At 41.3% G+C, this 576,716-nt stretch overlaps 2 protein-coding genes, 1 long non-coding RNA gene and 1 other non-coding gene across 7 annotated transcripts; 1 reads left to right on the top strand and 3 right to left on the bottom strand.

Annotated features, from left to right (window-relative positions):
• Window positions 1-94,879: 94,879 nt before the first annotated feature.
• Window positions 94,880-94,986, bottom strand: LOC134360115 (U6 spliceosomal RNA). The gene has a single exon (XR_010021258.1). It is a non-coding gene; the product is annotated as a U6 spliceosomal RNA (small nuclear RNA).
• A 39,038-nt stretch (window positions 94,987-134,024) lies between these two features.
• LOC134359770 (olfactomedin-like protein 2A) lies at window positions 134,025-187,198 on the bottom strand. 2 transcript variants are annotated; one of them, XM_063073383.1, is made up of 8 exons: window positions 186,762-187,198; window positions 166,408-166,671; window positions 164,036-164,143; window positions 162,136-162,315; window positions 160,579-160,843; window positions 143,941-144,144; window positions 140,764-140,949; window positions 134,025-135,849 (listed from the first exon to the last, which is right to left on the bottom strand). In XM_063073383.1, exons 1-8 carry the CDS (start codon window positions 186,843-186,845, stop codon window positions 135,248-135,250), a joined length of 1,893 nt encoding a protein of 630 aa, XP_062929453.1. In that variant the 5' UTR covers window positions 186,846-187,198; the 3' UTR covers window positions 134,025-135,247. The 2 variants fall into 2 exon arrangements, with proteins under 2 accessions (XP_062929453.1, XP_062929454.1); XM_063073384.1 differs by having other exon boundaries at window positions 160,585-160,843.
• Window positions 187,199-214,249: 27,051 nt separating this feature from the next.
• LOC134359768 (nuclear receptor subfamily 6 group A member 1) lies at window positions 214,250-542,475 on the top strand. Of its 3 annotated transcripts, XM_063073379.1 has the most exons (11): window positions 214,250-214,427; window positions 256,929-256,973; window positions 290,319-290,375; window positions 415,740-415,970; window positions 475,071-475,126; window positions 488,574-488,734; window positions 502,235-502,459; window positions 504,405-504,659; window positions 509,682-509,803; window positions 532,020-532,172; window positions 534,437-542,475. In XM_063073379.1, the coding sequence occupies exons 1-11, from the start codon at window positions 214,361-214,363 to the stop codon at window positions 534,523-534,525; spliced, it is 1,461 nt and encodes a 486-aa protein (XP_062929449.1). In that variant the 5' UTR covers window positions 214,250-214,360; the 3' UTR covers window positions 534,526-542,475. The 3 variants fall into 3 exon arrangements, with proteins under 3 accessions (XP_062929449.1, XP_062929450.1, XP_062929451.1); XM_063073380.1 differs by lacking the exons at window positions 214,250-214,427; window positions 256,929-256,973; window positions 290,319-290,375 and adding an exon at window positions 376,206-376,473; XM_063073381.1 differs by lacking the exons at window positions 214,250-214,427; window positions 256,929-256,973; window positions 290,319-290,375 and adding an exon at window positions 376,757-377,254.
• LOC134359769 (uncharacterized) lies at window positions 223,770-342,694 on the bottom strand. The gene is made up of 5 exons (XR_010021201.1): window positions 341,436-342,694; window positions 313,836-313,896; window positions 295,783-295,832; window positions 224,332-224,519; window positions 223,770-224,223 (listed from the first exon to the last, which is right to left on the bottom strand). It is a non-coding gene; the product is annotated as an uncharacterized LOC134359769 (long non-coding RNA).
• Window positions 542,476-576,716: the final 34,241 nt, after the last annotated feature.

The raw sequence follows: 576,716 nt of genomic DNA, 5'->3' as shown, positions 1-576,716 counted from the left end.
GTAACTTGCATTCAGTTCATAAGTAGCACACATTTGCCCGTTGTTCCTTTGCGTTCCACATAAAAAATAATTCTGGAGAGCACCCAAACTGCAACACCTATGTTATTCTATCAAAAATGATGATTGCACCACATAAAAATTTTGTATGGTATAATCATTCTTAGCTAACTAGGGAATTGATATCATACTGTAACTAAAATTTTAAATAGGTGCAAATCATACACGTGTTTGTATAATTACTCCATTCAATTTATCCATTTTAGTCACTCAAATAAAGTGTCCAATTCACAGATTAGAAGTATACGTTTTGAGCTTGAAATTTAATCTGGACTTTTCCCCACAGATTTGGTTGCATATGGTCATGTCCATGGGTGATAATTCTTCAGGAGACATTGATGTAAGTCATCACAATTCTTTTAGTCAGTGCTTGCTGCTATGACTGCTTGTTATTGTACAATTTAGTAGGGAAGGGCATTAAGACCTTGCTGCACATGAATGGAAATTATTCCAGCTTGTATGTTTTATATTGGCTTGCTAACCTCTCCCATTTGTGCTGTACAGGCTACAGAGCTCATTGGCACATTCTTTGCTTGTTGGTGCCTGATTTTTGTTTGGCAACAACTGTTCAGCTATCAAAAAATTTATTATCACTGGGGTGAATTTGTAAAGTGGAGTGCATTCTTGAGTTGAATTGAGTTGGATTGGGGAGTAGCATTCCACTTACATATCTCATTCTTTTACTCACAAGTTACATCCTAGGTAGGCTGCGTAGTAAACTCACCTGAAACACTGTTCATCATGGAGAGGAAAATAAAAGGACGAACAGCTATCACACCTCTCTCTGATAGTAATTTTACAATTTTATTTTGCAGTCACTTATCCTTTGCTTCAATTCCTTTTCTCTGCTAGTTCCTCATAACCCTCAATTCTTTAATCTTTCAAATATTTATCTATCACCACCTTAAATAGATCTAATGATCTGGCTTCCACCACTCTCAGGCGTGGAGAATTTAAGTGATTCGCAACCTTCTCCATAGCTCAGTTCTGAACAACTAGCTCTTTATTTTTATCCATGGCCCATTGTTAGTGTCTCTCCCACTGAAAACATCTTGTCAAGCCCACTTTGGATGTTACATAAATGGAACCATTGAAGCTCTCTACATGTAGTGCCATAATTTGTTGATTAAAAGATTAACGAGCTTGACGTGTATTTTTGAGCAGATATTATAGTAAAGTTATCTAAAAGATAGGAGTCAGATGTTTGGACAGGGGCGCAATTTCAGTGCTTGCCATAGGCGCTATTTTCCCGTAGATATGTCCCTGCTCACCGGCACCCCAGTTCCGTACTTTCTTGAAACCGACCAAGCTCTGTTTCCCCTGCTTCCTTTAAACTTACAGGGTTGACTGGAAAATGTATTATTCTGCTGGTGAACAACTAAGAACTGTGAATTACAAAGACTGTTGGAGTTTTAATAGGAATAACATCCAATCATCCAAGAAATTTGCTTGTCTGGCACCATCAAATCCCAAGTGTGCCACATTAATGGAGTTTTACTACATTCAATTCAAAGCATATTAAACCAGAAATTTCTTGAATTTTGAAAATGGCTATGGGTTGATATCAAACCTAAAATCAATGAAGATCTGAATCTAGACTCCAAAGACTAAGGAGCTGGTGGTAGACCTGAGGAGAGCTAGGGTACCGGTGACCCCTGTTTTCATCCAGGGGGTCAGTGTGGACATGGTGGAGGATTACAAATACCTGGGGATGCGAATTGACAATAAACTGGACTGGTCAAAGAACACTGAGGCTGTCTACAAGAAGGATCAGAGCCATCTCTATTTCCTGAGGAGACTGAGGTCCTTTAACATCTGCCGGAAGATGCCGAGGATGTTCTACGAGTCTGTGGTGGCCAGTGCTATCATGTTTGCTGTTGTGTGCTAGGGCAGCAGGCTGAGGGTAGCAGACACCAACAGAATCAACAAACTCATTCGTAAGGCCAATGATGTTGTGGGGATGGAACTGGTCTCTCTGACGGTGGTGTCTGAAAAGAGGATGCTGTCTAAGTTGCATGCCATCTTGGACAATGTCTCCCATCCACTACATAATGTACTGGTTGGGCACAGGAGTACATTCAGCCAGAGACTCATTCCACTGAGATGCAACACAGAGCATCATAGGAAGTCATTCCTGCCTGTGGCCATCAAACTTTACAACTCCTCCCTTGGAGGGTCAGACACCCTGAACCAATAGGCTGGTCCTGGACTTATTTCCTGGCATAATTTACATATTACTATTTAACTATTTATGGTTTTATTACTATTTATTATTTATGGTGCAACTGTAACGAAAACCAATTTCTCCTGGGATCAATAAAGTCTGACTATGACTATGACTATAAATAGTGAAAGAGTTTATAATAGTGAGAGATTCCAGCAAAATAAGATATCTCCTGAGCATGACTATAATCCTCAGGCAAATCCTCTTGGATGTGCTAAAATAGGTCTTTGTAAAGGCTTGTTCCATCACATGCTTGGACTACAGTGACGTCAATTAAAAATATACAGCATAAAGTGGCCATTGAGTGTATGTGTATGGTCTTCTGCTGCTGTAGTCCATCCACTTCAAGGCTCAGCGTGTTCTGTGTTCACAGCTGCTCTTCTGAACACCATTGTTGTCATACATGGTTATTTGAAATACTGTCACAATCTTGTCAGCTTGAACTAGTCTGGCCATTATCCTCTGACTTCTCTCATTAACAAGGCGATTTTGCTCACAGAATTTTCGCTCACTGGATACCTTCTGTTTCCCACACCATTCTCTGTAAACTCTAGAGACTGTTGTGCATGAAAATCCCAGGAGATCAGCAATTCCTGAGATACTCAAACCATCATGTCTGGCACTAACAATCATTCCATGGTCAAAATCACTAAGATCACATTTCTTCCCCATTCTGATGTTTGGTCTGAACAACAACTGAGACACCAAATTCCTGTGGATAGCAAAAATGTTGATACCTTCAAGGCTGCTGATAATAACACTAAGGCTGCACTGATATTTAGCAGTCAATCCATCCATGGATATAACAACTTCTATGTAAGGTTGAGCTTGTGTATTCCAGCTTGTCATGACAGGCTTGGTTTTGATTTACTGCAGATGTACAGGGAGAAATAACTCAGAAAATGTGTAGCTCAGGCGGTTGATGGTTGGATTGAATTGTTCTCATATTAGGAAAGAGTTTGACTAGTTTTTGAATTTTCTCCATGGCAGTTGATAGCTATGTGGCAACAGCTCGGCAGAGTTGTCCTCTATAATGGCCATTCCTGAGGACTCAATGCATAAGCTCCATAAAGCAGCCAGCAATCTGCATTTGGTTACTCCATTATAGAGGAGACTATATTGTGTGCATTAAATGCACTAAGTACAACTGTATTTACTGTATTTACCCACATTCCTGACTGTGGCACTAGGTACAAACACATCAATCTACCTACCCTAGAGGTCTTGACCCCACCCCCAATCCAGCTCCACAGATGACCATCACTCTAGATCCCAGCTCTGCTCACAAACTAATTGATGTTTCCAATTTTCAGTGTTAAGGACCCTAGCTCCTGTCATATAACCAGTCTGAACCTCAGTTCCAAGCACATATCAACAATTGATATTTTAACACTTGCCAGCGCAAGGCAACTATATAATCACAATTCATCTACTTTAATGAACAGGATTTCCTTTTTATATTTCAGAAGATTTACATTAATTTTTTCATTGAGTTTGTCCTCACATTTAATTGTCCTGAAGAAGGGTCTCGAAACACCAACTGTTTATTCATTTCCATAGGTGCTGCCTGATTTTCTGAGTTTCTGCAACACTTTGTGTGTGTTGCCCTGGATTTCCAGCATCTGCAGAATCTCTTACATTTATTATTTGATTTTCTTTCTTAACGGCAGCTGAAAGAAGGAATTTCCTTTCTCAGTACTTGAATGAATCATTGAGAGTTTCTGGCAATGAAGAGATTTTGATGAAGATTTCTGGAACAGAAGAGATTTTGTTTTGATCTGTATGCATCCTCTTGAACATAGAAGACCACAAACAATGGCTTTTGCTGTATATTTGTCACTTGGATGAAATAACTTGAACTATGCTGATTCCTTCTTGTGCAGTAGATTCATAAGAACACTAGCTTTTTCTTTGTAGATATGAAAAGCCTGAAGATAACTTTGCTGTTTAGTGATAACTTCTGTGTTTGGGTGTTTTTTTTGGAATACAGCGACAACTTCGGTCAAGCTGGAATCCAATGTCAAACTTTGGCGTACTCGTGCTTTTTGAGCAATTGTTTGCTCCATTCTTGCTTGCAGTAGACATCATACAAATGTTTCAGTTATAATGTAATGTCCTTGCAATTGGTTGGTAAAGTCTTCACAGCGTTGGCATATGAATCGATTTGTTCATATTTGTAATTTATTGGCATTGCTAGTTGTATTCTTTCACCTCTACCATATTAGATTCATGTTCCAAATCAAGTCAAATCAAATTCAAGTTTACTTATCATTTAACCATACATAAGTACAGCTGAATGAAATAGCATTCCTCTGGGGTCAAGATTCAAAACATATATAGCACATTCAAAATAGTGAGGGAGAAAACAATCACACTAAAAAAAAACATATATATAGCCCAAGTCCCTAAGCAACATGTCCCTCAAATTGATGGTACAGCTCCCGGCAGTGTGCAGATGCATGCAATCAAGCCTTTCATTCCACCTATCGACCACTGGAGGGTAGCACCAACAGGTGAGGCCATTCCCAACCAAGCACGGACGCCATGCTACATCAGCTCTGGTGTCCCCTCTCCGTGGCTGCAGCAGAAGGCAGGCTTGGCGATTGGGGCCTAGTCCTTGCTACGACTGAAGCTACACAGCTCTTCAATCGTCTGTCACACCACCAAACAAGGGAAACAGGCCTGCAGCATCTTACATTATCAATGTCCAACAGGGTCTTGCGTTTGCAAAAGAAATGTCCAAGGCAATCACCCACAGTTACTTTGCACACCACCTTCACACACCAACTCTGATGCCTTCGATGCCATTCAGTAGCAGGCAGCAACATGGTCTGCACTCAGTCCAGCGCCTCAGCCAACAAGCAGCTCACTAATAGGGTAGACTTGCTATCATAAAAACATTTAACAAAGCAAAAAAACAACTTTGGTTGACCCCCAGGACGCCGCTGCATCCAAATGCGCTGCCATCTTACCAGAAGTTAGGCTGCAACTGAAGTTTCTCCATTTATTTCTGGGAATTTGGGGAATCAGATGTGTTGGCAGAGTAACTCAAGGAATTGTATGGACAACTTCTGGGATGAATAAGGCAAAGTGCTTATCTCTGAAAGGGTGAAGTCATGTTTGCCTTGATGATGTGTCGATGAAGCCAATTTAATTTATAATTGAGGGCTATTAGAGGGAGAGAAAACAACAAAAAGTCTTGTCAAAGTTGTGATACGCAAGCCAAACTGTAGAGTTTGCCCAGAAGGAGTTAATATCACAGATGGATACCGACAGTTGAATTGATCAATTATGAAACGGAGAAAACAAGTTTTTGAATCAATATTAAATCAGTAAGGGTGCAGTGTGCCCAGATGGAAGATGAAATGATGTTCCTCAAGCTCATGTTGCATGTTGTTAGATCAGTGCAGGGCACAACAAACAAAGAGGTCGATGTGGGAATGAATGGGATGGAGAATTTTAAATGGTAGCCATCTAGAAACCTAAGCCATTCCTGAGGACTCAATGCATATGCTCCATAAAGCAGTCAGCAATCTGCATTTAGTTTCTCCATTATGGAGGAGACCATATTGTGAGCATTAAATGCAAGAAGTACAACTGTACTTACTGTATTTAGCAGTAAGAACGACATATGTAAGTTGGAAAACTATAGCTGTATCACTGCTTCACCTGAAGGAACTGTATCACTGGACGGTGGGAAGGGAAGATGTAAATGGACAAGTGACACATCTCCTGTGATTGATTGGAAGAGTAAACCAGGGAGTTGCAAAAGAACAATCATTTCAGAATACTGGGAGGAGAAGGGGAGATGTGTTAGGTGGTGGAATCTCATTGAAGGTGACAGAACATGAGAAAGGTGATCTGTTGGAAATAGAAACTATGGAAAGTAGGCTCTACAAGTCATGTTCTCACTATATTTACTTATTATTATTATTTTGTATTACACATGTCGTCTTCTTTTGCATATTAGTTCTATGTCGGTCTTTGTGCGTAGTTTTTCATTGATTCTATTGTGTTTATTTGTTCTACTGAGAATGCCTACAAGAAAATGAATCCCAGGGTGGTATATGATGACATATATGTACTTCGATAATAAATTTACTTTGAATGTTGAACTTTTTATGATTTTCATCAGTTCATCCCTTTCTGAATCAGTAGCTTCAGCCAGCCAGATGCACACTTTGGATTTTTTCTTCTAAACTACCTTCTCTCATCTTTTAAGACCATCCTTAAGATGTTCATTAATCAAAATAACTCTTTTGGCATCAAATGCCTTGAAATGTCCTTGCAACATAAAGTGGACTGCGTAATTGAGTGTTGTTTTTATATGTAATTTACTGCCTTCATTTTATACATGTTTTTGTTTGATTTTAGTAAATCCAACATTTTTTATTGGTCAATATCATCATAATACACATTTATATCAAAGTCGGATTTATTGTTATATGCATAAGTATATGTGTGCACAGGTGTATTGGAAAGCTTACTTGCAGTAGTATCAAAGGCACATGGTATCAGATAAGCAGCATTCACAAGAAAAACATTAAATATGCATAAATTATACATATTAGAACAAAGTCCATCATACTGCAGTGTTCAGATTAGTTGTAGTGTTGCTATATGAAGGAGTGATTATTAGGGTAGTGCAGGTTAATTCAAGAACCAAATATATAAAGGGAAGTAGATGTTCTAGAACTGAGTGGTGTGGGGCACAAGCTTCTGTGCCTCCTGCCTGATGGTAGCTGCAAAAAGGTCGCACGGCCCGAATGGTGGAGATCTTTGATAATAGACGCTGCCTTTTTCAGGCAGTGCCTCATGTAGGTACTGCTGCTGGTGGGGAGGGATGTGCCTGTGGTGTATCGGGCTGCGTCTACTACTCTCTGCAGTTTCTTATGTTCCCGTGCATCTGAATTGCTAAATTAGATCATGATGGAACCAGCTGGTGATAAGGCATCAGCACAGTACTAAAGCCTATTTTGTAATAATCTGAATGACACTGAAAGCAGTCCACTTTTGGACATTGTAAATGCCGAAACACTGAATTGTAGTGCAAGGTGATCAGATATCATCATAGTGTTTCTATCATTTTCCTCTTTCACTTATCACCTCCCAGCTTCTCTTTTCATTCCTCCTTCTTCCCCCTTCCCCCTTACCTAGCTTCACTTATCAGCTGCCAGCTTGTACTCCTTCCACTACCCTGATCTTCTTATTCTAGCTTCTGCCCCCTTCCTTTCCAGTCCTGATGAAGGGTACCAACACTAAATGCTGATTCTCCATAGCTGCTGCTTGATCTGCTGAGCTCCTCTAGCATTGTGTGTGTGTGTGTGTGTGTGTGTGTGTGTTGCTCTGCAGAATCTCTGTTGTTTATCATTGAGTCATAAGTTTATGTTTGTATATTTTTTTTAATTCTGTATTTACTTTTCACTGTAACTTGCTACAGTATTCATGTGTTTTGCACAGTAGATATGCTTCCAAGTTTATTTTGCTAAAAGTCATTCTCTGGAACTTCAGAAAGAATAATGGCTTGGACTATAGTGTGGTTACAGTAAAGCAAAGCATCTGCAGAGGTCGGTGATCTGATTGAATAGGCTTCTTAATAAGGGGAATTGTACACATAACACACTTGGCAATACTTTGTTAACTTAGAGAGGGCACAAATTGATTTGAGTCTTGTTTATTGGTAACTTATTGTTTTTTAATGTATTGGATTCCGGCATTGAGGGTCTGATCTGCCAAGAGTTTCCTGTAATTTCTGTTTATGTTTCGCAATTCCAACATCAGTATCTTTTGGATTTTCATGTAATGTCTACTACTGGTCTGAAGCCCTGAACTCACAGTCATGTTCTATAATAAGGTTTCAGGGTATAATTGACCTATTAGCTTAATTCCCCCAAAAAGATCAGAATCTTTTCACACTTAAACTCATGGTATAAAGAAGTAGAATGTGACTAGCTAGAATATATATTTTAAATATTGGCTTTATTTGTCACATGTACATTGAAGCATACAGTGAAATGCATTATTTATATCAGTAATCAACAGAGTCTGGATATGTGCTGGGACAGCCTACAAGTGTTGCCACACTTTCAGTGCCAATATAGTATGCCCACACTTACTAACGCTAACCAGTATGTTTTTTGGAATGTAAAAAGATAGTTTGGGGCAGGTTTAGGAGTCAGGGACTAGGATTGCCTTTTGGGATAGAATTGATAGAGATTGGAATTGGTTGTAAGGGATAGGACTGATTGTCAGGAAAGTATCAATAGTCAGAGTTTGGATTTGCAATTTGCACTTGTGGAGTCAGCTGATGCGGGTTGAAAAGTTTGACAATTAATAACTTCAAAATAAAGGATTGAGCATTGGCTTTTCATATGAATGGCCCATGTGGAGATCAAGGTAGAAATGCTAATTATTTGAAATAGCTAGGGAAATCATTTGAATCTCAGCTGAGGAGTGCGACACACATTAAAAATGCTTGAGTAACATTGACAAATGTATATCATTATAAATAATTTAACTTGATTTAAAAAGTGGATATTTGAAAGTTTAATTAGAGTGCAAATAAACGGCAAAATCTGCAGTCTTTGTTTTACTATATAGATCTGAAAATAAAAATGGATTGCTAAACATGACCTACCCTCTCCTGAACACAGTTAATACAATGAAGACTATCCCGTTTGCTGTGCTTCAAGCCCGTTAATATGATGAACTGATAATCGAGGCTTTGGGCCTAATCTGGCTGCTCCAGGATTCAGATCTAAGGACTCATTTTGGTTTGGAATGTTGTTGTTTACTTCAATTGCTAGCATGGTTTGTATTTTCCCCTTTCTCTTGTGCATCGGGAGTTTTACCTTTTAATTTTTTTTCTTAATTATGTTATTTCAGGTTTCTTGCTTTGTGGCTACCTGTAAGCAAACCAATCTCAAGGTTGTATAATTTATACATTCTTTGATAATAAATGTACTTTGAAACTTTGATTCTTTACAGAATCATAAATTCTACTGTAATCCTCCATGCAAGTGACACAAGCAGGAGGCTACTGGGTTTGACATAAATAAGTATGTAACACGTGCCAGGGACATTTGTATGCATTTCTGCTTTGTATACAATGTGAGCTTTGACTACAACAGCAGATCTTAGCAGGAGGGAGATGGCTTGTTTGAACATACGTAAAAATGTTGTGTTACCTGAACCAGCATCAACAATCATGAACATTTCGGTAATGAATCATATACCTCTGATTTTTGAGTTAATGTGTTGCATTTCCTTCATTGCAGGCAGAGCTGCTGTCCACTGTGATTACTGACCTCAGATTTTCCAGTCACCCTTGTGCCCATTCCCATTTCTGATTTCCTATTTGGAGCAATAGCTTCCCTAGATCTGTCCAACAACTGGATCCTGTTGACATCTATTACTTTAAGATCTTCCCCCTCCACTTCCCCTGTGACAGGAAAATCACTTAAATAGCTTTGAAAATAAGGAACAGTTACTGCATTAAACTTGCTGAAGGCAGTTGAGCAGCTTAAACATACAACACCTTGTACACTATTGTTTCATTGTTTCCTGTGAGGAACTTGTACAGTCCTCTGCACAGCACCATCTCAGTAATCATTTCTATACAGGGGGCAATTTCTAAGTCTAGTAAATCCAGGCAGGCGCCAACATACTTTACAAATACCTTTCAAGTAATTTGCATTTAAGTTCATTGCACTTTTGTTTTCAAACAAAAACTGTTCAAATTTTTAATCCCAGTTACAAACAAGAGAAAATCTGCAGATTTTCATCAGGGTCTCGGCCCGAAACATCAACGGTACTCTTTTCCATAGATGATGCCTGGCCTGCTGAGTACCTTCAGCATTTTGTGTGTGTTGCTTTAATCCTAGTTCTCCATTCAAGGTATGACAGTCACAGGACTTGAAGTTGATTCAAAATGTTCCTTTGAATTAATTTTCTTATCTGCTGGTTCAAATCCACATGCATGGTCTAAGATACAGCAGAACTTGTATTTTTAAAATGCACAAAATATTCCTGGGTTAAGAGTGGAGAAAGCCACAGATAAGCCCCTGAATCTGTCAGCTAGAGCACAGGACAAGAGGAGGAAGAATAGAAACATTAGGGCGTTAATTCAATTGCTGCCTGCGCCATGTTTTTGACAATTTCCCTCAATTTGTTTTGCATAATATTTCTTAGTGATGGTGTTTCTACATGCTAATCTGTTTTTTTTACACTGAAATTGAAATTGGTGGGTTTTCTGCACCATGAATGGTCCTTTTGTGTATTTCAACCTCTGATAAAGATCAGGAATTGCATTTGTGTTGTGAACCACAGAAAAACCTCAACAATTTCTGGCAACATGGTTTTTTGTTGTTCCTCACCAAAGCTTTATTGTAATGAGAGAGGGAGAGAGAAGGCATTGCTATTCAGAAAGGTCACTTAATTGGGCAAATGTCTTCTGAACAAGTATCACTTGTCAAGATGATGATATTAAAGAGGCTTTAGATAATCATACTGTTGAATTACTTTGCCTACCAGCAACTCTCATGGAAAAGACACGATTTTTAAACACTAAGGTTATTAGATAAAATATCAGGTGAAGAGCACCAATATTTCTCAGCTCCAAGTAAGATACTGTAAAGAAGCACTGCATAAATAGATGCAAATACAATGATTGCATTTATTTTGCATCATTGTGGTTGAGTAGCTAAAGAATCATGTTTGGACTGTTTTGATTTTAGATAGCTAGATAGATATACTTTATTGATCCTGAGGGAAATTGGGTTTTGTTACAGCAGCACCAACCAAGAATAGAGCATAAATATAGCAATACAAAAACCACAGACAATCAAACAACAAAATGCAAACTATGCCAGATGGAAAATAAGTCCAGGACCAGTCTATTGGCTCGGGGTGTCTGACCCTCCACAGAAGGATGGCCCCAGGCAGGAACGACCTCCTGTGCCGCCCAGTGTTGAATCTCGGTGGAATGTGGCCGAAGTCCAACAGTAAAAAGTTCAATATCCGGTCTACAAACACGTTCCTCGATCGTAATATGACCCGGATTGCACTATCTGTTGTTAACCAGAACAGTAAGCACCCAACTCCTTTACGCTTACCGCTCTCAGTGCACTTCCGGTCAGCTGGAACGGTCTTGAAGCCGTCCATGGAGAAGTTTTGGTCGGGTACGTCCTCGTGCAGCCCCGTTCCAGTGAAACACATCACACTGCACTCCCAAAATGTTCTCTGATGCCTGGCTAGCGCCGTGAACTCGTCCATTTTATTAACCACCGAACTCCTCTTCTCCATAAGTCTCTGTTGTCTCGACCCGGTCCTCTTTCCTCGACTTTGTGATCCCTCTCTGCATCCTCTGTGTGTTTTCCTCCAGATTTCAGCAAGGGTGTCCGCCGCTCTGCTTGCTAAACCGGCCGGCATTAGCGCAAGCAGCTGGTCCCTGGAATGAACAATGCGACCATGCCTCTGTCCCGCGTGTCGGGATGTAACTATTTTGGAGTAGGTTTAGAACTTTCTGAACAGTAAGCAAGTGATGGGAAATTATCAGCAGTTTTATAACTCCTTTCAATTTGAATCTGTGATCTCTGCTTGGAGCACGAGATCAATTCCATTGTGGCCTCTTGGCATTTTGGCGAAGATTTTCTATTGGTCACACTGATGTTCACTATCTACCCAAGCCCCTATTAAAAAATTAACTAATTGGTGCTGTCCAATGCAGTTCAAGATCAAAGTACTGAAAGAGGTCTCTGTGCCTCTTGTAAATTTATTTTGTGCAAGAAATGTAGAACATTACAAACTTTAAACACTGATTCAGCCATTTGACTTTTAATCATTTAGGCAGTTTTGGAATTCAATCTCCCTTCAGCCAATGTTATTGTTAGTTTAAGTTGTATTTAGTCATGAAGAAAGGTAGACTACCTGTACAATAAACTAATACATATATGTTATTTATGCCCCTTTGTAATAATGCTAGTTATTTAGGTAAAAACTTTAATGGTATTAATAAAATGTGTTCATATGCAAAGTGAGTGAAATGTTACAAATATTTATCTCTGAGATTGTTCTAGAAACTGAACCAGACTGTTCATTTATTGAAAACATTCAGTTGCTGCAGTAATTAATTTCTGCAGTTCCTAGACAGCTGTAAATACAGTTACTGTATTGTTATGTGCAAATCATCCATTTCCCAAAGAATCACAACGGATTTGAGGACATCTGTGTGAGATAAGTGATGAGATAAGGGACTGAACTAACAAGATTGGGAGCTATCGTAGATTCAATGGGCCAACTTCTGTGTTGTAATAAGTAAGTAAGATTTATATACATCTATCTGACAACAAGAGCTTGTAAATCTCTGCCTTTTGGATACTTATATCACATTTCAATGTCCCACACACAAAATGCTGGTGGAACGCAGCAGGCCAGGCAGCGTCCATAGGAAGAAGCACAGTCGATGTTTCAGGACAAGACCCTATGTCAGGACTAACTGAAAGAAGAGATAGTAAGAGATTTGAAAGTGGGAGGGGGAGGGAGAGATCCGAAATGATAGGAGAAGACAGGAGGGGGAGGGATAGAACTAGGAGCTGGAAAGTTGATTGGCAAAAGGGATACAAGGCTGGAGAAGAGAGAGAATCATGGGACAGGAGGCCTAGGGGGAAAGAAAGGGGGAAGGGAGCGCCAGAGGAATATGGAGAGCAGGCAAGGAGTAATTGTGAGAGGGACAGAGAGAGAGAAAAAAGGGAATGAATAAATAAATAAAATAAATAAATAAGGGATGGGGTGAGAATGGGAGGGGGGCATTAATGGAAGTTAGAGAAGTCAATGTTCATGCCATAAGGTTGGAGGCTACCCAGACGGAATATAAGGTGTTGTTCCTCCAACCTGAGTGTGGCTTCATCTTAGCTTCATTCATTCATATGTTTTGGACATGTCCAAGTCTTGGAAAATATTGGAAAGAAGTATTTCAAACCTTTTTGATACTTTTTAAAGTAAATTTCAAGCCTAATCCTTTGACTGCTTTATTTGGTATTGTTGGAGGAAAGGATATTATTTTGGAGCCATCTGATTTGCACATTTTGGCTTTTATGTCTCTTATGGCTGGAAGGACACTTTTGCTTAAATGGAAAGATGTGGCCCCTCCTATTCCCGCTCAAGGGTTACATGATGTGATGTCATGTTTAAATTTAGAGAAGATTCGATGTTCAATCTTGAATCTAATCAAGACTTTCAAACATTGTGGGGACCTTTTCTGAATTATTTAAAAAATCTTTGATTTGCTGTTAAAGCCAGATGATGACTAACAATCTATTTTCTTTTTTTTCCACTAATCAGCTTCAGTCTTGGTAGTGGGTTAGATTTTTTTAATATAATAAAATTATTATTTTTCAATGTTGTGAACTAATTGACTTGTACGAATATAGGGTAGGAGTCTTTATATGTGATTTAGCTTAATGTATTGCCATATTTTTTTCCTGTACTCTGTATTCTTATATATATACATAAATTAATAAAAAATATTGAAAGAAGAGTGTGGATTCATCTTGACAGTAGAGGAGGCCATGGATAGACATACCAGAATGGGAATGGGACGTGGAATTAAAATGTGTGGCCACTGGGAGATCCTGCTTTCTCTGGCGGACAGAGTGTAGTTGTTCAGCAAAATGATCTCCCAGTCTGCGTCGAGTCTCGCCAATATATAGAAGGCTGCACCGGGAGTACCAGACGCAGTATATCACCTCAGCCGACTCACAGGTGAAGTGTTGCCTCACCTGGAAGGACTGTCTGGGGCCCTGAAAGGTGAATGTGTGTTGCTTGAATTTCCAGCATCTGCAGATTTCCTTGTGTTCACATTTCAATGTGCTCAGTTACTCACCACTCAGTACCTAAGATACTTTTAACAGGTTTGCACGATGTTAATAAGCATGTTGGATGTTGTGTCTGTACAACTACATATCAATTAAATAAAAGCATGCACATGCACACAGAGGTGAAATTAACTGGTATATTCACTTTGCAGAGCGAGAACAATGAATCGATATGCATGGGTAAGTTATCAGTCAATAAGTGGTGCTAAGAGGAGTCATTGCGCTAAAAGAAATAGATCTATATATTGCACTTCCTCCCCCTTTAGATTAATGTAACATAAAACTATATGTAATAAAACATTCAATTTCCCTTCTGGTTTCAGGAGGTCTGTGTGAGGTCTCAGATTCCTGCTCATGGACAGCATTGCAGGTGTTTGATTTGTCATCACATGAACAGAATTCTGATACACAAAAAGGAAGTTGTCCACCTTGTGCTGCAGGAAAATGTTGTTTTCTTTAGCCATAATGGACTTTTTGAATATCTGGACAAACATTCCAAACAACTCGTTCACTGTGGGGTGGTGAGGAGCTGACTTGAAATGTTTGATGCCATTTTTCTTCATGAGTAGTCTGAACTCTTCTGACGTGTATTGTGGTCCATTGTCACTCACAATTTGTTTGGGTAAGCAATTTCTGGAGAAGATAATAATCAGGGCAGAAACAGTCTTTTCTGATGTGGTTGACTTCATTGGTATGACTTCCAGGTACTTCAAATGAACATCCACAGCAATCAGAAGCATGGAGTCAATGACTGACCCAGAAAAGTCAATATATACTCTTTGCCATGGTGATGATGGCCACTCCCATGTGTGTAACAGTGTCTGTTGGGGTGCATTTTGAATTTTATGGCATCCTCAACAGCTTCTGGTCAAGTCTTCAATCTGTCTGTCTATACCAGGCCACCACACATAGCTCTGACCGAGACTCGTGACTGTACCCAGTTGTCCTGCATGCAGATTTTCTAACCCTCCAATGCACTGTTTAGAGGGAACTACAACATGACATGCACACATCAGGGTTCTTTCACATACAGATAATTGGTCTCGTCTCACTGAGAACTCTGAAAACATAGGATTACAATAAGCTGGTCGTCCTTGAATGGTGATGTCATAGACTCTTGACAATGTTGGGTCATTCCTTATTTCTCTTTATATTTCAGAATTTGTTACCAGCAACTTATCCACCAATGTTGAGTGGAACATCTCTTCTGGGTTACAGAATGAAGACTTTTCTTCTTCAATTGCCAACAGTGGAAGATGTGACAAGCCGTCAGCAGTGCTGTGCTGTTTTGGTACTCTTTAACTCTATGTCATAAGAGTGGGGCCAACATTGCAACTGGGTAGCAGACAGCACTAGGATTCCCTTCCTGGGATTGAAAATGAACACAAGGGGGTCTATGTCACTAGAGTAAACTTCTGTCCGCAGAGGTAATGGTGAAACTTCTTTATTCCCCATATTGGACTAAGGGCCTCTCGGTCAAATTGTGTGTAGTTGCACTCTGCACTCGTCAGTAATCTTGAAGCAATTGCAATCGAACGTTCAGATCCATCTTTCATAATGTGTGACAAAACAACGCCAATGCCATAAGGGGACATGTTATACCGCAATCTGATGGGCAGGGATGAGTTTTACTGAGTGAGCAGTTCATCTGATGTTATTAGTCTCTTTGTTCCTTAAATGCTTTTTCACATTTTCTAACTATTCCCACTTCGCTGCTGTCTGTAACAGTGTGTTCAATGGGTGCCAGCACTATAGGAATGTTTGGGAGAAACCAGTGGTGAGAGTTTACAAGGCCCAAGTATGACCTGAGTTGTGGCACATTTTCCAGTTTGGGTGCCTGTAGCACTGATTCAATCTTCTCTTGTGACTTATGTAAACTATGCTTGTCGATGACATGTCCAAAATATGAGATTTCTTTCTTGAAAAACTCACATTACTCTCTGTGCTCAAACCGTACTCACTCAGTCTGGTAAGCACTTTACCAAGGTTCTGGAGGGGCTTTTCATCAGTCTTGCCAGTTGTGATGATGTCATCAAGGTAACATGGTGTTCCTGGGATATTTTGGAGCACTTGGTCCATTGCTCTTTGGCAAATTGCTGGAGTTGATGCGACGTCAAAGACAAAATGATAATACTGGAACAGTTCCTTGTGAGTGTTGGTTGTGAGGAATTTCCTGCTTGACTCCTCGATCTCTATTTGCAGATAGGCTTGTGACAATTCAATCTTGAAAACCTCTCCCCGCCTGCCAAAGATGCAAAAATGTCTTCTATTTGTGGCAGAGGATACTGCACAGTACACAGCACAGGGTTGATGCTCACTGAAGTCTCCACATATGCGAACAGCTCCAGCCTTCACTTTCTTGATCACCAGGACAAGGGGCATGGACCAATTGCTCCACTCAGCCTTGGAGAGAATGCTAGATGCTTCCTAGCTCTGATGTTCAATATCCACTTTAGGACGTAGTGCGTAAGGCACTGGACGCACTTTATGGAATCTTGGTGTTACTGCTTCATCCAGTTCAATTCTGGCCTAACTGTCTTTGAGTTTACCAATACCCTTCTCAAACACCTTCTCATTAACATTAAGCAGCTGTGACGGTCTTTCGTTAGTGCTACCATTTGGGCTGTAGGGATCCTTCACTTTTCAACACATAAAGCTCTAACTGCTGTGTTTTGCCTCTGTATGTCACAGTTACTTTCAACTTGGCTTTGGGAGACACTTTTTCACCCGTGTAGGTCCTTAGCATTACTGAGATAATTTTAGTCAGCCTTGGAAGTTATAGACAAATCTGACCCTGTATCCAGCTCTATTTTCAGTTTTACACCGGACATATCTGTTATGATCCATATGATTTCACAAACTGCTTCAGTAATGCTAGCAACATACATCAAAGTTGCTGGTGAACGCAGCAGGCCAAGCAGCATCTATAGGAAGAGGCGCAGTCGACGTTTCAGGCCGAGACCCTTCGTCTCGGCCTGAAACGTCGACTGCGCCTCTTCCTATAGATGCTGCTTGGCCTGCTGCGTTCACCAGCAACTTTGATGTATGTTGCTTGAATTTCCAGCATCTGCAGAATTCCTGTTGTTTTCAGTAATGCTACGTAGTTCTAGGCATGATAGCTCACCTTTGTCTGTGGTGTCTGTTTTTTTTTCCACATTCAGTCACTTTATGCAATTGTTTAGTTTTGTGTTTGAAACTTTTCACTCTATTTTTTCTCTTTGGTTGTACTTTTTATTTGACTTCCATACTCTGTCTATGTGGCCTTTTCTGTGACACTTCTTGCAAACAGTTTCTTTAAACCAACTGTCATTTGCATCATCAGAGGATTTGCCACATCACTAACATTTTTGGCTTTTTGCACCATTTTGTGCATTTCACATTCTAAACTCTTTTTCTGTAGCTCTGACGCTCCCTTTTCTGCTGTCTCCAATAATATTGCAATGGTCAATGCCTGTTCTAAGGTTAGGTATCTTCCTTACAGTAGCCTCTTTTGAGTGCTTTGACTATCCGTGCCACATACAAGCCTGTCCCTTAATACATCAGAAAGACCATCTCCAAAGTCACAGTAATGGGAAACATTGCTAGTTGTGCATCTCTCACTATTATTTAGACGTCCCTTTGTTAGCATCCCTGATGGCCTTCTCCATACTAATTCACTTTCTCTTCTCATTGTATCTCTCCCTTCTTCCAAATTCTGTCATCTTGTAACTGTCGATGCAGTTGGTGATATTCACTGATATTCAGGTTTGTACTCGTCACCAATTTGTTGTGTCTTTGCAACTGCATTTCAATTACAATTAAAACTCAGACACAGGAGGTGCCTTTAACTTGTGTGGGAGAGAGAGAGAGAAAATAGATTAATGTCCATGCTTAGACAACAGATCGATGTGCATAGGTAAGTTATCAGCCCATGAGTAATACTAAGGGGAGTCATTGCTTTAAACAAAATAGATCCATACATTACACAGGCAATCTCTGCCCCAATGACTTGGCCTCCATGCCATCTGTGGCAATGAATTCCACAGATTCACCACCCTCTGGCTGAGAAATTCTTCCTCAACTCTGTTCTGAAGGGATGCCCTTCTGTTCTGAGGCTGTGCCCTCTAGTCCAAGACACTCCTCGCTCTTGAGAACATTCTCTCCACATCCACTCTGTCTGGGCCTTTTCCTTACTATGGTGTTGTGGGATTTATCCTGGAAATGAAAGGGGTAACGTATGAGCAGTGTTAGGTGGCACTGGGCTTGTGCTCACTCGAGAAGAATGAGGAGGGATATTATTGATACCTACTGAATATTGAAAAGGCCAAGGTGGAGTGGACGCGGAGAGGATGATTCCTAAAGTAGGAGATTCTACAACCAGAGGCACAGGCTCAGAATACAGGACATTCCTTTAGAACAGAGATGAAGAGGATTTTTTTAGCCAAAGAGCGATGAATTTGTGGAATTCATTGTCACAGACGGCTGTGGAGACCGTTGTATTTAAAGCGGAGGTTGATAGGTTCTTGACTGTAAAGAGATCATTTCCAACATACTTATTAACAATGATGTTAAAAGTATCTTAGGTACTGAGTGGTGAGTAACTGAGCACATTGAAATATGTTATGAGTATCCAAAAGGCAGAGTTTTACAAACTCATGTTATCGGATAGATATGAAATACAAAACTCGCCTACTTATTACAAAGGCTGGAGAATGAGATTGAGGGGATAATAAATCAGCATGACAGAATAGCAGAGCCTAATGGCTTAATTCTGCTCCTATGTCTTATGGTCTAAAAGGAAACTGCACTCTGTAATATTGCCAAGAGATTCACTTCACCCAACATTGACAACTTGCACTCAGCAACTTCACCAGTATTGGCACTTGCATTGATCAAATTGACGAGAATGTGAGGTCAAAGTCCTGCAATGTTTTAAGGCTAGGATAGGTAGATTTCTAATAAAATAGGGAACAAGGCTAATGAGGATACAGAAGGAAAGTGAACTTGAGCAGCTTTGGTTCAGCCATGACATTGAAAAACGAAGGGACAGGAAAAAAAAACCCTACTGTTTTCCTTTTCCTTACAGTATTATGATGGGTTTATATCTCATATAATCAGAAAAATATGTTTGGGAATGATAAAGAACTACAGGCAACATTTGAATTGAGGGATTAAGGTTAGAAACCAAAATAGTGAAAGTGGCAAAACTGATAAACAAGTTACCAAAAATAAATAATGTCTTTAGAGTTGTTCCAAACCTCAATGTAATGATTTCCACGTGTTTTTACTATGTTAAATGTGCTAAAATTTCTGTTTTTGGAATTTTGCTAATATGCTGATGCCTCTTATTTAAAGATTCAAAGATTCAAAGCACATTTATTATCAAAGTCTGTATGCAGTATACTACCCTGAAATTCTTATTCCCATAGACAGCCACAACACAAGGAAACACCATGGAACCTTTTCAAAGAAAACATCAATCACCCTACGTGTAAAACAAAAAATCAAATCATGCAAATGGCACAAAAAGAAGCAAAAGACACACAGAACGTAAAACATCAAACTGCAGAGTTCTTAAACAGTCTAGGTATGTTCCGTTCGGGTGAACTTAGCATTGTACTGTACGTTGACTGCAGGACCAGTCCGCCCCGATCAAAATTGCACAAAATAGCAGTAAAAAAAAGAGTAACCAGAAACTAAAAACACATGTAACATGAACCACAAAGTCTAGTCCACAAACCATGTCGATTAAATTAAACCTTGCTCAAGACTCCATCATCATCCTCTGGCAGCAGCTAGCGAGAGGGAGAGAGAGCCCAGACAAATGCAGACACCTTCCTCTGGCAGGAGCAAGTGAGAGGGGGAGAGGGGGAGAGAGAGAGCAGTCACATGCAGGCAGACCGCACTGAACACCCACAATCTTACTTGATGCTTTAATCGGTGAGAAATGGAATCATGGGCTCACACCCTATTTCCATGCCCTTTGGCCTCCAGGTCATACACTCTGCTCTAAACCTCCCCGAACTCCACTGGAGACAGCAAAGGGCCAGATCACTCAATCAGCCCAAAAACACACCAACAAAATCAACGGATTGCTTACAATGCTATCCCACGCCTACACTTTAGGAAGTCTGATCACTTGGCTGTACTTTTACCCTTTGATTATAGGCAGAGACTGAAGACTGCAGCACCAGTATTGAGGACTGAAAAGGTACAGATAAGGGAGGAGCAGGAGTGCTTACAGGACTCCTTTGAATCAGTGGGTTGGATTATATTCAGGGATTCATCATCAAGTCTGAATCAGTATGCCACAGCTGTCCCCGACTTTGTTAAAACCTGTGTAGATGAGTGTGTGCCCATGAGAACTTACTGTACATATGCAAATCAAAAGCCATGGATGAACCAGGAGGTTCATAGTCTGCTGAGGGCTCGATCTTTGCATTTAAGTCAGGCAAGTCAGGCAACCCAGGTCTGTACAAGAAAACCAGGTGTGACGTGGAAGGATATTGTAAGAGAGATGAAACAATTCTGAGCTAAGTTGGAGGTGACATCAGACACATGTCAACTCTGATAAGGTTTACAGGCCATTACTTCCTACAAAATTAAACCCAAAGGCATGAATGACAGTGATGCTTCACTCCAAGATGAGCTCAATGCTTTTTATACTCTCTTTGAAAGGGAGAATAAAACTACAGCTATGAGGATCCTTGCAGCACCCAGTGACCCTGTGATCTCTGTCTAGAAAGCCACCGTCAGGCTGTCTTTCAGGAGGGTGAACCCTTGTAAGGCATCATGTCCCAATAGAGTACCTGGTAAGACTCTGAAAACTTGTGCCAAACAACTAGCAGGAGTGTTCAAAGACATTTTCAGTCTCTCACTGCTACGGTGCTTCAGTGCTCTCACCACTAAAATCAAGGCGAGAAGACTGCAACTAGCGGGGCACTGTCTACGCCACCCTGAGCTACCTGTGTGTCTACGCCACCCCAAGCTACCTGTGTGTCTACGCCACCCCGAGCTACCTGTGTGTCTACGCCACCCCGAGCTACCTGCCAGCCTAGTCATCATATGGGAGCCCAAGCACGAGAGGATGAACCCTGGGCGCCCTCCCAAGACTATGGTCAACACACTCCTAGAAGACAGCAGTGTGGCTAATGTAGATGAACTGAACACACTGATGGGGGAGAGGGAGAAGTGGAGAGTCTGTCATCGTGCCCGACGCCGGTCCCCTAGGCCTGAGTCAACGTAGTAGTAGTAGTAGTACTGCTACGGTCAGAAGTTCCCACCTGCTTCAAAAGGGCAGCAATTATACTAGTGCCCCAGAAGAGCAATGTGAGCTGCCTTAATGGTTATCATCCAGTAGCACTCAGATAGATGGTGATGAAGTACTTTGAGAGGTTGGTCATGTCTAGAATCAACTCCTGCCTCAGCAAGGACCTGGACCCACTGCAATTTTCCTTTCACCACAATAGGTCTACGGCAGACATGATCTCATTGGCTATCCACGTGGCCTTGGATCACCTGGACAATACAAATATCTATGTCAGGATGCTGTTTATTGTCTATAGCTCAGCGTTTAACACCATCATTCCTGCAGTCCTGATCGGAAAGTTACAGAACCTGGGCCTCTGTACTTCCCGCTGCAACTGGATTCCTGACTCCCTAACCAGAAGACCACAATCTGTGCAGATTTGTAATAACATCTCCACCTCACTGAAAATCAACACTGATTCACCTCAGGGATATGTGCTTAGCCCACCGCTCTACTTTCTCTACACCCATGATTGTGTGGCAAGGCACTGCTCATACCCCATCTATAAATTTACTGATGATATGACCGTTGTTGGCAGAATCCCAGATGGTGACGAAAGCATGTATAGGAACGAGATATACCAGCAATTTGAGTGATGCCACAGACTAAAGATCTGATTGTGGACTTCAGAAAGGGTAAGATGAAGGAATACACACAAGTCCTCATGAAGGAATCAGAGGTGAAGAGAGTGAGCAATTTCAAGTTCCTGAGTGTTAACATCTATGACTTAACCTGGTCCCAGAATATCAATGCAGCTATAAAGGCAAGACAGCGGCTTTATTTCATTAGAAGTTTGAGGAGATTTGGTATGTCAACATGGAGAGCATTCCAACTGGCTGCATCACCATCTGGTATGGGGGGATTACTGCACAGGATCAAAGTAAACAGCAGAGAGATGTAAAATTAGTCAGCTCCATCTTGGGTACTAGCCTCCGTAGTATCCAAGACATCTTCAAGGAGTGGTGCCTCAAAAAAGTGGTGTCTACCATTAAGGACCCACACCACCCAGGACATGCCCTCTTCTCATTACTCCCATCAGCAAGGAAATACAGAGGCCTGAGACACACACTCAGCAGTCAGGAACAGCTTCTTCCCCTCTGTCCTCCGATTTCTGAATGGACACTGAACCCATGAACACAATCTCACTACTTTTTATTACTGTTTTTGTACTACTTAATTAATTTAACTGTTTAATATGTACATAGTATATTTTACAGTTTTTTCTATATTATCATGTACTGCATTGTACTACTGCTGTAAAATTAACACATTACACAACATATGCTGGTGATATTAAATTTGATCCTGATACTGCTTTATTGTATTATTTGACCTTTTCTTTTGGGTTGACAGTAAATTTGCAGCCATGTTAATAGAAGGACACATAAACTCAACCCTAAACCATTCTGGATAGATGAGAGTACAAAGAGTAAATCCAAGAATCTTAATAGAATCAATGAAAGAACGCACCAACAGGGCAGACAAACAACCGATGAACAAAGGACAACAAGCTGTTGAAATACTAAAGAAAAAATAAATAAGAAGAAGAAATAAGAAATAACTATTGAGAACATGAGATGAAGAGTCCTTGAAAGTGAGTGCATGGGTTGTGGGAACATTTCAGTGCTGAGGCATGTGATGTCGAGTGAAGTTATCCACTCTGGTTCAAGAGCCTGATGGTTGAGGGGTAAAAACTGTTCCTGGATGGTGGTGTAAGTTCTAAGGCTCTTGTACCTTCTTCCTGATGGCAGTAATGGGAAGAGAGCTTGACCTGGGTGGTGGGTGCTGCTTACCTGCGACAGCGTTCTGTGTACATGTGCTCATTGGTGGGGAAGGCTCTACCCGTGCTGGACTGGGCTGTATCCACTACTTTACATTAATTCATCAACGTTCGGAACTTTCAATTTCAATTTTAAACCCCAAGATGCAGAAAATCCATGTTGGCTTTCCATAAAAATTGTGGTTTCCACAGTTGACTTCCATATCAATGTCTTTACGTGGTTTACCAAAATATCTATACTTACTGAGTGAACCCCAGAGACTGCAGGATTGCAGTGTTCTCATTTGAATAGGTCTGACCCCAAAATTGCATGTTCAGATATGTGGTTAACTTCATCGCATTCTGTGTGACCAGCATGAGAAATGAAATTGAGAAATAAAGGAGTAAAGAAGAACTGAAGCAGCAAGGAAACTGCTGTTCATATTTAATTATTCCTGGATGTGGGTAACAGTGGCATGCTCAGCATTTATTGCAAATCTGTACTTTTCATTTGCTAGAACATTTTCACATTGTCATGGGAAATAAAAATAAGAACTGCAGCCACTGGAAATCTTGACTTAAAACATAAGAAAACTCAGCAACTCAGATAGCATGCACAGAAAGGGAAACTGAACTAATGTTTCAGGACAGGAAAAATTAAATTTGAAGTTGCAAAGAAGTAAAGATGGATAGAACAAAGGGGATGTCTCTGATATGATGAGATCAGGGTTTCCATGGTATTGAACTATTTATTTATATATGTATGTGTGTAGAGGGTAGAGGGAGGGAGGGAGGGGGGGAGGCAGAGGAAGATAGAGAACAAGGAAGGGCTGCAGGGCTGTTCAAGGTTAAAATGCAAACTAGATCTATTGCAGAGAAGTAAAACCACAAAAATGGAGAATGTTGGAAAAGTCTAGCACATGAGGACCTTATTTGTGGAGAAAGAAAAGTGAAGTTAATATTATACATGGCTTATCTAATAGTCAAAATGGATAGTTCTGATGCAAACAGAGAAACTGAGTGATCAGAAATTGTTGAATTAGATACTGAGTTTGGAAGGCTCCAGTGTGCCCATCTGGAAAATGAAGTTTCATTCCTTATTCTTATGTTAGGCCTCTTTGAAACAGCTTACTGGCCACATTCAGGTTACAGAATGATGTAAAATTAAAGTGAGAGGTAAATTGAAAATCATGTTCACCATATGGACTGAATGAAATTGCCCTGTGCTGCAGGTGGTATATAGGGCCGACCAAGTAAATTTCAAACTTCATCTCCTGAAAAGATTGTGCAAATTTCATCTCCTGAAAGGCATTATTAGACTTGCAAACAAGAGAAAATTTGCAGATGCTTGAAATCCGAGCAACCATATTTCACAGGAGGGGTCACCAAACAGAGTTTAACATTGAACCACTTCAACTTCAAGTTCATTGAAATCAATAGATATGTGTTAAGATATCTATTAGCAGGCTGGGTTGAGCAAATTCTAGAATTTAAGTACTAGCAGCTGAAGATTTGGCCAGCGTTGGTGAGAAAGAGATAAATGGTAATCCTCTCATAGGAGGGAATAATTGCCAACTAACTAGTAAGTTATTTAGTCATATTAATATTTTTGCTTGTGGAACATATCTGTGCACAATTAGAATTCCTATGTTTTTATACTGACACTCTTTTGAATTGCTTTTAGATGTGAAGGGTGAATGTGGAGAGGATGTTTCCTCTGGTGGGGGTATCCAGAACTAAAGGAAACAGCTTCAAAATTGAGGGGCGATCTTTTAGAACAGAGTTAAGGGGGAATTTTTTTTAGCCAGAGCATAGTGAATTTGTAAAATGCTCTGCCACAGACTGCAGTGGAGGCCAAGTCCATGGGTATATTTAAGATGGAAATTGATTGTTTCCTGATCGGTTGGGGCTTCAAAGGATATGGCGAGAAGACAGGTGTATGGTGTTGAGTGGGATCTGGGATCTGCCGTGATGGAATGGTGGAGCAGACTCAATGGGCTGAATGGCCTAATTCTGCTCCTGTGTCTTATGGTCTTATGGACTTACGTGTTGGGATATTTTAAGATTTGAAATGTGCTATATAAAATTGTTCTTTCAAATACTCTTTTGTAAACGTAGACCAAAATGCCATTTCATTTAATGTTGCTCTGGCCAGTTCTTGTTTTAATATTCCAGAGAAACAGAAGGAGTATGGGAAAAATACAGAAAAAACTTTCACTAAAAGTATTTTATGAGGAAGCAAAAATGCATCACTGCATTAGTACTAAAGAACAACAACTATTTTCAAGGGAAATAAATATCATTCTGATAAAATATATGGTCTTATTTCATTGGGATGCTCGCTAGGCTTATGGAAATAGTGTATTGAAGGATAGCTGTAATTTCCACTGTTATTGCATTGATTAGTTAGATTATGTTGCCAACTGATAGCAATCAATTTAATTTAAATTTGTTTGTTTTCTGGTATCACTGAAAATTGAGAAGTACTAATTTAAATATTAAAAAGTCACCTTTACTTTACAAAATATGTAGCAATTGCATTGCATAATACAAGGTTATCTCACAATATCCTCCATTAATTGTCAAATCTGAATTTATCTGCTTGTACACAGCATTATGTAATGCCATTTCTTCCTTGTATGAAACAATAATGAAGGGACAAGGTCAAAAGGAAAGGAACCCAACAGAGATTATTAACCTTCTGTGTCATTCGCTGATGGGGCTGTGATTCACAGCATTTGTACAACTGTATTTCAGCATTGGATTCTTATTTACTTCACTTCATTGCCATTGATCAAGCTGAATTTTTGAGCAGGATAATTCATTCTGAATAATGTAAAAAAAAATTCTGTGTAATATGTAAGCAATATGGTTTGCAAAAGGACTTGTCCTCGCTATTCCATTCTGAGTCTATATCATAGTCGCGCAGAATAGAAGCAGGCCCTTGTAACAGCTGGGTTTGATGAAAAGCAGACACAGTGTGGAGCTGCAGGCAGTGATCATATCCCAAAAATAGATGACTTTCTAGTTTGCATGACTGGTAACCACAAAGAAATAAAACTGCAGATAGATTAGTCCACTACGATTAGTATTGTGACATAATGCTTCCAGTAACTTTTAAGAATGATATACTGAAAAAATAACTTTACTTCGATGAAATAAATTCTAGTAAATAACAGAAGTCTTAAATGCTTTCTTAATTTCATCACAACACCTTACTGTGATATATTTATGGAAGAGTATGGTCCATTTTGAGATGTAATTACTCCGCCAGCATCTAAGGTGGTTCAGAACCTTTGCCACTTTTAGCCTCCTACAGCAAAAACCTTGTCCAAATCTAAATATTGATGGTATATTCTCTTAGAACATCTAGATGTAGGTCATTCAGTGCACGGAGTCTATGCCAGCCATCGGAGTATTCCCATCAATCCCATTCCTCCACTTTTCCCTGTAATTTATTCTGTATCACATGTCCATCAATGTGCCACCCACCAACACTAGGGGTAATTTGCACCAGTCAATCAATCTTTTGATTTGCATGTCTTTGAGATGTGGGAGGAAACCAGAGCACTCAGGGGGGCCCTGCTGTCAGAGATTTTAAGGATTAGCTTTATTTGTCTCCTGTACATTGAAACCTACTGTGAAATGCTTTATTTGCATCAATTCAAATCAGTGAAGATTGTGCTGGGCAGTATGGAAGTGTCACCATGCTTCCAATGCCAACATAGCATGCTGACAAACATGAGAATATCTGCAGATGAAGGGTCTCGGCCCAAACATCAACTATTCACTCTTTTCCATAGATGTTGCCTGGCCTGCTGAGTTCTCCAGCATTTTGTGTGTGTAGCATGGTTACAACTTGCTAACCCTAACTTGTATGTCTTTGGAATGTGGGAAGAAACTGGAGCACTTCTCAGCGAGCAAATATGCAAACTCAGAGGTCAGGATCGAACCCTACAAGATGTTAGAGCTGCAAGACATTGGTACTACCTGCTGCACCACAGCACCGCCCTAGCCCTATTTTCTACTGAATGAGCAAACTGTCAGAGCTTGACCCATGCTAACTTAGTCAAGACCTTGTAAACCCTGACGCTGTGCTTGGGCAGATGCCTTGGCCAATATAGGTCTGGAAAGTGTTTCTCACAGGACCAACCAGTCATCTTGTTGAAGTTATTTTGTCAATAAAATTATCAGCTCCCTCAGAGACTGATAACATATTTAATGAATACTTGGATTTCTCAGAAAGCCTTATATTGAGACTTACTAGACCTCAAATTGAATGAGAACAAGGGATAGTGAAGGACCCAGACATATTTAAACAAGACTCCGCCATATTTCTGATGAAGTTATGGCAATGCAGTAACACAAAAGTGGTGGTGAAGTGGCAGGTGTGGTGAGAGGTGTGGAAAGAGGAGAGGAAGGTAAGTCTTATATCAAAAGAATTATAAGAATATTGGACATTGATGTTGAAGCACTTATAATGTGGCTCAATTATATAATGCTATCATTGGTCACTAATTCTCTTTGTGCACCTGTGGGTTAAATCTATGAATTGATTATGTGTTCATTTATTTGCTATTACCTGTAAAACTGCTGTGGTACCATCCCAGATCACTTGGTTGAATTGATTATGTCACTACATTGTTGCACATTGTAGATGCCAATGGCATTCTGTAATTGAACTAGTTTGTGGACAGACAGCCAGTAAGCAATTGTAATGGCAGGCAGCTGCAAACTGCATGGATAATGAATGTATGAAACATTCTCCTCATAAGGAAAAAATTCATTCTATGTGAAATGTTTCTAATTTGCAAGGAGAGACTAGGGAGACTCTGAGCTTTTCACTTGGGACAAGAGGCAACTCAGAAATGGAATGTTAACCGGAACTGACAAGCCCAAGAGTTTCTATTTTTAACTGAGCTATAACAATATAATATACTTAGGAGAATGGACAAAATTGAAATCTGAAAATCTAATTGAAGCAGGAGTAACAAAAGGAGATACAAGATCAAACTGATAAAAAAAATAAATTCCAATTGGAAATCCATTACGAACTGGTTCTGAAAGGGCACAATTCAAATTGCATCTATTCCAGCTGTGATATCTTTAATGGCCTGTCTTGTGCCATGTCATGTCAATTGTGCCCCATTGGTAATTTCTCCATCGCCGAGGCCATATTGATACTTATGGCAGCAAGTCTAGTCATTCCTCAGAATGGGGATGCTATTATCCAGAAAAGGCCTGTCTCTGTAATGGTCCTTCATTGGTTGCCTCGCACAGCTTGATGTAAGGAGAGTAATGGTAGGTGATACAGTACATACAGATATCACATTTGCCAGGTAGCAACAACCCCTTCATGGCTTTGGTAAAGGTTGAAGATTCCTTTTTAAAATTAAGAAGATTTGGAGGGTCACTAGTTACATAGAGGTTGTATGCAGTGTTATCTAAGTCTCGTCCCAGCCCTCAGTAGTTGCAATAAGTGTCCTCACCCTTATCCTTGACTTCAGGTTAGGGGGTTTATGTAGCTCATTGTAGGAAGGTTGATACCATCCTTCAAAGCAATTGCATCGGCAAGGGTCATTTTAATGGGCAGTAGTCCCCTGATCCCTTCACAGCTCCAGCCTCATTATCAAACTAGAAAACAGAATCAAACTCAGTAAGATTCAAAGGTATAGAATGCAGTGGCAATCCACCTCCTGAATGTGTTGGCCCTCTGGAAAAAATCCAACAGCTCTGCTGGTTAGTATGCCAAGCATATTCATAACTAAGATGAAGAAGAGTGTTGGGAGTGTTAGTGCCATGAGGAGGTTCCGTACTTAGGCAGAATATGGAAGCACAGGCTATCTGAAACATATAATACCCAGCATGGATAACTTCACTCTCTTCAACTCTGAACTGATTCCACAATTTATGAACGTACTTTCAAGGACTCTACAACTCATTCTCAGTATTATTTATTTACATGTTTATTTATTTGCACAGATTATCTTCTTTTGCATATTGGTTGTTTCTCAGACTTTGTGTGCTGTTTTTCATTTATTCCATTGTATTTATTGCTCTACTGTGAATGCCTGGAAGAAGATGAATCTCGGGGTATTTTATGGTAATGTAGCGGTACTTTGAATAATACATTTACTTTGAACTTTGATCTTTTAAGTTCGTGAGCAGTAATGATCAAAAGTTCGTTTAGTTAGCCCTTGTCATCAAGGTTCTTCTGACCAGCAGTCTCGTAGTCTGGTGGCCTAGCTGGCTTAATATGCAATACCTGGACCCATGCTGGCCAACTCTAGACCTTCAGAACAGTATATCTTGCGAGCAACACTTGAAATGAACCTTCCCACTGGGGCTGAAGGCAACTCTTCTGTCAGTAGGATTTCATGAACACCCACTCCTAAGTGTGACCAAGTACTGCACTCTGTGAGACTTGGAATGGACTCCCAAGGAAGCAAAATCCCTTGGACTTTGTAATGGGACTATGTTCTTGGAGAAATTCATTTATGATTAATCACATTCCTTGCCTCACTTTAACTATCTTAAGTTGTGTGGAGCGATGATTTGAACACCAAAGTTTATGATCCCTTAACAAAGTAAAAATTATGCTATAGCATTACATTAGTTAGATTGTGTTAACATTGAAAACTACATTAGAACAATGAATAAATAAACTAAAACTTCAAATGAAGCTAGAATTTCAGAAATTATTGAACTCTGAACCATGAAGATCAGATGATATTGATGTAAGGGTTGTAGTCGTTCACTTTTAGTGGGGTTACAGTGGCTAAAGGCCAAAAATACCAGAAAGTCAAGTCAATATAAATAATTCTTCCTTTCTGTCTGTTGAAATTCCATTTATTAATAAAGCTATTTTTTAAAGTATTATTAAAAAAGTTTGTTTATTGTTTTAAGGTTTCAATTTTGAAGTTCAAAGTGGAAATATTTGTTAGTATTATTCAGTATTTTCAAAGAAAGCAGATGAAATAATTTACTGCCATATTGTGAAGAAAATGATATATCTGGTTGGGCCCTTGTTGGTTTTGAAAACATACTAATGATAATGTTTTGACATACTGGACTGAGACCATGGGAAAAATTGAGCATGCTTCAGCATTGAACAAGACCACCTATAAAACTATTCATCAGGTTGTTCAGTAATATACATTTGGTGCCACTTAATTCCATGGAGCCATTGGTGTTTTATTCAAGGTTCTTCTTCCACTCATCTGCCCTTGCAATTATTAGACAACACATGAGAAGAAAACATCAGCATATATGTAATTCAATGAAAAAAAAATCTTGGAAGTAATCTCTCAGATGTACCTGTAGATCTAGCTTTTGAAATGGTGTTTATCTGATTGAACACCTTCCTCTTCCAAATTACAGTGTGTTAGGTCAATTGTGTCTGGTAGGGCATATTCTGGAGTTAGGATATATAGCAAGTATTATCTTCAGCAACTAATTTCAGCAACCAATCTTAGATGCAATTGTGGGTTGTAGATTAAATTTAAAATGTCCTGGACAATAGTTTCCTGGAGCTATGGACATCAATTAATTGAAAACTAGACAATGCTGATTAACATCCATTTTGCGTGTCTGGTGTGTGGGTTCAAAGAAGGAGGTGTGAAAATTACATGTAAATCAAAGGAAGCATTGTATATACATTGTAACTATAGAATAGTCTTTTGATCTTTAGCATATAAAATGTCATGTGTTATTGGGTCGAACAGGCCTCTTTATCCGGAATCAGAATCATGTTTACTATCACTGGCATCACTATTAGTTGATTTGGTTGTTAACTTAGCAGCAGTGGTTCAATGTAATACATAATCTAGCAGAGAAAGAAATAATAATGAATAAGATTTAAAAAATAATATTAAATAAACAAGTAGATCAATTACATATATTGAATAGATTATAAAAAACATCCAAAAAAAGAATATTACTGTATATTAAAAAAATGTGAGGTAGTGTCCAAAGCTTCAATGTCCATTTAGGAATCAGATAGCAGAGGGGATGAAGCTGTTCCTGAATCATTGAGTGTGTGTCATCAGGCTTCTGTACCTTCTTCCTAATGGTAGGAGTGAGAAAAGGGCATGCCCTGGGTGCTGGAGGTCCTTAGTAATAGTCGCTGCCTTTCTGAGACACCGCTCCCTAAAGATGTCCTGGGTACTTTGTAAGGTAGTGCCCAAGATGGAGCTGACTAGATTTACAACCTTCTGCAGCTTCATTTGGTCCTTTGCAGTAGCACCTCCATACAAGACAGTGATGCTGCCTCTCAGAATGCTCTCCATTGTACAACTATAGAAGTACTTGACTGTATTTGTTGACATGCCAAATCTCTTCAAACTCCTAATAAAGTATAGCCGCTGTCTTGCCTTCTTTATAACTACATCGATATGTTGGCACCAGGTTAGATCCTCAGAGATCTTGACACCCAGGAACTTGAAGCTGCTCACTCTCTCCACTTCTGATCCCTCTATGAGGATTGGTATGTGTTCCTTCGTCTTACCCTTCCTGAAGTCCACAATCAGCTCTTTCATCTTGCTGACGTTGAGTGCCAGGTTGTTGCTGCAGCACTATTTCACTAATTGGCATATCTCACTCCTGTACGCCCTCTCGTCACCACCTGAGATTCTACCAACAATGGTTGTATTGTCAGCAAACTTATAGATGGTACTTGAGAGAGTGTCTCATTTTTGTTGAATAAAACACTCTGTATCCAGTAGCTTCAGTGACTTTGTTTCCGTTTCACTCTGTAGCAGCTATCAGTTCCCAATCTCTCTTCATAATCTCTCCCTTGACCAAGTGTATCTGCAGAACATCAACTCCAGGACAGGAACATGATGATACGGAGCTTCAAATGCCTTCTCACAAAGCATTGTACAAGCTTGGCAAAGCTTTCTCCATTTGTACCTCTATCTTGCCCTACTTCCCAAAAATGGAATAAATGCCAACGTACCAAGTGCCTTCCTGACTGCTTGCTGTCCACGTTGTTTGGTTTCTACTCCCTCCCCTCCCCCCATAAATCAGCATGTCCAGGTCTATCTGTATTTTATGCTTATTCAACACTGAAAAATAGATATTCTAACTGCCAAGTACATAACTTCACAGTTTCCCAAGTGACATGTTTGTATCACATTCTAATTCACATACTTAACCTGTCTGTAAGTTTCTCTTGGTCAGCCTTCATACCTTGCACCACATCATCAGTAAACTTAGATAACATTTATTTATTTATTTATTGAGATATGGCGCACCCAGCAGCCCACCAATTTAACCCTAGCCTAATCACAGGACAGTTCTCAACAACCAATTAATCTACTAACTGGTACATCTTTGGACCGTGGGAGGAAGCCAGAGCACCCAGAGGAAATCCACACGTTCAACGGGGAGGACATATAGACTCCTTACAGAAAATATTGGAATTGAATTCTAAACCTGGATGCCCCGAGCAGTATTAGCATCATGCTAACCACTATGCTACCAGTGAAAATTACACCTTTAAACATTACATTCTGTCTGTTAATCTAAGACATTAATATAAATTGTACTTAACTGAATTGAACAGAGTTCTATTAGAATCAACCTGCTAAGCTAAAAATGACCTACTTCCTCTGATCTGTATTTTTTTCACATCAACTAGCCCTCTAATCTGTGTTAATATATAGCCACACATTCATGAACCCTTGGCTTTCTTAATGGCCTGTTGTGTGGTAGTCTTGTCATAGCTGTTTAAATACACAGAGATCCTGACAGCATACAACAACTGAATGATTAGAAAGAAAGAACTTCCATATTTCCTTGTCAGAGAGTGGTGGATGCCTGGAATGTGCTGCCTGGTACGGTGGTAGAGGCAAATACATTAGAGGTTTTTAAGAGATGTTTTGATGAATGTGAGGAAGGTGGAGGGATATGGACATTGTGTAGGGAAGAGAGATTAGTTTTGGGGGGGATGGTTTAATTCTGCCGATGCTGGAAATCCAGCACAACACACACAAAATGCTGGAGGAACTCAGCAGATCAGGCAACATCTCGGCCTTTCTAGTCCGTGCTGAACTCTTACTCTCACCTAGTCCCACCGACCTGCACTCAGCCCATAACCCTCCATTCCTTTCCTGTCCATATAGCTATCCAATTTTACTTTAAATGACAGCATCAAACCTGCCTCAACCACTTCTACTGGAAGCTCATTCCACACAGCCACCACTCTCTGAGTAAAGAAGTTCCCCCTCATGTTATCCCTAAACTTTTGCCCTTTAACTCTCAACTCATGTCCTCTTGTTTGAATCTTCCCCACTCTCAATGGAAAAAGCCTATCCACGTCTACTCTATCTATCCCCTCATAATTTTAAATACCTCTATTAAGTCCCCCCTCAACCTTCTACGCTCCAAAGAATAAAGACCCAACTTGTTCAACCTTTCTCTGTAACTTAGGTGCTGAAATCCAGGTAACATTCTAGTAAATCTTCTCTGTACTCTCTCTATTTTGTTGACATCTTTCCTATAATTCGGTGACCAGAACTGTACACAATACTCCAAATTTGGCCTTACTAATGCCTTGTACAATTTTAACATTACATCCCAACTCCTACACTCAATGCTCTGATTTATAAAGGCCAGCATACCAAAAGCTTTCTATCTCGTACATAGTGCATATAATTCTTAAAAGTATATGCACACCCAGCATAAACTCCAGTACCTCATTGATTGTGTTCTGCAGGGGTGTCATCATTCATAATTTTATTCTTGTTCTGGTAATCAATTGTTAAGCTTACTTTGAAGTACAAAGAGATTTTTAGAAAGGACAATTAACTGCAGAACGGCTACTGCTTGTAGAATGCTTGGCAGTTGTGCTTTAACCAAATGAGAAGTTACTGATCAGAGTTCCAAACCCACATCAGTTGCACCAAAGTTGCTGGGATAACCTTAACACATACTGTAGCTCACCTGAATTTAAGTTTCACAGAAAGGGAAGAGAAAGCAGCTGCTAATTATCAGTACTGATTGACAGATGTTCTCGTCCTGTATTCGTCACCTTCCTTTGCTTTAGGGTTATAGCTTGGCTCTCTCTGCCGAGTTTCTGCAAGTCTGGGAAGCCCCTTAGACCCACAGTTAAAATTTTAAAAAGTCATGTTAATATTATTACAAATGTAGATTAACATGTTAGAGCTAAACCATGTTAGCTTCATCTGGCCACCAATTCTAGATCACACACTTTTACACATAAACATGTTTATGATATGTTCTAGTTTCTAGTTCTAACTCTGGCTGCAATTTTCTGTTATTATTTTTGAATTGGGGCAGTCTGCTGATAACGAACACTGAGCTGAACTAAACTGAAATATGCCTTTTGAGTTTGTGTTTTATTTTCCGTGTTTTCACTTGATTTTGTTTTGTTGCTGTTTGCACAATTTTTTGTGCGGGGGAGAGCGTTTGATGTTTGATGTTTTTCTTTGAACAGGTTGGATCCATGTTTCTTTGTTTTGTGACTGTGTGTGGGTTTCAGGGTTGTATACTGCATACATACTTTGATAATAAATGTATTTTGAATCTTTGAATCTTGAAACGGGGCATCATATAAAAGTTACTTGTTAATTTGCTGGGTTTTTATGAACTTCCACATATACCATGAAATCATAGAATGCTAACAACACTTGAGATCTGTTATGTTTTGTAACTCCAAAACACAAAACTAATTAGAAGATAAACAAAGGAGTCCAGAAGGCAAGTCTAACTTGGTTTTTACTTTAAGTGAGGTGTGTACGTATGACGTGATGGTGTGATGATGTCTGCCATTCATGGACTTTTAGATATGACCCATAATAAATTATTTAAATGAAAAAGAATGCTTAATCAAACAATACATTTACAATATTACCAAAATATTAAATACACATTTCTCCCTGCCTAGCTATAAACTCCAACTCAATATTGACTGCATCTCAACTCGCATACAGTGCATAAACAAATATATAAATACATACATACATATATACACACACACATATATACCGTATGTGTATATATATCACTCACTGCTGACAGCTGTGCACACGTTTCTTCTGGACGCATTGGCATCCATTACACAACAAGCTTCACTGGAAGATGTGGATCATAATATTTGAGTATAGTGTCTGACATCACCATTTCCTTTAGCTTTTGGAAAGCCAACTCACACTGCTTTGTCCGTTACAATTTCTTCCCAATCTGTAGAAATGAGTTCAAGGGGTGGAGCACAGTAGCCAGCTTTGGCAGAAACCTGTTATAGTAACTGACAAATCCTAAAAAGATCCACAACTGTGACACACCTTTTGACCTTGGGGCATCCATCACTGCTTGAATTTTTTCAGCACACTTGTGTAATTATTGTGCATCAATGGTGTGACCACACTAGGTAATGCTTTGTTTAAAGAATTCACACGTGTTGCATCATAATCTTCCAATCTTTTTAACACTATCTTAAGATTTTGAAGATGTTCTTTGTCATCCTTACCAGTAACAATAATGTCATCCAGGTAACACTGAGTGCCTGGGCAGCCTTGCAGCACCTGATCCATAGCTTCTTGCCAGAGTGCAGGTGCAGATGTTACTCCGAAAATAAGCCTATTATAGCGATAAAGCCCTTTATGAGTATTTATGATGAGAAACACTGTGGACTCTTCTTCCATCTCCGTCTGTAGGTAGCCCTCAGCTAAGTCCAATTTGCTGAAGTGTGTCTCTCCAGAAAGGTTTGCAAAGATATCTTCTATACTGGGCAGTGGGTATTGATCTCCTTTCAGTACTGAGCTAATGGTGGCTTTAAAATCACCACAGATCCCATTAGGCACATTCTTCTTGGCTACTGGGACCATTGGTGTTGTCCATGGGCTCCTCTCAGCCTCCATGTGATCTAGCTCACTGGCTACTTTATCATGGATGGTATAAGGAATTGGAAGGGCTTTGCAAAACTTGGGTGTGGCATTTTCATATAACATTATTTTACCTTTGATATGTTTGAGTTTTCCAATGTCACTCTTGAACACTGCTGTGGCAACATGCAGTACCTTTCTTAATTCACTTTCGGTTGTCTTTATTGCAGTGGATTTGGCATGCAAATGGTGGATGAATCTCCAACAAAGTCATAGTTGTCTCAGCCAATCACAGCTTTCACAGCTCCACAATGCTGGCCCTCCTGATGTTACCACATACAGGCCCAATGTGGCTTATTGGTTGTTGTATTTCACTGTTACAAATATCGTTCATACAGAGTTATCTTTTCTCCAGTATATGTTCTTAGTTGAATATCTGCAGACTTCAGTTCACTTTCTTTGAAATGCCTTTCATTCTCATTTTGTAGGATGACTGAAATAGCTGAGCTACTGTCTACTTCCATTGTAACTAATTTTCAGTTCACTTCTGGTGTAAGCCATATTGCTTGTCTATTGTTAGTTTTCACATTGTAAATCTTAGGGCTACTCAGTCTTGCAGTCTTGTACTACTCTCATCATTACCAGATTTTTCATCAACAGCATGCTGATTAGTGCTCTTTTTGAAACTGCAACTTGACTTTCTACCTTTATATATTCCCTGTGCAGTCCATTTATTTTTGTCAGTCTGACATGCTCTTTGTATGTGTCCTACTTTGTTGCATTTTCTGTAGGGTTCACCTTTAAATCTGCATTGGTCTGGTGTATATGAGCCCCCCCCCCACAACAATAACTCAATTTGTTCAGCCTGGCTGATTTCTGAGTGAATGTTGCAATCTTGTTCACGCTCACTTTCTTTCCTGGCTGCAACTCAATTGCATTGAATCTATTGAAACAGTGATTTCAACTGCTCCTTTAAATGTAAGTTGTGCTTCAATTAGGAATAACTTTTGAATGCTTTCTTGTAAGATTCCACAAACTAAACAATCTTTCAGTGCATCATTAAGTCCATCACTGAATTCACAATGCTTGGACAATTTATCCAACTCTGCCACGTATACTGAAATGGATTTCTCTTCCTTTTGATTCCAGTTATGAAACCTAAAGCATTCTGCGATCAACAATAGTTTTGGTTCTAATTGTTCCTGTACTACTTTCACGATATCACAAAGCTCATTTCAGTTGATTTGGTTGGAGCAGTCAATCTTCTAAGCAAACTGTATATCTTTAAACCCATTGCACTGGGCAAAACTAGCACTCTCTTCTCATTGACTATTTCATTTGCTTCAAAATATAGCTCTATTCGCACAGTATACATTTTCCAGTTATCTTCTGTGCAATTGAACACGTCAATCTTTCTGATGTAGCCAGCTATTTCTGCTTTATTTTATATTTATGGCTATTATCACCCAATACTCACTGTTTATGAACTGATGAATTTGTCTGTTTTCTGCCTTTTTAAAAATTCAACTGTCTTATGTATCTTCCTTCCAAAGAGACACAAGCTGCACTGCTTTCTCAAACATCCACTAGCTTCATTAGGTAGGTAATTGTCTCGGGATCATTTAAAACTTCCTCATCACCTTTGTCCTGTTTAACAAAAACACGGAGCATGGAATAAAGTGTTTAAATTGGTTTTTACTTTAAGCGAGGCACTCGCGTATGACATGGTGGCGTGATAACATATGCCATTCACGTACTTTTACATATAACCCATAATGAATTATTTAAGTGAATAAGAATGCTTAATCAAACAATATATTTACAATTTACTCAAATATTACTGGAATGTTAAATATACAACAAGATAATTTGTTTGTTGAGTCTATACTTGCTCAATTTAGGAATGATTTATCTTGTACTATACCCCTCTTCTCAAAGTTCTGCAAATTTGACCATAAGACATAGGAGCAGAATTGAGCCATTCAACCTGTCAAGTCTGCTCTACCATTCAAACATTATAAATTTATTTTCCCTCTCAACCCAACTCTCCTGTCTTCTCCCCTTAAACTCTGATGCCCTTAGTAATTAAGAACCTATCAACCTCCACTTGAAATATACTCAAAGACTTGGCCTGCACGGCCTTGTAAGGCAATGAATTCCACTGATTCACCAACCCCTTCATAAAGAAATTCCTCCTCATTTCTGTTCTAAAAGGATGTTCTGGTATTCTGTGGTTGTGCCCCATGGTCCTAAACTCTCCCAACATTAGTAACATCCTCTCCACGTCCACCCTATCTAGGCCTTTCAATATTCGATAAGGACCTATCTTACTTTAAATATACTCAATGATTTGACCTCCACAGATGTCAGTGGCAATGAATTCCACAGATTCACCACCCTCTGGCTAAAGAAATTCCTCCTCACCTCTGTTCTAAATGGACATCCTATTCTGAGGCTGTGCCCTCTGGTGGTAGACTCCTCCACCATAGATAACTGGGTTGCTCCTGCTTCTATTTCTTATGTTCATATATTGTCAGATCTCCTCTCAGTCCTCAAGAACAACCCCACCTTCTTCAGTCTAACCACATAATTTAAGTCCCTCAACTATGGAATAATTTTCTGCACTGCACGTTCACTGTAGCTGTTATACTTTTTCCTGCATTTAACCTTGTATTACCTCAATGAATTGGCCTGTATGTATAGTATGCAAGACACTGCACCTTGGTATATGTGACAACAATAAACCAGTGACCAAATTTAAAAGCCTAAATGTATTGGAGGAAATATGTCAGTATAGACTGAAAACCAGCTGTCGCATACAATACAAAGAGTTAGAGTAAATGGGTCATTTTCAGGCAAGAGGCATTTAACTATTCTAGTACCCTAGGGATTGTTTTTTGACCCTCAGTTGCTTGATATTGACATTAATGACCTGGAGGAGGAAATCAAATGTAATGTTTTTAAGTTTGGCCAATGACATAAAAATAGGCAGAAAGGGATGTTGTGATGAGGATGTTGATATTCTGTAGTAGGCTGTAATCGATTGAGTGACTGGGTGAAAACCTGGAATATGGAGTTGAATTTGGGGAGGTGAGATCATGCATCTTGGTAGAGGAATCAAAAGATGAATGCTCATCTAAATAGAGAAAGACAGCAAATGAGTGAACTTTAGGTGAATCTAGGATTCAAGTACATGAATCAGAAAAACGTTAGCAAGCAGATCCAACATGTAATTACAAAGGCAAATGACAAGTGGTTTGGAGTTTAAGAAAAGGATGATTTTCTTACAGTTGTACAGGGTCCAGGTAAGGATCCTTAATAATGGATATGGCCTTTTTGAGGCATTGCTCCAGGAAGATGTCCTGTGTGCTTGGGAGATTGGTGCCCGTGATAGAATTGACTGAGTTTACAACTTTCTGCAGCTTATTTTGATCCTGTGCAGTGGCACCCCAGACCAGACAGTGTTGCAACCAGTTAGAATGCTCTCCACGGCACATCTGTAGAAATCTACGAGTGTCTTTGGTAACATACCAAATTTCCTCAAACTCCTAATGAAATATAGCTGCTGTCATGCCTTCTTTGTAAATGCATTGATAAGTTGGGCCCAGGATAGATCCTCAGAGATGCTGATGCCCAGGAACTTGGAGTTGCTCACTCTTTCCACTTCTGATCCCTCGATGAGGACTGGTGTGTGTTCCTTCTTCTTACCTTTTCTGAACTCCACAATCAATTCTTTGGTCTTACTGACGTTGAATGCAAGGCTGGTGCTGTGACACCACTCAACCAGCTGATTTATTTCGCTCCTGTAAGCCTTCTCATCACCATCTGAAATTCTGCCAACAATAGTTGTGTTGTCAGCAAATTTATGGATGGCATTTATGCTGTGCCTAATCACAAAGTCATGGGTATAGAGAGAGTAGAACAGTGGTGATCTTTAAGAGTGGTGAAGGCTATATCTAGATTTAGGTAGTGACAGATAAATATCTGAAAGACTGAGAAACCGAGGATTATAAGGAACTGGAACAGAAGAGGAGTTGAAGCCAGCATAGATCAGTCATGATCGTATTGAATGGAGTGCAGGCTTCAGTAGTCTGATGGCCTGCTCTTGCTCCATTTTCTTTATGTTCTTTTGAGTGTGCTAAGATAACACAGTGTCTCTTACATGCCTCTCACCTGAAAAGGATCCATTTATTCTAACACTTTGTATTGCATGTGACAGCTGGTTTTAAATCTATGCTAAGTGGGACATACAGTGTGCCTCATGACCCCAGTGTCCTACTCATGATCAGGAAAGGACAGAGTGATCTCTGACAAACAGAGTGCCAATGCTTCGTTCCACAAAGATGCTGAGGTAATGGAGGAATATCACAGTACTCGCGGAGCTGGACTGCAACAAGAGCTGGTTCAGAGGGAAAAGGCTGGAAATTGGAAGAAAACTTGTAGAGCAATTACAAATTTTAAAGAGTTCTTCCCAGTATCTCCATGTGCCTGTTTGGTTAGAACTAATTGGGTACTTTAGAAGAATTAAATCTTTGTAAGTAGAAATGATCAAAAAATTTAAGCAGATAAAGAATGAGGGTTGGCAGTGTTAATGGACTTTGTAATGAAGGTCAGGACATTGTAATGAAGCAGAGGATAACTGGGATACAACCAACCATTTTACATTTGAAAAAAGAGTTTACTATTGTCACACATACCCAGATACAGTGCGAAAACTTTGTTTTGCATGCCGTTGATAAAGATAATTTCATTACATCAGTGCATTGAGTGACTACAATGGAAAACAATAACAGAATGCAGAATGAAGTGTTACATAACTGAGAAAGTGCAGTGCAGGTAGTCAATAAGATGCAAAGCCTTAACTTCATACTTATTTTCTGTGTAGCTGGACTCACTCAAGGTTTATTTCTTTGGTTATGTTTAATTAGGTAGGATAAATCACTTTGGATTGCCTGCAAGTTCCTTAGTTAATCATGATTTTGATTCAGCTGGTAATAATAAGGAAAATCATTGTTTAATCAAGAGGAGAGTATGTTAATTTTTAAATAAGTCAATGATGTGATCTACTCCCCCACCCAAGCATCAGTTTCACACAGGCAATCTGGTAGAATCACTTCACTTTGTTGTTTATTGAAAGAAAAGCATCCAAAAGAATTGGTTTAGATTTCAAAACATGTTCCCAATTTTGTTTTGCAATACAAACCCAGCTGCTGTGGTAAAGGAAATACTTTAAAATCAATTCTTTCATTTGAAATTAAAAGTCTCGTCCATTGTAGGAGTTTGGAACTTTGAAAACATCAACTTTCTTTTAGCCTTATTCTTTGTTTTGGGATGAGTTGTCAGTTTGATAGATGAAAATTGTGCCATCACTGGGAACTATTGGTGTTATAATGCTGGTACATTATTATACCTTATTTATTTTTATCTATTTATTTTATTTAGTGATACAGTGCAGAATCTATCCATTGTCTTACTATAACTTCTCTTAAGTGTTGCACTCGAAATCACATCCACCATTTCTGCTGGCAGCTCGTTCCACACTCGCTGAGTGAAAAAATTCCCCCTCATCTTCCCCTTAAATATTTCACCTTCCACCCTTAACCCATGAACTCTAGTTCTAGTTTCTCTCAGCGTCAGTGGAAAAAGCCTGCTTGCCTTCACCCTACCTATACCCCTCATAATTTTGTATACCTCTGTCAAATCTCCCCTCAGTCTTTTATGTTCTAAAGAATACAGCCCTAACCTATTCAATCTTTCCTTATAACCCTGGTTCTCCAGACATGGCAACATCCTTGTAAGTTTTCCTCTGCACTCTTTCAACCTTGTTTTCATCTTTTCTGTAGGTAGGTAACCAACACTGCTCACAGTACTCCTTATTAGGCTTCACCAATGTCTTACACAACTCCAACATAACATCCCAACTCCTGTACTCAATATTTTGATTTATGAAGGCCAATGTGACATAGTCTCTCTTTACAACTCTATCTACCTATGAACTTTTGAATTCCCATTTATGTTGGCAATTGACCTTTCCTCAAGTGTTCTCTTTCTGTCTTATGTTAATTTCCACTACCCTCTGAATATAGAACTGAAAAGAAAAATCACTGTCTGAATTTTTTGTCTTTAAACTGCATGAAGTATTCACTGACTGCAGTCACATAACAACTGGATGCTCAGAGAGCAGAACCTCATCCAGCTCCAGTGCCTTACTGGGTTGATGTGTGGCACCTGCAAAAAAAAGTTCATACAAAAATATTCTGCCTTAGGGAATATCTTGCAAGCGTAGAAAAATTCATAGCCAGAAGAATTTAATCAGAAACTTATCTGTAACTGTTGATGGTGGGCAGTACAGTAGCATAACAGTTAGCTTAATATTGTCACAATGCCAGCTGTAAGCACTGTTCCCTCTAAGCTGTGCAGTTACACAGCTGCGCAGAAACTGAAATGCTTCCATGCACATAGCCTTCGTTGCCATGCAGCTGGAATTTTCTTTTATATAATGTTTTTTATTAAAGTGCCATGTAGTTTTCAGGCTGTGTAAGAATTTCTTGCTCTGAGCAATGGTTGGTCTGTGCAGCTGTAAAAAAAATTCTAGGGAACATTGGCTGTAAGAAAGGGTTCAATTCCCAACACTGCCTGGAAGGAGTTTGAAACTTCTCCCCATCACCTCATGGGTTTCCTTCCACATTCCGAAGACATACGGGTTGGAGTTAGTTAGTAGCGGGCAAGCTATATTGATGCTGACACTCACGGGCTGCCCAGCACAATCCTTGCTGATTTGATTTAATGCAAATGGTGCGTTCACTGTATGTTTCGATGTACATGTAACCAGGTGGCCGTTGAATATTATGTTTTATTGTTAAAGTGCACTTATGTATTAACCCTGATAATGCTAAAATAGCTGCCTGTGCCTTTAAAAGAAAACAGTGTGTCATTATGCACGTGTGGAGTAGAAAGAAGAGTTACAATGTTCTAGAATGAACGTCGCGTGCTGGGAGCTACTTTTCCTAGATATGGTGAGGAAAGGTGAATAATATTTGATAATATCCATGTAAACTCATTTATACTTGTTTGTAAATCTAGAATATCCGTAATTTATATGTTTTACATGTGGATGCTTTAGATTTCCACAAGTAAGGTATCGGCGCTGGATAGCGTGGTTGTGCGAATTTCCTTTTCAGCCTAGTAGGTTAGTCTTTCTAGTAATTTAACTACAAGGCAATATATTGAAAAAGCTTTGTAAAAGTTTATTTTTGTTTTACTTTATTGTTTCATGGCCGAATATGAATGTGTTAATCTCTGTTCACATAGTGTGAACGAGGAGAATTTGTTTCAGGGTCTAGCCTATACATGTTTGGAAGTTAAGCATGCGTGTGCCTAGTTACGATGAGATGTATTTATTCACATTTTTGATGTTGTGTGTAAGATACAAGTTTACTGGGATTCTAGTGTTGTTTGTATTGTATTTTTTAGAATTGCCACTGCTATATTGGTTTTGTATATTTTATTTATGTTCATACTGCATCTGTGTGATGATGATATACAAGTGTGTGGACAGAAATTAAGCTGAGATTGTAACAGCAAGAACTGTGATTTTTTAAAAAAATCATTTAGTTGTCTTTATTTTGATACCATCTTTCTGCATTAAAACATCTAAAACAGATAAAGGAATTAAAGACCTAAAAAAGTATCTGTTGTCCTGAGTGTGTATTTTTCCCAGGCTACAAAATTTGTGACAAAAAAGCTAATCGTTATCATTATCTCTAAATAAAATAGTGGGAAGGATTCCATGTCTACCCATGAGAGACAGCATTTGCTGGATAATGGAGCTTTAAATTGGCACAGCTAGCATCAAAACATTGTGCATGATCTGCCTGCCCTGCAAACTTCCGTTACATATCCACTATGTGCACAATAAATTGAAAATTATCTAAACCTCGGAATACAAGTCTGTTTAGTTATAAAGCTATAATCCAATCTGAACCCGACCCGAACCTCGGGTCTAATAATTTTTTTGATACCCAATGTCAGTTGGATCCAATCAAGCATAATCATACACTAGGTGTGGATCACCAGAGACACTTGTAACACCCAGAAACTGGGGCTAGTAATCTCAATTTGATGTCAGATTTTGTATTCTGATTGAAATATACTTGTGTCCTGAATTATAGATGAATGAATTATAAAATGCATGTGAATCAGAATTAGGTTCATCTTCACTGATGTATGTAATAAAATCCGTTGTTTTGTGCAGCAGTTCAGCACAGTACATGAAAAATACTATAAGTTACAATGAGAAATATATGAACAATAAAGTGCAAAAAAAGAGCAAAATAGTGAGGTGGTGTTCAAAATGTTGAGTTTGTGTCTTCAGGCTCCTGTACCTTCTCCCTGATGGCAGTAACAAGAAGAGGGCATGTCCTGGATGGTGAGGGTACTTAGTGAGAGATGCCACCTTCTTGTGGCACAGCTGAAACCTGCAGTAGACTGGTACATATTAAGAAATGCATTTGGTTCTGTCATTCCCATCAGGAAAGTTTCAGATTCCAGTGAAAACAATCAAAGGTTTTCTACAAGGAGCAGAAATGCCAGGAAGGAGAATTTATTTTTGGGTACTTTGGTGTACTGCCTGGGGCCTGATTTCAGAGGGAATCCAGCAGATGTCTAGCAGCTGATCATTTGCATGTGCTTTGGATTGTAAATAACATGTGGAGTTGGGGTCTAATTGTAAAGGGGGAAGTGTGTCTCAGGGCACCTCACTGTCAGGATCCTGAAGCATAAATTTAAGACAACATTGGATCTCAGTTTTTTCAGCTTGTCAATGTGCACTGTTGCAATTAAACTTTAACATAGTCAAGCAAGTTAAAGTAACAGGATCACATCAAAGCACAACAAAAGGAATTTTTGTGTCTACTGTTTGAACGTTTTAAAGCTCTCTTGAGACCATAGGGATTTAAACCACTGACTCTAACCCATCAGGAAAGAACAAACTTGAGCAGAAGAAAATGTGGACCAAGGAGTTTTGGCCTCATTCATATAAGGATCCAATGTTCAATATCTCCCAAGATTGCAACCTCTACAGACTAATTATCTTGTGGAGCAAAAAAAAACCCATCTGACCTCCTAGGCCAATCTAAGATGGACAGCAATTTTCATCCATACCAAGAACAAACCTTAAATCAATCTATTGCACATAAGATTCAAGAGTGTTTAAAGCTATTTCCAGTAGACAAGTGTAAATGAGAACAAAGTACTCTGGATCCAATGTCCCACAAAATAAAGCTACAATAAGACAAAGAACACAATAATACCAAAAAAAACAATAAATATAAAGACATAAGATAGCTTATATACATTGTTTGTATGTCCACAAAGTGATGTTAGGCACTGGAGTGTTTGTACATAAGGTGACTCTGACAGGAAATGTTAATGCATTGGTGGTTGGGAGTGTGGTTGGATGGTTTAGTGGGTGGAGGTGTTGATCAGCCTTACTGCTTGGGGAAAGTAACTGTTTTTGAGTCTGTTGGCCCTAGCATGCATGCTATGTAGCCTCCTCCCTGATGGGAGTGGGACAAACAGTCCTGAACAGACTGGGTGGGATCCTTCACAATGTTACTAGCCCTTTTCTGGTACCTTTCCCTATATACAGTTTGCCAATAATGGTGGGTAGGTTGGTGCTGGTGATGTGTTGGGCAGTTTTGACTACCCTTTTGTCCAACGCAATGCAGTTTCCATATCATGCAGTGGCACAGCATGTTAGGCTGCTTCTGTAGAATGACATAAGTATTGATGTGCATAGTCCAGCTCTCTTCAGCCTCCTCAAAAATTAGAGGTGCTAGTGAGCTTTCCTGATTGTGTAGAATGTATTCTGGGACCATGAGAGGTTATGCGAGATGTGCACTCTCAGGAGTACACATAATGGATATAAAGACAGTTGAGAAGCCTTTCTTCTCCACCATCACGTACTTCATAAATATCCAGCTCTGCTCCAGTGTCCTTCTACTCTAGTAGAAAGATTGATTTTGCAAAATACTTGCTCCAAAGTGGAGCATAATTTGAATATAGTTCTTACAGCCTGGGGAAAAGACTTTTTTCCAACTCTCTGAAGGATCTCTCAGTTGTAGAATGACCCACTGAGTAAACCAACAGGAGACTGTCCAAAGGTGAGTTTGATTGCCAGTCAGACCAGTTGCATTTGAGGTCACGCAATACCTCTAGAATTCCTCCATGGATTATCCCGAGTCCGTCGGCGAATGGAGGAGGGTTGGGCATTTGCTAGCAACCCTATCCCGTAAAAACCCAGAGCTACAGAAATGCCAGCAGAAAGTTCAAAGAACTTGTCCCTGGGTGAGGAATGAACTTCACCTAAAAGATGTATAAAATCATGTGGCAAAAGTGGAAGTCACAGAGCCAATCAACCTTCGGCCAGGACAGAGGACTCTGGCAAGCTGCTGTCAGCGGTCTATGCCCCAGTAAAGGGATGATGGGCTTAAGAAGAAGAAGACTGCCTCTGTATAAATGTACTGCTCTTGTTCTTAAGTAACTGTTTTGTTTCCCATGATTAGTCAAGGTGCACAAAACCAGACCTATTTTGTAAAACTCCTGCATAACTATAATTCTACTCTCTACATGATATAGGGATTACTCTCTATGTGACTCCCTCGTTCTCTCGTCGCTCCCCACTGAACGCCCTCCTGGCACTTATCCCTGCAAGTGGGAGAAGTGTGACATCTGTTTCTATATCTCCTTTCTCACCATTATTTAGGGCCCCAAACACTCCTTCCAGGTGAGGCAACACTTCACCTGTGAGTCTGTTGGGGTCATTTATTGTATGGTGTTGCTGGTGCGGCACTCCTCTACATTAGTGAGGCCCGATGCAGACTGGAGGACCGCATTGTCGAGCACCTTCTCTCTGTCTGTCGCAAAATGCAGGATCTGTCAGTAGCTACTCATTTCGATTTGACTTCTCAATCCCATTCTGACATATCTATCCGTGACCTCCTCTATGATGAGGCCATACTCATAATCAGTCTGGGCAGCCTCCAACCCGTCGACATGGATGTTGACATCTCCACATTCTGGTAATTTCTTCCCCACCCGCCCCCTCCACTCCTCTCTTTTTCCATTCCCGATTCTAGTTACGCTCTCACCCCTTCTCTTCTCCTCACGTGCACATCACCTCCCTCTAGTTCTCCTCCTCTGTCCCTTTCTTCTGTGTTCCACTGTCCTCTACTTGTAGATTTCTTCTTCCTCAGCCCTTTAACTCTTCAACCTATCGTCTCCCAGCTTCTTATGTCATCCTCACTCCTCCACCCACCCACCTTTCCCCTCACCTGGTCTCACCTAGCACCTGTCAGCTTGTATCCCTTCTCCTCCCCCAACATTTTGGCTTCCGCCCCCTACCTTTCCAGTCCTGATGAAGGGTCTTGGCTGTTTATTCCCTTCCACAGATGCTGCCTGACCTGTTGAGTTCCTGCAGAATTTTGTGTGTTACTCTGGATTTCCAGCATCCGCAGAATTTCCTGTGTTTATTATTCTGCCTTTATTTATTTATTTCTACAGCAAATTCCTTAACAATATATTTGGTGAACCAAGAGCAAGCTCAAAGTTTACACCATGAGTTGCTGCTTTATTTTTCCTGCAGTGTAACGTTTCAGTGATTGACCTTAATTTTCCGATTTAAATTTTGCTCATACTCAGAGACCAACCTTTGAAATTCCTTTTCAATGTAATTTTGATTTTCTTCTGCCTTTTTCTTGTTATTTTGTGGTGACAATTTGTTTTTAATAAGAGTTTAATATGTTTAGCACCCTCCTACTCAGCTCCTCCCAACCCCATGTTAGAAAGGACTGCGAAAAAGCACCAGTCAAATGAATAAAACCATAACTACATTAAGGGACAACCTTCGGAATTGTAGTTGAGCAGGAGATAAGGCTGACAGAAGCCGAAGAATAGTGGTGCTTCCATTTATTGTGAAAATTTGCAAAATAGTTCAGGGGGAAAATAGCTGAAGACAAATAAATACTTGAAATCTTTCTACTAAAACACGTTCATGGAGTATTTTATCATTGTTTTCAATACATGTTCTTGATATGCTGCAATGATTTCCATTCCAGAGGATGGGCAAGGGGTATAGTGAGAGGGACAGAGGGAGAAAAAGGAGAGAGAGAAAAAGAATGTGTGTATATAAATAAATAACGGATGGAATACGAGGGGGAGGTGGGCATTAGCGGAAATTTGAGAAGTCAATGTTCGTGCCATCAGGTTGGAGGCTACCGAGACGGAATATAAGGTATTGTTCCTCCAACCTGAGTGTGGCTTCATCTTTACAGTAGAGGAGGCCATGGATAGACATATCAGAATGGGAATGGGAGAACATTCTCTGGGTATTTCCCCCCCTCCCCCTTTTCTTTCTCCCTAGTCCTCTTGTCCCATGGTCCTCTTATATCCCTTTTGCTAATCAACTGTCCAACTCTTGGCTCCATCCCTCCCCCTCCTGTCTTCTCCTATCATTTTGGATCTCCCTCTCACCTCCCACTTTCAAATCTCTTACTAGCTCTTCCTTCAGTTAGTCCTGACGAAGGGTCTAAGCTCAAAACATCGACTGTACCTCTTCCTAGAGATGCTGCCTGGCCTGCTGCATTCACCAGCAACTTTGACGTGTGTTGCTTGAATTTCCAGCATCTGCAGAATTCCTCGTGGAAGCCTTGGACTGGATGGGCAGATGCCGGAAGTGGGCGGGGGGTGGGGAGCGGGGGTTGTAATGACCTAACAAGTGCAAATAGGTTGGATGAGGTCTGGTTCTATGGAATCTGCATTTTCAGCAATCTCACAGTCTCAGCAGAATCTCATGAAGTTCAAAGTTAAAAGTAAGTTTATTATCAAAGTACATATATGTCACCAGGTGCTGGGTCCTTTGTTTGTCATCTATATCAATGGTCTGGATGATAATGTTTCCAACTGGATCAGCAAATTTGTGGATGACACCAAGATTTGGGGTGTAGTAGACAAGCGACGAAAGCTATCATGGCTTATAGAGGGATCTGCGTCAGCTAGAAAAAAGGGTTGAAAAATCACAGATGGAATTTAATGCAGACAAGTGCAGGGTTCTGCACTTTGGTAGGACCAACCAGGGTAGGTCTTACACAGTGAAGGGTAGGGCACTGAGTAGGGTGGTAGAACAAAGGGATCTGGGAATATAGGTCCATAATTCGTTGAAAGTGATGTAACAGATAAGACAAGAAAGAAAGCTTTTGGCATATTGACCTTCATAAATCAATGTATCGAGTACAGGAGATGCAATGTTATTTTGAAGTGGGATGTTATTATATAAGATGTTGGTGAGGCCTAAATTTGGAGCATTGTTTCTAGGAAGAGGTACAGTTGACGTTTCAGGCTGAGACCCTTCGTCTCGGCCTGAAACGTCGACTGTACCTCTTCCTAGAGATGCTGCCTGGCCTGCTGCATTCACCAGCAACTTTGATGTGTGTTGCTTGAATTTCCAGAATCTGCAGAATTCCTGTTGTTTGGAGCATTGTGCACAGTTTTGGTCAGCTACCTACAAGAAAGATGTAAACAAGGTTGAAAGAGTACAGAGAAAATTTACAGGAATTTACTGGATCTGGAGGACCTGAGTTATAAGGAAGGATTGAATAGGTTAGGACTGTACTCCTTAGAACATAGAAGACTGAAAGGAGAATTGATAGAGAAATACAAAATTATAGGGGTATAGATTGGGTAAATGCAAGCAGGCTTTTTCCACTGAGGTTGGATGGGACTATAACCAGAAGTCATGGGTTAAGGGTGAAAGGTGAGAAGTGTAAAGGGAACATGAGTGGAAACTTCTTCACTCAAAGGGTCATGGGAATGTGAGATGAGCTGATAGAACAAGTGGTGCATGCAAGCTCAATTTCAAATGTTGAAGAGAGGCTTGGATAGGTACATGGATGGTAGGGATACGGAGGGCTGTTATCCTGGTACAGGTTGATGGGAATAGGCAGATTAGGTGGTTTTGGCATGAACTAGATAGGCTGAAAGGCCTGTTTCTGTGCTGTACTTCCCTATGACTCTATGTACGAACCTGAAATTTATTTTCTCGTGCAAATACTCAATAAATCTATAGGATAATAACCATAGCAGAATCAATGAAAGATTGCCCAACTTGGTCATTCAACCAGTGTGCAAAAGATAAAAAAAACTGTACAAATACAAAAAGAAAGAAATAGTAATAATAAATAAGTAAGCAATAAATGTTGAAAACATGAGATGAAGAGTCCTTGAAAGTGAGTCCATTTGTTTGGGTACATTTCAATGATGGGAGAAGCAAAGTTGATTGAAGTTATCCCCTTTGGTTCTGGAGCCTGATGGTTGAGGGGTAATAACTGTTCCCGAAACTGGTGGTGTAAGTCCAGAGGCTCCTGTACCTTCTTCCTGATGGCAGCAGTGAGAAAGGAGCATGGTGATGGACAGTGCTTTCCTGAGGCAGTGCTTCATGTAGATGTGCTCAATGGTGGGAATTGCTTTACGCATGATGAACTGGACCACATCCACTACTTTTTGATGGATTTTCTATTCAAGGACATCAGATAACCATCAGGTTTGCCTAGATGAGGAACTATCTCTTTAGCAGTCTATATTTTACTATGTCATCATCTTATGCTCAAGAAATGGGCATCTAGCTAAAAATAATGGAAGTTTATAGGCAGTTTAGCGTCATGGACACACATTTAACTGAGGACTGGAGTAAAGCTGTGGAGATGGATTTTACTTGTGGCCTATAAAGTTCACCAAGAGAGCAACACTCTTGGTTAGATTTGACTTCAGGTCTGGGAGCAGTTGCCTGTTCATTTGTACGTGTACCACATTGGGTTGGCTGTTGAGGTATATATATTCCAATATTAAGGGACAAGTTCTAGTTCAAGTTCAGGTTTATTGTCATCTGACTGTGTATACTGTATACATATAAACCCAAACAAAACAATGTTCCTCTGGACCTCAGTGCACCTACAAAGCACATATCACACACAGCACATCAAGCAAAATATTACCACAGGTAAGTTAATAAAATATAATTCAAAGTGCATGTAGTGTTCAGGACCGTGCAATTACATAAATCATTGTTCAGCACAACTAAAAATAACCAAGTGCTTATTTTTGAATAAACTTTGTACTTTAAAGTAGAGGCTGTAATATTTTGCCTTTGCAAACAACTCATATTTTAGGAGTGCTGAATTTTATTGACAATATTTAACATGAAAATTAATTTTTATTGGATAAGGTTTTGTAAAAGCTGGTGTCATCTAATGGTTATTCATGTTTAAACTTATTTCAGTAGATATTTTGTCAAGGGTATTGGAATTACAACAAAGCTGTAAATGAGGAATGATTCCTTTGCTTATGAAATTTGAAAAGAATTTCAGGGTGTATATTGTATACATTTCTCTGACAATAAATGTACCTATTGAAACCTCCTTTTCTTCCTGGCTATAAAACTTCCTTTTCACAAAGTTTATATTCTTTAAATGGGTTTGGATATAAAAAATACAGGGGAATTAGACCAAAACTTGAGATAGGAATAAAGCTATTATAATAAAGGAAATCTTTAATAGCATCTACCAGATTATAAGCATGTACCGTTAAACTTGGACATTCCTTGGATCCTTGCTCCTGAAATGGAAGCCCAACATAATCTGCAGAAATTGGTGAACTAATGGGAATTTACAAACTATTGTTGCCATTTGAAAGCATGAAAATATTGCACCTTGGAAACATTTAAATGTGCACTAAGCCATATTTACCTCGCTATGACTAAAAGAAACTGTTCCTTCAGCGCTTTTTGTGTGTTGCTTTGGATTTCCAGCTTCTGTAGACTTTCTTGTGTTTGTGATTAACTAATGATGCATGTGTAAATAGTTTTTAGCTAAATGCTAGTGTTTCTTGCTCAGGAAACCATAAGACTATGACATGGTAAAAATCAGACTGCTACAGAGGTAGTTTCTCATCTAGGCAAAGCTAATGGTTCACTTATAAGACTTTGCCTAAACTGTATTGTTGCTGAAAATACAGGTTAAAATATATTTTTGAACTTACTATATTTCATAAGAAAGTTATATTGCAATGTTTATTTCATATTCTCTGAGATGCATAAATATCTTATTTTTAGCTTTTGGTTTGCTGTATGTGAGATTGCTCAACAACACTGATACAAGGGCAAAATCCATGGCATAGAGATCTGTAAGGTCGGTGGTAAATGTATGAACTGCAGGTTCAAGGCCAACATAATCTTCAGCCCCCAAAATACCACAGCAGGCTAAAATAATTTTGAAATAAAAACCTGCTTCTCACCTTGTAAACAGTGTACCCTTTGTAAGTTTATTTCTTCTTTAATGCTAGCTGCCTCCAACACTTAATCTAAGTGCCTATGTAGCAGCTGTAGAACATATACTTAGCATGTGCACGTAAAACCTGTGAGACGCTTCCATGGTGTATGCATGAAATCTAAACTATGTGGTGACTCCATGCCACTAAACCACTCATCAGTGGAGACTGGAGCCAATCCATAGTTTCTCCTTCACAACCATCTCACGCTCAGCTGTCAAATCTGCAACACAATCTGAACCAATTTCTTTGATCTGTGACTTCTTGTACTCCCAAAAGAGAATTGTTCTTTGAATTATCAAGAGACCTTTGATTCAATTGATAGCTGGTCAGCTAACTTGACTCACTAATGGAATTTGTAAGAGTCCATCTGTTACTACGAAACAGGATTCTTCTCTCCTGGCTCCAGAGCACCCTGTAAAACTATGTGTAAATGAGTGGCTCCAGGTGCAGGAAGTTTACCAGTGATATGGCCTTCAACTTTATTGTCTCGAATTAAAGTAAGAAATAATTCACTGTTTCTGAAGCACTTGTGATGGCCTCCATCAGGACGTCGCAAAGCAGTTCAAATCCAGTGAATTATTTTTGAAACATAGATTTTTTGGTTAGGAACACTGGGTGTCTATGTTTTCAAAGTTCAAACCAATTTCTTGCTACCATTGTCCGGAAACAGATTCGTGGATTTGGAAAGTGAAACAGCAGACGCTGATTGAGGGTATGCATAGCAAATGTTTAGTTGCTACACAGGCAAGCAACAAAACACTTTACTCACATGTAATTCAAACAAGTCCTCATCCAAGTCACCCAAACTATAGAAACTATAACACTAAGCATTCGAGGCACCTGTTAAATCTGTCCAAGTTACACAACAAGACTAAACAAGCAATAAACAACTACTTAACTAGGGGTGCGCCTGAAATATGAGCCCCTCCCCCTGATAACTGTAGGACCCCTTCCAAATAGTTTCTCCAGTGCTGCCTGTGGCTCACAGCCTGGAGTGGCTAGGGGTCAAGAGGCAGAAAGAGCACGCATGTGCATTCACCTTTATACACCTGAAGACCAGAAACCAGTTGCAGGTATCGCAGCACATCACCTGGGACTACAAACCATTGCCACAGTGCTCGGGAGCTATCCAGTGGAGAAGTGGCTACAAACTTCGAGTGTGCCCATCATTAACTAGCATGGTGGAAGTGACTTTCAGAACAATGTTCAATATTGCAAGAAGTATAAGTTACCATGGATTTTTGTTCATCCTGTTGGGTGTGGTCTTTCACTGATTCTATTGTGTTTCCTGTATTTACTGTGAAAGTTATCAATACTATATATATATATTAATGTTACCATTTATGACTTACAGTAGATTGAAAAGCTTGAGCATATAGACATTAAGAAAGAAGATGTGCTGGAGCTTTTGGAAAGCATCAAGTTGGATAAGTCTCCGGGACTGGACGAGATGTACACCAGTCTAATGTGGGAGGTGAGGGAAGAGATTGCTGAGCCTCTGGCAATGATTTTTGCATCATCAATGGGGAAGGGGAAGGTTCTGAAGGACTGGAGGGTTGCAGATGTTGTTCCCTTATTCAAGAAAGGGAGTAGAGATAGCCCAGGAAATTATAAACCAGTGAGTCTTACTTCAGTGGTTGGTAAGTTGATGGAGAAGATCCTGAGAGGCAGGATTTTTGAACATTTGGAGAGGCATAATATGATTAGGAATAGTAAGCATGGCTTTGTCAAAGGCAGGTCGTGTCTTACGAGCCAGATTGAATTTTTTGAGGATGTGACTAAATACATTGATGAAGGTAGAGTAGTAGATGTAGTGTATAGGGATTTCAGCAAGGCATTTGATAAGGTACCCCCATGCAAGGCTTATTGAGAAAGTAAGGAGGCATGGGATCCAAGGGGACATTGCTTTGTGAATCCAGAATTGGCTTGCCCACAGAAGGCAAAGAGTGGTTGTAGATAGGTCATATTCTGCATGCAGGTCGGTGACCAGTGGCGTGCCTCAGGGATCTGTCCTGGGACCCCTTCTTTTTGTGATTTTTATAAATGACCTGGATGAGGAAGTGGAGGGATGGGTTAGTAAATATACTGTTGACACAAAGGTTGGGGGTGTTGTGGACAGTGTGGAGGGCTGCCAGAGGTTTCAGTGGGACATCGATAGGATGCAAAACTAGGCTGAGAAGTGGCAGATGGAGTTCAACCCAGATAAGTGTGAGGAGGTTCATTTTGGTAGGTCAAATATGATGGCAGAATATAGCATTGATGGCAAAATATAGTATTAATGGTAAGCCTCTTGGCAGTGTAGAGGATCAGAGGGATCTTGGAGTCTGAGTCCATAGGACACTCAAAGCTGCTGCGCAGGTTGACTCTGTGGTTAAGAAGGCATACAGTGCATTGGCCTTCATCAACCATGGGATTGAGTTTAAGAGCCAAGAGATAATGTTGCAGCTATATAGGACCCTGGTCAGACCCCACTTGGAGTACTGTGCTCAGTTCTGGTCACTTCACTACAGGAAGGATGTGGAAACCATAGAAAGGTTGCAGAGGAGATTTACAAGGATTGGTGAGCATGTCTTATGAGATAGGTTGAGTGAACTTGGCCTTTTCTCCTTGGAGCGACAGAGGATGAGAGGTGACCCAACAGAGGTGTATAAGATGATGAGAGGCATTGATTGTGTAGATAGTCAGAGGCTTTTTCCCAGGGCTGAAATGGCTAACACGAGAGGGAACAGTTTTAAGGTGCTTGGAAGTAGGTACAGAGGTACATTTTTTATGCAAAGTGTGGTGAGTGAGTGGAATGGGCTGCCGGCGGTGGTGGTGGAGGCGGATGCGATAGGGCCTTTTAGAAGGCTCCTGGATGGATACATGGAGCTTAGAAAAATAGAGGGCTATGGGTAAGCCTAGTAATTTCTAAAGTAAGTACATGTTCAGCACAGCATTGTGGGCCAAATGGCCTGTATTGTGCTGTAGTTTTTCTAACTTGAGATTCATTTCCTTACACTATTTATAGGAAAGTAAAGAGAAACATTAGAATTTACAAAAACTATATATCAAGTCTGACAAACAACCAATGTGCAAAGGAAGACAAAATGTTTTACACAGGAAGTTTCCAGAACATGAAGATGACAGGCAATTAAGATTGATTAAGGAAAATGTTTGGGATACATCATGGATTTTTTTTTCAATCCAACCACTCAATCTGACAAATGGAGCTGTGGTTTACAGATCCAGTCAAAGGATGCAAAACTACTCAGTAAGTAAAAATATTTATCAATATTTTAAACCATGTATCAATTTGTTCAGGTGATTTTATACAGAAATTCTTAAAAAGGTTGGCATTTTTCCATACAAGCTATCATCCCCAAATCAAAAGTAAAATTACTGAAGTTAACTCATGCACGTTTTGCAATAAGTAATAGTTACAAATATTCTTTCAGAACAATGCATGCATTGAGGAATCATATTAGCTGTAAATTATTGTCAGTTTAGTCACCAGCACTTCACTTTTTGAATCCCAAGAATGAGTTTATATTTATAGGTTTATCCCAACTGCAGAAACATTTGGTGTCATATATGAATTACCATAGATACCAAAATAGCAACTGCTTTTAACCTTCTTAGCACAGTGCACTATTCATGAGATAAAAATAGGTCACTGTAGATTCATGCTCCGTTTCTGAACAATAACCAGACACCTGCCACACCATTTGATATTTAACAAAATTTCTGCAGACAAGCCTATTTAAACTGTAGGATGAAATTAAAAGCATAAGGGCCAAGGTGCTGGGAAGTCACTCAGAATTAGGGAAAAGTAGTTCAGTATTTAATATAATTAGGTATAGGCATTTGCAAAAAAAAATATATATATATATATTAGTTTTTGAAAGAACTTAGATTAAACTACAAATACATTTTATTGTTCCCGATGTTGGGGAAGTCCAGAACGAGGGGTCACAGTTTGAGGATAAAGGGGAAGCCTTTTAGGACCGAGATTAGGAAAAACTTCTTCACACAGAGAGTGGTGAATCGGTGGAATTCTCTGCCACAGGAAACAGTTGAGGCCAGTTCATTGGCTATATTTAAGAGGGAGTTAGATATGGCCCTTGTGGCTAAAGGGATCAGGGGGTATGGGGGGAAGGCTGGTACAGGGTTCTGGGTTGGATGATCAGCCATGATCATACTGAATGGTGGTGCAGGCTCGAAGGGCCAAATGGCCTACTCCTGCACCTATTTTCTATGTTTCTATTGAGAGTGACACACACAAAATACTGGAGGGTCTCAACCCAAAACATCAACTGTTTATTCATTACCGTTGATTCCTGCCTAACCTACTGGTTTCCTCCAGCACTTTGTGTGTTACTCTGGATTTCCGGCATTTGCAGAGTCTCTTGTGTTAAAAAAAATTTCCCTTGAATATTTATATCATACCATTAAAGCATTTCTGTGGTGCATTTTACTTTAGTAACTACAGCATTTTAAAATACATGTTCCTTGGAGTAGTGCAGTTCAGTGCTTGGTTTCAGGTGTCTGTAGGAGAAAGAGTCAGTTCTGGGGTAAGGTGGACACATGACAAGCCCCAAAAGTAGCTTCGAAAGGGGCCAGAGTCCTGGGAATGGCTGAGATACAGCCACAGATATTAGGAATGTCTGAAATAAAGGCCAGAGACATTGGAATTGCAATGGTTGAGCCCACAGTAGAGTGCTAATATTGCAGAGGTCACAATTTCCACAGTATCGCCATTTAGGTAAGATCTTATGAACAAATAGTCTTTAGTCTTGAGTGCAACCATGATTTACTTATAAGTTCTTCAATTTTCTTCATAATGACTGTCTGCTAATTAAAGCTACTTTCTATTTATGCCCTCACACTTTCACCATTGAACAGGAATCCAGTCCATTATTTACCTCTTGCTGGCCCAATTGGAAGTATTTAAGTGGAAGATTTGGGTCTAACCTCTCATACTTTCCAATATCTGAGCTCTGTGTTTAGACTGGACAAATTAGAATTACTGTATAGGGCAGGGGTTCCCAACCTTTTTTTGCCATGGACCCCTACCATTAGCCGAGGAGTCTGTGAACCCCAGGTTGGGAAACCCTGGTATAGGATATCTGTTAGAAAAAAGTGAATTCTCACAGCTCTTGCCTGTTTTAGACATGAAAATAAAAGCTTATAAAAAACAGATTATGGGCAGTGTGACCAAAAAATCATTGTTTCCACAGTTGTTTTGATTGTATCCCAAAAGTAGGTTCAGACAGGGTATAGAACACTACCACATTAAATCCACAAATATCCGTTCAAGTTTGCTCACAGGTTAGCAGGTCCAGGCATGGGGTTTGGATATTTGTAACCAAAATTGTTGGTTGTTCCAATGACATTTAAAAATGAGGTGTAGAACTTCTTTGATGAACATCTAGATTTAAATTTAAAGCGCTAGTGAAATCTGTACCTAAGTTTTCTATTCTATTTGAGGGCTGCTTTTTGTTTCTTTCTCTCTCCTTGCACTTAAGATTTTCTGTCTCTCTATCTCAGGTGTCCATTACTGGCTTTATTCCCTGCCAGCAATTTTCGTCCTTGGCAGTAACTTTACCCAGATGTAATACTCCCATTTTATTCTGCCAATTCTTTAAATTAAATTTACATTAACTGCTTCTTTGCTATCAATTCTGATCTCCCTTAGGCCACCTGCATCTAGATCTGTTTTAACGAATTATGTAAAATTTGTGATCTGACTGAGATATGCCAATTCTAAACATTTTAGAAAGACGTAGAACTGTGGATGAAGTCAGTTGTGATATTATGTTATAATATTAAGGCTGCAAGTAAATTTATGATTTAAATAAGACTACAACATAAATAAGATAGACACACCTTAGTTCTTTTGGTGGTGATCGTCCACCATATCCAGCAATGACAGGAAACCTGTGTGGGAGAAATTTGAAAGTTGTAAAGCTGTTATAGCTGGCTGGTGGCGCAGTGACATCAGCGCTGGAGGTTCCCGAGTTCGAACCCAGTTGGGCCGCTCCTGGGCACGCTTTCCATCCGTGCCAGGTTGAGTGTCAAGCTTGCAACTCAGCCTCGTAAATAAAAAAACCGCGCTGTGAGAAGGACGTGGAGGACCACTCACAGAATCTTTCCTCCAAGACAAACACTTGAAAAGTGGTCGCCGAGGCTCTTGCAGAGTATGGCACACAAAAAAAAAAGCTGTTATACTGCGGCAGTTCCACTCTCTCAACCTCAGAAGACCGGATCCAGTAGTACAAGTAGTCATCACAGCTGGGGTCTCTCTTGGTTGGAGTGGATGATTATGACTTCTTCTGTTCCCCATCATGCCCATCGGTCTCCACGGACCATTGCAGGAACGTCTTCCTGGCCATTGGATCTCATTCGTCTAGTCCACTAAAGCTGACTTCACATGTTAGGACAGGCATGTCCCTATTTCACTGGGTTATGAGACCTGCCTGCTACCCTCAACTGGTTTAGCCCACCTGTCAAAGCTGTGTACCCAGGTATGGCCTTCAAACAGCTACTTGGAGCCACTGATGAGAGCTGTGTGTCTGGTGGGGACAATAAGTAAGTGAGCTGCCCCAGATTGGACAGGATAAATCCCTTCACCAGAGGTGCTGCCCCTCCCTGGACACCCCTGACTACACATTATTCTTTTACTTTGTCCTATTAAAATATAAGTGTGAATGGTCTTTCCAAGATAAGAAAAATAGCACCAAGAGGCTGTTGATTAATAAGGAGAAAGAAAATTAGTAAATACTTCTGGTACCTGCTTTCATTACCAAATATCCGAACAAGTATTCTCAAAGAACATTAATAAAACTCATATAGGAAAAATTAATCAATTTTTGAAAGCACGTCTGTATGCGTTTTGCTTGGAAGCACTACAGTATTTGGAAGCAAAATGCACTATTTTAATGTGTATAAGAAAATAGCAATGATGATTAGTGGTTTGCAACAGAATAAAGTACTGAAAATGACTCTACACTCATTTTGAATCTAAAGTAATGGCATTAAATTTCCTCATCCTAAACTGAACATTTGATAAATTGTCTTTAGTTTCTGAGAAAGGGGATACATTTGGCAATTCCGTGTGTGTGTGTTGGTGGAAAGACAGAAAATATTACCAAACACGTGATCATCTGCTGGTTGGAAATCTTTGTGTTGGAAAAATGAATCAAATTTCTCTGTAAACAATTAAAAGATTTGTCTTTATATCAAATGTGGGCTTTGAACCAAGTAAGATATATTTTGCCCTAGAATGGCAAGCCAGGAAGTTCACAAAATTTGTATCATGATTGGAGAATAATTAAGAATCTAATTTATAAACATAAAATCCTAAACTGCAAATATAGAATATTATCAATATACTGGGATTATTACTATGCAAAGCACATCAGATGAGCAAAATGGGAATTATTTAGACCATGTTAGTAATTTGCAATGAAACTTAGTTCTAGTGTAAGTATTTTATATTCTGTTATTGCTGCATTAAATAGCTTCCTTAAAGTATCCATTATCCTCAAAAATTCTGTTTTTTCTTTCCTCTAATAAAACCAATTCACTTCCCTCTTCATTTTAAAAGACTGTTCTTTGTGACTCTCCTCGTCAATTTGCTGTACGTTATCTCAATTACATCAGTCATTTTAAAATATGCTGTAGCCAATCTCAACATAATATTCCAAAGAAAGCCCCAATTCACCATTCTATATGCTTAAAAATCCTATTTAATTCCCAAGGGGCAGCCCTGCACGTGATAGCTAAAGTGTAAGCTTATTTGGAGATGTCCTCCTTTTTTAAAGAAAGGGGATCCCTTCTTCCACCATCAACTCTGCTCTCAAATGCATCTCCCCCATTTCACGCACATCTGCTCTCACCCCATCCTCCCACCACCCCACTAGGAATAGGGTACCCCTTGTCCTCACCTACCACCCCACCAGCCTCCGGGTCCAACATATAATTCTCCATAACTTCCGCCACCTCCAACAGGATCCCATCACTAAGCACATCTTTCCCTCCCCCCTCTCTGTTTTCTGCAGGGATCGCTCCCTACACGACTCCCTTGTCCATTCGTCCCCCCCATCCCTCCCCACTGATCTCCCTCCTGGCACTTATCCGTGTAAGCGGAACAAGTGCTACACATGCCCTTACACTTCCTCCCTTACCAGCATTCAGGGCCCCAGACAGTCCTTCCAGATGAGGCGGCACTTCACCTGTGAGTCGGCTGGGGTGATATACTGCGTCCGGTGCTCCCGATGAGGCCTTCTATATATTGACGCATGCTGGGAGACGGTTTCGCTAAACACCTACGCTCTGTCCGCCAGAGAAAGCAGGATCTCCCAGTGGCCACACATTTTAATTCCACGTCCCATTCCCATTCTGATATGTCTATCCATGGCCTCCTCTACTGTCAAGATGAAGCCACACTCTGGACGGAGGAAGAAACACCTTATATTCCGTCTGGGTAGCCTCCAACCTGATGGCATGAACATTGACTTCTCAAACTTCCGCTAATGCCCCACCTCCCCTTCGTACCCTATCCGTTATTTATTTATTTATTTATTTATTATTATTTTTTTTCTCTCTCTCCTTTTTCTCCCTCTCTCCCTCTCGCTATACCCCTTGCCCATCCTCTGGGCTTCCCCCTCTCCCTTTCTTTCTCCCTAGGCCTCCCGTCCCATGATCCTCTCCCTTCTCCAGCCTCATATCCCTTTTGCCAATCAACTTTCCAGCTCTTAGCTCCATCCCGTCCCCTCCTGTCTTTTCCTATCATTTCGGATCTTCCCTTCCCCCTCCCACTTTCAAATCTCTTACTATCTCTTCTTTCAGTTAGTCCTGACGATGGGTCTCGGCCCAAAACGTTGACTGTACCTCTTCCTATAGATGCTGCCTGGCCTGCTGCGTTCACCAGCATTTTTTGTGTGTGTAGCTTATTTGATAGTGTTGTATCTGCGGAATCAGCTGTCTATGAATCTGACCGGATTATATATGGGTAGGTTCAGGTCAGGTTCTGTTAATCTATGCTATGCCAAGTCACTGTGCGCCAGCCAGTCTCCGTACCTTACACAGGTCAAAATGATTAGCATGAGTCCATTATTCTTGATTAACGCTTAAGTGATTCCTTATCATGTAGATTAGTGACAAGTTTGAGATTTTTATACTTAAGGTAATGTTTGGGCTGAGGAGAAAGGGTCAAGTACTAAAAACATGCATAAAACATGGGTTGAGTTCAGGTTGTTAATGGTTGGTTTGAGATTGAAAGGGATGTGGTCAAGTGGGATTGGATTGGTCATAGCTGGAAGGGATTGGAATTTCCTGCAGTCATCTGGCTGATATTGGCTGCAGCTGGATCAGATTTGAGTCAGGTTTCAATTTTATACCCAAGAAGACTTCTACTCTGACATATGATGTAGAGTGACAGTTAGTGCAGAGTTATGGTGATCAATATCATCCTTCAGACCATTTGTTTCCCCCAACCCAAACATTACCTTGAGTGTAACAATCTCAAACTTGATACTCATCTCCTTGAGAAGGAAACTCAGGCTTGTAAATCTTGGCTAATTCCTGACTGGATTTGTTGAGAGATGGAAATAGGCACATGACAAGATATGGGTGGAAGCCCATCTAACTGTCTAATTTGCATTTGATTTCCAGCAGTGACTTGGACAAACATGATTTCATCTTTCTGCTCTAGATGTAGTTTGGAAAAGGAATTGATGAAAATAAATGACTTTGATCTGAAATAACTCCACAAAGAAAGGGATCTGTGAGGTGTCAACATCTGTGAAGTTCTATCCATGCAATTACAAACCCCATCACCCAGGACAAGTCCGCTTCTCATTGCTACCATCAAAGAGGAGGTACCGCAACATGAAGACACACATTTAATGTTTCAGTAACAGCTTCTTCCCCTCCACCATCAGATTTCTGAATGAACAATTAACCCATGAACACTACCTCACTATTTTTTCTCTTTTTGCATTACTTACTTTATTTAATATTAATATGTATTATTGTAATTTATTGTACTGCTGCTGCCAAACAACTAATTTCATGACATATGATTCGAAACCTGATTTTGACCTCCACTATTCATTACTAATATCAACTAGAAATCCTGAGGCCACCTTCTATGCAGTTTTTGTTTTCCAGTTTGTTGATTGTATAGCCATTCTTTCAACATTATCTTGTGATGGATCCTAATGGGAATCATCTCCTGTTTTCACACATAAAAATACTGACTAATGTGCTTGATGGAGATATTAAATCAAAGCCAAATGATCTTTCAAATCTGACATCAAAATGTATTTGTTTTCTTTACAGACCTTATTGAGTCTGTAGAGTTTGTGGAGATTCAGTATGACATCTAAAACTTTGGCAAACTTCTATAGATGTGTATTGGACAGTATATTGACTACCTGCATCACAGCCTGGTTGGAAACACCAATGCCCTTGAATGGAAAATCCTATAAAATGTAGTGGATACGGCGCAGTACATCACAGGTAAAACCCTCCCAAACATTGAGCACATCTACATGAAACACTGTTGCTGGAAAGCAGCATCCATCCTCAAGAACCCCCACCAACCAAGTCATGCTCTCTTCTCACTGCTGCCATCAGGAAGAAGGTACAGGAGCCTCAGGAATCACGCCACCAGGTTGAGGAACAGTTATTACCCCTCGATTATCAGGCTCATCATTGCCCATCACTTGCCCATCATTGAAATTTTCCCACTACCAATGGACTCATTTTTAAGGACTCTTCATTTAATATTCTCGATATTTATTGTTTATTTATTTATTATTATTATTTCTTCTTTTTCTATTTGCACAGTTTGTTGTCTACTGCAGTCTAGTTGAACACCCTAGTTGGGCAGTCTTTCAGTGATTCTGTTGTGGTTATTATTTGATGGATTTATAGAGCATGCCCACAGGAAATTGAATCTCAGGGTCATATATGGTGACACATATGTACTTTGATAATAGATTTACTTTGAACTTAGAATGTTGAGTTCACTTAGACATCCAGAGTAGTCCATAGAATTTATGATGCAAGTATATGAAAAAATGCTGTAATCTATGCATGTTAGAAATACAAAATCAGAAACATTTATCTATTAAACTTAAATTATTTTTTATTTTACTGCAACTCTTGGTAATGTGCTGTACTCTTTAAGTAAAAAGTATATTGAAAGTATCTCTAAAATGACACCAATATCCTGGATTGAAATGATATCAGGACTCATCATTTTAAAGAGTAGATTCACTTGTATGATCTCTGTACATTCCCAAGTATTAGATATCCAATTAAATACTTTAGAAATGTAGCCACTGATTGAAGTATAGGAATAAGCTAGTCTTGAATACATTTTGAAGAGATCACTTTTGATATTTGACATGGAAGAGAAAGCTAAGACATTTAGAAAACAGCATGGAGTCTGTCTTGTTGCGTCCCATCTGAAACTTGTGACGGTGGACGGAGAAGTCCTCATTTCCAAACATGCTCTCCTCTCCCTCTCCTAATGGGCGGAAGGCACAACAGCCTAAAAGCATGCAATACCAGGCTCAAGGGCTGCTTCTACCCTGTTGTAATAAAACAATTAAATGGTTCCCTAGTACAATAAGATGGACTCTTGACCTCACAATCTACAGTACCTCGTGATGATCTTGCATCTTATTGTGTACCTGGAATACACTTTCTCTGCAGCTTTTACACTTTATTCTGCATTGTTATTGTTTTACCTTGTTCTACCTCAATGCACTGTGTACTCATCAGGTCTGTATGAACAGTGTGCAAGTCAAACTTCACTATTTCAGTATGTGTGATAATAATAAACCAATTCCAATACCATTTAAAATAGACCTGACTGAAGACTATGTGCCCTAAACTTCAAAGGTGAGGAGGTGATGAACCTAAGTGGATGAAGCAAGAATAGGGATTATTCCATTGCAGAAGACAGCAGATATATACTTGAGACACAGCAAGAAGAACATGGATTAAGGACCTGATTAATAAAACTAATCTGTTGCATTGAATTTAGATATCTGGATAATCTAGATGGTTTGCTCTAGCTTTCCTGTTGGAATCCTTTCATTGCATTAATATCAATCATAATCATCATCATCATCATGTGCTGTGTCTTATGACATGGGCGATTATGGTCTTATCATCATTATTGTTTTTAGCAAATTTTTCTACAGAAGTGGTTTGCCATTGCCTTTCTTGTGTCTGTGCAACTACATATCAATTAAATAAAAGCATGTATGCAGGATGTGGCTTTAACTGGTGTATTCACATTGTAGAGAGAGAGCGAGAACAATATATTAACGTAGACAACAGATTAATACACATGTGTAGACAACAGTGCATACGTAGTGCTAAGGGAAGTCATTGCTCTAAAAGAAATAAATCCATACATTATACTTCCTTCCCCTTTAGATTAATGTAACATAAAACTGTATGTGTTTCCCTTCACAATTTCCCTTCATAAACCATATTCAGATAAACATAATTTCACAATAACAGTCCATAACTAACTTCACTATACTAAAGATTCAGTCTTTTGGATGGCGCTCTGTTTCTTTCACGATAGCGCCTCTGGACCAGCGGAGAGACATCAGGTTTGGCGAGTGTCTTATCAAAAACAACGTTCTCATCTCTCCTCTGGACCTGTGGAGTGGCAGCAGGTTTGCCAGGTGTCTTGTCAAAGAAAACATTCTCAGTTGCCTGTACACATTACTGTCAGTGACATCATCACTGAGATATAAGTTCGGTGATTGTAATGTGTCCGTATTTTTGGATACAATCGGCTCAGGTATGTTCTTCGGTTGAGCATTCAGTATCCGGTCCACAAGGTCTCCGTGTCTGATCTCCAACATCTGCTGTGTACATCAAGGATCCAGTTCTTGTAGCTATCTCTTCGGGAGTCCGGGAGTCCACTTGTCTTCTTGGTATTCATGTGCTACGACTTGCTGTCAAACCTCGAAACTCCTTGCTGATTCACTTGGCAACTTGCTGAACTGTTTATTCTTTACTTCCCTCGCTTTTATGAGGTCTATGTAAAATCTCAGATTCCTGCTCAAGAACAGCATTGCTGGTGTTTGATTTGTCGTCACATGAACAGAGGTCCAAAGCACAAAAAGGAAGTTGTCCACCTTGTGCTGTAAAGAAATATCCTCCTTCTCCATAGCTTCAATGAACTTCTTGAATATTTGGATAAACCTTTCACCCATTTGTTGCCGAGTGGTGAGGAGCTGACTTGAAATGTTTGTTGCCATTTTTCTTCATGAATATTCTGAACTCTTCTGACGTGTATTGTGGTCTGTTGTCACTATTTGTTCAGGTAAGCCATTTCTGGCAAAGGTTGATCTCAGAGCAGAACAGAAAAGTCAATATGTACTATTTGCCATGGTGATGGTGGGCACTCCCATGGGTGTAACCGTGCCTGTGGGGGTGCATTTTGAATTTTTTAGCATCCCAAACAGGTTTTAGCCAAGACTTCTATCTGTTTATCTATTCCCGGCCACCACACCTAGCTCTGAGCGACACTCTTCATCTTGACTGTACCCAGGTGTCCTTTATGCAGATTCTCTAACACTCTGGTATGCAGATTAGAGGGAACCACAACACAAGATCCACACATCAGTGTTCTTTGACACACCGACAGTGTTCTCATCTTGCTGAGAATTCTAGAAACATAGGGCTACCATGAGCTGGCCATCCTTGTATGGTGATGTCATAGACATTTGACAATGTTGCGTCAATCCTTGTTTCCATTGCATTTCGGAATTTGTTACTGACAACTGGTCCACTAATGCAGTGTAGAACACTTCTGCTGGGTCTCAGTATGAAACCGTTTCTTCTTCAGTTGCCAACAGTGGAAGATCTGACAAGCCATCAGCGTTGCTGTGTTGTTTGGTACCCTTGATTCTCTTATGTCATAAGAGTGGGCTGATAGGAATAGTACCCAATGTTGTAACTAGGTTACAGACATTAGTGGGACTGAACAAGGACACAAGGGGTTGGTGATCTGTCACCAGTGTAAAATTTTGTCCATGGATGTAGTGGTGGAACTTCTCTATTCCACATACAAAGGACCTCTCAGTCGATCTGTGTGTGGTTGCGTTCTGCACTCATCAGTGATCTTGAGGCAAATGCAATTGGACATTCAGATCCATCTTCCACAGTGTGTGACAAAATAGCCACAATGCCATAAGGGACTGCATCGCACCCTAGTCTGATGGGCAGGGATGGGTCATAATTGGTGAGCATTTCATTTGCTGTTATTGGTCTCTTTGTTTCCTTGAATGCTCTTTCACATCTTTCTGACCATTCCAACATTGTCCCTGTTTGCAACAGTGCATTGAAAGGGTGCAGCACTGTGGCAATGTTTGGGAGAAACCAATGGTGGTAGTTTACAAGACCCAATATGAGTTGTGATATATTTTCTAGTCTGGGTGCTGTAACACTGCTTCAATCTTCTCTTGTGACTTATGTAAGCCATGGTTATCAATGACATGTCCACAATATGAGATTTCATTCTGAAAACTCATATTTCTCTCTTTGCACACATACCATACTGACTCAGCCTGGTACGCATTTTAGTCAGGTTCTGGAGGCGCTCTTCATCATTCACGCCAATTACAAGGTAACATTGTATTCCTGGGATATCTTGGAGCACTTAGTCCATTGCTGTTTGCCAAATTGCTGGGGCTGCTGCGACACCAAAGACGAGACAATTATACTAGAACAGTCGCTTGTGACTTGATTGCAAGGGACTTCTTGCTTGACTCATCAATCTCCATTTGCAGATATGCTTGTGACAAGTCAATCTTTGAAAACCTCTCCCTGCCTGCCAAAGATGCAAAAATGTCTTCTATTCATGGCAGGGGATACAGCAGAGTATGCACCAGCAGGTTAATGCTCACTTTTAAATCCCCACACATGTGAACAGCTCCAGACTTCCCTTTCTTTATCACTGGGACAATGGATGTGGCCGAATCCCTCCAATCAACCTTGGAGAGAATCCCAGATGCCTCCAAGCTCTACAGTTTTCAGCATCCACTTTAGGATGTGGTGCGTAAAGCACTGGACGCACTTTATGGAATCTTGGTGTTGCCGTTTCATCCAGTTCAATTCTGGCCTTCGTGCCTTTGAGTTTATCAATACCCTTCTCAAACACCTTCAGATTAGCATTAAGCAGCTGTGGCAGTCTCTGATTAATGCTACTGTTTGGGTTGCAGTTGCCTGTTGATGACACATTGTAAGCGGTTGGATTGTCTCAACCATTCACATCCAAAAAGTGCTGACCCTCTATTTTTCAACACATAAATTTCTAACTGCTGTGCTTTGCCTCCATATGTCATATTTACTTTCAATTTGCCTTTGGGAGATACTTTTTCTCCTGTGTAGCATCACTGAGGTCTTTTCTAATGGTAGCTTAGAAAACAGTCTGTTGTAGTCAGCCTTGGAAATTACAGACAAAGCTGACCCTGTATCCAGCTCCATTTTCAGTTTTACACCAGACGCGTCTATTGTGATCCATATGATTTTGTGATCTGCTTCAGTTATACTATGCAGTTCTAGGCATAACAGCTTATCTTTGTCAAACTCTGTGTTGTCAGTTTCACATTCGCTCACTTATACATTTGCTTAATTTTGTGTGTGAAACTTCTCACTGTGTGATTTTTCTCTTAGGTCGTGCTTTTTCTCTGAAGCACATTCCCTCTATGTAACTTTGTCTGTGACTTTCAGCAAACTTTTTTTGAACTAACAATCATTTGCATCATGGGAGGATTTGCCACATTGATAACATTTTTGGCTTTTTGCACCATTCACGGACATTTTGTGGATTTCACATTCTAGGCCCTTTCTTTATAGCTCTTCACCTTCTCTCGCAATATTGCAATTGTCAATGCTTATTCTAAGGTTAGGTCTCTTTATGACAGAAGCCTCTTCTGAATGCTTTGACTATGTGTGCCATATACAAGCCTGTTCCTTAATTCATCAGAAAGTCCATCTCTGAAGTCACAGTACTGGGAAAGTTTGTGCAGTTCTGCAATGTATTCAGAAATGCTTTCACCCTTTGTAAAATCTAAATCTCCAGCTATTACCAGTGGTTTAGCACTCAAGTGATTTTGTAAGATTGTAACAATTTCGTCAAATGCTTTTCAGGAGCTGCTAGGTTGTGTAAGAGACTGTACATTCTAGCACCCATTAAACTAAGAACCATTGGGGCTTCCTGTTCCTCATCCATGTTGTTTGCTTTACAATACAGTTCAACCCTCTCGATATACGATTCCCAGTCCTCATTGGCACTATCGAATTCATCAACTTTCTTGACTGAAGCCATCGCCACATTAATTTCATTTTAATTTTGCTGGTTGCATCTTTCACTGTGTAATATCCAGTGACTCATGCATCCCTTTGTTACCGTCTGTGACAGCCTTCTCTGTACTGTTTAACTCTTTCCTCTCGCAGTCTCGTCCCATAATCATCCTGTAACTGTTGGTGCAGTTGGTGATGTTCTCTGACATTCAAGTTCGTATTCATCACCAATTTATTGTGTCTGTGCAATTACATATCAATTAAATAAAAACATGCACACAGGAAATGGCTTTAACTGGTGCGGCAAGAGAGAGGGAGAGTGAGACCAATGCACATGCATAGACGGCAGATCAATACACAAGTGTAGACAACAGTTCTATACGCATGCATAGATAATAGCCCATATATAGTGCTAAGGGGAGTCATTGCTCTTAAAAGAAATAGATCCATACTTTGCAGCCTTCTTCTGGGCAGTGTCTTTACAAGACGGGTGACCCTAGCCATTATCAATACTCTTCAGAAATTCTCTGCCTGGCATCAGTGGTCACATAACCAGGACCTGTGACATGCACAAGCTGCCCATACAACCATTCTACTCCCATGGCTCCACATTACCTTGGCTGGGTGTGGGGGTGGTGGGGGGGGGGAGAGAGGTTAAGCAGATACTATACCTTATCCAAGGGTGACCTGAAGGCTAGTGGAGGGAAGGAGAGTCTTACACCTCCTTTGGTAGAAACATATCTCCACCCCACCAAGCTATTAATAGTACAGCTGAATGGAACACCTAGTCCAGACATCCTTGTGGAGTTAGACCCAGCACTTATAATGAATGAGTTGCTGAGGCAAACTGATAAGTGTCTACCAAAGTCTATTATATCAGCAAACTATTTCTGAAGTGCCATTACTATTGGCTTTTAGGAACAAATAAGTCTTGCGAGACCATGGATCTGTGCCTGGAAAGTCTTCACTCTCCAGGGTGCAGGTCTGGGCAAGGTTGTATGGAAGACCAGCAGTTGCCCATGCTACAAGTCTCCCCTCTCCATGACACCAATGTTGGCCAAGAGAAGGGCATTAGGACCCATACAACTTGGCACCAGTGTTGTCGCAGAGCAATGTGTGATTAAGTGCCTTGCTCAAGGACACAACACGTTCCCTCGGCTGGGGCCTGAACTCATGACCTTCAGGTCGCTAGTTCAATGCCTTAACCACTTGGCCATGTGCCCACACTTTTAGGAGCAAATAACTTGCAAAAGGCTAGCTCATACAAATAGCAACTGAATAAGATATTCTAAGGAGATTCATCCTTTGTTTTGTGAGAAATGAAGAAACACATTGAATTCTGCCTCTGAAATTCTTTTCCACCGACGTCAATGGGAAACCTCTGCCCAAGTTGTAACTTCCAGTGAATTTCCTTAAGAATATTGCTCAAGACTCTCTATTCTTCTTATTGTTGGGAGAACAGATCTTAGTTCTAATTGTTTCACCCTTGTCCCTGGGATATGCCCAAAGCCATTATTTTACAAACCACAGGATGTGATTCATAGCAAAATCTCATGCTCAGCCTTGAAGATGTGAAATAAGAACTCTGGTGACCAAAACTATAAATGAATCACATTGAATTTTGTGCTCTTGAAACTAGTGTTCAGTTGGAGAAGACAGGAACTGACCCTTGTGACAAATAATCTCTTTTAGTGCTCATAATAATAGGTATAGTGTTGTTGCATTTGATATCCTTGGTTGTCATAGCCAGTGAAGGTAGTGGGAATAAGCTCTTGCTGCCTATTAAATGCTCCCAGTGGTGTGCCAGAGCTCAGATAGCCCCTGGCAGCCAAGTACAGCCCCTGGCCTTTATGTGTGACTTAGCTACTAAGCTCAACAGAACAGTTTCTACTACAGGAGAAGGGGCAAAAGTGGGTTACTGGTCTCTGAAAACCAGTTGCTTTGGGCAGATGGGGTTTGTCAGCTGTGGTTAGCAGCTTATCTAGGAGAAGGAAAACTCTGATCTCAAACCTCCGTTGCCTTGTGGCTATATCCCCTTATGGACAAGGTTTTGGGAGTAAACCCTGAGGAATATTCCAGAGTGGAGTCCCTAAGACAGTCTTACATTGAGTTCAGTGCTGTCTGGCAACTCCTGCGATGCCACTGGTGCCAAACTGTATTGGTCTCTGTCATTCTTTTGGATTCATCAGCTGCATGGAGAGGGGGAGTCTGCTGCATAGGCTTGCTTTTCATATTGTACTGTCCTGACTTACATATCACTAGATAGCTAGGACACAATATCCTTGGTTGACCCCGACCAATGGGGGTGGGGGGTCCCTCATTTGAAATCTACTGATGGGAAGTTCCAACTCATAAAAAATGGGGAGGCATTTAAGAAAATGCTAAACCTTCGAGATATGCAGCATCCCACCAATAGTCCTCACCAGCAACATAAACTATTTGAAACTAAGTTTATATATTTTAACACAGATCAATGAACATCATATGTGATGACAGCGAACTGTTTTCATAGCAAAATCCAACTTTTATTGAATATGTGCAGTCTTGTTTATTCTAACAGGAGGAGTGCAGGATTATGGCAGTACAGGTTTGGCCTGTAATATCAGACCTGTAGTGCCATAGTTTCTTTTATTTATCTGAAGGGCTGATAAAGTTGTCTACTAAAATACAAAGTATTCTTTGGATGTTGGGACAGTTTCATCCATGTCTGGTTATGTAATGTACAATTATTCTCTGCCATTCATTCTATTTATTTATATATTTATTGAGCTACAGGCCAGAACAGGCCCTTCCATCCCTTCGAGCTGCACCACCCAGCATCCTCCAATTTAACCCCCAGCCTAATCACGGGACAATTTACAATAACTAATTAACCTACCAACTGGTACGTCTTTGGGCTGTCAGAGGAAACCAGAGCATCCAAAGGAAACCCAGGCTGCCACGAGGAGAACGTACGGGCAGTGGCAGGAATTGGATCTGGGTCGCCTGTGCTGCAAAGCGTTGCACTAACTACTACGTTGCAGTGCCACTCCTTGTCAGTGACCTGTGACCTATGACCCTTGGTGCTGCAGCTCAATGTAACAAGTGTCAGCCTCCTGAACTGACCACTAAGAAGGTAACTTTCTCTTGCTTGGCTTTATCTTTATTTCATGAAAAATATCTTCTCTGGTACTCACCACCACTCATCTAAGCATGTCAATAATCAGGGGAACAGTGGGTCAAACATCCACATTGAAAGGAACACCATGTCATTAGTATGAAAGCTGCAAAGGCTTACAGTTATGAATAGCATAGAACGATACCAATGATTTGTAGGCTCTCAAACCAATATGCCTGTATCGTCTTGTTGGAGGTGAAGTGTATTTGATCCAACTCTCTTCTTTGTTTGCATTATTCCAGCACCTTTTTCTCTTCAAGTATTTACTTCACTCATTTTTAGAATTTACTATTGAATCCATTTTCATTTCCTCTAAGGTAGTGCATTCCCGATCACAATAACCCCAAATACATGAAATGAATTGTTACCTTGCCTTTGATTCTTCATTGGCTCAGTGTAAATTTGTGTTCCCTGGTTGCCAAGCCTTCTGCCACTGGAATCTGTTTCCCTCTTTATGCCACCATTTTTTATTCATTCTTCATCTCCTCCTTAGGGTGCCACATTGTGCAGCGGCTAGTGCGACACTATTACAGCTTAGGGCATCAGACTTCAGAGTTCAATCCCAGAGTTTGCACATCCTGCCCATGAACACTGGGCTTCCTCTGGATGCTCTGGTTTCCTATGGCTGTCCTGTTAGTGGGATCATTGGTTATTCTAAATAGTCCTGTGATTAGGCCAGGCTTAAATAGGTGGGGTTCTGGGTGGTGTGGCTCATTGGGCCGGAAGGGCCTGTTTCATGCTGGGTCTCTAAAATAAAAAAAAATGCATAAACTCTTCTCAGGCTTTCAGCTGGATCCAGATGTTGATTTTAACTAATGTTTTGATGACAAACTCTGCCATCTTCATCAAAGGTGATGCCTACGCATGTCTAGTCAAGTGGTATATATACGCAATTCACATCGTCCATCCCTCCTGATTGGTTAGTCCTCAACCAGTCAGGTGTCCCACTTTGTTTAAAATCACATTCCAGTTTTTACTTAGTGCGAGACCTTCATCTTTGTTGAAATTCTTATTCTCTAGTCATGTTTCCATGGCTTCCTTCACCAGGCAGTCCCAAAAGCCATTGGCGCAACACAATAGTTCTGTGCCATCAAAGTCAACCCTGTGTTATTGTGTGTGCAATGTTCTGCTACTGCTGATTTCTCCAGTTAACCCAAATGGATGCACCTCCAGTGCTCCTTGATGTGGGTTGATCTGGCCAATATACGCTGCTCCACATTCACAGGCAATCCTGAGTCCCAGGTCACCTTTGATTGGCATAAGCTGGGATATGAGCTTCCTTACAGGTTTTTGAATGGTATTTATCTGGTATTTCTTCAGAAACCTGCTGATCCTTCCAGAAACTGTGGAAATATATGGAAGACAGGCGGTAACGACGGGTTCCTCCTCATTGTTAAGTTTCCTAGTTTTTCTGTTGGCCCTTTTAAGATGCTGGAATCTGAAGCTACACACAAACCACTGGAGGACCTCAGCAGGTCAGGAAGAATCTATGGAGGGAAATGGACAGCTGACATCTGAGTTTGAGACTATTCACTTTGTCTCCAGATAAAGAATCTCAGCCTGAAACATCGACCGTCCATTTCCCTCCACAGATGCTGCCTGATGCACTAAGTTCTTCCAGTCCTTTGTGCTATGTTACCAAGGCATGATCTTATTAAAAGGCAGAAAAAGCTCAAGGAACCAAATGACCTTCATGTACTCAAGTTGTCTTCCATATTCCAAAGGTCTTTCACTCTCATCTTCTCCTTCATTGTTCCTGTGAATACCGTGGAGCATTTTTTGTGTAATGTCACTGACTTCCAGCATCTATATATATGGTATATTCTTGTTCCAAACGAAAATTTCAGACATTGCGAAGTGACATGTCGTTGAACACCTTCATTTTGCTTATGTGTCTACTTAAAACTCTCATTTTCTTTGACCCCTTTCACAGCAATACAGTCCTGTCATTCTGTTTTGTTGCTTTGACAGTTAACAATATCATCTAAGTGAAGGAACGATATTATAAACAGCTGCTAACTAGGGCAACTTAAAAGATAAATAATGGTAAGTTATTGAGGGAAACAATTGAAATTGAAGGTGGGGGGGTGGAGGTGAGTATTTTCTATGTTGTGTTTGTTGTATTCATAGAACATACTGTGAAACAGTACAGCACAGCACAGGCCCTTTGGCCCTCAGTGTGGAACCAACCTTTCAACATACTCAAAGATCAATCTAACTCTTCCATCCCCCATAGTCGTCGATTTTCCCGTCATCTGTGTGTCCAAGAATCTCCTAAATGTCTCTAATATAGCTGTCACTACCACCACCCCTGACAGCATGTTCCACACACCCATCACTCTGTAAAAACCTATCTCTGACATCCCCCCTGTACTTATGCCCCCTTATATTAGCCATTTCTGCCCTGAGAAATTCTAGTTATCCCAGTGAAAAGCCAGTAATTACAGGGGTGAACCAGTGACAAGGAAGAAACTTGGCTAATGCCCAGTACTCAGGATATAGACAACAGACCCATTGTACAAAGCCAGTGCCTGACAAGCAAAGAACACACTATATTTTTCCAAAAATGTTTTATTCACAAAGCATATCATGTTTCCCTTTTCTCATTTTTTAAATGTTAATTTTATTGTTAAAATTGCCAACGTATTTTTCCTCTTGCGGATTTTTCAAGCTAGGAGAAGATCTTTCTGTGGCCCTTTGTAACTTTGCCTTGTATTTGCCTTCATTTGATGCACGATTAAGTAGTATAAAAGGAATCTAAGTCAGCAAGAAGAAAAGTCATAAGAAAAAGGCTTATTTATTCAGACTAAAGATATGCATCTTAAAGTTTGCATTCATTCTATGTATCCAAGCAATTGGAACATCATTTGCAATTACCAAGGCAGGAATTAGCAATTTATTTTTGTGTTGTTCATGACCAAAGTAACTTACAGCTATTGAAGTTTAAATCATAGAGTCATACAGTATGGAAACAGGCTATTTGTCCCTTTATGTCCACGTTGACTAGTGCTTACCTAGCGCGAATAATCCCATCTTCAGGCAGTTGGCCTGTAATGTCAGTGCCTAGGGTGATTCAAGTGTTTGACCTCACCATCCAGGCCACACTCTTTTCTCAGTGTTGCAATCGGGCAGAAGGTACAGGAGCCAGGTTCAGGAAAATATTCCTGCAGTCTAGCATATCAATATCCCTCGTAATTTTATACACCTCAATCATGTACTCTCTTAACCTCCTCTGCTCCAGGCAAAAAGACTACTGTTGCAGAGAACAAAAATGCGTTAGTTCAGGGAATATCTTGATGAATTTCCTCTGACCCATCTGGACTGCTATCACATCCTTTCTGATGTGTGGTGATTAGAACTGCATGCAGGTACTCAAGGTATGAACAATGTTTTATAAAATAGAAACATAATTTCTCTCCTCTTGCATCCAGTGCTTTGGCTAATGAAGTACACCATTCAATATGCTTTCTTAACAAGAGTTATCTACCTGTCCTTATGTACCACGGTTTCTCAGCTCCACAATAATCACAAAGACTTTACCACTCATGGCATATGTCCAAACCTCATTAGTCCACTGTAACATAGTGCTTAGTGTGATGCTATTGTAGCTGGTGCATTCAAGAGTACAGAGTTTAGTTCCAGCACCATCTGCATGGAATTTGTGCATTCCAACCTGTGAACCGAGTGGGTTTCCTCTGGGTTCTCCAGTTTTATCCCACAGTCCAAAATCAATCTTCTCACAAGAATCAATGTGTTTTGACATACATGTAATCTCTTCTGCCAGGTAGAAATAGTAGCTCAACATTCAAGATTCAAGATGGTTTAATTTTTGATGTCATGTCCAGTACACTAGTATAAAGGAGAACAAAATAATTGTTACTCTAGCTCCGATGCAGCACAAAAAAACACAATAAGATAAAGAACATAATAATAGACGACAGGAAATAATAAGGTAGTGGTGGCTGAGGTGCGGACGGGTGCGTTATTGGGTGGAGGTGTTGATCAGCCTTACTGCTTGGGGAAAGTAACTGTTTTTGAGGGTCCTGGCGTGGATGCTACATAGCCTCCTCCCTGATGGGAATGGGACAAACAGTCCATGAGCAGGGTGGGTGGGATCCTTCATGATGTTACTGGCCTTTGTCTGGCACCTTTCTATATATATGTCCTTGATGGTGGGTAGGCTGGTGCTGGTGCTGAACTGGGCAGTTTTGACCACCCATTGCAGAGCCTTCCTGGCCACTGCAGTGCAGTTTCTGTACCAAGCAGTGATGCAGCTTCTTAAGGTGCTCTTTACTGCGCGTCTGTAGAATGACATGAGTATGGCCATGCTTAGTCCAGAACTTGGTGGCACGTGGCCAAGTGGTTAAGGCATCAGTCTAGTGATCTGAAGGTCGCTAGTTCAAGCCTCAGCTGAGGCAGCTTGTTGTGTCCTTGAGCAAGGCACTTAACCACACATTGCTCTGCGACGACACCGGTGCCAAGCTGTATCGGCCCTAGTGCCCTTCCCTTGGACAACATCAGTGGCGTGGAGATGGGAGACTTGCAGCATGGGCAACTGCCGGTCTTCCATACAACCTTGCCCAGGCCTGCACCCTGGAAACCTTCGAAGACGCAAATCCATGGTCTCATGAGACTAACGGATGCCTATTATTAGTCCAGAGATGGACGTGATAGCCAGCCTCTTCAGAAAGTAGAGGCGTTGGTGAGCTTTCCTGATTGTGTAGAATATGTTCTGGAACCATGAGAGGTTGTGCAAGATGTGCACTCTCAGCAGTCTGAAGCTACTCACAGCTTTCACTACTGTGCTGCCGATGTAAAAAGAGGTGTGAGTGGTGCAATTGATGGTGTGGTGAGTTGGTAACCATCTCCTTTGTCTTGTTGACTTCTAGGAACAGGTTGTTTTCCTGACACCAGGCCTTGAGCTCTCCACCTCCTCTTTGACAGCTATCTCATCGTTGTTGGTGAGGAGCTCCACCACTGTCGTGACATCGGCAAATTTGACAATGAGATTACTTGGGCATTTGGCTGTGCAGTCGTGTGTGAGCAGAGTGTACAGTATGATAACAAGGATTCATCTTCCTCTGTCAGATGCCACCAAAAAACAAAAAATCATTCATTCCCTCTCTCTGCCAATTCACCTCCACCCACCTCTATAACTTAAACCATGCTTATTTCCTGCTTGTCCAGTATTGATGAAGAGTCATCAACTCTGTTTCACTCTCCACAGCCACTGACTGACCTTCTGAGCACTTTCTGTTATTTTATTTGGATTTCCAGCATTTGTTTTTTGATTATTGGATTTTCTCTGCTCATATATAAAAACAAAACTGGAATCATTGTTGGGGCCTGTTAGATGACTCACACCAAAAACTAGTTTACATTGAAAACCTTTATAATTATTCTTTGATCAAGCATTCTTCATGAAGGCTAGATGTGAAGCTGATAGTTTTCAGTTGTCAGTTGTGAATACTGATGCGGGTTATACAAAATGGATTGGGTTAATACCAAAGGAGAGTGGCAGGTTGGAGACATGTCTCGAGCAAAGGAGGTGTAAGGCACTCCTTCCCTCTGCTCGTCTGCAGGTCACCCTTGAGCAAGGTGTAGCACCTGCTTAGCCCACCACTCCCCCTCCCCCATGGGAGCAGGTGGTGGATGGTTGTATGAGCAACTGGTGCAGATCACAAGTCCTGGTTATGTGACCACTGACTACAGGCAGACAATGTCTGATGCTTTTTTTGCCGGGGGGAGGGGGGACTGTTGCTTGCTACCACTTACATGCAGGAGGGAGGGAGTTGGTGGGGAATTTGGCATTCTTATATTTAGCTGTCGTCCATTCTTTGCAGCACTCCTCTGTTTATGTGGATGGTTGCAAAGAAAAAGCATTTCAGGATGTATATTGTATACATTTCTCTGACATTAAATGTACCTTTGAAACCTTTGAATAGTATTGATAATGACTGGGGTCATTAAAGACACTGCCCAGCAGAAGGCAATGGCAAACCAATTTGCCAAGAACAATCATGGTCAAAGACCACGATTGTCCATGTCATATGACATGGCACATAATGATGATGAATACCAAAGGGTCTTTCAGTTGATTCAAGGAAGAATTGCAACTATTTTTATTGGAAGAAAATTTCTACATGCTTTTCCATTTCCATTAAAGGAACGGCTGAGGAAAAATGTAGAAAACATCTTATCACAATTGATGAAATCCTGGTAATGCTTTCTTCCCATATATTGGTATTTAATACTGACTCATTTTTACCCTTTTTGGGGCTGCAATGTTTCAGAACATTCATGTAAGTTTGAGAAAGCACACAAATTTCTAGCATAAATTGTCTAACAAAGCACTCTGAGACTATTTGTTTAACAATAGCTAGTTGTAGATTAATATATTATGAATTTATTCTCCTTAATGATGCAGACTCCTCACTGGGTATAGTCAACATGAGGAATAGAGTTAATCTTTGTTGGCCTTATTCTTCTATTGAAGATTGCCAATGTAAATGTTGAAAGATCTACTCACAGCCAGAGGTCTTGACTGATAGGAAGCACTTGCCATGGATTTTACGGCTTCATGATGATCTCATCACATGCAAAGAGGAGCAGTTTGGATGATCAGATCACCTCTTCCTACAACCAACTTTAAATTCTGCTGTCAAACAAGTTTATTATGAATATTGTTGTAATTACCTCTTAACTAAAATTAAATGGTTATCTCCTATTCTGATCCCACATTCCATGCCGATAACATTCACTGCCAATTCATGAGATTCTAACTATCAAATAAAGGAAAACATAGGTATTCATTTATTTGACTCACTCAGACAATGACGATCGTGAAAATCATTCCAAATATTTTTCCTCGTTACATTCTTAATAGTAGCTGTACTCTTTATTCTTCATGGTTTATTACTTAATGTTTAAGCATGTTTGTTTCTGTTTGAAACAATATTTTGAATACCACTGCTGTGTGCATGATAAAAGACAAATTTGTTAGAGAATTTTGGATAGATATTTTCTTAAACAGAAACAGATTGCTGTATAGGAACACATGAAATTCTGCAGATGCTGGAATCCAGAATAAAACACACAAAGTGCTGGAGAAACCCAGCAGGTCAGGTAGAATCTATGGAGAGGATTAAAGAGTAAATACAGGGAAGAAGTAAAACACTTTATATATTGTACATCATGAAGGACCTGAGTCCCTCTTTTTGTTTTTCTAGTTATAAGTATCTGGATCACAGCTCTAAGTTGTTTGTCACATTCCACAGTAATTAAATTATGATTTTTTTTCTCTTTGGATGGGAATGGTTGTTTCATTTAAAGCTCAATGTGAGCTAATGTCCTGCAAAAGTCTGTTATAAAGAATTTAATTTTCACTCTGTAATGAGGCAATACTTCAATGTATCTCCCAACTGTACCAGCAGATATATTTAAAAGAAAGTAAATCTCATTGTATTCCTAAATTGATAAAAAGGAATAAAAGAGTCTCAGCCTGAAACGCCAGCTGTTTTTCCTCTACGTAAATGCTGCCTGACCTTCTGAGCGCCTCCAGCTTTTTGTGTGTGTACTCTGTGTAGGAAGAAGTTTTCATAACACTGGACATTTCCAACAATGAAGATACTGCCTGGGTTCACCATTGTTCCTTCCTGAAGCTGAGAGCGGCTTCAAGATTTCACCCATACATCATGTAACATGGAAACCCAGAAGCTGCTCTATGATTCAGCCCTCCTTTGCAGTAATGGCCGTATAATCATACAACCATCGGGCTCCTGAACCAACATGGATAGCTTCACTCACCACTCCGAACTGATTCCAAAGCCTATAGTCTCACTTTCAAGGGCTCTTTACAACTCATGTTCTCAGAATCATTTATTTGCACTGTTTTTAAACGCAAACAACAGGAATTCTGCAGATGCTGGAAATTCAAGCAACACACATCAAAGTTGCTGGTGAACGCGGCAGGCCAGGCAGCACCTGTAGGAAGAGGTACAGTCGACCCTTCAGTCGGGACCCTTCGTCTCGGCCTGAAACGTCGACTGCACCTCTTCCTACAGATGCTGCCTGGCCTGCTGCGTTCACCAGCAACTTTGATGTGTGTTATTTGCACTGTTTATTTTCCTTTGCTCATTGGTTGTTTGTCAGTCTTTGTTTATTCATAGTTTTTCATAAATTCTATTGTATTCCTTTATTTTCCTGTAAATACCTGCAAGAAAATGTATCTCAAGGTAGAAGATGGTAACATATTATATATGTACTTTGATAATACATTTACTTTGAACTTTGCACACTTTGCTAACAGAATTGAGGTAAATCATAAAAATTGATGTGAACTTAAATCTGTTCACAAACCAGCTTTTCTTGAAAGACTTTGAAATGTCTGGAACTTTGTAACAAGGATCTTAAGTGCACTAAGACAAAGCTACTGTGACACTGGTCCAAGACTAATTTTATGCATGCATATTTCCCTCACATGCATATTTCAAAATATGATGACTTCAAATCTTTAAATTTATTTATGATATTTTATTTTCTATCACAGCTGCACATGATCCAATCTTTATTTTGAAAAGGATAGCTCAATAGCAGCAGATGTTGGAAATCTGAAATAGAAACAAAAATGCCGGAAAAACTCAAGCAGGTCAGACAGCATCTGTCGAAAGCAAAACAGTTAACATTTGTAGTGAAAGATTCTCCACCAGAACTGGAGTATTGTTTTTTATTTTAGACCATAAGACATAGGAATGGAATTAGGCCATTCAGCCCATCGAGTCTGATCCACCATTCAATGATGGTTGATTTATTTTCCCTCTCAATCCCATTCTGCTGCCTTCTCCCCGTAACCCTTAACGCCTTTACTAATCAAGAACCTATCAACCTCCACTTTAAATATACCCATTTTCATTCACTGCCACTTCTTTTCCAGAAATACCAACCTTAAAGAATCTCTGACAACCTATGAACTCACTTTTAAAGACTTTTCATCTCACATTCTCGATATTTAGTGCTTATTTATTACTATTATTATTTACTTCTTTTTGTATTCACACAGTTTGTTGTTTTTTGCATACTCATTGAATTTCAAGTTGGCGCAATCTTTCATTGATTCTATTATGGTTATTATTCTATTATGGATTTATTGAGTATGCCCACAAGAAAATTTTTCTCAGGGTTGTATATGGTAACATACATGTACTTTAATAATAAATTTACTTTGAAATTTGAGCTTTAAACTTCCCATCTTCTCCTTGATGGGATTTCTACCTGTTCCCCTCCCTTTCTATTTAGTTCTGATGAAGGGTTTTGGACCAGATATCTTAACTGTATTTCTTTCCACAGATGCTGCGTGATCTGCTGACCTTTCACATTTACTATCTTTATTTATTTCTCTGCAAGATGTTTCAGAAACCTAACTAAAAAGTACTTCCTTGACTTCTATTCAGTGAGAATTATTTCATGCAGCTGGCTGCTCAGCCAGCTTGATGACATCATAGCAGCTGGGTATCAGGAATTCTTTTGAAGAACTGATGGTAGACATGAACATATGTCAGATGCTAAAAAAGAATAAAATTTCTGTCACAAATTGTTTGATGTTTGTTCACAATCAGGGGCCTTGTCACTGATTGATAATTCTAGGTCATTATTCCTTTGCATTGGGTAGAATACGTAACAGAGTACAGTACTAATATGGGACAACATAATTCAAACAACGTATTCAGCCTACACTTAAATAAAAAGAGGTAATATAAAATGGTTGTGGATCATCGCTGTCACTTTCTACGAATTAAAAAAATTGGCAGTGTTAATTTGCAGTCCTTTCACCTCCCAAAGTCCAACCCTATGTCACTGTTGGTTACAGCTGGAAATGGGTAAGGCCAGCCAACAGGGCTGACTGGCAGGACACAAAGAGTGGGAATAAAGGGCTGCTGGTGACTAGTGGTGTTCCACAGGGACCTGAGTTGGACTGATTCTTTTTACGTTATACGTTAATGATTTGGATGATGGAATTGATGGGGCGGGGGCAGTTTTGAGGAAATAGAGAGGCTACAGGGGACTTAGGCAGATTAGGAAAATGGGCAAAGAAATGGCAGATGGAACAGTGCCGGGAAATGTTTAGTCATGCATTTTGGTAAAAGTAATGAAAGGGTTGACTATTTCTAAATGGAGAGAAAATACAACAAACTGAAGTGCAAAGGGACTTGGGAGTCCTTGTGCAGGCTCCCCTAAAGGTTAATTTGCAGATTGAGTCTGTGGTGAGGAAAGCAAATGCAATGTTAGTATTCATTTCAAGAAGACTAGAATATAGATGTAATGTTAAGACTTTATAAAACGCTGTTGAGGCCTCACTCAGAGTATTCTGAGCAGTTTTGGGCCTTATCTTTGAAAGGATGTCTTGAAACTGGAGAGGGTTCATAGGAGGTTCACAAAAATGAAGAGTGTTTGATGACTCTGGGCCTCAATTCACTGGAATTCAGAAGAATGAGGAGTGACCTCATTGAACCCAATGGAATAGTGAGAGGCCTTGATAGAGTAGACGTGCAGAGGATGTTTCCTATGGTGGGAAAGTCTATGACCAGAGGATACAAGCCTCAGAATAGAAAGGCGTCCTTTTAGAACAGAGATGAGGAGGAATTTATTTAGCCAAAGAGTGGTGAATCTGTGGAATTCGTTGCCACAGGCAACTGTGGAGGCCAAGTCTGTATGTATATTTAAGGCAAAAGTTGATAGTTTCTTGATTGGCCAGGGCATGAAGGGATACGGGGAGAAGGCAGGAGCTTGGGGCTGAGAGGCAAAATGCATCAGCCACGATGAAATGGCAGAGCAGATTTGATGGGCCAAATGGCCTAATTCTGCTCCCATGTCTTATGGTCTTGTGTCTTATGGCTCTGGTGAAGCGTATAGGCTAATCTGGTGTGCAGTGGATACAATGGACTACAGAAACATTGGTGAACTCTCACCATACTATTGACTTTGGACGAAAGAGACAGGAGATCATCAATGACTATGCTCCACTGGGAGCTAAGGGCCCAAGAGGGAGAAGACACATTCCTTTTGCTTAAAATGTGATTTCATAAAAGTACACTTAATCATACTAAATCCAGCAGACATTTTTATTGTTTGCAAGCATAATATAAATCATGCAGATCTGTTGGATCTGGAATGTTGCCAGTCAGTCAGAACCTAATGATTGGAATGGCACTGTAACGTAATGGTACAGTACAGGTGACCCAGGTTCAATTCCCGTCGCTGCCTGTAAGGAGTTGTATTGCACACAACATGGTGGAGGAACTCAGCAGACAAAGGCAGCATCTATGGAAAAGAGTGAACAGTCGACTTTTTGGGCTGATACCCTTCATCAGGACCGGTAAAAAGAGAATTGAAGTCAGAGTAAGAAGGTGGGGGGAGGAGAGGAGGAGGTTCAAGGTAGTAGGTGATAGTTGAAACTGGGAGGAGGGGGTTGAAGTAAAGAGCTGGGAAGTCGATTGATGAAAGAGATAAAGGGCTGGAGAAGGGGGATTCTGGTAGGAGAGGGTAGAAGGCCCTGGGAGAAAGGGAAGTGGGGAGGAGAACCAGAGGGAAGTAATGGGCAGTTAAGAAGATAAGGTGGATAAGGTGAGAAAGGGAAATGGGAATGGGAAATGGTGAAGGGGGGGCAATTACCAGAAGTTTGAAAGATTGACGCTCATGCCTTTGATTTTGTACGTTCCATGCCATGGAGTTTGTACGTTCCCCCTGTGACCGTGTGTGTTTCCTCTCACAGTCCAAAGATGTTCCGGTTGGGAGGTTACTTGTCCTGTAATTAGGCTCAGATTAAGTCGGGGGATTGCTGGGCAGCGTGGCTGGAAGGGTCGGAAGGGTCTATTCCATGCTGTATCTCAGTAAATAAATAAAACATTGCAAAGGTCTGGTCCTCCTGGCAAAGCTAATCATGTCGCACTTCCTATTTACAGTTTGCTGCTCATGCTAAATAAGTGCTGCAGAGTTCATAAAGACACTTATAGAAATTAAAAGACACAAGAGGTACTGCAGATGATGGAAATCTAGAGCAATAAACACAATGTGCTGGAGGAGCTCAGCAGGTCAGGCAACATCTATGGATGGGAATAAAAAGTCGAAGTATTGGTGCTAAGACCCCTCATCAGGACAAATTTAGAACTGTACTGATAAAAAGATAAATGTGCATCATAAATACAAGAAATTCTGCAAATGCTGGAAATACAAATATGCATCATCTAACATTTGGCTGTTTCTTTAACTAAGTAGCTGAGAAATAGATCTTATGAGAGCAAAGAAGAGAGATGTGTGCAAAAGAGAATGGCAAAAGCCTTGTACAAGTGGCTACTTCCTGACTTCACCAACAAAGGAATGTTTGACATGCCACGATCCCTGAATATGGATCTTTCTGACCCGACTCAACTGTAGGTTATAGATTTCCATTTGATTTTTCCTGTAATTAGTCTCTGGAATGATTGACTAACTAATTTCCTTCAAGGGTCATGACCCTGTGGAGATGACAGTATAGCCTATGTTCTGCCCTGCTGATCTAAATGTGCAGTCAGATGCTGCATTGTGTTGAATGATACTGTATTTCTCTTTCATCTTTTATATTCATTTGATACTTCCCTTCTTAAGAGCTGGGATTGGAGAGAAGATCATGTATTCTGACTTTTACAACTGATGCAAGAATTGTTCATTTATTCTTTTGAAGGTACAAGTCTTCCACACAATGCAGCAATGTGTTAGGAACTTTTTCTTAGTGAAACTTGTATTTAAGCTCCTTTTACTTAAAGACATTTCTACAAATGTGGCCAGTTGGAGGCAGTTGTACTTTAAAAAAAAAGTTAATGCACTGAAGTCTTTCTTTGTGGACATGATGTAGCTCTGTGATCGTGGTGGGCGACCAGAACCAGTGTTGCAGAAAATCCAGAGCCCGTCATATGCCTGGATGGCCAGAGAGGGGTGTGGAAGAGGCCCACTGGAGTTCCTCAGAGCGGGTGGTCACCTGCACATACACGTGGTTGTCAGGTGCTTCAGCAGGAGCAAGCTCGAGCTGTAGCGCCTGGTGGATCTGGTTATCAAGCAGTTAGACGATCTGTGAGGATGGAATGATAGGCTGAGGTTCCATTTTGGCTGGCAGATCATGTCACGACAGGGCATCTGCCTTAGTGTTCTTGGAGCTGGGTCAGTAGGTAATGGTGAAGATGAATTGCTGAAAGAAGAGAGCCCAGCGAACCTGATGTGGGTTGAGTTGGTGAGTTGGTTGAATGGATATGAGATTCTGGTTGTCAGTCCAGATCAGGAGGGGCTCGGTGTTTCCCGTCAGTCAATATCTTCATTCCCCCAAGGCCCATACGATGGTGAGTAGTTTCCTGTCTCCTACTCCATAAAGGCACTGCGTAGAGTTGAACTTGTGTGAAAAGGCACAAGGGTGTGTTTTCCCATCAGTCCTCACTGGGGAGAGCATGGCCCCAGTACACATGTTAGATGCATCCACTTCAACCGCAAAAGGTCCAGAGGGGTTCAGATGATGGAGAATGGGAGTGGTGGTGAAGAGTCTCTTGAGCTCCTTGAAAGTGTGGTCCACAGTGGCAAACCAAGGATAAGGAAGGTGATTGGATGAGGGAGATGAGAGGAGGGGTTGATTTGGCTGAAGTTCCTGAAGATATGGCAGTATAAGGTGGAGAAGACCAAGAAGTGCTGTAGATTTTTCAGGGAGTACGGTCGGGGCCGTTCAACGATGGCACATATTTTCTCTGGTCCATGGTTATGCCCTAGAGTGAAAACATGTAATGCATGAAAGAAATGATTAGGAAATGGAACTGTCACTTGCAGTATATTTGGTTTTCGAGGAGATGCTGAAGAACTGAATGGACATGACAAGTGTGGTCTTGTGAGTCCTTGGAGAAGATGAGGATGTTGTCAAGGTAGACAAACACATACTTGTGTAGCATGTCTCAGAGGATCTTGTTGTTGAAGGCTTGGAAAACGACATTACCAAGTAATTCATAGTGGCCAGTGGGTTTTTACAAATGGCGTCTTCCACTCTTCTCCCTGGCTGATGTGGACCAGGCTGTACACACTCCGTAGATCCACTTTGGTGAAGATCTGGGTCCTGTGGAATGTTTTGAATGCACTATCCATCAAGGGGAGAGGGTAGCTGTTCTTAATGGTGATTTTGTTGAGTTCTCGGTAGTTGATACAGGGACGAAGACTCTCATCTTTCTTTTTGACAAAGAAGAATCCTGCATCCATTGGGGACTGGGATAGTTGAATGAAGCTGTGATGTAGTGCTTTGGCAATGTAGTCATTCATAACTTGGATCAGGACAGGAGAGGGAGAACAGATGACCTCAGGGAGGGGTGGTGCCAAAAGGAGTTTGATCATGCAGTTGTGTGGACTGTGAGGTGGCAGGGAGCTGCCCTCCCATTTACTCCAGGCGATGATGTTGCTTTGGAAGTTTGGTGACATTGAAAGTTCTTCCTTCTCCACAGATTTACGAAGTAACGTCAGCTGAGGTTGCAGGCTGATGGTCTGGTAGTGGTCAGCAGTGAGCCGGACACCAGGCATATTGAGGGTCATGAATGTAGAGTTGGGGTAACCCAAGATGAATGGTGTGTTGGATGAGTCGAAAAGGAGGAACTGGATGGACTCGTGGTGCTCTCCGATGCTCGTGACCATCCCAGAGCCCAAGGGACATCCATTAATGACCAGCATGCAGAAGGGGTGAGAGATAGGCTCGGTAGGGGGTCCAGCCCAGAAAGTTGCCTGCCGCGCCGGAATCCACCAGAGCCTCCTTTGAGCGCAGAGCCGTCGGGGTGGACAGAGAGAGTGATTTGGGCTATGGTGCTGAAATAAGAGGTCAGGGAGAGCTTACCAGATAGAAGGGCCTTCAGCCCTTCATCTGTAAGTGGTTGTGTCGTTTCCCGGATGCAGTGGGCATTTGATGCGTGGGTGATCAGCAGCTCTGCAGTAAAAGCACAGTTGTTTCTCCACCGATGCGCATACTCTTGGGGGCTTAAGGGAGCTCTTCCTAGCTGCATGGGCTCTGGAAGCTGTGATGAAGAGGGTCCTGCTGCCTGAAATGATTCTGGGAATGGAGCTGGGGTTCTGGGTGATGAATTGTAGAATTGTTCCATGCGAAGCTTGTCTATTCAGAGGGCCAGGGTGAATGAGGCCTTTGAGGTCAGAGGGCATCTCCCAGGCAGACAGATTGTCTTTCAAGTGCTCTGAGAAGATGTGATGGTAATGGGCAGCAGCATTTCCACATTCCAGCTGCACTATGCTGCAAGGGTCCTGAATTCCACAGTGTAATCTAGCAATGAGCATGAGCCTTGACACAGGTGAAGTATCTGATCTGTGCCCCCCTTCCACTTCCCAGATGGTCAAAACCCTAGGGCATCTCAGCAGTCAATTCTTCGTGATTATTGCAAATGGCAGTTTTACTGTAACAGGTAGTAGTGGCCAGGTCAGGGCTCACATCGTCAGGAGAGAGATGATGGCAACATTGGCTTGGTCTGTAGAATAGAGAGATGGCTGGAGCTCTAAACAGAAAATGTACTGGAACAGAAAATAGTGGCATTGGGTTGGGGATCCATCAAAGCTTTCATGCAGCAGAAAAGTTGGTTGAGATTGGTGCACTCCTGTCGATGGACAACTTCCTCTAGGCGAGCATACTCGGCTGGGACAATCATTGGTTCATCCATTCTGTCAGGAAATATAGAGGAGGGTTGACCCAAAAGCAGATGATTTAGCAGTAAACTGCAAAGTAACAAGCCACAAGGGGCCACAGAATAAGAGTGAACAGATATTTAACACCACAAGGAAACAAGATAAATGAAGGCCAGGGGTAACTGGTTGAGGCTGGCTGGTTCGATTGTGAATAATCAACTGTGAATGGGAGCTGGGTTTAAGTAGGCTGCAGGTGATGAGTTGAAAACAAGTGGCAGGTGACTCCTGTTACAGTACTGTGCAAAAGTGTTAGGCAGGTTAAGCCTAAGATATTTGCACAGTACTGTATTCGTCAAGGTGAAGTGAGGCTGTAAATCTGGCTGAAGCAAAGGGTGTTGAGAATGGCAAGGATGGAACATCACTGGAGGGGTGTGGACAGGTGGCAGAGAAGGAGTGCCCAGGCAGGGAGGTGGCATAAGTGCACCAGGTAAGGTCATTGATTCCAAATGATTGGTTTATTGATCATTACAGAATGCCTCTCATATGCTTCATGCTCCTTCCCCCTCCCTTTCTCTTTTCCCAACCAAGTTTCCCCTCTCACTGCCCCCTTCCCTCTCTCAGTCCATAATAAAGACCCATATCAGAATCAGGTTTATCATCACTCACATATAACATGTTTTTTGGCAGCAGCAGGGTACAATACATGGAATTACCAGAGTACTGTGCAAAAGTCTTAGGTGCCCTAGCTATACATATGCACCTAAGACATTTTCACAGTACTGCAGCTGGGTGGAGACTGGGAGGTGCCTGCATGTGCAGATCTGGCATGGATTACCTGTCTGATTTGGCATGAAACTAGTTATTTAAAATGTTAGAAAATGTTTTACAACACCCTTGATCCATAAAGAGCATTTTGTAATTAGGAAGGTGATTATACTTTTGATATTTAATATAGATCAGCAAATTACAGGTGCTCTACCTACATAGAGTTTTGAACCAGCAATTTAATATATTTATATCTTTGTGCATAATATATCCTCAATGAAACCACTAAGTAATGCTGTTCTCTGTGGTTTAGATTGCAGGACTACAATGTCTATTGAGGAATCCTTTTCCCATTGTTGAAGTCAATTAGTTACTCAATAGGGAGATTGACAGGAAAAAAAGATTTATTTTCTGATCACAAGAGGTGATTAATAGAGGTTTGTAATTGTCCATCCTTTTCGTAGAGAGCTCAACTGGAACCTGCATTTATTTGTTAGTCACCTTTGGATAAATCAGAATTATTTGCAATGCTGTTAACATATGAAGTAGTTTGCTTGGAGGATATGTTACTCATATGTCCAACCAGATGTTGGACAACCTCGGATTGCTTTCTCTGGAGTGGAGACAGAGGAGGAGACCTGATAGATGTTTATAAGATTATGGGAGGCATAGACAGACAGAATCTTTCTCCCAGGGTTGAAATGTCTAATACCGGAGGGCGAGGGGATACTTAAGGTGAGAGACGGTTATTTCAAAGGAGATGTGAAGGACAAGTTTTTTACACAGAATGTGGTGGGTCCCTGGAATGGTGGTAGAGGCAGAAATGTTAGGGATTTTTAAGAGAAGCTTAGATAGTTACATGAATGTTAGGAAAATGGAAGGATGAAGACATTGTGTAGGAAAAAAGGATTAGTTTAGTCGGCTATTTGTTACCTAATTTAATTAGTTGGCACAACATTGTGGGCCGAAGGGCCAGTTCCTGTGCTGAACTGTACTATTGTAACCTGTTGATATGGAGAGAATAATGATGATGACATTATCGCTTTGGTCCCTTAACTGTTATATTATTTTTATACTTGCATAAGTGAGAATTCATTTAATCCCTCTGGCTCATTTTCTCCCTAAATGTTTCTCTGTAAAGATAGATGCCCAATTTTGATGTGTTGAAACTTTTCAGCTTTCACCATTGTGAGTGGGTGCTGTATCTCTATAATATCCCACAGTGATTGTTTGTTTTTGTTTGCAGAGGGACTGAGGCAGCTCTTCACATTGCACAATCACACCTCATATTGAGAACATGAAGTTCTCAGCAATGCTGCTGAAAGTAAACAATTATAGCTTATTTGCCAGCTTTATAACATATGGATTATTTTTTGTTAAAATTGTCCCCAGTCTGACTCCACAGCAGGGCCTTGAATTTAGACTAGATTAGATTAGATTCAATTTTATTGTCATTGTGCCGAGTACAGATTCAAACCTAATGAAATGCAGTTAGCATCTGACCAGAAATGCAAAGGATAGTGTTATCTACAAAATAACTGTGAATAAAAAGTAAGTGCTATAGCACACACATATAACAGTATTGAGACAGTACAATATGGGTACAATACTGCTTAGCGCTGTGATGTGAGGTTCAGCAGGGTCACAGCCTCAGGGAAGAAGCTCTTCCTGTGCCTGCTGGTGCGGGAGCGGAGGCTCCTGTAGCGCCTACCGGATGGGAGGAGAGTAAAAAGTCCATGGTTAGGGTGAGATGCATGCTTGATAATGCTTTTCGCCCTGCCCAGGCAGCGTTTATGGTAGATGTTCTCAATGGTGGGCAATTGGGTGCTGATAATCCACTGGCAGTTTTCACCACACGCTGGAGTGCTTTGCGGTCCAAAACGGGACAATTGCTGTTGCGCCTATTTGATCAGGATGGAGGAGTTCAGGGACAAGGTGAGATCCTCGGAAATGTGAACATCAAAGAACTTGAAGCTTGATACATGCTCCACTACAGCTCCGTTGATGTAGATGGGGACGTGAGTGTGGCTCCTAGCATGCCTGAAGTTCACAATGATCTCCTTGGTCCTCTGGGTGTTAAGGGCCAGGTTGTTGTCGGCACACCATGCGGCCAGGTGCTGGACCTCATCCCTGTAGGCCAACTCGTCATCCCCTCTGATCAGGCCAACCACCGTGGTGTCATCTGCAAACTTGATTATGGAGTTAGAACCATGCACAGGAACGCAGTCATGGGTGAAAAGGAAGTACAGAAGAGGGCTCAGCACACAGCCCTGAGGCACACCGGTGTTCAGGGTGAGAGTGGAGGAGGAGAGGCTGTCTAACTTAACTGATTGGGGTCTGTTAGTCAGAAAGTTTCTCAGAGAGGTGGCTTTAACTTGCTGGGCTTTATATTTCATGGAGTGTAAGTATGGGGCCATCTCCAGCCTGTTCTTAAAAGTGCTCAACGTGTTAGCTAAACTTGCTGGATTCTTTATAAAGTGAGGCACATTCATACTTTGACATTGCCACTGATAATGCTGACCTATCAAAGCATTTCAATTATGCTGTTTGATAGAAAGGGCTCTTATTCGCTTATGTTAACTACTTATGCTCAGATAGATCTCTGTCAACAGGTCAGAGGTGCAACTTGGAGCAACTCTGATTTTGCATTTCTATATGTCAAGTTCAAGTTCAAGTTCAAGTTTAATTGCTATTCAACTGTACGTAAATACCAATGAATACAACCAGACTAAACAACATTCCTCTGGGGCCAAGGTGCAAAACACAATACCAACAGTCATACACAACACAAGGCATGTATAGCACATATAAGACAGCAATAAACATACAGTCACACAAATAATATAGCCCAAATCCCTGAGTGTTATGTCAAACTGCTCACTGGAGCCAATATCTCCAGCTGATCAACAAATGATCCTGTTGCAAAGCTTTTAATATCAAAGTAAAAACCAAGGAAGGTGAACTACTGGAAACACAAACAATCCTGCAGACGCTGGATATCCAGAGTAAGACACACAAAGTCCTAGAGGAACTCAGCAGGTCAGGCAGCACCAATGAAGAGCAATAAATTGTCTATGTTTTGGGCTGAGACCCTCATCAGGGTTATTGTAGCCGCTTGTTTAAAAGCTATCCAGACTTGGTGCTGAAGTAACATATATGGGCTAAGAAGTGGTAAATTGAATACAGTTTTAGGCAGTGTATTGTCATGCGCATTGGCAGAAGAAAAGTAAGGGTTGACTATTTCCTAAATGGAGAGAAAATACAAAAACCTGAAGCCAAAAGGGGTTGAGGAGTCCTTGTGCAGGATTCTCAAAGGTTAATTTGAAGATTGAGTCTGTGGTGAGAAAGGCAAATACCACGTTAGCATTCATTTCAAGAGGACTAGAATATAAAAGCAAGGATGTAATGCTGAGACTTTATAAAGCACTGGTGAGGCCTCACTTGGAGTATTGTGAGCAGGTTTGGGCCCCTTATCTTAGAAAGGATGTGCTGAAACTGGAGAGGGTTCAAAGGAGGTTCACAAAAATGACTCTGGATTTAAATGGCTTGTCATATGAAGAATGCTTGATGGCTCTGGGCTTGTGTTCACTGGAATTTAGAAGAATGAGGAGTGACCTAATTGAAATCTTTCGCATGGTGAAAGGTCTTGATAGAGTGGATGTGGAGAGGATATTTCCTATTGTGGGAGAGTCTAAGACCAGGAGACACAGCCTCAGAATAGATGGGTGTCCTTTTTGAATGGAGATGAGGAATTTATTTAGCCAGAAAGTGATGAATCTGTGGAATCTGTTGCCATAGGCAGCTGTGGAGGCCAAATCTTTATGTCTATTGAAGGCAGAAGTTGATAGATTCTTGATTGGTCAGAGCATGAAGGGATATGGGGGGAAGGCAGGAGATTGGGGCTGAGAGGAAAATGGATGAGTCATGATAAAATGGCAGAGCAAACTTGATGGGCCAAATGGCCTAATTCTGATCCTATATCTTATGGTCTTGTGGTGTTATAATTGTGCAGAGAGTGGAGAAATATCAACATTATGTAGGCAGAAAAGAGTAGTTTAATTGTTATTATTTCTATAAAATATTTTAATAGTATATTAAATTTGTTCATTAGCTCAGCACAACATTGTGGGCTGAAGGGGTTGTTGCGGTACTGTTCTATGTTCTCACAAGCACAACTAATGCCTGAACTCATCTGTCTTTAGACTGTGTTTTTAAACATTATTGCATCTTTTATTCTCCTATTTCTTATTCTTTGACCTTTTTTTCTTCCACACTGATGCACTGAACATCCTCTAACTCAAATTTTTATGCAAACACTTGCTAGCCATATTTGGAAATGCTTGTAACTGCAGAGCATACTGAAGGTTTCTGTACCGTTCCTCAATAAAACAAAATCAAGCTTGCTATTATAAAGGAAAAAGCACTAGGCAAACTCAAATGTCTTAAGGTGTATAAGTCACCTGGACCAGATGGTCAACATCCCAGAGTCCTGAGAGAGGTTGCTGAAGAGATAATGGGGGCATTGGTCATGATCTTTCAAGAATCACTTGAAAGTTGTGGAGGACTGGAAGATTGAAATGTCACTCTACTCTTTAAGAAGGGAGGGAGGCAAAAGAAAATAAAATTATAGGCCAGTTAGCCTAACCTCAGTGGTTGGGAAAGTGTTGGAGTCTATTATTAAGGATGAGGTTTCGGAGTACTTGGAGACTAATGACAAAATAAATCAAAGTCAGCATGGTTTTTGTCAAGGGAAACCTAGCCTGACAAATCTGTTCAAGTTCTTTGAAGAAGTAACAAGCAGGGTGGACAAAGGAGAGGGAGTAGATGTCATTTATTTGGATTTTCTGAAGGCATTTGATAAGGTACCATATGGTGTTGCAGGAAAGATATTGGCATGGATAGAGTAATGTCTGGCAGACAGAGACAGTGAGTGGAAATAAAGGAGGCCTTTTCTGGTTGGCTGCCAATGACTAGTGGTGTTCCTCAGAGGTCAGTATTGGGACAGCTACTTTTCACATTGATTGTCAATGATTTAGATAATTGAATTGATGGCCTTATGGCAAAATTTGCAGATAATACGAAGATATGTGGAGGGATAGGTAATGTGATTGCAGCAGGACTTAGACAAATTGGAAGAATGGGCAAAAAAGTGGCAGATGGAATACAGTGTTAGGAAATGTATGATAATGCATTTTGGTAAAAGGAACAATATTGTGGACTATTATCTAAATGGGGAGAAGGTTCAAACATCAGAGGTGCAGAGGGACTTAACACCCCTCGTGCAAAACTCCCACAAGGTTCATTTACAGGTTGAGTCTGTGGTAACGAAGGCAAATGCAATGTTGGCATTTATTTCAAGGGGAATAGAATATAAAACAAGGACATAATGCTGAGCTTTTATAAAACACTAATCAAGCCACAGTTGGAGTATTGTCAACAGTTTTGGGTGCCATATCTCAGAAAGGATGTGTTGTCATTGGAGAGAGTTCAGAGGAGGTTCACGAGGAGGCTCTGGGAATGCAGGGGTTAAGATATGAGGAGCATTTGGCAGCTTTGGGCCTGTACTCACTGGAATTTAGAAGAATGCGTAGGGATCTCATTGAAACCTACTGAATGTTGAAAGGACTAGATAGGGTGGACGTGAAGAGGATATTTCCTATGGTGGGGTATCCAGAACTAGATGGCACAGCTTCAGAATTGAGGAGGAACCTTTTAGAACAGAGTTAAGGAGGAATTTATCTTAGCCAGGGAGTAGCGAATCTGTGGAATGCTCTCCCACAGACTACGGTGGAGGCCAAGTCCGTGGGTATACTTAAGGCAGAAGTTGATCATTTCCTGATCAGTAAGGATATCAAAGGATATGGCGAGAAGGCAGGTGTATGAGGTTGAGTGGGGTCTGGGATCAGCCATGATGGAATGGCGGAGCAGATTCAATGGGCTGAATGGCCTAATTTTGCTCCAATTTCTTATGGTCTTATGGCCTAAGTTCAAAGTAAAATTTCTAATCAGAGTACATACATGTCACCACATACAACCCCGCAGAAAAAGAATCTCAGGGCTGTAAGTGATGACATGTATGTACTCTGATAATAAATTTTATTTTGAACTTTGAACTCATATTATAACATGACAAGACACAAGGCACTCTAACTAACAATGAGTCTGTCAAAAATGACTTAAAGTAAGGAATTATCAGTATCTATATTAGAGTCTGAACGTCTTACAGAATGGAAGCAGGATCTTTAGTCAACCTTGTCCACGAAGACAGTATTGCCCAGAAAATTAGTCCCATCTGCCCACGTTAGGCGCCAAGTCCTCTCAGCCTCTCATATCCATGCACTTATCCAGATGGTTTCTAAATGTTGCTAATGTGCCTATCTCAGCTGTTATTTCTGGCAGCTAATTACAAAAACCAACAACTCTTGGCATGCAGAAGCTGCCCTGATGTCCCATTTAAATCAGAATCAGATTTATAATCACTGGCTTATAGGATGTGAAATTTGTTGATTCATGACAATAGTACAGAGCTGAAAAGTATTGGACGCTTCACGAACTTTCATGTCATCCTTGTGCAGGGGGCATGCTAATCTTCTCTGTATCATTCCAATGTCTGTAGACAGTATGTGCTGCTGAAACAAGCTCCTGATCTTAAGCCTATGCCTTCTTGTTTTTAGCACTCCCTCCCTCAGAGGTAAAAAAAAACATACTTTTACCCTGCCTATCCCCCTTATGATCTATATACCTTTGTCAGGTCACCTCTCAATCCCCTGACCTCCAGGAAATAAAGTCCCAGAGTACTGAACCTCTTCTTTTGTAAGCACAAGAGATTCTGCAGATGCTGGAAACATACAAAATTCTGGATGAACTCAATGGGTCAAGTGACATCTATAGAGAGGAATAAACAGATGGTGTTTCAGGCCAAGACTCTTCATCAGAAATGGAATGGAAGGGGGTAGAAGCCAGAACAATAAGGTGAAGAGAGGGGAAGGGGTGCAAGCTAGAAGATGAAGCCAGGTGAGGGGGAAAGTAGGTGGGTGGGGACGGCCAACACCAATTCCAGTTCCTCACACTCACCTTCCCTCACTTCTTTCCATCTTCTCTGGGTTGTTTGTAAGTTTGCAAATGCAGCATAAATCAACTCTCATCAACGCTCTCTGTTACTTGATAGAATTGAAGGGTTAAAGTAGGAGGTGTAATTTTAAAACGAGGAAAGGCAAATAAATGGTGAATTTGGCAGAATTATTTCATACAAACAATGATAATAAAAGAATTCCAGGGGAGGCCTTTGAACCAAACTGTGGAGAGAGGTAAAGTGATAACATACAGAAGTGGGGTGTTGGGATGTTGTACAAAGTGGCCTCTTCCCAGCTGGAAACCTCTCATATAAGTAAAAAAAGTGCTTTCGCTTTATCTTTTGCTTTTTGTCTGTCCCGTTGGGCGCAGCCTTTCATCGATTCTATTATGGTTCTTGGATTTACGGAGTACAAGAAAATGAATTGCAGGGTTGTATATGGTGACATGTATGTACTCTGATAATAAATTTACTTTGGACTTTAAAGAACATTCACCACTGTTTGTGTTACCATCAAATAAAATTTGTAGAATATGTCAGAAGTGATATATCCACATGTACTTTTCCCAATGTTCCATTTATAAAGGAAATAGTCTAAGTAAAATTCCATTATATACTCTATGTAGCACTTCAATCACAAGAGGAAGAATAATTACCTTGTAATAGATTTTACATGCACAGTTGCCATAATAAATGTGGACATAAATGGTGGCACAGTACTGTACTGGTTAGTGTAATGCCATTTCAGTTCCAGCGACCCATGTTCAATTCTACCATTGTCTATAAGGTGTTCATAAATTCCAGGCGGGTTTCCTCTGGGTACTGTAGCTCTTCCACACTCCAAAGACCTGTGGGTTAGTAGGTTAATTAGTCACATGGGTATTATTGGGTGGAGTGGGTTCTTTGGGCTGGAAGGACCTGTAACCATGTTGTATCTTTACATAAATAAATAAGTCGGAATGAGGACATATATTGTCTATTTTTTTTAGATCTGGGGTCATGAGCCAGGCCTGCATTTATTACCCATCCATAACTGCTCCTGAGAAGGTGGGGTGAGCAGTCTCCTTCTGGAGAATGTTGCCACCACAGTCCCGTTGGGTGGGAAGATCCTCTCCTCAAGCTCCACTCTACACTGCACCTATAGATTGACAAGATTCTGATTTCTGGTACTTCCTGTTCTCAGTTTTCAATTTATTTTAGTAATTTTAACCTTTGACAAATCCATTCAGTGTAGCTGCTGAGAGAGCAGGAATCTAATCTTGACGGACAACACATAACAGTAATTAAATCTCTTCTGAGACACTCCTTGGCACATTAGTGCAAAGGCCAGTCTAAATGGATAATCCTACCTCTTCCAGATTCTCTACATCTACTCGTATTTATGCTGTTGAACAGAATTAATTAGAAGGGTGAAGATTCTACTCGTCAATCTTTAGTACTATTTATCAATAATGCTAAAAAAATTATATGCAAATTGTTAAAAACTTCCTCACTTTGACTTAACAACAATACAGATGTTACTTCTCAGAGGCGAAGTGGCTATGAGAATTCCAGACCAAACTTGAATCAATGAAGGTTTCAAGCTGTGGCAGGCTTGAATGCTATCACCTTCTACAAAGTGAAATCAAGCAAAATAGGTGACAAGGCTTCACTTCCAGATGAGCTCAGAGCCTTCTATGCTCACTTTGACCATCAAAACGTGGAGGAAGCATCATGAAGTCCCACAACCCCTGATTATCCTGTGATTTCCGTCTCTGAGGCCGATGTGAAAACAACCTTCTGCAGAGTGAACCCATAGAAAGCATCCAGCCCAGATGGGCTACCTGGCTGAGTACTAAAGACCTGTGCAGATCAACTGGTTGGAGCGTTCACTGAGATCTTTAACCTCTCATTTCGGCAGTCTGAGGTACCCACCTGCTTCAAGCAGGCTTCAATTACATTGGTGCCTAAGAAGAGCATGGTGACCTGCCTCAATGACTATCGTCCAGTGGCACTTACATCCACAGTGATGAAGTGCTTTGTGAGGTTGGTGACGAAAAATATCAACTCCTACCTGAGAAGTGACTTGGATCTGTTCCAGTTTGCCTACCGGCACACTAGGTCTCCAGCAGATCATTGGCTCTTCACTCAATCTGGAACATCTGGACAGCAAAGATGCATACATCAGGATTCCCTTTATCGACTACAGCTCAGCAATCAATACTATCATTCCCTCAAAACTAATCAATAAGCTACAAGACCTTGGTCTCAGTAGCTCCATGTGCAATTGAATCCTCGATTTCCTCACTTACAAACCTCAATCAGTTCGGATTGACAACATGTCCTCCACAATCTCCATCAGCACAAATGCACCACAAGGCTGTGTGCTTAGTCCCTACTCTACTCACTATATACTTATGACTGTGTGGCTAGGCACAGCTCCAATGCCATATTTAAGTTTGCTGATGACATCACTATTGTGGGCGAATCAGCATAAGGAGGGAGATTGAAAACCTGGCTGAGTGGTGCTATAGCAACAACCTCTTACTCAATGTCAGCAAGACCAAGGATCTGATTATTAACTTCAGGAGGAGGATACGGGAGGTCCATGAGGCAGTCCTCATCAGGGATCAGAGGCCGAGAGGATCATCAACTTAAATTCTTCTGTGTTATCTTTCCAGAAGACCTATCCTAAGCCCAGGACATAAGTGGAATTATGAAGAAAGCTCCTCTACTTTCTTAGAAGTTTGAGAAGATTAAGCATGACATGTAAAACTTTAACAAACTTCTATAGATGTGAGGTGCAAGCTATATTGACTGTCTGCAACACTGCCTGGTAAGGAAACACCAACTCCCTTGAATGGAAAATTTACAAAAAGTAGTGGATACGGCCCAGTCCATCATGGGTGAAGCTGTCCCCACCATTGAGCTCATCTGCATGGAGAGTTGTTGGAAGAAAGCAGCATCCATCATCACCTCCACCACCCAGTTCTTGCTCCCTTCTCACTGCTGTCATCGGGACTAGAACCACCAGGTTCAGGAACAGTTATTACCCCTCAACCATCAAGTTCTTCAACTAGAGGGCTAACTTCACTCAACTTTACTCACCCCATCACTGAACTGCCCCACAACCTATGGACTCACTTTCAAGGATTATTCATCTCATGTTCTTGATATCTCTGGCTTATTATTATTTCTCCTTTTTCTTTCTTTTTGTATTTTCTCAGCGTGTTGTCTTTTGCAACTGTTGGTGCGGTCCTCCAATGATTCTATTATGGTTATTGGATTTATTGAGTATGCCCACAAGAAAATGAATCGCAGGGCTTGTACTTTGATATTAAATTTACTTTGAACTTTGAACAGCTGATGCAGAAAGGTGTAGGTTGCTTTATTTCAGTCACATACGGAGTCTGATTATTGATTTAATCTGACATAAACTGTATGATAATTTATGTGAAGTGACTATCACCAAAAATGATTCGTTAACTGAACAGATGTCAATATTGATACAGCTAACACAGTTGAATGTTTTTTCATGTCATGCCGGATGCTCAGAATTGTTAAGGAGAACTGCAAAACAACAAATGAGAATAATTTTGGAGCATAATTTGTGAGGGACAATTTTTTAGTAAAAACAAAAATACAGCTGGCTGTTCAAACTTTTTTTATGTTAAGTACCCAGAGGCATGGCCCCTTCACAAATATTCACAGGAAAATGGGACTTGGTGAGCAAAACTAAAGCACATACAGTGATTGTGTAGCAATTGTGCCTTCCCACCAGCCTGTACTTGTGGTGACATGCAGAGGACACAGCTTGCAGTCATTTAATGCTTTTCTGTTTATTATTAACAATAAACATTTATTTTAATTAGGAGAAGAATTTACAAAATAAATTGTACTTTACCGCTGAAAAAATTCATCAAACATATGACTCTGGCAAAAGAAAATATTCCCGAAGAGCTTTTTGTTGGTTTAAACATTTTATTTACAGATACAGCGCAGAACATGCTTTTCCGACCCAACAAACTGCATCACCCTCGGAACCCACCTATTTAACCCGAGCCTAATCACAGGACAATTTACAATGACTAATTAACCTACTAACTGGTGTGCCTTTATACTGTGAGAGGGAATTGGAGCACTTAGAGGAAACCCACATGCACATGGGAAGAACATAGAAACTTTCTTACAGAGGACTCTAGAATTGAACTCTGAACTCCAGCGCTCCAACCTGCTTAACCATTATGCTACTGTGGTGCTCCAGATGTGTGTTTAAAATGTCTTTTTTGATTGTTTGCTGAAGTGTGTGTTGTATCGATTCACCATCGAACAGTTTTAACCCAGATTAACTGTGACTGCCTTTAAGTACTATTCTTTATTTAGATCGCTTCCCACTCTGTTTTATTTCAATATGAAAGCAACTTTTTAATCTACTTTCACAGAAACTTTGGCAAGCTTCAACAATGCAGCAGTCTGCCATTCAACTTGAACACACTCTTACTTGTCAACCTTGTCAAGCAGCAACATGGGTCCCAACATACTCGATCATTGCTATACTAGGATAAAACAATAAGATAAGGAAGCAGAATTAGGCCATTTGGCCCATCGAGTCTGCTCCACCATTTCATCATGGGTGATCTATTTTTCCTCACAGCCCCACTCTCCTGCCTTCACCTGTATCCCTTCATGCCAATCAAGAATCTGTCAACCTCTGCCTTGGAAGAATGCTGACTGTCCCATACCTAGACTATATTTCAGGAAATCTGATCACTTAGTTGCATACAGGCAGAGGCCAAAGAGCAAAGCACCAAATATAAGGACAACAAAGAGATGGTCGTGGGAGGCACAACCCCCATCAGTACAGGCACACCACGAGGCTGTGAGCTGAGCCTCCTCACTTTATTTTTATGACAGTGAGGTTAAGCACAGCTCCAATGCCATATTTAAGTTTGCCGATGACATCACTGTCATTGGCCGAATCAAAAGTGGTGATGAATCAGCATATAGGAAGGAGATTGAAAATCTGGCAGAGTAGTGCCACAACAACAACCTATAACTCATTGTCAGCAAGACCAAGGAGCTGATCATTGACTTAAGAAAGAGGTAGCCCTCATCATGGGTTAGAGGTGGAGAGGGTGAGCAACTTTAGATTCCTTGGTTTTAATCATTCGAGAGGATCTGTCATGGACCCAATATGTAAGTGCGATTATGAAGAAAGTACGGCAGTACCTCTACTTCCTTAGAAGTTTGTGAAGATTACTCAACTTCACTTGCCCCATCACTGAACTGCTCCCACAACCTATGGACTTACTGTCGAGGACTCTTCATCTCATGTTCTTGATATTTTTTGCTTATTTATTTCATTAGTTAGTTAGTTACATATTATTTCTTTCTTTTTTTTATATTTGCATAGTTTGTTGTCTGTTGTACATTGGTTGTTGTCTGTCCTTTTGGGTGTGGTCTTTCATTGATTCCATTATGTTTCTTTGAATGCCCCCTGATAATAAGTTTACTATTTTAATAATTTTACTTTGAACTTTGAACCATGGACAATAGTTTACTTTGCTCTTGTGTTTGTTTACAAGGGTATGAGTGGAAATCTGTTACAGGTAGAGTAGCTTTGGCTGCTTACATATTTGCTGAATCTGATTGCTTGCCACCTTGGTCTTCTATTTAATTCCCAAATTTAATTCTAATCCTATTTTTCTCCAGACACACCTCCCTGTCTCTTAGCAGGTTGTTTTCAAATCTCTCCATGGTAATCTCATTAATCTCGTCCAGTCCCAGATCTCTGAGCTCCACCAGCTCTGACTTTCTGAGAATCACCATTTTTAATTACATCACCATTGGCAGCTCTACTTTCAGCAGCCAAAGTTCAAAGAACATTTATTATCATGGTACATTAATGTCACTATATAGAACCCTGAGATTTATTTTTTTACAGGCAGTTACAGTAAATACAAGTAACACAATAGAATCAATGAAAAGCACACAGGATAGATGAGTGACCAATGTGCAAAAGACAGAACTGTGCAAGTTCAAAAAGTGAAAAAAATAGTAATAAATAAATAAGGAATAAATATTGAGAACATGAGATGAAGAGTCCAAGATCCTGAGATCAAGAATTCTCACTCTAAACCTCTCAATCCTCCTTGAAGAGGCCCCTTAAAACTCCCTGTTTAGAAAATAGTCTATGTCTTTCTTCCTTCTACCAAAGTGCATGACTGGACATTTCCTGCACTGTATTCCATCTGCTGCTTTTTTGTCCATTCTTCCAATCTGTCAAAGTCTTTCTGCAGATTCCCTTCTTCCTCAACTCTACCTGCCCCTCCACCTGTCCTTGTGTTGTCTGCAAACTTGGTGACAAAGCCACCAATTCTGCCATCCAAATCACTTGCCTATAGCATGAAAGGAATCGTTCCCAATACCAACCCCTGTGGAAAACCATTTGTCCCCAGCAGCCAACTGGAAAAGGCTCCTTTTATTCAAAGTACATTTTATCAAGGTATGTGTGCAGTATACAACCCTGAGATTAATCTTCCCACAGACAGCCACAAAACAAAGAAACACCATGGAACCCATTCAAAGAAAACATCAAATATATAACGTGCAAAAAAAGAACAAATCACAGAAATGGCAAAAAACGAGTAAAAAGCACAGAATATAAAACATGAAAACACAAAGTCATTGAAACAGTCTGGGAATGTTCAGTTGAATTTAGTGTTGTGTCATTCGTTGACTGCAGACCACAGAGCCAGTCTGCCCCGATCAAAATCTCACAAAATAGCAACAAAATAAGGAGTAACCAGAAACGACAAACACATATTACATGAAATGGAGAGTCCAGCCACAAACCACATCAATTAAACCTTGCCCAAAACCCAAGACTCCAGCATCATCCTTTGGCAGTAGCGAGCAAGAAGGAGAGACAGGTCATACCCAGGCACCTTCCTGCGGCAGCAGTGAGTGAGAGGCAGAGAGAGACCAGTTAAGCGCAGGCAGATGGCGCTGAACACCTGCTCCCCTTCCACTCTCATCCTCATTGATTTCAATCTTGCTCAGTGCTCTAGTCGGTGAGAGCAGTGAGAAATGATCATGTGTTTGCACCCAATCACCAGGCTTCTTGGCCTCCAGGCTGCACACTCGCTCAAAACCTCATCAAACTCCCTCAGAGACAAGAATTGCCATATCTCTCAATCGGTTCAAAAACAGACCATCAAAATGTAAACCATAGGTTCTAAGCTTAATACAAAATCATATTTGAAAGAAGAAAAAGTAAAAGAAGCAATTTTGTGAACTATCTGAAGGACCTCGCCTTTGGTCACGTTGTTCACTGGTGCCACCTTCTTCAGAATCCAAGTGAATAACATCCACTGACTCTCCTTTACTATCCTGCCTACTATTTTCTCAAAGAATTCCAACAGATTTGTTAGGAAAGATTTCCCATTAAGGAAACTATGCTGACTTTAACCAACTTTATCACGCACCTCCAAGTACCCTGGGCTCAAGCAAAAGCTTCCCCAAAATGCCATCTCCTAAGTATTCCACAAGTTCCCTTTCTTGTGACCCAGCTCCAACCTGATTTTCCCATTCTACCTGCATATTGAAATCGCCCATGACTATCATTACATTGTCCTTTTTACATGCCTTTTCTATTTCCCATTGAAATTTATATTCCACGTCCTGACCACTGTTTGGGGCCAGTATATAACTCACATTAGGGTATTTTTACCCTTGCAGTTTCTTAACTCTATCCACAGGATTCTATATCTTCTGATCCTATGTCACTTCTTTCTAAGGATTTGATTTCATTTTTTTTAACCAACAGAGCCAACCTGCCTGCTCTTCCAGTACAGGGTGTGTCCTTGGATGTTAAGCTCCCAACTATGATCTTCTTTCAGCCACGTCTCAATGATGACATAATGTCACACCTGCCAATCTCTAACTGTGCTACAAGATCATCTTCCTTATTTTGTATACTGCATGTATTCAAATATAACACCTTCAGTCCTGTATTCATTATCATTTTCAATTTTCCCCCATGTTACACTTCACCTCATCCCACTGTCTGAAATTTTGCCCTATCATCTGTCTGTCCTTCCTCACAGTCTCAGTACACACTGCATCAATTTGTCTGCCAGCTGCACCATCCTCAGCCCTATCTCTCCAGTTCCAATCCCTTTGCCAACTTAGTTTAAACCCTCCCCAACAGCTCTAGCAAACCTGCCCACTATAATGGATGTAGCCCTGAGGGGAATTAGATCCAGCACAGAATATTGGTTCCCCTGGGGTTCGGGTGTAACTCATTTCTTTTCGTACAGGTCATATCTTCCCCAGATGAGATCCCAGTAATCCAGAAATCTAAAACCCTGCCCCCTGCACCACTTTCTCGGCCACTCATTCAATTCCTGCCCTGACTAGCACATGCTACTGGGAGGAATCCAGAGATTACTGCTCTTGAGGTTCTGCTCTCAGCCTCTTATAGTAATAGTAGCCTATGGTAATTTTTTATGTACAGTATAAGGCATATACAGTGGCATGCAAAAGTTTGGGCACCCCTGGTCAAAATTTCTGTTACTGTGAATAGCTAAGTGAGTAAAAGATGACCTGATTTCCAAAAGGCATGAAGTCATAGATGACACATTTCTTTAATATTTTAAGCAAGATTACTTTTTTATTTCCATCTTTTACAGTTTCAAATAACAAAAAAGGAAAAGGGCCCGAAGCAAAAGTTTGGGCACCCTGCATGGTCAGTACTTAGTAGCACCCCCTTTGGCAAGTATCACAGATTGTAAACACTTTTCGTAGCCAGCTAAGAATCTTTCAGTTCTTGTTTCGGGAATTTTCGCCCATTCTTGCTTGCAAAAGGCTTCTAGTTCTGTGAGATTCTTCAGCTGTCTTACATGCACTGCTCTTTTGAGGTCTATCCACAGATTTTCGATGATGTTTAGGTCAGGGGACTGTAAGGGACAAGGCAAAACCTTCAGCTTGCGCCTCTTGAGGTAGTCCATCGTGGATTTTGAGGTGTGTTTATGATCATTATCCTGTTGTAGAATCCATCCTCTTTTCTTCAGCTTTTTTACAGACGGTGTGATGTTTGCTTCCAGAATTTGCTGATATTTAATTGAATTCATTCTTCCCTCTACCAGTGAAATGTTCCCCGTGCCACTGGCTGCAACACAAGCCCAAAGCATGATCGATCCACCCCCATGCTTAACAGTTGGAGAGGTGTTCTTTTCATGAAATTCTGCACCCTTTTTTCTCCAAACATACTTTTGCTCATTGCGGCCAAAAAGTTCTATTTTAACTTCATCAGTCCACAGGACTTGTTTCCAAAATGCATCAGGCTTGTTTAGATGTTCCTTTGCAAACTTCTGATGCTGAATTTTGTGGTGAGGATGCAGGAAAGGTTTTCTTCTGATGACTCTTCCATAAAGGTCATATTTGTGCAGGTATCGCTGCACAATAGAACCGTGCACCACCACTCCAGAGTCTGCTAAATCTTCCTGAAGGTCTTTTGCAGTCAAACGGGGGTTTTGATTTGCCTTTCTAGCAATCCTACGACCAGTTCTCTCGGAAAGTTTTTTTGGTCTTCCAGACCTCAACTTGACCTCCACCGTTCCTGTTAACTGCCATTTCTTAATTATATTACGAACTGAGGAAACAGCTACCTGAAAATGCTTTGCTATCTTCTTACAGCCTTCTCCTGCTTTGTGGGCATCATTTATTTTAATTTTCAGAGTGCTAGGCAGCTGCTTAGAGGAGCCCATGGCTGCTGATTGTTGGGACAAGGTTTGAGGAGTCAGGGTATTTATAAAGCTTTGAAATTTCTATAACCTGGCCTTTCCTAATGATGATTGTGAACAAGCTATAGCCCTAACAAGCTAATTAAGGTCTGAGACCTTGGTAAAAGTTATCTGGGAGCTCAAATCTCTTGGGGTGCCCAAACTTTTGCATAGTGCTCTTTTCCTTTTTTTCACTCTAAAATTGTACAAAACAAAAATAATACACTAATCTTGCTTAAAATGTTGAAAAGAATGTTTCATCTTTAACTTTATGACTTTTGGAGATCAGTTCATCTTCTACTCACTTAACTGTTCACAGTAACAGCAATTTTGACCAGGGGTGTCCAAACTTTTGTATACCACTGTATATATAACTAGGGTGCCTAAGACTTTTGCACAATACTGTAGTAATTTTATATATTGTATTGTACTGCTGCCACACAAAAAACAAATTTCATGACATTATGTGAGTGATTATAAACCTGATTCTGATATGAGTCTCTATTGTAGACTGAGAGTGGCAGAGGGAAGGAAGTGAGGAGCATTCTGCATTGATCAATTAACTAATTATTTGGAACAAAATTACCTTGGTTGTTGTCTCAGGGATGGATGTGCCTGCATCCCACGCTGTTCCACCATCACCATTCCCAACATCCTTTTTCCCTCCAAGGTTTTCAAACTCACTCTCTGTTCCATGTTGACAAACACAATACTGTTGACACAAAACAACAAATTTCACGACATATTTCTCTGATAATAAACCTGATTCTAATTCTGATTCTTTTGTTTTTGTTTAGTAACAATTTTCTGAAGGGGCTTTGGGCACTATTTTTGATGTTATTGAGGAGAAAATGAAAAAAAGGACTTTTTTGAGGTTGTTAAGGCAGATTACTCTAGCAACTCATTTGGATAGGAAAACCTTCCCCCACATTTAAATTCCAAGTAGATTGACTCAAAAACTCTTTTGTTCACATGCTCCCTTTCTCCTCCTTCAATCACTCCATTCCCTGGCAGTTTATTCACCCTTTGCTGATATGGGCGATGTCTTTCTTTTTTGACTCAGAAACTCTTTTCATGTAAAATAGCAATAAACAGCTGTATCCCATTGTCTGACAACTTTGACCCCCATGACCTTTTGCCCTTAGGAGCAATTTATTCTCTTACACGTTCTTGCCAAATGAAAGTCATTACAAATTCCTATCCAAATAAAACTAGCCTTTGTGTGGGTGCTTTAGATTTCTGTAAAAGATAGTGGATGCATGCTGAGTAAAATTTTTGTTATACAGTATTTTCCAGAGAATACCAGGTATAGTTATGGATGTTCATAGACACAAAAAAGCATGCTCCAAAAAAGTACTGTATTCATCGAACTACAGAGCAGTGAATCAACATCAGTCTAACATCTACAATACAAAAAAAAATGCCCTGAAGTGCATCATAGAGGATAAAGTTAAAAAATGAGAGTTGAACCACAAAGAAATACTGGAAGCGTTGACATTAGGATTGGTCAAGGCAGTGATTTTCAAGGAGGGAAATGCACGGATGTTTCCGGGATGGATTTCTGGATGGTAAATTACAGACAGCTGTCAATATTTAGGTGGGGAAAATTACATTTTGGAATCAAAAATGTTGCTAAAGGAATAGAAAAATGAGTAAGTGCTACATGTTTTTGTAGATATTATGTGCATATGTATATACCAGAAATTACAAAGTGATGTGAGCTCTTAGATCATCTGACTCTCAAACAGCATGATGAAAATAAAACAGTCCTATAAACTCAAAGCCTGTCTATAATGAAGAATGAAAATAATAGGGCTATTAATTTTGAGACTAATGAACCGGTCTCAGTAACAATTGTAGCTGCAGAATCAAAATGGTACTGGAAGCGAAGCCACTAATTGGGATGATGATTGGGGGTGACATTGATACCCCTTTGCCTTCCAGGTCATTTGCCCAATCAATGTGTTTTAACAGCTTGAATTAATAATGTTGCCTGAATTTCCAGCATCTGCAGATTTCCTCATGTTTGAATTAATTTATGTTGATATAAGTCTAAAACTGTCAAAAGCCAATGTCAGTGCCTACACTAAATTCTAGTAGAACTACATTGGAGGTTTCAGGTAACATTCATATTGACTATTCTAAATTGCCTTACCCATAGGAATTAGTCTTGAGTGATTGAATTAAACTAGTCCTGCAGTGAAGGTAGCTTGTTAGAGTTTCCCGGGTTCATAAGACTGTGATTATTTTTATGGTCTCAAGTCCTACTACAAAATACATACTGACACATCATAAAAAGCAGCAATTTAGCAGCTATGATTTGGTCCAACAGACAAAGACAGACGATTTCAAGTTCAAGGACAAGAACAGATGTGCAGCTTTTAATGGCAGTTTCTGTCCCTTGTCATGTTGTCATCCACTGTCGACTTTTGTAGCAACTTCAACTGCAGTTAATTATAACTACTTGTAAGGTGTATTTCCTTTGTAATCCCCATAGTTTGAAATTTCAAGATTCCTGGCTGTAGAGAAGAATAATCCCCTGCCGATGAACACACTGGCTTTCAAAAGTTAAAGTGAAGATAAAAGGTTGTGCAATTATGTCTATCAGAGATGACAGGAGTGAGTGTCCAAGAACTACACATCACAGCAATAGACACAAACACAAGGGAGTCTGCAGATGCTTGAAATCCAAAGCAACACACACAAAATGCAGGAGGAACTCAGCAGGACAGCATCTATGGAAATGAATAGATAGTTGGCGATTCAGGCCAAGACCCTTCATCAGGACTGGATAGGAAAGGGGAAGAAGCCAGAATAAGAAGGTGAAGGAGAGCAAACACAAAATGCTAGAGGATGTCAGCAGTTCAGGCATCGTTTAGAAGACTGAGTCCAGTCTTTCAGCTGTCTTCAGGATTTATGTATCAAACCTAGAAAAATAAAAAAAAGCTGAGAAAGGGCCTTCAATCTGAAAGGTTCTCAGAGATGTGGTCCAGTCGGCTGAGTACTTCCAGTAAACTCTCTTATTTTTTTCCAGTGCAATTCTAACAGGAAATCTGAAACTAGCCTTGACAGAGAGTTGGAACTGAGTCAGAATTATGCCATAAGCAAACCTATGTAAATATAGGAGTAAGGTAACTGAGATAGAGATTTGAGGCTGTCCTTTGGTCAAGGCTGACCATGGATGTTGTGGCCCAGCTGTCTATGTAATAAGCAAATATGATGAAATCTGCAGATGCTGGAAATTCAAGCAACACACACAAAATGCTGGTGGTACACAGCAGGCCGGGCAGCATCTGTAGGAAGAGGTACAGTCGACGTTTTGGGCCGAGATTTCTTACTATCTCTTCTTTCAGTTAGTCCGGACGAAGGGTGTTGGGCCGAAAGGTCGACTGTACCTCTTTCTATAGATGCTGCCTGGCCTGCTGCATTCAGCAGCATTTTGTGTGTGTTGTATGTAATAAGCAAGCCAGGACAGTACGATATGTAGAGTAGGCTCTTGCCCATGCAACACGCTGTCTCTCCACATAGCTGATAAATCCAAAGGAACGGTAGAGACCGATACTGTTTGGCACCAGCACCACGACAGGAGTTGCTAGTCAGCAATGAACTCACCATGGGACCATCCTAGGGACTTCAGCTCCGGATTTTTCCCTCAGGGTTTACTCCCAGAGGCTTCCCCATGACAGGGTATAGCTACAAGGCAGCGGAGGTTTGAGATCAGATATTTCCTTCTCCTAGATGAGCTGCCAGCTATGGCTGATGTATCCCATGTGCTCAAAGCGATTGGTTTTAAGGCGCAGTAACTTACCTTTGCCCCTTCTCTTGTCTTTTCCATTGGGCTAGTAGTTACAGACATGCCAAAGCAAAAGGCAAAAACCAAGAGAAACAGTATCCATATCTGTGTCAAAGTCTGAGCATCTAAAAATACATTGGTTACCTGTGAATTGAAAAACCCAATATTGGTGTGGTAGGTGAGGGAGAATTTTATAATGGTGTTACTGGGGGATGATGAGCAGATGAGATAAAAAGAGAACACCTGAGGTAACCTTAGTAATATCAACCAGATGTCATGGTATATATTGGTACCAAAGACATACAGTACTGTCCAAATGTCTTAGGTCATGTATATAGCTAGGTTGCATAAGACTTTTGCAGAGTACTGTAGTAATTTTATGTATTACACTGTACTGCTGCCACAAAAAAAGCCATGACATATGAGAGTGATGATAAACCTGATTCTGATATGGGTCTCTATTGTGGACTGAGAGTGGGAAGGGGACAGGGAGAGATGAATCACGATTAGGAAAAGGGGAAGGGAGAGGGAAGGGAGCACGAAGCACCAGAGAGGCATTCTGTAATGATCAATAAACCAATTGTTTGGAATCAAGTGACCTTGTCTGGTGTCTCAGGGCTGGGTGTGTCTGCACCCGTGCCAAACCCCGTCCCTGGCACTCCTCCTCTGCCACCTGTCCCACACCCCTCCTGCAGCTCTCCACCAATATCCATTCCCAATATCCTTTGCTCCCGCCAGGTTTACAAACTCGCTCTCCACTCCACATTGACAAGTACAATCCTGTGCAAAAGTCTTCGTCTTTCTTATACTCCGTATCTGTGGTAGGAAAAGAGATGAGGTCCTGAAGAAAGAACATAGGCAGCTGGTAGGAAGCATTGGCTCGAGGGTAGTAATCTCTGGATTGCTGCCTGTGCAATGTGCCAGTAAGAGTAAGAAGAGGATGAATTAATCGATGAACGTGTGACTGATCTGTTACTCATTTTTATGCACACATTCTTTCTCTCACTCTCCTTTTTCTCCCTCTGTCCCTCTGAATATACCTCTTGCCCATCCTCTGGGTCACCCCCCCCCCTTGTCTTTCTTCCCGGACCTCCTGTCCCATGATCCTCTTGTATCCCTTTTGCCTATCACCTGTCCAGCTCTCGGCTCCATCCCTCCCCCTCCTGTCTTCTCCTATCATTTTGCATCTCCCCCTCCCCCTCCCACTTTCAAATCCCTTACTCACTCTTCCTTCAGTTAGTCCTGACGAAGGGTCTCGGCCTGAAACGTCGACTGCGCCTCTTCCTATAGATGCTGCCTGGCCTGCTGCGTTCACCAGCAACTTTGATGTATGTTGCTTGAATTTCCAACATCTGCAGAATTCCTGTTGTTTGTGTGACTGAAGAGTTGGAGCAGGGGGCAGGGTTTCAGAATGTGGGTCATTGGAATCTTTTCTAGAGAAGGTAGGTTGTACAAAAAGAAAAGGTTGCACCTGAATTTGAGGGGGGCCAATATCCTTGTGGGTAGGTTTGCTGGAGCTGTTGGGGAGGGTTTAAACTATTTTAGCAGGGGGATGGGAACCAGAGTGATAGGGCAGAGAATGAGGTAATTGGTATACATGTGGATGCAGTGTGTAGAGAGACTGTGAGGAAGCATAGGCAATGGATGGAGCAAAACTGCAGTCATTGAAATGGGCTGAAATGTGTTCATTTTAATGCAAGCCGTATCAGAAACAGGATGAACTTGAAGCATGGGTCAGTATGACATTGCGGCCATTATGGAGATTTGTCTGTCACAAGAACAAAATTCAAAGTAAACTTATTATCTAAGTGTGTGTGTGTCACCATGTACTACCCTGAGATTCATTTTCTTGTGGACATTCACTGTAGATCACAGAAACACAATAGATTTGTTGAAAAACCACGAAGACTAACAAACAATCAATGTGCAAACGAAGACAAACTGTGCAAGTACTAAATAACTAAATATGTAATGCTGAGAACATGAGTTGTAAAGTCCTTGAAAGTGTGTCCATACATTGTTGAAGCAGTTCTGAGTTGTGGTGAGTGAAGGTATCCATGCTGGTTTAGGAGCCTGATGATTGTATGGTAATAAGCTGGTGATGTGGGTCCTGAGGCTCCTGTACCTTCTATCAGATGGTAGTGGCAAGAAGGGAGCATAGCCTAGATGGTGGGAGTCCGTGATGATGGATGCTGCTCTCTTGGAGCCAGTGTTCCTTGTAGATCTGTTCAATAGTGGGGAAAGGTTTTCCTGTGATGGACTGGGCTGTATAGACCGGTTTGTGGAGGCTTTTTTGTTCCTGGTATTTCCATATCAGACCGTGATACAACCTGTTGAGATACTCTCCTCTGTGCATCTATTGAAGTTTGTCGAAATTTTAGATGACATGCTGAATCTGCAAAAACTTGTAAGAAAATAGAGGCGCAGCCATGCCTTCTTTGGTACTTGTGGACTGGTCCAAGGACAGATCTTCTGAAATGATAATGAAATTTAAAGTTACTGACCCTCTCCACCTCCGATCCCTTAATGAGGACTGGCTCATGGGCCTCTGATTTCCTCCGCCTGCATTCAATAATCAGCTCTTTGGTTTTGTTGATGTTGAGTGAGAGGTGATTGTTGTGGCACCACTCTGCCAGATTTTCAATCGCCCTCCTATGTGCTGATTCGTCACCCACCTTCGATTCAGCCAACGACAGTGGTGTCAGCAAACTTAGTTTAAATCATCAGCAAACTTAAATTTGGCATTGAAGCTGTATTTAGCCTCACACCATAAATATAAAGTGAGTAGAGCAGGGAGCTAAGCACATAGCCTTGTGGTGCACCTGTGCTGATGGTGATAGTGGAGGAGATGTTGGGGTCTGCAAGTGAAGAAATCGAAGATACAATTGCATAAGGAGGCATCAAGGTCTGAGACTGGGAGCTTTTATTGATTAATTTTGAGGGGGTGATAATGTTGAATGCTGAGCTGTAGTCAATGAAGAGCATCCTGATGTATCCATTTTACTGTCCAGATGTTCCAGGGTTGAGTGAAGGGCCAATGAAATGACATCTGGTGTTGACATGTTGTTATTGTACGCAGATTGGAGAAGATCCAGGTCACTCCTCAGGCAGGAGTTGATATTTTTCATGACCAACCTCTCAAAGCACCTCATCACAGTTGACATAAGTGATTGATGCAGGTTAAATAGGCATATGAATGATGGAGGGCTATATCTGAAGAAAACATTAGATTGATCTTGGAGTAGGTTAATAGGTCGGCACAGCACTGTGGGCCGAAGGATCTGTACTGTACTGTACTGTTCCATGTTTTAAGTTGCAAGTAAAAGAATATCTCAGAAGAAAGCAGGTCCTCTTAGTAATACACATCAAAGTTGCTGGTGAACGCAGCAGGCCAGGCAGCATCTCTAGGAAGAGGTACAGTCGACGTTTCAGGCCGAGACCCTTCGTCAGGACTAACTGAAGGAAGAGTGAGTAAGGGATTTGAAAGTGGGAGGGGGAGGGGGAGATCCAAAATGATAGGAGAAGACAGGAGGGGGAGGGATAGAGGCAAGAGCTGGACAGGTGATAGGCAAAAGGGATACAAGAGGATCATGGGACAGGAGGTCCGGGAAGAAAGACAAGGTGGGGGGGGAACCCAGAGGATGGGCAAGGGGTATATTCAGAGGGACAGAGGGAGAAAAAGGAGAGTGAGAGAAAGAATGTGTGTATAAAAATAGATAACAGACGGGGTACGAGGGGGAGGTGGGGCATTAGCGGAAGTTAGAGAAGTCGATGTTCATGCCATCAGGTTGGAGGCTACCCAGATGGAATATAAGGTGTTGTTCCTCCAACCTGAGTGTGGCTTCATCTTTACAGTAGAGGAGGCCGTGGATAGACATGTCAGAATGGGAATGGGATGTCAAATTAAAATGTGTGGCCACTGGGAGATCCTGCTATCGAATTAAAATGTGTTATCCCATTCCCATTCTGACATGTCTATCCACGGCCTCGTCTACTGTAAAGATGAAGCCACACTCAGGTTGGAGGAACAACACCTTATATTCCGTCTGGGTAGCCTCCAAACTGATGGCATGAACATCGACTTCTCTAACTTCCGCTAATGCCCCACCTCCCCCTCGTACCCCATCTGTTACTTATTTTTATGCACACATTCTTTCTCTCACTCTCCTTTTTCTCCCTCTGTCCCTCTGAATATACCCCTTGCCCATCCTCTGGGTTCCCCCCCCCCTTGTCTTTCTTCCTGGACCTCCTGTCCCATGATCCTCTCGTATCCCTTTTGCCAATCATCTGTCCAGCTCTTGCCTCTATCCCTCCCCCTCCTGTCTTCTCCTATCATTTTGGATCTCCCCCTCCCCCTCCCACTTTCAAATCCCTTACTCGCTCTTCCTTCAGTTAGTCCTGACAAAGGGTCTCGGCCTGAAACGTCAACTGTACCTCTTCCTAGAGATGCTGCCCGGCCTGCTGCGTTCACCAGCAACTTTGATGTGTGTTGCTTGAATTTCCAGCATCTGCAGAATTCCTGTTGTTTTCCTCTTAGTGATAATTTTTTTTTAATTTAAAGATAAAGTGCAGAACAGGTCCTTCTGACCTAACAAGCTACACTGTCCAGTAACCCACCCATTTAACACTATCTTAATCACAGGACAATTTACAATAACCAGTTAACCTACTAACCGGTATGTCTTTGGGCTGTGGGAGGAAACCAGCACACCTGGAGGAAACCCATGTGGTTCATGGGGAAAATGTACAAACTCCTTACGAATAGTGCCGGAATTGAACTCCAAAATCTGGAACGCCTTGAGCTGTAATAGCATTGGGCTAACCCCTATAGTATATCGGCACCCTAAATCTATGTGGTATCTACAGGAAATGGGCAAGGTCTTAAATTAATACTAGTCATCAAATTTTCATTTGGGACCAGGCTGAATCAGGTGAGGCGAAAATGAACTAATGTAAAAGGTCATGGAAGATAATGTAACTAGTATTTAAACTTCTGTGATCTTTTGAACTGCTTCATCCATTTCTGTATGAATATTATTGAAACAAACTCCATTTAGTTCAAGGACAAGCAATTACAGAGGCTTTACAATCTGACTTTAATTGATGGGATAAAAATTAATTGAATGAACCAGAAAATATGGTGAAGGTCAAGTGAAGATTTTTTTAATCTTCAAAAAGTTACGTGAAATGCCAGAACAAATAGTTTTATTTATTGCTGCATCTTGAATTCTGGGCTTAATTTCAAACCTTCTATTGACTATTGTGACTTTAAGTAAGGCTCTTCAACCTTAAACTGGAGGCTGTGGTCCAAAGCCTTGTGAGACCACTCTTGTAGTATTGTGTGCAGTTTTGGGCTCATTTTAGAAAGGAGAAGATCCACAAGAATGATTCCAGGAATGAAAGGGTTACCATATGAGGAACGTCTGGCAGCTCTTAGGCTGTATTCCCTGGAGTTCAGGAGAATGAGGGGGGATCTCATAGAAACATTCTGAATGTTAAAAGGCCTGAACAGATTAGATATGGCAAAGTTATTTCCCATGGTAGGGGATTCTAGGACAAGAGGGCGTGGCTTCAGGATTGAAGGATGTCCATTTAGAACTGAGATGCAGAAAAATTACTTTAGTCAGAGGGTGGTAAATCTGTGGAATTTGTTGTTGCGAGTGGCTGTGGAAGCCAAGTCACTGGATGTATTTAAGGCACAGATAGATAGGTTCTTGATTAGCCAGGGCATCAAAGGGTATGGGGTGAAGGCAGGGGAGTGGGGATGACTGAAAGAATTGGATCAGCCCATGATTGAATGGCGGAGCAGACTCAATGGGCCAAATGGCCTACTTCTGCTCCTATATCTTATGGTCTTGTGGTCTTATAACAAGCTACAGAATGAGTTGTGATATAGTTGATAGAGGGGTTGAAGGCTGATTAACAAAATATTGAAGAGGGTGTAATTCACTCGTACCCAATTTTCTATAACATCTTGAGGTCATGTACTTGCCTTAATTTCACACCACAAGCCCTAAAAACACAGGAAACTGTGTTCAGATGTTGATAGGAAAAATAAACTGAACAATGCAATATAATTCATTCCAAGTCTGCACAGAACAATTTACGCCTTGCCTTAGGATCTTGGGACTTAACAAAATACAATTGAATTGAATTGAATTGACTTTATTTCTTACATGCTACACAAACATGAGTAAAAATCCTTATGTTACCTCTCCATCTAAATGTACAATGTACAGATTATAGTTATTTGTAATAAATAGTATGTACAGTAAGATATGCAACAGAACAGTCAATATAGCTTAGAAATACAATTGTGTCAGCGTGAATTAATCAGTCTGATGGCCTGGTGGAAGAAGCTGTCCCGGAGCCTGTTGGTCCTGGCTTTTATACTTTTATTTCCCAGATGGTAACAGCTGTTAACAGTTTGTGGCTGGGGTGATTCAGGTCCCCTGTGATCCTTTGGGCCCCTTTTTTGCACCTGTCACTGTAAATGTCCTGAATAGTGAGAAGTTCACATCCACAAATGCATTGGGCTGTCCACACCACTCTCTGCAGAGTCCTGCATTGAGAGAAGTAAAGCTCTCATAGCAAGCAGTGATCAGTCAATCATTTAGAGCTTGCAAATGGACTGATTTTTTACAACACTTCGAACCTCTAATCCCCATGCACATTAGCATCCAGTCATAGGATTTATTATAATTAATTAAATCCAAAATTTGCTTTCCTGCAACATAAAAGCTTTCACAGACAAAACTGAACGGTTTATGTTTTGCAGACATCTTTCTTTACACCATATTTGCATACTCACTGTGTCAGTCTGCTGTCTCAGATTGTTATGTCAAAGATTAGCTTATGACAATGTCAAGAACCAATTTTGAGTTACCGGAACTTAAGAGCCAACTCAAGGATGTGGAGAGGATGTTTCTTAAAGAGTGGGAGCTAGGACCAGAGGACACAGCATTAGAATAGCCTTAGAACAGAGATGAGGAGAAATTTCTTTAGCCAGAGGGTGATGAATCTGTGGAATTCAATGCTTCCCCCCACGCCGCCCCCATGTCTGTGAGACCAAGTCAAAGGGTATATTTAAATTGGAGGATGATATGTTCTCGATTAGTAAGGACATCAAAGGTTACGGGGAGAAGGCAGGAGAATAAGGCTGAGAGGGGTAATAAATCAGCCATGATGGAATGGTGGAGCAGACTTGATGAGCTGAATGGCCCAATTCTGCTCCTATCTCTTAAGGTCTCAAAGTATTATTTTGACTGAGACTGATCTGCATGTATTTAATGGTTTGGAAAGGCTGGCCAATCTCTAAAGGAATTCATCAGCCCTGGGAAGTTGTGCGACAGTGAAATGGAATTAGGGACATTATCATAGACATTTACAGCACAGAAGCTGTCTGGTTACCCCTTAGAGTCTATGCTGGCAAAAGTGAATCCTATTTTCTGTATCTTGTTTAGTAGCCATTGAGGTCACTCAAAATTAAGTCATCCAGATACTTTTTTTTTAATGTAGTGAGGATGCTGCCTCCCTGATCCTTTTAAAGAGTTAATTGTAGGCACACAGTGCTCCTTCAGTTAAAACATCTTGAATTCTAGTCCTTTCATCCAATACCTTAAATCTGAGCCATTTAGCCAGAGAGTGGTGGATCTGTGGAATTGATTGCCACAGGCAGCTGTGGAGACCAAGTCATCAGGTATATTTAAAGTGAAGGTCAATAGGGTCTTGATCAGTCATCAGAATAACATGCCAACCACTTACTAACCTTAACCTGTTCACATCAATGGTGTTGTCTTCCACCTGGTATTGATTTATTGAGGTGTCAATGAGTAGTGATGCATTTCTAATTAAAACTGCTTAACATTTGATAAAGTACTGCCTCCTGTTAGAGTTACGAATTGCTCTGAGAATTTAGTGCTAGATTTCCATTTGCAAGATCTCAGGAGGATGCACTAAATAGGAAAAGGATCATACAAATGACAGCACGATAGCATAGTGGTTTGCATAATGCTATTACAGCGCCAGCGACCCGGGTTCCATTCCACTGCTGTTTGTAAGGAGTCTGTACGTTCTCCCCGTGACCACTTGGGTTTCCTCTGGATGCTCCAGTTTCCCCCCACATTCTAAAAGCGTACGGATTAGTAGGTTAATTGGTCACATGGGTATAATTGGAAAGCCTGGCTCAAATGACCAAAAGGGCTGTTGCCGTGCTGTATCTCTAAATAACAGTTTACAATTAATTAATTTGTTCCATGTTAATAGTCCTAAATAGAGTTAAAGTTCTGGTGTATTTTGGGTAAAACTGATACCTTGTTGTGTTGAGCCTGATGAAGCTCACCTCTAGTGTTTCGGAAGCTCGTCTATTTGCATTTTGAATACATCCAGATATAGTGTTTAGCAGCTTCAATATTGGCTGAGTCAGGCTTACAGTGTTGCTTGTGGACATTCCCCAGTGTTAGAAAAGGTTTATAAAGCCAATTTAGGTGAAAAGTGCACAGCTGGGCGACATGGGAGGTGGGGGTAGTGGTGATGGTGGGTGAGGATCAGGAGTGCAATTCAAAGTTGCACAGCGGTCATCACACCCAATTCATATGCTTCTCATTTTCCAGTGATTCTTTTCAAAGTCCTTATATCTATTTTTGGCTTAATTTATTTTCTTAAAATCCCAACAAGCATAGTCAAATATAAAATGTTAATTTAAGGCGGTATTGTTTGAAACAATTTACCAGTCAAATTTTTGGTTTGTGGTTCTTGATCCCTATTGGCAAGTGTCAAATCTTGACCAGCCATGTCGCAGAACCTTAACTCAACAAATGTTCCTTGTCCTCGCTGACACAGGAATGTTGAGAAATATTTTTTTTAAAACCATACTTAATTGAATTTTGTCACATTTCTCATTGTAAATGTGGATAAATTCAACTGTTTTGAAAAAGGTAAGTGATGTTTCTGCAGTTGGACATTAAGCAGCTTTGATTTTTGGAGTGAATCCTTGTGGCAGTCTTGTTCCACCCTAGAGAATTGTAAAAGGGTAATTTATCTTTCTGGGGATGACCCTTTGAAAGTGATCTTTCTTATGCAAATAACAATACAGTGACAACCTATTGGAAACAATTCATTTAGAAAGGCCAATTGAGAAAAAAGAGAAACACAGGCACCAGCAAACCAGGGTGGTTCAATGAAAGAGCTTTTGTGTGTGTTCTTTTGATAGTTTCAATCAGTTTTTCTTGGGAAATTGTCATCAATTAGAGGACAACTGGATTTCTTGAGCAGATTTCTGTTACACTTTTAACATCCCTTTAAGAGTAATTTCCTGCAGTAATATACTGGAGGAATTTCTGAACCAGGATTAAGAATTGAATCAAACTCTTTTCTTTTGAATACAGTATTGTATACAGCTCTGGTCAGCCCCACACAAAGGTGATGTTTAGGCTGGGAAGGTTGATCCTCGCATGAGGGATAATTATAGGGATACTGATTGTAGGAAAACATGATTGTATGAATTCTGGCCCAGTGGAACACAAGGAATTGACTAACAGGATCTCATAGAAAATATTTAAAATAACAAATTTAGGAAAGAGAGACCCACAAGTTCCACTTGCTGCAGCTGCAACATAATGCAAAGATACTTTATACTTTATTGTCACTAAACAATTGGTACTAGAACGTACAATCATCACAGCGATATTTGATTCTGCGCTTCACACTCCCTGGATTACAAATATTAAATATTAAAGATATTAAAAATAGTTAAAATTAGTAAATATTAAAAATTTAAATTATAAATCATAAATAGAAAATAGAGAAATGGGAAGTAAGGTAGTGCAAAAAAAAACGAGAGGCAGGTCCGGATATTTGGAGGGGACAGCCCCGATCTGGGTCAGGATCCGTTCAGCAGTCTTATCACAGTTGGAAAGAAGCTGTTCCCAAAGCTGGCCGTAATAAACACCAAATCTGGTCTGAAATAAGGATTTTTTAAAAAAAATCTTTATACAAATGAACTCATAGACAGACTTCCAAGTCAGATAATGAAGGGAACTTGAGGTAAACTTAGAAACAGAAAAAATAGGAACGAGTGTAGGACCTTCAGCCATTCAATACAGTCATGCATTATCCTCCATCTCAGTACCAAGTACCTGCATTCCCACAATATTCGATACTTAGTGTCAAAAAATCTATTTTCTTCTTAAATACACTGTGGCCACTTTATTGGGCACAGGAGCTGACCCAGTGTGGTCTTCTGCTGCTCTAGTCCACTCAGATATAAAAGTCTCAGTACTTTTATATTTGTGTGCTGTAACACTTTTTATTCACAGTTATTTTGTAATTCTTTGCATTTCTGGTCAGATGCTAAATGCATTTCATTGGCTTTGTATCTGTACTCGGCACAATGACAGTAAAGTTGAACCTAATCTAATCTAATCAATTCAAGGTTTGACATGTTGTGCATTCTGAGGTGCTCTTCTTTACGCCACTGTTGTAATGTGGTTTCTTGAGTTACTGATGTCTCTTGTCAGCTTGAACCAGTTTGGCCATTTTACTTTCACATCTCTCATTAACGAAGCATTTTTGTCCACAGAACTGCTGCTCACTGGATTTTTTTTTGTTTTTTGCACCATTCTCTATAAACTATCAAGACTATTGTGTGTGAAGATCCCTGGAGAATAGTGGTTTCTGAAATACTCAAACCACCCTATCTGGCACCAACAATCATCCCCTGGTCAAAGTCACTTGGATCACATTTCTTCCACTTTCTGATGTTTGGCCTGAACAACAAATGAACCTCTCGACAAAGTCTGCATGCTTTTATGCATTGAGCTGCTGCCACATGATTGGCTAATTAGATATTTGTTTTAAAGAGCAGATGTACAGGTGTCCTGAATAAAGTGGCCACTGGGTGTAGATTTCACAATTTGGACTCCACAGACTTTTGTAGTAGAGAACTCCACAAGTTTACATCTTCCCACTGCATTAAGACATTTCTCTGCATCTTCATCCTAAATGACTTACCCCTTATTTTGAGACTGTGATTTCAGTTTCAAGAACTCCAGCCAAGCAAAACATCCTCCTTGTATTAATTCTGTTTAGCTGTGTCAGAAATCTGTAGGTTTCAAATAATCCCTTCCTATGCTTCTACAAAAAGATTTTAAAAATACGTTGCTTCTGGTTGTCACAATTTTCATTATGATTTTGTGTCAGTATTTACCCATTGTAAAGTGCTGGGTCAACATCTCCTATTCAGCTGGCCATTCTGAACATCAATGTGTAGCTGCTGGGTATGAGCAGAAGGTGGCTCTGTGAAACAAGTTTCTCATGGGTAGATTCAGTCTACCTGCTGCATGTGACCTTTGTCAAAACAGATAAATATTGTGTTGATTTAGTTAAGCGTGCAATCAGCATACGCTACTGTGCAAAGGTCTTAGGCACATATATGTAGCTAGGGTGCCCAAGACATTTGCACAGTACTGTAGTAATTTTATGTATTACACTGTACTGCTGTCACACACAAAAAATCAAATTTCATGACATATGTGAGTGATGATAAACCTGATTCTGATATGGGTCTCTGTTGTGGACTGAAAGTGGGAAGGGAGCAGGGAGAGGGGAATGATGTTTGGGAAAAGGGGAAGGGAGAGTGGAGGGAGTGGGAAGTACCAGAGAGACATTTTGTAATGATCAATAAACCAATTGTTTGGAATCAAATGACCCTGCTGGTGTTTCCTGGGGCTGGAAGTACCTGCACCCACACCACCATCAGCCCCTGACACTCCTTCTCTGCCACCTGTCCCACACCCCTCCCGCGGTGCTCCACCTTCACCATTCCCAACATCCTTTGCTCCCGCCAGATTTACAAACACGCTCTCTGCTCCACGTTGACAAATGCAGTACTGTATAAAAGTTTTAGGCACTCTAGCTATATACACTCTAGCTATATAACCGGTGGTTATCTCTGGTTTGCTTCCAGTTCCTTGTGCTGGTGAGGTCAGGAACAGGGAAACAGGGGGATCTGGATATGTGGCTGAGGAGCTGGTGCAGGAAGCAGGGATTTATATTCTTGGACCACTGGGATCTGTTTTGGGGTAAGGATGAATTGTACAGAAGGGCCGGGTTGCACCTTAACAGACGGGGGACTAGCGTTCTGGCAGGCAGGTTTGCCACTGCTGCACGGGTGTGTTTAAACTAAGTAGTGGTGGTGGTGGGGGGGGGGGAGGGGATGAACTGGAAATATAAGGATGGAGTTAAAGGGAAAGAGAGAATAAGAAAAGTTAAGAAAGACAACAGAATTAACAGGGCAAAAAGCTCAGGAAGAGATCGGAGAGTATGGCCAAGTGCAATAGGAATTGATGTGAAAGGTGAGGGGAGTAAAAGTATTACTTTAAAAAGATTAAAAGTATTATATATGAATGCACGGAGTATAAGAAATAAAGTGGATGAGCTAGAGGCTCAGTTGGAAATTGGCAAGTATGATGTTGTGGGAATAACAGAGACATGGCTGTAAGAGGACCAGGGCTGGGAAATGAATATTCAGGGTTATACATCCTGTTGAAAGGACAGACAGGTTGGCAGAGGGGGTGGCTCTGTTGGTGAGGAATGAAATTCAGTCACTTGTGAGGGGGGACATAGAATCAGGAGATGTAGAGTCAGTATGGATAGAACTGAGAAACTGTAAGGGCAAAAAGACCCTAATGGAAGTTATCTACAGGCCCCCGAACAGTAGCCTGGATATAGAGTGCAAGTTAAATCAAGAGTTAAAATTGGCATATTGCAAAGGTAATTCTACGGTTGTTATGGGGGATTTCAGCACGCAGGTAGAATGAGAAAATCAGATTGGTACTGGACCCCAAGAAAGGGAGCTTGTGGAATGCCTCAGAGATGGATTCTTAGAGCAGCTTGTACTGGAGCCTACCAGGGAGAAGGCAATTCTGGATTTAGTGTTGTGTAATGAGCCAGATTTGATAAGGGAACTCGAGGTAAAGGAGCCACTAGGAGGTAGTGACCATAATATGGTAAGTTTTAATCTACAAACTGAGAGGGAGAAGGGAAGATCGGAAGTGTCAGTATTACAGTTGAACAAAGGGGACTATGGATCCATGAGGGAGGAGCTGGCCAAAGTTGACTGGAAAGATGCCCTAGCAGGGATGACAGTGGAACAACAATGACGGGTATTTCTGGGAATAATACAGAAGGTGCAGGATCAGTTCATTCCAAAGAGGAAGAAAGATTCTAAGGGGAGTAAGGGGTGACAGTGGATGACAAGGGAAGTCAAGGACAGTATTAAGAATAAAAGAGAGGAAGTATAACACAGCAAGGATGAGCGGGAAGCCAGAGGGTTGGGATTGGGAGACTTTTAAGGAGCAACAGAAGATAACTAAAAAGGCAATACGGGGGGAAAAGATGAGGTACAAAGGTAAGCTAGCCAAGAATATAAAGGAGGATAGTGAAAGCTTCTTTAGGTATGTGAAGAGGAAAAAATTAGTTAAGACCAAAGCTGGGCCCTTGAAGATAGAAATGGGTGAAATTATTATGGGGAACAAGGAAATGGCAGGCAAACTGAACAGGTACTTTGGATCTGTCTTCACTAGGGAAGACACAAACAATCTCCCAGATGTAGCAGTGGCCAGAGGACCTAAGGTAACAGAGGAACTGAAGGAAATTCACATTAGGCAGAAAATGGTGTTGGGTAAACTGATGGGACTGAAGGCTGATAAATCTCCAGGTCCCGATGGTCTGCATCGCAGGGTACTTAAGGAGGTGGCTCTAGAAATCGTGGACGCATTGGTAATCATTTTCCATTGTTCTATAGATTCAGGATCAGTTCCTGCAGATTGGAGGGTAGCTAATGTTATCCCACTTTTTAAGAAAGGAGGGAGAGAGCAAACAGGCAATTATAGACCAGTTAGTCTATCAGTGGTGGGGAAGATGCTGAAATCAATTATAAAAGATGAAATAGTGGCATATTTGGATAGCAGTAGCAGGATAGGTCCGAGTCAGCATGGACTTACGAAGGGGAAATCATGCTTGACTAATCTTCTGGAATTTTTTGAGAATGTAACTATGAAAATGGACAAGGGAGAGCCAGTGGATGGACCTGGACTTTCAGAAAGCCTTTGATAAGGTCCCACATAGGAGATTAGTGGGCAAAATTAGAGCAAATGGTATTGGGGGTAGGGTACTGACATGGATAGAAAATTGGTTGGCAGACAGGAAACAAAGAGTAGGGATCAATGGGTCCTTTTCAGAACGGCAGGCAGTGACTAGTGGGGTACCACAAGGCTCAGTGCTGGGATCGCAGCTATTTACAATATACATTAATGATTTAGATGAAGGGATTAAAAGTAACATTAGCAAATTTGCAGATGACACAAAGCTGGGTGGCAGTGTGAAATGTGAGGAGGATGTTATGAGAATGCAGGGTGACTTGGACAGGTTAGGTGAGTGGGCAGATGCATGGCAGGTGCAGTCTAATGTGGATAAATGTGAGGTTATCCACTTTGGTGGCAAGAACAGGAAGGCAGATTACTATCTGAATGGTGTCAAGTTAGGAAAAGGGGAAGTACAACGAGATCTAGGTGTCCTTGTTCATCAGTCACTGAAAGTAAGCATGCAGGTACAGCAGGCAGTGAAGAAAGCTAATGGCATGTTGGCCTTCATAACAAGGGGAGTTGAGTATAGGAGCAAAGAGGTCCTTCTGCAGTTGTACAGGGCCCTGGTGAGACCCCACCTGGAGTATTGTGTACAGTTTTGGTCTCCAAATTTGAGGAAGGACATTCTAGCTATTGAGGGAGTGCAGCGTAGGTTCATGAGGTTAATTCCTGGGATGGCAGGACTGTCATATGTTGAAAGATTGGAGCGACTGGGGTTATATACACTGGAATTTAGAAGAATGAGAGGGGATCTGATTGAAACATATAAGATTATTAAGGGATTGGACAGGCTAGAGGCAGGAAACATGTTCCCGATGTTGGGGGAGCCCAGAACCAGAGACCACAGTTTAAGAATAAGGGGTAGACAGTTTAGAACGGAGTTGAGGAAAAACTTTTTCACACAGAGGCTTGTGGATCTGTGGAATGCTCTGCCTCAGAAGGCAGTGGAGGCCAGTTCCCTGGATGCTTTCAAGAAAGAGTTAGATAGAGCTCTTAAAGGTAGTGCAGTCAAGGTATATGGGGAGAAGGCAGGAAAAGAGTACTGATTGTGGATGATCAGCCATGATCACAGTGAATGGCGGTGCTGGCTCGAAGGGCTGAATGGCCTACTCCTGCACCTGGAGGCGGGAGGAGAAGATGGCGACGCGACGCAGTGCGCGCAGCTCTCCAGTGAAATGATATCGTATTTGTAAGTAGGATGTCGTTCACAATTCCGATTTGATGGAGACTGACATGAGAAGGCACAGAGGAACATCTGGAGAAATTTCTGAAATGCCCAGTTCGCTGCCGCTGCTACTGTGTGAATGAGAATTTCCGGGGGGAAGGCCCCAAAATACCCGGATTTGCCTGCTGCTGGTGACTGAGGCTGAGGTCGAAGCGTTCGGCAGAGATGGTGCCCGGTGCTCGGTGTCGGAGGGCTGATCGGAGCTCGAAGTTTTCGGACGACTCAAGAGTCGGACTGGGGTCAGGCATGGCAGGGAGAGTTTTCTTCCTTCTCCCGTCTGCATGAGATGTGGGACTTTCAAGAGAACTTGAACTTTTTTACTGTGCCATGGCCTGTTCTTCATCAAGTTATGGTATTGTTGCACTGTTGTAACTATATGTTATAATTATGTGGTTTTGTTAGTTTTTCAGTCTTGGTCTGTCCTGTGTTTCTGTGATATCACACCGGAGGAAGATTGTATCATTTCTTAATGCATGCATTACTAAATGACAATAAAAGAGGACTGCGTGTCCTCATAATCTAATCTAATCTAATCTATTGTCTATTGTCCATATACACTGTATGTGCCCGTCTTTTGCACAGTACTGTATGTTGTGAAATACGTTATTTTGTGGCATTAGTACAGTGCAATTCATAAAATCGTTACTATAAGTTGCAACAAGACGTAATAATAAAAAAAATAGTGCAAAAAGTGGGCAAAATAGTGGCGTTGTGCTCTTGGGTTCATGGGCCGTTCAGAACTCTGATGTTGGCGGGGAGGAAGCTGTTCCTAAATTGTGGAGTGTGCATCCTCAGGCTTCTGTAGCATAAAGCTTCACGCAGTGGCTTTACAGCACCAGTGATCACTGATTGGGATTCGATTCCCCCCACTGTTTGTAAATTCTCCCCAGGACCACATGGTTTTCCTCCAGGTGCTCCAGTTTCCTCCCACCTTCCAAAGAAGTACGGGTTAGGGTTAGGGTTGCTATGCTGTGCATTGTTGGTGCCGGAAACGTAACTACAATTGTGGGCTGCCCCAGCACCATCCTTACTGAATTGTTTTAATGCAAATGATGCATTTCACTCTATGTTTTGATGTACATGTGACAAGTAAAGCTAACCTCTTTAATCTTTTTGTAATGAGAAGAGGCCATGTCCTAGATGGTGAGGATCCTCAATGATGGATGCCACCTTCTGGAGGCTTGTGGCCCTGATGGAGCTGACTGAGTCTACAGCCCTCTGAAGCCTCCCCTGATCCTGTGCACTGGTGCCTGCATACCAGATGGTAAGTAATCAGAATGTTATGTAGAAATTTACTAGAGTGCTTGGCAACATACCAGCCTCCTCAGACTCCTAATGACATACAGTATAGCTGCTGGCATATCTTCATTGTTATTGCATTAACAATGGGACCTGGATAGATCTTCAGAGATGTTGACACCCAGGAATTTGAAACTGCTCACTCTTTCCACTGCTGACCCCTCGATGAGGACTGGAGTGTGTTCCCTCAACTTCACCTTCCTGAAGTCCATAATCAATTCCTTAGTCTTACAGACATTGAGCACAAAGATGTTGTTGCAACACCACTCAACCAGCTGATTTATCTTGCTCCTGTACACCTCCTCATCCACCATTGACCCCTCAATGAGGAAATAAATAAAATGTTGGCTTGAGCTTACTTTTTTTTTATTGAAGGCCCATGACCCCATTTAATTGAATAGGCTGGCATTAAGTCGTGAGGCCAGTTGTGAAGTGCACCTGACTCTTCAGCCCAGTGCTGTCCAGCAGTGGGTGGGAGGTCAGATTCACTGACACCGTTCCCTCTAAGCTGCACGAGTACGTGGCCGCGCAGTAACCAAAATGCTCCCACACACATAGCCATTATTGCCTCACAGCTGGAACTCTTTTAATGTAATGTTAATATAATTTTGAAATTATGCTATAGAGTGCAATACATAGAATTACTTCAGTACTATGCAAAAGTCGTAGGCATCCTAGCTCTATATATATATGTGTGTGTGTGTATATATACATACATATATATACATATATATACATGCGTGTGTGTAGTGTGCATGCCCAAGACTTTTACACAGTACTGTATGTCAGTGATAATAAACCTAAACTGATAATTAAATGTCACAATGCCTTCAGGGTCCCCCTGAGCCTCTGGTTTATGCTTGGACTTCAGATTCTCCTTCTGACTTGGGTGCAGCCATTCAGGTCCTTCCCCATGGTCTAGCAGGGTGTGGCTCAGATGCCCTGATACCCATGTTCAAATGTTCAAAGGTCAAATTTAATGTCAGAGAAATGTATACAATATACATCCTGAAATGCTTTTTCTTCACAAACATCCATGAAAACAGAGAAGTGCCCCAAAGAATGAACGACAGTTAAACGTGAACCCTGAAGTCCCCCCCAGCTCCCCCTTCCCGCGTGTAAGCGGCAGCGAGCAACAATTCCCCCCTCCCCCCACCAGCAAAAAACAACGTGCATCGGTACCATCACCGAGCCCAAGCGCGTGCTAAGCAATAGCAAAGACACAGACCAAAGTTACCCCAAAGGCTTCACATTTCATCAGAAATTCGACAACCCACAGGTTCACTCTCTCCCTGGCAAGGGAGAGGAAGGTGTCCCTCATTTTCACAGCAAGTGGGAGACATAACAACAACCCACTGGTTCACGATGTGAAAAGTCTGTATTGTCGCTTACTCTAATGACAAGGTGTCGAAGGGATACGGAGAGAAAGCAGGAGGTTAGAGCCGAGAGGGAAAATGGATCAGTCATGATGAAATGGCAGAACAGACTTAATGGGCCAAATGCCTAATTCTGATCCTACATCTTACGATGTAACTCAAACCTGCCATTGGTCCTCAGTTGTGTGGCGCTCGGTGACCCAGTTATCGTGGGAAAGTTCCCAAGAGACTTCAAGCTTTTAGCTGTGGCGTGGTTTTGCAGAGGATGTCAGTCACTTCTTTTTACCTCTTTTAAAGACTGTTTATATTGATTAGCTTTATTTATCATGTGTGCATCGAAACGTACAATGAAATGCATTGTTTATGTCAAATCAAATCCGTGAGGATTGTGCTGGGCAATCTGTAAATTTCGCCACACTTCTGGTACCAACACACCATGCTCACAACTCACTAACCCTAACCATACGCCTTTAGAGCATGGGAGAAAACCGGACTATGCAGAGAAAACCTGGTCACGGGAAGAATGTACAAACTCCTTACAGACAGCAGTGGGAATTGTATCCTGCTCTTACCGTTGGCTGCTGTAAAGTAATTGTGCTAACCACTACACTACTGCTCTGCTCTATCCCATGGAGGGTTTGCAAATACTGCAAAAATTCTCCATCTACAGGCCTCTCTCCTAGCCTGATTTGGAAATATCCTCCTGGTCTTCATCATTGCTTGGAAGTAAATTCCATGCACTTCACAACAGATTTGTAGGGAGCAAAACATGCAAAATGCTGGAGGAAATCTCAGCTCGAATATCCCCTTACACAGATGCTCCCTTACTTGCTGAGTTCCTCCAACACTTTGTGTGTGATACTCAAGATTTCTAGCATCTGTAGAATTTGTCACCAGACAAAATACAATAGTTCAAGAAGGCCGCTCACCACCCTCTTCTCAGGAGTAATTGGGATGGAACATAAATACTGGCCTTGTCAGTGGTTTTCTCTTTTTCAAAAATAAAATATATTTAATTTTATTTATTTAACATGCGGTGCAGAATAAACCTTTTTGTCTCTGGCCGCACTGCCCACCAATCCCCTAATTGAATCCTAGACTAATCATGGGACAATTTACAATGCTCAATTAACCTACCAACCGGTAGGTATTTGGGCTGTGGGAGGAAACTGGAGCACCGGGAGGAAACCCATGTGGACACAGGGAGTACAAACTCCTTGCAGACAGTGGCAGGAACTGAACCCAGATTACATGTACTGTAAAGTGTTGTGCTAACCACTACGCTACCATGCCACCCTGCATGAATGTAGACATGAGATTCTGCAGATGTTGGAAATCCAGAGCAATACACAAAATGATTACAAGATCTTGTCCAAGGCTATCGCCAACGGGGTCAAGTCTGCTCTGGGACAGGTGATCCACCCGGACCAACCCTGTGCTGTACCGGGCAGGAAGATCTCAGACAGCCTCGCGCTGCTGAGGGACACCATCGCCTACGTGCAGGACAGGGGGGTGGACGCCTGCCTGGTCAGCTTGGACCAGGAGAAAGCCTTCAACAGGATATCACACACGTACATGGTGGATGTGCTCTCCAAAATGGGATTTGGGGAGGGAATCTAGAATTGGATTAGACTGCTCTACACAGACATCCGTAGTGCAGTCCAGGTCAACAGGCGGGAAACAGACAGCTTCCCCATCAGGTCTGGAGTCAGGCAGGGCTGTCCCCTCTCCCCTGTCTTGTTTGTGTGCTGCATTGAACCCTTTGCCGAAGCCATCAGGAGGGATGAGGGCATAAGAGGGGTGACGCTGCCAGGCAGTGGAGGGACCCAAGTGAAAACCTCCCTGTACATGGATGATGTCACCATCTTCTGCTCTGATCCGAGGTCAGTTCGTAGGCTGATCAGCATCTGCGAACAGTTTAAGCTAGCGTCAGGGGCCAGGGTCAACCGTACGAAGAGCGAAGCCATGCTCTTCGGCAACTGGCCCAACCGATCCAGTGTCCCCTTCACCATCAGGTCTGATCACATGAAGGTGTTGGGGATTTGCTTTGGAGGGGCAGAGGCGCGCTTCAAGAACTGGGAGGAGCGGACTGCCAAGGTGAAAAAGAAACTGGGACTGTGGGGAGGGCGCTCCCTGTCGATAACGGGCAAGAACCTGGTCATCAGGTGTGAGGTGCTCTCAGGGCTGCTGTACTTGGTGCAGGTGTGGCCTGTCCCCCGCTCCTACAGCTTGGAAATCACCCGAGCTGTCTTCAGATTCGTCTGGAGATCCAAGATGGAGCGGGTCAGACTGACCGTCATGCACAAGTCCCTGGACAATGGGGGCAAGAACGTCCCCAATGTTGCCCTCACCCTGATGGCCAGCTTCGTATGTGGCTGCATCAGGTTGTGTGTAGAACCCAGGTATGTGGGCACCAAGTACCACTATGTGCCCAGGTTCTACCTGTCGCCCTGGCTACGAAGGATGGGTCTGGCCCCACTCCCGTGCAACGCCCCAGTCAGCTGGTCATTGCCACCATACCTGTCCTTCATAGAAAAGTTCTTCCAGGAGAACGCCTTTGACCACAGGGCCATCAGGCAGTGGTCGGCAAGTAGTGTCCTGCAGGCACTGCAGGAGAAGGACATGATGGACACAGTGGGGTGGTTCCCTGAGCAGACCGTCCAGTTCATCTGGCAAATTGCCTCATCGCCAGATCTCACCAACAGGCACCAAGACCTCGCCTGGCTGGCGGTGAGAGGGGCCCTTCCAGTCAGATCCCTCCTGTACGCCCGGAACGTTATCTCCACACCCCGCTGTCCATGGGAGGACTGCAGTGAGGAGGAGTCTGTGACCCACCTCTTTGCACACTGTCAGTTCGCAGAGAGGGTGTGGAGGAGGATGGACGGGCTAGTGTCACATTTCATCCCCAGCAGCTGCGTAACAGAGGACTCGCTGATCTACAGGCTGTTCCCAGGGACGCACACGGAGACCAACATCCGGTGCTGCTGGCGGATCATCAACTCGGTGAAAGACGCTCTTTGGTCGGCCCAAAACTTGATGATCTACCAGCACATGGAGATGTCCGTGGGAGAATGCTGCCGACTGGCACATTCTCGGCTGCAGGAGTACGTGCTGAGGGACGCACTGAAACTCGGTGCAGCCACCGCAAGGGCCCGGTGGGGAAGGACCACAGTATAGGGTTCTTCTCCCGTGGGAGTGGGAGGGGTCAGGTGGTGGGGAGTATACCCCCCAACAATGGTGAACCAACGGATTGCCATGTGGGTGGCCAAAAATATGGATATGTAGAGACCATAAGGGAAACGTATGGTTTATTGTATATAATTTTATTTTTGAATGAAGTATATTTTGAAATTAAAAAACACAAACACAAAATGCAAGTAGAAAGAAATGTAGAATGCATGTACAGATAAACGTTGACTTTCCACTTTATGATGCTAAGAAATGACATTTGGAACTTGCAGACTTTAACTGGAGGCCAAAACACTGCGGCATACTCCCACCTAGCTGGCTTTGTTTCCGTTGATTCTAGACGTACACCGAATCCAGCAGTGTCGTTCATCAAGTGACAACAACAAGAATGACAGCAGTGTAGGTCCAAGATCAACAGAAACACAGCCAGCTAGGTAGGGACACACTGCACTGTTCTGGCCTCCGGTTAAAGTCTGTAAGCTTCAAATGTCCCTCGTTAGCACCATCAAGCTGAAATGGGTTAGTTGCCAATGGAAGGGAGTGAAAACCAGGAACCAAGTCAAACTGCATTATTTATGTATCCTATAGTTCAACTTGAGAAAGAATTTGGCAGACACCAAGTCTACCTTTCTTTCAGACAAAGATCTGAAAAATGAATCTTTAGTAAACATCCACTGATAGTAAATAAATTTTGAAGATTCCAACAATACATATGAAATACCATGTTATTTCAAGGACTTTTTAAATGCATGCTTGATTATCGTTGAAAGCTTCAGACCTTTCAGCCGAAGATTCTGCTCCTATGTCTTATGGTGTTATCAGTCAGGGCAAAGGTTACTGGGAGAAGGCAGGAGAATGGGATTGAGAGGGATAATAAATGAGCCATGATCAAATGATGCAACAGACTTGATGGGTTGAATAGCCTAATTCTGCTCCTATGTCTTATGCACTAAGACCACCAAAATCAACAATGTCAGACTGGGGCGTTTTCCCTTAGAACGTAGGAATCCGAGTGGTGAGGCGCGTAGATAAGGTGGATCATCAGTAATGAAGTCTAAAACCAAAAGACCCAAAGGTGAGAGGGGAAAGGATCTGAGGGGCAAAGTTTTCACATAAAGGGTGGTGAGTATTTGAAATGAGCTGTAAGAGGAAGTGGCAGAAGTGGGTACGATTACAGTGTTTGAAAGGCATTTAGACAGGTACATGGATAGAAAAGGTTTAGTGGCAAATGGGACCAGCTTAGAAAGACACCTTAGATTATATGGACAAGTTAGCCAATGGCACTGCTTCTGTGTTATATGGCTCTGCACTCTCCATCCCATATCCTTGTGAAATCTATTGGAAACCAGTTTTTCTTTATAATGCTTTTTATAAGATCTGTACTTTTTTTTTAACAAACTCATGTACTTCTCACACTCACTGGCAGAAAGCGGTATATCAGCTAAACTAACTTTATCACCTTTCTCATTTTTCATTGGCTAAGCAATAGCATATTACTCACATGATGCGATTGTTTTAATTATGTGGTCTATGAATTAATTTATCACTGTCTAAGGGATTTTCTTTATCTATAAAAGTTATAAGATTTTTCAGACGTGTCATCTTTATTCTTTTGTCAATATACCTCTTAGCATTGTTTCTCAGCCCTTTATTTAGTACTTTTGCTTAGTACTTGTATGTTTGTTTGTATAAACTGAAATCTTGGAATTAAGACCGCTTGCCATTTCTGACCCCGGATGAACCCTAAAGATCAGACAATCCTAAATATTAAAAACAATTTGATGATTCACTGTTTGGATTAATTTGAAGTTGTGTTTGGAAATTACAAACAATGCACATAAGATAGCTGTGAAATAACATGTATAAATTGTGAGTAAGTTGAACTTTTTCCCAGTAAGATACCAGCCTTGGAAGTCGACTTACAGTATGTACGGGCTGTACATACGACCAAGCGTTTGAGAGACTGGTGGCAGAGATCTGCTGGTTACTGTGGAGCTGCAGGCATCTTATAACACCTTGGATGCAAACATGAAAAAATCTGCACATGCTGGAAATCCAAAACAACACACATAATCCCCCTCCTCTCTTCTCCTCTCCTTCACCATTCCCGTTCCCCTCTCACCGTATCTCCTTACCTGCCCATCACCTCCCTCTCTGCTTCTCTTCCTTCCCTTTCTTCCAGTCTTCTGTCCTCTCCTGTCAGATTCCCCCTTCTCCAGCCCTTTATCTCTTTCACCAATCAACCTCCCATCTGTTTACTTCAGCTCCTCCTCCTCTCATGGTTTCACCTATCACCTGCCACCTTGTACTTCTCCCCCCACCACCACTTCTTCACTCTGACTTCATCCCTTCCTTTCCAATCTTGATGAAGGGTTTCGGCCAAAACGTTGACTTTTCCACAGATGCTGCCTTGTCTGCTGAGTTCCTCCAGCATTTTGTGTGTGTTGCTTCTACCACCTGGGAGATCGGTTTCCCACATTTCAGGTTACTAAAAGTTTACAGAAACCAAATCTGCTTTAATCTACAAGGAAAAAAATCACTTCTTTTTATGTACTATTATTAGAAATAATTCCAAGCCAAGTAAAAATGAAAGATTTTTGAACCATTTTTTATCAAAGTACCTTCATAACCATATTCTCAGTTCTAATGAGATAACACTCAACAACATATGGTTGTGTTCCATTTCAAGCATTTGTAAATGAGGAAAGTATGCAGGCTGAGTTCTTGTTCTGATTACACAATTAGCAAAACACTGTTTATCAGAGATACCAAGTGTGATAGTATCTCCACACATCGCAAAAACATTACACAGAGATGATGTGAGGAGTATATATATAGGCATTACACGACATTGGTGTACAATATTTCTTTAAGACAATAACTAAAACATCAAGCTTTCTTTTGCAAATCTGAATTAAAATAAGCTGGTATAATGTATAGGAGTGTGAGTATAATGGCTTGAGCAATAGCTAAGGCAAAGTGCCACAGCTTAAGTCATTCAAATCTATACCATCACCTGATATTTTAGTCTGCGCAATATAAATTTGACCTGCAAAATGTCTTGCTTGTGCTTATTCCTCTCCAGCCTTCCAACTGCAACACAGGCCAGACAGAATTCTAAAAATGTTAAAATTATTCTGAAATAACTATAATAATAGATACATTTTTGTATTTCTTGTATTACTTAAAATCTGTTCTTTGTACAGAAACAGCTTTGTGTCCTGTGCAAATCCTTATATCAAAGTCTATTTGCATAAATTACACAGGTTGTTTTCAAAGATCTACAATATGTGCATTTTCCAATCAAGAGGCAACAGAGTTCAGTGCTTGAAGCATTTAGGAATAGCCCTAGTTTCACACTATCCAGCAAATTACAAAATATGTTTAACATGCAGTGCAAGTTTGGACACAATAATACTAACAGAGACTCATGCGAGAATGTTTTAATTTCAGCTGTGAGCAGTATAGGCAATAGCAGATTAGCTATTCACTATACAGTCTATCAGGCAAAGTAGAATCTTGTTCAACGTGCAATTCATGGCTAACCTGTTTCACTGCCAATTCGGTTCTGCCACTGAAGCAACTAAAATTTGCAAAGGGGCCTTTTAACCATTAAAGAAATGTGATTAACAAGAATGCAAGAGATTCTACAGATACTTGAGAGTAACATACACAAAATGCTGGAAGAACTCAGCAAGTCAGGCAGCATCTACGGAGAAGAATAAAGAGCTTATGCTTCAGAACATAACCTGTTTTGGGCCAAGACTCTCCTGATCAAGCCCAAAACGCCGACTGTATATTCCTCTACGTAGATGCTGCTTGACCTGCTGAGCTCTTCCAACATTTTGTGTGTGTTATTGTGCGATCAATCAAAAATGCCTTGACTCAACTCACTATAGATATAATTAAAATGGTTGATCTTTTCAGTGGATTTTATTAAGGCAATTTTGGAACATACTTTGTTGGGGGTGTTTCAAAGACGCAGACTTCCAGTTTGACGTATCTGAGGAGGTGGCATTAGTCTGCTGCACTAAGCTGATCATGATGACTTCTTTTACTGATGAAGGACACTCAAAGCTGCTGTGCAGGTTGACTCTGTGGTTGAGAAGGCCTATGGTCCATTGGCCTTCATCAATCGTGGGACGGAGTTTAGGAGCCGAGACGTAATGTTGCAGCTATATAGGACCCTGGTCAGACCCCACTTGGAGTACTGTGCTCAATTCTGGTCGCCTCACTACAGGAAGGATGTGGAAACCATAGAAAGGGTGCGCAGAAGATTTACAAGGATGTTGCCTGGATTGGGGAACATGCCTTATTAGAATAGGTTGAGTGAACTCGGCCTTTTCACCTTAGAGCGACGGAGGATGAGAGGTGACCTGATGGAGGTGTATAAAATGATGAGGGGCATAGATCGTGTGGATAGTCAGAGGCTTTTTCCTAGGGCTGGAATGGCTAGCACGAGAACGCACAGTTTTAAGGTGCTTGGAAGTAGGTACAGAGGAGATGTCAGGGTTAAGTTGTTTTTTTTTACGCAGAGAGTGGTGAGTGCGTGGAATGGGCTGCCGGCAACAGTGGTGGAGGCGGATACGATAGGGTCTTTTAAGAGACTCCTGGATAGTAGATGGAGCTTAGAAAAATAGAGGGCTATGGGTAACCCTAGGTAATTTCTAAGGTAAGGACATGTTCGGCACAGATTTGTGGGCTGAAGGGCCTGTATTGTGCTGTAGGTTTTCTATGTTTCTACATCCTGGAACAAGGGAGGAACTTTGTAAATCTGCCATTTGGTTCTAAATATTGGATGGCGCTGTTCTGAAGTAAATGGTAATATTTAAGTGTCGTACATTGTACTCATGTAGAACAATCAGTCGTAAATCATCATATTTATAAACTTAATGTTTACTCAAGATCATTTAATACAAGGGTTGCCTTCCATTTAATCCTCTCTACCAGCCCAAGTGCAAATTCTCATTCTTTATAAATGATTCAAACAAGACAAATTAAAAGTGCTGTGTGATGGGCCATGTTTCTGTATAAAGTCAGAATGCAAAAATGATATTGTAGATCATCTGATTACCATTATCCCATGCGTACAGAACCTTCTCTTTGGGATTGTAGTCAATCTGGGTGGTATAAGTGTATTCGTTGATGAAGGGTAACTTCGGACTTATTTCAGTGTCTGTGTGAGTATCATATGCGTAAGATACTTGCCCTTCTTTTTCATTGTAGGTATCAACTGCATACAGAACACCACAGATGATGAAGCAGTTGCCATAGGAATTACGTTTGAGGCCTGTTTTCCAAGTTGTCTCTTTCTTCATTGAGAGGTCAATCGGATCTAATTTGCTGATGACTATGATTTCTTGCTGGGAGAACTCATAATATGAAGCAGGGTAAATGACCCAGAGGCCACCCTCATCAACAGCAAAATCAATGTCCGAATGTCCTCGCCACTTCCACGGTGTAGAGTCTTCGTAAACCACGTCATGAAGAAGAGTCCAGGCTGCCACGTAACGCTGCCTAATATTATACTTGATTATATTTCGGGTAAAAGCCCGGTTATAATAGAATGACCCATTGTAGACAACGTGACCTGTTCCAATCCAATTATAAGGAAGCTTGTACAGGTTGCTCCATCGTCCTATGAGAAAAGATGATGTTAAAAGGAAGTTAAAACAAAACAATTCACTCAAAGCTACTTAAAAAGCAGATTCATGCAATAATCTGTGAGATGTAGACAGTCAGTGGGAGAACACTGGTAATGAGTATGTGGGAATGATGCCAGCTAAATAATTTAAATTTATGAATTCTGGCACATATGTAATATATATGAAGAAAAGATTAGGTGGATGGTGTCACCTTAGATTTATAACAAAGCAATTGGAGTCACAGAATCAAAGAGGACTAGAGCACAGAAACAGGCCATTCAACCCATCTAGTCAGTGCCAAACTATTAATCTGCGTAGTCCCAGCAACCTGCACCAGGACCATAGCCCTCCATGCTTATCCAAATTTCCCTTGAGTGTTGAATTTGAACCTACCTCCACCAATTCTGGTTAACAAGCTAATGCAATCAATTAACAAGCAAATGCAATCAATTCAGAAGTTCTGTATCAAAATGACAGCTGATAGCTGGTGGCAGGATGGGAACGGGAGTGATAGGGTTGAGGGTGGGACAGTTGATATACAAGTCGATGCAGTGTGTGGTAGGTGAAACTGTGAGGAAGGTCAGGCTGTCACAATGGCGGGGCATTGGGAGCAAGGGTGGACCCAAATGCAAGACACATCTTGTGAGGTTACTTAGATTTAGTTTATTGTTTGATACCAGGAGAGCAAGGCAGGAGCAGGAAATAGCAAACTGAACAAGGACTCAGGACAAGGACTAGGCTGGGACCAAGGGTCTGGGCTTGGACTCGGAATCGGCTCCCAGAACTAGAGGAGACATGAAGAGGCTAGGGTATGGACTCCGAGCCAGAGACTGGGCAAGGTCCCAGTACCTGGGTCTTGCCTTGGGCTCGGACCCCAGAACCAGGCAAGGACATGACATGGGCTAGGGAGAGGAGGAACATGGAAACACAGAGCCTTGGTCTCAGGAAGCAGGTACATGGAACCATGGACACATACACAGAACACAGAGTCAGGACCCCTCCTTGGGTACAGGACATAGGGCCGGGACTCACACACAGAACAGAGAGCTGGGACCTCTCCTTGGGTACAGGACATAGGGCTGGGTCTCGCACACAGAACAGAGAGCCGGGACCCCTCCTTGGGTACAGGACATAGGGCCGGGACTCATGACCCTCCGCGGGGCAATGGCAAGACGGCCTGACTTACCCCACGGAGGCGAGGACAAGACAAGACAGAACATGACTCCCCACAGGACAATGGCAAGACGGCCTGACTTACCCCACGGAGGCGAGGACAGGACAAGACATGACTCCCCGTGGGGCAACGGCAATACGGCCTGGCTTACCCCACGGAGGCAAGGACAGGACAAGACCAACACGAAAGCACACCAGACAGTACCTATCTAGCTCCGGCGATGGAACTAGACCGAAGTGCAGGCGGGGGCTGCAGACGAGGGCTAGAGGCAAGAGGGGCAGAGAAGGGATTCAGACAAGGGGGTAGGACAGGAATCACAGACCGCCAGGGCCAGGACTTGACATGGTACTTGAACGCCGCCAGGGCCAGGACTTGACATGGTACTTGAATGCTGCCAGGACCAGGACTTGACATGGTACTTGAATGCCACCAGGGCCAGGACTTGACATGGTACTTGAACGCCACCAGGGCCAGGACTTGACTTGGTGCCTCCAGGTAGTGGCGAGCTCTCGACTCGGCCCGGGAACAGTAGACAGCGGTTCTTGATTCCCTCCGGTGGATTAACTGACGGACCCACCTCGGTGAGGAAACTTTGCAGGCTCGCTTTGGCGAGGTAACTGGACAGGGTTGCTCCAGTGAGGAAAGGCGAATTACCGGCACTCACTTCGGGCGGAGACTAGGCCTGCTCCGGCCAGATGACATTGGCACACCGTACCTTGGTGACTTTGCAGACACTCCTGCACCGAACGGCTGAAAGCCGGAGACTATAAACTACCGGTTCAGCCGAGTGTTAATTGCCTCTAATCACCAAAGTCGAGGGACACGGGAAAACAGGGAATCAACGGACCGGATCGTAACATAAACAAGCTAAATTTAAAGGGACCCCGATCCGGGCCATGACACAGGCAGATGATAGGGCAAAATTGCAGCCAGTGGGACGAGGTGAAGTGTAACATGGCGGCAAAATCGAAGAGGGCAATGGATATAGGACTGAAGGTGTTATATTTAAATGCACGGAGTAAGGTCGATGCTCTTGTAGTGCAGTTAAAAATTGGCAGGTATCACTGAGTCATGGCTGAAAGAAGATCATAGTTGGGAGCTTAACATCCAATGATAAATGTACTGGGAGGACAGGAAGGTAGGCAGAGGGGGTGGGGTGATTCTGTTAGTAAAAAAAGTGAAATTAAATCCTTAGAAAGAGGATCAGAAGATGTAGAATCATTGTGTGTAGAATTAGGAAACTGCAAGGGTAAAAAGACCCTGATGGGAGTTATATACAGGCCCCCGAACAGTAGCCTGGATATGGGATATAAATTTCAACAGGAAATAGAAAAGAGGTGTAATAAGGGCAATGTCATGATAGTCATGGGGGATTTCAATATGCAGGTAGAATGGGAAAATCAGGTTGGAGCTGGATCCCAAGAAAGGGAATTTGTAGAATGCCTATAAGATAGCTTTTTAAAGCAGCTTGTGGTTGAGCTTACTAAGGGAAAGGCAATTCGTAATTGGGTGTTCTGTAATGAACCAGATTTGATTAGGGAGTTTAAGATAAATGAACCCTTTGGAGGCAGTGATCATAATATGATGGAACACACCCTGCATTTTCAGAGGGAGAAGTTAAAGTCAGATATATCAGTATCACAGTGGGGTAAAGGGAATTAAGAGGCATGAGAGAGGAGCTGGCCAAAGTTGATTGGAAGGGACGGTAGCAGAGATGATAGCAGACCAGCAATGGCTGCAGTTTCTGGGGGCAATTTGGAAGGTGCAGGATAGATACTTCCCGAAGATGAAGTATTCTGAAGGGAGGATGAGGCAACTGTAGTTGACAAAGGAAATCAAAGACAACATAAAAGCAAAGTAGAGGGCATGTAATATAGCAAAAACTAGTAGGAAGTTAAAGGATTAGGAAGCTTTAAAAAGCCAACAGAAGGGAATTAAAAACCATAAGGAAAGGAAAGATGAAATAAGAAAGTTAGCAAGCCAATAATATTAAAGAGGATACCAAAAGCTTATTTCAGATATATAAAGAGAAAAAGAGAGGTGAAAATGTGTATTGGACTGTTGGAAAATGACGCTGGAGAGGTTATAATGGAAGACAAAGAAATTGTGGATGAACTTAGTAAGTATTTTGCATCGGTCTTCACTGTGGAAGACACTAGCAGTATACCAGGTATTGAAAAGTGCCAGGAAGTAGAAGTGAGTGTAGTTGCTTTTACTAAGGAGAAGGTGCTTGAGAAGCCGAAAGGTCTGGAGGTAGATAAGACACCTGGACCAGATGGACTATACTCCATGGTCCTGAACAATGTAGCTGAAGAAATTGTGGCAGCATTGGTAATGACCTTTTAAGAATCACTCAATTCTTGAATGGTCACAGAGGACTGGAAAATTGTAAGTGTCACTCCACTCTTTCAGAAGGGAGGGAGGCAAAAGAAAGGAAATTATAGGCTAGTTAGCTTGACGTCGGTGGTTGGGAAGATGTTGGAGTCAATTATTAAGGATAAGGTTTCGGAGCACTTGGAAGGTCATTATGAAGTAGACCAACGCCAACATGGTTTCCTTAAGAGGAAATCTTGCCTAACAAACCTTGGAATTCTTTGAGGGAATACAAGCAGGGTAGACAAAGGTAAGTCATTGGATGTTGTTTACTTGGATTTTCCGAAGGCCTTTGATAAGGTGCAGTACATGAGACTGCTTAACAAGGAAAGAGCTCATGGCTTTATAGGAAGGATACTAGTGTGGATAGAAGTTTAGCTGATTGGCAGGAGGCAAAGGGTCGGAACAAAGGAGACCTGTTGTGGTTGGCTGCCGGTGACAAGTGTTGTCCTGCAGAGGGTCGGTACTGGGACTGCTTTTTTTCACGTTATATGTCAATGATTTTCCATGGTGGTATTAATGGCTTTGCGGACAAGTTTGCAGATGATACAAAGACAGATGGAGGGGCAAGTGGTGCTGAGGGAGAGGGAGTCTGCAGAAGGACTTGGACAGATTGGGAGAATGGGCAAAGAAAGGCAGATTGAATACAGTGCAGGGAATTGTATGGTCATGCACTTCAGTAGAAGGAAAAAAGGTGTTGACTGTTTTCAAAAAGGGGAGAAAAATAAAAGATCTGAGGTGTAAAGGGACTTGGGAGCCCTTGTACATGATTAACTAAAGGTTAACTTTCAGGTTGAGCCCGTGATAAGGAAGACAAATGCGATGTTAGCATTCATCTCAAGAGGACTAGAGTATAAAAATAAGGACGTGATGCTGAAACTTCATAAGGCATTGGTCAGACCTCACTTGGAGTATTAAAAGCAGTTTTGGTCCTCTTATCTAAGAAAAGATGTGCTGAAATTGAAGAGGGGAGGAGGTTCATGGGAATGATTCTGGACACAGCCTCAGAATAAAGGTACATCCATTTAGAATGGAGATGAGGAGGAATTTCTTTAGCCAGGGGATGGTCAATCTGTGGAATTTGTTGCTACGGACAGCTGTGCAGGCCAGGTCATTGGGTGCAATTAAGGTGGAGGTTGATAGGTTCTTGATTAGTCAGGGCATCAAAGGTTACAGGGAAAAATGCAGGAGAATGGGGTTGAGAGGGATAATAAATCAGCCTTGATGGAATGGCTGAGCAGACTTGAAGGGCAAAATGGCCTAATTTGGCTCCTATGTCTTAGGAACACAAAACAGATAATCATTAGTAACTGAAGTGTGTCTATTACATCTCCAGTGAGTTTAAAGTGTCACAGCTCACCTTGTTTAAAGTTTGCAAGGTTTCTAAATTCTACCAGATTGTTTCCATAGTAATAGTTGGTCACGTAGATTCGGTTGTCTTTTGCCGAAGGGTCTTTCATCCAGGAGCCCTCACTACGGCCATAGCTTTGCTGTTTGACAGGAGGTTCGATCATTGACAACGTCCCATAACATTCACCTTCGCTGACTTGAGATTAAAAAAAGCAATAATTGTATAAGCACAAGAGATTCTGCAGATGCTGAAAATCCAGAGTAATTAAGACAAAATCCTGGAAGAACTCAACAGGTCAGGCAGTATTTATAGAGTGAAATAAAGAGCCAACGTTTCAGGCCCAGACCCTTCGTCAGGATAATTACACAAATCTCAGACACTGAGAAGTATGACATTGTGCAGGACAGAGCAGTGTCTGATCTACAGACTGTTGATTATAAATATGCTTGGACAGGAAATGATAAAGTACTAAACTGAACAAAGTTTATAGTGATACTGAATGGGGAGCGTCTGAAATCGGGGCAGGGTTACTTTGTCTACTTATTGAACAAAGTACTAATTGAATCGTGCTTCAGAAAATTGGGTCTATGGAAAATGCACATATATTGTTTCATTGAGAAAGACATATCTCTATTCATTTACATTAATTACATCATCTCTCAACAGATAGGTTAACAGGAAATTTATGCATCACATGTCATCTACGTTGTGAGAAGTTGCGAAGCTCTCAGATGCAGACCGATCTGCATATCCTGAAGTACAATTACCAAAAGGTGTGTATATAACTACAGCAAGTAATGAGGAGAAGCAGCATTACATTTATTGATAATATAAGTGATAGGAGCAGAATCAGGCCATTTGGCCCATCAAGTCTGCTCAATCATTTCATCATGGCCGATCCATTTTCCCTCTCAACCCCATTCTCCTGTTTTCTCCCCATTACCTTTTATGTCTGGACTAATCAAGAATCAATCAAGCTCCACCATAAATGCACCCGACGATCTGGCCTCCTCAGCCACCTGTGACAATGAATTCCACATATTCACCATCCTCTGCCTAAAGCAATTCCTCCTCATCTCCGTTCTAAATGGATGTCCTTCTAATCTGAGGCTTCGCCCGCTGGTCCTAGACTCCCCCACTATAGGAAACATCCTCTCCACAGACACTCTATCTGAGCCTTTCAATATTCAATAGGTTTTAATGTGATACCCCTCATTCTTCTAAATTCCAGTGAGTCCAGGCCCAGAGCCATCAAACACTTTTTCATACGATAACCATTTCATTCCCAGAATCAGTCTCGTGAACCTCCTCTGATCTCTCTCCAATGTCAGCACATCCTTCCTTATATAAAAGGCCCAAACTGTTCACAATACTCCAAGTGAGGGATCACCAATGCCTTATAAAGCCTCAGTACTACATCCTTGCTTTTATATTCGAGTCCTCTCATAATGAATGCTAACATTGCACTTGTCTTCCTCACCACCAACTCAACCTACAAATTAATCTTTAGTGAATCCTACATGAGGACCCCCAAGTCCATTTGCACTGGCAGCCAACCAGAAAAGGCTCCCTTTATTCCCACTGTTTCCTTCCTGCCAATCAGCCAATCTTCTATCTATGCTAGTATCTACCCTGTAATACCATGGGCTCTTATATTGTTAAGCAGCTTCACTTGTATCACCTTCTAGAATGGGGGGGGTGGGGGGGGAGAGAAGCAAAGAGAAGAGGCACTGCACAAGATCAAAATAAGCTGCAGAAAGTTGTAAACTCAGTCAGCTCCATCATGGACACTAGCCTCCCCAGCATCCACAAAATCTTCAAGGAGCGATGCCTCAAAATGCTGGCATCCATTATTAAGGACCCCCAAAACCCAGGACATGTCCCTTCTCATTGCTACCATCAGGGAGGAGGTACGGGAGCCTGAGGACAAACACAATGTTTCAGGAACAGCAACACACACAAAAAATGCTGGTGAACGCAGCAGGCCAGGCAGCATCTATAGGAAGAGGTACAGTCGACGTTTCGGGCCAAGACCCTTCCTCCCCTGTCATCAGATTTCTGAAAGGACAACAACCCCATGAACACTTCCTCACTACTATAATTCCTCTTTTTGTACTACTTGCTTAACTTTTTTTAAATTGAACCTTCTGAATACATACATACTTCTTATGGTAATTCACAGTTTTATTATTATATATTGCAATAAACTGCTGCCACTCAACAACAAATTTCATGTCATATACCAGTGATATTAAACCTGACTGTAGGATTTACCCCAGTGACGGAAAAGGATCATCAACATATTTCCAAATCAGAATGGGGTGCGATTTGGAAAGCTACCAGTGGTAGTGGTGTCCCCTTGCTTAAGAGTTGTGGGGTGGGAGTACATGTTGGAGACAGTGATACTGCAACTACTGTGGGATTGGAAGTACTCAGGGTGAGTACGTGGCCAAGTGGTTAAGGCGTGCGTCTAGTGATCTGAAGGTCGCTAGTTCGAGCCTGAGCTGTGGCAGCGTGTTTGTGTCCTTGAGCAAGGCACTCAATCACACATTGCTCTAGTGTCTGTGCGAGGAGTGGTGCCCCACACAGACTTCCAATCTGCGCCTTGTAAGGCATGAAAGTGCCCGACGCAGGCCTCTCATGGTCTGAGTTGACGTGGGTGACGGCAATGCATGCTGTCAATAGTATTACCACGGCTCTGCACTGACAGCACAGGGAATCAGTGTTGAGGTGCCAGTCAAGTTGCCTGCTTCATCCTGGATGGTGTTGAGTTGCTTATCTGTGAACTAGAACAGGTCAGCGAAATGCAAGCTCGTTCTGGGGGGCAGGTACTACACCTGGATTATTGTCTGGATTACTGGATCAAAGCATACAGTGAAATGTGTTATTTGAGTTAATAATGAACTAGGTTGTACTGGGGGCCGCCCTCGAGTGTTACACTCTCCAGTGCCAACACAGCGTGCCAATGATGTTCCCGATATTGCAGACCTACCCATATGGTTGACTGTTAAGCACCCTCTAAAATTCCCTGGCATGTTTTTCAATTGAAGGGGAAAGCGGGATAGACAATGACACCAGGAAAAAGACTGGACAGATAAATAAATGAAATCATGCAAAAATATGTCACAACAGAACCCATTCTTACTCTATTCAGATCTGTAACCATTTAAAACAGTGTGAATGTACCTTTGTTTGGCCTGGTTGTGTGAGGGGTCTCTGTGGCGTTTGTGCCAAGCCCAGCTGTGGTGGTTGGGCTGGTGACGGGGGAAGGAGCTGTAGTTGAACTCTCCGCATGCTTGGCAACTCCCTCAGATTCGCGAGAACCCTGAGATTTCTCTCCCGCTCGTAACTCCTGATCCTTGGAACGAGATGTCCCTTTAGATGAACTATCTGAAAGTGATATTTCAAATAAAATTAATCATTGTGGGACCATTTCAAATGTTACAAGCACGAAGTATCACCAATTGAATAATGTAAGTTATTTCCCTAATTGGTAGAGAAATTAAGTGTCCATTGGTGCACAAAGGCAGCATGCAGTGTAACCATGGGTGATTGTCTTGGAAGCATCTCTTGCGATCACAAGACCCTGTTGGACATTGATAATGTAAGTTGCTACAGGCCTCCTTCCCTTGTTTGGTGGGGGTGGGGGGAGGTGGCAGAGGAGCTGCATAGCTTTGGCTGTAGCAAGGTCTGTGTCTCAAGCCGGGGGCTTGCCTGCTGCTGAAGTTCAGGTGATTAGACGCTGGAGGCGGTATAGCGTGGCGTCTGTGCGTGGTTGGGGGCTGGCCTCCCCCATCGATGCTACCTCCACTGTTCAATCAGTAGAACTACAGGCTGATATGCCGGGAACTGTACCGTCCATTTGTGGGACATGAGGATGAAAACAGAAGGGAAGGTCTGTGTTAATCTATATTTCACAATTTCTAATAACAATTCTACATCTTCCTCTAACATCCCCTCTAGAACCAGCTGTTGTTTTTGTCTCTCCTGTTACCATTTAATCCTTCCTGCTTCCCACACTGCTACAGACCTTATTATCTCCTCCTCCCACCCATGTTTCCAAAGTTTATTTATCCTCAGCTTTTCTGATTATGAAAAGAGGTTACTGACCCTCTTTGAGTTGCTGCCTGATCTACCGACCACTTATGGCATTTTCGTTTTCTGTCATAGAAACATGGGTGTTAGCATGGTTTGTCTGAACATAAAGTTAACAAGTTTGGAAAGCTGTAAGTAATCAAGAAATTTTTTAAATGCAACATAACTTGGGTGGTCAGTATTTGATAAATGGAGATATCACTGGTGAGCTCCAGACTTTAACAAATAAAAATGTCCCTTCACCATATTTATACTTAACATATTTCCCTAAGAGTTTCCTGTAAATTTCCTGAAAATTCTTTGTCCTTTGAGGCTATTCCCATTGCTGTAATCCCACGCTGAAGGCAGGAAAGGTATCTCATGTACTGCACATCAGATAAATTGAGCATTGAGTGTTACAGTTCAAGCCTCTCCCGGTCACAAAGACATCCATCCAAAACCTGCAGATTAAATCCATTCCAACCTCAGTGCTAAGTGGGATCAAAGTGTGGAAATCACTGGAGACATGTTTCAGGTCATTTTCTCTCCAATGCCAAGAAGCACAAGTACATGATCTGGAAAAGCACAAGGAAAACTGAGGCCTCTCTATCCTGGGCAACCTCCACTAAGAATTTTCCCTTCATCCATCGACACACAGATGAGAAATGGTTCCTCATCAGTGGTGTTGATGGATAAATTTCCCATCATTGGGCAAGGAGGGAATTAACAGGCCATCACACCCTCCTGCTGGAAGTCCACCAAGGGTTAAAAACTACCAAGGTATTTGATTTGCTAATTCCTTAGGTAATTTTAGAGGTGCGCAGAACATCTTGAGGATGTGGGACATGGAGGTATGCAATGTCAGTTTTAAGGCTTGAAGAAGCACAAGGTCAATTTTGTCGCACTAGATGCCTGAACCTTGTACAAACTCTCTGTTGACTCTCCACACAGCCAGTAATTTTTATTTATTTATTTTACAGAGGGCTCACAGTATTTCTGCTTTTTCTCAAGTTTCCCTACAGTCCAACAGCAATGTTATCGTAACACACAAACTAATCAATCACAGGGCTCTATTTCTGTCACAATGAGAAATTATCTCAAAAAGCTTTAGATGAATGCCTAAATAGCTGGACAAATTAAAGCTTAAACACATTAAATTTGAGGATATTATTATGAACACAGAAACTTGAATCAAGCAAACTTTTTGGGAAAAAAAACCCCTACAAGTACAAGCTTGTTAAGAAGATACTTTTAATGTGGGCGTAGCGGTTAGCACGAGGTTACTACAGCTTGGGGCATCAGAGCCATTCCAACATCATCTGTAAGGAGTTTGTACGTTCCCCCCTGTGAATAAGTGGGTTTTCTCCGGGAGCTTCAGTTTCCTCCGGGAGCTTCAGTTTCCTCCCACAGTCCAAAGATATACCGTTAGTAGGTTAACTGGTCATAGCAAATTGTCCTGTCATTAGGCAAGGGTTAAATCAGTGGGTTGTTGGCTCATTGGGCCAGAAGGCCTGTTCCACACGGTATCTCTAAATAAATATATATATATATATATATTAGCTGATTAAATGGTGGAACTACTATTATCTGAAGCAACAGACAATATTCTGTTGATTTCGGTCACTGCATCTTTAGATACTTGTAGCACATGGTACTGAATTACTAGATTTTACTCTTTTACTGTTCGACAACCACTGTCTACAGTACAGTGCAATAGTCTTAGGCACCCTAGATTCTTTTAATATGGTTTCAGTAGTAAGGCCTCCACAGAGCCCTGATCTCAACATCTCCGAGGCTGTCTGGGATTACCTGGAGAGACAGAAGCAAGCAAGACAGCCAAAGAACTGTGGCAAGTTCTCCAAGATGCTTGGAACAACCTACCAAGCAATTTTCTTAGAAAACTGCACAACAGTGTACCTTTGAGAACTGATGCAGTTTTAAAGGCATATGGTGGTCACAACAAATATTGATTTAATTTTGTTTTTTACTGTTTACTGCTCTTTATAGTAATTTTTTGACATTTAGAAACTTATAATTTCATTAATTTAAGGCATCTTTGCTTTACAGCATTTTAACATGTGCCTAAGACTTTTGCACAGTACTGTACAATAAATAATTATACAGCAAAAAATTACTTACAAAACATTAAAGCACCCAAATAGGATCATTGGGCCCCATCAGAGATATTTTTCAGGAGTTCTGCTTATACAGGCATTGTCAACAATCCCTCACATCCATCCAACAATCTCTTTGACCCCACCATCAGGAGGAGCTACCATAGCATTTGGGCAGGGACTGTTAGGATGGGAAACAGCTTTCTCCCCCCAGACCGAGACACGACTGAACTCCCTGCCACCACTCAGGTCTCATCAACTATGAAGCACCAGTAGTATTATACTGTTTGTTTTTAAATGCTTGTTGTAAATGCATCTCAATTGTTGTAAATGCATCTTATTATTTGTTAATTTATTAGTGGGAATATTACTTTGTGTTGTGGATGAGTTATATGTACTGTGTTGTGCACCTTGACCCCGAGGAACATTGCTTCATTTGGCGGTATACATGTGGACAGTTGAATGATAATAAACTTGAACTTGTACTTGAGCTTCTGAATGACAGAGGAACATCTGACACTTTAAAATCTCGAATTATAAGCATAACTAAATCGTTAAAATGGAAATAAACTGTTTGGCTTGCAGTTGAACATTGGTAAGTAGAAATCTAGTTCAATTGTTTCTTTGCACTTTCCCATCTCATTTACACCTTGTTCCTTCAAGGCAAATTGGCTCCTTCCCATCCCTCTCCGATGCACTCATCCTTGAAAAAGTTAGGAATGGGAATAATTGTGACTTTGACAGCTTCAATCACATCCATACATGAAATAAAAATGATTAGGGATAGTATTTGTACAGTAACTACTTCCTCATTTCTCACTACTTTGATAGTTGCCAGTTCCTTACAGTGAGAATTGAGATGGATACCAGTGGTAACGCAGGTGGAAGCTTGGTGGAGCATGGACAGTCCACCTAACTAGCCTGGATAACTCCACTCACCACAACTCAATCTACAGACTCACTTTCAAGGATCTTGCACATCTGATGTTCTCAGTACCTTTTTGCACATTGGTTTCTGGAGGCACGGGATGGGCTAGTAAAGTTCACTGCTCCACGAGGCGTAGTCGCCTCTGAGCTGAAGTGAGTCTGTGGCCTGCAACTAATGGGCTGACTTTGTGACTGTGGTCTCACTTTCGTGAACTTCAGTTCGGAATGTTAGTTGCTTACTTACATTGTTTGTACGATATGTTTTTTTCTCTCTGCACGTTGGGTCTTTTATTTTAAATGGATTCTACTGGGTTCTTTGTTTTGTGGCTGCCTGTCAGGAGACGAATCTCAAGGTAGCGTATGCTAACATATACGTACTTTGATAATAAATTTATATTGTCTTTGTAAATGTGTATCGACAGAGAGAAGTGCCATCAGCTGGTAGGGCAAGCTTGGACTATTTTATTTTTAGTCCTGATGAAGGGCCTCAGCCCAAAATGTCAACATTCTTCCTTTCCTGCTGAGTTCCTCCAGTGTTTTGTGTGTCACTATTTCATTACCAGAGGGGTTACATTCATTTTATTTAAAGATACAGTGTGGAACAGGTCCTTCTGGCCCTTTGAGTTGCACTGTCCACCAACCCACCAATTTAACCCTAGTCAAATCACCGGACAATTTACAATGACCAATTAACCCACTAACCAGTACATCTTTGGAGTGTAGAAGGAAACTGGAGCACCCAGAAAAAAATCCATGTGCATACGGGAAGGAACGTACAAGCATGCTTACAGAGGATGCTGGAAATGAACTCTGAACTCCAGCACCACGAACTGTAATAGAGTCCAGAAGACAAAGGCAATTTGGCCCATCGAGTCTGCTCTGCCGTTTCATCATGGATAATCCAATTTTCCTCTCAGCCCCAATCTCCTGATCAATCAAGAATCTATCAGCCTCTACCTTGAACAGACAAAGACTTGGCCTCCATAGCTGCCTGTGGCAATGAATTCCACAGACTCACTTCTCTGACTAAAGAAATGCTTCCTCGCACTAACCGCTATGCTACCTTGGCGGTTATAGTTGAGGATGGACAAAGAAGTGACCCGTCCTGGCTTCTTGCTGGAGGGAAGATTATTAATGCATCAGCACTCTCACAGAGAAATCCTGCCATTATATCTGACTCCCTGCAACCATAAATCCAGCTTTTGGAGAACTTTCTTAGTCATCCCACTGGTGAGCTCTCTGCCTGTTCCTCGGAACTGACAGTGACAATGGATGCTGTCAGCAGCATTCTTTCATCTCTCAGTGGGTTTAAACCCACTGCAGCGACAGCAGTGCAGGATCCCAAATAGACAATAGACAATAGGTGCAGGAGTAGGCCATTCGGCCCTTCGAGCCAGCACCGCCATTCACTGTGATCATGGCTGATCATCCACAATCAGTATCCATTTCCTGCCTTATCCCCATAACCTTGGATTCCGCCATCTTTAAGAGCTCTATCCATCTCTTTTTTGAAAGCATCCAGAGAATTGGCCTCCACAGCCTTCTGGGGCAGAGCATTCCACATATCCACCACTCTCTGGGTGAAAAAGTTTTTCCTCAACTCCGTTCTAAATGGCGTACCCCTTATTCTTCTGTGGCCACTGGTTCTGGACTCACCCATCAGCGGGAACATGCTTCCTGCCTCCAGCGTGTCCAATCCCTTAATAATCTTATATGTTTCAATCAGATCCCCTCTCATCCTTCTAAATTCCAGTGTATACAAGCCCAGTCGCTCCAATCGTTCAACATATGACAGTCCCGCCATCTCGGGAATTAACCTTGTGAACCTACGCTGCACTCCCTCAATAGCAAGAATGTCCTTCCTCAAATTTCGAGACCAAAACCACACACAATACTCTAGGTGTGGTCTCACCAGGGCCCTGTACAGCTGCAGAAGGACCTCTTTGCTCCTATACTCAATTCCCCTTGTTATGAAGGCCAGCATGCCATTAGCTTTCTTCACTGCCTGCTGTACTTGCAGGCTTGCTTTCAGTGACTGATGTACAAGAAGACCTAGATCTCGTGGTACTTCCCCTTTTCCTAATTTGACTCCATTTAGATAATAATCTGCCTTCCTGTTCTTACCACCAAAACCTCACATTTATCCACATTAAACTGCATCTGCCATGCATCCACCCACTCACCCACCTGTCCAAGTCACCCTGCATTCTCATAACATCCTCCTCACATTTCACACTGCCACCCAGCTTTGTGTCATCTGCAAATTTGCTAATGTTACTTTTAATCCCTTCATCTAAATTATTAATGTATCTTGTAAACAGCTGCAGTCCCAGCACTGAACCCTGTGGTACCCCACTGGTCACCGCCTGCCATTCCGAAAGGGACCCATTAATCGCTACTCCTTGTTTCCTGTCAGTCAGTCAATTTTCAATTTCACACTGCAGCTGGCCTGGGCTTTAAGGTCAGTCATTAAACCATCTGTTCTCTCTGGTGGAGATCAATTGTTTTGTGGCTCCATTGTGAAAAGCATGTTGGAGGGTTGGGTGTGGTCTTTAGTTCAGGATTTGCTCCCTCAACCAACATTATACAGCCTTGACAGTTTATGGAAGCTTGTTCAAAGCAAGCTGGTTGCTGCTTTATCTATAGCATTGAGTGCAGTTTGTAAAAGGAAGACCACGGAGCCGAGTACTGACTACAGGAGGAGGAAACCAGAGTCCTCATCGGGGGAAAGCAGAGGTGGAGAGGGTCAGCAACCTTAAATTCCTCGGTGTTATCATTTCAGAGGATCCGTCCTGGGTCCTGCACATTATCGCCATTACAAAGAAAGCGTAGCAGCGACTCTTGCTTTCTTAGAAGTTTGGGAAGATTCAGAATGTCATCTACATGGCATGGAGCGCTGTCACAGCAAAGCAGCATCCATCATTTCCTGAGGAGACTGAAGTCCTTTAACATCTGCCAGACGATGCTGAGGATGTTCTACAGGTCTGTGGTGGCCAGTGCGATCATAAGACCATAAGACCATAAGACAAAGGAGCAGAAGTAGGCCATTCGGCCCATCGAGTCTGCTCCGCCATTTTATCATGAGCTGATCCATCTTCTCCTATTTAGTCCCACTCCCCTGCCTTCTCACCATAACCTTTGATGCCCTGGCTACTCAGATACCTATCAATCTCTGCCTTAAATACACCCAATGACTTGGCCTCCACTGCTGCCCGTGGCAACAAATTCCATAGATTCACCACCCTCTGACTAAAAAAATTTCTTCGCATTTCTGTTCTGAAAGGGTGCCCTTCAATCCTTAAGTCATGCCCTCTCGTACTAGACTCCCCCATCATGGGAAAGAACTTTGCCACATCCACTCTGTCCATGCCACTCGAAATGTTTCTATGAGGTCTCCCCTCGTTCCTCTAAACTTCAAGGAATACAGTCCAAGAGCGGACAAACATTCCTCATATGTTAACCCTCTCATTCCCGGAATCATTCTAGTGAATCTTCTCTGTACCCTCTCCAACGTCAGCACATCCTTTCTTAAATAAGGAGACCAAAACTGCCCACAGTACTCCAAGTGAGGTCTCACCAGCGCCTTATAGAGCCTCAACATCACATCCCTGCTCCTATACTCTATTCCTCTAGAAATGAATGCCAACATTGCATTCGCCTTCTTCACTACTGACTCAACCTGGAGGTTAACTTTAAGGGTATCCTGTACGAGGACTCCCAAGTCCCGTTGTATCTCAGAACTTTGAATCATGTTTGCTGTTGTGTGTTGGGGCAGCAGGCTGAGGGTAGCAGACACCAACAGAATCAACAAACTCATTCGTAAGGCCAGTGATGTTGTAGGGATGGAACTGGACTCTCTGATGGTGGTGTCTGAAAAGAGGATGCTGTCTAAGTTGCATGCCATCTTGGACAATGTCTCCCATCCACTACATAATGTACTGGGTGGGCACAGGAGTACATTCAGCCAGAGACTCATTCCACCGAGATGCAACACAGAGCGTCATAGGAGGTCATTCCTGCCAGTGGCCATCAAACTTTACAACTCCTCCCTTGGAGGGACAGACACCCTGAGCCAATAGGCTGGTCCTGGACTTATTTCATAACTTACTGGCATAATTTACATATTACTATTTAACTATTTATGGTTCTATTACTATTTATTATTTATAGTGCAACTGTAACGAAAACCAATTTCCCCTGGGATCAATAAAGTATGACTATGCCTATGATCATCAAGGACCTCTACCATCCAGGCCATGCTCTCTTCTTTTTGTTCTCATCAGGAACGAGGTACAAGAGCCTCAGGATTCACACCACCAGGTTCAGGAACAGTTATTACCCCTCAACCATCAGGCTCTTGAACCAGCAGAGATAACTTCACTCACTCCAACAATGAACTGTTCCCACAACCTATGGACTCTTTGTCTCATGTTGTTGATATTACTTTATTTACTTTATTTTATTGTCGCCAAACAATTGATACTAAAGCGTACAATCATCACAGCGATATTTGATTCTGTGCTTTGCGCTCCCTGGAGTACAATCGATAGTAAATATAATAAAAATTTAAATTATAAATCATAAATAGAAATAGAAAAGAGAAAGTAAGGTAGTGCAAAAAAACTGAGAGGTAGGTCCGGATATTTGGAGGGTACGGCGCAGATCCGGATTAGGATCTGTCCAGCAGTCTTATCACAGTTGGAAAGAAGCTGTTTTCAAAGCTGGCCGTACGAGTCTTCAAGCTCCTGAGCCTTCTCCCGGAGGGAAGAGGGATGAAAAGTGTGTTAGCTGGGTGGTCATACCCTTGATTATCCTGGCAGCACTGCTCCGACAGCGTGCAGTGTAAACTGAGTCCAAGGACGGAAGATTGGTTTGTGTGATGTGCTGCACCGTGTTCATGATCTTCTGCAGCTTCTTCTGGTCTTGGGCAGGTTGTGATACACCCTAGAAGAATGCTTTCTACGGTACATCTATAAAAATTAATGAGGGTTTTAGGGGACAGGCCAAATTTGTTTAGCTTTCTCAGGAAGTAAAGGCGCTGGTGGGCCTTCTTGGCAATGGACTCTGCTTGGTTGGACCAAGTCAGGTCATTTGTGATACTGACCCCAAGGAACTTAAAGCTTCTGACCTGTTCCACCTGTGCACCACCGATGTAGATGGGGTCGTGTGGTCCACTACTCCTGAAGTCAACAACCAATTCCTTCGTTTTGCAGACATTGAGGGATAGGTTATTGTCTTCACACCATGCCACCAAGTTCTTAATTTCCTCTGTGTACTCAAACTCATCATTACCCGAGATACAGCCTATAATTGTTGTGTCATCAGCAAACTTATATATTGAGTTCGATGGAAACTTGGGTATGCAAGTTGCTATTTGTTGCTTATTTATTTATTTTAACGCAAACACGAGGAATTCTGCAGATGCTGGAAATTCAAGCAACACACATCAAAGTTGCTGGTGAACGCAGCAGGCCAGGCAGCATCTGTAGGAAGAGGTGCAGGAGTCCTGACGAAGGGTCTCGGCCTGAAACGTCGACTGCACCTCTTCCTACAGATGCTGCCTGGCCTGCTGCGTTCACCAGCAACTTTGATGTGTGTTGCTATTTATTTATTTGTTTGTTTAGTTTAGCTTATTTTGTATTTACTGTGAATGCCCACAAGAAAATAAGTCTCAGGGTTATTTATAGTGACCTATAAGTACTTAGAATAAGTTCCTCACTGATGGTATAGTGTGCGGGACATCTGAAAACTGATGGGCTCAGTGGTAGTCAGATACAGAGTTTTTACTCTCATTGTCAAGGGCAGCTGTGCATAACTCTCCAGAAGATCAACCCTTGCATTTGATACAGCCTGCAGCTTAATTCTGATTTAACACAAAAAAGTCACTACTGATTGTACTTCAGCTTCATTCCATCACATGCAGATGACCAGAAGGGGACAAGAGCTGACTGGGACAATAAATGGCCGATTAGTTACTTTGCTGAACATTTTTTGCCCTGAATTATAATACAGCAACTAGTAGTCATGCGATCACTAGAGTCAAGTATGATGTTCTCAATGGGCTATGATGTAGGTATACAGCACAAAACAAACCCTTCCGGCCCTTTGAGCCACACCACCCAGCAACCCACCAATTTAACCCTGAATGTTGCTTTGACCCCAGCATCTGCAGAGTGTTTTGTGTTTACAACCCACCAATTTAACCCTCACCTAATCACAGGACAATTTATAATGTCAAATAACCTACTGTTACGTACCCCGTAACTGGGTTGCCAAACCAGCAGAAATGGATCACTCAGTTGGAGTCTGGAGTACTAGAACTAAGAAAGTTTTATTAAAGAAACAAGCAACACAGTAATCGAAAGGATAGTAAATGCAACAGTTCAGCGATGATAAACACACATGTGCACAGAATTAAGATAACAGCATCAATCAAGCTCTATCGTTGTCTAGGGGTAAATGACCAAATTTCAAAGTGACTCAAAGTTCAGTTCGCAGTAATCGTTGCCATGGCGATGGACAACGTGGGGGGAAGAGAGAGATAGAACAGGAACAACTGATCATTCAGAACGGCTTCACTCACAGACCGGCGAGATTGCTCACAAGCAACTTTTGGGCGGGTCCTTGGTGATGTCGCCTGAGGTCACCGACTGTGACCCCTCCTCCAGATGCGGTCGATCCTCTGCAGTGAACCCGGCACCCAGGCAAGGGCGGACACACACCGGGTTCCCGCTGATCGTACCTTTCCACCCTGGTCGTTGTCTGATACTTCTCACCCACTCGTGAGAGGCGCACCGCTTCCAGGGTCTCGTTACCTCGGGTGGCGTGTGTGTCTGTCTTAGCGAACCGGTCCCTTTTTATCCCCCTGCTGGGGTATCGCCTGTCCATCACTTCAAACAGTTCAAGGTTCAAAGGGGGGAGCCGCTCCAGACAGCTCTCTCTCCCACATCCCTTCATTACACATCTCCAGACGCTGCTCCATTGTTCCTTATCTCTCCTTCCCCTGAGGGCAGGTGGCAGACCACTTGCTGATGTCACTGATGCTAACCCAGGCCAGCAAACATCTAAATTTTATGTGTATTCTCGTAACACTACTAACCGGTACATCTTTGGACTGTGGGAGGAAACTGGAGCACATGGAGGAAACCCACAAAGTTCACGGGGGGAACGTACAAACTCCTCACAGATGTAGCTGGAATTGAACTTTAAACTCTGGAACGGCCCGCGCTATAACAGCGTTGCACTAACCAGTCTGCTACCATGGGTTGTCTACTGGTGAGTCCTCAGGTGGTTGTGGATGCACATACCCTGGTGCAGTGTGGGCAAGAGCAAGTGGTGGCTGTGGTTAATGGTTGGGTCTTTTGGTTGATGAAGACTCTCCTTCGGTAGCTATCTCTACAGGGCTTACTCTGCTCGGAAGTGGTGGCTGCCGAATACCGGCAGCTTACTCAGCAGAGCCACACACACAACGTACTGACCCCCAGCGACAGATCAGGATAGGTTTAGTGTGGCAACACACATCAAAGTTGCTGGTGAACGCGGCAGGCCAGGCAGCCTCTCTAGGCAGAGGTACAGTCGACGTTTCAGGCCGTGACCCTTCTCTTGTGCCAAGATGAGGCCACCCTCAGGGTCCTGACGAAGGGTCTCGGCCTGAAACGTCGACTGTACCTCTTCCTAGACATGCTGCCTGGCCTGCTGCGTTCACCAGCAACTTTGATGTGTGTTGCTTGAATTTCCAGCATCTGCAGAATTCCTGTTGTTTAGGTTTAGTGTGGTTATGTTATTGGTAGATTCAGATCTTTCATGCTGTAATATTAAGAACATTGTGTACAGTTGTGAACACCTCAGTTGTATCTCATGTGTGACAATAAAGAGAGCCCAATAGCAGGACAGCTCGAATTCCCAGCCACTGGTTAAAGTGAAGTATGAGTATGCATTTCAGTGACTACAGAATACACGGGAGAGGGGAGTCAGTGTGTCCTGTAACTCACCTTGCTGAGGGATCACATACAATAAACCTCGCATCCACCCCTCACACATATGATTCTTTTACAGACAAGTTACCCCCTCATGTACACACCATAGACACACACCTCTCAAACACACCCAGCCTGAATGTATGCTGCCTCTTTTCACACAATACAGAGAAATAACCCCCCCAAAACTCTGAAACTTTCCACACCTACACACACACACACACACACACACACACACACACACACACACACCCTCCACATAAGGTATAGGAGCAGAATTAGGCCATTTGGCCCCTAGAGTCTGCTCTGCCATTTCATCATGGCTGATCCTTTTCCCTTTCAGCTCCAATCTCCTGTCTTCTCCCCGTATCCCTTCATGGCCTGACTAATCAAGAATCTATAAACCTTCGTCTTAAATATATCCAATGACTTGGCCTCCCTGCACCCTACCTGCACACACACACTCAGCACTTCCTCCACACACAGCCCACATGCTCATCACCCCCACAAACCCATTACTTCCTCCACAGATACACCCCACATGTACACGCACAAAACATACATGCAAAACACACGTACACACGCTCATCACCCCCACAAACCTATCATCTTCTTCACACACGCACAGAGAGTTGTGGGGGCCACCTAGGGACCCCGCAACTTTCCTTTCACAGCATGAGTGGGCATTCTGAGAATATTTTAATGGAATTATCCCTCCCGAGGAACAAACTTTCAGGAAAAGCAATTGGGAACCAACAAAGCTACAGGAAAACCTGTTGGTAACAGGAAGAGTCTGACCAGGAAATGACAACACTGCTCAATGCAATGTGTTGGAACAGGATGCACACCACAATATTCTCCTCGGAGTGAGTTGGTTCAAGCCATTTCATTTAATTGCACCTACCCCTCCCTGTTTGGTTTGTATTGTTCTCCACACAGTCTGCCGTAGCCTTAGGGAGCCATTCAACCGAGAGAGCAGGTTTTTCAAATTTAGAGATTAACCAGTTATCATCAGAAGCACAGACACAGGAGACGGCAGATGCTAGACTGCAGAGCAACAAATTATCTGCTGGAGGAACTGAGTGGGTCGAGCAGCACCTGTGAGGATGGAGCATTAGAACCCACCCTGGGCTCCTTTCCCACCACAGATACTGCTCGACTCAGAGTTCCTCCAGCAGAGTGTTTGTTGTTCATTACTCCCATTGAAGACAAGAGATTGCAGATATTGGTATCAAGAACAAAAGGCAGAACGCGCTGGGTCAAAAATGCAGTGGGTCAAGTAGGATCTGTGGAGGCAAAAGTTGTAAGTCAACATTTGGGTCGAGACCTTGCATTGGGACTGAGAGGGAAGAATGCTAGTATGTAGCAGTTCGTATGGTGTGAGATAGAGGCTGGGAGGTGGGAGCTGGAACGAGATGTGGAGGGGATGATGGGCAGATGGAACACTGGAGAAAACTCAGGCGGTCATGGGGAAGAAGTACAAAGTCCTTACAGGCACCAGTGGGAGTCAACCCCAATCCTATAGTTGGAACTGGAAAGTGACTGTGCTAACCATTATGTACCATGATGTAGATGAGAGACACTTTTTAGTGACTCCAGAGAAGAAATTCACTTTCAGTACTTTCACTGTGTCAAGTTATTGAACATTTATTGAGTATTTCAAATACTTTATAGACTGTGCAGATGGAGAAGGAAGATTTGTCTCAGCTTGCTATTACAGCAGGTGATTGAGGTCCCCGGGGGTAGTAAGTGAACTATTTTTAGTAGTTTCCTGCTTGGCTTATTTAATTTAATTTATTTTATTTTATTTAGAGATACAGGATGGAACAGGCCCTTCCGGCCCAACGAGCCGAGCTGCCCAGCTACCCACCAATTTAACCCGAGCCTAATCACAGGACAATTTACAATGACTAATTAACCTACTAACTGGTACATCTTTGTGCTCTGGGAGGAAACCCAAACGTTCACAAAGAGAACGTACAAGCTCTTTACAGACGGCATTGGAAATGAACTCCAAACTCCGGAACGCCCCAAGTTGTAATAGTGCTACACTAACCACTACACAATGGGAAGATCATTGATGATGCATTCAGACCACTGACATTGTGCCAATCAGTTTTCTCCCAAGCTCCCTGCCTTTGGTTTTATTATTGACAAAATATGGTCATCACAATAATATAAACTGCAATTTGTTCCAAAGTTTAGTGACCATGAACTAATTCTTGAAACTGAAGTATATATTGTACCTAAAATTGTATCAAGGATTACGTTATTTAATACTGTAGAAGAAAACACTATCAAGTCAATTCCCTTGTCTGCAAGATAAAGGATATCATGTTGACATTGGAGACCAATTTAGGCTTTTTCAAAAATAGAAACCATAGTGCTCTTCTGCCAATAGGAACACTATCCTTGGTCATGTGGGAATATGGACACACCCTCTTAACACGATAGTAGAGAAAAACAGATGTACACCCCACATAGGACCACCAGGAATCAAGAGCAAGACCACCCTGTAACTATACAAATCACATTGGACCGCAAGGAAATGCTGACCATGACTAGAGGAATGAAACTCTGTCCAGAAAAATGCTGTGATTTTTGTGATGTAAACAAAAGTGATGGGAATGTTCAAACAGAGAAGTAATGAATGACCATTGTTTCCAAACTCAGTACTTGGAGGGTTTCTTACATTTGCAGAACCAGCCAACAAGCTCTTGCATTGTCCCTCCAGAGATAAAAGACTAGTTTCTTACTCTTGACCAGAACTGCAGTCTAAAAGAGGCAAAATGTTGGGTGTCAGGGTGGAGATATGTCTTTACCAAAGGACGTGTAAACTGCTTCTTCCCTCCACTAGCTTGCAGGTCACCTGTGGGCAAGGTGCAGCACCTGCTTAGCACCCCCGCCCCCCCCGTCCCTGACCAGGGTCTCGTGAAGCCATGGGAGCAGCTGGTGGATGGTCGTACGAGCAGATGGTACAGATAACAAGTCCTGGTGCAGATCACAAGTCCTGGTTATGTGACAACTGACACCAGGCAGACAATCTCTGAAGTGTATTAATAATGGCTGGGGTCACCCGTCTTGTAAAGACACTGCCCAGGAAAAGGCAATGGCAAACCACTGCTGTGGAAAAGTTTGCCAAACAATCATGGTCATGATTGCCCATGTCATACAACACAGTACGTAGTGATGTTGGCACCAGCATGTGTGGCAACACATGTGGGCTGCCTCCAACACATCATTAGGTTGTGCTGGTTGTTAACACAAACCCATTTCACTGTATGTTTCAATGCACATGTGATAAATTAATTTGAATCTGATGCTGAAGAAAATGATCAAAAGATGAGAGACAAGCATTTTTGCTACTCGATTTTTATGGCTGAGGAAATGATGTACTGGCAAAGTGAACATCTCTCAAACGAGATGATCAGGCCATCTATCTGTTCAGAAACCAACAAGCAGATAATGTATGTACAAAAAACTAATTGCTGGAGGAGCAGCATCTCTGAGGGGAAAGGAACTGACAATGTTTTGGGTCAAGTCACAATTCCTTCCTCTCCTTAGAGGCTGCCTGACTAAAAGAGTCCTCCAGAGCCCAGTGTGCATGGTAGTACAGTTTACAAATACGATCGGGGTTCAATTCCTGCCACTGCCTGTAAGGAGTTTGTACATTCTCCCCCTGAGGACGTGGGTTTCCTCTGGAGAAACCAAGCACAGCTTAAGAATTTTCTGCTTCAAAAAGTTAACACAGAAGATCATGAACACGGCCCAGCACATCACACAAACCAATCTTCTGTCCGTGGACTCACTTTACACCGCACGCTGTCGGAGCAGTGCTGCCAGGATAATCAAGGACACGACCCACCCAGCCAACACACTTTTCGTCCCTCTTCCCTCCGGGAGAAGGCTCAGGAGCTTGAAGACTCGTACGGCCAGATTTGGGAACAGCTTCTTTCCAACTGTGATAAGTCTGCTGAACGGATCCTGACCCGGATCTGGGCCGTACCCTCCAAATATCCGGACCTGCTTGTCGGTTTTTTTGCACTACCTTATTTTCTATTTTTCCATTTTTTATTTATGATTTATAATTTAAATTTTTAATATTTACTAATTTTTACTATTTTTAATATTTAATATTTGTAATCCAGAGAGCGGGAAGCGCAGAATCAAATATCGCTGTGATGATTGTACGTTCTAGTATCAGTTGTTTGGCGACAATAAAGTATAAAGTAAAGTAATGGAATGTATTGTCTATGTTCTGTCGTCACTTTACCTAAAGTGATTCTCTTCTTAAAGTTTTAAGACTTCTACTTGCTACGAGTTATAGAGACATGCAACACATAACCTTCTTTACTTGGGCAGGGGTGGAAGCTCCACAGTAAATCACATTATGTGCAACACAGCCTCTTACTAATCTTTAAATATAATTTGTTAAAAAATGGAAGGGGATGATCCCTCATAAGGTAAAAATGACTCAAAGGATCATCAGACATTTTTGAAAATGGTAAGCAAAGACTCAGTAATGGATATTCCACAGCAGGTTTTCACATCTGGTAAGCACAGAGACCTGCCTCCCTTTAAACTCCCTTTAATCAGGTTTGTTGGAAAATTTATTATACCACCCTGAACCATCTAAGAAAAGCAATGAATTAAAAGTATATTGTTATCATAATTGGCAATAATATCCGACAGACTGTGTGAAAATGCCAGGATTTTGCTTTCTTTGTACTTACTCTTACCGTCATTTCCTGTGTCTTCGCGCCTTCCGGCTATGTAGTAGGTAACACTTTTTACGATACCTGGCTGCTGGACGCCAGGCTTGGCCTTGGTGGTGGGCTGTGGTATTTTGGGTAAGGTGGCTGGTTTGGTTTTTGCAGCTGCCTTCTTTGGTTTAATCACTTTGTCTTTTGGTACCTTGGGAAGAGATTTTCGGGCTGGCGGCTTTTTCTTGTTCTCTACTTTATTTGAATACTTCACAGCCTTTGGCCCAGTTGTGTCCTGAAAAAGAAAAGTTGTAGATTCAGTAATAATCTGAGGATGCCCCAGTACTCTGAGTGTTTCAAATGAGTTTCTTCTTTTCATTTTCAATTTTATTTAGAGATGCAGCACAGTAACAGGCCCTCTCACGACAATGAGCCTAGGCTGCCCAATTACACCCAAGTGACCATAAGGCACTGGAGTGTAATTAGGCCATTTGGCCCATCGAATCTGCTCCACCATTCTATCATTAACCTACCAATTTACTAAGCCGTATCTCTTTGGGATGTGGGAGGAAACCGAAGCATCCAATTTAGGAGCACCTATTTTAAGGCTTCTTTTACCAACTCCTTACAGAGGTGGGAATTGAACTCAGCTCGCTGGTGCTGTAATACATTACACTAACTACCATGCTACCTTGCCACCCCCTTTTCTTTCTTTCTCATTGCTGTCCTTCTGTGAGCCCACAGCCCATTTGTGTGGCCGGTGTTGCCGACATTCACCAGCGTTTGAGTGGTTCTTGTCCTCCTTCCAGCATTTGTAGTCTTCTCCACATTCCTGACCTGCTTCTTGTCTTCCCCTGGGTCTCTCCCTCTGCCGCACTCACTTAGTGAATCTCTCTATGCCATTAAGCTCCTCTTATTTCCATTGCTCTCATCAGTGGATCCAGGTAGCTGTTTGTATGCGACAGCAGCCACACCACGGTACTCCGCCTCAACAGGCAAGCTAAGCCAGGTGAGAGTAGCTGGTGTGCATCACACCCTGGTGAGATAGGGACATTCCTGTCCTTTCATGTGAAGTCTGCTGCAGCTGACTATGTGGATGAGATTTACAGTGAGGTCCAACGGCTAGGAAGGAGATTCTGCAACACTCCGTGGAGAGCGAAGGACATGTCAAGGCATAGAAGACATGGTGGTCATGTACTGCAGCTAAGGAATACCCCAGTTTGAGGTGCTTGTTTGTACCACTAGACACAGACTTCTGAGGTCAAGGAAGTGGAATTGCCTGTATAATGGGTGTTCCACTTTAAAGCTCTCCCCACAGGCTTCCTGTCATCGTTGGACACGATAGACAACCACCATTCCTCTTGCACTTCTTGCCACTGCTAACCTTTTATAAACTAGCCCAGAATTGAATCATAGAGTAATAGGTAGCCTAGCCGTTAGTGTAACGCTATTCCAGAGCGAGTGACCCAGATTCATTTCCACCATTGTTTGTAAGCAGTTTGTATGTTCTCCCTGTGACCGCATGGGCATCCACCGGGAGACAACCAATACATTTCAATGTGACAATTAATCTTTAAATCTTTTTACCTGTTGCTTATCTTCCACACCTGCATCCTTCTGCAGTAGCTGGAGACCTAGCTTTGAAATTTCCTTCTTTACACTGAGCATAATCTCAGAGTAGTTTTCGTAGCGTCTCATCTGATCAGAAAGGTTTTTCACGCTCTCTTTCATGAAGTCATTCTCCCTGGTCAGGTTTGATTTGATGGTCTGAAACACAGTAGAATTTATTCCATCCATCACATAATGTATTGTACCAGCTTCAGGGTTACAATTCCATCAGTACATGTCCGAGGAGAGATTTCATTGCTAGCCCAAGTCAATGTAGAATATCACACATTAAACTGAATTTCATCAATATGGTTTCCCAGTAACATGTTTCAGGGACGAATTACTTTGGAAATATTTTATTTCTAGTTGAGTTTGCAAACACAGACAATCAGAATGAAGGATGCTGCAGCAAAGTGGTAAGAAACATGGATAGAGTGGACAGCCAGAGATTTATTTTTCCCCAGGGCTCAAATGGCTAATACAAGGGGGGATAATTTTATGGTGATTGGAGGAAAGTACAGTATGGGGGAGGAACGTCAGAGGGAGGTTTTTATTTATGTACACAGAGAATAGAGGAATGTATGTGGACATTTAAGGAACTCTTGGATAGGCACATGTCAGGAGATGAAGCAACTATGCAGCAAAGGACAGATTCAAGGCATTGTTGACTGGAGACTGGAGAATTGACTGATGAATGATTCAGAACTTCCTAGCCAGTGGGAATGGACATGCTTATCATTATATTTCAGAATAAAGGCCACCTACCTGACACAAGCTTGATAAACACAAGAGATGCTGCAGATGCTGGAAATCTTGAGCAACACACACAAAATGCTGGAGGAACTCGGCAGGTCAGGCAGCATCTGTGAAGGGGATTAAACAGTTCAGGCTGATACCCTTTATCAGGTTGCATCAGTTCAACTGTTTATTCCCCACCATAGATACTCCTGACCTGCTGAATTCCTCCAGTATTTTGTGTCTGATGTTTGTGTATGTTCTGCTAAAGCATTAGGGATGAATCTAGTCAGCAGTCTACTACAGTACATGGAGTTGGGTTGCCCTGCACTGGCTTTGCTCAGGATTTTACCCGGTACATACTGATACGCTCGGCTGTACCATCTTCTGCCCAGAAAGAGCATGTAGGAGATTAAATACTGTTTCCACTTTGGACTGGGTCAGCTACACAACAGCTGATCAGTCCTTAGGCTTGGACTGGCTGTGGAGAGGTCACGTTTAATTTAATTTACTTATTCTACTTCATTTATTTGGTGATATAGCACGGAACAGGCCCTTCCAGCCTTCCCAGCTGCACCACCCAGTAATCCCCAAAAACCCTGCTTTAACCCTGACTAATCACGGGACAATTTACAATGACCAATTAACTTATCCGGTAAACCTTTGGAGTGTGGGAGGAACTGGAGCGCCCAGCCAAAATGCACACATTCCACAGCGAGGACTTACAGAGTACACCGGGATTGAACTCCAAACTCCAACACCCCAAGCTGCAATAGCGTGGCGCTAACCACTACGCTGTGTACCTGAACAAACCTCAACTGAAGTCCTGGGAAGAGGAAAAGATAGGTCATGCCCTTCAGTTATTGGGGAATCCTCTCAAATTATATCTGCAACCTTTTCTGTTCGAGCAGGAGTTCCCAACCTGGGGTCTACAGACCCCTCGGTTAATGGTAGGAGTCCAGGGCATAACAAAGGGTTGGGATCCCCTGCTAGAGAGAGGCTGAGACAATCAGTGGTGGTGGATGCTAGGAAATATGATACTGAATGGGAGAGTATTCCCTCATTTCTATTCCTCCTTCTGTTACATTGCTCTCTGTGCTACCGGGACTCCCGAACGACTAACAGTGAACTTTCTCTACCACACCTCTTCAAGGTTGTTCATCTGTGTTGTCACTTTCCGTATGTACGAGTGCACTTTCATCATATCGATGCTGTACAGGGTGCCTTCCAGCAGGTCAACGAGTGACTGCAACTAGAGTGAGAGCATAGAGTTGAATTAAACACGCGAACCATTTTATCAGGTGAAGCATTACCATTTTAAGGTTTCTCTTGTAGTCACTTTAACTCAGATGAATTAAGGTCTATAATTTGATTTCTATACCAATATTCCCTCACTTTGCCCCTCCCTCCCCACCCAAAATTAACTCTTTAGTTGAGGGCACAATGGACAGTGGCATCAGCAATCTCAAATGAGAGAAAATCTGCAGCTGCTGGAAATCCAGAGCAACACACACAAAATGCTGGAGGAACTCAGCAGGCCAGGCAGCGTCAATGGAAAAGAGTAAACAGTCGACGTTTTGGCCAGAAACATCAACTGTACTTTTTTCCATAGATACTGCCTGGCCTGCTGAATTCCTCCAGCATTTTGTGGGCATCAGCAAACTGTCGTCCCGCACGATGTCTCACAGCCAGAGAGTGACTTTGAAAAGAAAATGCTGTAACATGCAAACAAAATGGGGACCAATATGAGACTAATCTTCCAGACATCCTCTGTGAACAAAACTTGCGCCCTCCTCAACTGAAGAACAACTCTCCAGGCCTTCAGTGCCAAATGCATGGAGGAGATTTTTTAAATTGATTTTATAGCTTTTCTTTGTTTTACTGTGAATACCCGCAAAAAATTAACCTCAGTGTAGGTGACATCAGCATACTTTGATAACAAATTTACTTTGAACATGAATTGTGTTATTCCAACATGAACATAACTTCAAGATAACTTTAACGCCTAAAATTGCAGGGTTGAAAATGGCGAGAAGTGAAAATAAGTAAATCCTTCAACCCTGCCTCCAATTCACCCTGGGTTTAAAGGAGACCAGACTTGGGCAGGTAGCTAATCTACTCCTGGGTGATAGATGTGCATATTTAAATATTAAGACAAAAAATTTGGGGCTATAGGTGTCACAGAGGTTGCTCTGGATACCTCCTGCAAGTGAGGTCAGCAGATTAATTGGGTAGTACGAATCTCCCCTGGTGTAAGATGGTGGGGATGGGGGGAAAGTTAATGGCTATACGAGAGAGAATGGGTTGCAGAGGGATGGGCTGATGGGAGTGCCCTGAGAGAAGTCATAGATTTGATAGGCCAAATGGGCCTCTCCTACGCTGTTATGAAATATAAAATATGATACAAATATGATTAATCACCTCTATAGTCTGATCCTGGGAGCTGGAAGTTCTAGGAATTCAGTTACAGCTTTGGAGAAAAGTTCCTCCAGAGCCCTGACTGTGTGGAGGTGCAGAGCATTGTCTCAGTTCACTCACTTCCCTTGGATGAGACCACTATTCCCCACCCCACTTCCCCTCCCAGTCTGGGACTGCAGACTGTGCGCCAATCATCTGCACCACACCGCCCCTCCAAACTCCCCAGGCCGAGGTTTGTTTTCTAATCTATTGCGATCAGGCCCTTGCTGTTCCCAGATACTGGCTCCATGCCTTTTGTCCAGTGTGCCCGGGCCGACTGGAAGCCACGCCTGTTAATGAGGTTGACGTTTGGGTGGGGACCCAGTTCAATAAGAATGGCATTGAGCTCATTGCTGGAGGAACACAAGCGAGGGCCAGGGACTTGTGCCCAGTTCCTGTCATCTGCGTTCCTGGGCAAGAGTCCACGCGGCATCCGGCAGGGCGAGGATCCGTGCCAGGTTCCCAGCACTACACTGTCCATAGGACAGCTCTACATTCAGTGCCGTAATAACACATCTAATGCCAATTCCACCGGTATACTACCCCTTCTGGGAACACATCCAAAGGGCAGAGCCACCGACCTGTCTGTCTACCTAGCAGGAGCAGGAGTTTCTTTATCCAAAGGCTGGTGAACCTGTGAAGTTCATTGCCACAGACTGCTATGCAAGCCAAGTTATTGGGTGTATTTATAAAGTGGAGGTTGATAGGTTCTTGATTAGTAAGGGTATCAAAGATTACGGTGAGAAGACAGGAGAATGGGATTGAGAGGAATAGTAAATCAGCCATGATCAACTGGTGGAGCAGACTCGACGGGTCTAATTTTGCTTATGGGTACCAACACCCACCTTTTAACTGAATGGTTAAGCCCCTCCATTTTGGGACGGTGTTTGAACTCATGTTTCCAGGATTAGAGCAAGTCCCTCATGGCCACAATACCACCAGACCCGTCACTCATACCATCAACGGGGCAAAAGAATTTAATCGTAATACATCCACTAGCACAGACCCGTGTTCGGTTCTCATGATTCATGGCTGTTCACCCCAACATTACTGCGGTACCTTAAAAAATTCCGGAGCCTGTTTCTTGAGCTTTTCCATCCTCCACTCGTTCTCGCAGGGGTTGAGAGACGATGGAGGAGCCACACAGGAACACTTGCAGTCTGTCCCAGAGCTGACGGTTTCGACTGTGTAGAAGTCCTCGAAGCGCAGGCTCCCACTCCGTATGCGACTGCAGGCATCCTTTGTCAGTGGCCTCATGATACATTTACAGCGACAGTCAGAACCCTCAGATATCATTTGGACTTGATTGGTGTCCCCAAACAACTGATGAAGTGAAAATAATTGATGTGCAGGTAAATATCAGTGGACTTCAGTGTTTACTATAGCAGGGTTACATCGACATGGCAATGTTTCAAAGATTCAAAGTACGTATGCAGTACATACCCTGAGATTCGTCTTCCCAAAGAGGGTCATGAAGTAAATTGTGCAAATGGCAAAAAAATGAGCAGGATATAAAATATCAAACTATAGAGACATTGAAACAGTCTATGGATGCTCAGTTTAGTTCACTTCCGTTGAATTTAGCGCTGTTGTTTGTTGACTGCAAGCTAATGCATTTACATAGCACCTCTCACATCCTTGACAGATCCAAAGGCATTCCAGTGCTGTTGGAGGCCATCTCAGGGGCCAGTGGAGACACAAGAGGCTGCAGACTCTGGAATCCAGAGCAACAAACAAACTGTTGGAGGAACTCAGCCTGTCAGACAGAAGGATTGTTGACCCTAGATCAGACTGGCCTGAAACATTAGACCATCTCTCTACCTCCACAGATGCTGCCTGACTAATGAACTCCACCAGCTGCTTCTTTGTACTTAAGTGTTGACGCTATTGTTGTGGGTCTGGAGTCACATTTAGGTCAGATCAGATAAATCTGTAGCTTTAACACAAGGCCACCCTCAGGGTGGAGGAGCAACACCTTGAATTTCATCCGGGTAGCCTCCAACCTAATGGCATGAATAATATCGATTTCTCCTTCTGGTAAGAAAATTCCCTTCCTCTCCCTTTTTCTGTTTCCCACCCTGGCATCTTACTTCTTCTCACTTCCTCCAGGTGCCCCTTCTCCTTCCCTTTCTCCTACGGTCCACTCTTCCTCTTCTCCCCCCCCCCCCCACCTTTTTATTGTGGCGTCTTCTCCCTTCCTTTGCAGTCCTGAAGAAGAGTCTCGGCTTGAAGCATCAATTGCTTATTCATTTCCATAGATGCTGCCTGACCTGCTGAGTTCCTCCAGCAATTTTGTGGGTGTTGCTTTGGATTCCAGCATCTGCAGACTGTCTCGTGTTTATAAGATTCTAGTTTGGAGTACTGTCTACAGTTCTGGTCATCAGAAGGATGTCAGGTCTTTGGGGAGGTTTATTGGGATGCTGCCCCGATTAGAGGGCATGTGCTAGAACAGGATGGACAGACTTGGGGTGTTTTCTCTGGAGTGCTGGAAGCGAAGAGGAGATCTCATAGAAGTTTTTAGGATCAGAATCAGAATCAGGTTTATTATCAACGGCATGTGACGTGAAATTTGTAATTTAGCAGCAGCAGTTCAATGCAATACATAATCTAGCAGAGAGGAAAAAATAAAATAAAATGTAATAATAAACAAGTAAATCAATTACATATATTGAATAGATTTTAAAAATGTGCAAAAACAGAAATACTGTATATTAAAAAAAGTGAGGTAGTGTTCACGGGTTCAATGTCCATTTAAGAATCGGATGGCAGAGGGGAAGAAGCTGTTCCTGAATCGCTGAGTGTGTGCCTTCAGGCTTCTGTACCTCCTACCTGATGGTAACAGTGAGAAAAGGACATGCCCTGGGTGCTGGAGGTCCTTAATAATGGACGCTGCCTTTCTGAGACACCGCTCCCTACTTTGCGAGAGTACCCAGGACGTTGCGAGAGGCATAGATAGAATAGATAGACAGTATCTTTTTCCCAGGGTTGAAATGTCTAATACCAAAGGGCACGCATTTAGGGCAAGAGGGGCTAATTTCAAAGGGGAAACGAGGGATTTTTTTAAAAAAAAGAGTGATGGATACACAGAATGCCCTGCCTGGGGTGGTGGTAGAGACAGATACATTAGGAACTTTTAAGCAGATGTTTAGATGGTCACACGAATGTGAGGGAAATGGAAGGATATGGATATTGTGTAAGCAGAAGAGATTGGTTTAGTTGGTCATTTCATTACTAATTTAATTGGCTTGACACAACACTGTGGGCTGAAGTCCTGTTCCTAAGCTGTACTGTTCAATGTTCTATTCCTTATAGATCACCTGAAGCTCTACAAGGCATTGGTCAGACCGTATTCGAATTATTGTGTGCAGTTTTGGGCTTTTTAAATCTAAGAAAGCATGTATTGGCATTAGAGAAGGTCTAGGAGAAGTCTACAAGAATGATCCTGGGAATGAAAGGGTTAACGCACCAGACACATTTGATGACTCTGCACTTGTACCTGCTAGAGTTTAGAAAATGAAGGGAGAAACTCATTAACACCTATTGAATATTAAAAATCCTAGATAGTGTGGATGTTGAGAAGACGTTTCCTATAGAAGGGAGTCTAGGACCAGAGAGCACAGACTCGGAATACAAGGATGGCCCTTTAGGACAGAGAAGAGGAGGAGTTTCTTTACCAGAGAGTGGTAAGACTGAGGAATTCATCGCTACAGACAGCAGTGAAGGCCAAGTCACTGGGTATACTTAAGTGGAGGTTGATAGGTTCTTGACTAGCAAGGGTGTCAAAGGTTATGGGGGAAGGCAGGAGAATAGGGTTGAGAGGGATAATAAATCAGCTATGATGGAATAGTGGAGCAGACTCAATGGGCTGAATAGCCTAATTCTGCTCTTTTGTTTTATGACGATTCATAACTCCCCTGTCAATTTCATTTGTGATTTATACTGTTAAGAAATTACAGAAGTTGGCCTCCACTCAAATTCAGTTACCCTGCACCCTCAGGTACTGAAGGATTAATGGTAGCAGGAATGAGCCTGTTTATTTTGCAGTAAATTTGTTAGGTAAACATCAGCAAATCCGGGAAAGCATGTGGCTACAATGTGGGCCACGGAATCATTGAAACGCCTGCCATTTGCAAAAATCTGAATCAAGTCTTTATTACTGAGGTAAACAAGGTTTCCGTGAAAACGTAATACCTCAAGGTTTCCATTAACTTCTTAAAACGTTTGTTTGGGCTACACTATCAGATCAAATCTCCACACAAAAGAAGGCCAGAGGTTTTTTAATTATGTCACTATTCCGAGAGTTTTAGCATCAAATTAGCAGTAATTATGTTGTTTTGGAAACAGAGTGTAAAGAAGAGCCCAGCTGGAAGCTCCAGTTAATGGAGTTTGCACTCTCAGACCTTTGTCTTGCAACAATGGCCCATATCAGGTCTTTAACAGCACAATCATCCTGTTGGAGAAACAAAAGGAATCATCAAGATTTTGGGTTGAAATCCTGCAACAGGAGTCACGCATCCTATAAACTGATAAGCGAAAATATCAATATAGTTGGAACAACCATACTTGGGAGTTGTTACCCTGGAGCGAAGAAAGCTGACTGGTGATCTTATAGAAGTATAAACACAAGCATCCTGAGCAGCTGCTTCACTGCCTGGTTCGGGAATTGCACCATCGCAGACCGCAAGACCCTGCAGCAGATAGTGAGGTCAGCTGAGAAGATCATCGGGGTCTCTCTTCCCACTATTACAGACATTTACACCACACGCTGCATCCGTAAAACCAACAGCATTGTGAAGGACCCCACGCACCCCTCATGCAAACTCTTCTCCTTCCTGCCATCTGGCAAAAGTATTCGGGCTCTCATGACCAGACTGTGCAACAGTTTCTTCCCCTAAACCATCAGACTCCTTAATACTAGACTGACATCTACATCATTTATTATTATATTGTAATTTCTCCTCTACTGTGCCTATTGTCTTGTTTATTATCTATTGTACTGCCCTGCACTGTTTTGTGCACTTTATGTAGTCCTGTGTAGGTCTGTAGTCTAGTGTAGTTTTTGTGTTGTCTTACATAGTCTAGTGTAGCCTTGTGCTATCTCACATAGTCTAGTGTAGTTTTGTGTTGTTTCATGTAGCACCATGGTCCTGGAGGAAAGTTGTTTCATTTTTACTGTGTAATGTACCAGCAGCTTATGGTTGAAATGACAATAAATAGCGACTTGACTTGACTTGATTTTGTAGATGCTGTAGATCTTAAGCGACAAACACAAAATGCTGGAGGAACACAGCAGGTCAGGCAGTGTCAATGGAGAGGAATAAACAGTCAACATTTCAGGCCGAGGCCTGAAATGTCTACTGTTTATTCCTCTCCATTGATGCTGCCTGACCTGCTGAGGTCCTCCAGCATTTTTTGTTTATTGAGGTATATAAAATCAAGACACAAGTCCTGATGCAGTTTTAACCCAAAACATTGACAACTCCTTTCCTCCAACAGATGTTGCTCAACCCACTGAGTTCCCCTAGCAGATTGTTTGTTGCTCCGGATTCTAGCGTCTGCCATCTCTTTGGGTCTCAGGTCTTTCACCATCTTGTACCTCGTACCTTTGTTGAATCACAAACAGTGTCTGCTACACATTGAAAGATTTCTGTAAGTTTCCCTTTTTTCTTATTGTGTCGGGGTACTTAGTCTAATTTAAATGGCTGTTGTGTGTTCTTCATGCCAGATGTTGGAGTACTGGCAGATCCAGAGTCTCCCAGGGAACTACATCTGCGTGAAGTGCATCCAGCTGCAGTTCCTTGTAGACCGTGTTAGGGATCTGGAGCAGCAGCTGGATTACCTCCGGCTTGTACGGGAGAGTGAGGAGATCATCGATCGAAGTTATAGGGAAGTGGTCACCCCAAGGTTGCAGGAGGCGGGTAGCAGGGTGACTGTCAAACGAAGAAGTGGGAAGGTGAATAGGCAGTTAGCATACAGCAACCCTGTGGTCATTCCCCTCAATAATGAGTTTAGGATACTGTTGAGGGAAATGCCATGAAGACAAGGTTATTGGCAGAAGGGAAAGAGGGAGAAGAGGGGAACGGTAGTGAGAGGGGACTCAACAACCAGAGGAATAGATAGGAGATTCTGTGGACATGAACAGGATACCCAGATGGTATGTTGCCACCCAGGTGCCAGGGTCAGGGTTGTCTCTGATCGCGTCCACAGAATTTTGTCGAGGGAGGGAGAGCAGCCAGATGTCTTGGTACATATATTGGTACCAATGTCGTAGGAAGGAAAAGCAAAGAGGTCCTGAAGAGAGAATGTAGAGAGCCAGGCAGAAAGCTGAGAAGCAGAACCTCCAGGATAGTAATTTCTGGAAATCTACCTGTGCCATGCCCCAGTGAGGGTAGAAACAGGATGATTTGGCAGATAAATGTATGGCTGAGAAGCTGGGCAGGGAATGGGGCTTTAGGTTCTTGGATCATTGGGAACTCTTCGGGGGGGGGGGTTATGAACTGTGCTAAAGGAACGGGCTTCACCTGAACCTGAGGGGGAACCAATATTCTCGCCATCTCCAACATGATCCCATCACCAAGCATATCTTCCCCTCCCCCCCACTTTCTTCTTTCCGCAAGAATCACTCCCTACACAACTCCCTGTCCATTTGTCTCTCCCACTGATATCCCTCCTGGCACTTACCCTTGCAAGCAGAACATGTGCTACACCTGGGGTTGCCAACTTTCTCACTCCCAAATAAGGGACAAAAGTAGCAGTCAAATACGGGACACTTGTGTTTACCCCGAGAAAAACTACCATGACCATGCAGCCTTGCGCGGGCACCTGTGTGCACGTGCGTGACGTGTCCATGCGTGTACGTGCCGATTTTTTTCTACAAATCGGTTTTGGCTTAATCTTCCCAATTCTAATACACTGTACATACATTATTTCTACTTTATATAGGCTGTGTATTTATCATATCACTCCTGCTTTTACTATATGTTAGTGTTATTTGAGGTTTTTATGTGTTATTGGATGATTTGGGTTTTGTTTTTTGGGTCGGGGAACGCTCAAAAATTTTTCCCATTATAAATTAATGGTAATTGCTTCTGCACTTTACGCCATTTCGGCTTACGAACGGTTTCATAGGAATGCTCTACCTTAGCGGGGGAAATACGGGACAAGGGCGGTCCCATATGGGACAAACCAATTTAGCCCTATATGCGGGATGTCCTGGCTAATACGGGACAGTTGGCAACCCTAGCTACACCTACCTCTATACCTCCTCCCTCACTGCCATTCAGGGCCCCAAACAGTCCTTCCAGGTTAAGTGATATTTCACCTTTGAGTCTTTGGGGTTGTTACTGTAACTGGTACTCCCGGTGTAGCCGCCTGTATATCAGTGAGATCCAACATGGACTGGGAGACCGCTTCACACTGAGCACCTATGCACCGTCCGCCAGGAAATGTGAGATCTCCCAGTGGTAACCCATTTTTATTCTACTTCCCATTCCCATTCCGATATGTCAGTCCATGGCCTGTTCTACTGTTGTGATGAGGCCCCACTCAGGTTGGAGGATCAACACCTTATGTTCTGGTGCTCATAGAACATAGAACATAGAATAGTACAGCACAGTACAGGCCCTTCGGCCCACAATGTTGTGCCGACCCTTAAACCCTGCCTCCCATATAAGCCCCCATCTTAAATTCCTCCATATACCTGTCTAGTAGTCTCTTAAACTTCACTAGTGTATCTGCCTCCACCACTGACTCAGGCAGTGCATTCCCCGCACCAACCACTCTCTGAGTAAAAAACCTTCCTCTAATATCCCCCTTGAACTTCCCACCCCTTACCTTAAAGCCATGTCCTATTGTATTGAGCAGTGGTGCCCTGGGGAAGAGGCGCTGGCTATCCACTCTATCTATTCCTCTTATTATCCTGTACACCCCTGTCTCCTCTCATCCTCCTTCTCTCCAAAGAGTAAAGCCCTAGCTCCCTTAATCTCTGATCATAATGCATACTCTCTAAACCAAGCAGCTCCTCCCCCTTTTCTTTCTTCCATGGCCTTCTGTCCTCTCCTATCAGATTCCCCCTTCGCCAACCCTGTATCTCTTTCACCAAGCAACTTCCCAGCTCTTTACTTCATCCCTCCCCCTTCCCGGTTTCACCTATCTCCCTGTGTTTCTTTCTCTCCTCCCCCCACCTTCTTCATTTGGCTCCTCAACTTTTTTCTCTTCAGTGCTGATGAAGAGTCTTGGCCCAAAACATTGTCTGTACCCCTTTCCATAGAAGCTGCTTGTCCTGCTGAGTTCCTCCAGCATTTTGAGTGTGTTGCAATGAAATACAATGTTGGAGAATGTATGGTCATGCACTTTGGTAGAAGAAATAAATCTGCAGACTATTTTCTAAAAGGGGAGAAAACCCAAAAATCTGAGATGAAAAGGGACTTGTGCAGAAGTTTAACTTGCAGGTCGAGTCGGAGGTAGGAAGGCAAATGTAATGTTAGCATTCATTTTGAAAGGTCTAGAATAGAAGAGCAGGTATGTGATGCTGAGGCTTTATAAGGCACTGGTGAAGCCTCACCTTGAGTATTGTGAACAGTTTTGGGCTCCTATCTGAAATATGTGCTGGCATTGGAGAGGGTTCAGAGGAGGTTCACAGGATGATTCTGGGGATGAAAAGGTTATCATATGAGGAACGTCTGATGGCTCTGGGTCTGTTCTTGCTGGAATTTAGAAGGATGAGTTCTGAATGCTGAAAGGCCTAGATACAGTAGATGTGGAAAGGATGTTTCCCATGGTGGGGGAGTCTAGGACAACTCAGGCGGAGCTTAGGAGAATTAATGGTGACTAACGGTGACTCCTTTGCTTGGATCTTCGGAAACAGCTCTATTTCCATCTTCAATATCTCCATTTTTCCCTTTCAGGGTTCTTTTGAAGATCCTGACCAGGAGTTACATGCTGACTATGGTTCTTTGCGGGAATGGGACCCGTTCTCGAGGTTCCATAACTGGCTGTTGTTTGGCACGCCAAAGGCTTAGCCTAAGAGACCGGCTCGAATTCAGAAGCCTAGGATCTCGGGGCTCTGGAGATGGACGGATTGAGGATCGGTGTCACAACAGGAGATCCGTGTCTTGTCGGGGGAGTCAGAATATCTGCTATGTGCCTGGAGACCCAGGATCTTTGCGATCTTCAGGCACAGAGCTCGAAAAAAAGCGACGCAACAGACTTTTAACATCGTAAACCATCAATCATGTTATGAACAAGCCTCTCCACAGGCACCTCAAGCACAGAAAACCTGATGGAGTGCCTCGCAAACACGAGGAATTCTGCAGATGCTGGAAATTCAAGCAACACACACAAAATGGTGGTGGAACGCAGCAGGCCAGGCAGCATCCGTAACCTGAAACGTTGACTGTGCTTCTTGCTACGGATGCTGCCTGGCCTGCTGCGTTCCACCAGCATTTTGTGTGTGTTGTCTGATGGAGTGCCTGGCATTTTACTTCAGATTTCCTACATCTGCAGTATTTTATTTTGGATTGAAAATAATATTCAGTTTACTGTCACTGAGGAAACCCCAGTGACGTCCCAAAGAAAGCCCATAAATCCATAAGTGGGTGACACTTCAATAATATTTAAAGTTGGTTACCTACAGTCCTTTAGAATAATGATCCCCTTTTGCAAATTCATATGAAAAATGAGACGAATTAATTCACTTACGTAAGAATTTGAGTTTTACAATGAAGTCAAAAGATTTGAAATAGATTGTGTAAAGTGCAGATTTTGATTTGAAATTGTAAATTAAGATAAAGTATGCTGGCAGAATTAGAATCTCAGGGTTGTATGTGGTGACATGAATGCACTCTGATAGTCAATTTCACTTTGAACTTTAAAATATCACCATGAATGGAACACAAACACGAGGAAATCTGCAGATGCTGGAATTTCAAGCAACACACATAAAAGTTGCTGGTGAACGCAGCAGGCCAGGCAGCATCTCTAGGAAGAGGTGCTGCCTGGCCTGCTGTGTTCACCAGCAACTTTTATGTGTGTTACCATGAATGGAACAGTGGTTATATGGGCCTTTTCCCCCCTCCCCCTCCAGAGTGAAGGAGGCTCTGAGGACACTTCATATTGATATCTAAAACCATGAGGGACACGGAAAAGGTGGATGATTATGTCCTTTCCCAAGTAGGGGAATCTAAAACTATAGAGTATAGGTTGGAAGTGAGAGGGGAAAGATTTGAAAGGGAAAAGAAGGAAACTTTTGTCAAATAGAGCAGGGGTTCCCAACCTGGGATCCACAGACCTGCTTAATGGTTTTGGTCCATGGCATTGAAAAAAGCTGAGAACTGCTGACATGGAGGGTGGTGACAGGTATATGGAATGAGTTGCCAGAAGAAATGTTAGAGGTGGGTACAATTACATTGTTTAAAAGACATTTTGATAAGTATATGAATAGAAAAGGTTTAGAGAGATGTGGGCCAAAGGCAGGCAAATGGAACTAGTTTCGATAGACATCTTGGTCAGTATGGATGGGTTTTGCCAAAGGGCTTGTTTCATGCTGTATTATTCTATGGCTCTATCTCCAAAATGGGGCAAATGGTTCTGAATCACAACTACACATGAATTCTGTCACGTATCTGATGAGAAACCCTACTTAAGACTCAGTATTTGACCAACACAAACAATTACAAGTTCTTTAATAGTGAACCGGTTTCATTGATTGCCCACAGTTCTTGCTGGTACCACCCACAAAAACAAAGTATGTACGTAAAATAACAAGGAAGTGTGGGAGTGAATTGTATTTTAAAAGTGGCGTTTACCTGAGAACAGGGCATCTATTAACTTTAAAAGGCACAGGCAGCTGTCCGTTATTACCAGAGACCATTGAATGCAAGACAAGGAAATTACACTGCAATTGTGAACGAGACCAGTTAATACACAGCCTGGGTACTGGGTGGTCTTCTAGTCAGTGCATTATGGGAAAGACATGACTGCACTGGGGAAATGGAAAATTAAAACCATGACTAAGCACCAGATAAAGCTAGAGATTCTTTTGCTTTAGAACAAGAGAGGATGAAGGTGATTTAATTATGATGTATAAAACTATGAGGGGGCTGGAGACAGCAAATGGAAAACCCCTATTATTTTAAGATGGGTTATAATTTCCCAGCCTGAGGGTGGTGGTTTCCAGAAATCAGTGCCTAAAGGGACTAAAGGGATTCCTAAAGGGAATCTTCTTTAAACTATTAAACAGGATTGTATACATTCTATATGTCCCCGGCTTTGTTAATAAGCAAAGTGTATCATGGTGGCAGAGACCATTCACCAGTCCTCCAAATAATAACGGCAGCAGAACGGGTATGAATATCTCTCCCAGACAGCATGGGCATTGCCCACCTTAGGTTTTGTGCAAAACACTTGTGAAATTTCTGAACTCTTGCATCTCTACATCCAACCAGAACCAACCATCAAAACATTTTTAACTTTTTAAATGTTATTAATTTTTTGGAATCCGGTCATAGAACATTACAGCACAGTACAGGCCCTTCAGCTCATGATGTAATGCCAACCTTTTAACTTCCTCTAAGATCAATCTAACCCTTCTCTGCTACATATTACCTACTTCCACCTTGGGAAAAAGTCTCTGGCTATTGACTCGATCTATCCCTCTTGCCATCTTGTACACCTCTATCAAGTCACTTCTATCCTCCTTCTCTCCAGAAGGAAAAGCCCTAGCTCACTCAACGGATCATCGACTGCCCATCCCTTGATACCCCTAGGAAAGGTAGTGGTAACCCTCATTTCCAAACTCACTTAAGTTATAGGGCATTGGTTCCTTAAGGTTGTTAAAGCCAAGAGTGGTGGTGGTGACAAGCTCCCACTACCCATTAAAAGCCACCAATGGCATACAACTCAAATAGCACACACTCTGACAACTAAGTCTAGCTCCTGACTTGTGGCTTAGCTGCTAAGTCTGGCGAAACCATTTCTACTAACAGGGAAAGGGGCAAAAGTGGGCTACTGGCATGTTAAAACCAGTCGCCATGGGCAGATATGGCTGGTAGGCTGTAATTGGCAGCTCATGTAGGAGAAGGAAAACTCTGATCTCAAATCTCCACTGCCTTGTGGCTATACCCATACATGGGGAAGGCTTCAGAAGTAAACCCAGAGGGAAAAATCTGGAGCTGGAGTCCCTAAGGCAGTCCTATGTCAAGCTCAATACAGACTTGCAACTCTGACGACGCTGCTGGTACTAAACTGCATCGGTCTCTGCCATTCCTTTGGGTTCATCAGATGCATGGAAAGGGGGGAGCTTGCTACATGGGCAACAGCTTGCTCTCCATATTGTACTGCCCTGGCTTGCATATCTAGACAACTAGGACACAACATCCATCGTCGAGATTGACTGACGGAGGCCTCATTATGTCATTCATTATGACATAGGGGAAAGCCTTTTGGCCGATCAAGTTTATCCCAGCTCACAGAACAATCACATTCTCCATTTTACCTGTACCTACTTCTCCAATGTCCCCATCAAATGCCCACAGACTCTGACACACCTACACACCAGTGGCAACCCAAGCCTACAGCCAGTCTTTCAGCTGCTGCAGTCCATCTCTGCTGTGGGAAAGGGAGTCCAGGATATGAAGGCAGCAAAAGTAAGGAGCTTGATAGAATGGCACGTGACTGGACTGGGAACCTGGTGATGTTCCCTGGCACCTGGTACCCTCACCTTTCTTGGTGACTGGAGAGATGCTGACGGAGTAGTATAGACATAGACTTGCTTTGTAGATGGTACACCACTGCAGCCAGTATGCTGGTCAGGGCAATGAAAAGGGAGGAAAATTGGAATTCTAAACCTCAGTTCCAAGTAGACACACAACAGAAATGGGTGCTGCTGATTTTGCAGATGCATCGCAGTTCCAGTGACCTGGATTCCATGCTGATCTCTGCTGCTGTCTCTGTGGAGTATGCAAGGTCTCCCCGAGACAGCTTTAGTTTCCCCAGGTGTTCCAAGTTCCAACCTCATCTGCTGTGTGGCAGGAAATTCGGGAAGGTGGGGGAAACGTATGAGAAAACATAGTCTTGGAACACCACAGCACATAATGAGGCCATTCAACCCATCTAATCCATGTTGAACTATTAATCTGCCTTTTCCATCAATCTGCACCTGGACCATAGCTCTCCATACCCCTCATATCTGTCTGCTTATCCAAATTTCTCTTAAACGTTGAAATTGAATGTACATCCACCACTTCCACTGGCAGCACGCTCCATACTTACACCAGCCTGAGTGAAGAAGTTCCCCCTCATGTTCCCCCATAAACATTTCACCTTTCACCCTTAACCCATGACCTTGAGTTCCAGTCTCACCCAATCTCAATGGAAAAAGCCTGCTTGCATCTACCCTATCTTTCTATAATACAAGTCGATGGGCAGAATGATCTCCTATGACATGAAGGAATATGAAATAAGAAGGTTGAAAAACACTCATCAAGCCAGGTAGCATCGGTGAAGATAAAAATGGAGTTAATATTTTACTGACAAAGCTCTACAGATGTGTAGTGGAGAGTATATTGACTGGCTGTATCACAGCCTGGTATGGAAACATCAATGCCCTTGAATGGAAGCTCCTACAAAAAGTAGTGGATACAGCCCAGTCTATCCCCACCATTGAGCACATCTACATGAAGCATTGTCCGCAGGAGAGCAGCATCCGCCATCAGGGACCCCCACCATGCTCTCATGCCATGCCCTCTTCTCACTGCTGCCATCAGGAAGGAAGTGCAGGAGCCTCAGGACCTGCACCACCAGGTTCAGGAACAGTTGTTAGTCCTCAACCATCAGGTTCCTGAACCAAAGGGGATAACTTCCCTCACCCTCAATTGCCCCATCATTGAAACATTACCACAACCTATGGACTCACTTTCAAGGACTCTTTATCAATATTAATTGCTTATTTATTTATTATTACTTTCTTTTTGTATTTGTTGTTTTTTGCTAACTGGTTCAATATCCAAGTTGATGTAGTCTTTCATTGATTCTGTTGTGGCTATTATTCTATTATGGAATTATTGAGGATGCCTGCAAGAAAATAAATCTCAGGGTTGTATATGGTTATATATGTGCTTTGATAAGAAATTTACTTTGAAGTTGTTTACCTTTATGATGAATTCTGATAAGAGCTCATTGACTTGAAAGCAGTAACCTTCTCTCAAATTGCTGCCTGACGTGCTGAGTTTTCAAACACACCCATCTTTTAATTTCAGATTTCCAGCATTGGCAACTTTCGCTTTTCACTTAAATTCACTTTCTAAAAAGCAGACATTTTAATATCTGTCACTATTTTTCCTCGTATCTCAACTTCAAGGCCTTTGAGATGCTCTATATTACAGATCAACCCCAGTAACTAACACCGACACACATCTACCCAGCTGGCACTGTTCCCCTACTTTGGATTAAGCCATCTTTCAACTTTCACCTTGTTAAATTTAACCTTAATAAATATTTCATTAACAATCACAGTCATTGATAGAAAGAATAAGATCAGAGTAAAGACAGATTGAAGACTATGATCGACCACGTCATACGACACAGCACAGAATGATGATGATATATTTCATCCTACACATGACATCTTTATTGTTCATTTGTCGCCTTTCAAGTTAATCTAACTGTTAATAATTACCTAAGGCATACGGTAAAATTGCTACACATTCCCTAAATAATACTCTAATTCTTTCTTTAACTAGTTGTGAATTCCCGGAGATCATTTCAGTAGTAATTGTCATTTCAATCCGTGCCTCAGAGGCAGGCAAACCTTGTGAGTTTGTAACACGACAGATGCTGCAGATGCTGGAAATCCAGAGCAACACGCACAAAATGCTGGAGGAACTCAGCAGGTCAAGCAGTGTCTTTGGAGTGGAATAAACTGTCAACATTTCAGGCCGAGACCCTTCATCAGGGCTGGAAAGGAAGGGGGCAGAAGCCAGAATAAGAAGGTGTGGGAGGGGGTTGAAAGAGTACGGGCTGGTAGATGAAATCAGGTGAGGGGTAGGTGGGATGAAGTAAGAAGTTGGGAGAGGCTAGATGGAAAAGATAAAGGGCTGAAGAAGGAGAAATCTAATAGAAGAGAGTAGACCATGGGAGAAGGGGAAGGAGGAGGGGCACCAGAAGAAAGTGAAGGGCAAGTGAGCAGAAGGGGTGATAAGGGAGCCAGAAAGGGGAATGTAAAAAGAGAACAGGAGGAAAAATTACCATAAGTTAGTTCAATGTCAGGTTGGAGGTTACCCCAGATAGAATATGAGGTGTTTTTCCTCCAACCTGAGTGTGGCCTCAGTGCAGTAGAGGAGGCCATGGAGCAAGATGTTGGAAGTAGAAATTAAAATGGGCAGCCACTGGAAAAACCTGCCTTTTGTGGCAGACAGAGCAAAGATGTTCATGAAGTGGCCCCCAGACCTTTGTCAATCTGTAGTCCTGAAACACAGCAGAAGTCCGGCAATAGCCCTCCCAACAGCTGACCAAACACAGATATCAGATTCAGATTGGAATTGAAGAGAACATGAAGCTAATTTGGTCCAACTTTGTTCACAACTACTCCACCAGCTATGGGACTTCCACACAGCAATACAGTGGGTCACTGTGGAGTTGTGGGTATATTACACAGGGTCTGTGTGGCTTCAATGATACTTGTCATAAAGTTCACATTAATATTAAAAATAGATTTTGAAAACACTTGGCACATGGTTACCTCAGCTGTGTGTCTCTTAGTCATTCTCTGAAGAGCCTCACATCCTTAAAAAGAGTGGCCTGCCATAATCAGGGGATCGTGGGGGTGGGGCATGTATTTACTGTAACTAAGTGTGAACAAATGGGCTTTCATTGAGAAAGGCTTGTGAGTTACCGGTGTAATGGATATGGTGTAACGGACAAGTTAGCCAAATAAATGACAGGAGCCTTCTGGTGTCAGTGTCAGAGCAGGGGAAAGTAATGATGTCTTCTCTTGAAATTCAATCTCCAAACTCCATCACGGCCAGAAATGCTGCAGGCTGAATGAAGTTCATAAATGAAGCAAAGTTCATTTCTGGATCTTTCTTTCAATTATCTGTCTTTTTGTTTGCTATTCTAAATTGGCTAGAGGACAGAAATAGGGGTACTCTAGATGTCCTGGCATCCTATGTACTTTTCTGAAATCTTGTCATGGCCATAATGTAGGGATTCATGGCAGCAGTTTTGTGTACAGCAAGATCCCAGAGTCAAATTAATTATGTTAGTGGTGTGGGCTGCTTGCTGAATACTGACCAAGAGTTCAGGGGAGTTCCACTTACAGGGACACTGGGATGTTTTTACTCTGTGGGAGGAGGGATACAGTGACCCTTCTAAAATCTTAAGCAATTTTGACTGAAGAGAACTGACAATGCTCTGACCGTGCTGGAAGGGGTCAAGGACGCCTGTGGTATTTGTTCTGGCCTGCAAATTGTTTTTGGAATAATAAGAAAAACAAAATTCTTTGTTCATATTCCTGCTTCCTCTGTGGCACAGTGACAACCCAGTCATCCCACTGTCAAGGCTTGGTCTTTATTTCCTGAGTGACAATGATAAGATGATGCCTTATAAGGCATTGGTCAGACTGCACTTGAAGGATTGAGAGCAGCTTTGGGCCCCTTATCTATAAAAGGATGTGCTGGCATTAGAGAGGGGTTCACAAGAATAATCCCAAGAATTAAAGGGTTAACATCTGAGGAGTGTTTGATAGCTCTGGGTCTGTACTCCCTCACGTCTAGACAAATTGGGGGGGGGGTGGAATCTTATTGAAACCTATCAAATATTGAAAGGCCTACACAATATCAACGTAGAGAACATGTTTCCTATTGTGGGGGAGTCTAGGACCAGAGAGCACCGCCTCAGAATACAAGGACATCCCTTTAGAACAGGATGAGAATGAACTTCTTTAGCAAGAAGGTGATGAATCTTTGGAACTCACTGCCACAGACAGCTGCGTAGGCCAGGTCATTGAGTATATTTTAAAGCGGAAGTTGATAGGTTCTTGATTAGTAAGGGCGTCAAAGGTTACAGGAAGAAGACGGGAGAATGGGGCTGAGAGGGATAATAGATCAGTCATGACAGAATGGTGGAGCAGGGTCGACGGGCCAAATGGTCTAATTCTGCCCCTATGTCTTATGGTTTCATGGACATTTTCCTAGACTCTACGGCACCAGTTGGACCTTGTAGATAGTAGGTGGGTTCGAGGAACTGATGGGTGAACAATCTAACATAAGACCTTAAAACATAGGAGCAGAAATGGGCCCATTCTGCCCAACTAATCTGCTCCACAATTCCATCATGGCTGATTTATTATCCCTCTCAATTTTTGCCTTCTCCCCATTCGAGAGCCTATCAATCTCCGCTTTAAATATACCAATTGTCCATTTAAACTGATGGATGGATTCATGCACAATGCCCTTGAACTTCACCAACTGCATGGAAGCCCTTTCCTGCAGAGAAAGTACCTGGGAAGTTTCACACTCATAGGAGCACATAACTAGCCAGCTGGTGGCGTAGTGGCATCAGCACCGGACTTCAAGGTAAGTGGTCCAGGGTTCGAATCCGGCTGGGTCCTTGCACGCTTTCCATCCGTGCTGGGTTGAGCACTGAACTAAAGAAATGGCAAGGTTGTAGCCCGATGTGCCACAAGGTGCGGAAAGGAACAACAAGGAGCACATAATCAGTACAGGGCTAGAGACCATTTGGCCCATCAAGTCTATACCTGCTCTCTGGAGAAAACCTTTTTGTCTTACTCCCAAAGCATTCTCTATATTTTCCTCCCACCCTTCCTACACCCTCTGTCCATCATTTTGAACCAGTGTCCCTGGGTCTTCGAACCATCCATTATGAAAAAACGATACTTCTGAACTTACTCCAGCTAAACCCATATCCTGCCCAACTTTTCCTAGTTCGCTGTGCTCCAAGGATAACCCCACCTTCTCCACTCTAGACCCCCCACCATTGGAATCCATGATGCAATCATGTAAATTGATAAATATTTGAACTACAAAACCCTCCCCATTACATTTAATCTCCTGCTGCATTTTTCTGGCATTTTTGTACTGAGATTCCCAGCATTTATTCAGATTCAGATTTATTTATCACATGTACATCGAAATTACAGTGAAATGTGTTGCTTGCATTAACACCCAACGATGTGCTGGTGCAGCCCACAAGTGTTGTCACACATTCTGGCGCCGACATACCATGCCCAATATGTCTGGCAGAACACAGAAAGCAACAAGACAATAGCAAAACAAGTCTCACTCCTCCCTCCCATTCACCCATCAATGCGCATACACAGGCCTCTTAACACCAGGACTGGCTGTCTTCACCCTCCAGTCAATATTATTTTTCAGCCAATATTAATATCCAGTTCATGGTATTAAGCATGTTTCTGAGCTTGTGTGAGTAAACTGGAAACTGTGGAGGTGGCACAGTAGTGGAATGCTGATACAGGTACAACTCCCTGCACTATCCGTAAGGAGTTTGTAGATTCTCCCTGTGAACGCGTGGTTTCCTGTCGGTGCTCTGGTTTGCTTCCGCATTCGAAAGGCGTACGGATTAGTGGGTTAATTGGTCACATGGGTGTAATTTGGCAGTGTGGACTTGTGGGCCAGAAGGGCCTGTTACCCTGTTGTATCTCTAAGTAACAAAAAGCCAAAGAAATCTCATAAAAACACCAAGCACTGAACAGCAGCCCTGTCACCTTACTAAATAAAATCTTCCTGTATTTGTGAACTGCAGTCATTTGGTTCTATGTATGTAGATCTCCTAATCTGTAGGATGTATTTGTTTAAATAATCATACCAGATGCTAATAATCTACAGTAAATTAAAAGCTCCAGGCAAGGGTGCCACATCCAAGGAGACTCCAAGTCTGAAGGGAGACACACCAGGATCTGCAGATGCTGGAATGCAGAACACACAAATAAATGCTTGAGGAACTCAGCAAGAGAGGCAGCATCTACAGAGGAGCAACACACATCAAAGTTGCTGGTGAACGCAGCAGGCCAGGCTCGGCCTGAAACGTCGACTGCACCTCTTCCTACAGATGCTGCCTGGCCTGCTGCGTTCACCAGCAACTTTGATGTGTGTTGCTTGAATTTCCAGCATCTGCAGAATTCCTGTTATCTACAGAGGAGAATGGGCAGTTGAGACCCTTCACCTGGACTGATCTGGTCTAGTCCAGATGAAAGATCTGGACCCAAAGCATTGATTGTTCATTTCCCTGCACAGATGCTAGCTGACCCACTGAGTTCCTCCAACATTTCCTTCCATTGGAACAGTCTGAATGCCTTTTTTAACCTTTTCAGTTACTTATGCACGCCACACTGCCCAAGATCCAAGGTAGTGCAATACTGCAAGTATTCAAAAATTAAATTAGTTTTACATCAGATAACTTATAAAAAGATACGAATTTTAGTTCAGCATTTAAATCTAATCCCTGAATTCTTTAAACAACGCTGCTATAATAACAATAATTATCGTTAACCGTGGGGTAGCACGGTTGTGTAGTGGTCAGCACAGTGCATGCGACCCGGGCCCGCCACTGCCTATAAGGAGTTTGTACGTTCTCCCTGTGCTCGCGTGGATTTCCTCCCGATGCTCCGATTTCCTCCCACAGTCCAAATGCCTACCGGTCGGCAGATTAATTGGTCATTGTAAATTGTCCCATGGTTAATTTCGGATTAAATCGGGGGATTGCAGGTGGCACGGTTTAAACGGCCTATTCCACGCTGTATCGTAATCAATAAGTACCTATCTCTTTGATCAGTATTCATCTTCACACATTGTTGACAAGGGAAGAATTAAAGTACGTCTCGTCTCAGTCTGTCCATCAGTGTCCCTTTATGAAGGTGTTCGTGCGAATGGGCGGGTAATTCACTTCGGAAAGTGGCCGAGGATGCGTCCAATACAGCCACCCCCACGTGGTCAGTGTCCAGCCTCTGCTTCCCCGTCTCCTCCTTCGGAGAGCAGCTGAGGGATCACAGGCAGGAGCCCTGTGATCCCCCTTTCCATTCGCCTTGCTAACTAAGCTCGCTCTGTGACAGTATTGGATGACACAATTCAGTCGCTGGCCCTTCAGTTAGATCATTGCTGACCAGCGCCTTAACTATCTACGGTCCTTTGTCCCACATTTCTGACAAATCTTTGGCAAATTTCAGTTTCAGTGTTTCCAGCGGAGAAGAATTACATCAATACTCTACATTCTACCTCTATATAATGTGAAGGGACCGGGTCCTACCTACATCCAACCCCAGGGCTCCACAGGATATACTCTCTCCCCCTACCCCACCGAATCTCCAAGTCACTATAAACACTTCAATTATTCCAGCACTTCGATTTCGTTCAAATCCACCCAGACCTGATCCGCTTACTACAAAATGCTCACTCGGTTGTTTTGGTGCAAACAATAACGCGAAGCTGAACAATTTCCCGCTGCAACAGGAAAGTTCATCTCGGTTTGTTTTCTCCAGGAACATCGCTTGCCTTGTTTCAGGTTGATGTGTAAAATTAACTTAAAAGAATTGTGGCAACTAACGTGACAAGAAAGCAAAAAAAGTGTTTGGTTTTAACATTTGAAATTCTGGATTGTATGTGGCTGATAATAAACGTAAAACTGTGGTGGCTGTCAGGTCTAAATTATTGTAGGTTTTGGAACTGGGATCAAAAGCGGCTTTTTTAAAAGCTACAATGTAACAAAGTCCAGGTCAAATTATAGACCTGGCGTGACAAAACACTCCGAAGTTGTGGGATCACCACTGACACTTTAATGAAATCATAGAATCAGAGGGAGTCCTTCATAATTGCAAATTAAAATATCACAACAATAAATTTGCATGTTTCGCTCCAGTAGTTAAAAAGTGAGTTCTATAATCATCGCATAAACTACTTATAAATGAAAAATTCACATTCAAAATAGTATCACATGTTCGACACAGAAATTCTATTTTCACAACAGCGAACTTTGGCAGGAAACGGCATCCTCTGCCCGCTCAATTCGTGGCTAAAATGCAGTCACTTTGATTACTGAAATACATTTTAAACTGGGGGTGATTTGTTAGCTACCAGCAGACAGCCTGCAGAAATCAGCCTGGTGCGGTTATAACGACCCACCTACTGTGTCTTTGCCGGGTTGAATCTAATCCAGATGATCAGGAGAACTCTCAAAACTTGTTTATAACAACACGAGGTTGACTTCTGTGACTGATCGACCCGTACAAAACCCGCGATGTAAACCTATCAGCTCCTCTGTATTCGACACAACGAGATACTTAACGGTAACAGGTTCTTCATAACTTTTTAAAATCTGAGTGATCACTGGATTTACTATAAAATAGTTAAATTATTTAACACTTTGAAAAGATGACAAAGACTCACCTTACTGGTCGCAATTACTGCTTGCGATAAGATGAGAAGATAAAGAACCGTTTTTAGAGGTATCCGCGTTATTAGTGAATGCATTTTATATTCTCGGTATTGAAGAAATCAAAGAGGTTGCAGCGTGAGGCGATATTTCGGTGACTACACGAATCAAGCCAGCGCGCCGATGCTTTAAGCGGACACAGGCAAGAAAGCCAAAGACTTGCATCCAGCTCCTCCTTTAAACCTATGGCAACTGCGACTGTGCGCTGCACATTCCGTTTTCCCAGCAGAGAAGGCTATTTTTAATCCCCACTGTGCATTGAATGCGAGGGAGGGTCATTAATGATTACCAGTAAAGCACCAACCCCCCGTGCAGCCGCTGCATGGGGTACTTTACTGAAGTCCCCTGTCTGTAAAATTAAAATGATCTCATTCGGATGGGATAATGACGGATGGTATTGGTGTATCCCTTCGGCTTTATAGGACTCACGTTGCTACATGGGCTGGTAGGGAGGTGGTGTTTAATACGGTGAAACAGCACGTGTTGCCCAGTTCTTCAGCCAACAGCTTCCCCGCGCCGCCTGGCCTTCTTCCCGTGGTGCGGCTCCGCCATCTGGCGGCTGCCGATCCGCTACGATCACAGACCTGAAATTTGTCGTTTTGCGGCACCACCACGTGCTACCATAAATGTCAAAATAAATAATGCAAAGGAAAAAAATAAGGAGGTAGTTGGTGCTCATGGGCCGTTCAGAAATCTGAGGAAGCTGCTCCCGAATCGTCGAGTGTAGGTTTTCGGGCGCCTTGTGATATCCCAGACAGTGAGGGTCCTCAGTGACGGATGCCGCCTTCTTGAGATGTCCTCAGTGGTGGGGAGGGTTGTGGCCGTAATGGAGCTGGCTGTGTCTACAACCCTCAGCCTCTGCATTGGAGGCCGTGATGCATCCAGCCAGAATGTCTCCACTCTACAACTGTTGATATTTGCAAGAGTTTTTGGTGAGTTTTTGGATCTCATACTTCTAACGAAGTGGAGTGGCTGTCATACACATCAGGGTGCAATGAAATTCCAACTTGGTAATAATAAAAACAAACACAATGACTGCATTCTGTGGTAGTGCAAAGTGACAGTAAAAGATGAAATAGAATAAAGAATATAGTCATAGTCATAGTCATACTTTATTGATCCCCGGGGAAATTGGTTTTCGTTACAGTTGCACCATAAATAATAAATAGTAATAGAACCATAAATAGTTAAATAGTAATATGTAAATTATGCCAGTAAATTATGAAATAAGCCCAGGACCAGCCTATTGGCTCAGGGTGTCTGACCCTCCAAGGGAGGAGTTGTAAAGTTTGATGGCCACAGGCAGGAATGACTTCCTATGACGCTCTGTGCTGCATCTTGGAGGAATGAGTCTCTGGCTGAATGTACTCCTGTGCCCAACCAGTACATTATGTAGTGGATGGGAGACATTGTCCAAGATGGCATGCAACTTGGACAGCATCCTCTTTTCAGACACCACCGTGAGAGAGTCCAGTTCCATCCCCACAACATCACTGGCCTTACGGATGAGTTTGTTGATTCTGTTGGTGTCTGCTATCCTCAGCCTGCTGCCCCAGCACACAACAGCAAACATGATCGCACTGGCCACCATAGACTCGTAGAACATCCTCAGCATCGTCCGGCAGATGTTAAAGGACCTCAGTCTCCTCAGGAAATAGAGACGGCTCTGACCCTTCTTGTAGACAGCCTCAGTGTTCTTTGACCAGTCCAGTTTATTGTCAATTCGTATCCCCGGGTATTTGTAATCCTCCACCATGTCCACACTGACCCCCTGAATGGAAACAGGGGGCACCGGTACCTTAGCTCTCCTCAGGTCTACCACCAGCTCCTTAGTCTTTTTTCACATTAAGCTGCAGATAATTCTGCTCACACCATGTGACATGGTTCACCATGTGATATCGGAAAGGAGCAGCATCACCGGGAAGGGGATGTGAAACAGGTGATTGGTTGAGGAGTCTAATAGCAGTGGGAAGGCGTTGTTCTTGAGTCTAGCTTTCCGGGCCCGAACTCCTGCACCTTCTTCCTGCTGCATTAGACTGGGAATTGGAATTGATGTATTATCAAAAGTTCCGAGATGCAGCGAACCGCTTGTCATGCAGGTCAATTCATTACACAGTACATTGAGGTAGAACAAGGCAAAACAATATCAATGCAGAATAACGTGAACATCTTTTTTCTGCAGATGTTGGAAATTCAAGAATGCACATTAAAAATGCTGGTGAATGCAGCAGGCTGGCAGCATCTATAGGAAGAGGTACAGTCGACATTTCGGGCCGAGACCCTTCATCAGGACTAACTGAAAGAAGAGATAGAAAGAGATTTGAAAGTGGGAGGGGGAGGGGAGATCCAAAATGGTAGCAGAATAAAGTGTTATAGCTACAGAGAAAGTGCAGCGCAGGGAGACAGTAATATGCCATAATTGGCTGCGGAGGCCAAATCATTAGGTATATTTAAAACGGAGGTGATGGGTCCTCCCAACCGTTGAACACATCTACATGAAACTTTGCCATAGGAAGGGGGAGGGAGGGAACATCAACTCAGACCATGCCTTACAAGGCGCAGATTGGAAGTCTGTGTGGGGCACCACTCCTCGCACAGACACTAGAGCAATGTGTGGTTAAGTGCCTTTCTCAAGGACACAAACACGCTGCCACAGCTGAGGCTCGAACTAACGACCTTCAGATTACTAGACGAATGCCTTAACCACTTGGCCACGTGCCATAGGAAAGCAGCATCCATCTTCAGAGATCTCCACCACCCAGGTTGTTGTCTCTTCAAACTGCTGCCATCAGATAGAAGGTACAAGAGCCTCAGGACTCCCACCACCAGATTCAAGAACAGTTACTACCCCTCAACTGACAGGCTCTCGAACAAAAGGGGATAACTATACTCACTTGCCCATTCTGTGAGATATTCCCACAACCAATGATCTCACTTTAAGGACACTTCATCTCATTATTTCATGCTCTCGTTATTTATTGCTATTTATTTATATTTGCATTTGCACAGTTTATTGTCTTCTGCACTCTGGTTGATCTTTCATTGATCCTGTTATAGTTACTATTCTATAGATTTCCTGAGTATGCCCACAAGAACATGAATCTCTGGGTTGTATTTTGATAATAAAATTTACCTTGAACTTTGGTTAGTCAGGGCATGGGGGGACAGGAGAATGGGGTTGAGAGGTATAATAAATCAGCATGATGGAATGGTGGAGCAGACTCGATGGGCCGAATAACCTAATTATCCTCCTATGTCTTATAATGAGAAATAGACTAAAATGGCAAAAATACTTCAGAAGCTGGACATTTGAAATAAAAACAGGAAATGCCAAAACACCTAGCCAGCCAGGCAGCCTCTGTGGGAAGGTGAACAAGTCTGAAACCTTTGTTCAATATAGATTTAAATATGCTTACACTATTGAATGTGGGTGGTGGGGTGGAGATACATCTCTACCAAAGGAGGTATAAGGTGCACCTTCCCACTGCTAGCCTGCAGGTCACCCTTGGGCAAGGTGTAGCACCTGCTTAGCCCCCCGAGATCAGGGTCACGTGGAGCCATGGGAGCAGGTGGTGGATGGTCGTGTGAGCAGCTGGTGCATATCACAAGTCCTGGTTATGTGACCATTGATGCCAGGCAGACAATCTCTGAAGAGTATTGATAATGGCTGGGATCACCTGTCTTGTAAAGACACTGCCCAGAAAGCGGCAATGGCAAACCTCTTCTATTGAAAAATTTGCCAAGAACAATCATGGTTGTGAGACCACGATTACCCACATGATACAACACAGCAGGTAATGATGATGATACTTACACTATTAAGCAGCTATTAACATACAGTAATGTTGTAGAAAGACTTCCACCGCCAGGTCCCCAGAATTAATGAGTTTAGTATTTACTGATGACATAAAGTGGTCAGTAACTTTAAATTCCTGGGTGTCACTATCTCAGGACCTGTCCTGGTCCCACCATATAGATTATGAGAACAGTCAGTCCTCTTTTATTGTCATTTAGAAATGCATACATGCATTAAGAAATGATACAATGTTTCTCCTGAGTGATATCACAGAAAAACAGGACAAACCAAAGACCAACTCTGACAGAACCACATAATTAGAACATACAGTGCAAAACAATACCATAATTTGATGAAGAACAAACCATGGGCACGGTAAAAAAAAGTCTCAAAGCCCCTGAGTTGACCGACTCCCGAGTCCCCGATAACAGGTGGCAAAAGGGAGAAACTCCCTGCCATAAACCTCCAGGCACCGTCAACTTGCCAATGCCTTGGAAGCAGCCGACCACAGCCGACACTGAGTCCGTCCAGACTTTGAGCCTCCGACCAGCCCCTCCGATACAGCCTCCCGAGCGCCATCCTCTGCCAAGTGTCTTCGTCCATGCCCCAGCCGCTGAAACAAGCAAAGCCGAGGATTTGGGGCCTTCTGCTCTGGAGATTCCGGACCACACAGTAGCAGCGGCAGCGAAGCGCGCATTTCAGAAGTTTCTCCAGATGTTCCTCTGTACTCTCACGTCCATCTCCATCAAAGCAGAATTGTGCATGGTACCCTACTTGACAGATTACAGATATCATTCACCGGAGAGGCTGCGCGCGCTGCCGTAGCGCCGCCATCTTCTCCTCCTTCATATAAACATAATTACAAAGAAAGCACAACGGCCAGCTACATCCTCAAGGGTCTGCAGAGAGTCGGCATGTCAGCAAAATCCTCGGCAAGCTTCTGTAGATGTGGTGCTGACCGGCTGCATTACAACTTGGTATGGAAACACCAATGCCCTTGAGTGGAAAGTCATACAAAAGGTAGTAGATTCGGCCCAGTACATCACGGGCAAAACCCTCCCAGCCATTGAGCACACCTACATGAAATGTTGCTGTAGAAAAGCAGCATCCATTGTCAAAGACCCAGGACATGCTCTTTTCTCTCTGCTGCCATCCAGGTGCATCAGGACTCACACCAGCAAGTTCAGAAACACCCTCAACCATCAGGCTCTCGAGCAAAAGGAGATAACTACGCTCATTTAAGTACTCTTTATCTTGTTATTTAATGCTTATAATTTATTGCTATTCATTTATATCGGCATTTGCACCATTTATTTACAGATGACAGTTCCTGAGTTTACAGTTTACAGTTACTGTTCTATAGATTTGCTAAATATGCCCACAGAAAAAGAAAGTCAGGGTTGAATGTAGTTACATGTGTGTACTCTGATAATAAATTTTACTTTGAACTTTTGAATAAAAGAAATAAAATTAACATTAATTAAAATGTTTTGCTAATGAGTAAGACCTTCATAACAACACACATCAAGGTTGCTGGTGAACGCAGCAGGCCAGGCAGCATCTCTAGGAAGAGGTACAGTCGATGTTTCGGGCTGAGACCCTTCGTCAGGGCTAACCGAAAGAAGAGCTAGTAAGAGATTTGAAAGTGGGAGGGGGAGGGGGAGATCCAAAATGATAGGAGAAGACAGGAGGGGAAGGGATGGAGCCAAGAGCTGGACAGGTGATTGGCAAAAGGGATATAAGAGGATCATGGGACAGGAGGCCCAGGGAGAAAGAAAAGGGGGAGGGGGGGAATCCCAGAGGATGGGCAAGGGATATAGTGAGAGGGACAGAGGGAGAAAAAGAATGTGTGTATATAAATAAATAATGGATGGGGTACGAGGGGGAGGTGGGGCATTAGCGAAAGTTTGCCCATCCTCTGGGTTTTCCCCCCCTCCCCCTTTTCCTTCTCCCTGGGCCTCCTGTCCCATGATCCTCTCATATCCCTTTTGCCTATCACCTGTCCAGCTCTTGGCTCCATCCCTCCCCCTCCTGTCTTCTCCTATCATTTCGGATCTCCCCCTCCCCCTCCCACTTTCAAATCTCTTACTAGCTCTTCTTTCAGTTAGCTCTGACGAAGGGTCTCGGCCCGAAACATGGACTGTACCTCTTCCTAGAGATGCTGCCTGGCCTGCTGCGTTCACCAGCAACTTTGATGTGTGTTGCTTGAATTTCCAGCATTTGCAGATTTCCTTGTGTTTGCGTTTTTAGAGACTTTCATAACCCAGCTTTGACATTTTAGTCACCTATCGTGACACCTCAATTACACTTGAAATAAACTATACATTCCTTCTACATAAATTTTATATTACCTTAAAGACAGTTGTAATTATTGGAATAATCATTTTAATTAAGTAAATTGAACAAGCTATTTGCATAGCATAATTTTGATTATTTGTTATCACAATAAGGTAAGTGGTTGAAAGGTCTTAGTTGCTGATGTATAATATTGAAATGAAATAATAATAAAAGATTTGAGCTTTCAAACCTGTTAAGACATAATTACACTATTGTTATTTTAGCTTCCAAGTGAGGTATTTAATTTTATATCTGAAATGTTTAATTAGTTCTTTCAGCTACCTTGACAAAGTAACTAAGCAGCAGAGTCAAGTGGAAATTCCCAGAAGACAATTGAAAGGATTGTTTGTGCCTGTACTGTATTCAACATACAATTTTTTGATAAATTATTTTGGTCCAATATTTAGCAATAGGTGTACAAAATGTATTTGCATCCATGCACAAGCAATTTTATTTTATCTGTGACTGAATGCTACCGACTGGAGAACAGCTTATAACTGCTTTCTGTAAAAGGAAATTGACTGTCTTCATCAGAATTGGAACAGAGACGGAATTGATTCCTGAGCCTGTCAGCAGGGGACGTTGCAGAGCAGAGAACAACGCTGGTTCTGGGAAAGGATTGGAAATCCGTTTAAAGATCATCACAGTGTACTTCCACCTAGACCTGGTGACCAGATGAAGTAAAGTTTGATCCTTATCCTTGGAACCAATGTTCGATTTGACAACACACGTGTGAAGATTAACAAAATAAACTTTAACATGCATTACATATTTTTTTCCCTGATCACTCACCTAAATTATTTTAAAGGTTTATTATATGTGAAAAACAACTCTTGGAATTTCATACTGTATATTTCATGTTCATTTTATTGTAAATATAATCAGAAATACCTTGTTCTATATTAATGCTTTATGAACATTTAGTAAGTGAGGGCTTTGTATAAACAGTAGCTGTTTTCCACTTTGAATTATAATAAGTTTATAAGATGTTAAGAGGCATAGACTGAGTCAACACCCAAAGATATTTTCCCAGAGCAGAAATGGCTAATACTAGAGAGTGTAATTTTAAGGTGACTGCAGGAAGTACAGGGAGATGTCTGAGAAAGATATTTTTACACAGAGAGTGGAGTATGTATGGAACACTCTGTTAAGGATGGTGGTAGAGGCAGACACGTTCGGAACATTTATGAAACTTTAGTTAGGCACATGGATGAAAGAAAAATGGAGAGCTATGTATGAGGGAAGTGTTAGATTGATCTTGAGTACAAAGGTCAGCACAACATTGTGGGCCAAAGGGCCTGTACTGTGCTACAATGTTAAATGTTTTATAATACTTGTCATACTGAAATCCTTAAAGTTGTCATAGCCGGGGTGGGGAGGGGTGTGGTAGTGGGGATGAGCTCCCACAACCTCCTTAATGCTCCCAATGGTGTGTATCTCAAATAGACTGACAACCAAATGTAGCTCCTGGCCTGCACATGTGGCAGAGCTACTGAGCCTGGCAGAACCATTTCTACTGACAGGAGAAGGGGCAAAGGCCGTGGCTGGCAGCTCACCTAGGAGAAGGAAAACTCTGATCTCAAACCTCCGATGCCTTGCAGCTATACCTGCTCATGGGGAAGGCTTTGGGAGTAAATCCTGAGGGAAAAATCCAGAGCTGGAGTTCCTAAGGCTGTCCAACGTTGAGTTCAACACTGACTGGCAACTCCCGCGACATCGTTGTTTGGTGCTAAACTGTATTGGTCTCTGCCGTTCCTTTGGATTCATCAGTTGTGTGGAGAGGGGAGCCTGATGCGTGGGCAACAGTTTGCTCTCCATATCGTACTGCCCAGGCTTGCGTACTGACTTGTGTATTGACTTCGTTAGCTAGAACACAATATCCATGGTCAACCCGACTAACGGGGGCCATCAACTAAAATCAAAATCTGTTTATGATTTTGAAAGAAATTACTACAAAAGAAAGCTTTGTCAGATTTCAGTATTTATTTTGTAATGCAACATCTTGTCTGCAAAACAAAATTCCACAAGTTATAATGTGCTAACGAATGGATAATCTGGTTTGGAAATTTTGAGACATGGACTGATTGGGGATAGTCAGTATGGCTTCCTGCATGGTAGGTCGTGTCTAACCAATCCTAAGGAGTTTCTCGAGGAAGTTAGCAGGAAAGATGATGAAGGCAAGGCGGTGGATGTTGTCTACATGGATTTTAGCAAGGCATTTGACAAGGGCCTGCATCGGAGTTTGGTCAAGAATTTGACAAGGACCTGCATCGGAGTTTGGTCAAGAAGGTTCAGTTGTCGACTGTACTTTCTTCCATAGGGTGCTGCCTGGCCTCCTGAGTTCCTCCAGCATTTTGTCTGTGTTGCTAAGATGAGGTAGTAAATTGGATTAGACATTGGCTTTGTGGGAGAAGCCAGAGAGTGGTAGCAGATGATTGCCTCTCTGACTGGAGGCCTGTGAGAATACTACAAGGATAAGTGCTGGATTCATTGTTGTTTGTCATCTATATCAATGATCTGGATGATAATGCAGTTAACTGGATCAGCAAATTTGTGGATGACACCAAGATTGGGGGTGTAGTGGACAGCGAGGAAGACTATCAGAGTTATCAGTGGGCTGAAAAATAGATGGAATTTAACGCAGACAAGTGCAAGGAGGTGCACTTTCAGTAGGACCAACCATGGTAGGTCTTACACAGTGAATGGTAGGACACTGGGGAGAACTGTAGAACAAAGGGATCTGGGAATACAAGTACATAATTCTCAGAAAGTGGTGAAAGTGGTCATAAAGAAAGCTATTGGCACATTGGCCTTCATAGGTCAGTATACTGAGTAGGTTGAAATGACATGTTATGTTGAAGTTGTATAAGACGTTGGTGAGCCCTAATTTAGAGTATTATGTGCAGTTTTGGTCACTCATCAACAGGAAAGATGTAAACAAGGTTGTAAGAGTACAGAGAAAATTTACAAGGATGTTGCCGGGACTGGAGGACCTGAGTTAAAGAAGTATTGAATAGGTTAGGATTTTATTCCTTGGAATGTAGAAGTTTGAGAGATTTGATAGTGGTACATAAAATTATGAGGGGTATACCAGGACTGCAAGCAGGTTTTTTCCACTGTTGGGTGGAACTACAATTAGAGGTCATGGGTTAAGGGTGAAAGGTGAAAAGTTTAAGGGGAACATGAGGGGAAACCTCTTAACTCAGAGGGTCATGATAGGCAGAGAAGGCAAAAGGCTGAAGAAAGAATCTGATAGGAGAGAAGAGTGGACCACGGGTGTAAGGGAAGGAGGAGAGGACCCAGGCAGATAGACGGGAGAGGAGAGGAGATAAGAGAGAGGCCAGAGTCACTGTATGTTTTGATGTATGTGTGATGAATAAATGAGTCTATATCTGAATCTGAAAGTTGAGTTTATTGTCACTGACACAAGTACATGTATGCACAGGTGCAATGAAAAAATTACTGGCAGCAGTGCCATGAGCACAGAGCATCAGCAGCAGTGTTCAGGTTCATTTCTGTGATGCTCGTGACCCACAGGCAGATCGTGGGCTATAAGGCACCACAGGGCAATCATGGGCACCTTATCTGGTGGGAAATGGCTTTACCACTCCTTGGTGAAAATGCCACTGTCACTGAATTCTAAGTTTGGAAGTCATTCCAAATGTGAACAGGCAGAAGTTGCTTCAGTATTTGGTGATGAATCGGAAGTATTGTATACGAAGGGCCTGAAGCATTGTTGAGGATCCCTACCACCCATCCCCAATCTCTTTGACCCACTACTGTCAGGAATGAGGTACAGGAGCATCAGGACTAGGTCTGCCAGACTGGGTAACAGCTTTTTCCTTCAGGCTGTGTGACTAATGAATACCCTGTCACCACTGAGGTCTCATCACCAGGACGGCAAGCTGTTTACTGTATACTGTATGTTTACCGTTTACCTGTGGTGCACATGACATGCATTTTGAATTATATTTTAGTAGTTTATTTATGGTAGTATTTTATGCTGTGTGTGATGTATGTTTTGTGGGTGCACCGTGGTCCGGAAGGACTTTTTTTTGTTCGGTTGTTTTGTATGTACAGTCAGATGACAATAAACTTGAACATTAGATTGTTCATAAGTTTTATTTGTGCATGTCAAAGTGCTGGATTATAGACTAGTTTTTGTTGGACTACAGATCATGGGCTGTCTGGGGGTTTTGCTGTTGTTTGCTTGGCGGGTGATGGGTGCTGATGCTTCCTGCTGGAACAAGTGGGGAGAGGGGTGATGCTTTGTGCATGGGAGGGTCTGGGGGGCTTTGGGGTTATAACGTCTTTCTGTCATTCATTCTTTGGGCTTTTCTTCTGTTTTGTGGATGTCAGCGAAGAGTAGGAATTTCAGGTTGTATACTGTATACATTCTCTGATATTAAATGGAACCATTGAGCATCAGAATCCTTTATTATCGCCAAATACGTGGACACATACAGGGGATTTGATGCTGGTTTCCCTGAGCTCTCGCTGTACAGAATCAAAAAGCAAACAAAACAATAGTGCAAATAATCATGAACTATTTACAATAAGGTATACCTGTGTATGTACAGGTGGACTTGGTTTATAATAGACTAAAATTCAAGTGTTCATAAGACTGATGGCATACGGAAAGAAACTGTCCTTGTACCTATTTGTCCTGGCATACAGTGATCTAAAACGCCTACCAGAGGAAGGAGTTAGAACAGGTGATGTCCAGGGTGTGATGGGTCTACGATGATGCTGCTTGCTGGCTTCCTGACTCTAGATGCATGTAAGTCCTGGATCGAGGGCAGCTTCACACCAATAATCCTTTCCGCAGCCCTGATGGTTCTTTGGAGCATCAAAACATACATGAGATGAGTCATTTGTGTCACTGACCAACACGGTCGGAGGATTGTCCAAGTGTCACCGCACTTCCGGCGCCAGCACAGCGTACTCACCCTCACCCATACTGAAACGTGGGAGGGAACCAGAGCACCCAGAGGATCTCTCTGCAGTCACGGGGAGACGACACAAACCCCTCACAGACAGCAACGGGAATTGACGCCCGATGCTCCGGATCACTGGCACCACGAGGTGTTACCCCCGGATGCTCCGGAGCACTGGCACTGCGAGGTGTTACCCCCGATGCGCCGGGTCACTGGCACCGTGTGGTGTTACTCCGATGCTCCGGATCACTGGCACCGTGTGGTGTTACCCCCGATGCTCCGGATCACTGGCACTGTGTGGTGTTACCCCCGATGCTCCGGATCACTGGCACTGTGTGGTGTTACCCCGATGCTCCGGATCACTGGCACCGCGAGGTGTTACCCCCGATGCGCCAGGTCACTGGCACCGTGTGGTGTTACCCCGAAGCTCCAGAGCACTGGCACCGTGAGATGTTACTCCGAAGCTCCGGAGCACTGGCACCGTGAGGTGTTAGTCCGATGCTCCGGATCACTGGCACTGTGTGGTGTTACCCCGATGCTCCGGATCACTGGCACTGTGTGGTGTTACCCCGATGCTCCGGATCACTGGCACCGTGAGGTGTTACCCCGATGCTCCGGATCACTGGCACTGTGAGGTGTTACCCCGATGCTCCGGATCACTGGCACCGTGTGGTGTTACTCCGATGCTCCGGATCACTGGCACTGTGTGGTGTTACCCCCGATGCTCCGGAGCACTGGCACCGCGAGGTGTTACCCCTGATGCGCCAGGTCACTGGCACCGTGTGGTGTTACCCCGAAGCTCCAGAGCACTGGCACCGTGAGATGTTACTCCGAAGCTCCGGAGCACTGGCACCGTGAGGTGTTACTCCGATGCTCCGGATCACTGGCACTGTGTGGTGTTACCCCGATGCTCCGGATCACTGGCACTGTGTGGTGTTACCCCGATGCTCCGGATCACTGGCACCGTGAGGTGTTACCCCGATGCTCCGGATCACTGGCACCGTGAGGTGTTACCCCGATGCTCCGGATCACTGGCACCGTGTGGTGTTACTCCGATGCTCCGGAGCACTGGCACCGTGTGGTGTTACCCCCGATGCTCCGGAGCACTGGCACCGTGAGGTGTTACCCCGATGCTCCGGATCACTGGCACTGTGAGGTGCTACACTAACTGCTATGCTGCCATGCCGGCCCTCTGGTGTGCCAGTCCTGACCCTGAGAGGGAAGGAATTTGAATAAGATATCACTTAGGATGGCTAAGATAATAGTGGTCGTCCTGGAATGGAGTATTGGTTTAAAACTGGAAAACTTAACTTTTAATGAAATATCACCTCCTCCGTTGGACATCTTTGCCTTTCACTCCTACGTTAAGACCTGCTGTGGCCTCTGGGTCATCATCATCCTCTGGGAACTCTGGGTCTGATTCTATGGATTATGAAATAACTTATAAAGCGAATGTGTTCACAGCAGCCTCCTGCACACATGGGCAGAAAGTGAGGTGCCACAGTAGGTGTAAAGAAACCCACCTCTGACATCACCCCTATAATTTCCTCCAATCACCTAAAAGTTATGTCTCCTCGTATTAGCCATTTCTGTCCTGGGGAAGAAAGACTCTCTGCCTGGCCACTCTATCTATGCCACTTATCATCTCAAAGTTCAAAGTACATTTATTATCAAAGTATGTATACTTTATACAACCTTGAGATTAGTTTCTTTACAGACAGACACAGAACAAAGAAACCCAGTAGAGCCCTATTACAACAAAAGGAGACTGTTGAACACCCGATGTGGAAAGAGGGGAAAAAAAGCAAATCGTGCAAACAATAAAAGTAAGCAAATAGTGTTCAGAACCGAAGTTCACAAAAGTGATCGCTGATTAGTTGCAGGTCACGGCCTCAGTTCAGTGCAGAGAAGAGTAAACCTCGCGGAGCAGTGAGCTGAACTGGCCCGTCCCTTGCCTCTGTCCCTGACGCCCTAATCTTTTCAATTTGGCCCAGCGTAGAAATTGCCCAAACCTTGGGTCGCTCGTTGCTCTCGGACCCTCTTTCAAGTCACTTTTCATCTTCCTTTGCTCTAAACAGAAAGCAGGGGCGCCACGGTAGCGTGGAGGTTAGTGCAATGCTATTACAGCTCAGAAAATCGGAGTTCGGAGTTTGTATGTTCCATCCCATGTGTGCAGGGGTTTCCTCTGGGTGCTCTGGTTTCCTCCCACAGTCCAAAGACGAACCGGTTAGTAGGTTAATTCGTCATCGTAAATTGTCCTGTGATTAGGCTGGGGTTAAATCGGTAGGTTGTTGGGCAGCTTAGCTTCTTGGGCCGGAAGGGCCCATTCCACGCTGAGAAGCACTTAACTCAGCCAATTATACTTGGCTTCTGTGTGCAGTGTGATCTCAAATACACCTTCTCCATTTTGGTTAGTAATGGGCCAGGATTTTGCTGGGCATGTCAAAACTTTCAAAAGGTTTTGAGAACGTTGTTAAGCCATTTATTTTGTTAAGCAAGTAACCTCTTACCCTGAGGGAGTGCCTGTGTCAGGTGTCTAGTTTTTGCCTATCATTGTGCTCAGCCCATCTGAGACACCTGAACATAATAGCAGTCTCAAAGCTCAGAGAGGACATTGGTGTGCTTCTCCCGCCAGAGGAGTTAGAGGATTTTGCAAATACGCTGTTTATTTTACTTTCACAGTGTTCTGAGATGCCTGCTCTGGGAAGTCCACTTCTGAGAAACGTAAAGGAGGATAGGATCACTACAGCTCCACAATGGATGGCCCCTAGCCCAGCTGCGAAAGGAGAAGGGTTGGGTATGAGGCCAGCAACCCCATCCTGTACAAACCCAGTGCTACAGAAACACCAGAGGCTCCAGACATCTTGTCCCTAGAAGATGTATGAAGTCACAGAGCCAGTCATTGGCTGAATGACAATAAAATGAACTTGAGCTCAACTCCGCCACGGACTGCCCCAAGCCTGGCCATGAAAGGAGGTGGGTTGTGCATGGGGCTAGCCACGCTATCCCATAAAAATCCAGAGCTGCAGGAACGCCAATAGAGGCTCCAGAGACCTCATCCCCGGGAGAGGAGGGATTCACCAAGAGGATGAGCCATATGAAGGACTTGCCCAGGGCAGAGGACTCGGGCAAGCTACTGTCAGTGGCCCACAGCCCAGTAGAGGTGAAGTAACAGGATCACTGCAGTCTGGTAGACCATGAGCAGCATGCCCGATCTTCACAGCTCTCTCCCTCCTTTATCTAACAGCTGTGGTCGCACACTCCCGGTATTTTATCGTTGACGTCTGCCTTCACTGAGAGCTGACACCTAAGACATGGGAAGAGTTATTGTTTTCCAGGGATTTGTTATGGAGCTTTGGCTCTGTTCACTGGGGCAGGTTGGTAGAGGAGCTTTGCTTTATGGTCATTAGGTATCAGGCTCACTTTTTGATTTAGAGATAAGGCCCGTTCAGATCAACGTGCCTGTGCCACCCATGTGACCACAACCTACAACCCTGCCAGGCTTTGAAACGGAAGAACCTGTTCAAAGGAGGTAGAAGAAAATCCAAATTGAGATTAATGTCAGATACACAAGTCTATGTGTGCACAGGTGCAGTGAAGAACCCAACTGCAGCAGCTTCACAGGCACGTTCACTACGTATTAACTTGGAGACCCTGTACAAGAACAGGCCCTTCCAGCCCAGTGGGCTCACGCTGCCCAGATACACCCATGTGACCAATTAACCTTCGACCCCGTACGTCTTTGGAATGTGAGACAAAACCGGCTCGGTCACAGGGAGAACACACAAACTCCAAGGGACAGCGGTGGGAAATGATTCTGGGTCACTGGTGCTGTAATAGTGTTCCGCTAATCACTACTCTACCATGCTGAACAAGCCAATAACATCTTGTCGTCGTGCTTTAGGACACTACATCGTAATGCCTTGTTCTAGATTGGCCGTGATGTTGGACAGTTTCCTATTTGTCCTGCATGTTAGCTCCTCTCCTATGAGAGCATGGAACAGAGAGCAGTACAGCACAACAACAGGCCATTCTGCCCACAATGTTGTGCTGAACGTAGGTGGAACTTGCACAGCAGCACATTGGCACAACGATTGAATAGGTATTGGGGCAATGATGAGACCCAGCTAGATGCTGGTTTGCACGTCAGGCAGCATCTGTGGAGGGGAACAAACAGTTGACATTTTGGGCTGACACCCTTCAGCAGCCTGATGAAGGGTCTCAGTCCAAAACATCCACTGTTTATCCTCTCAATAGAAGCTGCCTGACTTGCTGAGTTTCTCCAGCATTTTGTGTGTGTTGCTCTGGATTTTTTGCAGAACCTCTTGTGTTTATTGTTGCTGGTCTGTACCGAGATGGGGTTTGTTGAGGATGTCTTGGTGAAGTCCACGACTTACATGCCCTTGTGTAAGCGGAGACAAATTTCCAAGGCTAAATGGCTCCGAGAAGAGTACCCCACCGTCTCGCTCAAGCTCGACTTATCATTCCACTGTAACTTACAGTGTGTGCGAGAGTGAGAGAATGTGAGTGTGAGACAGTGAGAGTGTGAGAGTGAGTGAGCAAGTGAGTGTGTGTGAGTGAGAGAGTGTGAGTGAGTGAGAGAGTGAGAGTGTGTGCGAGAGTGAGAATGAGAGACAGAGTGTGTGAGAGAGAGTGTGTTTGAGAAAGAGAGAGTGTGAGTGTGAGTGTAAGTGTGTGTGAGAGAGAGAGCGAGCGAGCGAGACACTCCTTTTATCACTTAAAATTTTCCCCCCATATTTACTGTTTTTCTGCTTCCTCCCTTTTTAGTTTTCTTCTGATTTGTAGTTCTTCCTCTGAGTTTTCTTCTCATATCCAATCCAATGTCTTCTTTTTCTTCTAACTTTTCCTGTAAGACAGGGGTTCCCAACCTGGGGTCCATGAACCCCTTGGTTAATGGTAGGGGTCCATAGTATAAAAAAGTTGGGAACCCCTGCTGCACGAGGATGTTTGTTGGTGTTTGTTATGTGTGTTTTTTGTCAATTCTATTGTATTTCTTTATGCTTCCTGCAAGAAGATGAATCTCAAGGTTGTATTTGCTATAGATACTTTGATAATAACTTCACTTAGAACTTTGAGTTCCTTCTATGACTTGATCTCCTGGGATTTCAATCTAGGAATCCTCTTTCCCAGAGTTACCCCACATTCAGTTCTGATACAGGGTCTTTATCTAAAATGTCAACTGTCCCTTTGCATCCACAGATGCTGCCTGACCTGCTGAGGTCCTCCAGTGTTTTATTTTGGCTCTAGATCCCAGCATCATCAGTCTCTATATCATCCTTATTCTTGCTCCAAAGTGTTTCACTTTCATTATTTCAAATCCATACTTCCCTAGGCCTTGCTGTAGTGATATACCTTTAACATGGCTGGCTGGTTGCATCGTGGTCTGCTACAGCAATTGAAATATGCAGGAATGTAAGAAGTTGCGGAGTAGTTGACTCAGTTCAATACGTCACAGGCACATTCCTCCCCCGCCATTCGTAGTGCCCACGAGGCACTGCCATCACCAAGCATCTCCAACGCCTGTGTCATGCCAACTACTGACAGCTACCATCACCAAGTTCAAGAACAACTACCTTCCTTCAACCATTTGGTTCTTGAACCAACTTGCACAACTGTAATCACTCCCTCAGTGATTAGGGTTGTGCAAAGTGATCACTTTGTACTGCAATGGGTTTTTTTTGTTCTAATTGTGTTCTTTCTTGTGCGATTTATGTTTAATTTATGTTTTTCTTGGGAATGCTGTGTGTATGATGCCCTGTGCCTGTGAAGCTGCTAAAGTAAGTTTGCAATTCCCCTGTTCATACATGTACTTGTGCATGTGACAATAAACTCAACTTTAGTCAGTACTTCTGTTGTTCGTCTCTGTCTCTGAGCCTCACAGTCAGAACCCCACAATTCTGACTCTAAGTCCCACAGTCAGGTCTGTTTCTGAGCCCCATAATCTCTATCTCTGAGCCTGACGATCAGCCCAGAGTTCTGCATCACAGCTTACTGCAAATAATTGTCTCATGCTCAATGATATTTCCTTTCAGCTAAACTAGGGAAGGGTAGAAAGCCTCTTTTACTTGTAAAATGTATAGCCCAAGACTGTAGTACCAGCATACAATATCAGTAATTTGGATGAACATTTTAAAATATTAAACTTAATTCACATTAAGAAATTTCTTCACATATGTTCTTCACCCTCTCTGCATGTTATCTCTCAGGTTTGTAATGTGCATAGATTCATAGAATTGTAGAGACATGCTGTACAGAAACAGGCCATTCGGCACAACATGTCTGTGCTACCCATCAAATACCTATCTATATTCATACTATTTACGAGCTTTTATTCTCCAGCCTTCAATACCTTGGCAAGTTAAGTGCTCATTCTGGATATTTATTAAATGTTGTGGGAATGTCTGCCTCCAACTCTGCCACGTATGGCCCCAAGCCCTGCTGCAAGAGGAGGACGGTTGGACATGTGGCTAGCAGCCCCATCCAGAGCTACAGCAACACCAACAGATGTCCCAAAACCTCATCCCTAGGAAAGGAAGGATCTTCGCCTGGAAGACACATGAAGTCCTGTGGTGAAAGCAGAGGCCACGGGGCCAATCAGCCTCCAGTTAACCCAGGGCAGAGGACTCTGGCGAGCTGCTGTTGATGGTCTATGTCCCAATGGCACAAGAAGAAGAAGGAAGGATTATCTGCCTCCACTATCCATTCGGACAGTGCTTTGTAGACTCCAACATCCCCGTCGGTGACAGTGTTCTTTCTCAGATTCCCTCTAAATCTTGAGTAACATATCCAAAATGCTGGAGGAACTTTGCAGGTCAGGCAGCATCTATGGAAAAGAACGAAGAGTTGACATTTCTGGCCATGACCCTTCATCGGCACTCTCTCTAAATCTCTTGATTCTTTACCATAAATATATGCTATCTATGCTTTAGAAGCCTCTGCTTGGCAGAAGATTTGTCTAATATCCATTTTATCTCTGTCCCTTATTATATTGTTACCACCATGAGGTCCTCCTCAGCCTCCTCTACTCCAAGGAAAGCAAATCCAGCCCTACCGTCATCAATACATTTTGTTATATCTTAAAAAATTCTATCAAAATGATCAAACAGGATTTCCCTACCATCTTTAACTCTCAGTAGGGTAGTTTGATACCACAACATTTTACAGCATCGGCTGTGATCAGGGTTCGATTCCCACTGCTGTGTGTGAAGAGTTTGTATGTTCTCTCCATGACCACGTGGCTTTCTCCCAGGGTTTGATTCCCACTGCTGTCTGTGAAGAGTTTTACAGCATCGGCTGTGATCAGGGTTCAATTCCCACTGCTGACTGTGAAGAGTTTTACAGCATCGGCTGTGATCAGGGTTCGATTCCCATTGCTGTCTGTGAAGAGTTTTACAGCATCGGCTGTGATCAGGGTTCGATTCCCACTGCTGTCTGTGAAGAGTTTTACAGCATCGGCTGTGATCAGGGTTCGATTCCCACTGCTGTCTGTGAAGAGTTTTACAGCATCGGCTGTGATCAGGGTTCGATTCCCACTGCTGTCTGTGAAGAGTTTTACAGCATCGGCTGTGATCAGGGTTCGATTCCCACTGCTGTCTGTGAAGAGTTTTATAGCATTGGCTGTGATCAGGGTTCGATTCCCACTGCTGTCTGTGAAGAGTTTTACAGCATCGGCTGTGATCAGGGTTCGATTCCCACTGCTGTCTGTGAAGAGTTTTACAGCATCGGCTGTGATCAGGGTTCGATTCCCACTGCTGTCTGTGAAGAGTTTTATAGCATTGGCTGTGATCAGGGTTCGATTCCCAGTGCTGTCTGTGAAGAATTTTACAGCATTGGCTGCGATCAGGGTTCGATTCCCATTGCTGTCTGTGAAGAGTTTTACAGCATCGGCTGTAATCAGGGTTCGATTCCCACTGCTGTCAGTGAAGAGTTTGTATGTTCTCCCCGTGACCACGTGGGTTTCTCCTAGCTGCTCCGGTTTTCTCACACATTCCAAAGGTTAGATTTCGTGAATTGCTGGCATGCTATATTGTCACTGGACATAGTTGTGACATTTGCTGTCTGCTCAGCACAATCCTTGGTGATTTGATTTGACATATTTCCAGAGGACCATGAGACATAGGAGCAGAATTGGAGAACTACCCGACGCATCGATGGCACATGCCTACCCACCATCAAGGGCATATATACAGAAAGGTGCTGGAAAAAGGCCAACAATACTATGATATAATATGATTTATGTACAATGTAATAATATTATGAAGGATTCCACCCACCCTGCTCATCAGGGAGGAGGCTTCATAGCATCCAGGCCAAGACCACCAGACTCAAAAACAGTTACGTTCCCCAAGGCTGATAAACACTTCCCCCTATTAATCCAACCCACCAATGCCTCCAATCACCACTACATTATCATTTCCTATCAGAGTCACCTTATGTACAGACACTCCTGTATTGTATTGTTGTATTTTTATTACCATTGTGTTCTTTATCTTTCTGTGTTTTTGTGCTGCAGTGAAACTGGAGTAACTATTTCATTCCCCTTTACATTTGAGTACTGGAAATTACATTAAATGATCTTGAATCTTGAACCATTTGACCCATTGAATCTGCTCCACTGTGTATGTCATTGTAGTTCACTGTATTTTTCAATATTTCGACACTGGTATACATATATGTGACAAATAAAGCTAATCTTTAATCCACTCGTCCAAGTATAAATTAATCCCGTCCCTTGGAATTTTTCCAATAACTCTTAACATAAGTGCAATGTAATGCATTGTCAGAGTGGGGATTAGAAATTAGAAGTGAGCATATTCTAGTTATATTTTGAAAATGGACTTTAAGAAACATGGTTGATTTTCTTAGTTTAAAAATGTTAATATAATGTGCTACTATAATCATTAACATCTATTTTTAAGACAGGTTGTCACAGTGGTTCAGCCATTACAGTCACTGCCTCACCTCCCTAGTGACCCAGTTTGACCCCGTCCTCTATTGCTGTCTGCGTGGAGTTTGTACGTTCTTCCTGAGAGTGCGTGGGCTTTCCCCGTGTGCGCCAGTTTCTTCCCACTTTTCAAAGACACACACCTTGCTAGTTTAATTGGCCACTGCAAATTACTACAAGAGTGAAGAAACTCTTCAATAGACACAAGGGTGAGAGAAAAATGAAGGGCTACGTAGGACCAAAGGGTTATATTGACCTTAAAATGTCAGCTCATCATCAGCCAAAGGGCCCGTACTGTGCTGTAATGTTCTACGTTCTATGTTCAATGAATGGGGAGGAGAGTTGGTGGGAATGTGGAGAGAGTATCGAGGGATTACTGTAAATGATTCCTTATGGTTGTCATAGCCGGGGGTGATGGTGGGCCATTAGTCGATCATACTACCCATTAAAGTTCAAATACGTTTACATGCAAATAATAAAAGCAAACAGCATTCAGAACTGAAGTTTGATGAAAGACATGAAGCCAGGCATCACTGCAGCCAGACCAGACCACAGCCCCATTTCAGCACAGAGCTGAGTAAACGTCACAGAACCAGGCGGAACTGGCCCCTGCATCGTCTCCGGCCCTGACACCCTGACCTTTTCAATCTGACCCAGTGCTTAAATCATCCAAATATTGGGTCATTCCTCACTGTCGGACAGCACTGGGGCCCGGACCTTGCCGCCACGATTTGGCCTCTAGCTGACCTTTTCAACTCCACCTGGTGCTTAAATGGATCAGACATCAGGGTTTTCCTCACTCCTGCCTCTGCTTGACCCCGCCATGCCTCTGCCTCCTCCTCTTCCCGCGATGTTCACCTAGCCTTGTTTCTGCACGCCTCTGCATTGTTAGCAGTTTCCTTCTTTGTATTTTGCCACCAGTAAGTAGTATGCTGGTGTCATCAGTGCCATCTTAACCTGTATTAAATCTTCCTGGCTTACACTAGTGGTTTTGTTACTAAGCCCTGCTGAACCATTTCTACTACGCAAACACCATTTCTACTGACGGGTTACTGGCGCCTTAAAACTAGTCGCTTCAGGCAGACAGGGCAAGTCAGCCATGGTTGGCAGCTCATCCAAGAGAAGGAAAGCTCTGATCTCAAACCATCACTGCCTTGTGGCTATACCCACTCATAGGGAAGGTCTTGTAAGGAAAAATGTGGAGCTGGAGTCCCTATGTTGAGATCAATATGGCTTGACTAAGCGACACTGTGAGGCAAATTATTCTCCAAACACCACACAAGAACCCCCGCAATCAGTGCTAATCGGCAGTGTACTTTAAGTAACACAGAGTGCAGAAAACCCATGCTAGTCACAATTAACTTGACAAGATTAAACAGAAAGTACAAGGGCTTAACAACTCTAGATAAGACAGCAATGATCAAATACTGGTGCAAGGCTGGCAGGGCTCATGTCAGTACCTCCCTGTCTAGAGCCAGCACCTGACGGCCCAGGGAGTCCTGGGGAACTCAAGACAGGGCTGGTAAAGTCAAAACAGACCTGATGTTTTTGAGACAGGGATGGTAAAACTGAGTCAGACTTGATGCTCTCAAAGCAAGGCTGGTAAATTTGAGATAGACCTGATGCTTTTGAGACAGGGCTAGAAAACTCGGGGACATTGCATATAGCTTGGAAACTTGGAAACATTGCATTGAAATCAGAAATGTGGAATAGTTCTTGAAGCCAGGAGTACAATGAGAGACTCAGGAAATGCTGACGACCTTGAACGTAGACTAGAGAAGTTCAGAACGTAGCCTCATGAAAAGCACCGAAAATAAAAGGCATTTCCACCTCCATCTGACCAATGTCTAAGCCACTGTTGAAACTCCACTGGGTCCATTAATGGCACAGGGTCCTTCTGTCACAGTGTAAACTGACAAATGACTGAACTCAGGCACAGAGTAACAACAAACTCTGACATTGAGACAGAAACAAGGGCTTATTCATCGGAACTCCAGCTGAACTTTGGTGGCTTGACCAAGCAACTCCATGAGCCAAACCATTCTTGAAGCACACACAAGGACCCCCAATAAGCACTAATTGGGAATCTATTTCAAGTAATCACAGAATACAGAAAAACTGTGGCAGTCACAATTAACTTAATAAGATTAAACAGAAAGCATAAGCCCTTAATGACTCTAGATAAGACGAAAATTAAGAAATACAGGTGCAAGGTCCGCTGGGCTCATGACAGGCACGTGTCTGGTTTTATAAATGTGGTTATGTTTTACACGTCCATATCCTGGCTCTAAAACCTGGATGGGTGTGAAGACGGGAGTCCTTGCTATCACTGGACAATAAGAACATTGGAGACTACTGCTGGGCTTTCCAACACCGCTAATTCCAATTATCCTCCAAAGTGAATTAATAAGGAGGTAGAATTCCATGAGGAACTTCACACTTGTAGTAGTGGTTGAGTATGGTGTTCTCTTAGGGGGTTGTCTATTGCTGGATTCTCAGGTGGCTGTAGAGGCCAATCCATGATCCACATATTAGGGTGGATTCCCTTAATGGAGAAGACCATAGAACTTGGGCACCATAGTTGCAATGCAGATAACGCATTACTTTTACAGCTCAGGGCGTTGGAGGTCGGAGGTTAATTCTGGTGTCCTCTTTCAACAAGTTTGGATGTTCTTTGCTTCCGCAGTCCGCTGGTTAGTAGGTTAATTGGTCATTGTAAATTGTTCTGTGATTAGGCTAAGGTTAAATCGGTGGGTTGCTAGGCAACGCGACTCAAAGGGCCAGAGGGGCCTGTTCCATGATGTATCTCCAAATAAATAAATAAATACAAATAATTGATGACGGCAGAATCTTGCATGTGGCCTCAAAAAGCCGGCATCCATTATTAAGGATCCCATCATCCAGGTCATGCCTTGTTCTCATTGCTACCATCAGGAAGGATTACAGAAATCTGAAGGCACACACTCACGATTCAGGACTAGCTTCTTCTCCTCTGCCATCAGATTTCCGAATGGACATTGAACCTGTGAACACTACCTCATTACTTCTTTTATTTCTATTTTTGCACTACTTATTTAAATTAACTATTTTATATATACTTACTGTAATTCACATTTCTTTTCTCTATCATTATGTCTTGCATTGTACTGCTGCCACACAGAGAACAAATTTCACGACATATGCCAGTGATATTAAACCCGATTCTGATTCTGAAATGAGTATTTTATTGTGTTTCATCCCTTTGGCTTATTGCATTGAACTATCCATCAATTAGAATTGTGCTTCAAAGTTCAAAGTATATTTATTATTAAAATATTTATACATTATACAACCTTGAGAATCACCTCCCAACAGACAGCCACGAAACAAAGAAACCCAAAAGATCCCATATAAAAAGTACCTAATATGCAGAGAGAATAAAAAAAATCAATCATGCAAACAATAACTGCAAGCAAACAGTGTTCTGAAATCCAATCCACAAAGAGTCCGAGACCCATAGTTCAGTGCAGAGCCGAGTAAACATCATGGAGTAGGAAGATGATCCAGCCTGTCCCTCGCCTAAGGCTCCAACACTCATACGTTTTCAGTCTGGCCCGGTGCCTAATTTGATACCTAAACATCGGATTCAATTGCCTTAACATGCTCTGGGGCCTGGACCCCAGCATGTCAATTCGGCCTGTACCTGTACTCCAGCACCTCAGTTAGCAGGGATCTCACCGCTCCCGGAACTTCCGGGAGTCTCCCGCATATTAATAGTGGCTCCCTGAGGCCCACAAATCATATACAATATCACGAAAATCAATTTTTTTTGAGTGAGCGAGAGAAAAGCAAGAGAGAGCGCGCGAGCGACCACGAGAGAGAGAGAGAGAGAGCGCACCGTGGCAGAGTGTTACAAAAAAAATATAAAACGTACGTCACCCCAGAATACACTAAAGTTACCCCTGCCTAATAGGGGTCAAAATAATGACAGTGTTGCTCACTACACTGTTTGCAACAATGACTTTTCTATTGCCCATGGTGGGTTAAGACTGTAAAAGACATGTTGAGGTGAGTTTAACAGGTGTCATTCATTCATTAGCATAGCTAACGTTATTTAAACTAGCTGGCCAGCTGCTAAGGAGCTACTCTATTGTAGACATCCCACCTCTCCCGGAAGTCTCCCGCAAATTGATGGTGCTACCTCCCTGAAATGAGTTTTTGCAGGGTGGGATGTCTGAGTTAGGCCTGTTCCCCGGCACCTCAGTTAGGCCTGGACCCGGCCTTTCTGATTCAGCACAACACTTAAACCTTGAGTGTTTTGCTGATGGCCAGATTCTGAGACTCCTGGTCAGTTGCTGACTTTTAATTACCCATTCTCTTGAGCTACAAGTTGCGACTCCATGATACATTTGAACTCTGTAGGAAAAGCTGATGTATGTTGCACAAACATACCCAGTAACCTTCACAGGAGATTTATTCTAAGAGATAGGGTTCGTTATAAAAACATCAATAAGCTCTGCAATATATTTAAACCTTGGGCCTATCATTGCCATAAAATTTTGCAATTCATTAACTAAAGTGTGAGATGATGATTGTTTTAGCTGGGATTACAATGGCATTCACTGTGTCTCATATATTTATTTAACTACCCTCCTCCACCCTCTTGAATGAAGTGGGGTTTAACCATTATTTGGAAGTCATGGATAAGGCCTTTTCTGATTGTGCAGGTAATGAATTTTGTAACCAGGAATGTGCTTTAGCAAACTGCTGATGTCATCCTATCTTCACTGAATTCAATCAGCAGGACTTTGGCTACTTTCCTTTGACTTTCAGAATAATAGTGTAAGGGCAAATTATAATGCCAAGACGGGTCTAATTTTAGTTTCTTCCATGCTGAAGATGCTTTATTTTCCATAAACATTATTCTTTTGTAGAAAAGGCGAGAATGGTGGCCTCTTTACAAGTGCCATGGATCTTTAGTACAGCTGCTAAAATGTATTTGAGGGTTCAAAGTTCAAAGTAAATTTATTATCGAAGTACGTCTATGTCACCATATACTACCTTGAGATTCATTTTCTTGCAGGCATTCACAGTAGAACAGAGTAATATAATAGCAACAATGAAAACCTACAACAACACACACAAAATGCTGGAGGAGCTCAGCAGGTCAGGCACCATCTATGGAAAAGAGTAAACAGTCGATGTTTCTGGCCAAGACCCTTCATCAGGACTGAGAGGGAAGGGCCGAGATGCCTGAATTAAAAGGTAAGGGAAGGGGAAAGAGGCTAGCTGTAAGGTGATAGATAAAGCCCAGTGGGTGGGAAAAGTCAAGGGGTGGAGGAGAAAGAATCTGATAGGAGAGGAGAGTGGACAGAAGGAGAAAGGTAAGGAGGAGGAGAAGTAATAGGCAGGTGAGAGGAAGTTCAAGGTCAGAGTGGGGAATAGAGTTGGGGGGGAGTGGACTTTTGTTCACCAGAAAGAGAAATCCATATTCATGCCATCAATTTGGAGGGTACCCAGATGGAATATAAGATGTCGCTCCACCCTCTCATCTTGGCACAAGAGGAGGCCAAAACTGCACACAAATTTCCCACAAAGATCTGAGGTATCTTGACAATGGACTTGGCCCAAAATGTCAACTGTTTATTCGTTTCCACAGATGCTGCCTGGCCTGCTGAGTTCCTCAAGCCATCTTATTCATGTCACTCTGGATTTCCAGAACCTGCAGAATCTCTTGTGATTATGGACTGAACCATATTGAAGCAGATATTGCATTTGAGAGTTTTTTTAGCATTCTTGACTATGAACTGTACTGAAGCAGGATATTGTTACCATCCTCCAGCTTTGCTTCTTAAGTTCCTTATGGCATTTTGAAATTTGGTGAGGTTAGAAAATACTTTTCTTCTCACATCTATACACTGAGATCATTTCTAGTGTAGCTATTGATTTGACACTCATATTTTTCCTTCTCCTACCTTAAGCCAATGGACCTGTTTGGAAATATTTATCTCTTTACTTTCCACTTCCACAATCCTCTGAAATTCCTTCCCTGAAACATCCTTCATAGGTTTCTCTGGACATTTCAATTTAGAATTTAAAGTTGGGAGTTTAATTGTAAAAGTTCTTGGATTTTGGAAACTGTATAAATGGATCCAGATTGCTTCAAGCAGTGACCTCTTATTCCATCATAAATTCGGAATCAGATTCTGCGGCTTGTCCATAGCCAGCTCTGGCCTTTTGAGATTCAAATGCATTTATTTACCACCACATTCAGTGAAATGCATCACTTGCGTTAACAATCAACACAACCTAGTGATGTGCTGGGAGCAGCAAGTGTTGCTACACATCCTGGCACCAATATAGCATGCCCACTTTGTTCACAGAACAACACAAGTAACAGCAAAAGCAAACCAAACCCTATTCCTTCCTCTCATCAACCTATCACACACACACACAAACACACACACACACACACCCCCAGCACAGGCCGACTTCAACCTCCAGTGGACTCAGGACTCAGACTTGCAGACATTGAGCTTTCGATTTCACCAGTGGACTTGTAGAGATTTGTAGGCCCAGGGCTCCAGCCGTTGGGCCCTGACTTCTGATCTTTTGTAAAAATCTGTAGAACTTCTTGCCACAGCAGATGTGGAGACCAGTTCACTGGGTGCATTTATGGCAGAGGTTGATAGGTTCTTGATTAGTCAGCGTGTGAAGGGATATGGGGAGAAGGCAGGAGAATGAGGCTGAGAGGGAATTGCATTGGCCATGATGAAATGGTGGAGCAGACTCGATAGGTCAAATGGCCTAATTCTGCTCCTATGGTCTAAAGCATCAATTTTTTCAACGTTAATGTTGGTCTTGCCTGCTCTAGAATATATCCTGTTCTGTTGGTGCCCTGTCCTTGTATTGGGTGAGCTGTGTGGTTAGCAGTTACCAAGGACTTAAATTTAATGATCCCCATCATCTCTTTGTGTTTTCATTAACCTATCTCCCTCCTCTATGTCAGTAAGTCTTGTTCAGAACACTTTGTTGCTCTGATATTCCTTCTACAAACTCTGCTTGGACTCTATAGCCTATTACACCTCTTGGCCTCTTCTCTCATTTTCTACCTCAAAGCCTGTCAAGACTGTCAAGAAAAGAAGTTTGAGTTGCTGAAGTTGGAATTATGTTGCTTCCAGAAGGACTTTAATAAAAAAAGAACTGAGATATTAAAGTTGGAATTATCTTGAATTATATCTGATTTAGAAATACGGTGCCATGATTTTTTTTAAAGAGTACGCAGGCGCGCTAGACGGGTCCGACTCCGGCGCCGGCTCCTTTCACAGGGCACATGCGCAGCATCGTGGGACTGGGGGCGGGCGAGGGTTCGGCTGCGCGCATGCTCGCTTGGAGAGGCTCTGGGGGGGTGGGGTGCGCCGAGTGGTTGCAGCCCGGCCGGGCGTGATCGCGGTGCGCGAGCGGGCGCCGTGTGAGCTGACAGGTAACGGCGATGGGCGGCGGGCGCTGAGCTCCCGGCCAGGGCGCGACACCCAGAAGATGGAGATCGAGAAAAGAACCAATGGCTACGAATATGAAGAGAAAAGCGGTCTAAAGCCCCTCAGCAGTAAGTCAACGCGGTGGTTTTTATTCTGAACAGGAACGGGTGGTGGGGTCAGCGGCAGGCGCTCTTTCCCCTCAGATTTATATTTTATTTACTGTTTACCTCAGGTTTCCACAAGTCATCGGGGCTGCGGGCCCGGAATACACCGGGTTTATTGTGCTGCCTTCCTCAGTTCCTTGAAAAATGGGCATTTGGAAGTGAGAGAATTTAAGGCGAGGGCGGGGGTGGGCGAATAAAGCCCATTTTCAGCTTATTTTAGTGACAAACTGCAGCTGTGGGACATTTATTTGCAATGTGTTTCTCTGTAGTGATGAGTCTTTGTAAGGTCGTAAAACGTGAACTTTTGAACTTGAGAGCGCCCTGGAGCAATTAGGAGAAGGCATAATAAGGACACCGCCGAATTACAAAGGATGTATAAAAAGAATAGAAAACACCATCAATCAAAATAGCATCACATCATAAAACGTTGCATTCTGCTTACCGGAGTAGTGGTTTGCAAATACAATGCTTTTAGGCGGATTCTTCGTTAAAATTAGCCCCAGAACCAAAGTGGGATTAATGCAATATTTGTTTTGCATTTATTCAAATACCGCATTTAATGTATTAAGTACTTTTTCCCCTCTCTCCCTTCTCTGTGGGGTGATTTGGTGCTGGTGGGTTGTGTGAAAAAGAGACTTTTAAAGAGTAAAATGTTAGAGAAGTCCCACATTGCGTAACTTGTACGTTTAAATTTCAGTCGCATCTTACTTAAAGGATGGAGCAATTATTTCCTTTGTTGAAGTTGACATGGAGTATAAAACAGAATGAGCTAAGTTTACACTGTGAGCCATGATCATATAAATAGCAAAGTAGGGCATATAACGCATTTTGTTGCTGTACATGCCAGCTATCAAATTTAAATGAGTTGCCTTTTTGCAGTGTTCCCATTTCCTTCAGTTGCCTTTAGTTTTGATTTGCAGCTAGATATTCTACTTTAACAATCTGTTTGCATGCACTTGTATTTAGTATTATACATTTTGTAATTTATAAAGTTTTTATTTAAATGCCAGCCTTTGCACTGGTGTACAGAAATTGGAATAACATTTACATTTGTTGAAGCATTGCAAATTAATTTCTCAAATTTGCAAGTGGATGTTTTATAATATCTGCACACTTCACTTCATATTACACTGTTTAACATGTTAAACATGCATTTGGACTTGGAAGTATTTATTTTCCCTGTAACAGAAACATTTTTCATTTTGTGGTGCACATAATGTGATATGTTTGTGATAAGATTTCTGATTTTTACTGAAAGTAAGATTTTAACTGATATATATGCATCTTTAACTGTGCATCTTATGGGAATCTTAACGTGTTTAGTGTTGCTTATAAGCTAGTTTGGTTGCAAATTTTTGTCTTGCACACAGTTTTTGTAGATCAGGTAGCTTTCAATGTTCAAAGAATAATATGTTAAAATAAGCATTTAAGCAGTTTTGTTATTTTTGTATTGCAGTGAAAAAGGGTTTTATCTTACTGTACTTAAGGTAGTAGTTATGTAACAATGGAAGTTCATCAAACACTATAATGCCCAACACGAAGCCAGACTATTAGTGTATTCAGCGATCTGAGCTCTGGTGCAGTAGAAGGCCAGAGCATGGCTAAGACCCTAATTGAGAAAATATGGAAATTCTGTAGAAAATCTTATTATAGAAATTTTCAAACACATTTGTAAGCATTGTGACATAATCATGGCAATGTCTGTTGTCAGGCCATCAGCTGTTTATGGGTACACAGGCTTTGAAAGTTAACGTGTTCTGAATTTGAGGTTACTTCACTAAATCCCAAATGTTTGAATGACTGGCTTCCCAATGGTTTTAAATATTCGTGGATGGAGGTTTTTAATGTCATGGTGCTCTGGTTGGGAAGGGGATGTATATATCGTGTAAATGGTGCTCTGTCTGCTTGCTTTGAATAATTCAACATTGGCTTAAGGTTGTATTATAGAATAATATAATTGCATGGTTAATGGTATAGTACCTGCATCTTAAAACAACTGTTTTGTTTGCTTGTAAAACCTGCCAGGAAGAATATGAAGATGGGAGATAAGTTTTGAATCAATTTTTTTCCCCCAGTGTTCTGAAGTAATCTTGAGAGTTAAATTTGATCATGAAATTCATTTGATCTTGGAAGATTTATTTAATAAGTCATTACATATAAATACTATCTATTGGATCTCGATAGCAAGATGTTATTTTTTTCATTGCCTGCCTTTTAGATTGAGGTGGTGGGGTATGTTGTGATTCATTGCCCCAGTAGCTTTATGACTTGATTACTTTGTGCAATCTTTTGCATAATATTTAGAAAATAAAGTTGTGATTAGATCAAATATATCAGATCAAACTTGATCTAATATATTAGATCAAATAGTACATACAGTAGTGAGCAGTATAACTTTCAGTACATGGTGAAATGCCTAACATTCTGGGTTGAGGCGTGTGCTTTCAGTTTGAAGTGTGATATTTTAGAAGATGCTTTGGCCTGTTGGAATGTTGCTATCCACACACCAAAAAATATGTTTGCAGAACTAAATAGATGGAAATGAGGTGATGTGATGAGTGGATTCTTTTCACCCCTGCATAGGGGCAGTCTGTTTTAGCTTGTTATTTGTGATTGAATTACATGTAGATCAGTAGGTGGTTGATTAGCATAATATTCTTGATTCCATGTGGAAGACTGAAAGTTTAAAACAGAGAAATGTGATTGTATTCCAAATGAAAGAATTAGAACAAAGTTTTATTATTGCATTGCAGACCAGTGGTTTTATAGTTGCTGATAGGACAATGACAGTTTTTGAGAAGTATTTTTAATTGTGTACCATATAAGACATAATGAGAGTGTACCTTGTGTATAGTAATCAGTACAAGCTACAATGTGATTTTTATTGTACTGGAAGACATTCTTGTGAGTCTTCCTTTGCTTCTAGAATTGTTTGCTTCAAAGTAACAGTTAACTACTGCAAAACTAATTTTTACAAAATGTTCTTGCCAGAATGAGGGTCAACATAAGTTGTCTTACTTCATAATGTGGTTGTGATAATGAAATTTAAAAATTGTCCATTAGTACTTCGCAGCAATGTATTCTTAACTTTCACTGGAATCAGTAGTGTTCAGTTTTTCTTTTTGTGATGCCTAGAAGTATGTTTTCTCCTTTGTTTTAGGGTACTAAACCAAAAATTCCCTTGAATCTTTTATCATTACTACATTTAAAAACATCACCCCCCCAATGGCTTTATTAGCTCCTGCTTGTTTGTCTAAACATTGTGATTTATTTTGTGAAATAAGATTTATTTGCTCACATTGCAATCAAACCATTTAGATTAACCTAGCTGTATTTGTTAATTGTTTTGTTTAATAAATACCTTTTTACAAGTTAAATGATAACCACCAGTGGATCAAAATTGATTTTATATTTCCAAAAAGATGCTTGGGGTAAACTATCATATTTGTTGGTTAAGGAAATAATTCCCAATTTCAGCCTTATTTAAAGCCAAAAGGCAAGAGCCATGTATAGGTTGAGTTGTCTGGGAATTGTGTGTGAATTCCCATATTTTGCTAAAAATCAAAACATCCAGGTATGTGATAATTGGAAAGCGGCATCATGTATTTTTTTTCCATCAGTCTTTCATTGGAATTTGATTTGATACATTGTTCAGTCTAGGAGCACTACAGCACAGGAATAGGCCTTCCTTCCTATGGTCTGTGCTGGCCTTCTGTCTTGTCCCATCTACCTGCACCTCGACTATAGCCTTCTACACCTCTCATCTAGGTACCTATCCAAACTTCTCTTAAATTCAAGTTTGGTTTAGCTTTTAAATATTTTCTGCATATTAAAAGTAATGCATTTAGTTTGTTTTCAGAATATTTGTCTTATTCTGTACGTGTTAGTAATTTTTGTCTAGTGTTTTCCACTGAAATCTTTTGGTTTGAACACAAAATGTTGGAGGTAGATCAGGCAACAAATATGAAAATGAATGAACAGACAATGTTTCAGGCCAAGTCTCTTCTTCAGAACCGGAAAGGAAGAGGGAGGATGCCAGAATAAAAAGGTGGGGGAGGGGAAGGAGGACTAGCTAGAAGGTGATAGGTGAGGGCAGGTGGATAGGAAAGGTAAAGGGCTTTGGTAAATGATAAAGGCTACAGTAGACAGATAAATGAGTGACAGTCAGTAGAGGGAAGGGAGAATGTCAGATAGTGGAGAGCACTCCTGTGGCTATCCCCCGCAACAATAAATACTCCATTTTGAGTACTGTTTGGAGAGACGACATACCGGGGGTAAGCAACGGCAGCTGTGCCTTTGGCACTGAGTCTGTCTTTGTGGCTCAGAAGGGTAGGGAATTGTAGAGGATGGCAGCAGTAATAGGAGACTCTATAGTTCGGGGGACGGAGAGGTGGTTCTGTGGACGCAAAAAGGAAATACGGATGGTAGTTTGCTTCCCAGGTGCCAGGGTCGAAGATGTTTCTGGATGCAGCCATAATATCCTGAAAAGGGAGGGTGAGCAGCTTGAAGTGTTGGTACATATTGGTACCAACAACATAGGAAGATAAAGAGAGGAGGTCCTGAAAAAAGAATATAGGGAGTTAGGAAGGAAGTTGAGAAGCAGGATGACAAGGTTAATAGTGTCGGGTTTGCTGCCTGTGCCATGCGACAGTGAGGATAGGGATAGAATAAGGTTGTAGATGAGTGGTTTAAACTAATATGGCGGGGAGATGGGAACCAGTATGATAGAGCTGAGGATGAGCCAGCAGGTTTACAAGTAGATGATGGGTGTAACGTGAAAGCAAGGAAGGACAAGCCAATTATTGGGTACAAATGCAGACAGAGCAAAGAACTAAATTGTACCACAGGGAAAATTCAAAAGGGCAAAGAATGCAGGACTGAAGGTGCTGTATTTAAATGTGCGTAGCATTCGGAATAAGGTGGATTCAGAATAAGGCACAATTAAAGGTTGGTCAGTATGACATTGTGGGCATCACTGAGCCATAGTTGGGAGCTTAACATCAAAGGATATACTTTGTATCAAAAGGACAGGCAGGAAGGCATAGGCAGTGGTGTGGCTCTGTTGGTAAGGGATGGAATTACATCTTTAGAAAGAGGTGACATAGGGTCAGAGGATGTTGAATCTTTGTGGGTGGAGTTGAGAAGTTGCAAGGGTAATAAAAACATTATGGAATTCATATATAGGCCTTCAAATAGTAGCTAAGATTTGGGGTTAAGATTGCAAAGGGAGCTGGAAAAGGCATGTAATAAGGGTAATGACAAAAATTGTAATGGGGGACTTCAATATGCAAGGGTATTGGGAAAATCAGGTTGGTGTCAGATATGGAATTTGTTGAATGCCTATGAAATGGCTTTTTAGAGCAGCTTGTGCTTGAGCCTACTTGGGGAAGGGTTTCTTCAATTGGGTATGGTGTAATAACCCAGATCTTGTTAGGAAGCTTAATGTAAAGGAACCATTAGGAGGCAGTGATCATAATATGATTGAATTCATACTGCAGTTTGAGAGGGCAAAGCATAACTCATGTGTATCAGTACCGCAATGGAATAAAGGGAATTACAGAGGCATGAGGGAGGAGCTTGACCAGGTGGATTGGAGGAGGATACTGGTGGGGATGACAGTGGAGCAGAGTTGGCTGAAGTTTCTGGAAATAGTTCAGAAGGCACAGGATAGATATGTCCCACAGAGGAAGAAATTCTCAAATGGCAGGGGTAGGCAACCGCGGCTGACAAGGGAAGGGCATAAAAGCCAAGGAAAGGGCACATAAGGGAAGTGGGAAGGGCACAAAAGTGAGTGGGAAGTTGGATGATTGGGAAGCTTTTAAAGTCCCAACAAAAGGCAACTAAAAAGGCTGTAGGAAGGATAAAGTTGAATTACAAGGGCAGACTAAGCCAATAATATAAAGCAGGATACCAAATTTTTTTGCAGTTATATAAAGATTAAAAGGGAGGTGAGAGTTGATATTGGCCAACTGGAAAATGTTGCTGGTGAGTTAGCACTGGGGGACAAAGAAATGGTAGATGAACTTAATGGGTACTTTGCATGTCTTCACTGTGGAAGACAATAGCTGTGTGCCAGAGGTCCGTGAGTGTCAGGGAGCAGGAGGGAGTGCCATTGTTATTACAAAGGGAAAAAGTGCTGGCAGGCTCAAAGGTCCTAAGGTGGATAACTCGTATGGACCAGATGGACTGCATCTCAGAATCCTGAGAGAGGTTGCTGAAGACATAAGATATATTGGTCATGATCCTTCAAGAATCACTTGATTCTGGCACAGTCCCGGAGGACTGGAAAATTGCAAATGTCACTCCACTCTTTAAGAAGGAAGGTAGGGAAAAGAAAGGAAATTATAGGCTGGTTAGCCTAACCTCAGTGGTTGAGAAAGTGTTGGAATCTATTATTAAGGATGAGGTTTCGAGGTATTTGGAGACTAATAATAAAATAAGTCAAATCCAGTATGGTTTCTGTAAAGGGAAATTTTGTCTGACAAATCTGTTAGAGGAAGTAACAAGTAGGGTGGACAAAGGAGAGGCCGTGGATGTCATTTACTGGGATTTTCAGAAGGCGTTTGATAAGGTGCCACACATGAGACTGCTTAACAAGATGAAATCCTATGGTGTTACAGGAAAGATTCTGGCATGGATAGCGGAATGGCTGATGGGCAGGAAGCAGTGAGTGGGAATAAAAGGGGCCTTTTCTGGTTGTCATCTAGTGGTGTTCCTCGGGTCAGTATTGGGACCACTGCTTTTCACATAGTTTGTCAATGATTTGGATAATGGAATTGATGGCTTTGTGGCAAAGTTTGTGGATGACACGAAGATAGGTGGAGGGGTAGGTGGTGCAGAGGAAGCAATGCGATTGCAGTAGAATATAGACAAGTTGGAAGAATGGGCTAAAAAGTGGAAGATGGAATACTGGGAAATGTATGATAATGCATTTTGGTAAAGGGAACAATAGTGCAGACTATTTTCTAATTGGGGAAAACGTTCAAACATCAGAGGTGCAGAGGGACTTAGGAGCCCTCGTGCAAGGAGGTTAATTTACAGTTTGAGTCTGTGGTAAAGAAGGCAAATGAATGTTAGTATTTATTTCAAGGGTAATTGAATATAAAAACAAGGAAATAATGCTGAGCTTTCATAAGACACTAGTCAGGCCACATTTGTAGTATTGTCAACAGTTTTGGGCCCCATATCCCAGAATGGATGTGTTGTCATTGGAGAGAGTCCAAAGGAAGTTCATGAGAATGATTTCACATATGAAATGGTTAACACATGAGTATTTGGCAGCTTTGGGCCTGTACACTGGAATTTAGAATAATGTGGGGGGGGGGAAGGGGATCTCATTGAAACCTACGCAATTTTGAAAGGATTAGATCGGGTGGATGTGGAGAGGATGTTTCCTATGATGGGGGTATCCAGAGATGAAGGGCACAGACTCTCACTGGGAGAATTTTTTTTTAAACCAGAAAGTACTAAATCTATGGAGTGCTCTGCCATAGACTGTGGTGGAGGCCAAGTTTTAAGACAGAAGTTGATCATTTCCTGATTGGTCTGGGCATCAAAGGATATGGCGAGAAGGCAGGTGTATGGGGTTGAGTGGGATCTGGGATCAGCTATGATGGAATGGCAGAGCAGACTCGATGGGCTGAATGGCCTAATTCTGTTTGCTGTGTCTTATGGTCTTGTGGCTGGAGATAAAGGATGAAGATGAGAAGAGGTGAGAGGCCAGATGGGCAATAGAAGAGGGAAAGTAAGGGATAAAAAAAATTATCGGAAGGAGAAATCAATGTTCATGCCATCAGGTTGGAGACTACGTAAACAAATGAGATGTTGTTTTGATTTGAGTAGTTTTGTAAGTTGGTGGTAAGCCAAGTTTCCCTTTGATGACTGAAGTTGGTAGTAGTGATAAAGTTCCAAAGTTGGGTTAGTAGGATCTTTATTACTTTGTAAATAATGGTATGCCTGATGTCAAAGCAGAAAAAGTGTACTTGCAGCTATATGATAACTACGATATTGATAACTTTGATCATTGTGATCATGTGCACCCTGTGAATGAATTAAAAATCTTGTTTACATTTCTGACTTTGGATGTAGCAATAGTAGAGATTGCTGAGATTAATGGGGGCTAGCTCTGGTGATTTAGATTAAGTTAATTGTGTAAACTTAATGGTTATACGTATAAATTGTGAATATTATTGAAGTCTATGCTTAAGGTACTTGTATGCATATTTTTCATTTCTTCTTTGTACTGTGAATCAGTATGCACTCAGCAAGCTATTTGGGTGTAAAAATCACCTGAAATTAGTCTGAGGTAAGACCCAGTTTGCACTGTGATTCACCAGGTGCTTGAGTTATAGTTTAAGGCTGCCAAGCAACATAATTTAGTTGCCTAATATTCTTACAGAAATATTGAGGTTGTGCTGGCCAAATAGAAAAAGTTATCAATCCTTAGCAAATGAGGAAGCTGACAATTAGCGAGTGAGATTTTACGTAATGTGACTATCGAATATGACAGCCTGTTTTTCTTAATGTATAGATAGCCCTTTTGCCTCTAATCTGTATGGGGTGAGCAAAACAAAGTTGCTGGTGAGTAGCTTCTGTTTGCTAGGATGTTCACTGGCATTATGTAAATGCAGCCTTTTCCCTGAGCATGTTGTCAGTGTTCCTAACGGAGCTGTGACAATATAGGCAATGATGGAAGGAAGAGGATATTAATAATGCTGTTAATACTGGGCAAGTTGATCCTTTTACTAACATAGAAACACAGAAAATAGGTGCAGGAGTAGGCCATTCGGCCCTTCGAGCCTGCAGCGTCATTCAGTACGATCATGGCTGATCATCCAACTCAGAACCCTGTGCCAGCCTTCCCCCCCCCCATACCCCCTGATCCCTTTAGCCACAAGGGCCATATCTAACTCCCTCTTAAATATAGCCAATGAACTGGCCTCAACTGTTTCCTGTGGCAGAGAATTCCACAGATTCACCACTCTGTGTGTGAAGAAGTTTTTCCTAATCTCGGTCCTAAAAGGCTTCCCCTGTATCCTCAAACTGTGACCCCTCGTTCTGGACTTCCCCAACATCGGGAACAATCTTCCTGCATCTAGCCTGTCCAATCCCTTTAGGATTTTATACGTTTCAATAAGATCCCCCCTCAATCATCTAAATTCCAACGAGTATAAGCCTAGTCGATCCAGTCTTTCATCATATGAAAGTCCTGCCATCCCAGGAATCAATCTGGTGAACCTTCTTTGTACTCCCTCTATGGCAAGGATGTCTTTCCTCAGATTAGGGGACCAAAACTGCATACAATACTCCAGGTGTGGTCTCACCAAGGCCTTGTACAACTGCAGTAGTACCTCCCTGCTCCTGTACTCGAATCCTCTTGCTATGAATGCCAGAAATCTGACTAGCAGCAGATTTTATTTTTCCAGAATTATGTTAATTTATTCATTCACTTGCTTTCTCATGATCTTCATTCTTACACTTGAGCTTATCTATTTGCAGTAGCAAAACAATTTGGTATGTTCAATATAAATGATTTGACAAATGAAATATACAATTTGGAATATTATTCTGTGATTGAAATGTGCACTAGTTCACTTTTAAATTAAGACATAGATCAGAAATATGCTTTTCATTACACAGGCTGTTTTATTATTACCGGTATTGCTGTTGGACCTCTGTATAGCTTGCTGGGAAAGAAATCTTTAATGTCCTCATCCCGCTTGCTACCATCCATCCAATTCTTCTACCAGTTCTTAGAAATCTATGAGAAAATCAAAAATAAAAAATGCAGATGCCAGACATCTAAAGCAGAAGGTTCTGTAAATATTTAGTAGGTCTGGTTATATCACTGCTATAAAGGATAGCCTACCTGAAATGTTGACTGTTTTTCTCACAGGTGCAGCCTGACCTGAGTATTTCCAGCATTTTCTATTCTTGTACACTAAGTCTGCCTTCTGGTCTTTTGACCCTTAAACTGATGGAAATTGATCCTTCCTACTTTATATTTTGATGCTTCAGAGTTTTATGTAAGTCCATTTAAATCTGTCCCAGTGCTTCCTAGAACCAAAGGAAACAATCACAATTACTCATATCTAAAATTTTCAAATCCTACAACATCACCATGAAAATTTGTAATTTACAGCGAGTGTATTGGTACAATCAAGTTTAAATACCCTATTAATTTCTTTCTTTTTAAAAAAAAATGTATTCATGGTTTTCATAATTCAACTTGCTCTCTAAGGTGTTCTACACTATCCAGATTGCAATCATACTCTTAACAAATAATTTGCATTATCTGATTATGTCAGTTAAGTAATGCACTGTAAAATATTATTTGTAAGGGTTACTTGAGTTTCTTTGATAATTTGATTTTTTTGACTTGTTATAGTGTTTAGTTATTTCAGTAACAAAATGGAAACTCATCTCATGTACACTTCTTTGAATGAAAGTTTAAATGTTTATCCTGTTGATAAACAGCTTTGTTCAGATGAGAAAGATTTTGCTTGCGAAATCTAGTCTAATTCACAGTAATTTACATAAGAGCAGGGTCAGAATCTGTTTCAGCTGGCGCTAGCCACTGTTTAGGGAATTCTGCTCATCTCAGGCTCTGTGGTATTGCTTTGATCCTTCAGACCTCCAGGTCACTTTTTATGTTATCTCAAATATTCATTGAAGTAGTAATAAACTTTGCCAAATATGTTGAAGAATTTACCTTTTCTTTAACCTGCAGTTTGCCTGTCATGGAATATATTAGGAATGTTTACACTCTCTAAATATATTTATAGTTGCTAATACTTAACTATGCAGTACAATTTCGCACATCAGATGGTATCTAAATGCTAAGTTCTACCAGCATTTTCTTTGAGCAAGCCTAGCAAAGCAGAAGCCATGTATTTTAATTTGTCTTTGTATGGTTGCAAGGTTAGTGGTTTGTTGTCATGTATTGAGAGCTGTTAATGCAGGTCTTTTGGTATTTTTGCAACTGAAACTGAGATGTCTCTAATAGTGGAGTCACTTTCCTTGTTGTATGCAATAATATGATTGATTAGAGTTTTTATATTTAAACTGTGTAGATAACCATAGTTTTTAAATGTAGGTTGTCTCTATCTTTTCAGCCACCATGCATGTAGTTGTTGCTCCCAACAAATAGGCATTTAGAATTGAGTTGTGAATTTTGAATGATCAATTCTCCTGTTGTTATTTTCTTTAATATTTGTTTTAATCCAGAACGACATTACCTGATTTTCCAGTCTAAGATCTGTTCTATCCCTAATTGCAGTCACTTCAAGATCTTCGTTTTTAGATATGCAAGTTTTACCCCTTCATTTGAGAATAGTTTCTAGCTAGTCCTGCTCTTCTGAGTATGGATTATAGTCTTCACTTTCCTGTCAGTGCTATGCGGAAGTTGCTGCTTCAGTTATTGAACCTTTGCTCATTGGTACTTGTACCTTTTATCGAATTGAATTGACTTTATTACTTACATCCATCACATACATGAGTAAAAATCTTTACATTACATTTCCATCTAAATGTGCAATTTATAGTAATATGTAATAAATAGTATGTACAACAGGTCAGTCAGTACAGCATAGATATACTAACATGGAAATAAGATACTCTTCCTGCACCTTAAAAATCCTCTTTAAAAATACTATCTCCATACCCCACCCTATCTTCTTTGCCCATTTTACCCATATAATGATAAAATGCACTTAGATTCTTAACCACTTCTATCCTTTGAGCTGGTTCTTATTTATTCCCCTTCAGACCTGTGACTTGAACAATTTGAGATATGTACCACACTCCTGGCATTTATTTTAACAGTAGTTGATAGAAAGAAATTGCCAGTTAATTTTGTAATTGATTATTATTTGTAAATCTAAACAAGCGACAAGGTTATGCTGATTTATGCTGAGCACAGATGAATGTAATGTCTTAATCCAGTGCTTAAGTTTTGAGGTATAGCTTGTGCTACTGCACCACATCTATCTTTGCTAGGTTTGATGGAATTTACTGCCCAAAGCAGATTTGCACATAGAAAAATGGAGGCAGTTTCATCAACTGCTTCGGTATGGCTAATGGCTCAGATATATTGGTTGGCAGCCTTAATTAGTATGTAAGCAGATGAAGCAAAGAGCTTCCCTTACAAAGACAAGCATTTTTGCACCAGTTTTAAGTGGTGCATTTTTGCAGCTTTCCTAATGATATCATGTGCATGGAACTGTTTCACAGTAAATATGCAATAAGTATAGAGCACATTGTAGGAAGGAGATTTATAAAGAAACTAATCGGTTAAGTGGTATTACTTAAGTGTTGCAAGGGAATTAACATTAGCATGTGCTGAGGCCAAACTCAAAAGAATCCAACTACGTGTGTTGGGGTTGCGGGCATATTCTGCTGAAACTATGGTGCATTGGTCAGCCAGTACTCTATACAGGACAAATTTACTTAGTGTCAGTAAGTGACAGACGAACATTTGGCCAGAGAGTGAATGGGCCAAGGAGCATGATTTTTTAGGTGTTGATTTCAAGTTTGGTTCTCAGTGACAGGATGCATTATTTGGCAAGAGACTGGAGACGCATCGTTGCTTGACTCGGGAAGCTCATTTTAAGGCATCTGTTTCAAATTGGTCGTCTTGTCAGTGACAGGACGTTGTGGCATGTTTTGTAAGCATTGATTTCAAATCTTCCACTGTGTCATAGCCAGGCAATAATTCTAGCTTACTGGGAATTGACAAGGGATTTTACCATAACTTGGAATAAGCCAAAGGTGTTGAGAATTTCTGTTCTCATTTCAGACTAGTGGAATATTTTGCTTTTAGTTTTGGAGTGTTTTTTTCCCCAAGCATTGTTAGTTTGACTAGGAACTGGTGATAGAATGTAATATTCAAGGTAATGTAGGTAGGTCCAGTCTTGTAGTTTGCATTTATATAAACACACGTACCCCTATTGAATCCCATGTTATAAGTAGAGATGTGCTCCTGCAGAATGTTTTTCTCTTGTATTAAGCCATTTTGTCAATGGATCGACAGTCATGGTTGAGTCCATCCTTTGCCATCCCCTTCCCAGTCTGAGGACATATAAACAGACGTCTGAGTGCAGCCTTGTTCTCTTTGTCTGCAAGGCATTTTCTCTCATGCTCAAGACTCGTGGATTAGGAATTGATTTCAGAAGTGTTGTTGTTCGTCCATCGTTGACGTCGATGAGGACCTCGACACCATTATGATGGTGTCAAGACTAGCGCGTGATTTGGATTTAAGTGAGGGAGAGTTGCAGAGCGTCAGCCTCACTCTCTCTTCCCAATTCCCATCTGGATCCAGTGGCAAGACAGAGTCTAGACGGCTGGAGATGGGACTAGGCGCAGTGGATGACCGGGATGTCTTCTGTGTCTTGTCCTGCTCTACACGTTCCATGACGCTTGCAGAGACCGCCTTCTTGACCGTTGAACCTTCCATAGGTCTTGTCCGCTCAATCCGCCGGAGTCTGTCTTCACATGCTGGGATAGACAACTCCCTATCTCACCGAGGGTTTGAGACCCGTCGGCTACCCTCACCTGGTTTAGCCGGCTTGTCGAAGCTGTTGCCCGGGGTGTGGCCGCTGTCGCATGCAAACAGCTACGGGGAGCCACAGGTGAGAGCTGAGTGCCAGGTGGGGACCAAAGGTGGACTAACTGCCCTTAAAAGGACGCGACATGTTCCCCCACCAGAGGTGCTACCCCTCCCTGACACCCCATACAGAAGTAGAGATATCATGGAAAGAGTGGGACTTGAGGATCGTGATTCATTGGAGAAAACTAGGACAAGTTCAGTGAGATAGTGGGTTAATTTGTGGTGGTGGTGAACATGCAGTAAAGGCTGAGAGATTACTCTAAGGCGATGGCCATGGCCACTCTGTCTCCTTGCAGTGCAGCACTTCTGAGAAAATGCCTTGCATATGAAGAGTCTGGCAGAGCTGCGTATCTTTTCACCTTTTCACATGACCTCCCACTGGCAAGGTTGTAGCAAAAAAGGGGTTTCGTTGTGACTCCCCACCCAATCAACACGGTGATGTCAAACTAAATTTTATTGCCCTGCAGTATTGAGTGACTAAACATAATTTTTGTTGCTTTTGCATGTTCTGTTTATTTACACAGAAGCACACACACAGGCACTCAAACCAAAAGAGCAAATTTTATTCTGAATCTTGGATTCTTGGGCAATGATTACTGAATTCCTTGTAACCCAAATGGTCCTAATGCAGTGGTCATCTGTAGTGGTTGCAGATGATACCTGAGTTGGTACCAGTGTCTAAGCATTACATTATGTAAACGCTTTTTGAATGGTTGTAAATGGGGAGGGCGGGGATAAATAATAAAGAATCAACCAGATTGGATTCAGATTGGCCATAGTTGAGTCAGGTTTGGGCAGACTTCTACTATGATGTACTCAAGACTTCAAAACTGAAGACAGTGTTGGGTGTAAGGACTGATGGTATGTTGAAATTTGGATTGTGGGGATATTCAGTTAACAATCAGATCAACTGACTAGACCAATGCAGCTGCAGAATTTGTCATTAACATCCAAGAAACGATTAACAAATTAATTGCTCTTCTGTTAGTGTTTGAAAGGAAGTTAACCAGAAGTAGATTTGGGTTTGGGGAGGATGACTCCATCAATCTGAGCTCTCCATTGCTTTTCCTGCCTGGCTGACTTGTAGAGCTGGTTGTGCAATTGTAGAGGCTTGTGGGGACCCTGAATTGGGTTTGAGTTAGATTATGAAGACACGCAGTCCTTTTTATTGTCATTTAGTAATGCATGCATTAAGAAATGATACAATATTTCCTCCGGTGTGATATCACGAAAAACAGGACAGACAAAGACTGAAAAAAACTAACAAAACCACTTAATTATAACATATAGTTACAACAGTGCACCAATACCATAACTTGATGAAGAAGTCCATGAGCACAGTAAAAGTTCAAAGTCTCTCAAATGTCCCACATCTCACGCAGACAGGAGAAGGAAGAAAAACTCTCCCTGCCATACCTGACCACGGTCCGACTCTGAGTCATCCAAAAACTTCGAGCTCTGATCAGCTCTCCGACACCGAGTACTGAGCGCCACCTCTATCTGAACGATTCGACCTCCATCTCAGTCGCCAACAGCAGGCAAAGCCGGGGATTTTGAGGCCTTCCCTCCAAAAGATTCCCAGCCGCGCAGTAACGACAGCAGTGAACGAGCGTTTCAGAAATTTTTCCAGATGTTCTTCTGTGCTTCCACGTCCGTCTCCATCAAATCGGAATTGTCCACGGCTTCTATTTAACGGATACGATACCATTTTTCACCAGAGGGCTGCGCACGCGCGGCGCGCCGCCATCTTCTCCTCCCGCCGTTATATGTTCTTAATGGGAGATTAGAGTTGGTGACTAACAGATATATACGTGCTACTGTTGGGAAAATGAAAATTTCATAATTACATTCAAGTTGAAGCAAGGTATTCTGTTATGGAGTGTTTTTATGACAACTTTCATGGCTAGATGGAAGGTTTTGAATTTTCTAAAATTTCAAAATTTAAGTACTGGTTGCACAGAAGTTTCAATGCTTCAGGGAGTGGAATGAGAAAGTCACCTGGAGAGTGTTCTGTCAACTGATACCTGGTTTATCTGCCTACAAGACATTATGCTAACCTTTCTGTTTATACTTCACCACAACCTAATTTATCTTTGTCAGATAGAGACAATTGCTCTGTGTTCTTTAAATGCTGTCCTCCTATATAATCTACCTACCTACCTACATCAAACTGCACATGTGGACATTCTATAGCTATCTTCTCAGATCCATCCAGGTACAAGAAACATTGTTTGAGCCCAGTGATCTAATGGCCAGGCATTAGTTACAGGGAAGCGTTTCCAGATTTTCATTTTATTTCAAAAAGCTGAAACCCTGCACCAATTCCACAGCTACCAAATGTGCATTGCTCTTTGTATTCATAGTGCCAACCTTTCCAGAGTGGACTGATTCCCAAAAAGTCATCCTCTGCAATTTCTTAAAGAATAGAATAACAAGATGTATTGACTGATACACATGAAAGGTGTTGTGAAATCTGCCTGTAAAGCAAGTGATTGGTACAATGGCAAGCCACCTTTTGCTTACAAACAGGAGGGGTGGCAGTCAACTCCCTTTTCAAAGCAATAGTCCTTTAGCTATTGACTCAATAGTTAGCAGATTTGTGTTTCAACATTTTCCACTCAAAGCTTTTTAACGGAAGGACTTGATTTCAGAGTTCAGTGATCCCAGTTCTGGCCACATTACAGGTAAACATAATCTAAATTTTGCTAAATTCCAATAGTTGAGGTTTTATTTGTTGTGTATAATTGTAGATTGTGTGTTACTCTACCATATTTTTAAACTATTAATGCATTTCATTATTCTAATTAATATTTTTACATCTATACCATAACAAAATATATAAGAATTATGAAATGTGCAGTTTATTTCTGAAGAATCAAATTTGGTGTAGTTAAAATTAAGCACTTCATAACTGAGGTTTTATAATGCAAAATTCAGTTCTGTTGTTTGTGCACTATGGGTGTTATTTGGAAATCTGCCTGGATGTCGACAAGGAATAGTACATGAAATGTTCACAGTTTCATAAGCATACTCATTGAAATTTGTTAAATGCCATCCTCAGCAGCAAAAGAACTTCATTGCCATTGGATGTTAAGGTGGCCATGCTGTTGAATATGTATTGCTCTGGCTTTTTTCAAAATGAGAGCTGACAATGTTTATATATATTCCTGTTTAAGGGAAGTCACTGACACTTAACTCAGAAGATTCTTCATTCTGCTGTAGAGGAAAAATACACACACAACTTTCCATAGTTGTAGACTTCTCCATGCAGCAGGATGGCATTGTTTGCAGGCATATTCCTGTGTGCGTCCACTAAGCAAACATCAAAAGAGATTCTTTTCCCTCAATGTCAGTGAGCTGGCCTTGGAGCATGGTATCGAGCACTTCTGAGTATAGAAGCCTAACGAACTGCACCTACCAAGCATAACTAGGAATAAATCTGCTTCTAGTAAGGTACTGACAGTGCCATACTGGAGAAGGATGAATACTGCTTTTCTGAGAGAACAGTAGACTTGTGCTTCATAAAGCTACTGCTGTCTTTTTGGGTAGTACTTCATTAATCCATTAATCTTGGGCACATTACAGGACTGCTGTCTCCATGGCAAGTTGGTGCATGGTGTTCCCACGATGGCCATGGCATTTCCTTTGCAAGAGAAGTGATGTATTCCTGCCTGATGATGAGTCTCTGCTTTACTATCTATTCATTTCCATAGATGCTGCCTGACCTGCTGAGTTCCTGCAGCATTTTGTGTTGTGGATTTCCAGCATCTGGAGAATCTCTTGCATTCATGCTTAGTCCTCTTAATTGTTGCTGCATCCAATTATATAGAATATTTTGCAAATGAAAGGGGATATGTATAACTGCAATCTGAGCGATGCCGGTATTGTATAGTTGGTAGTCTTCAGTGTGTGTTGTATGGGTCTGCTTCCAGCAATATACTAGGACAGAATGGAATGTATGAACGATATGTATGAGTCCTGATTGTTTGGTGTAATTGAATGGGGCTATGATTGAATAGCCCCTGAAGCCAACAGTGCAGAGGTGGTGTATTCTGCCTTCTAATCCCATCTCTGGAGGGTCACTGGACACCCAATTAATACAGGACATCTTGTTTTTAATTGGACCCAAAAACTTCAGTTCTTTTTTGATATGCAGTTCTTGAGCTTTTCTAGCATTGCTTGTGAAAACCAGCCTGGTTCAGTCACAGTTTTACCTCCCTTTAAAAGGTGAATGTATTGGAAACTTGGATGTTGATCACTTGCTGAAGCATCCAGCCAAGACGAAATGTTAGTAAACTCCGGATATTGTACTCATAGACAGTACCACATTAATACTCATTGGGCTCTTTCCCCCATTTTGGGGTATTAATTTTAAGCTCCTTTTTTTTAAAAGAATCTCTGTTCCCTTTTTATAAAAGTGCTTTAATTGACAAGTTACAATCCCAATAAATATTTACAGAATATGATTAATGTATCCAGCACTTGATGTAAAATCAACTTCACAAATGTGCTTCATTTCGTGATTGCACCAGCTTGTAGCCGAGTTCATTTGGACCTGGTAGTAAAAGAACTAGCTTGTCTAAACTCACATTTCAATACTAGATCTTTCCTCATAGGGCACCAAAACTGCAGTGTATTCCAGATATGGCCTCAGCAGTTCTGTACAATTAATAATACTTTTATGGATTCTAAAATGTCAAACCCTACAAGGTAAAAACCAATATGTAATTTGCTGCCTTAACTACTTTGATCTATGTTTCTGTGATTTCATATATTAGAAGAGATAGATCCTTCTGAAGTTAATTTATTTGTGGTGTTCTTCAATTTGTATAATTTGCATTTTGATTCTTACCGAAGTGCATGACTTCATACTTACCCATATTAAAGTCTATTTGCAAGGTTTTTGATCACTGGCTCAATCTATGTATGTGCCATTGCATAATTAATTTGTTGTCATCACAACATGCCCTTCCACCTATTTTGTTATATTTTGTTCTGTCCTCCAGTTTGTTAATGCAACTAATAAATAATTGAAGGCCAAAAATTTGACCATGGGATGCTCTATTAGTTGCACTCCTTTATTCTAAAAAGAACTTGTATATTCCAATTTTGTTTTCTGTGTAACAAACAGCTATCATCAATGCTAACATAGTTCCTCCAATACCTTGGGCTCTTAATTTATGCACTAGTTTATATGGCATATTTTCAAATGTATTTGGAAATATAAATACAAGTTATACAAACAAGGTATATAATAGATTGCAGGATGCTTGGGATGATTGCTATATGGATAGATCTTGGGATCTCTGAAAATGGCAATACAACTTGATAGGGTGGCAAGGAATATTTGCCTTAATTGGTTGAGTATTGAGTTTAAAAGTATAAAAGTTGAAGCTGTGTAAAGCTTCGGTTAGGCCATATTTGGAGTTTTTTGCAGTTCTGGTCACCACACTAAAGGATGTAGAGGCTTTGAAGAGGGTGCAGGAGAGTTTTGTCAGGATCATGCCTGATTTACAATGTATCAGTTATAAGGAGAGGTTAAGAAAACTTGGATTGCTTTATCCAGAGTATTGCAGATGAGGGCAACCTGATAAAATTATATAAAATTATGGATTATTTTTCCTGGGGTGGACATGTCAAATACTAAATTTCACCATGGGTTTAAGGTGAGAGGGACTAAGTTTAAAGGAAATTTGTGGGGCAGAATTTTTTTACTTAAGAGTGGTAGGTGCCTTGATATTGAGGGAGGTGAAAGAAGCCGATTCAATATCAACATTTAGGAGGCATTTAGACAGGTACATGAGCAGGCTGGGAATAGAGGAATAATGGCTATGTATAGACAGATGGGATTTATTTGGATTGCCATCACAGTCGACATTATCAGCCTATCCAGCTATCCTTAATGACCTGTGTACTTGTTCTTCACAAATGTATTGCTACCTTGTATATTCCCAAATCTTTTGTTACCATTGCATTATAGATATGAATCTTTGTAAACATTTCTACTTGTACATAGCTCATAGTTTAAATTACACAACTTGGTATGTGATAAAACTGAATTCTGGTAATTATTATATTTTATAATGTCTTGCATCTGACTTAGTTTTGGGATACAGGGCATCTTTTTGGACATATTCTGTGTCTGTTTCTTTTGTCTTTGAGCAACTGTTTGTATACTAATTTTAAAAAAAAAACTGCTACAGCATTTTTTGCTGATGCTGAGCTTAGTTTCAAGTGACTGACTTGCAGCTGGGAAATTGAGGATTATAGAGAACCTGCCAAGAAAGTGAAGTTGAGGCCAACATCAGATCAGCCAATCACATTTTGAATAGTGAAGTAAACTCGGGACAAATGGCCTAAGCCTATTTCTTAGGTTCCTGTTCTGTAGGGCCATATAACAAGCTGTAGCAAGTGTTAAGTGATTGCTTTTTTACATTGGGAAATAACCCAATTCATGATGGACACTATGGAGGAGGATGAATACTTTTGAGGGTTTATTCAAATGCTTCTAACTTGTCTCTTGCTTTCATGCTGGGTTTCACCATGGTGAGGATGTGGCATCTTGATGAACAACCTTCTTATTAGTTGGCCAGTTGCCTATCACACAGCTTTGATCTGATCTATTGAGCTATTTAACTTTATTTATAACCTGCTAGTTTTGCTGTTGAGGAATAGTAGTAGGCCATTAAACCCGATCAGCATGTTCTGCCATGTAATTAGATTATTGCTAATCAGTACTTCTCCTTTTGCTCGCCTTCCAACCCATTTCTCCTGTTGCATTTAATTGAGTAAATATATTCAAGGTTGAGTTTTAAATTTTAATTTGTATCAGATTTTGTCACTAATCTATCATACTGTTTAAATTAGTTGGCCTTTATCCCCCTAGTGCCTCACTGCACACTGAGTACAGTAAATTTTCTGTGGCTGCGGAAGTTTTGGGATGTGTTTACTACAGGATGAATTGACGATTTTATTAAATAAATTAGAATTTCAGATGCTGGATGTTGGAGATTGTCATTTGCACTGGTGTAGTACTTGAATTGGAGTCAGTTTGAGTAGGCACAATTGGTTATTGTAACCCTTTAAGCAAATAAACTCATGAAGAACAGGTTAGTTTTGGCATCTTTATTCTCACAGCCTTCAACTTAAATATAAAATAAATTTGCTTTATACACCAATCATTTTTACATCCAGGATAGAGGTATCATTGCTGATCTTCTGGAGGAAGGAACCAGAAATCTCTTGACAAGACATTGTTACTCACATAAGACAAGAATAATGTCCTGCTTGTTCACCAATATTGTTTATTGTTATGGATTAGACTGTGTGAGACCCTGCATGCTTAACGGTTATTTCTATAGTTAGTTTCCCTTTCTCTCATTATGTTGGTTTTCAGTGTAGGAGCATATTTTCAACAAGTACCCTTTCCAGTAGTTTCAATACATCAATTTATTCTCTGACAAGGAGGGAAGTGGAGAGAATGAGATGTTGGGTGATTCTGACAGAATTGGGAGTTTGTCAGAGAAAAGGTCTAGAGCCTGCTGCATAGGATTAGGGTGTCTTTCTTAGAGGATAGCTGCAAACTGAGGCTAATTGATGCATCTTGTTGTTGGTGTCCCTTCCCAACAGTTTCCACAACATAATGGAGTTGTAATGATTCTAGCATGAGTGTAATTCTGGCCATTGTCATCCACGGCAGAGCAGCTAACGGTATCCTCTGTCACCAGCTCTTGTAGTTTTTGTTTTAATTCACATTGACACTTTTGAAAGATTCATGTTTTTCTTTTATCAATTTATAACTGCTCAAGTTTACTGTAGCCCATTAAAATGTACTGGTATTAAGTGCAGCAGGTTCTTTTAAAGGTGACTTCACATTATATACTTCATGTCCTTATCCTATATTCTTCTGTGATGTCAGGGTTATTGATTTTAGGTTCATAAACCCCTGCATAGAATAGGTTTGCCTGTGAGCAGTTTCTCATGGAGCTTTATTAGCATCTGCTGTAACTCCATGCTAATTGATCTGCTCACTAAGGCATCAAGAATTTTATGCTTCCACAGCATTTTCTCCCTCTGAAAGAAGAAGTTTTGACATGAATTTTCTGATAGTATGCCTGTTAACATTGCCTAAACTTGTTTAAAAATACATGAAATCCTTATGTAATTACAAGGACATATAAAATTAAGCTAATTGTTGAAAACTTTTAAGTCGTCAGTTGCACCTTAAAATATTGCAGAGGAGATTTTTCAAGGATGAGCAATCACAATTATTTACAGAGACTCAGATTGTTCCTCTTGGAGCAGCAAAAGTTGAGGAAGTTTAATAAAAATGTTCAAACTTGAGGGTTTTTGATGTACAGTTAAGATGATCGATAACAGAGAAACACGATTTGAAAAGATTGTGTTATATTCTAAAATGTATTGTCTGTGAATGACTATTACCAAGTATGACTATTTGGTAAGTCTTCCTAAAAAGACAACATGGGCACCATGATCTATATGATTGTCTTAATCATGCGATTCCATACCAATGAAGACAGACATCAAAAGCATTGATATGGTTTGTAGCTAATGATCTTAATTCTTAATTTTGACATTAGTCACCAAGAATTGTTGGGTACTAATTCTGTTTATATTAGCAAAGAGTATATTGGTTTCCTGTTCATGTCATAAGATTCTGATTCACACGCTTACATGAATATATTGGAATTGGTGACAGATTAGATGGTAAATTTTGGTTTGTGATTATTTTTGGGGTGCTGGGCAAAAGGCCTCAAAATAATTGTTTCTGAGTGGTGTCATGTAAATTGGGAAAGAAAAAGAACAGCTTCTATTTGCATGGAAGTGAAATGGAGCAAATGAGAGACAATTCTACCTTGCGTTAATGAATGTGACTGCCATGTAAAGGCCTCCCAGCAGGAGGACCGCAGCATCATTTGGAAACCACCATCAATCATTTCTGTGGCAGCCATTTTGTACAAAGCATTATCAATCAAATGTTGGAAAAACCCCCTCTGGATCTTGCAGCTGTCTATTACTCAATTTATCTCTTTCATGTTAAAAGGCAGGCGATAGACATATTCTTTTTAAGGAAAGGATTCTGTGCAGCTAATTTATGTAAAATCAGTACTTTGAATGTGCTGCAGCTGTAAGACAATTTAGAATGTTACTATTTTGGAGGCCAAAGAAATTGGATTTTTTTTTAAGAAAAGGAGAGTAAATGAAATTTGTAGAATTGTATAAGTTTCAGTGATTAGTTACAATTGTTATTTTACTTTTGGTGTAATTTAGTTATCGATATAAATGTGTAAAAATGCACTTTTTACACATTATCAACATTGCAACACTGCAAAGTATTACAGTTTAAAGATAGGCTGCAGAATAACAAATAAAATTGTAGTTAATCATGTGACATTGAACAAGTGCAAAATTAAAATATTTGTTTATCATTTCCTCAATATTTCAGTAATAATTTATGGATATACCTGTAGCTCAATCTTTTGTTAATACATTATTTAATATTGTCAATAGATTGCAATGTTTGGAATATTTCTACTATTTCAGCACTGTTGTAATACTTAAATATTTCATGAATAGTCTCTGGTTTACTGTTTCTTTTCTAATAATAAAGTTACCCTAGGTTGAGATATCAGTATATTTTGAAAACCTGATGAGCATAATCTTTGACTACTGAAAAGATAAAGGTGCTGTCATAGTAGGAGACCAATGAAAGGAGTTTGATTAAATTTGTAAATGTAGATTTTTGTGGAATTTTATTTTTAGGTTTTCTAAATGTATGTTTGGAAATGGGTGTATTTGAGAATTTTTAAAAAAATTAGTATTTTGCTGGTAAATATTGGTGATTAAGTACATATATCACCATATACAACCCCGTGATTCACTTTCTTTGTGGGCATTCACAATAAGTACAAAGAAACAATAGAATCAATTAAAGTGCAAAGGGCAACAAACAAAAATCAGAAAAAATGTAATAATAATAAATATTGACATAATAAATGTCAAAAACATGAGCTCTAGAGTGTTGAAAATGAATCCATAGGTTGTCCATAGATTGTGGAATCATTCAGTATTGGCGTAAGTGTATTTAATATCCTCAGGTTCAAGAGCCTAATGGTTGAGAGGCAGTAACTGTTCTGGAACCTGGTGGTGTGGGATTTGAGGCTCCTGTACCACCTTCCTGGTGGCAGTAGCAAGAAGAGAGCATGGCCTGGATGGTGGAGACCCAAATATATAATGCAGTTATATTTTTGAGGATGGATAGGGTGTCCTTGGCAATCATACAAGCATGTGACCATGGAGAATTGAATTGCATTCTTTGTAGGGTGTGCTTCGCATGGTTAAGGAGAGAGAACTGAAGGTGTCCTAGTAAAGTCTTTTAAATATTTATAGTTGGATCCACTGGTGATTTGATGTTAAGGTTATTTTTCTCTTTCAAAGATGTATAAACACCTGGAACAACTTCACAATATTGATTTCAAAAGTACCTAAATGATTGAAACCATAAAATATACTAAATGGATATAATTTTAATGACGCAAACAACAGGAATTCTGCAGATGCTGGAAATTCAAGCAACACACGTAAAAGTTGCTGGTGAACGCAGCAGGCCAGGCAGCATCTCTAGGAAGAGGTGCAGTCAATGTTTCCTTCACTCACTCTTCCTTCATTTAGTCCTGACGAAGGGTCTCGGCCTGAAACGTCGACTGCACCTCTTCCTAGAGATGCTGCTTGGCCTGCTGCGTACACCAGCAACTTTTATGTGTGTTGCTATAATTTTAATGAAATGTCTTCACCTGATACATTGTTTCTGTTTTCACAGTTGTTGTCCAACATGTTGAGAATGCCCAGTAGTTTCTGTTTTTATTTCAGATTTCCAGCATGAGCAGTTTTAAAATTCACATTGATTTTTTTTTTAGTTTTATATTTATGTATTTGTGATGGCTGTATATTAAAATGTTTAAATAACTTAGTGCCAGCCAGATCTTTTCCTTTAGACTTAATGTAATCAATTGTGGGCTTTCTGTCAGTGCTGAGAAGTAAAATTTTTTAACAGCATCAGTAAGTTCCAGGGTAGCAAAACCCAATAGTCCCAGAAAGGTAATTTAATGGCAAGGGTATTTTTCCCACAATAGTGTGACATTTTTGGTTCCAACAAGCTTGTAATCCTGAGTGAGATTGTAGACAAATTTTGTTTTGCTGTGTTCTGACTTTGTATTCCCAGAAAATAAGCTGAATTTGCCTAGACTAATTTTTTGTGCAATCTTTATATTGTGAACTAGGTTCAGTCCTGCTGTTAGAATGAAGGCATGCTAACCAGGCCTTCAGGCTCTGGAGAGACTTGTGTTTTAAATTCCAGTACCTCAGCATTTGCAGCCAGATACATGTGTTGTTGGATTAATGTTCTGTAGATCAGAACAGACTTGAAATCCATGAAAATGATTTGATTGTATTGGTATTTGTGGATTATTGGCAATTGAATTTCTAGACTACATTGTTGAGAATAATCTTGCTTGGAACAAATATTGATTTGTTTGTTAAATGCAATAATTTGAAATTGAAATCAAATTATTCTTGTATTTGACATTTGGCTCATACTTAATTGGCACTTTTGATTTCATGCTTTTGTCAACTTATTAAAAGAGCCTTTGGTATTGTAACTTAAAATTTGTGTGGAATTGAAGACTAGTTTACCAAGTTATTAATTACTTTCCACAAGTACCATTGTTAACATGCAAAACATAAACCGTCTTATCTCATGTATGCATGTATAATATGCACATTATGAAAATAGACAATAGGCAATGGGTGCAGGAGTAGACTATTCGGCCCTTCGAGCCAGCATCGCCATTCACTGTGATCATGGCTGAACATCCACAATCAGTATCCAGTTCCTGCCTTATCCCCATAGCCTTTGATTCCGCTATCTTTATCCATCTCTTTCTTGAAAGCATCCAGAGACTTGGCCTCCACAGCGTTCTGGGGCAGAGCATTCTATATATCCACCACTCTCTGGGTGAAAAAGTTTTTCCTCAACTCCGTTCTAAATGGCCTACCCCTTATTCTTAAACTGTGGCCTCTGGTTCTGGTACTCCAGGTGTGGTCTCACCAGGGCCCCGTACAGCTGCAGAAGGACCTCTTTGCTCTTATACTCAATTCCCCTTGTTATGAAGGCCAGCATGCCATTAGCTTTCTTCACTGCCTGCTGTACTAGCATGCTTGCTTTCTGTGACTGATGTACAAGAACACCTAGATCTCATTGTACTTCCCCTTTTCCTAACTTGACTCCATTTAGATAATCTGCCTTCCTGTTCTTACTACCAAAGTGGATAACCTCACGTTTATCCACATTAAACTGCATCTGCCATGCATCTGCCCACTCACCCAGCCTGTCCAAATCATCCTGCATTCTCATAACATCCTCGCATTTCACACTGCCACCCAGCTTTGTGTCATCGGCAAATTTGCTAATGTTACTTTTAATTCCCTCATCTAAATCATTAATATATATTGTAAACAGCTGCGGTCCCAGCACTGAACCCTGCGGTACCCGACTGGTCACCGCCTGCCATTCCGAAAGGGACCCGTTAATCGCTACTCTTTGTTTTCTGTCAGCCAGCCAATTTTCAATTCATGTCAGTACTCTGCCCCCAGTACCTTATGATTATAATGTCATTTCCTGAGCTCTTGGCTCCACTGTGGTTCAAATATCACTTGCTTTTGAATAATTTTATTTGAAAATAATATGCATTATTTGAAGAAACTAGTAGTGACATTATATATGTGCTTTAGGTAAGGTCAAGTTTGAACATTTACCTCCAGATGGAAATGGGGGTGCTTACAAAAGGGAACCTGAGCGAGCCTGCTGTTGTTGAGCTATGATATTCAGTTATGTGACAAAGCAGATGGCATAGATAGATTACTATTCACTCTGCTTCACTCACCAGTTTAATCACATGTAAGTTTTTCTGCTGTTGTCTCTTAGAACTTGTGCTAAGTGGTGGATATTACACTTGGCTAGTGCTTGAGTAATCATTTGTTAGCTGGAAACCACCTTCAGGCTGAATTATTGAAAGAGTCGTAGATGAATTTTCAAGCAATTTGGATTTCCATATGGTATAGGGAGAGCCCATGCTGGTTGTGATTCAAGGTTTTGTCACCAAGATTGAATTGACTTTATTATTTACTTCATATACATGAGGAGTAAAAATCTTTGTGTTACATCTCCTTCTAAACATTGCGGAGCGGAGATTAAATATTGCTGTAAAACGTGATAAGACTGCATGTATATTTGTTCCAATGTAGCAAGCCATGGGATCGTGGAGGAAGGAATACCCAGTAGAAACCCATGCAGTCATAGGCAGAACATACAAACTCTATTTAGGCAGCACCTGGGGTCAGAATTGAACCTGGGTCTGTTGTTGTGAGATAGTGACTCTATTAGCTGCCTCACTGAACATGAACTTTAAAATCATACCACTAGGAAAATGGCTTCAAGTATACTTGATTACAGGAAAAACTGTCCTTCAGATATCATTTAATTTTTGCTGAAGTTTATTAACTACCCGGGTGCTGACTAAACATTTTGGAGGAAATAGTTCCATGATAATGGAGAAAAACTTTCCACCACTCCTGTCATGGGGTAGCTGATGATAATTGTTTTCACATTTTAATTTCTTCTTACATTTTTGGTATAAAATATCTAGCTGCATTTGTGGCCAATATGTGGGAGAACCTTTGCTAAGAAATTAAGTCAATGTTCAGATGTTGAATATTTGCCATGTGATTGTTCTAGTCATAGTCCTACTTTATTGATCCCTGGGGAAATTGGTTTTCGTTACAGTTGCACCATAAATAATTAAATAGTAATAAAACCATAAATAGTTAAATAGTAATATGTAAATTATGCCAGGAAATAAGTCCAGGACCAGCCTATTGGCTCAGGGTGTCTGACCCTCCAAGGGAGGAGTTGTAAAGTTTGATGGCCACAGGCAGGAATGACTTCCTATGACACTCTGATTTGCATCTGGGTGGAATGAGTCTCTGGCTGAATGTACTCCTGTGCCCACCCAGTACATTATGTAGTGGATGGGAGACATTGTCCAAGATGGCATGCAACTTGGACAGCATCCTCTTTTCAGACACCACCGTCAGAGAGTCCAGTTCCATCCCCACAACATCACTGGCCTTACGGATGAGTTTGTTGATTCTGTTGGTGTCTGCTACCCTCAGCCTGCTGCCCCAGCACACAACAGCAAACATGATAGCACTGGCCACCATAGACTCGTAGAACATCCTCAGCATCGTCTGGCAGATGTTAAATGACCTCAGTCTCCTCAGGAAATAGAGGCGGCTCTGACCCTTCTTGTAGACAGCCTCAGTGTTCTTTGACCAGTCCAGTTTATTGTCAATTCGTATCCCCAGGTATTTGTAATCCTCCACCATGTCCACACTGATCCCCCTGGATGGAAACAGGGGTCACCAGTACCTTAGCTCTCCTCAGGTCTACCACCAGCTCCTTAGTCTTTTTCACATTAAGCTGCAGATAATTCTGCTCACACCATGTGACAAAGTTTCCTACCATAGCCCTGTACTCAGCCTCATCTCCCTTGCTGATGCATCCTTGCATCAGATTGTTCTACTTGGCCACCAACCTATGACAAAATGATCAAAACTGTTTGGAGGTGCTTGTTGCTCATTTACATAGCCCGTAGCTTGATTAATTAGCCTGGCAACAGATAATTAATTCGTATTGGGAAGTGATGTTGGCGTGGGTCACCATAGAGATTTAAATTTTATTCTAATAAGATCTGATCTTAAATGTAAAATTTGAGTATGAGATAACAATTAGTGTAAAACGTGGTATTTTTGAGCCCAGAGATAGTTGAAGAGAATATCATCAGAAGAAAGGGAAGTTAAATGTTGATAATTTAATGAAGGTTTGGAATTGATAGAAGTTTTTAGTTTCCCATGATTGATTAAGAATAATGAACAGAATTTGGCTAATCAGCTAAATACATCTTTTCTGAAAGTGAATATATCATGAATCTTTTAAAAGTATTTGTAGTAAAGTGAAAGCCTATATATAGAGTTAAAGTAGTAGTACCTATTTGTCTGGTAAGATAGCACTGGCAAACAGTGCAAGGAGAAAGGTGTAGAAATTTAAGTATTTCAAGTCATGTCTGTGCTAGATTCTTATTTTTCGTGTACATTAAAGAATTTATGTACAGTACATTTAATATGAAAAAGATTGAATTTATTTTTATTCAGTTCAGAATATCCATTAGCACTTTCTGGAGCAATGCTGTAAAGCAAAAGCACTGCGTTCAGGTAGGATCTACAGAATTTAAAAAAGTAAAATGGGAAACTATTAAAAATGAAGAATTTCAAAAAGGACAAATTGGGTTGAAGGGCCTGTTTCTGTGCTGTGTAACACTATGATGCTGGATAATTTTACTACGTAGATTGGCGTCTGTTTCATTTAGAGAACAAATATTGGCATATGACTTTCATCTGTGCTTTAATATGCAGTTATGTTTTGACGTGGCAGATGCACTCAGTGGCTACTTTGTTAGGAGCAGTGGAACATGGGGTGGTCTTCTGCTGTTGTAGCCCAGCCACTTCAAGTATCAACATGTTGCATTTTCAGAAATGCTCTTCTGCGCACCACTGTTATAAAACATGGTTAATTAAGCTACTGTCATCTTCCTGACAGCTTGAACCAGTCAGCTTATTCTTCTCCAACCTCTCATTAACACAACACTTTCGCCCACAGAGCTACCACTCGTAGGATTTTTGGGTGTTTTTTTGCACCTTCAGAGACTGTTGTGCATGAAAATCCCAGGAGATAAATAGCTTCTAAAATACTCAAACATCTCTGTACGGCACCAATAAGCAGTCCACAGTCAAATTCAGTTAGATCATATTTCTTCCCCAGTCAGATGTTTGGTCTGAACAACAGCTGAACCTTTTGACCATGTTTGCATTGAGTTGCTGTCACGTGGTTGGCTGATTTGATATTTGCATTAACGAGCAGGTCTGCCTAAGAAGTGGCCACTGAGTGTAAACTGTAGGATATTACAATGATTTTGTGAATACATTCAGTGTACCCTTATTATTTTAGCTTGGTTTATGAGCCCTCAAAACATGTTTTTGAAATTGAAAGTTGTAATAATAGTCCATTACATTTCATGAGTGAGTGAGTTTGGACCAAAAGACATAGGAGCAGAATTAGGATGTTTGGCCTAATGAATCTGCTCTGCCATTTATTGATAGCTGATCCTTATCTCTCTCCCCCCCCCCCCCAGCCCCATTCCTCTGCTGCCTTCCTGTAACCTTTGATGCTGTGGTCAGTCAAGAACCTATCGATGTCTGCCTTAAATACACCCAACGACTTAGCCGCCACGCCTGCCTATTGTAACAAATTCCACAAATTTGCCACCCTCTGGCTAAAGAAATTTCTTCGCATTTCTGTCTAAATGGATCCCTCTCTATCCTGAGGCTGTGCTCTCTTGTCCTAGATTCCCCCACCATGGGAAACATCCTTTCCACATCTAGTCTGGCTAGGCCTTTCAACATTTGTAAGGTTTCAATGAGATCCCCCTCTCATCCTTCTGAATTCCAGCAGGTGCAGGTCTAGAGCCATCAAACGTTCCTCGTATGATAACCCTTTCATTCCTGGAATCATTCTTGGGAACCTCTTCTGAACCTTCTCCAATGCCAGCACATCTTTCTGTAGATAAGAAGCCCTAAACTGTTCACAATACTCAAGGCGAGGCCTCACCGGCGTCTTGTAAAGCCTTAGGATCACATCTCTGCTATTCTAGACCTCTTGAAATAAATACAACATTGCATTTGCCTTCCTTACTACCAACTCAACCTGCAAGTTAACCTTCGGGGTGTTCTGCACAAGGACTCCTAAGTACCCTTGCATCTCATATTTTTGGATTTTGTGCCTGTTTAGAAAATAGTCTGCACATTTATTTCTTCTGTCGAAGTACATGACCATACATTTTCCAACGTTGTGTTTTATTTGCCAATCTCTTGCCCATTCTCCTAATCTAAGTCCCTCTGCATCCTTCCTGTTTCCTCAACATTAGCTGCCCCTCCATCAATCTTCGTATCATCTGCAAATTTGGCAGCAAATCCATCTATTCTATCATCTAAATCATTGATGTACAGCATAAAAAGAAGCGGTCCCAACACCGACCCCTGCGGAACACTACTAGTCACTGACAACCAACTAGAAAATGATACTTTTATTCCCACTCTCTGCCTCCTACCAATCAGCCAATGCTCTAACCATGTCAGTAACTTTACTGTAATACCATGTGTTCTAACTTGGTAAGCAGCCAGGTGTGGCACTTTGTCAGAGGAGTTCTGCAAATCCATATATACGACATCCACTGCATCTCCTTTATCTATCCTACACATAATCTCCTCAAAGAATTCCAACAGGTTCTTCAGGCAAGATTTTCCCTTAAGGAAATCATGCAGACTTTGTCTTATTTTGACCTGTGTCTGCATAACCTCATCCTTAATAATTGACTCCAGCACCTTCCCAACCACTGAGGTCAGGCTAATTGGTCCATTATTCCTTTCTGCTGCCCTCTTCCTTTTTTTAAAGAGTAGATTGACAGTTGCAATTTTCTGGTCCTCCGGAACCATGCCAGAGTCCAATGATTTCTGAAAGATCATTACTAATGCCACCGCAATCTCTACCACTGCCTCTTTCAGAACCCTAGGGTGCAGTTCATCTGATCTGGGTGACTTATGTACCCTTAGGTCTTTCTGCTTCTCCCTTGTAACTGCGCTTTTCTTCCTCCAGACACTACAACATTTGGCACACTGCTGGTGTTTTCCACAGTGAAGGCTGATGCAAAATACTCATTTAGTTCATCTGCCATCTCCTTGACCCCCATTATTATTTCTCTTGCCTCATTTTCTAGCGGCCCAAAATCCATTTCTTTTCTTTTTTATATACTTGAAAAAGCTTTTTCTATCCACCTTGATTTTTCCTAGCTTGCTTTTGTACTTCATCTTTCCCTTATAATATTTATTTTAGTTGCTTTCTGTAGGTTTTTAAAAGCTTCCCAATCCTCTATCTTCCTGCTAATTTGTGCTTTGTATGTCCTTTCTTTTGCTTTTACGTTAGCTTTGACATCCCTTGTCAGCCATGGTTGTACTATTTTACCATTTGAGTATTTCTTTATTTTTGGAATACATCTATCTTGCTCCTTCCTAATTTTTCCCAGCAGCCATTGCTGCTCTGCTGACATCCCTGCCAGCACCTTTTACCAATTTACTTTGTCCAACTCCTCTCTTATACCACTGTAATTTGCTTTACTCGACTGAAATTCTGCTATGTCAGACTTTACTTTCTCTTTATCAAATTTCAAGTTGAGCTCAATCATATTGGGATCAACATCTCCTAGGGTTCCTTTACCTTAAGCTCCCTAATCGCCTGTGGTTCATTACATATAGCCGGTCCCCTAGTACACTCAACAAACTGCTCTAAAAACCATCTCGTAGGCGTTCAACTATCTCACTGTCTTGAGAACCATAACCAACCCTATCTTCTCAATCGACCTGAATGTTGAAATCTTCCATGACTATCGTAACATTGCCCTTTTGACACACCTTTTCTATTTCCCATTCAAACCTGTGGTCCACTTCCCAGCTACTGTTGGGAGGCCATCAGGGTCCTTTTACCCTTGCAGTTTCTTAACTCAATCCACAAGGATTCAACATTTTCCATTCCTATGTCACACCTTTCTACTGATTTGATGCCATTCTTTACTCTCAAACCACTTCGGGAAGTCTGATCACCTAACTGTCCCTTTACTCCCTGAGTATAGGCAGAGACTGAAGACTGCAGCACCAGCAGTGAGGACCAAGAAGCTTTGGACAAGGGAAGCACAGGAGTGCCTACAGGATTGCTTTGAATTCGTGGACTAGATTGTATTCAGAGATTCATCTTTGAATCTGGATGAGTATGCTGCAGTTGTTACTAACTTCATTAAAACCTGTGTGGATGAGTGTGTGCCTACAAAGACTTATTGTACATTCCGAAACCAAAAGCCGCGGATGAGCCAGGAGATACGTCGTCTGCTGAATGCTGCTAGCATTCAAGTCTGGCAACTTCGGCCTGTACCAGAAAACCAAGTATGATTTGCAGAAGGCTATTTCAAGGGTGAAGAGACAATTTCGAACGAGGTTGGAGGCAATATCAGATGCACAGCAACTCTGGTAGGGTCTGCAAGACACTACTTCCTACAAAGCGAAACCCAATAGTATGAATGGCAGCGATGCTTCACGACCAGATGAACTCAACGCCTTCTATGCACACTTTGAAAGGGAGAAGACAACTGCAGCTGTGAAGATCCCTGCTGCACCTGATAACCCTGTGATCTCCGTTTCAGGGCCAATGTTAGACTGTCTTTAAAGAGGGTGACCTTTGCAAGGCAGAAGGTCCCAATGGTGTATCTGGTAAGGCTCTGAAAACCTGTGCCAACCAACTAGCGGGAGTATTCAAGGATGTTTTCAACCTCTTACTCTTACGGGCTGAAGTTCCCACTTCAAAAAGGCAACAATTATACCAGTGCCTGTGAATAATGTGGGCTGCCTTAATGACTATTGCCCGGTTGCACTCACATTGACAGTGATAAAGTGCTTTGAGAGGTTGGTTATGACTAGACTGAACTCCTGCCTCAGCAAGGACCTGGACCCATTGCAATTTGCCTATTGCCACAGTAGGTCAACGGCAGACGCAATCTCAATGGCTCTCCACACAGCTTTAGACCACCTAGACATCACAAACACCTATGTCAGGATGCTGTTCATCGACTATAGCTCAGCATTTAATGCCATCGTTCCCACAATTCTGACTGGGAAGTTGCAGAACCTGGGCCTCTGTACCTCCCTCTGCAATTGGATCCTCGACTTCCTAACTGGAAGACCACAGTCTGTGTGGATTGGTGATAACATATCCTCCTTGCTGACGATCAACACTGGCGCACCTCAGGGGTGTGTGCTTAGCGCACTGCTCTACTCTCTATATACACATGACTGTGTGGCTAGGTGTAGCTCAAATACCATCTGTAAATTTGCTGATGATGCAACCATTGTTAGTAGAACCTCAGGTGGTGATGAGAGGACGTACAGGAGCAAGATATGCCGACTTGTGGAATGGTGCCGTAGCAACAACCTGGCACTCAACGTCAGTAAGACGAAAGAGCTGATTGTGGACTTCAGGAAGGGTAAAACGAAGGAACACATACCAATCCTCATAGAGGGATCAGAAGTGGAGAGAGTGAGCTGCTTCAAGTTCCTGGGTGTCAAAATCTCTGAGGATCTAACCTTGTCCCAACATACCGATGTAGTTAGAAAGAAGGCAAGACCGCGGCTATACTTTATTAGGAATTTGAAGAGATTTGGCATGTCAACAAACACACTCAAAAGCTCTTACAGTTATACTGTGGAGAGTATTCTGACAGGCTGCATCACTGTCTGGTGTGGAGGGGCTACTGCACAGGACCGAAAGAAGCTGCATAAGGTTGTAAATCTAGTCAGTTCCATCTTGAGTACTAGCCTACAAAGTACCCAGGACATCTTTAGGGAGTGGTGTCTCAGAAAAGCAGCATCCATTAATAAGGACCTCTAGCACCCAGGGCATGCCCTTTTCTCACTTCTACCATCAGGTAGGAGGTACAGAAGCCTGAAGGCACATATTCAGTGATTCAGGAACAGCTTTTCCTAAATGGACATTGAAGCTTTGGACACTAGTTCACTTTTATTTTTAATATATAGTATTTCTTTGCACGTTTTTAAAAATTCTATTCAATATACATTGATTTACTTGTTTATTATTATGTTTTATTGCATTATTATTTTCTCTGCTAGATTATGTATTGCATTGAACTGCTGCTGCTAAGTTAACAAATTTCACGTCACGCAGGTGATAATAAACCTGATTCTGATTCAGACTTTTCTTACTCCCTATCAAATTTCAAGTTGAACTCAATCATATTGTGATCACTGCCTTCTAAGAGTTCCCTTACCTTAAGCTTTCTAATTGCCTCTGGTTCATTACATAACACCCAAACCGGTATAGCTAATCCCCTAGTAGGCTCAAAGACAAACTGCTTTTAAAAGGCATTCAACAAATTCACTGTCTTGAGATCTATTATCAACCTGCAGGTTAAAATCTCCCATGACCATATTAACATTGCCCTTTTGTCATGCCTTTTCTATTTCCTGTTGTACTCTGTAGTCCACATCCCAGCTACCATTTGGCGGCCTGTATATAACTGCTATCAGGGTCCTTTTACCCTTGCAGTTTCTTAACTCTATCCACAAAGATTCAACATCTTCCAATCCTATATCAGATCTTTCTAATGATTTGATGCCATTCTTTACCGGCAGAGCCATACCATCTCCTCTGCCTACCTTCCTATCCCTCCAATACAGCATTACCTTGGACATTCAGCTCCCAATCATCCTTCAGCCCTGATTTAGTAATGGCCACAATATCATACTTGACCATCTCTGAAAATGCAACAGGATCATCCACCTTGCTGCTTGTACTCCATGCATTAAGATATAACACATTGAGTACTGTATTTACTACCCTTTTCAATTCTACATCCCTAATGCATTGATACTGACCATGCTAGCTGCAATTTTGTCCTATCATCTGTCTGCCCTTCCTAACGGTCTTACTAGACGCTATCTTTGTGTTGTTTTTTTTAAACCATCCATCCTATCCTGAGTCCCTTCACTCCAGTTCTCATCCCCTGCCAAATTAGTTTAAACCCTCCCCAACAGCTCTAATAAACCTGCTTGCAAGAATGTTGATTCCCCTCTGGTTCAGTTGCAATCTGTCCCTTTTGTAGAGGTCATCCCTTCCCCCAGAAGAGAACCCAATGATCCAAGAACCTGAAACCCTGACCCCCGAACCCGTTCCTCAGCCATGCATTTATCTGTCAAATTATCCTGTTTCTACCCTCAGTGATGTGTGGCGCAGGTGGCAATCCCAAACATTGCTACCCTGGCCATCCGCTACATTTGTCCCTTCACTACTTTTATTTACTCCTTTCTGTACTGTTCTCATCGCTGATTGGGCTACTGAATGCCCCCAAAGTTCTCCTTTTAAATAAGTGCTGCCAATCTGCAATTAACCACCTTGCTGTGCACTGCTTCTGCCACTGATTGTTTATCTCCCTAATAACTTTTCTGTCTATGTACAGGTGTCCCCCGCTTTTTGAACGTTCACTTTACGAAACCTCACTGTTACGAAAGACCTACATTGGTACCCTGTTTTTGCTTTCAGAAGGTGTTTTCACTGTTACGAAAAAATCAGCGTGCGATAAAAGGCAGCGCGCGTCCCGAGCAGCCGTTCTCCCCCGGATTTGGAACGGCATTGCTTAAACACGTGCCTGTGAGCAGCCGTTTGCAAGGCGAGTTCTGAGGTATTGGAAAAAGCCTAAAAGAGCTCGTAAGGGTGTTACACTTAGTGTAAAACTAGACATAATTAAGTGTTTCGACCGTGGTGAACGAAGCAAGGACAAAGTGAGTCTGGCTTGTGGAAGCTGACGAAGACGATGTTGAAGAGGTTTTGGCATCCCATGACCAAGAACTGATAGATGAAGAGCTGATGCAATTGGAAGAGGAAAGGATAACAATTGAAACCAAATTCAGTCGCGAACTGAACGTGAAGCAACTGCGTGAGATTTTTGCTGCAATGATAAAGTACGACTTTAATTTTGAAAGAGTACGTAGGTTTAGGGGATATTTTCAGGATGGTTTGAGTCTTTACAAACAACTGTATGATAGAAAAATGCACGAGGCTCAGCAGTCAAGTAACCCTTCCACATCAGCCACAGCAGATGACCAACCTCGATCTTCGACATCGAGGCGGGCAGTCATAGGAAAAGATGAGCTGCCTGCCTTGATCGACGATGAGATGACACCCCCGTGTCCCACCACCCTAACGCCCGTGCCCCAGACAGATACTGTACCGATTCGCGGAGAATGCAGCAGTAGCCGGGAGGCACACAGCACATCTTTAAGAAAAAAGCTGAAATAAACAAGCTAATTAATTAGGTGCCGCCGACACGTAATTGTCGGCCCAGATCAGTGCCGATTTTTGATTGCTTCGCCTCTGATCTGCGCCGACAATTACGTGTTGGCGACACCTAATTAATTAGCATGTTTATATCGGCTCTTTTCTTAAAGATGTGCTGTGTGCCTCCCGGCTACTGCTGTGTTCTTCACGGTAATGTCTCGGGTCGGCGGCCCGGAGGGTGGGGGCCACTGCACCACCCAACCTGCGACGACTCAGCCTAACACACCATCATCAATTTGCTCGGCAAGCTGTCTTCCCGATTCCGGTAAGTGATACTACACTATACATACATTATTTCTACTTTATATAGGCTGTGTATTTTTACGTGTTATTTGGTAGATTTGACAGCCTCATAGCTTAAAGGTTACTGGAGGTGCATTTCTGCCGAGAGCGCTTGAGTGAGATTTTCTGCCGAGAGCGCTTGTGTGAGATTTTCGCTGTGGAGATCTGTGCAGGCAATCGTTGTAGAGAAGTATTTCTACTTTATATAGGCTGTGTGTTTATCATATCATTTCTGCTTTTACTATATGTTACTGTTATTTCAGGTTTTATGTGTTATTTGTCATGATTTGGTAGGTTATTTTTGGGTCTGCAAACGTTCACAAAATTTTCCCATATAAATAAATGGTAATTGCTTCTTCGCTTTACGACATTTCGGCTTACGAACCGTTTCATAGGAACGCTCTACCTTCGAGTGGCGGGGGAAACCTGTTCCTGTTGTAAAGTTGCTTTTATTGTTCATACTCTAGCCAAATAGTTAATGCATCAAGAAAAGTCTCCAATGTTATGGTAGAATAACCTGAAAAATGTTGCTCTTTGGTTCATGTGTTACTCAAGAAAATTTTGAACTCAGTACTCTAGAAATTCATTCCTTTTGTTGCACTTTTATAATGTTTTATTATAGTCTGCAATAATCATTTTTAAAAAAGACTTTGACCTCCATAATATTAGTGCAAAGGTTAATTTTGACACTGTGAACATTTAACCTTTTGTAGGTAAGAAATGGGCCAAATTGGAAACTAACATTATTTAAAGCTAAATTATACCAGGCAATTGATAATTTGAATGGAAAATCTGGTCCTTGCCAGACTAACAGAAACTCTGACATTCATTTCAGCTCAACTCTATAGATTATCAACGTCACCATGAATTGCTAGAAAGTTGAAGTGAATTTTGTAGAGTCAAGAGGTGTGCATGTATTACAGAAAATAAAAAGTAGTGTGTTTGCATGTGTGCAGAATTTTCATAGGAAGTTTGTTTGAAAAGACGTTGAATATTTTCTAAGTCATCATGCAACTTTATTTTACTGCTTTGATACAGTCATTTTTAGTACATGTCCAGTCACATAAATAACTAAGGAATTTCAAAACAAATTTGCAGAAAATTTCTTTCAAAGAAAATACACATATTAGTCAAAGTATACAGTTTTATTTTACATACATTTTTGTTTACCTGAGATGTTCTTATAAGGAATGATCAACTAGGAATTGGATTTTGTTTTGTGTATCTGAGATGAAAATATTCAACTGCATTAGACTGAATTTGATACTCTTGGTTAAGTGAAGGAACCTCCAGTAAATTGGCCACTGTGTATGTTTGGTTGTCTGCTGCTGTAGCCCATTCACTTCAAGGTTCGACAGAGATGCTCTTTTCCACATCACTGTTGTAATGTGTGATTATTTGAGTTACTGTCACTTTCCTGTAAGCTTGAGCCAGTCTGGCCATTCTCTTCTGATCTCTCTCATTAACAAGGTGTTTTTTCCCTGTAAGTGCTGCTCACCTTTTTTTGTTTTTCACACCATTCTCTGTAAACTCTAGAGACTGTTGTAATGAAAATCCCAGATCAGAAATTTCTGAGATACTCAAACCATCCCGTCTGGCACTAACATCATTCCACAGTCAAAGTCACCTAGATCACATTTCTTTCCCATTCTGATGTTTGGTCTGAACAACATCTGAACCTCTTGATTATGTCTGCATGTTTTTTATGCATTGAGTTGCTACAATGTGATTGGCTAATTAGATATTTACATTAAGGAACGTGTGTTCAGATGTACCTAATAAAGTGGCCTCTGAGTGTATGTTCAACTATTTCACTTCATAATTATCTTACAACAGTATTATTGTACAAAATATTTTGTTGCACTTAGAGATAAATTTTGCAGTAAGCAGACTATGACCCAAGCTTGTGTTTTGTTTGTTGCCTCTTGTCTTCATGCCTTGACTGTATTTCTGATGTATTTTCATTTTAGTGACCCAAATGGCTTTATTTTGGTCCTTTTTTTATTAAGCAAACCACCACTGGAAATTCTTTAGTACAACTGTGAAATCTTGAGTTTGGTTTGACCATGAGATCAGTGTCATTTTTGGAGACGTAATTATTGACTGATTTCCTTTCTGGATCCCCTTCAAATGATCCTTCCCTTTAGAATCTTCTTTCTTTGGACTTTAAACCCCTCCCCCCAAAAAATCTTTGAATCTCTTGTTAGCTCCCAAATTCCATGCTCATCCTCTTGGGACTCACTATCCTTCCAACCATATTTCCACATTACTGCAGTCTTTACCACCATTTTCTGATTATCTTTTCTCAATGCCTTTAATTCCCTGTAGCCTTTGTGTTCAGCCAAATTATCGTTTAATGTTCCATTGGCCAGTTCATTTGAGACGTCATTTAGCTGTAGGCTTGATTGTTATTTGAATTCCAAGTCCCCCATTTCCAAAGTCTCCCAAATACTTGTTTCCAATTCCCCTTTGTCATTCATGTGCTTTATTCTCAGTATTATCTGCCATCTTGTGACCAACCAGCACCTTAATGTATGTGTCAAGCTTTTTGTTGCAATTTCTGTTTGGTCAATATTCAGTCTTCAGTGAGATAGTTTTCTTTAGCTAGACATAAAAGAAGACTTTAAGCTTATAATTGTCAAAAATATTCATGCAATATTCTGTATAGTTTTAACATTTTGATGCAGTGTTTCGACCTGAAATTTTGAGAGTTCTTTTCCTCCCACAGATACTATTTAATCCAGTGAATTCATGCAGCAAGTTGTTTCAGATTCCGGCACCCCCAGTCTCTTGTTTGAAATTTTGATCCTTTCCTGACCCTTCCCGGCTTGCGTAAAAACCTACCCAACCATCCAACACTCATCTTATTCCGACCTCAGACAATTCCTCCAATGCTGTTTCCTCTTGATTCCATTCTCATTATTCCACCATTGATAGTAATGTATTTTGGGTTCTGGGCAGCAGGCTCTGGTGTTTGGTATTTTCCTTCCCAGTTACATTTCCTCCTTTAGCACAAGTCAATTTAGTTTGTTTTAGTATCTCTTCTAATCTTTGTTCTTTTGGTTTAGCATCACTTTTAAAAAAAAACCCTTCCTCAAAGTGCCTTGAGATATTTTCTGTATTAAAGGTGTACATATACATGTTAGTATGTTCGGTTTCTGTTTGGAAATGAAATGTAAAGTTATCCTGAAAAACAAATAAATGTTTGTTCCAAAGATAAAATTCAGGCAACATCTGAAGTAATGTTTGGATGTGAATACCTATTAGCACCTTGAAATAATGAGGAAAGGCAACATCTGAAACAGAATCAGGTTTATTATCACTGGTATGTGACGTGAAATTTGTTAACTTAGCAGCAGCAGTTCAATGCAGTACATAATATAGAAGAAAAATAAATAACTAAATTACAGTATATGTATATTGTATAAAATATTGTGCGAAAACCAGAAATACTATGTCCAAGGGTTCAATGTCCGTTTAGGAATCGGATGGCTGAGGGGAAGAAGCTGTTCCTGAATTGCTGAGTGTGTGCCTTCAGGCTTCTGTACCTCCTACCTGGTGGTAACAGTGAGAAAAGGGCATGCCCTGTGTGTGGAGGTCCTTTATAATGAATGCTGCCTTTCTGAGACGCCGCTCCTTGAAGATGTCCTAGGTACTTTGTAGGCTAGTGATAAAGTATGTAGAGGGTTAACATGGTCAGATAAACAATAGCAGCCTGTTTTTCTGTAAGAAGCTGCTGATGATCAACAGATGTGCTAAGCCATGCTGAACCATATTTCTTCTTGGAGTTAGACAGTGTTTCAAGGTCCTTGTCTCCATGTGCAGTCATACACATAGATAAGACCGCTGCAACCTGTTCTGTGTATGTGAGCCATTATACCTATTCTGTAATTTGTCTTTCGGTATTGCCATGCACATAGATAAGTCTGGCTCCAGCCTGTCTTATGTGGGGGGTATCTGAACAACTATGTCTATTCTGTAAGAGGACCTGCCAGTCAGTTGGTGGACCGAGCAGGAACAGTCACAGACTGTTCCTGTTTGAGCGACTAGCTGAAGTGCCCCGGAGGCTTTGAATAAAAGGTTTATACTTATAGTCTCTGAGTGACTTTATCTGGATTCGACTTCCACACACTAGACCAGATAATTTTGGAAACGTCGGTTTCACGTTAAAACGATAGGCGTCCACACCAGGCGTTTTTGAAAATACTTTCGTTCACATTAGAACGGATACTTGGGCAAATCTCCTCCTACTGGGTATGTGCAGGACACACTGAAAACAAGCGAAGAGAAAATGGTACACTTGGTGCTCATTTGTCCAGTTACAGACTAGAAAAACTTAAAAGGAAATTGCCAAACCAAAGACTTGGTGCGTGTTTGTCCAGAAACATTTCCTACAGCCATAGTCTCTTTACCGATGAAAGGGACGACAGCTACAACTAAATACAATAAAGCTTGTTACTGGACAAAAGTGAAATTTGCTGTTACCTCATTTGTTTGCCTTTACTTTTGCCATGTCTTTGTGTATTATTTTGCTGTATTTAACGTGCAGTAAAACGAGTTACTGGGCAAAAGTGACAATTGCATCTATTGAATGTTTGCACAAGCAATACATTAATACAGCACCTTGTTAAATGTATAAAACATGTCTGCATCAGTGTTATCTTGTATTTCCATACAATGTTACATTAGGATGTTGCACATCTATTGTCAGATATTGTTGTGGTGTTGGAGGTTGTGTTCAAGAAAACAATGAAATGCCGCGCTGCCGCCACCATTTGTTCCGGCACATCATGACAGCGGTTTTAAAATTAGCTGGTTACCCCGTACACACTACAATGGCCAACTGGCGTTTTCAGATTTAAACACTCTGGAGAGTGTTTTAGAAAATCTCCTTTTTCGGGGGAGGAAAACGCCATTTCAGTGTGGACGGTGGGTCAAAACAAAGAGAAAAAGCTTCTGTTACAGATTTATCCGGTCTAGTGTGGACGTAACCCAAATTTATAACCCTCTACAGCTGCTTGCGCTCCTGTTCAGTAGCCTCCCCCCATACCAGACAGTGATGCAGCTTGTCAGAATGCTCTCCACGGTACATCTGTAGAAGTTTTTGAGTGCATTTGTTGACATACCAAATCTCTTCAAACTCCTAATGAAATAATAGCTGCTGTCTTGCCTTCTTTATAACTGCATTGGTATGTTGGGACTTTCTTATTATTAAAGGATTTTTCTTATTCTTAACGGATTTTCTTATTATGTATTATATTTTGCTACTTTTGAGGCTTATATTTCTGTTTGGAATTGAGCAATTAAAACGAAGGCAATTTTAAACAGTAAAAAGGAATGTTAAGATTAAAGCAATAAAGACAAATTTTAAGCGTTAATTAATGACAGAAATGAATTGTGGGCAGAAATTGTAACTTGTATATTTTTCTTGCAGGTTTTTATGAAGACCACCCACTGGAAAATGACCAGTCTAATACCAGTAAGTTCTTTTTCTGCATATTTCCATATTATGCAAGAATGATGTTTGCATTTTAGTATAGAGGGAGGTCAGGATGTTGTGTCCTAGCTGTCATACGTATACCAGGTCAGTACAATATGGAGAGCAAGCTGTTGCCCATGCAGTAGGCTCTCCCTCTCCATGCATCTGATGAATCCAAAGGAACGGCAGAGACTGATCCAGTTTGGAATCAGTGGCATCTCCGGAATTGCCAGTCAGCATTGAACTCAGTGGTTTTGCCTTGGAGATTCCAGCTCGGATTTTTCCTTGGGGTTTACTCCTCAAGCCTTCTCTATGAATAGATATAGTTGTAAGATAGCAAAGGTTGAGATGTGAGTTTTCCTTCTCTGAGATGAGCTGATGAGTCCCGTCTGCCTGGAGCAACTGGTTTTAAGGCACCAGTAATCTGCCTTTCCTCTTCTCCTGTCAGTAGAATGAGTGATTTTTTTTTGGAATTTAATTAGCTTGAAACCATTCCAGTGCCTAACTAGAAATCCATATTTCAGCCTAATGTCATAATTTTTAAACTAAGACCTGGTGGCTTACATAAAATTACTTTCCATGTTTTTTTTAAACAGGAAGTGAATCATTTCCAAAGTTCAAAGTAGATTTATTATCAAAGTAGATGTACGTCACTATATGCAACTCTTGAGATTCATTATCTTGCGGGCATACTCAATGAATTCAGTGAATAATAACAATAACAGAATCGATGAAAAACTGCAACTTGTGTTTAGTCAGTGTGTAAAAGACAGCTAACTGGGTAAATACAAAATAGAAAGAAATAATAAATAAGCAATAAATATCTGGGACATGAGATGAAAAGTCCTTGAAAATAGGCCCATATGACGTGGGAGTATTTTAATGATGAGGCAAGTGAAGTTGATTGAAGGAAGTTGTCCCCTTTCGCAGTAACTGTTCCTGAATCTGGTGGTGTGAGTCCTGAGGCTTCTGTACTACCTACCTGATGGCAGCAGCAAGAAGCGAGCACGTCATGGATGGTGGGGGTCACTGATGATGGATGCTGCTTTCCTGTGGCATCATTTCCTGTTGATGTGCTTAATAGTGGCGGGGGGGCTTTACCCATGATGGATGGGGTTGTATCCACTGCTTTTTGTAGGATTTTCCATTCAAGGGCATTGATATTTCCATACCAGGCTGTGATACAGCTAGTCAGTATACTCTCCACTACACTTCTATAGAAGTTTGTCAGTTTTAGATTTTATGTTAAATCTTCGTAAACTCCTAAGGAGGTAGAAGAGCTGCTATGCCTTCTTACATGCTAGGCCCAAGACAGCTCCTCCAAAACAATAACGTCAAGGAATTTAAAGTTGCTGACCCTCTCCACCTCTGAGGACTGGCTCATAGACCTCTGGTTTCCTTTTCCTAAAGTCAATAATCAGTACCGTGGTCTTGATGACATTGAGTAAGAGGATGTTGTTATGGTACTCAGCCAAATTTTCAGTCTTTCTCCTACATGCTGATTCATGACCACCTTTGATTCGGGCTACGATAGTGGTGGTGTCAACAAAATTGAATATGGCATCGGAGCTGTGCCTAGCCACACGGTCATAAGTGTAAAGCGAGTAGAACAGGAGGCTAAGCACACAGACTGGTGGTGCACCTGTGCTGATGGAGATTGGGGTCTGCAAGTGAGGAAATTGAGGATTCTATTGTTCAAGGAGGTATTTAGGCCAAGGTCTTGGAGCTTATTGATTATTTTTGAGGGGATGATGGATGATATAGTCGATAAAGAGCATCCTGTTGCATGCATCTTTGCTGTCCAGATGTCCCAGGGTAGAGTGAAAAGCGACTGAGATGGCGTCTGCTGTGGACCTGTTATTCAGGTAGGCAAATTGGAACAGATTCAAGTTGCTTTTCAGGCTGGAGTTGATATGTTTCATCATCGCTGTGGATGTGAGTGCTACTGGAGGCAGGTTACCACATCCTTCTTAGGCACCCGTATAATTGAATCGTTTGAAGCAGGTAGGTACCTCGGACTACTGAAGCAAGAGGTTAAAGACCTCAGTGAACATTCCAGCTTGTTGATCGGCATTGGTCTTTAGTGCTTGGCCAGGTACCCCGTCTGGGCTGGGTGCATTTGTGGGTCACACTCCTGAGGGCTGCTTGCACATCAGCCTCAGAGACTGAAATCTCAGGATCATTGGGGGCTGTATGAGTTTGTGATGGTTCTTCCACATTTTAACGGTCAAAGGGAGCATAGAAGGCATTGAGCCCAGCTGGAAGCGAAGCCCTGCTTATGTCACTTGCTTTAACTTTATACTAATGGATAGTTTTAAGACTATAGACCATAAACCATAGGAGCAGAATTGGGCTGTTCAGCCCATCAAGTCTGTTCTGCCATTCCATCATGGCTGATCCCAAATCCTACTTAACCCCGTACACCTGTCTTCTCCTTTGACACACTGACCGATCGGGAAATGATCAACTTCCACCTTAAATATACCCATGAACTTGACCTCCACTGCAGTCTGTGACAGAGCATTCCACAGATTCACTACCCTCTGGCTAAAGAAAATTCCTCCTTAACTCTGTTCTAGAAGGTTGCCTGTCAATTTTGAGGCTGTACTTCAAGACACCTCCACTATGGGAATCATCCTCTCCACATCCACCCTTCCAACATTCGGTAGGTTTCTATGAGATCTTGACTTATTCTTCTAAATTCCAGCGAATACAGACCCAAAGCCAGCAAATGCTGCTCATATGTTAACCCCTTCATTCCTGGAATCATCCTTGTGAACCTCCTCTGAGCTGTCTCCAATGACAACGCTTCCTTTCTGAGATATAGGGCCCAAAACTGTTGACAATACTTCAAGTGTGGCCTGACTAGCATCATATAAAGACTCGGTGTTATCTCCTTGCTTTTATATTCTATTCCCCTTGAAATAAATGCCAACATTGCATCGGCCTTTTTTTTTTAACCACACTCAACCTGTAGATTAACCAACTTGCACGAGGGCTGCGAAGTCCCTCTGCACCTCTGATGTTTGAACCTTCTTCCCATTTAGATAGTAGTCCGCACTATTATTCCTTTTACCAAAATGCATTATCGTATATTTCCCAACACAGTATTCCATCTGCTGCTTTTTTGCCCGTGCTTCCAAATTGTCTTGTCCTGTTGCAATTGCATTGATTCCTCACCATTACCTACCCCTCCACCTATCTTTGTATCATCTGCAAAATTTGCCACAAAGCCATCAATTCCATTATCCAAATCATGGACAAACTATGTGAAAAGTAGCTGTCCCAATACTGACACCTGAGGAACACCACTAGTCATTGGCAGCCAACCAGAAAAGGCCCCCTTCATTCCCACTCACTTCCTGTCAGCCATTTCTCTATCCATATCTGCCTTTCCTTTAAGGCCATAGGATTTTATCTTGTTAAGCAGCCCTGTGTGTTAAGGCAGAGCACGTCTTTAATTATCACCACTTAATATTGTGTGAAGTTGCAATGTGGCAAATGTTCAAGATGCAGTTCACCTTAATATCATCTACATGGATCACAGAAATGAAAGTAAAGGCATCTGTTAGTCTTGCGAGACCATGGATCTGTGCCTGGAAAGTCTTCACTCTCCAGGGCGCAGGCCTGGGCAAGGTTGTATGGAAGACCAGCAGTTGCCCATGCTGCAAGTCTCCCCTCTCCACGACACCAATGTTGTCCAAGGGAAGGGCATTAGGACCCATACAGCTTGGCACCAGTGTCGTCGCAGAGCAATGTGTGATTAAGTGCCTTGCTCAAGGACACAACATGTTGCCTTGGCTGGGGCTTGAACTCACGACCTTCAGGTAGCTAGTCCAATGCCACAGTTGTTAATTAAGTCCATAATGTTCTATTAAAATATTCTATTTTGAAGCACATCGTATAGATATCTGATAAACTGGTTTCACATACTATAGATCCAAAATGGAATCAGGCTCTTCAGCCCTTTACAACCAATTACTTGTTCACATCAATTCTACATTAATTCCATTTTTAAAAATTTCTTTATTCAATTACCTGGAAGCAATTTGCAGTGGTCAATTTAACCTACCAACCTGCAAATTTTGGGATGTTGGAAGGAACTGGAGCACCTTCCACAGTCACCAAGGTATAGGATGGAACCTGAGTCTTGTGTTTTTAAGATTATGAGAACACTCAGTCCTCTTTTATTGTCATTTAGAAATGCATACATGCATTAAGAAATGATACAATGTTTCTCCGGAGTGATATCACAGAAAACAGGACAGACCAAAGACTAACACTGACAGAGCCACATATTTATAACATATGGTTACAGCAGTGCAAAGCAATACCATAATTTGATGAAGAACAGACCATGGGCACAGTAAAAAAAAAAGTCTCAAAGTCCCGAGTCGATCCCAAGTCCCCGATAGCAGGCGGCAAAAGGGAGAAACTCCCTTCCATAAACCTCCAGGCACCGTCAACTTGCCAATACCTTGGAAGCAGCCGACCACAGCCGACACTGAGTCCATCCGTCCGTAAACTTCGTGCTTCCGAGCAGCCTCTCTGATACAGCCTCCCGAGCGCCATCGTCTGCCGAGCGCCTTTGACCTCTCCCCGGCCGCTGAAACATGCAAAGTTGAAGATTTCGGGGCCTTCAGCTCCGGTGAGTCCAGTTACCGCACAGTAGCAGCGGCAGCAAAGCGGGCATTTCAGGAGTTTTCCAGATGTTCCTCTGTGCTCTCATGTCTGTCTCCATCAAATCAGAATTGTGCACGGTTCCCTACTTGACAGATAACAGATATCATCACTGAAGTGGCCGCACGCGCTGCTGTTGCACTGCCATCTTCTCCCCCCTCAGGCAGTGGGTACCATCTTCTCCCCCCTCAGGTTTCAGGCGGTGTACTAAAAGGTATTTTTTATTTAACACACAAAATTACTGTATGCAATGGTATTTGATAAGTTAATTTCAATTAAAATTTATTCAGGAAAAGTTCAAAAATCAAAATCTAGGTAAGTGCAGGATATACTTAAAATGTATAAAATGAAGTGAAGTGTTTTGTAATGCTGACTGAGGTGTTTGGTGAATGCAGCATTAACGCAGCCTGCAGAGTGAAACACTGTATATTTCACTGCTCATTTATGTTCTCATTATGGAGTCGTTTGCAAATTATTTCTTATGAGTGGAAAATTCTGTGAGAGGAGAAATGTGTGAATCTGCTGCCTTGAAGTGTGATTGCGCAACTCACCCTTGAGGCTGAGCTGCTTTTGAGAATTCGATGTAAGCATTAGGTGTAAGATTGGAAATGCTGTTATTAGTTGTGTGACTGCACAAGCATGTGGTCCCTATAGAGATAGGCAACCTGCTTCGATACCTGTTTCTCTGAGCAGCATATAAAAGGAGTAATAGAAGTAATTTAAAAAGCTGTTTGTTGTAGGGTACAAATCTTCCTTGTTGGGGAATGAATTGGTGGCAGTTTTTCATCTTGCTAACAATCTTAATGCTGAGAATTTTTGTAACCTTGTTGCATACGCTCTCTAAACATGAAAGATTCATCGTTTCTGGTCTTGGGTGTTAAATATTCAAATTTGGGGAGTTATTATTTGGAATATGGTGAGATTGTAGGTTGTGGAGAATGGACAAGAAAGTAGAGCTGAAGCTAAAATCAGATATTTATGATCTCTCTGAATGCCATGGAAGGCTGATAGGGTCACATGGCTTATTGCTGCTCCCATATTTTGTCCTTTCATGCCTTTCATTCTTTGCCCTGTAATGTTTGTGTAAAAAAAAACTGGTGATTCTGCATTACAAAAATGGAGACCATAGTTATATGGAAATTCATATATATAATCACGGATTGCCAGCCTACGATTTCTCCTCCTATACTGATTGCGTGATCATCCCTTCACCTTAATTGAAAACTCAAAGGAGTATTTTGTATAAAGTAATTTATAATGGCTGCAATTAATGTAAAAGGTTCAGAATTTTGAAAATCCATAGTTTGGATAGCAAACTCAATTCATTTATACATAATATAGGCTTGAATAAAAATGCAAATGTCAAATAATGTATACAATAACAAATCAGGCAAAGGACAGGTTAAACAACTTGAGTAGAGACAATTCGTCATCCAAATTTCTGGCAAAGAGAATGTTATATATTGTGTATAATTAGAGCGTCTTTTAAATTATGACTTTGACTATATTTGGAAATATTATAGTCTTGTGGCGACTCACTTTCTAGGCAGGCAAACCGGCTCACAAAATGGTGCGCACGTCGGCAGAGAGGCCAGCCCCAAAGTGGTGCTGGGCCACCTTCTTCACCAGCAAGGGAAGAAAGCCTGCGTGCAGGAAGAGACTTTTGTAATGCACCTCTGATGTCATTTCCACCCAGGGAGGGCGAGAATGGAACTGCGTAAAAACCAGTGCTGCGACGGTTGAATAAACAAGTCTCGAGTGCAACTTACAGACTGCATGTCATTATTTCTAGCTCTGTGGGTAGCACATCGCTACACTGGTGACCCTGACGGTCCAAACAGGATTTGGACCAAAGATGATCGATTCTTCATCTGTTCACGCAGTTTCGCTAAAACTGCCAACTTTCTGGATGCTGTGACCATGCGTGTGGTTTGACCAAGCAGATGTCCAGTTCCAGATTCAGCAGGTATCTTCTGATTCCACGCGTTACTATTATTTGGTGAGCTTCCTTGACCAGGAGACAGCCGCCCAGGTTGAGGATTTCATCACCCCCGGAAGAAGGCAAATATGCAACATTCAAAGCGCTGCTCATAGGGACCTTTGGCCTCTTGCAGTGTGAGTGAGGTGCCCACTTGCTGCACCTGGGCGGTTTGGGAGACAGGCCGCCGTCAGCATTAATGAACGAGATGCTGGCCCTGGCTGAAGGACACAAGCCCTGCTTCATGTAGAGCAACTGCCTGAGGATATACATCTGCTGCTGGCCGATGCAGATTTCAGTGACCCCTGGAAGGTGGTGGCCCGGGCAGAAGTGCTGTGGAAAGCCAAGAGGGAGAGCGGGGCGTCTGTCGGACAGATTACCAAGTCACGCGCCCAACAGCAGGCCAGACCATGCCCGGCAACGGAGCGTGCACAACCCAGAGGCCGGAGGAGGCCAATGAACAGTAGTGTTTCTACCACCAGTGGTGGGGCACAGAAGCCTGCCGTTGTGGCCCGCCCTGCAAGTTCCTGGAAAAACGCCAGGGCCAGCCACCGCTAATGGCTACGGCGGTTGGCCACCAGGACAGCCTCTTGTACGTCTGGGGCAAACAGGACGCCGCTTCTTGGTCGACACCGGAGCGGAAATCAGCGTCTTACCCCCAGCGGAGTATGACACCCGCAACAGGGAGCCGGGACCCACCCTGAGGGCCGCAAACAGCAGCACGATACGGACCTACAGCACCCACACAGTGCAGCTGCAGTTCGACGCCAGCTGGTTCACGTGGGACTTCACACTGGCTACTGTGGCCCAACCACTCCTGGGGGTGGACTTCTTGCGAGCTCACAGCCTGTTGGTCGACTTGCAAGGGAAAAGACTGGTCCATACCAAGACTTTCTAGACGTTCTCCCTGGGTGAAGCCAATTTGCCGGCCCCACACCTGGACTTCATCACGCTGTCCGACAACGAATTCACCAAAATCCTGGCGGACTTTCCATCGGTTCTGGTTCCGCAGTTCACGGCAGCCATGCCCAGACACGGAGTACAGCACCACATTCTGACCCAGGGACCACCCCTCCACGCCCGCGCACGAAGGCTCCCCCCGGACAAGCTCTGCCTGGCGAATGAGGAGTTCAAGAGGATGGAGGAATTGGGGATCGTACGGTGGTCCGACAGCCCATGGGCCTCCCTCCTGTACATGGTGCCCGAAGCAGCCGGGGGTGGAGATCATGCGGTGACTATCGCACACTGAACGAGGCTACAACTCCAGACTGCTACCCCGTGCTGCACATACAGGACTTTGCAGCAAACCTGCATGGGGCAAGCATCTTTTCCAAAGTAGACCTCGTCCGGGGATACCAGCAAATCCTGGTACACCCTGAAGACATCCCCAAAACAGCACTCATCACCCCGTTCGGCCTGATAGAATTCCTCCGAATGCAGTTCGGCCTGAAGAATGCCGCATAGACATTCCAGTGGCTAATGGATGCGGTGGAACGCGACCTGGACTTTGCGTTCATCTATTTGGAGGACATCCTCGTAGCCAGCAGTAGTCATCAGGAGCATCTGTCCCACCTCCGCCAGCTCTGCTCCCGCCTGAGTGATTTCAGCTTCACGATCAACCCGGCCAAACGCCAGTTCGGACTCGACACCATCGACTTCCTGGGCCACAGGATTACCAAAGACAGGGCAACACCTCTGCCCGCCAAGGTAGACGCAATCCACCACTTCGCCGGGCCCAACACAGTCAAAGGCCTGCAGGAGTTCGTTGGTATGGTGAACTTCTACCACCGCTTCCTCCCCTCAGCAGCCCGTATCATGCACCCTTTGTTCACCCTGATGTTGGGTAAAGGCAAGGACATTACCTGGGACGAAGAGGCCGCGGCCGCTGTCATTAAAGCCAAAGAAGCCTTGGCAGACGCCACGATGCTGGTGCACCCCAGAATGGATGTTCCAACCACCCTCACAGTGGATGCATCCAACACAGCAGTCGGTGGGGTGCTGGAGCAACTCATTGAGGGGCGCTGACAACCCCTGGCGTTCTTCAGCAGGCACCTACGACTGCCTGAACTCAAGTACAGTGCCTTCGACCGGGAGCTGTTGGCACTATATCTGGCAATCTGGCATTTCAGGTGCTACTTAGAAGGCAGACCATTCACTGTGTTCACAGACCACAAACGAAGGTGTCCGATCTCTGGTCGGCCCGCCAGCAGCGACATCTGTCCTACATCTCCGAGTACATGATGGACATCCAGCACGTCTCGGGAAAGGACAACGTCGTGGCGGACGCACTCTCCAGACCAGCTATGCAGGTCCTGTCCCGGGGGGGGTGGACCATGCAGCACTGGCGGAGGCGCAGCAGGCAGACGACGAGATGCCCAGCTACAGGACCGCAGTCTTGGGTTTGCAGCTGCAAGACTTCCTCGTAGGCCCAGGTGAGAGGACCCTCCTGTGTGACGTGGCTACCAGCCAACCTCGCCCCATCGTCCTGGCAGCCTGGCGGCGGCGAGTTTTCAACTCCATACACGGCTTGGCGCACCCATCTGTCAGGACTACCGTCCAGATGGTCTCCAACAAGTTCATGTGGCACAGACTTCGCAAACAGGTCAGTGAATGGGCCAAAATGTGCACGCAGTGCCAAACGGCCAAGGTGCAGCGGCATACCAAAGGCCCGCTGCAGCAGTTCGAACCCACCCGCTGGAGGTTCGACCACATTCGTGTGGATATTGTGGGGCCCCTGCCAGTGTCGCTAGGAGCATGGTACCTCCTAACTATGGTAGACCGGTTCACGAGGTGGCCAGAGGCGGTCCCACTCACTGACACCACCGCCGATTCCTGTGCCCGAGCGCTAATTGCAACCTGGGTGGCACGCTTCAGGATACCGGCCCACATTACCTCCGACAGAGGCGCCCGGTTCACCTCCAGCCTGTGGTTGGCTGTGCCCAGCCTGTTGGGAACCCAGCTACACCACACAACTGCCTACCACCCACAGTCGAACAGGCTAGTGGAATGCTTCCACCGTCACTTGAAGTCGGCTCTCATGGCCTGCGATGAGCTTCCCTGGGTCCTGCTTGGAATCCGCACAGCGCCCAAAGAGGATCTGCACACCTCGTCACCCGAGCTGGTGTACGGTGCACCCCTGGTCATCCCAGGAGAGTTCATACCAGCCCCAAGGGGGCAAGAGGAAGAACCCACAGCAGTCCTTGACATACTACGCGAAAGGCTCGGCAACCTGGACCCCGTACCGACTTCGCAGCATGGATGGATCCCGACCTGTGTACCCAAAGACCTGCAGAACTAAGTTTGTATTTGTACGAAGGGTTGCACACCGGGCACCGCTACAGCAGCCGGATGAGGGGCCGTTCAAGGTGATCAGGAACAACGGGTCCACGTACGTTCTGGACATTGGGGGGAAGAGGAGGTTTTCACGGTGGACCGACTCAAGCCGGCCCATGTGGACTTGGTGCAGTCAGTCGAGGTTCAGGCACTGTGGCGCAGAGGCAGACTGCCGAAACAGAGACTGATCTGGACTGTGGACATTGGGGGGTGTATTGCTGGTTCTGCGGGGGGGGGGGAGGGGTTATGTGGTGACCCACTTTCTACACAGGTGAACCGGCTCACAAAATGGCGTACGTGTCGGCAGAGAGGCCAGCCCCAAGATGGCGCTGGGCCGCCTTCTTCACCAGCAAGGGGAAAAAGCCCACGCGCGGGAAGAGACTTTTGTAATGCACCTCTGATGTCATTTCCGCCCGGAGAGGGCGGGAACGGAACTGTGTAAAAGCCAGTGCCACGAAGTTTGAATAAACTAATCTCGAGTGCAACTTACAGACTGCGTGTCGTTATTTCTAGCTCTGTGGGTAGCACATCGCTACAGTCTTCCCATTTGTAAAAAGCTGCATTAAAATCTGTTGAAGTATTTCATAAAAACGCAAACAACCTTCCTTCAGTTAGTCCTGACGAAGGGTCTCGGCCTGAAACGTCGACTGTACCTCTTCCTAGAGCTGCTGCCTGGCCTGCTGCGTTCACCAGCAACTTTGATGTGGGTTGCTTGAAGTATTTCATAAGCTACTTCAAATGTTAAGTCTTTTGCTTGATGCATTTGGGTCCTTGAGGTGACTAGCTTTAATTATGTTGACCAGTATCAACTTTGGCCTGTCTATAGCCATCTGCTCTTTCACCGGACAGCTGCTCAGCATATAGCAGCAAGTATTGTGTGAGTCACCATCTGCTAATGTTGTATTTAGTACCCCATTCAGGCCAGGAAGTGGACTCAGATCATGAGGTGAAATAAGTTTTTCAATAGAATAAAAACTTCTTTAGAGTCTTGAAATATTGGTTAGATTGAGATTTAAAAGATATCAGATTTTCACTTTTAATAATAACTTTCCATAATATTTTTCAATATTATTGCGGTGAGATTAAAGCTGGAATGTACGGATGAGTATGGTTTCCCTACTGACAAAGGGACAATGAAGCCATATATGATTTGAGCTAAATCAATGGGTTACTTACTGCAAATTGCTATGCAAAAAAAACTTGATGTTAGAAGTTGAAAGAGTAATTAAAACCATGATTGCCTAATTAAATTCTGTAAATGATATAAAGATGTTGTATTTCATCCACAGTTTTGGTTCATTTAAACATAGAAACATTTACTTGCAGCCTGCCGGCAATAATTACAATAATTGCACTAAAGCTGCCTTTAATTCAATTAATTTAATTTAATTCAATTTATTCATTTAGTGATTTAGCAAAATAACTTTAGAGCAATAGGAAATAAATGACTTCCCTATTGGTCTATAAAATCATCTTGCAGAATGCCTGATTATATGCTCCAAATGGCCCATAGTACTTAACGACTAGGGAAATGCTTTTGAAGTGCACTCTTCAATTGTTACATGGCAAATGCAGCAGCCAATTTGGCAAAAACAAGCTACTACAAACAACAAGTGAATTGAATAACTAGATGGTGTTGCATAAGGATGTAGTGCTAAGAACAGAAAGCAAATTCCACACATTTCTTAGAATTGTGCCCATTGGACATTTTGCGTCCATCTGCAAAGCCAAAGGAGTCTCTGTTTAGCAACTTAAGACTTGTACTATTGCTTTCTTTCAGCAGACTGCCCTGAATCACGTCATGTACAATCTAGTATGGACAATTGAAAATACAATCACTTGATTCAGAATACAAGGGCATTACCTTAAAGCATTGTTACCAATAGGCCAAATTGATCATAACCTGAAAATATTAATTTACTTCTATAAGAAAGCCATTCAGAATTCTGTTTCTATAACTGTACAGTATACAATGATTCTGAAACGTCTTGTGATATTTCAGCACAAATTACCTTCAAATAGCTTACAGATTTGCTTGGGAAACTTTCATGAAGTTGATTTTTTTTTGAAGAGCTAACAGAGGATTGACAAGGGCAGGGTAGTAGACCTTGTCTACATGGAATTTAGCAGCCCTGTTTGATAGACTGATCACATGGGATCTACGCTAGCCAGTTGGATAGTGGAGGAGAAGCAAGAAACTGGATGATGCTGGAATTGCCATTTGTGCTATTGGGTACAAAATCATCCTTGTGCAAGGAGACAAAAGGTGGTATTGGAAAGTTTTTCATTTTGGAGGCTTGTGACAAGCATTCTTTCACTTAGTCCTGACGAAGGGTTTCAGTCTGAAACGTCAACTGTACCTATTCCTGTAGATGCTGCCTGACCTGCTGTATTCACCAGCAATTTTTATGTGTGTTGTTAGATGATGGAATAGATGGCTTTGTTGCCAAGTCTGCAGATGATACGAAGATTGGCGGAGGGGCAGGTAGTGTTGAGGAAATAAGTAGGATGCAGAAGTCCTTAGATTAGGAGAATGGGCAAGAAAGTGGCAAATGAAATACAATGTTGGAAAATGCATGGTTAAGCACTTTGGTAGTAGAAATAACTGTGCAGACTATTTTCTAAACGGGGAGAAAATCCAGGAATCGGAGATGCAGAGGGACTTGGGAGTCCTTGTGCAGAACACCCTGAAGGTTAACTTGTAGGTTGAGTTGGTGGTGAGGAAGGCAAATGCCATGTTAGCATTTATTTCATGAGGTCTAGAATACAAGGGCAAGGATGTGATGCTGAGGCTTTATAAGGCACTGGTGAGGCCTCACCTTGAGTATTGTGAACAGGTTTGGGCCCCTCAGAAAAGATGTTCTGGCACTGGAGAGGGTCCAAAGAAGATTCACAAGGATGATTCCAGGAATGAAAGGGTTATCATACGAGGAACGTTTGATGGGTCTGTACTTGCTGGAATGCAGAAGGATAGGGGGGATCTCATTGAAACCTTTTGGGTGTTGAAAGGCCTAGACAGAGTAGATGTGGAAAGGATGTTTCCCATGGTGGGAGAGTTTAGGACAAGAGGGCACAGCCTCAGGATAGAGGAGCGCGCTTTCAAAACAGAGATGCAGAGAAATTTCTTTAGGTGGTGAGTTTGTGGAATTTGTTGCCACATGCCGCTGTGGAGGCCAGGTATTTGGGTGTATTTAAGGCAGAGATTGATAAGTTATTGATACGATATGGCATCAAATGTTATGAGGAGAAGACCGTGAACTGGGGTTGAGGAGGCGATTTAAAAAAAAAGGATCAGCCATGATTGAATGGCGGGGCAGACTCAATGGGCCAGATGGTCTAATTCTGCTCTTATGTCTTAAGGTCTTACAGTCTAAATACAGATAAATTGGACTAGATCAGGTAGGATCCTTGGTCAGCAAAGGACCTATTTCCACATTGTTGACTTGGATTATATGTATTTATGAACTTATAAGTGAATCAGTAAACTTGTTATTGGGTCTTTTACATAGCTTTTTTTTTGTTGTGAGCATGGCCAGAATTTTCAGTAGGGGTTTTTAAGCCATCAAGGATGTATATAGCATAGGCTTCTCGATACACAAGATGGAGCAAACTGCTGATTCAGGTTATGGGGTGGCGTGTTTCATGATAAACTCTCTGGTGCTTTGTTGAGGTTTTGTTGTACTCTTTCTTTCCCCACCCTTGAACATCTGACAATTAAGTATTGAACATTTTACTTACCAGGAGTTTTCTGTGATCCTGATTGCAGTTTACATACCACCAAAAGTTGATAACCTGGAACTTGAGGTTTTGAAAGCTGTCACTGCAGTGCCTTTCAAATCATAGTTTGGGACTTCAATCAGTCTTGTTTGAAGAAATTTATGCCAATTACCATCAGCATACAACCTTAAGCCCCAGGGTCCCAACGTACTGGACCACAGCTGTACTACTTTCTCCTTGGAGCGAAGGAGGATGAGAGGTGACCTGACTGAGGTATATAAGATGATGAGAGACATTGATCATGTGGATAGTCAGAGGCTTTTTCCCAGGGCTGAAATGGCTGCCAGAAGAGGGCACAGGTTTAAGGTGCTTGGGAGTAGGTACAGAGGAGATGTCGGGGTAAGTTTTTTTTATGCAGAGAGTGGTGAGTACATGGAATGGGCTGCCGGCAATGGTGGTGGAGACAGATACGATAGGGTCTTTTAAGAGACTTTTGGATAGAAAAATAGAGGGCTTTGTGGAACCCTAGTAATTTCTAAGGTAGGGACATGTTTGGCACAACTTTGTGGGCTGAAGCGCCTGTATTGTGCTGTAGGTTTTTTATGTTTCTATTATAAGGAAGGTCTGCTGTTCCACGCCCCGACCACATTTCTTGAAACCTGATCACTTAGCTTGTATGCAGGTAGGAGAAGGATAGCTGAGGCCAAGGAGCAAGGCTGTGGAGAAAAGGACAGCAAAGAGATGGTCATGGCAGGTAGAGGAGTGGCTTTGGGATTACTTCCAGTCTAGACTGGCCTGTGTTCAGGGATTCAGAAGGGGATCTGAATGGATGCACCATAGTTGTCACGGACCTTATAAAAAATAGTCATAGACGAGTGTGTCCCCACAAAATCATTGTGTCTTCCCCAATCAGAATTCTTGGATGAACCATGGCATGGGCAATCAGTGGCATTCAGATCTGGCGACCAAGTAAGTTACAAGAGGTCCAACTACGATCTCTGTAAAGCCATCTCACAGGCGAAGTGGCATTTTCGGACCAAACTTGAATCATTGAAGAATGTTTGACAGCTGTGGCAGGGCTTGAATGTTATTATTTGTTACAAAGTGAAATCAAGTGACATAAGCGACAACAGAACTTCACTTCCAGATGAGCTCAATGCCTTTTGAGCCTGAGGTATGCAGGTTTTTCCAATGAGTAGACAGCCACAAGGATGCGGGATCAGGTGGCATCCCAGGGTAGGTACTCAGAATGTGCAAGACTGTGTTTGCAGACATTTAGTCTCTCCCTCTCCCAGTGTAGAGTGTGCTCCTGCTTCAAAACATCCACCATTGTCCCTGTACTTAAAAGACCAAGGTAACATGTCTGAATGACTGGTGGTCTGTCGCACTCACCTCAATTATAAGCAAATGTTTGAGAGGCTGGTCAAGGACTACATCTGCAGCATGCTACCACCCACACTGGACCCTTACAATTCGCCTACTCACACAAGCAATCGACAGATGATGCAATAAGCGCAGCTCTACACACCGTCCTTACACACCTGGAGAGGAGGGATGCTTATGTGAGAATGCTGTTCTTGGACTACAGTTCGGCATTCAACACCATAATTCCCTCCAGGCTTGACATGAAGCTCAGAGGACTCGGCCTTCACCCTGCCTTCTGTTGCTGGATCCTGGACTTCCTGTTAGTTAGGTCTTCCCTCACCTCAGCCCCTCTGACCCTCAACACAGGAATCCCCCCAGGGCTGTGTCCTAAGCCCCCTCATTTATTCTGTGTATACCCATGATTGTGTCACTATCCACAGCTCCAATCTGCTAGTTAAATTTGTAAAATGATAGAACATAGAAATTTATAGCATATAACCTACTCCAGAGACTGCCTAAAATTTCCCTAGCACATAGCTCTCTATTGTTCTGAGCTCCATGTACCTATCTAAGAGGCTCTTAAAAGACCCTATTGTATCTGCTTCCACTGCTGCAGCCAGCAGTGCATTCCACACATCCACCACTCTGTGTGGAAAAACTTACCCCTGACATCCCCTCAGTACCTATTTCTAAGCACTAAAACTATGCCCCCTCGTGTTAGCCATTTCACCTCTGGGGAAAAAGCCTTTGGCTATGCAAACGATCAATGCCCCTCATCAACTTATACACCTCTATCAGGTCACCTCTCATCATCTGTCGTTCTAAGGAGAAAAGGCCAAGTACACTCAACCTATTCTCATAAGGTACACCTTCCAATCCAGGCAACATCCTTGTAAATCTCCTCTGCACTTTCTCTATAGGATCCACATCCTTCCTGAGGTGACCAGAACTGAACACAGTATTCCAATGATTCTACATTGATTGACCTTATCCCAAATAATAACGAGGCAGACTACAGAGAAGACGTCATCGCCCTGACGCAGTGGTGTCAAGAGACAACCTCTCCCTCAATGTCACAAAAGCAAAGGAGCTGGTTGTGGACTGCACGAGGAATGGAGACAGGCTCACCCCTATATTGACATCAATGGATCTGGGGTTGAGAGGGTAAACAGCTTTAAGTTTCTTGGCATACATATTACTGAGGACCTCACTTGGTTTGTACATACCGGTTGTATGGTGAAAACACTACAACAGCGCCTCTTTCACCTCAGACGGTTGAAGAATTTTGGCATGAATCCCCAAATCCTAAGGACATTCTACAGGGGTATAATTGAGAGCATCCTGACTGTATCCCTGCCTGGTATGGGAACTGTACTTCCCTCAATCGCAGGGCTCTGCAGAGAGTGGTGCGGACAGCTCAGCGCATCTGTGGATGTGAACTTCCCACTATTCAGAACATTTACAACAACAGGTGTGTAAAAAGGGCCTGAAGGATCATTGGGGACCTGAGTCACCCCAACCACAAACTGTTCCAGCTGCTACCATCTGAGAAACAGTACCGCAGCATTAAAGCCCGGACCTACAGGCTCCAGAACAACTTCTTCCATCAGGTCATCAAACTGATTAATTCATACTGGAGCTATATTGACTATTTGGTTGTGTATCTTCTATACATACTATTTATTACAAATTACTAAAATTGCACATTGCACATTCAGACAGAGACATAACAAAGATTTTCACTCATGTATATGAAGGATGTGAGAAATAAAGTCAATTCACTATAGTGGTCCTAAGAAGAATTTGGTAATCTGCCTCCAGTAGCATTTACATCCACAGTGATGAAGTGTTTTGAGAGGTTGGTGATGAAATGTATCAACACCTGCCTGAGAAACGACTTGGATCTGTTCAAATTAGCCTACTAGTACAACAGTAGATGCCATTTCATTGGCTCTTAACTCAACCCTGGTACGTCTGGACAGCACGGATGCATACATTAGGATGCTCTTTATTGACTACAGCTTGGTATTCCATACGATCGTCCCCTGCCCCCCCGCAAAACTAATCAACAGGCTTCAAGACCTTGGCCTCAATACCTCCTTGTGCAACTGGATTCACAGTTTCCTCACTTGCAGACCAGTCATTTTGCATTAGCAGCAACATATCCTCCACAATGTACATCAGTACAGGCGCACCACAAGGCTGTGTGCTTAGCCCCTTGCTCTACTCGCTTTGTACTTATGATTGTGAGGGTAAGCATAGCTCCAACTCCAGTTAAGTTTGCTGATGACACCAGATCAACATAGGAAGGAAGTTGAAGATCTGGCTAACTGGTGCCACAACAACAGTCTCTCATTGAATGTCAGCAAGACCAAGGAGCTGACTGACTTCAGGAGGAGGAGACGAGGTCCAAGGGTGGATCAGAGATGGAGAGGATCAGCAACCTTAAATTCCTCAGTTCTCTTATTTCAGAGGACCTTTCCTGGTTCCGGTATGTAAGTGCAATTACAAAGAAAGCATGGCAGCTCCTCTACTTTAGGAGTTTGTGAAGATTCGGCATAACATCTAAAGCAAATTTCAGCGGAGAGTTTATCTCAGCCTGGTACGGAAACACCAATGTCCTGAGCAGAAAATCCAGCAAAAAGTAAAAGATACCACCCAGGCCATCACGGGTAAAGTCCTCCCCACCACTGAGCACATCTACACAGTGCTGTTGCAGGAAAGTGGCATCCATCATAAAAGATCCCCACCACCAGGCTGAGGAACAGTTATTGCCCGTCAACCATCAGGCTCTTTAACCAGTGGGACAACTTCAGTCAACTTCATGTGTCCCATTACTGTTCCCACAACCTGTGGACTTACTTCACAAGATCACAAGATAAAGGAGCAGAAGTAGGCCATTCATCCCATCGAGTCTGCTCCACAGCTCCCCCATGAGCTAAACTATTCACCCATCTAGTTCCAATTTCCGGCTTTTTCCCCATATCCCTTGATACCCTGACTAATTAGATACCTGTCAATCTCCTCCTTAAACACCCTCAATGATCGGGCCTCCACAGCTGTATGTGGCAACAAATTCCACAAATCCACGACCCTCTGGCTAAAAAAAATTCTCCTCATCCCTGTTTTAACTGGGTACCCTCTAATTCTAAGACTATGGCCTCTTGTCCTGGACTCACCCGCCAAGGGATACAACCTTTCCACATCTACTCTGTCCAACCCTTTCAACATTCGAAATGTTTCTATGAGATCCCCTCTCATTCTTCTATACTCTAATAAATACAGTCCAAGAGCCGACAAACGCTCCTCATACGTTAGCCCCTGCATTCTAGGAATTATCCTCGTAAATCTTCTCTGAACTCTCTCCAACATCAGTACATCCTTTCTAAGATAGGGGGCCCAAAACTGCACACAGTATTCCAAATGAGTTCTCACTAATGCCCTATAGAGCCTCATCAACACCTCCTTACTCTTATACACTATTCCTCTTGAAATGAATGCCAACATAGCATTCGCTTTCCTTACCGCTGATCCAACTTGGTGGTTGACCTTTAGGGTATCCTGCACGAGGACCCCCAAGTCCCTTTGCACTTCTGATTTTTGAATTTTCTCCCCATCTAAATAATAATCTGCCCAATTATTTCTTCTTCCAAAATGTACAACCGTACATTTGTCAATGTTATATCTCATCTGCCATTTCTTTGCCCACTCTCCTAAACTGACTAAGTCTCTCTGCAACCTTTCCGTTTCTTCAACATTTCCTGCTCCTCCACCTTTCTTGGTGTCATCCGCAAATTTAGCCACAAAACCATTTAATCCATAGTCCAAATCATCGATACACATCGTAAAAAGAAGCGGCCCCAACACCGGCCCCTGCGGAACACCACTAGTAACCGACAACCAATCAGCATAGGCTCCCTTTATTCCCACCCTTTGTTTTCTGCCTATCAGCCAATGCTCCACCCATTTCAATATCTTTCCTATAATTCCATTTGCTCTCATCTTATGAAGCAGCCTGATATGCGGCACCTTATCGAAGGCCTTTTGGAAATCCAAATACACAACTTCCACAGCCTCTCCCTTGTCAATCTTATTCGAGATTACCTCAAAAAATTCCAATAAGTTGGTGAGGCAGGATCTTCCCTTCATGAAACCATGCTGGCTTCGGCCTATCTTGTCATGCACCTCGAGGTATTTCATAACCTCGTCCTTGAGGATTGACTCCAATATCTTTCCAACTACCGATGTCAGGCTAATAGGTCTGTAATTTTCTTTTTGCTGCTTCCTTCCTTTCTTAAATAGCGGATCTACATTTGCGACCTTCCAGTCCTCTGGAACCATGCCAGAGTCTATTGATTCCTGGAAGATCATTTCCAATGCTTCCACAATCTCCAAAGCCAGCTCCTTCAGAACCCTTGGGTGCACCTCATCCGGACCGGGAGACTTATCTGTTCTTAGTCCACTTAGCTTCCCAAGCACTTTCTCTCCAGTAATCTTGACTGTACCTAATTCTATTCCCTGATACCTCTGGCTATCAGGTATATTGCTGATGTCTTCCACTGTGAAGACTGCTGCAAAATACTCAATCAGTTCTCCGCCATCTCTTTGTTATCCATTATAATTTCTCCAGCATCATTTTCAATGGGTCCCGTATCTACCCTTGTCACTCTTTTACTCTATTTAAGAATTATTATTTAAGAAAACTCTTAGTATCCTTTTTTATGTTAATCGCCAACTTCCTTTCATAATTCATCTTTTCTTTCCTAATGACTTTCTTAGTTTCCTTCTGCAAGTTTTTAAAAGTCTTCCAGTCCTCATTTTTCCCACTAATTTTTGCTTCCTTGTACGCCGTTTCTTTTGCTTTTATTTTTGCCTTAACCTCTCTCGTTAGCCACATTTGTGCCATTTTTCCATTCATGATTTTCTTTTTTCTTGGAATATATTTTTCCTTTATTTTCCTTATTTCTTGTAGGAATTTCATCCAATTCTGCTCTGCCGTCCCTCCATTCAGCTTACTTTTCCAATCGACTTGGGCCAGTTCCTCTCTCATACCACTGTAATTTCCCCTGTTCCACTGAAATATTGATACACCTGATACCAGCTTCTCCTTTTCAAATTTGAAACTGAACTCAATCATACTATGATAACTACTTCCAAGGGGTTCCTTTACCTCCAGCTCCCTAATCGCCTCAGGTTCGTTACACAGCACCCAATCCAAAACAGCCGGTCCCCTGGTGGGCTTCTGGACAAGCTGCTCCAAAAGCCATCCTGTAGGCATTCTACAAACTCCCTCTCCTGAGATCCATTACCTTCCTGACTTTCCCAATCCACTTTCATATTAAAATCCCCCATAATTATCTTGACATTTTCCTTTTTCTATTTCCAGCTGCAACTTGTAGTCCACGTCCCGGCTGCTGTTTGGAGGCCTGTATATAACTGCTATTAGTGTCTTTTTACCCTTGCCATTTCTTAATTCTACCCATAAGGATTCTACCTCTTCTGATCCTATGTCCCTTCTTTCTGTTGATTTGATATCGTTACTTAACATCAGGGCCATGCCACCCCCTTTACCTACCTTCCTATCTTTCCTATACACTGTGTATCCTTGGATATTCAGCTCCCAATCACATCCATCATTTAGCCATGACTCGGTGATGGCCACAATGTCATATCTTTTAACCTGCAGCTGTGCAGCAAGGTCATCCACTTTATTTCTAATGCTGCGTGCATTTAAGTACAGTACATTTAGATCTGTATCTGTTGCCGATTTTGCTATATTTCTATTTTGCAGCAAATTATCCTATATATTCACTGACCTGTCCTTCTTGCCATCTTTGCTGCACAGTATTTTTGACTTATTTCTATTTTCCTCTTCCTCGACCCTAACACCCTAACACCTTGGTTTCCTTCCCCTTGCCAACTTAGTTTAAACCCTCCCTAACAGCTATATTAAACAGTCCCAATATCAAGATATTAGTACCTTTTGAGTTCAGGTGTAATCCATCTTTTTTGTATAAGTCATACCTTCCCCAAAATATGGACTCTTTATCTTCCATTTATAAGGACTCTTCATCTCATGTTCTCAATATTTATTACTTTTTTTTTGTATTTGTACCTTTCTCTTTTGCACTTTGTCAGTCCTGTTGGGTGCGGTCTTACAATTATTTGTTTCTTGGATTTATTGAGTATGCCTACAAGAAAACAAATCTCAGGGTTGTATATGGTGACATGTACGTACTTTGATAATGAATTTACTTTGGACAAGTATGCAGAAAGGTGCTGGAAAAAGGACAGCAATATCATGAAGGATCCCACCCATTCTGCTCATGGACTGTTTGGCTCACTCTCATCATGGAGAAGGTTACATAGGACACCAGACTCAAACACTTATTTTCCCCAAGAAGTAAGGCGGATCAACACCTTCACCCACTAACTGATCCCACAACAACTACTTTTATCATTTCCTGTCAGTCGCCTTATGTAAAGACATTCCTCTGCATAGAGGCAATCTACAGTGGTGCTGGAAAATTTGTGAACCCTGTAGAATTTTCAGTTTCTGCATAATTATGACCTAAAAAGTGATCAGATCTTCACATGTCCTAAAACGAGATAAAGAGAACCCAATTAAATAAATAACTCAAAAACATTATACTTGTTCATTTACTTATTGCAAAAAATTGCCCATTATTACATATATTTGTTGGGAAAAAGTATGTGAACCTTTGCTTTCAGTAACTGGTGTGACCCCCTTGTACAGCAATAATTTCAACCAAATGTTTCTGGTAACTGTTGATCAGTCCTGCACATCGGCTTAGAGGAATTTTAGGCTATTCCTCCTTACAAAACTACTTCATCTCTGGAATGTTGGTGGGCTTCTTTGCATGAACTACTTGCTTCAGGTCCTTCCACAACATTTCTATAGGATTGCCAGGACTTTGACTCGGCCATTACAAAACACAAATTTTCTTCTTTTAAAACCATTTTGTTGCTGATTTACTCTTGTCTTTTGGATCATTGTCTTGTTGCATTATACAACTTCTATTAAGCGTCAGGTGATGGACTTGCTACCCTGATATTCTGCTGTAAAATGTATTGATACAATTTTGAATTCATTGTTCCCTCAATGATTGCAAGCTATCCAGATCCTGAGGTAGCTAAGCAACCCCAAACCATGATACTCCTTCCACCATGCTTCTCAGTCGGGATGAGATTTTGGTGCTAGTGTGCAGTGATTTTTTTCCTCCAAACATAGCAATGTGCATTTCTGCCGAAAAGTTTATCTTTACTGTTTATCAATACTGTTGCAGAACATCCAGCTGGTCTTTTGCAAACTTGAGACGTGCAGAAATGTTTTTTGTTTTGGAGAGCTGTGGTTTCCTTTGTGGTGTCCTTCCATGAACACCATTCTTGTGAAGTGCTTTTCTTGTAGTGGACACATGAACAGAGACTTTAGCGAATTCTAGAGATTTCTGCAGGTCTTTTGCTGTTACCCTCCAGGATTGCACGTTGTCTCTTGGTATGATCTCTGCAGGATGTCCACTCCTAGGGAAGAGTTTCCTCCATTTTTGTAGACAATTTCTCTTACTGTGGTGTGATAAATAACCCGGGTCTTTTAGAAATGCTCTTGTAGCCTTTTCCTGCTTCATGCATCTCTGCAATTCTTCTAAGGTCCTCTGAAAGTTGTTTTGATTGAAGCATGGTGCAATAAACAGATCTTTCTTGAGAACAAGAAAGGCGTGTGACATCGGGCAGTGAAGCGCAGAAGATTTAAAAGGAACACACCCTTATACAGCGGGCTGCGTCGTTTTGCAGGCGGCAGAGTGAGCCAGGAGCAAAGTGAAGGCTTAAAGGCTTTAGGTGGAAACGGGCGAGGCAAAGTAGGTTTGGTTATCAATTTTTCCTGTTATTTGAGGAAAGGGGGAAGTACGAGTGTGAGGGCAGCTTGTTGTTCTCTGTGTCGGATGTGGGAGGTCCTGGAGTCTCCCAGCCTCCTGGATGTCCACATCTGTGCCAGGTGCGCCGAGCTGCAGCTCCTAAGGGACCGTGTTAGGGAACTGGAGCTGCAGCTCGATGATCTTTGTCTGGTCAGGAAGAGTGAGGAGTTGATAGAGAGGAGTTACAGTAAAGTGGTCACACTGGAGCCATGGGAGGCAGACAAGTGGGTCATGGTTAGGAGGGGGAAGGGGAAGGGGAAGTGTCAGGTATTAGAGAGTACCCCAGTGGCTGTGCTCCTTGACAATAAGTACTCCTGTTTGAGTACTGTTGGGGGGCGGGGGACAGCTTATCTGGGGGAAGCAGCAGTGGCCGTGCCTTCGGCACAGAGTCCGGCCCTGTAGCTCAGAAGGGTGGGGAAAGGAAGAGGAGGGCAGTAGTAATAGGGGACTTGATAGTTAGGGGGTCAGTTAGGCGATTCTGTGGACGCAGTCAGGAGACCCGGATGGTTGTTTGCCTACCTGGTGCCAGGGTCTGGGATGTTTCTGATCGCATCCAAGATATCCTGAAGTGGGAGGGTGAGGAGCCAGAGGTCATGGTACATGTAGGTACCAATGACATGGGTAGGAAAAGGGAAGAGGTCCTGAAAGGAGAATATAGGGAGTTAGGAAGGGAGTTAAGAAGAAGGACCGCAAAGGTAGTAATCTCGGAATTATTGCCTGTGCCATGCAACAGTGAGAGTAGGAATGCAGTGAGGTGGAGGATAAATGCGTGGCTGAGGGATTGGAGCAGGGGGCAGGGATTCAAGTTTCTGGATCATTGGGACCTCTTGGCACAGGTGTGACCTGTACAAAAAGCACGGGTTGCACTTGAATCTTAGGGGGACCAATATCCTGGCGGGGAGATTTGCGAAGGCTAGTGGGGAGACTTTAAACTACAATGATTGTGGGTTGGGAATCAAATTGAAGAGACTAGGAGAGAGGAGGTTAGTTCACAAATAGAGAAAGCTAGTAGACAGCGTGTGAGGGAGGATAGGCAGGGGACAGAATGGGAGCGCTCAGACTCAAGATGTAGGGGAGAAGGAAGAAAAAGATGAAGTTGTTGGCACTATTAGGGATAAACAGTAAGAGTAAGAGGTGGAGAGTTTCTTAAATGCATCTATTTTAATGCTAGGAGCATTGTAAGAAAGGTGGATGAACTCAGAGCATGCATTAATACCTGGAAATATGATGATGTAGCTTTTAGTGAAACATGGTTGCAGGAGGGGTGTGATTGACAACTAAATATTCCTGGATTTCATTGCTTCAGGTGTGATAGAATCGGAGGGACAAGAGGGGGAGATGTTGCATTGCTTGTGAGAGAAAATATTACAGCGGTGCTTTGGCAGGATAGATTAGAGGACTTGTCTAGGGAGGCTGTTTGGGTGGAATTGAGGAATGGGAAAGGTGTAGTAAAGCTTATAGGGGTGTATTATATACCACCTAATGGGGAGCGAGAATTAGAGGAGCAAATTTTTAAGGAGATAGCAGATATTTGTAGTAAGCACAAGGTTGTTATTGTGAGAGATTTTAATTTTCCACACATAGACTGGGAACCCCTTTCTGTAAAAGGACTGGATGGTTTGGAGTTTGTAAAATGTATGCAAGATAGTTTTTTGCAGCAATGCATACAGGTAACAACTAGAGAAGTGGCAGTGTTAGATCTCCTGTTAGGGAATGAGATAGGTCAGGTGACAGAGGTATGTGTTGGGAGCACTTCGGGTCCAGTGCTCACAATGCCATTGGTTTCAATTTAATTATGGAGAAGGATAGGACTGGACCCAGGGTTGAGATTTTTGATTGGAAAAAGGCTAACTTTGAGGAGATGCGAAAGGATTTAGAAGGAGTGGATTAGGACAATTTCTTTTATGGGAAGGATGTAATAGAAAAATGGAGGTAATTTAAAGGTGAAATTTTGAGGGTACAGAATCTTTATGTTCCTGTTAGGTTGAAAGGAAAGGTCAAAAGTTTTAGAGAGCCCTGGTTTTCAAGGGATATTGGAAACTTGGTTTGGAAAAAGAGAGAGATCTACAATAAATATAGGCAACTTGGAGTAAATGAGGTGCTCAAGGAATATAAAGAATGTAAAAAGAATCTTAAGAAAGAAATTAGAAAAGCTAAAAGATATGAGGTTGCTTTGGCAAGTAAGGTGAAAATAAATCCAAAGGGTTTCTACAGTTATATTAATAGCAAAAGGATAGTGAGGGATAAAATTCGTCCCTTAGAGAATCAGAGTGGACGGCCATGTGCGGAGCCAAAAGAGATGGGGGAGATTTTGAACAATTTCTTTTCTTCGGTATTTACTAAGGAGAAGAATATTGAATTGTGTAAGGTAAGGGAAACAAGGTTAGTTATGGAAACTATGATGATTAAAGAAGAGGAAGTACTGGTGCTTTTAAGGAATGTAAAACTGGATAAGTCTACGGGTCCTGACAGGATATTCCCTAGGACCTTGAGGGAAGTTAGTGTGGAAATAGCAGGGGCTCTGACAGAAGTATTTCAAATGTCGTTAGAAACGGGGATGGTGCCAGAGGATTGGTGTATTGCTCATGTTATTCCATTGTTTAAAAAGGGTTCTAAGAGTAAATCTAGCAATTATCGGCCTGTGAGTTTGACGTCAGTGGTGGGTAAATTGATGGAAAGTATTCTTAGAAATGGTATATATAATTATCTGGATAGACAGGGTCTGATTAGGAACAGTCAACATGGATTTGTGCGTGGAAAGTCATGTTTGACAAATCTTATTGAATTTTTTGAAGAGGTTGCTAGGAAAGTTGACGAGGGTAAAGCGGTGGATGTTGTCTATATGGACTTCAGTAAGGCCTTTGACAAAGTTCCACATGGAAGGTTAATTAGGAAGGTTCAGTCGTTAGGTATTAATATTGAAGTAGTAAAATGGATTCAGCAGTGGCTGGATGGGAGATGCCAGAGAGTAGTGGTGGATAACTGTTTGTCAGATTGGAGGCCAGTAACTAGTGGTGTGCCTCAGGGATCTGTACTGGGTCCAATGTTGTTTGTGATATATATTAATGATCTGGATGATGGGGTGGTAAATTGAATGAGTAAGTATGCAGATGATAGTAAGATGGGTGGAATTGTGGATAAGGAAGTAGGTTTTCAAAGCTTGCAGAGAGATTTAGGCCAGTTAGAAGAGTGGGCTGAAGGAAGGCAGATGGAGTTTAATGCTAATAAATGTGAGGTGCTACATTTTGGTAGGACTAATCAAAATAGGACATATATGGTAAATGGTAGGGCATTGAAGAATGCAGTAGAACGGAGGGATCTAGGAATAATAGTACGTAGTTCCCTGAAGGTGGAATCTCATGTGGATAGGATGGTGAAGAAAGCTTTTGGTATGCTGGCCTTTATGAAACAGCATTGAGTATAGGAGTTGGGATGTAATGCTGAAATTGTGCAAGGCATTGGTAAGGCCAAATTTGGAGTATTGTGTACAGTTTTGGTCACCGAATTATAGGAAAGATGTCTACAAAATTGAGAGAGTACAGAGAAGATTTACTAGAATGTCACCTGGGTTTCATCTCCTAAGTTACAGAGAAAGGTTGAACAAGTTGAGTCTTTATTCTTTGGAGCGTAGAAGGTTGAGGGGGGACTTAATATAGGTATTTAAAATTATGAGGGGGATAAATAGAGTTGACGTTGATAGGCTTTTTCCATTGAGAGTGGGGGAGATTCGAACAAGAGGACATGAGTTGAGAGTTGAAGGGCAAAAGTTTAGGGGTAACATGAGTGGTAGCTGTGTGGAACGAGCTTCCAGCAGAAGTGGTTGAGGCAGGTTCGATGTTGTCATTTAAAGTTAAGTTGGATAGCTATATGGACAGGAAAGGAATGGAGGGTTATGGACTGAGTGCAGGTTGGTGGGACTAGGTGAGAGTAAGAGTTCGGCACGGACTAGAAGGGCCAAGGTGACCTGTTTCCGTGCTGTAATTGTTATATGGTTATATGGTTAACAACAGGCTCTGTCAGTAACTTCGTGTGTCTTTTCTTTATATAGGGCAGGGTACCACTGCACTGCACACCTCCAATCTCATCTCGTTGATTGGAACACCTGATTCCAAATAGCTTTTGTAGAAGACATTACCCCAGAGGTCCATACTTCTACCAACAAATACATGTAATATTGGATCATTTTTCTCAATATATAAATGAACAAGTGTAATGATCGCATCCAAGATATCCTGAAGTGGGAGGGTGAGGAGCCAGAGGTCGTGGTACATATAGGTACCAATGACACAGGTAGGAAAAGGGAAGAGGTCCTGAAAGGAGAATATAGGGAGTTAGGAAGGGAGTTGAGAAAAAGGACCGCAAAGGTAGTAATCTGGGGATTACTGCCTGTGGCACGCGACAGTGAGAGTAGGAATTCAGTGAGGTGGAGGATAAATGCGTGGCTGAGGGATTGGAGCAGGGGGCAGGGATTCAAGTTTTTGGATCATTGCGACCTCTTTTGGCGCAGGTGTGACCTGCACAAAAAGGACGGGTTACACTTGAATCCTAGGGGGACCAATATCCTGTCAGGGAGATTTGTGAGGGCTACTGAGGTGACTTTAAACTAGAATGGTTGGGGGGTGGGAATCAAATTGAAGAGACTAGGAGAGAGGAGGTTAGTTCACAACAGGGGGGTGGGAACCAGTGCAGAGAGACAGAGGGGTGTAAAATGAGGGTGGAAGCAAAAAGTAGTAAGGTGAAAACTAAAAGTGGCAGGCCGGCAAATCCAGGGCAAAAATCAGAAAGTGCCACTTTTCAGCATAATTGTATAAGGGCTAAGGGTGTTGTAAAAGCGAGCCTGAAGGCTTTGTGTGTCAATGCAAGGAGCTTTGGTAACAAGGTGGATGAATTAAAAGTGCAGATTGTTATTAATGAGTATGATATGGTTGGGATCACAGAGACATGGCTCCAGGGTGACCAAGGATGGGAGCTCAACATTCAGGGATATTCAATATTCAGGAGGGATAGACATGAAAGAAAAGGAGGTGGGGTAGCATTACTGGTTAAGGAGGAGATTAACGCAATAGAAAGGAAGGACATTAGGAATGTGGAATCGATATGGGTAGAGCTGCATAACACTAAGGGGCAGAAAACGCTGGTGGGAGTTGTGTACAGGCCACCTAACAGTAGTAGTGAGGTTGGGGATGGTATTAAACAGGAAATTAGAAATGTGTGCAATGAAGGAACAGCAGTTATAATGGGTGACTTCAATCTACATGTAGATTGGGTGAACCAAATTGGTAAGGGTGCTGAGGAAGAGGATTTCTTAGAATGTATGCGGGATGGTTTTTTGAACCAACATGTCGAGGAACCAACTAGAAAGCAGGGTATTCTAGACTGGGTATTGAGCAATGAGGAAGGGTTAATTAGCAATCTTGTCGTGAGAGGCCCCTTGGGTAAGAGTGACCATAATATGGTGGAATTCTTCATTAAGATGGAGAGTGACATAGTTAATTCAGAAACAAAGGTTCTGAACTTAGAGGGGTAACTTTGAAGGTATGAGACGTGAATTAGCTAAGATAGACTGGCAAATGACACTTAAAGGGTTGACAGTGGATATGCAATGGCAAGCATTTAAAGATCGCATGGATGATCTACAACAATTGTTCATCCCAGTTTAGCAAAAGAATAAATCAAGGAAGGTAGTGCACCCGTAGCTGACAAGGGAAATTAGGGATAGTATCAATTCCAAAGAAGAAGCATACAAATTAGCCAGAAAAAGTGGCTCACCTGAGGACTGGGAGAAATTCAGAGTCCAGCAGAGGAGGACAAAGGGCTTAATTAGGAAGGGGAAAAAAAGATTATGAGAGAAAACTAGCAGGGAACATAAAAACTGACTGTAAAAGCTTTTATAGATATGTGAAAAGAAAAAGATTGGTTAAGACAAATGTGGGTTCCCTACAGACAGAAACAGGTGGATTGATTATGGGGAGCAAGGACATGGCAGACCAATTGAATAACTACTTTGGTTCTGTCTTCACTAAGGAGGACATAAATAATCTTCCGGAAATAGTAGGGGACAGAGGGTCCAGTGAGATGGAGGAACTGAGGGAAATGCATGTTAGTAGGGAAGTGGTGTTAAGTAAATTGAAGGGATTAAAGGCAGATAAATCCCCAGGGCCAGGTGGTCTGCATCCCAGAGTGCATAAGGAAATAGCCCAAGAAATAGTGGATGCATTAGTGATAATTTTTCAAAACTCTTTAGATTCTGGACTAGTTCCTGAGGATTGGAGGGTGGCTAATGTAACCCCACTTTTTAAAAAAGGAGGGGGAGAGAAACCGGGGAATTATAGACCGGTTAGCCTAACATCAGTGGTGGGGAAAATGCTAGAGTCAGTTATCAAAGATGTGATAACAGCACATTTGGAAAGTGGTGAAATCATCGGACAAAGTCAGCATGGATTTGTGAAAGGAAAATCATGTCTGACGAATCTCATAGAATTTTTTGAGGATGTAGCTAGTAGAGTGGATAGGGGAGAACCAGTGGATGTGGTATATTTGGATTTTCAAAAGGCTTTTGACAAGGTCCCACACAGGAGATTAGTGTGCAAACTTAAAGCACACAGTATTGGGGGTAAGGTATTGATGTGGATAGAGAATTGGTTGGCAGACAGGAAGCTAAGAGTGGGCATAAATGGGACCTTTTCAGAATGGCAGGCAGTGACTAGTGGGGTACCGCAAGGCTCAGTGCTGGGACCCCAGTTGTTTACAATATATATTAATGACTTAGACGAGGGAATTAAATGCAGCATCTCCAAGTTTGCGGATGACACGAAGCTGGGTGGAAGTGTTAGCTGTGAGGAGGATGCAGGGTAACTTGGATAGGTTAGGTGAGTGGGCAAATTCATGGCCGATGCAATTTAATGTGGATAAATGTGAGGTTATCCACTTTGGTGGCAAAAACAGGAAAACAGATTATTATCTGAATGGTGGCCGATTAGGAAAAGGGGAGGTGCAATGAGACCTGGGTGTCATTATACACCAGTCATTGAAAGTGGGCATGCAGGTACAGCAGGCAGTGAAAAAGGCGAATGGTATGCTGGTATTCATAGCAAGAGAATTCGAGTACAGGAGCAGGGCATACTACTGCAGTTGTAGAAGTCCTTGGTGAGACCACACCTGGAGTATTGTGTGCAGTTTTGGTCCCCTAATCTGAGGAAAGACATCCTTGCCATAGAGGGAGTACAAAGAAGGTTCACCAGATTGATTCCTGGGATGGCAGGACTTTCATGTGATGAAAGACTGGATCAACTAGGCTTAGACTCGTTGGAATTTAGAAGATTGAGGGGGGTTCTTATTGAAACGTATAAAATCCTAAAGGGATTGGACAGGCTAGATGCAGGAAGATTGTTCCCGATGTTGGGGAAGTCCAGAACGAGGGGTCACAGTTTGAGGATAAAGGGGAAGCCTTTTAGGACCGAGATTAGGAAAAACTTCTTCACACAGAGTGGTGAATCTGTGGAATTCTCTGCCACAGGAAACAGTTGAGGCCAGTTCATTGGCTATATTTAAGAGGGAGTTAGATATGGCCCTTGTGGCTAAAGGGATCAGGGGGTATGGAGGGAAGGCAGGTGCAGGGTTCTGAGTTTGATGATCAGCCATGATCATACTGAATGGCGGTGCAGGCTCAAAGGGCCGAATGGCCTACTCCTGCACCTAATTTCTATGTTTCTGTGTTTTGTGTTATTTAATTGAGTTCTCTTTATCTAGTTTTAGGACTTGTGTGAAGATCTGATCACATTTTAGGTCATGTGCAGTAATAGAGAAAGTTCTACAGGTTTCACAGACTTTCCAGCACCACTGCTATCCTATGTATTTTTATGTTATTATGTTCTATGTTTTTTGTGCTGCATTGGAACTGGAGTAACAATTATTTTGTTCCCCTTTGCACTTGTACACTGGAAATGACATTAAACAATCTTGCATCCTAACACTTCCTATTGTTTTACATATTGTCTCACTGGTTTCCCGTTTGTATCAGTTTCACCTATACCACATGGCCTTCCTTTTCCCCCTGCCATTCTCTCTCACCTAATTTGCCTCTTCCTTTTTTGAAACTCCCCTTTGCAGTTCCATTCACCAAATATACAGGTTTCCCCCACTATCCGAAGGTAGAGTGTTCCTATGAAACGGTTTGTAAGCCGGAATGTCGTAAAGTGAATAAGCAATTACCATTTATTAATATAAAACCTACAATAACAGTAACATATAGTAAAAGCAGGAATGATATGATAAATACACAGCCTATATAAAGTAGAAATACTTTTCTGCAGCACTTTCTAGCGCAGCGAAAATCTCACGGCAGCACTCTCGGCAGAAACACGGCACAAGCGCTCTCGGCAGAAACACTCTCTCCAGTAACCTTTAAGCTATGAAGCTGCCAAATCATACCAAATAACACATAAAAATACACAGCCTATATAAAGTAGAAATAATATATGTACAGTGTAGTTTCACTTACCGGAATTGGGAAGACTCCAATAAATTGCAGTTTCATCAGTTAAACACTTGCTTATACGAATAACCACTTTTTGGCAGTTTCGGTATCAGCTGAAGCACTCTCTCTGGTAAACGTTAAACTATGGAGTTGCCCTCTCCTCAGAAACCGATCAAACCACCCATGACTACCTTTATATTTCCACTTTCGCAACACTTTCATCACCATTGTCCAGTGCTTTCTGTTTCAGCTTATTAAAAAGACTGACTGATTTCTCCTTAAGTATAAGAAAACTTAACAGAACACCACACTTTGTGCACCCATCAATCCACTCAAGCAATAGACTTTCCATTTTATCCATTATTGGATGCCGACTAAGAGAGACCACTTTGCTACGAGCAGAACCAACAGTAACAATGGCAGCTTTCAAAATTCTTTCTCCCTGCGTTTAAATAGTGCAAATGGTGGACGCAGGCAAGTTCAAAGCACGGACAATGTCCTTACTTCATTCACCACGATTGAAACACTTAATTATGTCTAGTTTTACGCTGAGTGTAACACCCTTATAAGCTCTTTTAGGCTTTTACGATAACTTAGAATTCATCTTGCTAACGGATGCACAAAATAAATTGAGATAAAGCACGTGTTTAAGCAGTGGCAGCTAGAAGGCAGTTCCAGGGGAGGAGCTTGGCTGTTCAGGCGCATGCTGCCTTTTTTCATAACAGCAAGATGCCGTAAAGCGAATGTTCGGAAAACGGGGGCCACCTGTATATTAACACAGAAACAAAACTTGTCACCATGATGATGGAGTTCACTGTAGATTGAGATGATTTGATTACTTTCTTATTAACAGTTAAAGACTATACTGGTGAAGTAGCATACTAGATATGGTATTGCACTGGAAATGCTAAAACGATGAATTCAATTTCTATCATACATGTTGTGAAATTGAATTTAGTTAGTATGGGATTACATGAAGGATTAAAACAATGGTTATGTAGGCTGCCTTGCCCAACCTCTGATTCCAGTTGCAACAAAATGGATAATTATCATTCAGGTTAACTGAAGATTCCAAATACATTCTATGACTAAAAGGGAAGTAAGACAGTTGCATTAGCCAGTTAAATTGTATTAGTCATGATTAAATCTAGACACATAAAGTTTTGGGAAATTCAGTTCTACCTGTGACAAGTTGCAAGCTAAAGACATTTATCTTGTTGTAATCTCATACATATGTTACCTCTTTTGACACATTCCACTATTAATGTAGCGCTAAAGTTGTTCTTGCAGCGATGACAGAGACCTGTGCATCTTGAGGCTGCGGTGCAAACATTCTTCTTAAATTTACAAAGTATGCATCGTTATACATGGATGAGGCACTGTATTTTAATTGATGTACAGGCATTCAGCTTATCTGTTCTAGAGCAATCTAGGATGAAAATGTACGGTCATCATGTTTCCTGCATAATTCATAAGCCTTGTAGACCTTCAGGTTTAGTTGATGGCTGGTGGTGTCATGCCTAATACTTCCTTATTTTAGTTAAGGCTTGGTTACCACGGTGACAACCTTGGGGACTACTCTGGAGTTATCCCTGTTGTCATAGAGACCATCCTGAAATAACTCTGTTATCTATAAATACACTAACATAAAGGCTGCTATGATCTTGTAGCTTGTGATGATGGGATTATATACAAGAGAATATTTGAGTGGCTGCTTGTTCCTTATCTCTTATTGCTAAGAACAAACCAGGTCTGATTTGGTGGTGGGCTAATGGATTCTATGGTATAATATGCTATGTTGTTTCCCCTGTTAGTGATGCTTCACTTCAATATATTTGACTTTTATCCTGATATTTTTACAGGTACAGATGTACAGCATTTGGAATCCCCCTCAGTGCTTCAGATGAACTCACTAAACAGTGAGTAATGGTCCAGCAAAATATTGAAGTTGCAGTTTTACTCTTAAATATTTTGTCCATATGTATTTTTGTTCTCTCTACTCAGTCAAGTTATTTGCATAAATCTTGTAAAATGCTATGCTAAATTTCATGGATTGTTAAGTGCCATGTAAGGAGCATTGTACATTAAAATGCCTCCTGTTTTGTTTTTGTCAGTTAATGGTATAACCCCAAAACCTGGACGCTCGGAATATTCTTTTTCCTCCTTCAACCCCACCTCACATCTTCCATCCTTGCCTCTTAAAACTAATGCAAGTTAACTACCTAGGTAAATAGCATTACATGATGAGTCACTTCAAAAATTAAATTCCCTTCCCTTTGTTTCAGTTCCATTATACCCTTGACTCTCTCCATCCTTATTACCTCATTGTCCTTTTTATCTGTATTGCTTCTACATTTACTTCTGGTCCTATGTTGAAATCATCCTCCAACTTTTGTCATTTAAAAAATCAGATCAGGACCTCACTAACTTATACATGTTGTTTGTTGCTCCATTATCACTGATTTGAAGTTCCTATCCTTTTGCTTAATTCCTTTCTGGGCTTGACCATCTCCATTTCTTCACTAATCCTTCCAGAAATCTTGAGCTCGGCTCATTCTGTCCTCTTGTGTGACTGCTTTCCATCCATTGTTCAACCACTGACAGATGTAACAGTGTCTTATGCCGCCCCGTACTTTGAAACTATATCTCAATCTCTCCACACCTTTCACTAAGAGACTTAATCTCTTCCATTAAGATTTACTTATTGTTCCATTCTTTAACTTATCTCTGTACCTTCATAATTTTAAGGTTGTTTGCCTAGATTCTTGCACTCATTCCTTTTGTATTTTGAGTTGATAAATTTGTAAACATGCACCGAAATTGCTAATTATTTTGCTATGTTGCAGGAATGTATTCATCAGATAGCAGCAGTGATCCCTTTTGTAAGGATAATATGCACACAAATGTAATAACAACTATTTTAGTTTATGTCAGTTACTGAAAATGGTGCAAACTTACAATTGGTTGTCATTTTAATACAGAGCACCTGCAAGATTCTAAATAACAGCAAGTGTTGAAACTGTAGACCAGTCAGTTTCTGTGGGGAGAGAAAATGTTTGCATTTCAAGTCAATTTTTTTCATTGAAACTGTAATGTGTTGGATGTTATAGGCCTCAAACAAGTACAAGGTGGTGAAGGGATGTTAGGAAAGGTGGATGCAGTAGTGAAGGCCGATGATAGTTTGGGCAGGGGAAAAGCTCAAGCTTTTGTGTGGAATGCAGAAGAGCAAATGATGAGGAGTAATAGTGTAAGGCAGTAGGGAGAGGATAATAGGACAGGTGAAGAAAAATAGGATTAGAGGAGGCATAAATTGAATTGGAGAGATCAGTGGCTGGATTTGAAATTTGTTGAATTCAAAGTTGATCCTTGAATTCAGTGATGGTGAAAATTCAGCCTATTTTCTTTAGTTTTATAGCATCTGTTTTACTCCAAAAAGGCCATACTGGGTTTATTGGAAGGAGTTGTGATAGAATCTATACTCAAGAAACAAGTAACAGGAACCTATAGTAATAATTGGATTGTGTAGTGTCAACAAGGATTTACGAAACAGAAATTACATTTGACAGATCTGATAAAAGACTCTTTTGCAGTTACAATTAACAGAATAGTTAAGGGGGAAACCAGAGTATACGGCACATTTGATAATTAGAGGGTCTTTGATAAACATAGTACATAGACATCTACAGCACATTACAGGCCTTTTATCCCACAATGTTGTGCCAACCACATAACGTATTCTAGATTGCCTAGAATTTCCATACTACATAGCCCTCCATTTTTCTAAACTCCATGTACCTATCTAAGAGTCTATTAAAAGACCCTATTGTATCCACTTTCATCACCGTCAATGGCAGTGCATTCCATGCACCCACCACTCTCTAAGGGGGAAAACTTACCCCTGACATCCCCACTCTACCCACTTCCAAGCACCTTAAAACTATGCCCCGCTCCTGTTCACCATTTCCACCCTGGGAAAAAGCCTCTGGCAATCCACATGATCAATGCCTGTCATCATGTTGTACACCTCTATCAGGTTACCTCTCATCCTCTGTCGCTCCAAGGAGAAAAGGCCGAGTTCACTCAACCTGTTTTCATAAATCACGCTCTCCAATCCAGGCAAAATCCTTATAAATCTCCTCTGCACTCTGTCTATAGAATCCATATCCTTTCTGTAGTGAGGTGACCAGAACTGAGCACAGTACTCCAAGTGGGGTCTGACCAAGGTCTTGTATAACTCTAACATTACCTCAGGGCTCTTGAACTCAATCCTGCAGTTGATGAATGCCAACACACCATACGTCTTAATGATACCGTCAACCTACGCAGCAGCTTTGAGTGTCATATGACATGGACCTCAAGATCTCTCTGATCCTCCACACTGTCAAGAGTCTAACAATTAATATTATGTTCTGCCTTCTTCAAACTTGACCTACCTAAATGAGCCACTTCACACTTACCTGAGTTGAAAATCTACCACTTCTCAGCCCAGTTCTGCATCCTATCAATGTCTTGCTGTAACTTCTGACACCCCTCCAGACTATCCACAACAGCCCCAACCTTTGTGTCATAAGAAGTCACGAAGAATATTATACACAATTATAACACAAAGTATAGGCAGTCTCTAGATTATGTAAGGGTTTGATTTCTGAGAACTATCTGTAAGCTAATTTCACCCCAAGTCGGATATGTCCATTTTCTATAGCTACCCATATTGTAGTTCTGCATGCTTTTATTAAATAATCACTAACACTGCCAATAATTAAACTATTTGAACATGTATCTTATTAATGAATACTATGAAACACTTATTGCTAACTTCAGAATTGTCTTAAAAATGTATGGAAAATTTGTGTAAAGTTGGACTTCTACAAGTCAGGTTATTCGGTACATAGGAGCCCCTGTATATTCATCCTTGAGTGGGGAGACCAGACCTGGATATGCTATTGCAAGGCTTCTCTTAATATAATTCTATTTAGACATTTTTGCTCAAATACTCTTGTATTTATGGTCAACAAAAACTTGGCTTCCCAATTGCTTGCATTAGCTGTCACTGATTCAGATACAAGGAGACCTAGGTTCCTCTGAGCACCATTACCGTAATCAGCCTAAAATTATTTTAACTCCTTGCACATACTCAAGACACAATATTCCCCACATTGATTCAATTGGTAAACAAATATTTACTTGATTTCCTTATTCAAATCATTGATGTAGATTGTGAATAGCTGGGGCCAGAGCGAAAAATGTTCACCTAGTTGATTCCTGGCCTTGAGGTGCTTGTACTGTGACAGATTAAGCAGGCAGGGATTAAAATCTCCTGTGTAGCATGGTTTGACAGAATAGAAGTGTAGTTGATGTATTCCCCTTGCTGGAATGTGCAGAACTGTGACTCACAATCTCAAGGTAGTGGTGGACATCCAAACCAAATCAAAATAAATCACCCAGAAGGTAGTGAAACTTGAAATTCTTTCCCCAGGGGTGTTGTGAGGAATTAGCTTTGAAGTAAATTTGACAATTTATTTGTAAGTGGAATCAAAGACTATAAAATTCATTGATGAAACTGTAGCTTAGCAACTAGCGTGACACTGTTACAGCTAGGGATGGTGGAATTCAGTTCTGGCATCCTCTGTAAGTAAGGTTAGATACATATACTTTATTGAACCCGAGGGAAATTGTACGTTCCTTTCCACGTGCAAGTGGGTTTCCTCTGGGTACTCTGGTTTCCTTCCACAGTCCAAAGACATACTGTATTGGTTAGTAGGTTAATTGGTCATTGCAAATTGTCCTGTCTAGACTAGGGTTAAACCAGTGGGTTGCTGGGCGGTGCACTTGAAGGGCCTATTCTGTGTAATATCTCGAAATGTCATAAAAGCTTGGCAATAATATTGAATGGCATATACAAGTGTATAGGGCTTCATGACCCAGTCATACCGTTATTTCCCATGTTCTTGTATTAGTTACATGCATTGACTAACTAATATGGGTGTTGAAGAGACTGGTAGAATTCAGTGTAGTGTCTTTTGGCAACCTTGCAAGATATTATCAGGCTCTCCGTGAGCAAGGTTGTAGGAAAATGTTTGCTTGTCTTTATTGTAAGAGGAACTGAGTTCAGGAATAAGGTTGACCTCTTGGCACTGGATTGGACTTGAGGCCTCACCTGCAGCTTTTGTGCAGCTTTGGCCTTTTCTGAGGAAGCATGTTCTTAGCATGGAGGGAGTACAGCAAAGACTAGGTAAATTCTTGGAATAGCAAGGCAGTGTATGGGACAATGTTGGGTTGATTAGGCCTGTATTCACTGTAGTTTAAAAGAAAGTGATTGGATTGCATTAAGATCTATAAAATCATAGCAGGTCTGATCAGATGAATGGAGAGTGTTACCATTAGCTCGGGAGTCCTGAACCAGGGATCACATCCTCAAGATATGGGGTGTACCAATTAGAACTAAGAACAGAAGAAATTTCTTCATCCAAAGGTGATGAGTACTGCAGAATGGAGTGAATATTATTAAATGTATCCATAAAGAAGGTAGATGTGTTTTTTTCCAAAGGGAAGAAGGGATGAATGGAGAAAGTGGGAACAGGGTACTGAAGTGAGCTATCTGCCATGCTTGTACTGAATGGTGGAGAAGAGCTTGCTCCTGACATTTTTTAATGTTACTAGATCTGGCGGTATAAATTTTTCCTTTTTCATCATTTCAATGATTTCATTGTCATTGTTATTTTGAGTCTAGAGCATTACAGCACAGAAACTGGCCCTTGGTCATCTAGTCTGTGCCAACCTTTTATTCTGCCTAGTACCATTGACCCACATTTGGGCCATAGCCCTCCATACTCTTCCCACTATATACTTATCCAAAATTCTCTTAAATGTTGCAGTTGAATCTTCATACACAGTTCCGCTGGCAGATCGTTCCACATTCTCACTGCCCTCTGAGTGAAGTTTTCTTTCAGGTTCTCCTTAAATATTCCACCTTTCACCCTTTGTTGCCTCCTTTTTGCATCCTTGCACATTGTTTGCTCAGCTTTCTCCCAAGTTTTTAAAATACTAAAACAATCTTACTGCCACTTTTTTTCATTGTGCATTCTCTAAATTGTGGACATGAACATTTAATTTGTTAATCTTGTAGAAGGTCGTTTTTGATTTCCTGTGAGTTATAGTTGTGATGAGATGCAAATAACTTTACGATAGCGATTGATTTTCAGGAATCAAAGTATGTTTCTTAAAGTAAGATGTTACTAAAAAAAATCAGACACTGCTTTTAAATGGGGTAGGTATTTCTTTTCAATACTTACGGAATACCAACTCTGATTCTTCCACAATACTAACCTTTATTGTGAGAATTCAAATGAAGGCTTCAGTTGGAAGAAGTGTATAAGCTGAAATTGTCAGAAAGAATTGTTATACCAATAGATTTATTAAATGAATCTAAATGAATATAGTACAGTATTTACATTATTTCGGCTAACGAGTTTCTGAAGCAAATCGACTTGCATTGCAGATTCAACAATTTTTGCTGAATAAAGATATTTGGGCTGCAGTTTGCATTCACTGATCAGTGAGTTGTTCAATACTAAAACCCACCGACAGCAATGAATGTTTATTGCAACCTTTGGTCAAGCATATTCCATTTCTGGTACTCTTCACTTTTATTGTCTGTCCATTGTTTGATATTTTAAGAAGGAGGGTCTGAAACAAAAACCAGAGTATACCAACAATTTTTTTAGTTGCTTTGAAATAATGCATTGACGTATTCTTTAACTGATGTTTATGGGTAAATGAGATAACAATTAGGATTCTTTAAACAGCAAAGTCAGTGAAATTTAGATTTTAATGCATTGTGAAATTTTGTGCTTGTAAGTTGTTTCAGGCACAATGCAATCCTTGTGTATTCCATATTTTAAAATGATTTATTCTGCATAATTCCTCTATTATTCCTTGCATGTATGGAGCTATGTGGGGTAAAATTGTGGAATTTTTTTCATTAAATACATTTAAAAATTAATTTTTGTCCTCAGCGAATACATCCATCACACAATTTTTCTGTTTTCACACCTGGTTTCTGATCACTCAAAAGAATTGGTACTATGCAAGAGAAATTAAACTTTCGGTACAGTTATAATTGGTGTCTCTAAACAGTGTAATATTCATGAGCAGTAGCAGTCAGTGTAAACTTGGGACTGATTGCAAACACCAGAAAGATCTTTTTTGAAAATAAAACATGAGAACCATCAGCTGAGACCAAGGGGAAATATCATCTCAATATCTGTGTTGTCAAATCCATTTAGAATACATTTCAATGAGAAACTTTTGTTTTACTAATAAAGTATAGGTTTCATTGGCAAAAGTCAGTTAAAGATGAGGCACAGCTCATTTGTCAACAGAATTTCATTGGAACTGTCTTAGAGGGAATGGGCTGGGAATTTGAAGTAATGGGTTCCAGTGGCAGAGACCATACTTGTGGTGAAGTAGAAGTCTCTGCCAGATGGTCAACTGAATTGTAATTTCCCTCTCTAATACAGAAGATTGAATTGTGAATTGAAAATAGTACATGAAAATTGCCAAGGTGGTATAGAATGTTCCCTTATGATTGCTTAAGGGAGGAGAGGCTGAGAGATGATGAAATTCTGGAGGTGGCAGATATGGCAGTAAGTGATATATGTATAATGCTAATGGGGTGGAAGTGAAGAGAGGGAATCCAGTTGTTTCTGGGAGGGAGAGGAAGCACTACAACCAGAAATGTGGGACATGGAAAGAAAAATGGTTGGGTACCCTGTTGTCCATGGTGGCAAGCATCTCTGATTGAGAAGAAAGGAAGACTTATTTGAAATGTTGGTATGAAGGTAGCAATGTAGTCTTTGGCACTGCTTCAGAGGCTATGGATGACTTGCAATCTTAATTTTTTGCATACTGAGAAAGCCAGCATGGTTAAATGTGGGGACATTCAGACACTGCCATGGTGGGTTGGATAGGACACATTTGAGTAGTTACGTGCGTAGTTCTGGAGTTACTTCTGCCATTTACATTTATTTTAGTGTGCTTACAACTTAAGTATTCTAGATTTACTGTTACCATGAGTAGCCTTTTTGCATTGTGTGCATCCACAAACGTCGATGACTGATTTTAACATTGATTTTATTCTTTTATTTTCATATGGAGATGATGTGTTGTTTAAGTTCTTTGCATGTTGGGTGTTAGTCTTTTTTCATATACGGGGTTTGTTTTTGGGTTTTTTAAAATTTCGTTGTTAGGAGACGTACCTTGGTAAATAAAATGTACTTTGAACTTTGAAGTTGAGTCATCCCACATCACGTATCACACGGGCAGTGCTATTAGTGTCAGATCATCTGAGTTCCTTTACTATGAAAGTGTGTTGGAATTCAGATTTGCTCTTTGAGGATGCTAGAGTGTGACTACTCTTTGCAAGCTGCTCCCTGCAGGTCCACTCATTATTTCTATTATCATTACCTCAATGCACTATGATCTGATCTGTATGAACAGTATGCAAGACTAGCTTTTCATTGTGTCGATACATGTGACAATGATATTTCAATATTGTGAAGGTTCTGAAGTTCCAAATCCCAAACTTTGAATTAAATAGAAGTTGCTTGTAGCTGATTTCTTTTTAACGGGAAAAGCCATTAGTCATAGTCATAGTCGTACTTTATTGATCCCAGGGGAAATTGGTTTTCGTTACAGTTGCACCATAAATAATTAAATGGTAATAAAACCATAAATAGTTAAATGGTAATATGTAAATTATGCCAGGAAATAAGTTCAGGACCAGCCTATTGGCTCAGCGTGTCTGACCCTCCAAGGGAGGAGTTGTAAAGTTTGATGGCCACAGGCAGGAATGATCCCCTATAACGCTCTATGTTGCATCTCGGTGGATTGAGTCTCTGGCTGAATGTACTCCTGTGCCCAACCAGTACATTATGTAGTGGATGGGAGACATTGTCCAAGATGGCATATGCAACTTGGACAGCGTCCTCTTTTCAGACACCACTGTGAGAGAGTCCAGTTCCATCCCCACAACATCACTGGCCTTACGAATGAGTTTGTTGATTCTGTTGGTGTCTGCTACCCTCAGCCTGCCGCTCCAGCACACAACAGCAAACATGATAGCACTGGCCACCATAGACTCGTAGAACATCCTCAGCATCGTCTGGCAGATGTTAAAGGACCTCAGTCTCCTCAGGAAATAGAGACGGCTCTGACCCTTCTTGTAGACAGCCTCAGTGTTCTTTGACCAGTCCAGTTTATAGTCAATTCGTATCCCCGGGTATTTGTAATCCTCCACCATGTCCACACTGACCCCCTGGACGGAAACAGGGGTCGCCGGTACCTTAGCTCTCCTCAGGTCTACCACCAGCTCCTTAGTCTTTTTCACAATAAGCTGCAGATAATTCTGTTCACACCATGTGACAAAGTTTCCTACCGTAGCCCTGTACTCAGCCTCATCTCCCTTGCTGATGCATCCAACTATGGCAGAGTCATCAGAAAACTTCTGAAGATGTCAAGACTCTGTGCAGTACTTGAAGTCCGAGGTGTAAATGGTGAAGAGAAAGGGAGACAAGACAGTCCCCTGTGGAGCCCCAGTGCTGCTGATCACTCTGTCGGACACACAGTGTTGCAAGCACACGTACTGTGGTCTGCCAGTCAGGTAATCAAGAATCCATGACACCAGGAAAGCATCCACCTGCATCGCTGTCAGCTTCTCCCCCAGCAGAGCAGGGCGGATGGTGTTGAACGCACTGGAGAAGTAAAAAAAATGACCCTCACGGTGCTCGCTGGCTTGTCCAGGTGGGCGTAGGTACGGTTCAGCAAGTAGACGATGGCATCCTCAGCTCCTAGGGGCTGGTAGGCGAACTGGAGGGGATCTAAGTGTGGCCTGACCATAGGCCGGAGCATTGCACACCAGCTACTATATAGACTTAAAAAAGCCAGGTCTCAAACTGGTCTAAGATAACTGAAAGTAAAAGTCTATTGCATGTACATTATTTACAAAGCGGGGTATGTGCAAGGAAGCTTGACCCTGTGTCCATTTGGGTTCTTACAATCTAACACGTCACTGGTGTGTGCATAAGCATTTGATAATGCTCTCTAGTATGCAGCCATGCGTACAATTGACTGCAAAATATGTACATGAGCACCAAAGCCCTGGGGTTTGGTACATGCATTCTTCCCTCTCTGGGATGTGTCGCACTCTGTATGTACTCTCTCTTGATTTCCAGACTGAGAAATATTCACTCATATAGGCTGACCCATAGTCTGGGCTCAGTGGATCCTGTGGAACTTTTAGACATCTGACTTTGGCTGCCTGAAGATAGCAATGTTGGATGGAAGATGGCACAATAAAAGAGATTTCTACTGTCCCATTAGGCTTTCTGAATTTCCACTGTTTGGGGTTATGCACTATATCAATTCAGTTTGACTTGGAACAGACTATTTATGCATTATGTAGTGAATTTCTCAGCCATGCAGGTTGGTGAGAAAAATAGAAATGCAGAAACAATAACTTGGCATTTTTAAACGAAATAGTGTTATTTTAGGAGCTACTAAACAGTAAGTCCACATGGAAATTCAAAATGAGTTACTCTACTTTATAAAACAAAAGGGGGAGAATGTGGAGCTTGCTATCAGAATCAGGTTTATTATCACTAGCAGGGAGGCTGGACTGATGGGGGAGAAGGAAATAGAGGGCTCTGCCAATGAATTTAAATGAGAAAAGGTAAGTTTCAAGTAGATCATTAAGATGGGTATAGATCATTTGGTCTAACTTTAACCATTTTTGCAGCTGTATCCTCTGTAAAACTGGAATTGGAATCTGAAGAATGTTGTTAGATATGGGTATATGGGTCTTAAAAAGAATGCAAAAGCAGGGATGTTAATGTACAACTATATAAAATGAAGTTCTGAGTGGTGTTTTGCTCACCACACTATAGGCAGGATCTGATTGCACCTGTGAGAAGGTAGAGGAGAATCACTTGAAAGTTGCCTGGTATAGAACGTTTGAAATCTGGGGCGCTCAGCTTGAAAGGGTAATAGAGAAAGGGACTCTCACAACAGTTATACAATATTTGGATGAATACCTAAAATGGTACAGTATGGAAAGCTATGGTCTGAGTGCTGGAAATCATCCTCTAGATTCTTACCACCCTCCGGGTGGACATTGAGCTGAATTGCTGACTTTGATGCTGTATGACTCCAAAGTTTTCTCTATTTTTTCCCTTCTGGCTGAATTTATATAACCTTTAATTTCACCAAAAACCGGCAAAGCGATTGTGTATAATTTGAGAAACAGACTTTTTTGGAGCCATAATAATCCTTAATTAATGTTTCCTTGCATGCTTGACCAAATTGACATCTGACCATATTGAAACCTCAGCTGCTGCTGATGAGAATGTTCAGATCTGAACAACACACACAAAATGCTGGAGGGACTCAGCAGGCCAGGCAGCATCTATGGGAAAAAAGTACAGTTGACGTTTCAGGCCAAAACACTTCGGCAGAACCTTCTGTCTGGGTAGCCTCCAACGTGTTGACATAAGCATCAATTTCTCAGACCTTCAGTAATATACCACCCCCCCCCTTCACCATTCCCCATCCCCTTTCCTCGTCCACTTTATCTCCATGTCTGCCCATCACTTCCCTCTGGTGCTCCTCCCCTCTTCTTTCTTCCATGACCTTCTTTTCTGTCCTGTTGGACTCCCCCCTTCTCCAGCCTGTATCTCTTTCACCAATCATATCCCCAGCTCTTCACTTAATTCCTTTCCCCTCCAGTTTCACCTATCACCCTGTGTTTCTCTCTCCCCTCCCCAACCTTTAAAATCTACTCATTTTTTTTCCTCTGATCTTGCTGAAGGGTTTTGGCCTGTGATGTTGACTGTACTTTTTTCCGTAGATGCTGCCTGGCCCGCTGAGTTGCTCTAGCATTTTATGTGCGTTGCTTGGATTTCCAGCACATTTTCTCTTGTTAATGTTTGGAGCTGAGCAAGATTGACCCAATTGACTTGCATTATTTTCTCCACTATAGAATCTGAAGCCAATAAATGTTGGTTTATGCTGAATTAATCTTGCTTGGATAACTCAGCTGCGTAAGATTTCATTGTATTTTCAATTTTCTGCTATTTTTTATATTTTCTTACAAATGAGAAGGGGACCATTAAATTCGTCTGAGCTCCCTCATCTATCCCATTCCCTCGCCCTTTCCTGTGTAACGTATTCTGTTTCATTTCTTTCAACTCCACCCTGACTCTTGCCGTCCACTTACATGGTCAGGATTGGGGGTTAACCTATCAACCATCAGGACTGTGGGATGTTAGAGGAAACGAGTATAGAATGAAGGAGGTTGATAGAGGTGTACTGATGATAAGAGGCATAGATCGAGTCAAGAGCCAGAGACTTTCCAGGGCAGAAATGGCTAATATGAGGAAAATAATTTTAAGGTGATAGGAGAAAAACTTGGAAGGGTATGTCAGAAGTAAATTTTTTTTGAGAGGTGGGTGTTTGGAACGCCCCACCAGGGTAGATGGTAGAGGCAGATACATTGGGAATATTTAAGAGACTTTTTGATAGGTACATGGGTGATAGAAAAATAGAGGGCTATGTAGGAGGGAAGGGGTAGAATGTTCTTAGAGTAGGTTAAAATGTTAGCACATCATCATGGGTGGGTGGGGCTCATCAGCCTTGGATGGCAGCCTGTCTAGGAGAAGGAAAACTGATTTTAAACCTCTGCTGCCTTGTGGCCATTTCTACCCATGGGAAAGGCTTCGTGAGTAAACCCCGAGGAAGAAATCTGGAGCCGGGGTCCCTAATGCAGTTTAATATTGTTTACACCTTCACTCTGGCAACCTCTGCGATGACACTGGTGCCAAGCTGTATTGGTGCTTACCCTTCCCTTGGACTACATCAGTGATATGGACGGGGGATTCCGCTGCATGGTCAACATCCGGTTCTTCAAATTTTCCTGCCCAGGATTGTGCCCTGGGAGGACACAGTCCATCAGAGGCACGAACTCATGATCTTCTGGGATCAACAGCTGCCTACTGTGGGTGAAGGGCCTGTACTGTTCCATTTTCTGTCAGTGGGAAACCCACATGGTCATACAGATAATGTCCAGGTTTCACAATCAGAGTTGAACCTGGTATCTGGAGCAGTTCTACCTGTTGTGCCACAATGGTCTGACTTTGTAATCTTGTGCGCATCTTGTGCTGTTGATTGGGTAGTTGAGGATCATGTATTTACTAGAATTTGAATCTTATTTATGTAAGATGCAAAGCATCCAAATGGGCCAATCCATTCATGCTAAATGAAAAAGCATCCAGTGCTTTCCTGGTGTTTATGGTGAATAAACTCTTCTCAGGCTTCTAGCCGGTAAGGGTATTGATAATAACCAACGTTTCGATGAGAAACTCCAGCACCTTCAACATGAAGGTGGTGGAGTTTGCCGTCAAAACGTTGGTTATAATCAACATCTGTACCCGGCTGGAAGCCCAGGAAGAGTTTATTCCTTCATGCTAACCTTTTTCCTGCACTTGAATCCCTACTCAGCTTTTCATATATTAAATCCATCAATTTATTCCTTTGTTCATGTTTTTTGACCTTTTAAATGTATCTGTACTATCTCTTTCAACCTTTTCTCATGGTAGAAGGTTCCACATTTTATCACCCTTTCATAAAGAAGGTTCTTCTAGCTAGAACACACTTACAGTATCATATTCAGTTCTGGTTGCATCATTATAGACCATAGAGTATAAATATAGGAATATCATAAAAAAATAAGAAATTAAAGTGGGGGGGGTGCAGAGAAGATTAGAGAACATGCCATTGAGGAAAGGTTGAGCATGTTTGGGGGTTTTCCTTTGGAGTGAATGAGGATGAGAGGTAACTTGATAGAAGTGTTTTAGAGGCATGGAGTGTCGACAGCCAATGCCTTTTTCAAAGGGCAGTAGTGGCTAACATGATAAGATATCATTTTAAGGTGATTGAAGAAAGTATGGGGATGTTAGAGATTTTTTTTAACGGAAAAAGCACTACATGTATGGAATGCACTGCCATGAATTGTGATAGAGGTGATAGAGACTCTTGGATAGCCCTCCATTTTTCTTTCATCCATGAACCTAGGTGGGAGGGGATAGATTGATTTTGTAGTAGGTTAAAAGGTCAGCACACCATCGTGGGTCAAAGAGCATGTTCTGTGCTGTAGTGTTCTATGTTCTGAATTCCCTACTGATTTTTTTTTAATAGACCAGACCTTTCTAACAAGTATCTATAAATACTGTTTCAAATATTCACTTGTCAAATTAACTCCGAAGTTCCTACCATCAATAGGCATCAGTCTGTGCTATCTTGTTGACAAACCATTCCTTCTACTTTTGAAAGACCTTTGTACAGTAGCAGATTTCAAGAGGATGATCATTTATTGGATTTTCCTAAAATAAGCTTTTAATGTTTCCTACTTTGGATGAGTTAAAATGAGAAAATCCTTTTCAAGAAGAAATGAGTGCTAACTTGAAGTTTTTAATTAGCCAAAGTCCTCAGTCTCTGTCAATTTTGGCTCAGAATAGACATAAAGCTTATATTAACCTTTTGATCTCACAGAGGGATACAATTTCACACCCTTTAAGTTGAGGCAAAGCTGTTGGAAAATTTCTCATGTTTTGGCTCTGCTGTGATTATGCAGCAGAGATTTCTGCCTGAAAGTTTAGTGATGAGATAACATTTTTCCTTTCATTGTAGATAGACTACTACAGATGACCTATAAGCAAGTCATTCTTTGACTTTCAAATCAGACCCATACATGTGAGAATAAAGCATGTAGAGGATTGTTAACCTAAAGGCTTGAAAGGCCATCATCAAACATACTAGATGGGAAAATTCAGCTAAACAGCATGTAGGGTTTTCTAGTGCAGTTTTAGTTTGGGGGCAATGTCTTTAGTGAGCTCAGTATTTGTTGCAAAATAAAATTCCTCATTAAAAACTTGAAAGAGATTGGAGAAATTTCCTGTAGTGAGTGGAGAGTGTGATTAATACTTGTGCTTCTGCATGCAATGCCCAACCTTCTGTATTATATGAATACAGTTTGACTAGTTGATATAAGTTATAGTTCCGATCCCATTTTAGCAAATTGTGCAAATTAACAACAATGAATATAATGTTTGAAGTATGTTTTTGAAAGTTGCTGGATTTTCATAAAAGCCCATATGTATCTGAGGTATCCTTCAGGGAAGGGAACATGATACTCCTTCAGTAAGGCTTTGAAGTTTCATCACTGTTCTTCCGTTACAATAGAGAATATAGTTCAAAGAAGAATACATCATGAGCTGTAAAGCACTCTGAGGTGCCTGAGGTTGTAAACCTCTCCCCAATATTGAGCACATCTACACACAGCACTGTCACAGAAAAGCAGCATTCATCATCATCATGGACCCCCACTTTTCCAGGCCATGCTCACTTCTCACTGCTGTCATCAGGAAGAATATACGGGAGCTTCAGGACATATGCCACCAGGTTCAGGAGCAGTTATTGCCCTTCAACCATCAGGCTCTTAAATCAGAGGGGATAACTTCACTCACTTTATCACTGAGCTGTTCCCTCAACCTCTGGGCTCATTTTCAAAGACTATTCATCTCATGTTCCCTAATTATTGCTTATTTATTATTTTTTCTCTTTTTGTATTTGCGCAGTTTGTTGTCTTTTGTAAATTGGTTGTTTGGTCCTGCTAGGTGCATTCTTTCATTGACTCTGTTGTGTTTCTTGGATTTGATGTGTATAACCACAAGAAAAGGAATTTCATGGGTGTATATGGTGACGTATTTGTTGTTTGCTAATAAATTTACTTTGAATTTGAGAAAAACAATTCTCATTTGTTTTGTACTGTACAATTGACTTCAATATCTGCATTTGAATAATTGATGCATTATTAAAAGAAGTGTGGTTTAGTAAACTAATCTGAGAAGGAGAGGAAAATGGAGGTGAAAGAGTAACATGGTGCTGGATTCAAAAAAATGTGAGAAAGTCTTAAAATAAAGTGAAATGTTATATTGTTCATTTGGAGAAAAAGAAGTAAAATGTAAAATTGTTTAAGAAGCATAATGAATGCTTGTGGCTAAAGGTTAAAAATATTGGTAATTTAGAAAACATAAGGCAAAAGGGTTAGATCTGCTAAAATACTTGAGAAATTATTAAACATGAGATTCTGCAGATGCTGGAAATACTGAGCACCAGATAGTTCATGAGGAACTTAGCAAGCCAGGCAGTGTCTATGGAGGGGCATAAATAGTCTGTCAGACTGAGACCCTTCATTACCATGAAGTGGTAAATGAAACTTTTGAAACTAGATGTGGAACTGTTTTAAATCAATCAGACCTTTTTTTAGAAAGAAGTAGTAGAACACAAAGTGAATAAATCAGTGTATTCCAATGACAATTAATATAGTTTATTGAAGAAGTGAGGGAATAAAAATCAAGCAGTTCTATTGTCCTCAGAAATACGAGGGGTGATTGATAAGTTCGTGGCCTAAGGTAGAAGGAGTCAATTTTAGAAAACCTAGCACATTTATTTTTCAGTATAGTCCCCTTCTACATGGTTAGTCCAGCAGTCGTGGAGCGTACGGATCCCTTCTTTGTAGAAGTGGTCCACAGCAGGGGTGATTGATAAGTTCATGGCCTAAGGTAGAAGGAGATGAGCTAAACAGCTCTCATTACATGCACGTGCAGTTCATCTCTTTGCGTGGTTATGCAGAAAGTTTGAAGTTTCTCCTCATCTTCTTCTACCTTAGGCCATGAACTTATCAATCACCCCTGCTGTGGACCACTTCTGGAGGTCCAAGACGCCGACTTCTACAAAGAAGGGATCCATATGCTCCACAAACGCTGGATTAAGTGTGTAAATGTAGGAAAAATAACTGTGCTAGGTTTTCTAAAATTGACTCTTTCTGTCTTAGGCCATGAACTTACCAATCACCCCTCATATAACTTGCAAACAGAGGGCTGGAGATGAGCTTGCTCAAGGGGCAATAGAGAGTAAACTGCAGAGCAAGTGGAGATGCAAGAATATAAGAAATAGAAGCAGCAGTTGGCTATATGACCTTTGAGCTTGTCCAGTCACTCAATAGGATAATGGCATATTTAGTCCATTAGATTGGCTTTATTTGTCATGTGTACATCAAAACATACAGTAAAGGACATTGTGTTAATGACCAATGGAGTCCAAAGATATGCTGGGGGCAGCTCGCAAGTGTCACCATGCTTCCAGTGCCAATTTAGCGTGCCCACAAGTTGCTAACCTTATTAACCCATACCTCCTTGAAATGTAGGAGCAACTCTACGTGTTCCACCGGAGGCTGTGTGGCACGGGTTCCAAGCTGGAGTTGGTGCTGCCCCAGTTTTCACTTGGCAGAGGGGAAGCTGTATTGTGTTTGACTGCAGACTGCTGCAACATTCATGGACTTTTTTTGTGTGACTGTATTTTACTGATATCTTATGTGCTTGCTGTCTTATATGTGCTGCAGTTCTTGTGCTGTGTGTGACTGTTGGTATTTATGTACCTTGTCCTCGGAGTAATGCTGTTTGTTTGACTGTATTCATGTATGGTTGATTGACAATTAAACTTGAATTTGGTCACAGGGAGAACGTACAAACTCCTTACAGCAGTGGGAGTTGAACCCTAATCACCGGTGCTGTAAAGCAATACACTAGCCACTGCAATACCATGCCACCCTATAACTCTTGACTTTATTTCCAGTCTTGTACTCATTCCCCATAATCCCTAATGGTCAAAAAATAAATTAATGTTAGTGGTGAAACTGAAATTATAATCCATTATTCATGATGGCAATTTTGAACATTTGGAGATATTTGGAATATTCAGGGCCATAAAATGGGGCTTTGCTAAAGATGAACTCTATCTTTCTTTGTTTTAAAAGAAAGGCTTTATAGGTAAAAGTAAATTCAGTGCTGTTTTTCTGAAGGTTGGTGCAAATGTGTAGGTACACAGTATAGTTAGCAGACAGTGATGGGCAACAATTTCAGACTTGCAGGTATTACTTGAACTGAATAAACTGGGGTGTATATCCCTGGAATCAGTGAGAATGTAGTCTCATTAGCTTTTACAGTAAAACTGTGATCAGTGATTAAATTACTGAATAAGATTCAAAAAACTTTATTGTCATTCTAACCATACATCAGCTCTGCAGGGCAGAATGAGACAGCGTTTCTCAGGGGCAGTGCAATCATAACAACAAATGCAACACTAAATAATAAACGTAACAATAAATAGTAAAACACAACAGCCACATGTCAGTTAAAATCGGTTATAAGTGTCCAGTGCAAGTTAAGCGTCCAAAGCAGAGTCAGGTGGAGCAGCTATTTAGCAGTCTGACTGCCTGTGGGAGGAAGCTGTTTAGTAGCCTTATGGTTTTAGTTTTGATGCTCCTGTAACGTTTGCCTAATAGCAGAAGAACAAACAGTTCATGGAGAGGGTGTGAGGGGTCTTTAATGATGTACCGTGTCTTCTGGAGGCATCGACTCTGAAAGAGGTCTTGGACAAGAAGGTAGGGAGACTCCAATAACCTTCTCTGCTCTCCTAACCACCCTCTGCAAGGCTTTTTTGTTGACAGCACTGCAGCTGGAGTACCAGGTTGTGATGCAAAAGGTCAACACACTCTCAACCACACCTCTGTAGAATGTAGTTAAGATGTTAGTGGGGAGTGATGCTTGTTTAAGCTTCCTCAGAAAGTGCAATCTTTGCTGGGCCCGTTTCACAATCCCAGTGGTGTTCCTGGACCAGGTGAGATTGTCCGAGATCTGCACCCCAAGGAACATGATGTTTTCCACTCTGTCCACTGTGGAGCCGCTGATGCTGAGGGGTGTGTGCTCAGGCTGAGACCGTCCGAAATCGACGATCATCTCCTTGGTTTTGGTGACATTAAGCATCAAGTTGTTATCCCTGCACCAGCTCTCTAGGTGTTTGACCTCCTCCCTGTACATAGTTTCATCATTTTTGCTGATGAGCCCCACCACTGTGGTATCACCTGCAAATTTAATGATCAGGTTCTCCTTGAATCTGGCTGCATAGTCATGTGTTAGCAGTGTAAACAGCAGTGGGCTAAACACACTGCCTTGTGGGGATCCAGTGCTCAATGTGATAGAGTCAGATACGTTCCTGCCAACACGGACTGACTGTGGTCTCTCTGTCAAGAAATCCAGAATCCAGCGACACATGGCAGTGCTAAGGCTAAGCAGCGACAGTTTCTCCACTAGTCTCTGCGGGATGATGGTATTGAATGCTGAACTGAAATCAATGTACAGGATTCTGGCATGTGTCTTTGTTGTCCAAGTGAGAGAGAACTGTGTGCAGTGTGGTGGATGTTGCATCCTCCGTAGAGCGATTTGGACGATAAGCAAACTGTAGTGGATCCAGTGATGAGGGGAGGCTGGCTGTGATAGGAGGCTTGACAAGCCGTTCAAAACATTTCATCAGCATGGTAACTGAATACTTTGAATTTATTTTACTTTTAAATAAAGTTAGTAATGGATTGCAGTAAAACATGTATCTGAAGTATGGATGCTCTTTATGGAAGGAAATCTGCATATTGAGCTGGACTTACAGCAGTGTGCTTGACTCTTGTCTAGTAAGCTCGTCTAGTACCAAACCATTAAGACAGTGCTCTGACACCACTATCACCATCACTTTAATTACAAATGTTAGGTTTATCAGCAATAGCTGTGTTCTGTAAATGAAGAAATGTATTTTGGATCATGCAATCTATTAAGGATTTGAGCAGGATATAAGAAATAAAAGCAGGATTCAACCATTTGGTTCCTTGTATCTGTTCTGCCATGCAATAAGATTATTGCTGATCTTGTACCTCTGTGCCACTCACCCCATTACTCTTGACTCTATTAATATGCAAATGTCTAACAGTCAGTCTTGTCCCTCCGAGATGAGCCTCCATTGCTGTCTTGTGTGGAGAACTGCAAAGCTTAACTGCCTTCAGAATGAGGATATTTCTGAATGGCTCACTCCTTTGAATCTGTGACCCCTAGTTTTAGGCATCTCAGAAATGGAAAGCATCTGCATGTGTGGCTTTCAAATTTCTATATATTTCAATAAGATCATCTTCCAAGAGATTATGTGTCCTGCCTACGTCATCTCCTCATATGAAGATCCCTCAGTCCCAGCAATCAAGCTGGTGAATTTTCCTTGCACTTACTCCATTGTAAGTCCATCTTTTCTTGGGTATGGATAGAGGACCTACATGCAAAATTCCTGGTGCAGCCTCACAGGAGCTCTGTGTAATTGTAGCATTACATTTCACTCTCACACTTAAATCTTCTTGGGGAAAAATATTAGTCTGTCATTTTTCACCTTAATTCCTTGCTGTAGCTCTGTGTTAACATTCAGTGACTTGTATACAAGGTCAAGCCAGGTCTCTGAACACATCACTTTCCATTTGATACTTGATTTTTTTTTCTACTGAAGTGATGCATTTTTCTATATTGTGTCTGTATGTTTCCTGAAGCCTCTTTGCAGCCTCCCCTCAACCCCAATACCCTTTATTAATATTAGTAGTCCTGGCATTCATTAATGTAGAATTTCTCTGCATCACCCTCATCAGCTAGAGTATTCCAACTTGAACCATTTATTCCTCTTTTCTAACAGATAAACAGACCATATTAGATAATGTTATCCTTAATTCTAAATGCACTGATTTTATTTAATAATGTATAACACTGGTCATTGCTATTAAGAGGGAAAGTACTTATAGAGTACAAAAATATTTTAATACAAATGAATTAGAGTATGAAGGTTGTAGCAAACATATTGTGCAGTGGTATTATATCAATTTCGTGAAGAGTAATTTTAGTTTGAGACAAAAACAGAATAAGAAATTTAATTAAAATTATAAAATTGCTGGTAGTGAATTGGGAAAAATTGTGTATTAGTGGCCATTATAGTGAGTAGATAGTTGAAGGAAAATACTGTGCAGAGGATATTTATGTGGAATATATCATTAAGGCAGAGAAAATTGCAACTTAAAAGAAAATGAAATTAATTTCAATGTAAAGGAAGAGTATGATATACTATTGAGTGCTCAAGCAAAGATAATGGATTGAACGTTGCCTGACTGTAGTATCTTGTGCCATAGTCGGCAGTTGTGAATTTTTGCTAAGTTAATCTAATTTAATATTGTTAATTTGAATGCAGCTATAGATCAGCAACGATCTAATTGAATAGTGGAATTTACTAATTGGATTGTATAAACTTGCATTCCTGTATTCCTCTAAAATGTAAAAATATTGTGACTTTTATTTGCTCTAGTTTGGATAAATTGTTCTCATTTTTCTCACAAGCGACCTAAACTAAGTAAATATCATTGATCAAGAACTTCAATACAAACCTTGGGCTTTTGCTTGGATGGAATGTGATTAGTACCTATGTCAGTGATGGATCTCAAGGTACAGCCAACGGTCGATGGTTTAATTTGAAAAGTTAAAACTCACCGACAGCGTTGAATGTTCATTGAAGCCATCAAAAGAGAAAAGGTACTTCATGGAAAAAACAAATTTTCTTCTCTTGATTCAGATGTTTAGGATACATTAATCTGTCAGTAGAACTGCTGAAGGTCATAACCTTACAGAATACTTAAATATTGTAACACTATTATGGTATCATGAGGATAGTATGATATAAAAACTTTTTTGAAGATATAAATACAGATTTTAAAAAATGCAGGTCATGTATTACAAACAATGATAATGCTTCAGAAGTATTTTGTATAACTGTTTGTATAACACTTGTATATCTTACAGTCTAAAAGTTCTGAATGCAGGTCTTTCCAAATTGTTCATAACATAGCTTGAATAATGTGAGCAATGATACATAGTAATTTCAATATTTTTTTCTCAAGTATTCAGTAGTTGCTTTGCTAATAGTCACCATCTTTTGATGGGCCTATGCAGTTGTTCTTTGATTGGTTGGCATCATGCTGTACTTTGGTGAGAATTGAGATAGATGAAATCTCGAATAACATGCAATTGTAGCACCTCACTTAATAAGCTGTAGGCCCTGGAAAACTATGTCAAGCACTAGACATTATTCACTGCGAAAACCTAATGGCTCTTCCTTTACCACCACCAAGTTACAGTAACCTACATCCTCCATCAGTGATTTCCAAGCTTCCTTACTATAAGGCAGGGATTCCCAACCTGAGACCACAGACCCCTCAATTGTATTGGTCCATGGCATAAAAAAAATTGGGAACCTCTGCTATAAGGTGTCAGATATTACAAGAACCAATGCTTGGGAGCAACTTCTACTTTGAAATCTGCTGGTTTAGTCAGTGCCCAATCCAGAAACGTGGATATTCTTTTCTTTGTGTATAGGCCATAGGATCAGCTGAAACAGTCTGCTGAGATGTCTTTGGAAGCATATCTCAAACCTATTAGCTTCATGCACATTGTTGGAAAAGTAGCCGTTTAAGCAGATTAATTTAAATTTTTGAATGAACTGATGTCAGAAAGTTTGAAGTATATTTCTTAGTGTGTTAGTATGCAGATGGTGATGTTAAAAACTATTCTATTGCACAAGACAGAGGAAAACTGCACTTCATTGTAACACTTTAATATTCTGAACTGTATGAGTTAGATTTTGCTACTGGAATGATGACAGACAGAATTTGTTGTTAGGCTGCAAAACACTTTTTGAAATATACACATGATTAGTCTGATGCAGAAATTAGAAATTGTACCTTTTACCGTATAGTATTTAAAATCGAAATTATGATAATCGCAAGTATTTGTAAACTTAAGTTTTCTTTTTTAAAAAACTTAAAAATAATGCAGAAATAGGAATGAATCTTTAATTGCGTGCTTAGCTATAATTTGTTCATTCATCTATCTAGACCGACAATGTGTGTAGATTGCTATTCCTTCAGTTATTATTTCAGAACTGTTTTCAAATAATTTTCTGATATTTTGTCTTCTGCATTAACTTTTGCATTTATTTTTTTCTCACACTGTCAATTTTTGTTCCTGGTTTGCTGTATAGAAATTATTAATGAGACTGCCTAAATAGCATGCTTAATGACACGTCAGTTGCTGGATGCCAGGGAATCTCTACAACTGACACCCAAAAAAGAACCAACTTAAGAAAATGGGAATCTGTGCTACAGAAATTGTTAGATCTTTATTGATGGTCTCTGTAAAGTCAGCGGCAAGCAAAATACCATTCCTTTGTGGAGTAGAATAAATGTGAAGGTTTAGTATTACTAAAATATATTTACTGAAATTTATTGATTGGATTTGCTTTTTATAATTAAAAATATAATTATTTTTCTGTGTCAATCACTTCTAGGTAGAATAGGATCTGCAGAGTAATAAAGTACCTTTGATATTCTATCTCAAAAAATGTAGTGAATAACTCAATACATGTTTCATTGTTTTTGACTCCTTTCAAAGTCACTGTCTTAAAAAGCAAAAGTAAACCCATTGTAGTTCCTTGTTGAGACTTGGTGAAAGTGAATTTTTAATTCTAAGAACTCAAGAAATATTTTTATCTCCTTTTTGACCTCAGAAACCTGATTTTACAAAAATATTTGTGTAGGTTTCAGCTCCAGGTATACATTTTATCCTAAAAATCAATAGTATCAAAACGAAGGGATGACACTTGCAGTATTATTTCACATTTAGTGCTTGTATCTATTTCAAAATAAAAATCTGTGATCTAATAAATTTAGTTGAAATTAAAGGTTACCTCTGTTAAGGTTTATTATAGATTCAAGAATACAAATTGTTACAAGAGCTCTGAACTAAAACTGGAACTGATATAAAAAGAGGTGGATCATGAGCCAAAGTTGAGAAATATCATTACTTATTTAAAACTCAAATTGTGAGCTAGGTACTCAATTTAATTCAGGAGTTAATATTATAGCAATATGACATCTGGAGTTGGAGTAGCTGCCATATGTGTTGCCTCTGTACAATAGTTTTGATTTCATAAAACATTTGTATTATCATATTTTCATATAAATTACAGTTGTAGAGACCGTAACTGACAATTCAGAGATTTGAGTTCCTATCCCATCATGACCCCTGTGAAATTTAAATTCATTCAGAATATAAAAATAACTCTTATATAAGACTGCAATCTTATATGATTGTCATAAAAAGTTTTCACTTGTCTTAAAGGGAGGGTATCTACCATCCTTGATTCTACCAACACTACTTGGCTCCAGTCCTTCAAATGCTCACTGATAATTGCCTTCATCAGTGCATCAAAGTGCCTAAAATCCCAGAAGTTCTCTGGCATCCAGCAATAGGAATATCACTACAGGAACATTTTCACCAGAAGAACAAAAGTAGATCAAGAAATCTCACCTGCTCTAGATTGACTAGGAAGGGGCAAATAAATGCCAACTCTGCCAGTGATGTCCAAATCCTGAAAAATGAATATAGAAAATAAGCACAGATTAAAATTAGGAATTTTGACAACCATTAGAAGTTTGAATTTGTTGTTGTATATACTCATGACAAATACTTTTAATTTTGAGAAAAGGACAAAGCTTTAACTTTTTTTTTGCCAATGGGCGTCACATAGCATAGTGGTCTGTGATGGTGTAACTTTGGATTTGTGAGACATCAGCTGCAGAATGTATGATCTCCACCTAGTTACCTTGTTTCAAGTTAATTTCAACTCTGGTGATTTACTTATTTTAAATGGATAATTTTACTTTTATGGACAATTTTATCTGTCACTCTTAAATCTATTAAAATCTCAAGATGGTTCTAATTATTCATTTTAGAGCATTTAATATGCTACCTTTATTTACAATTAGATTTCTACAGCATTAAAACAGGTTTTTTGGCTCAGTGTCATACTGACCATCATACCCTGTCCAAACAATTTCCATTTGCCCTACTCATTCAAGTGACTGTCCAGATAGCTTCTAAATTTCATTATTATTTTAGCATCTTTGGCAGCTCTTTCCTGATACCAACTGCCCTTTGTGTGAAAATTTTGTCCCTCAGATCTCCTTAAGCACCTTCCCTTTTGCCTTAAATTCATGTCTTCCAGTTTTGACACCCCCACCATGGAAAACAGACATTGGCTTGTCTACCCTATCTATGCCTCTCATAATCTTACATAGCACTATTGTGTCACCTGTCAGCCTCCTTTGCTTCAGGGAAATTTCCATGTTCTATCATCTAAAATGTTTCACTTAAACAGTGGATTTGCTGATATTGTCTTGGATTTTTGCCAGTGCTGTTCTAGTGGGAGAATGATATTGGCCAGTTCTTGACAATGTTACAGCTAGATTAACGGGTTAAAAATGTACCATCATTTTGTAATACCATATGGAACAACGAATAAGTTTTCAACTGCTTGTTAAGTTTATCTTGTTATTGTACTTAGCATTTATATTTTAGAATATGGTTGTAGAAAGTCAATTTGGTGGATTTTGGCTAACTGTGCCGTCGATTAATGGGGGCAGCGGCTTATTTGGGACAATTTTTAAAGAACAAAAACAAATTGAGAAAATAGCTGGGATTCCCTTTGTTTATTTGAGACACTGTGCCACTTAATTGGGACAGGAGGCTGTTACTGAACAGTTTCTAACCAGTCGCATGCACATTGCATGGCTGTTAGACACTACACTGAGCAAACAGTTTTTAAATAGCATCAGTTGTGTGTCTTTGTGTTCAAAAGATAGCAATTTTTGTCACTGGTTATTGAGTAATACACTGTAAATCAACTTAAAATGTTTTACTCATTGCGGCTTCAAGCATTCAGGCTTGAAGATGTCAGAAGCAGCCTGAGGTGTAAATGAAACAATTTCAGTACTTCAACTAGTTAGGAACTGCAAAGAATTGGAATGTATTGACAATCATCCTGGATGTTACAATGAAAATGAAAGTTTGGAGAATACAATCTTTGAAAGCATTGTTTGAAGGCAGTCCATTGTCTGTACTCACAAAAAATGCTGGTGGATGCAGCAGGCTAGGCAGCATCTATAGAAAGAGGTACAGTCGACGTTTCGGCCTGAGACCCTTTGTCAGGAGTAATTGAAAGAAGAGATAGTAAGAGATTTGAGAGGGGGAGGGGGAGATCCGAAATGATAGGAGAAGACAGGAGGGGGAGGGATGGAGCTAAGAGCTGGAAAGTTGATTGGCAAAAGGGATACGAGGCTGGAGAAGGGAGAAGATCATGGGACAGGAGGCCTAGGGAGAAAGAAAGTGGGAGGGAAGCCCAGAGGATGGGCAAGGAGTTATAGTGAGAAGAACAGAGGGAGAAAAAAGAGAGAGGAAAAATAAATAAATAAGGGATGGGTGTTCCATTCTGATAAGTCTATCCACAGCCTCCTCTACTGTCAAGATGAAGCCACACACTCAAGTTAGAGGAACAGCACCTTGTATTCCGTCTGGGTAGCCTCCAACCTGATGGCATGAACTTTGTCTTCTCTAACTTCTGTTAATGCCCCACCTCCCCTTTGTACCCCATGCCTTATTTATTATCATTTTTTTCTCTCTTTCTCCCTCTGTCCCTCTCACTATAATTTCTTGCCCATCCTCTGGGCTCCCCTCCCACTTTCTTTCTCCCTAGGCCTCCTGTCCCATGATCTTCTCCCTTCTACAGCCTCGTATCCCTTTTGCCAATCAACTTTCCAGCTCTTAGCTCCATCCCTCCCCCTCCTGTCTTCTCCTATCATTTCGGATCTCCCCCTCCCCCTCTCAAATCTCTTACTATCTCTTCTTTCAATTAGTCCTGACAAAGGGTCTCAGCCCAAAACGTCGACTGTACCTCTTCCTATAGATGCTGCCTGGCCTGCTGCGTTCACCAGCAATTTTTGTGTGTTGCTTGAATTTCTAGCATCTGCAGATTTCCTCGTGTTTCCATTATCTGCACTAGTTGTTTATGCTGATTTTCTTCATTTATAGTCAATCAAAAGAACATGGCAGTGTACACTGCATTAATTCCTCTAATTATTAGTAACTTAGTTTTTTAGTACTGTAGTAGTTTTAGTAGTGTTCTGTATTTCATTTAAATACATAATTTATTACTCAGTTAAATGGTAGTTGGTCTTTTTATACTTTTTAACTACTTCTATTTATCTTCGGCTAATTAAGACAGCCTCTTAATTGGGGCAAAATATACAGGTCCCAATGTGACCCAATTAACTGGAATCCACTGTATTAGTTTAGAAGGAATAAACCTGAATTTAATTAAGTGGGATTAATGTATACATTCTTTTTGACAATAAGGGTAACTGTGGATTTTATATTCATTTTGTTGATGTGCTAATGGTACTATAAACATGCAAGTTGTTGTAGCTATAGTACATTTTGAGCAATGATTGTATTTTGTAAACTTCCAGTGAAGAGTTTTGTAGTCTGTAAATTACAGTAAAGTATATAGGGCAGCTTAAGTAAAACTTAATTTCTAATTTAAGTGCTCGAGATAAGTGTGCTCTCACATTTATATAGTGCATTTAAATTAGAAATACAGCACGAGATCCCTTAAGAGAGTGTAGTCAAAGAAAAGGTGACATGTAAGTTAATTCTTCAACCTGTTATGTTGCTGCTGAATTAAATTAATGCAAAACAGTTAATCTTGTTAATCAAACCAAAATGCAAAAAATCTACAGGAGTATTCAAGATCTTACTAAAAGAACTTTACAGTTGCAATTAGTGGAAATTAAAGTTGATTATGAATAATTGCAAAACACTCAAATTCGAAGGAAGTTACTGATTTTCCTGAAGACAAAGGTTATTATAGAAAAATAAAGTTTTGGTTTAGGGCATTACGTATTGGTGCAGGTAGAAGGTTGATTAGCTAATGTAAATTGAGAATAGGCATAAATGTGTATTTCCTGGCAAGATGTAATGAGTGTGTTACAGTCATCAGTGTTGGGGCTTCAACTTTTGCAGAACAAGTGCTAAAGGTGTAGTTGCTGAATTTGTTGATAGATGGGTCAGAATACAAGCTCTGAAGGGGTTATAAGGAAGGTACAAATGGACATTGATGGGATAAATAGAGTTTTTGTAGACCCTCCTACTTAATTCTCAAGAATTAAGAATCATTAATTCTTGATGTTAAAGTATCTTTGTACCAGATCAATTTGCATTTCCATTGTGAATGGCAGATAAAGATATAGGCTGAGCTTTTTATGACTAATTTTTACTCCTTATTCTTAGCCAGCATTCTATTAACTTCAATTACTTTCTCTACCTGCTCAATCTGGCATGCATTTGCTGCCTCATTTAAATCATCTTGAAAGTTCTTTCCATCCTCTTCAATAAATTCTGATTCACCATGGTGTTTCTGGATTTCAGTGTGGCATTCATCTCCTCGGTCTAAATACACCACAGTGCAACTGGGTGTTGGACTTTCTAACCAACAGACCTCAGATGGTCAGGATGCACAACTGTTGCTCTCTCCCCATCATCCTCAACACAGGTGCACCCTAGGGGTATGTGCTGAGTTCCTGCATGACTGCACAGCCCAACACCCAAGTAATCTCATTGTCAATTGTGCTAATGACACAACAGTAGTGGAGCTTATCACCAACAATGATGCAATGGCCTACAGACAGGAAGTGAAGGTGTTCAAGGCCTGGTGCCAGGCAAATAACCTCTTCCTTAGTGTCAACACAGCAAAGGAGATGGTTATCAACTTTGGGAGAACTTGCACAACTCACAACCCTCTTTATATTGGCACACAGTGATGGAAACAGAGAGCAGTTTCAAACTCCTGGGAGTGCACATCTTGCACAACCTCTCATGGTCCCAGAAAACATCCTGCACAATCAAGAAAAGTCACCAGTGCCTCTATTTTCTGAGTATATTGAAGGAAGTTGGTGTATGCACATCAATACTCGTGTCTTTCTGCAGATGCATGATAGAAAGCATCCTAACGTGCTGTATCACTGCATGGTACAGGTGCTGCAATGTGACGGACATGAGGGCTCTACAATGGGTAGTGAAAACTACCCAACCCATCATCACCACCAGCTTACCCGCTATCAAGAACATTATATACAGAAAGGTGCTGAAAAGAAGTCAGCAACATCATGAAGGATCCCACCCACCCTGCTCATGGACTGTTTGTCCCACTCCCATCAGGTTATGTAGCATCCATGCCAGGACCACCAGACTACTTTTTAGTAGCCCAGGATGCAGATCATCACTACCTTGGGGATTCAATCCTAATTATTTGTCCAGCACTTTTACTTTACTAATACTAATTTCCTTCAGTTTTTCTCCTTCATTAGTCTCTGTTTCTCTAACATTTCTAGGAAGTTATTTGTGCCTCCATTAGTGAAAACAGCTATTTAATTACTCTGCCACTTCTTTAAGTTTTTTTGATTCCATCTATGCTTTTGAAATGCGGCCTGTGATTGTGTCAAGGCAAAATTAACCTGTGGCATTCTGTCCATAAAACCATTAGTTGCTTTAAATACTGTTAATGGATGTGGCCCAGTATTAATATATGCAGGACACTTTTAGTTATATCCATGGAATTTGAATACTTATTATTCTCACATGCTGTTACCTGCCACTGAGTCAGCTTCCTAATCAAGTGAACTATTTGCCTCTAATTCTGTGAACTTTAACCTCAGCTAACTTACTGAGGAGAGAACTATATCATTAACCAGTGACTGTAATGGCCAGTATTTGAGTAGTTTCATGAGAATGAGATTTATGAAGTCTCCAGGAGAAGAAATTAGTAATGTATAACAGAATTTATTTAAGGGCTCTGAAATACAGAGACAGCTGAGAAATATTGACTTGAGGCAGCTGAATGGTTAATTTTCATCTCTTGTCATGACAGCTTTGAACATTGTGGATTTATAGACAATAGACAATAGGTGCAGGAGTAGGCCATTCGGCCCTTCGAGCCAGCACCGCCATTCAGTATGATCATGGCTGATCATCCACAATTAGTATCCAGTTACTGCCTTATCCCCATAACGTTTGATTCTGCTACCTTTAAGAGCTCTATCCATCTCTTTCTTGAAAGCATCCAGAGACTTGGCCTCCACAGCCTTCTGGGGCAGAGCATTCCATATAGCAACCACTCTCTGGGTGAAAAAGTATTTCCTCAACTCCGTTCTAAATGGCCTACCTCTTATTCTTAAACTGTGGCCTCTGGTTCTGGACTCAACCATCAGCAGGAACATGCTTCCTGCCTCCAGCGTGTCCAATCCCTTAATAATCTTATATGTTTCAATAAGATCCCCTCTCAGCCTTCTAAATTCCAGAGTATACAAGCCCAGTCGCTCCAATCTTTTGACATATGACAGTCCCGCCATCCCGGGAATTAACTTTGTGAACCTACGCTGCACTCCCTCAATAGCAAGAATGTCCTTCCTCAAATTTGGAGACCAAAACTGCACACAGGACTCCAGGTGTGGTCTCACCAGGGCCCTGTACAGCTGCAGAAGGACCTCTTTGCTCTTATACTCAGTTCCCGTTGTTATGAAGGCCAGCATGCCATTAGCTTTCTTCACTGCCTGCTGTACTTGCATGCTTGCTTTCAGTGACTGATGTACAAGAACACCTAGATCTCGTTGTACCTCCCCTTTTCCTAACTTGACTCCATTTAGATAATAATCTGCCTTCCTGTTCTTACCACCAAAGTGGATAACCTCACATTTATCCACATTAAACTGCATCTGCATGCAGCTGCCCACTCACCCAGCCTGTCCAAGTCACCCTGCATTCTCATAACATCATCCTCACATTTCACACTGCCACCCAGCTTTGTGTCATCGGCAAATTTGCTAATGTTATTTTTAATTCCCTCATCTAAATCATTAATATATATTGTAAACAGCTGCGGTCCCAGCACTGAACCCTGTGGTACCCCACTGGTCACCAGCTGCCATTCCGAAAGGGACCCGTTAATCGCTACTTTGTTTTCTGTCAGCCAGCCAATTTTCAATCCAATCCCCAATACCATGTGCTGTAATTTTGCCCACTAATCTCCTATGTGGGACTTTCTCAAAGGCTTTCTGAAAGTCCAGGTACACTACATCCACTGGCTCTCCCTTGTCCATTTTCATAGTTACATCCTAAAATTCCAGAAGATTAGTCAAGCACGATTTCCCCTTCGTAAATCCATGCTGACTCGGACCGATCCTGTTACTGCTATCCAGATGTGTCGTAATTTCAGCTTTTATAATTGACTCGAAAATACATGAAAATTACTTCATAATGGATAACAGAAACTAAGGGTTTTTTCCTCTCCAGGGTGCTTTTGAAAAAGTGAATAGTTTGATATAGGAAGCCTGATGCGGTAGTGACAGATGTGATGCATGAAGGTAGCATTCATTAGATTTGAGAAAATGTAGGTTAAGCTTTACTAGGTACAAGATTGGGATGTGAGATAGGTTTTGATCAGGATAAAAACATAGAGATGAAGGGTGCACATATAATAGATTTATAATAGACAATAGGTGCAGGAGTAGGCCATTCAGCCCTTCGAGCCAGCACCACCCTTCATTGTGATCATGGCTGATCATCCACAATCAGTACCCCGCTCCTGCCTTCTTCCCATATCCCTTGACTCCACTATCTTTAAAGCTCTATCTAACTCTTCCTTGAAAGAATCCAGAGAATTGGCCTCCACTGCCTTCTGAGGCAGAGCATTCCACAGATCCACAACTCTCTGTGTGAAAAAATTTTTCCTTAACTCCATTGGTTCTGGACTCCCCCCACCATGGGGAACATGTTTCCTGCCTCTAGCGTGTCCAATCGCATAATAATCTTGTATGTTTCAATCAGATCCCCTCTCATCCTTCTAAATTCCAGTGTAAACAAGCCCAGTCGCTCCAATCTTTCAACATATGACAGTCCCACCATCCTGGGAATTAACTTCGTGACCCTACGCTGCACTCCCTCAATAGCAAGAATGTCCTTCCTCAAATTTGGAAACCAAAACTGCACACAATTCTCCAGGTGGGGTCTCACCAGGGCCCTGTACAACTGCAGAAGCACCTCTTTGCTCCTATACTCAACTCCCCTTGTTATGAAGGCCAACATGCCATTAGATTTCTTCACTGCCTGCATATCAAATATTATTTCCATGTGCCACATGATAGATGATTAGGGCTTTGAAAGTGGAGTTGCAAGTGACTTAGTAACACATATCCAGCTTTGTGCAAACAACTTGAATTGGAAGTGGGTAGAGAAATATGTTCATAGAAGAATACAAGCTATTAGCCTTATCTATGGCTGAGGCAATGAAGGGTACCATGGTAAAGCAGCTGTCACTGAATTTATATAAAATGCTAATAGAAGTTGTTTAGAAAGGACAAAGTGAATTTAGAGAAGCCTGTGATTATAGCATGAGGAGGTAAACATTTCAGAAGGCTAAGTATTATATCTTAATTTAGATTGATTGCTTTTGCATTTGATTTAGATTTTTAACTTTCCTTCCAGAAGAATGCATATATTTGTTCAATAATGCTTTGAGGTCTTATTGATAAACAAGTACATCTACTGTTATATTTAGATGAATTACTTTACAATCCCCCGTTTTCTGAATGTTCACTTTACGACACCTTGCTGTTACGAAAGACCTACATTAGTTACCTGTTTTGCTAACAGAAGGTGTTTTCACTGTTACGAAAAAAGGCAGCACGTACCCGAACAGCCAAGCTCCTCCCGCGGAACTACATTCTAGCCAGCATTGCTTAAACACGTGCTTTATCTTGACTTATTTTGTGCATCCGTTAGCAAGATTAGTTCTAAGGTATCGAAAAGCCTAAAAGAGCTCGTAAGGGTGTTACACTTGGCGTAAAACTAGACGTGATTAAGCATTTCGATCGTGGTGAACGAAGTAAGCACATTCTCCGCGCATTGAAATTGCCTGCGTCCACCATTTGCACTATTTATACGCAGGGAGAAAGAATTTTGAAAGCCGCCGATGTTACTGTTGGTTCTGCTCGTAGCAAAGTGGTCTCTCTTAGTCGGCATCCAATAATAGAAAGTCTATTGTCTGTGTTCCGTTAAGTTTTCTTATACTTAAGGAGAAATCAGTCAGTCTTTTTAATAAGCTGAAACAGAAAGTACTGGACGATGGTGATGAAAGTGTTGCGAAAGTGGAATTTAAAGGTGGTCATGGATGGTTTGATTGGTTTGGGAGGCGAGGGCAGCGTTATAGTTTAAGCAGTGGTCCCCAACCTCCGGGCTGCGGACCAATACATTGCCCGCGAAAATGCAGCGGTGCAGTGATAATCGGGATGCACTCAGCACATCTTTAAGAAAGAAGCCGAAATAAACAAGCTAATTAATTAGGTGCCGCCCAGCACGTAAATGTTGGCCCAGATCAGAGGTGATTGCTGATTGCGTCAGGTGGTTATTCGTATAAGCAAGTGTTTAACTGTGACGAAACTGCAATTTATTGGAGTCTTCCTGATTCCGGTAAGTGAAACTACACTGTACATACATTATTTCTATTTTATATAGTTTGTATATTTTTATGTGTTATTTGGTATGATTTGGCAGCTTCATAGCTTAAAGGTTACTGGAGAGAGTGTTTCTGCCGAGAGCGCTTTCGCGAGATTTTCGCTGCGCTAGACAATGCTGCAGGAAAGTATTTCTACTTTATATAGGCTGTGTATTTATCATATCATTCCTGCTTTTACTATATGTTACTGTTATTGTAGGTTTTATGTGTTATTTGGCATGATTTTGTAGGTTATTTTTTGGGTCTGGGCACGCTCTAAAATTTTTCCCATATTAATAAATGGTAATTGCTTATTTACTTTACGACATTCTGGCTTACGAGCTGTTTCATAGGAATGCTCTACCTTTGGATAGCAGAGGAAACCTGTATATGAAATACTTTGTAAGTCAAAGCTTCTGTTTATTATTATAAGAAAATGTAGCAGTGTGATTATTTTAGCACTTTGCACACAAAAGAGAATAAAAACCTAGAAATGAATGGTGTCAAGTTAGGAAAAGGGGAAGTACAACGAGATCTAGGTGTCCTAGTTCATCAGTCACTGAAAGTAAGCATGCAGGTACAGCAGACAGTGAAGAAAGCTAATAGCATGTTGGCCTTCATAACAAGGAGAGTTGAGTATAGGAGCAAAGAGGTGCTTCTGCAGTTGTACAGGGCCCTGGTGAGACCCCACCTGGAATATTGTGTACAGTTTTGGTCTCCAAATTTGAGGAAGGACATTCTTACTATTGAGGGAGTGCAGCGTAGGTTCACGAGGTTGATTCCCAGGATGGCGAGACTGTCATATGTTGAAAGATTGGAGCGACTGGGCTGGTATACACTGGAATTTAGAAGGATGAGAGGGGATCCGATTGAAACATAAAAGATTATTAAGGGATTGGACACGCAAGAGGCAGGAAACATGTTCCTGATGTTGGGGGGAGTCCAGAACCAGAGGCCACAGTTTAAGAATAAGGGGTAGGCCATTTAGAATGGAGTTGAGGAAAAATTTTTTCACCCAGAGTTGTGGCTCTGTCTCAGAAGGCAGTGGAGGCCAATTCTCTGGATTCTTTCAAGAAATAATTAGATAGAGCTTTAAAGATAGTGGAGTCAAAGGATATGGGGAGAAGGCAGGAGCGGGGTACTGATTGTGGATGATCAGCCATGATCACAGTGAATGGCGGTGCTGGCTTGAAGGGCTGAATGGCCTACTCCTGAACCTATGGTCTATTATAAATCTAGGGTAGAGCAACAGCTGACCTTTGCTAGAGTCCTGGCATTTTAATCCAGATTCTTAAATCTTTGACCCTGGTATTCAATGAGCAGAAGAAAAAATAATTACCTCCTGTTAAGGAAAGGCTTAAACTTAATATGCAGTCTATTAGAGCTATAAATTCTTCCCTGTATTTTATTGGAGCTGATCTGTTAATAGAGGTAGAATGTGTTTGAAGCAAATGGATTCCATTTACACTAGCTTAACTTTGCAAATGTTAATACTGGGAAGCTCAATGCATGTGTTGTTGAAATGCTGTGACCAATTGGCAGTGCAAAAATAACACAAACATGAACAATCATTTTAATGGAAAAAAATGTTTATCTGTCTGCTATGAACCCAAGCTTGCTATTTAATTTCTCTTAATCACTCAATTTTTAAAAACATGTCTTACTTACTCTGAATTTTCCTTTCATTTTTCATTCTAAACTGGGTCAAGTGAAAATTTAACCAGTTTTGTGTGATGCAATTTTAATGAGTTATGAGCTACTAGTGAGACCTCAACTGAAAATCTACATGAAGTTGTGGTCAGCACATACTATACTATAATGCTGCAGTGGACCCAGATGAGATTCACCAGGATGAAGCATTTCAGTTATGAGACTAGAGAGGCTAGTTTTTTTTTCTCTCCATAGAGAGAAAGTTAAGAGGGTACATAGATGAGGAATATAAAATTAGGAGGAATATAGTTACAATAGGACATACAAAATGAGGATCAAGCAACATTTATGGAAATGAATAAACAGTCGGAATTTTAGACTAAGACCCTTCATCAAGACTCTTCTTCAGGTCCAGTCATGATAAAGAGTCTCAACCCAAATGCTGACTCTGTTTCTTTCCATAACTGAGTTCCTCCAGCATTTTGTATGCGTTATTCTGGATTTCCAGCATCGGTAGGATCTCTTGTGTTTATAGATACAGTAGGCTGCGGGAAATTACACCTTCCAAAGAAAATTTAGCTGCTGGCAGGGATGTCAGCAGAGCAGTAATGGCATGTATGTTTCTGGGAAAAATGAGGGAGGTGCAGGACATGCATATTCCAAAAATGAAGAAATACTCAAATAGTACAACCATGGCTGACAAGGGAAGTCAAAGCTATTGTAAAAGCTAAAGAAAGGGCATACAATGAAGCAAAAATTAGTGGGAAGATTGGGAAGCTTTTAAAAACCTACAGAGAGCAACTTAAAAAAAAGATCATTAGTAGGGAAAAGATGAAATATGAAAGCAAGCTAGCAAATAATATCAAAGTGGATAGAAAAAATTTTCAAGTATGTTTAAAAATAAAAGAGAAATGAGAGTAGATATAGGAATACTAGAAAATGAGGCAGGAGAAATGATGTCAAGGAGATGGCTGATGAACTAAATTAGTATTTTGCATCAGTCTTCACTGTGGAACACAGGAGCAGTATGCCTGATGTTGTAGTATATGAACAAGAGAAGTGGGTGCATTTACTATTAGAAGAGAGAAGGTGCTGAAAAAGCTGAAAGACCTAAAGGTACATAAGTCACCTGACCAGATGAACTGCACCCTAGGGTTCTGAAAGAGGTAGCGTTAGAGATTGTGGTGGCATTAGAAATGATCTTTTAGGTATCATTGAATTCTGGCATGGTGTTAGAGGATTGGAAAAGTGCAAACGTTACTCCACTCTGAGAAAGGAAGAAGGCAGCTGAAAGGAAGTTATGGACCAGTTAGCCTGACCTCAGTGGTTGGGAAGATGTTGGAGTCAATTGTTAAGGATGAGGTAATGGAGTACTTGGTGACACAGGACAAGATAGTACAAAGTCAGAGTGGTTTCCTTCAGGGAAAATCCTGCCTGACGAACCTGTTGGAGTTCTTTGAAGAGATTACAAGTAGGATAGATAAAGGGGATGCAGTGGTTATTGTAGATTTGGACTTTCAGAAGGCCTTTGACAAGGTGCCACACATGAGGCTGCTTACCAAGTTAAGAGCCCGTGGTATTACAGGAAAGTTACTAACATGGTTAGAGTATTGGCAGATTGGTAGGAGGCAGTGAGTGGGAATAAAAGGATCCATTTCTGGTTGGCTGCCAGTGACTAGTGGTGTTCCGTAAGGGTCATTGTTGGGACCACTTCTTTTTATGCTGTATGTAAATGATTTAGGTGATGGAGTAGATGGCTTTGTTGCCAAGTTTGCAGATGATATGAAGATTGGTGGAGGGACAGGTAGTGTTGAGGAAACAGGTAGGATGCAGGAGGACAGACAGATTAGGAGAATGGACAAGAAAGTGGCAAATGAAATACAATGTTGGAAAATGCATGGTCATGCACTTTGGTAGTAGAAATAAATGTGTGGACTTTTTTCTAAACGGGGAGAAAATCCAAAAATCAAGGACACAAAGGGACTTGGGAGTCCTTGTGCAGAACACCCTGAAGGTTAACTTGCAGGTTGAGTCGGTGGTGAGGAAGGCAAATGCCGTGTTAGCATTCATTTCAAGAGGTCTAGAATACTAGAGCAAGGATATAATGCTAAGACTTTGTAAGGCACCAGTGAGGCCTCACCTTGAGTATTGTGAACAGTTTTGGGCCCCTCATCTTAGAAGAGATGTGCTGGCATTGGAGAGGGTCTAGAAGAAGCTCACAAGGATGATTCTAGGAATGAAAGGGTTATCATATGAGGAATGTTCGATGGTTTTGGGTCTGCACTCGCTGGAATTCAGAAGGATAAAAGGGCATCTCGTTGAAACCTTTCGGATGTTGAAAGGCATAGACAGAGTAGATGTGGAAAGGATGTTTCCCATGGTGGGAGAGTCTAGGACAAGAGGGCACAGCCGCAGGATGGAGGGGCGCCCTTTCAACATGGATGTGGAGAAATTTCTTTAACCAAAGGGTGGTGAATTTGTGAAATTTGTTGCCACTTGCACATGTGGATGCCAGGTCGTTGGGAGCATTTAAGGCAGAGGTTGATAGGTTCTTGATTGGACATACCATCAAAGTTTATAGGAAGAAGGCTGGGAACTGAGGTTGAGGAGGAGATTTTTTAAAAAAAGATTGGCCATGATTGAATGGCAAAGCAGACTCGATGGGCCAGATAGCCTAATTCTGCTCTTATGTTTTATGGTCTTATGAAAACTTTTCCCACCTATTATAAGTTAATTAAAGTAGAAAATATTGATTTAGAGGAATAGGAAAGAGATTTGGAGGGGGTTTGAAGGTGACCACCTTCTCCCAGAGAGTGGTGAATGCACTTCTGGGGAGAGAGGTGAAAGCAGAGTCCCTGATGGCATTTAAACAATGTCTGGAGAAACAGTTAAATCTCGTGGCATAGAAAGCTATGATGCTGAAAGATGGGCTTACAATGGATAGATTCTCAATTGTCATTTTGGATATCATGAGCCAATTGCCCTGTTTCCTTGCTGTATGAGTCTATGACAAATAGACAAATGTGCTTTTCCCCTTTTATAAACTTTATTTTACAGTAATTAGTTCTCTGAAGGGATTTAAAAATCTGTTGAACTGAGGCAAGTATGAAGACAGAATTTCTTACTCCTCACAGGCAAAAGTGACACTTTCAAATTGTTCTGTTTGCTTTTTCAGCTTTAGGAGTGTATTTTGATAGAATGCTACACATTGAATTTGAGCATTCTGTGAGAGGGGTGAAGAAGTTTCTGAATCATGCTCAGCTGAAGCACTAGGGACTGCCCAAAACTGCCAAGGAATCATAGTGCAATGAAGATCCAAGGATAACTCAAGCAATGTTTTGTTGTTGCTAATGGGTATGAGATAAACATTCAGTTTATGAACAGTGGAATGACTGAATTACACATACTTTCCACACTGAGAATTCTGTAATATAGAGAAATTTGCTTTAAATTCTGATTAGAAGCGCGAAATGTGATCACAGCTTGTCTCAACCACACTATCCAGGTTATGAGTATCTGACCTGTAGTAAACTTTAAGGAGAAAATAGTTTTACAAAAAGTGTTTTAATCCATTTATCTGTTACCTAACATTAACGTCTCCACTAAGAGAAATAGAATTTCTCTCTTCACCTCATAATTTTATAAGCCCAAGTTGATTCTCTGCTCTGCCTTCTCTTTTGTAAAGACAACAGTCTGTCCCTGATGACATCCTTGTAAATATCCCCTAATTGTGTTTACTGCTACTATACTTCCAGTAATTGAGTGAGCATAATTATATGCTGTATGCCAGCTGTGGCTTAGCTAATTTAAAAAAAATCTTTTTGCAAGAACTCCTTGCCCTTGTTTTAAGCACCAGAGATTTTGCAGATGCTAGAATTCTGGAGCAGCACAAAGTGTTGGAGGAACTCAAATAAGGCAGCAACTATGGAAAGGAATAAAGAGTCTTAAGTTTTGTGGCTGAGACATCGACTATTTATTTCTGTTCATAGATGCTGCCTGTCTTGCTGAGGTACTCCATCACTCTGTGTTGCCTTTGTTTTTTTGCCTTATCCAGTGAATAAAATTGAGTTAACTACCTGCCTACATTCTGTGGACATATACAATATTCCTTCTGTTTTTTTTTACACTTGTTCAACTTATTGTGTTTTTCACCCATTGATTGGCCTCCTCATCCTTCCCCGAGCTTACCAAACTAAATTCTACCTGCTGTTTTAATATCCACCTATCTTGCAGGCTGCAGACGTTTTTTGTTTTGTTTGCAAATTTTCCAATCATCTCTTCATTTAAGTTTAAATCACTTAATATTGTGAAAACAGAAGACCTGACCGTTTTGTGGAAGCCCAAGACACTGAATCTTCTATCTACCATTTGACTTTGCTAACTGCCAGAGTCAATTTTAGATAATTGAACACCAGTAGTTAGTGCATTCTGATTGGTGTGATATTGTTGAAGGTCCTAATTTAATTATTTAGGCTACTTCACATTTACTATGCTTTATATCTCCAAAAATATTCATGCCAGTTGGTCATAAATTTGGACAAACAAGAGATTCTCTGAGGACATATGCCAAGAAACTCCACGTTATAACAACCTTGGATTTGAAGCATAATTTTCCATGAAGTTGTGAATGTCACAGACATGAAAATACTATTTTGGTCCCTTTCCAATCCCAAAATGTTTACTGTTCATTCGTTTCCATATATACTGTCTGCCCTGATGAGTACCTCCAGAAATTTTGTGTGTATTGCCCTGGATTTCCACTATCTGCAAAATCTCCTGTGTTTGGTCTCTTTCCTCCCTTCTCCCTGAATAGAATTAAAATTGAAAAATCTTTAAAAATTATGATTTAGATTACAAATGCTAATTCAGCAATAATTCTCATTAGTTCTGGTTTGAAATGATGTTTCATCCTCAACGTTCTTAGAATTAAAATATTGATCATTACTATCTAAAATGCAATTTAGGTGTACTGGTAGTTGATGACAAATTAGTAATCTAGCATCATCAAATCAAAATTTGAACTGAGTGAGGTTAATGTTTGGGCAGCATGGCAACAGTTCCGGTATTACAGTTGTCATGGTAATGCTTCACTGTGCTGGTCTACTAATTGTTTTTCATACAGTACCCCAGAAGTTGCTCCCCTTATGGCATAATATACATAGTAGACTGCTATTAAGTGGAATAGGTCTGTTTCGCAACAGAAATGCAAGAAGGGTAAATAAGTTTGGGCATGATTACTGAATGTTAAAATTGTTATGTCAATTCTTGTGCCAGCTACTTAAATATGTCTTTGGAAAGAATTTAAAAAACTCGATAGATCTGGTCCGTACCCTCCAAATATCCGGACCTGCCTCTCAGTTTTTTTTTGCACTACCTTACTTTCCCTTTTCTATTTTCTTTTTATGATTTATAATTTAAATTTTTAATATTTACTATCGATTTGTACTCCAGGGAGTGCGAAGCACAGAATCAAATATTGCTGTGATGATTGTATGCTCAATTGTTTGGGGACAATAAAGTAAAGTAGAAGCTGTAGTAAGAAATAGGATCCAGGATGCAATAATGAGTTTTTTAACATTTGTTCAGTTAATAATCAGTATTAAGTGATTAATTATTACACTGGAAGCTTGGCTGACATCTTGCTTTTTGCAGTTGCATGTATGCTCTTGCACATGGGAGGAATTTGATTTTTCTCTCCTTTCTGTGTTGTGGGGGAGTGAGGTGGGTATGGGGATTGGAGGCATGTAAATGTTCTTCTGTCATTTTTTATTAAGTAACACCCAAGTGTTAATGTAAACATTGACTTTTAATACTCAAAGGAAGGTCACTGTAAGGTACAGAGGTGCTACACATTCCTGGAAGGTAACCTATGACCTTGCTTGACAGGAAAAAGTCCTGACATTGCTTTTCCATACTGACTAGTGACATATAGGGCAGATGAATTTCCACTGACTGCTCTGCCATTTCCTTCCGTTAACACTTGCTCATTCTCCTGGGTGCCCTCCAGCATTCCTTGCTAAAATATTTCTGAGCACCCTCCTCATCTCAACAGCATTTCTTTTGCTTCAACTGGGAATGAAAGTTCTCACATACCCACCTCCCATCCTACTTAACCTGCTTAATTCTACTTTAATTATATCTTGTTGCAGCCTGCAGCAACATTGAATTGTATCACCAAACTTTTAAGTGTGGCAAACTACAGTGAATATAAAGATTTGCGATTAAAAGAAGAGGCCATAGTGTGGTCTGAATAATGTTTTATGAATAATAGTGCATTTTATGCAATATTTCTTGTCATAAGGATTCAAATAAAAAAGCTACTTTTGAATCCTGAAGGAATTTTGTTGTTCTGATACAGTATGTACTCTGTATTTTGTAGTTACATCTGTGTCACATCTGGACAGCATACAGCTTCTCTAAATTATGTCACTTTTTTGTAAATTGGTGGTTGAATAACCATTTAACTTGAAACCTGAACCATTGAAAGAGTAACGCCATGGATTTCCCTACTGGGGAGCTACTATTAGAAACCAGTCCATTTGCATTTACAGGTTAAAATTAATTGAATCAGAAAAATTAACAATATTACAAGTATGCCTCTTGAGCAATGATCATAACATTTTGCATTATGTCAGGCTGTCAGTCATTGGGCCAGTAGCAGCTCTTTAGAAAATAAAAACATTTAACTAATTTGTCTTAAAATGCATTCATGTAATTTAGTTTTAATTTTGTTATTTAAAAATAATATTTTTAATATTATTAATTTGTCATGAGCACATTTGGATATTTGCTGCTCTCAGCCTGCAATTTCTGACATTAAGTGCACTAAATACACGGAAATATATTACTACTGGTGCTAACTTATTTTGATTACATTTTGCTGTGGCAAAGCAAAAAAACTTATTGGGGCAAATAAGGGGAGAAGGCTGAATTAGAAAACTACATGAGCCCATCTATACGTTCAAGTATTAAAGTATGAAAAAAGTATATTTTTGTTTACTTTATATTGCTGTGTAATTACAGTCATTAAGTTGTGACTACAGTGCTATTAGTGATTTGCATGGTACATTACAAATCAGCTTGAATATAGCCATTACACTCAGTCACAAAGAACACTGCAACTTGTGTACTAAAATGGCAATGTTTGATACTTATAATTTGCTAAACTGGTTAAAGCTATGTAATTTATAACACCAGGCATTAATGTGTACAGCAGATGTCTTTATACCAATACTCTTTAAATCGCATAATGACTTTCCGGGTGTATATAAAATTACTGTAAATATAATGTGCAAGTAACACACTTATTTTACCCTATTTTAAAACTAATGGAGATTACAATGATAGAAGCTAACTTTCACATTTTGAAGCAACACACACAAAATGCTGGAGGAACTCAGCAGGCCAGGCAACATCTATGGAAAAAAGAAGTACAGTCGTCCCTCAGTATCTGCGGGGGATTGGTTCCGGGACCCCCCCCCCCCCCGCGGATACCAAATTCCACGGATGCTGAAGTCCCGTATATAAAACGGCATAGTATTTGCATATAACTTACGCACATCCTCCTGTATACTTTAAATCATCTCTAGATTACTTATAATACCTAATACAATGTAAATGTTAGGTAAGTAGTTGTTATACTGTATTGTTGAGGGAATAATGACAAGAAAAAAAGTCTGTACGTGTTCAGTACAGACGCAACCATCGTAGCTCTTCTTGGAACGCTGATGCTGCCTCGGCATCATCCGGTGCCGATTCTCCCATGATCTTTAAGTTCTTGAGGCTGTAGCGCTTTACATAGCTAGCCAGCCATCCCTTACTAGCCTTAAACTCCTTCATCTCACTCACAACACAAAGTAGTGAACGAACGAGACGCGAGGTGAACAATGCTCAAACAATGCGTGCTGGAGATTGACTGAGGATCTGTGAAATGGCGGGAGGCTACAGCAGGATATGCCTACACATCACTTCATTTGTGTGGATTCAGCGTAGTGCTCGGCACGCAGCAAATTCAAGTTTTGCGTTTTGGAACTTTCTGGAATTCTTTTCAAATATTTTCGATCCGCAGTTGGTTGAATCCACGGATACGGAGGGCCGACTGTACAACTGACATTTCGGGTCAAGATCCTTCAGTAGGACTGGAGAGAAAAAAAGATGAGTAGATTTAAAAGGTGGGGGTGGGGAGAGAGAAACAAGGCGATAGGTGAAACTGGGGGGGGGGTGGATGAAGTGAAGAACTAAGAAGTTGATTGGTGAAAGAAATACAGGCTGGAGAAGGGGGAGTCTGATAGGACAGAACAGAAGGCCGTGGAAGAAAAAAAAGGGAGAGGAGCACCAGAGGGAGGCAATGGGCAAGCAGGGAGATGAGGTAAGAGGGGAAAAAGGGAATGGTAAAGGGGGAGGCATTACTGGAAGTTTGAGAAATTGATGTTCATGCCATCAGATTGGAGGCTACTCAGACGGAATATAAGGGGGTGTTCCTCCAACATGAGTGTGGCCTCATTGCAACAGTAGAGGAGGCCATGGATTGACATAGTGGAATGGGAAGATCCCACTTCTGGTGGACGGAGCGTAGGTGCATATGATCTCCCAGTGGCCACCCATTTTAATTCCACTTCCCATTCCATTATGTCATCTGGGTACCCTCCAACCTGATGGCATGGACATTGATTTATCAAACTTCCAGTAATGCACCCACCCCCCGCAACTTTGTCGCTCCTTCTCCCCCCCCTCCCCAACTTCGTCGCTTCCCCCCTCCCTCCTCGGTGCTCCTCCCCCCTTTTCCTTCTTCCATGGCCTCCTGTTCTGTCCTATTGGACTTCCCCTTCTCCAGCCTGTATTTCTTTCACCAATCAACTTCTTAGTTCTTCACTTCATTCCAACCCCTCCAGGTTTCACCTATCACTTTGTGTTTCTCTCTCCCCTCCCCCACATTTAAAATCTACTCCTCGTCTTTTTTTTCCAGTCCTGCTGAAGGGTCTTGGCCCAAAATGTTGACTGTACCTTTTTTTCTATAGATGCTACCTGGCCTGCTGAGTTCCTCCAGCATTTTGTGTGTGTTGCTTGGATTTCCAGCATGTGCAGATTTTCTCTTGTTTGTGATTTGATTTCACATTTTGAAGTAGCTTTTAATTGAATTTGATGTTTCCATTTTAAAAAGCAATGCAGATGTTTCAAATAAATTGCTTATTATGATACTATTATTGGGAGGAGAAATAAACTTATTCAGTCATGGAGACTAACAGGCCTTTTGATCCACTGAGTCTATGCCAACCATCCATTTTACACTAATCCTTTATTAATCCCAGTCATAAAGTAATACAGCATGGAAATAGACCCTTTGACCCAACTGGTTCATGCCGACCACAGTATCTTGCCTGTTAGTCCCAGTTGCCTTCCAAGCCCCTCTCCTTCACGAGCTTAACCAAATGCCTCTTAAATGTTTCAATTGTACCTGCATTGACCACTTCCTCTGCCAACTCATAGCACCCAGTAGCCTCTCTGCATAGAATTTACCTCTTGGGTCTCCTTTAAATCTCCCCCTTCTTATCTTGTATCTGTGCCTTCTAGTTTTGGACTTTCAAACACAGGGGAAAAGATTACTGTCCACGTTATTCATACCCCTCATGATTTTATAAACTTCTATGTGGCCGCCTCTCATTCTTATATGCTCCAAACAATAACAATTCACTGTGGCCAACTTGTTCCTTTAACTTCCCCTCTGGACCAGGAAGCATCCTCATAAATCTCTTCTGCACCCTCTCCTTTTAACAGGCGGACCAAAACTGTACACAATATTCTCCCACTTTCTCATCGATATCCCAAATTCTGCCACTTAAACAGTAGGAACAATTTACAGTGTCAATTAATCTAATAGCCTGTATGTCTTCGGGATGTAGGAGAAAATGAGAGAAAACTCTCACAGTTGCAGGGTGTATGTGAAAATTTCACACAACTCCTGAAGTCACAATTGAACTCTACTAGTTACACATCATAACATCTTGGTGGATTCTATTTTGGAAGTACCTTTGTTTTAAAAGAAATATATTAAGAACACACCCACATATCGCAAGAACAGAGCAGAAACTGGGTTTCCTGCAGTGAATAATCAGAATCAGAATCATTTATTATCGCCAAGTATGTGGACACATACAGGGAATTTGATGCCGGTCCTTTGGCGTCTTCTGACTTGAGTCTTTCCATCACCTACATGGCATGGTAATAGTGTGATGGGATTTTCTGAGCTTTCCTGAAGAGCTTCTGAGCTCTTCACCTCTAATGCATGTTTTACCATTTGTGAGATGTACTGCAAGCCAAGATTTGTAAAGCAAGTTTTAATGTGATATGTGAATTACTTTTAAACTATTTCCATAGGGGTGCTCTTATAGTGTCCTCCTCACTGCTCATCCCTTTCTTTAAAAAAAAACTAAGAGTTCCTGTCATTCCTGATTGTAGAAACTTGCACTTTGGAATATTCTGGAAGTGACATGAATGGTGACAGATATCCTAATGACTATCTATTTTAGTTATTGTTGAACTTATGCCCTGAAAAAAATACTTAAGCCACTGAAAGCAATGATAAGGGAACAAGGCTAGAACCATTTCTATTTTTCTCAGAACCTTAAATAGACCTTGCAGCATCATAAGATCTTGTGAAACTGTGTGAAGAGATAACAGGCTTATGCAATGTATAATATTTTTTTCTCTTGGGTAACATCAATAAGTAAATCAGCTTTCTTGGGCATTAGGGCTGTTCTTTAGAACATGAGATTTCCTCCATTGTATCTGGGTCCCTTCTTTTGAAGGGAGTCTGGCTGTCAGTAAATGGGAGAGGCGCTGTACAATGCAGTGCAAGTTTTCAGATGCAAGTGGTAGTCTCCTCCAGAATTTCACTTATTTAAATGGACAGTTTTGAATATTGGGAGTGATGGTGGAAACTAAGTATGCCATGGGGAGGAGTGGGAGAATTTGGCCCATATCAAAATAAGCAATAATCTGCTATATTAAGGAAAAACTATGCAGCAAATGATTGTAAGCTTTCAAACTAGCTTTGAAAATATAACATTCATCATTAAAAATTACCTTTGTGGAGTCTTGTGGTTATGTACACAACTTGCAGAAGTAAGTGGGCTATAAAATTTGTGGGCTATCAATGAGGTTTTTGGTTTGAAATTAATACTTAGACTTTAACATTATGAGTTGTGATCTAAGAGTTTTGTGGGTGAAATGTGCAATACGGGAGTAAATAGAGTTTTGTGTATTTGGAAGATTTCAATGAGAGCAAGTCCTTGAGGTGAGCTGTGGCAAAGAACAAATGAATGTTTTATGCTTTGGCTAAGGGTGAAATAAATCCATCTATTATCTTTACACACCTCTTAGAAGTACACCTGTAAAAACTAAAATGTAGAAGAGATGTGAAGACAGCCAGTGATAAAGTAACACCGAGAAATGATAGTTATTTTGTAGCTTCACTTCTTTCTCACTTTCAATGCTTCAGGATTTGGTTAGACTATTTTAAAAGGAGACACAAGTGACTAAATGCTTGTATCTGGAGCAAGAAGCAGGCTACTGGAAGAACTCAGTTGGTCAGACTTGTATCTATGGAGGGAAATGTATAGCCTACAGTCACTGGCTGACCTACTGAGTTCCTCTAGCAGTTTGTCTTTTTGCTGGCAACTTAGAGTGTCTGGCTTTAGTGTTGATCTTTGACTCCCACTTTGAGTCTGGTATTGTTATCACGTTCAAATCTGTCAATACAAATGTGGTGCATTTGTAACCTGACCTCCACTTCGGGTTATTGACAAGATTGGGTTCATTGCTGCTTTTAAAACTTTCAAGTTATGCCCTGTATAAACTGGAGGAGTGTAATATCAAATAAGGTGTTATACTAGAATTAGGAATGAAATGTAGTGTATGGTGAATATATAAGATTGCAATACTTAGGAATTTTGTGACGCATAGACGTGCATCTGCCCAGCCCCACACATTGAGTGCATGTATCCAGGTTGGTTCTGGCAGGATACCATTAGCAGGGCTATCAGGCAATGAAGGAGCAGAAGATTCCAATAAACTTAGCTCGGTGTTGCAACAGAATCACTGCTGGATCAGCAGATGTGATTTAGAAAATGAGTGTACAGGCATAATCTAGTTTGCTAAACTTCTAAAAAGAAAAGCCTGTCACAGTAATAACTTAACTGATAACTGCTTATTATCTTACTATTCATGAGGATATTCCTGTGTAGACATTTCTACATATTATAATAATGATTAAGCTTTAAAAATACTTAATTGGCTGTATTTCTTGTTCTCTGTTCAGGTTTGCACCACTTGTAAGTCTAAGTATGCTGCTCATGTTACTCTGAATTGAACTCTGTTCCTATTATATTCTTAGAAAGTTTTTAAGATCGTGTTGTAATGTGCAGAAATATAGCAGTCAATGTGTCCACAGCAAAGTCCAAAAAGATCAATGAGATGACTAACTATTTTAATGTGATTAACACAGGAAAGTTTGAGTCTTTTGTTTAACATGCAAAATAAGACACTTTTGATAGTAATATTAATGTATTAGACTACTAACTGATTAATCCAGATATTGAGAATAGAGGTTTTTATATTTGACAGAGGTCGGAACACTACTACTGAACTAAGTTTGCTAATCATTGGCTTTTATAATTACAGAAATAAGCTAGTTTATTAGGTACACCTGCTTGTTAATGCAAAATCTAATCAACCAATCGTGGCAGCAACTCATTTCATAAAAACATGCGGACGTAGTTGAGGTTCAGTTGTTGTTCAGACCAAATATCAGAATGGGGAACAAGTGTGATCTGAGTGACTTTGAACAATGAATGATTGCTGGTGCCATACAGGGTTGTTTGAATATCTCAGAAACTGCTGATCTCCTTGCATTTTCATGCACAACAGTCTCTAGACTTATTGGGAATAGTGCAAAAAAACCAAAAAAAAAATCCAGTGAGCTGCAGTTTTGTGGGTGAAAACACCTTGTTAATGAAGAAGGTCAGAGGAGAATGGCCAGACTGGTTCAAGCTGACACAAAGGCGACAATAACTCAGATAACCATGTGTTACAACAGTGGTGCGCAGAAGAGCATCTGAAGACACAAGTTGAACCTTGAAGTGCTGGGCTACAGCTGCATAAGACCATGAACATACACTCAGTGGCCACTTTATAAGGTACAGGAGTCTTTGTAAAGATAGGCACTTACGTAATCTAATTCAGGAAGTGCAAGTTAAAATACTGAATTCAATGCACAGTCGTGCTGGTAACAAAATAAAGAGCGAAAGAAGAGATTGAGATGTGAAAATATAGTTATAAAAACTATTTTTCTTTTTAAGTGTCCAACAATTATAATATGAAAGAATAACATACAAGTCTATCTTAAATGTCAGAGACTTTAGCAAAAATTAATCTGATAAAGTATACCTCATCCTTAATTTGTCTGTCTAATAGATGTTAAATGGGTGTAATGGATAAATTGTGCTGCTTTGTCTCCTCTGTATCTAAATATTTGGTTACTGAGGAAGTTGCTTTAAAAGTGAAGCTTCTGGAGAAGCAGGACAATTCGGAAGTCAGCTGAATTTCACATTTAACTACGTATTTGAAGGTGCAGAATTTGTTGATCCATTTACTCGATAACTGATTTCTGATTATGGTAGTAATAGCAAGATTTCCCTTAAAATCAAAGCATTATTTAAAGTCCATTATGGAGGTTGTGCTTTTTAATTAACTGAAACATTGATATGTTGATTTTTTTTTAAATTCCAGGACCACCTCTTTGTGCTGCCTTGTGTAATTGAAAGAAATTTCATGATTTGATCTGTAGTTTGTATTGAGTTATGAGCAAGGTTGTAGTGATGTCATGTTATCTAATAATTTCTGTAGGTAGTGTAAAATCTTCTTAGGAGGAAGCCATGCTGTCCATTATGCTAGCTCTTTGAGCTATCCAATCAGCTTCACATCCTGGCTCTTCCCCTGCAATTTTTGTGTTTTTGTATCTCCGTGGTTGCTTTCGCATTTGATTTTTACCAATTGTTTGGACAGAGGATTACTGAGCAGATCAATTTGTTATGGAAAGAAATGTTCTTCATTTCACTAGGCTTTGCAAATATCTTAAACAACTGCTTATCATACCTGCTAATTGCAATATTTTTCTCTATTTACCCAATCAAAACCTCTTATAATTTTTAACACTCCTTAACCTTGTTTGCTATTAAAATAACAATCCCTCTTGAATCTGCATGTAAATGATGATACTCCATCCTTTAGTAAACTAATCTAGATGTTGGATGAGAATATCAATAGGCTTAACTCTGATGACCCTATTGTAGAATATCAGTTGCAACTCGTGTAGGATGACAAGTTTGGTGCCAGAGAGCTGCTGCCACTGGTAGAACTTTACTGTAGCACGAGGTTGGAAAGAAAATTGTAGCAGGAGGGATTGAAAAGTTTTCTAACTTTGGAGTTTAAAAACCACCAGCCAAACTGGAAGTTGGTGTAGTGGTGTTCTTTTATTTTCAATCACTCTTCCTTAAATATGTTGTTTTCCTTTGGACTCCATAATTTTACGTCCATAATAATTTTTATAAATGGAAAAAAATCTTGTCTCATGAAACAAATATAACATAGTTATAGTTTTTAGTGACTCTAGAGCTGACACTAATGTATCAAAGACGATCATTTCCTGTTCGTTGCAGACCCCTCTGCATGTGCTTGGTAACCTGTTTCAACTTTTGTGTTCCTGTGCTTGTAATTGTGTGCTAACAAATCGCCTTTGTCCACCAAATCAAATGGTGGCTGGATCTGGCGAATTGCTGTCTGGTTTGTATTCAAATCCAGGTAAGGAGTCAGAGTCGTGGAAGGGTCTGGGGCAGTTCAGCAAATAAATCTGGTCAATTTATGGCACCTTGATAGAATTCCTTATTTAACTGTTTAGGACTGCTCAATCTAAAACTTCATTAGTATTGTGTGTAAGCATTTGGATACTCAATGTACATCTAGGTTTTACACACACAAAACAAAAAATGTGATTAACAGTTTTCAGATGTACAAGATGTAGAGAAAGATGGAGAAAGAATCACTATGTGCTGTGTTTGGCAGCATAGATTACAGATTAAAATTCTAAGCAATTTTAAAACTTCTTAACAAATTAAGATTTGCTTCCACCAGGGTTTGTGAAAAACGATCATTCCAACTCTATTTCCAAAGCCTATTAAGAATTTTATTATTGATCTGATAACAACTCAGCAAATTTTTGAGGACAGCTAAAACAGATGCTAAAAATAGTAGGAAACTGACTCAATACCTAAAGTAATTTGTAGTCTATAAATAATTTCGCCCTTTAAGCAACTGTAGTAAAAATTAAGAATTATGTTGTCATTTTGATCAAACAGTAATGGGATGATAAATTTCTATTGATGGACAGTTCTAATATTTTAAAACTATTCCCATTTCTGTGATACAATGTTATGTAGTACGTTTATAGATAGTGCTTTTACTACTTCCAATTCTCAGTTGAAGTTGTTTTAATTTGTGTTTCTTTAAAAACTGTAAAATAATATTCTTCATATTTCAGTCATAGAACAAAATATTGAATAACCCTTTGGCTTGATGTAAAATTTAGTTTCATATTCACCATTACTTCAAAGCAATTACTGATAGGCTATAAAATAATAATGCATGCTTGAATGACTTTACTGTTTCAAATATAGGCTAGCGTTAATGTGTGCTCGGAGTCGTTCCAAAATAATGTCCTGTATCCCAAACATCCAGCTTTTTTTTCTATGCAATATTGACTTGGAAGAAGAAAATGTTTGCTTCTCTAGACTCATGTTATTATTTAATTCACTTCTGAGAATCTTTACTTTTAAATTATAAGATAATCTGCATCCAATTTTTTGTAATTTATGTTTACTACTTAACGTGTGTACGAATATTTTTGTACACCTAGAATAATTATAGAAAAACTGGCACTATAGCAATGTTTAAAAAAAGAACTTTGGTATAATTTTCTTTATGCTTTACGATGTGTATCTCAGCAGAAGCTTGACATATCTTTTATGTTCCCTTTTTTGTCTCAAACTCAGACAGCTTTTGTGAGTAGCAGTGTGCGGATTAAAAGCTTTTAGACAAAAGCAGGCGCGACTTAGAAAAAAAAAAGCATGGAGTATTTCCTGTCACTCAACACATTCCTTTTCACTCCCCGCGGAAAAAAAAACTATCACTATTTTCAGTGTTCCTGTATTAACTACATTCTGAGTTTAAATATCTTTTTAAACTATAAATACATATTTCTTAAAGTACAAGTAAATGAAACTAGTAATCTTTTTTCCAAGGCAAGTCAAGCTCATGCATGAGCACCTCACACATCCATTTTTTTCTGCACAGCAGCTGGCTGACCTGTCTCGTCCACTGATGGCCTATTGAGCGACCTGGACTGTCTGGTTTTGGCTTATGCCTTTGTCCATGTCTGGCTGAGTTCCTCTCTGTCTATATTTGTTTCACTAGACCCTTAGGCAGTAATAGTGTTTAGTTACTTGAAGATAAAGAGTTAGAAACAGCACTAGGTTTATGCGATAAATTAAGTATCTGTAGCAAACTCTTTAAAAGTTATAATTTGAAAGCAGAAAACTTTAACGATTTTCATAGTAATAAATCATGATTCTTAATCCATTCCATGTGCATATTTTTTCCAAAAGTGGTACGAAGAGTCCTTTAGCTCAGAACAAAAGAGCACGTGCTGAAACAGGACTTCAGATACAGCAACAGTATTCGACCAAAATAATTTTAAAACCCACTTCCTCAGCATAACCTTTTGCATCCTTTTTTTTCTGGTTAGTAACAACAAATAAAAATCTTACCCAACAGAGAGGGAGACCACTCTCGGAGCGACTTGCATTACGTCAGGCAGAATGTTGGATCTTTGTCAAAATTGTTGCAATTACTGTAGGAAGGAAGACGACTTCCCCACAATTGAAACTAAGTTTTTTTAAAAAAAATGGAATTATTGTTGTCAGCTGGCTTGTGCTGTGGCCCGAGGTAGAGTTAAGGCATGAATTTTGCTAGCATATATCAGCAGCTTGTGAGCCTCCCAGACAAGGCATTGATCAGCTCCAGATTTCCTTACAGCCCCTGTCTGCTTCACTGAATTGAACTATATATGACCCAAATGATGGACAGGAGCAAATTTAGTCATGTGCGGTGCTGGGACACAGACCATTCGCTGAGCTCTGGCAGTTTGGAGGCTGGCTCCTGATTGGGCCAGACCATGATCATTGAGACGTGAAGTCCTTACCATTCAAACACTGTTATATAGGGATGGCTGTTTGGGTGTCTGGCTGCCAGCAATTGTCATAGAAAGCTCTTAAGTAATTATTTTCTCCCTTGCTGGAATGTACTGCATGAGTAAGGAGAAACTTGGCTTTGCTGTCATTCCTTTAGACGAATGCTGTATGGATATAATAAGGTACATTTTTAGAGGAGGAAAAAAGATGAATTATCTTTTACATTTTAGAAGTAACACTGTCTTTTGAATATAAAGTTTGTTTTAAAGTTAGTAGCTGGATTCCGTTTGTGAAATTGTTTTAAATGAATAGCTTTTGTTTAATAAGATCTTGTGAATTTGTGCAAGTTGACTTCAAAAGAGAAAATTGCTTTGTTTCTAGAGTCAAAAACCATGCTTTTCTGGATTTCAAATACAACTTTCACAATTGGGTTTTCTAAAAACTACAGGCACGTTTTTCTGATAAGCACATTGGTATTCATAAGCGATGTTTTGTCAGTTCAGTTTTGCTGGGTGAAGCTGTCCAATTTCAAATTAAATTTTCAGTAGAATTACAATGTTAACTGATCCATTTGGATGAAAGTTTTATTCCCTAACGAAACAAATTTAAATTAAACATACCTTTCTCAAATTGTTTTTCATGTTTCCAGTTATTCAGCTAACACTATTGAACAATTTCTGCAAAATATATTTTTAAAATCTTTAAAACCCAGATTTAAAAACTTCACAGAAAGATGAAGAATATACTTTCCTTTATTTTGCAAAGGTAAATTAATATTTTGCAGGAACTTTAAAAGAAAAACTTTGAAAATCACAGAATCACATCACAGAAACCAATCTTCCGTCCGTAGACTCACTTTACACTGCACGCTGTCGGAGAAGTGCTGCTAGGATAATTAAGGACATGACCCACCCAGCCAACAGACTTTTTGTCCCTCTTCCCTCCGGGAGAAGGTTCAGGAGCTTGAAGACTCGTACGGCCAAACTTGGGAACAGCTTCTTTCCAACTGTGATAAGACTGCTGAACGGATCCTGACCCGGATCTGGGCCGTACCCTCCAAATATCCGGACCTGCCTCTCGGTTTTTTTGCACTACCTTACTTCCCATTTTTCTATTTTCTATTTATGATTTATAATTTAAATTTTTAATATTTACTAATTTTAACTATTTTTAATATTTAATATTTGTAATCCAGGGAGTGTGAAGCGCAGATTCAAATATCGCTGTGATGATTGTACGTTCTAGTACTAATTGTTTGGCGACAATAAAGTAAAGTATAAAGTATAAATATTTGAATTAGTGCTGAGGATAGTTTTGTGTAAATTACATTTTTTGAAACATACTTGGTAGTGTTTGGGGTGATAAATAAGCTTATGTGGGTTGTTTTAAATATTGTTAACTTGCAAAAAGCATTCAGAAGAGCCGTTCTTCAAAGACAGCTAGATATTCATAATGAAAAGTGTTATTTCCATGTAATCCTTGTGTTTCTTACTAAAGAATGAAACAGATTTAATTTTAACTTTGAATGTGTAGCTACATCATGGGTAGTTAATTTCATCCTATTTGAAATATTTGATACTAGAAATGTGCAATAGTCATGCATTATACACAAAATCTTGGGTATGCTGGTTGAACTTTTAATAAAACTTTTTTTCAGTCTCTTGATTGAAATATTCATTTTATGTCATAATTAGCATGTAACTACCAATATAGTGACTTCATAATCTTAACCTCCAAGGTGCAGTGACATAGCATTCAATCATACTAGACAGTTGAGCATGGCTTCTATTAGCTTGCCAGAAATATTGGACTTAGGAATTTGGTTCTGGTGTTTTTAGGACATTGGGAAAATGGATCACAGATCTCTAGCAGTAATGGAATTTGCATTTACAGTCAAAATATTCAACTTTACTAATATGGTTATATATACTCTTCGGAACACATGACTGATTTCATTTCAATTTAAATGAGCAAAGAACCATGCCATATTCAGTTATTTTGATTGTGAATTTGTCTCATTAAATACAAAACCACAATCCACATATAGTTATTTTAACTTATTCTAACATGGAATTAAATATTTTAAACAAAGGTTTATTGCAGTGACAAAGGCCAAATAAATTAATCTATTTTATTGGAAGTCAAGCAAAATATGTTAGATTGACCTTTTTAAATCACATTTCATATTTTCAATAGATTGTGCTTATTACGTTTTAAAATGTATAGTGATTTTCTTCTTCTGTTTTTAGTTTGATGTCATTCCTTGACGTACTGCATTGCAGAAATTTGTTAGCATCAATTGTTGAATTAATTGTGTTATGTACAGTGGGTTCTCTTTCCTGCTCCCACAATCAGAACACTCATTCTGGTTTCAGATATCATTGATGTTCAATCCTCCTGATTCTAATATTTGTCATTGATGCCCTCCTATTTCTAATCTACATCAATGATATCTGGAATCAGAATGTGAGTTCTGTTTGTGGGCTGATGACGTCCAGCTCTGCCTCAAATCTCCTTTGTCAATCTCTTCACTAACTTTGAGTTGCCTGATTCAATTTTGATGAGAATGGAATTTTTAAATAGGAAGGTTTAAATCATTGCCTCTGGTTTCAGTTGCAAGCTCTACTTTTTACTCATGGACACTCCCATTTTGTTATTGTCCAAGGTTGAATGGATTGTTAGAAAGCATGATTTCCTATTTGACCCACATCTGCATTGGACTGCATTTCCTTTCCACCAATGAACTGGCCACTTCCACTGTGTCGAAGCCACTCATGTTCATCACAGCCTCCTCTCATCTGCTGCTAAGTTCTTCATGTAGTCATATAAACATAATTCCAGTGTTCTCAAGCCCTCACTTTCATTTTGTGTAAACTGGAACTTGTCCAGGACTTTTTAGTGCCCCTTACCCAAACTTATGCCAGATCCCACTCATTCTTCACTCCTCTACTTTTAATCTACATTAACTCTTGATGTATCCTTGTAGGTTGTAGGTCCTTTTGAAATTGCAGTGTGCTTCCTTGGCTTTATTAATTGACAAGAAGTGCAAATGCCAGAGAGCTCTACCAGACCTTGACTAAATCTTAGTTAAACATTGGCTGGTAGATTCTGTTAAATCTTGAACACATACCCTAGGAAGTTTGACAGATTATGGATAAAAAGATGAGTTGCTAGAATGCTACCCCCCCTCCCCCCGGAGAAAAGTTACTTTAGTTGCATGTTGCGTAACTGGGTTAGAGAAACTGGTGTTATAATGTGGAGATAATTTTTTAAAAAAAGAAAATGGAGCTATTGAAAGTCATGAATGATTTGGAGTAGGAATACAAAGGTTTATTGATCCAATGGCACAATTGTTGCCAACCAGAGAGGGCAGGATTAAAATTGTCTGAAGACCAAGAGGCAGCAAGTTCTGTATTGGAATGCAGTGCCTGAAAGAGTGAACGTAGATTCAAAAGAGAATTGGATTAAAAACATGGAAGGGAGAGGGACTAATGGTCTATTTATACTAAGGAGTAGGAATGGCAAGATAGGCTGAATAGCCTTAGTCTGTAACTATATCCCTTCTGAAAACTGCAATTTTCAGTACTTCTACTTAAGATGGGGCTTCTATCTAAGTCATTGAATTTCCAGTTCATTTAGCGCTCTTATTAATATTCCAGAGATTTAACTTGGAACATAAAACAGTACAGCACAGGAACGGACACTTCAGCCCAAGATATTGTGGCGAACTAATGACACCTAATTAAACTAATCATTTTTGCTTGAACACATTCATTTTTCCCTCCATTCTCTGCATATTCATATGACTTTTAAACGCACCTATGGTATGTGCCTCCACTAGTATCCTGGCAGCACATTCCAGGCATGCATCAATCTTTTTTTATAAAAAAAAATGAATAATGCCTGCACATCTCCTTTGAATTTCCCCCTCACCTTATATACATGCCTTAGTGTATTAGTCATTTCAACCTTGGGGGTGGGGGGTTGTGAGAAGAGATGTTGGTTTTCTGCTCTATCCCTGCCTCTCATAATCTTGTGAACTTCTATCAGATCTCCCCTCAGCCTCTGCAGGTCCAACTTTGTCCACCTCTCCTTGTAGTACCTGCTCTCTAATCTAGGTAGTATCCTGGTAAACTACTTCTGCGCCCTCTGCAAAAACCCTAGATGTGCCCTAACCCGACTCTTGAACTCATTGCCTTGACTAATAAAGGCAATTTACCACCCTATCAACTTGTGCAGCCACTTTCAATGACATGAAACACATGATCTGACTGTATATCAGTGCTCTTAAGAGCACTGTATTAACTGTGTACTTTCTCTTTACAGTTAATCTCTTCACATGCATCACCTGTCTAGATTAAACAGCATCTGCTATTTCTCCACCTATATTTGCAACTGATCAACATTCCACCTTAACTTTGGCCATCTTCTACACAATCCACACCACCAGTCTTTACCTCTTCTACAAACTTACTACGTACCCATCCACATTTCATACAAGTCATTTATATACATCGTAGAGTACTTGTATGGATTCCTGCAGAGCGGCACTAGATACAGACCTCCAACCAAAATAAGGCCCATTGACTACTACCCTTTATCTTTATTTTACAAGCCAGTTCTGAATCTGAAAGGATGCCATGCATTTTAATCTTCTGGGTGAGCCTACCATAAGGGACCTTGTTGAGTGCCTCACTAAAATCCATTTATCCCTTGCATTACCTTCATTGATAACCTTCATCATTTCCTCAAAATTCTCGATCAAGTTACTGAGTTATGTCTTGCTCCACACAAAACCATGCTAACTGTCTGTAATTTGGCCATGCTTTTCTAAATGCTCATAAATTTTAACTTTAAGAACCCTCTGTCACTTCACTACCACTAACATGAAATTTACCATTCTAATTTCCAGGATTACCCCTATTTCCCTGGAACAAAGGAACAATGTTAGCTACCTTATAGAGGACACATAAATTGCTGGGGGCTTGACCAAGATCTTATCTCTTACCTCTCAATAACTCAACATGCCCTGAAGAGATCTATCTAAAGACTCTCTTCAAGAGATCTTGCACCACCTCTTCCTTTATCACACAATTCCCTGACATATTAGCATGTTCTGCACTGATCTCACTATTCTCCAATTCCTTTTCCTTGGTAAATTCCGGTGCAAAGTATTCATTTAGGACCATGTCCACATAGTCCACCTCCAAGCACATAGTCCCTCTTTCATAAGTGGTCCAACCATCTCCCTAGTTATCCTGTTGCTACTGATGTATATATAGAATGTCTTGGGATTCTCTTTAATCCTACTTGCCAAGGAATTTTCATGGGTCCTCCTGGCTTATCCTCTTCGAGTTCTATTCTAGTTTCTTTATATTTCTCAAGAACCCTATTCAATTTAATTTCCTAATCCTTACATATCCTTTAGTTTTCTTGTGACTGTTTCACAACCTCCTTTGTCATCCAAGGTTCCCTTTTCTTGTCCGTCCTTCTTGATTGGAACATGCCAATCCTGTGCTCTGTGCAGTTGGTCTTTTAATAATCTCCACATGTCAGATTAGTGTGAAAGAATTAGTCTAAAGTAATAAGTATTCTATTTCCACTTGTATCCTTTTATCAGCTTAATGTATTTTACAGGAATTACACAGCACTTAACAATTCTACATCATGTATTGTTCTCTTTAAAGAATTGGGCTAGTCCTTTAAATACAATATCTTCAATCCCATTCTGATTTTCAGTCCTGCCTGCTAAATAATCTCAGGATCATTCAACAACACTGCTGCAATACTGTACTGTCATAAATTAGGTATTACAACTAAAAGTGTTCAAGAAAGCCAAACATAGCAAAACAATGGATTATGAAATATGCCCTTGTTCCTCGAGCTCCACAGTTCTTTCATGATGCCATGTGAGTTGGCATTAGATTAATTCAGCCAGTATATGGTTACTGAATGGAATAACAAAGCTTCGTATGCTCATTTGTTAAGATACGCTATTCAAGGACATCCTTTAGCTGAGAGTTCAGTTTCAAAAATTAGAATTTGAGCTGTCAAAATTTAACACAAGAATGATGCTGCTAAACCAAATAGTTCTACTCCCTGTGTTTCGAAACATAACTTGGTGCATGAAGTAATATTAGTCAAGAAAGGGTCTTGTGGGTATAAACTTGTAAAGATGGTGAATGACCCCAACTTATTTATGCACCATTGTCTTTAGGCTGGCATCTTGCAAGATGTTACCTCAGTGAAATATTTAAAAGCACATTCCTTGCTGTAACTTAGAGTGTGATTTAATGGTCACAATTATTTCATATGTTTACCAGGACTGATAAAACTCAGAATAAAAGAGCTGGGAAGCCAAGCAACACACGCAAAAAAGTGCTGGTGAACGCAGTAGGCCAGGCAGCATCTATAGGAAGAGGTATAGTCGACGTTTTGGGCTGAGACCCTTTGTCAGGACTAACTGAAAGAAGAGATAGTAAGAGATTTGTAAGGGGGAGGGGGAGATCCGAAATGATAGGAGAAGACAGGAGGGGGAGGGATGGAGCTAAGAGCTGGAAAGTTGATTGGCGAAAGGGATATGAGGCTGGAGAAGGGAGGGGATCATGGGACGGGAGGCTTAGGGAGAAAGAAAGGGGGAGGGGGGAGGCCCAGAGGATGGACAAGGAGTTATAGTGAGAGTGACAGAGGGAGAAAAAAGGGAGGAAAAAAAGGGGGGGATAAATAAATAAGGGATTGGGTACAAAGGGGAGATGGGGCATTAATGGAAGTTTGAGAAGTCAATGTTCATGCCATCAGGTTGAAGGCTACCCAGACGGAATATAAGGTGTTGTTCCTCCAACCTAAGTGTAGCCTCCAACCTGATGGCATGAACATTAACTTCTCTAACTTCTGTTAATGCCCCACCTCCCCTTCATACCCCATCCCTTATTTATTTATTATTATTTTTTCTTTTCCCTTTTTTCTCTCTTTTTCTCCCTCAGTCCCTCTCACTATAACTCCTTGCCCATCCTCTGGGCTTCCCTCCCCACCTCCCCCTTTCTTTCTCCCTAGGCCTCCCGTCCCATGATCCTCTCCCTTTTCCAGCCTAGTATCCCTTTTGCCAATCAACTTTCCTGCTCTTAGCGCTATCCCTCCCCCTCCTGTCTTCTATCATTTTGGATTTTCCCCCTCCTCCTCCCCCCCACTTTCAAATCTCTTACTATCTCTTCTTTCAGTTAGTCCTGATGAAAGGTCTCAGCCTGAAACGTTGACTGTACCTCTTCCTATAGCTGCTGCCTGGCCTACTACGTTCACCAGCATTTTTTGTGTGTGTTGCTTGAATTTTCAGCATCTGCAGATTTCCTCGTGGCTGGGAAGCCAAGCTTCATTTTATAATACCATTTGTTGAACCTGAGGAATGGATGTGCTAACCCAGCCTCTTGAAGAAACTTTCATCTTCCCGTTGTAAAATTGCAATTTCTATCCTTCCCCTCAACCCCCAATTCTCCTTCATCTCTCCATTCTGCAATTTGGTTCCATGCTCCTCTCCCATTGTAAAGCAATGTCTTACTCAATCCCTCCTATAACAGACTATCTTCTTTACACCTTGTCTGATCTCTTGCTTACTTCCTCTATCAATAGCTGCTCTTGTACCTCCTCAATGCCTTCTTTCCCCATTCACCCCCCCACTCTAAACATCCCCCATTATTTTCTGACCCACTAAAACCTCTATCTGTTACTTCTCAGGTTTTCTCACTACTGTCTGCTCAACAAGCTAAAGCTAAAGTTTCTGGTTACAATTTTTTTTGAATGAGAGGTTAAACTGATCTCTCAGGTGGATATCATAGATCATGCAATGCTATTTTGACTAAGAACAGTACAGTTTACCCCTATGCTCTCTGAAATGGACCATTCAGTTGTTCCAAAGTCACTACATTAAAAAGAACAATAATAAAGCAGTTCAGACCACTTAGTATCAACTAGTCTAGATTCAAGCATGGCATGTTGCACTAATTGACCTTAACAGAACCCTTCCCACTAACATCTTGAAGCTGTTGACTATTTGGGAGAACCATCTTACAGATTAGTCGACCAAGAGCCTGAAATATTTATTTTCACAGAATCATACCTTTCAGCTAATACCTCACATAACTCTATATTCTTTCTCCTGACTAGGACACACACACAAGTGCTTGATAGTATGGTGATAGACCATTGGGAGGAATTGGGTGTTGTGTTCTTTGACCGTATTAAATCTTACGACATTCTCTTGGATGCCGGCAAGGAAACCATATCCTGGTTGCTGTGTATTTGTCTCTCCCCCCCCCCCCCCCCCCGCCTCTCCTCTGACAAATTGGTACACCTTAAACAACAATTGTAAGAAGAACTGAGTGTAACAAGCAAATAATGTGCTCCAACTTTAGTGTTTATGGTCAAAGAATGCTTAATAGCACTAATAATTAAGCTGCCCAAGTCCTGAAGGATGTAGATGCTAGACTTGGTCTATAGCAAGTGGTAAGCAAACCAGCAAGGGAGGAAACATATGTGACACCCATTTACTATTTCAGATATCAATATTGACAGGAATGTGTGCCATGCTGTCTATTAAGAGAAGGTTTCTTCTGTGAATTGCTGCAGTGATGCTGTGCTAATAATCTGATGATTATTCAAAAACTGATGATGCATTTGTAGTTAATTTGTTCAAATTGTGGACGAGGTATTAAATGAAGTTCAGGTGCAAATTGCAATATTATTACTTTTGCTGCGAATTCCAACCCTGCTGTCACTTTCATGGGATCCATCTGATTCGTTTCTTCCTTTTCCTTTTGTGAAGCCATCTATATCTTAGGGGGTAGATTTGTGACCAGTATCTATGACAAGTTGACAGCTAGCTTGACTAGGTCTCCTCCTTAGACTCTGTTTCCTGTAGGAACTGTTCCCTTCTCTGTTTCTTTCTCTATTCTCCTCTCCATTTTCATCTCCATAGTATGTGTTCTAATGGCAATAATGAGACTTTCCACACCAGTATTTGAGATGCCTTTCTTTAGCCATGGTTTAACCTCTATAATGGATAACAAGTCTCTTGGCTTGTATTTCCACACCTTTGCTCATAATCTTTTCAGCTACCACGCAAAATGTTTCCCTTATCCTTGCCTTCTGGCCCAGTAGCCTCCATTTACAATAAATCATCCTTTGTAATTTTCATCTTCAATTAGATTCCATCACCAAATGCACCTTCCGTTTCCCTCAATAAGCATTTTAGAACATTGAACATTATAGCACAGTATAGGCCCTTCAGCCTTGTGTCAACCTTTTAACCTACTATAATGTATCTGCCTTTACCAGCCCCTCTGGGAGCGCATTCCATGCAGCCAGCACTCTGTAATAAAAAGTACTGCTTCTAACATCCCTCCATACTTTCCTCCAGTCACCTTAAAATTATGCCCCTTTGTATCAGCCATTTTAAAGAGACGTTTCCTCCAGATATTCTCTTCTATCTTCAATCACTTCTTGCTTTTCCACACATCTGCAGGAGATGCAACCTGTCTTTCTATTTATCCTTCCCACAATTCATGAACCCAAACAGCCCCTCCAGGTGAAGCAATAATTGGGGTTGCACAGTGGTGCAACTAATTGAGCATATTTTTTTCTGTGTATAGGTGAAATGCAGAATCTGGGTGGTAGTTAATGGGAATCTGGTATTGAACAAAATGGTTGATGGTTTGTGTGGGCTCTGGGTTGATGGGCCTATTTCTGTGAATAATATCTCTGTAACTCATTTGCACTTCTGTTTTTGTGCATTGCATTCTGTGTTTATCATGTGGGATCTTCCACAATTGGAGGAATGTGGATTGAGTGACAGAACACCTCGGTTCAGTCTGCATTGCTTGCCCTCACGTGTCACTTGAATTTTCCATATCACTCCAATTCTTACCTTTTGAACTTTGTGGAGCATTTGACTCTTGTCTGGCCAGGTGCAATGTAGCCTATGTGACTAATCAACTATGATTAATGAGCAATCATTTCACTCTCTCATAAGCAAAAACATTTATCACCTGGACATTATCTGTCTGCTTTTTCTATCTCTACACTATTGATGAGTCAGCGTATCTGAATGTTGAATGCTGCATTTACACCAATCCTACCCTACCCCATCATATTCTACCCACATTCCCATTCACTGCCACTCTGTTCCCTTACTGCCAACTTAATACATAGTATTCTGACATTCCCTAATTTCATTGCTGTAATAGCACCTTTTCCAGCTCACTATTTGTATATGGTGCCACATTTCATTTTAACTCATAATGAAGAAGCTGTCTGATGCTCATACCAAGTTCAGCAGTACAATTGTCAATGCCACACACTCCCAAATATACCTAGATATTTGAGGGAATAAGCTAATTTGTTTCTAAGAAATGACATATGGAGCATAATTAGGCCATTCAGCCCATTGCAACCGTACTGCCTGTAGACTGTTAGGCACTTTCAGTCATTGAGAACTGGGAAATGTGGCGCATGTACCCGAAGATTCTGAAAGCCATTTTGTAAGTAATGCACAACTAGCAATAAGGCATTGGAAGGTCCAAAATTCCACCACTGAAGCAAAATCAAGTAATTATCTAAGAATTCAGCATACCCACTGAAGCCTGAGCATATCTGGCCGTATCAAAGGTGCTGATGAATCAGCATTTGGAGGGAGGTTGAAAATTTGGCTCAGTGGTGTCATAACAACAACCTCTCACCCAATGTCAACAAGACCAAGGAACAGATTGTAGACTTCAGGAGAGGGAAACCAGGGGTCCTTGAGTCAGTACTCATTGGAGGATCAGAGGTGGAGAGGGTCAGTAATTTTAAATTCCTGGGTGTCACTATAGAACACAGAATAGTACAGCATATTACAGGCCCTTTGGCCCACATTGTTGTGCCGACCCTCAAACCCTGCCTCCCATATATCCCCCCACCTTAAATTCCTCCATATACCTGTCTAGTAGTCTCTTAAACTTCACTAGTGTATCTGCCTCCACCACTGACTCAGGCAGTGCATTCCATGCACCAACTACTCTCTGAGTAAGAAAACCTTCCTCTAATATCCCCCTTGAACTTCCCACCCCTTACCTTAAAGCCATGTCCTCTTGTATTGAGCAGCGGTGCCCTGGGGAAGAGGTGCTGGCTATCCACTCTATCTATTCTTCTTATTATCTTGTACACCTCTATCATGTCTCCTCTCATCCTCCTTTTCTCCAAAGAGTAAAGCCCTAGCTCCCTTAATCTCTGGTCATAATGCATACTCTCTAAACCAGGCAGCATCCTGGTAAATCTCCTCTGTACCCTTTCCAATGCTTCGACATCCTTCCTATAGTGAGGTGACCAGAACTGGACACAGTACTCCAAGTGTGGCCTAACCAGAGTTTTATAGAGCTGCATCATTACATTGCGACTCTTAAACTCTATCCCTCGACTTATGAAAGCTAACACCCCATAAGCTTTCTTAACTACCCTATCTACCTGTGAGGCAACTTTCAGGGATCTGTGGACATGTAGCCCCAGATCCCTCTGCTCCTCCACACTACCAAATATCCTGCTATCTCAGAGGACCTGTCCTGGACCCATCATATAAATGTAATTGCAAAGAAACCATGTCATTGCCTCTATTTCCTTGGGAGTCTGCAGAGATTCAGCATGTCATCAAAAACCTTGACAAGCTTCTATAGATATGTAGTGGAAAGTGTATTGATTAGCTGCGTTACAGCCTGGTATGGGAACACCAATGCCTTTGAGTGGAAAATCTTACTAAAGTTAGTGGATTTGGCCCAGTACATCATGGGTAAAACCCTCCCAATTACTGAGCATATTTACATGACACAATGTCATAGAAAAGCAACATCCAACAAAGGTTCATTTATTATCAATGCATGTATCCATATACAACTTTGAAATTTGTTTTCTCCAGATAGCCGCAAAAGGAAGAACATGAAAGTCATTCAGAAACAACAAACCTGCCATCTCTCCCCCCCACCGCACGTACAAAAAAGAACAGCCTCCCGATCATCAACCAACCACCCCCCCACAAAATGGAACAAGAACATAGACACCCAAAAAATAACCCCTACCCGTGTAAAAATCTAACTTAGCATAAGTGAGCATCAGCCCCCAAGCACCCTCCCCTTGCACAACAAAACAGAAAAGCAAAGGGTGATTTTTTAAAAAAAGCACAATATAAAAACCATAAGTCTGAAAAGTCCACAGTCCATAAACACAATAGTTCAATCCATAAGCAAAAAACCATGATACCATCCTCTGGTATCACAGACATTCATTGAAAGACAGGGATACCACATGAGGTAGAGAGGCCTACTCACCTGTTACAGCGAGCCACACAGTGATGGGCCACTCACAGACTCCATCTCTGGCAGTGATCAAAAGACAAGCAGTCGTCACTTAAACTCTTGCCTTCCGCATTTGCCTCAATCTTCCTTGACACTTTAAACGCTGAAATAGAGTTGAACATTGGCTCGCACCCCATCTTGAAATTCCTTCATGTTGAAGCCATTCAAGTACACATTTGCTTTCTGGAATCTTGGAGACAGCAAAGTACCGGATCACTCCAAAGATCTCCAAGCTGTAAATCGCAGGTTCTAACAGTCCCAGAAGCATATGAAAAAACAGATGTAGAAGAAAAAATGACATTTTTGTGAATTATCCGGAAGATGTTGACCAAGGGAGCATTGTATGTGGGTGCTATCTTGCAAAGATCCTCACATTCCAGGCAGCAGTTCTTTTCTCACTGCTGCCATCAGGTAGAAGGTATGTGTACCTCAGGACGCACACCACCAGATTCAAGAACATGTACTACTCCTTAACGATCAGGCTCTTGAACAAAATATGATAACTATACTCATCTATTGAGATGTTCCCGCAACCAATGATCTGACTTTAAGGATTCATTATCTTGTTATTTCATGCTATTTGTTATTTCATTATTTATTTCTATTTAGATTAGATTTATTTATATTTGCATTTCAACAGTTTGTTGCCTTCTATGCTTTCACTCTTTGATCCAGTTTACAGTTACAGTTCTATAGATTTGCTGAGTATGCCTGCAGGAAAAAAGATCTCAGGGTTGTATGTGGTGACATATATGTACTTGTGATAATAAATTTTACTTTGATTTTGTATCTAAAGATTTAGCCAGGTCATGTCGCCCTGTAGCCAAGCTAATGAGAAGGGTTACCACTCAGTAGCTCTTGTGCTAAAGCACACCATCAACAGGCTAACACTTCTGAGTCAGCTTTCAGTGTTTTTGGAGCAAGAGTTCCCAACCTGGGATCCATGGACCCCTCTGTTAACGGTAGGGGTCCATGGCATAAAAAAGGTTGGGAACCCCGTTCTAGAGCAATATTTTTACAAAACTGAATGTTAGAGAGAATATGATGCTTCCATCAAAATAAGCATGTAGGTGGAACGCCACAGTTTTACAAATAACTTTAATTGATCAGTGGAGTTGAGAATCAGAAATTCTGTTGTGTTAAAATTGGGAACAAAATTCAGAATGAATATGGAATCTTCGCACAGTGATCCATTCTGCTCCTTCATCTGCAGTTGAACCAGAATATTGAAGCTAGTAACGCTCTGAATTCAATAAGTGATGTGTCTGGAAAAGATTGGCTGAGAGAATTAGGATTCATATGTTAATTGTGATAATGCACTGATTTTCTAGAGTGCTTCTACTTGATTCCTGTATATACAGTGGTAGAAATGAGAGAGGGCTGTTTCTTTCTGTGAAGTTTTTTGCTATTTTTATGTGTTTGGAATGAAAGGGATTTTGTGGTTTAAGTTGTATTACGATATGATTTTAATATTTTAATTTCAGTTTGCAAAGGGTTAACTAGGAAAGTGTGTGTATCAGAGAAAGGCATGGAATGGGCCTCGAGGTGTCTGTGATTGGGGGAGGGTAATCTGTTATTTGTAACAGATTAGTTAGGGTACCAGATGAATCCGCTTTCAAATATGTGTGTACTTGCATACATTATCAGTAGTAGACGATGAGTCATTGAAAGCATTCCCAAACCATTGACACCTTTCTTGAAAGAGCAGTTAATATTACCATCGATCTTGTATCAAGGTAAAGTGATGAAATTAAGTGGCATTTTAGTGAATTGGTTCTCAATGGTACATTGAACTAAGGGCCAGTAGCAAATTTTTGACTTGCCAGCTCACTTGAGAAGTTAATCTCTGTTAAGAATTTAGAACAGTTAGCATTGTTGAAACTTCACTTGATTTTGTTTTGCCAGCAGCAAAGACTAGGGCTCTAGATAATTTCCTGTGTATGGGCTAGAATCATGTTGGTTGGCTATGGAACAAAAAAAACCTTTTAAAGAGTTCTGTAGTAACAGGGAAGAGTTAAAGATTTTGTTCAAAATATGTAAATTACTAGTAGCTCATTATAAACCAAAAATGAAAACTACACTTTTAAAAAGTTTTATGATCATGTAAAGGGGATAAATAAATTTATTCAGAAGAGGTTGTAGGTACTATACAAACAACAACAGGTTTTTATGATTATAGCCTTTGGGTCACATTATAGTTAGCTAAAAAAGAGGTAGTAAAGATAGTGTTCTCATGACAAGGAAAAGGGTGTTTGCTTTTTGAGTAACTGGTGATACTGAATCTGAGGAAATACATATATGGGAAAACCTGCAAGATAATGTGAGTTTTGGATCCCAAAGTCAAGACACTACGTTTAATGCCACAGGTAAAATGGTACTTGTTAATGTACCATTGTGGTTCTGTAACAGCCTACATGCTGTGTTGCTGCATTTTATGGCCAACAAATCTGAAAAGGGTAGGAACAGAGACAACTCAGATTGAGGATGTAATAAGAATGACAGTTGTAAAGTAAATCAGCGGAGATTTCTTAGTGTAAATGGGAGGCTAAAAGAACTGTAAATTTTCATTTGTTCAAGGAAATTCGAATCTTGTAAGACATGTCAAATAGCCTTGAAAAATATGGAAAATAGACTCACTAAATCCAAAGTAACACACAAAATGCTGAAGGAGCTCAGCAAGTCAGGCAGCATCTGTGGAGGGGAATAAACAGATGATGTTTTGGGCTGACCCTTCATGAGGAAAATAGACTCGGCATTATTTTCTAACGGAAAACTGTTGTGTGAAAGCAAAGTATAAGATTTAATGTTGCATGCCTGCATATTCACAGGAACCAGCACTAAATCTATAATGAACCATAGAAGGAGGAAGGGATTCTAGTATGAAAATCATGTTTTAGTTCAGATTTTTTATATCAGATAACTGATTTGCTGTAAACTACATTTCAACTTTCCTGTCTTTCAAAACTAAATATTTTATTGATGTCTTGTTAAAATCCAGTGCCCTTATTCATTAAGGTAACCGTTATGTTATCACAGACTGACAAGAGAGCTATTCCATTGGTCCTGTCCTGCCGACTTTACACAGATTTGTGAATTTTAGCAGTTTGATAGTGTGATCTTTTACTTCTAAATTCCTACAGATTACCCATCCCTGTTTGGCCCCATACTGTTAGCATTTTGTTTGACATCAAGCGTCTTCTGTGCTATGGCTACCATACTAATTGGTCTATAACTTACATGCTTGTATTTCACACCCTTTCTGAAGTTTAGTTGTACTTTTCTGGTTCTGGCACATTGTGTCTGCTGTAAAAGGTTGTTTGCAGTCTTATTAATTCCAAAACAAATTCCGTCTAGCAATGCTTTTAGACCATAAGACAGAGCAATAGAATTAGACCATTCAGCCTATCGAGTCTGCTCTGCCATTCATCATGGCTGATTTATTATCCCTCTCAACCCCATTCTCTTTTCTTCTCCATATATTTTTGTGTTAATTAAGATCTTAGCTTCCTTATAAAACATTATGTGTAATTGTGATTTGGATTCCTAAGCGAAAATATAACTACATTTGGCATGATTTTGGTGGTTAATATGAAGAATATATTTAAATTGACAGCAGTTACTTAGTTGTCTTTAACACCTTTGCAACATTATTCTTTGGGATTTAAATTTAATTTTGGCTATTTACACTGAAAAGGTCTGGCTTCCCCTATGGTAGGGGAGTCTAGTACGAGAAGGCATGACTTAAGAATTGAAGGGCGCCCATTCAGGACAGAGATGCGACGAATTTTTTTTAGCCAGAGGGTGGTGAATCTATGGAATTTGTTGCCACAGGCAGCAGTGGAGGTCAGGTCATTGGGTGTATTTAAGGCAGGGATTGATAGGTATCTGAGTAGCCAGGGCATCAAGGGTTATGGTGAGAGGGTGGGGGAGTGGGACTGAATGGGAGAATGGATCAGCTCATGATGGAATGACGGAGCGGACTCGATGGGCGGAATGGCTGACTTCTGCTCCTTTTTCTTACGGTCTTATGTTGATTTCTGTGAATTTCTTTTATTTTAAGCAGGCAATTTATTGTTCTGCAGTGGTGCATACCCTTTTCCATATTTGTACAGGCAGCTCTAAAATTGTTTTGGCAAATATGTTAGTTTGAGATAGTTACATGCTGTGTATGTGTGTATATGCAATTGCTTGTTGTTAAAGTGCAATGCTCTAAAGTAGTTTCATACAAAATTACTTCTCATAGATGAGATAAAACAAAATAAAAACACTACATTGAGAGGTAAAATCAGTCACATGGAGTAACTGATTAATAATATAAGGCATGGTAAAAACACTTAAAGTAGGAATTAATGTTTAACAGCAGAAAATCATTAATAAGCAGTTCTAAAACAGATCCAATCCTATTAGCCGAAACACCTTGTGATTTTTAACCAGCTGCACCTGTTATGCTAACTGCTCAGTAACCTAGGAGGCCCTGTTTGTTTCCTAGAATTTTCTATGGGGACTAAGAGGTGAAAACACTCATATTACTTTTCTGTTTACCACCTTCTACAATAACCAACATTGACAAACAAAACAGGTATACCTCTTTCTCTGCAATCATGACTATGTGGCTAGGCACAGCTCAAACACCACCTACAGATTTCCCCTGCCATCCGAAGGTAGAGTGTTCCTATGAAACGGTTCGTAAGCTGGAATGTCGTAAAGTGAAGAAGCAATTACCATTTATTTATATGGGAAAAATTTGTGAGCTTTCGCAGACCCAAAAATAACCTACCAAATCATGCCAAATAACACATAAAACCTAAAATAACAGTAACATATAGTAAAAGCAAGAATGATATGATGAATACACAGCCTATATAAAGTAGAAATACTTTTCCACAATAATTGCCTGCACTGTTCTCCGTAGCGAAAATCTCACGTAAGCGCTCTTGGCAAAAACACGGCACAAGCGCTCTCCAGTAACCTTTAAGCTATGAAGCTGCCAAATCATACCAAATAACACGTAAAAATACACAGCCGATATAAAGTAGAAATAATGTATGTACAGTGTAGTATCACTTACCGGAATTAGGAAGACAGCGCAGAGCACACTGATGATGGTGTGTTAGGCTGAGTCGTCGGAGGTTGGGGTGGTGCAGTGGCCCCTACCCTCCAGGCAGCAACCCGATACCGATCTGCGAAGCATGCAGCCGTCCAGCGGTAGCCGGAACGCACCCAGCACATCTTTAAGAAAAAAGCCAAAGTAAACAAGCTAATTAATTAGGTGCCACCCGGCACGTAAATGTCGGCCCAGATCAGAGGCAACACAATCGGCTGTGATCTGGGCCAACATTTATGTGCAGGGCGGCACCTAGTTAGCTTGTTTATTTCGGCTTTTTTTCTTAAAGATGTGCTGGGTGCCTCCCGGCTACTGCTGCATTCTCCGTGGATCGGTATCTGTCCGCGGCCCGGGGGTTGGGGTGGTGGGACACTGGGGTGTCATCTCGTCGTCTGTTTCCATCAGGTAGGCAGGTCATCTTCTTCTATGTCTGCCTGCCTCGATGTCGAAGGTCGAGATTCGTCGTCTGCTGTGGCTGATGTGGAAGGCTTGCTTGACTGCTTAGCCTCGTGCATTTTTAGATCATACAGTTCTTTGTAAGGACTCAAACCATCCTGCAAATATGCCCTAAACCTACGTACCCTTTCAAAATTAAAGTCCTACTTTATCATTGCAGCGAAAATCTCACGTAGTTGCCTCACGTTCAGTTCCTGGACGACTTCACTTTCGGTCTGTTTGCTACTGCATTCGGTTTTGATTGTTATCCTTTCCTTTTGCAATTGCATCAGCTCTTCATCTATCAGTTCTTGGTCATGGGATGCCAAACCTCTTCAACATCGTCTTCGTCAACTTCCACAAGCCAAGCTCACTTTGTCCTTACTTCGTTCACCACGATCAAAACGCTTAATCATGTCTAGTTTTATGCTAAGTGTAACACCCTTACGAGTTCTTTCAGGCTCTTCGGATACCTTAGAACTCATCTTGCTAACGGCTGCTCACAGGCAAGTGTTTAAGCAATGCCGGTGAGAATGCCGTTCCGAATCCGGGGGAGAGCGGCTGCTCGGGGCGTGCGCTACCTTTTATTTGCGCACTGCTTTTTTTTCGTAACAGTGAAAACACCTTCTGTTACCAAAAACAGGTAACTAATGTAGGTCTTTCGTAACAGTGAGGTTTCGTAAAGCGAACATTCGAAAAGCGGGGGATATACCTGTATAAGTTTGCCAATGATACAACTATTAGCAGGTTCTCAGATAGTGACAAAATAGTGAGATAGATTGGCTGATTGAGTGGTATTGCAACAACAATCTTGTACACAACATTAGTAAGACGAAGAAATAAATGGTGGACTTCAAGGAAGGAAAGTCGGGAGAACACACACTGTTCTCATCATAGTGAGTGTGAACATCTTCAAGTTCTTGGGTGGCAACATCTCAGAGGATCTATCTTGGGCCCAGCATATTGATGCATCATAAAGAACTGATCAACATGGTGCCAGCGATCAAGAAGAACCAACAGTGTCATCCTGGAGACAGTTTATAAAACAACTACTTTTACCAAGATTCTGCTACTAAGCTGTGTGCGATTGGAATCTATGATTTACATTTTGATGGTGTGTTTTTGAGCCAATTGGGTGAACTGATGCAAGGGAGTTGTCTCCCTGATGCAATGATGCAATGAACTGTTTCCAAGGAAGTTTAGTGAGGTTGAGAGTGGAGTGTGCAGCCTGGAAGTGGGTGCGAGCTCATGAGCAACTCCATTGTTTCTCTCTGATTGAGGCATCGAGCAAGGTTGAAATCAATGAAGACAAAACTGATTGTGGGTGGATGTTAGGCTCCATTTGCCTGCGTCTGATTAGTCTTCCTCTCCCTCTAACTACTGTTTGAGAAAAGTACAGGAGTCTTGGGTTCAGAATGGCAGGCAATGACTAGTGGGGTACCGCAAGGCTTGGTGTTGGGACCGCAGCTATTTACAATATACATTAATGATTTAGATGAAGGGATTAAAAGTAACAGTAGCAAGTTTGCAGATGACACAAAGCTGGGTGACAGTGTGAAAGGTGAGGAGGATGTTATGAGAATGCAGGGTGACTTGGACAGGAAACAGGAGGAATTCTGCAGATGCTGGAAATTCAAGCATTACACATCAAAGTTGCTGGTGAACGCAGCAGGCCAGGCAGCATCTCTAGGAAGAGGTACAGTCGACGTTTCGGGCCAAGACCCTTTGTCAGGACTAACTGAGGAAAGAGCTAGTAAGAGATTTAAGAGGGGGAGGGGGAGATCCAAAATGATGGGAGAAGATAGTCCTGTCCCATGATCCTCTCATACCCCTTTTGCCAATCACCTGTCCAGCTCTTGGCTCCATCCTTCCCCCTCCTGTCTTCTCCTATCATTTTGGATCTCCCCCTCCCCCTCCCACTTTTAAATCTCTTACTAGCTCTTTCTTCAGTTAGTCCTGACGAAGGGTCTCGGCCTGAAACGTCGACTGTACCTCTTCCTAGAGATGCTGCCTGGCCTGCTGCGTTCACCAGCAACTTTGATGTGTGTGACTTGGACAAGTTGGGTGAGTGGGCAGATGCGGTTTAATGTGGATAAATGTGAGGTTATCCACTTTGGTGGCAAGAACAGGAAGGCAGATTACTATCTGAATGGTAAACACAAAATAATCTGCAGATGCTGGGGTCAAAGCAACACTCACAACACGCTGGAGGAACTCAGCAGGTCGGGCAGCATCCGTGGAAAAGATTGGTCAACGTTTCGGGCCAGAACCCTTCATGAGGACTGTAGAGGGAAGGGGCAAAGGCCCTATAAAGAAGGTGGGGGGGGAGGGTGTGTTTTCCCCTATTCTTTCTTCACCTTTCCTGCCTATCACCTCCCTGCCTCCCTTCCCCCCACCCTTTTATCTTTCCCCTTACTGGTTTTTCACCTGGAACCTACCAGCCTTCTCCTTCCCACCCTCCCCCCCACCTTCTTTATAGGGCCTCTGCCCCTTCCCTCTACAGTCCTGACGAAGGGTTTCAGCCCGAAATGTCGGCCGACCTTTTCCACGGATGCTGCCCGACCTGCTGAGTTCCTCCAACGTGTTGTGACTATCTGAATGGTGTCAAGTTAGGAAAAGGGGAAGTACAATGAAATCTGGGTGTCCTTGTTCATCAGTCACTGAAAGTAAGCATACAGGTACAACAGGCAGTGAAGAAAGCTATTGGCATGTTGGCCTTCATAACAAGGGGAGTTGAGTATAGAAGCAAAGAGGTGCTTCTGCAGCTGTACAAGGCCCTGGTGAGACCCCACCTGGAGTATTGTGTGCAGTTTTGGTCTCCAGATTTGAGGAAGGAGGGAGTGCAGTGTAGGTTCACTGGGTTAATTCCAGGGATGGCAGGAATGTCATATGTTGAAAGATTGGAGCAACTGGGCTTCTATACACTGGAATTTAGAAGGATGAGAGGGGATCTGATTGAAATACAAGATTATTAAGGGATTGGACACGCTAGAGGCAGGAAACATGTTCCCGATGTTGGGGGAGTCCAGAACCAGAGGCCACAGTTTAAGAATAAGGGGTAGGCCATTTAGAATGGAGTTGAGGAAAAACTTTTTCACACAGAGGGTTGTGGATCTGTGGAATGCTCTGCCTCAGAAGGCAGTGGAGGGCAATTCTCTGGATTCTTTCAAGAAAGAGTTAGATAGAGCTCTTAAAGATAGCGGAGTCAAGGGATACGGGGAGAAGGCAGGAGCGGGGTACTGATTGTGGATGATCAGCCATGATCACAGTGAGTGGCGGTGCTGGTTCGAAGGGCCGAATGGCCTACTCCTGCACCTATTGTCTATTATTCCATCTTGCAAGGATTGATTGGCGATACTTGTGGCTTTGGACTCATTTTTGGGGACTTTGGTGCTTTCTGGATTCTAATTAGTCTTTTTTTAATTGTTTTCAGGCGGTTTGATCAGGGCAATGTGTGGACTGGGGCTCCGAGTCAGAGACTGGTTCTGTAGCCTGCAGTTGGCTAGCAGCACTGAACTGAACTGAACTGAGTACTTCTGGTTTGATGTTTGATAATCTATGTGTTTGCTCAGTTTTTGCGCAATTTGTTCTTTTATTGCGTGTTGGATGTCTGATGTTCTCTTTGAATGGGTTCCATTGTGTTTCTTTGTTTTGTGGCTGCCTGCCGGGAGGATGAGTCTCAGAGTTGCATTCCGTAAACATACTTTGATAAATATACTTTGAATCTTTGAAGAAGGCATGCCAGCAGCTCTACTTCATTAGGAGTTTAAGGAGATTTTGGTCTGTCACTAAAGATCCTAGTGAATTTCTACAGATTTAGGTGGAGAACATTTGGATAGGTTGCCTCACTGCTTGGTATGGAGGCACCAATGCACAGGATCGATCAAAGCTGCAGAGGGTTGTAGATTTAGCCAAATCCATCATGGGCGCTAGCCTCCCTGCCATTGAGGACGCCTTAAAAAGGGGGATGCCTTCGAAGGAATCAAGTTAGTATGCTAAATTGCTTGTATTTTTAAGCTGTATCAGATATTTACTCAATACTTGCACTTTTCAATAACCATATTTCCCACAAATTTTCTTAATTGTTGTGGTCATACTTGTAGATGGAATTTCTAAAATCTAATTCCTTTACCACCTTGATTTAATCTGTATCTTTGGCAAACAGCTCAGATATAAAGTAACCCATTTATGAATGATATAATGAATTTAACTTGAATATCTTGGGATAAGAATGGCTTGCTTACTTTCCGGATAATTCACACTAATCATACAAATTTAATTTTACACATTGTTTTGGGATTTGAGTTTTGGAATTTTTGATTACTATCCTAGTATAATAATTTCCTCAAATTTGGTACTGAAGTTTCAGTGGTATGGTACTTGTTTAAGATAAGTTAAAGTTTCAGTCATTTTTGGTGAGGCTATTAGTATGACATAGTTGCAAGGAAATGCTGCATCTAAATTCATACCCCGGAAGCAATCTTGTTTTGTAGTTTTGCTAATAGCTGGAGAGGTATAGGTCTTGCATTTTACTCAATTGGCTTTTTAGCTTTGCTCTAATTTGTTCCCTAATATATTTAGTTAATGTGATTTTTCTGAAGCCGTAGTTGAAAGTTTGAAGTATAAAACTTAAATCTTGCATCTATAAATCCAAGTAATGAAGCTATCAAGTCAACAATTGTACACTAGAATATTATGAAAGTAAATTCCTAGAGTTTAAGTCACCTTGTTACTCTACTGCTCCATCTATAGGACAGATGTAGATTGTGGTGGAATTTGTATGTTGCAACATGCGGGTAAGCCATGCCTGGGGTGTACAGAAGGATGGCAATCACTGCTGCCTGGTACACCATGAACTTTATCCAGACATTGATCTGCAAAAGTTCTTCGCAGCTGGCTAAATACTCTGCCGTCACTCTGAAGCTGATGGTCAATTTTTATCATTGATGCCTACCATCACTGAGAGGTGCCAGAGTGTCTGCAGAAATAGTTTGTTTCAAGTTGACAAGCTTTCTTCAGAATGTTATATCTGTGTTTTGCATGTGTTCAACTACTACTTTTTGGTTGCTACAATTTAAAAAAAGGAATGCCTGGTATTGAAATTGAAGCTAAAGCATTGCACATTCTGGTAATCTATGTATGTGATATTTGCAGATTTATTATTATTGGACATAATCAAATAATGCCCCCTGCAACCTGCAGGTGCAGGTTGTCCTCTTGCTGTTGGTTTAAATAACCTTTCTTGTAGCTGGTCCTAGTCTATTGCTGCCAATTAACAATAAGCAGTCTCTCTGTAAATGTTTTCCTTTTGGCCTTCTTTCCACCCTTTATGGTAACTTATTTCTGAATACCCATATGTAGATGTAGAGTGTGAAGCCGTTTTATCTTTGCAGTAAACCTTAAATGCCAACTGGAGAAAAGCCCATTTGATTATTAGAGTTGGTGTTTGACCTATATGCCATTGCCAGCCTTGTTCTACTAACAATTTACTGGTAAGAAGCCTACTGAGACTAGCATTTAAAAGAATCTTTGCCACGCATTTTTCAGTAATGTATATTCATCAGATACTTAGTTTCACTAACTGAATCAAGAACATCTAGCTTTTATGTAGCACCTTTAGTATTGTAAATATCTCAAGGCATTTCATAGAAGCATTATCAAACAAAATTTGGTCCTGAGTAATGCAAATTGATATCAAAGAGAGTTATTTTAAGTGACCACATTGAAAATCCTTGTTAGGAGAAGATGGCGCGATGCAGCTCGCAGCGGCCACTCCAGTGGTGATGTCTGTTATTTGTCAAGTTGGGTGCCGTGCACAATCCTGATTTGATGGAGACGGACGTGAGAGCACGGAGGAACATCTGGTGAAACTTCTGAAATGCCTGCTTCACTGCTGCTGCTACTGTGTGGTCCAGAGTCTCCAGAGGAGAAGGCCCCAAGTACTCGGCTTTGCTTGTTGCTTGGCAGCCAGGACGGGGTCAAAGTGCTTGGCAGAGGATGGTGCTCAGAGAGGGGCTGGTCGGAAGCTCGAAGTTTTCGGACGGACTCAGAGTCCACTGCGGTCAGGTGCTTCCGATGGTGGTGCATCGGCAAGTTGGCGGCGCTTGGAGGTTCATGGCAGAGAGAGTTCCTCCCCTCTGCCGCCTGCGTGAGATGATGAGTCTATCGGGACTTTGAGGCTCTTTTTTACCGTGCCCGTGGTCTGCTCTTTACCAAATTATGGTATTGCTTTGCACTATTGGAACTATATGTTATAATTATGTGGTTTTGTCAGTTTTAGTTTTGATTTGTCCTGTGTTTTCTTGTGATATCATTCTGAAGGAACGTTGTATCATTTCTTAATGTCCATTTCTAAATGACAATAAACGAGGACTGAGTGTCTTCATACTCTAAATCTAAATCTAATCTAAATCTGGCCAATTCAAGAGTATTTGCCTGAACTATGAAAAGTATATTCTACATCATTTGGGGATGGAATTTTGTACTGTGAGGGGGAAGGGGGAGTTGACTTTTGACTACAACTCATTCAAAAAGCCATCTTGTCAGCTTGGTGACTGCTATATAGTAATTATCGAAGGTATGCAATGAAGTCTGTCTTAGTTTTAAAGCCTGTTATGGACATGCAACTGCAAAATGAGTTAATAGTCTATTGATTATGCCCAGGCAAGATGATTTGTCTGTAAGGTAGAGGTTCTTTTAAACCCAAGTTTAATGGATTTCCCCAGGAAAATGTTTAGCCACAACATTACCTTGGCAAAATGTACCCCATGAGGGAGATCAAATGGTACATTTTGTCTGTACCCATGCATGGATAGGTCTTTCTATTTATCCCAATTATCACTTAGACCTGCATTTATCTTTCCTTTCCAAGTGGATATCATATTTGTTTTTGATGGTTCATATTGGGAGTACTTCTAACTTTTCAAAACATGACTCACTCCTTTTTTGCTTTTTGTTCTCTTATTGATGGTAGAAGGTACGCTTAAAATGTAGACAGAAGACTCCTGATGTTCTAATCGAGAACAAACAAAAAATATATCAGGAACTTAACAGTTAGGCCAGACCTGTGGAGGCAAAGGGTTAATTGATGTTTCAGTTTGAGACCCTGCCGCAAAACATGAACCATCCCTTTGCTTCCACAGATCTTGTCTGACTCATTGAGCTTCTCCAAAGTTTGTGTTTTACACTCCAAATGTACATAGAGTTTTCTTGATGGGAAAACCCTTCGCCGAGGTTTAATGGTGTGATATGGGGTAGATCTATTGTTTTAATGTCATTTTTTTAAAACCCATTGAGAATCAGGTTTATTGTCACTCTTTTATGATGTGAAATTTGTTTTGTAGCAGCAGAATAAGAACAAGAGGTAGTGTTTATGGGTTTATTGATCATTCAAAAATCTGTTGATGGAGATGAAGAAGCTTTTTCAAAATCACCGAGTGTGGTCTTCAGGCTCTTGTAGCTCCTCCCTGACATTTTTTGAAGAATCATTAAAGCCATCCTTTAAAATATGTGAATGGAGGAATTTGTCAGGTGAATAACTTGGCATGTAGGAGAATGAGAGCTGACTTTATAGTAACGTTTAAAGTTATAAGGCATGTAGTAACAGTCTTTTCCCCAAAATAAGGGAGTCCAAAAATAGGGGCCATAGATTTAAGATGAGGGGGAAAGATTTAAAAGGGACCTGAAGGGCAACTTTTTTTACTTGGTATGGTGAGTATATGAACAAACTGCTATAAGAAATGGTTGAGGTCGGTACAATAGTTTCATTTAAGAAGCACTTGGATAGGTACATGGAGGGGCAGGGCTTAGAAGGATATGGGCTTGAATGCTCGAAATTTGGAGTAGCTGTGTGAGCACCGTTGTTAGTATGGACTCGGGCTGAACTGCCTGTATCCATCTTGTATTTCTCAATGACTTCATGAATCTATAACTTCACAAGTCAGATTGTGGGCTAGAAGACCAGGTTGATCTGACCTCATCAGTCTGGCATTCAAATTGCCCTCACTCACCCCTAACTCCAGTCATACTCCTTTCAAACATCCACAAGCTCTCTAGTGCTACCTGCCTCAATGATCTTGCTGCTCAACCTTCTCTTTCCAACGACTTTCTGTAACTTCCACCAAACAGTTTAGCTCTACTTTAATCTGTCTTTAGTTGTTGAGTGATTCCCTACTTGGCAGATTTCCAACTTATCAATCATGGCACCAGATATGTAGAAAACCTATGGTAATCAGTTGAAAGATATCCTAGGCTGAAGCTCCATAGTTTTAAGGAAAACCCATATTTCTGGACTTTCTGAACACCTAGCCTGGTGGGTTTTTGGGGACCCCATGAATAAAATCCACTTACATATTTGTTTTCAACAGCCTCAGTAATTTCAGAGCTTTGTAGTTCAACTTGGTTTGTGCTCATCCATTAAAATTGTACCATTTCATGTATCTTGCCTTTCCAAATGCTGTATTTCCAAGATTGCTGAAGGGATTTTGAATAGTGAGGAGGATGTTAGGAGGTTTCAAGGGAATGTTGACAAGTTGAGTGGTTGAAAGCATGGGAAATGGAAAGATGTGAGATCATTCACTTGGGGAAGAATAGGTATTTGTAAATGGTAGTTTGGTAATGGAGATTTTAGATGGGACCTGGGTGTCTTATACACAGATGATTGAAAGCTAAAAGCAGTACAACAGGCAATTAAGAAGGAAATGGTATTTGGACCTTATTGCAATAAGATTTGAGTACAGGAGTAAGGATGTTTTACTACAATTATGATAGAACCTTGCTGAAATGGTGCCTGGAATATTGTGTGAAATGTTGGTTGTTTTGTAGAGGGAATGAAATGCAGATTCACTGAATTTGTTCCTGAAAAGTGAGGAGGAGGGAGTGTCACTGCCTAAGGAAAGATAGAATATTCATTTGAGTTAGAAGGAGGGTAGTGATTTTATGAAACGGTTTCTTACAGAACTCAACAGGCTGGATGCAGGAAGGATGCTTTCCCCCGGCATAGGAGTCTAGAACCAGAGTCACAGTCTCAAAATTCAAAGATTAGATTAGCTTTATTTGTCGGTGTACACTTGCATGTACATTATTTGCACATTTGTTACATGTACATTGTCACGTGTCACGTCACATTTAAGATGGCACTGGTGAAGCTCAGCGACTTCTTGCTGGTGGCAAAGAAAACAACTAACTACTTCATTAACACATTTTCTGGTAAATGATCACTGCAAACAATAGTCAGTACCTTCCCTTCCGGATTTGAGCTTTTGAACCACCTGTATGACCTGGCATTTTTGCGGTGTGAACTGAAAGCGCAGGATAGTTGCATTGTGCCGTTGTTGGGCTGAATCAAGACGGCAGGATCCAAACCTGAGAGCGGGGAATGAGCCAATGTTTGGGCATTGCTGGAGCTGACTTGGAGGTAATTCGATTTGGCAGAACTGAAGCAAGGCAGAGTTGAGACGGAGCCCAGGCCAGAAAGCAAGGGAAAAATGCGAGGTTTGGTCAATTTGAGCATCGGGCCAAATTGGAAAGGTCAGATACAGGCCAAATTGAGGCAGCAGGGCTAGGCCCGAGAATGTATCAAAGCAGCAGGGCCCAGGTCCGAGAGCAAGGATCGACTTGGGGTTTGGACAATTTAGGCGTTGGGCTGGATTGAAAAGATCAGGGTGTTGGGGCCAGTGGCGAAGGAGAGCTCACTGCTGTGCAAGGTTTACTTGGCTTTGCACTGAACTGAGGCTGTGGCTTGCAACTAATGGGCTTCTGAATTGCTTTGTGTCTGTGGACTCACTTTTGTTAATTTCAGTTCAGAATGCTATTTGCTTTTATTGTTTGCACAATTTGTTTTTTTATATATCTGCATATTGAGTGTTTGACAGTGTTTTTAGTTGGTTCTATTGGCTGCTTGTAAGGAGAGGAATCTCAAGGTTGTATAAAGTATACATATTTTGACAATAAATATACTTTGAACTTTAAGACACGCAGTGAAATACGTTATTTGCGTCAATAACCAATGCAGTCTAAGGATGTGCTGGGAGAAGCCAATTGGGTCCACAGTTTTCCCTTTAACATGCATTACTTCATACTTTTCTGCATAAAAAATGATGTTCCTCTGCTTTCCTTTAATCTGTTCCTATTTGTCTCATAGTTTACCATAGGACCAAGGTTTGTATGATCTGCAAACCTTGAAATTGTTCCTTTGTTCATATCCAAATCTTTAACATAATTTGCAGTTTTAATAATGCTCTATGTCTGGATTGAACACATCATTTTAGCAGTAGAAATGGTTGGCCTTTTTTAGTAGTAATAGAGAGAACATGAAGCATGGAGTTTAATCCTTCAATCCACCTTGTACATGTTACCTATTTGTATTGTTACCATTTTTCAATTTTAGCCCATATTCTTCTAATCCATGCTAATTCAAACAAGATAATGGTTATCTTTGTCAGGTATACATTGCATGAAATCAAATCAGTGAAGCTTGTGCGTGGTAGCCTGTAAGTGTTGCCACAAATTGCATTTAGAATGCTGATTTAAATACTAATAACATGTGTTATAGAAAACCTTCATAAATAAAAAATACAGCACGGGGTGGAAAGATTTTTGATAACCAGGATGCAGATGACTGAAGGTCAAATTTGTTTAAATTTATTTGTACATTTTTTGAAATATAAGCCCACCTTTAACCAAATGTAGCTGGCCCATTTGAGTTTCTAGTTAATGCAAGGCACTTGGTTACGCCTCCTTGAATGTCAGGAGCAGATGGTTAGATTCCTCCTTGTTATAGGTGGTCATGGTCTGGCATGATTAGGTGGAAGTTTCCATGTATACAACTTATCAGTCATTGGGCATCGCATTTTGGGAGTTAGGACTTAATGTTGCACTTATACTAGATGTTGGTAAGCCCACACCTGGAAGAATGTGCTCAGTTTTGGCTGCCCTGCTACAGAGAAAAAACATTATTAAACTGAGGAGTGCAGAGAATGACACTGCCAGGACCTGAGTCATAAGGAGAGGTTTGCCAGGTTAGGGCTTTATTTCTTTGGAACACATGCAATTGAGTGATCAGTCACTCACTCAGATCATCAACTCGGTGAAAGACGTTCTTTGGTCGGCCCGAAACTTGATGATCTACCAGCACATGGAGATGTCCGTGGGAGAATGCTGCCGACTGGCACGTTCTCGGCGGCAGGAGTATGTGCTGAGGGACGCACTGAAACTTGGTGCAGCCACCGCAAGGCCCAGTGGGGAAGGACCATGGTTTAGCGTTCTTCTCCCGCGGGAGTGGGAGGGGTCGGGTGGCAGGGAGTATACCCCTCAACAATAGTGTGGAAAGATGAAACAACAGAGCGCCACGTGGGTGGCTAAAAGTGTGGAAATGTAAAGCCCGTAATGGAAACATCTGTGAAGGATTGAGAGTCATTGAATGGTTTATTGTATATAATTTTATTTTTGAATAAAGTATATTTTGAAATTAAAAAACATGCAGTTGAGTGATGACTTTATAGAGGTGTATAAAATCAAGAGGGATATAAATAGGGTGAACACATTAAGTCTCTTTCCCAGGGCAGGGGTACTAAAATCAGAAGGCACAGCATTAAGGTGAGAAGTGAGAGATTTAAAAGGGACTTGAGGAGCAAAAGCTTTACATTGAGGATGGCATGTATAGTATATGGAATAAACTGCCAGAGAAAGTAGTTGAGGCAGGTGCAATAACGTTTTAAAAGATATTTGGACAATTGCATGTATAGGGAAGATAGAGGGATGCAGGCCAAAAACACTGGCAGATTGAAGTAGTATAATGGGCATTGGTGGATTAGACCAAAGGGCCTTTTTCCATGCTGTGTATGACACTCATTTTTTTTTACTGAGGCATTGTTCTCTTCCATGGAAAATGTAGTGTTGAGCAGCAATACTTAGAAGCTTGTACTCAGGTTTTTGCTCAGGTAGCATTTTAATCAAATGCATTTCAAAATGGTTACTTTATACAAAAAAAGTCAACCATGAATTTATGTGAGAAGGATGCAATATACACCCCTTTATCAGAAATGTAAACTAAAAGTTAGGCTGCTACTTTAAATTTAAATTTGTCTTTTAAGATGTTAATAGACTAAGCGTTGAAATCAAAGCAGCTGATTCTATTCATTGAACAAAGGGATTGCTGCCACAGTCGGAGGCTTCTTGTGTGAATCAGCCTGATCCCGTTGCTAGTTAATTAGCAAAGGATTATTAATGATGCATTGCTGCATTTGCTGGTTTTAGTCCTGTTATTGCAATCAAATGCGTTAGTACACAAGGTAGGAATTATCATTGTGATGCAAAAACAAGATTAGTTAAATTAACATAAGAAAAGTTGAGAAGGATTTTTTGTTTTTTTGTTTATACAAAGCCATGTCCCCTAAGGAGTTGTGATGATACTAAATACTGCTCCACTTATGCAGTGTAGTTTGTAATTCACTGTTGAGCACTGTCAATAGTGTATATATATATATTTTTTTCTTAACAAATTATTTGTATTTGTTGAAATAAATTATAATTTTAATGATTTTTTTGCCTGGAAATAATTTCTGTAGAGTTATTTAGCATAAATCATTTAATTTTTTAGAACCTAAACATTTTAGGCCTACCACTGTCCCAAGTAGCTTTATTTTTTTCTCTAATGAAACAGCAGCAGTGAGTCCTGAGGAGGAGAGTGTCCAGAACGTTGACTGTTTATTCATTTCCACAGATGCTGCCTGACTTGCCAAGTTCCTCCAGCATTTTGTATGTGTAGCAGTGAAAAGGTTAAGGAGCCAGGATCTCTGATCCTGAAAAAATGTTAAATATAGTAAGAACAATGCACGTGATACTTTTTGATATTTAACCTTCCTAGCTATATGCCCTAATATTGGCTTAATAGCTATAGCTGATAATGCAGTTGAAGTATCCCATTTCAACAAAGAAACTGTCCCCAGAAAGACTGAACATTTTGCACAACTGGAGCATTCTAACAGATACTTTTGTTTGTAAGGCAAGAGCATTAAGGGCAGTGAATTTAAAGTACAGAGCAGATGATTGATTGATGAGTTGACCAGACTCTCATTGTTTCTTCTCTTATGACCTTAACTTCCATTGATGTTATTCTGATGAAATACTCTGCCATGAAGTTGATTTACTAGTTGGAACAATACATCACTGTATCTTTATTGCCATTATCTCTTTGATGTTTCAAGTTTTCATTTTCCAAATTTTATGCTCAAACTCTCGGTCAGCCACAGTCAGAATTGCTCAGATTGCATTAAATTGGAAATAGTGCTATGCCATAATTGTCTACAGTGAGGAATATCCCCAATAGCAAGGGTAACAGCACTCTGTTCTTTGCTCCTATACTTTCCTCAATCTTATTCCCCAGTGTATTATCAGGTAAGTGGATTCTGGTTAACTGGGCCATCAGTTAATCAGGTCAGCTGCTTATTTGGGATAACTCTTAAAGAACTAAAGCTAATTGAGGAAATAGCCAGGACTCCTTTGTTTATTTGGGACACGATGCTGCTTACTTGGGATGGGAGACTGTTGCCGAACAGTTTCCAACTAGTCATTCGCATGCGCTTGTGTGGCTGTTGATCACTACACTGTGCTTAGAGCAAACAATTTTAAAATAGCATCAATTGTGTTTAAAAAGCAGTGAATTTTGTCACCGATAGCTGGTGAAAAATAAGCAGCAAGACAATTCAAGACTGTTTTGTTCACTATGGAAATGCCCGTGATTTCACTACTTCAACAAGTTAAGAACTGTGAAGAATTTGAAGGTCATCTTGAATGTTACCTTTGGTCCCCACCGGGCACTCAGCTCTCACCTGTGACTCTTTAAGCAGTTGTTTGCATGTAACAGCGGCCACACCCCAGTATTCTGCTGCTTCGGGCGGGATAAACCAGTTGAAGGTAGCCAGTGGATATCATACCCTGGTGAGATAGGGACATGCTTGTCCTTGCATGCAAAGTGAGATCCAGTGGCCAGGAATGTGGTTCTGCAATGCTTCTCGGAAACAGAAGGGCATAATGAGGCAGAGAAGTAGTCATGGTCATCCACTGCAACCAGGGAAGACCTCAGTTGTGACATCTACTCATCCTATTGGATCCAGACCTCCAAGCTCGAGAGAATGGAACTGCCCCAGTCAATGGCTTTTCCACTTTGAAAATTCTCCTACACAGGTTTCCTGTCATCATCGGACATGATGGGCCACTACCAGCAGCAATGGCAGTGTTCTAATTTGTTGTGCATTTCATGTAAATACATAATTTGTTACTGAGTTAAATGATAGTTGGTCTCTTTTATACCTTTTTAACTATTTCCATGAAACTTTGGTTTCATGGGCCATCTGCTTAATTGGCCAAGATGTATTGATCCTGATGTGTCCCAATTAACTGGAATCCATTATGTTTAAATACCTCACACACTTTTTCTACAAAGAAAGCATATGTTTTAGAGACTCTGCCCTACTTTTCCCTTTTCCCACTCAGCCAAAATTCACCCCAACCTCAATATCCCCTGGATTTGAAAACTTAGTTTCTTTCCATTCCTCAGATTTTCCCTGAGTTCTCATTTGCTCCCTTGACCCCAGGTTAAAGTGCCTTTTGGGGTCTGATTGACACTGTCGTATCTTAATTAGAGTATTTAAGGAAAGGATGCTTTTGTCTCATTCTTTGACAACAATATGGTATATAAATCCAGGGTCATTTAACTGCCTCCCAGCTGGTTTATGCTGAGATGAATGGTTAAAAAAAAGCACCCTTATAGGTCTAAAAAGATTCATCCAAATATTTTTAATTAAGGAAATCCATATAATAAATGTTCTGAATTTTTCTGAGATTCACAGGGGGTGTGTAGTTTTGTTTTGAATAAAATATCCAGCTTGATCTGTTTTATTCCTACATTTAATACATCATGAAAGAGCTTTGCTCATGTCTAACTGACATTCGAATATGCTGGCTGTATGTAAGTATATAATGTTTGTTTTTGTTGATTGTGGTAGTTAAAATGATTAAAAAGCACATGTAGTCTTGCATCTTATAAATAGAGAAGGAAAATGTGGACAATCTTTATAAAACAAGGGATCAATTATAATTGGAGTTTGTGTGCAGTTCTGAGCAACATCCTTTAGGAAGAAAATAACAGCTTTATTGAGAGCAAGGTGCTTAAATGGATTGTCTTAACTAGAATGATTCTGGGGATGAAGCAGTTTATCTATGTGGATAGGTGAGAAAGACAGGTTGTTATTTCTGCAGCATTGGAGGTTTCAAGAGGGAATGCTTAGAGGTATTTAAAATCTTAGAGGGTATAGACAAAGTTAATTTAAAGAAACTGTACTTTGCCAGAAAGGTCAAGAACTAAGGGAAGATAATTAGCAAAAAAAATGTTTTTACACAGTAAATGGTTAGTTCTGGAATGCACTGCCTGTGGTAGGAGTGGTGGCAGATTCAATTGTTACCTTCAAAAGAGAACTGAGTAAGCATCTGTAGGGAATGAATTTTCAGGGTTCTGTAATGGGACACCACTGGAACAGGCCCTTTGGTCATGAGGAAGATGGGGGATTGGGACCTACTGGATTGCTTTTTATGTAGACTTAAAGCAGACTCAATGGGCTGAATGGCTTCATTCTGTACTACAGTCGTGTTTGATTCTGTAATAAAAAGAAATTTTAACTTAATACTGTGGATAAGTTTTAACTGTAGAATACAAACATTGAGAGATAACTGGAAAATGAAATTTGTGTTTCTAAAACTATTTAAGAAACTTTTCAGTTGAAAATATATAATTTTGCTTCAGATTTTTGTGTCTGGTGGTGCTTCTCACTCTTGTGTACTTACAGAGTTGACCTTCACTTTAGGTGGCTGTCTTTTGGCTTCGTGATTGTTAGTAACCAGGATCTAAGGGCAGAGGTCAGCAACATAAGTACACAAAACTGTCCATTGCTGCTCTCAATTCTTTCTGCAAAATGTTAAAAAAGAAGGAAACACAATTATGTATTATCACAAAGTGTTCAATAGTCTGCAAATTTATTTATTGTGTTTTTTTCCGAAATAATTACATTGTGCCTTTTTTAACTATTTGGCATTGATTGTGATAATTTTGGATTGCTTTTATTTGCATTATTGTTCTGAATTGATCATACACAAGTTAATTCATCTGCTCAGCTGTACAGATCAAAAAGGCACACTGATGCATTTCCTGATGGGTGAATTTGTTTGCTGTTATTGGTTGTCAGCTATAATCCTGTCAAATATCAATTTTCCAATTACCAGGCTCTAGCCTGGTCAAGCAGCCCTCTCTTCTATTTTAATGAGGACCTTGCTGGCAATGAGGTGTAACATTTAGTGTATTTATGAGCACAATTTTTTCAGGACTTAAGAGAAAATTTGCAAATCTGAAGCTTTAATTTAAAACAGTGAAAGTTAATTTTGGCATTTGGTCCAATTGCAAATCATCAGATACTGTTTCTGGTTTTAAAACACATTAATTTAAATTCCTCAATTTGAATTTGAAAAGCTCCTTATTGGTGACATCACACCTCATTAACATAAAGATCCGATTCGGCTGGCTTTCATCAACATAATGGCAGAGAGATGTGCTTCCAGGAGGACATGGCTCACTGATCAGGAAGGGGGACTAATCATGTCTTTCTAAAAGCTTCTGTCTTACTTGGAATGAAGCAAGAATCAAACTTTATGGAAGGTAATACTCTGTAGATTTTTAAGTTTGTTGTGGAAATACCATTTCAAATTAAATGTGTTGCAATGAACATTTGGACTTATTCCTTGGATTCTGTTCATTTTAAGCCTGGTTATATTTTGGCATTGATGGATCTGTAGAGGGAGGATTCTGGCTTGTAATGGATGGACTTGTTTTGCCATTGACAATATATGCGTCTAAATCTGCAGTTTAATCTCTGTCAGAAATATTATTCTGTGGACTGTTTAAATTCTAATTATTAAGGCACAAATCTTTAAAAAAGTTACTTACATCTGTGTGTGAATTAATTAATGTATTTTATAATTGTAGTAGTGTTGCCTAGCTACAGTGTGAATGACAGAGATTGAAATTAAAGCAATTTTGTCCTAAATTTGTGATTAACAATTCACTATTTGTTATTGCCGATGGTTGTCACTTAACATCCTTATTTTAAATTAAATGCTACTGTTCTGTGTTTAAGGGTTAATCTTTGAGGTTACAACGTTAACAGAAAAATAGGGCTATCAGTTCCATTCAGATAACCTTTGGTCATCAGAGGACTCGAAGCAAAGTTGTGACCTTAGGGCTTGAACTTTACTGTCACATGACCAGCTTGTAAACTGACCTGTGGGGTTGACTGTTGCATCTAAGCTTCACAGAAACTGGCAGGGGGAAACATGAGGTGCTTTCTAACTGCTGGAGATTTGTAGCAAATTTTTGCATGGATGGCTGCTATGCAAGTTACTGGCAAACTGGGAGAAGAATGAAATGGATACATGGGAAGGTAGTATATGCCTTAAATAATTTATTTAACTTTGCTATGAACTGCAGCAGAGTTTTGTAAAAGATTACCAGCAAACAAACACTGGCCTTAGGGGGAGGGGACTCAGCAACTGTCTTAATTTTTTAAATGATCAAAGTGACATTTTTTTTGCTGTTAAGACTATATGTTCCAGGAAGGAGAACAGAAAAGTCTCTTTATCTCTCCACATTGCTGATCAAGTAGCAACCCACACATTCTGGTTTTGATTAGCTGACCATTCATCTGTGGTCTGCTTTCTGCATTTTATTCAGTTTTAAAAGGAATTTTGTATTTTGTACGACAAAGTTTTTCAAAAAGCTCTTCTTTAAACTCTGAAATGTTTTACCTTCTGCCAGTTAATTTTTGATGAAGTCAGGCTGATTTGACAATTGCTTCTGATGTGCAACCTACCAACCCCCTCTCCACCAATTTTCCTGGGGCTGATATTGACTCACAAATTATTTAAGGTGGATAATCTATGTTTAGAGAATGGAATGCAGTGAGAAACAAAAAAAAGTATTGTCTCTTAAAAAAATTGTTTACTAAGCCTTTTATTAATTTGGAGAATAGCCTTGCCTATCTCCAGGCTTTCATTGTTTGAATGTGTGCAGCTAGAGAACTTGGGGCCATCTGATGGCCATTAAATCCTCTGTAGGCCACAGCTTGTGGCTGACATCCCACAGGCCCAGTGAAACTCTCATTCTTGCTGTCTGTAATTAACTGCTGCTGTTTTCAAAATAGTGCAAAATCATGGTTAGAGTAACTCAAAATAAAATGGATATTCCATAGTGGATTGAATTTTTGTGCAAAATCAATTGATTTGGTTTACATCAAAGCTATAGTTTTTGAGTAGTTGATTTGTGCTGTCGTGTGTATGTGTATTCACTTCCAACATCTACTTGATAGGAACGATCAGCTGGAACAGGAGGTGGTAGTGTAGTGTGTCCACTAAATCTATGGGTAACAGCTGAGTATGAGGATAAAACAATTAGTAGTTTCATATAAATAGTATTCACTATCAGTTAAAGTTTAGTATTTCTCTTCTGTAAAATATGAAATATGAATCTTTAAATAAATTGAAGATGCTAAAGCTATTATTTTGGGGGAAATGATTTGTTACGGACTATTACTAAGTTGTGAATCATCAATTTACACATTGAATTCAGAATTGCCAATGATTTTGATGGTGTTGCTATGTTGACTGCTTAAAATTTAATCAAATTCCAGGCAATCTTTTGAAAATTGTGAGAGTAAGTAAACTATAGGATAAATACTCTTTAATCATAATTAACTTAAAAATAAACATGAGAGTCAGTTTCACAAATCTACAACTGGTATGTTTTGCGCACATTTTTGTGTTAAATTGTGCACAAAAATATCAATTTTTAGGAAAGTTAGGAAGTGCAGCTTTTAAAAGGCCTGAGAATTGTCAAATTTGTTTGCACCCAAAACATTACAATACATTTATTAGTACAGAGGTATACTGGAAATACATTTTCTGTTGTATCGTTTGTGTACCAAATTATATCTAGTAACAAGAAGTGAAGTTTTTTATTGCTGTTTTAACTTTGCATCTAATCTTGTGGTATTTTAGTGTTGGAATTTAGTTCTGTTGCGAATAGCTTGAGGTATTGGGATGTATAACTTAATAGAATACCTTTTAATTAGGGTAAAATGATGTTCTGTTGATGGTAACAATACACATTTTCTTTACCTAGAAAAGTATTATTTTGGAGCAAAAAGATACTGAATTATAGTTGGTAAGATGTACTACAGTTTGGAAAACTGAATTTGCATTGTTAAAAGTAATTTAAATGTCACAATGTCAAATCTGTACAGTGTTTTTAATGAAAATTTTGTAAGTGAAACATGCTTCTAGAAAATCTGAATTTATTACTTGCATAAATTATACAAGAATTCTGGTATTTCTAGATAACCATTGTTTTTCTATTTAAAAAATGGCTTGAATATTGTAAGCTTTAGGAATGGGTAATTATATATTGTAAAGTGATCTTAAATGGAAAAACTAACATGCTCTGAAACATAAATCTGATGATTTTGTGTATAACATAATGAATGTTTCGTGATTTCTCTGCTACAAAGTATTTGGAGATGTTTTTGCTGTTGTCACTGCATCATATGAAACTGCTGCTTTATATCGTTGAGGCAAAGTTACTTAATCTCCATCATTTAAGCTCGGCACTCCATCTGGAATAGAATGGGTTAATATACTGAGCTTTTCACTATTGGTGAGATCTCAGGATTAGATCAGAGTGGCAAGACCTGGACTTTCAATGTGTAATTTGCCAAGCAGGAAGTCTTATTTATTTTGCTTAGCTCCTAGATTTGCTGGGAGTGTGTGAATGTGTGAGAGAGAGAGAGTGTGTGTGTGTGCGCGTGGGAGGATGGTGGAGGAGGACAGAACAGAGTAGAAGATTGATGTTTGGGGGTTGTGATTGGAGGAAGGGTGGGGGAAGGGATTAAAAGCTTTAGTGATTACTGTACCAAAAGTAAATTGTATTGGTCCGATTTAGAACATACCCCAATTGTGACTGGCCTACAGTGATGCAAATAAGGATTTTAATACTTTAAGTGTATATTCTTTCAACAGCAGTTGATAAAAGAACTGGATAGTTGAAGTTTAAAGATCCTTTAAAATCATGTGTTTAGTATGCTTCAACATGAATGGGTTGTGATTTTTGTAGGAAGTGCACATACAATTTTATATACTGTATAATTGTGAAATTTAGGAACTAGTAAAGCATTTGCTATTCTTTCGAGTTGTGTTTTGAGAACTTAATAACTTTAAATGCAACTGGAATTAAGAGTGGAAACCTTTAGTTAAGTTACAAGAACATATTCAGATAGTACAATAGTGCTCACATTGTGCATGCATGAAAATTGTGAAATAGATCATTTACTTAACATTTACTATGGCTTAACATAAACATAATGTTCACCTCTTTACTATTGCTGTATTAACTTCAACCACAGTTATTTTTGTACAAATAATTATGTATTAAATTTAGAATTTAATTTTGTACTGGTCCATGTACACATGAACATTTCCCAATATGTTGGATATTGTGTGTTTTTTGCACATTTTGAAGTAAATAATAAAGTAATTGTTTTACCACTGTTCCTTACCAAAAACTATAATAGAAAGAATTAGATTAGATTATGAGGACACACAGTCCTCTTTTATTGTCATTTAATGATGCATGCATTAAGAAATGATGCAATGTTTCTCCAGAATGATATCACAGAAACACATGACAAACCGACTGAAAAACTGACAAAAACCACATAATTATAACATATAGTTACAACAGTGCAAAGCAATACTGTAATTTGATAAAGAACAGACCATGGGCACATGGTAAAAAGTCTAAGTCTCTTGAAAGTCCCATCATCTCACTTAGACGGTAAACCTCCAGCGCCACAAACTTGCCGATGCAGCATCCTGGAAGCATCCAACACAGTCCGACTTCGAGTCCGTCTGAAAACTCCGAGTCTCTGACCAGCTCTCCGACACCAAGCACCGAGCACCATCTCTGCCGAGTGTTTCAGCCCCGGCCCCGGCAACAGGCAGTAGTCAAAGCCGAGGATTTGGGGCCTTCCCCTCCGGAGATTCTTGATTGCATAGTAGCAGCGGCAGCGAAGCGGGCATTTCAGAAATTTCTCCAGGTGTTCCTCCGTCCTTCTCATGGCTGTCTCCATCAAATTAGGATTGTGCACAGCCCCCTAGTTAACACATATGATATCATTCGGAACAGCTGCATGCGCTGTGTTGCGCCACCATCTTCTCCTCCTCCCTTATTTTTAAGGGAACTTACTATTTGATACTACTTTTCAGTCCCACCTCTCTCTGAACAGTGCTGCTTGTTAATTTTGTCAATTATGGATGAAGAGTTGCAGAATATAGTGAAGTACAGCTTACTCGTTCCGATTCTTGCATTCTGATTTTAATTAAGTCATAAGACCATAAGATATAGGAGTAGAATTAGGCCATTTGTCCCATTGAGTCTGCTCCACATTTCATCATGACTTATCCAAATTTCTTCTTGGCCCCATTCTCCTGCCTGCACTCCGTATCCCTTCGTCCCCTGACCAATCAAGAATCTATCAACCTCTGACTTATATCTACATAAAGACTCGGCTTCCTCAGCTGCCTGTGGCAAATAATTCCACAGGTTCACCACAAATTCATAATAGACACAAGAAAGTTTGTGGATGCTGGAAATCCAAAGCAACAAACACAAAATGCTGGAGGAACTCAGCAGTTCAGGTAGCATGTATGGAAATGAATAAACAGTTAATGTTTTGGGTTGAGACCCTTTTTCAGGAATGAAAAGGTAGGGGGAATATACTAGAATAAAAAGGTGGGGGGAGGGGAAGGAGGATAATTAGAAGGCGATAGGTGAAGTCAGGTGGGTAGGAAAAGGCTGGAGAGGAGGGAATCTGATACGAGAGGAGAGTGGACAATAGGAGAAGAGGAAGGAAGAAGGGACCCGGGGGAGCTGATGGGCATTGAGAAGAGATAAGAGGCTAGAGTCAGGGATAGAAAGGGGGGGGGGAGGGGGAGGAAAAACATTTTGTTTTTGTAGGAGGAGAAATTGATATGCATGCCATCAGACTGGAGGCTACCCAGGTGAAATATAAGGTGTTGCTCTTCCATCCTGAGGGTGGCCTCATCTTAGCTCAAAAGGAAACCGTGGACTGACATGTCGGAATGGATATAGGAACTAAAATGTTTGGCCACCGGGAAGTTCTGCTTTTGGTGGGTGGAGCAGAGATGCTCAATGAAGCTGTCCCCCAATTTATGAGTCCTCACAAATGTAGAGGAGGCTGTGTTGAGAACACAATAGATGACCCCAGTAGATTTGCAAGTGAAGTGATACCTCACCTGGACGGACTGTGTGGGGCCCTGAATGGAAGTGAAGGATGAGGTGATTGGGCAGGTGCAACACTTTGGCTGCTTGTAGGGGTAAGTACCAGGAGGGAGATTAGTGGGGAAGGACAAATGGGCAAGGGAATCATGGAGAGACGATCCCCATGGAAAGTGGAGGGAGCGAGATATAAAGACGTACTTAGTTAAGTAATGTAAGTACCATAGGAAAATAGAACTTTAATGATTTGAAAATATCCACAAGATCTTGAACTGAGATATTGAACATTTTTAAAGTGATTTACAATTTTGCTTGCTGTCATTTTTTAGTGCTCTATGATGGTCAACGTGGTTGGAGTATTTTAGTTCTTACACAAAACATTGATTACATTTTGCCATTCTAACTGCCATGGCTGCCCTGGAGATTTGGAACATATACATGAACTTTTCTTGTAACAGAACAAAGTGGATTCAGTTAACTGAAATTTTCTTCCTTCAAAATTACAAATATAGCAAATTCCATGTACCTCAGGTAATTGGCAAAAGGTGCCTGTAAATTATCATAAAGTCTCTTGATCACCCAAGTTAGAACAGCAGAAGGGTGTGGGTCTGTTGATAATTGGCCTAAACATTCTCTCCAAATTTTAATTGAGGTTCTTGCACTTCATTTTCAAACACAGCAAGACCAGCTGTGTATCTTCTGTGTTTTTGTATGTTTAATATATAATTTGAAAATTGTTTAACTTGGAAAATTCCTTTGCTGTACAAATTGGATGGAAATGTGAACAACATTACAGATTTTCATTTAGTTTTCTTAATGATGACCTTCATGCTTCATGTAATTTCCAGATAAAAGATACAAAAAAGTTTTATAAATTTCAAATGCAATATTTTAACAAATGCAGTGAATCTCCACGTCAATAGTTACATATTCAGAATTTTGTGAAAGTGAACATAACAGAAGCATTATTATTTTTATTACTGTGTTAAGTTTAACTTGCAATTCTTCATTTTTGTTTCAAGTAACAGTACCAAAACTAGAGAGATTAAAATTCATGATTTTTTCCCCCCCAGAGTTACATATATGCCTATTAAGAGATACTACTGAGCATATTGTGGCAGGGATCATAAAAATTTCCTCTCCATGCAACACTTGTGACCAGTAGAAGATTTCTATACTTTTCCCACTGGCTTTTATAGATTCTTCATATTTTGGCCTTTTCATCTCTCCTTTTTCCTATTTTGATAACAGTACTGTTATAAATCCATTACTTTAGTACAAAGATATTGATAAATGATTATTAGGTCCAGCAAATGCAGAGCACCATGCAGCACAAAACAGCTTGCTTAATTAGGATCTCTTCACCATTCTTGGCATTCAGTACATTCAACAATGGTGTACTGCGGCTTCAGTGTGTCTTCTTACGCAGCCCCAGGTGACTGAAGATGACTTGTTTCTGTTGAGAAGTGAAAGATGCCCATGTATTATTTCTTATAATGTGGGATGGTTTTTGCACGCTAAGCTACCACATGGTGTTGACGTTGTAAGCTCTTGGCCAATTTGAAGGAGGTCCAGTGATAAGGAGATCAAGCTTTGCTACAGAGACCTAGCATACATAAAGGCTCCAAGTAATCATAAGTTACCTTGACCACCCACTTACTGTGACCACACAGGCAGAGGAGATTTGCCAAAATGCTGCCTGGATTAGACGGCATGTCTTATGAGGATAGGTTGAGTGAGCTACTGCTATTGCCTTTGAAGTGACAGAGGATGAGAGGTGACTTGATAGAAGTGTACAAGATGATAAGAGGCATAGATAAATGGACAGCCTGAGGCTTTTTCCCCAGAGTGGAAATGGCTGCTATGAGGGAGCAAATTTTTAAGTTGGTTGGAGGAAAGTATAAGGGGGATATCAGAAGCAGGTTTTGTATTTTACATAGAGAGTGGTAGGTACATGGAATGCATTGCTGGGGTGGTGGTAGAGGCCGATATATTAGGGACATTTAATAGACAGGCACATGGATGAAAGAAAAGTGGAGGGCTGTGTGTGGGGGGGGAAGGGTTACATTGATCTTGGAGTAGGTTAATAAGGTTGGCAGAACATTGTGGGCCTTAGGTTCTATTCTGTTCTGTGTTCTAAAATCTTTCATGCACTCCTTTCCTCAGCTCCAATGCTTCACCCTGCATCCACCAGTCTGATCTCATCCACCCCAGCCACTCCACCCTTGCTCCTCTAATCTTTGGTTGCTCTCAAGGTAAGCTTACTGGGCCTGCCCTCTTTAGGGGTTACTCTTCACTTGCCAAATGCCCTATTATCCGTGTGCAGTTGCAGCAATGATACTACATAAAGCCAATAGCTTAGGCCAGAACCCCCAATCCTTTTCCAGAACATCTCCGAATTTTCAATTGTTATCCTGATGATGCCCGTTGTAGGCAGACTGTTGTCTCCTGCTGGGTCTCAGCATGGGATTTCTCAGCAGATTATTGTGGATTCTGCAGGTTTAGGAGTACCTCATATCATTTTCATCCAGTAGAGACAATGACTCCAATCTGGGTGTTCATTACCATGTTTGTTTTAAAGTCCCTGGGCCTGTCTGTCTTGTGCTATTTTTAAGCTCCTCAGAACACTCCCTCCCCTGTTCCACCCAAACTTCCTGGGCCATGCTTTCCTCCAAAGAGTTTCTCCAAAACTTCTAGGACCTTTCTGTATCTCCAAGCTGTGTGTACCACGTGCAAGATGCATGCAGCAATTAGTCCTGATTTTGACTGCCAATCAAATCTTTATCACCTAGAAGGATAAGGATAGCAGGTATATGGAAGCGTTATTATTGCCATGTTTCCTTCCAGATCATGCTGTGCCCTGACATGAAAATATATACTTATTCCTTCATAGTAAGCTGAATGTTCTCATCCTGTTACCTGCTGTGTTGCAGTGCAATTTTTTTTATTTGTTAAAGAGTTGTACATATCTTACAATTCCTTTAGAATATCCTAAATCAATGTTTTACAGAATCATAGAATAGTTACAACTGAGAAGAAGGCAATCTGCAAGTCAAGTCCATATGGGTTGTACACAAGAGGAATCCAACTAATCCCAGTCCCTCAAAACCAACCCCCTTTTAAGTGCTACATGAATCTGTCTCCATTAATAACCCAGCAGTGCATTTCAGACTTTAACCATTTCCAAGTAAAACAAAATATCCTCCTCTCATTTTTAGTTCTTTTACTCATACCTTTCAGTCTTTGTCCCGTTCTTCCTGACTCTTTTGTCACTGGGTACAGTTTTTCATTACTTCGTCTACATCCTTCATGACTTTAAATACCGTTGTCAGATTTTCTCAAGCTTGTTATCCATGGAGAATAACCTTAACCTCTCCTCTCTATCCTCATCATTAGAATCATTTTGTCAAATTTCTCCAAATCTTTCCTAGAGCATTGCACCCAGAGCTGCCAACATCATTCCAATATTACCCAGCTAACAATTTATAAACTTTCATCATGACGTTCATGTACTTGTATGCATATTTATAAATCCCATATGTCTTTATAATGATTTTCAACCTGTCCTATGACTTTCAAAAATGCACATGTAGCCCTAAATCTCTGTTATTGACCCTTATAGCATTGCATCCTCTAATTTATATTTCCTTTTTTAAATCTTTCTACCAAAATACACTCTTAACATTTTTCAGCATCCCCTCCATAGATGCTGCTCGACTTGCTCCACACTTTGTGTGTGTTGCACCTAATCTACTTGCCAGCTTTTTTTAAAATCTGTTTGGCTGTCACCCATTTCCCCTCTATATAACTGTAAAGTGACCATTTTTCAGCTTCAAGGATGGAGTCTAGATCCATCAGCTGTTAATCAAACTCTAAAAGCTGACCTCTGAATTCCTCTGGTTGATAGCTATTCTTACAGCTATTGTGCAAGATACAGGAAGCATCCTGATTTTTCACATAAACTATCCCTGAGTAACAAATGGGTTCTATTTTTACAGATGTCAATTGGTTTGTTATTGTCACATGGACCAAGGAGCAGTAAAAAGGTAATTTTGTCCACAAGTGGTAAAATGCACAAAAATTACTTTATGGTAAACAATACCAACACACCAGTGTAATAAATGTGTTGGCGCCTGGCCAAGTGGTTAAAGCGTCGGTCTAGTGATCTGAAGGTCACTAGTTCGAGCCTCAGCTGAGGCAGCGTGTTGTGTCCTTTGAGCAAAGTACTTAACCACACGTTGCTCTGCGACGACACTGGTGCCAAGCTGTATCGGCCCTAGTGCCCTTCCCTTGGACAACATCGGTGGCGTGGAGAGGGGAGACTTGCAGCATGGGCAACTGCCGGTCTTCCGTACAACCTTACCCAGGCCTGCGCCCTGGAAACCTTCCAAAGGCGCAAATCCATGGTCTCACGAGAGTAACGGATTCTTCTTCTTCTTATTATTATTATTGTAATAAATGGCATCAAAAGCACCCAAGACTGCTAACAAAGAACAATTATTCAAAGTGAGGAAAATGAGGAATCCAGTTCTGCCATTCGTAGGAACAAACAGTATATATACATTGAATTTTTGAATTTAATATTATGGGAGTTCATATGTAGGGTTATCCTTAAATCATCTGTTAACTGGAGGATGACCTGCACTCAGAATGTACATTCCATGCACCTGAGATGATATACCTTCCCTCCATTTCATTATAGGCCTAACTCAACTGATAGAAGATATTAAAATATTTTTGCTTAATTAGATTACTCCGTTTGACTCGCCCTGAGAAATGTTTTATTTCCCTGGCCCTTTGTTTAAACAAAATTCCAGTTTAAACTTGCTGAATCTCTTTTCCTGTCCCTTAAAAGGACCTCTGGTCTTTATTTACAACCAATGAAATACTTTGGTTTGGAAATGTGATCGCAGCAAGTTCTCACAAGTAGCAATGTCATGACTAAATTACATTTTAGTAATATTTAAAGAGAGTTAAACACTGGCCAGGACGATAGGGATTACACCCCTGCTGTTTGATGTAGTGCCATGCGATCTTCCTCATTAATCTGAGAATAGGCGAGGTCTCAGCGTCATGTCTTCTACACACAGGCACCACAAACTTTGCAGCACTTCTGCTGAACAGCAATTGAATTTTGTGTCAAGTATCTAAAGTGGGATCTGAATCCACAACATTCTGAGTCTGAGGCATGAATGCTGGATTTATTAAAAAGCAACCATAAATGACACAACCATATGCTGTTGATGCTTTTAACAGTACCCAATATCCGTTCTTCATTTTGAGCTAGGACACACACCTATTATTAAACACTGATTTCAGTTGTGCATGATGCATATGTCTTCCAGACCTAGTTGGAGACTTCTTTTACAGATGCTACTCAAGGTAAACAATAAATAGTATACCCAGTGACATTGTAAACCTCAGATTAGTGAGTGATCCTACGTTCCTGACTTGCCTTCCAAGCACAATCTGGTGGCATGTGTTACCAAATAACTGCATCTTCTGCTCAAAACTATTTGATGGTATTCATGAGGTGTGATGGTTAAAATCTACTGGATTTCTGATGTAGACCACTGAACAAAAACACCAACATCTCTGCTGGTATCTCCCTGGAATTAAACCAGCTTTTGATTTTAATCTCGAGTTAAATGGAAACAAAGCCAGGAGCAGACAAACTACTTATCTGACTTTTGTCATGGTGAAAAATTGACCTTAATTTAATTTGTGAACATGGATAAACATTAAAAGATTTAAGGATATATACCTCACAAATCGTCATTGAACAAGAGTGTTTGCAAATCCCATCCCCCATTCTCACTGTTTTTGTCCTATGTGTAAGCTACATACAAATTGCTTCCATTTTCCAGTTAAGCTTTTAGACAAAATAATTATAAATGCTTAAAAATAATGAATAAACTATTTACAAATCATTTCAATAGCAATCAGCTGTGTGCTTTCTTGGCATTAGCAGAAGAACTTAAGGCAGCTCTAAGAGCAGGAATTCATGGATCACATTCCAAAAATTCCTGACAGCATTGAGCTTTTCATACTTGAGAAACATTTCAGTTGCAATACTCTTGCTTCCAAAGGAATCTTGATACTTATGCAGAACATAATCAGAATTCTATAAATCAGCAGGAAAAAGATTTGATTGGGTTGATGAAGCTGTAGCATGTAATAAAGCTATATCTCTATTCCATGAGTCCATATGGTCTGTGATTATGGTAGTGGGGGAGGGTTTAAAGCATTTTCCCCTGTAGTTCTGACTCTCATAGCTACCTTTTAGACTCGGTTTTGTTTCCGGGACAAGTCAAGGCGAGGGGAAATTGCCTCCTCCAAAAGTAGTTCTATTCTCACCATTGTTTACTTTTTAAAAAAGTTGCCATTTTTACTTTAGCATACAATTCATCCTTTGAAAAGTTGTTGTTTCAGTTCAGTATGCACCTTAAGCATGTTTTAGAGGCAGTCAAAGTCCAGGCTACAGGAGCCTTAGTTTTACTTTGCATTTTCAGCTAGTCTGGGGCTAAACTATAATTTATATTTTCATAATTAAACTGTCAATATATTTAATAATATTTGAGCATTTCACGTAAGCAAAACTTCCAAATTCAGTTAATTTGAAGACATAAGATCTTTCTTATAAAACATCAAATTTTCACACGAGCTGTAATAGCTGGCAAACAAAATATTCTGAAATAATAGTTTGACGACTGTGTTTTCACTCATAAATTTTCTAAATAATTTATTGAAAAACTGTTTTAACATTAGGGTTAGATCAAGATCTTTTAAAAAATTAACCAGTATAATGAAGCCTCCTTTTGTAATGGCTTGTACCAAGAAGTTGCAGCCAGTCAGTAATGAGGAATAATAGTAAACTTGACTGTCTATTTGAAATTCGGTATTCCTGCTGAGGACCACCTACTTTCCTGGGCTCCTACTGATGCAAAATAGTGATCTCCCCCAGTGCTCCTTCAGATGTTGCTTAAATAAGGTACACATGTAGGTCTTTTACTTTCGTACATAGATGACAAAGGAAATCGCCAAGATAGAACAAGTTGAAAAGGTGTTTAAATGTTAAAAGATATTGATATTGGTTTATAGATATTGAAGGGGAGAACATCTGAGTTTCATTAAAGATACCCAGAGTGTGTTTTAAAAAAAAGAATCACAGGTTACTTCTTAGCCATCGGAGCAGCATCGCTTTGTACAAAATATAATTTGTCTATCCTGATGGGGACGGAAAATGAAAATCCAAGTTGGTCAAAGTTTTAATCCAGTTGTCAGTCTGAGAGAAGAAATTTCTGATCCTTAGTTTGTTGAAATATTCTTGAAATTAAGCTTCATTTAATTTTCCAAACCAGTTAAAAAGTAAAAACTGATCACATGATTCTGTTAATATCCATCTGGATGAATATGTGAGCAGTGCTTTTTTTGATTTTACACATGTGACCCTACACTGGTATCCTGCCTATCACTACGCTGCAAAGTGCTAATCTATTATTGCATTCTTGAACTTTCATCCTGAACATTCACAGGTACATTGTACAGGTACACATTCACAGGTGTATTGTAAGGAAATGGCAGACATTAAATCGTTTTTTAGTATTTACAGTAAATATGAAACATTACATGGAAAGTGCTGTTGATTTAACTCGCCAGACTTAAAAGAAAAAATAACATTAGCAAAGAAAGTAATGGCATTAAAGTGTTGGGTGCCATGATAGTGTAGAGGTTAGTGTGACACTATTAAAGCTTGGGGTGTTTGGAGATCAGAGTTCAATTCCAGTGCTGTTCTGTAAGGAGTCTCTGTACATCCTCCCTGTGGAATGCATTGGTTTCCTCACACAGTCCAAAGATATACCAGGTAGATTAATTGGTCACTGTAAATTGTCCCATGATTAGGTTAGGGTTAATTGGGTTTGTCGGTGTTTCCTGGGGCGGAGTGGTTCGAACTGTATCAATCAATTAAGAAGTCAATTCCTTCATTCATTCATTCATTCATTGCAAGTGACCTCTATAAACAATTTTTTAAAAGTTGTGCTTTCTATAATCTCCTAGCAGTGTCTTATTTGGGGACTATTCTTTTAGATTGTAATGATATACAGAATTTTTGTTAAGAAAGCTGAAAGAAATAAGTCTTGAAACATTCTTGCAGCAGATCTTTAAGCCGGCATTGATGCTATAATTAAAGTTGGGGTAACAGGGGAACTTAAATTTCCTATGGAAAAAAGTTGGCTTGGATATCTGACTTGTAGGTCGTGTCTAACCTGAGTTTTGGAGATATGGTTGAAATAGTAGACAGGAAAGTGTACAGACATTTATTTGGCCTTCCAGAATACATTTGATAGCATTGTTAAAAAGTTGTAATTCTTGGAATGAGAGGGTGCTTGTTCATTCAGTTAAGCGTTTGACCAGAATATAACTGTTGTCCTGCAAGGATTTTCAGGATTGCAATTGTGAGCCATCATGATAATAGTGTACAATAATTGGATATAAAGTAAGTAGCATATCTTTCTTGGCTAATGACACAAAGAGAAGTGCCATTGTAAACACAAACAACAGGAATTCTGCAGATGCTGGAAATTCAAGCAACGCACATCAAAGTTGCTGGTGAATGCAGCTGGCCAGGCAGCATCTCTCGGAAGAGGTACAGTCGACGTTTCAGGCAGAGACCCTTCGTCAGGACTAACTGAAGGAAGAGTTAATAAGAGATTTGAAAGTGGGAGGGGGAGATCCAAAATGATAGGAGAAGACAGGAGGGGGAGGGATGGAGCCAAGAGCTGGACAGGTGATTGGCAAAGGGGATATGAGAGGATCATGGGACAGGAGGTCCGGGGAGAAAGACAAGGGGGGGGGGAACCCAGAGGATGGGCAAGGGGTATAGTCAGAGGGACAGAGGGAGAAAAAGGAGAGAGAGAGAAAGAATGTGTGTATATACATAAATAACGGATGGGGTACAAGGGGGAGGTGGGGCATTAGCGGAAGTTAGAGAAGTCAATGTTCATGCCATCAGGTTGGAGGCTACCCAGACGGAATATAAGATGTTGTTCCTCCAACCTGAGTGTGGCTTCATCTTTACAGTAGAAGAGGCCGTGGATAGACATGTCAGAATGGGAATGGGATGTGGAATTAAAATGTGTGGCCACTGGGAGATCCTGCTTTCTCTGGCGGACAGAGCGTAGGTGTTCAGCAAAGCGGTCTCCCAGTCTGCGTCGGGTCTTGCCAATATATAGAAGGCCACATTGGGAGCACCGGACACAGTATATCACCCCAGCCGACTCACAGGTGAAGTGTCGCCTTATCTGGAAGGACTGTCTGGGGCCCTGAATGGTGGTAAGGGAGGAAGTGTAAGGGCATGTGTAGCACTTGTTCCGCTTACAAGGATAAGTGCCAGGAGGGAGATCAGTGGGGAGGGATCGGGGGGACGAATGGACAAGGGAGTCGCGTAGGGAGCGATCCCTACGGAAAGCAGGGAGGGGAGGGAAAGATGTGCTTAGTGGTGGGATCCCGTTGGAAGTGGCGGAAGTTACGGAGAATAATATGTTGGACCCGGAGGCTGGTGGGGTGGTAGGTGAGGACCAGAGGAACCCTATTCCTAGTGGGGTAGCGGGAGGATGGAGTGAGAGCAGATGTGCGTGAAATGGGGGAGATGCGTTTGAGAGCAGAGTTGATGGTGGAGGAAGGGAAGCCCCTTTCTTTAAAAAAGGAAGACATCTCCCTCGTCCTGGAATGAAATGCCTCATCCTGAGAGCAGATGCGGTGAAGACGGAGGAATTGCGAGAAGGGGGTGGCATTTTTGCAAGAGACAGGGTGAGAGGAGGAATAGTCCAGATAGCTGTGAGAGTCAGTAGGCTTATAGTAGACATCAGTGGATAAGCTGTCTCCAGAGATAGAGACAGAAAGATCTAGAAAGGGGAGGGAGATGTCGGAAATGGACCAGGTAAACTTGAGGGCAGGGTGAAAGTTGGAGGCAAAGTTAATAAAGTCAACGAGCTCAGCATGCGTGCAGGAAGCAGCGCCAATGCAGTCGTCGATGTAGCGAAGGAAAAGTGGGGGACAGATACCAGAATAGGCACGGAACATAGATTGTTCCACAAAGACATTGTAAACAGTACCTTTAGAAACACGAAAGCAGAAATACAAAGGGAAATGTTAAAGCATAAGCAAATAGGCAAGCCTCTGGTCAATGGATTTCAATGCAGGTAAATGTGATCTACCACTATATCTATCATTTTACCATTTAGAAAGTGCTCTGTTCTATTTTTGTTAGATTCTAAAAGCTCATGTACTTGTATTTGAATATTTATCATGGAGAGATGCATAAAATAATCTTAAAGGCTCCTAAAATGCTGGCTTTGTATCTAGAAGAGTAGAATACAAGAGGATGCTACAGCAGTATAAACCCTGTGTAGACTAGACCTTGGTGTAATGAGAGCAGTTGTGGAAATCTTGGTAAATATACAGTGGCAAGAAAAAGTTTGTGAGCCCTTTGCAATTACCTGGTTTTCTGCATTAACTGCTCATAAAATGTGGTCTGATCTTCATTTAAGTCACAATAATAGACAAACACAATCGTTTTAAACTAATAACACACAATTGTACTTTCCTTTCAATATTTTTATTAATTTATATATATGAGAATACAGAGTACAGGAAAAAATATGTCAATACATTAAGCTAAATCGCATATAAAGACTCCTACCCTATATTCGTACAAGTCAATTAGTTTGTAACATTGAAAAATAATAATTTTATTATATAAAAAAAATCTAACCCACTACCAAGACTGAAGCTGATTAGTAGAAAAAAAAGAAAAAAGATTGTTAGTCATCATCTGTGCTTTAATAGCAAATCAAAGGTTTTTAAAATAATTCAGAAAAGGTCCCCACAATGTTTGAAAGTCTTGATTAGATTCAAAGATTGAACATTGAATCTTCTCTAAATTTAAACATGACATCACATCATGTAACCATTGAGCGGGAATAGGAGGGGCCACATCTTTCCATTTAAGCAAAAGTGTCCTTCCAGCCATAAGAGACATAAAAGACAAAATGTGCAAATCAGATGGCTCCAAAATAATATCCTTTCCTCCAACAATACCAAATAAAGCAGTCAAAGGATTAGGCTTGAAATTTCCTTTAAAAAGTATCAAAGTCTTGAAATAGTTTTTACTAATATTTTCCAAGTCTCGGACATGTCCAAAACATATGAATGAGTGAAGCTTCTCCATTATTACATTTATCGCAATACGGAGATATATCTCAATAAAAATGAGACAACTTATCCTTAGTCATATGGGCCTTATGGACCACTTTAAATTGAAAGAGAGAGTGACGGGCACATAACCATGAAGTGTTGACCAATTAAAAAATTTGATTCCAAGTACTTTTAATTTCCTTTTTGAACACATTGTTTAATCATAGTCCAGGCGGGAAAAAATGTGAACCCTTGTATTTAGTAACTGGTAGAACCTCCTTGGCAAACTTCTATAGATGTGTGGTGGAAAGTGTGTTGACTGTCTACATTCTGGCCTGGTATGGAAACACTAATGCCTTTGAGCAGAAAATCCTACGAAAGGTAGTGGATTTGGCGCAGTACATCACAGGTAAAACCCTCCCAACCATTGAGCACTTGTATATGAAATGTTGCCATGGAAAAGCAGCACCCATCATCAAAGGTCTTCACCACCCAGGCCATGCTCTTTTCTTGCTGCTGTCATCAGGTAAAACGTACAGGTGCATCAGGACTCAAACCACCAGGTTCAAGAACAGTTATTGCCCCAACCAACAGGCTCTTAAACAAAAGGGGCTAACTACACCCATTTAAGGATTCTATTATCTTGTTATTTCATGCTCATTATTTTTTGCTATTAATTTATATTTGCATTTGCGCAGTTTGTTTACAGTTAACAGTTCCTGATGTTTACAGTTTAGAATTACTGTTCGATAGATCTGCTCAGTATGCCCGCAGAAAAAAATCTCAGGATTGAATGTGGTGACATGTATGTACTCTGATAATAAATCTTACTTTGAGCTTTTTGATCAGATTTGCACAATGGTGAGGAGGAATTTTAGACCATTCCTCCATACAAAGCTATCAGTTCATCAATATTTCTGGAATACCTTCCATAACTGCCCCCTCCAGGTCATGCCACGGCATCTCAATTGGGTTAAGATTTGGTCATTCCAAAACAAAGTTTTCTTTTTAAATCTTCTGTTGATGATATACTCTTGGGTTTTGGTTCTTTGTACTTGTTGCATCATCTAACTTCTATTAAGCTTCAGGTGGCAGAGCGCTTCCCTGATACACTCTTGTAAAAATGTCTTGATACAATTTTGAATTAATTGTTTCCTTAATGATTGCAAGCTGTCCAAGCCCTGAGGCAGCAAAGCAGCCACAAACCATTGATGCTCTTTTCACCATGTGTCACAGTTGGATTGAGGTTTTTGTTTTGGATGTGCTGTGCCCAGTGCCCTTTTCCTTCCAAACATAGTGGCATGTATTTCTGCCAAAAAGTTCAACTTCTGTCTCATCTGTCCACAGAACGGTGTCCCAGAAGCTTTGTGGAACATCCAGGTGGTCTTTTGCAAACTTGAGAGACATGTAGCAATATTTTTTTGGGAGCAGTGGTTTTCTCTGTGGTGACCTTCTATGAACACCATTCTTGTTAAGCATTTTTCTTAGAGTGGACACATGAACAGAGACTTTAGCACATTCTAGAGATTTTTGCAGGCCTTTTTCTGTTACCCCTGGGTTCTTTTTCACCTCCTTCAGCATTGTATGTTGTGCTCTTGGTGTGATCTTTACAGGACACCCACTCCTGTGGAGAGTAGCAACAGTACTGAATTTCTTCCATTTGTAGACGGTTTCTCTTACTGTGGACTGATGAACATTCAGGTCTTTAGAAATGCTTTTGTAGCCTTTTCCAGCTTCAAGCATCTCTACAGTTCTTCTAAGTTGTTGAAAGTTGTTTTGATCGAGGCATGGTGCACATAAACAGATTTTTCTTGAGAAGAGCAGGCTCTGTCAGTAACCTGACTTTGTGTGTCTTTTTTTTATATAGGGCAGAGTCCCTCTACACCCCACACCTCCAATCTCGTCCCATTGATTGGAACACCTGACTTCAAATAGCTTTTGCTAAAGGCATTACCCTGGAGGTTCACATACTTTTTTGAACCTGGACTGATTGTTTAAATGATGTACTCAGTATTAACGCAGAGTAGTACAATTGTTTGTGTGTTATTAGTTTAGGCAGATTGTGTTTGTCTATTAATATGACTTAGATGAAGATCAGACTGCATTTTATGAGTAATTAATGCAGGAAACCAGGTTCACATTTTTTCTTGCAACTGTATATTAGTTTTGGACTGAGTTCAGTGTAGATTTATCAGATTAATAACTGACCTCCCAAGGCTACAAGAAAAGACTGCATCTGTTGGTATTATTTTCCATTTGTGCTTTTATTTCACAATATTAATTAGTTGAGTAAATGGAGAAACAACTTTTGGTTTGCTAGTCTCGGTCTACAGGGGGATTGTGTAAAACTTAGAACCAGTTGTTTGGGTATGAAGTTAGGAAATTTTTGTATGCAGACTGAGGTAGGCATTTGGAGCTCACTTGCATAAACTGTAATTGCTGCTAAGTCATTTAATTTAAAATCTGATACAAACAAGTACAGGTATTCTGGATTTATCTAAAGGCAATCATATGGCGTTAAGTCACATTGCAGTGATCTTATTGAAAGGTAGACATGCTTGAGTGGTTAACAGGCTTATTCGTATTCCTGTATTCCATTAAATACTAATTTTTCATAATTTTTTAAATTGTTTAAAGCTGTTCTCTTTGCAATCATTCTCTTTTTCCCACTTGTCTTCTTGCTGTCTCTTTTGTGTTCTTGATGACTATCCTTTCTCGTGGTTGGGTTGAGGTTCTCCAATCCTCTCAGATGTTTGTTGTCAAGCATGGAGACATCGTCAGTGCACTGTTGATTATGTCCTCCAAGTGCAGGGCCTTTATATACTTTTCAACCAACTGATTGGATGTATTTTGGAATCTCAGTTGTGTGGAGGAAATCTTGTCGCTGATTGGATGTGTGGTGAGCTTCCATAATCTTTTTTCTTTTAATTCTAAACACTTTATCTCTGGGATGTACTTCTATGCAGATCCCTCACTTTGCTGGGGGAGGGGTTGGGAATAAGAGCAGGTGGCGTGGATGGTGGGATAGGGAATTGTTATTGGAAGCTACTGAGCTACTGGCCTAGAATGAGCTCATCATGCTGTGTGGAGTATGGTAAAATTACTGCACTGTCATTATAATTTTAGTGTGTATGATGTCCCAATTGAGTGACTGGCTTGAAAATGTCTGATATTAGGTAAGTCTCACATGTTTGTCTGCTCTTTCTCTACCATCCTCACCCCCCCATGACAAAACTTTCATTTAAGTTGTAAGTGTGGGAATGGCATAACATGGGGTGTGTCAAAATACTTTCCACTTGCCTGGATGAGAGGATTCCAACAGTATTCAAGGTGCACAATACTGTGCTCAACACTTTAGTCTTATTTCACCTCCATGATAACTGGAACCACCATCAGTAAATTGACATTAGAAGACTTATCTTTGAAGTTGGTCATTTATAGTTAATCTGTTCAAGTTATCAGCTGGTTTTGACAAGGCAATAGCAGCTACAGCTTTTAAAAAAGTTATCCAATAACAAAAGCTGATTAATATGTAACTGCATTAAATGGTTTGACACCAGCTGCCTTATTCCCTAGCTGAAACATACATTCCCTCCACAATGGTGTGCCATTTTGTAGAACACAAAATGCATTACAGGAACTAGTTGAGGCACAGACCGATAGTCTGTACCATATGATAGGAGAAGGAATGGAGCTATTTGGGGAAAATTCATCTTCGCTTCAATTACAATTACATTCGTGCCTTGGAAATGTATCGCTAATCCTTCTTTGTTAGTTCAGAATCTTGGAATTCACTATTACATATAAATGTTTAGCATTGCAGGAGTTCCTGCACTGCACAACACAATGCAAAAGTTCAAGACAACAGCATACTGTACCTTAAAGGCAATTTGTAATGGGTAATAAACATTAGCCTTGCAAGCAATACCCACATTCTTGTATTAATTTAGAAAAAATGTCAAACTGTAGCGATGTGCTACACACAGCGCTAGAATAACCACACGGAGTTGGTGAGTTAGAGTTGCGATGAAAGAGATTTATTCAAACTTCGCAGCCCGCTTTAAAGCCTTCCCGTTCCCGCCCTCCCTGGGTGGGACTACTGTGGGGAATGCATATTCCCAGACCCTTTCTGCACGTGGGATTTTCCCTCTGCTGGTGAAGATGGCCTGGCGCCCTTTTTGCTGCCGGCCCTCTGCCTGCGCGTGCTGTTTCGTGAGCCGGTTCGTGGGTGCCAAAAAGTGGGTCGCCACATAACCCCCCCCACCCCCAGAACCGGCGATACCTCCCCCAATGCCCACAGTCTGGATCGGCCTCTGTTTGGGAGTTCTGCCCCTGCGCCGCAGTGCCTGAGACTGGACCGGTTGCGCCAAGTCCACATGGGCCGGTTTGAGTCGGTCCACCGTGAAAACCTCCTCTCTCCCCCCAATGTCCAGCACGAACGTGGACCCGTTGTTCCTGATCACCTTAAACGGCCCCTCGTAGGCCCGCTGTAGCGGTGCCCGGTGTCCGCCCCGTCGTACAAAAAGAAACTTACAGTTCTGCAGGTCTTTGGGTATGCAGGTCGGGCTCTGTCCGTGCTGTGAAGTGGGTATGGGGGCCAGGTTACCGAGCCTCTCCCGTAGTCTGTCCAGGACTGCTGTGGGTTCTTCCTCTTGCCCCCTTGGGGCTGGTATGAACTCTCTTGGGACGACCAGGGGCGCGCCGTACACCAACTCGGCCGACGAGGTGTGTAGATCCTCTTTGGGCGCCGTGCGGATTCCGAGCAGGACCCAGGGAAGTTCGTCCACCCAGTTAGGCCCCTCCAGGCGGGCCATGAGAGCCGACTTCAGGTGACGGTGGAAGCGCTCCACTAGTCCGTTCGACTGTGGGTGGTAGGCAGTTGTGTGGTGTAGCTGTGTTCCTAAAAGTCTGGCCATAGCCGACCACAGGCTGGAGGTGAACTGGGCGCCCCTGTCGGAGGTAATGTGGGCCAGTACCCCAAAGCGTGCTACCCAGGTTGCGATCAGTGCTCGGGCGCAGGATTCGGAGGTGGTGTCGCTGAGCGGGACTGCCTCTGGCCATCTGGTGAACCGGTCTATCATAGTTAGGAGGTACCGCGCTCCTCGTGACACTGGCAGGGGCCCCACGATATCCACATGGATGTGGTCGAACCTCCGGCGGGTGGGTTCGAACCGCTGCGGTGGAGCCTTGGTGTGCCGCTGCACCTTGGCCGTTTGGCACTGCATACACGTTTTGGCCCATTCACTGACCTGTTTACGAAGTCCATGCCACACGAACCTGTTGGAGACCAGCCGGACAGTTGTCCTGATGGAGGGGTGCGCTAAGTTGTGAATGGATTCGAACACCCGCCGGCGCCGGGCTGCTGGGACGATGGGGCGGGGTTGGCCAGTAGCTACGTCACATAGTAGGGTCCTCTCACCTGGGCCTACGGGGAGGTCTTGGAGCTGCAAACCGGAGACTGCAGTCCTGTAACTGGGGATCTCAGCGTCTGCCTGCTGTGCCTCTGCCAGCGCTGCATAGTCCACCCCCTGGGACAGGGCCTGTATGGTAGGTCTGGAAAGTGCGTCTGCCACGACATTGTTCTTTCCAGAGACATGCCGGATGTCCGTCGTGTACTTGGAGATGTAGGACAGATGTCGCTGCTGGCGGGATGACCAGGGGTCGGACACCTTAATGAACGCAAAGGTAAGCGGTTTGTGGTCTGTGAACGCGGTGAAGGGCCTACCTTCTAAGAAGTACCTGAAATGCCGGATTGCCAGGTATAGTGCCAATAGTTCCCGGTCGAAAGCACTGTATTTGAGTTCGGGTGGTCGTAAGTGTTTGCTGAAGAACGCCAGGGGTTGCCAGCGACCCTCGATGAGTTGTTCCAGCACTCCACCGACTGCTGTGTTGGATGCGTCCACCGTGAGGGTAGTAGGAATGTCCGTTCTGGGGTGCACTAGCATCGCGGCGTTTGCCAAGGCTTCTTTGGTTTTAACGAAAGCGGTTGCGGCCTCTTTGTTCCAGGTAATGTCCTTGCCCTTACCCGACATAGAGTGAACAAGGGGCGCATGGTTTGGGCTGCTGAGGGGAGGAAACGGTGGTAGAAATTCACCATACCCACGAATTCCTGTAGGCCTTTGATTGTGTTAGGTCGGGGGAAGTGGTGGACCGCGTCTACCTTGGCGGGCAGCGGGGTTGCCCCGTCTTTAGTAATCCTGTGGCCCAGGAAGTCGATGGTGTCGAGTCCGAACTGGCATTTGGCTGGATTGATTGTAAGGCCGAATTCACTCAGGCGGGAGTAGAGCTGGCGGAGGTGGGACAGATGCTCCTGCCGACTACTGCTGGCTATGAGGATGTCGTCCAAATAGATGAATGCAAAGTCCAGGTCGCGTCCCACCACGTCCATTAGCCGCTGGAAAGTCTGTGCGGCATTCTTTAGACCAAACGGCATTCGGAGGAATTCGAAAAGTCCGAACGGGGTGATAAGTGCTGTTTTGGGGATGTCGTCCGGATGTACAGGAATTTGATGGTATCCCCGGACGAGGTCTACCTTGGAAAAGATCCTTGCGCCGTGTAGGTTTGCTGCGAAGTCTTGAATGTGCGGCACAGGGTAGCGGTCTGGCGTTGTAGCCTCGTTCAGTCTGCGGTAGTCACCGCATGGTCTCCAGCCCCCCGTTGCCTTGGGCACCATGTGAAGGGGGGAGGCCCATGGGCTGTCGGACCGTCGTATGATCCCTAATTCCTCCATCTTCTTGAACTCCTCCTTCGCCAGTCGGAGCTTGTCTGGGGGAAGCCTTCGAGCACGGGCGTGGAGGGGTGGTCCCTGGGTCGGGATGTGGTGCTGTACTCCGTGTCTGGGCATGGCTGCCGTGAACAGCGGTGTCAGTACTGATGGGAAATTCGCCAGGACCCTGGTGAATTCATCGTCGGACAGCATGATGGAGTCCAGGTGTGGGGCTGGCAACTGTGCTTCACCCAGGGAGAACGTTTGAAAAGTCTTGGCGTGGACTAATCGCTTCCCTTGCAAGTCGATCAGCAGGCTGTGGGCTCATAGAAAATCTGCCCCCAGCAGTGGTTGGGCCACGGCGGCCAGTGTGAAGTCCCACGTGAACCAGCTGGAGCTGAACTGTAGCCGCACCGTGCGGGTGCCGTAGGTTCGTATTGTGCTGCCATTAGCGGCCCTCAGGGTGGGTCCCGGTTCTCTGTTGCGGGTGTCGTAACTCGTTGGAGGTAAGACGCTGATCTCCGCTCCGGTGTCGACCAAAAAGCGGCGTCCCGACTGCTTGTCTCAGACGTACAGGAGGCTGTCCTGATGGCCAGCCGCCGTAGCCATCAACGGCGGCTGGCCCTGGCGTTTCCCGGGAATTTGCAGGGCGGTCTGCAGCGGCGGGCCTCCGTGCCCCACCGCTGGTGGTAGAAACACCATTGTTCGTTGGGCTCCTCACTCCCGTCGCCGGGTTTTGTAGGCTCTGCTGCCGGGCCTGGTCTGGTCTGTCGTTGGGCACGCGGCTTGGTGATCTGTGCGACGGATGCCCCTCTCTCTTTCCTGGCATTCCACAGCACATCTGCTCGGGCTGCCACCTCCCGGGGGTTGCTGAAATCTGCGTCGGACAGCAGCAGGCATATGTCCTCGGGCAGTTGCTCTAGGAACGCCTGCTCAAACATGAGGCAGGGTTTGTGTCCTTCGGCCAGGGCCAGCATTTCGTTCATTAATGCTGATGGCGGCCTGTCTCCCAAACCATCCAGGTGCATTAAGCGGCGTGCTCGTTCGCGCCGTGAGAGTCCGAAAGTCCTTATGAGCAGGGCTTTGAATGCTGTGTATTTGCCGTCCTCCGGGGGCGACTGTATAAACTCCTCAACTTGTGCAGCAGTCTCCTGGTCGAGGGAGCTCAGCACGTAGTAGTAGCGAGTGGACTCCGAGGTTATCTGCCGAATGTGGAATTGTGCTTCTGCTTGTTCGAACCATAAATGGGGTCGCAGCGTCCAGAAGCTTGGCAGTTTTAACAAAACTGCATGAACAGATGCAGCGTCGGTCATCTCTGGTCCAAATATCGTTTGGGCCGTCGGGGTCACCAATTGTAGCGATGTGCTACACACAGCGCTAGAATAACCACACGGAGTCGGTGAGTTAGAGTTGCGATGAAAGAGATTTATTCAAACTTCGCGGCCCGCTTTAAAGCCTTCCCGTTCCCGCCCTCCCTGGGCGGGACTACTGTGGGGAATGCATATTCCCAGACCCTTTCTGCGCGCGGGATTTTCCTCCTGCTGGTGAAGATGGCCTGGCGCCCTTTTTGGTGCCGGCCCTCTGCCTGTGTGCGCTGTTTCGTGAGCCGGTTCGTGGGTGCCAAAAAGTGGGTCGCCACAAAACCATTAATGCAGTTATGTATTAGTCAACACTTGATATTGGATAATCTTTTAAAGCTATAGCAGTTATCTCCTAGTCAAAACAGCTGATAACTTGAACAAAGGAACTATAAATTAGCTATTTCAAAGCTAAATCTTTTAATATTAAATGACTAATTCTGATTCCAGTTCCTATAGAAGTGAAATAGACTGCAAAAATTTGAAAATTACATGCAATTATTGAATAATCTTCAAGTATGTAAGAATATTTCCAGGAACTTGTCTGTCTTAATTCTCCTACAAGAATTCTGCATCTTTCCACAGCTGTGTATTTGAAATTGGGTGTTTGTTAATTGTTGATTTAGCACCTGCTACTGAATTATTGGTATTCTTTTCTTTTGACTTATTTTCTATTTGGTAATTCTGATGATATGTATATCTTTCATTAAACTGTAAATCAACATTTTCACAACCAGAACATGTGGAAGGAAGTATTAGGAAATGTATTGGTCTCATCTTGGTTGAGGGTTAGCAGGTTAGAAGTTGTAATAATCTTGTAGCAGGAGTTTAAATTGGGAAATTGGTTTTAGCATCTTGAGGAATAATATATCATCCTGAAAATAAGTTCAGTTCCCTCATGATGGGCATTAGCTGTAGAGTGAAAATGGATCATACATGTAAACATTGGGAGGGACACTCATGGGCTGAATAAGACCAGTTTACAGTGGTAATGCACAAGAGCAAAGAACATTTTGGACAACAGTTAATGATAGGGTGGAGAGTGATGTTCTCCAAATACAGGAAAGCTGTAGGATGAAATTTTTATGATATGAATAGGAATGAGAAATATGGCACGGCTCGCTCCAGTCACTGCAGTCAATTTTCTCAAACTTTCCCAAGCAATGACCTACATTTTTACGTAATACAAATTTGTTGGTTTCAACTGAATTAACTGCACCCCTTCTCTAACAAAAACTTTAATCCTGCATCAGACAGAGACCGACTGACACCTCAACTCTAAACTGGCTGAACTTGTGAGGTATAGGTAGGGAGAGGCATCAGGTTGGTGGTAAGATGTGATTTTAAAACATATTTCATGATTACTTTTTAGAAACCTCTCTGATAACTTGTGCTGCATTTCCCTTCCCCTGCTGCCGAGGCTTGATTCAAGATCATGCTTTTGGGAAAAGTGACAACAAAAAGGGAGAGGGTATTTTAAGGATTTTTTTCAGCCCTGACCTATAAGTTAAAGCAGTTGCTTCTTATTTTCCTAGGTCATTGCTGGTGATCACCTTGTTATGAATAACCTCACCACAACTAGATTTTGATCTGCAACTTGACACAAAGTTCACACAAAATATAAACATGGTGCAGACAACGGCCGCAGAGAGCATCATATTACACTGGGGGAGGGAGGTGAAAAAGATGGAAACTGTTCATGCTTTCAGGTCTTTAATTGCTTTTTCCAACAGTGAATTGTGAAACCAATACCTTCTTAACACTGATACTGCTAAATTTGAAACAATATCTTAAAAATTTGCCATCTGTAGCTGGAAAGTCACTGAAAATTCAAAGCCCAAGGTCAAGAGGCAGATGATGTCAATCCACAATGAATACTTTTTTTGAGTGAAGCAAAAACCATGGGACATCTGTAGCTGAAGTCCATCTCGATGCTGACGTTCCTATACAAGAGCCTTGCATTAATTAGGGGTGACAATTTCAAATACCAAGGGTCAAGAGTCCATAAACTGAAGCCATTGTGATTGTTCATGGACATTTCTGAGATTTTTAAAAGCATAACCTTTTTGAGAAATTCTTCAGGTTATGTGGTTATTTTAGTCAGAATTAGGCAGTTTGCAATCAATTACTGGCCTTAAGAATGCATTCTTACTTCCTCGGTGAGCAGCTGATTTCTTATTGTGCCTGTGAAATAGCTGCATCATGTGGCACTCTGGCCGATTTCTCACACATCTACAACTGTGTGTAACTGTGGGCTGATATCATTCAAACCATGTGTAACGGCCCTAAGATTGTTTCCCCTTAGTGTTTTATGGGCCCTTGACGATGGCCTCTGCATGCCTGTTGGTATCTCTCATGAGCAGTATTCTTTCTTTGTGGGGACAATTAGAACAGAGCTCCTGCAGAACTCTGTTATTCACAGTAACCATGGTATTCTTCCATCTGTTTAGAGATTTACAGGGATAAGGGCATGGGGCATGGCTGAGGTTGAACTGTGTATCACTGGGAGGAGAAAGAGAGAAGGATAAACTAGCTAAATGCCAATGTTGCTGTTAATCTGATAAAATTAAAGATAATGATACTAATCAAGTTTGTAAATTACTTTTTAAAAAAAATAGTTTTACAGTCACCTTTACGAATCAAGATAGAATTCCTTCAATTAGAAACTAAAATGAAAACATGTTTGCTTTTGTGATTTTATTTTCATGCAATATATTTCAAAAATATTTTCCCAATTTTTTCAAAGTACTTTTTGAGTTTATTAGATAATTCCATGGATTAATCCTGTAAATTTCCATCATCACAGTAGCCATTGTCTGAGTGGACATAGTCATAGTGGTGATCTTGAGGCTTTAGTTCTGAGGCACCAGTCAAAGAAAGCAAAGAAAATCTCAAGGTTATTTTTATCCTTCTATTCTTTACATCTGCTCAGCTAGGACAATAGAGATGTCAGGCAGGATAGTTGAAAGCTCCTCTTGCAGGATGTGGGAAGGCAGGGAGACCTCCAGTATCCCTGATGATTACAACTGCAAGAAGTGCATCCTGTTGCAGCTTCTAAAAACCTGCATTAAGGAGTTGGAGCTTGAATTGGATGAACTCCGGATCATTCAGGAGGCTGAAAGGGTAACAGGTAAGACATATAAAGGTGCAGGACGCAGGAAACTGTTTGACCGTCAGGAAGGGGAAAGGGGTTAAGGAGCCTGTGCAGAGTACCCCTGTGGCCATCCCCCTCAACAGAAGGTATATCACTTTGGGTACTGTTGGGGGGTGGGGTGGTTTAACCTAGCTGAGGAAAGTCGCCCACTTTTCCTTCGCTACATCGACGACTGCATTGGCGCTGCTTCCTGCACGCATGCAGAACTCGTTGACTTTATTAACTTTGCCTCCAACTTTCACCCTGCCCTCAAGTTTACCTGGTCCATTTCCGACACCTCCCTCCCCTTTCTAGATCTTTCTGTCTCTGTCTCTGGAGACAGCTTATCCACTGATGTCTACTATAAGCCTACTGACTCTCACAGCTATCTGGACTATTCCTCTTCTCACCCTGTCTCTTGCAAAAACGCCATCCCCTTCTCGCAATTCCTCCGTCTCCGCCGCATCTGCTCTCAGGATGAGGCTTTTCATTCTAGGACGAGGGAGATGTCTTCATTTTTTAAAGAAAGGGGCTTCCCTTCCTCCACTATCAACTCTGCTCTTAAACGCATCTCCCCCATTTCACGCACATCTGCTCTCACTCCATCCTCCCACCTCCCCACTAGGAATAGGGTTCCCCTGGTTCTCACCTACCACCCCACCAGCCTCCGGGTCCAACATATTATTCTCCGTAACTTCCGCCACCTCCAACGGGATCCCACCACTAAGCATATCTTTCCCTCCCCCCCTCTCTGCATTCCGCAGGGATCGCTCCCTACACAACTCCCTTGTCCATTCGTCCCCCCCATCCCTCCCCACTGATCTCCCTCCTGGCACTTATCCGTGTAAGCGGAACAAGTGCTACACATGCCCTTACACTTCCTCCCTTACCACCATTCAGGGCCCCAAACAGTCCTTCCAGGTGAGGCATCACTTCACCTGTGAGTCGACTGGGGTGATATACTGCGTCCGGTGCTCCCGATGTGGCCTTCTATATATTGATGAGACCCGACGCAGACTGGGAGATCGCTTTGCTGAACATCTACGCTCTGTCTGCCAGAGAAAGCAGGATCTCCCAGTGGCCACACATTTTAATTCCACATCCCATTCCCATTCTGACATGTCTATCCACGGCCTCCTCTACTGTAAAGATGAAGCCACACTCAGGTTGGAGGAACAACACCTTATATTCCGTATGGGTAGCCTCCAACCTGATGGCATGAACATTGACTTCTCTAACTTCCGCTAGGCCCCACCTCCCCCTCGTACCCCATCTGTTACTCTTTTTTATGCACACATTCTTTCTCTCACTCTCCTTTTTCTCCCTCTGTCCCTCTGAATATACCTCTTGCCCATCCTCTGGGTCACCCCCCCCCCCGTCTTTCATCCCGGACCTCCTGTCCCATGATCCTCTCGTATCCCCTTCTGCCTATCACCTGTCCAGCTCTCGGCTCCATCCCTCCCCCTCCTGTCTTCTCCTATCATTTTGCATCTCCCCCTCCCCCTCCAGCTTTCAAATCCCTTACTCACTCTTCCTTCAGTTAGTCCTGACGAAGGGTCTCGGCCTGAAACGTCGACTGCGCCTCTTCCTATAGATGCTGCCTGGCCTGCTGCGTTCACCAGCAACTTTGATGTGTGTTGCTTGAATTTCCAGCATCTGCAGAATTCCTGTTGTTTGAGGAAAGTCGCAGTGGTCTTGTATCTTAAGAGACAGAAGAAAGGAAACTATGGGTCAATTAGTCTGACTTCAGTGGTTGGGAAGATGTTGGAGTCAATTATTAAGGATGAATTTTCGGGGTACTTGGAGACAAATGATAAAATAGGCCCTTGTCTGCATGGTTTCGTCAAGGGAAAATCTTGCCTGACAAATCTGTTTGAATTCTTTGAAGAAATAACGAGTAAAGTAGACAAAGGAGAATCAGTTGATGTTGTGTACTTGGATTTTCAGAAGGCCTTTGACTAGGTGCCACACATGAGTCTGCTTAACAAGCTTCGAGCCAGCCCATGGTATCACAGGAAACATCCTAGCATGGATAAAGTCGTGACTGATTGGCAGCAGACAAAGATGGGAATAAAGAGAGCCTTTTCTGGTTGGCTGCTGGTGACTAGCAGTGTTCCACAGGTGTCTGTGTTGGGACCAATTCTTTTTATGGGTCTGTCAGTGATTTGGATAATGGAATTAATAGCTTTGTTGCAAAGTTTGCAGATGATATGAAGGTAGGTGGAGGGGCAGGTAGTTTTGAAGAAGTAGAGAAGCTACAGAAGGACTTAGACAAATTAGGAGAATGGGCAAAGAAATGGCAGATGAAATAGTGTTGAGAAAAGTATGGTCATGCACTTTGGTAGAAGAAATGAAATTGGCTGACTATTTCCTAATTGGAGAGGAAATACAAAAAACTGAGGTGCAAAGGGACTTGGGAGTCCTGTGCAGGATTCCCTAAAGGTTAATTTGCAGGTTGAGTCTGTGGTCAGGATGGAAAATGCGGTGTTAGCACTCATTTCAGGAAAACTAGAATATAAACGCAAAGATGTAATGCTGAGACTTTATAAAACACTGGTAAGGCCTCACTTGGAGTATTGTGAGCAGTTTTAGGCCGCTTATCTAAGAAAGGATGTGTTAAAACTAGAGAGAGTTCAAAGCAGGTTCTCGAAAATTATTCCAGGATTGAATGACTTGTCATATGAAGAACATTTGATTGCTCGGGGTCTGTATTCACTAGAATTCAGAAGAATGAGGGGAGAGCTCATTGAAACCTATCGAAAGATGAAAGGCTTTGATAGAGCGGATGCAGACAGGATGTTTCTTGTGGTGGGTGAGTCTAGGACCAGAGGACACAGCCTCAGAATAGAGGGGTGTCCTTTTGGGATGAAGATGAGGAATTTATTTAGCCAGAGATTGGGGAATCTGTGGAATTTGTTGCCACAGGCAGCTGTGGAGGCCAAGTCTTTATGTCTTTTTCAGGTAGAGGCTGATAGATTCTTGATTGGTCAGGGCATGAAGGGATGCGGGGAGAAAGCAGGAGATTGGGGCTGAAAGGAAAATTGGATTATCCATGATGAAACAGCAGAGTAGTCTCAATGGGCCAAATTGCCTATGTCTTCTGGACTCTATTACAGTTCATGGTGCTGGAGTTCAGAGTTCATTTCCAGCATCCTCTGTAAGCATGCTTGTACGTTCCTTCTCATATGCACATGGATTTTTTTCCGGGTGCTCCAGTTTCCTTCTACACTCCAAAGATGTACTGGTTAGTGGGTTAATTGGTCATTGTAAATTGTCCGGTGATTTGACTAGGGTTAAATTGGTGGGTTGGTGGACGGTGCAACTCAAAGGGCCAGACGGACCTGTTCCACACTGTATCTCTAAATAAAATCAATGTAACCCCTCTGGTAATGAAATAGTGACACACAAAACACCGGAGGAACTCAGAAGAAAGGAAGAATGTTGACATTTTGGGCTAGGTCCTTCATCAGGACTGAAAATAAAATATTGAAATGGCAGAGCAGATTTGTTGGGCCAGATTGCCTAATTCTGCTCCTATATCTTACGGTCGTAAGTTTACACAGCATTGATTAGAACGCATGTATTTTTCTTATTGATTGGTACAAGTTTGCCAGCCTGAAAAAGACTGGTAATTACTACCTTCTGTTCTTTAACAAATCTATCCTGGCTAATATGTTACTCTCAATTTTGCTGGCCCTTATTTCATCTAACAATTTTTTATGTGGTATCTTGCGTTTTGGGAAAGTCAGATACTCACATTTACTTTTGTGCTCTTCATTTGTCCTGCTGTTTACATCCTTAGATTTTCTCTTCAATAAAACATAGCAATGTTCTTTCGGCTTAATCATGCTTTACCAAATGCTTTATTGCCATTGCCTTAATATTGGATTTTCAGTGTACTTTAATCAACTGTAAAGTGGCCTCCAGTTTCTCTTTTGTTTCCTCACCTACCATAAGTAGCAATACAGTACTAGAATACTTCCTCCTGATCGTGGGCGTTTCTAGATTCATTGTTGATGCACCAACTATCTTAAGAGACACTCTTTTAGAATACTAGGACGCAGGTTGTCAGGGTATTCATTGATGTTTGTTTCTCCAGCACTTTTCACTAATATTAATTGCCTTCAGTCAATCAATGTATTACACCATTTGTTTTGGCTCTGTTTCTGATACATTTATTATGCATCCTGCAAAATAGTTGATGCTTCAGCAATTTCTTTATTCTCCATAAGAAATTAAGCTGCCTCTATTGTCCATGTTTATTTTTGCTACTATATTATATGGCTGTAGAATCTCTTGTAATTTTTAAGTTATTTTGCTAATTTGCACTTCTATTTTCTCCATCTTTATCAAGTTTGGTTAATCATACTGCATCCTATAACTTGTCCCACTATATTTGACAATGGGTATTATATTTTAATGGATTATCGAATGGTGGATAAACTTGGGTAGCAAAAGAATGGTATTGTTTGCTTGTTTGCCCGAGCTTGTTTCATCACTAAAATTCACTAATCCATTCAGCTGCCTCTTAACTCCATCTACCTGATTTTGTTTCCTAAACCTTTGAACCCTTACCTACCAATCTTGGGTTTAAACATTTCAAATTTTTTACCAAAGCTGTTTTGGGGTAGAGGCTCTTGATTTTATATTCCTTGTGGTGTGCTGGTTTCTGACATAACTCCATTTTATCTGACTGCTGCCTTAACCCAGGCATTCCTACCAGGGAACATTTTTCTATCTCTCAAACACATCACATACATTTTTTTCATTTTCTTCTATTCCAGAAATTATATGCTTAACCTATTGCTCCAATTTAACTCTTTTAGCTCTCTGCCATTGTGGTAAATCAACATGATGCAAGGCTAACACACACACAAAATGCTAGAGGAATTCAGCAGGTCAGGCAGCATCAAGGCCAATATATCTTTCCTGAACTCAGATTGAATGCATTAGTCCAAAAAGGGACTAATTAGAACTCTGTATAGTTGTCACATAACTTAAACCCTTTGAATTACTGACCACAGATAAAGCCTGTCATTCTATTAGCCTTCCTCATTTTTGTAGCTGCTCACATGAATTTAGAGATTTATTGCAGCAAATACAGAATTCACTACTTCTCTACAGTTTTTAAATGCTTAACATTTAGAAAATATTCTCACCTGCCTTTTTCTTGGTTCTAATTTGGATGTCTCCTTTCTCATATTGAACTCAGTTGCTATGGCTTTACTGATTTTCTTAACTTGAAGCATCCCACATAGAAATTTTCTATTCCTGTTAACATTTCCAGGGCTTAAATATATTTCAGAAACAGTGGGGTAATTTTTAGGGATACGAGACTGGATACACTATGAGAAATCATCGGGTAATTGATTACATTTTATTGTTAAGGCTGTAGAATTAATTCTTTGCTTCTATTAAGGAACAATTAGAAATGCATTAACTGAACAGAAAATACTTCCATTCATTGAACAGACAAATTGTAAATAACAAATTCCTATCAAAATTTATCAATAAGCTTCAAGATCTTGGCCTCAATACTTCCTTGTTCAATTGGATCTCCGATTTCTTCACTTGCAGACCTCAGTCAGTTCAGATTGGCAATAACATCGCCACCACAATCTCCATCAGCATTATGTACCACAAGGCTGTGAGCTTAGCTCCCTGCTCTATTCAGTTTATTCTTATGACTGAGGCTAACCACAGTTCCAATGCTATATTTAAGTTTGCTTATGACACCACTGTCATTGGCTGAATCAAATCAGCACATAGGAGGGAAATCAGTGACCTGTGGTGTTCCACAGGATCTATTCTGGGACCCCTCCTCTTTGTGATTTTTATAAATGACCTGGATGAAGAAGTAGAAGGGTGGGTTAATAAGTGCTGATAACACAAATATTGGAGATGTTGTGGATAGTGTGAAGAGTTGTCAGAGGTTATAGCGGGGCATCAGTAGGATACAGAACTGGGCTGAGAAGTGGCAGATGGAGTTCAGATAAGTGTGAAGTGGTTCATTTTGGTAGGTCAAATTTGAAGGCAGAATATAATATTGATGGTAAGACTCTTGGCAGTGTGGAGGATCAGAGGGATCTTGAGGACTGAGTCCATAGGACACTCAAAGCTGCTGCACAGATTGTGTGGTTTAGATGGCATGCGGTACATTAGCCTTCATCAACCGTGGGATTGAGTTCAAGAGCTGAAAGGTAATGTTACAGCTGTGTAGGGCCCTGGTCAGACCCCACTTAGAATACAAGGAGTGATTGATAAGTTCGTGGCCTAAGATAGAAGGAGTCAATTTTAGAAAACCTAGCACATTTATTTTTCAACATAGTCCCCTTCTACATTTACACACTTAGCCCCACAGTCGTGGAGCATACAGATCCCTTCTTTGCAGAACTCAGTGTCTTGGACCTCCAGAAAGTGGCCCACAGCAGGGTTGATTGATAAGTATGTGGCCTAAGGTCGAAGGAGATGAGTTATACAGCTCACATTACATGCACATGCAGTTCAACTCTCTGAGTGATTATGTAGAAAGTTTGAAGTTAATAACTCATCTCCTTCTACCGTAGGCCATTAACTTACCAATCACTCTCTGCTGTGGACCACTTTCTGGAGGTCCAAGACATCAACTTCTACAAAGAAGGGATCCGTATGCTCCATGACCGCTGGACTAAGTATGTAAATGTAGGAGGGGACTATTTTGAAAAATAAATGTGCTAGGTTTTCTAAAATTGATTCCTTCTACCTTAGGCCACAAACTTATCAATCACCCCTCGTATTGTGGTCAGTTCTGGTCACCTCGCTACAGGAAGGATGTGGAAACTAGAAAGGGTGCAAAGGCAATTTACAAGGATGTTGCCTGGATTGGGGAGCATGCCTTATGAGAATAGGTTGAGTGAAACTGGCCTTTTCTCCTTGGAACGATGAAGATTGAGAGGTGAGATGATAGAGATGTACAAGATGATGAGGGGCATTGATTGTGTAGATAGTCAGAGGCGTTTTCCCAGGGCTGAAATGGCTAACACGAGAGGGCACAGTTTTAAGGTGCTTGGAAGTAGGTACAGAGGGATATGTCTGAGTGCATGGGATGGGCTGCCAGTGATGGTGGTGGAGGCAGATACAATAGGGTTTTTTAAGAGACTCCTGGATGGGTACATAGAAAAATAGAGGGCTATGTGGTTGGATAATTCTAGGCAGTTTCTAGAGTAGATTATATGGTCGGCACAACATTGTGGGCCAAAGAGCCTGTAATGTGCTGTAGATTTCTATGTTCTATTAACAATCTGGCTGAGTGGTGACACAACAACAACCTCTCACTCAATGTCAGTGAGACAAAGGAGCTGATTATTAAGTTCAGGAGGAGGAAACTGGAGGTCTGTGAGCCAGTTCTCATCGAGGGATCAGAGATGGAGAGGGTCAGCAACTTTAAATTCTTCAGTGTTATCATTTCAGAGGATTTGTCCTGGGCCCATTATGTAAGTGCAATTACAACAAAAGTATAGCACGCTTCTGCTTCCTTAGAAGTTTGTGAAGATGCAGCATGACATCTAGAACTTTGACAAACTTTAGATGTGTGGTGAAGAGTATATTCACTGGTTGCATCACAGAATGGTATGAAAACACCAATGCCCATGAATGAAAAATCCTACAAAAAGTAGTGGATACAGCCCAGTTCATCACGTGTAAAGCCCTTTCCACCATTGAGTACATCTATACAGGGAGCTGTCACAGGAAAGCAGCATACATTATTAAGGACCCTCACCACCCAGTCCATGCTCCCTTCTCACTGCTGTCATCAGGAAGAAGGTATTGGAGCCTCAGGATCCACATCGCCATGTTTAGGAACAGTTATTACCCCTCAACCATCAAGCTCTTGAACCAGATGGGATGACTTCACTCGCCCCATCACTGAACCGTTCCCACAACCTTTGGACTCACTTTCAAGGACTCTTCATCTCATGTTCTCAATAATTATTGCTTTTTTTTCTTTCTTTTATATTTGCACAATTTGTTGTCTTTTGTACATTGGTTGTCTGTTCTGTTAGGTGTGGTCTCATTGATTCTGTTATGTTTCTTGGATTTACTGAGTATGCCTGCAAAAAAACAAATCTCAGGGTTATATATGGTGACATAGATGTACTTTGATAATAAATTTACTTTAAAATTTGAAGAGTTTTGCAATTAAGCAAATGCCTCCTCAGCGATAGTTATGAAAAGTTCCAGAGACATTTTCAAATCTTGGATCTGGAGGAACTCTGATCTATACTTCTGTGTTTCCTGTATAATTCTGGTTTCCTGAGTAGAGCAAAATTTTATGATACCAATATACCTGAATTTGGATAGTATTGTCTCCTTTTTTTTCTTTCTCTCTCCACTTTACTCCTTTATTAACAGCATTGGGGTGCTCATGGGCCTAATTAAAGATGTCTAAAAATTTATTTGCCTCTGCTGCTTCCTCCTTTACATTACTTGCCTGAGATTTGTATCCAAAGCTTTAAATTCTCTATTAATAGCCACTTTTGTATTCCATAAACTTAACTTTCAACTCCCATGACCATGTTCAGACTGATTAATAATCATCGCTCAGCTTCCCTTCCTGGTGTCCCCACAAATTTAACAGGATCTGACAGGATTTTAAAAAACTTAATAGTGGGGAGAAACTTGGTTGAGATTATTGCAACCTGGTCACCTATTCAAAGTTGTCAGTATGTGAACAAAATACATAAAATGTATCTATGCTGTGGGTTATTGATACTTGCAATGCGTTGCCACTTTGGAGTGGTTAGGCAGAGATTATTGCACCTTTTAAAGGAAAAATGTATAAATATTTGCAGTGGAGAAATAGGGCAATAAGATTTGTTTCAGATTACAGCTTCTAAGTGTGTGATGGATGAACTAGCCGCACTGTGAACTTCCATAGTGGCCTGCGTTGCTCATTTGTGTTTGTACAACCCAGAAAAAGGATTGCACTAAGAAAACTTATGTTATCAAGTTCTGAAAGATTTCGATAGAGCAAAGATTCAGCTGAAAGTTGGTTTCTAGTCTTTACATACTCAGTGCAGAACCTTCAGCACAAGACTTAATATGGAAATTTCTTTGCAAGGTATTATTGGACTTGCCTAAAATTTAATAACTGATGTACTTACAGCTAATTACTTCCTGTTCAAGAACACAGAAATTGTCCACCAAATGTACCAATAAAAGTTCCAAGGGATGGATGCTTTTGTCTTATTTGAGCTATGTTTTTGCAATCAATAGTTTAGTTTGCATATCTGAGAGGGATTGGTCACTCTAGATTTTTTCCAGCCATTTGAGCGCTAAACAGGAGTTTGGTGCCCAAGTGGCTGCACAGGAGTGATGAACTTGAAGTCTAACCATGATATTAACTGCATTTCCTGTTTTGGGTGGAGCAGGAAATAGGTGGCACTGGAAACTTTAAAACATTTAGGACAAGGCGGTTGTGGTCTTTGGAGATTACCTAACCGTGATTTATTTGAAATTTTGCCTTCATAATCTACTTGAAATCGAATATAATGCCTCTTCAAAGAAGGATTCGTGTATACTGTGGAATTGCCTAGCCACAATTGACATGGATCCGAAATTGAAACAGGAGGTCTAATTGTAACAATTAAACTTCAGCATTATTCAGGACTCCTGTAATCTGACAGTTAAACTGGAAACATATTTAGGTACAATGTGTGAAAAATCTGGGCCATTAAAGGGTTCTGCCTGGTTGAGAGAACATTAATAATACAAAGATGCAGAGTGGGTGAGTGAAGAGTTCTCATATTTTGGACAATTTTCTGCAAACATTTTTTTTGGTTAACAATCCTGAAATGTTTTGTGTAAGTTAACTATGCCTTTTGTATAATAATGATTAAATTAAAACAATGATCTATTCTCTCTTCTGTCCACTTACTTTTGCTGGAAAGTCCATACTAGCCAATATTGTTAATGGTTTGCTTTACTCAAGAACTGCCTGTGCTATTTGAAACTGCCATTTTGATTGCCATCCTGAGGACAACTTTCTTGACCCAGATATCCTCCTCAGTTATTGCTATTCTTCCTTCTACAAAACCCAAACCTGAAGGGTAATTGGAGTCTATTCACCCATTTCATCTTTCATTCCTTCAATTACTCTAGCATGTGCCGAAGGGTGGTACAATTTTATTTTACTAGTAACCTTTTTCTCTTCAATATAAATAAGGCTATTCTGTGTGCAAACCAGTGACGTATTTTGTAGGGTCTTGCCACCATCTTCTCAACAATTCGTAAAATATTTTATATAGACTGTGCAGAAACATTTAATGAAATGCCCTTTCAAGTTCTTGCCTTAATTTTGTTTAAATCAAATGCACTGCCTCCTTGGAGAAGTCAAAACATTCATGGTTATTTAATGCCACAGTACAGTTATAGTATGGACACTAAGTTACCTAGCCTTCTGTCTACTTACCTCCGTTGACAGCTTTGAATAGAAGTTCCTCTCTGCCATTTACTGTGCACCTGAAATGCACATTGCACCTATTTATAGACTTTGACATACATATTATACCACAGGAATATTACAAGGTTGTAGTGAGGACAGCAAATACTTAGAAACAATTTAATTGCTCTTTCTATTTTGATTACTAACTTCAATATTTTTTCATTTATATTTGCACAGTTTGTCTTTTGCACATTGTTGTTTGACCACCCTGTTGGGTGCATTCTTTAATTGATTCTATTATGGTTCTTGGATTTACTGAGTATGCCTGAAGGAAAACTAATCTCAGGGTTGTATCTGGTGACACACATGTACTTTGATAATAAATTTACTTTGACTTTGAGAATTATGCTTGTATTGTGAATTCAGAATTTACATATTACTTTACACCAAATTAGTAATCTACATTTTGTGTAGAGTTAAGCAAGTTTAGACCTTCATGTGAGCATCTAAAGTATTTTTTTAGTTGAGAGTAAAATCAAATTTCTTTAAATATTTCATTGTGATATTGGCGTCATTTGTTGTATCACAACCCAATTTTACTTGCTGTATTTTAGTCTCATTTTTATTATACGATATAGTCATCAACCCTGAGTTTATTTAAAGCATATGAAAAAATATTTATGTAGAACTAGATAATTTATAAAGTCTTACACAACTTTTCTATGGGGTTTGAATTAATTTGATCTTTATCTTTCCTTTCAGATGATCGCACTGATCTGCGAACCTGCCTTATTTGTGGAGACAGAGCTACGGGCCTGCACTATGGTATCATTTCATGTGAGGGATGCAAAGGCTTTTTCAAGCGTAGTATTTGCAACAAGCGGGTTTACAGATGCAGCCGAGACAAGAATTGTGTCATGTCACGTAAACAACGAAACAGATGTCAGTACTGTCGGCTGCTTAAATGTCTGCAAATGGGCATGAACCGAAAAGGTATTTTAGTTTTGAACACAAATAATGTTGATTAAGTATCAATCAAAAAGTATGCCTTAAATTGACTTAATTTCATAAAACTGGTCAGAACTTGGCTGGAGTTGAATTGTAAGGCTGACTCCCAGCAGATAAAGCGAGGAAGTACAAAAGGAACACATTTCTTGAGAAATCAGCAAAAGAAAATAATGACATTTGTTAGTTCCAGTTTAGTTGCTGCTAGTTGTGAAGTTTCAAAGATTATTGTTCAACAGGGAAAACCACTCACTGATGGGAATACGTTAAAGAATCATGGCTAGTATATGCTCCTTTTTGATGGTTTTCTGGAAAAAGAAATAGAAATCAGTGTATTAGGGATTTACCAGTGAGAAGAAACATGATAAAAGTTAGAAAATTAATGATGGGAACAAATGTAGCAGAACAGCTAACTAAAGATCATAGTTCATGTAAGTTTCTTTTCATTTTTCTTGATGTTACATCACCACTAGGCTAACTGATATTGTTCAGTTTTGTAGAGGGTGATGAAGTATTTGAAGAACTGATGAACTTGGAAATGTTACCTGAACACACTACAGGGATTGAAATATGTGAGACAGTAGTAAAAAACTTGTCGCCTTGATAATTCAACCTTTCAAAAATAGTTTACATGACAACTGATGGTGCACCTAGCATGATTTGTAATGGGGAGGGTCTTGGCCCAAGGCATCCATGCTTTATTCCTTTCCATAGATGATGCCTGATCTGCTGAGTTCCTCCAGCATTTTATGTGTGTCTGGATTTCCAACATTTGCAGAATCTTGTGTGTTTAAAGTTTGTGCATTTATTTGTAAAATATGTTGGACATCCACTGATAGGTTTTCATTGTATAATACATGAGGCTTGGTGTACAAAAGTTGGCCTTGAACTTTAATAAGTAGCGAAAATTGTTACTAAGATAATTTTATGTTGTGAGATAATTTCAGAATTTACTGAGTGAAGTGATTTGTTACATCAGATAAGGAAGCCTTTTGGCTCATGGTGTTATGATGACTTTCTTCCAGAACTATTTGACCGACTGGCCCTTTTACTGTAGCCTTCAAAATTTTTCTCCACTATTTCTAACTCAATATACTATGAAAGTCACAATAGCACCTGCCTGCACAGCATCTGTAGGGAGTGCATTTTAGAATCACATGCTGTTTTTAAATGGAAATTTCCTCATGTCACTGTAAAACTTTTATTTTGTGTGTGTGACATCTAGACCATGGCTCAGCACAAAAAGAGCAGCTTTCCATTATCCACTTTAAAGGTGGAGTTAGTCTTTCTTTATAGTTGTCTTTGCTACTGTCGTTTTAATTTTTATTAACCTGTTGATCATGTAATCAATCTGGTTCTCACTGATAGTTACAACTCAACTCTTGAACAGCTTTTGTTTTTCTTTATCTTGCTGGTGCACTCAACTTGTACACATTTCCTTTTCTCAAGACACTTTGTTTAGTATTACCTCTGTCGTTGCACTGCCTTTCCCTTTTCCTTCTGCGATGTACCCTCATACCTATTTTCTTTTCCATCTTAGATTTTCTTTTTGTTTATACTCTTTAGTTCCCACATCCCCACCCAAACTAGTTAAATTCTCTCAAACATCACTAACAATTCTGGCTTACAGAGGTCCTTCACCCACCCCAAAACAGCACCAAATCATCAGCCCACTCTTATATACACCATTTCTTTGGTTATGCATTCACCTGTTTAATCTTTTTCTGCACTCACTGTCATAAGACACTGGTAATGATCCAGAGATCAATATTTGTGAGTTTCTGATTTTACCATCCTTTCCTAGCTTGGTAAGCTCTGTCCACAGGACTTTGTGCTTCCTTGTACTGATGACATTAGCACGTATATGAATCACAACGTTCAGCTGTCCTCCTTCAATAGTGAGGATAAATCCTGATGGTTTATTTTGGTCAGGTGAATGGCACAGGGGTGGTGTGTTGAACAGTATGAGGGTAGCATTCAGGATGCATTCACTCCTACGAACTCATTAATCTTGCAGCATGGTATCAAGATCCATGTTACTTTATCTTATAGTGTGGAGTGCCATATATGACTGCACTCATTGCCTTTTGAACTAATATCTGATTAACCTTATAGCTTTCTGTGATAACTGTAAATCCTTTAACCAAGCTTCCAGTGAGGTGAACAAAAGCCCTGATGCTGATCCTCTCCTTTCTGGTACCTTTCATTATGTTCCAGTTCAGAAAAGTCTAATAAGCTGTGTTCCCATCATATTGCAAGATCTGTTAAGATTTATTGCAGCTTTAACAGGGACTACCCACCCATTATGTTGGCCTTCATGTAGATGCATCAAGCAAGAACAAATCAATAAGCTTTGTCTAGGTTTTGCCGTCATGACAAGTTGCTGGCAAAAGTTGGTAGTTTCCTGAAGTGAAGTTAATGGGCACAGATCCTGCATCTGTTTTTGGCTGCTTTAAAATTCAGCTCTATTAATTGTAATATTTTAGACAGAAATGGTTACTTGGATATCAATGCTTGTGCTGGGATCTATAGGCAAAGTGATTTTCTTAGCAGCTTTCTATCATGAGACAAGAGGCATTGTATTTTGCAAGGGGCCATCACCAGTGTTTCTGCCCCAGGTGATTTTGTGAAGCAAGATTATTATCTATTATTTCTTTAGCAAATGTTCTTTTCTGTCAAAACAAAGTTTCTCAGAAGCATGGCAATTGTTTAAAACTGGTTAACCTTGATGGTCTTCAGGTACTCGTTCTTTGTGTAAGAGAGTGTAACAAGTTTACGTACCAAATAATTTTCAGTTTCTTAGTCTGAATGCAGGTTTTTCAGAGCAAGGTGGAATCAAGATATTTAATAATGCTTTGAAATTAAAGTATAATACCATTGGGGAATGGCACAGCAAGGAGTCAAGCGCATTCACAGATTTTATTTGTGACACACTAAAGAAATTTTGCAATTTGTTGGGATCATCTGCTTGTATTTCTTTTAAAAAATCTACTGTTTGGCTTGTTTTTGGAAGAATTATTTCATCTAAAGTTAATGTTTCCTTGTAATGAGAAAATAAGTTGAGTGCATAATTTGGGACAGTTCTTTACAACACAGCAACAGCCCTTTCAGCCTGTCTAGTCTGTACTGGCTTATTCTGCCTAGTCCCATCTACCTCTACCCAGATGGCTCTTATCCATGTACATTTCCAAACGTCTCTTAAATGTTACAATTGAAAATGCATCTACCATTTCTGCTGGCAGCATGTTTTGCACTTGCACCATGGTCTGAGTGAAGTACCCCCTGAGATTCCCCTTCCATATTTCACCTTTCACTCTAAGCCTATAACCTCCTTCACTGAACCTGGGGGAAAGTCTGCAATCACCTTATCTATACCCCTCAATTTTATAAACCTCTATAAGAGCTCACCTCGTTCTTCTATGCTCCAGGGAATAAAGCCCTAACCTATTCAGCCTTTCCATATCACTCTGATTCTCATGTCTCAGCAACATCTTTGTAAATTTTCTCTGCACTCTTTCAAGCTTATTGATATTTTTCTGGAAAGCAGGCAACCAGCACTGCACAGTACTCCAAATTCTCCTCACCAATGTCTTGTACGACTTCATAACATTCCAACTCTTCTACTTTATGAAAGCCAATGTGCCAAAAACTCTCTTTATAACACTACCTACCTGTGATGCCACTTTCAAGCAATTAAATATCTGTATTCCTGGTCCCTTTGTTCTACTGCACACCTCAGTGCCCTACCAATCATTGTGCAAGTCTTACTCTGGTTTGTCCTCCCAATGTGCAACACTTCACACTTGGCTGCATTAAGTTCCATCTACCATTTCTCAGCCCATTTTCCCAGCTGGTCCAGATCCTGCTGTAAGTTTTGATAACATTCCTATACCCTCAATCTTGGTGGCATTCGCAAATTTGCTGATTTAGTTTACCATATTACCATAAGTTATCCATAAATCATCAATGTAGATGATAAACAACAAGGGAACAAGCACCGACCCTTACACATGGTACTAAGCACAGTTGCCGTCAGAGAGACATCCATCTACTACAACTCTGTGGCTTTTCTTTGTGGGTTGAGTTAAGAAACTGAAAGGGTAAAAGAACATGTTGGGAGTTATATGCAGGCCTCCTAACAGTGGCTTGGAGGTGGACCATAGGTTACAACAGGAAATAGAAAAGACGAGTCAAAAGGGTTATGTTATGGTAGTCATGGGAAATTTCAACATGCAGATCGATTGGGAAAATTAGATTGGTAATGAATCTCAAGAGAGTGAGTTTGTTGAATGACCACGAGATAGCTTTTTGGAGCAGTTTGCTGTTGAGCCTGCTAGGGGATCAGCTATACTGGATTGGGTATTATGTAATGAACTGGAGGCGATTAGGAAGTTTAAGGTAAAAGAGCCCTTAGGAGTCGATGGTCGCAATATGATTGAGTTCAACTTGAAATTTGATGGGGAGAAAGTAAAGCCTGATGCAGCAGTATTTCAGTGGAGTAAGAAAAATTACAGTGGTATGAGAGAGGAGCTGGCCAAAGTAAATTGGAAAGAGCTGCTGGCGGGGATGTCAGCAGAACAGCAATGGCGTACGTTTCTGGGAAAAATGAGGAACGTGCAAAACGTGTATTCCAAAAATGAATAAATACTCAAATGGTAAAATAGTACAACCATGGCTGACAAGGAAAGTCAAAGCCATTGTAAAAGCAAAGGAAAGGGCATACAACAAAGCAAAAATTAGTGGGAAGATAGAGGATTTGGAAGTTTTTAAAAACCTACAGAGAGCAACTAAGAAAATCATTAGAAGGGAGAAGAGAAAATATATAAGCAAGCTAGCAAATAATATCAAAGTAGATAGAAAGTTTTTTTCAAGTATGTCAAAAATAAAAGAGAAATGAAAGTGGGTATGTCCTCTTAGCCCTTTCTTATTTAGCTTGGCTTTAGAATCCCTTGCTATCACTCTTAGAGACTCTAATACTGATCAGGGTATTAAGAGAGGTGACAAAATACACAAGGTTTCGTTATATGCAGATGACCTGTTAGTGTTTATTTCAAATCCTAGGAAATCTATTCCTTCTATGTTATCTATTTTTTCTGAATTCGGTTTTTCTGGGTATAAATTACATTTACACAAAAGTGAGTTATTTCCTATTAATAATTACTCGGATCAAAGTTATCAAGTACCTTTTAGTATTGCTAAAAATTACTTTACCTATCTTGGCATTAAAATTACTAAAAAATTTTAGGACCTCTATAATTTTTTTCCATTAATTGAATACACCAAACAAAAGCTTTCTAAATGGTCACCTATGACATTAACATTAATAGGTTGAATTAATGCTATTAAGATGATAGTTTTACCAAAATTCTTATATATATTTCAGGCAGTTCCTTCCTTTGTTCCTAAAACGTTTTTTGATGGAATAGATTCTATAATCTTAGTTTATATTTGGAACAATAAAAATCCTAGATTGAGTAAACCCTTATTGCAGAAATTTAAATAAAGATGGTGGTATGGCTTTGCCAAATTTTAGAATGTATTACTGGGCAATTAAGATTCGATATATTAATTTTTGGATTCACTATTCAGATATACATGAATGTCCTTCATGGATGGATTTGGAGGAAAACTTGGTGAAGGGGTTCTCTTTGGCCTCTTTACTGGGAGCTCCCCTTCCCTTTTTGCTTTCTAAGATCAGTAGACAAGATTTTAGTCCCATTATTAAACATACATTAAGAATTTAGTTTCAGTTTCGTAGATTTTTTGAGTTAAATAATTTTATTCTTTCTGGTAATATCCATCTCAATTATTTTTTTAAACCATCAATTTTGGATAAGGCCTTTTTGATTTGGAAAACCAAGGGAATAATAACTTTTTCAGATTTGTTTTTAGGGGATTGTTTAATGTCTTTTTCTCAGTTAGTGGATATATATGATTTATCTAATGTATACTTTTTTAGATATTTACAAATTAGGGATTTTTTTACATGGTTTATTGTCAAATTACCCTTCTGTTTATCCACCTAATATGACAGATGCTCTCTTTCAGCTTAAACCATTTCAAAAAGGGTTGATAGCTATAATCTATAAATAGTTATTGAATTCAGGAATAATATCTAATGATAAAACTAAACGTGCTTGGGAATTGGAATTTCAAGAGTCTTTTTCAGATAATCAATGGAGTAAAATTTTTCATTTGGTTAATAAATGGAAGGATTGTGGACAATGTGCAGGCAGAAATAGTTAGTTTAGTTGGACAGTTGATTACTAATTTAATTGGTTTGGCACAGCATTGTGGGCCAAAGGGCCTGTTCCTGTGCTATACTGTTCTACGTTCTATCTATTTATGCCTGTCATTCCTTGATACAGTTCAAGGTAGTGCACCGGACCCATATGTCAAAGGATAAACTAGCGCGTATTTTTTCCAATATTAATCCTATTTGTGACATGTTATATTGAGGTGGCCACTTTAACTCATATGTTTTGGTCTTGTATAAAGCTAGATAACTTTTGGAGAGATGTTTTTAAAATGCTATCAAAAGTCTTGGATCTGGATTGACAACCTAATTTACTAAGGGCAATTTTTGGGATTATCCCATCGGAAGCAGGAAATATTCCTGTTTCCACTCAATGTATGATAGCCTTTTTGACTTTATTGGCGAGGAGAGTCATTTTATTGAAGTGGAAGGATTCTAATCCACCTTCTGTCTTTTTTTGGCTTTCCTCCATTATGTCCTGTTTAAGTTTAGTGAAAATAAGAAGTCGGACATTTGATACATCCTTTAAATTTGAACGAATATGGCGACCTTTTAGTTTATATTTTCACTTGATTTGATTTATTATTCTTCCAATTATTTCATTTTTTCAAAGTTTTAGATTTGATCAGAAAGTCTTTTCCTTTTTCTTGGTTGTATCCTCCGAATGGACTGCCCAATCCCCTTTTTTTAGTGTAGTGGGGTTTTATTTTCTTATTTTAAATTTAAAGTTTTTCCCTCTCTTTATGAATTGATAAGAGGAGAATTAGCTGTCCTTTTTTATTATATATTGCATATTTGCTTATTGCTATGTATGATTATGACAATATCTATTTTATCTTTTGTTTATATTGTTCCAGATATATATTTGAGACAACTCTCCCCTTGTCTGTATATACGTTTTCTCTAAATCAATAAAAAGATTAATAAAGAAAGAAAGAGAGTGAATATAGGACTGCTAGAAAATGAGGCAGGAGAAATAATAATAGGGAACAAGGAGATGGCTGATGAACTGAATGAGTATTTTGCATCAGTCTTCACTGTGGAGCACACTAGCAATATGCCTGATGTTGTAGTGTGTGAAAGGAGGAGGAGTGGGTGCAGTTACCATCAACAGATCACTTGCAATACTAGAGGAAACAACACACTGGGCCATTGTTACACCATCATCATGAATGCCTACTGTGCTATTCCACACGCTCACTTCGGGAAGTCTGATCACCTAACTGTACTTCTACTCCCTGAGTATAGGCAGAGACGGAAGACTGTAGCACCAGTAGTGAGAACCAAGAAGGTATGGACAAGGGAAGCACAGGAGCACCTACAGGATTGCTTTGAATCAGTGGATTGGACTGTATTAAGGGAATTATCTTTGAACCTTAATGGTATACTGCAGTTGTTAACGACTTTATTTAAAACGTGTATGGATGAGTGTGTGCCTACAAAGGCTTACTATACATTCCCAAACCAAAAGCCGTGGATGAACCAGGAGGTACGTCGTCTGCTGAAGGCGAGATCTGTGGCATTCAAGTCTGGCGACTCAGGCCTGTATCAGAAAACCAGGTATGATTTGCGGAGGGTTATTTCAATGGCGAAGAGACAATTTCGAATGAAGTTGGAGGCAACATTGGATGTATGACAACTCTGGCAGGGTTTGCAAGACATTACTTCCCACAAGGCGAAACCCAATAGCATGAATAGCAGCGATGCTTCACTACCAGGTGAACTCAACGCCATCTATGCTGTTTTGAAAGGGAGGATATTACTACAGCTGTGAAGATCCCTGCTGCACCTGATGATCCTGTGATCTCTGTCTCAGAGGCTGATGTTAGGCTGTCTTTAAAGAGAGTGAACCCTTGCAAGGCGGAAGATCCCGATGGAGTATCTGGTAAGGTTCAGAAAACCTGTGCCTATCAATTGGCGGGAGTATTTAAGGACATTTTCAACCTCTCACTCTTATGGGCAGAAGTTCCCACTTGCTTCAAAAAGGCAACATTTACACTAGTGCTTAAGAATAATATGAGCTGCCTTAATGACTATCGCTCGGTAGCACTCACTTCAACCATGATGAAATGCTTTGAGAAGTTGGTTATATCTAGACTGAACTCCTGCCTCAGCAAGGACCTGGACACATTGCAATTTGCCTATCACCACAAGAGGTCAACAGCAAATGTAATCTCAATGGCTCTTCACACGGCTTTAGACCAACTGGACAACATGAACACCTATGTCAGGATGCTGTTCATCGACTATAGCAAAGCATTTAATACCATTATTCTCAGAATCCTGATTGAGAAGTTGCAGAACCTGGGCCTCCCTACCTCCCTCTTCAATTGGATCCTCGACTTCCTAATCAGAAGACCACAATCTGTGTGGATTGGTGATAACATCTCTTCCTCGCTGACGATCAACACTGGTCCACCTCGGGTGTGTGCTAATCCCACTGCTCTAGTCCCTATATACCCATGACTGTGTGGCTAGGCATAGCTCAAATACCATTGATAAATTTGCTGATGATACAACCATTGTTGGTAGAATCTCAGATGGTGACGAGAAGGCATGATGAGTGAGATATGCCAACTAGTGGAGTAACAGTGCAGCAACAACCTGGCACCCAATGTCAGTCAGACGAAAGTACTGATTGTGGACTTCAGGAAGGGTAAGACAAAGGAGCACATACCAATCCTCAAAGAGGGATCAGAAGTGGAGAGAGTGAGCAGTTCCAAGTTCCTGGATGTCAAGATCTCTGGGGATCTAACCTGGTCCCAACATATCGATGTAGTTATAAAGAAGGCAAGACAGCGGCTATACTTCATTAGGAGTTTGAAGGGATTTGGTATGTCAACAAATACACTCAAAAACTTCTATAGTTGTACCGTGGAGAGCATTCTGACAGGCTGCATCACTATCTGGTATGGAAGGGCTACTGCACAGGACCAAAAGAAGCTGCAGAGGGTTGTAAATTTAGTCAGCTCTATCTTGGGTACTGGCCTATGAAGTACCCAGGGCATCTTCAAGGAGTGGAGTCTCAGAAAGGCAGTGTCCATTATTAAGGGCATGCCCTTTTCTCAATGTTATAGTCAGGTAGGAGGTATAGAAGCCTGAAGAAACACACTCAGTTACTCAGGAACAGCTTCTTCCCCTTTGTCATCCGATTCTTAAATGGACATTGACATTGGGCATTGAACCCTTGGACAGTACCTCACTTTTTAAATATATATTGTTTCTTTTTTTTGCATGATTTTTAATCTTTTCTATATGTATACTGTAATTGATTTATTATTTTTTTAAAATTTTTTTTCCTTCTATATTATGTATTGCATTGAACTGCTGCTGCTAAGTTAGCAAATTTCACGACACATGCTGGTGATAATAAACTTGATTCTGATTCTGTTACTCTTACAAGAGAGAAGGTGCTCAAAAAGCTGAAAGACCTAAAGGTACATAAGTCACCCGGACCAGATGAACTACATTCTAGGGTTCTGAAAGAGGTAGCGTTAGAGATTGTGGTGGCATTAGAAATTATCTTCCAGAAATCATTGGACTCGGGCATGGTGCTAGAGGACTGGAAAACTGCAAACATTACTCCACTCGTTAAGAAAGGAGGAAGGCAGCAGAAAGGAAATTATAGACCAGTTAGCTTGACCTCACTGGTTGGGAAGATGTTGGAGTCAATTGTTAAAGGATGAGGTGATGGTGTACTTGGTTGACACAAGACAAGGTAGTACAAAGTCAGCATGGTTTCCTTCACAGAAAGTTCTGCCTGATGAACCTGTTGGAATTCTTTGAAGAGATTACAAGTAGGATAGATAATGGGGATGCAGTGGATGTTGTAGACTTAGACTTTCAGAAGGTCTTTAACAAGGTGCCACACATGAGGCTGCTTACCAAGTTAAGAGCCCATGGTATTACAGGAAAGTTACTAACATGGTTACAGTATTTGCGGATTGGTAGGAGGCAGTGAGTGGTTGGCTGCCAGTGGTGTTCCACAAGGGTCATTGTTGGGACCACTTCTTTTTATGCTGTATTTAAATGATTTAGATGATGGAATAGATGGCTTTGTTGCCAAGTTTGCAGATGATCTGAAGATTGGTGGAGGGACAGGTAGTGTTGAGGAAATGGGTAGGATGCAGGAGGACAGACAGATTAGGAGAATGGGCAAGAAAGTGGCAAGTGAAATATAATAGAAATAAATATCTGGACTGTTTTCTAAATGGGGAGAAAATCCAACAATTTGAGATGCAGAGGGACTTGGGAGTCCTTGTGCAGAACACCCTGAAGGTTAACTTGCAGGTCGAGTCAGTGGTGAGGAAGGCAAATGCCATGTTGGCATTCATTTCAAGAGGTCTAGAATACATGAGTAAGGATGTGATGCTGAGGCTTTATAAGGCACTGGTGAGGCCTCACCTTGAGTATTGTGAACAGTTTTGGGCCCCTCATCTTAGAAAAGGTGTGCTGGCGTTGGAGAGAGTCCAGAGGAGGTTCACAAGGATGATTCCTGGAATAAAAGAGTTATCATACAAGGAACGCTTGGTATTTCTGGGTCTGTATTCACTAGAATTTAGAAGGATGGGGGGGGGATCTCATTAATCTTTCAAATGTTAAAAGGTCTAGACAGAATAGATGTGGAAAAGGTGTTTCCCATAGTGGGAGAATCTAGGACAAGAGGGCACTGCATCAGGATAGAGGGGCACCCTTTCAAAACAGATGCAGAGAAATTTCTTTAGCCAAAGGGTGGTGAATTTGAGAAATTTGTTGCCACGTGCAGCTGTGGAGGCAAGGTCATTGGGTGTATTTAAGGCAGAGATTGATAGGTTCTTGATTGGACATGGCATCAAAGGTTACGTGGAGAAGGCTGGGAACTGGGGTTGAGAAGGAGAGAAAAAAAGGAGCAGCCATGATTGAATGGTGGAGCAGACTCGATGGGCCAGATGGCCTAATTCTGCTCCTGTGTTTTATGGTCTTATGAAGTAGTCATGCAAAATCAAATGACAGATGTTCATAATGGTCAAATGGATGCCAGTTCAGTTCTACTCAAACTGTTCTATCTCAGAATTTTATTTATAAATACATCTTAAACTTAGTTCCCTTCTTTCAGTTTGGTCACAGGATGTAGACATTGGGGGCAAAACTACCGTTAACTGTTTATCCCTGTGCCATTTTAGACAATAGTGAAAAATCTTATTAATGGGGTTGATCAGCAGATTTTCTTCCCTGAGAAGCATTAGTGAACCAGATGTGCTTTTACAATCAACTCGCAGTTGCCTGACCATCATTTCTGATACCAGGTTATTTAGCATCTACGGAAAAGAATAAAGAGTCAACATTTTGGGCTGAGACCTTTCATCAGGTCTTATCAGGTTCTGATGATGGGTCTTGGCCTGAACATCAACTCTTTATTCCCTTTCTTAGATGCTACCTTACCTGCTGAGTTCCTCCAGCATTTTGTGTTACTCTGGATCTCCAGCATCTGCATAATGTTGTGTCTAGGTTATTTCAGGCTAGGATTAAAGTGAATACAGGTTTCCCCTGCCATCTGAAGGTAGAGCGTTCCTATGAAACGGTTCGTAAGCTGGAATGTCGTAAAGTGGAGAAGCAATTACCAATTGCCTCTGATCTGGGCTGACATTTATGTGCTGGGTGGCACCTCATTAATTAGCTTGTTTATTTCGGCTTTTTTTTCTTAAAGATGTGCTGGGTGCGTCCCGGCTACCGCTGCATTCTCCTTGGCAATGTATCGGTCCGCGGCCCGTGGGTTAGGGTGGTGGGACACTGGGGTGTCATCTCATTATCGATTAGTGCAGGCAGGTCATCTTCTTCTCTGTCTGCCTGCCTCGATGTCGAAGGTCGAGGTTCGTCGTCTGCTGTGGCTGATTGGAAGGCTTGCTTGACTGCTTAGCCTCGCGCATTTTTCTATCATACAGTTCTTTGTAAGCACTCAAACTATCCTGCAAATATGCCCTAAACTGACGTACCCTTTCAAAATTAAAGTCATACTTTATCATTGTAGCGAAAATCTCATGCAGTTGCTTCACATTCAGTTCCTGGACGACTTCACTTTCGGTCCGTTTACTACTGCATTCGGTTTCGATTGTTATCCTTTCCTCTTCCAATTGCATCAGCTCTTCATCTATCAGTTCTTGGTCATGGGATGCCAAAACCTCTTCAACATCATCTTTGTCAACTTCCACAAGCCAAACTCACTTTGTCCTTACTTTGTTCACGATCGAAATGCTTAATTATGTCTAGTTTTACGCTAAGTGTAACACCCTTAAGAGCTCTTTTAGGCTTTTCGGATACCTTAGAACTCATCTTGCTAACGGCTGTTCAAAATAAATCGACGTAAAGCACAGATGCTCACAGGCACGTGTTTAAGCAGTGCTGGCTAGAATGCAGTTCCAGGGGAGGAGCTTGGCTGCTCGGGGTGCGCGCTGCCTTTTTACGTAATAGTGAAAACACCTGTTAGCGAAAACAGGTAACTAATGTAGGTCTTTCGTAACAGTGAGGTTTCGTAAAGCGAACATTCGAAAAGCGGGGGACACCTGTATAGATAAATTCTAGTTGGATCACAATTGGAGTGTTGCATACAGTTGAGCTCACTTTACTTTTAAGAAGCATGTGAACATCCCAGAGAGAATGCAGAAGAGATTCAGTATGACTGCTCCAGTGATGGGGATGTTGGCCAAAGGTTTAAACCGGAGACTGGGGCTGTGTTACTTGCAATGAAGTTTAAGGGGAGATTTGTTTCATATGTGCGGGATCATCATCATCAGGTGCCATGCCCAGTTTGAGCTTTGATTGCCCTGGCCCACACACTCCTGTTTCGGGTCAAGTGGATCAGTTCATTGGTATTCATTTCCAGTTCTCTGGCTGCTGTCTCCATCATCATTTGTCTTTGCTTTCCTTTTGCTTTTGTCCCTTCAATCTTTCCCATAATTACCGTGCATTCTAACTCCTCTTTCCTAATCACATGTCCAATGAAGTTACGATGCCTTTTCATGATCTTGTACATTATTTCTCTTTGTGCTTGCTCTGTTCATGACATCCTCCTTAGATATTCGTTTTGTCCATGATATTCTTTGCATCCTCCTCAAAAACCACGTATCTGCTGCTTCAATTCGTTTCCTCATGTTACTAGATATTGTCCAGCGTTCTGATCCATATAACATAACTGGATAAACATAACATTTCAGTACTCTGAGGTGGGTTGCCGTGCCTAGTTTAGTGTTGGTCAGTATACTCTTCATTCTCGTAAAGGTGTCTTTTGCCATCCCTATTCTTCTTTTGATGTCCAAGTCGCACCTGCCATCTGATGTCACCCAGCTTCCTAAGTAGCAAAAGTTCTGTACTTGTTTTATGTCTTCCCTGTTTATTTTCAGCCTGCAGATAGGATTCTCCTTATTTTTGGATATCACCATACATTCTGTCTTTTTACAATTGATAGATAGACCCATTTTTGCACTTTCTTCAACAACTATATCAATTAAGTTTTGTAGTTCTTCCTCCGTACTTACAATTAACAGTGTCATCTGCATATCTGAAATTATTGATGTTTTCACCGCCAACTTTGATTCCTAAGATGTCTCTTATTTTTTGTAATATTGTTTCACTGTACACATTAAGCAAATTAAGGGAGAAAAAGCATCCTTGTCTAACGCCTCTCTTGATTTTCGTAAACTGACTCACTTCTCCATCTATTCTTACAGCGGCAGTTGGTTCCCTGTACAGATTTCTGATTAGGCGGGGGTCTTTCGAATCTAGATCTAGAGTCTCCTGTAATATTTCAAATAACTTATTGTGCTTCACTTTCTCAAATGCTTTTGTGTAGTCGATAAGACAAACAAACAAATCTTTTTGCACTTGAATAATTTGTTCTGATAGTATCCTTAACATCAATATTGCGTTTCTTGTACCTTTGTCCTTCACAAAACCACATTGTTCTTTACCTATTTCAGCTTGTATCTTACTTTTAGCTCTTGTCATCAAAATTCTTAGAAGTATCTTGGTGATATGACTCATTAAACTTATGGTCCTATGTAATTCACATTCTGTTGCTCTAGGTTTCTTAGGAAGAGTCATAAATACTGATTTTTTTCATCTCTTATATTATTCCAGTCTCATAAATGTCATTGATTAAATCAATAAGTTTTTCAATTCCATAATCTTCAGGGGTGATGATTTGTTCTATTACTAATTCATCAGGACCTGCTGCCTTTCCTTACTTCATATTTATTGCATTATGAACTTCAGATTTTAAAATACTTGGGCCTTCAATGTTCTTAATTTCTGGTTTTTTGCCTCGATCGTCTTCAAACAATTCCGAATATACTCAGTCCATCTGTTCATACTCTCATCTTTTCCCATGATAACGGTACCGTCCTTTGTTTTCAAACATCCACCTGAAGAACAGAAGGTTTTTTTTTACCAGTGATATTCTTGATTTGCTGATATACCCTTTTTGGATCAGTAATAGGGATTCTTTCTAGTTGTTCACATTCCTAGTTTAACCATTCTTCTTTGGCTTTTTGACATGAGCTTTTAACTTTTTTATCCAAGAACTTTTATTCCATAGGTTTTGCTTTCTTCAGTCTCCTTTCTTCTATTAGATTTTTGATTTCTTCTGTCATCCATTTATTCTTTGTGCTTTTTTCTTTTTTAGGAATCACGGACTTTGCTGATTCTACTAAGGCATCTTTTAGAGAGTTAAACTTCATTTCTACATGATTGCTATCATCTTCAATGGATTCTATTTCTAGACTTTGAAATCTATTCCTTACTTCAATTGTAAATTTTTGTCTTAAGTTTTCTTTAATTAATTGAGAGTAGTCAAGGGACTGTTCAGGTTTTTGCTTCTTTAGTCTTTTAAGTTTTACTTTTACATGACATATTACTGGGTTATGGTCACTATTAGAGCCTGCACCTGAATATGTTTTGCATTGAGTCACTGAGTTTCTAAATCTTTGGTTTATAGTAATAGCCAATTTGATTTCTGGTGCAATCACCTGGACTTTTCCAGGTCCACAAGCATCTTGGATGGTTTTTAAAGTAGGTATTCATAATGACCAGATTATTCATCTTGCACCATTCTACCCATTTCTCGCCTCTTTCATTTCTTTCCCCAGTGCAAATTTTCCTGTGGTATTTCCATCAGCACTTTGTCTTACTTTAGCATTTAGATCTCTCATGACAATAACAATACCTTGAGATTTGCATCCATTCTTTGTTTGTTCAAGCTCTTCATAGAATTTATCTATATCCACATTTGTTCCATCTGTTGTTGGTGCATATACCTGTATAATTGCTAATTCAAATGGTTGTCCTCTGAATCTAACAAGGAGCACTCTTTCTGATATCGCCCAATGTCCTAAAACACCTTTTGCCATGTTTTCATCCATAAGAATTCCTACTGCATTAGTGTGGGATGTTCCAGAAGAATAAATTAGTGTTTTATTTATATTCTGACATATTCCAGCACCTGTCCAACGAACTTCGCTAATTCCCATGATGTTAATTTTTAGTCTTTCCATTTCATTTATCACATTGTCCAATCTTCCTGCTTAATACAGGGTTCTTACATTCCAAATGGTAATAATTTTCTTTTGTGTTACTTAAATTTTATGAGCAGTAGCTTGATGACGGTCGGGGATCCCCTGCTGCCCAGAATCAACCCTACCGAGAGAAGCAGCTTCAGAATTGTCTTGAAGATCCTCTTGATGCTGTTGTTGTGTGATACATTTTGTGAGTTTGACCATGGTTTTCTTAGCAAATAGATTCTAGGAAACCTTGTATCTAGCAATGGTGGTTTGCTATTGCCTACCGTTGGGCAAATTAAAGAAATTGCCATTTCTCTTCCCAAATATTCATCCACCTGTACTATAGCAGTTGACATTTGAGGTCGTAGCTCATCCGCCTTCTCCATCATAAGTTCAGTTGCTGAACCTGCCAGATCTGCCATTGGCCTTTGCTCGTATCCTGAGCAGGAACCCTTGCAGGTGTTACCGTTCTGGGTCAGAGCGACCCTGGGAGCAATGAATGACTAATAAACATTTGGGAAGAGAAATGGCGATTTCTTCAGTTCACCCAACAAAAGACAATAGCAAACTACCGTTGCTAGATACTAGGTTTCCTAGAATCGTGCCCTGGGTGTGACTCTAAACTGCAACCGGTGATGAGGCTGTGATTGGAGACTTTCAGAGCTTTGGGGAAAGTGCAGGATCATGCTGAATTAAAAGTAGTATTTGAAATTTAGGGCTTGTACTTAGAGAGTCACAGTGATCTGGAACTCAGGATATCTAGGGTGTTGAAACAGTCATCCAAGATTTTTAAAAAGGGAAAAGAATTGGAATTTAGGGAAAGGACAATCTTCAGGGTGTGGGAATTGAAGTGGGGAACAGGACTGAATGGATTTCTCTGCTGGGATCCAATGAGCGCTTTATTGATTCAGTGAACCCACCCAAGTCCCTCTGTTAACAGTCCAGTTCTCTATGCCACAGCTGCAATATTTTAAACCATTATCCTTTTTCTTACAGCCCTTCAGTAATTACTCATTTACTATATATTGAATTGACTTTATTTCTTACATCCTTCACATACATGAGGAGTAAAAAGCTTTACATTACCTCTCCATCTAAATGTGCAATGTGCAATCATAGTAATTTATAACAATTTGTAATAAATAGAACAGTCAGTGTAATATAGAGCAGGGGTCCCCAACCTTTTTTGCACTGCGGACCGGCCGACCTGGGGTGGGGGGGTGGGGGTGGTAGGGTTGCCAACGGACAAGAGTAGCAGTCAAATACGTTGTGTTAACCCCGAGAAAGACTACAATGACCATGAAGCCTGGCGCGGGCACCAGTGCGCATGCAACCTGCCGATTTTTTTTTCTACAAATCGTTTTTGGCAATTCTGTTCGGGGTGGGGGGGGTGTTAATCACGACTGGAATATCTGTGATAAGTGGCTAATACACTCAATTTCATTTCTAAAAGGGTTTATCTAATGAATTTAATGTTAAACACACCGCGCATATTTTCCTCGCATGAATATAGTGATGTCAATTATCGGGGAGGACAGGGGAGCTGGAAGTAAGTGTTGAACGAACTTCCAGTAGAAGTGGCAGAAGCAGGTTCGATATTATCATTTAAAGAAAATTGGATAGGTATATGGACAGGAAAGGAATGGAGGGTTATGGACTGAGTGCAGGTCGGTGGGACTAGGTGGGAGTAGCGTTCGGCATGGACTAGAAGGGCAGAGAAGGCCTGTTTCTGTGCTGTAATTGTTATATGGTTATATAAATCACTTATAAGTCAATAGCATCATAACATTTTAAGTAACGTTTGGATATTAAATACATAGCACATATTTTCCCCGTGTGAACATATAAAATCATTGCAACACACCAATATTGCTGAATCAGTGGGAGCCCTGGGCTTGTTTCCCTGCAAAAAGACGGTCCTATCGAGGGCTGATGGGAGACAGCGATACTCGAAGGGGGTTCCTTATGTCCAGTCTATTCCGCAATTTAGTTTTCGTTGCATTCATTGCAGAAAACTCCGCTTCGCAGAAAAATGTTGGAAATGGAAGCAATGTTTTCAGTGCTTTCGTGGCTATCTCAGGACTTTGATCCAGAATGCTGGCAGAGATGTTATGTCAAACATACTTTTCAGGCCATCGACATTTGCAAGCTCGAGGAGTTGATCTCCTTCCCACGCTGCCACGGATGACGCAGGCATAATGACCTCGCATGCGTTCACGCTCAACAGTGGGCGTGACAGGAAATGAGGAAAGGTGCAGCTGACTCATATCGCCAAATCATATCGTTTCCTTGTGGCCCAGTAGCACATGCTTTGCAGCCCGGTGGTTGGGGACTGCTGATATAGAGTACACTCAAATCAGCGTGAGTTCATCAGTCTGATGGCCTGGTGGAAGAAGCTGTCCAGGAGCCTGTTCGACCTGGCTTTTATGCTGCGGTACTGCCTCCCAGATGGTAGCAGCTGGAATAGATTGTCATTGGGGTGACTTGGGTCCCCAGTGATCCTACGGGCCCTTTTTACACACCTGTCCTTGTAACTGTCCTGAATCATGGGAAGTTCACGACTACATATGTACTGGGCTGTCTGCACCGCTCTCTGCAGAATCCTGTGATTAAGGGAGGTATAGTTCCCATACCAGGCAGTGATACAGCCAGTCAGGATGCTCTCAATTGTGCCCCTGTATAAACAAAATTCTACAAAAGTTTTTCAACTTTGTTTCATGGCAATCTCATTATTTGAGAAATTGGGGCCTGATCACTCAAATATTGGCCATTTTATAGAATGTACTTTATTGTCGCCAAAAAATTGATACTAGAGTGTACAATCGTCACAGCGATATTTGATTCTGCGCTTTGCGCTCCCTGGATTACAAATCGAAAGTAAAATTGAATGTAAACTGTAACCTAAGATTGACAGTTCAAAGGACAGAAATACTGGAGAAACGGGAACAGGGGAAAGCTCTTATAGTGCTAGCATAACAATGGCCTCAGATAATCTTCAGAAAGTCACAGGAAATCAAACTTAGGGTTGACCACAAAGCACCACAAACAAGTTTACACCTGCTGGCAAGGAATTTCAAACCTAGCATCGCAAGCAGTACAGGCTTCCCAGGTCATTAATACCTGACATATGGACATCCCTCCTTACAAACAAGTCAAGTCACTTTTTATTGTCATTTCAACCATAACTGCTGGTACAGTACATAGTAAAAGCGAGATGACGTTTTTCAGGACCATGGTGCTACATGAGACAATACAAAAACTACACTGAACTATGTAAAACAACACAAAAACTACACTAGACTACAGACCTATCCAGGACTGCATAAAGTGCACAAAACAGTGCAGGCATTACCATAAATAATAAACAAGACAATAGGCACAGTAGAGGCCAGTAGGTTGGTGTCAGTCCAGGCTCTGGGTATTGAGGAGTCTGATGGCTTGGGGGAAGGAACTGTTACATAGTCTGGTGGTGAGAGCCCGAATGATTTGGTGCCTTTTGCCAGATGGCAGGAGGGAGAAGAGTTTGTATGAGGGGTGCGTGGGGTCCTTCATAATGCTGTTTGCTTTGCGGATGCAGCGTGTGGTGTAAATGTCTGTAATGGCGGGAAGAGAGACCCCGATGATCTTCTCAGTTGACCTCGCTATCCGCTGCAGGGTCTTGCAATCCGAGATGGTGCAATTTCCAAACCAGGCAGTGATGCATGCAGCTGCTCAGGATGCTCTCAATACAACCTCTGTAGAACGTGATGAGGATGGGGGTGGGAGATGGACTTTTCTCAGCTTTGGCAGAAAGTAGAGACACTGTTGGGCTTTCTTGGCTATGGAGCTGGTGTTGAGGGACCAGGTGAGATTCTCCGCCAGGTGAACACCAAGAAATTTGGTGCTCCTAACGATCTCTGCAGAGGAGTCGTTGATGTTCAGTGGAGAGTGAAACTAGCTCTCATAATAGAAGTTTGAAGTCTGACATACAAATATACTTTGGTTCTATGAACAACAAAATAGTTTCCTCTCCCTCTTTCTCTCCATTTTCTCCAATTGTTCTTATCAGTCTTGTGTATTTTTGGTGCCATTCTTCACAATGCTGTAGAAGTATTTTTACTATAGAGTAATTTTGTGTCTCTTTAAATTTGTGGACAAAATCATATGAACAGCTATAAAAATGGAACTTTGTCATAAGCCAGATATAGTCTGTACTATGAATGCTTGGTGTCTACTGCAAGAACCACAAAAGATAATATTTGGTCATTTGGAACAGGAGCTATGCACATTTTTTTTTAAGATCAAACTGACTGCATAAAAGGCTGTGCTTACCCCAAAACAATGAAGGGAGTTTATTTCAAAATTGTTGATGTTAAATCACTAACAGCTTTTCTTAACAGTGGTGGACTATATGGACTTTTGCAAGGCCTTTAATAAAGTCCTGCATGGGCAGCTTGTGCAGAAGATTCAGTTGCTTGGCATTCAGGATGAAATAGTTAATTAGATTCAACACTAGCTTAGCAGGAGTTGACCATAAGAGATATGATTTTTTTGAAAGATGATTTCTAATGCCACCATAATCTCCTACGCTACCTCTTTCAGAACCCTGGTCCGAGTAACTTATGTACCTTTTAGGACTTTTAGGTTTTTGAGCACCTTCTCCCTATTTACAAAATATGGTCAGGCAGCTCTGCCTCTAGAGGCACAGTTCATTTTGTACAGATATCACTTCCTGTTCATAAGTTTTTTTAAAAAACATCATTTCCTGCTGGGTTAATTTGGATTTCGACTTGAAGCACACACAGTAGAAAGACATCCATTTTTATCCGTTCTTTATTTGCTCTTGAAACGGCAATATCTTTTCATTGTTTTCTCATTAAAAACCATGAAGAGAACTGCTGGCTCAGATGATTTTTTTTTGAGAAGGCATTTAACTCCCTGCCTAGCTTTGTATGCATCACTCTGTGAGAGCAGTAGGCCCATAGTTCATTTGCGACTTAATACTAGGAGAACTTTCAGAATGGTCCTTTTGGGGTTTGGTTAATCATTTCTTAAATTGGGAAATTTGGAAGAACATGTTACCTGAAATGTGCTTCCACACTTAATAAAAATGCTATTCTTGTTACAAAATCTGCTAATATTTTAATCTTGTTCAGCTGTTACGAAGATCGCTTGGGTAACAGATGGTAGCAGGCTTAATAAGAGTAGAGACATTACTAAATAATAGTAGAGAAGTACAATGCCCTAGCCCTTTTTTTGACTGACTTTCAGCTTGGGGTGATTGCCACTCTAGAACATCAACTCAGGTCAATATTTCATTGCTGTCTTGAAAGAGGCAGAAAGTTGGTCCTGAAGTTCTCAGCTGAATGTTAACTGTTGGTGGCAAATTCTCATTCTCCATCTTTTTGCTGTGAACTGTTGGTTTCTCAGCAGCATATGGCACAGCTTTGCATCTGGTTGACTGTTGACCTGACTTCTATGTAGCCTGTTTTGCCTCTCTGTTGCCAGATGGAGATGACTTTGCCTTCAGATGTGAATGGAAAGGTCCGGATTGTCAGTGATCTGAATGGTATTTCATTGGGGGGCGGGGGGAGAAAAATACACAAAAGGGTAATCTCATGGGAGAATTACAGCTTTGATGTTTTGGATACAGCAAAATACTGTGGCATTTAAACACATCTTGACAAACTTGGCAAAAAAAAACTGCAAACAGTCTCAGAATGCTGCTATTATTTTTATTATGGACCTCCGTCCGGTATATGGTGCACCAAAGCAGTCCTGGAGTGTCCGTTTATTGAGTGGGTAGAAATGAGTGTGTTTTAATGGCATCATATAACAGAAAATGTTAATACTGCTTAGCAGGTCAAACAGCATATGTGGAAAGGGAAAGAATTCATGTTTCAGGCCAATAGTCTTTTGCTTTACTTATGAAGAATGAGCATACTATAGTGAAAAGACATTTTAAAGGGCAGTAGGCAGGCTGAAGTAATTCTATTTTACTATTTCAACAGAGGTTGGATAGAATTCCCTGTTATTGCTGGAATAGTCGACTGCATTATTCATAAAATTATGCTGACAGAAAAGCTGTGGAATGTTGCCGTGGTATGGTATTACATTGCCTTTGTGCATGTCTTTGAGAAGGGTAGGTATACAGAGAAAAAAATAGGCAACAACAAAGTGGAATGCATACGATGTGAATGATTAACAGGCAATCAAATCCATACTCAAATTGGTGCATGTATTCCCTAGCGAAGTTTGCCATCTGGTGGCCTGATCAAGAAATATTACAGTTCACCCTTGGGTTCTACACACACTTGGATCTATAACTATCTCGTATTTTCAGGCTATAGCACACAGACACAAAAAAAAAATGAAATCAGACTAAAAACATCACTAAAGATACCTTTCCTGTGGTAAATTGTGTTAAATTATTGCTGAAAATAGTGAAGGGGCAAGTGATTGTGAGATGAGTTTGTTGGATGAGCTGATTTTGTGGGGTGTTGCAGAATAATTGCAGATGGAGTTCTGGTGCCTGTGGCTGGCTGGTGGCGTGGTAGCATCAGCGCCGAACTTCGGAGCGAAGGCTCCCGAGTTCAAGCCTAGCAGTTTCCCCAGGCATGCTTTCCATCTGTGCTAGGTTGAGTGTTGAGCTAGCAAGTCAAGTCAAGTCGCTTTTATTGTCATTTCAACCATAACTGCTGGTACAGTACACAGTAAAACTGAAGCAATGTTCCTCTAGGACCACAGTGCTACATGAAACAACATAAAACTACACTAGACTACGTGAAACAACACAAAACTACATTAGACTTCAGACCTACATGGGACTACATAAAGTGCACGAAATAGTGCAAGACAGTACAATAATTAATATACAAGGCAATAGGTACAGTAAAGGACAAATTACAATGTAATAAATGATGTAAATGAAACAATGTTTTAGCAGGAATTGAGAAAGAAATGAGCAAAAATTGCAAAGGGAGTGGAGTGGTGTTCAGTTGAGAGTGTGTGTGTAGGTCGGTGTCAGACTAGACTCTGGGAATTGAGTCTAATGGCTTGGGGGAAGAAACTGTTACGTAGTCTGTAAACACAAAATAGTCTGCAGATGCTGAGGTCAGGCCCCTTCCTTCTACAGTCCTGACGAAGGATTCCGGCCCGAAACGTCGACCGATCTTTTCCACGGATGCTGCCCGACCTGCTACCTGCTGAGTTCCTCCAGCGTGTTGTGAGTGTTGTTACATAGTCTGGTTGTGAGAGCCCGAATGCTTCGGTACCTTTTGCCAGATGGCAGGAGGGAGAAGCGTTTGTATGAGGGGTGCGTCGGGTCCTTTACTATGCTATTAGCTTTGCAGATGTAGCGTGTGGTGTAAATGTCTGTAATGGTGGGAAGAGAGACCCCTATGATCCCTTCAGCTAACCTCACTATCCGCTGCAGGGTTTTGCAATCCGAGATGGTGTAATTTCCAAACCAGGCAGTAATGCAGCTGCTCAGAATACTCTCGATACATCCTCTGTAGAATGTGGTGAGGATGGGAGGTGGGAGATGGACTTTTCTCAGCCTTCGCAGAAAGTAGAAATGCTGCTGGGCTTTCTTGGCTATGGAGCTGGTGTTGAGGGACCAGGTGAGATTCTCCACCAGGTGAACCCCGTAACTGGGTTGCCAAACCAGCAGAAGTTGGAGTCTGGATTACTGGAACTAAGAAAATTTTATTAAAGAAATAAGTAACACAGTACTCTAATCGTAAGGATATAAATGCAACAGGTTAGCAATGATAAAACACACATGTACACAGAACTAGGGTAATAGGAATCAAACAAGCTGTATTGCAGTCTAGGGGTAAAATGATCAGTCTCAAGTGACACAGAGTTCAGTTCAGCTTAGTACAGTTCACAGTAATCACTGTTGTGCCGTTGGGGGGAGAGAGAGGATGATATGCAAATTCTGATTCAAACAGACCTTTGTTCTTCGCAGTTAGCTTTCGGGCGAACCCTTTTATGTCTTCTGTGGTCACCGACTGTGACCCCTCCGTTCCGGATACAACCGTTCTTCCGCGGTGAACCCAGCATCCAGGCAAGGGCGGACATGCACACCAGGTTCCTGCCGATCATACCTTTTCACCCTGTGCGTCTATGGTCGGTTCCCGCGACCAGACCTCCAAACTCCCACCAACTTGTGGGGGCACACCACTTTTCCAGGGTCTTGTTATCTTGTGATCTCGTGGTGTGTGTCGTGCCTTAGCGAACCTGTTCCTTTTATCCCCCTGCTGGGGTATCGCCTGTCCATCAAACTTCAAACAGTTCAGGTTCAAAGCAACCGGTCTGTCAATACTCGGAACTGTGTCTCTTTTCGTTATCTCTCTCCTCTCTCATTAACATTTTGAAAGTTTCTCCATTTGCCTCTCTTATCTCTCTCATCAGCATCAATCTTCTGATAACTTGGTTTTTCGTCACAACACCAAGAAATTTGGTGCTCTTAACGATCTCTACAGAGGAGCTGTCGATATACAGCGGAGAGTGGTTGCTTCGTGCTCTCCTGAAGTCAACAACCATCTCTTTTGTTCACATTCAGATACAGGTTGTTGGCTCTGCAGCAGTCCGTTGGCCACTGCACCTCTTCTCTATATGTTGACTCGTCGTTTTTGCAGATGAGACCCACCACGGTCGTGTCATCGGCGAACTTGGTGTAGTTCGAGCTGTGTATTGCTGCAGTCGTGGGTCAGCAGAGTGAACAGCAGTGGACTGAGCACACAGCCCTGGGGGGCCCCCGTGCTCAGTGTGATGGTGTTAGAGATGCTGCTCCCGATCTGGACTGACTGAGGTCTCCCAGTCAGGAGGTCTAGAATCCAGTTGCAGGGGGAGGTGTTCAGGCCCAGCAGGCTTAGCTTTCCAGTCAGGTGCTGAGGAATGATTGTGTTGAATGCTGAACTGAAATCGATGAACAGCATTCGAACGTACGTGTCTTTTTTGTCCAAGTGGGTGACGGCCAGGTGGAGGATGGTGGCGATGGCGTTGTCTGTTGAGCGGTTGGGACGGTACGCGAACTGCAGGAGGTCCAATGAGGGAGGCAGCAGGGTCTTGATGTGCCTCATGACAAGCCTCTGGAAACATTTCATGATGATGGATGTGAGAGCAACGGGATGGTAGTCATTGAGGCAGGACACCGAAGACTACTTTGGCATGGGGACGATGGTGGTGGCCTTGAAGCACGTTGGAACGACAGCACTGCTCAGAGAGATGTTGAAGATGTCAGTGAAAACATCTGCCAGCTGGACTGCATATCCTCTGAGCACTCTGCCAGGAATATTGTCTGGTCCAGCAGCCTTCCGTGGGTTGCAGAGAGTTTTCCTCACCTCGGCCATGGTAAGACACAGCACCTGGTCATTGGGAGGAAGGGTGGTCTTCCTCGCCGCCACATCATTTTCCACCTCGAAACGAACGTAGAAGTTGTTCAGCGCATCTGGGAGGGAGGCATCACCAGCACAGGCAGGTGATGTTGGCCTGTAGTTGGTGATGTTCTGAATGCCCTTCGACATGCGCCGCGTGTTGCTACTGTCTTGGAAATGGCTGTGGGTTCGCTGGGCGTGTGCACACTTTGCCTCTCTGATGGCCCGGGACAGTTTGGCCCTCGCTGTTGTAAACTCGACCTCGTAAAAAAGAAATTGCCTGCTACAGAAACATCAACAGCAAAAAGTTGATGGACTACACTCTCTCGTGAGTTTAAAAGGCAATTTCCTTTCCTTTTTTCTGGTGCCTATGCAGCTGGCCCAGGTGCAAGGATAGGATCACTCTGGGTGCCAAAGGAAGTTGGGGCCTAGGCAAAGAAGTTCTGATACTTGTTTAACTGGCCTGGATATGAGGTTGGATTGCTGTAGGTGCCGAGCTGACCTGAAGAGCTTGAGAGCAGCTTCAGGCTGGGCGATGGAATCTGGGTGCACCGTGGCGAAATCTGTGCCAGGAGTGTTTCGCTGCAGCCTTCCTAGTGCAATGTTTGATTGGCTGTTTAGACAGTTTAAATGTCAGCCCAGGTTGGAGGAAGATTGCTTGCTTTCTGCGATCTTCTCTCCTCTCTAAAGGACTCTGGAGCCTTTTGCTGTTTCATCATTGGGTCAATTCAAACACCAGCCCAGATAGACTAAAAAGACAGGGTGTCAATCGGGAAAAGAGCAGATTTCACTTGGTCTCCATGATGCTCACTCCTCTCTACATGGTACTGAGGCTATGAAGACTGCCCACGCTGCTGTGCTTCATGCCCGCTAATATAATAAACTGATAAGCAAGGCTTCAGGCCTACTCCGAGCTCTTCCGGGGTTCAGATCTGAAGACTCAGTTTTGGTTTGGAATGTTGTCTTTTGCTTCAGTCACTTGTGTGATTTTTATTTTTTTCTTTCTGTTGAGCAACGAGTGTTGGTCTTTTAATTTTAATTTTTTTGCTTTAATTGGGTTCTTTTGGGTTTCTTGCTTTGTGGCTACCTGTGAGCAAGCAAATCTCAAGGCTGTATAATTTATACATGATAATAAATGAATCTTTAATCTTGAATATTGTTAAAGAAGCCCTTCTAGTGTGTTGTAAATGAATTTGGACTACTTTGTACATATATGCAATGTAATTTTTAAATTATTTTTTCTTAAATTGTTTATGGATGCTCCTGTTTTTATTTTAGGCAAATTAAGATCAAAAGTATTCAGGGTTTCAGATAAATTAAATTTGCTGAACAAAGCTTATTTAAATAATCCAGACTACTTCTGTCAGAGTTGGAAAATCAGACGTCTCCATTTTCTGCTATACAACCCCTCCCCACTCCCAAGAATATATATCAATCTATCAAGAAGGAAGCCCAACATGTTTTTGTTTGCTCAAACTTTATATTGTCCTGTAATTTGAGATCTGACATTTTAAAAAAGAATACACTGGAAGATTTCTTTCCATAATTTTAAATTAAAAGGTAGGTTGAATTTGACAGATATTTAATAAGAGTAGTTCTAAAAGAGTGTACATATACTAAAACAACATACACACACGTGCTTTGCCATCTACCTGGACAGATTATCAAGATTCATTTACTTCAGCAGCAGATTTTTATAATGCACTACCTTTGTACAAATGCAGTGGTATTTCAAAATGAAAGTCAGTTTTAAAACTAATTTTACATTTTTATTGTAAAACTGTATTGTGTTCAAAGTAGCTGTCAGACTGGGTTTTTTTTCAATGATTGGAAAGGTTATGACCTTCCTTGCCACTAGGTGGCACAGAAGCCTGTAAATTTCTTAGCAACCACCTTTTTTAAAAAATTGTGGTGAAGTTGTATGACATAAAAATGAATGTTAAATCACAAATGTTTTCTTAACATTAGAACAACTGCTTGGAACTCCTCATGTTTATTAAAGTCTAGCTTATTTTCTGTTACTCGATCCTAGCTTATTATGCTGGTCATCAAAAACTATCACTTCCAATCATAAAGCATTATTTTTTGTTAATGTACACAGTTCCTTCATTCTATAGTTGAACAACACAAAATCCTACTTAAATCAAGAAACATCTGCAGTTCAATCTATTAGTGGAAGTCTTTGGTGATAACTAAATGTGAATCTACTGTTTCATCAGTTGTATCATCGGGTTCCACTGGAAATAAAACAACACTTAATATTGTATTTAATCTTAAATAATGGCAGTATTATTGTGAAGTTTAAAGGAAATAATTCTTCTTTTGGATGGGAAGGGTATGGAGGCCTATAGTCCAGGTGTGAGTTGATGGGACTAGGCTCAATAACAATTTGGCATTGACTAAATGGGCTGAAGGGCCTGTTTCTGTGCTTTAATACTCTGACTCTAGTCTAAAGATGGAAAGTAAATACTGTACTATAATACTATATCAGAAAATCACTCTGAGAAGTGTTTTTTTTATGTAGTATAGAGCGTCTCTCAAAAGCAGAGGTGGAAGATTATGCCTCATGATCAAATCCTCTTGGTGCACAAATATATCAGTGCTGTCCCAACTCTGCTCACCAGACCTGGAATATCTCACAGCTAAGTGCCGTCCATTTTAACTACCACAGGAGATTTCCGTGATCATTTTGGTAACAGTGTACATTCCACCTCAGGCCAATGGCAATCAGGCTTTAGATGATCTGAACAATGGATCAACATGCATAAAACAGCGCACCCTAAACACCTTCACCATTGTTCAGGGGGATTTTAACCAGGCCAGTCTGAAAAAATCACTAAACAATTACCATCAACAGATCACTTGCAATACCAGAGGAAACAACACACCGGTCATTGTTACACCACCTTCAAGAATGCCTACCATGCTGTTCCACACCCTCACTTTGGGAAGTCTGATCACCTGGCTGTACTTCTACTCCCTGAGTATAGGCAGAGGTTGAAGACTGCAGCACCAGTAGTGAGGACCAAAGGGTATGGACAAGGGAAGCACAGGAGCGCTTAGAGGTCTGGACCATATTCAGGGATTTGTCTTCGAATCTGGGTGAGTATGCTGTTACCAACTTCATTAAAACCTGTGTGGATGATTGTGTGTTTCCAAAGACTTGCTGTACATTCCCAAACCAAAAGTCGTGGATGAATCAGGAGATACTTTGTTTGTTGGAGGCTACATCTGTGGCAGTCAAGTCTGGTGACCCAGGTCTGTACCAGGAAAAACCTGTATGACTTGCAGAGGGCTATTTCAAGGGAGAAGAGAAATTTTGAACAAGGTTGGAGGCAACACTGATGTATGACAACTCTGGCAGGGTTTGCAAGATACTACTTCTTACAAAGTAAACCCAGTAGCATGAATGGCAGCAATGCTTCACCACCAGATGAACTCAAAGCCTTCTATGCCTGCTTTGAAAGGGAGAATATAGCTGCAGCTGGGAAGATCCCTGCTGCACCCGGTGACCCTGTGATTTCTGTCTCGGATGCCGATGTTAGGCTGTCTTTAAAGGGGGTGAACCCTGGCAAGGCGTAAGGTCCCGATGGAGTACCTGGTAAGGCTCTGAAAACTTGTGCCAACCAGCTGGCAGGAGTATTCAAGGATATTTTCAACCTCTGACTGCTAGGGATGGAAGTTCCCACTTGCTTCAAGAAGGCAACAATTACACCAGTGCCTAAGAATAATGTCAGGTGCCTTAATGACTGTTGCCAAGTACTCACATCTACAGCGATGAAATGCTTTGAGAGGTTAGTCATGACTAGACTGAGCTCCTGCCTCAGCAAGGACCTGGACCTATTGCAGTTTGCCTATTGCTACAGGAGGTCACCAGCAGACGCAATCTCAATGGCTCTTCACACGGCCTTAGACCACCTGGACAATACAAATGCCTATGTCAGGATGCTGCTCATCATTTAATACCATCTTTCTTACAATTCTGATTGATAAGTTATAGAACCTGGGCCTCTGTCCCACTCTCTGCAACTGGATCCTTGACTTCCTAATCGAAAGACACAATCTGTGTGGGTTGGTGATAATATCTCTTCTTTGCTGACAATCAATACTGGTGCACCTCAGAAGTGTGTGCTTAGCCTACTGCTCTACTCTCTCTATACCCATGACTGTGTGGCTAGAGATAGCTCAAATACTATAAATTTGCTGATGATACAACCATTGTTGGTGGAATCTCAGATGGAAACGTGAGTGTGTACAGAAGCAAAATATACCAACTAGTGGAGTGGTGTCACAGCAACAACCTTGCACTCAACGTCAGTAAGATGAAAGAGCTGATTGTGGATTTCAGGAAGGGTAAGATGAAAGAACATATACCATCCTCATAGAGGGATCAGAAGTGAAGAGAGTGAGCAGTTCCAAGTTCCTGGGTGTCAAGATCTCTGAGAACCTAACCTGGTCCCAACATATTGATGCAGTTATACAGAAGGCAAGACAGTGACTACACTTCATTAGGAGTTTGAAGAGATTTGGTAAGTCAACAGAAACACTCAAAAACTTCTATAGATGTACTGTGGAGAGCATTCTGACAGGCTGCATCACTGTCTGATTTGGAAGGGTGGATTACTGCACAGGACTAAAGGAAATTGCAGAGAGTCATAAATTTACTAGCCTACGAAGTACCCAGGACATCTTCAAGGAGTGGTGTCTCAGAAAGTCAGGGCCATTATTAAGGACCTCCAGCACCCAGGGCATGCCGTTTCCTCATTGTTACCATCAGGAGATATAGAAGCCTGAAGGCACACACTCAGCAATTCAGGAACAGTTTCTTTCCCTCTGCCATCAGGTTCCTAAATGGGCATTGAACTCGTGAACACTACCTAACTTTACATATAACTACATATACCTATACTGTAATCGATTTTTTTTTAATATTATGTATTGCATTGAACTGTTGCTGCTAAATTAACACATTTCACAGCACATGCCAGTGATAATAAACCTGATTCTGATTCTGATCAGCGAGATCTTGGGATGTGTATATAGTTCCCTGAATGTAACTCAAGTAGACAGAGTGCTGAAGAAGAAATACGGTATGCTTGTCTTCATCAGTGAAGGCATTTCAGTTTTGAAGTTGTGACACCATGTTGCAGTTGTATAAGTTGTTGGTTACAGATACATTTGAAGAATGTTTGGATCAGTACATAGATAGGAAACTTTTAGGCTATAGACATGGGATTAGTGCAGATAGGCATCTTGCTTGGAATGGACAAGTTGGGCTAATATGCCCATTTACATGGGCATTCATAGGGTGAAGAGACTAAGTCTATAATGTTCCTATTCCAGCTTATTAGAATATTGTGGATGAAAAGCAATAAGTAAGTCAAATTATCTTAGTTCATGGCAGTACAGTTCATGTGAAATTTCACTACCTGGTTGCACTGCTGTGGTTAGTTATCATTTGTAGGTCAGAGTTAACTTTAAAAGGAAAAGAGATAGAGGAAACTAGATGACAATTGTCATTTACTTTGAGAATAGACACCTGGGAGCTGGATAAACAAGACCTTCAGGTTTCTCTGGAAATAATCATCGACCCTTAAACCTTCCTTTATTCTCAAAGGAATGAACCAGAGTTGCTTGAAAACAGAGATGTCTACTGTACAGAAATGCACAAATAGCACTATTGTGCCTCTTTGCCAGCTAATAAGTTTCTGTCTCTTTCTAGATTCCATTTAGGTAGCAGATTTTTTTTTTTTACAGTTTTTGTGATGATCTACTTGATAATTAAAATATAATCATTATTTTGATCGTGGGACTTTTTTTGTAAAAGCGTTGAGAATTTGGGACTTTTTTTCGTATTTAGCAGCCAGCTCACTTAATTTTGAGACATGTAATGAACAACAATTTAGATATTATAATACTGTATATTCAGATTTCTATAAACAGGTTAGTTGATTATTATCACATTGCTATATATGGGAGTTTGCTATTGTGCATGTTGGCCATTGTACTTCCTATGTTGCAATAATGGCTGCACATAAGTACTACATTTGGTTGTAAAGTGCTTTGGGATGTTATGAATGTGCCAAGCTGTGGTGTATGAGAAACGCAGCTGGTAAATGACTCTGGGAATATAACTTTTGAGGTCTTTAGAGTTATGATGGCCTGATTCAGAAATTTGTCTTGGCATAGTTTGGTTTAGTTTTAAAATAGAGGTGTTGTATTGTCAAGACAAATGTGAATGCAGTGAGATGAATAATACTTGGCTTAAACAATTGTAGCCTATTTTTGGGAGAATGAGAAAATCAGGAAGGTGAAACAGCTGTTTAATCCTGCAGTCAGTAATCTTGTCTATCCAGAGAACTTGTTCAAATTGCAGATAATTAAGTTGATAATATACAGGCAATTTAACAACTTTGTTCAAGAGTTTTCCAACTTGAACTATCTGATAAAGTGAGGCTGCTTTCTGAATGACTGAGGAAGTTACGTCTCGGTTAATGAGTGCAATATCACAATGCTGTACATTCTAGTGTTAAACCACTGATAACTATAAGTATTGCATTTGTAATTGTAATGTAATTGGAATTCAGATCAGCAAGACTAATTGAGAAATCCCACAAAATGTTGGAGAAAAGTACTGATGCTACTTTTATATACTAGATGGAAGTAAGCTAACAAAATACATGGCATCTAAATATTTTGAAAATCATCTTTGCAATTTTTGCACATAATCACGTGAAATATTTTCCTTCCTTCACTGTTTAATTATCTTGACCTCTACATTCTACTCCCTAAAGCAGGGGTCCCCAACTTTTTTTGCACCGCAGACCAGTTTAATATTGACAATATTCTTGCGGACCGGCTGACATGGGAGGCGGGGTGTTAATCACGACCGGAATATAGATGATAAGTCAACTATAAGTCACTCATCAGTGGCTAATACACTTAATTTCGTTTCTAAAAGGGTTTATCTAACGCATTTAATATTAAACACACAGCGCATATTTTCCTCGCATGAATATAGTGATAAGTGGGGTTCCTTATGTCCAGTCTATTCCACAATTTAGTTTTCATCGCATTCATTGCAGAAAACTCCGCTTCGCAGAGATATGATGTTGGAAATGGAAGCAACGTTTTCAGTGCTTTCGTGGCTACCTCAGGATATTCAGCCTTGACTTTGATCCAGAATGCCGGCAGAGATGTTATGTCAAACATACTTTTCAGCCCACCGTCATTTGCAAGCTCGAGGAGTTGGTCTTCTTCTCGCGCTGACATGGATGTTTCACCGGGGATATTCACAAATGGGTCACGGACCCATTCCTTTGCACATCTTGGGTCATTTGCGGTTGGGAAGTAATGCTCGAATTCTGTTGACAGCGAAGATAGGTGATCACTCACCAGCTGTGAGAAGGACAGTGCAGCCTCAGTCTCTCCCAAAGTACCAGCTAACGTTGGGAACATGTCAAATATGCCCCTGTCCACTCGCCATCCCCACAGTTCCAGTTTGGCTGTGAAAGCAGACACTTTATTTGCCAACTTGAAGACAGTTGTCATTCTCCCCTGAAGTGACAAATTGAGTTCATTGAGCAGGTTGAAAATGTCACACAGATAAGTGAGTTTTGCTATCCACTCCTCGTCACTGAAGTGTGCTGCCAGTGGTGACGTTTATCTTGAAAGAAATCTCTGTAGCTGCTCTCTTATCTCAAAAACCCTGGCCAGGGCTCTCCCCCTTGATAGCCACCTGACTTCAGTGTGTAAGAGAGGGCGTTTGTGCTCTGCATCCATTTCCTCGCAAAGCTGCTCAAACAGACATGAGTTCATGATGTGATTGATAACTTCAACAACATCACTCAATACGCTGTTAAGATCAGGTGACATTTTTCGGCTAGCCAGCATTTCCCTGTGTATGACTGATGTTCAGGAGCAACCTCTTTGACTAGGGTAGTGAAACCAGACTCGTTAAGCCGTTCCAACAGCTGTGCTTTGATGTCCTCCGCTATGTTATCGATTCTCCTTGAAACTGTGGTAGCTGAAAGAGAAACCTGTGCCATCTTGTTAGCTGCTGCTTCTCCCAACAGTTCATGGCACATGTCCTTGGTAGCAAGCAGAATCAATTCTTCACCAACAGTGAAAGGCTCCTTAGCCTTAGTAATATGGCTAGCCACTAAGTACGACGCTCTCAGAGCAGCAGCATTTATGGAGGTGGTGGCTCTCAGCCATTGCTTCTGTTCTGCTTGCTCACGTTTTTTCTGCTCAAAAAAACTCAACAGGTTTGTCTTTAAGTGCAGGGTTCTGGACTCAAGGTTCCAAAGCAGTTTTGAGGGCTTCATTGCCTCATTAGACAGCTGGTCTCCACATATCACACACAGGGGCTTGGAGCGTGCGAGTCACTGGTCGCAATAAAGCCATATTTTATGTACTACTCGTCGTATTTTCTGTTGAAGGAAGCTTTCTTTTTTATTGCATTCTCGGCCTCAGCTGTCTCTGCGTTATCATCATGGTTAGGCCTTTTATGTCCTCTACCATCTCTTCCAAAGAAACTCTCAAGTGACGTTTTTTTGCTCATCGAGTAGTTGCAGGTTAATGACCAACTGATGACCTCGCGTGCATTCAAGTTCAACAGTGGGCGTAACAGGGAACGAGGAAAGGTGCAGCTGACTCGTACTGTTTCATATCGCCAAATCATATCGTTTCCTCGTGGCCTGGTAGCACATGCTTTGCGGCCTGGTACTGGTCTGCGGCCTGGTGGTTGGGGACCACTGCCCTAAAGTAAGCAAGATTGTAAATTTCATTTCCTAATTGTTTTTTAAATCTTTTTTGACTGATCATTGATTAAAAACCTGCATTTTATGGCACCATTAATGTAAACACAATAGATAGATGTTTACCGATGGATTTCCACAGCTGCAAGTAACTAACTTAAAATGGGGAAGTATGCATGATTACAGACCAGAATAGCCTTGGAACCATTGAGAGAATTGAAAAATAATAGTTAGAAATTGTAAATTAATTTGTTGCATCTTTAAAAATTGGATTCTGAAGACAAAGGAAATGTAATTGTGTACAGTTCTGGTCACCGAATTATAGGAAAGATGTCAATAAAATTGAGAGAGTACAGAGGAGGTTTACTAAAATGTTTCCTGGGTTTCATCTCCTAAGTTACCGAGAAAGGTTGAACAAGTTAGGTCTTTATTCTTCTGAAGGTTGAGGGGGGACTTGATAGAGATAAAATTATGAGGGGAATTGATAGAGTTGACGTGGATAGGCTTTTTCCATCGAGAGTGGGGAAGATTCAAGCAAGAAGACATGAGTTGAGAATTAAAGGGCAAAAGTTTAGGGGTAACATGAGGGGGAACTTCTTTACTCAGAGAGTGGTAGCTGTGTGGAACGAGCTTCCAGCAGAAGTGGTTGAGGCAGGTTCGATGTTGTTTAAAGTTAAATTGGATAGATATATGGACAGGAAAGGAATGGAGGTTTATGGGCTGATTGCAGGTCGGTGGGACTAGGAGAGAGTAAGAGTTCGGCACGGACTAGAAGGGCCGAGATGGCCTGTTTCTGTGTTGTAATTGTTATATGGTTAATTGGATCCTCGACTTCCTAACCGGAAGACCACAGTCTGTGTGGATTGGAGATAACATATCCTCTTCGCTGATGATCAACACTGGCACACCTCGAGTGTGTGCTTAGCCCACTGCTCTACTCTCTGTATACGCATGACTGTGTGGTTAGGCATAAGTCAAATACCATCTACAAATTTGCTGACGATACAACCATTGTTGGTAGAATCTCAGGTGGTGACGAGAGGGTGTACAGGAGTGAGATATGTAAAATAGTGGAATGGTGCCGCAGCAACAACCTGGCACTCAACGTCAGTAAGATGAAAGAGCTGATGGACTTAAGGAAGGGTAAGACGAAGAAACACATATCAATCCTCATAGAGGGATCAGAAGTGGAGAGAATGAACAGCTTCAAGTTCCTGGGTGTCAAGATCTCTGAGGATCTAACCTGGTGCCAACATACTGATGTAGTTATAAAGAAGGCAAGACAGCGGCTATACTTTATTAGGAGTGTGAAGAGATTTGGCATGTCAAAAAATATACTCAAAAACTTCTGTAGTTGTATCGTGGAGAGCATTCTGACAGGCTACATCACTGTCTGGTATGGAGGGGCTACTGCACAGGACCGAAAGAAGCTGCAGAAGGTTGTAAATCTGGTCAGCTCCATCTTGGGCACTAGCCTACAAAGTACCCAGGACATCTTCAAAGAGTATCTCAGAAAGGCAGCGTCTATTATTAAGGACCTCCCGCACCCAGAGCATGCCCTTTTCTCACTGTAACCATCAGGTCGGAGATACAGAAGCCTGAAGGCACACACTCAGCGATTCAGGAACAGCTTTACCCCTTCTGCCATCTGATTCCTAAATGAACTTTGAAGCTTTGGACACTATCTCACTTTTTTTTTTAATATACAGTATTTGTTTTTGCACATTTTTGAATAATCTATTCAATATATGTAATTGATTTACTTTATTTATTATGTTTTATTTTACTTACTATTATTATATTTTTCTCTCTCTGCTAGATTAATACAATGTAATACAATGGGCCGTTAAAAAATCCGTTAAAGATAGCGCCTGTAACTGGCGACTTTGCGCATTCTCTCCCGAGCAAACTGCCCTCTCCACTATCCTATACCCGAGAAACCCTTCTAAACCTCCAATTTAGCAAGATCAAGATCAACAACAACAACACCCTGGCGAAGCTACTGACCCAGCTGGAGACTACCGCGCCAGAAATGCTTCTTAAACTCTGGACCGCACCTGGACCCGACCAACGAGGCCCACCACGTTCCCAGAGACCCACGGTCTGCTACCCTACTGGAGTGCTTGGAGACACGGCCCATTCTGACCAGCGCCTCTCTGGAGCAGACGACCACACGGAAGTGACGGCGGAGACCTCAAGGTGCCCAAGACACTTCCCCGGAGCGACCACCGTAAAGCCCCATTGGTGGCCATCCACAACTGCCGGAAGTGTGGCCTCCGCCGCTGACCTCGGAAATTGAGCCCGAGGCTCGGCTGAAGCGGAGGCCTCTGCAACCGTGACTCAGCTAAAGGACTTGTTTCAGCATGGAGCCCGGCCATCCGCGATTAAGTGTCGACTTTGGGGCCCGACCCCATCGCGCAGCCCGGGCCCCTGGTAGCTGGAAGTGGCAGCGGCGCCTCCCCCGTTACTTGGCTCAACCTGGAGCGCATGATGACGCGACCCACCGATCGATTCCCGCGGGACGCGTCCACCTACCTCAAAGAGCTGACAACAACACACTGCATCGATGGAAACCTGGAAAGATGCACTACTTACCGAGGAAGCCTGGGAAAAGAGCTGGGCTGCTGGTCAGATTGAAGCTGAGGGGCTTCAGGGTCCCTGTGCCCACCATCCTACTAGCTAATGTGCAAGCCATAGAGAACAAGGTGGATGATCTTAAAGGGAGACTCACCTACTGCAGGGAAATGCAGAGCTGCTGTGTATTCTGTTTAACCGAGACCTGGCTCTCCCCTGCCACCCCCAACTGTGCCATCTGATCGGAGGGATTTTCGATCCATCGGATGGACTGCACTGCGTCTTCGGGCAAGACGAGGGGAGGTAGTGTCTGCCTACTGATCAACACTGCGTGGTGCTCGGACACAGTGGCACTGACAAGCTCCTGCAGCCCGGACCTGGAACACCTGTCGGTGAAGTGTCGTCCCTACTATCTGCCACGGGAATTCACCTCGGTCATACTGACAGCGGTCTACATTCCCCCCCAGGCGGACGTGGAGTCTGCTCTGAACATACTGTATGCCAACATCAGTGAACTTGAGACCGGGTATCTGGAGGCTTTGCTCATTACAGCAGGGGACTTTAACCAGGCCAACCTCAGAAAGGCGCTGCCAAAGTTATACCAACATGTCTCCTGCCCCACTAGAGGCCTGAATATACTTGACTACTGCTACACAGCAGTCAAGGATGCCTACCGTTCCGTCCCACGACCTCACTTCGGAAAATCGGACCATCAGGCCGTACTGCTCCTCCTGGCTTACAAACAGAAACTGAAGCGGGAGGTCACGGCGTCAAAAGTAGTGTCGCGTTGGACGGAGGAAACAGATGAGGTCCTCCGTGATTGCTTTGAATCGGTGGACTGGTTAGTATTTAAGGACTCGGCAGCTAACCTCGATGAGTATGCCTCAGCTGTCACGGACTTTATTTGGAAATGCACAGAGGACTGTGTGTCTCACAAGACGATCCGGGTATTCCCTAACCGGAAACCTTGGAACGAATTATGAGGTCAAGTCTCTTTTAAAGGCTAGAGCTGCGGCTTTTAGGTCTGGGGATACCAGTCGCTACACGGAATCCAGGCATGAACTCTGGAAAGCCATTAAGGGTGCCAAGAGGCAATATCGAGCCAAGTTGGAAGCCCAGGCTAACCAAAGACATGCCAATAGACTATGTCAGGGTCTAAATGAGATCACTGGGCGCAAAGAAAAGGCTGGGAATATCAATAACTGTGGCGCTTCTATTCCTGACGAACTTAACGTATTCTACGCAAGATTTGAACAGAAGAGGAGCGTCCCGCTCCCTCCGGATGAACTGGACCTGGTGGCATTGAGATTCATCGTCACCAAGGAGGATGTTATAAGGGCCTTCGTGAAGATAAATCCAAGGAAGGCGACGGGCCCAGATAGCGTCCCAGGACGGGTTCTCCGGGCCTGTGCAAGCGAGCTAGCTGGAGTGTTTGCTGACATCTTCAGCTGCTCCTTGCTTCAATCTAAGATCCCCTCGTGTTTTAAGAAGGCAACGATAATCCCAGTGCCGAAGAAGAGCAAGGTGGCATGCCTGAATACTATCGACCTGTGGCTCTGACATCAATTGCTATGAAGTGCTTTGAGAGATTGGTTATGGCACACATCAACCACAGCCTACCGGTCAACCCTGACGCTTTGCAGTTCACCTACTGGAGCAACAGGTCAACGGCAGACGCCATCTCTCTGGCCCTACATTCCTCCTTGGAACACCTGGAGAATAAAGACGCATACGTAAGGCTCCTTTTCATTGACTACAGCTCTGCCTTTAATACCATCATTCCAAATAAACTGATTCCTAAGCTCCAGAGCCTGGGCCTGAGCACTCAGATCTGCAGCTGGATCTTCAACTTCCTCACAGACAGGACCCAGGCTGTAAAAATAGGAGACAAGCTCTCCTCTACAATCACTCTGAGCACCGGTGCCCCACAAGGCTGTGTACTCAGCCCCCTGCTGTACTCACTGTACCCCCATGATTGTGTAGCCAAGTTCCCATCGAACTCAATATATGTTTGCCGATGACACAACAATTGTAGGCCGTATCTCGAGTAATGATGAGTTTGAGTACAGAGAGGAAATTAAGAATCTGGTGGCATGGTGCGAAGACAATAACCTATCCTCAACGTCAGCAAGACGAAGGAATTGGTTGTTGACTTCAGAAGGACTTACATCGGTGGTGCACAAATGGAATAGATCAAAAGCTTTTAAGTTCCTCAGGGTCAATGTCACAAATGACCTGACTTGGTCCAACCAAGCAGAGTTCACTGCCAAGAAGGCCCACCAGCCCCTTTACTAAAGAAAACTAAAGAAATTTGGCCTGTCCCCTGAAACCCTCACTAATTTTTATAGATGCACCATAGAAAGCATTCTTCTAGGGTGCATCACAACCTGGTATGGAAGTTGTCCTGTCCAAGACGGAAAGAACCTGTAGAAGATCTTGAACACGGCACAGCATATCACACAAACCAATCTTCCGTCCGTGGACTCACTTTACACCGCACGCTGTTGGAGCAGTGCTGCCAAGATAATCAAGGACACGACCCACCCAGCCAACACACTTTTCGTCCCTCTTCCCTCCAGGTGAAGGCTCAGGAGCTTGAAGAAGACTCATATGGCCAGATGTGGGAACAGCTTCTTTCGGACTATGATAAGACTGCTGAACGGATCCTGACCCGGATCTGGGCTGTACCCTCCAAATATCCGGACCTGCCTCTCGGCTTTTTTGCACTACCTTGCTTTCCATTTTTTCTTTTTTCTATTTATGATTTATAATTTAAATTTTTAATATTTACTAATTTTGACTATTTGTAATCCAAGGAGTGGGAAGCGCAGAATCAAATATCGCTGTGATGATTGTACATTCTAGTACCAATTGTTTGGTAACAATAAAGTATAAAATATTATGAATTGCATTGAACTGCTGCTGCTAAGTTAACAAATTTCACGTCACATGCCGGTGATAATAAACCTATTTCTGATTCTGATGAAACAAATACCGAAAAAAAAGGAATCATGAAAAATGTGATTGTTCAGATTTTCTGTCAAAAGCAAATGATCATTGTGGGCCTGGCCCACAATATATAGCGTAGTAAAATAATTCCTAATTTTCTACTCTTCTGTATCCTTTCCTTTACCTCATCATCAGAATATGGTTTAATATTACTGGCGTATGTCGTGAAATTTGTTGCTTTTGTGGCCCCGGTTCACTGCAATGCATAATAATAGAAATTGGATGGTAGTGGGCAAGAAGCAGTTTCTGCATTCTGTGTGTGTGTGTGTGCTTTCAGACTCCTCTACCTCTCCCTGATGGTAGCAATGAGAAGAGGGCATGTTCTGGGTGATGGGTGTCCTTAATGATGGATGTCATCTTTTTGAGGCATTGCTCCTTGAAAGTTATCCTGGATACTATGGAGGCTAGTGCCTATGATGGAGTTGACAACTCCCTACAACTTATTTCGATCCTATACAATAGCCCCCCCACCCCCCCACACCAGACGGTAGATCGTCAGAGATATTGTCACCTAGGAACTTGAAATTGCTCTCTCTTTCCACTTATGATCCCTCTGAGGACTGGTGTGTGTTCCCTTGTCTTGCGCTTTTGGAAGTCCACAATCAGTTCTTTGGTCTTTACTGATATTGAGTGCAAGGTTGTTGTGCAACACCACTCAACCAGCTGATATGTTTTGCTCCTGTATGTTCTCTCATCACCATCTGAAATTCTGCCAACAATAGCTGACCCTTCAGCAAATGTATAGATGGGATTTGAGCTGTGCCTAGCCACACAGTCTTGGCAACTGCTTAGGTTCTAGTATTCCAAACTTTTTGAAGTTCAAAGTAATTATCAAAGTATGTATATGTCACCATATACTATTCTGCGATTCATTTTCTTGTGGGCATACAGAGTAGAACAAAGAAATATAATAGAATCAATGAAAAACTACACATAAACCGATGTGCAAAAGAAGACAATGTGCAAATACAAAAAAACAAATAATAATAAATAGTGAATAAATAATACTGACAACATGAATTGTAGAATCTTGGAAAGTGTGTCCTTAATTTGTGGAGTCAGTACAGTGTTGAGGTGAATGAGGTTATCTGTACTGGTCCAAGAGCCTGATAGTTGAAGGATAATTGTTCTACCTCTAAACACATGATTTTCTGTGGATGGTTGAGTTCCTGGACTAGTACCATTAAACTAAACTGTCTCTGCAGAGGCAGTAATTTAAATCTCACCTCAACAGCTAGAGCATTTAAATAGTAGTTCAATAGAACTGGAATAAAATGTTGGTTTCAGTGATACTAATACTGAAACATCTAACGGATTGGCATAAAAAGCGATCTGTTTCAGTTGTTTTGAGAAAGAAAATCTACCATGCTTGCTAGATCAAACCCGTTGAATTATGTGCTATGATGGTGCCAGAAGTATGGTGACACTACTGGGCTGCTCCAGCACAATCCTTGGACTACATTGGTTGTTGTCGCAAAATAATGCATTTCACTGTATGTTCTGATGTACATGTGACAAATAAAGCTAATCATCTTCTTTATAAATATAGATAGTTTCAACTGCCTTCTGATTTGGCTTTGCAAGCCACTCAAGGGGCACTTAGTGACTGCAAATAAATATTGGCTCTGTCCAAATTCTGTGTGTGATAAGTGAGCATTTTAGTCACATTGCATAAAGTTTACTATTTTTGCTTGGTATTCTTCATTGCATAACTGTACATTTAAGAAGCTTGTATTGAAGCAGATAACTAAGGTCTGTCTCAGAAGTAAATTAAAACACATAGCATTGTGATCATAACACTTCAATTCATGTTGCATGGACGACAATTTTATGATACGATTTATCTATTTTTAATGGGTGCATACAAAATTGATTAGCAAATAGAGAAAATGTTTTCAAATTTCCAGAATGGCATACTCTAAAAAGAACTAACAGCAGCTGTTGTGAAGTCTTTCCCCCTCAGAGTTGTATTATCAACACCTGGTGCCTGAGGCAATCTTGCAGTTAGACCCATCTCTGATCAGCTATTTGGCAATACTTGTGTGGTCCACTCATACCTATCTTGAAATACATAATGAGTCAAAATGCATCTGAACACAAAGACAGAGATCAGTTCTTTCTGGGCACTGAGAACAGGTATAGCATGGGGTTAATGCTTTGCTGTGATGCAAGATTATCTCATTCTTATTTTACTATGGCATGCCCAGCTAAAATCTGTGACACACCAGGAGTGCGCCTACATTTGTGGAGCACCAAGTAATCATCAGATGGGCGGCACAGTAGCATTGCAAGTAGAGCTGCTTCCTCACGGTACTAGAGACTCAGGTGCTATCTGTATGGATTTTCACATTCTCCCTGTGACCAAATGAGATTCTTCTGAGTGTTCTAGTTTTCTCTCACATTTCCAAGAGATTATTTGGTCACTGTGAATTGCAACTATAGTGTTTGAATGTTAGTGGTAAAATCTGGGAAGAGCTGTTGGGGAAAGTGGAGAGGGAAAATAAAGGGAATAACATAGGATTAATATAAATCAGTAGTTGATGGTATGAACTCAGTAGATTGCAGGACCACCTTCTGTGCTGTATTTTAGAGATATAGCTTGGTAACAGACCCTTGCTGCCCAATGAGCCCACACAGCCTAATTACACCCATATAACCAATTAACCTATACCCATTACTGTGTGGCTAGGCATAGCTGAAATCTATTTGCTGACGATACAACCATTGTTTGTAGAATCTCAGGTGGTGATGAGAGGGTGTACAGGAGTTGAGATATGCCAACTAGTGGAGTGGTGCCACAGCAACAACTTGGCACTCAACGTCAGTAAAATGAAAGAGCTGATTGTGGACTTCATGAAGGGTAAGACGAAGGAACACACGCCAATCCTCATAGAGGGATCAGAAGTGGAGAGAGTGAACAGCTTCAAGTTCCTGGGTGTCAGCATCTCTGATCTAGTCTGGTTCCAACATATTGATGTAGTTATAAAGAAAGCAAGACAGCGGCTATACTTCATTAGGAGTTTGAAGAGATTTGGTATGTCAACAAATACACTCAAAGACTTCTATATAGTTGTACCATGGAGAGCATTCTGACAGGCTGCATCACTGTCTGGTATGGAGGGGCTACTGCACAGGACTGAAAGAAGCTGCAGAAGGTTGTAAATCTAGTCAGCTTCATCTTGGGCACTAGCCTACAAAGTACCCAGGACATCTTCAAAGTGCGGTGTCTCAAAAAGGCAGCGTCCATTATTAAGGACCTCCAGCACCCAGGGCATGCCCTTTTCTCACTGTTACAATCAGGTAGGAGATGCAGAAGCCTGAAGGCACACATTCAGCGATTCAGGAACAGCTTCTTCCCCTCTGCCATCTAATTCCTAAATGGACATTGAATCTTTGGACACTACCTCACTTTTTTTAATATACAGTATTTCTGTTTTTGCACGTTTTTTAAAATCTATTCAATACACGTAATTGATTTACTTGTTTATTATTACTATTGTTTTATTTATTATTATTATTTTTTCTCTGCTAGATTATGTATTGCATTGAAGTGCTGCTGCTAAGTTAACAAATTTTACGTCACATGCCGGTGATAATAAACCTGATTCTGGAATGTGGGAGGAGACCGGAGCACTTGGAAGAAACACACTTGGTCAAAGGGAGAGCAGTAGAATTGAACCCAAATCACTGGCACTGTAATAGAATTATTATGCTAACTGCTATACCACCGTGCCACCCCAAATACTGTGACTTCTAACTTTTAAAATTCTTAGTTTACAGGATAAGCATTGGCAGGAGAAAGGTGATGTTTGAAAATTAATTCATAAGTATACTTCCATTTAACCTGTATATTCTGCTTACTGGCAATCACCTCGCTCATTAAATGTGACCAATTGGACATAAATATTGACACCTGCTGTTTTGAGAAGTTGGTTCTATTTTTATTTGTAGAAGATAACACCATAAGTGAGTTCTAGAGAATGAAGTGAGGATGTGGTTATGTTGTATCTAATAATTGTGGAGAACTGACTCCCAATAGTGGTGTAGATTATTGCTTTGTGTCTTTAGTGGACAAAAGAAAAGAAATACAAGATCTGTAATACTGGCTCCCCTTTTTTTTGCTATATTTGTTTTGTTTTTGGATTTTAGTGTGGGGGGGGGGCTAGAGAATTAAAGTGGCCAAGCATTAAGAATGGCACATATATGACTTCATTATGCCTATATTCACCTCCCCCCCCCCAATGTTTTTTCTGTAGGTACAGCTTGGCCTTGTCTGCTGTCTGGCACTTGTGAGGTCAATAGATGGTTTAGGTATAATCATTTAGTTTTGTTATTAGGAGTATTATGCTTTGTAACTCCAAAACATAAAAAAAACTAATAGGACAAAAAGACAAGGAGTCCAAAAGCAGAATTTAACTTCATTTTTACTTTAAGAAAGGCACGCATGTATCACATGGTGGCATGATGACGTATGCCATTTACGTACTTTTACATATAACCTGCAATACATTCTGTAAACAAAGAACATTTAATCAAACAATATATTTACAAGATTACTCAAATATTACTGAAGCATTAAATACACAATAATGAGGACAAAAGGCAAGGTCATGTAGGTTCCTCTGACAGGGTTAAGTTACTCTGTTCAATAATCTGTGAGGTAGCTGATTCCTTGGCAGCATCTGAAGCATGGCCCGTGCAGTCTGTGTCCTTTATAGTGATGTGCTCTATCACTCATTCCAAACTCTCAAAATTATCTTTTTAAAGTTCTTGGGCTGAATAATACATTACAGTTTATCCGAGATGGATTGAGTGAGAAGGTTCGCAGAGTGGTGTATTATCAGGGGCCCCCACCACCCAGGTCTTGCTCTCCTCTTGATGCTCCCATCAGGAAGAAGGCTTGTAGCCTTAAGATTCACACCTGCAGGTTCAGGGACAGTTATTACCCCTCAGCCATCAGGCACCTGACCTAGAGAGATAACTTCACTCGCCCCATCACTAAAATGTTCCCACAACCTGAGGACTCGCCGTTAAGGCCTCTTCATCTCATGTTCTCAATTTTTTAAAACTTATTTATTATTATTATTTCTATTGTCTCTTTGTATTTGCACAGTTCATTGATCTATTATGGTTATTGGATTTATTGAGTATGCCTTCAAGAAAATGAATCGTGGTGTTGTACATGGTGACATATGTTCTTTGATAATAAATTTACTTTGAACTTTGATTTGATTCCAAGACCTTCTGATTCTTCTACTTGTGAAATTATTGTTACACACTCCTAAGTCATACAACATAATGTTATCTAGTGTTAGTCAGCAGTACTAGTATAATGTTTATGTTGGTAATGCATGCATGATTCAGAACTATGAGATTTTTTTCTGAACTCTGTCCCTTTGTCTCAGGCTTCTTCAAAGCCACCTTCTCGTATTTTGCAGGGCCCATTCTATAAAAATAGAGAAGGTATCTGTTTGTCATTCCTTTAATCTCTGTTGATTTCTTCCATATATTTCATGTAATAGTTAAGAAACTATATAAATTCGAGTTAATACATTAATAGATGTTAGAATCCATGTATTTGCATCACAGTGATTTTGTATATGGGATCGGATAATGGAGTTAATGCTCTTTTTAACAAAGGTGGTACAAAATGATGTAGCCCTATAATGCGGGAGACAGATTCTGGAAAGGTGTAATAATAACAGGGTTGTTAAAACAGGAATATGTTTAATCTCCCAAATATTGAATGGCATCTCCCTAGAGCAAGGGGTTTAGATGGGGTGGAGTTTGTTAGGTGTGTGAAGGTTTCCTGACACAATATGTAGATAAGCCTACAAGAGGAGAGGCTCTACTTAATCTGGTATTGGGAAATAAGGTGTCAGGTCTCTCAGTGGGAGAGCATTTTGGAGATAGTGATCACAATTCTATCTCCCTTACCATAGCATTGGAGAGGGATAGGAACAGACAAGTTAGGAAAGCATTTAACTGGAGTAAGGGGAAATATGAAGCTATCAGGCAGGAACTTGGAAGCATAAATTGGGAACAGATGATCTCAAGGAAATGTACGGCAGAAATGTAGCAAATGTTCAGGGGATATTTGCATGCCATCCTGCATAGGTATGTTCAATGAGACGGAAAGGATGGTAGGGTACAGGAAGTACAAAGGCTGTTGAAAATCTGGTCAAGAAGAAAAAAGTGTATAAAAGGTTCAAAAAATAGGTAGTGATGGAGATCTAGAAGATTATAAGGCTAGCAGGAAGGAGTTTAAGAATGAAATTAGGAGAGCCAGAAGGGGCCATGAGAAGGCCTTGGCAAGCAGGATTAAAGAAAGCCCCAAGGCATTCTACAAGTATGTGAAGACCAAGAGGATAAGACGTGAGAGAATAGGACCAATCAGGTGTGACAGTGGAAAAGTGTGTATGGAACCAGAGGAGATAGAGGAGGTACTTAATGAATAGTTTGCTTCAGTATTCACCATGGAAAAGGATCTTGGCGATTGTAGGGATGACTTACAGTGGATTGAAAAGCTTGAGCATATAGACTTTTAGAAAGAGGATATGCCGGAGCTTTTAGAAAGCATCAAGTTGGATAAGTCTCCGGGACTGGACGAAATGTACCCCGGGCTACTGTGGGCGGCGAGGGAGGAGATTGCTGAGCCTCTGGCAATGATCTTTGTATCATCAATTGGGACAGGAGAGGTTCCAGAAGATTGGAGGGTTGCAGATGTTGTTCCATTATTCAAGAAAAGGAGTAGAGATAGCCAGGAAATTATAGACCAGTGAGTTTTACTTCAGTGGTTGGTAAGTTGATGGAAAAGATCCTGAGAGGCAGGATTTATGAACATCTGGAGAGGCATAGTATGGTTAGGAATAGTTGGCATGGCTTTGTCAAAGGCAGGTAATGCCTTATGAGCCTGATTGAATTTTCTGAGGATGTGACTAAACACGTTGATGAAGGTAGAACAGTATATGTAGTGTATTTGGATATCAGCAAGGCATTTGATAAGGTATCCAATGCAAGGATTATTGAGAAAGTAAGGAGGCATGGGATCCAAGGGGACCTTGCTTTGTGGATCCAGCATTGGCTTGCCCACAGAAGGCAAAGAGTGATTACAGACGGGTCATATTTTGCATGAAGGTCAATGACCAGCAGTGTGCCTCAGGGATACGTTCTGGGACCTCTTCTCTTCGTGATTTTTATAAATGACCTGGATGAAGAAGTGGAGGGATGGGTTAGTAAATTTGCTGATGACACAAAGTTTGGGGGGGGGGATGTGGATATTGTGGAGGGCTGTCAGAGGTTACAGTGGGACATTGATAGGATACAAAACTGGGCTGAGAAGTGGCAGATGGAATTCAACCCAGATAAGTGTGTCGTGGTTCATTTTAGTAGGTCAAATATGATGGCAGAATATAATATTAGTGGTTTAAAACTCTTGGCAGTGTGGAGGATCAGAGAAGTCTTGGGGTCCAAGTCCATAGGACACTCAAAGCTGCTGCGCAGGTTGACTCTGTGGTTCAGAAGACATACAGTGCATTGACCTTCATCAACCGTGGGACTGAGTTTAAGAGCTGAGAGGTAATGTTACAGGTATATAGGACCATGGTCATACCTCACTTGGAGTACTGTGCTCAGTTCTGGACACCTCACTACAGGAGGGATGTGGAAACTTCCGAAAGGCTGCAGAGGAGATTTACAAGGATGTTTCCTGGATTGGGGAGCATGCCATACGAGAATAGGTTGAGTGAACTCGGCTTTATCTCCTTGGAGCAATGGAGGATGAGAGGTGACCTGATGGAGGTGTATAAGATAATGAGGGGCATTGATCGTGTGGATAGTCAGAGGCTTTTTCCCAGGGCTGAAATGGCTAACACGAGAGGGCACAGTTTTAAGGTGCTTGGAAGTAGGTACAGAGAATATGTCAGGGGGTAAGTTTTTTTTATGTAAAGAGTGGTGAGAGGATTGGGCTGCCAGCGACGGTGGTGGAGGCAGATACGATAGGGCCTTTTAAGAGACTCCTGAATAGGTACATGGAGCTTAGAAAAATAGAGGGCTATAGGTAACCCTAGGTAATTTCTAAAGTAAGTACATGTTCTGCACAGCATTTTGGGCCGAAGGGCCTGTATTGTTCTGCAGTTTTTCTATGTTTCTAAGCCCGGTTCAAATACAGACTAGTAGTAACCAAATAGTAAAAGGGCAATGAATGGGTGGTAATCGTTTGTTGTTGTTGTTGCACCACATTAATGTTATGTTCACATGTGGTTTTCTGCCTTATCACTCCATTGATTAACATTGAAATAGAATCTAGTGATTTACATGCAGTGTTCCTTTGTCTAATCCTTTGGCTGACCTGACATGTCTAGCAATAGCCTCAGCTGGGTTGGTTGGTGGAAAAGTGAACTTGCAATTTATAAATAGAGATTGTTGCTGTTGCTACAGCTATTTGGTAATTCTCTTAAGAATGTTCATAGTTCTACCAAAAAATTTCAGCTGCTATGGGTCTTTGACATTTTCTGTGCCATATTAATGCCAGCCTGGGAAAGCACTATTTGGAAGGTGAGAATAATGCCAGCCACACTATCCTTGCTAGTGTAGCTGGGTTTAGCAACACTTGTTTTGAAGGGGTGCATGTTTTTCATTGTGCTGTTACTCTTTTACATGGCTGACATTTATCAAAACAGTGCAGAAAGACAAACCAGCCATCTGTTTCTGTATTTCTGTGTGCCAAAGTCAGTCTGGGCAGCGGAAATGAAGTGTTATCCAGTTATGGTACTGCACATTAAATAAAATTAGTTTATATATATATATATATATATAAAATCGCAGCCTGACCTAGAGCAGTGAAGTAGATTGATATTCTGTTAGTGCTGTGTATGGCATAGCAGCCAAGGACTCTTTATTTATTATTTGTTAAAAACAGTGAAAAAAGATGGAGTTCTATTGCTTTCTTTTAAGGAACGAATGAATTCCACGGGTTGAGAAAAGGTCAGCCAGCCAGGTTGAATAATAGGCTGGGAGATTTGACATACAGTACTGTGCAAAAGTCTTGGGCACAGATACAGTGCCTATAAAAAGTATTTACTCATCCTTGGAGGTTTTCATATTTTACTGTTTTACAGCATTGAATCACAGTGGATTTAATTTGGCTTTTTTTTACACTGCTCAACAACAAAAGACAGTTTCGTGTCAAAGTGAAAACATATGGCTACAAAGCAATCTCAATTAATTACAAATATAAAACACAAAATAATTGAATGCGTAAGTATTCACTCCTCTTGAAGTCAGTATTTCGTAGATGCACCTTTGGCAGTAATCAGTAATTACAGCCCAAGACTGTGTAGATAGGTCTTTATCAGATTTGCACATCTGGACACTGCAATTTTTCCCCATTCTTCTTTACAAAACTGCTCAAGCTCTGTCAGATTGAATGGGGATCGTGAATAAACAGCCCTTTTGAAGTTCAGTCACAAATTCTCAATTGGGATGAGGTCTGGACTCTGACTTGACCACTCCAGGACATTTAACCTTGTTGTTTTAAAACCATTCTTGTGTAGCTTTGGCTTTATGCTTGGGGTCATTGTCTTGCAGGAAACAAATCTCCCAAGTCACCTGCTACATCAGGTTTTCCTCCAGGATTTCCCTGTATTCATTTTACCCTCTACCTTCACAAGCCTCCTGGGGCCTGTTGCAGTGAAACATCCCCAGAGCATGATGCGGCCACCACTAAGCTTCTCAGTAGGGATGGTGTTTTCTTGATGACGTGCGGTTATGCCAAATATAGCGTTTAAAATGATGGCCAAAAAGCTCAATTTTGGTTTCATCAGACCACAGAACCTCCTTCCAGCTGACTTCAGAGTCTCCCACATGCCTTCTGACAAACTCTACCCAAGATTTCATGCAAGTGTTTTTTTTTCCAAAAGTCGCTTTCTCTTTGCCACTGTCCTATAAAGCTGTGGCTGGAGAAGCACCCATAAGCACTCTCCCATCTCAGCTACTGAAGCTTGTAACTCCATGATTTTAAGTTCTATTTTAACTTCATCAGTCCACAGGACTTGTTTCCAAAATGCAACAGGCTTGTTTAGATGTTCCTTTGAACCTTTTGAATAGAACTTTTTGGCCGCAATGAGCAAAGGTATGTTTGAAGAAAAAAAGGGCAGAATTTCAGGAAAAGAACTCCTCTCCAACTGTTAAGCATGGGGGTGGATTGACCATGCTTTGGGCTCGTGTTGCAGCCAGTGGCACAGGGAACATTTACTGGTAGAGGGAAGAATGAATTCAATTAAATACCAGCAAATTCTGGAAGCAAACATCACACTGTCTGTAAAAAAAAAAGCCAAAGATGAAAAGAGGATGGCTTCTACAACAGGATAATGAACCTAAACACACCTCAAAATCCACAATGGACTACCTCAAGAGGTGCAAACTGAAGGTTTTGCTATGGCCCTCACAGTTCCCTGACCTAAACATCAACGAAAATCTGTGGATAGACCTAAAAAGAGCAGTGGATGCAAGACGGCTCAAGAATCTCACAGAACTAGAAGCCTTTTGCAAGGAAGGATGGGCAAAAATCCCCCAAACAAGAATTGAAAGACTCTTAGCTGGCTACAAAAAGCATTTACAAGCTGTGATACTTGCCAAAGGGGGTGTTACTAAGTACTGCCATGCAGGGTGCTCAAACTTTTGCTTCGGGCCCTTTTCCTTTTTTGTTATTTTGAAACTGTAAAAGATGGAAATAGAAGTTTTCTTAAAATATTAAAGAAATGTGTCATCTTTAACTTCATGCCTTTTGGAAATAAGTTAATCTTTTACTCACTTAGCTATTCACAGTAACAGAAATTTTAACCGGGGTGTCCAAACTTTTGTCTGCCACTGTATGTCATGAAATTAGTTTTTTTTTGTGACAGCAGTACAGTGCAATTACTACAGTACTATGCAGAAGTTTTAGGTACACTAGCTATAAACAGTGGTGCAAGAAAATTCATGAACCCTGTAGAATTTTCTGTTTCTGCATAACTATGACCTAAAATATGATCAGGTCTTCACGCAAGTCCTAAAACTAAATAAGGAGAATCCAATTAAATAAATAACACAAAACATTATACTTGTTCATTTATTTATTGAGAAAAATGATCCAATATTACATTTGTTGGAAAAAGTATGCAAACCTTTGCTTTGAGTAACTGGTGTTACCCCTTTATACAGCAGTAAGTTGAACCAAGCATTTCCGGTAACTATTGGCTTGGAGGAATTTTAGGCCATTCCTCCTTAATTCATCTCTGGGATGTTGGTTGGGCTTCTTTGCATGAACTGCTTGCTTCGGGTCTTTCCATAACTTTCTATAGGATTGTCAGGACTTTGACTCAGCCATTCCAAAACACGAATTTTCTTTTTAAACCATTCTGTTATAGATTTACTCTAGCCTTTTGAATCATTGTCTTGTAGCATTATCCAACTTTTATTAAGCTTCAGGTGACAGACTGCTACCCTGACATTTTCCTGTAAAATGTCTTGAAACAATTTTGAATTCATTGTTTCCTCAATGATTGCAAACTGTCCAGGCCTGAGGCAGCAAAATAACCCTAAAACCAAAATGTTCCTTCCACCATGCTTCACAGTTGGGATGAGAATTTGGTGTTGGTGTGCAGTGCCCTTTTTCCTCTAAACATAGCAATGTGCATTTCATTCAAAAAGTTCAACTTTTGTCTCATCTGTCCACAGAAACATTGTCCCAGAAGCATTGTAGAACATTCACGTGGTCTTTTGCAAACTTGAGACGTGCAGCAACGTGTTTGTTTTTTGTTATTTTGGAGAGCAGTGGTTTGCTCAGTGGTGTCCTTCCATGAACACCATTCTTGTTCAGTGGTTTTATTGTAGTGAACACATGAACAGAAATTTTAGCAAGTTCTAGAGATTCTGCAAGTCTTTTACTGTTACCCTTGGGTTCTTTTTCACCACCTTCAGCATTGCATGTTCTGCTCTTGGTGTGATCTTTGCTGGATGCCCACTCCTAGGGAGAGTAACAACAGTGCTGAGTTTCCTGCATTGGTAGACAATTTCTCTTACTGTGGACTGATAAACATTCAGGTCTTTTAGAAATGCTTTTGTAACCTTTTCCAGCTTCATACATCTCTATAATTTTTCTAAGGTCCTCTGAAAGTTGTTTTGATCGAGGCATAGTGTACATAAACAGATCTTTCTTGAAAAGAGCAATCTCTGTCAGTAGCTTGCCTTTGTGTCTTTTTTATGTAAAGGCACCCCTACAACCCACACTTTCTCACCTCATTGATTGGAACATCTGACTCCAAATAGCTTTCGTAGAAGGCATTACCCCAGAGGTTCACATACTTTTTCCAACAAATACATATAATATTGGATCATTTTTTCAGTCACAGATAATAGAATGCAGCCATTACCAATAGTGGGAAATCTTAAGTGTTAACTGTGTATATCATTAAGCATTAATGCGTTGGTGTCTCTGAGTGTCTGAGGTCAGTTTGCTGGAACTGTGAGGCAGCAGTTCTACTAGCTGTGCTAGTCTTTTGAATTAAGAGTTTTGTTCATAGACTTGGCATTCACAAAAAAGACCCAGAAGTATCAGTGAATGTATTTGTTTGTGAAAATGAAATCGGACCAATCAGTTTCTTATATGGGAGCCTTTTTTTTTGAGATAGCCTCCTGGTACACTTTTGACTTAAAATGACTTTATGACTTCCACAGAAACCCTTTCTCCTCCCCGTGCCTGAATTGGTGGTCCGATGGAATTCAACTTTTCCCTTGTGTTTATTAAGCATTTAGATCATATCAATAGTTATCTAATGAGATGTCAATTAGGCTTTGGTTTTAGTTTCATATTAGAATGCTTGCCCTAGGAAGTGACAAGATCTTGCATTGAGGTAAAAGCCCAGGATTCCTTGTCCCAGTTTAATAATTTTAAAAATAATTAAAATTAATAAAATCTGTGAACTTTCCCTTCATCACTGAGCACTATAGAGTTTTGGAATTTTGCTTTAATCTGGTGTCCTTCTCAAGAAACAAAAAAAACATTTAAATCAAATGAAAACAGCTATACACCATATAAGAGTTGGGACATTATGTTGCAGTTGTGTACATCATCTTGTTGAGGCTGTATTTGGAGTACTGTGTACAGTTCTGATCACTGTTGTTGGCAAGATGTCATTAAGTGACATCTTAATTATTGGGCACGTGGCCAAGTGGTTAAGGCATTGGACTAGTGACCTGAAGGTCGTGAGTTCGAGCCCCAGCTGAGGGAACGTGTTGTGTCCTTGAGCAAGGCACTTAATCACACATTGCTCTGCGACGACACTGGTGCCAAGCTGTATAGGTCCTAATGCCCTTCCCTTGGACAACATCGGTGTCGTGGAGAGGGGAGATTTGCAGCATGGGCAACTGCTGGTCTTCCATACAACCTTGCCCAGACCTGCGCCCTGGAGAGTGAAGACTTTCCAGGTGCAGATCCATGGTCTCGTAAGACTAACGGATGCCTTTATTAATTATTGGGAAAGAGTGCATAAAAGATTTATGAGAATGTTGCCAGGACTCTGGGTTGGGCTGGGGATGAGTTCTGGGGGAAGGTTGGACAGACTAGCCCTTGTTCCTTGGAATGTAGGAAACTGAGCAGTGTAGTATAGAGATGTATAAAATCATGATGCAGATGGCTAGGATGAAGGCACAGTCTTTTTCCCCCCAAAAATTCCAAAGCTACAGGGCATAGATTTAAGGTGAGACGTAAAGAAGTTAAAAGGGATCTGGGGGGCAACTTCATGCAGAAAGTGGTGAGTATGTGGAACCACCTGCCAGAGTAAATAGTTGCAGAAGATGCAATAATAACAGTTAAAAGACAGTTGGATATGGATAAGAAAGGTCTAGAGCAGTGGTTTCCAACCTGGAATCCACAGACCCAATGCTTAATGGTATTGGTCCATGGCATAAAAATAAGGTTGGGAACCCCTGGTTTAGAGGGGAATGGGACTAACTTAGGTGGGCACCTTGGTTGATGGAGATGAATTGGGCTGTGGGCCTGTTTCTGTAACTCTATGACTCTTTTTAAAAACAATTAAGTTAAATAGTTAAAGTAGTAACTAGCTGTTCTTCTTCCACAGGCTGAGGGCATTATTCAGATGAACAGTATCTCTGAACCCAGCATAAATCAATGAGGTTATTGTCCAGAGTGATACTGGAAAACCTGTACAGGACTGGACTCCATGTGGCCCAGTGGTAGAACACTCAGACATGTTTGGCAGCACCTTCACTCATTAGGTCCAGGACACACAGAATATGGGAGGTCTGGAAATTTCTTCCTTAGAATGCTTTTTGATCCAGTTATATAGCCAACAAAACTTGGCTCATTAAAAATAAAAACAGAAGACTGGAAACAATCAGGGTGCCCTATAACATTCAAAGAAAGATGGAGTGCTTCAGAAGGTGTGTGGTGTGTTGACCATTATTCAGGGAATTGAGTTCAAGAGCTGTGAGATAATGTTGCAGCTCTATAAAACTGGTTAGACCACACTTAAGAGTATTGTGTTTAGTACTAGTCACCTCATTATAAGAAGGACGTGAATCTTTAGAGAGGGTGTAGACAAGATTTACCAAGATGCTTCCTGGATTAGAGAGCATGTCTTATAAGGAAAGGTTGAGCGAGCTAGGGGGTTTCTCTTTGGAGAGGAGGAGGATGAGAGGTGTCTTGATAGAGATGAAAAAGATGATGACCATTGGTAGAAGGGACAGCCAGCAACTTTTTCACAAGTTGGAAATGGCTAATGTAAGGTGATTGGAGAAAGTATAGGAGGGGTTGTCAGCGATTTTTTTTTTAAATGCAGAGTGGTAGGTATGTGGAATGCACTGCCAGGGTTGGTGGTAGAGGCAGGTACATTAAGGATACTTAAGAGACTTTTAGATTCAGTAGGTACATGGGTGAAAGAAAAATGACGGACGATGTGATAGAGAAAGAGTAGATTAATCTTGGCATAGGCTAAAAGATTGGCATAACATTGTGGGTCAAAGGGCTTGTGCTGTACTGTTCTATGTTCAAGTGAACCAGAATCAGGATCCCAGGTCAAAAATGTACTATGAGGTCATAGTCTTTTTTTCCCATGGATGCTGCCCAGCTTGTTAAACGTTTGCAGGATTTGGCTCAATAATTTAGAAAAGATTTTTCAAAGAAAATAATGATGGTCTAGCTTTAGCTAGTTCTTTTGGGCAACATTTTTCTTACTTCTGGTTCCTGAACTTTTCACTTTTTGACTTGGAAAGTTTGTTTTTGGAACATGACGAGAACTGCCAGGATTGAAACACTGAACTCCAGATTGGTGTCATAAAATACAAGATCTTTACTTAAGTCGAATTTACATTTTTGAGAATGCAGCATGAAGTAGATGCTCAACTTGTTTGCTATATTATCACATGATCTGTATTTTCTATGAGAGGGAATATTCATATGTTTTAAGATATTGGGGAAAAATAATAATTTTATTAAGTGCACCCAATTATGATCTGTATTCACATCCCACAGCATTTTAGAGAGGGAAGGGGGGCAGCCAGATGTCCTGGTACATATTAGTACCAATGACAGAGGAAGGAAAGGAAATGAGGTCCTGAAGACATAATTTAAAGAGCTAGGCAGAAAGTTGAGAAGTAGGACCTCTAGGATAGTAATTTCTGGATTGCTACCTGTGCCACATGCTAGTGAGGGTAGAAACAGGATAATTTGGCAGATAAATGCGTGGCTGAGAAGCTGGTGCAGGGGGCAGGGCTTCAGGTTCTTGGATCATTGGGAGGTATGACCTGTACAAAAGGGACAGGTTGCTCTTGAAACCAAGGAGGACCAATATTCTCTCAGGCAGGTTTGTTAGAGCTGTTGGGGAGGGTTTAAACTAATTTAATGGGGGGTGGGGGTTGGAACTGGAATGGAGGGACTTAGGGTAGGATAGATGGTAAAAAAGCAAAGGTAGCGTGCAGTCAGACTATCAGGAAGGGCAGGCAGATGATGGGACAAAATTTCAGCCAGCAGGGTGAGTATCAGTCCATTAGCGATGCAAAATCAAAAAGGGTAGCAAATACAGCACTCAGTGTTACATCTCACTGCATGGAGTACTAGAAATAAGGTGGATGATCTTGTTGCACTATTACAGATTGTCAGGTATGATGTTGTGGCCATCACTGAATCATGGCTGAAGGATGGTTGTAGTTGGAAGCTGAATATCCAAGGTTACAGGTTGTATTGGAGGGATAGGAAGGTAGGCAGAGGGGTGGCATGGCTCTGCTGGTAAAGAATGGCATCAAATCAGTGGAAAAATGTGACATAGAATCAGAAGATGTTGAATTCTTGTGGGTTGAGTTAAGAAACTGCAAGAGTAATAGGACCCTGATGACTGTCATATACAGGCCTACCGACAGCAGCTGGGATGTGGACTACAGATTACAACAGGAAATAGAGAAGGTGTGTCAAAAGGGCAATGTTATGATAGTTAAGGGAGATTTTAACATGCAGGTTGATTGGGAAAATCAGGTTGGTAACAGATCTCAAGAGACTGAGTTTGTTGAATGCCTACAAGATGGCTTTTTGGAGCAGTTTGCTGTTGAGCCTACTAGGGGATCAGCTAAACCGGATTGGGTGTTATGTAATGAACCAGAGGTGATTCAGGAGCTTAAGGTTAAAGAACCTTTAGGAACCAGTGATCACATATGATTGAGTTCAACTTGAAATTTGAAAGGGAGAAAGTAAAGTCTGATGTAGCAGTATTTCAGTGGAATATGGGAAATTACAGTGATATGAGAGAGGAGTTGGCCAAAATAAATTGGAAGGAGCTGCTGGCAGGGATGACAGCAGGGCAGCAATGGTGTGAGTTTCTGGGAAAAATGAGGGAGGTACAGGATAGATGTATTCCAAAAATGAAGAAATACTCAAATGGCACAATAGTATAACTGTTGCTGACAAAGGAAGTCAAACCTAATGTAAAAGCAAAAGAGAGGGCATACAACAAAGCAAAAATTAGCGGGAAGATAGAGAATTGGGAAGCTTTTAAAAACCTACAGAGAGCAACTAAAAGAATCATTAGAAGGGAAAAGATGAAATAGGAAAGCAAGCTAGCAAACAATATCAACACGGATAGTAAAAGCTTTTTCAAGTATTTTTAAAAAAAGTAAGAGAGATGAGAGTGGATATAGGGCTGCTAAGAAATGAGGCTGGAGAAATAATAATGGGGACAAGGAGATGACAAATGAACTAAATGGGTATTTTGCATCAGTATTCACTGTGGAAGACACTAGCAGTGCCAGATGTTGTAGCTTGTAAAGGAAGAGAAGTGAGCACAGTTACTGGAAAAAGCTGAAATACCTAAAGGTACATAAGTCACCTGGACCAGATGAACTGCACCCTAGGGTTCTGAAAGAGGAAGCAGTAGAAATTGTGGAGGCATTAATAATGATCTTCCAAAAATCATTGAACTCTGGCATGATGCCAGAGGACTGGAAAATTGCAAATGTCGCTCCACTCTTTAAGAAAGGAAGAAGACAGCAGAAAGGAAACTATAGACCTCAGTGGGATTGGGAAGATGTTAGAGTCGATTGTTAAGGATGAGGTTATGGAGTACTTGGTGACACAGGTCAAGGTAGGACAAAGTTGGCATGGTTTCCTTAAGGGAAAATCTTGCCTGATGAACTTGTTTGAATTCTGTGAAGAGATTACGAATAGAATAGACAAAGGGGATGCAGTAGATGTTGTATGTTTGGATTTTCAGAAGGCTTTTGACAAGTTGCCACACATGAGTCTGCTTACCAAGTTAAGAGCCCATGGTATTACAGGAAAGTTACTAATGTGGTTAGAGCATTGGCTGATTGGTAGGAGGCAGTGAGTGGGAATAAACCTTGTCTGGTTGGCTGCCAGTGACTAGTGGTATTCCGCAAGGGTCGGTGTTGGGACCACTTCTTTTTAGGCAGTATATCAATGATTCAGATGATGGAATGATGGATTTGTTGCCAAGTTTGCAGATGATGCGAAGACTGGTGTAGGGGCAGGTATTGAGGGAACAAGCAGGCTGCAGAAGCACTTGGGCAGATTAGGAAAATGGGCAAGAAAGTGGGAAATGAAATACAATGTTGGCAAATGCATGGTCATGCACTTTGGTAGTAGGAATAAATGTGCAGATTATTTTCTAAACAGGAAGAAAATACAAAAAAAATGAGATGCAAGAAACTTGGGAGTCCTTGTGCAGAACACCCTAAAGGTTAACTTGCAGGTTGAGAAGGTGGTGAGGAAGGTAAATGCAATGTTGACATTCATTTTAAGAGGTCTAGAATACAAGAGCTGAGATATGATGCTGAGGCTTTAAAAGGCACTGGTAGGCCACACACTGAGTATTGTGAACAGTTTTAGGCTCCTTATCTAAGAAAAGATGTGCTAGCATTGGAGAGGGTCGAGAGAAGGTTCACAAGGAAGATTCCGGGAATGAAAGGGTTATTATATGAGGAATGTTTGATGGCTCTGGGTCTGTACTCACTGGAGTTTAGAAGGATGGGAGGTGGGGAATCTCATTGTTTCCCATGGTGGGGGGAGTCTAAGACAAGAAGGCACAGCCTCAGGATAGAGGGGCATCTATTCAAAACAGAGATGTGGAAAAATTTATTTACCAGTGGTTGGAGAATTTGTGGAATTTGTTACTACAGGCAGGTGTGGAGCCAGGTTGTTGGGTATATTTAAGGCAGAGATTGATAGGTTCTTGACTGGACACGGCATCAAAGGTTGCAGGGAGAAGGCTGGGGAATGGGGTTGAGGAGGGTAATCAAGGAATAGCCATGAGTGATGGTGGAGCAGACTTAATGGGCCAAATGTCCAAATTAAGCTCCTATATTTTATGGTCTTATAGTATTTTTTGTGTGGAAATACATGAATTATTAAATGAAAGAAGGAGTCCTAACGTCCTTAAAAATGTTTAGTTCCAATAATTTAATTGCAGGGAAATATTTTAGTGAATGTTTTTGAAATTTTAAATGTCTTATATTTAAAAATAATTGCTTTGAGACTGTGACACATTAAGTGGTGGGATACATAGCTTCATTACTTTTTAAAAAAGGCTAAATGTAAATTACAGGGGGGTTCTTTAGTTACAGAAGACACGATTTATGGAAATCCAACTTTGTGAAACAATTCCCTTAAGGAATTATAGGAAATGTATGCAGGGTGATACAATATGTGTATCAATAGAAAATGGAAGGCAGGATGGTGCAGTACTGTGAGAGAACCAAGTAGTACCTTCAGAAGGAGGAGACTCAACAATTTTGAGCATGGGTTTTATCTTGTTTTTAAAGGAAATTGTTCATTTCTGACTACAGGAAATATTGATTTACAGACAGGTCTTAGAAATAGATCTGTTATGTAACCCGGGGACTGCCTGTACTTTCCTGCAAGATTTGAAGAAGCCTATTCACTTATTAATGATTACTTCACAATAACATTGACAGAAATCTGAGAATCTTACTGCACTCACAAACTTATAGGGTAAATTCAAATCAAAGTCAGTTTTAAGAAATATGCTAATGATTTTATAATGGCTATAAAAATCACTTCGGTTTTTTTTCAGCAATCAGGGAGGATGGAATGCCAGGAGGTAGAAACAAAAGTATCGGTCCTATTCAGGTAAGTGATTTTATATCCTATTCAGAATAATAATGAAAGAACTGTGTTTTATTTACATGCTCCACAGTTCAGGAGACTTGGCTCAGTATGTTATGTATATTTTTTCCTATTTAATTTAAATGTAATAAAACAAATTTATAAAGGATTAGATAAGTTATTTTTGGAAAAATGTATGCAGTTTTTCATTTTTGGTGGAAGAAATATTCTGATGAATTCTTGTTACTTTCAAGGATAAAAGTCAAGAACCAAATAAATATCAAGCTTGTTCTACCTAGTCACTTTGTTATCAACCCCACCTGCTCTGCTTTCTCTCTTTAGATAATGAATTGTCTTGTGATGAAGACTGCATTGATCAAATTGAGGGAGAATTTCATAGCTTTTCAATGTCAAGATTGAATTTTGATGAATACTACATAATTCAAGCTATGAGCAGTATAAAGCTTCCTTTATTTTGTAAAATGTTTCCTTTGTAATTTGGTTTGCTTAAGATAGCTGAATTTCCCAACTATAACTGAAATTTACTTCAGCACGTTTTCACTTCTAGTTGTATTCGCTCATGTTTGTTGGATTGTAGAAAATTTAAAAATATACGTTTGATTATTCTTACACTCAAAATAGTTTCTTCTCGAAGACCTTTAAGTGAATGCAGTTGTGGGTATTCCTCATAATGAATGGCTCGCTCTGGAAACATGCTCTGTTTTGTGGCAAAGCCTGGTTCAAATACAGTGCTTTTAAAAATTGATGGGAAATTTTGAGTCAAGCACAAATTGTGCTTAAAATTTTTTTTGATAATTTTTGTGAAATTTACACTAAATTGTCCTTTCTAAAATTGGCACAATAAGGAGAATCTCCCTTTTCCAAATGAGTATATATCATTCCTTATTCAAGTGATGGTGGACAACTTGTGTCCGTGTTCAGCTAACTACGTGTGTGTGACTAAGTAGAGAATGTTGCCACTTAGTTGATCCAAGGCAATGTCATGGAACCTGGCCTCCACTTGCATGAAGAACAAACAGTTGTACTTTCCACAAGGGATACATTCATTTCAGTGCACTTTGCAACTAGTTAAGTGGCAAGGCACAGTGAGAAAATGTTTTTTTTTAAAAAGTGTAGGTCTTGGATGCTTTAAGTAAATTCAGAGAGTACAGGTGTCCCCTGCTTTTCGAACGTTCGCTTTTCGAAACCTCGCTGTTACGAAAGACCTACGTTAGTTACCTGTTTTCACTAACAGAAGGTGTTTTCACTGTTACGAAAAAAGGCAGTGCACGTTCCGAACAGCCAAGCTCCTCCCCCAGAACTGCATTCTAGCCGGCATTGCTTTAGCACATCCCTGTGAGCGGCCGTTAGCAAGATGAGTTCTAAGGTATCGGAAAAGCCTAAAAGAGCTCGTAAGGGTGTTACACTTAGCGTAAAACTAGACATAATTAAGCATTTCAATCATGGTGAATGAAGTAAGGACAAAGCAAATTTGGCTTGTGGAAGTTGATGAAGATGATGTTGAAGAGGTTTTGGCATCCCATGGTCAAGAACTGATAGATGAAGAACTGATGCAATTGGAAGAGGGAAGGATAACAATCGAAACCGAATGCAGTAGTGAACGGACCGAAAGTGAAGTTGTCCAGGAACTGAACGTGAAGCAACTGTGTGAGATTTTGGCTGCAGTGGTTGCAGGGAAGTACAACTTTAATTTTGAAAGGGTATGTAGGTTTAGGGCATATTTGCAAGATGGTTTGAGTGCTTACAAAGAACTGTATGATCGAAAAATGCGCGAGGCTATCAGTCAAGCATACTGTCATTTTTCAAGCCTTTCACATCAGCCACAGCAGACGACAAACCTCGACCTTTGACATTGAGGCAGGCAGAGATAGAAGAAGATGACCTGCCTGCCCTGATGGAAACAGAGGACAATGAGATGACACCCCAGTTTCCCACCACCCCAACCCTGGGCCGTGGACCAATACATTGCCGCGGAGAATGCAAAGGTAGCCGGGACACACCCAGCACATCTTTAAGAAAAAAGCCGAAATAAACAAGCTAACTAATTAGGTGCCGCCCGGCACGTAAGTGTCGACCCAGATCAGAGGCGATTGCCCGGAGGTTGGGGACCACTGCACCACCCCAACCTCCGACAACTGAGCCTAACACACCATCATCAGTGTGCTCTGCGCTGTCTTCACGATTCCAGTAAGTGATACTACACTGTACATACATTATTTCTACTTTATATAGGCTGTGTATTTTTATGTGTTATTTGGTATGATTTGGCAGCTTCGTAGCTTAAAGGTTACTGGAGAGAGTGTTTCTGCCGAGAGCGCTTGCGTGAGATTTTTGCTACGGAGAACAGTGCGGCAATGATTGTAGAGAAGTATTTCTACTTTATATAGGCTGTGTATATATCATATCATTTCTGCTTTTACTATATGTTACTGTTATTTTAGGGTTTAAGTGTAATTTGGCATGGTTTGGTAGGTTATTTTTTGGGTCTGCGAACGCTCGCAAATTTTTCCCATATAAATAAATGGTAATTGCTTCTTCACTTTACGACATTCCAGCTTACGAGCCGTTTCATAGGAACGCTCTACCTTCGGATGGCGGGGGAAATCTGTATAGGACTGAGGAAATTATTGGTTCAGCTGTAAGTGTTGAAATTGAGTTTCTGTAAAAGATGTGAAGGCTTCGAAGAGAGTACAGAAGGGATTATCAAAGAATAGCAAGGAAGAGGGATTTTTGTTACATGGATAGACTTGGTGGAGGAGCAGGAAATAGAGAAAAAAAATTGAAGGCGATTGCCAAAGGGGTCAAAAGTGATATGGGGAAAGATTGTTTTTGCATAAAAATATTGTTAGATCCAGTGTAATAGAGGTAGCATATTTCATTGTGTTGGAAAGTTGGATATGTATCTAAAAGGAAAGGGTTCGCAGAGTACTGGGGGCAGTGCTCTTGCAAACAGCTGATGTGAGGTCACTGGTGATTCTGAGATAATTCATTGTCAAATGAGCTAGAAGCATTTCTAATCTCAATGATTCAGCTAGGTTATGTTGTATTTGCCTATAGAAGAATTTCTAGTGGGAACATGGAGGGGCAAGTGGTGCAATGTAATAGATAATACACTTAAACAAGCAGAGACAGTTTAATTTGTCCTACTACTATATTTGGTAGAAATTAAAGTTCATCATCCTTTAGAGGTCAAAAGCTACCTGCAATTTTCAAACTGCTGAGTTTCACATAAATTTGGCCTGGTCAATAAAAAGATCAAGCCTTTAAACCTTTTCTGTAAGTGAACAGCTCATAAATGTCAGAATGATTAATAGGATGACATTGAAGGTGTCTTATAAAAGGAAGGATAATACCAGGTCCTGAGCAGAGAGTAACACATTTCAAATGTGTTTGTTTGGAGCTGCAGAACAATGAGGTTTGCATCACTGAAAGATTACCAGCACTCCACTTTACTACTATAAATAAATAACTCTCTGAACAGTATGTCTTATTTCATTAGATTTATCTTTTAGGCTGACAGTTCCAGGATCACCTTGGAATCAAAAGACAACTCTGGGCTTCAACTACAGATAGTCGAACCTCTCCCTTTTACCTCCACCTTCCCCATCAATTCTCAAGGACCTCTTTGTCAGTAACATTTACACAATTAATCAACTGCATCTATCAATTCATTTTGGAAAATTCCTCTCTATCCTGGCATAGTACTCTAATTTTTCTCTAGTTCCTTCCCATTTGCCTTATACAGGTGGCCCCCGTTTTCCGAACGTTCACTTTATGACACCTGGCTGTTACAAAAGACCTACATTAGTTACCTGTTTTTGCTAACAGAAGGTGTTTCGGCTGTTACGAAAAAAGGCAGTGCGTGCCCAAACAGCCAAGCTCCTCCCCCGGAACTGCATTCTAGCTGGCGTTGCTTACACACGTGCTTTATCTCTGATTTATTTTGTGCATCCGTTAGCAAGATGAGTTCTAAGTTATCATAAGAGCCTAAAAGAGCTCGTAAGGGTGTTACACTTAGCATAAAACTAGACATAATTAAGCATTTTGATCGTGGTGAACGAAGTAAGGACATTGTCTGCGCATGGAACTTGCCTGCGTCCACCATTTGCACTATTTATATGCAGAGAGAAAGAATTTTGAAAGCTGCCAATGTTACTGTTGGTTCTGCTCGTAGCAAAGTGGTCTCTCTTAGTCGGCATCCAATAATGGATAAAATGGAAAGTCTGTTGCTTGAGTGGATTGATGGGTGTACAAAGTGTGGTGTTCCTTTAAGTTTTTTTATACCTAAGGAGAAATCAGTCAGTCTTTTTAATAAGCTGAAACAGAAGGCACTGGACGATGGTGATGAAAGTGTTGCAAAAGTAGAATTTAAAGGTAGTCATGGGTGGTTTGATCAGTTTGAGGCGAGGGCAGCTTCATAGTTTAAGCAGTGGCACCCAGCACATCTTTAAGAAAGAAGCCGAAATAAACAAGCTAATTAATTAGGTGCTTCCTGGCACGTAAACGTCGGCCCAGATCAGAGGCGATTGCCGATTGCGTCAGGTGGTTATTCGTATAAGCAAGTGTTTAACTGTGACGAAACTGCAATTTATTGGAGATTCCGGCAAGTGAAACTATACTGTACATACATTATAAAATGTAAACAACAGGAATTCTGCAGATGTTGGAAATTCAAGCAACACACATCAAAGTTGCTGGTGAACGCAGCAGGCCAGGCAGCATCTCTAGGAAGAGGTACAGTCGACGTTTCAGACCGAGATCCTTCATCAGGACTAACTGAAAGAAGAGCTAGTAAGAGATTTGAGAGGGGGAGGGGGAGATCCAAAATGATAGAATGCAGGAGGGGGAGGGATGGAGCCAAGAGCTGGACAGGTGATCGGCAAAGGGGATATGAGAGGATCATGGGACAGGAGGTCTGTGGAGAAAGACAAGGGAGGGGGGAACCTAGAGGATGGGCAAGGGGTGTAGTCAGAGGGACAGAGGGAGAAAAAGGAGAGTGAGAGAAAGAATGTGTGTATAAAAATAAATAATGGATGGGGTACGAGGGGGAGGTGGGGCATTAGCGGAAGTTAGAGGTCAATGTTCATACCATCAGGTTGGAGGCTACCCAGACGGAATATAAGGTGGTGTTCCTCCAACCTGAGTGTGGCTTCATCTTTACAGTAGAGGAGGCCGTGGATAGACATGTCAATGGGAATGAGATGTGGAATTAAAATGTGTGGCCACTGGGAGATCCTGCTTTCTCTGGTGGACAGAGCTTCAAGGTTACTGGAGAGAGTGTTTCTACCGAGAGTGCTTGCGCCGGCCATGTTTCTGCGGAGAGCATTTTGACACGAGATTTTCGCTGCCCTAGACAGTGCTGCAGAAAAGTATTTCTACTTTATATAGGCTGTGTATTTATCATTTAATTCCTGCTTTTTATTATATGTTACTGTTATTGTAGGTTTTATGTGTTATTTGGCATGAGTTTGTAGGTTATTTTTTGGATCTGGGAACGCTCAAAAATTTTTCCCATATTAATAAATGGTAATTGCTTATTCACTTTACGACATTCCGGCTTACGAACCATTTCACAGGAACGCTCTACCTTTGGATAGTGGGGGAAACCTGTACATACTTTTTCCATGACTACTCCCTCTTCTCTCTTGCACTGTTGGCTGCCTAGCTCTGCTCCTGGCCTTGTATTTTGTTCTTTTAATTGTTCTTTCACTTGGGACATTGTCCCTTGTTCTTCCAATGTGTCGTTATTACACCTATATAAAAAAATATCTTTAGCTCTCTTTGAACATAAGACCATAAGACAAAGGAGCAGAAGTAGGCCATTCGGCCCATCGAGTCTGCTCCGCCATTTTATCATGAGCTGATCCATTTTCTCCTATTTAGTCCCACTCCCCTGCCTTCTCACCATAACCTTTGATGCCCTGGCTACTCAGATACCTATCAATTTCTGCCTTAAGTACACCCAATGACTTGGCCTCCACTGCTGCCCGTGGCAACAAATTCCATAGATTCACCACCCTCTGACTAAAAAAATTTCTTCGCATTTCTGTTCTGAATGGGCGCCCTTCAATCCTTAAGTCATGCCCTCTTGTACTAGACTCCCCCATCATGGGAAACAACTTTGCCACATCCACTCTGTCCATGCCTTTTAACATTCGAAATGTTTCCATGAGGTCTCCCCTCATTCTTCTAAACTCCAAGGAATACAGTCCAAGAGCGGACAAACGTTCCTCATATGTTAACCCTCTCATTCCCAGAATCATTCTAGTGAATCTTCTCTGTACCCTCTCTAACGTCAGCACATCCTTTCTTAAATAAGGAGACCAAAACTGCCCACAGTACTCTAAGTGAGGTCTCACCAGTGCCTTATAGAGCCTCAACATCACATCCCTGCTCCTATACTCAATTCCTCTAGAAATGAATGCCAACATTACATTCTCGTTCTTCACTGTTTTTATTGGTGAGTTGATGAGAGCAGATTTGAGGATGAGGGGTCAGCACATGAGAGAGAGGAGAACTATTTACGGAAACAGCTAGACAAAAAAATATTAACCAGTGGAAGTCAGGAATGGTGGTAGAGTTGTTTCCAGAACTCTGAATGCCTTAGCTCAGTTTCTTGACCTTTTTGTATATCAGCATCTGATCTTAGATAAGTCACTGATGATATCCTGGGTGCCTTCTTCAGTTCCTGTTTAATACTGCTGTAATTAACCTCCCTTTATAATGCAAGTATGACCCCATCCCTAGTTGGATGATCTACATAAACGCAAGAGATTCTGCAGATGATGGCAGTCCAGAGCAACACATACAAAATGCTGGAGGAGCTCAGGTCAGGCAGCCTATGGAAATGAATAAGCAGTTGACATTTCAGCTGGAGACTCTTCATCAGTCATGGTGAAGGACCGTGGCCTGAAGCGTCAACTGTTTATTCCTGTCTGTAGACGCTGCCTGACCTGAATGATCAATATATTGTTTCAAGAAACCCTGCTGTATGCACCTAATAAATTCTGCCCCACCCTGGCACTAAAGGAGTCCCTGTCGATAATGGGGAAGTTAAAGTCACTCACTACAATAGCCCTGCTATCTTTACGTTTTCTCATATTGGTTCAGATAGCTCCCACTGACTATTGGGGTACCTACAATATAACTCCATCATAGTGATTGCACATTTCTTACTTGAGTTCTATCCATACTGCTTTTTAGAATGAGTCCTCCAAGATATCCTTTCTTGGTGCAACCATGACATTCTTCTTAATCAGTAAAGTAGCTCCCTCATAATACTTGCATCCCTCTCTGCCGTGTCTGAAATATCTATACACAGGAACCTTGAGCTGCCAGAACCATTCCTTCTGTACCTTCTTGGTCTCTTCAGCTCCTGACCTATTGCTCTGGGTTTTACTGCCCTCTGACCCAATTACAGATTAATTTAAATCCTCCTAAGTAGTGCTAACAACCCTCCCAACAGTGATACTGGTATCTCTCTAGTTTAAGTATAATTCTTGTTCCAGGTCTATCTGAGCTGGAAGGGACCCTAATGCAGGTATCTGAAGCCTTCCTTCTTACACTAGCTTATTAGCCATGCATTTATCCGTGCTTTAGTATTTCTGGCTTCACCTGCATGTGGTTTAGGGAGTAGTTTTGAGATTGTAGCCCTAAAGATCCTGCTTTTTAACTTTCTGTCAAACTCTCTAAATTCTCTATGCAGGACTTCATCTCTCTTCCTGCCTATGTCATTAGGAGCGATATGGACCATGACCCCTGGCTGCTCATCCTCCCCTTTCATAATGTCCTAAACTCGCTCAAGGTTCTTGCTTCACTTGGCACCAGAAAGGCACCACAATATCCTGAAATCTTGTTTGCAGACTTTTGCTTGCTTTCAGTCATTACTGTGGCTGTGCTCCTGAATACAGCCTCTCCTACTGCTTGCCTGAGTTTGATTTTCCCCTGCTGTTCCTTAAAGTTCGTTGTGGTACCTCTGATTTGGCTGCTGCTGTTGCTTATCTCCAGAAGAGATCCATCCATCCCATCAGTATCCAAAAGTATACACGATAGAGCAGGGAGTAGCCACAGGAGATTCCTGCACGACCTGCCTGCCCCTCCTGGCTGTAACCATGGTGTAGACACCTCCCTGAATCTCTTACCCATGATACTCTCTACCTTCTGTGTGCTCCTCATTGAATCCAACTGATGCTTCAACTGATCCATGTTGTCTGAGAGGAACCACACAGCTGGACGATCTTCTTGCAAACGCAGGTGCCAGAGACACTTCCCCATTTTCCCACATTTTACTGGAGGACCATACCAATTAATTGACCATCAGGTCTACCCCTCAAGTTAGTACTGGCCTAAAAGAAAGAATGGGAAAGACCTTGATCTTGAATATCACACCTTGTCTCTGCTCAGCCTCCTTGTTAAGTCTCATTCATCAATGCTGCTGGAGTTAGACCATGCACAGTACTTCCACTTCAAAACAACCCTTTTCAGAATAGCAGCTGCTACAGCTCCAATCTTAAAATTTTGCTTTCTCTCCATGCAGGTACTACTGGTCTGAAGTTAATCAGTTCTTACCTGTTCACAGCCTACATCTCTTCATTTTAAATACCCTCACATGTTTTTATTAGTATTTAATTTATCTCATGTTTTTTGTGTTCAGTAAATGTGTTCAATGTATTCTTGCTGTTCCGATTAAAAATACCCAACAAAATATGTAGGAAGTTTTTGTCTGCTTTTAATTCGTCGCTTGACCACATTTTGAATTTATTAATCAGTTTTTCTTTGTTTCCATTTGTGTTTATTTCCTTGTATGATATTCATTTTTCTGTTGTTATTCCTGTCTGCTTGTCCTTTCAAAAATATACCTTTTACTGAATTCCACCCCATTAGTGCATTGGTCAAATTATAAAATAAGAGTTTTATTCCACAGAAACACCTGAACATTGAGGTCCAAGGCTTTTCCAATTGGGCCTGATTGAAATAAAACTTATGCAACTTCAAAACCAGATAGTGGAACATTGTGACATTGCTGGGGTCATGGTAGCCTTTGGGTAAGTGGCTTAGGTTATTAATTGGAAAGCAAGAGGGTGGAAATCTGCAAATCAAGATCATGGAGATCTGGAGTTTGAGAATCAGGAAAGTAGAGAATAGAATATGATACTAGAGTTGTAGAAAGCCAAGGAATCGGGGAGTATTGAGGTAGCACTGATTATATTCACGAACACAAGAAAACCTGATGCTGGAAATCCAAAGCAACACACACGAAATGCCGGAGGAACTCAGTAGGCCAGGCTGCATCTATGGAAAAGACTATCAGTCGACATTTCAAGCTGAGACCTTTCTTCAGGACCGGAAAGGAAGGGGTGAAGTCAGAGTAAGAAGATGGGTGGGTGGAAAAAATACAAGGTGGCAGGTGATAGGTGAAACCAGGAGAGGATGAGTTCATATTTATTTGTATTTGGAAGCCACACTCCTTGGATGTGACATTAAATTCTGTTTTTTTGTCATCACTCCCACACTCCACATTAGAGTAGCTTACTAATTGTCTTCATTGGGCTTAGCAGGTTATTCACATTTAGGTTTGGTGTAACTTAAACTCGAGCTGATTGCTTTGCGCCACACTGTTTCTCTTTGACTGCTAGTGCCAGTGACACTCAGAAAATAGTTTCTATAATTATATTTATTAGTCAGAGTGTAACTATTCTTTTCAGGAACTGAACAATTTCAATATTACTGTGATGAGGGTGAAAAGGGAACACCTCCAAATCCCTGAGGTCAGTTCTAATTGAAAGTTTAAGGGAGTTTGTCGACAGAGAAAGGTAATAAACGATGACAGAATGCATTAAGCATAGAAAGTAAGCAGAATTTGTATTCAAGGTCTAGTTCAGTAAAGCAGTAAAAATTCTGGATGCCTTTCCATGGAAAGCAATTATAAGTGTTTTATAAAGAAAGCTTGGAACTATGCCAAGTAGTTTGTATTTGTGTTAACAAAACATTGATACATATTTTATAACCCAGGCCCAGGTTATGATATTCCTTGATACTTATGAATTTATTGTAAAACTGAGATTCTCGCAGCTTATTTAGATTCTTATAATGTTTCATTTTTGATGTTTATCCTAGTTGTGTTTTTTATTGTGGGGGGGGGGAAGATTGCACTTGTTGATTTGGTTTCTACCTCTATAAATTTTACTATACTCACATGAATATGTGTGTTGTAATCCTGAGTAGCCTAGAAGAATTTCATGCTTTAGTTATACAGAAATAGTAAATTTTCTAACATAGCCCAAGTTAACTTGATGAAATCAAGGTTTCTGGAATTTCAGTTCCAAACCCACTGGTTCGGGAGCACATGTTGAATTCCAAAGCATTTCTTTGCAGTAAATGCTATGATGTATAAATAGATGAAAGAGAGATAATCTAAAAAAAGAAATTTTAAGTTACTTTAATGTGCCTGTTAAAAATATTTATTTATTTATTTTACTAGTTCCTGTTGAAATATTTAGACTTTGAGATAAATTTTACAATTTCAAGTAGATTTGATATAACTAGTGTATTAGTGTTATGAGTAGGTAGACTCTGAGGAGATGTCTCTTTATACAGAGATGTAGAGAGGAATGCTGTACCCCAGAGGGCTGTGGAGCTAAGTCACTGAAAACAAAGATTGATAGATTTCTGAATATTAAAGAATCAAAGTCAATTATGCAAGAAAATTTTGCTGAGATGGCAGATCAGCAATTACCTTTTATAGCAATATAATAGAACCTCTGTTTCTGTGACATTCTTACAAAACATAAGGAGTTTTATAATTGTTGTAGTGTTCAGGAACATTTCTACTTATTGGCAATGAATGCTATTAAAAGCTATTTTATTTATAATAGTCAAGCAAACTATTTCTATCACATTCTAAATTATATTTAATCCTTGCAATTCATGAATATCTGCCCCAGTGTATCTGTAATGACTTTATGAGCAGAGGGCACAAATTCCAAATTGAAACTGCACACCTTAAATCACTGCAAGACATCTGTACTTTCCACATTCTTGAGCAAGAGCAGGCAGTGGAATGTTGTAGGTTACTATGGAATTACTGAGTGCCATAATAACAGAGGTGCATATTGTCGTCCTACGCAACAGCAACATCATTTATGGAAATCTCACCCGTACCTTGGTATCAGAACAGTGAATGTTCACTAAATATATTTACTGAGCTGGACAACAACAGATTTAATGACAGCATCACAGTCTCTCTCTGTGATAACAAATTGTTGAAGGACTGAGAGGCAAACCCAGTAGTGCAGCAATTTGAGTGTTCTTGAGAGATGCAACGGCCAGTCAGCACCTTGTGCAACAACAACCCAATGGAGGAAGGGATTCCTTACCTCCCATAGATGCTGCTCAACCTGCTGAGTTCCTCCAGCAGATTGTTGCTCCAGCTTCTATCATCTTCGTTCAATCCCATGTATCTGTTCTGCCATTCGATTAAACCTGACACATTTATTCCTATTTTCTTACTTCTGTCCATTAATCAATCCTAAAACAATGTCAGTGTACATTCTTATTCTGTTTAATAATCACTTGGGAGGCATTCTATGTAAAGCCTTAAAGTCTAAATACACCATATCAGCCAGTTTGGCCTCATCCTTTCTGCTGATTACAATATCCAAAACTCTGACTCGTTTTGTCAAACATGATTTCTCTTTCATGAGCTTTCCCAAATGGTTTTATTCATATTAAACTAAATCACTTTGTTTCTTAAATAAAAATCTCTAGCATATGGATCCCTGATCCCAAAGGAGTCCTTAAATGTCAGATCATCTAAACCTATTTCAGTACACATTACAGCAGCATTTCCCCTTACTGGTTCCTCAATGTAATGATCTAAAAATCAATCTGTTTTACACTCTGCGCATTCATCCTCCAAACTGTTACTATTTGGTTTACCCAGCCAACATGTAGATTAAAGTCTTTCTTGATTACCATTGTTACATACACCTTTAATTTCCTGGCATTACCATTTGGGAAGTTGAATGCAATTCAGAGCAATATTTTCAGCTCCTTGTTAATTAGTTCTCATCCTTAACTGGACCACTTAATTTTCTGCATTAAGATCCTTTCTCCCCCCCCCCCCCACCTTCCATATCAAGGCTTCCCTACCTCCTCAGCTATTTTGCCTACCATAAATGTCCTTTCTTAATTATTTTAAACAGGTGAGCTCCCTGTTTATGCAAGTCATATGTGGAGCTTATGCCTATTAAACTAAAACTGGAAATTCAGAGTGTTAAAGGTTTTATATGTTAAATAGGTGTAATGTTGAATAAACAGCCAGACAAAAAAAACTTCATTGTAATGCCTATTTATGACAAGGAGGAAGAGGGTTATTTAGGAAAATGTGTGATAAAGGGACAAAAGCAAAGCAAACTCTCCTGTCTTTACTAAGCCAATTTTAATCAAAATTCCAGCTTCTGCAAATGCAGAGTAAAAGCTTTTGACAGGTTTATGATATCACTCGAATAAGTTTAAGTTTATTGCCATCTGACTGATATATATATATATAACCAAATGAAACACTGTTCTTTTGGATCACAGTGCACCCACAAAACACAGCACATAAACCAAAATATTACCATAAATAAGTCAATATAATTCAAAATGCATATAATGTGCAGCACCAGTGAATAGTTAGCAGCTTGCAGTCCTAGTGACAAGACCTTGGCAGTGGCAGGGTATTTATTAGTCTCACAACCTGAGTGAAGAACCTGTTACCCAATCTGGCAGTCCTACCTTCCTGAGATAATGGATCAAAGAGATTTTGGGATGGGTGGTAGAGATCCTCAATGCTTCAGGCCCTTCGTCTGTAGTGCTCCCAGTAAATGTCATAAATCGGGGGGAAGGGAGACCCCAGTGATTTTCTCAGTGGTTTTTACTACCCTCTGTAGGGTCTTGCAGCTTTCATACGACACAATGATGCACCCAGACAGGACGCTCTCAATGGTAATCCCGTAGAAAGCTGTTAGAATGATGGAATCCTATCTATATAGTTTAATATTTAACTATTATTCATTTATTAAAATAGCTGTATCACTAATATACCAGGCTCTGTCATCTTAATGTACAGTTGTAATAAAATTTGACTACTTTTAGAAATTGGCAGGAAATGGATCTTGAACCATACTTCCACAAATGATGTGATATAACTGTTCTCTTTTACATGTTCTTGTTTCCATATGAACACAATTAACTGTGGAATGCTTGGGAATAGTTGCAGGAAATGTAATAGTCACTACTGACCTCCTCCTCACTCCTACTCATCTTCAGATCCCTTTCTTCTCCATCTTATCAACATTATATTAAGAGAAACAAGTTTCATTTTCTTTTACTATTGAGCAACATTCACAAAAGTATTTACTGCCAATATTTACTGATAATCAAGAAATACATTTTTTATGTATTTCAGATATCTGAAGAAGAGATTGAAAGAATTATGTCTGGGCAAGAATTTCAGGAGGAGGCCAACATTTCATGGAGCAACAATGGAGACAGTGATCATAGCTCTCCTGGTATACATGGTATCTCCGAAGGGAACCAACCATCACCTGTTTCTAATCCTTCCTCAAGGTGGGAACATTTGAGATAAACATCTAAATAGGAACATGAGACAAATGTTTAAGTATATTTTATTCCATATTTACAGCAATTCATTTATACTTATTTAATTCACTATTGTGATGGTTGCAAAGCAGAAAAATTTTAAATGTAGTGAACAGGTTAGCATTACTCGTTCACATGTTTCAGTATTGCTTTTGAAAATAAACATTTGTTAATGCATCTTGCCACTTAGATCTCAGTCTACGCCCGCTTCTGTCTCTCTCTTTAAATCTTTTTATTGAATAAGTATACAAAAAGGTAAGCCATATAGGCACTAATACACTGTTAGAATATAATAAAATTACAGAAGATATTAATACAAAAAAATACTACAAACAATGTAATTTAAACATAACGTACCAAGGTAACATAATAGTATACTAATTTTTATATATATATCAATAGAGAAAAGGAAAAAAAAAAACCCCAAAAAAACCCCACTGTGCAACTAACTAAAAGCAAAGCAAAGCAATGGGCTAACTTGAAACCAAACAGAGTTAAAAAACTTAAAATCACGTCCTCAATCCCGACCTCCATTAAAAACAGTAAAAAAAACAAGAAGGGTATATATTACATTAAATGAAAATATTGAATAAAAGATCTCCAGGTCTGTTCAAATTTAAATGAGGAGTCATAAAGATTGCTTCTAATTTTCTCCAAATTCAAGCATAATATCGTCTGAGAAAACCAAAAAAAGGTAGATGGAGCATTGAGCTCTTTCCAATGTTGTAAGATACATCTTTTCGCCATTAAAGTAAGAAATGCAATCATTCTACGGGCTGAAGGGGAAAGATTACTGGAAATTTTAGGTAGTCCAAAGATAGCAGTAATAGGGTGAGGAGAGATACCTATATTCAATACCTTGGAGATAATATTAAAAATGTCTCTCCAAAAAGTTTCCAGAGTAGGGCAAGACCAAAACATATGAGTTAAAGAGGCTATCTGCCCCGGACGTCTATCACAAAAAGGATTAATATGAGAATAAAAGCGCGCTAATTTATCTTTGGACATATGTGCTCTATGAACAACTTTAAATTGAATTAGGGAATGTTTAGCACAGATAGAGGAAGTATTGACTAATTGTAAAATCTGCCCCCAGTCATCCACAGAAATAATAAACCCCAATTCCTGTTCCCAATCTACCCTAATCTTATCAAATGGAGCTTTCCTAAGTTTCATAATAATATTATAAATCATAGCCGATGTACCTTTCTGACATGGATTAAGGTTAATTATAGTATCTAAAATGTATGTAGGAGGAAGCATTGGAAAGGAAGAAAGTATAGTACTTAGGAAATTTCTAACTTGTAGATATCTAAAAAAATGTATTCTTGATAAGTTATATTTATTAGATAATCGTTCAAAAGACATAAGGGAACCATCTAAAAATAAATCCAAAAACCGTGAAATACCCTTAGTCTTCCAAATTTGAAAAGCACGATCCGTAAAAGAGGGAGGAAAAAATATGTTACCTGAAATAGGAATCGCTAATCCAAATTGATTAAGATCAAAAAATTTTCTGAATTGAAACCAAATACGTAAGGTATATTTAACTATCGGGTTAGACACCTGTTTAAGGCGTTTCAAATCAAAAGGAAGAGAGGAACCTAAAATAGAGCCAAGTGTATAACCCTGAACAGATTGTAATTCCAATGCTACCCATTTAGGAATGGATAGTATATCCTGGTCAAGAAACCAGAATTTCATATGTCGAATATTAATTGCCCAATAATAAAATCTAAAGTTAGGTAATGCTAAGCCTCCATCTCTCTTAGCTTTCTGTAAATGTATTTTACCCAGTCTCGGGTTTTTATTTTGCCAAATAAGTGAAGAAATTTTAGAGTCGACTTTGTCAAAAAAAGATTTTGGAACAAAGATTGGTAATGCCTGAAATATATATAAAAAGTTTGGCAAAAAAAACATCTTAACTGCATTAATACGACCAATCAAAGTTAAATATAAAGGAAACCATTTAGATGAAAGTTGAATAATATGGTCTATTAATGGTAAAAAGTTAATCTTAAATAAATCTTTGTATTTACAAGTAATTTTAATCCCAAGATATACCTCTTCTGATGTGAAACAACGTGTTAAGAAATAAATGCTGAATCAAAATGACATTGAGCACCACAGTCTGGTAAAAATTTAGCACTGACCCTAATGATCAGGAGATACTCATTTTTAAAGTGGGGGATAGATCCTCCACCCCTACACCAAGCAGAGCTCCACTTACAAGCAAAGGTCTTTACTGGCTTCACTTCATACTGAGTTCTGCTGATGATGTGGCTGAAATCCAATCCATGTTGACCAATGAATTGCCTACCCTTCTCATTGTGTCTCAGTGACTTATTGATCTCCTTCAGGTCATTTACAAAAGCATAACATCCATGTGCCTTGGGGCTACCCTTTTTATTGGTCCAGTTTATGGCAATAAATGAGCACAGGCTGATTTGTAAGTTTATTATTTTTGGATTAGGTGTAACTAGCAAAAAGATAGAAGAAATAAAAACATACGTTCACAATTTTCATGCAGCTATTTGTGAACGAAGGTATTGAAAGGTATTAATTATTTAACTTGAAGTAATTTCTTTGACAATGCAAGAGAAGTCAGAATAATCAAATGTATATAAGCAGGGTTGTACATATTAACAAGCCATGCAGCTATTGCTATAAAAGTGTTGCTGCAAGGAAGGTCAGAAATACCTAAAAGTTCACTAGTGAACACAGAAGTCTCAAACTTGATGAGAGGCCCTGGCCTTTAACACTCCAATTGAGCTCTGATGTTAGATTCCTCATGTAGTCCAATTGCACAATTTTAAATACATTTGTTAATTCTATGAATTCAAAATATGATTTGAGAATTCTTGGGTCCATTCATTTCTATTGGGACCCAAGAATTCTCAAATCATATTTTGAATTCATAGAATTAACAAATGTATTTAATTCATTTGTATTTAATTGACATCTGCTTTAATTTGACTTTTATTTTTAAATTCAAAATGTTATGTTTGACTATTTGTGAATGTCAGCAATATAACAATCATTCCAAGAGTTCTTTCTGGCAGCTGGTTCTGCCTGGTGGTGTGGATTAACTGGCTGTCAACTTTCCAAAAGACCTTGTTGATCCAGTCCTAATCATGCATCTGGCTGCTGTGTTTGCATTATTTTGTCCTTCAGTTAGCTGACTGCCAACTAACACCAGTAATGTTGGAAATTTGCCCATTCAGAAGGTGCTGCAGGTGAATGTGGGTATAGGAATGCAAATTGTTGGCAGCTTAGTTGCAATCTGTATGTCATGATTTGTGGGGCTGTATGCTACTCCTTAAGACTTACTGAAAAGATATGGGAGTTTTATAAAAGATGTGAGATGCTCACCTCAAGCTAACAAAACTTCCAGATCTTTGATCTAAATATAAAGTATTAAATAACCAATCAGTTTTTCTGTATGTTTTGACTTTGCAAGTGTTTATAAAAACTATATGATTTCAAAAAGTATATATGATTAATGCAGTATACTGTTCAATTCTTCAAACAAAATCACAAATACATGGCCAGTGGTCGTGGAGCATACGGATCCCTTCTTTGTAGAAGCGGTCCACAGCAGGGGTGATTGATAAGTTCGCGGCCTAAGGTAGAAGGAGATGAGTTATACAGCTCTCGTTACATGCATGTAGTTCAACTCTTTGAGTGAAAATGCAGAAAGTTTGAAGTTAATAGCTCATCTCCTTCCACCATACGCCACAAGCTTATCAATCGCCCCTGCTGTGGACCACTTCTGGAGGTCCAAGACGCCGACTTCTACAAAGAAGGGATCCATATGCTCCATGACCGCTGGACTAAGTGTGTAAATGTAGGAAAAATAAATGTGCTAGGTTTTCTAAAATTGACTCTTTCTACCCTAGGCCATGAACTTATCAATCACCCCTCGTAATAGTAACATGAAATTCGAACAATAATTTGTTTTTGCATCTATTATGTAGAAATATATCTTAGTGTTCCAGAAAGGTATAAATAAATGAAACAGTGACCTTCCTATTCGAAATGAGAGGGAAACATAAAGCAGATCAGCCTGAAGTCCATTGTTAGAAAAAATATTCGAAGCAATTACTAAGGAAGTCATATTAGCATATTTGGAAAATCAGATTCTGATCGAGCATAGCAAATCAGCATCAAGGGGTTTATTTTGTCTGACTCACTTATTAAAATTTTTGAGGAAAGCTGAACCAGAGTGGATGCATTTCAAAGTTCAAAGATTCAGTTATTATCAAACTATGTATCTATATGCAACTCTGAGATTCGTCTTTTCCAGATAACCACAGAACAAAGAAAGAACATATATTTCAGAGAGAAATATAAAACCCACTCTCCCACACAAAAGAGAACAGCACCCCATGACCCCAAACCCTCCTCCCCCACACAAAGCTCAACAAGAACAATGACCCTCAACCCCTTACTCCTGCAGAAAAAACTAACAGAATGCAACAAGAACATTAATCCCCAAACCCCTTCCCTCGCACAACAAAATAGAAAGGAACAGGTGAAAAACACAATTTAACAACAACCGTAAGTCTGAAAACGTCCACTGTCCAGAGATGTAATAGTCTAATCCATAATGCAAAACCATGGAAGCATACTCCTTCAACATTGAAAGAGAGGGATACCACACCTACCTGCCTGCCAAAGCGATCTACACAGTGATAGGCTGTTCACAGACTTTATCTGGCAGTGATCAAATGCAAGGCAGTTGGCGCTGAATTCTTGCCTGTCTTCCACATTTACCTTGATGCCTCAATCTTCCTCAGTGCTTTAAATGGTGATTAACGGGTGCTTTAATCAGCAAATTCTACTCCAAGAACTTTGGGTACTGCAGGGCTACTCCATCAGTGAGCTGCTCGTTGATCGGAGTAGCTGGACTGATGTCGGAGGCAGAGCCAGCCAAGGTGTCAAAGAAGCCAGACGGGATGTTGAAGAAGGAGCTGGTTGGGATATCGGTTTGGGTATGGAAGAGCTGAGCTGGCTGCAGACCGTGCTGCTGTCCACTACTTGGGAGCATTGGAGTTGGTGCAGTATATCACCGGGAGATTATCTTGGACATTTCACTTGCGATTGCAAGACTCTGTTACACAGTGATAATGTAAGTTGCCACAGACCTGTTACCTTCGTGTGGTGAACTAACAACATGGGAGCTGTGTAGCTGCAGTTGTACTAAGGGCTAGACCTCAAGCCTCGGGCTTGCCTACTGCTGCAGACCAAGTGAGAGGGCAAGGAAGCATTACAGCATGACATCTACGCACAGCTGGGGTCTGGCTTGTCCCGTAGGTGCTGCCCTCCTTTGTTTGAGTGGTGGAATAACAGGCTGGATTGTGTGTGTCTGCACACTGCATGGAGACAGACCATCACCGATTGCCAGACATTGTCGCTCAGGGTCTTGGACTGTATATGTTTTCTTTATTGAGTGAATATGCTTCTTTGCTTGCTATTTTGAATGTTTTACACCTTGGTCTCAGAGGAACGCTGTCTCATTCAGCTATGGTTGAACGATACTTAAAATGATTTGATTTGAAATGGACATCATCTCTAAGTTTCTAGCATCAATGCCTTCCGAGTACACACTCCCTTTCTAGAATTTACTCGGAGACAATGAAGCGCTAGATCACTCAGTCGATCTCCAGCCTATAAATCTCAGGCTCTAGCAGTTCCAGAAATATATTTAAGATGAAAAACAGTTTGAGTTTCATTTGAGCTTCAAGAAAGCATCTGATAAGTTGACACAAAAAAAACTAATTCACAAAGTAATGATGTTGTAGGAATATATTGGCATGGATAGAGAATTGGGCTATATATAGGGAGTTTTCTGACTTTGTTCTTTAACCAAGAATGTCCACTTTCTCTACATATCCATCCATCTCAGAACAGTTTCTTTCTTTATGGAGGATTGACCAAAGTGCAAACTTCAAAGTAAATTTATTATCAAAGTACATATATAGAAACATAGAAAATAGGTGCAGGAGTAGGCCATTCGGCCCTTTGAGCCTGCACCGCCATTTATTATGATCATGGCTGATCATCCAACTCAGAACCCCGCTCCAGCCTTCCCTCCATACCCCCTGATCCCCGTAGCCACAAGGACCATATCTAACTCCCTCTTAAATATAGCCAATGAACTGGCCTCAACTGTTTCCTGTGGCAGAGAATTCCACGGGTTCACCACTCTCTGTGTGAAGAAGTTTTTCCTAATCTCGGTCCTAAAAGGCTTCCCCTCTATCCTCAGACTGTGGCCCCTCGTTCTGGACTTCCCCAACATCGGGAACAATCTTCCTGCATCTAGCCTGTCCAATCCCTTTAGGATTTTATACGTTTCAATCAGATCCCCCTTCAATCTTCTAAATTCCAACGAGTACAAGCCCAGTTCATCCAGTCTTTCTTCATATGAAAGTCCTGCCATCCCAGGACTCAATCTGGTGAACCTTCTTTGTACTCCCTCTATGGCAAGGATGTCTTTCCTCAGATTAGGGACCAAAACTGCACACAATACTCCAGGTGTGGTCTCACCAAGGCCTTGTACAACTGCAGTAGTACCTCCCTGCTCCTGTACTCAAATCCTCTCGCTATAAATGCCAGCATACCATTCGCCTTTTTCACCGCCTGCTGTACCTGCATGCCCACTTTCAATGACTGGTGTATAATGACACCCAGGTCTCGTTGCACCTCCCCTTTTCCTAATCGGCCACCATTCAGATAATAATCTGTTTTCCTATTTTTGCCACCAAAGTGGATAACTTCACATTTATCCACATTAAACTGCATCTGCCATGAATTTGCCCACTCACCCAACCTATCCAAGTCACCCTGCATCCTCTTAGCATCCTCCTCACAGCTAACACTGCCACCCAGCTTCGTGTCATCCGCAAACTTGGAGATGCTGCATTTAATTCCCTCATCCAAGTCATTAATATATATTGTAAACAACTGGGGTCCCAGCACTGAGCCTTGCGGTACCCCACTAGTCACCGCCTGCCATTCTGAAAAGGTCCCGTTTATTCCCATTCTTTGCTTCCTGTCTGCTAACCAATTCTCCACCCACACCAATACCTTACCCCCAATACCGTGTGCTTTAAGTTTGCACACTAATCTCCTGTGTGGGACCTTGTCAAAAGCCTTTTGAAAATCCAAATATACCACATCCACTGGTTCTCCCCTATCCACTCTACTAGTTACATCCTCAAAAAATTCTATGAGATTCGTCAGACATGATTTTCCTTTCACAAATCCATGCTGACTTTGTCCGATGATTTCACCGCTTTCCAAATGTGCTGTTATCACATCCTTGATAACTGACTCCAGCAGTTTCCCCACCACCGACGTTAGGCTAACTGGTCTATAATTCCCTGGTTTCTCTCTTCCCTCCTTTTTTAGAAAGTGGGGTTACATTAGCCCACCCTCCAATCCTCAGGAACTAGTCCAGAATCTAACGAGTTTTGAAAAATTATCACTAATGCATCCACTATTTCTTGGGCTACTTCCTTAAGCACTCTAGGATGCAGACCATCTGGCCCTGGGGATTTATCTGCCTTCAATCCCTTCAATTTACCTAACACTACTTCCCTACTAACATGTATTTCGCTCAGTTCCTCCATCTCACTGGACCCTCTGTCCCCTACTATTTCTGGAAGATTATTTATGTCCTCCTTAGTGAAGACAGAACCAAAGTAGTTATTCAATTGGTCTGCCATGTCCTTGCTCCCCATAATCAATTCACCTGTTTCTGTCTGCAGGGGACCTACATTTGTCTTTACCAGTCTTTTCCTTTTTACATATCTATAAAAGCTTGTAAAAAGGAAAAGATCACCATATATGTCACCATATATTATCGAGATTCATTTTCTTGTGGGAATTCACAGTAAATACAAGGGAACTAAACAGAATCAATTGAGTAACTGCAGACAACAAAGACAATGTGCAAAAATCAAATTATGCAATTACAAAAAAAACAAAATATAATAAAATAACAATAAATAAGACCATTATGACATTCCCCCCCCCATTCTTCTAAACTCCAGCGAGTACAGACCCAGAGCCATCAAATGCTCCTCATACATTAACCCTTTCATTCCTGGAAGAATTCCTGTGAACCTACTCTTGATCCTCTCCTATGCTAGCACATTTTTTCTTCGATAAGGGGCCCAGAATTGCTTACAGTACTCCATGTAGTTTGAAAAATGCCTTATAAGGCTTCAGTGTTACATATTTGCTCTTATATTCTAGTCCTCCTGAAATGATTGCTAATAATGCATTTGCCTTCTTTACCACCAATTCAACCTGCAGGTTAGCCTTTAGGGAATCCAGCACAAGGGTTCCCAAGTCCCTTTGTAACTCATAGTTTTGAATTTCCTCCCTGTTCAGAAAATAGTATTCTGCACCTTTATTCCTTCTACCAAAGTACATGATCATACACTATATTCCATCTGCCACTTTTGTCCATTCTCCCAATCTGTCTAAATCCTTCTGCAGTCTCCTGCTCCCTCAACACTGCCTGCTCCTCCACCTATCTTTGTATTGTTTGCAAATTTGGCCGCAAAGCCATCAATTCTATTGTCCAAATCATTGATATATAATGTGAAAAGAAGCAGTTTCAATACTGCCCCATAGAACACCACTGGTTACCGGTAGCCAATCAGAAAAGCCTCCCTTTATTCCCACTCGTTGCTAATAGAACCATAGAAACTACAGCACAGAAACAGGCCCTTTGGCCCTTCTTGGCGGTGCCGAACCATTTTCTGCCTAGTCCCACTGACCTGCACACGGACCATATCCCTCCATACACCTCCCATCCATGTATCTGTCCAATTTATTCTTAAAGGTTAAAATAGAACCCGCATTTACCACCTCGTCTGGCAGCTCATTCCATACTCCCACCACTCTCTGTGTGAAGAAGCCCCCACTAATGTTCCCTTTAAACTTTTCCCCCCTCCCCTTAACCCATGTCCTCTGGTTTTTTTTCTCCCCTTGCCTCAGTGGAAAAAGCCTGCTTGCATTCATTCTATCTATACCCATCATAATTTTATATACCTCTATCAAATCTCCCCTCATTCTTCTACGCTCCAGGGAATAAAGTCCTAACCTATTCAACCTTTCTCTGTAACTGAGTTTCTCAAGTCCCGGCAACATCCTTGTAAACCTTCTCTGCACTCTTTCAACCTTATTTATATCCTTCCTGTAATTTGGTGACCAAAACTGAACACAATACTCCAGATTCGGCCTCACCAATGCCTTATACAACTTCATCATAACATTCCAGCACTTATACTCAATACTTTGATTAATAAAGGCCAATGTACCAAAAGCTCTCTTTACCACCCTTTCTACCTGTGACGACACTTTTAGGGAATTTTGTATCTGTATTCCCAGATCCCTCTGTTCCACTGCACTCCTCAGTGCCTTACCATTAACCCTGTATGTTCTACCTTGGTTTGTCCTTCCAACGTGCAATACCTCACACTTGTCAGTATTAAACTCCATCTGCCATTTTTCAGCCCATTTTTCCAGCTGGTCCAAGTCCCTCTGCAGGCTCTGAAAACCTTCCTTACTGTCTACTACACCTCCAATCTTTGTATCATCAGCAAACTTGCTGATCCAATTTACCACATTATCATCCAGATCATTGATATAGATGACAAATAACAATGGACCCAGCACTGATCCCTGTGGCACACCACTAGTCACCAGCCTCCACTCAGAGAAGCAATTTTCTACCACCACTCTCTGGCTTCTTCCATCTAGCCAATGTCCAATCCAATTTACCACCTCTCCATGTATACCTAGCAACTGAATTTTCCTAACTAACCTCCCATGCAGGACCTTGTCAAAGGCCTTACTGAAGTCCATGTAGACAATATCCACTGCCTTCCCTTCATCCACTTTCCTGGTAACCTCCTCGAAAAACTCCAACAGATTGGTCAAACATGACCTACCACGCACAAAGCCATGTTGACTCTCCCTAATAAGCCCCTGTCTATCCAAATGCTTGTAGATTCTGTCTCTTAGTACTCCCTCTAATAACTTACCTACTACTGATGTTAAACTCACCGGCCTATAATTTCCCGGATTACTTTTCGATCCTTTTTTAAACAACGGAACAACATGAGCCACTCTCCAATCCTCTGGCACTTCACCCGTAGACAGCGACATTTTAAATATTTCTGCCAGGCCCCCCGCAATTTCAACACTAGTCTCCTTCAAGGTCCGAGGGAACACCCTGTCAGGTCCCGGGTATTTATCCACTTTAATTTTCCTCAAGACAGCAAGCACCTCCTCCTTTTCAATCTGTACAGTTTCCATGGTCTCACTACTTGATTCCCTCAATTCCATAGATTTCATGCCAGCTTCCTTAGTAAATACAGATGCAAAAAACCTATTTAAGATCTCCCCCATTTCCTTTGGTTCTGCACAAAGCCGACCACTCTGATCTTCAAGAGGACCAATGTCATCCCTTACAATCCTTTGGCTCTTAATATACTTGTAAAAGCTCTTTGGATTATCCTTCACTTTGACTGCCAAGGCAACCTCATGTCTTCTTTTAGCCCTCCTGATTTCTTTCTTAAGTGTTTTCTTGCACTTCTTATACTCCTCAAGCACCTGATTTACCCCCTGTGTCCTATACATTTCATACAACTCCCTCTTCTTCTTTATCAGAGTTGCAATATCCCTTGAGAACCAAGGTTCCTTACTCCTATCCAATTTGCCTTTAATCCTGACAGGAACATACAAACTCTGCACTCTCAAAATTTCCCCTTTGAAGGCTTCCCACCTACCAAACACATCTTTGCCAGAGAACAACCTGTCCCAATCCACGCTTTTTAGATCATTTCTCATTTCTTCAAATTTGGCCGCCTTCCAGTTCAGAACCTCAACCCTAGGACCAGATCTATCCTTGTCCATGATCAAATTGAAACTAATGGTGTTATGATCACTGGAACCAAAGTGCTCCCCTACACAGACTTCTGTCACTTGCCCTAATTCGTTTCCTAACAGGAGATCCAATATTGCATCCCCTCTATTTGGTCCCTCTATATACTGATTTAGAAAACTTTCCTGAACACATTTTACAAACTCAAAACCATCTAGACCCCTAACAGTATGGGAGTCCCAATCAATGTATGGAAAATTAAAATCCCCTACCACCACAACTTTATGTTTCCTGCAGTTGCCTGCTATCTCTCTGCAGTTTTGCTCTTCCAAGTCTCGTTGACTATTGGGTGGTCTGTAATACAATCCCACTAATGTGGCCATACCTTTCCTGTTTCTCAGCTCCACCCATAAGGACTCAGTAGACAAGCCCTCTAATCTGTCCTGCCTGAGCACTGCTGTAATATTTTCCCTAACAAGCAATGCTACTCCCCCACCTTTCATTCCTCTGCCTCGATCACATCTGAAACATCGGAACCCTGGAATATTAAGCTGCCAGTCCTGCCCCTCCTGTAGCCAAGTTTCACTAATTGTTACAACATCATAATTCCACGTGTCAATCCACGCCCTCAACTCATCCGCCTTCCCCGCAATACTCCTAGCATTGAAATATATACACCTCAGAAGATTTTTACCACCACTCACAACCTTTCTATCAGCGGATTTGCTTAAATTTTCAACATCATTTATTTTCACCCCAGCCACACTGTCAGCTCTGGCACTCTGGTTCCCATCCCCCTGCAAATCTAGTTTAATCTTGGCCAGTCAGCCATTATCTTTAATATCATGGGCTCTTTTCATGTAAAGCAGCCTCATGTGTGGCACCTTGTAAAAGGCCTTTTGAAAATCCAAGTGAGCAACATCCACTGAGGGAAAAGGTAAGAATCTGGAACCCACCGTGAGTCAAATCTGTCACTTCACTGCTGGACTCCTGTCAGTCTAGCTAGGACCTCTGAATGTTACACTGGAGAGAATGACACTCAGATTCTGCAAGTGGTTCACAGGAAACAGAGTTGTACTCCTACAACTTTCAGCCCACCATGTCCATTTTGACTACACTGAATGGCAACTTTATTAGATACCATCTGTACCTAATAAAGTAGGCCACCGAGTGCATTTTCATGTTCTTTTGATGCTGTAGCAACCCATCCACTTCAAGGTTTGAACTGTTATGTGTTCAGAAATGCTCTTCTGCACACCACTGTTGTAACACAGTTATTTGAGTTACAGTCGCCTTCCTGTCAGCTTGAAACAATCTGTCCATTCTCCTCTGACTTCTCTCATTACACATGAAATTAATCTAGTTTGCTTGCACAGAACTGCTGCTTACTGGATGTTTTTTTTTTGCACCATTCTCTGTAAACTCTATACTGTTGTGCATGAAAATTCCAGGAGATCAGCAGTTTCTCAGACACTCAAACCACCCCGTCTGGCACCTACAATTATTCCACTTAGTCACTTAGATCACATTTCTTCCCCATTATGATGTTTGGTCTGAACATCAAGTGAACCTCTTGACCACGTCTGCATGATTTTATGTATTAAGTTGCTATCTCAGGATATTGAGTATATGAGTTATAGAGACCTTGAAAGTGAGTCCATAGGTTGTCAAAGCGGTTCAGTGCTGTCACTTTCACCATCTCAATCTACCCTTTGTCTGACTGAATTTATTCTCACACTTTTAATTTCATTCACTTACTCCAAATCAAAGGTACAGTTATGGAAGTGACTTGAGTCCAATCTCTGCCTGCCTTTTTGTGAGAAGTACAGAGTATTACTTGGGCTACCTCAGTTTCAATGGCACATGTGCAAGGCACAAAGCAAGTATGTGATGGAATACTCTGCCATTGTCTGGTTGTTCTAGGTCCTAGACCTCTCAGCTTTGAGAGCTGGATGATGTATTGTGCTTGACAAATAGTCTATCTATTCCGATGCTGTCTGTAAGAAGTTCATAGATCCTTCCTGTGAGTGTGTAGATTTCCTTTGGGTATTCTGGTTTCCTTCCACAGTCCAAAGATATACTGGTTAATAGGTTAATTGATCATTGTAAATTGTCCTCTGTTAGGCTAGGGTTTAATAAATGGGTTGCTGGGTGATCAGCTGAAAGGGCTAGAAGGGCCTGTTCTGCGCTGTATCTCTAAATAAAATAAAATCTATCACTCTGAACATTCCTGTCCTTCACTATTTGTACAGTGTGGCTGCTGTGTGTACCATGTACTTATTCGCCTAGCCTACTATAACTATGACTCCCAAGCTCTCAACCTCTACCAACAAGAGGGACAAGGTCTTTAGGTGCACAGCAACAAAACTGACAGGTCCTTCTTCAGGTCATGCACCATAATAACTTGGAACTCCCTTGTCAACAGCATTGTGGGAGTACCTTCCAAAGTACTGTAGTGGTTAAGGCAACAGCTTCCTAATATCTTCGTCAGGGTATTGGGGTAGTGGAACTAAATGCTGGGCATTATGTAAAATATTAAAAGAGTTTTTGTGCCCTTCTTGCAGATCACTGGAACTGAATGGGTACACTGCACTCAGGGATCAATTCATAGGGACACCGGTCTCCACGCACTATCAGTACCTGCCGCACCTTTTTAGCTATGCTGCTCATTCAGGTCTGTTGCCAGCTCAACCCCGCAGCTTAGATCCCCAGTCACATACTTTGGTTAGCCAGTTGGTTGGAGCAGAAGATCTCGAACCTCTTGGAACACCAATGCTGATTGAAGATGGGTGAGTACAGTTTAATGTAGTGTTGAGAAGATAAAACTTTATTTATCCCGAATAAAATTATTGAGAGAGTAAAACTATTGTTGCATCTGGGGCTGTAATAGTGATTCTATTGTTAACATTAACTTCTAATAAAATGCTAACAATAGATCAATTCCATCATATTCTGTAACTTAAATCAAACTCCATAGTCTGAATTCTTAATTAGTCACAGCTTAGAAGTTACACTCACAAAATGCTGGAGGAACTCAGCAGGCCAGGCAGCATCTATGGAAAAGAGTAAACAGTCAATGTTTCGGGCTGAGGCTCCTCATCAGGACTCTTTACCCTCTTCTATAGATACTGTCTGGCCTGCTGAGTTCCTCCAGCATTTTGTGCGTGTTGCTTGGATTTCCAGCATCTGCAGATTTTCTCTAATTTGTGATTGGAAAACTTATTAATTCATTCTTTGGTAAAACATTTGCTTATTTTGCAGCTGAATAATTACATGCTTTTTTTGGGGGGGGACAATTGCTCTTACTTTGTACTCCTTGTTAAGTAACAAATGTCTGAATCAGATTAATCATTTCAATGTAAAGAGAAACTACCAAGTAACAAAATATGTGATCAAAGTACATTGGTCAGGGCGGAATGCTGTGTGCTGTGTAAATACTTCAATTGCTGCAGTTCTTTACAACTCCTCCCTTCGAGGGTCAGACACCCTGAGCCGATAGGCTGGTCCTGGATTTATTTCATAATTTACTGGCATAATTTACATACTACTACTTAACTATTTATGGTTCTATTACTATTTATGGTGCAACTGTAACGAAAACCAATTTCCCCCAGGATCAATAAAGTATGACTATGAAACTACTATGGTTCTGTAACTTGACCTCTGCATCTGCTTCGCAAGCCAATGATTGTATCCACCTGGTTCAGCTGTGACTATTGATACCTGGCGTTCTAATTGGATCAGCTGAGTAGCAATAGCATTTCCAGCAGCTAAGTAATTCAGAAGAGATTAAAAGCTCAGTTGGCAAGTACTGGCATTTCTTTAGTATTTATTTTGCACAGAGAAGCTTCTCATTTGCTGTGCTGATTAATGGAACTCCAGAAGATAGAGTCAGGGAAAAGGCTAAACAGGGGCAAAAGGCCTGAACAAAGTTGGAGGCATTTTGTGGCTTAATGTGAAAGGTGACATAGTACAAGTTGAGATTAAAAAATTGAATGCAGAATGACTAAATGAGTGCCCAATTATGGTGCCTGGAGGACAAAGAAAGAAAATGGTATCTTGCTATAACAGTAGAGAGATATGTAAGTGTTTAAATAAAGTAGGAAAGGTGAATGGAATGATGCAGAGGACAAAGCCATGGAAAGTTTTGAAGGATTTTAAAAATATTAAGATTTTTTTTCTGGGGGTGGGGAATATTAATGGAGTATCACTAACTGATTTTGAAATATCTAGAATACAGTCATGCACAGACCATGGGTGGTGATTCTGGTTGGTTGTGAGGTCACTGAATTCTGGGCAGATAGCTCAAGTACATATGTTACAAGCTCCTCCTTGGCCATGTTGAGACTTTCGTAATAACTTCATTTTGAGGCTCTGTTAGGAAAGTGTAATCTTTGGGGCTGACGTTGAGCAACATCGCTGAATTATTCATAAATGTCATATTTTAATTGGTTAAATAATGCATTTAAATCTTTTTTATGAGAAACTTTGATTATTTGTCTATCTTAGAAATTTGAATTAGAAACCATAATGACGCTAATTATAATAGTCTGTTAAAAAGGTGTGAAGTTGATTTGCAGTGTTCTTTTTCCTTATTTCATGTTGTTATTTATAATGAAAATAATTTTCATTAGAGGTTTGCAAGAAATATTCATCAAAATGCTTAGAAGTCTGGTGGTTTTCTAAAATTGCTTTCTGTAACTTAGGGTCTAATTGTCTTTGTATTTTTAACAGGTATAAGGTAACTCAGGCAGAGCTGTTTGCTCTACTTTGCCGCTTAGCAGACGAGTTGCTTTTCAGGCAAATTGGCTGGATCAAGAAATTGCCATTTTTCTGTGAATTATCAATCAAAGATTACACCTGCCTGCTAAGTTCCACCTGGCAGGAGCTCATCCTCCTCTCTTCCCTTACTGTCTATGACCGACAAATTTTTGGAGATCTTGCTGATGTCACTTCAAAGTATGCGCCATCTGATGATGAACTTCAAAGGTGAGACGGATGACAAGGAACATTTGATAACATTGTAGGGCACAGTTATGAAAAATTCTCATATACCCATGCAAAATAGCTAGATATCATCCTGGTAATCAATGGCTTTAGCATGCTTTCTTATGGTGTGAAGTTATATATGGTGCTTACCTCCTAAACCTGTTCGACCATTCAATTAGTTCATAGCTGATTCTGATTGTAACCTGAACTCTCCATTTCTTTCTAGCCACAGTAACCTTCCACTCCCTTGCTTATCAAGTATCTGTCAACTTATGCCTTCAGAACATTTGCATGTCCAAATTGTAAATGATCAAAGAACCCACAACAGCGAACCATGAAGAAGGACATTCCAATAGGATGTCTGTGTCCTGGGCTAGAATGAAAGCAGAACACTTGCCTGATCATTCCAATAATATTCTGAAAATGAGCTCTCTGTCATTATACAAAGCAAGGATGTAATGCTGAGGCTTGGAGTATTGTAAGCAGTTTTAGGCCCCTTATCCAAGAAAAGGTTTGCAGGCATTGGAGAAGGTCCAGAGGAGGTTCATGAGAATGATCCTGGGAATGAGGAATGTGATAAATGAAAAGCATTTGATGTCTCTGGGACTGTACTCACTGTAGTTTAGAAGAATGAGGGAGGATGGCATTGAAACCTATTAGCTGTTAAAAGACCTAGATAGAGTGAATGTGGAGAGGATGTTTCCTGTAGTGGGGGAGTCTAGATCAGAGGGCACAGCCTCAGAGTAGAGGGTCATCCATTTAGAACAGAGACGAGGAAGAACTACTTTAGCTAGAAGGTGGTGAATTTGTAGAATTCATTGTCACAAATGGCTATGGAGGCCACCTTGTCATTGGGTATACTTACACTGGATGTTGATAGGTTATTGATTAGTAACAACATCAAAGGTTATGGGGGAAAGGCAGGCAAATGGTTCGACATGGACTAGATGGGCCGAAGGGCCTGTTTCCGTGCTGTACTTTTTTATGACTCTACTGAACCTTCTATGACTCTAATGGGATTGAGGGGGATAATAAATCAGCCATGGTGTAATGGCAGGACAGACATGATGGGCCAAATGGCCTAATTCTACATAAGAAATAGGAGCAGGAGTAGGCCATCTAGCCTGTTGAGCCTGCACCACTATTCAATAAGATAATAGCTGATCTGGCCATGGACTCATCTCCACTTACCTGCCTTTTCCCCATAAATCCTTAATTCCCCTACTAGGCAAAAATCTATCCAACCTTGTCTTAAATATATTTATTGAGGTAGCCTCCACTGCTTCATTGGGCAGAGAATTCCACAGATTCACCACTCTCTGGGAAAAGCAGTTCCTCCTCATCTCCATCCTAAATCTACTCCCCTGAACCTTGAGGCTATGTCCCCTAGTTCTAGTCCCCTGCTTCTGCTCCTATGTCTTGTGGTCTTATGCTGATTTACAGCAGTACATCTTTAATTGTTCCAGTAGTAGTTTAGAAACACTAATGCTATTGTCTCAGCTCAGATATAACTGTCTTACATTATTTGTAACCAATATTTGCTTATGCGCAGTCATTTCACAAAGTCTCTAGAAACACAAAACATTTTATTGAACTTGGCAATGTATAAATACCTGTTGCTATTGTAAACCTGTAAACACAAGCAACAGCGCTCACCTATTGACGATTTTCTACTTATTTTATCTCATAATTGTAGAATGTCTGATCATTGGCAGCCAAACAAAAGCAGCACTACAGTTCAATGTTGAAAATTTACCGTAAAGTGTTGATCAGCAATATCGCCTGTGTGGCCGTATAAACTCATTATTTTGTGGGTAGTGCACAAGGCGAACCCTGGCAGCTAGCTACATCACGTTCCCTGGGGTAGCTAGTTGTTAAAAATTTTCCCAAAGTTGAAGGTTTTTGAATCTTTCAAAATCATTTGAAAATATTTCAAAGCATTAAATTTGAAGCTGTTAAATTTGAAAAGTTTTAAATACCGTTTGTGGAAACATTAACTCTTGCAGTTTGGATGAAGGCTCATGGAACTGAAAGGTTAATCCTGTTTCTCTCCCAAATAGTTGCCTGAATTGCTAGATAGCCTGAGTGCTTTCTCTTTTTATCATGCTAGATTTAAAGTCTAAGTTTAAAAAGGGGTTCTGCAGACTCCCAGTACATTCAGGGTTATTTATAGAAGATATTTGGCATCATGGAAGGCATCAAGCAGGATGAAAACATAATCAGTTTGAAGAATCCATACACAGCAAATCATGAAGTAAAAGAGGCTTATTTTAAAATATATATTTTGCCTTCAGCACAGAACTTTTTTCAAATTATTTATTAATCTGAGGATGTGAAACTCCATACTTCTGAAACTAAGTCAGTACCAAAGAGATTTATTAACAGTTATACTTAATACACAAATTAACACCTTATTCAATAAGGCAATTATTTTAGGGTGTTAAAGTGAAGATCTGGGAAATGTCAGATATTGGTGTTTTACATTGTTATTGAAAATTCTTAATTTTGACGACATTACTTTGAGTTCCATGTTATGCTCATTGTTGCAGTTTAGAGTTCATTGAGTTATGCAGCATGGTAACAATGCCTTACTGTTCAACTGGTCCATGCAGACCAAGATGCACATCCAAGCTAGTCCCATTTGCCAGCAATTTGGCCCTTAAACCTTTCCAATCCATGAACCTTTTCAACCATCCTTTAGAAGTTGTTACTGTTAAAGAAATAACATACACAAAATGCTGGTGGAACTCAGCAGCTCAGCCAGCAGCTATGGAAAGTCTGAATGAAGGGTCTTGGCCCAAAATATTGACTGTTTATTCCTTTCCATAGATGCTGCCTGATCTTCTGAATTTCTTCAGTATTTTGTGTGTGTTACTCTGGATTTCCAGCATCTGCAAAATCTCTTGTGTTTATGTTATTGCTAATGAATTGTGATTGAGAGAAACGTACTGTTGAAAAAAATCAGCTAACTGAGAAAGTACTGGTGTGTTCAAACAGCATTTCTAGGGCCAAAGTGATGCTCTGTTCTAACAGTGTAGCTCTCAGTTGACAAGATGTATCATTTACGTTTGTCTTTTTGTTTACCTTAAATGAAATTTGTAGGTTGTAAGATTTTGAAAGAGCTGCTTTAATGCTATTGATATCCTGATGAATACTTTTTTTGGAACACCAGGATGTTAATGACTGCCAGCCTGAATTTAGGAAGACCCCGGTTAATGAGGCAAAGCAAAATGAGGATAAATTTGAAAACTGGGAGAGTTCAAACTCTGAAGGCTTTCAAAAGGATATAGTCTTTTTTTGGTGGTGGGGGGGGGGGAATCTATTTATTCTGAGCTGTCAAATTCAAGATAATAATAAAGGAAATCAAATCTTACTGTTTGTCTCACAAGCATGGCTTTTTAAAAATTTATTTTGTTCTGTCAAAATTTCTTGAGGATTTTTATTAAGCAGCATGATTTATCTTAGTCTTATTCAAACTTTCATCTATTCATTGGTAAATTCTGCCATTTTAAATTCTGTCTTCCATCACCAATTTGAGCCAGATTTATGGCATATGTTTTCTTAGCCATCCTCTTAATCAGTTTTGTCATTTGACTTGAGATTAGCCACATTATTCTGATACACAGAATGTGAATTCGTGCAGGAGTGGATCAGTTGCACCATCCAGTGACAATCTCAAGCTTGGCACTAATGAGTTTTTATAGCAAGTAATTTTATACATGAACAACTGCATGGCATCTTTAATGTGTCTTCATTTCTACCCAATTTTCCTCCTACATTGAAGCACAGTTATTTATTGCAGGTAGGCTTGGTTTTCTGAATGATTTATATCTGGTTGGTTGTCTTTGCGAATCCACTTTTCTTAAGTCAAGATAGAATGATGTCATTATAATGTTAGCTTTGAAATAAAATACAAGAGTCCTTTTTCAGAAAACCTGGCTTAAGTGTTTCAATATATTATGTTAATGACATATTGTCGTAAATTCTGAATTGTTTGAAAGAGGGAAAGTCAGGAGCTGTGGAGGAGTTTGCTCTTCAGTGACAACTTTGCCTTTAGCTAGTGATGGATGCTTTGTGCCATATAAGGGAGGAAAATTGGTAGAAAGCAATGCAGTAATAATGCTAAAGATAGGGTGATTCTCAGCCTGAGGAATTTATGAAATTGACAAGTGTTCACTGAAATCTAACAAATGTTCCAATTTCATTTTTTCACATTGGAGGATTTCCAGTTCAGTCATGAAATCTGTTATGTGCAGATGTGTACCTGTAGTCTCTTTGGTATGGAAATAGCTAAAAAGTTATATTGACTGATAGATTTTATTGTTTGACTAAAATTTTTATCGCTTCTATAATTATTTGCAAAGTCAGACAGTACACATCTAGTTCTAAACAGCCAATTGACAGCTTTTAAAGGCATTTAGACAGGATCTTGGATAGAAAGATTTAGAGGGATATGAACTGAATGTAGGGCAGAAGGCTCATTGGTCGGCATGAACATGTTAAGCTGAAGGATGTTACCATGCTGAAGAGCTCCATGACTATAGCAGAAGGCATGTAAATTTGTGAACTGGAGTTTTAAAATAACATTCCCAAACCCATCCAATGCACTGTGTAGAGACCCATTACCATTTTACAATGATAAGATGCATATTAATGCCGTGTCTGCTCCACAAGCCAGTCCTAAATGCTGTTTCTTTTCAAATATGGTTGTAAATAATTGCACTTGAAAGAATAATAACCAAGAAATGTTTAATGCATGGAAAAATGTCAAAATACATTTTACAAAATTGTTCTCTAAGTGTTTGAGTTTCCTGATAATTAAAGATATTGTGGCTGAAGAAGAACTGGATTTGTGAAGTATGCCTGATATTTGCCAGTACTGTAATGTTAGAAACGATAAGTAAAATGTTCATTTAAAAAAAACTGATCACTAGTATGCGCTTAGCTATTTCTATCTAAAGTGTGCAGCTTGTTGTAAAAGCTACATAATGTCTTATAAGGCATTTGTTTTTGTTCCATTAGATTCAGTGAAGAGGGAATGGAAGTTATGGAACGACTAATCTACCTCTTTAGAAAATTTCAACAGCTGAAGGTTAGCAATGAGGAGTATGTGTGCATGAAAGCCATCAACTTTCTTAATCAAGGTAAGGAATAACGTGGTACTTCTAATGTTTTTGACGAAATTCTTTTTGCTCTATTTGGCCTTCCTTAAGCTGGAAATACCTATGTCAGGATGCTGTTCATTGACTATAGCTCAGCTTTTAACACCATCATTCCCACAATCCTGATTGATAAGTTGCAGAACCTGGGCCTCTGTACCTCCCTCTGCAATTGGGTTCTAACCAGAAGACCACAATCTGTGCGGATTGGTGACAGTATCTCCTCCTCGCTGACGATCAACACTGGTGCACCTCGGGTGTGTGCTTAGCCCACTGCTCTACTCTCTCTATACCCATGACTGTGTGGCTAGGCATAGCTCAAATACCATCTATAAATTTGCTGTTGATACGACCATTGTTGGTAGAATCTCAGATGGAAATGAGAAAGCGTACAGGGAATACCAACTGGTGGAGTGGTGGAGTGGTGTTGCAGCAACAACCTGGCACTCAACATCAGTAAGACGAAAGAGCTGATTGTGGACTTCAGGAAGGTAAGACGAAGGAACACATACCAATCCTTATAGAGAAATTAAAGTGGAGTAGTGAGCAGTTTCAAGTTCCTGGGTGTTAAGATCTCTGAGGACCTAACCTGGTCCCAACATATTGATGCATCTATAAAGAAGGCAAGACAGCAACTATACTTCATCAGGAGTTTGAAGAGGTTTAGTATGTCAACAAAAACACTCAGAAAGTTCTATAGATGTACCGTGGAGAGCATTTTATCAGGCTGCATCACTGTCTGCTATGGGGGGGCAGACTACTGCACAGACTGAAAGAAGCTGCAGAGGATTGTAAATTTAGTTGGCTCCATCTTGGGTACTAGCTTACAAAGTACCCAGGACATCTTCAAGGAGCAGTGTCTCAGAAAGGCACTAGCTTACAAAGTACCCAGGACATCTTCAAGGAGCAGTGTCTCAGAAAGGCAGTGTGCATTATTAAGGACCCCCAGCACCCAGGGCATGCTGTTATCTCATTGTTAACATCAGGTAGGAGGTTCAGAAGGCTGAAAGCACACACTCAGTAATTCAGGAACAGCTTCTTCCCCTCTGCCATCCGATTTCTAAATGGACATTGAACCCATGAACACTACCTCACTTTTTTATATATTTCAGTTTTTGCACAATTTAAAATCTATTCAATATACATATACTATAATTGATTTGCTTATTTTTTATTTTTTCTTCTATATTGTTGCATTAAACTGCTGCTGCTAAATTAACAAATTTCATGACACATGCCAGTGATAGTAAATCTGATTCGGATTCTGTTTTAACCACTTCTACCTCACTGAAGTGGAAATAAAAGTCAGATCAGGTGTGGTGGTGACTGACATTGAGTCTGCATTTTCTTAGCCAGTAGCGATAACTTCAGAAAGGTTTAACGCTCTCATGTGCTTTCCTTTGTGTAAAGTCCATAAGATATGGCTACAAATCTCTAGATTTTTATAGATGTGCCAACAAGATGCATTAAAGGGAAAGTAAGAAGTCTAGTTCCATCTCTTTTGCTGTTACCTGAAGATTTTACTGCTTTGACTATTGAAGTGGACATGATCTAGAGTAGGAGAAAAATATCTGAATCAGAGTGAACATAGCTAAACAAGCTCATTGCCCCACTGCGTCCACGTCAGCCATGAGGTACCTCCCTACCCCAGTCCTATATCCCAGTACATGCTCATAGCTTTCAGTGCCTTGGTATTTCAAGTACTCACCTAAATCCATTGTAAATGTTGTGAGAGTACCCGCCTCTGCTATTCCTTTAGCAAGTAAGCATTCAATTTCAAAAAACAAGTTGCTGGAGGAAATTAGTTAGTCAGCATTTGTGGAGGCAAACAGATAATCAACATTTCAGATCAGAACTTTGCATCAGGGCTCAGAGTGTAAGAGGGAGATAACCAGTGTAAAGAGGATAGAAAAGGCAGGCACCAGCAAGTAACTGATTGACGTAAGTGAGGAGAACTTGCCCTTGCTATCCTTTGCTTCCACAGATGCTGCTTGGCAGTTCCTCCAACAACTGTTTTTGATCTAGATTCTAGCATCTGAAATCTCTTGTGGAGCCCGCAATCTTCCCTAAATACGTTGTAAATCTTTTGCCCCTTAAACTTATGCTTTTTGTTTCAGACTCCTGCTAAGGGGGAGAGTTTCCAACAATTGTAAAAAATGTACTCCTTCACTTCTGTATACCTCAGCCTGATTTCCCACCCTAGTTTTCTCCACTCCAAACCTGGGTTCCACAGAGGAACTTAAGGAAACTGTTCTGGACTACTTGCCTGCCTCTCCTGACTGGTAGTCATTCAATCCACCATAGTCTGCACTTGCTTAAGATTAGGAATGACTGACTACCTGTTAAAAATATGCTATCCATGTAACACTCAGCCTTGCCATCATGCTGTAGTGCCTGCATTTGGTGCTCAAGCTGATCAAAACAGTTGTATTTCCTTCAGAAATGGTCAGACAGATCACAAGGAACATGGGTGATATGGTGCAGGGTTTAGCCCCAAAATGCTGGCAATTGCCTTCCCTCCATGGATGCTACTCGACCTTCGGAGTTCCTCCTGCATATTATTTGATGTGCCAAATAATGAGCCTCTTTTATTATTATTGTGTGTATTTTTCATTGATACCATTGAATTTCTTTGTCCTAATGTGAATGCTAGCAAGAAAACGAATCTCAGGGTAGTATATAGTGACATATACGTACTTTGATAGTAAATTTACTTTGAACTTCACTTTATTGTTTCATGGATCCAATTTGATCTAGAAGTAACAGAATCATAGAACACTACAGCACAGAAACGACCCTTTGGCCATCTAGTCCATACCAAACTATTAATCTGCTTAGTCCCACCAACCTGTCCCTGAACTAAAGATAGCCATACTCATTCCCATCTATATTCCTATTCAAATTTCTTTTAAATGTTGAAATCAAACCCACATCCACCACTTCCACCTGGCAGCTTGTTCTGCACGCTCACTGCCCCCTGAGTGAAAAAGTTCCCTGTCATGTTCCCCTTAAACATTTCACCTTTCGCTCTTAACTCATGACCTCTAGTTCCAGTATTACTCGACCTCAGTGGAAAAAGCCTGCTTGTATTTACCCTATCTATACCCTCAATTATGTATACTTTCATCAAATCAGAAGAATCAGAATCAGGTTTGTTATCACCGGCATGTGATGTGAAATTTGTTAACTTAGCAGCAGCAGTTCAATGCAACACATAATCTAGCAGAGAGAAAAAAATAATAAATAAAATAAAACATGATAAATTAACAAGTAAATCAATTATATATATTGAATAGCTTTAAAAAACATGCAAAAACAAAAATACTGTATATTTTTTTTTAAAAATGAGGTAGTGTCTTGTTACGTACCCCGTAACTGGGTTGCCAAACCAGCAGAAATGGACCACTTAGTTGGAGTCTGGTTAACAGAAACTAATAAAGTTTTATTAAAGAAATGAGCAACACAGTACTCTAATCATAAGGATATAAATGCAACAGGTTAGCAATGATAAAACACACATGTACACAGAACTAGGGTAATAGGAATCAAGCAAGCTCTATCACAGTCTAGGGGTAAAATGATCAGTCTCAAGTGACGCAGAGTTCAGTTCAGCTTAGTACAGTTCACAGTAATCACTGTTGTGCCGTTGGAAAGAGAGAGAACGCAAATTCTGATTCACACAGACCTTTGTTCTTCGCAGTTAGCTTTCAGGCGAACCCTTTTATGTCTTCTGTGGTCACTGACTGTGACCCCTCCGTTCCAGATACGACCGTTCTTCCATGGTGAACCCAGCACCCAGGCAAGGGCGGACACACACACCAGGTTCCCGCCAATCGTACCTTTTCACCGTGTGCGTCTAGGGTCGGTTCCTGCGACCAGACCTCCAAAGTCCCACCAACTTGTGGGGGGCACACCGCTTTTCCAGGGTCTCGTGATCTCGTGTGTGTCGTGCCTTAGCGAACCTGTTCTTTTTATCCCCCTGCTGGGGTATGGCCTGACCATCAAATTTCAAACAGTTCAGGTTCAAAGCAACTGGTCTGTCAATACTCTTAATTGTGTTTCTCTTCCGTTATCTCTCTCCTCTCTCATTAACATTTTGAACGCTTCTCCATTGTCTCCCTTATCTCTCTCATCAGTATCAATCTTCTGATAACTTGGGTTGCCATCACACCACTATTTACCGGGGTAAAAATCATGGGCATGAATACATTATTAGATACACACTAATATACAGGGTCATCTGCTATTCGGCTAATACAGAGAACTTTAAGTTGTCAACACCTTGACAGACAGTCAGCGATCACCTTTCCGTTCCTTTTATATGTGTTATTTTAATATCAAGTCCCTCTAAGACCAGGCTCCAACTTAGCAAACTTCATAGTGGCCAAAAACACTAATGAGTTGTGATCAGTGTAACTTCTCAGTGGTTTCCGTCCCGGACAAATATAACAAGGGTTGTCCCGCACAAACTTTGCATTCTTTTGCAGGAGCTTAGTAAGAGGGAGGGTAATATCCGCAAAGTTTTTGCAAAACTTCCGATAGCACCCCACCATCTCCTAGAACATTCTCAGGGCTCCCTTGTCTGTCGGGGTGGGGACTTCAGAGATAGCCCGCACCTTAGCCTGCATCGGAGCCAGCTGCTCCTGTCCTACCACAAATCCCATATAAGTGACCTTCGCGTGGCCGAATTCACTTTTTGCGAGGTTCACTGTCAGGCTGGCTTCAAGCAGCTTTTTAAACAGCTCCTCTACTGCCACAATGTGCCCCTCCCACGTGTCACTCCAGACCACTAAATCGCCAATATACGCTTCTGCGTTCTTTAGTCCTTTTGTCACTGAATTAATCATCCTATAGGGGTGTTGCTCACTGGGCTGACCTGATGTGACAACAACACCACGTCCTGGCTCTTTGCATCGCCTCGGGACATCCGAACATAACGTGTGTGTGCTGGTTAATTAGCTTTCTTGCGGCTCGCTCTGTTCGGGGGTTAAGGGAGAGACCTTATCAGCAAAGCTGACCGAGACAATGGAGTTCTCCCAACTGGTCAGCACCATACTTTTCAAAATGGGTTTTCCCCTTATCAGGTGGCACCCTAGCCTCATTAATTTTCATGATAACACTGACTAGGTCTGCTCGCCTATCGTGGCAAGCTGTTAGCATATCAACAGCCTGTAACTGTGTTAGCTCACGTCTACAATAGTCAATAGCATCCTTCCTCCTGTGCGGCCAGTAAAACTCTTTCATGATTCTATCGACTGTTTTCCTCACCCCAAAATGGCCACTGAGGGGTATCTTGTGGGCCAGGTTAAAAATCTCATCCCCATAAATTTTCGGTACCATCCCCCATTCCTCATCTACAGGCACGGTACTTGGTCTCCATTTCCTCCTTAGTATTCCCTCCTTCACATAATAGCCCACTGGCTCCCTTTTTAATTCTGCTTCGGAGAGAGCTGTCTCCTTCAAAACCATCAGCTCCTTGTCTCGCTCCTGTGCCTGTATAAATTCCTTCCTTGCTAATGATAAGTCTACCTCAACTCCCTTACTTCCTTCTGTTTCACTACGCTGCTTCTCACTTTCTAACCCCCCCCGCCGGTACAAGGCTGGTAAAAATGTCTCAGCTAAATCTATACTCACTTCGCCAGCCTTTCTGGACATGCGCCAAGTCACTGCGCAAACGGGATAAGCCTGTGAATCCATGGGCGGGGCCTCAATGCTGGCAGGCTGGCTTGTCAGTTTTACTGCTGAGAACACATTTCCGCCGGCGAGGTCATTACTGAGTAAGACCTCCATGTCTTCCATTGGTAGTTCGGGCCTCACCCCGATCGTGACTGGTCCGGAGACCAAGTCGCTTTTTGGGTGTATCTGGTGCAAAGGTACTGCTTCAGTCCCTTTCCCAATGCCTTTTATCACCCTGACCTCCCCAGTCTGGGTCTCTGAACTAAAGTCTAAAACACTCCTTAAGATCAGTGACTGACAAGCTCCAGTGTCTCTCCAGATCCATACTGGAACCGGGTTTAACCCCTCCTTCACCGACACCAATCCGGCTGAGATAAACTTCTCACGCCCTTCCTGAACTTTATCAGGCCTCTTTTCCCCTAGCGGTTTGTTTGCCAGCTCAATATAGCCAGTCGGAACCGCCGTTTTTCCTTTCCCCGTCTCCTTCTTTGGGGCAAAGCAGCTGGATGCAAAGTGACCGGCTTTCCCACAATTATAGCATACGACCCCAGGAGACTTCCTACCAAACTGCTCCCGGTCTTCCTTATCTTTCTCACTAGTCCCTGGCTTACTTTCTAACTTTTCTGGCGGACTCTCTCCGCCCTCTTGACTACCCTTCTGGTAGCTTTTACTCAGGGTAAACTTTGCCTTGTGTGTTAACGCGTACTCATCCGCTAACTTAGCAGTTGTGGCTAAGGTTTCTGCCTCTCTCTCATCTAGGTAGGGCCTCATACCTTAAGGGACACAACCTTTAAACTGCTCAATCAGTATTATCTGTAGCAGTCTGTCATAATCCCCATTGACCCCTTTCGAGGCGCACCAACGCTCACAATACATCTGCATCTCATGGGCAAACTCTAAATACGGGCGGCCCCACTGCTTTCTCACATTCCGGAACCGCTGCCGGTATGCCTCCGGGACCAACTCATAAATCCTGAGTATTACCTCTTTCACCACATCATACTTCTGGGCATCTTCTGCGGACAAGGCCGAGTAAGCTTGCTGGGCTTTTCCTTTAAGTACGCTCTGAAGCAAAACAGCTCACTTATCCCTCAGCCAGTCCTGACTTGCAGCAACTTTTTCAAAATGGAGAAAGTACCGATCAACATCGGCCTCCTCAAATGGGGGAACCAGCCTAACCTCCTGGGTCGCCCTGAACCTTCCACCTTGGTTCGGCATTTGGCCCCTATCTAGTGCCATCCTTAACTTCTCAAGCTCAAACTCCCTTTCCTTCTCTCTCTCTTCCCATTCTAACTGCCTCTCTTCTCGCTCCAGCTGTTTTACCCGGAACTTGTGCTCGAGTCTCAATTTTTCAATCTGCAGCTGTACTGCTTCTCCCCCAGGTTTGCCCATAGATACCACCTCCAGCTCCCCTTGGGGAAACACCCCTTTTGATACATAATGCTCAGTGATAGCTCTGTGCACCTCCGCTCTCCTCATTGTCGACTTCCCCTTAAAAAGATTCAACTGTTTGGCCACAGTTGCCAATTCTGATTTCCTGGCATCCTCTAATGCCTCCAAGGTTGGCGCCTTTAGAAATTCCTCAATCTCCATTTCTGCTGTTTGCCCTTTCTTTCTTTCCGGAATTTTAACCCAATCAATTTACCCAATCCCAAATTTGGCGTTCGAAATCCCGGACGAGACCCCGCTTATGTTACGTACCCCGTAACTGGGTTGCCAAACCAGCAGAAATGGACCACTTAGTTGGAGTCTGGTTAACAGAAACTAATAAAGTTTTATTAAAGAAATGAGTAGCACAGTACTCTAATCGTAAGGATATAAATGCAACAGGTTAGCAATGATAAAACACACATGTACACAGAACTAGGGTAATAGGAATCAAACAAGCTCTATCGCAGTCTAGGGGTAAAATGATCAGTCTCAAGTGATGCAGAGTTCAGTTCAGCTTAGTACAGTTCACAGTAATCGCTGTTGTGCCATTAGAGAGAGAGAGAGAGAGAGAGAATGCAAATTCTGATTCACACAGACCTTTGTTCTTTGCAGTTAGCTTTCGGGCGAACCCTTTTATGTCTTTTGTGGTCACCGACTGTGACCCCTCCGTTCTGGATACGACCGTTCTTCTGTGATGAACCCAGCACCCAGGCAAGGGCGGACACACACACCAGGTTCCTGCCGATCGTACCTTTTCACCCTGTGTGTCTATGGTCGGTTCCTGCGACCAGACCTCCAAAGTCCCACCAACTTGTGGGGGCACACCGCTTTTCCAGGGTCTCGTGATCTCGTGGTGTGTGTCGTGCCTTAGCGAACTTGTTCTTTTTATCCCCCTGCTGGGGTATGGCCTGTCCATCAAACTTCAAACAGTTCAGGTTCAAAGCAACCGGTCTGTCAATACTCTTAATTGTGTTTCTCTTCCGTTATCTCTCTCCTCTCATTAACATTTTGAACGTGGTAGGTAAAAAGGTACTCCAAGTCCGGTGAGCAGAATTGGGGCAGCACTGATATATTTGTGCACCAAGTAGAGTTGATCATGATGCATACTCCTCCACCTCTGCTTTTGAGAGACTCTATAGATCTATCCTGACGGTGTATAGTAAACCCGTCGATTTGAGTCACTGCATCCGGTACAGAAGGGGTTAAACAACAGGAATTCTGCAGAGGCTTGAAATTCAAGCAACACACATCAAAGTTGCTGGTGAAAGTTCCCTCCAACTTTCACCCTGCCCTCAAGTTTACCTGGTCCATTTCCGACACCTCCCTCCCCTTTCTAGATCTTTCTGTCTCTGTCTCTGGAAACAGCTTATCCACTGATGTCTACTATAAGCCTAGTGACTCTCACAGCTATCTGGACTATTCCTCTTCTCACCCTGTCTCTTGCAAAAATGCCATCCCCTTCTCGCAATTCCTCCGTCTCCGCCGCATCTGCTCTCAGGATGAGGCTTTTCATTCTAGGACGAGGGAGATGTCCTTTTTTAAAGAAAGGGGCTTCCCTTCCTCCACTATCAACTCTGCTCTCAAACGCATCTCCCCCATTTCACGTACATCTGCTCTCACTCCATCCTCCCGCCACCCCACTAGGAATAGGGTTCCCCTGGTCCTCACCTACCACCCCACCAGCCTCCGGGTCCAACATATTATTCTCCGTAACTTCCACCACCTCCAACGGGATCCCACCACTAAGCACATCTTTCCCTCCCCCCCCTCTGCTTTCCACAGGGATCGCTCCCTACGCGACTCCCTTGTCCATTCGTCCCCCCCATCCCTCCCCACTGATCTCCCTCCTGGCACTTATTCTTGTAAGCGGAACAAGTGCTACACATGCCCTTACACTTCCTCCCTTACCACCATTCAGGGCCCCAAACAGTCCTTCCAGGTGAGGCGACACTTCACCTGTGAGTCGGCTGGGGTGATATACTGCGTCCGGTGTTCCCAATGTGGCCTTCTATATATTGGCGAGACCCGACGCAGACTGGGAGACAGGTTTGCTGAACACCTACGCTCTGTCCGCCAGAGAAAGCAGGATCTCCCAGTGGCCACACATTTTAATTCCACATCCCATTCCCATTCTGACATATCTATCCACAGCCTCCTCTATTGTAAAGATGAAGCCACACTCAGGTTGGAGGAACAACACCTTATATTCCGTCTGGGTAGCCTCCAACCTGATGGCATGAACATTGACTTCTCTAACTTCCGCTAATGCCCCACCTCCCTCTCTTACCCCATCTGTTATTTATTTTTATACACACATTCTTTCTCTCACTCTCCTTTTTCTCCCTCTGTTCCTCTGACTATACCCCTTGCCCATCCTCTGGGTTCTCCCCCCCCTTGTCTTTCTCCGGACCTCCTGTCCCATGATCCTCTTGTATCCCCTTTGCCAATCACCTGTCCAGCTCTTGGCTCCATCCCTCCCCCTCCTGTCTTCTCCTATCATTTTGGATCTCCCCCTCCCCCTCCCACTTTCAAATCTCTTACTAACTCTTCCTTAGTTAGTCCTGACGAAGGGTCTCAGCCTGAAACGTCGACTGTACCTCTTCCTAGAGATGCTGCCTGGCCTGCTGCGTTCAACAGAAGGGGTTAACCAGGATTCCGTGAAACGAAGGACACACGTGGTCCTAATGTCCCTCTGATTCAGCACCCCGGCTCTGAGATCATCAATTTTATTCACCAGAGACAGCATGTTCACCAGCAAGATAGTCGGTATAGCGAGTTTAAAACCCTATCTCCTTAAAAGCATTTGTAATCCTCATCTACGCCCGCGCTTCCTCCGAGGTGTCCTCCGTGGGCACTTCCAACCACAAACGGTGTTGTTTCCGTCGTTTTTAAGCGGCGATAGTTCATTTAATGGCATTGAGACATCTTTGACTGTACTGACCTTGGAAGCAGTTGTGCTTTTTAGCTGCAACAGGCTGAAACGGGAATATTTAATCATATCCATTGGGAGTACTGCTGCTACTCGAGTCATGCCTAGGCGCCCTGGAAATCTCCCCTCATTCTCTTATCCTCTAGGAAATAAAGTTCTATTGACTTATTAGCCTTTAGTCAAATGTTAGGAGGTCATGTGAAAATTTTAAAAAATCTTGGAGTTTATAGCTCATCAAAATACTGATTTGATTATCTTATTGTACTTGTACAAATATTGCTTGATGATTTTAGTTTTCGCACTTTGAAGATGTTCGTATAATTACTGTATTCTTATTCTCTTTTTCATATGCCAAACTGTTAAATTATTCTTAGCTTTTAACAGATCTATCCAATTCTCCTTTCTGAGATGATAGGCATAATTACTTTGTGCCTGATGAATGTTCATACAAAGGAGGTGTAGATGCAGTTGCAGCTGTACACTTGATATTTGTATTGGAGTTGGTGCTGGGCATTTAAAATAATTTTTATCTTAAGTAGTATGTGCTTAAATAATATCAACTTAGAGCCATTATAACCTTAAAGATGTGCATAATTTTATTCTTTTGAGTAATGAAAAACCTACCAAAGTTCATAAAAATAGTTCTACCTAATGCTCCACGTATCTCAAGAAAGGGTTCTTCCCCTCGTATGTGAATACTCCATTAGGATTAAAACTTTGAAGGATGAAGAAGTATGTTGACTCTCTGAAAGGAAATAGAGTCTATCCAAACACAAGGAAATCTGCAGATGCTGGAAATTCAAGCAACACATACAAAATGCTGGTGGAACACAGCAGGCCAGGCAGCATCTATAGGAAGAAGTACAGTTGACGTTTCGGGCCGAGATCCTTCGTCAGGATTAACTGAAAGAAGAGATAGTAAGCGATTTGAAAGTGGGAGGGGGAAGGGGAGAAATGTTGACTGTACTTCCTATAGGTGCTGCCTGGCCTGCTGCGTTCCACCAGCATTTTGTGAGAGTTCATCCAATGTTTTTTAAATATAAAAACAAAGTATTGGAAATATTTGGCAAGTCATACGACATCTGTGGATAGAGAAATAGCATTTGCAGTTGAATGAAGGGGGAAAGATAAAACTTATCAGTGGGAAGATTATGATCTTTCACGATTCAGAAAGGGATCTTCCTCCCTCTTTCATTAAAACTGATCTAAGATGCTGATGATTTTTAACACTTTCATTCCATATTGCTATTACAAATTTTGATGATAAGTTAGGATATTTAAATCACTAAAATATTCTTCTATTTCTATCAATTGAGAATTGCTTTCTGACTGAAATTGTCAAATTTACTTTGTTTTGTAAAAACATGCATTTTCCACAATAGAACAACTGATGGTGACAAATAGGACATGGTCCAATCATTAGTCATAGTCATAGTCATACTTTATTGATCCCGGGGGAAATTGGGTTTCGTTACAGTTGCACCATAATTAATAAATAGTAATAAAACCATAAATGGTTAAATAGTAATATGTAAATTATGCCAGTAAATTATGAAATAAGTCCAGGACCAGCCTATTGGCTCAGGGTGTCTGACCCTCCAAGGGAGGAGTTGTAAAGTTTGATGGCTACAGGCAGGAATGACTTCCTATGACGCTCTGTGTTGCATCTCGGTGGAATGAGTCTCTGGCTGAATGTACTCCTGTGCCCACCCAGTACATTATGTAGTGGATGGGAGACATTGTCCAAGATGGCAAGCAACTTAGACAGCATCCTCTTTTCAGACACCACCGTGAGACAGTCCAGTTCCGTCCCCACAACATCACTGGCCTTACGAATGAGTTTGTTAATTCTGTTGGTGTCTGCTACCCTCAGCCTGCTGCCCCAGCACACAACAGCAAACATGATAGCACTGGCCACCACAGACTTGTAGAACATCCTCAGCATCGTCCAGCAGATGTTAAAGGACCTCACTCTCCTCAGGAGATGGAGACGACTCTGACCCTTCTTGTAGACAGCCTCAGTGTTCTTTGACCAGTCCAGGTTATTGTCAATTCGTATCCCCAGGTATTTGTAATCCTCCACCATGTCCACACTGACCCCACTAATGTCCACATTAATATGTTGATTGTTTACTATTTGGTGTCGTTATTAGCTCTTTCTGTTTGTAGGCCAGTAAGAAATGAAGTTTTTAGATTGCTGGTGATGATCATGACCCTTGTTGGTCTGAAATTCCTGGGACAATCACTAATTAAACCAAATCTCAGACCGCACACATTATAATCTGAATAAGAGGTCATGGCTAAGACATTATAATCTTCAAAACAGGTGGCTTATACACAGCTTATGGCAGTAGCAAGAGAAGGATTAGCTATAATGTGTACAGTTTCCAACTTTCTATCTTATTCTCTGTTTCAATGGCATGTTTTGCAAAAAGTCATAGTCATAAAGCAGGACAACCCTTGGCCCATATCCATCAATCTTCAGCCCCGCTCCCTCATGTACCTAACCAAGTGCTTCTTAAATACCATTGTACCTGCCTCAATCATTTCTTCCATCACTTTGTTCCATATATTCTCCCCCCTTCCGGTCCCTTTTTAAATCTTTGCCCCTCTCACTCTAAACCCAAGTCTCCCAGTTTTGAGGTTCCCTGCCCTGGGAGAAAGATTATTACTTTCTGCCTTATCTATGCCTCTCATAATTTTAAACATTTCTATAAGCTCACCCATCATTCTCCTGTGTTCCAAGGAATAAAGACCTAGCCCGGCCAATTTCTCCTAATAACTGTCTTGAGCAGCAGGAGATGGGTGGGATTTTTAATAAGTACTTCCCTATGTTTACCTAAGAGAAAATCATGGTTGCCTAAGAGATTAGGGAGCCACATTGAGATGTTTTGGAGTTGTTCATATCAACAGGGAGAAGGTATTTGTAGCTTTATAGTGCATGGCTGGAAAATGGCTAATGTTCCGTTGTTTAAAAAGCGTAGCAAGGACGTCTCAAATTCACGTTCATATTTATCATCTGTATGTTGAAACATACAGTAAAATGTTGTTGATGTGTTGGGAGCAGTCTGCAAGCGTTACCACATATTCTGGCACCAACGTAGCATGCCCACCATGCCTGGCAGAACAGAGCAAAATAGAACGTGCCAAGTAACAAAGCAGCAGCAAAACAAGTCCAGTTCTATATTCCCACTGACCTATGTACTCCACCCACATACACAGTCTTCTTACCCTAAGATAGGCTATCTTTGGCCTCCAGCGCTTTTGTGGATTTGCAGACATTAGGCCCTCAACTTCTCCAGCAGATTCCCGGACTTGGGGCTCCAGCCAATCGAACCTCGACTTCCAGACTTCCACTTGACCTTCGGGCTTCAAGCTGGACTTCCAGGTGACCTTCGGTATCGACCTAGGTTTAGTTGCTGACAACAAATGAGGACTCTTCTAAATGGGGAGAAGATTCGAAAATCAGAGGTGCAAAGGGACTTAGGAGTCCCCCTGCAGAATTCCCTGATAGTTAACTTGCAGGTTGAGTCAGTGGCAAGGAAGGCAAATGCAATGTTAGCATTCATTTTGTGAAGACTAGAATATAAAATCAAGGATGTAATGCTAAGGCTTTATAAGGCAGTTGTCAGGCTGCACTTGGAGTATTGTGAGCAGTTTTGGTCACCTTATCTAAGGAAGGATCTGCTGGCATGGAGAGGGTCCAGAGGAGGTTCACAAGAATGATTCTGGGAATAAAAGTGTTAATGAATGAGGAGTGTTAGATGGCTCTGGGCCTATACTCACTGGAGTTTAGAAGAATGATGCAGGATCTGCTTGAATCCTGCTGAATATTAGAAGGCTTAGATGGAGTGGGTGTGCAGAGAATGTTTCCTACAGTGGTAGGAGAGAGGACAGAGCTTCAAAATAGATGAACATCCATTTAGAACAGAGATGAGGAAGAATTTCTTTAGCGAGAAGATGGTGAATCTGTGGAAATATTTGTTTGTTTATTGAGATACAGTGTGGAACAGGCCCTCCCTGCCACGCTGTCCAGCAATCCCCTGATTTAATTGGAGCCTAATCATGGGATAATTTACAGTGCCCATTAACCTACCAACCGATACATCTTTGGACTGTGGGAGAAAACTGGAACACTCAGAGGAAACTCGCGCGGTAATGGGGAGAATGTACAAACTCCTTGCAGGAAGCGGCAGGAATTCATTGCCACAGACGGCTGTGGAGACAGTCATTGGGTATATTTAAAGTAGAAGTTGATAGATTGTAGATTATTCAGGGCGCCCAAGGTTATGGGCAGAACGCAAGAGACTGGGGTTGACACGAGAAAATCTGCAGATGCTGGAAATTGCTGGTGGAAAATGCTGGTGGAACGCAGCAGGCCAGGCAGCATTGTGATGGATAATAAATCAACTATGATGGAATATTAGAGCAGAATCCATGGGCTGAGTGGCCTAATTCAGCTCCTATATTTGATGGATGATGACTCAAACGCTGATCTAGTTAATTCATGTATCCGGGGGTGGAATCACTGATCCTTGTGCCTCATATCCGCACAGAAGTCTGATCCTGGTGGGGGGTGTTAGTGGGCACCTGTCCCCATCCTGGCTGGTATGTGGGCCTGATATCCAACAATTCTTGCAGGATTTGACAAGGTGGACGCAAGGACAATTTACATCTTGGCTGAGGGGTCTATAGGAGAATGAGGGGTGATATTATTTATTTAGAAGTACAGCACAGAACAGGCACTCCCTGATTTAACCCTAGCATAATCACTAGACAAATAACCTATTAACTGGCACATCTTTGGACTGTGGAAGGAAACGAGCACTCAGAGAAAACCCACGTATTCCATGGGGAGGATGTACAGACTTCTTACAGATGACATGGGAATTGAACTCCGACGCCCCAAGCTGTAATAGCATTATGCTAACTGATGCGCTACCATAGCACACTATGTAAAAGATCACTTAATAAAAGATGAAAGATTTCTGTTTTACATTTTTGGATATTCAAAGGTTCAAAGGTACAATTTAATGTCAGAGAAATGTATACAGTATACATCCTGAAATGCTTTTTCTTTGCAACCATCCACAGAAACAGAACAGTGCCCCAAAGAATGAACGACAGTCTAATGCTGGAACCCCAAAATCCCCCTCCCCCCAACTCCCCCCTCGCATGTGTAAACGGCAGCAAGAAACAATCCCCCCTCCCCCCACTGGTTTAAAAAAAAAGCATCGGCACCCACCACCGAGCACTCAAGCGTGAGCAAAGCAACAATAAAGACACAGACGCAGTACTCCAAAGACTACATTGTTCACCCAGCATTCGACATACCACAGGTTCTCTCTCTCCCTAATAAGGGAGAAAGAGGTGTCTTTGTTTTCACAGCAAGCAGGAAGACATAACAAACAACTCGCTGGTTTACGATGTTAAAAGTCTGCCACATCGCTTTTTTTTCAAGCTCTGTGCCCAAAGATCACGATCACGAGTCTCTGGGCACACAGCCGCAGATATTCTGACTCCCTCGATGACACACAGGTCTCCTGTTGTGACACCGACTCAATCTGCCCGTCTCCAGAGCCCCAAGATCTTAGGCTTCCAAGGCTGAGCCCTTGGCGTGGTCTTCAAAAGAACCCTGAAAGGGAAAAATAAAGATATTAAAGATGGAAATAGAGCAGTTTCCGAAGATGCAAGGAAATGAGTCGCTGTTTAGCGCCATCATCACTCTGCTACGCCTTCTTTACACCCCTAGATCTTTCCAAAGGTCCATGCTTGACTCTTCCTAACTTCTCCAAGTGCCTCTTCTCCATGACAGTCAATATGCTGAAGAAATCCAGAGCTGCTTTTGTCCAAATTGTCATGCTTTCAACTGTCATACTCCCTAATATTATAAAATAGATAAGTGAATAGAGCTTGCAGTTAAGTCTTAGAGAAAAAGAACTTTGTTTTCTTTAACTCCCTTCACCCCTACCCAAACTAATCTGCAACTTCACTTCCCACTGCTTCCACCTTCCTTTCTATTAGTTCAGGTTGATTCATGCTCCAAAATCCTTTTTAATCCAGAGGTAAATCTGAAATTTCACTTTCTGTTCATTACTGATGTAAATTGCATCCAACTTTTCAAAATTGTTCTTTTCAATTAACAAACCCCTTACTCTTTGGTACCTCGTTTATGGTTTCATTCCCTGCTGGATTGAATTAGTGTCAGCTTCCATTTCTTCCCTCAATTTCTCCCTTCATGAACATTTTCAAGCCCCTCCATAGTTCTGCATTTCCTGTTTGCAAACTACTCCAACATTATGCTGTGATGTGCATCATTCTGTTTATCTGACTTTGTCTGCCTCATTCTCTGATGCTTCCAGAAGCAAAATAGTGGATCTGAAATAAGTTTATAATGATCTTGAGCATTATTTTGCCTTCTAAAATACAGTTTTACTGTTGTACTCCGGGCAAGGAATGAACTAGCTGCAGAATGGAAACCAAAAAATAAAATATAGATGTTGGAAAAACTGGAAAAAAAAACAGAATGCTGGAAGCACTCAGGTCTGGCAGTAGCTGTGGAAAGAGAAACAATTTATATTGCATGTTGGAGATCCTCGTTCAGAACAAGTACTTGTTCCTTTGAAGAACACCTTCAAACCTTCATTCCCTGAGTGCTCCACACTAGAGTAAGGCATTAATTTTTGCCAGTTTTCAGTGTACGTGTATTATCAGTAGCACTTTTGTCTTTTCAGTAGGGCTTTTATTACTCAAATTACTAATCATTTTAAGAAATTTATTCCCAAAAGTAATCCATTGTGACATTCCAGAGGCCCACTCTGTTCGGACATTCCGGAAGCCCAATTAGCAGCAGAAGCAGGGCACAGCGAACACAGAAGAGACAAACTGGGCAGCCATTGTTGGGAGTTGGGTAGCGGTGAGAGTAGAAGTGTCAGGCTTTGGCTCAAGATGCTTTGGCTTAGAAGAGACGTTGGCTCTGGGTAAGTTTCAATTAAGCTTCCCTTTGTCTTTCTCTTCCATGTAGTAAATGGCCATTGTGTGTTCTTCATGCTGGATGTTGGAGTCCTGGAAAACCTAGAGTCTCCCAGGGAACTACTTAATGCATGAAGTGTATCGAGCTGCAGCTCCATGAAGACCATGTTAGGAATCTGGAGCAGCAGTTAGATGGCTTTTGGCTTATATGGGAGAGTGAGAGTTACAGGGAGTAGTCACACCTAAATTGCAGGAGGCAAGTAGCTGTGTGACTTTCAGGAGAAATGGAAATGTTAATAGACAGTTAGCATAGAGCACCCCATGACCATTCCCCTCAAAAATAAGTATACAGTTTTGGATACTTCTGTGGGAGATGACCTCCCAGGGGGGTGCCACGGAGACAGGTTACTGGCACTGAGCATGGGTCTGTGGTGCAGAAGGTAAAGAGGGAGAAGAAGGGAGCGGTAGTGATAGGGGACTCAATAGTGAGGGGAACAGACAGGAGATTCTGCGAACATGAACGGGACACCGGTATGGTCTGTTGCCTCCCAGGTGCCAGGGTAAGGACACCTCGGATCGTGTCCACAGCATTTTAGGGGAGGGGGGAAGCAGCCAGATGTCTTGGTGCATATTGGTACCAATGACGTAGGAAGGAAAAGAAATGAGGTGCTGAAGAGAGAATGTAGAGAGCCAGGCAGAAAGCTGAGAAGCAGAACCTCCAGGATAGTAATTTCTGGATTGCGACCTGTGCCATGTGCTAGTGAGGGTAGAAACAGGCTGCTTTGGCGTGGCTGAGAAGCTGGTGCGGGGGGGCAGAGCTTCAGGTTCTTGGATCATTGGTGTCTCTTCTTGGGGGAGGGGGAGGCATAAAGTACAAAAAGGATGGGTTGCACCTGAACCTGAGGGAAACTATATTCTTGCGGGCAAATTTGACAGGGGTGGGAACCAGAATAAAGGGACTCAGGATAGGGCGGATGGTAAAAAAGCAAATATAGCGTGCATTCAGACTGTCAGGAAGGGAAGGCATTGATAGGACAAAATTGCAGTGAACAACTAGGGATGCAAAATAAAAAGGGTAGCAAAAACAGCCCTCAGTCTTCTATCACTGCATGGGGTATAACAAGTAAGGTGGATGATCTTGTTGCACTGTTACAGATTGTCAGGTATGATGTTGTGGCAATCACTGAATCATTGCTGTAAGGATGGTTGTAGTTGGATGCTGAATATCCAAGGTTGCAGTTGTATCAAAGGGATAGGAAGGTAGGCAGAGATGGTGGCGTGGCTCTGCTGGTAAAGAATGGCATCAAATCAGTGGAAAGAAATGACGTAGGATTGGAAGATATTGAATCCTTGGGGGTTGAGTTAAGAAGATGCAAGGGTAAAAGGACACTGGTGGCAGTTATATACAGGCCCCCTAATAGTAGCTGGGATGTGGACCACAGATTACAACAGGAAATAGAAAAGGCATGTCAAAAGGGCAATGTTATGATAGTCATTGGAGATTTTAACGTGCAGGTTGATTGGGAAAATCAGGAGGTTGGTAATAGATCTCTAGAGATTGAGTTTGTTGAATGCCTACAAGATGTTTTTTTAGAGCAGTTTGTTGTTGAGCCTACTAGGGGATCAGTTATACTGGATTGGGTGTAATGCAATGAAACAGAGGCTATTAGGGAGTTTAAGTTTAAAGAACCCCTGAGCCAGTGATCACAAGATTGAGTTCAACTTGAAATTTGATAGGAGAAAGTAAAGTCTGACGTAGCAGTATTTCAGTGGAGTAAAGGAAATTACTGTGGTATGAGAGAGGAATTGGCCCAAGTAAACTGGTAGGAGCTGCTGCCAGGGATGACAGCAGAGCAACAATGACTTGAGTTTCTGGGAAAATGAGGAAAGTGCAGGACAGATGTATTCCAAAAATGAAGAAATACTCAAATGGTAAAATGTGTAACTGTGGCTGACAAAGGAAGTCAAAGCTAATGTAAAAGCAAAAGACAGGGCATACGACAAAGCAAAAATTAGCCGGATGATAAGAGGATTGGAAAGCTTTTAAAAACTTACAGATAGCAACTAAAAGAATCACTAAAGGGAAATGATGAAATAGGAAAGCAGGCTATCAAATAATATCAAATTGGATAGTAAAAGCTTTTTCAAGTATGTTTTTAAAAAAGAGATGAGAGTGGATACAGGACCGCTGGAAAATGAGGCCGGAGAAATAATAACAGGGGACAAGGAGATGGCAGATGAACTAAATGAGTATTTTACATCAATCTTCACTGTGGAAGACACTAGCAGTGTGCCAGATGTTGTAGTGTACGAAGAAAGAGAAGTGAGTGTAGTTACTATTACAAGGGAGAATTTGGCGTACATAAGTCACCCAGACCAGATGAACTGTACCCTAGGGTTCTGAAAGAGGTAGCGTTAGAGATTGTGGCACCATTAGAAATGATCTTTCGAAACTCCACTCTTTTTTGTTGTTTATCAATGTTTAGATGATGGAATAGATGGCTTTGTTGCCAAGTTTGCAAATGATGTGAAGATTGGTGGTGGGGTAGGTAGTGTTGAGGAAACAGAAGTCCTTAGACAGATTAGGAGAATGGGCAAGAAAGTGGGAAATGAAATACAATGTAGGCAAATACATGGTCATACACTTTGGTTGTAGAAATAACTGCAGACTATCTTCTAAACAGGAAGAAAATCCAAAAATCTGAGATGCAACGGGACTTGGGAATCCTTGTGCAGAAGATCCTAAATGTTAACTTGCACGTTGAGTCGGTGGCAAGGAAGGCAAATGCAATGTTAACATTCATTTCAAGAGGTCTTGAATACAAGAGCAGAGATGTGATGCTGAGGCTTTAAGGCACTGGTGAGGGTCCAGAGAAGGTTCACAAGGATGATTCCAGGAATGAAAGGGTTATCATACGGGAAACATTTGATCGCTCTGGGTCTGTAGTTGCTGGAATTTAGAAGGATGGCGGAGGGGGATCTAATTGAAACTTCTTGAATTTTGAAAGGCCAAGACAGAGTAGATGTCAAAAGGATGTTTCACATCATGGGGGAGTCTTGGACAAGAGGGCACAGCCTCAGTACAGAACGACGTCCATTTAAAACAGAGATGCGGAGGAATTTCTATAGACAGAGGGTGAAGAATTTGTGGAATTTGTTACCACAGGCAGCTGTGGAAACCAGGTTGTTGTGTGTATTTAAGACAGAGATTGATAGGTTCTTGATTGGATATGGCATCAAAGATTACAGGGAGGGGTAAAAAGAGTCAGCCAGGATTGAATGGTGGAGCAGACTCAATGGACCAAATGGCTTAATTCTACTCCTATGTCTTATGGACTAATGTTTTAACCTGAGCCATTATGTGGATCCCTCATTTTCATGTCAAAAGTGAAGATACACAAACTCCTCCTGCCTTTTCTCCCATGGTCCACTCTCCTCTCCTATCATATTGTTTTTTCTCCAGCCCTTTAGCTTTTCCATCTATCACCTCCCTGCTTCTTATTTCATCTCATCACCCCTACCCACCAGCTTGTACTCCTTCCCCTACCCCCACCTTTTTATTCTGACATCTTCCCCCTTCCTTTCTAGCCCTGATGAAACATCAACTGTTTATTCATTTCCATAGATGCTGCCTGACCTGCTGAGTTCCTCCAGCATTTTGTGTGTGTTGTTATGGATTTCCAGCATCTGCAGATTTTCGTGTTTTATCTACACTGACTAATCTGTTCATCAGTGAATTTCAAGTACTTGTGTAGAAAGTCATACTGCCTTGTTTAACATCTACTGTAGCAAGTTGTGATTTTAGTATTCACAAGACCTGCTCACAAATGCATTATTCCTTGGAAGCGTTTTCTCCAGGCAGAGTTGAAATAAAAAGTGACCCCCCCCCCCATTATAATCTGGTCTATCATTGTGCACAATGTTCTGAAAAACATCAGCTAGCACTATGTTGGTTTTAGTTCTGTTTATGTTATGATATATTTGTGATTCTAGTGCTGCTCCGTGAATAGAAGTGTGAATCACAGAATGTTCCTCACCCAATGTTCTAGTGTTGTGAAACTTTCAAGCAATCGATATTCACTTACAAGTTAATCATTCCTTAATAATAGAATTGCAGAAGAGTACCTTTAATTCCTTAATAACTTTAAAAGCAGTTAATTTAATACTATTTATGATTTTTATGGGCTCCAATATGAAATACAGTAAAGTTATTTGGCATTGATAGTACTGTTTATTTTATGTTTAGTGTCACACTGACCCTAATCTGATGTTTAGTGTTGCTACAGCCAGATTTTGTTGCAAATTATTCAGAGTTTGACAAATTGAAAGGTTAGATAAGAGGTGATTATTAATCTATTCATGGGTAATAACTTTCACAATTTTGTTTAATCATATTTAAGTTTATAATTGGCAGTTGTAAATAATTTGCAAATTAACTCCTGTATTAAAAATACATGCTCAACTTCACATCAGTTATGTTCTGAAAGGCTTTAATAATCTATTTTTATAAAAAGGATGCCATGGTCATTAATGCTTGGTATTTTTATTTGCTTCTTATGAACTTCTAAATTTATATTTCATCTATGCTGTGTTAGGTGCTGCTAGTGTTATCAGTATCTCCACATGAAGAAAAGAGAAAAGTACAATTTGCCTGAAAATGACTACTTATTAACTGGTACTGGCTAGTATGCATGTGCAGGTACTTCATAATGATGCAATCAGCCATAAATGTGACACTTCCCCAGTTGACTAGCCTGTCGAGTTCACCATTACTATCATGAATGTTAAGAGTAACAACTCAGTTAAGTCCATACAGGTGATTAGGAAAATTAGGATGCTATTGTTCTCAAGAGGAGGAATGCCTAGAATGTCTACAAGATGCGTTTTAGAGCAGCTCATGGTTGAGCCCACTTGGGGATCAGCACGGACTAAAAGGGCCGAGATGGCCCATTTCCATGCTGTAATTGTTATATGGTTAAGTCTCTGGAGTTGCCCCAATGTCTATAGGTCCTTGCAGCAATCTTGACTCAAGAGTTTTTCAACTCCGATGCTATGTGGCACCGCAGACTACTTTGCCTCAGTAAGTCTACGTGAAATCTACAGGGAAAATAAAATTAACAGTACATACAAGTCAATCATTGTACTCAGTGCATTATTAACCAAAGTTCCATTTTACTACTACTTCTTTTACAGATATTGGGGGACTGACCAATGTATCTCAGTTGGAGCAGTTGAACAAGCGTTACTGGTATGTGTGCCAGGATTACACTGAGTTTAAGTACCCACACCAGACCAATCGCTTTCCTGAACTCATGATGTGCCTGCCAGAAATACGCTACATTGCAGGTAAATTAAAATGTGGTAATGTAGCAGAAATCAGCTACACTTAGTTTATTATTACAATCACAGGATACTTGCCCATCGTGCAGTGAAGCTCTGACTGTTGCATCTTCAACAAAAAATATCATAAAGTGAAAATTTAATTTCTGTTAATGCTGATCGTCCTTTGAACCGTCATTATTAGGAAAGAGTGGCAAGAGAGCCTATGTTTTAAAAAAAAATTATTAATTACAGTAGGTTCAAAAGGAAATGGTACACTTGTTCAGGGTACTTTTCTCACAATGATTCTAGTTTTATTTCAATGGCTTCTTCCACAAGGTGGTTCCAAAAGCTATTGGAGTGGCACTATAGTTTTGTACCATCAAAGTTAATCCTATGGTCATTGAGAATTCAGTGTTCTGCTACCGCCGATTTCTCTGGGTAACCCAAATGGATACACTTCCTATGCAACACACATCAAAGTTGCTGGTGAACGCAGCAGGCCAGGCAGCATCTCTAGGAAGAGGTACAGTCGACGTTTCAGGCTGAGACCCTTTGTCAGGACTAACTGAAGGAAGAGTTAGTAAGAGATTTGAAAGTGGGAGGGGGAGATCCAAAATGATAGGAGAAGACAGGAGAGGGAGGGATGGAGCTGGACAGGTGATTGGCAAAAGGGATATGAGAGGATCATGGGACAGGAGGCCCAGGGAGAAAGACAAGGGGGGGGGCACCCAGAGAATGGGCAAGGGGTATAGTCAGAGGGAGAAAAAGGAGAGAGAGAGAAAGAATGTGTGTATAAAAATAAATAACAGATGGGGTACAAGGGGGAGGTGGGGCATTAGTGGAAGTTAGAGAAGTCGATGTTCATGCCATCAGGTTGGAGGCTACCCAGACGGAATATAAGGTGTTGTTCCTCCAACCTGAATGTGGCTTCATCTTTACAGTAGAGGAGGCCGTGGATAGACATGTCAGAATGGGAATGGGATGTGGAATTAAAATGTGTGGCCACTGGGAGATCCTGCTTTCTCTGGCGGACAGAGCGTAGGTGTTCAGCAAAACGATCTCCCAGTCTGCGTCGGCTCTCACCAATATATAAAAGGCCACATCGGGAGCACCGGACGCAGTATATCACCTCAGCCGACTCACAGGTGAAGTGTCGCCTCAACTGGAAGGACTGTCTGGGGCCCTGAATGGTGGTAAGGGAGGAAGTGTAAGGGCATGTGTAGCACTTGTTCCGCTTACACGGATAAGTGCCAGGAGGGAGATCAGTAGGGAGGGATCAGGGGGACGAATGGACAAGGGAGTCGCGTAGGGAGCGATCCCTGCAGAAAGCGGGGGGGCAGGAGGGAAAGATGTGCTTAGTGGTGGGATCCCGTTGGAGGTGGCGGAAGTTACGGAGAATAATATGTTGGACCCGGAGGCTGGTGGGGTGGTAGGTGAGGACCAGGGGAACCCTATTCCTAGTGGGGTGGTGGGAGGATGGAGTGAGAGCAGATGTGCGTGAAATGGGGGAGATGCGTTTGAGAGCAGAGTTGATGGTGGAGGAAGGGAAGCCCCTTTCTTTAAAAAAAGGACATTTCCCTCGTCCTGGAATGAAAAGCCTCATCCTGAGAGCAGATGCGGCGGAGACGGAGGACACCACCTATGCACCTTGATGCGGGATTCTGCTGTGTGCCCCATCTAGCCAATGTATGCTGCTCTGCATTCACAGAGAATCCTGTAAACACCAGCCATCCTGAGTCCCGGGTCATTTTTGACCCGCATAAGCTGAGGTTTGAGTTTCCTTATAGGTTCGTGGATGGTATTAATCCGGTATTTCTTCAGGATCCTGGTGATCCTTCCAGAAATCGTGGAATTATAAGGAAGACAGGTGGTAGCAACGGGTTCCTCCTTGTTGTTAAGTTTCCTGGTTTTTCCACTGGCCTTTTTAAGGGCCTTATTGATTTTCTTCACCTTATGGCCATTCTGTAGGAATGTCATGTGTGATCATCTTATTTCCTCATGGACACTCTCTGGGTCTGAAATAGTTTTTTCATGGTTAATCAAAGTAGAAACAACCACTCTATGTTGGCTGGCTTGATGGTGACTGTTATTGTTGAGGTGTAAGTCTCTGTGAGTGGGTTTCCTATAGATGCCATGCCCGAGGCTACCGTCCATGCACCCCTAGACATATTCTTTAATTGTTTGTATGTTGAACTTCAAGGCAAATGGCATGGAACAGTTTAAAGCAAGGAGCCAAGCTATGGTGATGATTCATAAAGTATTTGTCCATGTTCAACTCTGTCTTACAGGTAAACTAGTCAATATTCCTTTGGAACAGCTGCCTCTGCTTTTCAAAGCAGTCCTGCACTCATGTAAAACCAACACAAATAAAGAATGAGCCGTCAGCCTGTGGCCCTCGAATTTTCCATGCCTTACTGCCTCAGGTGAAGAAGGAATACAGACGGGGAATAAAGTTGACCAAGGTTCGGAGAACAGGGAAAATCCTCAGATTGAGAGTGAAGCCTTGTGACTCTGAAAACAGCTAAATTTTACTTTATCTATTTATTTCACGACAGAGTTGAATGTATGATCTTCAACACAGTGCACATGCTTCTGTACAATGCAGTTAATGCATTTCCTTGCAGTTTACGGTATGTAGGGTCTTATTGTTACAGTATTACCATTTTAGGTCTAGTTGAATTTTTTTATATTTTTGGGGGAGGGGGCTGAGCAAAGTTTTGTTTTATTAAGACTACCTCAATAATGAGATGACCATTTGTGTCTCTCTCCATTTCATATGCCTTAAGGCTGTCACTAAAGTGGTCCATTCTGGCAAGCTGCTGCCTTGTTACAACAAATCGGTACTAACTGCAATCAGATCGATTGCAAACTCTTTATTTCCAGACTTTGCAAGAGGTTTTATTTAAAATGTTTATATTTGTTGTGTAGACATCATTTTTGTACACAAATTCAGTGGGGATCCTACAGAAGGATGGTGCAATAAAGTGCATCCAGGTGCTGTAACCAGGCTATTTACAGTGGTTTTTTACTGATGAGTGAGGCAGTTACAATTGGCATCTAATGGGAAAATGCAATTATTTTTCTCTCATGAAGCTAATACTTTATCAATATTACATTTGGTACTGATGCAGATGCGTAAGAAACTGTGCCATCTTGAAATATTTACTGTCAACCAAAAAGCCCTGCTAAGCTATACCGGAATACTGATAATATGTTATTAACATGGTTTCTCAGAACAGACAGGTTGCCATGGTCAAGGATCAATAGTCAGTATGTGTAAAAACCAAAGATTTCATGAACAGGAAATGGTAAATACGTTTCAAAATTATTATGCATTGTATGTCTAAAATGTCAAGCAGTTCTAAATTATTTTAAATCCTTGCCTAGGGATAACATTAGAAGGAGCTAAAATCTGAGTTTTAAAGTTATATTCTTAATTGGACTTTTGTAAACTTGAAGTACAAGGCAGCATTGCTTCCCAAGGCACATGTACCTATATATCTTCCCTGTCAACACCATTTGGAGTTGTCATTGGGGAAAAGCTGTTTGGCAAGTCATATTATCACTTACAAAACATTATTGTGATCCTGTTATCTATTTTTAGACTTGTGGGTGAGGGAATAGAGTTGTCCTAGAATTCTTGCACAATTATGAAATTCAGAACTATACAGATCTTCTTTCAGATAATCAAAATCTGCAGTACTTTATACACCACTATTTGTACATGTTGAAGATTCAATATAAGTCACTGACATTTAGTAACATGGCTCCATCGTCTCCCTGTATCCAAATCCATTCATTTACCCTTTAAATAAAATACCCTGTTGACATATTTGTAGAGCCCAAATATTAGTCAAATCAACGGCAATGCCCTGTAAAGAACCTCTTTTTGCAATTTCACCTTCTAAGTGTACTCATGGTTTGATGAAGAATTCTCTCAATTTATATAATTATTTCCTTTGATCTCAAAGTTGCCAAGAACATCAGAAACTTTTTAAAAACAAAAAAAAATCTTAGTGTTTTTGAGATGCATTTACTTGCAGTAAGTAGGGATTTTAGCAGTTATTCGTGAATGCAGTTAATTTTTTAAAGTAATCAATTTCCCTTCAAGATTCTGCTGGTTTTATTCCAACTGTACAAGCATACACTATTACACACTCCTAATGTGAAATAGATTTACATGGCATGTTTTACCTCAGATGTTCACAGGGAAGATTTGTAGGTGCCTGTTTTACCTCAATATTTTTTGCATTTTTTTTCTCCACTAGTTAACCAAGAAGACCTTTTTATGCAAGGTATTCTTTCAGCTCCCTGTCCTAATTTGTGATCACATTAAATTCAATCATTCCTGCAGCCAGACTCCAGATATGCTCAGTTTAAGGCAAGAGATTCATGCCATTTTTCAAAATAATGGACTCATTTCTGATGAAAAATATTTAAAATTGCATAAGCTATTGATTTTTTTGCAAAATGCTTCTCACCTGTGTAATCACTCTGTTTAAAAAAAAAATGGTCAAAGCCATTTGGAATTGGCATGGAAATGACTATCAAAATGCTCCAGGAATAGCTATAATATTTGTAGCTTATTATGCTTGAAAATTGACATACCTGAACTCTCCAATGCAGGCGTCTTCATCATATTCGTCCACAAGTCTTGAATGGCTTGTTTTAAAACAGGGTAAAGTGAATGTGTTGTGTTGCATACAAAAATTACTCAGGTATTATGATGAAAGTAGATGAACTAGTTTTAGAAGTAGAAATTTTGAACCCCAAGTATCTTTCCCTTTAAATTGCAATTGAGGGCAATGGTTGAAAGGCTGGATACTTTACAGGGAATTGAGAATTTAAATCTTGCTTTAATACATGGGTGAGCATGGATGACATGAGACCTGTTTGCAAAAACAAATGCAGCTGAATCTTGATGCAGTTCCCCAACAATGTGTGCAACATTTGCCAAGTAAAGACTCAGAATTGTTTATTGCGTTGCAATTCCCACCAAAAAATACAGTACTTGAATGATAATTAGTAAAATACTGATATGGTTTGAAGTTACACATCTTCCATAATTGGAGATGGGGATAATAAATGGAGACCTTAATTGAGATAATTAATTGGTTACAATTCTGAATCATGTAATTTGTAATGGTACTGTAACTGTTTCTTGTTGGTGTGTTATACTTTCCCAAATACAAAAAATTTGACAGAAGCAAAAATTTAATTTATTTACCTGATCTCATAGCCATTTCTGGTTAATATCAAATAACTTTATCATTGTTTGCCACTTTATCATTATTGGAATTACTTGGTAAATGTGTAATACATACATTTGAAAGCAGCCAGTAAATGTGAAATAACTGAAATGAAACCAAAGTCCAGTATGTGAAACTAAAAGCATTTTGTATCACTGTGAAAATGCTTCAGAATGTAAACATAGAGGCAGCACAGTTAGTTTCATCAATTCCTTCAAACATGATTTTCCAGACCTTCAAAGCAAAATCCCTCTTTAAACTTGAAATTTATTTCTACCTTTTGTTTTAATTACCTTTTACAAGTTTTTTTTGTGAATGTGGCTGAAAGTAAACCACAAATATTAATTATTTACTTTTTTAATTGAGTTAAATTTTCAAGTTAGATGTTTGTGAAAATGTATCTCTTTCTCAGGATGATAAGCGGCAATCAGTCCTGCTGTGTAGCCAAAAGCAGGAGCGGGGAGGTTGGGGGGGTGGGAGGGTAAGTTGGTGTATAGTGAAACTATAGAAACAAGTAGTGTTTATAGAAGATGTTTAATCCTAAGTGACAAATAATTAATACAGTAGCATAATCCTGGCTTTTCCAAGGGTCATCACTGCCTTGCACGCATTGCAGTTTGTAGCTCAGGGATCTATATTTAAATAAATGACCACTGGAAAAAACAACTTTATGCTGAAAGCTACTTTCATGGACAAATTTAGGGGTACCAAGTCGTATACAAGTGCTTAAAAAATAGTTTGACTCAAAGTTAGTTACTGTGAGTAAATTGAATATTACTACTCCTTCGTTCTCATGTTCCTGTATAAATAGCCAACCCTGGCTGCTAATAGTGGATGCATATGATTCTTCTGGATCATGCATCTATTTCGTCCTTCCATAAAAAAATACTTTGCATTATTGTCATCATTATTCATTACAAATTGATATTGCCCTCAAGGTAGTATAAAGTGACTAATAAATACTTCGATAATAGATTTACTTTGAACCCCATTTTCATTGCTTTTAAAGTCCTTTGTTCAAAATATGAATCTACATTGGCAAGACTTTAAAATTCTGTTTGCTTTCAAACCTGTATTTCAAATATATAATTACTACATATTTGGGTATATTTAGTTAATGGCATCACTCGTGAAAAAAATACTGTTGTATTTGACGCAGTTATCAAAAATTAAGTGGATTCCTTTAGGAGTTATTGTTATAGAACCATAAATAGACCTTTTGTTTACCTGCCTATTCCCAGATGCCCATGAAAAGGTGGTGGTGAGATACCACTTTGATCTGCTGCAATCCTTTTTTTTTGCTACATTATAACAGTGTAGCACAGGTCATGATGACAAACTAATTAATCTCATCTACCTGTTCATGTGTCTGTCTAAATGTCTGTTAGATATTGCTTTATCTGCTTCTTCCATCTTTTCCAGGCAGCAAACACATTTGGTTAGTTCAAGTTTATTGTCATCTGACAGTACATGTATACAGCCAAATGATACAATGTTCCTCCGGACCACAGTGCACCCACAAACATATATCGCACACAGCACAAACCAAAATATTATACTATTAATAAAATATAATTCAAAAAGCATGTGGTAAAGTGTTATGGTATTCTGCAACATGGTAACAACTAGGTTGTGTTAATCTCATTTAGTTCATGAGGAACCTACAATATTCTAGTACGTTACTCAAGAGTGGGAGCTCTGTCCCTGTCCTTGTGCACATTGTCCACTGCTGATCCATATATCGTGTGTACCAACAATGTTTATTTTCAAAGCATTTAAAAATGAAGGGTTGTTTATTATTATAGTTCAAACAATTCTTTGACACGTTCAAATTTCTTAAATGCTAAAAGATTGATCTGCCCACATTGTATTTAGGCTTTTTTTCAAAATTGTTTATCATATTAGCCAACTGATAAATAACGAACACAATAAGTATTATAAAATAATTTAGCATGAAAAGAATTATAAATAATTACACTATTTAGCAAAACATTTTTTGTACTTAAAGCAAGTCACAACATATAGCAACAAATTGAAGGAAAAAAATGATCGAATGCTACAGAACTGTTTTAGTGTTTATAAATAATGTTAACACTATCATAGGAGAATGTCTTGATATCCCAAATATGTCCATGAGAAAAGTGCAGTATCTCTAGAAAGCGCCAGTCAGTGGCAGAAGGAACCAGATTATCTAATTATCAGTTTCATATTGCCTTTTGTGAGTTGTGTTTTCTTGAATTGTGGAATGTGTCTTGTAATAGTTGATGCATAATTTACACAAATGACAGTGTGGAAAAACTACCTCATGTGACATCCTGTTGTTTTATGTCATAAAGGGATAATGTGAAATGTTAAATTTTTTTGCTGTTTACATAACTATGAAGGTGTAAATTTTAACACTCTAGTGCTTGAATGCATCACCATTTTCTTTACAGCCATTAAGCTACATTTTAACCTGCAGAATCACAGTGAAACCCAAGTCAGATTGTTTGTGCTCTGGCTAAAGTAGATTTGGTTAATGAACTCTGCAAGTGTAGACTGTAATTGGTGAAAGTATACTGAATGTATCTTCACTCACTGCTGTATACCTGATGGTCTCAGCCTGTAATAAAACTCCACCTTACAGCACAGAATGAGAAGTTGAAATGATTTACATTGCAAGTTACAGACATAATTGCTAAGCAGTAGCTCTCAATTCATTTTTAATTAAATTATATAATCTTTAATTTGGTTGATCATAATTTGTAATTCTGAGAAACAAAGCAAAAATGTAATGGTAGTAGCCACTAATCATTCTGTAACCCTTTCTACGCACAAATCAGGAAAGTCAAGTCTTTGTCAGACAATCCTCTGCCAAGTGTTCAGATCTGTTGAGAAAATGCTACTTGTTAAGGTACTGCTCCCCAAACCAATGCATGGGTATCTTTTCTGCACTTGTTGCAATGAAATGTAGTTTGCCATCTGTTTTAATGACAGATTAATTAGTACATGAGATTTTAGTTCATCTAAATTGAACCAGTTTGTGTAGTCTTTTGTTTGGAGATGCATTCGGAAATAATTATTTACCAAATGATTTTTTGGACTAAATGAGTGAAACCCATTGGATTATGTGACCTTGTTAAAACTGGATTTATAGACATTATTGAACAGTTGATAATTCCCTTGGAAATTGCATAAATTTGTGAACAACAAGGGAATAGTTCCAGAATTTTGTCTGTAAATCTGCCACACTTCAGTTGAGGAAAGGCCCAACATCAACTGCCACACTTCTGCTCTGAGATGACTCATCTCCCACAACCACACACCACAGATATCTGCTTACCACCCACTGCTCGATAACTTACCCTGCCATCCCCTCCATGTATAATCGAAGCAGAAGAATACCTGCAGATGCTGGGAATCTGAAACAAAAACAAAATGCTTGAAACACAGAACAGCCAGCATCTGTGGGGTGAAACAATCAAAGTCAATGACCTGGCAGTTCAGAATGCTTCATTTATGTTTCTCTTCCATTGTGTTGTTATCAGCCTCAGGGAGTGGCACAGTGGTGACCAACTATTCCTGGAGTAAAATTGCTAATTGTGCATTAGCTTGTTTATAATTGACATACTTCCACTACTAAACACAATTACTGTAAATCATAAAATATTTGGACAGTGTCTTATGTTCTGCAGCATCTTCTAAGTTCACATTTTTCCAACAATGTGAATAAAGCAACTTCCTCATTGTAATAAAATTATCACATTATACAGCCAAGGCTACAGTGCAAGAGCAGGATAATAGCTCATTTTACATCTTCCATAGTGTGCATTTAAAGATAGGGTCTAGAAGGGCATGTCAGAAAAATATTCATAGAATCTTCCAGTAGGGAAGGGGGACATTTAGTTCATCACTACTTCCTTGCCTTGCTACATAGTTTCACCCACAGCTATTTCTTTGAAAATTACTGTTGACCTTCCACCAAGTAAAACTGAGTACATTATTGATCTTCCATTTAAAAAAAAAACGAGCCTTATCATTACAAGATGATAATTATCAGATATCAAATCAAGTTTAATTATCATTCAAAGCATATATAGATAACCGAGACAGTGTTCCTCTGGAGCCAAGGTCTTCGCTCCTTTTTAAATTCCTAGTAATAAAGTAATAATACATCTTTATATTTAAACATCTGTCACAGTTATCAGTCTTAAATTTAGATAATACATGTGCATTTCATAAGCATAATGAAAATATGGTTTCAAATGATACCCATCAAACCACAGAATTTACAGTAGAAACTTGCATCTGGTGTGATTTGGTTTCCATGTAATATCTTTGAGAGTGATTATTGTAGACCAGTGTTTCTGGTTCATTGTACCAGTTAATGTAGCCCTGTTAGTGAATATGCAGTAGAAATGCCAGCAGGTTTACCAATGTAATGCATTGTTGCTGGCCGGATCAAAAAATTAAGCACAAGGCAGGTAAAATAAAATAACTTTGCATATTGGAAGAAATGTTATTATTTCAAAGTTCACTGGGCAGAGGATTCTGTTTTCAAATTACTTGCTTTAACAAAATTATGTTCAGATTATCATTTTGAGACAGTTCACTTCAAGGAGTGCTGCTACTTTACACTTGCAACAGTACAGCCAATGAGCCTTCATTTCTTTGTCAGATATAGTTACGGGTAAACTGAAGCTGATTGGCCCTTCAAAAAACATCTGTTGAAATAATTGCAACATTGATTGCAAGTTCAAAAAAATTTTAGCTTTTCCCAAAATCCCTTGAATAAATCAGGGAAGCATGATGTCACTTCAGCTTAACATTTGATAATTAATATTTACGTCTCTTTCAACTGTGGAAAGATGTCTGATTATTTACATCATAGCATAGGGCGATGGGATCAAAATTCAGAGCCATATATTGTTAAAAATGAAGTGTGCATCATAATGTTTTTTTTCATGTATTAGAAATGTAAAATGTAATAAAGGTTTCTTTCTGGATTTCTGTTTGCTCCACTCTGTAACTTAACTACCTTCTGAGAATTATGTGACCAATAAGTGTTAAAAAGCATGTTTAGTATGTTAGAAATTTGAAAAATAAATGTGAATCAATTTACCAAAGTCTCTGATCTATTTTGTGTTATTATTTAGAATTTCAATGTCACATAATCTTACCAGGAACTATGGCATTTGTGTACCACCTTGACATATCAAAATACTGTCACTGTAAACACGACACAACCAAAAGCTGGTCCAGATTTGGTATCTGGAAAACTAGTTTTGACAACTCCGTCAATCAGCACAATGGCTAGATTTCTACCACTTTCCCAAAGTTTTATATTACATATAACATAGAAATCTACAGCACATTGCAGGCCCTTTGGCCCACAATGTTGTGCTGACCATGTAACCTGTTCTAGAAACTGCCTAGAATTTCCCTACCACATAGCCCTCTATTTTTCTAAGCTCCATGAACCTATCTAAGAGTCTCTTAAAAGACTCTATTGTATCCACTTCTACCACTGTCACGGCAGTGGGTTCCACACACCCACCGCTCTGTGTAAAAGAACTTGCCTCTGACATCCCCCTTGTACCTACTTCCAAGCAGCTTAAAACTATGCCCCCTCGTTAGTTATTTCAGCCCTGGGAAAAAGCCTCTGGCTATCCACATGATCAATGCCTTTCACCATCTTATGCACCTCTATCAGGTCACCTGCTCATGTTCCATCTCTCCAAGGAGAAACAGCCAAGTTCACTCAACCTATTCTCATAATGCATGCTCTCCAATCCAGGCAACATGCTTGTAAATCTCCTCTGCACTCTCTCTGTAGTACACCCAACCTTCATGTAATGAGGTGACCAGAACTGAACACAGTTCTCCAAATGGGGTCTAAGATCTTGTATAGCTTTAACATTACATCACGGCTCTTGAACTCAATCCCACGGTTGATAAAGGCCATCACACCATAAGCCTTCTTAAAAACACTGTCAACCTGCAGAGCAGCTTTGAATGTCCTATGGGCACGGACTGCAAGATCTCGCTGATCCTCCACACTGCCAAGAATCTTACCATTAATATATTCTGTCTTCAAATTTGACCTACCAAAATGAACCACTTCACACTGAGCTGGGTTGAACTCTATCTGTCACTTCTCAGCCCAGTTCTGCATCCTATCAATGTCCCACTGTAATGTCTGACAACCCTCCAGACTATCCACAACACCCCCAAATTTTGTGTCAGCAAACTTACTAACCCACCCTTCTTCCTTTTCCAAGTCATTTATAAAAATCCCAGAACAGATCCCTGTGGAACACCACTGGTCACTATCCTCCATGCAGAATATGAACCATCTACAACCACCTTCTGTGGGCCAGCCAATTCTGGATCCACAAAGTAAGGTCTCCTTGGATCCCATATCTCCTTACTTTCTGAATGAGCCTTGCATGGGGAACCTTATCAAATGCCTTATTGAAATCCATATACACTACATCCACTGCTCTACCTTCATCAATGTGTTTTGCTACATCCTCAAAGAATTCAATCAGGCTCGCAAGCACGACCTGCCCTTGACAAAGCCATGCTGACTATCCCTAATCAGATTATGTCTTTCCAAATATTCATAAATCCTGCCTCTCAGGACCTTTAACAACTTGCCCACCACTGAAGTAAGACTCACTGGTCTAATAATTTGCTGAGTTTTATCTACTCCCTTTCTTGAACAAGGCAACATTTGCAACCTTTTAGTCTTCTGGTACTTCTCCCATCCCTATTGATAATGCAAAGATCATTGCCAGAGGCTCAGCAATCTCCTCCCTCACTTCCCACAGTAGCCTGGGGTATATCTTACCCTGACCGGGTGACTTACCTAACTTAATACCTTTCAAAAGCTCCAGGACATCCTCTTTCTTAATGTCTATACATTCAAGTGTTTCAGTCCGCTGTAAGTCATCCTCACAATTGGTATGGTCCTTTTCACTAGTGAATACTGAAGCAAAGTACTCATCAACTACCTCCTCTGACCCCATGCAGGTGTTTCCTGATTGGTTCTATTCTCACATGACTTATCCTCTTGCTTACCACATACTTGTAGAATGCCTTGGGGTTTTCCTTAATCCTGCTCGCTAAGGCCCCTTCTTGCCTTCCTAATCTCATTCTTGAGCTCTTTCCTGGCACCCTCGTAATCTTCTCAAGCTCTAACAGTACCTAGTTTTTGAACCTTTCGTAAGCTTTTCTTTTTAACTATATTTTCTACATCCTTTTTACACCATGGTTCTTTTATCCTACCATCATTTCCCTGCCTCAATGGAGCATAACTATGCAGAACACCATGCAAATATTCCCTGAACATTTGCCACATTTCCCTGAGAACATCTGCTCCCAATTTATGTTCCCACCTAATAGCATCATATTTCCCCCTACCCCCAATTAAATATTTTCCCTAATTGTCTGCACCTATCCCTTTCCAGCACTACGGTAAAGGAGATAGAATTCTGATCACTAACTCCAAAATGCTCTCCCACTGAGAGACCTGACACCTGACCAAGTTCATTTCCCAATACCAGATCAAGTACAGCCTCTCCTCTCGTTGGCTTATCTCCATAATGCGTCAGGAAACCTTCCTGAACACACCTGACAAACTTCACCCCATCAAAACCCTTTGCTCTAAAGAGATGCCAGTCAATTCCAGGAAAGTTAAAATCACCCATAGAAACCATAGAAACTACAGCACAGAAACAGGCCTTTTGGCCCTTTTTGGCTGTGCTGAACCATTTTCTGCCTAGTCCCACTGACCTGCACACGGACCATATCCCTCCATACACCTCCCATCCAAGTATCTGTCCAATTTATTCTTAAATGTTAAAAAAGAACCCGCATTTACCACCTCGTCTGGCAGCTCATTCCATACTCCCACCACTCTCTGTGTGAAGAAGCCCCCCTAATGTTCCCTTTAAACTTTTCCTCCCTCACCCTTAACCCATGTCCTCTGGTTTTTTTTCTCCCCTTGCCTCAGTGGAAAAAGCCTGCTTGCATTCACTCTATCTATACCCATCATAATTTTACATACCTCTATCAAATCTCCCCTCATTCTTCTACGCTCCAGGGAATAAAGTCCTAACCTATTCAACCTTTCTCTGTAACTGAGTTTCTCAAGTCCCGGCAACATCCTTGTAAACCTTCTCTGCACTCTTTCAACCTTATTTATATCCTTCCTGTAATTTGGTGACCAAAACTGAAGACAATACTCCAGATTCGGCCTCACCAATGCCTTATACAACCTCATCATAACATTCCAGCTCTTATAATACTTTGATTAATAAAGGCCAATATACCAAAAGCTCTCTTTACGACCCTATCTACCTGTGACGATACTTTTAGGGAATCTTGTATCTGTATTCCCAGATCCCTCTGTTCCACTGCACTCCTCAGTGCCTTACCATTAACCCTGTATGTTCTACGTTGGTTTGTCCTTCCAACGTGCAATACCTCACACTTGTCAGTATTAAACTCCATCTGCCATTTTTCAGCCCATTTTTCCAGCTGGTCCAAGTTCCTCTGCAGGCTCTGAAAACCTTCCTCACTGTCTACTACACCTCCAATCTTTGTATCATCAGCAAACTTGCTGATCTAATTTACATTATCATCCAGATCATTGATATAGATGACAAATAACAATGGACCCAGCACTGATCCCTGTGGCACACCACTAGTCACCAGCCTCCACTCAGAGAAGCAATTCTCTACCACCACTCTCTGGCTTCTTCCATCCAGCCAATGTCTAATCCAATTTACCACCTCTCCATGTATACCTAGTGACTAACCTCCCATGCGGGACCTTGTCAAAGGCCTTACTGAAGTCCATGTAGACAATATCCACTGCCTTCCCTTCATCCACTTTCCTGGTAACCTCCTCGAAAAACTCCAACAGATTGATCAAACATGACCTACCACGCACAAAGCCATGTTGACTCTCCCTAATAAGTCCCAGTCTATCCAAATGCTTGTAGATTCTGTCTCTTAGTACTCCCTCCAATAACTTACCTACTACCGACGTTAAACTTACTGGCCTATAATTTCCCAGATTACTTTTCGATCCTTTTTTAAACAACGGAACAACATGAGCCACTCTCCAATCCTCCGGCACCCCACCTGTAGACAGCGACATTTTAAATATTTCAGCCAGGGCCCCTGCAATTTCAACACTACTTTCCTTCAAGGTCCGAGGGAACACCCTGTCAGGTCCCGGGGATTTATCCACTTTAATTTTCCTCAAGACAGCAAGGACCTCCTCCTTTTCGATCTGTACAGTTTCCATGATCTCACTACTTGTTTCCCTTAATTCCATAGCCTTCATGCCAGTTTCCTTAGTAAACACAGACGCAAAAAACCTATTTAAGATCTCCCCCATTTCCTTTGGTTCCGCACATAGCCGACCACTCTGATCTTCAAGAGGACCAATTTTATCCCTTACAATCCTTTTGCTCTTAATATACCTGTAAAAGCTCTTTGGATTATCCTTCACTTTGACTGCTAAGGCAACCTCATGTCTTCCTTTAGCCCTCCTGATTTCTTTCTTAAGTATTTTCTTGCACTTCTTATACTCCTCAAGCACCTTAGTTACTCCCTGCTTCCTATACACGTCATACAACTCCCTCTTCTTCATCAGAGTTGCAATATCCCTTGAGAACCAAGGTTGCTTATTCCTATTCACCTTGCCTTTAATCCTGACAGGAACATACAAATTCTGCACTCTCAGAATTTCTGCTTTGAAGGCTTCCCACCTACCGATCACATCCATGCCAGAGCACAACCTGTCCCAATCCACGCTTTTTAGATCCTTTCTCATTTCTTCAAATTTGGCTTTCTTCCAGTTAAGAACCTTAACCCTAGGACCAGATCACAATCATCACCCATCACAACAAACCTATTATTAATGCATAATGTTGTCATTGTTCATAATCAGAAGAAAATCCTGAATATTCATACTGTTTTAAGTCCCTACTCACTGCAAGTTCACACCTTTTCTGATGATTGCAATTTTTCTGGATCAGAATCAGTTTTACTATCACCAGAATGTGTTGTGAAATTTTGAAACTGATTTCACAGATCAGTCATTTCCTTTAACTGGTTAAAGTTTTCCATTTAGCAAGATTTTTTAATGTGAGGGTTAAAAATATGATATTTACTACTCTTTTCTGAAATGGATAGTATCAAAAGCAGTGGCCAGAATGGACTCTGCAATCACCCATTTCCTTTAATGACAGCCAGGTCCAGTACCTTAAAATGTGATGACCACAAACCATGTCAAGTTAAATGACCCAGATGCATTTTGATCTAATTTTGTGCTGGATTTAGGGTCAAATTAGGTGCCAGATTTTAACAAAGGATGTTGGGTACATGGGTAGCAATACTGACTTTAATCTGAACCACCTGGATCAGTTTCCTAACATTAAGATTAATTACTTCAGGTGCAAAGCTTCCCACATTGGGCAAGTGAGCACAGGTTTAGAAATGCCTCTGGCATGGGCTAATCTAGCTACTTGGTCCCCTTCTTAGTCTAAGCAAACTTAGGAGTTTGTTCTAAGTATGAGGGGAGAAAATAAATTGATCCATAAATCAGGACAACACTAGCAAAGCCTCACTTAGACAAACTGATCTAATACTCATTTCTAAAAGTATACCCAAAAAATGCTGTTCTTCAAAATACTTTCTCATTTTTATTATCTATAAATTGTACCTGTTTCAATAATGTGTTACATTTTAAACACTAACATATTTATTTTTAAATTCTTGCTGATTCGGAAAGTTTAACCAGTTGACAGGGAGAAAGGAAATAGATTATTAAAGAACTCTTCTGTGTTGTATAGGGACTCATATGAACTAATTTCAAAAGATCAAAGATCAAATTGAAATACTGTGTTTTGGCAAAATCAGCAGCTGCATCCTTTAGCTTGTCAATGCATTTCCTTTCTTTGCACAGCATTTCAATAATAAACAGTGTAATATTTTCTGTTCCGCTAACATCTTCTGTCATCTTTGCTCCTCCCACTCCATGCTGTTTCCTGCACATGGAACCAAATTATGCTGATACTGCATGTTTAGATGATAAATTCTAATTAAATATTAGTTACTCTTACAGATAAGCTAAAAATTGCTATAATTATTTCAGGGTGCTTTTGTTAAAAGATGTTGGGGTCAATTTCACCTATTATTTGCTTCCATTGTGGAAGCAAGGCTGGGAATTCCCTGGCATTCCCATCAGTGAAAGTCTTCCCTACAAGTTTTGAGCACTGTGCTTTCTAAGGGATGCTGGCACTAATGGGCTTGTGTTGACTTCTGCTTTGGAAGGTATCTTAATGCTTTGTGTATGGTCAGTAAAACCATAGCTAAATATATATATAAAACACGGTTTCTTGCCAGGTATGTTCATAACACCACTGAAGTATTTATTGCCATTGAGGGAAAGGCACTGATCTGGTGTGTAACCACATCAATCAACATAATTGGACAAAAATTTTAATAACCCACTAGTCACACAGACAGCAATACTTAAAAAGTTTCCCAGAGGACATGGCTTGATGGGTTCTGCTGCAGCAGTGCCCAGTGCCTTTTCACAAACAGCCAACATTGTGCTCTATATTTAGTTAATCTCACATGTGTAATTTTATAAAATAGGCTAGTTAGTTATAAAAACTAACTTTAAATCATGACTTATGGTGGATATCCCATGACAGCCAAAACCTGGTCTGATTATAAACAAACACAGCTACATTTTTGGACAGGATCAGCAACAGTCAAACATTTTGGTTATTATATGCTATGAGCTTGTTGAAGATCTGACAATCATCCACTTCCCCTTTATTCAACAGAATATTTGTCCCAGATCAAAAGTCTGGTCCTGGCTAGGAAACAACTGTGTGCATTCATCTAGTATATTGACTAAAATTTAGACTATGGAACAGGAGCATTGTTATCTTGGTCGCCACAAGAAAAGCCAGGAGCCTTCCAGTCTGATTGATGCCAACCACAGTAGCTGTTGATTGTTAATCTTGGAAGAAATTCCTGAAATGAAAACATGATGAAATTGGAGGCCAGAGATGGAATTGTAAGGAGTTGGCCCTTAAGAAGTAAGGCTCCTTTCTTAGATCACGGTTCTTGTTGAATATCTGGAAGCTGTTTAGCAACTTCTGATCAATTTTACAGAGCAGCACTGATATAAAAACTCAGTCCTTATTGAGTATCATGGAAAGCTAAAGCACAGTCTCTACCTATCACTGTGCCAATCCACAGAGAACAGCCAATGAACTAGGCCTCTCCCTTCCAATATGTCATATTAGATACTTGCTATCAATCATTAAATATCATATATCTGCAAAGTCACCATTCCAGCTAATTCTTTTTCAACATTTAATGACAAAGAAAATTAACATGACTGACTTCGACACACACCTTTCCTCAACATTCATCTCAACTCCTTATGTTTTCCAACCTGAGTCAGGCCTGATCTCATTCAAAGTAAATTTATCATACAACATCTCAGCAACAGCACCCTGAAATACTTACAAAACTCTTGAACTCATGTTAGGGGTGAGTATCACCTAATACTTTGAGATCTGTTTTCTTGCAGGCATTTACCGGAAAAGAAATACAGTATGATATATGAAAAACTATACATACACAAAGATTGACAAACAATTGGAGTACATTGTCAACTGTAGTAAACAATATTCCAATGGGTGTGACTCGAGATATGGATTTCAGATATGGAGCTGTTAAAGCTAACAGAGCTCTGTCAACCCTAACACTGAGAAAAGGATCCATCAACCTAGCCAATGCACAGCTTAAGTCTCCTCCCTAAGATCCAGTAAACCCTTGTTTCAGCAAGTACTTACCTCACAGAACTCATTTCCTCCTTATTACTCTTTCCCCTTTTTGCCATTGTCTACCAACAGCGTCTCTGATACATCTGTTGCCCATCCAGGACTTTTTAACAGTTTCCAGTTCTATGTTGGTCCATTTTCACTACAGCCATTACATTCCCCTATGTCTCCAACCTGCACTACGATGATACAAAGGCCTCTTCTTCTTCCTTGAATAGAAGTCCAAGCAGACACCCTCCTCTACTCTCCTTCATGGACTAAAGTTGTTCTCACACTGAAAAACTTCTCTAACTTCACTCATTTCCTCCAGATACAAGGCATAGCTGCAGAAACCAGTGAGGGTCCAAGTACATTTATTTCATTGTGAGATACGTAGAGCTTTAACTGTTTCAGTCCAAACTAGTCCCACCCCCTCATCTCTGTGTAGACAGCTACATCGAAGATGATATTGGTGCCGCCTTCTTCTCTTGCACAGAACTAGGGAGTTTCATCACATTCATTCCTGCATTCTTGTCCTCCTCCTCCTCCCATCACCATCTTAACTTCTCTTCATCCATTTCAGAGACATGTTGGGGGTCATATTCATTAAAAGTTTAAACACCTGTCCCATGATCCTCTCATATCCCTTTTGCCAATCACCTGTCCAGCTCTTGGCTCTATCCCTCCCCCTCCTGTCTTCTCCTATCATTTTGGATCTCCCCCTCCCCCTCCCACTTTCAAATCTCTTACTAGCTCTTCCTTCAGTTAGTCCTGACGAAGGGTCTCGGCCTGAAACATCGACCGTACCTCTTCCTAGAGATGCTGCCTGGCCTGCTGCGTTCACCAGCAACTTTGATGTGTGTTGCTTCATTAAAAGTTTATACACTTGGTGACACAGGACTGCAGTGGCTAAATTCCAGAGCAACACAAAAAACTGGAGGAACTCAGCTTGTCAGGCAGTATCAATGAAGGGAAACGGCAGTTGATGGTTCAGGTTAAAATCATTCATCTAATATCCATTTCCCTTCATAGAGGCTTAAACACTAGCACAATGATCTTACCCAAACCTCCTACCACTTATTTCCTCTGTGATTACATTCCATCAGTTCTGCCAACTCTACTGTTTTATTCTGAGTTGTGCAATCCAAAGGCTCCATGGGGCACTTCCATCATGTTAGCATCACACTTCAAGAAAAACTTGAATATACATTGGATTTCTTAACTATCCTACATCAACAACTCTTCCCCATAAGTGGAAACCTTCCCCTCATCTGATCTACCGTCCGCAAAACCAAAGAGCTGATTATTGACGATAGGAGGGGAATCCCAAAGTCCACGAGCCAGTCCTCATCAGGGGAGTGGAGGTGGAGAGGATCAGTGGCTTTTAAAATCCTTGGTGTTAATATATCAGAGGATCGTTCCTTGGACCAACACACGTGTCATCACTAAGAAGCCACGACAAAGCCTCTAATTATTTAGAAATTTGAATAGATCCAGAATGTCAACAAAAACTTTGACAAACTTCTATAGATGCACAGTGGAGGGTATTTTAGCTGGTGCATCACAGCCTGGTATGGAACATTCAATGCCAAGGAAAGGTAAAGACTACAGAAAGAAGTGGATGCAGTCCAGTCCATCACAGACAAAGCCCTCCTCTCTATTCAGTACATTTACATGGAGCGCTGCCACAAGAAAGCAGCATCTATCAAAGAACCACCATCCACGCCATGCCCTCTTCTCACTACTACCATCTTATACAGAACTTAGGCCCCACACTATCAGGTTCAGAAACAGTTATTACCCTACGATAATCCAGAACAGGCATGGATAACTTCAGTCACCACGATTCTGAACTGATTCTATGACCTACAGGCTCATTTTCAAAGGACTTTTTACAAATCATGTTCTTGGTATTATTTTTTTATTTGCACATTTTGTCTTCTTTTGTACACTGGTTGCTTTGTTTATGTGTAGTTTTATTTTGTAAATCCTATTGCATTTATTTTTTTCTTCCCCTGTGAATGCCTGCTAGGAAATGAATCTCAGGGTAGAATATGGTAACATATACATACTTCGCTAACATTTTTATTTAGGATTTTGAACTTTGAGCCCTCGTGTTTCTTCAGGGAAAAATGACTCACTCTGTTCATCTTTTCCTAATATACATATCCTTGTCTTTTGCATATCGCTCATATAAACATTGTCTATTTCCTGTATATCCTTCTCACAATGTGGTGAACAGAACTGTAACTGAAATACATAGAAACATTGAAAACCTACAGCACAATACAGGCCCTTCGGCCCACAAAGTTGTGCTGAACATGTCCCTACCATAGAAATTACTAGGCTTACCCATAGTCCTCTATTTTTCTAAGCTCCATGTACCTGTCCAAAAGACTCTTAAAAGCCTCTATCATATCCACCTCCACCACCGTTGCCGGCAGCCCATTCCACGCACTCACCACTCTCTGCGTAAGAAACTTACCCCGACATCTCCTTTGTATCTACTCCCAAGCACCTTAAACCTGTGCCCTCTTATGGCAGCCATTTCAGCCCTGGGAAAAAGCCTCTGACTATCCACACGATCAATGCCTCTCATCATCTTATACACCTCTATCAGGTCACCTCTCATCCTCCGTCACTTCAAGGAGAAAAGGCCGAGTTCACTCAACCTATCTTCATAAGGCATGCTCCCCAATCCAGGCAACATCCTTGTAAATCTCCTCTGCACCCTTTCTATGGTTTCCACATCCTTCCTGTAGTGAGGCAACCAGAACTGAGCACAGTACTCCAAGTGGGGTCTGACCAGGGTCCTATATAGCTGCAACATTACCTCTCGGCTCCCAAATTCAATTCCACAATTGATGAAGGCCAATACACCATATGCCTTCTTAACCACAGAGTCAACCTGCACAGCTGGTTGAGCGTCCTATGGACTTGGACTCCAAGATCCCTCTGATCCTCCATGCTGCCAAGAGTCTTACCATTAATACTATATTCTGCCATCATATTTGACCTAACAAAATGAACCACCTCACACTTACCTGGGTTGAACTCCATCTGCCACTTCTCAGCCCAGTTTTGCATCCTATCAATGTCCCGCTGTAACCTCTGAGAGCCCTCCACACTGTCCACACCCCCCCCCAAACCTTTGTGTTCATTTGATTGCTTCATTTGATTTATATCAAAAGGCCTTACTGACCATGCTGCAACTTTTACTGATTGCTTTATGTATATTCGGAGATCCCTGACCCTCCACCCCAACAAGATTCACACATGCTAAATAACCAGTGACTGCCATGTTAGGATACAGCGCTACACGTTTACCTGTGCTGAACTTTAGTTGCCAAGTAGTTTCATTTTGCAAGTTCATTAACTTTCACGGGTTGTGGTCCTCAGAATCAACCTTCACTACCCCTCCCCAATGTGGCATCATCTGCTAATTGAGAATTTTGTGTTTCTGATTCAAAAGTCTAAGTTACTGTATTCCTGTCATCTTCAGTAATTTCTGTTTTTGTTGGCTCCTGGATGTATAATGCCTTGATATGGCAAACGCTCTGCACACAACTGTAGGAAACTGCACAGAGTTGTGGAGCAGCTCAGCACATCACAGAAACCAGCCTCCCCTCCCTGGACTTTGTCTATACTTCTCAATACCCCAGCATAATCAAAGACCCACTCATCCTGGACAATCTCTCTTCTCCCCTCTCCCATCGGGCAAAAATACAAAACTCTGAAAGCATTTATCACCAGGCTTGAGAACAACTTCTGTCCCATTGTCATAAGACTATTGAACAAGACAAGATGGACACTTGGCCTCATAATCTATCTCGTTATAATCATGCATTTTATTGTTTAACTGCACTGCACTTTTCAGGTAGCTTTTACACTTTATTTTGCATTGTTGTTTGTTTACGGCTGAAGTAGAAATTACGGACCATACTTGAGTTAAAGAGGGATGCTTGACAGCTTTTGCAGGGCTTGAAAGCTATCACCCTTTATAAAGTTAAATTAAGCAACATGGGAGAGAGTAGGGCTTTGCTTCCTGATGAGCACAATGTTCACCTTTACTGTCTGAACAGGAGGAACATTACATTCAACATCCCACTATGATATTAGTCTCTGAAACAGGTATGCAGGCTGCACTCGAGAGGGTGAACCCACAAAAAGCATCTGTACCAGATAGGCTACCGAGCCACATACTAAAGACCTATGCTGATCAACTGGCTGGTGTGTTCACTGAGATCTTCAGCCTCTCGCTTCGGTAGTGTCGGGTACCCACCTGCTTCAAGTAGGCTTCAATTCTGTGAAGAACAAAAGGATGACAGGAGTGAAGGTAGGACCAATTAGAGATAGAGGTGGGAAGATGTGCCTGGAGGCTGTGGAAGTGAGCGAGGTCCTCAGTGAATACTTCTCTTCGGTATTCACCAATGAGAGGGAACTTGATGATGGTGAGGACAATATGAGTGAGGTTGATGTTCTGGAGCACGTTAATATTAAGGGTAGAGGAGGTGTTGGAGTTATTAAAATACATTAGAATGGATAAGTCCGCAGGGCCTGACGGAATATTCCCCAGGCTGCTCCACGAGGCAAGGAAAGAGATTGCTGAGCCTCAGGCTAGGATCTTTATGTCCTCGTTGTGTATGGAAATGGTACTGGAGGATTGGAGGGAGATGAATGTTGTCCCCTTGTTCAAAAAAGGTAGTAGGGATAGTCCGGGTAATTATAGACCAGTGAGCCTTACGTCTGTGGTGAGAAAGCTGTTGGAAAAGATTCTTAGAGATAGGATCTATGGGCAGTTAGAGAATCATGGTCTGATCAGGGACAGTCCGCATGGCTTTGTGAAGGGCAGATCATGTCTAACAAGCCTGATAGAGTTCTTTGAGGTGACCAGGCATATAGATGAGGGTGGTGCAGTGGATGTGATCTATATGGATTTTAGTAAGGCATTTGACAAGGTTCCACACAGTAGGCTTATTCAGAAAGTCAGAAGGCATGGGATCCAGGGAAGTCTGGCCAGGTGGATTCAGGATTGGCTTGCCTGCAGCAGACAGAGGGTCATTGTGGAGGGAGTACATTCTGATTGGACTGTTGTGACTAGTGGTGTCCTGCAAGGATCGGTTCTGGGACCTCTATTTTTCATGACTTTTATTAACGACCTGGATGTGGGGGTAGAATAGTGGGTTGGCAAGTTTGCAGACAACACAAATGTTGGTGGTGTTGTAGATAGTGTAGAAGATTGTCAAAGATTGCAGAGAGACATTGATAGGTTGCAGAAGTGGGCTGAGAAGTGGCAGAGGGAGTTCAACCTGGAGCAGTGTGAGGTGGTACACTTTGGAAGGACAAACTCCAAGGCAGAGTACAAAGTAAATGGCAGGATACTTGGTAGTGTGGAGGAGCAGAGGGATCTGGTGGTACATGTCCACAGATCCCTGACAGTTGCCTCACAGGTGGATAGGGTAGTTAAGAAAGCTTATGGGGTGTTAGCTTTCATAAGTCGAGGGATAGAGTTTAAGAGTCGTGAGGTAATGATGCAGCTCTATAAAACTCTGGTTAGGCCACACTTGGAGTACTGTGTCCAGTTCTGGTTGCCTCACTACAGGAAGGATGTGGAAGCATTGGAAAGGGTACAGAGGAGATTTACCAGGATGCTGCCTGGTTTAGAGAGTATGGATTATGATCAGAGATTAAGGGAGCTAGGGCTTTACTCTCTGGAGAGAAGGAGGATGAGAGGAGACATGATAGTAATGATAGTACAAGATAATAAGTGGAATAGATAGAGTGGATAGCCAGCGCCTCTTCCCCAGGGCACCACTGCTCAATACAAGAGGACATGGCTTTAAGGTAAGGGGTGGGAAGTTCAAGGGGGATATTAGAGGAAGGTTTTTCACTCAGAGAGTGGTTGGTGCGGGGAATGCACTGCCTGAGTCAGTGGTGGAGGCAGATACACTAGTGAAGTTTAAGAGACTACTAGACAGGGTTATGGAGGAATTTAAGGTGGGAGGTTATATGGGAGGCAGGGTTTGAGGGTTGGCACAACAATGTGGGCCGAAGGACCTGTACTGTGCTGTACTAAAATATGTTTATGTTCTATTATAACGGTGCCCAAGAAGAGCATGGTGACCTGCCTCAATAATCATCTCCCAACTGCACTTACATCAACAGTGATGAAATGTTTTCAGAGGTTGATGATGAAATATATTAGCTCCTGCCTGAGAATTGACTTGGATCTGCTCCAATTGCTCCAAAGCAACAGTTCCACAGCAGTTGCCATCTCACTGGCTCTTCACTCGATCCTGGAACATCTGGACAGCAAAGATACGTGCATCAGGATATTCTTTGGTGACTACAGCTCAGCATTCAATACCATCATCCCCTCAAAATGAATAAATAAGCTCCAAGACCTGGGCCTCAGTACTTCCTTGTGCAATTGGATCCTGGATTGGAAACACTAATACTTTGAATGGAAAATCCTACAAAATGTAGTAGATTTGGCCCAATATATCACAGATAAAGCCTTCCCAGCCATTGAGCACATCTGCATGAAATGCTGTCGTAGGAAAGAAGCATCCACCATTAGGGATCCCAGCATCCAGGCCACGCTCTCTTCTCATTACTGCCATCAGGAAGAAGGTACAAGAGCCTCAGGACTCACACCACCAGATTCAAGAACAGTTATTACCCCTCAACCATCAGGCTCTTCAACTAAAGGGAATAACTTTATTCAACTTCACTTGCTTCATCATTGAAATGTTCCCACAACCAATGGCCTCACTTTCAAGGATTCTTCATCTAACGTTCTCTGTTGCTATTTATTTATATCTGCATTTGCACCGTTTGCTGTCTTCTGCACGCTGGCTGAATGCCATAGTTGGGCATCTTTCATTGATCCTGTTATAGTTACTGTTCTAAAGATTTGTTGAGTATGCCCGCAGGAATATGAATCTCAGGGTTGTATAAGGTGCCATACACTGTCTATACTTTGATAATAAAATTTATCTAGAACTTTGAACCTTATTCTAGCTCAATACCTTGTGTAATGATCTGATCTTTATGGACAGTGTGTAAGACAAGCTTTTCATCCGTATCTATGTACAGGCGACAATAATACACCAATACCAATAAATCATAGAGAAAAGAAAGAAATACTAGGTCTAATTTTCACAAAATGCATCGTTTATGTCAAATCAAATCAGCAAGGATCGTGCTGAAGACAGCCTGCAAGTGTTGCCGTGCTTCTGGTCTCAAATTAGCAAGCCCATAACTCACTAACCCTAACTGGTACGCCTTTGGAATGTGGGAGGAAAGTGGAAACTTGGAGGAAACCCACACGTTCACGGGGGATCATACAAGCTCCCTGCAGACAGCGATGGAAATTGAACCCCGATCTTACACTGGTGCAGCAAAGTGTTACAATAATCGCTACACAACCACACCCCCCTTAAAGAGCAGTGCTAATCCTTGCGAAACACAGGGACCTTCCTCCTTCCATCATAAATCACTTCTCTTTATACCTACTCTCCCGTGGTTCTTGAAGCCTGCTGACAATTCAGTCAACTTCAGGGTTAATTTTTCAGAGAGTTATAAAGTATAGAAACAGACCCTTCAGCCCATCTCATCCAGACTACCATCCTATCTGAGCTAGTGTCATTTGCCTGTATTTGGCCTTTATCGCTCTAAAACTTTCCTTTCCAAACAACACACACACAAAGTGCTGGAGGACCTCAGCAAGTCAGACGTGGAAGGACTACAAGCTAGACGGTGATTGGTGAAGCCAGACTGGATGAGCTCATGGTCAAAGAGTCAGAAGGCAGCAGAGATCACCGAGGGGGAGCAGTGAGAGAGGGTCACTCTGAACTCTGGTCAAAGAGAGGGTTTAAACTTCTTCAGGGTAGGCATACATTTCTCCAAGGGATGTCTTTTGAACACTGTAATTGCACCTCCCTCTACCACATCCTCTGCCAGTTCATTCCATACGCTCACCACCCTCTGTGTGGAAAATGTTGCCCCTCACTCCCCTGTAAATCTTTCCACCTCTCACTTCAAACCCACACCCTGCAGTTTCAGACTCCAATGTCATGGGAAAAGTACTGTTACAACAAATCTGGCGTGCCTCTCCATAAATGTTATAAACCTGTACAAACTCACCCCTCATCTCCAGGCAAAACAGTCCCAGCTGATCTGGTCTCCTTATAACTCAAGCCTCTAATCTTAGCAACATTCTGGTGAATTTGTTCCGCACCCTCCCCAGCTTAATTACACCTTCCAGAGTCGAGAGTCTCCCCCTGAAATGCCTATTTATTCCCCTCCATAGATGCCGCCTGACTGGCTGAGTTCCTCCAGCAACTTGTGTGTGTTGCTGAAGTTCTTATTGTTGGATTTAGAGGTCATTAACACTGCGAGGGAAAGGCAAAAATGAGCAGGGAAGTTGGCACTATATTTGAAGTTTGAGAGAGAGGGTCAGCTCTGGGTCTAAGATCTGTGACTTAGGGCTTTTGAGGGAACAGGGAAGTGCACAGATGCTGTTGACTGAAAACGTAAAAATAATCTGTACTTCAGTCGTTTGAGCTGATCAGAACCAAAATCTGCTTGGAACTCACTGGAATCCAACTCAGAAGATATAGAAATCTAGCCCAGAAAAGTAAATGTATAAATTATCTTTTAATTCACTACATATTTCTAGCTGCGGTTACATACAGAAATAACTGGTACCCACTTACACACGCTCTTTATTTCCTATTCAAAAGGAATGATGTTAGAACTATCTAAAGCACAAATAGTACTAACTTAATGCAAGTTTTATAAATAATATTCATCATAGACATAGTTTTATAAAACAGTCCTATAAATTCCTTCCCACTACATTCCCAAATCATTGCTGGTATTTAGGCCTCACCTCTGCAAGTCTCTTGCAGTAGAGATAAGTTCAAAGGTCACCTACCCAATACTGCTGAAATTAAAATCACTGATATTCATTTTTTTTAAATATAGAAACAAGTTTAATCAAATGGATTCAAGAACCATTTCCATTTTGTCCTTCTGGGAAATGGTTCTGGAGTCTATCTGGGGGAAATGGTTTCTTTTGATGGACTCAAGAACCATTTGCTTGAAGGACAGAAAGCATTCCTTCCTCATGTAAAATATGTACAGATTAATTAAACTATTAACAGTAGAATATCTAAACTGCACAGGCATTGTCCATGATCTATTTAAGCTGCCACTATGTAGTAGAACTGAGTTCATTTGTCCACACCTATGGAGAATGAGGTTAGGGAAAAACGACTTGTGTTTGTACACAGCATCTCCAGCCCTTTACTTTCTGGGGTCTGTGAGATTTGTTTCTTTTACTTTTTCATGTGTATTTCATGGCTATCTGGAGAAGACAAATATCAGAGTTTTATTGTACATGCATACTTTGACAATAAAATGAACCTTGAGCCTCCCAGTTTCTTACTTCATCCCTCCTCCCCCGCCAACTGGCCTCGCTTATCACATTCTACCTTGTATTCCTTACAATCGCCCCCACCTTCTTGGAGTTGAAAACTTAGTCAGCTCCATTGTGGGCAGTCTTCTCCATGGCATCCAGGACACCTTCAAGGAGCGATGCCTCAAACAGGCTGGCGTCCATCATTAAAGACCCCCATCGACCAGGACATGCCCCCTTCTCAATGCTACCATCAAGGAGGAGGCACGAAAGCTTGAAGACACACTCTCAACCATTCAAGAACAGCTTCTTCCCCTCTGCCATCTCATTTCTGAATGGACAATGAGCCCATATACTCTAACTCACTACTTCTTTATTTCTATTTTTTTGCACTACTTCTTTAACTATATATACACACATACTGTATATATACTTATTGTAGTTCACAGTTTTTTCCTCTCTATCATGTATTCCATTGTATTGCCGCTGCAAAGTTAACACATTTTACAACATATGCTAGTGATATTAAACCTGATTCTGATTACTCTGGCTTCATCCCCCTTCCTTTCCAGTCCTGTTGAAGGGTCTTGGCCTGAAACATCGACTGTTTATTCATTTCTGTAGATGCTGCCTGACCTGCTGAGCTCCTCCGGCATTTTGTGTGCGTTACTCTGAACTTGCATCACTGCAGAATCTCGTTTGTTTACACATTTCACCGCATGTTTCGATGTACTTGTGACAAGTAAAGCCAATCTTTAAATCTTTAAAGCCTATAAATCACTGGCCACTTTCAGGAGCAATGTAACAATGTAGGACTCCTGGATACTAAACTCACTTTTGATAGTAAATTTCAGCTGCCTGGATCAGCCGAGAGTGAATCTCTACGCAACAGAGAGCAGGAAAAACTACCGATTACGGTCTAACGCAGCATAGAAAATGATGGGTGTGTGTTACAGACTTAACACCAATTCAGGGAGTTGGATGATTCAATTACTACTTGCAAGGCAGATGAAAGAGACAGCTTCCCATTGAGAGTTCTGCTGAAAGGTATGCAGCACGATGGATAGGAAGGCTGAGAAAAGAAAAGTTTATACCTGCAGGCTGGCCTATAGTTTTCCTTCCTCTTGGGTGCGACAGTAGCGTAGCAGTTAGTGCACACTATTATAGATTGGAGCATCGCGGTTTGCAGTTCAATCCCAGCATCCTCTGAACTTCCTTCCGGCGAATGTGTGGGGTTTCTCTGGGTGCCCTGGTTTCCTTCCACAATCCAGTTTGTAGATAATTGGTCATTGTAACTTATTAAGGGTTAAAATTGGGGTGGTGCGGCACGAAGGGCCGGAAGCCCCTTCTGTGCTGTATCTCTGAATACATTTCTGTGTCAAGAGAGGACTGGATAATTGGAGAGTTTTCCCCAGAGAACGCTGGTTACACACAAGCCTGGTCATGGTAAGAGGCCCTTTGGCCCACTGGTGCATGCTGACCAAGATTCTCCATCCAAGCTAGTCCCAGTCGCTAGCAGTCAGCCAATTAACTTCAAAATCTTTCTAATCCACGTACTTGTTATTGTAGCTGTTTCAACCACTTTCTTTAGCAGCTAAAGTAACAACTTTCGTGACACACCAACGCTCTGTGTAAAAACAATTGCACCTCAAGCTCCTATTAAATCTCACAAGATCAGTTCATTGTCACCTGACTGCACATATATACAACTAAATGATACTGCATTCCTCTGGACCACAGTGCACCCACACAAGAGATATCACACACAGCACATAAACCAAAATATTAATAAAATATTATCTTCCCTCTTATCTTAATCCTATGCCCCCAGTTATTGATCCTCTGGGATAAAGACCATGTACCTATCTCCCCATGATTTCAAACACCTCTATGAGATCACTACCCAGCCTGCTATGCTCCGAGGAATAAAATCCCAAACTGTTCAATCTATAACCCCCTATAAACTCAGTCCCTTGAGTCCTGACTTCATCCTTGCAGATCTTTTGTGCACTCTTTCCAGTTTAATCAAAGTACATATATGTCATCATAAGATTCATTTTAGTGTTTCCTTGTGGGTATACTCAGTAAATCCCAGGAACATAATAGATTCAATGAAAGACCGCACCCAACAGAACAGACAAACAACCAGTGTGGACGACAAACTGTGCACATACAAAAAGAAAGAAAAACAGAAAAAGAAAGAGTAAGAAAAAGGGAAAGACAGAGAGAAAGAGAAAAGAGAGAAAGAAAGGAAAAAAGAAACAAAACAAAGAAGTAAGCAATAACTGTCAAGAACGTGAGATGAAGAGTCCTCGAAAATGAGTCAAAGGTTGTAGGAATAACAGTGATGGGACAAGAGAAGTTAAGTGAAGTTATCCCCTTTAGTTCAAGAGCCTGATGACTGAGGGGTCGTAACTGTCCCTGAACTGTGGAATTCATGGCCACAGACAGCTGTGGAAGCCAAGTCATTGGGTATATTTACAGCAGAGATTGATAGGTTCTTGATTCGGCAGGGCAGCAAAGGTTGCAGGGAGAATTCAGGACGTTGGGGTTGAGAGGATAATAAATCAGCCATGAATGGCAATAACATGAAGGGCCAAGTGGCCTAATTCTGCTCCTGTGCTGTGAGTCCTGAGGATCCTGTACTTCCTTCCTGATGGCAGCAGCAAGGAAGCACGGCCTGGGTGGTGGGGGTCCCTGACGACGGATGCTACTTTCCTGCGACAGCCCTTCATGTAGTTGTGCTCAATGTTGGGGAGGGTTTTGCCTGTGAAGAATGGCTGTATCCATTCCTTTTTGTGTGATTTTCTGTTCAAGGACATTGGTGTTTCCATATCAGACCATGATGCAAACAGTCAATATACTCTCCACCAAACATTTAAAGAAGATTGTCAAAGTCGCGTTCTTTTCATAATTGGACTCACATGCCCAGGACAGGTCCTCTGAAATAGTAACACCAAGGAATTTAAAGTTGCTGACTCTCTCCATTTCCGATCCCTCAATGAGGACTGGCTCGTGGACCTTTGGTTTCCTCCTCCTGAAGTCAATAATCAGTATCTTGGTCTTGTAGACATCGAGTGAGAGGTTGTTGTGGCACCATTCAGCCAAATTTTCAATCCCTCTCATATATGCTGATTCGTCACCACCTTTGATTCAGCTTTTGACAGTGCTTCGTCAGTAAACTTAAATATGGCATCGGCGCTCTGCTTCACCTCGCTGTCATAAGTATGAAGTGAGTAGAGCAGGGGGCTAAACACAATAACATCATTCCCAGAGAAGGGCAACCGAAACTGAACACAACAGTCCATCAGCCACAGGAGCAGAATTAGGCCACTTGGCCCTTCATGTTATTGCCATTCATGGCTAATTTATTATCCTCTCAACCCCAACATCCTGAATTCTCCCTGTAACCTTTGCTGCCCTGCCGAATCAAGAACCTATCAATCTCTGCTGTAAATATACCCAATGACTTGGCTTCCACAGCTGTCTGTGGCCATGAATTCCACAGATTCACCACCGTCTGGCTGAAGAAATTCTTCCTCATCTCTGTTCTAAAGGGACATCCTTCTATTTCGAGGGGATGCTCTCTGGTCCGACACACCCCACCACAGGAAGGATCCTTTCTCCATATTCATTGCATCCAGGTCTTTCGATATTCAGTAGGTTTCAATTGGATCCCCCCTCATTCATCTAAACTCCAGTAAGTGTAGGCCCAGAGCCATCAAACACTCCTCGTACATTAATCCTTTCACTCTGGGATATTTCTCGTGAACCTCCTCTGGATCCTCTCCAATACCAGCACATCCTTTCATAGGTAAAGGGCTCACAATCAATACCCCATCATGTGCAGCCTTACCAGCGTCCTTACAACTGCACCCAGACCTCCTAGTGGAGCGGCCAATCCAAATGCTGTCCCATGAGAAGAAACATCAAGCCAAATCTTTGCCCATGGAGCATCCGAATGAAGTTGCTAAATAGATGGCAAGCACACAGGAGATTCTGCAGATTCTGAAAACCCAGAGTAACCCACACAAAATGCTAGGGGAACTCAGCAGGTCCGGCAGCATCTGTGGAAATGAATAAACAGTTGATGTTTTGAGCTGTGACCCTTCAGCAGGACTGAAAAAAAAGAATAACGTTGTTTGAAGTCATGATGAAGGGTTTCGGCCCGTATCATCGACTCTTTATTCCTCTTCATAGATGCTTCCTGACCTGCTCAGTCCCTCTAGTGTTTTGTGTGTGTTGCTCTGGATTTCCAGTATCTGCAAAATCTCTTGCGTTTAGGTCATGCGGGGTCTGTGGAAGGGAATAAACATAAGAATATAAGACTTAAAACAGTTGACTTTTGGGGCCAAGACCCTTCACCAGGACTGAAAGACAGTAATGTCCACATTCCGACACCTGCAGAGATCTGGATTAATTTTAGGTTCCCTTTAGTTTCCTGACCTATTTGTTTTTCCAGTCTCAGGAGTAAGATGCAGCAATAAATCGTGGATCTGAAGACACAGTGCCTTCAGACCTGCGCCTCCATTCAATAATTTTTAATATATAGAGAGGGAGAAATGCAACACCAGCTGTCAGTTCAAGATAGCAATGCAGATCATTATTAAATCATGATGATTTGTAACGTCAGAACTTGTGTACCGTGAGAGATGAAGAGCAGAAGCCCGGGGATGAGAGGGTTAATTAGCAGGGAGGACACTTTGGATATTTTATAGAGTCTGACCCAGGACAGAGCTGCCTCCAACACGATTGCCAGGAAATCCTTTGCTTTTCTCATCTCTGTCACTATTTCAGTGAGGGCGAGTAATCCCTTAGCCAGGAGGGGTTTGGCGTGAGTCCACAGAATGGTCTCCCGCAGCTGTGCCAAGGATGCAACTTCACCGTTTCCTCGGGCAGAGGGGGCAGTCAAAATGAAAACTCTGCCACTCTCCACTCCCCATCCACGCTCTCTTCTCACTGCTGCCAACAGGAAGGAGCTACAGGAGCCTTGAGTCCCACACCAGCTGGTTCAGGAACAGTTATTACCCTTCAGTCATCAGGCTTTAACGTCACTTACTCTATCAGTGAACTGATTACACAATCTATGGTCTCATTTTTAAGGACTCTACAACTTGTGTTCTCAATATTAGTTGCTTCCTTGCTTGCTTATTTATCTATCTATCTATCTATTTATTTGGTATTTGCACAGTTTGTTTTCTTTAGCACGTTGGCTGTTCGTCTGTCTTTGTTGTGTGCAGGTTTTCATGATTCTATTGTTTCTTTGCATCTACTGTGAATGCCCACAAGAAAATGAATCTCAGCGTTGTATATGGTGACATATATGTACTTTGATAATAAATTTAATTTGAACTTTGCCTGAGGGTGGAAGGGTTTATTAATCACAGACCCCCTCCCCCCATATTGCCAGTGCTGTAATCTGCCTGAGATCTAAAACACAGGTTTGGCCACAACGTGTAGACCCGCCAGCTTTGGATGGTGAACGTCCCGCTCCTACGTCCCCACTGGGAGAAATACACAAACGTCAGGTAAACACAACGTTCACACCTGGAGGATTGTGTTCAGCTTTGGTCGCCTCATTACAAGAAGGATGTGGAATCTATAGAGAGGGTGCAGAGGGGATTTACCAGGATGCTGCCTGGATTAAAGAGCATGGCTTATGAGGAAAGGATGAGTGAGCCAGAGTTTTGCTCTCTGGAGTGAAAGAGGATGAGAGGTGAGGTGAGATGCTAGAGGTGTATAAGATGATAAGAGGCATAGATACAGTGGACAACCAGAGACGTTTTCCCAGCCTGGGAAAAGCTAATACAAAGGGGCATAACTTTAAGGCGACTGGAGGAAATTATAGTTTTTTTACACAGTGCTGGGTACACGATATCCCGTCGGGGTGCTGGTAGAGGCAGATACATTAGGGATAATCAAGAGGTTCTTAGATAGGCACATGGATAGAAAAATGGAAGGCTGTGTGGGTGGGAAATGTTAGACTGATCTCAGAGTAGGTTAAAGGGTTGGCACAATATTGTGGGCCGAAGTGCCTGTACTGTGCTGTAATGGTCTATGTCCTAAGTTCTATGTTCAATTCATGAGTAAAATATTCAAAGTGCAAAGCTAGAGAGGCAATTATGGCAGTGAAAATGGGATCCAGGAGTGGTAGGGACTTCCCCCTGACCATCAGACGTCCCTCTCCAACCACCAGGGGTTCCTCCCCCGCCCAGTTGACAGAAAACCCCATGCCCAGCAGCAGATGCTCACATATTCTGTGTCTCAGCCAATAACTGCTCTTGCCACATACACTCAGAACAGCATTCAGTCTGCCGGAGAGTCTCAACGGGTCACACAGTGTCTGTGCGCGGAGAGGAACTGTCACTATTCTGGGCCTGTGCTAACCAACTCCAAACAGCAACAGTTCCTCTCCCCCACACCCACAGGCGAGTTTCTCCAACGGACTGTGTGTTGCTCCAGGTTCCAGTATCTGCAGTCTCTCATGTTGCTGCTCCTTTAGAAGTTAGATTTCATTTCCACTTGTCCAAGAGTGTCGAAGGTCACTGAGAGAAGGCAGGAGAACGGGGCTGAGAAGAGTATTAAATCAGCCATGATAGACCATAGGTCCATAAGATATGGGCTATTTGCCCCATCCAGTCTGCTCTGCCATTTCATCATGGCTCTCTCTCAGCCCCAATCTCCTGCCTTCTCCCCGTATCCCTTCATGCCCTGAACAATCAGGAATCTATCAACCTCTGCCTTAAATTTATCCAATGACTTGGCCTCCACAGTTGGCTGTGGCATCAAAGTCCACACAGTCACCAATGTCTGGCTAAAAAAAAAATTCCTCCTCATCTCCAATCTGAAAGCATGCCTCTCTATTCTAAGATTGTATCTTCTGGTCTTAGACTCCCCCCCCCCCCACCATAGAAAACATCCTCTCCACATCTACTCTATCGAGACTTCACAACATTCGATAGGTTCCGATGAGGTCACCCCCTTCAGGATAGAATGGCAGAGCACACAATGGGCCAAATGGCGTAATACTCCTCCTACGTGTTATGATCTTAACTCGCTGCAGCAAGGTCCTAACAGAAATAATTGGTGAATAGAATTGATAAGGAAACCGTTTGTGGTCTCATGATCTGGTGTGTTTGTGTAACAGTGTATGAACAGAACATATATTCTGCGTTCCAACTTTAAACCTGACACTGAGAATGAAAACAACCAGCAGCTCCATTAACTGTGAAATACTCCTCTTAAAAACACCATTCCTTGTATGTACACCACCGCAGACACAGCATCACGTTATGGACACTATCAGTCAATGTATATAACTTATCTTATGTATTTATATTTATTGTGCTTTTTGTTATTGTGGTCTTTTTCTTTTTTTTTTGTGGGCTGCATCAGATCCAGAGTAACAATTATTTAGCTCTCCTTTACACTTGTGTATGAAAGTGATATTAAACAATTTTGAATGTTGAATGTAGACTGGCCTGGCATAATTTCCAAAATTAAGCCATATTTTTCTCTTCTGTTGCAATACTTTCCAGTGAAGCACAAGTGATTTGATGGTGGATGTCAGAGTTTATCAGTGAAGGCTAAAATTCCATCATTTCTGATTTGGACTAGAACATTTAAACATTTGCAGTAACGTCACAGTTGTTAACCTGATCTTTGGTGGATAAGCAGTGTCTTCAGTAGATACGACATACATTATCAGCCCCAAGGCCCTTGCTGAATGTGTTTGGCAGGTCCTTTTGCAGCACCAGCTTCTGACCTTCACACAATAAACTCAAGGCTGAAATGGGTGTCCCTAGTATTGAAACTGTTTACAGTCAGGAAAAGCAGAATCATTTTTTACTCTGAATGAATGATGAGCCTGCAATGTAGAAAATGAACTCATGTCATCAAGATGTCCACTTAATCTTAACAACAGCTATCGAGTTCATCTTGGACATAAATTTTTCATGTAACAGAAAATTGAAAAATAAGAACCAGGTCTGTGACCTTTCGGTTTCCAACTTTCCTCAGTTTTGAAGCTCTGAGATGGGCCTGCTGTTCTAACTGTGTAAACATGCAACAAATAGAGGAATTACCACTTGGAATAGGAGATGTGGGGAGAATGCTTTCAGAAGGCGTTAGTGCTTGGTTTGTGCGGACCAATTTCTGTATTAAAGCAAAAGAATTCAGGAAGCAATTCTTTACTCCAGGGAAAGATGGAACTCTCTTCCACAAGGCTGATAAATTATGACTTAATTTATATCTTCAAGGTTGTGATAAATAACATTTGAGTAGGTAAAGGCAAAAGAGTATGAAACAAACATGGGCAAACAGAGTTAAAATACAATGTTAATGAGCCAAACACCTGCATTTCCAGAGAACCGCTCACATAAGTTCCACGATACACAGAAGCACTTTGTACCAAATACTTGTTGTTATGAGACAGAACTGATGGGCTGAATAGCCCACTTATACTCTTCCAAAGCAGCCTTGGGGAATTGCGCACTTTGCCAGTCTGCATAAGCATCCATCCAATAGTGTGGCTGGAGCTCGAAGTGTAATCTAACCAGCATTTTATAACATCCCTCTTATGTGCCCTGACCAAATTTCTGCATGCCACAGTACTGTAGCAGTTAATGTGAAGTTATTACAGCTCAGGGCATTGGAATTCAGAGGTCAGTTCCTATGTCGTCCGTAAGAGGTTTGTACATTCTTCCTGTACGCGTGTGGGTTTCCTCCGGGTGCTCTGGTTTCCCCCATAGTCCGAAGACGTACTGGTTAGTAGTTTAATTGGTCATTGTAAATTGTCCTGTGATTAAGCTAGGGTTAAACATGTGGGTTGCTAGTTTGTGTGACTTGTCGGGCTGGAAGGGCCTGATCCATAAGGTATCTCTAAATATAGATAAAGACAAGTGTGCCGTATGCACTTTCTGCCATTTTATTGAACAGCATTGCCATTTCCGGGGAACTGAACCCCGAAGTCTCTCTGTTCAACAACATTCCTTCAGCCCTACTATCATACACATCCCACCACTGTTTGATTTCCCAAGATTACACTTGGTGGCCACTATATCTGACACACCTGTACGTCTGCTTGTCAGTGCAAATATCTAATCAGCCAATCATGTGCCAGCAACTCAATGCATGCGGACATGGTCAAGAGGTTCAGTTGGGGAAGAAACATGTTCAAGTGGCTTTGACCGTGGAATGGTTGTTTGTGCTGGATGGGGTTGTTCGAGTCAAAGTCAAAGTAAAATTTGTTATCAGAGTACATACATGTCACCACATACAACCCTGGGATTCTTTTTCTGCAGGCATACTTAGAAAATCTATAGAATAGTAACTATAAACTGTAAACAGCAGGAACCGTAAAGAAACTATGCAAATGCAGATATAAATAAATAGCAATAAATAATGAGCATGAAATAACAATGTAACAGCATCCTGAAATGAATGTTCAGGAGCCTGATGGTTGGGGGGTAGTAACTGTTCTTGAACCTGGTGGTTTGAATCCTGAGGCTCCTGTATCTTCTGCCTGATGACAGCAGCAAGAAGAGAGCATGGCCTGGGTGGTGAAGGTTTTTGACGATGGATGCTGCTTTTCTATGGCAACGTTTCATGTAGATGTGTTCAATGGTTGGCAAGGTTTTACTTATGGTGTACTGGGACAAATCCTCTGGCTTCTGTAGGATTTTCCACTCAAAAGCATTGATGTTCCCATACCAGACTATAACGTAGCCCATCAGCACACTTTCCAGCTACAGAAGTTTGGCAAGGTTTTCGATGACACACTAAACCTCTGCAGCCTCCTAAGGGAGTAGAGGTGCTGTCGTGCCTTTTGTGCAATAATATTTATATGATGGGTCCAGGACAGGTCCGCTGAGATACTGACACCCAGGAATTTAAAGTTACTGACCCTCTCCACCTCTGATCCTCCAATGATTACTGGCTCATGGACCTCTGGTTTCCATCTCCTGAAGCCTACCATCAGTACCTTGGTCTTATTGACATTGGAGTCAGACGAGTTTTCTATCTCCCTACAGTGCGCTGATTCATCGCCCTCTTTAATATAGCCCGACGCCCTGTTAGTGAGAAAGGGAGAGGAGAATGGCCAGACTGGTTCAAACTGACAGGAAGGTGACAGTAACTCAACTAACCACACGTTACAACAGTGGTGTGCAGAAGAGCATCTCTGAATTCACAACACATCAAACCTTGAAGTGGCTGGGCTACAGCAGCAGAAGACCACAGCAGGTTCCACCGCTGTACCTAATAAAGTGGCCACTGAATGTCTATGTTCAAGGCTGGGAAAAATAACTTCTGAGCAGGTAAAGGCGAGAAGAATACAAATCAAATATCGGTAAACGGAGTTAAAATACAATGTTAATGAGCCCAAACATCTGCATTTCACGCATGTTCCAGGATAGACTGAAGTACCTCGTACCTAATGAAGCCTGTTGGTGCTGCCTCAGTTCAAAGTTTAAAGTATATTTATTATCAAAGTACACGTATGTCACCACATATTTGACACTGGATTGCGTAGAGGGGGAGAGAGTTTAAAAGAAGCGAGTGGGGGCAGTCAGCACATTTTGTGCACCACACATTGGGTTGCACATAATTAGGCACAGCAAGGTCCAAGTTTTAAGTGGAGCAGCCACTGTGCGAGTGGGCCAGTGTTGGAGTGAAGAGTTGAGGCTTTGGCAAGGCAAGATATATGCTGTAGGTATTTTATATTGTTATTTATTTATTCTTTCTTTCTTTCTTTCTTTCTTGTTGCACATTTAGAGCAGAGGGGATGCCAGACAGGACAGTGAAATGCTCCTCTTGCAGGGGTGTGGGAAGGCAGGGAGACCTCCAGTGTCCCTAGCTTCTACACTTGCAAGAAGTGCATCCAGCTGCAGCTTCTACCAGACCATCTACAGGAATTGGAGCTGGAAGTGGGTGAACTTTAGAACATTCAGGAGTCTGAGGAGTTGACAGACAAGACATACAGGAAGGTAGTTTCACCCCAGGTGCTGGACACAAGTAACTGGATGACTGTCAGGGGGAGGAAGGGGGTGGTGCTTACTACCCCGTGGACGTTCCCCTCAACAGCAGGCATACCACTTTGGGATACTGTTGGGGGATGAGCTAGCAGAGGAAAATCACAGCAGTCAGGTCTCGAGCCCTGAGTCTAGCTCTGTGGTTCTGAGGGGAAGGGGTGGTTGAAGAGGCGAGCTGTGGTGATGGGGGATTTGTTGGTTCGGGGAACAGAAGGAAGATTCTGTGGATGAGAATGAGATTTCCGGATGGTATGTTGCCTCCCGGGTGCCAGGATCCGGGACATCTCGGATCAAGTCCACAGCATTCTTAAGTGGGAAGGTAAACAGTTAGAGGGGTGCTCCACATTGGTACCAATGGCATGGGGTAGGATGAGTGATGAGGCTCTGCGAAGGGAGGTCAGGGAGTTATATGCCAAGTTCAAGAACAGGACCTCCAGCCTTGTGATCTCAGGATTGATAACCATGCCACCTGCTCGTGAGGCCAGAAGTAGGAAGCTCATACAGTTTAATACGTGGCTGAGGAGTTAATGCAAGAGGGAGAGGTTCACATTGGGCTCTCTTTCAGAGAGGGCAGTTTGCACCTGAACCGGAAGGAGACTAATAGCCTAGCAGGAAGGTTTACTAGTGCTGCAAGAGGGGGTTTAAAGTAGAGTTCAGGGACATGGGAACCGGAGCACAGAATAGATGGTTAACTGGCTGTGGGGAAAGATGTTGTACTGGTAAAGTTAATGAAGGCAAGACAGTGGACATTGTCTACATGGACTTCAGCAAGTCCTTTCACATGGGAGGCTGATTGAGAAGGTTTAGTCATTTGGCATTCAAGATAAGGTAGTAAATTGGATTAGATACTGCCTTTGTGGAAAAAGCTAGAGTGATTCTATATGGTTGTTTCTGTATGTTTGACTGGAGGCCCGTGACAAGTGATGTGCCACAGGGCTCAGTGCTGGGTCCATTGTTGTTTGTCATCTAGATCAGTGATCTGGATGATAATGTGGTTAACTAGATCAGCAAATGTATGGATGACACCAAGACTGGGGGTGTAGGGGACAGCAGGGAAGACTATCCAAGTTTGCAGTGGGATCTGGATCAGCTGGAAAATGGGCTAAAATATTGAAGATGGAATTTAACACAGCCAGGAGTAAGGTGTACTTTGAGAAGACCAACCAAGGCAGCCCTTACACAGGGAGCAGTAGGGCACTGAAGAGTGCGGTAAAACAGAAGGAATCTGGGAATACAGATTCACAGTTCATTGAAAATGATTGGGAACCTATGGTTTTACAGAAAAGATTCTAGCATGGATAAAGCAGTGGCTGATTGGCAGGACGCAAGGAGTGGGAATAAAGGGAGCCTTTTCTGGCTGGCTTCCGATGATTAGTGGTGTTCCACAGGAGTCTGTGCTGCAGTGATTTGTATGATGGAATTGATGGCTTTGTTGCAGACAATAAGATAGGTGGAGGGGCAGGAAGTTTTGAGGAAGAAGAGAGGCTACAGAGGACTTTGACAGATTAGGAGAATGAGCAAAGAAATGGCAGTTGGAATACAATTGTTCATCCCAGTTTGGCAAAAGAATAAATCAAGGAAGGTAGTGCACCCGTGGCTGACAAGAGAAATTAGGGATAGTATCAATTCCAAAGAAGTAGCATACAAATTAGCCAGAGAAAGTGGCTCACCTGAGGACTGGGAGAAATTCAGAGTTCAGCAGAGGAGGACAAAGGGCTTAATTAGGAAGGGGAAAAAAGATTATGAGAGAAAACTGGCGGGGAACATAAAAACGGACTGTAAAAGCTTTTATAGATATGTAAAAAGGAAAAGACTGGTAAAGACAAATGTAGGTCCCCTGCAGACAGAAACAGGTGAATTGATTATGGGGAGCAAGGACATGGCAGACCAATTGAATAATTACTTTGGTTCTGTCTTCACTAAGGAGGACATAAATAATCTTCCAGAAATAGTAAGGGACAGAGGGTCCAGTGAGATGGAGGAACTGAGCGAAATACATGTTAGTAGGGAAGTGGTGTTAGGTAAATTGAAGGGATTGAAGGCAGATAAATCCCCAGGGCCAGATGGTCTGCATCCTAGAGTGCTTAAGGAAGTAGCCCAAGAAATAGTGGATGCATTAGTGATAATTTTTCAAAACTCATTAGATTCTGGACTAGTTCCTGAGGATTGGAGGGTGGCTAATGTAACCTCACTTTTTAAAAAAGGAGGGAGAGAGAAACCGGGGAATTATAGACCGGTTAGCCTAACGTCGGTGGTGGGGAAACTGCTGGAGTCAGTTATCAAGGATGTGATAACAGCACATTTGGAAAGCGGTGAAATGATCGGACAAAGTCAGCATGGATTTGTGAAAGGAAAATCATGTCTGACGAATCTCATAGAATTTTTTGAGAATGTAACTAGTAGAGTGGATAGGGGAGAACCAGTGGATGTGGTATATTTGGATTTTCAAAAGGCTTTTGACAAGGTCCCACACAGGAGATTAGTGTGCAAACTTAAAGCACACGGTATTGGGGGTAAGGTATTGGTCTGGGTGGAGAATTGGTTAGCAGACAGGAAGCAAAGAGTGGGAATAAACGGGACCTTTTCAGAATGGCAGGCGGTGACTAGTGGGGTACCGCAAGGCTCAGTGCTGGGACCCCAGTTGTTTACAATATATATTAATGACTTGGATGAGGGAATTAAATGCAGCATCTCCAAGTTTGCGGATGACACGAAGCGGGGTGGCAGCGTTAGCAGTGAGGAGGATGCTAAGAGGATGCAGGGTGACTTGGATAGGTTGGGTGAGTGGGCAAACTCATGGCAGATGCAATTTAATGTGGATAAATGTGAAGTTATCCACTTTGGTGGCAAAAATAGGAAAACAGATTATTATCTGAATGGTGGCCGATTAGGAAAAGGGGAGGTGCAACGAGACCTGGGTGTCATTATACACCAGTCATTGAAAGTGGGCATGCAGGTACAGCAGGCGGTGAAAAAGGCAAATGGTATGCTGGCATTTATAGCGAGAGGATTCGAGTACAGGAGCAGGGAGGTACTACTGCAGTTGTACAAGGCCTTGGTGAGACCACACCTGGAGTATTGTGTGCAGTTTTGGTCCCCTAATCTGAGGAAAGACATCTTTGCCATAGAGGGAGTACAAAGAAGGTTCACCAGATTGATTCCTGGGATGGCAGGACTTTCATATGAAGAAAGACTGGATGAACTGGGCTTGTACTCATTGGAATTTAGAAGATTGAGGGGGGATCTGATTGAAACGTATAAGATCCTAAAGGGATTGGACAGGCTAGATGCGGGAAGATTGTTCCCGTTGTTGGGGAAGTCCAGAACGAGGGGTCACAGTTTGAGGATAGAGGGGAAGCCTTTTAGGACCGAGATTAGGAAAAACTTCTTCACACAGAGAGTGGTGAATCTGTGGAATTCTCTGCCACAGCAAACTGTTGAGGCCAGTTCATTGGCTATGTTTAAGAGGGAGTTAGATATGGCCCTTGTGGCTACAGGGGTCAGGGGGTATGGAGGGAAGGCTGGGGCGGGGTTCTGAGTTGGATGATCAGCCATGATCATAATAAATGGCGGTGCAGGCTCGAAGGGCCGAATGGCCTACTCCTGCACCTATTTTCTATGTTTCTATGTTTAATACAGTGTTGAGATAAGTATGATCATTCACTTTGGTAGAAGAAATGAAAGTGTTGACTATTTTCTAAATGGAGAGAAAACACAAAAAGAACTGAGGTGCAAGGGGACTTGGGAGTCCTTGTGAAGGATCCCCTAAAGGTTAATTTGCAGGTTGGGTCTATGGTGAGGAAGGCAAATGCAATGCCAGCATTCTTTTCAAGAGGACTAGAATATAAAAGCAAGGATGTAATGTTGAGAATTTATGAAGCACTGGTGAGGCCTCACTTGGAGTATTGTGAGCAGTTTTGGGCCCCTTATCTTAGAAAGAAAGTGCTGAAACTGGAGAGGGTTCAAAGGAGGCTCACAAAAATGATCTTAGGACTTGTCATATGAAGAGCATTTGATGGGCCTGTATTCACTGGAATTCAGAAGAATGAGGGGTGACCTCATTGAAACCTATCAAATGGTGAAAGGCCTTGATAGAGTCAATGTGGAGAGGATGGTTCCTATGGTGGGAGAATCTAAGACCAGAGGATGCAGCCCCAGAATAGAGGGGCGGCCTTTTAGAATGGAGATGAGGAAGAATTTCTTTAGCCAAAGAGTGGTAAATCTGTGGAATTTTTGCCACAGGCAGCTGTGGAGGCCAAGTCTTTATGTATACTTAAGGCAGAGGTTGATAGATTCTTGACTGGTCAGGGCACGAAAGGAAACATGGGGAGAAGGCAGGAGACTGGGACTGAGAGGAATATTGTCCCAGCTTTGATGAAATGTCAGAGCAGACTTGATGGGCCAGATGGACTAAACTCTGCCCCTGTCCCTTGTGGTCTTACGATCTATCACCTGTCAGCTCATGCTCTTCCACTCTCTCTCCTACCATTTTTTTTTGGCTTCTGCCCTCTTTCCTTCCAGTCCTGATGAAGGGTCTCGGCGTAAAGCGGAACTGTCCATTTCCCTCGACAGCCTGACCTGCTAAGTTCCTCCAGCATTTTGTGTGTTTTGCTCCAGATTTCCAGCATCTGCAGTCTCCCGTGTCTTCATTATATACCTTGCTTTTTTTAAAATTACATGATCATCACTGGGAATGGGCCCAATCCCTGTGGAATATTGACACAGCAAGTTTTCTAGCCATCTAAGAACTCTCCGGAATCTAATCCCTCTGACTGTGCAGCTCTCCCTTGGGACAGCAGTGAAATATTGTTTACAGCTGAGGTTAATGTGGATCTCAAAACCATAGTCCAGACACAACTACAAACAACCAAGTAAGATTGACAGTAAATAACACATACTATCCGCAACAGTGAGATCCAACGGCCAGGAAGGAGGTTCCGCAACACTCTGCGGACAGCGAAGGGCGTAACGACACAGAAGTGTTGGTCATCTGCAGCAACAAACGAAGACCCCAGTTTGTGACGACTCCGCATACCACTGGACGCGGACTCGCGATGACAAGAGAGTGGAACTGCTCCAGTGCAGCGGCTTTTCCACTTCAAAAACTCTCCTGCATGGGTCTCCTGTCACTGCTGGATACGACAGGCAACATGCGCAAGACAGTGTTATTTGTGTATCCTTGTCTAACCCCTAAATTCATCAACACTGTATTTACAGTAGACGCTGTTTAATCCCTCCCCCTCCATACTAATTTTGCTACTTTGCAACAAGATAAAAAAGTTTTTTTTAATACATTGTAAGAGTACTACTAGATGTCCATAAGGAACATATTAAGGAAATAATATTGCTATCGTTATTTAAAAGTTCCATTTTAAATGAGCCTTCACTGAACTCAAAGATATCATATATTTACCATTTTCCAGCACAATCTATGGACCTGCCATGCAGTCCCCAGGAACACAATACATGCCATCACAAACAAGAGATCTGCAGATGGTGGAAATCCAAGTAACACACACAAAATGCTGGAGGAGCTCAGAAACCCAGGCAGCCCCTACGGAAAAAAGTACAGTCGACGTTTTGGGCCAAAATGATGTCCTGCCTGGCCTGCTGAGTTCCTCCAGCATTTTGTGACATGTGGTCACAAGAAACTTGCATGTCTGATGAGGAAAGGTTGAGCTAGCTAGGGTTTTTCACCTTAGAGAGAAGGAGGATGCGAGGTGACAACGTACAAGATGATAAGAGGCATAGATGGGATGGATAGCCGGTGACCTTTTCCTAGGGTGAAAGTGGCAAATACAAGGGAGCATAACTTTAAGGTGATTGGAGGAAAGCAAAGGGGGATATCAGAGATAAGTTTTTTTTTATGTGGTGGTAATGCACCATTAAGCTGGATGCCAACCGCCGTAAAACAAGATACAGAAGTTTTTTTACACAGGGAATAGTGAGTGCATGGAACATCCTGGCAGGGGTGGTGGTAAAGGCAGATACATTCAAGAAACTGACAGATAGGCACATGGTGA

This window comes from Mobula hypostoma, chromosome 21 (assembly GCF_963921235.1).
Source record: "Mobula hypostoma chromosome 21, sMobHyp1.1, whole genome shotgun sequence".
NCBI classification, from domain to species: domain Eukaryota; kingdom Metazoa; phylum Chordata; class Chondrichthyes; order Myliobatiformes; family Myliobatidae; genus Mobula; species Mobula hypostoma.
Note: the sequence above shows the minus strand (reverse complement) of the source record. Positions and strands in the feature narration are given on the sequence as shown.

What these genes read in the sequence shown, in the direction of transcription:
- LOC134359768 (XM_063073379.1), top strand. Translation starts at nt 214,361, where the DNA reads ATGGAGATCGAGAAAAGAACCAATGGCTACGAATATGAAGAGAAAAGC. An exon ending in AAATGACCAGTCTAATACCA is followed by an intron (nt 256,974 to 290,318) that starts GTAAGTTCTTTT and finishes ATATTTTTACAG; the next exon opens with GTACAGATGTACAGCATTTG. An exon ending in CCAATGCTGATTGAAGATGG is followed by an intron (nt 502,460 to 504,404) that starts GTGAGTACAGTT and finishes TATTTTTAACAG; the next exon opens with GTATAAGGTAACTCAGGCAG.
- LOC134359770 (XM_063073383.1), bottom strand. Translation starts at nt 186,845, where the DNA reads ATGCATTCACTAATAACGCGGATACCTCTAAAAACGGTTCTTTATCTT. An exon ending in CAGTAATTGCGACCAGTAAG is followed by an intron (nt 166,672 to 186,761) that starts GTGAGTCTTTGT and finishes TCACTTCATCAG; the next exon opens with TTGTTTGGGGACACCAATCA. An exon ending in CCTTGCAAACTTTAAACAAG is followed by an intron (nt 135,850 to 140,763) that starts GTGAGCTGTGAC and finishes CTTTTCTCATAG; the next exon opens with GACGATGGAGCAACCTGTAC.